General features: G+C 43.0%; 7 protein-coding genes and 1 long non-coding RNA gene across 19 annotated transcripts; 4 read left to right on the top strand and 4 right to left on the bottom strand.

Moving 5' to 3' along the window:
* Window positions 1-10857: 10857 nt before the first annotated feature.
* Window positions 10858-62587, top strand: ugdh (UDP-glucose 6-dehydrogenase). Of its 8 annotated transcripts, XM_041199040.1 has the most exons (14): window positions 10858-10991; window positions 12626-12790; window positions 15581-15698; window positions 38920-39086; window positions 39195-39296; window positions 42123-42323; window positions 42581-42778; window positions 45250-45397; window positions 45776-45870; window positions 46530-46660; window positions 52614-52753; window positions 60031-60122; window positions 62125-62235; window positions 62396-62587. In XM_041199040.1, the coding sequence occupies exons 4-14, from the start codon at window positions 38925-38927 to the stop codon at window positions 62504-62506; spliced, it is 1491 nt and encodes a 496-aa protein (XP_041054974.1). In that variant the 5' UTR covers window positions 10858-10991; window positions 12626-12790; window positions 15581-15698; window positions 38920-38924; the 3' UTR covers window positions 62507-62587. The 8 variants fall into 8 exon arrangements, 6 of the variants coding, with proteins under 6 accessions (XP_041054974.1, XP_041054984.1, XP_041054965.1 ...); XM_041199050.1 differs by lacking the exon at window positions 15581-15698; XM_041199031.1 differs by lacking the exon at window positions 12626-12790 and having other exon boundaries at window positions 10876-10991.
* On the bottom strand, window positions 20197-20508 carry LOC121275367 (histone H4-like). Its single transcript, XM_041182893.1, has one exon. The coding sequence runs from the start codon at window positions 20506-20508 to the stop codon at window positions 20197-20199; it is 312 nt and encodes a 103-aa protein (XP_041038827.1).
* An 11612-nt stretch (window positions 62588-74199) lies between the features above and the next one.
* Window positions 74200-108783, bottom strand: lias (lipoic acid synthetase). Its single transcript, XM_041197166.1, has 11 exons — window positions 108687-108783; window positions 103661-103833; window positions 94315-94408; window positions 92712-92792; window positions 90158-90314; window positions 88327-88384; window positions 87822-87950; window positions 84545-84690; window positions 80724-80794; window positions 77790-77901; window positions 74200-75838 (listed from the first exon to the last, which is right to left on the bottom strand). The coding sequence occupies exons 1-11, from the start codon at window positions 108741-108743 to the stop codon at window positions 75786-75788; spliced, it is 1131 nt and encodes a 376-aa protein (XP_041053100.1). The 5' UTR covers window positions 108744-108783; the 3' UTR covers window positions 74200-75785.
* Window positions 108784-112508: 3725 nt separating this feature from the next.
* rpl9 (ribosomal protein L9) lies at window positions 112509-119983 on the top strand. The gene is made up of 7 exons (XM_041194711.1): window positions 112509-112555; window positions 112648-112763; window positions 115439-115534; window positions 116246-116378; window positions 116470-116550; window positions 118887-119009; window positions 119827-119983. Exons 1-6 carry the CDS (start codon window positions 112510-112512, stop codon window positions 118991-118993), a joined length of 579 nt encoding a protein of 192 aa, XP_041050645.1. The 5' UTR covers window position 112509; the 3' UTR covers window positions 118994-119009; window positions 119827-119983.
* Window positions 119984-132294: 12311 nt separating this feature from the next.
* LOC121275361 (beta-klotho-like) lies at window positions 132295-162729 on the bottom strand. The gene is made up of 5 exons (XM_041182880.1): window positions 161977-162729; window positions 146735-147239; window positions 142124-142392; window positions 140772-141951; window positions 132295-132626 (listed from the first exon to the last, which is right to left on the bottom strand). The coding sequence occupies exons 1-5, from the start codon at window positions 162727-162729 to the stop codon at window positions 132295-132297; spliced, it is 3039 nt and encodes a 1012-aa protein (XP_041038814.1).
* Window positions 162730-236967: 74238 nt separating this feature from the next.
* Window positions 236968-312149, top strand: rfc1 (replication factor C (activator 1) 1). The gene is made up of 25 exons (XM_041187592.1): window positions 236968-237071; window positions 244197-244322; window positions 244610-244685; window positions 248424-248531; window positions 264482-264717; window positions 265904-265978; window positions 266674-266751; window positions 268017-268110; window positions 274686-275077; window positions 275785-275892; window positions 279149-279328; window positions 279653-279757; window positions 283899-284286; window positions 287686-287795; window positions 294966-295080; window positions 295199-295284; window positions 297714-297851; window positions 298841-298936; window positions 300714-300812; window positions 301353-301507; window positions 304876-304993; window positions 308821-308966; window positions 309719-309932; window positions 310174-310365; window positions 311742-312149. Exons 1-25 carry the CDS (start codon window positions 237069-237071, stop codon window positions 311832-311834), a joined length of 3531 nt encoding a protein of 1176 aa, XP_041043526.1. The 5' UTR covers window positions 236968-237068; the 3' UTR covers window positions 311835-312149.
* LOC121277869 lies at window positions 237141-239264 on the top strand. The gene is made up of 3 exons (XR_005942991.1): window positions 237141-237585; window positions 238338-238446; window positions 238904-239264. It is a non-coding gene; the product is annotated as an uncharacterized LOC121277869 (long non-coding RNA).
* A 4858-nt stretch (window positions 312150-317007) lies between the features above and the next one.
* Window positions 317008-482842, bottom strand: wdr19 (WD repeat domain 19). 5 transcript variants are annotated; one of them, XM_041201279.1, is made up of 37 exons: window positions 482762-482842; window positions 466648-466739; window positions 463789-463854; window positions 463337-463462; window positions 458729-458844; window positions 449834-449949; window positions 434136-434216; window positions 423651-423763; window positions 422696-422869; window positions 414957-415027; window positions 413719-413891; window positions 412565-412679; window positions 405389-405495; window positions 399738-399860; window positions 397174-397323; window positions 396670-396817; window positions 391705-391909; window positions 387175-387334; window positions 379039-379149; window positions 362990-363099; window positions 362249-362306; window positions 361136-361282; window positions 358533-358615; window positions 350829-350912; window positions 344515-344661; window positions 343663-343787; window positions 342761-342870; window positions 340345-340413; window positions 338802-338879; window positions 335551-335647; window positions 334433-334557; window positions 332014-332095; window positions 329133-329283; window positions 326128-326251; window positions 325306-325382; window positions 324908-325049; window positions 317008-317175 (listed from the first exon to the last, which is right to left on the bottom strand). In XM_041201279.1, exons 1-36 carry the CDS (start codon window positions 482765-482767, stop codon window positions 324941-324943), a joined length of 4029 nt encoding a protein of 1342 aa, XP_041057213.1. In that variant the 5' UTR covers window positions 482768-482842; the 3' UTR covers window positions 317008-317175; window positions 324908-324940. The 5 variants fall into 5 exon arrangements, 4 of the variants coding, with proteins under 4 accessions (XP_041057213.1, XP_041057350.1, XP_041057432.1 ...); XR_005944604.1 differs by lacking the exon at window positions 329133-329283; XM_041201416.1 differs by lacking the exons at window positions 449834-449949; window positions 458729-458844; window positions 463337-463462; ... (1 more) ...; window positions 466648-466739; window positions 482762-482842 and adding an exon at window positions 434695-434770.
* Between the last annotated feature and the right edge of the window lie 93874 nt (window positions 482843-576716).

Here is a 576716-nt window from a genome sequence, read left to right as displayed (position 1 = left end):
CCTTATCCATAATTAACTTAAAGCTAATGGCATTGTGGTCACTGGACCCAAAATGTTCTCCTACACATACTTCTGTCACCTGACCTGTCTGGTTCCCTAATAGGAGATCAAGTATTGCATCCTCTCTCATTAGTACCTCTATATATTGATTTAGAAAACTTTCCTGAACACATTTGACAAACTCCAAACCATCCAGCCCTTTTACAGTATGGGAGTCCCAGTCAATATGTGGAAAGTTAAAATCGCCTACTGTCACAACTTTCTGTTTCTTACATCGGTCTGCTATCTCTCTACAGATTTGCTCCTCCAATTCTCTTTGACTATTGGGCGGTCTATAATACAACCCTATTAGTGTGGTCACACCTTTTCCGTTCCTCAGCTCCACCCATATGGCCTCTGCAGACGAGCCCTCCGGGCTGTCCTGTCTACGCACAGCTGTGATATTTTCCCTGACTAGTAATGCCACTCCTCCCCATTTCATCCCTCCCCCTCTATCACGTCTGGAACAACGGAATCCCGGAACATTGAGCTGCCAGTCCTGCCCCTCCTGCAACTAAATCTCACTAATTGCAATAATATCGTAATCCCACATGCTAATCCACGCCCTAAACTCATCTGCCTTTCCGACAATACTCCTTGCATCGAAATAGATGCACCTGAGAACATTTCTATCACGTACAAACCTTTGATTTCTGTCTATACATGCATTCCTCGCTTGACCTTTATCCTCCTCCACCTCACTATCTGCTCTAACACTCTGGTTCCCCTCCCCTGCAAATCTTGTTTAAACCCCCCGGAGCAGCACTAGCAAACCTACCTGCAAGGATGTTAGTCCTCCTCCAGTTCAGGCGCAAATCGTCCCATCGGAACAGGTCCCACCTTCCCTAGGACAGAGCCCAATTGTCCAGAAACATGAAGCCCTCCCTCCTGCACCATCTCCTTAGCCACGTATTTAGTTGCATTATCCTCCTATTTCTAGCCTTACTAGCATGTGACATGGGTAGCACTCCTGAGATCGCAACCCTGGAGGTCCTGTCCTTCAACTTTGCACCTAACTCCCTAAACTCTCTTTGCAGGACCTCCTCCTCCTTCCTATCCACGTCATTGATCCCTACATGGACCACGACATCTGGCTGCTCACCCTCCCTCCTGAGAATACTGAAAACTCGATCTGAGATATCCTGGACCCTGGCACCAGGGAGGCAACAGACCATCCGGGATTCTCGATCTCTCCCACACAACCTCTTATCTGTCCCCCTAACTATCAAATCCCCCATCATTACTGCTCTCCTCTTTTCCTTCCTTCCTTTCTGAGCTGAGGGTCCAGTCTCGGTGCCAGAGACGCGAGCACTACAACTTGTCCCTGGTAGGTCGTCCCCACCAACAGTATCCAAAACGGTATACCTATTGTTGATGGGAATGGCCACAGGGGTGCTCTGCTCTTTCTGTCTATTCCCCTTCCCTCTCCTGATAGTCACCCAGCTACCTGCCTTTTAGGGGTGACTATCTCCCTGAAACTCCTGTGTATTACTGCCGTATGATCTGAAGTTCATCCAGCTCCAGTTCCCTAACTCGGCTTCTCAGGAGCTGTAGCTTGATGCATCTTTTGCAGGTGTAGTCATCAGGGACAATTGTGCTGTCCCAGACTTCCCACATGCTGCATTCGGAGCACTCAACTGCCCTAACTGCTACCTCCATTACCTACTCCTAATTTAATTAAAGGAACTTACCCAGCCTTACCCCACTGGGAGCAAGCTCACCGAAGCCTCTCGAGCCAAAGCCTCAAAGCTCCACTCCTTCATTGGGCCGCTCACACGCTGGCCGCTCACACGCTGGCCGCTCCTCTTCAGCTTCCCCTTTTATTTTCAATCTCCCAATCACCCCTCCTCTTGCGCTGTTTTCAGTCTCCCGACTGACTGTCCTCTCGCACTGTTTTCAATCACCCGACTGACTCTCCTCACGCGCTGTTTTCAATCTCCCGACTCAGTGATTTCTAATTGATTGCAGACTGGGGCAGTTGGGGTGGGGTGGGGTGGGGTGGGGGGGCACTTCAACAACATATAACGAAGTGCCAAATCACTGACAACAACTTCTGGATTTCTGCATTGAACTGCACATATGCATATCTAGAAGTTGCTGTCAGTTTCAGAACAGTAGTGATAGCAAAGCCTGACAGTTCCGCTTTCATTTATTACCACTAAATCTGAAATAATAATCATGGGAGATAGAACCATAGAACCATAGAACATTACAGCACAGAAAAATAGGCCTTTCGGCCCTTCTAGTCTGTGCCGAAATATTTTGCCGCTAGTCCTATTAACCTGCACCTCGTCCATAACCCTCCAGAACTCTCCCATCCATGTATCTATCCAATTTATTCTTAAAACTTAAGAGTGAGCCCGCATTTACCACATCAGATGGTAGCTCGTTCCACACTCCCACCACTCTCTGAGTGAAGAAGTTCCCCCTAATGTTCCCCCAAACCTTTCCCCTTTCACCCTAAAGCCATGTCCTCTCTTGTTTATTTCTCCCAATCTAAGTGGAAAGAGCCTACTCGCATTTACTCTGTCTACACCCCTCATAATTTTGTAAACTTCTATCAAATCTCCCCTCATTCTTCTACATTCCAAGGAATAAAGTCCTAACCTCTTTAATCTTTCCCTGTAACTCAACTCCTGAAGACCCAGCAACATCCTAGTAAATCTTCTCTGCACTCTCTCAATCTTACTGATATCCTTCCTGTGTTTAGGTGACCAGAACTGCACACAATACTCCAAAGTTGGCCTCACCAATGTCTCATACAATCTCACCATAACATACCAACTCCTATACTCAATACTTTGATTTATGAAGGCCAGTATGCCAAAAGCTTTCTTTACAACCCTGTCTACCTACGACGCCACTTTCAGGGAATTATGTATCTGAACTCCCAGATCCCTTTGTTCCTCCGCACTCTTCAGTTCCCTACCATTTACTGTGTATGTCCCATCTTGGTTTGTCCTTCCAAAGTGCAACACCTCACACTTTTTTCATTAAATTCCATCTGCCATTTTCTGGCCCATTTTTCCAGTTGGTCCAGATCCCTCTGCAAGCTTTGAAAGCCTTCCTCGCTGTCCACAATGCCTCCAATCTTGGTGTCATTAGCAAACTTGCTGATCCAATTTACCACATTATCATCCAGATCATGGATAGAGACAACAAACAACAATGGTCCCAGCACAGATCCCTGAGGCACACCACTAGTTACAGGCCTCCAGTCTGAGAAGCAATCATCCACTACCACTCTCTGTCTTCTCCCACACAGCCAATTACAAATCCAGTTTACAACTGGATGTCAACTACCTGTCAAATAAAGTTGCAGGAAGAGTTAGGGAAAGGGGAAAACAGGATTGAAGATTTTAGCGTGTCAGAACTCCTTTCTTAACCAACAATAGGGGAATGACTACTGGATCTAGTAATGGGAAATGAAACAAACCAGTTAAGGTACATTTAGAAGAACATCTAGACAACAGCAATCATAGCATAATAAGGTTTAAAATAATGATTTGAGAAATACATAAGAAAGATAAGGACGAAAGTAATTGATTGGGATAAAGCTAATTTTGAGGGATGAGAATTCAACCAGGGAAGGTAAACTGGAAGAAAAAAATGACATACAGAAAAATAGAACAACAGTGGGAAATAGTTAAAGCGGTGATCGATAGGCTTCAAGAGAAATGTATTCCACTAAAAATAAAACACCATGGATGAATAAAAAGAGAAGGGTAAAATTGGAACTAAAGAAGAAGGCATACATTAAAAAACAGAGGATGACAAAATGGAATACAAAGAGATTAAGAGGAAAGAAGTAAATAGAAAATTAGGAATGCACAGCAGGAACTAAGAAAATGCATGATCAATACAGAAAGAAATAGTAAAGTGTTCTACAGACAAATAACTAAGAAAATAAAAATCATGACAGGGATAGGGATGCACAAGATGGCAGCAAAATGGCAAAAATAATTACCTGGCCCCAGTATTTACCAGGGAAACTAATAAGGTAGGCATAATATTAGAAAAAGAGATAAAAAAAGATATAATGCCATTTAGGATAGAAAGGGGGGGCATAATTGATAAACGAATCAAATATAGAGATTTTGATTAACCAGAAAATCCAAATGGATTGCATCCTTGCATATTAAAAGAAGTTAGGGAAGAGACAGTGAGGCACTATTACATAAATACAATTTATTACAAAAGGGAACATTGTCAGAGGAGTTCTGGACAGCTAACATTATTCCTATATTTAAAAAGGGAGATGGAACAAGTCCAGGAGCCTACAAGAGAGTTAACATCACTGGGAGAAAAGGTAATGGGATCAGTACTCAAAGATGTAATAAAATAAATCTAGAAACTGAAAATATAATAAAATGTAGTCATCAATAGGGAAGGTTATGCTTGACCAACCTTATTGCATTCTTTGGAGCAATAACAGAAAGAGCAGTCATTGGTACCACAGTAGATGTAATATATTTGAATTTCCAAAAGGCCTTCAACAAGGTACTCATAGTAGACTCATGACTCAGGTCAGAGCTTGTAGAGTCATGGGAAGAAGTAGCAGGATATTGATATAAGTTTGGTTACGTTGGCTTTAAAATTTAGTTGTTGTGCCCAGCCAACCTGTTCAGTGCACGGTAACTTCCAGACCACTTTGCAGTTGTGCAGCTTAGCTGGATGCAAAAGGTGAGAAGTGGTGTTCTACAGGGATCAGTGACAGGGCAATTGTTGTTCACAATTTCCATTATTGATTTGGATTTAAGAATCGGAAGCACAATTTCAAAATTTTGGATGGCACCGAAGTTGGAGGCATGGTTAATACAAAGAAATAATGTCCTACCAGCAGGACAGACCCACCAGAGGTGATGCCACAGTGGTATATGGCCAGGTGGAAATGGCTTTGGGTGTCTTCAACATGACGTCAGGACACCATGAAGTCTCATGGCATCAGGTCAAATTTGGATAAGTAAGCCTCTCACCACCACCTTCCAAAGGGCAATAAATGCTGGGCAAGCCAGCAGTGCCCACAGCCCACGAATGAATAAAAAGGAAAGCTATTGACCTTCTTCAGCTAATGAACACCACTTGGAAGATGCAGTGAGGGTAGTAAGGCCACAGAATGTACTCTAGGTGGTGGATTTCTATGTCCATCATGAATAATAGTTTGGCAGTATCACTATCAACCAAGCCTGAAGAATAGAGAAGGACTGGGCTTGGGGCAGGTGGTGAGAAAACCAAAAGAGAAAACATACTTGACCTCATTTTCAACAATTTAGCTGTCACAGATGCATATGTCCATGACAGTATTGGTAGGAGTGACCACCACACAGTTCTGTGGAAGCAGACTACCACATTTACACTGAGGACACCACCCATTGTGTTATGTGGCACTACCGCCATGCTAAATGGAATGGATTCAAAATAGATCTAACAGCTTCACTGAGCAGCAGCATAATTGCATTCCATACCTCATGGCCAGACATGTCCTTCACTTTCCCAACACAATCAAATTAGATGACTAAACCCAAATCAATGAAGTATATAGAAGAACATGCCAGGACCAGCAGCAAGTATAGCTAAAAATGAGATGCCAATCTGGTGAGTTTTAACAGATGTCTAAATGCATTCTGAATAATGGAAGCAGCATTTATACACAGAGCCAAGCAATCCCACAATGAACAGATCAGATCTAAGCTCTGCAGTTCTGCCACATCCAATTAGAAATGGTGGTGGACAACAATTAAACAACTAACAAGAGTAGGAAAACTCCACAAAAATCCCCATCCCCAGCATAAGTTTTCTGTTTTACTGTTATTTGTTCATGAGATGTGGGCATCACTGGATAGGCCAGCATTTATTACCCATCCCTCATTAACCTTGTTTAGAGGGCATTTAAGAGTCAACCACATTGCTGTGGGTTTGGAGTCACACATAGGCCAGACCAGGTAAGGACAGCAGATTAAAACAGAATTACCTGGAAAAACTCAGCAGGTCTGGCAGCATCGGCGGAGAAGAAAAGAGTTGACGTTTCGAGTCCTCATGACCCTTCGACAGAACTTGCGTTCGAGTCCAAGAAAGAGTTGAAATATAAGCTGGTTTAAGGTGTGTGTGTGGGGGGGCGGAGAGATAGAGAGACAAAGAGGTGGAGGGGGGGGTGGGGGTGTGTGGTTGTAGGGACAAACAAGCAGTGATAGAAGCAGATCATCAAAAGATGTCAACGACAATAGTACAATAGAACACATAGGTGTTAAAATTAAAGTTGGTGATATTATCTAAACGAATGTGCTAATTAAGAATGGATGGTAGGGCACTCAAGGTATAGCTCTAGTGGGTTTTTTTTTAATTTTAATATATAATGGGAATAGGTGGGAAAAGGAAAATCTTTATAATTTATTGGAAAAAAAAAGGGAAGGGGGAAACAGAAAGGGAGTGGGGATGGGGGAGGGAGCTTACGACCTAAAGTTGTTGAATTCAATATTCAGTCCAGAAGGCTGTAAAGTCCCTAGTCGGAAGATGAGGTGTTGTTCCTCCAGTTTGCGTTGGGCTTCACTGGAACAATGCAGCAAGCCAAGGACAGACATGTGGGCAAGAGAGCAGGGTGGAGTGTTGAAATGGCAAGCGACAGGGAGGTTTGGGTCATTCTTGCGGACAGACCGCAGGTGTTCTGCAAAGCGGTCGCCCAGTTTACGTTTGGTCTCTCCAATGTAGAGGAGACCACATTGGGAGCAACGGATGCAGTAGACTAAGTTGGGGGAAATGCAAGTGAAATGCTGCTTCACTTGAAAGGAGTGTTTGGGTCCTTGGACGGTGAGGAGAGAGGAAGTGAAGGGGCAGGTGTTGCATCTTTTGCGTGGGCATGGGGTGGTGCCATAGGAGGGGGTTGAGGAGTAGGGGGTGATGGAGGAGTGGACCAGGGTGTCCCGGAGGGAGCGATCCCTACGGAATGCCGATAAGGGGGGTGAAGGGAAGATGTGTTTGGTGGTGGCATCATGCTGGAGTTGGCGGAAATGGCGGAGGATAATCCTTTGAATGCGGAGGCTGGTGGGGTGATAAGTGAGGACAAGGGGGACCCTATCATGTTTCTGGGAGGGAGGAGAAGGCGTGAGGGGGGATGCGCGGGGGATGGGCCGGACACGGTTGAGGGCCCTGTCAACGACCGTGGGTGGAAAACCTCGGTTAAGGAAGAAGGAGGACATGTCAGAGGAACTGTTTTTGAATGTAGCATCATCAGAACAGATGCGACGGAGGCGAAGGAATTGAGAGAATGGGATGGAGTCCTTACTCCAGGATGTGAGGAGCTGTAGTCGAGATAGCTGTGGGAGTCGGTGGGTTTGTAATGGATATTGGTGGACAGTCTATCACCAGAGATTGAGACAGAGAGGTCAAGGAAGGGAAGGGAAGTGTCAGAGATGGACCACGTGAAAATGATGGAGGGGTGGAGATTGGAAGCAAAATTAATAAATTTTTCCAAGTCCTGACGAGAGCATGAAGCGGCACCGAAGTAATCATCGATGTACCGGAGAAAGAGTTGTGGAAGGGGGCCGGAGTAGGACTGCAACAAGGAATGTTCCACATACCCCATAAAGAGACAGGCATAGCTGGGGCCCATGCGGGTACCCACAGCCACACCTTTTATTTGGAGGAAGTGAGAGGAGTTGAAGGAGAAATTGTTCAGTGTGAGAACAAGTTCAGCCAGACGGAGGAGAGTAGTGGTGGATGGGGATTGTTCGGGCCTCTGTTCGAGGAAGAAGCTAAGGGCCCTCAGACCATCCTGGTGGGGGATGGAGGTGTAGAGGGATTGGACGTCCATGGTGAAGAGTAAGCGGTTGGGGCCAGGGAACTGGAAATTGTTGATGTGACGTAAGGTGTCAGAGGAATCACGGATGTAGGTGGGAAGGGACTGGACAAGGGGAGAGAGAAGGGAGTCACGATAACGAGAAATGAGTTCTGTGGGGCAGGAGCAAGCTGAGACGATCGGTCTACCGGGGCACTTCCCTTTTTTTTTCCAATAAATTATAAAGATTTTCCTTTTCCCACCTATTCCCATTATATATTAAAATTAAAAAAAAACCCACTAGAGCTATACCTTGAGTGCCCTACCATCCATTCTTAATTAGCACATTCGTTTAGATAATATCACCAACTTTAATTTTAACACCTATGTGTTCTATTGTACTATTGTCGTTGACATCTTTTGATGATCTGCTTCTATCACTGCTTGTTTGTCCCTACAACCACACACCCCCACCCCCCCTCCACCTCTTTGTCTCTCTATCTCTCCGCCCCCCACACACACACCTTAAACCAGCTTATATTTTAACTCTTTCTTGGACTCGAACGCAAGTTCTGTCGAAGGGTCATGAGGACTCGAAACGTCAACTCTTTTCTTCTCCGCCGATGCTGCCAGACCTGCTGAGTTTTTCCAGGTAATTCTGTTTTTGTTTTGGATTTCCAGCATCCGCAGTTTTTTTGTTCTTAAGGACAGCAGATTTCCTTCCCTAAAGGACATTAGTAAACCAAATGGGTTTTTACAACAATCAACAGTCATCATTAGACTTTTAGTTCCAGATTTTTACTGAATTCAAATTCCACCATCTGCCGTGGCAGGGTTCAAACCCAGGTCGCCGGAGCATTACCCTGGGTCTCTGGATTACTAGTCCAGCGGCAATACCACGACACTATCACCTCCTCACTTCATCATTGCACAAAACAAGACTGAAGCATTTGCAACCATCTTCAGCCGAAGCGTCAAATGGATGTTCCATCATGGCATCCTCCTGAGGTCTCTAGCATCACAGATGCCAGTCTCCAGTCAATTCTATTCACACCACTTGATATCAAGACACTGCTGAGTGCACTCGATATGGCAAAGACTATGGGCCCCAATATTATCCTGGTTATTATGTTGAAGACTTATGCTCCAGAACCTCTTGCCTCGTTGTTGTAGTACACCTACTCCCGTTGTTTAACTGTCCACCACCATTCCCAACTAGACATGGCTGCAGAGCTCATATCTGATCTGTGTGTTATGGGGTTTCTTAGTTCTGTTTATAGTATGCTTATTCTAATGACTAGCAAGCATATAGTTCTGTGCTGTAACTTCACCAGACTGGCAACACATCTTTTAGGTACACCTGGGATCTATCCAACAAAGTGGAATTTTACCCAGGTATGTCCTGTTCACAAAAAGCAGGGCAAATCCAATCCAGCAAGTTACTGTCCCATTAGCTGTCAATCTCTCAATCATCAGCAAAGTATTGGAAGACGATGCTATCAAGAAGCATAATCAATAAATTGCTAACCAATGCTCAGTTTGGGTTCTGCCAGTTCAGAGGCTCCACATTCTGCTGCAAATAACTCACATCCTGACTCCCCATGCCTTTCTACCACCTACAGGGCATTAGTGAGGAGTGTGATGGAATACTCTCCATTTGCCTGGATGAGTGTAGCTCCAACAGCATTCAAGAAGCTCATCGCCATCCAGGACAAAACAACCACTCGATTAGCACCTCATCCACCACCCTAAACATTCATTTCCTTCACCACTGACAAACTATGACCACGGTGTGCACCATTTACAAGTTGCACTGCAGCAAATTGCCAAGGCAGCTTCAACTGGACCTTCCAAACCTGTGACCTCAACAATATTGAAGGACAAGAGCAGCAGGCACATGGGAACACCACCAACTCTAAGTTCACCTTCAAACCACACACCATCCTGACCTGGTAATATATTGCTGTTGGTTCATCATCACTGTGTCAAAATCCTGGAATCCCTATCTAATAGCACTGTGGGTGCACTTACACCACACTACTGCAGAGACAAGGCTCACCACCACCTGTTCAAGCTTTTAATAAGTGCTGGTTGCCAGCAATGCCCACATCCCATGAATGAATTGAAAAAAAAGTTGGGGTAAGAGTATGTGAACGGGAATAGGCCACTCAGCCTCTCGAGCCTGTTCCACCATTCAATGAGATCATGGCTGATCTGTATCCTAACTCCATTTTCCCACCTTTGCCCCTTATCTTTTAATATCCTTGGCTGGGAAAACTCTAGTGTTCTTAGATGTAAAGTTAATTGAGCTAGCATGTGCTGCTTTTTGTGGGAGAATTCCCTCCTACCGCCCTTTGTATGAACAAGTGTTTCCTAACTTCTTTACTGAATGGCCTGGCTCTGGTTTTAAGGTTAAGTCCCTTTGTCCTAGACTCCCCCACCAACACAGAATGTCTTTATATTTCCTATCAATTCCTTTCAATATGCTAAAAACCATATTAAAATCACTCCTTAACCCTCTACATTCCAATGAATACAAGCCCAGTTTATAACCTTTCTTCATAATCTAACCCATGGAGTCCTGGTAACACTGATGAATCTGCAGTGTACTCTTTCCAAAGGCCAAAATGTCCTTCCAAGGCTTGGTGCCCAGAACTGTACACAGTACTCCAGGACCTTGTATCGCTGTTCTAACCAGGACCTTGTATCGCTGTAGCAAATCTTACTCTAGCCCTCTAGTTATAAAGGCTAACATTCCAATGGAAGAAGATGACTAATATACACAAGGACAGCGATATGGGGATATTTGGAGAGAATAGAAGGTTAAGGCTAGGCCTGAGGAAAGGGAAAATAGTTACTAGACTGAACTAATGTTCAAAATCCTCACAACCTGGGTCAGTCCAAGGTCATAAACCATTTTGAAAGGCATCCGTATCCTGAAGTAAACCAGTTTATCCTAGAGTTACTCACCTTAGCTCAAATTTGAGCTGGGAGGCCTGCCCATCCCCACGCACGTCAGAGGGGTGGGCTGAACTTTACAGATTGCTCGATTATTTTCCATACAGAAGCAGTAGCTCAAGAGTCGACCAAGCGGCGTAAACACGGAAGAGAGCGTGAAACTCGAAACAGAGGAGGAACTTCAGAGTTATCCCCAGCCCCATCTGTTCAAAACTGACAGAAGGTAAGCTTTGCCTGTGCAGAGGTTAATCTCAGACACTTCCACACCCATTACTCTAATATTATTGGCTTCCTTTCCAAACCTGAGATTCTCTGTGCCTAAGGGAATTTTACTGAACATTTAATAAGTGAACCTGGGCCGCTACTGAGTGGAGCAGGCTGCGCTCCTCTCTGTACTGAATCTCTCTTCACTGCAGGGAGTAAATGGAGAAACATTCTGTTTGTTTTTCTATTTTAAAAGTATGATCCGTTTTGACGATCAAACTCTTCCTCTTCTCTTTTAAACTTCCGTGTAGCTTTCTCCAAACATCGACAATCTATGAGAAGTCAGTTTACACCCCCGCCCTTAGTGGAATGTTAGTGACCCCTTTAAGGTCGTTGGAAGTTCAGAATTTTTTGACAGGCAGCTTGGGTTTAACAAATATAACGCCATCACGAATTGTTCTTGATAGATTGTGCATGACTAGACGTAAAATATTTGAACTCTATGATAGGATATTACAGCACAGGAGGCTGTAAGATTCAGAAGAGCTGCCCAGTTTAGTATCCCACCTCAGCTTTTTTCCCCATTACCCTACAGATTTATCCTCTTCAAATGCATGTCCAATTTCTTTTGGAAAGTTCGTTCGAGATCTAATCGCAAGTGATTAGAAAGGCAATTGGAATGTTGGCATGTGTTGCTAGAATGGAATATAAAAGTAGGGACATTTTACTGCAGCTGTACATGGCCTTGATGAGACCACATCTGGAATACAGCGTATAGTTTTGGCCTATTTATTTGAAAAAAAGGTTGCATTAGAAGCAGTTCGGAGAAGATTCACTCATCACATTCCTGGAATGAGGGGCTTATCTTATTGAGAAAGGTTGAACAGGTTGGGCTGTATCTATTGGAGTTTAGAAGATTGAGAGGTGATGTTGTTGAAACATGTAAGGTCCTGAGGGGATTGATAGGGTAGATACTGGGAGGATGTTTCCAGTTCTGGGGGAGTCTAGAACTATGGGACATAGCTTAAGAACAATAGATCAACCATTTGAGATGGAGTTGAGGAGAACATTTTCTCTCAGGGGCTTGTGAGATTGTAGAATTCACTTCCCCAAAAAGCACTGGGGGCTGGGTCATTGAATTTATCCAAGGCTGAGTTAGACAGATTTTTGATAGACAAGGGATATGCGGGCAGACAGGAAAGTGAAATTGAGACCTCAATCAGACCAGCCATGATCTTATCAAATGGCAGAGCAGGCTTGAAGGGCCGAATGTCCTATTTCTGCTCCTAAGTCCTATGTTCCTATAGAATCTGATTTCACCACCCATTTAGGTAGTGAGTTCTAGATTTTAACAATCTTCCATGTAAAGAAATTTCTCATTATTTCCCATCAAGATAGAAAGCCTTGTATTTTATAGAGCCTTTCATAACCACAGGACACCCCAAAGCACTTTACAATTAATGAAGTAGTTTTTAAGTGAAGTCATCATTGTAGGAAATGTGGCAGCAAAGTGATAATGACCAGAAAATCTGGTTTTGTGATGTTGGATGAGGGATAAATATTGACTGTGACATCAGGGATTAGTTTCCCTGCTCTTGAATATTGCAGAAAAGAGAGACATATTGCTGAAGCTTTCCATCTTGCACTCATCAGGACAAATGCAAGAATGCCAAATTTCAAACCATCACAGCAATTTATGCTACAGGAGAAAAGATTGCTGATTGGTTGGCAAATCGACTTTGATTGGCCAAGGGTGTTGCCATGAAGAAAAGAACGGGGGACTATAACTTCCCCAAGCTGCCAGGCAATTCAAAAAAGGTACAAGGCTTGAACATATTTCTTTTGTTTGCAGAGAACAGGCCCCTGCATATGAATGTATGTCACTTCTAACAAGCGTAAACGAATCACATTGCGTGCTCGACTGATTAACTTAAATTGGTTGTTAGTGTAGCTTTTAGCACACTCGGATTGTTCAGCAAGTGCAAGTTTTGGTTTTTGGGTCAGTCTAAAAAGATGTTCCACACAATTTAACAATGTTGTAAATGAATTTCAGTGTTGGTGTGATGGCAGGGATGTAGGCCATATGTCTCAATGATTGTCTGATTGAATCAAACAGCATGTTCCTTCGGTTGTTCTTAACAGGCAGAGCACAGACTGTACTCAACCAGCCCATACTTGTAAAATCAGCCAATCAAAATTGACTTACCAACCATTCAGCACCCTTTTCACCTGTAGTATAAATTCTTGTGATTGCTTAAATTTTGAATTGTTGCATTTATCCTGATGAGTGCAAAACAAAAAGCTTTGGCAACGTGAATCTTTTCAGCAATATCCTCTGCTCTTCTTCAAAATACTGCCATGGGATCATTTGCATCTACCTGAGAAGGCAGATGGGACCTCAGTTTAATGTCTCATTCTTTTGCCAGTTATTTTAAAACTGTGACCTCTGGTTACTGATCCACTAACCAGAGGAAATAGTTGCTCCATACTTGCTCAATCTAAACCCCTCAAAATTTAAAATACATCTATTAGATTACCCTTTAACCTTCTCTGCTTGAAGGAGAACAATTCCAGCTTCTCCAATCTCTCCACATAACTGGAGTCTCTTATTTCTGGTAAACCTCCTCTGTAGTTTCTCCAACGCCTTGACATCCTTCCTAAAGTATGAAACTCAGAAATGGATGCTATGTTCCAGCAGAGGCCAAACTGGGGATTTGTAAATATTTAGTATAACTTTCTTGGGGTTTTTGTATACAATACCCCTATTTACAAAGCCAAGTATCCAATCTGCTTTCCTAACCACCTGATAAACTTGCAGTATCACCTTCAGAGACACAAGAGTAAGCACCCAGGTCCGTCTGCCTTGGATCCCCCATGCCTGGATCCCCCTCGCCTCAACATAATACCACTTGAATGATACTGCCTTTCTATATTGTTTCTTCCAAAGTGCGTCATTTCATAGTTACCCACATGAAATTGTAACTGCTATGTGTGTGCACATTTCACTAGGTCCTCCTGAAGTCTGCTACTATCCCGTGCATTGTCTACTATAAGCCTAAGATTTGTATCATCAGCAAACTTAGAAATTGTATTCCCTACACCCAAGTCCAGATCATTTATATGTAAGAAAAACAATGATCCTAATCCCTGGGGATCCCACAGCATACTTCTTCCCAGTCAGAAAAACATCCACTCATCACTACTCTATCCCTTCATCACTTAGCCAATTATGTACCCTAGTTAATGCCATGTGCTTCTATTTTCTGAATGAGTCTGTTATGTGGCACTTTATCAAATGTCTCTTGAAGTCCATAAATATAAAACAGCTACTGCACCACCTTCATCAACCCACTCTGTTACTTCACCAGAGAAGTCAATCAGGTTAGTCAGACATCATTTGTCTTTATCAAATTTGTGCTGGCTCCCCCTTATTAACTCATGCATCTCTAGGTGAGAATTAATTTTACCCATGACAATTGTCTGTAGTAGCTTTCCCACCATGGATGTGAGGCATGTTCTCTTTTTTTTAACATTAGTAAAGCATATGCAATCCTCCAGTCCTCTGACACCACTCCCACATCCAAGGAGGATTGAAACAATCCTCTCAGCAATCTAGGATGCTCCCATTTGGACCAGATGACTAGTTAACTTTGAGTAATGCCAACCTATTTAGCAGCTCATTTTGATTTATTTTTATCTTCTCCAATATCTGTAATCCCTTCATCTCTACAGTGACATGACCTTCATCCTCTTCTTTAATGAAGACAGATGCAAAATATTCATTCAGTACTTCAGTTGTGCCCTCTGCCTTCCACAAGAATGGATCATTCATGTACTTGGTATACTTAAATCAAATTTTAAGAGCCTATAATGTGTCCAGAAGTTCCAAGGAATTCTTGAGCACTTTGTAGACCTGTGGGTCTACCTCTGCAAGTGAGATCTCAAACTGTTTCCATTCAGACTAAGATTCAGTTCTGGGTTTATACTCCAATTTTGCATTGTTACAAAGTTGAAACCACTGACAGTAATGCCCAAGTTGCTGTATAAACACATCCCAAGTCAAATATTCTTTTTGTACTATAAAACAATTTCTATTTTGTTTTTCAACTTAACATGCCTAAAATAATTTCTCAGCACTGTAACCATGTCCTTTCAGATACAAGTTTACCATTTCTTTAAAGGAAGAAAAGATTATTTTAAAGATAACATAATTACTTTGTGCACCCCTGACATACCTGGTCCAGGGCAGCTGATGTTTGATGAAATAATGAATCTATTGGGCCTGTGAATGAATGAACTGTTCTAGCTGCAGGTTGTTGAAAATACAAGAATTATGTCTGATTAGTGTTAATATAGAAAATAAATCACTTTTAGTAACATATTTATTTTTAATTGACAGATTGATCTCAGTGATTCTGATGTCAAAAAATATAATGTCCCTTTTTGCTTTCCCTCTCTTTTTGCATTTAAACCTTCTTCTCCCCCCGCCCCCCCCAACCTTGTTTTAATTATTTGTGCACTTTAAGTTCTTTTCATGTCAGGCACAGTTGCTGTTGAAGAGATGTGCAGATTACTTATTCCTAAACTTCTGCTATTGTTGTACTGTAGACACTCTTTTATGTTGGAGGTTGAACTCAAGTGGAGGTTGGCACCTCTGGGAATATAAAAGCAGCAATCACTGTAACATAACTGACAGAGGAAATATTTGTACTGTTGGAAAATAAAGGTAATATTGATGTCTGATTTTTGATTGTTTTTCCTCCCGGAGGATTGGGAAAAGAATTATGTTTTAATGTTGGGGTTTTAAAACAGGTATTTAGGAGTGGGGAATGCTGAGACAATAAGTGGTTAAAATGCTAATGAGCTAGACCTTGCAGTTGTTTCTCCAAAGATTGAAGACAATTGTTAGCATGTTTGGTAATTGTGATGGGCGCCATAGTTTCAAAGCTTATATTTTTGGGACAGACCCTAATTGAAAAGTGAACCGAAAGCAAAATTGAGAAAGGAAACTGACTCTCCCGGTTTGTAAGCAAACTGAGATTGGAAATCAAAACTTCTTGGGAGACTGAACCTGGTTGGAATCATATAAAAGCACACAGAGCTTGGTAAAGGATGATGGGCGGAATTGTCCCAGATTTGCAATAAGTGCAGTAGCGGACGTGAAAATAGACATTTTACCCACCGCCCGCAAGGCAGGTTTTCATGCTGTATCGTCCCCTTCCCACCTCATAAATTATACAGTCACGGGAAACACCCCATCTCGCTGGCGGCCAGCCTCCAATTGGCCCACCACGCCATTACTTTGCCACTTCCTCACATCAGGTGCCATATTTAAAATACAGCCACATGCACAGTTTGCAATACTGTCTCAATGATTGCAGACCAGGACTGCTCCGGTGAAGAAGACATGGCCCTGAAAGTCAAGAAGAGTGCAGCAGCCCCCCCCCCCCCCCCCCCCCCACGCCTGAGGTGTCTTCTGGATGCTGGAGAGACCTGCAGCGATCTCCTCTATGTCCACTCTGATAGCAGGAGGCCATTAGTCTCACTGCTCTGGCTTGGGAGGCAGTGGTTAGTGCCAACGCTGCACATAAGAGGTCAGCCATCTAATGCAGAAAATGGATGAATGATCTCATCTGCGCCACCAGGGTAAAGTCAATGATCTCATTAATCTCAACTCACCTACTCACAAGCCCATCACATGTTCACTGATATCTCACTCACTGCCAGCTAAAGGGACATTTTTTTTTCTATTCTTTGATGGGATGTGGACATCGCTGGCAAGCCTTGCATTTGTTGCCCATACCTATTTGCCCATGAACTGAGTGGCTTGCATCCATTTTAGAGGGCAGTGAAGAGTCAACCACATTGCTGTGGATCTGGAGTCACATGTAGGCTTGACCAGGTAAGGATGGCAGATTTGCTTTCCTAAAGGATATTAGTGAACCAGATGGGTTTTTACAACAATCAACAATGCTTTCATGGTTATCATTAGACTTTTAATTCCAGATGTTTTATTGAATTCAAATTCCACCATCTGGGTCTTCAATGGTACTGCCCTTAGCATCCTCATTCACCATCACCATGGTGGGATTCAAACCAAGGTCCTCAGAGCATTACCCTGGGTCTCTGGATTACTAAGATAAAAGCAAAATACTGTGGAAGCTGGAAATCTGCTTCAGTGCTGCTTCATGCTCTCGTCTGGACCTGGAACAATTTATTAATTTTGCTTCCAATTTCCACCCCTCCATCATTTTCACATGGTCCATCACTGACACTTCCCTCTCCTTCTTTGACCTCTCTGTCTCAACTTCTGGTGATGGACTGTCCACCAATATTCATTACAAGCCTACCAACTCCCATAGCTACCTCGACTACAGCTACTCACACCCTGCTTCCTGTAAGGACTCCATGCCATTCTCTCAGTTCCTTCACCTCCGTCGCATCTGTTCTGATGATGCCACTTCCCAAAATAATTCCTCTGACATGTCTTCCTTCTTCCTTAACCAAGGTTTGCCACCCACGGGGGTTGACAGGGCCCTCAAACGTGTTTGACCCATCTCCCATGCATCTGCCCTCATCCTTCCTCTCCCTCCCAGAAACATGATAGGGTCCCCCTTGTCCTCACTTATCACCCCACCAGCCTCCACATTCAAAGGATCATCCTCCGCCATTTCCACCAACTCTAGCATGATGCCACCACCAAACACATCTTCCCTTCACCCATCTGGCGGCATTCCGCAGGGATCGTTCCCTCCGGGACACCCTGGTCCACTCCTCCATCACCCCCTACACCTGAACCCCCTCCCACGGCACCTTCCCATGCAACCACAGACTGTGTTACACCTGCCATTTTACTTCCCCCCCTCCTCACTATCCAAAGGCCCAAACACTCCTTTCAAGTGAAGCAGCACTTCACTTGCACTTCCCTCAATTTAGTCTACTGCATTCGCTGCTCCCAATGCGGTCTTCTCTACATTGGAGAGACCAAATGCAGACTGGGTGACTGCTTTGCAGAACACCTTCAGTCTGTCCGCAAGCATGACCCAGACCTTCCTGTCTCTTGCCATTTCAACTTGCTCTCAAGCCCACATGTCTGTCCTTGGCCTGTTGCAATGTTCTAGTGAAGCTCAATGCAAACTGGAGGAACAGCACCTCATCTTCCGACTAGGCACTCTACAGCCTTCTGGACTTAACATTGAGTTCAACAACTTCAGATTATGAACTCTCTCCTCCATCCCCACCCCCTTTCCGATCCCCCTTTTTTGAAATTTATATTTTTTAAATATATTTTTCTTTTCCCACCTATTTTTAAATTTATTTCGATCTATCGTTTTATCTCCACCTTTTAGCCCATTTTGATCCCTTCCCCCCACCCCACCCCCACTAGGGCCATCTGCCACTTGTTTGTCCTGCTTTCTACCCTTAATGTCACCATTAGCACATTCCTTAGCTAATATCACCACTGTCAACACCCCTTTGTCCTTTTGTCTATGACATCTTTGGCAATCGCTTCTTTGCCTCCACCTATCACTGGCCCTCTATCCAGCTGTAGCTGTCCCACCCCCCCTCAACCAGCTTATATTTCATCACATTTGTACATTTCTTTAGTTCTGATGAAGAGTCATTTGGACTCGAAACATTAACTGTGTTCCTCTCCACAAATGCTGTCAGACCTGCTGAGTTTTTTTAGCTATTTTTGTTTTTTTCTCTTGATTACTAGTCCAGTGACAATACTGCTATGCCGCCACCTCCCCCCTAAGCCATCCATTTCATTGATCTCAATTCACCCATTCACAAGCCCATCGCACATTCACTAGCATCTCACTCACTACCAGCTCAAGGGACATTGCCACTCACTCTCTTACACACACCCTCACATCACCACTGGCCTTATATCCTCTGGAGATAGCCTTCTCATCCCCTCCATGGCTCCACTCAGTACACGCACACGCCTGGCACCCTTCTCATTTTGCCTGGCATGCGCCTTGCTCACACTCTCTCCATCATCTTTATGCAGGACAAGATTGCACATAATCAACGGGAGAAATCAGAGAGTGGGGGAGAAGTGTGGAACATCAGGTCCTCACTCCATTTGGGGGACGCATGCTGGAGCTGGCCAGAGAGGACGTGGACTGTTCCTGCAGTGATGGTGAGGTCGGCAGCGAGCACCCACATCATCCTTCTCTCAACACTACACTGAGCCCATTGTTCTGTGTTCAACGCAGCTGCCAAGCATTAATAATCTCCACTTACTGTCCTAGGCACATCTAACACGTCACTCTCAGGCAACCTCGACCCCACAGGCAACCTTGACCCCTGATCCCAGCGCCAAGACCACCTTGGATGAGGACCCTGAGGACAGTACCATTGAAGACCCATCACGACTCTCGCTCACACCCTCCACCAGCACAGCAACACACTTTGGTGGGACCTAGATGTAGACTAGCCTCTGGATCACAATCTGGTGAGCATAGCGCACAGTCTGTTGCAGAGCAGGCGGGGGCAGCTACATCTTTGGTTGCTGGCAGTCGAAGGACTGCTGAAGGCAAGGAATCTACTGAGTCTGAATCAGATGAGGAGCCTCTGGACTTGGTCCTCAATCAGTTGCTGGAGCTGCAAAGACAATCAAGGGAACATAAGGAAGGAATGACTGCTGCACTCCTCAGATTAACAGGGTTGATGGAGGAGTCCATCTGCCATCAGTCTCAGGTGATAGCGCCTGCATGCCAATGCACTGAGGTCAACACTGGCAGGATGGCAGCTGCCACGGAGACCTTGGTCCAGGACATCGGTCCTGCACAGCTGTGTGGGCTGCACTCCATCACTGATGCCATTGTTGGCCTCCAACAGTGTCAATGCGAGAGGGGTGTGGGGCAGCTCGATCTCACTCCAGCTTCCCCTGCTCCTCAAGGAGTCATCCAGGGGCCATCAGGCACCCATAGGGAGGAGGACCAGCAGCTGGACACCAGGGAACCATCCACCCAGGTGACTCCAGGAATGTCCGGCCGATCCAAATCCCCTCTTCCTGTAACCCCCACAGCTCCAGCTCCATAGTCCAAGGTGGGTGCAGCTGGCCCAGACAGGATGCATGCCGAGGTCATCACAGACAGGGTATAGTAGTCAGCAGGCTGCCTCCACCTCTGCTGTGGATGTAGTGGGGGGCACCAAGACATCGTGGCAGGGTTAGGAAGGTTAAGAAGATGAAATGTTTTTGTTAACAGTTCTCAACCACCGAACCCGTAGAGAGTCCGGCCTTGGCGTTTCAGGGCATAGACCACATCCATGGCAGTAACAGTCTTGTGTTTAGCGTGTTCCGTGTAGGTGACCAAGTCTCGAATTATATTTTCCAAGAAAACCTTGAGAACCCCGCGAATTTCCTTGTAAATGAGGCCGGAGATGCGCTTAACGCCCCTGCGACGAGCGAGGCGGCGAATAGCAGGTTTAGTGATTCCCTGGATATTATCTTGGAGGACTTTCCGGTGCCGTTTCGCACCCTCTTTATCGAGACCTTTCCCACCTTTACCTCTACCGGACATCACACCCGGAGACAAAGCTTTGCAAGTTGCACAGCCTGGGTAGGGGTGTTAATCACTTGTACATAACGTTCACTATTGTAAATAAACTCCCAAGAATGTCTCCTTGCTTATGCTCCTTGTTATAATGAGCAGTTTTCATGTCACTCAGATGTGAAACCCTGGTTCCTGCATAAGATTACGGCAAGTGTCTCAGTCCAGGGTCTCCTCCCTGTAACCTTCAGACCAAAGTGATGGTCCAGCTTCACATTCCCTGGAGACATAACTGATGCCTGCACCTCAATGGTGCTCGTCATTGCTGCTAGAATATTGTGGGCAGGTGTCACCGAGTTCCCTCATTCTCTCTGTGTGCTCTCAGCACCTTTAAGGTGAGGCTGGCCCCATCTCGTCAGCATCTGTGACTGGTGACACTGTGCTCCTGAAGGGGTCAGGTGCATTTAAAGTTTCACAGCTGCACCTCCATGATATGACCCCGATCACAGAGTGCATGCGAGCTGCCTTCAGCCAGACAGGAGTCAGACATTCACAGAGGCAATATGAAGATCTGTGGAGTGTCCTCACTGTATGTTGTCATCATCCTCCTGGAATCTAGTGACTATTAGGGCCTCCCGAGTGCATCTGTCTTGTTTGGCCAGTGCGATGGCATCATCATGGCCTTGCCTTTGAGGACCTCATCACCGTCACCCCCTTCGCTGTCCTCCTCACCAGAGAAGATATGCAGCTCTTCCATCTCCTCCTCAGCCATGTCCTCCCCCTGTTGTAGCACCAGGTTTTGTTGAACGCAGCAAGCTACAATGATACCCGATGCCCTCGGGGGACTGTACTGCAGTGCTCCCCTGGACCTGTTGAGGCACCGGAACTTCACTTTCAAAATGCCTATCGTTTGCTCCACCAAAGTCCAGGTCACGACATGAGCCTCATTATACTATTGCTCTGATGCAGTCTGAGGCTGCTGCACAGGCGTCGTCAGCCACGTCCTCTGTGGGTAGTCCTTGTCCCCAAGGAGCCAACCCTGCAGCCTCTGTAGACCCAGCAAGATATCAGGGATCTGAGACCTCCTAAGGATGTTGGAGTTGTGGACACTCCCTGGGAATTGTGCGCAGACCTTTGGATGTGTTTGTGGTGGTCGCTGACCAGCTGAATATTCAGCAAATGGAAGCCCTTGCAGTTGACATAGTTGACTGCTTGTTGCCATGGACATCTAAGTGCCATGTGAGTGCAGTCGATGGCACCCTGCAACTGTGGGAAACCTGAGATCTGGGCAAATCCCAGCGCTCTTGCTTCCTGGCTTTCCTGATCCTGGGCAAAGCACAAAGTTCTTGCCTTCATGAAGATGGCATCCGTGACCTCCTGGATACATTTGTGCATGGAGACTTGCAAGATCCCACATAGGTCACCTGTGGAGCCCTGGAAGGAGCCACTGGTGTAAAAATTGAGCTCCACAATCACTTTCATGGCCACGGGCAGCGGATGCCTTTCATTTCCCCGTGGCGCCAAATCCTGCAGCAGGTGGCAAATGTGACCGACCAGTTCCCTAGACATTTGCAGTCTTTGGCGACACAGGTTCTCAGTCATCTGCAGGAATGTCAGGTGCCATCTATAGAACCTGGGTCTAGAAAAGCACCTATGAGCAATGGCTCTCTGTGGATCTTCAGCTGCATGTGCAGGAGGCCCTGCCGCCTCCTCATCTTGAGGGAGGTACTCCTCCCTTTGCTGAGCCAGGCACCTCTGCCACTCTCTTCTTCTTTTCTTCTCCCTGTAAACTATGAGGCAGACCACTAAATCACCAGGCTCCATGATCCTGATGTTTTCCTCCTGCAGGATCAAAGAGAGATATGTGGGTTAGCATGTGTCCTAAGATCCTCTCTTGATCAAATCAGAAGGCCCCTTCACACATGCAGGACAGTGCTGACCATCACTTAGATGGCCAGTGTGTAGTGCACTTCATGGCTGTCCAAAACCCCACCCATCTCCGCCCCACTCCACTTGACCAATTGGCGGCAGCTTCAGCCATTGGACTGCATGCTGTGCTCTCAGCTCAGGTGCAGGCATTCTCCTAACCTGCACTGCAAGGCTGCGCTGTTAGCTTGAACAATAAAGCATGAGGGATACTGGTCCACACCTTAATAAAGACATTGCAAGGGGCTGTGAGCGCCTCCACCAGTGACTACACCATGGCCACCTGTGCAACTCGCCTAGTCGGTCAATTATTCTGCTGCTCCCTAAAACGCACATTAATTTGCAGTCTATGGCTGAGGGGTGAAAAGTTCTGGAGCATTTGGTGGCATTTTCATGCTTTTGTAGTGCGTGAGTTGTCAGAAAAGCTTCAGAGGCCCAACTCCAAGCGTGTCAATGGAGCATGTGCTGAACAGTCTCAGCTGCAGAAGAATGCTCACTTTTGACAAACTCTTCCAATTGTGTGGCTGCTTCCCTCAACCTCCCTCCTCCCTGGCTGGTGTACTTCCTTCAGTCTGTGCTGCCTTTTACCCACCACCCACCACCACCACCCCCATCCCCCCCCCCCCCCCCCCCCCGCCCCCAAACCACCACCACCTGTCCTGACCCACACTGGAGCCCTTGCCCCGACACTATGCTGAAAGCTAGCTGGGAAAAAGCAACTTGCCTGTGCTCCCCCTAAATGCGTTGCAGCACCTCTTCCCTGATGTCCAATGGGCAATGCTTGCGAGCACTGCGCAAGGTTGTGTGCACTCACCTTTTAAAGGCAGTTGTGAAGCACGTATTCTGAAGTCATGCCGATAGGGAGGTAAATTTAATGGGGGTGCAATGAATCCTGCGGGATGGCATAATAACGAGATGCAAATATATTAAAATTAAGTTCCCGATGTTGGATAGCAGAAACACGGCCTGCCATTGATGGATGGAGTGGACGATTGCAAACTGGTTTCACAACAGCGTGAAACCGACTTTTGACTTTCTTGCTATATTGTCCGCTCACGGCTGCCGTGACGCCCGCCACCAATGGGACCGGATAATTCCTCCTGATGAGTTCAGTGGTGCAGCACCGGCAGACTGAAAAAGAGAGGCTAGGTCCAGAAGCTGAGAATAAACAAATACACAGTTGCTACAGCTATTTCTGTTACTTGAAGATAACATTGGTGGATCTATGCCAAGCTCTAAGAATGAGAGGAGCTGAAGAAGCATAAAGAAGACAGAGATGGTGGGGTTTCCCACCATCCGAGGAGTTGGCAAAGAAAATATCCCTGCCAATACTGCCTGCCGCACAGCTATTTAATGCTCCAATGAGCATTAATTAGCTGAAGGCGGGACTTCACCTCACTCAGGAGGATGTCCCGCCTCAGAGAGCTGCCAGCCAATCAGATCGCCAAAAGCCACAGTGGAGAGGACTGGGACTGCATGCAGTCCCGAGAGCAGTGTTCTTCATTGCAAGACCTGCAAGCCTGTGGCAGCTCCCAATGATGTTAAGTGTGTTTCCCCGACCAGTGGTGCTCCACTCTGGCATCTCCAACCAGGGCCCGAAGAGTACAATGGAGAATGGAGAAGAGTGCTGGGGTCCCGGGGAGAAGATGGCTGTGAGGTCTGCAGCCTTGGGAAGGAGACGCTGGCTGCAGGCTCCGAGGCCTTGGGAAGGAGATACTGGCTGCGAGGTCCGGGCCCTGAGGAAAGAGAGGCTGCCTGTGAGATCCAGGGTGCTTGGACCTGCACTCCATTGCTACAGGCATTGGTTGGATCCATCAGTGGCTAGGTGAGAGGTGTCGGGGCACCTTGACCTCCCCTCAGGTGTCCCTCCTCCTCAAGGAGTCGTGGGGGAGGGTCTTTGGGCACCCACAGGGAAGATGAGCATCTGCCGGACATCCCAAGGACCTCCACACAGGACATTCCAAGGTCGTCCAGCCGCTCCAAATCCTCGCTGCATGTGGCTCCATCACCTCCAAATGGTCAAGCCAAGAAGGGTGCACCTGCCTTGGGCCTCCAGAGGACATCCACCGAGGTCATCACAGAAAGCAGGGTGTAGCAGTCAGAAGACTGCCTCTACCTCTACTGCGGATGTTGGGGATGCACCTAGACATAGCCGTAGGGTTAGAAAAATTACAAAATTTTGACATCACTTCTAGGTCACAAGTGTTCAATCACTGTATATATTATGCAAATTTACAAACACATTTGCACTTCATTAGAATGGTCTCATCATTTGAAAGCATCGTGCATTTGCATCTATTTGCCCTCTTATTATGAGGGTGAGCCATGCTCCCACTCAGTGATCGCCTCTCTTTGTAAGCCTCACATTCATGTGATGTCTACCTGACTCATGATTTTTTAAAAATTCATTCATGGGATACGGGCATCACTGGCTAGGCCAGCGTTTATTGTCCATCCCTAGCTGCCCTTGTTTGGAGGACATTTTAAGAGTCAGCCACATTGCTGTGGGCCTGGAGTCACATGTAGGCCAGACCAGGTAAGGATGGCAGATTTCCTTCCCTAAAGGGCATTTGTGAATCAGATGGGTTTTTACAACAATCAACAATGATTTCATGGTCATCATCAGACTTTTAATTCCAGATTTTTTTACTGAATTCAAATTCCACCATCGAACCTGGGTCCCCAGAGCATTACCCTGGGTCTCTGAATTACTAGTCCAGTGACAATACCACTACGCCATCACTTCCCCGAAATGATAGTCACTCTAGGTGTTATCTCAGGGAGATGTCTCAAACTCTTTATTGGGAGTGTGTGCAGAATTCACTACTAACGTTTACTCCTTACAAGACAACATGGAGGTAGGCCTGCTCAATCACCTAGAAGGGTTAGCTGTAATTGCATCTCTTCATTGGTAGTGCCAAAGCACAAGACCTGCAGCCATGATGGTCTCTCCAACCATGAGCGCATCTCAGTGTCCACTAAATTTTCTCATTAAAGTGGTGACGACTGCATCAAGTCCTTTAGCGCTGTGTGCCAACCTTCTCTTCCCTGAATGCATGGATACAGGGTTCGCTGCTGACCCAAAGATTAGAGCATGCTGAATCATAAGGATTGAAGGTGCAGGTCCAAATGCTGAACTTGCTCTGGACGACTGGTTGTAAAGGCCTTTCAGTGCACTGGCATGGTACTAAGGGACAGAAGGAATGTGGCCGTGTCCTGTTGCCTGGACCTTACTCCTCTTGGAATCTCGTGGCTCTTAGTGTGGCATGGGCAGGTCTTCCACATTGCGCTTCTTCGATGACATCCTTACGTGGAAGCTGACCCTCATCTCCGTCTTCAGGTATCTGCCCTTCCTGCTCTTTCCTGCTGTTCATCATCTGAAGAGCTCTCAGCCTTCTCCATGTCTCCTTCTGGCAAGGGATCTCCCCTTTGAAGCTCCAGGGTCATGAACAGTGTAACAGACCACGATAATGCGGGACACCCTCTGTGGAGAGTGCTGCAGAGACCCATCTGAGTAGTCCAAACATTGGAAGCACAGCTTAAGTATGCCAATGGTCTGCTCAATGATGGATTGTGTGGAGCTATGCACCATGTTGTATCTCTCCCCCAAGGCACTCTGAGGATGACGGACAGTTGTCACAGGCCATTGTTTGAGCGGGTAACCCTTATCCCGAAGCAGCCATCCCTGTAATCACTGAGGCCCTTCAAACATGTGAGGCATCTGGGAGTGACTCAGGATGTATGAGTAATGGGAACTCCTAGGGTACTTGGCACAAATGTGCATGATGTGCTTCCAATAATTACACACCAGTTGAATGTTCAGGTAGTGAAACCCCTTCCTGTTGATGAACATCAGGAGCTACTGCCATGGAGTTCTCAATGTCACGTGTGTGCAATCGATTGTACCCTGTACTCCAGGGAAGCCTGAGATAGCTGCAAACCCCAGAAATCTAGCAGCCTGGCTAGATTCATTGAGTGTGAAGTTCACATAAAAATGAGCCTTGCTGTGGAGGGCATCTGTCACCTCCTTGATACATTCATGTGCAAAACACTGTGAGATGCCACATAGGCCTCTATGGATCCCTGGAACAAACTACAGGCAAAAAAATTGAACACGATAGTGACCTTCAGAGCCACTAACAGGGGTTGTCTTCCCAGTCCATAGGGCATTAAATCCTCCTACAGGATGTGACAGAGATGATCCACCACATCTCTTGACAAGCACAGACGTGTGTGACATTACCATTCACTCATCTCCAGATAGAAAAGTCTTCTTTGGTAGACCTTTGGTCACGCAAGTCGCTTCCGTGAGATGGGTCTAACCTCCTCATCCTCTGGTTCCTGCTGGGGCTCCCCTGGACCGTGGGTCTTGGGTGGGGCCTCCTCTCGAAGCTGTGCTAGGCCCTTCTTCTCATCCTCAGTCCATCACGAAGGCAGCATGGAGCGCAGAATCCATTATTAAATCCTCCTTCTCCCTGTGGTCTTATAGATGCAACAGATTAATGAATACTGAGCAAATATAGTAGACCTCTCACTCGCAAACAGAAAGTCACTGTCATGCCCTAGAGCTGCATCTGTGCTACTTGTAGCTAAGTCACACGCTCATAGATATAGGTGACCAAGGTGCCAACCCTGATTTAACATCTCCATCCCACAGAGGTTGGAAGAGATTTGGACGCATTCATGAAATGCACCAATTTACCAAACTCACTCCTGCAATCTCTGATCTGGCATACTGATTAAGGTTAGCTTGCACATGAGCAATGACTGATGCCCTTTGGCCTGTTATCCATGCCAACTGGAGAAGGTGCATTAGAGGCTTTCATTGATGATTTGGCAGATATGCAACAGCTGTGACTCCTTAACAGATGCCTGCACTCTCCATTATCACATTCCTCTCTTTTGATGCTCAAATGGAATGACTGTATTGTGAAGCCATTGACTCCTGCAGTCTCTCGTTAATGCGCAGCAAAAGGCATTGGCTCCAGTGGCACCTTCTCAAGAAGTCTTCCTTTTTTCTTTCAGCTCTGCCTCTATTTCAGTGCTGAGACTAACGGTACACCCTGAAAAGGCCCCTTAGTCCAGCTGTGCGTTCCTCCCACATCGCCTCAGAGCCCTCTTGTGCAGATTATTTTCCAGTTTCGATTTCAAACTGCACCATTACTTCATGGATTCAAGATGGTGGTGCTCCATTTTTATTTTGACACTAGTTTCAATCCTCCTCATGTCAGTGTTTGGGTCCTTCCAATTTTCCTGGAACCTCACAATGTGCAGTAGACCTCCCCCGGGTTATTCTCCAGCCTTTCCCAGTAATCTTGCATACGATTGGCATTGTGGTGGACATTCCAGCCGTCTCCCCTGAACCCATCACGTTGACATCCCTATGCCCCATGTGGACCTCACCCCTCCCCCTCTCAAGGCTTTGTGCACAGTCACCTACAGAGGAGAGTCCACCAGGAAGAACTTTGAGTACCCCGCTCCCCCAACTTTATTACGTTTTCCCCACTTACAGGCTGCAGATGCCACCCCTAACCATGATCATCCCATCTGCAGCCAAATACCAAGCCAGACAAGCCCATTACCATTTACTTTGAACAAACCCTACAGACAAAGCTGTGTCTCATTCCACTTGAGCACACAGGCCTTGCCCCTCCCTGGAGTGGGACTATGACGAGCATGCCACGCATGGCCCTATAGCATGGCCCGCAAAGCCTTTAATCTCTCAGTCTGACTGAAATGAACAAAGCCCCAGGACTGCCTTTAAACTCTCTACCTGACTAGGAGGTCCACAGAGCCTCAGTACTGCCTTTATTCTCCCACTCCAATCTGTTGGCCCCAGACCAAGGACTATGACTCTTTCAATGAGCTCTCCCATTCCCTCGTGACTGATCACAATGCACTGTCCCTTCCCCACCCCCTCCATGATTCTCTGTGCAATCCATCCCTCTTGTGCTCACTGACATACACCCCCTGTTCCTGCACTGGAGTCTGCATGCATCCCCTCCCATTCATACAGTTTGATTCCCATCTACCCCCTTGTGTGTCCGTGTTCTAGTCTTCTGTGTCGGGCTCCAGCTCCCCCACACTCAGTCTCCCCTCTGCTTGCCATTGTTCCCCCTTCTAACCCCTCCATGCCCCTTTGTCCCCCATGTGTTTGCTATCCTCTCCTCACCACCCCCTGCCCTCCCACCCCCCTGAACTCAGTTGCGATGCTGGTCTCTGTTTGAGGTGCAGCCCTTCCTGAGAGCCACTGCACAGTGCTGTGCTCCAGGAGTAGAGGCAGCCACTGTGAGCAGACCAATCCTACACCCCCACCAGTGTAGCGTTCCACAGCCACCGTTAAGAAACCCTGGAGCAGTGCAGTTGCAGGTAGGCTTTGAATGTTGCATTCACCTCGAAATCACGAGTGCAGTGAGGGCTGACCGATGCACGCCACTCATTTTCACACGTGTTTCAGACTGGTCTGAATTCCTGCTGGCGTAATGCAAGATTGGAAAGTGGAATGTGATTCCATCGAGTAGCATATTTAATGAACATTCCTGACACTGATCAGTGGAATACCTGACCCGCCATCAACCCACCATGAAAGGGATGGGTGGAAAATTCCGAACTATATCCCTGGGTTCCATTATCATATAGTTAGGTATTGGACAGTACGTGGAAATCTCAGACGTAAGATACTCAGACGGGAGTGATCCTCTACACCTTTTTAATTCATTCATGGGATGTGGGCTTCACTGGCTGGGCCAGCATTTATTACTCATCCCTAGTTGCCCTTGAGAAGGTGGTGGTGAGCTGCCTTCTTGAACAGCTGCAGTCCATGTGGTGTAGGTACACCCACAGTGCTGTTAGGAAGGGAGTTCCAGGATTTTGACTCAGCAACAATGAAGGAACAGTGATATATTTCCAAAACAAAAACAGAATTACCTGGAAAAACTCAGCAGGTCTGGCAGCATCGGCGGAGAAGAAAAGAGTTGACGTTTCGAGTCCTCATGACCCTTCGACAGAACTTGAGTTCGAGTCCAGGAAAGAGCTGAAATATAAGCTGGTTTAAGGTGTGTGTGTGGGGGGCGGAGAGATAGAGAGACAGAGAGGTGGAGGGGGTTGGTGTGGTTGTAGCGACAAACAAGCAGTGATAGAAGCAGATCATCAAAAGATGTCAACAACAATAGTACAATAGAACACATAGGTGTTAAAGTTAAAGTTGGTGATATTATCTAAACGAATGTGCTAATTAAGAATGGATGGTAGGGCACTCAAGGTATAGCTCTAGTGGGTTTTTTTTTTATTTTATATAATGGAAATAGGTGGGAAAAGGAAAATCTTTATAATTTATTGGGAAAAAAAAGAAGGGGGAAACAGAAAGGGGGTGGGGATGGGGGAGGGGACTCACGACCTAAAGTTGTTGAATTCAATATTCAGTCCGGAAGGCTGTAAAGTCCCTAGTCGGAAGATGAGGTGTTGTTCCTCCAGTTTGCGTTGGGCTTCACTGGAACAATGCAGCAAGCCAAGGACAGACATGTGGGCAAGAGAGCAGGGTGGAGTGTTAAAATGGCAAGCGACAGGGAGGTTTGGGTCATTCTTGCGGACAGACCGCAGGTGTTCTGCAAAGCGGTCGCCCAGTTTACGTTTGGTCTCTCCAATGTAGAGGAGACCACATTGGGAGCAACGAATGCAGTAGACTAAGTTGGGGGAAATGCAAGTGAAATGCTGCTTCACTTGAAAGGAGTGTTTGGGTCCTTGGACGGTGAGGAGAGAGGAAGTGAAGGGGCAGGTGTTGCATCTTTTGCGTGGGCAAGGGGTTGTGCCATAGGAGGGGGTTGAGGAGTAGGGGGTGATGGAGGAGTGGACCAGGGTGTCCCGGAGGGAGCGATCCCTACGGAATGCCGATAAGGGGGGTGAAGGGAAGATGTGTTTGGTAGTGGCATCATGCTGGAGTTGGCGGAAATGGCGGAGGATGATCCTTTGAATGCGGAGGCTGGTGGGGTGATAAGTGAGGACAAGGGGGACCCTATCATGTTTCTGGGAGGGAGGAGAAGGAGTGAGGGCGGATGCGCGGGAGATGGGCCGGACACGGTTGAGGGCCCTGTCAACGACCGTGGGTGGAAAACCTCGGTTAAGGAAGAAGGAGGACATGTCAGAGGAACTGTTTTTGAATGTAGCATCATCGGAACAGATGCGACGGAGGCGAAGGAACTGAGAGAATGGGATGGAGTCCTTACAGGAAGTGGGGTGTGAGGAGCTGTAGTCGAGATAGCTGTGGGTGTCGGTGGGTTTGTAATGGATATTGGTGGACAGTCTATCACCAGAGATTGAGACAGAGAGGTCAAGGAAGGGAAGGGAAGTGTCAGAGATGGACCACGTGAAAATGATGGAGGGGTGGAGATTGGAAGCAAAATTAATAAATTTTTCCAAGTCCTGACGAGAGCATGAAGCAGCACCAAAGTAATCATCGATGTACCGGAGAAAGAGTTGTGGAAGGGGGCCGGAGTAGGACTGCAACAAGGAATGTTCCACATACCCCATAAAGAGACAGGCATAGCTGGGGCCCATGCGGGTACCCATAGCCACACCTTTTATTTGGAGGAAGTGAGAGGAGTTGAAGGAGAAATTGTTCAGCGTGAGAACAAGTTCAGCCAGACGGAGGAGAGTAGTGGTGGATGGGGATTGTTCGGGCCTCTGTTCGAGGAAGAAGCTAAGGGCCCTCAGACCATCCTGGTGGGGGATGGAGGTGTAGAGGGATTGGACGTCCATGGTGAAGAGGAAGCGGTAGGGGCCAGGGAACTGGAAATTGTTGATGTGACGTAAGGTGTCAGAGGAATCACGGATGTAGGTGGGAAGGGACTGGACAAGGGGAGAGAGAAGGGAGTCAAGATAACGAGAAATGAGTTCTGTGGGGCAGGAGCAAGCTGAGACGATCGGTCTACCGGGGCAGTTCTGTTTGTGGATTTTGGGTAGGAGATAGAAGCGGGCCGTCCGAGGTTGGGCAACTATCAGGTTGGAAGCTGTGGGAGGGAGATCCCCAGAGGAGATGAGGTCAGTGACAGTCCTGGAAACAGTGGCTTGATGTTCAGTGGTGGGGTCATGGTCCAGGGAGAGGTAGGAGGAAGTGTCTGCGAGTTGACGCTCAGCCTCCGCGTGGTAGAGGTCAGTGCGCCAGACAACAACAGCACCACCCTTGTCAGCAGGTTTGATGACAATGTCAGGGTTGGACCTGAGAGAATGGAGTGCAGTAAGTTCAGAGAGAGACAGGTTAGAATGGGTGAGAGGAGCAGAGAAATTGAGACGACTAATGTCGCGCCGACAGTTCTCAATGAAAAGATCGAGAGAAGGTAAGAATCCAGAGGGAGGGGTCCAGGTGGAGGGAGAATATTGAAGATGGGTAAAAGGATCCGTTGAACTGGGAGAGGACTCCTGCCCAAAGAAGTGAGCCCGGAGACGAAGACGGCGGAAGAAGAGTTCAGTATCATGCCGAGCCCGAAATTCATTGAGGTGAGGGCGTAAGGGTATGAAACTAAGTCCTTTGCTGAGCACTGAACGTTCAGCATCGGAGAGGGGAAGGTCAGGGGGTATAGTGAATACACGGCTGGGGCTGGGATTGGAAGATGGGGTGGGGACGGAGGGACAGGCAGGGGTGGAGGGTCCTAGATAGGTGTTGGTGTCGATGAGTTGTTGGAGCTTGCGTTCCTTAGCACTTGAGAGAAACAGAAAAAGTTTCTTGTTGAGGCGTCGGATGAGCCGAAGAATAAAATGAAACTGGGGGCACGCGCAGCTTTGAAAAAGGGTACGGCGGTGCTGCTGGAGGGAGAGGTCGAGTGTGTTCATATGGCGGCGCATGGCACTGAGAGTGGATTTCAGAATGTGACGGGAACAGCAGTCCGAGAAACGTTTTATGTCCCGGAGATACCTGTAATCCTGGGTGGGTTCGAAACATGAGGGGTGGAATTTCAGTTGAAATCCATGTGGGGTAAGTCGGAGACGGAGACAGTCACTGAGAAAGGAGATATGGCTGTGAAAGCGGGTTTTAGTAAACACCTTGTCAAACACTAGGAGAGAAATGGAAAGCAATGAAGGTGAACAAGGCAACAGAGAAATCCGGAAATCTTGTCGCAGAGAGGAACAGAACTTCTTCAAGGAGGTAGGCATTTCTTGAAGAGCAGTGGCAGTCAATTAAACACAGAGATAAAAACAAAAAAACTGCGGATGCTGGAAATCCAAAACAAAAACAGAATTACCTGGAAAAACTCAGCAGGTCTGGCAGCATCGGCGGAGAAGAAAAGAGTTGACGTTTCGAGTCCTCATGACCCTTCGACAGAACTTGAGTTCGAGTCCAGGAAAGAGCTGAAATATAAGCTGGTTTAAGGTGTGTGTGTGGGGGGCGGAGAGATAGAGAGACAGAGAGGTGGAGGGGGTTGGTGTGGTTGTAGCGACAAACAAGCAGTGATAGAAGCAGATCATCAAAAGATGTCAACAACAATAGTACAATAGAACACATAGGTGTTAAAGTTAAAGTTGGTGATATTATCTAAACGAATGTGCTAATTAAGAATGGATGGTAGGGCACTCAAGGTATAGCTCTAGTGGGTTTTTTTTTATTTTATATAATGGAAATAGGTGGGAAAAGGAAAATCTTTATAATTTATTGGGAAAAAAAAGAAGGGGGAAACAGAAAGGGGGTGGGGATGGGGGAGGGGACTCACGACCTAAAGTTGTTGAATTCAATATTCAGTCCGGAAGGCTGTAAAGAAATCTGCTCTTGGGCCTCTTACCACTTAAGGACACCTGAACTAATTTGCCATCTAAATTTTTCATTCTTCTTCCCTATGAGAAAGTATTTTGCTTCTGCTGACCTTCTGTTGGGCACCCTGTCTGGCAAATCATACAGCCCTGCAATGTGCTGGCTTTCCATGTAACCACGATTTTTAAAGTAATGAAGTTCTTTACAATAAGGCTTCCTTATTTCTCAAAACCTTCTATTGAAAAGATTACTGTGTTCCACATTGCTTTTATTATTGATAATGGCGTGGAGATCTTCTGATCTGCTGCTTTAATAGAACATGTCTATCTCCCTGCAATAATATCCCAAACTCTCAGGATTTGGGCCTTCCTAGTAACTCAATAAATGTGTTGCTAAAACATACAGCCCAGGAAAATCCCAGATTCAGTCCCAGCCTGACCAAAATGACACCCTCTATTACAATGTTTTATTCTATTGTTACTGTTATAATTTTGAGGCTTGCTTTAGACATTAGCTCAGGAATTCACCATGGCTCCTTAGACAACACCTTCCAAACCTTTTTTCAAATATTTATTTTTTAATTTTTATTTATATATATTTTTCCCACCTATTTCTATTATTATTATGTTTAAAATTTATTTCCATTCATTGTTTTATCCCCACCTTTTAACCTATTTTGATCTTTTCTCCCACAACGTCCCCTCCCCCCACCCCACCCCTACTAGAGTCATCTGTCACTTGCTCATCCTGCTTTCTACTCTTAATGTCACCATTAGCACCTCCTTTAGCCAGTATCACCACCATCAACATCCCTTTGACCTTTTGTTTATGATATCTTTTGCAATCTCTCCTTTGCCTCCACCTATCACTGGCCTTCTATTCAGCTTCACCTGTCCCACCCCCTTAAACAGTATATATTTCACCACATTTTTACTCCTCTTTAGTTCTGAAGAAGTCGTAAGGACTCAAAACGTTAACTCTGTCTTTCTCTCGACAGATGCTGTCAGAGCTGCTGAGTTTTTCCAGCAATTTTTGTTTTGTTTCATATTTCCAGCATCCACAGTATTTTGCTTTTATCTTCCAAACCCATGACCACTACCATCTAGAAGGACAAGGGCAGCAGATACATGGGAACACTACCACCTGGAAGTTCCCCTCCAAGTCACTCACCGTCCTGACTTGGAAATATATGAGTGACTTGGAGGGGAACTTCCAGGTGGTAGTGTTCCCATGTATCTGCTGCCCTTGTCCTTCTAGATGGTAGTGGTCGTGGGTTTGGAAGATAAAAGCAAAATACTGTGGATGCTGGAAATATGAAACAAAACAAAAATTGCTGGAAAAACTCAGCAGCTCTGACAGCATCTGTCGAGAGAAAGACAGAGTTAACGTTTTGAGTCCTTACGACTTCTTCAGAACTAAAGAGGAGTAAAAATGTGGTGAAATATATACTGTTTAAGGGGGTGGGACAGGTGAAGCTGAATAGAAGGCCAGTGATAGGTGGAGGCAAAGGAGAGATTGCAAAAGATATCATAAACAAAAGGTCAAAGGGATGTTGATGGTGGTGATACTGGCTAAAGGAGGTGCTAATGGTGACATTAAGAGTAGAAAGCAGGATGAGCAAGTGACAGATGACTCTAGTAGGGGTGGGGTGGGGGGAGGGGACGTTGTGGGAGAAAAGATCAAAATAGGTTAAAAGGTGGGGATAAAACAATGAATGGAAATAAATTTTAAAAATAATAATAATAGAAATAGGTGGGAAAAATATATATAAATAAAAATTAAAAAATAAATATTTGAAAAAAGGTTTGGAAGGTGTTGTCTAAGGAGCCATGGTGAATTCCTGAGCTAATGTCTAAAGCAAGCCTCAAAATTATAACAGTAACAATAGAATAAAACATTGTAATAGAGGGTGTCATTTTGGTCAGGCTGGGACTGAATCTGGGATTTTCCTGGGCTGTATGTTTTAGCAACACATTTATTGAGTTACTAGGAAGGCCCAAATCCTGAGAGTTTGGGATATTATTGCAGGGAGATAGACATGTTCTATTAAAGCAGCAGATCAGAAGATCTCCACGCCATTATCAATAATGAAAGCAATGTGGAACACAGTAATCTTTTCAATAGAAGGTTTTGAGAAATAAGGAAGCCTTATTGTAAAGAATTTCATTACTTTAAGAATCGTGGTTACATGGAAAGCCAGCACATTGCAGGGCTGTATGATTTGCCAGACAGGGTGCCCAACAGAAGGTCAGCAGAAGCAAAATACTTTCTCATAGGGAAGAAGAATGAAAAATTTAGATGGCAAATTAGTTCAGGTGTCCTTAAGTGGTAAGAGGCCCAAGAGCAGATTTCTTGCCTCCATTTTTGACAGGAAAAGATGTATGATGCAAGCCCTTAATGAGAAAATAGAAAATAATTTAGGAATGGGACGAAGGTTCTGACAGTCTTATACATTGTCAAATGAACAGTTTGTTACATCAATCTTTTCCTGATTTAACAAATATATCCTGGTATCCGGTAGCAAAAAAAGGAAGGAAATAATGCGCGTGCCCCCAATTTCATTTTATCCTTCGGCTCATCCGACGCCTCAACAAGAAACTTTTTCTGTTTCTCTCAAGTGCTAAGGAACGCAAGCTCCAACAACTCATCGACACCAACACCCATCTAGGACCCTCCACCCCGGCCTGTCCCTCCGTCCCCACCCCATCTTCCAATCCCAACCCCAGCCGTGTATTCACTATACCCCCTGACCTTCCCCTCTCTGATGCTGAGCGTTCAGTGCTCAGCAAAGGACTTAGTTTCATACCCTTACGCCCTCACCTCAATGAATTTCGGGCTCGGCATGATGCTGAACTCTTCTTCCGCCGTCTTCGTCTCTGGGCTCACTTCTTTGGGCAGGAGTCCTCTCCCAGTTCAACGGATCCTTTTACCATCTCCAATATTCTCCCTCCACCTGGACCCCTCCCTCTGGATTCTTACCTTCTCTTGATCTTTTCATTGAGAACTGTCGGCGCGACATTAGTCGTCTCAATTTCTCTGCTCCTCTCACCCATTCTAACCTGTCTCTCTCTGAACTTACTGCACTCCATTCTCTCAGGTCCAACCCTGACATTGTCATCAAACCTGCTGACAAGGGTGGTGCTGTTGTTGTCTGGCACACTGACCTCTACCTCGCGGAGGCTGAGCGTCAACTCGCAGACACTTCCTCCTACCTCTCCCTGGACCATGACCCCACCACTGAACATCAAGTTCCAGGACTGTCACTGACCTCATCTCCTCTGGGGATCTCCCTCCCACAGCTTCCAACCTGATAGTCGCCCAACCTCGGACGGCCCGCTTCTATCTCCTACCCAAAATCCACAAACAGAACTGCCCCGGTAGTTCGTCTCACTTGCTCCTGCCCCACAGAACTCATTTCTCGTTAACTTGACTCCCTTCTCTCCTCCCTTGTCCAGTCCCTTCCCACCTACATCCGTGATTCCTCTGACACCTTACGTCACATCAACAAGTTCCAGTTCCCTGGCCCCAACCGCTTCCTCTTCACCATGGACGTCCAATCCCTCTACACCTCCATCCCCCACCATGATGGTCTGAGGGCCCTTAGCTTCTTCCTCGAACAATCCCCATCCACCGCTACTCTCCTCCGTCTGGCTGAACTTGTTCTCACGCTGAACAAGTTCTCCTTCAACTCCTCTCACTTCCTCCAAATAAAAGGTGTGGCTATGGGTACCCGCATGGGCCCCAGCTATGCCTGTCTCTTTATGGGATATGTGGAACATTCCTTGTTCCAGTCCTACTCAGGCCCCCTTCCACAACTCTTTCTCCGGTACATCGATGATTACTTCGGTGCCGCTTCATGCTCTCGTCGGGACTTGGAAAAATTTATTAATTTTGCTTCCAATCTCCACCCCTCTATCATTTTCACGTGGTCCATCTCTGACACTTCCCTTCCCTTCCTTGACCTCTCTGTCTCAATCTCTGGTGATAGACTGTCCACCAATATCCATTACAAACCCACCGACTCCCACAGCTATCTCGACTACAGCTCCTCACACCCCGCTTCCTGTAAGGACTCCATCCCATTCTCTCAGTTCCTTCGCCTCCGTCGCATCTGTTCCGATGATGCTACCTTCAAAAACAGTTCCTCTGACATGTCCTCCTTCTTCCTTAACCGAGGTTTTCCACCCACGGTTGTTGACAGGGCCCTCAACTGTGTCCGGCCCATCTCCCGCGCATCTGCCCTCACGTCTTCTCCTCCCTCCCAGAAACATGATAGCGTCCCCCTTGTCCTCACTTATCACCCCACCAGCCTCCGCATTCAAAGGATCATCCTCCGCCATTTCCGCCAACTCCAGCATGATGCCACCACCAAACACATCTTCCCTTCACCCCCCCTATCGGCATTCCGTAGGGATCGCTCCCTCCGGGACACCCTGGTCCACTCCTCCATCACCCCCCTACTCCTCAACCCCCTCCTATGGCACCACCCCATGCCCACCCAAAAGATGCAACACCTGCCCCTTCACTTCCTCTCTCCTCACCGTCCAAGGACCCAAACACTCCTTTCAAGTGATGCAGCATTTCACTTGCATTTCCCCCAACTTAGTCTACTGTATTCGTTGCTCCCAATGTGATCTCCCCTACATTGGAGAGACCAAACGTAAATTGGGCGACCGCTTTGCAGAACACCTGCGGTTTGTCCGCAAGAATGACTCAAACGTCCCTGTCGCTTGCCATTTTAACACTCCACCCTGCTCTCTTGCCCACATGTCTGTCCTTGGCTTGCTGCATTGTTCCAGTGAAGCCCAACGCAAACTGGAGGAACAACACCTCATCTTCCGACTAGGCACTTTACAGCCATCCGGACTGAATATTGAATTCAACAACTTTAGGTCGTGAGCTCCCTCCCCCATCCCCACCCCCTTTCTGCTTCCCCCTTCCTTTTCTTTTTTTTCCAATAAATTATATAGATTTTCCTTTTCCCACCTATTTCCATTAATTTTTTTTAAAAAATTTTTTTTACATCTTTTATGCTCTCCCCACCCCAACAAGAGCTATACCTTGAGTGCCCTACCATCCATTCTTAATTAGCACATTCGTTTTGATAATATCACCAACTTTAACTTTAACACCTATGTGTTCTTTTGTTCTATTGTTGTTGACGTCTTTTGATGATCTGCTTCTATCACTGCTTGTTTGTCCCTACAACCACACCCCCACTCCACTCCTCTCTCTCTCTCTCTCTCTCCGCCCCCCACACACACACCTTAAACCAGCTTATATTTCAACTCTTTCTTGGACTCGAACTCAAGTTCTGTCGAAGGATCATGAGGACTCGAAACGTCAACTCTTTTCTTCTCCGCCGATGCTGCCAGACCTGCTGAGTTTTTCCAGGTAATTCTGTTTTTGTTTTTGTTTAGGAAATGAACCTTGTTCTCTGTTTATAAGTGCACTTCTTGCCAAGCTGTCCATAGGACAGCAACAGCCCACAGGACTCTGTACTTTGCCTTGCACTTTTTAACAATGAGGGGAGGCCTTTTTTTCATTTGTTCATGGAATGTGGTCATCATTGGCTGGGCCAGCATTTGTTGCTCAACCCTAATTGCCCTTGAGAAGGTGGTAGTGAGCAGTTTTTTTGAACCGAGGCAGTCGGTTGTTGGGAGAGAAAATTATGGCAGAAAATTAGGTAACATCTGGGCAATAGACAAAGATAAATTTCTGATTACAGAATCAAAAGATCTAATTTCTGCACTGACTTTATTTATCTTTTTCCACAGATATCATGTTTGAAATTAAGAAGATCTGCTGTATTGGTGCTGGATATGTTGGTGGGCCAACATGCAGTATCATTGCCCACATGTGCCCTGAGATTCGCGTTTCAGTTGTAGACGTTAACCATGCAAGAATAGAGGCCTGGAACTCAGACATGCTTCCAATCTATGAGGTTCAGCACTGAAACATTTATCCAATTTATTGCTAACCCTGCTTCACAAAGCTTTTGAGTGTTTGCCATTCTGTTGGTATACAATTCCAGTTGTTCTTTTTATTTCAGCCTGGTTTGAAGGAAGTGGTGGAGTCATGCAGAGGGAAGAATCTTTTTTTCTTGACTGACATCGATGCTGCCATTCGAGAAGCTGACCTTATATTTATTTCGGTAACTTTTCCGCCCAATATCCTCCACTGCTCTCCTGAACGTAGTGATTCTTGCAGCTGTACAATTACAAGTGGCCATTCTTCCATGTGTAAACTCATCCACTGTGTGCAAGCAGGTTATGCAATCATGGAGGGAATCACAACTCAACCATAGCCTATTCTCAGTCATCATTCAACACTATACATTTTAGCAGGTTCACTAGATAGCAATTAGGAATGGAAGCCCAGGCTGTTTTTTCTTTCTTACTTCATAGCAGCCTTGAGCAATGAGAGAGCAGTGGATTGTGCAGGCTCAGTAGAATGCAGAGTTTGGCCTCAGTTTTGGAGGGAATTCAGCCTTGAGAAGCAATTGGCATAAAGTTATATTTGAGGTGTTAAATCACTAAGGAGGCAGCCACCTGACAAGCAGAGCAACTTAGTGAGGAAGGAAACTGAGGTGCTAGCCGTCTGGGTGAAGAGGAGACAGGAGTACCCCTGAGAGTGTTGAATGTTAAACAGGTATTCAAGCACTGAATACATGTGACAGTAGCAACAACTCAGTGGAGAGCAACCATGAGTAATGCCATAGCACTGCAGAGAAAATGATTGTCAAAGAAGAAGGTGTACATGCTTGTGGAGAAGAATACCTGGAAGTCATACTTCATGTTGGGACCAATGACAATGGAAGTGAATGAAACTGAGGTCTTGCAAAGGAACATTCAGGAATTAAGAGTTAAGGACCAAGACCTTAAGTGTAGAAATCTCAAAAATAATCTTAGTGTCATGCAATATTCAGTATAGTACAATAGAGCACAACTGGAGAATTGGTGTAGGAATAAAGGGTCTGAAATTCCTGGGATATTGAGACAATATCTGGATCAGGAGTGGTTTATATATGATAAATGAGCTTCACCTGAACAAAGCTGGAACCAATGAACTCACTGGTAGAGTAACCAGTGCTGTAGGTGGGGTTTAAACTAACATGGCAGGAGGGAAGAAGCAGTAAAGAAAGCAGTTGGAGGTAGTTAAGATACAAGCGAAAAGCAGTGAAATTACAAAAAAACATATCAGGAGGATGACGGATTTTCAAGAGTGAGGTGGCCAACCCGACAGGCAGCTTTGAGTTGTACATTTGCAACTGAATAGAGTTTCATGAATAAAACTGGTGAACAACAAGCCCAAGTTTCTATGGTTACATGTGATAACATTAAGAGATATGTGGCTTGGATTAGTATTGGATTGGCAGCAGAACATTTCTGATTGCAAAATATTTAGGAGGGTTAAGTGTGAAAAAAGGAAGGATGTGTGACAATGTTAATCAAACATTCCATTACAATGACAGCGCTAGAACATGGGGATGGTATAGATGCAAGAGTCACATCTATTTGATGAGAAATAAGGAGTAAGAGGGGAAGTGATTATTCTTTCGGGAGTATGTATTAGGCCACAGGGGAAAAGAGTGCTGATTTTTTGGCAAGTCAACTTTGATTGGCCAAGGCATTGCCATGGAGAAAGCAATGGAGAACAATAGACTCCCAAGTTCCTGGGTAATTCAAAAAAGGCGCAAGGCTTGGACATATTCCTTTTGTTTGCAGGGAATGGGTCCCTGCGTAAATGAGCCTCATTACCAGCTTGACTGATTATCTTAAATTGGTTGTTAGTGCACTCAGGATTGTTCAGCAAGTGCTGTCCAATCACAGGATCACATCCAACAGCTTGGGTTTTGCAAGCGTGGTTTGGCTGAGTACAGACTGCACTCTGCCTATTATGAACAACCGACGAACATGTTTTGATTTGATCCGTCAGTCATTAGGTTGTAAGGCCTACACACCTGGCATCGCACCAGCACTGAAATTCATACACAATTGTGTGGTAGGCAGAATGTCTTTTTGGACTAAATTGCTGGAAGCGACATACATTCATACATTTGAACCCATTCTCTGGAAACAAAGGGAATATGTTCAAGCCTTGGGCCTTTTTTGAATAATAGAAGCTTGGGGAGCCTATAGTTTCCTGTTTCTTTCTCCATAGCAATGCCTCAGCCAATCAAAGTCGACTTGAAAACCAATCAGCATGCTTTACTCCCGTAGTATAAATTGTTGTGCTGGTTTGAAATTTGGCATTCTTGTGTTTGTCCTGATAAGTGCAAGACAAAAAGCTTCAGTAACATGATTCTCTTTTCAACAATAAACAAAGACATCAAATAGAAAATCTAAGCCAAGACGTGGCACCTTATAATCCTACGAGATATAATCTTATAAAATACTGAAGTAAAAAATGTCAGGGACAAGAAAGTAACATTTTAGTCAAACCAAGATTGATGAAAAATTATGCACATGTTGACTTTCATAGATTGTGTCAGCTGTGGCTCAGGTCACAGTCTTGCTTCTGAGCCACAAGGTTCTGAGTTTATTTACCACTCCAAGGCTTCAGCACAAAAATCAAGCCTGAGTCTCCAGTGTAGTACTGAGGGAGTGCTGCACTGCCAGAGATGCTGTCTTTCAGATGAAACGTTAAATGAAGCACCATCTACCCCTCTCTGGTGGATGTAAAAGTTCCCATGGCACTATTTGATGAAGAACAGGAGAGTTATAGCCAGTGTCCTGGTCAATATTTATCCGCCTTAATCAACATCACAAAGAAAACAGAGTGTTTCCACATTGCTGTTTGTGGGAGCTGACTGTGTGCAAATGGGCTGCCACATTACAACAATAACTACATTTGAAAAAACACCTAATTGACTGTAAAGCACTTTGAGATACGCAATGGTCTCAAATGTAATTCTTGATTTACTTTTCAGATTACAGGAAAAGCCCTAACCATGAACCCTCTGTCTATGTTGTAATAGGTGAACACACCCACTAAAATGTATGGAATGGGTAAAGGTCGAGCCGCAGACCTGAGATATATTGAATCCTGTGCTCGGAGAATAGTGGCAGTCTCAAGTGGACACAAAATAGTTACAGAGAAGAGTACTGTGCCTGTGCGAGCTGCTGAGAGCATTCGTAGAATATTCCATTCAAACTTAAAGCCAAACTTGTCTCTACAGGTGAATTCAAGCAACTCAATACCCATTGTACTTATTTGTATTCAAAGGAATTTTGCAGTGTACTCAACACTAGATAACAGCATAAAATTAACTAATGTGTACATCAGTGGTAGGGGGCAATTTCCTCTCTGCACTAAGTATAGCAACAGCGCAAATGTTTTTAAAGTTTAGTCGGTCTTCGCTCTTACACCCATTTTTCAGCCAGTTGATTCACACATTTCACAATGAACCTGACCAAGGACATATTTACAATGTAGGTGCTATCAAATCCAGAATTCCTGGCTGAAGGGACGGCTATTAATGATCTGAAGAACCCGGATCGAGTGCTGATTGGTGGAGATGAAACACCAGAGGGTCAGGAGGCGATTCGGGCACTCTGTGCTGTGTATGAGCGTTGGATACCAACAGACAAAATCATCACCACTAACACATGGTCCTCAGAGCTTTCCAAACTGGTACACTCACTTTCAATTTTATTACAACCTGCTGCCAAATTTTATCTGATAAAGCTCTAGTGAAGTGCCTTATGCTAAAGGTGCTGCATAAATCCAAGTTTTTGTTGTTGTACATATCCCTTTTGAAGGTTATTTCATTCATTTATAATTTCATTTTGGTAAAAACTTTGTAACTTGTACTGACATATAAATCACACTGCTGCCAACATTAAGTGGCAACTTATACATCAGAGCTTGCCCTTCAGCCCATCGAGTCTGCACCGACACATGAGAAACACATAACCTACCTACCTAATCCCATTTACCAGCACTTGGCCCATAGCCTTGAATGTTATGACGTGCCAAGTGCTCATCCAGGTACTTTTTAAAGGAGGTGAGGCAACCTGCCTCCACCACCCTCCCAGGCAGTGCATTCCAGACCGTCACCACCTTCTGGGTAAAAATGTTTTTCCTCACATCCCCCCTAAACCTCCTGCCCCTCACCTTGAACTTGTGTCCCCTCATGGCTGACCCTTCAACTAAGAGGAACAGCTGCTCCCTATCCACCCTGGCCCTGTCCCTCATAATCTTGTATACCTCGGGTCACCCCTCAGTCTTCTCTGCTCCAATGAAAACAACCCAAGTCTACCCAACCTCTCTTCATAACTTAAATGTTTCATCCCAGGCAACATCCTAGTGAATCTCCTCTGCACCCCCTCCAGTGCAATCATATCCTTCCTATAATGTGGTGACCAGAACTGCACACAGTACTCCAGCTGTGGCCTCACCAAGGTTCTATATAACTCCAACATGACCTCCCTACTTTTGTAATCTATGCCTCGATTGATAAAGGCAAGTGTCCCATATGCCTTTTTCACCACCCCACTAACATGCCCTTCCACCTTCTGAGATCTATGGACACACACGCCAAGGTCCCTTTGTTCCTCAGAACTTCCTAGTGTCATGCTGTTCATTGAATACTTCCTTGCCAAATTACTCCTTCCAAAGTGTATCACCTCACACTTTTCAGGGTTAAATTCCATCTGCCGCTTATCTGTCCATTTGACCATCCCACCTATATCTTCCTATAGCCCAAGACAGTCAACCTCACTGCTAATCACCCAGCCAATCTTTGTGTCATCCACAAACTTACTAATCCTACCCCCTACATAGTCATCCGTTTATATAAATGACAAATAATAGGGGACCCAGCACACATCCCTGTGGTATGCCACTGGATACTGGCTTCCAGTCACTAAAGCATCCTTCTGTCATCACCCTCTGTCTCCTACAACTAAGCCAATTTTGAATCCACCTTATCAAATTACCCTGTATCCCATGTGCATTTGCCTTCTTTATAAGTCTCCCATGTGGAACCTTGTCAAAGGCTTTGCTGAAATCCATATAAACTACATGAACTGCACTACCCTCATCTACACACCTGGTCACCTCTTCAAAAAATTCAATCAAATTTGTTACGCATGACCTCCCTCTGACAAAGCTATGCTGACTATCCCTGATCAAACCTTGCCTCTCCAAGTGGAGATAGATTCTCTCTTACAGAATTTTCTCCAACAGTTTCTCTACCACTGACATGAGACTCACTGGTCTGTAGTTCCCTGACTTATCTCTACAGCCCTTCTTAAATAGCGGAACCACATTAGCTGTTCTCCAGTCCTCTGGCAACTCCCCTGTGGCCAGAGAGGAATTAAAAATTTGGGTCAGAGCCCCTGCAATCTTCTCCCTTGCCTCCCTCAGCAGCCTGGGACACAAATCATCCGGACCTGGAGATTTCTCCATTTTTAAGCCTGCCAACACCTCCAATACCTTGTCACTCCCTATATCAATTTGCTCAACAACCTCACAGTCTCTCTCCCCAAGTTCCATACCTTCATCCTCATTCTCTTGAGTGAAGATGGATGTGAAGTGTTCGTTGACCACTCTACTGAATTTCATTTAATTAAATTTTCGTTTGTCTAAAGTGAAGAAGTATTTTTGTTTTAGTACTTGCTGATTTGTACAATAGCCTCATTGCCAAACACAGTAATGGAATTTATTAGGATATTTGCATAATGCTTCAAATATAGCTTTAAATGCACTTGCATTTCTCTTTGTGGGACATTGAGTCGCATTGCCTGTAAAATATTAGCCATAGTTCAAAAGTAATTTATTGTTTTTGAAACACTTTGAGACAACCCAAGGACATGAAGGGCACCAACTAAATACAAGTTTTTTTTTCCTTGTTTTTCAGTAAAATCCCTTTTTGGCCTAAACATATTATGCTTTTGTAGGTCCTTTTTCTGACAGAGTGTATCAGCCTTCTTGCTCTGTATCATTTCGAGAAACTAGATGGTTATGTATGCCTCACCAATTAGAACTGTACGAGATCTGTCCAAAATGCTGTGTGCCTCAGCATGACCTCTGATAACTTGGAAGAATGCAATGGGCATTTATCGGTCATATTTATTTGTTTTTTTTCCCTTTATTATTAGGCTGCCAACGCATTTCTTGCTCAGCGAATCAGCAGTATTAACTCAATCAGTGCTCTGTGTGAAGCAACTGGTGCTGATGTTGAGGAGGTAGCTCGTGCTATAGGCATGGATCAGAGAATTGGAAGCAAATTTCTCAAAGCCAGCATTGGTTAGTAATTTGTTTTTATAATGCAGAGATCTGTTGTAAGATGTTGGGCTAGTTCAGTAGGACTCATTAAGTAGTCAGGTAGTTCACAGTAAGTATTTATTAACTACTAAAAACTATATACACAGGTACAGTAAAGGTCCAAGCTAAGAGCTGTCTCCATGCTTGCTTCTACACATGGCTGTGTCCAACATTACACTGACCCCCAAGTGTGGATCATGTGTTCTCTTACATTACTGTGTGGGACGTACTGTAATCAGCCTCAAGTTAACGCTTTATTTGCCAGATCCTTATACTACAGGATCTATTTTTATTTATTTTACAAAATCTAATTGGGATTTGAAGATGCCTTTAATATACAGTGCATTTATTCTGTTTCAGGATTTGGGGGGAGCTGTTTTCAGAAAGATGTTCTGAACCTGGTTTATTTATGTGAAGCATTAAACTTACCTGAAGTGGCTCAATACTGGCAGCAGGTAAATTCTTGAGATATATCAGAGAAATTATATAACTATTTTTGGTGTGCAGAACAATTACAAATGACAAATTATTCAATGAGCAAGGTATGTTATTCAGGATCTTGATTTCTTTATTCATTTCATTTGGAAAGAATGTAATTAAAATGTGTTTTCAAATTAAACTAATTCACAGTGGACAATGTCACAATCTGTTTCTTGGAATGGATATACATGTTGAATCTGCCCAATTGTATTACGCTTTTCTAAATGTTCTGCTACTACTTCCTCAATAATGGATTCTAGCATTTTCCCAATAATAAATGTCAGGTTAGCTGGCTTATAGTTAATTTCCTGCTTCCTCCTTTCTTGAATAAAGAAACCACCAGCTGAAAGGAAAATTCTTCCACAGTTAATTCCACAGGGTCTCCAGACTTCGCTTTACTAAGAGAAACATTCAGCAGGTGGCTGTATATGGTGTAAAATGAGGGAACTGAATTGATATCAGTGTATCAACGGTTTTATTTTACCAATTGTTTCTTGTTGCTTTGTGTTAAGTTATGTTGTTATGTGGTATTTACCTGAAATATGAAAACAAAAGTGTTGAAAGAATGTCTGGTAAATTGTTTTTAAAACTCGCACTCGGATCATTTTGTCATTTAAAGTTTGATTTCTTTTAGGTGATTGACATGAATGATTATCAGCGGAGGAGGTTTGCTTCCCGCATTATTGACTGCCTCTTCAATACTGTGACAAGCAAAAAGATAGCTCTTTTAGGGTTTGCTTTCAAAAAGGACACTGGAGATACCCGGTAATTTTATTACTCTGATATGCTTCAATGTTTCCATGATGATATAAAGCTGCATGTGTGGTGTGGTAATGATTAAAACAATTTCATCTTGACATTTTCTGTTGGAAAATATTTTGATTGTATTCTCGAAATAGTATCTGCCTAGTAGGAATTTATATTTTTAACTGAAATCAATATGGCAAAGACTGGTAAAAGGAACATTTAGTTCTGCGCACCTTGTGGAGTTAACTGTGTGGGGTTGGGGTGGGTGGGGGGGAGAGCTGCAGAAAATGTCCATGCAGCTGTTCTTTTTTCAAGAAAGGAGGGAAAAAGAAAACAGGAAACTAACTATAGGCCAGTTAGCCTGACATTTGCCATTAGGAAAATGCTAGCATCTATATTAAGGAAGTAATAGCAGGACATTTAGAAAAACCATGGGCAGGATCTTCCCCCTGTCGGGGGGTTGTGCGGGAACGGGCGGGTTCCCAATCGGCGCTCCCGGCGGGCCAATTAAAGCCCACCCAGTATGACGTGTGTCAGGAAGTGCTATGCGCTCCCTGTGTGGGCAGTGGGGGATTCCCTGAGCCGGGAGTATGCTCTTTCACACATGCGTGCGAAAGAGCGCACAGATCTCCCTGAGCCAAAGCGCTGCCTCAGGGAGATCGGCTCAGGTTTCCAACATTGAATAAAAATGAGAAAAAAATTATTGACATATCCCCGCATGTGACACTGTCACATGAGCTGGGACATGTCCATTACTTTTATTTAAAAATATCAGGAACATTTTAAATCCCTCGTGAAACTTCATCCCGCCTGTAGATGAGGTTTCATGTTTTATTGGAAGCCTGTCTGGGCTCCCGGCCTGCCCGCCAACCCTAAGGTTGGATGGGCAAGTCCATTAATTACCTCAATTACTTCTTTAAGGGCCTTAAGTGACCGTTGACAGGTCGGCGGGAGGGCACCCAACTCACTCCCCACTCACTGACCTAAAAATTCACCCCCATGACACAATCAGACAGAGTCAACGGCCAGAATTTTTACCTTGATGGGCGGGCGGGCTCCACCGGCTTGGCAGCGGATGGGCAGCCGAACTCCGCTGCCGAGACAGGGCCGGCCTTCATTTTACATGGGCGGGCCAATTAAGGCCCGCCCAGCGGCCTGCCCGACGGGAAGTGCTATTCGCTATTCACTTCCTGTGCGGGGGTGGAGGTTTTCCCCATCTTTCAAAGAACCCACATCTCCTTGAGACTAAGTGCAGTCTCAGGGACATTACTGACAGTATAAAAATCTTTAAAAATAGAGAAATTTTAAAATTAACATGTCCCCCTCATGTGACAATGTCACACAAGATGGGACATGTTAATAAGAAGCACATAAACTTTATTGAAGTTTTTAAAAACAGACATGAAACCTCATCCCGCCAATGGATGAGGTTTCATGTATTATCAGAAACCTGCTGGGTCTCCTGGCCTGCCCACCAACCTTAAGGTTGGACGGGCAGGGCATTTATCAAGTTTAATTATCCTGTCAATGGCCTTAATTGGCCATTGACAGGTTGGCGGGCGGACAGCTGATTTCGCTGTCCACCCGCCTTCCTCAATATTTAAATGGACCAGGATGACGACAGGGGTTCCTGCCAATGTCATCCCGCGTCATTTTCACATCGGTGAGCGGGCCCTGCCCCCAACTCGCCGATGGGAAAATTCTGCCCAACATGTTTTTGTGAAATAGAAATCATGCTTGATAAATTTATTAGAGTTCTTTGAGATGTAACAAGCCAGGTGGATAAAGCGATTTCCAAAAGGCATTCAATAAGGTGTCACATAAAAGGTTACTTCACTGGAGCTCAGGTTTAGGGTCGATATATTTGTGTGGATAGGTGTGATATACATGGAATGCTCTTAGCAACTATATTTCCACTTCGATTATCCAACTCATTTCAAAATTTCTTTTTCATTTGAACTGGCCATATGCACACTATTTCAAAGCAAAAATAAAACCAAAGTAAAAATAAATTGTCTCTCGATGGTGTGTGCCCTGGGCCGGGACCTACCTGACCCAACCTCCTGCCTCTCGATGGTTTGGCATCAGAGTCAGTGAGTATGAGAGAGTAACTGAGAGTAAGAGTAAGTGAGAATGAGTGAGTGTGAGAATGTGTGAACCCTGAGACTGGGGGTGAGCCAGACATACATACACACACATACACACACACACACACACACACACACACACACACACACACACTCACACACACACACACATACACATACACACACACACACACACACACACACACACACACACAGGGCCCATTTGTGTGGATAGAAATAGCACATCATTACTGATGAATGAGTTGGTGCTAATTTACTGGAAGGTTTTGCCATTTTTAAACTTGGAAATGAAACCAGGAGTCATGCACCAATAGAAATGTCATTGTTAGTTCAAGATATTCTCATTCTCATCTCATCAACGTGGGATTAATGTTTGCAATGCTCGTGAGGTTCAAGTCTTTTGGATGTTGCTGTCTGGATATTGCATCGGGCCAGGTTCAAAGAAAGGTATTGATTGCATAATTGCCTGAGAAAGCTGTGGTAGTAAAGTATTTCATACTGAAACCTGAGCTTTCAATTGGCCTTATAAACAGAAGCACAGATTCAAAATCCAAGAAGCTTTGTTAAACCTATGTAAAACAGCTCGACTGCACTGTGACTGTGGTTCCTAATTCTGGGCACCCAAAGGGTGTGAGAAGGGTGAAAGGAGGGAGGGGGGAGAAGAGGCCCGGAAACAGGAGAAGCACCAGGGCCCATGATTTCTCTCCCTGGCCCTGCCTCTATTAATAACATTACTCTCACATTTTTAAAAGTTTCCCCTAACTTCATTGATCAAAACCACCATTTCTTTCCATCTTGTAAATTCTGTAAATGTTTGATTCTGTCTTTTGTTCAAAGTCTGAAATTTTAATCTATAGGCTCCTAGAAACAGTTCATATGCATTAAGCCACAGTCTTAACAGTTTCATAATTGGAAGACTGTTCATCTGCAAGATTGAATAGACATCTGATGCTTTTCCTACTAACACACCTTATCATGGAGTGGTCTACTTCTCTTGTGGCCAAGCTAATTTAGTAGCACTTTTTTCAAAGGAGATAAAATACCTTTCAACCCTTTCCTCTCTACATTAGGGTATGAGGCAAATATTCCTAGCTAAATCAAAACCACAAGATGAATTCAAATCATCATCCAATCTGCAAAGTATTCCTGTCCACATAAACCATACCTTTCTCTATTCAGTTCAGAGTTCCTTGTTTCTTTGTCCCTTTGAAGCTCTCTGTCTCTTTCCTTATCCCTTTCCTCTCTTTCAATTTTTTATCTTTGGAATGCAACCTCAAGCTTCCGCATTTTCATTCCTTTCACTCTTTCTTTTTCCTCCCATTCTAGTTAGAGCTTTTTAACTTGCTTTTCTTTTTTTCTCTTCCTGTTTCGAGTTCAAGTTCTTTCATTTCCCTTTCTTTCTCTTTTTCTTTGCTCTGGATTTCTAATTCAAGTTGCATCATTTGCAACCGGATCCTACTTAACTCAAAGATAAAAACAAAAAACTGCTGGAAATCCAAAACAAAAACAGAATTACCTGGAAAAACTCAGCAAGTCTGGCAGCATCGGCGGAGAAGAAAAGAGTTGACGTTTCGAGTCCTCATGACCCTTCCACAAAACTGTGTGATCCAGTTCTGTGGAAGGGTCATGAGGACTCGAAATGTCAACTCTTTTCCTCTCCGCTGATGCTGCCAGACCTGCTGAGTTTTTCCAGGTAATTCTGTTTTTGTTCCTACTTAACTCAAGTTGTGTTGTGTCTATGTGTAAAGAAACATACAATTTTTTCCAATATCACTGTGGGATACTGTGGAGCAGGGTTGTGTGGGGCTCTGTGTATGTTTGTGTGTATGGCCATATGATCTTGAAGAGTAGGCTGTGCGAGGACAGTCTTGTGACGTAAGCAGCCTCCAGCCACCCCAGAGGAGTGTTTGGTTGTTCCACAAAGCAAGGTTTTGTTACAAGCCTTGGATTTCCATGATTGAGTGAGAGGGAGTGAGAAGCCTGTGAAATACCTCCCCAATAGCAACAGTGTGTGTATTGTGGTAATATTACTGGATCTTTTATACATTAAGAATCTATATGGATTGTTGTCTGAAAAAGGATATTTATTTGTCAGTCTAGCTAAGTAGAAATCTTTTGGGAAATGTATTAAGACTAAATTTAACTATGTAACTGTAGTCTTTTAAGTTTTCTTTTCTTTTGCTAATAACAGTTTTAATTTAATATTTAAAATTTCCAAAAGTGGTAGTGGAATCTTCTGACTTTAGTACACCTAACTTCTCATCATAAATACAAATTACAAATTGTTGTGACAGCTTGACCAAGTTTCCCTTTAGGATTTGGTCAGACTGGCAATTACCACCTGCCATGTCTTAACACTATGTCAGCCTTTTCTGCCACAACTTTCAAATGTTGAGCCTTCACCTCAACTATTTATGCTTTTATAGCACCTCCTTTTAACTCTATTTCTAGATTTTCTGCTATTGCTTTTAAATTAACCTTTGTTAGTTGTAAAGTGCTCAGGGATAAATCTTCCCTCTCAAGAAAAGCTTCAACAATTGACAAAGCCATTTCAACTTTTCAATAAATGCAATAAAAGCCATTGTGAAACCTTGCTCACTTAACCTTCAGCAAATTGCAGCAGACCGGTCCCAATGTGTCGATTCAAAATCCTGCAAAGAGCCCCCAATTTTTATCATCTCAAGACAGACCATTAACTTTTAAAAAAATTAAGCTCCATGTTATTAATTGAAAGAAATTACGCCATAAGTTTTTACATTTTGAACAAAAACTTTTACTGCACATTAAACAAAGTAAGTATTACCACTTAATACTATATTTCGTAAACTCTTATTATTTAAAACTGAAGATCTCAAAAGACCATCTCCTGTTCTGTTCCCTTATACATTTCAGGATCTTGAGGTTATTTCACTTCTCCAAATCCAGGTGTGCCACAGCCCTTAGGAATTCACTCTTCAGTTTCCCAGCCTGGCATCTTAGAGTTCCAGAATTTTTTACCAGGCAGATTTGACAATTTTAATTCCTCATGCACTTGGCTTTTTCATTTCGAACATGGGCTTCTCTGGCAATTCCTGCTTAGTGACTCTAGATCAGGAATGTCCCTGATTCCTAATGGCCTATATGCTCCTTCTTCTGGCTGTGGCAGATACCCAACTACCTTCTCCCAGCCTTCAAAGCTGACTCTGCTAGCAGCTTTCTCTCCGCTTGCGTCTGTGAGAAAACACACAGATAAACTCCTGTACAAAAGGATAATTCCCTGCAACCTATCTCCATTACAGTGTGGCATACCTGAGATGTTCAAAACAGAAATTTAAACCAATTATATTTTACCTTCAAAACAACCCTTTAATTCTGTAACCCAAACGAATAACTTATATCTCTTATGGAGTTAACGATCTTCTTTTCAGATTTGCTGGGTCCACCAAGAAACCCCCTTGTTTACAAAGGTGCTTTTAGCTTCTTTGACCTGAGGGCTACATGAATAATTTAAATCCCTTATTTAAATAACTGTAGATCTCCTGTCCCTACAAAGAGTTCAAAGATAGGTCATCCATTATTTAAGTTTTCTCACTTCTAACTCTGGCCTTATTAAATAAACACAGGTTGTCCTTTGAATTGTAATTAGCTCAGATCTGTTTAACTGTTTCTCAATCAAGTGTTTCCATACATCTATATTTAACATTCAATTCCTAAACTATGACTTATTAAATTAGTTATTTGGAACAATTGAAAGATTTTTCTCTCACCCTACCCCAGTGTAGTGATATTCCCTTGAACTGTTTTAATCTCATTTAAATGTATTCATTTTAATTCTGCAGAATTTTAAGTTGACTATTTGTTGATGTCATTGTGTTTTATTTTAGAGAGTCTTCCAGTATCTACATCAGCAAATACCTACTGGATGAAGGTGCAAATCTTCACATCTATGATCCCAAAGTTTCCAAAGAACAGATCATCAAGGACCTGTCACATCCAAATATCTCTCAGGATACCTCTGATGAAGGTACAATGTGACAGAACATTTTACTTTTCCCACTTCCCTGTTCATATATACTATTGAGATAAGAATGACATTTTTATTCAAAGAAGCTGCGCTCCCCATAGTCTTAAGTTCAATCTTCTATATAAACTGAGAACCAAAGTAGATCCAGTTGACCCTTGGAGTACAACACCTTCTTCATTCTGAGCAACACTCATTCACACAAACACCAATTCCTATAACTTAATCAGCTTTCTATCCAGCTGCAAAAATTCCTAAGCCAAGTGCCTGGATTTTTCTAATAATAGGATCATTGAATTATAGAATGTTTAGAGGATAGAAGGAGGCCATTTGGCCTGTCAATTCCATGCCAGCTCTTTGCAAGAGCACCCTTTCCCTGTAACCCTGCACACCTTTTCCCTTCAGGTGCTTATTGAATTCCCTTTTGAAAGCCAAGCTTGCATTTTCCTCAACCACTGCCCCAGGCAGTGCATTCCAGATCCTAACCACTTGCTGCGTATAGAAGTTTTTCCTTAAATTCGTACCTCTGGTTCTTGACCCCTCCGCCAATGGGAAAGGTTTTTCTCTATCTACTCTGTCTAGACTCATAATTTTGAATACCTCTATCAAATCTCCTCTCAACCTTCTCTTCTCCAAGAAGGAAAACCTTAGCTTCTCCAATCTATCCAGGTAACTGAAGTCCTTCATCCCTGAAACCATTCTCATAAATATTTTCTGCACTCTTTCTAATGCCTTCACATCCTAAAATGCATTGCCTAGAATTGGATATAATACAATAGTTGAGGCTGAACCGATGTTTTATAAAGGTTCATCATAACATCCTCACTTTTGTACTTTATGCTTATATTTATAGAATTCATGATCCCGTATGCCTTTTTGATCATTTTCTCAGCCTGCCTTGCCACCTTCAATGATTTATGCACATATACCCCTAGGTTGTTCTGTTTCTGTGCCCTCTGCCTCTTTAGAATTGTATCCTTACTTGATATTGCCTCTCCTCATTCTTTTTACAAAAATGTATCACTTCACACTTCTACGTGTTAAGTTTCATTTGCCACTTGTCCACCCATTCCTGGCTTTGTCCTTTTGAAATCTATCAGTATCCTCACAGTTCACTCTACATACAAGTTTTGTGTCATCTGCAAATTTTGAAATTGTGACCTGTACTTCCAAGTCATTAGTATATGTCAAGAAAAGCAGTGGTCCCAGGACCAACCCTGGGGAACCCCACTGCACACTCTTTTCCAGTCTGAAAAATAACCCTAATCGCAATTCTCTGTTTCCTGTCACTCAGCTAATGTTGTATCCATGCCAACAAAGTCCCTTTTATTCCATGGGCTTTAACTTTGCTGGCAAGTCCATTATATGGCACTTTATCAAACGCCATTTGGAAGTCCATATACACCATATAAACAGCATTACCCACATCAACCATCTCTGTTACCTTATCAAAAAACTCAATCAAGTTAATTAACTGTATTTAATTTTTAGCAAATCCTTGCTGGCTTTCCTTAATTAATCCACAAGTGTCCAAGTGACTGTTGATTTTGTCCCAGATTATCATTTTTAAAAGCTTTCCCATCAGCAAGGTTAAACTACCTGCTGGGTTTACCTTTTTGTGAACAAACATGTAACATTTAAATTCTCCAGCCCTCAGGCAGCACCCACATATCTAAAGAGCTTTGGAAGATTAAGACTAGTACTACTGTAATTTCCACTCTTAGTTCCCTCAGCATCCATGGATGCATCCTATCTGGTTCTGAAGACTTATCCACTTTTAATACAGCCAACCTTTCTAATACCTCCCCTATTAATTTTTAGTCCATCCAGTATCTCAACTACCTCCTCTTTCACTATGACTTTGGCAGCATCTTCTTCCTTGGTAAAGACAGGGGCAAAGTACCCATTCAGTAGCTCAGTCATGCATAGGTCCCTAATTGGCTGTAACCCTCTTTTTAATGTTCTTATGCTACTTATGTGTTATAGAAGACTTTTGCATTCCCTTTCCTATTAACTGCCAGTCTCTTCTCATACTCCTTCATACTGTCCCTTTGCCGCTCTTATTTCCTTTATCACTTCTCTGAATTTCCTAAATTCAGCCTGTTTCTTCCTTGTATCATCAACCTGACACCTGTCATGCACACCATTTCTCTGCTTCATCATATTCTTTATCTCTTTTGTCATCCAAGGAACTCTGACTTTAGTTGCCCTACTTTTCTGCCTCATGGGAAGGTACCTAGCTCACCTGTACCTGAACCATCTCCTCTTTAAACACAGCAATTGTTCAATTACAGTTTTGCCTGTTAGTCTTTGATTCAACAGATCCATGGTCAATCCTTTGAAAATTAGCCCTCCCTCAATTACGTACTGTCACTCTCGTTAGCTCCTTGTCCTATTCCATAGCTAACCTAAATCTTATGAATCAATTATCACTGGTCTCTACCTCTACTGACACTTGATCCACTTGACCCACTTCATTCCCCAGAACCAGATCCACCAATGACTTATTGGGCTAGAAATGTACTGATCAAGAATATGTTCCTGAAACACTTCAGAAACTCTTCCCCCTCTCTGCCCTTTGCACTACTGTTATCCCAGGTTAGGATTATTGAAGTGCTTCATTATCATTACTCTGTGGTTCTCACACACCTCTGTAATTTCCCTGTAAAATTGTTCTCTATATCTTTCCCACTAGTTGGTGGCCTATAGAATACCTACAGAGTAGTGTAATAGCACCTCTGTTGAACCTCAAGTCTAACTATACAGATTCTGTTGTTGATCCCTTCAGGACACTCTCTCTTTCTGGCACGGTATTATTCTCCTTAATACTGCTACTTGTCCTCCATTCTTACCTTCCCTATGTTTCCTGAACACCTTGTATCTAGGAATATTCAGGATTCAGTCCTGCCCTTTTTTGAGCCAGCTCTCCATTATCGCCACAACTTCATACTCCCGTGTGATTTTTTTGCACCACCTGCTCACCAACCTTATTTCTTACATATTGTGCATTTACATATATCCAATGAAGTTTGGTGAGACCGCACCTGGAGTACTGCGTATAGTTTTGGTTTCCTTACCTAAGGAAGGATATACTTGCCATAGAGGGAGTGCAACAAAGGTCCATCAGTCTAAATCCTGGGTTGGATGGATTGTCCTATGAGGAGAGATTGAGGAGACTGGGCCTGTATTCTCTAGAGTTTCGAAGAAAGAGAGGAAATCTCATTGAAACATACAAAATTCATACAGGGCTCAACACAGTAGATGCAGGAAGGATGTTTCTCCTGACTGAGGAGTCTGGAACCAGGGGCACAGTCTCAAAATAAGAGGTAGGCCCTTTAAGGACTGAGATGAGCAGCATTTATTCACTCGGAGGCCGGTGAATATTTGGAATTCTTTACCCCTGAGGGCTGTGGAGGCTCAATCATTGAGTATGTTTAAGACAGGGATCGATAGATTTCTAGATAGTAAAGACATCAAGAGATATGGGGATAATGCTGGAAAATGGTGTAAATGCAGAAGATCAGTCATGATCCAATTTAGTGGTGAAGTAGGCTCAAGGGGCTGAATGGCCTATTCCTGCTCCTATTTCCTTTGTTCCTATTCCATTACGTCTTTGTCTGACCCCATCTAATATGTTACCATTTCTTGCGGTAGTGCTATCTGTCTCTCCCAGTTGCAGCTTTTTTTCTCCTTTCTAATGCTACATCTTAGTTCCAACCAAGCCCCCCATTCCACCCCTGCTAAATTAATTTAAAACCTCCCCAACAGCACTAGCAAACCACCCTGCAAGGACATTCACCCCGGCTTTGTTGACTTGCAACCCGTCAGGCCTGTGCAGATCTCTCATCCTCCAGCATCGGTTCCAATGTCCCAGGAACCTAAAGCCCCTTCCTCTTGTGCCATCTCTCCAGCCATGAATTCTATACTCACTAGCTCATGGCACTGGGAGCAGAGGTTCCACACCACATCAAACACCATCTAAAAATGTTACTGCTCTGAATTTCATCAGGAATTTTCCATCTTCTACAGTAGCTTTAGCAGGAAATCAGCACAACCCCTGAAGAAACGGTGTATATGGGCTGTTTCCACTGACCTCCCACTGAATTTACAGCAAGAGGCAAAACCAATATATCGAGTTTCACCAATGGCAATACAAAGGAAAACTGAGTGGAAGGATATTGCCTAACCTTTAGACACCTCCCTTCGATGCAGTGGCACAGGTGATGGAGGGAGGGTAGGATTTCATTTAATGTAAACAGATTTTTCATTGAACTGAAAAAATTGCAGTTAGAAGTTGCTTCCTTTGTGACACAGGAATTTAAATTTGTATGTGATAAAATTATTTCATTATTTTTAAACACTTTGTTAATGCACTTGTATAAAATTCCCCACTTTACTGTTTTACTGATGTTTACCTGTTTAAAATAAGAGAAGAATTTCTAGCCCTACCTGTCATTCAAAACTTTTTATCACGTTCGATATGTAAGATTGTTCTCTGCTTTCTTAACATAGAAACTAGGAGCAGGAGTAGGCCATTCGGCCCTTCGAGCCTGCTCAGCCATTCAGTATGATCATGGCTGATCCTCTATCTCAACATCATATTCCCGGTTTCTCTCCATACCCCCTCAAAGCCCCTAATATCAAAAAAATTACCAATTTCTTTCTTGAATATACTCAAGTGACCCAGCCTCCACAGCTTTCTGTAGTGGAGAATTCCACAGGTTGACCACCCTCTGAGTGAAGAAATTTTTCCTCATCTCAGTCCTAAATGGCCTATCCTGTATCCTGAGACTGTGGCCCCTGGTTCAAGACTCCCCAACCAGGGAAACATCCTCCTGCATCTAGCCTGTCTAGCCCTGTTAGAATTTTATACATTTCAATCAGATCCCCCCTCATTCTTCTAAACTCTAGTGAATAAAGGCACAGTCGAACCAATCTCTCCTCATATGACAGTTCTGCCAGCCCCAGTATCAACCTACTGAACTTTCGCTGCACTCCCTCTATGGCAAGTATATTCTTTCTTGGGTTGGGAGACCAAAACTCTACATAATACTCCAGTTGTGGTCTCACCAAGGCCTTGTGTAACTGAGTAAGATATTCCTACTTCTGAACTCAAGTCTTCTTGCAATGAAGGCCAACATACCATTTGCCTTCCTAATTGCTTGCTGCATCTGCCTGTTTACTTTCATTAACTGGTGTACAAGGACACCCAGATCCCTTTGTACATCCACATTTTCCAATAGATCACCACTAAGTAATACTCTGCATTTCTGTTTTTCACACCAAAGTGTCTAACTACACATTTATCCACGTTAAACTGCATCTGCCATGTGTTTAAACACACAACACTGGTCTAAATTGCCATGAAACCTTCTTGCGTCCTCCTCACAACCCCGCCCAGTTTTGTGTCGTCAGCAAACTTGGAAATATTGCATCTGGTTTTCACATTCAAGTCACTTATATATATTGTGAGTAGCTGGGGCCCCAAGCACTGATCCCTGCGGTACACCACTAGTCACTGCCTGCCATCCGGAAAAAGACCCATTTATTCCCGCTGTCTGTTTCTGATCTGTCAACCAATTCGCAATCCATGCCAGTATATTACCCCCGATCCCCTGTGCTTTAATTTTGTCTACTAGCCTCTAATGTGGGACCTTATCAAAAACCTTTTTGAAATCTAAATACACCACATCCACTGGTTCTCCCTTATCTATTCTACTAGTTACATCCTCAAAAAACTCCAGTAGATTAGTTAAGCATTATTTCTCTTTCCTAAACCCTTGCTGACTTTGTCTAATCCCGTTAATGCTTTCCAAGTGTTCTGTTACTGTGTCTTTTACAATAAACTGTAGCATTTTCCCCACTACTGATGTTAGGCTAACTGGTCTGTAATTCTCTGTTTTTCTCTCCCTTCTTTTTTAAATAGTGGGGTTACATTTGCCACCCTCTAATCTGTAGGAACTGCTCCAGAGTCGATAGAATTTTGGAAGATGATCACCAATGCATCCAATATTTCCAGGGCCATTTCCTTTAGTATTCTGAGATGTAGATTATCAGGCCCTGTGGATTTTTCAGCCTTTAACCCCATTAATTTCTCTAGCACCATTTCTTTTTACTAACACTGATTTTCTTCAATTCCTCCCTCTCACTAGACCCTTGGTTCCCTAACATTTCTGGGAAATTATTTGTGTCCTCTTTTGTGAAGATAGAACCAAAATATGTGTTCAATTATTCTGCCATTTCTTTGTTCCCCAATATAATTTCCCCCATTTCTGACTGTAAGGGACCTACATTTGTCTTTGCTAATCTTTGTCTTTTCACATATTTATAGAAGCTTTTACAGTCGGTTTTTATGTTCCCTGCAACTTTACTCTCATACTCCATTTTCCCCTTCTTGAACAATCTTTTTGTCCACTTTTGCTGAATTCTAAACTGCTCCCAACCCTCAAGCTTGCTGCTTTTTCTGGCAATATTATAAGTCTCCTCTTGGATCTAATACCATCCCTAATTTCTTTTGTAATCCATGGTTGAGCCGCCTTTCCTGTTTTATTTTTGTGCCAGACAAGAATGAATAATTGTTGTAATTCATGCCTACGTTCCTTAAATATTAGCCATTGCATATCCACCGTCAACCCTTTTAGTAAGGTTCTCCAATCCATCATTGCTGACTCGCACCTCATACCCTTGTAGTTCCCTTTATTTAGATTCAGGACCCCAGTTTCGAATTCAAATTCTTCACTCTCCATCTTAATGGACAATTCTGGTCGCGGTTCCCCAAGGGACCCCACACAATAAGATTGTTAATTAATGCTTTCTCATTGCACAATACCCAGTCTAGGATAGCCTGCTCTGTAGTTGGTTCCTCAACATTTTGGCCTAAAAAGCCATCACATGCACACTCCAGGAAATCCTCCTCCACAGTATTACCGCTAGTTTAGTTTGTCCAATCTATATATGGATTAAAGTCACCCATGATTACAGTTGTACTCTTATTGAATGCGATATGTATCAGACATTCATTATTTCGCAGGAAGTCAGAATTTTTCAGTTCTTTCCATTCTATACTTTGTAACATTACCATGTTCAATGACATTAGCACATAACTAAACTTCATTAAATGTGCCTTTGTTGAACATTTTAGCACTTTTAATAAATTGTAAAGCTAAAATTCAAGTAATGGTTAGACATTTTTACAATGCAGAAAAATTGCCATGTAAATTTAAGCCAGCTGTACAGATACTAGCTACAATAACTGTGATAAACCTTTTCTTAACACACAGTGCCTTGCTTGGTCACTATCTGCACTGATGCATACGAAGCCTGTGATGGGGCTCATGCCATTGTCATCTGTACTGAGTGGGATGAGTTCAAGGTAAGAGGAATTCTAATGAAAGGTGAGCTCTGAATCGGATCCTGTTTACAGCATACCAGATTATCCTGCACAAGAAACATGTTTTAAGAAACTTTAGAAATGAAATGCTACAAGTTACTTGGATCAGTTTAAATACACTTCACAAAAGTAAGGAAGTTAGGATAAACCAGTGTAAAACATTGGTTTGACTTCAACCTGAATATTGTATCCAGTTCTGGGCACCACATTTTAGGAAGGCTGGAAAGGCATTAGCAAGGAGGCAGAAAAAATCTATGAAAACGGTTCCAGGGATGAGCAACTTCAGTTATGTCGACAGATTGAAGAAGATCGGACTGTTTTCCTCAGAAGAGGTTAAGAGGTGGTTTGATAGATGTATTCATAATCATGAGGGGCCTGGACAGAGTAGAAAAGGAGAAACTGTTCCCATTGGTGGAAGGATTGAGAACCAGAGGACACTGATTTTAGGTGATTAGCAAAAGAAGCAACAGGAAGAAAAACGTGTACACAGCAAGTGGTTATGAGCTGGAGTGCACTGCCTGAGAATGTTTGGGAGGCAGATTCAATCGTGGCTTTGAAAAGAGAATTGGATCAAGATCTGAAGAAGAAAAAATAGCAGAGCTATGGAAAAGAACAGGGAAGTGGCACTTGATGAATTGCACTTGCAATGAACTGGCATGGACACGAAGAGCCAAATGACCTCCTGCTGGGTTGTAAGGAAATGACAGAGGAAATAGGCAGTACTCTGGTTAATGTTTCTATGAACTGCATAAATATAACAGCTTTATATGAGGAAAGAGGCTTAGGATTGAGTCAAATTTTTAAAACACTTCAGATTACGCAGATATACAAAATAGAACTGTGTTATGCAGTGGATTAAATGCTGATCTTTCATATTTATATTCAAACCTAGCCTTGATTGACTGAATGAGATCCACCTCTGTCTGCTGTAAGAGTCCTATGTGGAATAAATTCAGTTCCTAGCATTAACCTGTCCCTAATTTGGCAATAAGTTGGCAACCATTCAGAGAAACCGCATGATGGCTTATAGCAGGATATGGTAAAATATCACACTGGTATAGTAGGGTGCTCTTGGATAAGGCTACAGTATTACATTGCTTGCCACAAGTACATATTGGAAATTTTGCTGGTCAATGAGTGGGTAACAACAGTCGTAAATTTAAGATTATGTGGAATGCTTCACTAGAAACTGTGATGGAAGCAGAATCAATAATAACTTTTAAAAGGGAAATGGATAAATATTTGAAAAATAGAAATGTTAAAGAATGTGGGAAAGGGGAAGGGGAATTAGAACTAGATATATTGTTTACTCAGAGAGATGTCATAGGAAAAATGGAGCAAATGGCAATTTCTGTTCCTATAAATTTCTTTAACGGCTGGATATCTGCTTAAAGTTGATGTTCAAGTTTGTTAAATCATGTAAGTTCCTAATTGATAAAAGCCAGTAGAACCAGACTGTCCTTGCTACTGAATGAGGGAAAGAGTTATACAGAAAAAAATAGAAGGCATTTGAAAATACTTTCCAAAAGCAGTGTAGTAATGTAAAATAAATTCCCTTGCCCCCACCTAGTGAAAGTGTGTTTTTCCAGTATTTCGCAATGCCAGTAAAGAATAGGACAGAGTAAATCACAATACATTCCTTTCTGAGCTGACTTATATAGGAGAGGTTGCATTAGAAAGGTTCTTTATCAAAAAAGATAAATCAGAGAGAATCATAAACCATAAATTTGGTTTATATACATTACGAATGGTAAAGACCAGTCACAGGCATCACCTTGGCCTGTGAGTGCCTGCCATAAAGGGGAACAATGGAACAAAATGAGAAGCAAGAAATATTTATTTAAATGGATGAAAAGTTGTGAGCAGCATACCCACAAAGTCCATATATGCCTGGCAGGTTGCAGAGACTCTTGCTGGTAGTGCAAACTCAGAAATTATCCTCAATGAGTCTTCATCTAATGCTTGTGTATCTCCATTTTCTCAGATGCTGAATTACGAAGTCATTCATAAGAAAATGCTAAAACCAGCTTTCATCTTCGATGGTAGGCGGGTTCTCGATGATCTGCATTCAAAACTCCAGAAACTAGGATTCCAGGTATGAAGGGGTTGAATTTCCCTCTATATTCCCTTATGCTATTTACAGTTACATGTTTATTGAATGGCTTGAGAAGGATTTGAATCTCAGAGAACAAAATTCACATTATCCTGAATCTTCTCTGTTAACGTGCAATGTTTTTGAATCTTTTTGCTTCCAGGTTGAAACTATCGGCAAGAAGGTAACAGAACAGAGGATTCCTTTCACACCCACAGCTGAAGTTTCTAAATTCAGTTTACAAGAACCTCCATTTAAGAAAGTTGCAGTGTAGATATTTGGATAACTACTAGTCTTTTATCTTTTTTAATGTGAAATTACACCCAACAAATAAATGTTAAAGTTTAAATTTAAAGGGGACTTTGAAAAGAAGAAATGATGATCAAATTAGTTTCTTTGTTAACAAAACAACTATAGTATCTGCAATTTTCCACAGATTATAATTGGCAGTATTTTTTCAGCTCTAACTTTTTTTCCCTCCTCCCTGAAGATACTAATTTGCACTGGGGTGTGATGCAGGTGCTGGCTGCCCCGTGACCTTTCTTCATGGGGAGAATTTTCTCCCTGTCGGAGGATTGTGCAGGGCGGGCGCGGGAGGATGCACAGCCGATCGGCTGGGCGCCACCATTTTACATGGGTGGGCCAATTAAGGCCTGTCCAGCGTGACATGCGCCCAGAAGCACTGAGCACTCCCTGTGCGGGCAGGGGATGCATTCTTTTGCACATGCGCGTGAAAGAGCGCAGAAATCTCCCTGAGGCACCCAGATTAGTTTCATGAATGAAGAGAGAAAAAAATTTTAAGGACATGTCCTCTCATGTGAAACTATCAACTGAGCTGGGACATGTCCATTAATGTTAATAAAAAATTTTCCAACACTTTACAAACATTCATGAAACCTCATCCCACCCATGGATAAGGTTCCATGAAAAATGTGAAGGCCACCTGTGCTCTTCACCTGCCCCCCAAACTTAAGGTTGGACGGGCAGCTCAGGTCAATGATTTAATTGATTGTTAAATGGCCTTAATAGGCCTTTGACAGTTTGGTGGACATGCAGCCAACTCGGCTGTGCGCCTGCCGAAGTGAAAATCTGAATGACACATGGTAATGTCGGGACGCACGCCAGCCATCACCCTGCGTCATTTTACGCCTCGGCAAGTGGGCCCCACCCCCCTTGCCGCACCGAAGATTCTACCCCATGTATATGTTTAGGAGGTAAGTGTAACAGATCAGCTGATCCAACAGACCAAGTGCAGCCTTACCCAACCACCATTTATGTGCGTTTTCAACAGTGCCCCTGAGTGTTCTCCCCCTCCTCAGCCAAGTGGCTCTGAGGCCAAATGTGGTAACTCCTATTGCTATCTTGGCTGAAATCAAATGATTCAGCACCTACCAGGGAACACACTTAAGACCATTCCAACTGATATGACTTAGCTACACAACTACCAATTGAGCCCATCATTTGCGTGGCATTTAATATGCAGTTAATTTTGTTATCAAGTATTTTAACCATTATTAAATCATGAAATTAATACTTTTAAGTTTTCATTTTGCTAATAAAATATAAAAACAATTTTAAGTATACTTATTGCTTTCAAAATTTGGGTTGCAAATTGGGAGAAAATCTAATGGTGAAATTCCCAAAGGCTAAACAAGTATTACACAGTAACTGAATATGACTGATGATGTTAATTGTTAGCTGTTACAAAAAAGATTACTGCATGGCTGATATGGAGTTTGAGCCAGAAGTCTTATTTAAGTTGAGGTAATTATTACTTGGAAAAGAAGGAAGGTGTGTTTCTTTCTCTTGTCTGCACTGAGATATCAAAACCTCAACACATTTAGAGAACAAAAGGCTGGGATTGGTTTAACAATCCATGATGGGAAGCATATACACGGCAAGGCTACCTTGTGGACTTATGCACCACCCCACCAGGCCGAGTTCCTATTTGGTGATGATATGGAGCAGCCTTGTAAAAGAAGATCTAAGGGATGAGTCTACCTAAATAAAATTCTTGGATCAACATACTCCAGATGGCACATTTCAAAATGTGATAAAAGGACAAAGAAAGCCAGTCATTTGTGCTGTTTTTGCTGATGTTAATATCCTGGCTTCTCCATAAGGGCTGAAACAATAGGTTTACAAAAGCTTTCCTAACATTTGGCTCAGGATATACCTGTTAAGGCTACATACTCACAGGAAGTGCCTGATAAATGACCTAAAAGGACACACCATGCTAAGCATGGACCCATCAACCAAACGTCACAGCTGTGTTCTAGACACCAGAACAGCCATGAGCAGAGCCACAGGAAATTAGCTGATTAAAAAGAAAATTGGGACTGTAGTTTAAAAAATAAATCTTTTTCTTTAATTAAGCTGGTACTTCACCATAGCTGGAAACTACTATTTGTTGATGTCAGCAGCTGGCCATGGAGAATTTTCCTCACATGCAAAAGGCCTTCAGCCAGTTGCATTTAGTATTTCAGCATCATAATGCTGGACATTGCATAGTGGTTCAGTACATTGTCGTTTCAAATGTTGCCACTTGGGTTTAAATATACCCCAAACCATTGGATTGAAAATCTCCTTGCTGTTGTCAGTAGAGATCATAGAGATGACAAAACCGCACTTTCAGTTAGAAACCTCGTCCACTGCAAGAATACTCAGAGGAATTGTGGAATGATTATAAAATGATAGAAAATTGCCCAAGTATGTTTTGTTCACAAAAAGCAGGATAAATCCAGCTCAGTCTACTCTCAATCATCAGCAAAATGAGGGAAGGGGTCATCAGCATTTACTTAGCATCAGTGAGCAGGTTATTGCTGAGTTTGGGTTCCACCAGGGCCACTCAGCTCCTGACCTCATTACAGCCTTGTTCCAAACATGGGCAGAAGAACTGAACTCAAGAGGTAAGGTGACAGTGACTGCCTTTGACATCAAGGCAACATTTAACCAATTGTGGCATCAAGGAACCCGAGCAAAATGGAAGTCAGTGGGAATCAGGGGGAAAACTCTCTGCTTGTTGGAGTCACACCTACCAGAAAGGAAGCTGGTTGTGGTTATTGGAGGTCAATCATCTCAGCCTCAGGACATCATTGCATGAGCTCCTCAGGGTAGTGTCCTAGGCCCAATCACTTTCAGCTGCTTCATCAATGACCTTCCCTGAATCATAAGGTCAGGAATGGGGATGTTCACTGATGATTGCACAGTGTTCAGTATCATTTGCGACTCCACAGATACTGAAACAGTCCATGTTTATATACAGCAAGACCTGGACAACATTCAGGCTTGGACTAATAAGGGGAAAGTAACATTCACACCACACAAATGCCAGGCAATGACTGTCTACAACAAGAGAGAATCCAGCCATCTTCCCTTCACATTCAATGGCATTAGCATTGCTGAATCCCCCACTATCAACATCCTGGGGTTACTATTGACGAGATGCTGAACTGGACTAGCCATATAAATACTGTGGCTACAAGAGCAGGTCAGAGGCTGGGAATTCCGCGGCGAATAACTCACCTCCCAACTCCCCAAAGCCTGACTACAAGGCACAAGACAGGAGTGTGATGGAATACTCTCCAGTTGCCTGGATGAGTGCAGCTCCAACAACACTCAAGACACCATCCCAGAACAAAGCAACCCGCTTGATTGGGACCCCATCCAGCACCTTAAAGATTCATTCCTTCCACCACAGTAAAAATAGCATGTACCATCTGTAAGATGCAGTATAGCAACTCACCAAGGCTCCTTTGATAGTGCCTTACATCCTGTGACCTCCACCACCTAGAAGGACAAGGACAGCAGATGCATGAGAACACCACCCTGACTTGGAACTATATCACCATTCCTTCACTGACGCTGAGTCAAAATCCTAAACCCCTTCTCTAACAGCACCGTGGGTATACCTGGACCACATGGACTGCAGCAGTTCAAGGTGGTGGCTCGCGACCACTTTCTTAAGGGCAATTAGGATTGGGCAACAAATGCTGGCCTAACCAGCAATGCCCACATCCTGTGGAAAAAAACAAAAAACTCATGGCAACCATGACTTCAGAAAAGGCCACCTACTGTAAGTGCACTTTGTACAATTTGCTGACGTGCAAAATAATTTTGGGCAGTCAATTGAGTTACTGGTAATGTGTCCAGAGCACAATAATTTCGATGATTTGGAGAAAATTGGCAAATGCTCTCAGAGAAGATCTAAGGATACTGAGGCTATTCCAAACCATATCACTGCAACCCTAAAGTAATCAGTGACACTTGGCTTTCATCTCTCTAACAGCAATGGAACTAGGTGAATCTTGTTAAGTCATTTCAACCAATGCTTCTCTTTCCAACTGTTAAACTTTTTGGAGCAAAAACAGAATTACCTGGAAAAACTCAGCAGGTCTGGCAGCATCGGCAGAGAAGAAGAGTTGACGTTTCGAGTCCTCATGACCCTTCCACAGAACTGAGTGAATATAAGGACAGGGGTGAAATATAAGTTGGTTTAAGGTGGGGGGGGGGGGGGGGTGGGGGGGGGTGGGGGGAGGGATAAGTCGGGGGGGGTGGTTGTAGGGACAAGCAAGCAGTGATAGGAGCAGATAATCAAAAGATGTCACAGACAAAAGAACACGTGTTGAAGGTGGTGATATTATCTAAACGAATGCGCTAATTAAGAATGGATGGTAGGGCACTCAAGGTACAGCTCTAGTGGGAGTGGGGTGGAAAGACTAGCAGGGCATAAAAGATTTAAAAATAATGGAAATAGGTGGGAAAAGAAAAATATATATAAATTATTGGAAAAACAAAAGCAAGGGGGAAGAAACAGAAAGGGGGTGGGACGGAGGAGGGAGTTCAAGATCTAAAGTTGTTGAATTCAATATTCAGTCCGGAAGGCTGTAAAGTGCCTAGTCGGAAGATGAGGTGCTGTTCCTCCAGTTTGTGTTGGGCTTCACTGGAACAATGCAGCAAGCCAAGGATAGACATGGGCAAGAGAGCAGGGTGGAGTGTTAAAATGGCAAGCGACAGGGAGGTTTGGGTCATTCTTGCGGAGAGACCGAGGCTGAGCGTCAACTCGCAGATATTTCCTCCTACCTCTCCCTGGACCATGACCCCACCACTGAACATCAAGCCATTGTTTCCAGGACAGTCACTGACCTCATCTCCTCTGGAGATCTTCCTCCCACAGCTTCCAACCTGATTGTCACCCAACCTTGGACAGCCCGCTTCTACCTCCTACCCAAAATCCACAAACAGAACTGTCCCAGTAGACCGATCATGTCAGCTTGCTCCTGCCCCACCCAAACTCATTTCTCATTATCTTGACTCCCTTCTCTCTCCCCTTGTCCAGTCCCTTCCCACCTATATCCGTGATTCCTCTGACACCTTACGTCACATCAACAATTTCCAGTTCCCTCTTCACCATGGACGTCCAATTCCTCTACATCTCCATCCCCCACCAGGATGGTCTGAGGGCCCTTAGCTTCTTCCTTGAACAGAGGCCCAAATGATCCCCATCCACCACTACTGTCCTCCGTCTGGCTGAACTTGTTCTCACACTGAACAATTTCTCCTTTAACTCCTCTCACTTCCTCCAAATAAAAGGTGTGTCAATGGGTACCCGCATGGGCCCCAGCTATGCCTGTCTCTTTATGGGGTATGTGGAACATTCCTTGTTCCAGTCCTACTCCGGCCCCCTTCCACAACTCTTTCTCCGGTACATTGATGATTACTTCGGTGCTGCTTCATGCTCTCGTCAGGACTTGGAAAAATTTATTAACTTTGCTTCCAATCTTCACCCCTCCATCATTTTCACATGGTCCATCTCTGACACTTCCCTTCCCTTCCTTGACCTCTCTGTCTCAATCTCTGGTGATAGACTGTCCACCAATATCCATTACAAGCCTACCGACTCCCACAGCTACCTCGACTACAGCTCTTCACACTCCGCTTCCTGTAAGGACTCCATCCCATTCTCTCAGTTCCTTTGCCTCTGTCGCATCTATTCTGATGATGCTACCTTCAAAAACAGTTGCTCTGACATGTCCTCCTTCTTCCTTAACCGAGGTTTACCACCCACAGTCGTTGACAGGGACCTCAACCGTGTCCGGCCCATCTCCCGCGCATCTGCCCTCACGTCTTCTCCTCCCTCCCAGAAACATGATAGGGTCCCCCTTGTCCTCACTTATCACCCCACCAGCCTCCGCATTCAAAGTATCATCCTCCGCCATTTCTGCCAACTGCAGCATGATGCCACCACCAAACACATCTTCCCTTCCCTGCCCCCCCCCCCCCCCCAACCGGCGGCATTCCGTAGGGATCATTTCCTCCGGGACACCCTGGTCCACTCCTCCATCACCCCCTACTCTTCAACCCCCACCTATGGCACCTCCCCATGCCCACGCAAAAGATGCAACACCTGCCCCTTCACTTCCTCTCTCCTCACCGTCCAAGGGCCCAAACACTCCTTTCAAGTGAAGCAGCATTTCACTTGCGTTTCCCCCAACTTAGTCTACTGCATTCGTTGCTCCCAATGCGGTCTCCTCTACATTGGAGAGACCAAACACAAACTGGGCGACCGCTTTGCAGAACACTTGCGGTCTGTCTGCAAGAATGACCCAAACGTCCCTGTCGCTTGCCATTTTAACACTCCACCCTGCTCTCTTGCCCACGTCTGTCCTTGGCTTGCTGCATTGTTCCAATGAAGCCCAACGCAAACTGGAGGAACAGCACCTCAGCTTCTGACTAGGCACTTTACAGTCTTCCGGACTGAATATTGAATTCAACAACTTTAGATCTTGAACTCCCTCCTCCGTCCCCATCCCCTTTCTGTTTCTTCCCCCTTCCTTTTGTTTTTTCCAATAATTTATATAGATTTTTTTTCCCACCTATTTCCATTATTTTTAAATCTTTTATGCCCTGCTAGTCTTTCCACCCCACCCCCACTAGAGCTGTACCTCGAGTGCCCTACCCTCCATTCTTAATTAGCACATTCGTTTAGACAATTTCACCACCTTCAACACCTCTGTGTTCTTTTGTCTGTGACATCTTTTGATTATCTGCTCCTATCACTGCTTGCTTGTCCCTACAACCACACACCCCCTCCCAACTTCTCTCCCCACCACCACCCCCCCCCCCCCCATCCCCCACCTCCACCTTAAACCAGCTTATATTTCACCCCTCTCCTTAGATTCACTCAGTTCTGTGGAAGGGTCATGACGACTTGAAACGTCAACTCTTCTTCTCCACCAATGCTGCCAGACCTGCTGAGTTTTTCCAGGTAATTCTGTTTTTGTTTTGGATTTCCAGCATCCGCAATTTTTTGTTTTTAAATTTTTTGGAGCACTGCATAATCCTCATTTAACACTGAAAACTGGCATTCACTTGAATATTTCATTTATCAGCTGCAATTTGACGAAGCATTAAACAAAGCTTAGTTGATAATTCATGTAAATGTAATTATAATAAATAAGACAAGTTTCAATGGTGCACTGCTTAAAGCAGGCTTGTCCAACTGGCAGCCGCGGGCCAGATGCAGTCCCCAAAGCCATTCTGTATGGCCCCCCGGAGCCAGTTTTCAAAATGCCGGTCAAAAAGGTTATTTGGAGTGGAAGATCCTGCAAAGAGCTGCTCCTCCAATCACTAGTGAGCCTATCAGCAGCAGATGTGGGAGATAAACAGTCTCTGATTGGAGGAGCAGTGAAAAATCAGCAGCGATGACTTTGCTGGAAAGAGGTTTTCTTTTGGGGGAGGTGACGGGGGAACATGAGTTCCAGGGAGCCGGGGAGGAGAGACTGGCTGCAAGGCATGGGAGATGCCAGAGCCCCAGATCGGAGGAAGTGAGTGGGGAAGAAGCTGACTGGCATGTGTGTGTGTGTGTGTGTGTTGGGGGGTTTTGGGGGTAGTGAATGAGAGTGAGAGTGTCTGTGGAAGTGAGAGACTGTGTGTGTGTGTTTGGGAGTGAGTGAGATAGAGAGAATGAGTGTGTGTCTGAGAGTGAGAGTATGAATGTGTGTTTGCCTGACTCCCAGTCTTCTCACCACCATACACACACTCACCTTCACTGAGTGTGAGTGAGCATCCCGAGACTGGGAGTGAGCCTGACATGATCACACTGACCCCCTCATACTCTCATTTTTTAAAATGACTTTTTCTTAAAACTTAACAATTTATTATGACATTGCTTTATTTTTGCTCAGCAATTGTTTCTTTTCTTTAGTACTTTTTTTGCAATTCAGATTAAAGTTGTGCCTAACCTTGTCTTTCCAAAATTTGCTCATTGGCCCCTTCAGTGACAAAAAAAATGGAAGTGTAGCTCCCCCAAGCGAAAAGGTTGGACAAGCCTGGCTTAGAGAATATGACTTGCATTTTGATTGTTTTCTCCTAAATGGTTGATAAATGTTGGCATTTTTCCATTTGGCGCTGACACCAAGACATAGTTCTAAAAATATTCCTACTGTTTTAAAAGTCTTTGTCTATTTTTATAACTATATTAACTTGCACTAGGATTTTAGGTTTGATATGAAACCTCAGTTAAATAAACTACAGTTTTAATTAATCCAAATGATCAAATATCATCATTTGTTTGTTTTAGTAATTTTATCCCTCCTTGCCTGAGGGTGTTTTTGACTTCTTTCTGGGATAAAGTTCTACAGATTCCAGTCACTTCCAATGTCTTGTCCAAATTTGTAAACTCTATGGGCAGAATTTTCCCCCATTGGGGAGGAAGTTTAGGAGCGGGCGCGTGGAGGCATGCCTCCGATCGGTGCCCCCATTTTACATGGGCAGGCCAATTAAGGCCCGTCCAGCGTGACATCTGCCAGGAAGCGTTATGCGCTCCCTCTGCACGGGGTGGGGGGGTTCCTTGAGCCAAGAGTGCGCACTTTCACGCATGCGCACGAAAGAGCGCACTCATCTCCGAGGCTAAGTGCTGTCTCAGGGAGATTGGCTCCACAATAAAAAAATCCTAAAAATAGAAAAAAAAATTCCCTGACATGCCCTATCATGTAACATTGTCACATGAGTTGGGACATGTCCATCATTTTACATTTTTAAAAACCTACGTCACACCTCAACCCATCCGTGGATGAGTTTTCATTTTTCTAATGCCCGCCAGGGCTCCTGGCCTGCCCACCAACCTTAAGGTTGGACGGGCAGGTCCACTAATTACTTTAAAGAGTTTGTCAATGGCCTCAATTGGCCATTGACAGGTCGGCAGGCGTACAGCTGATTCTGCTGAGCGTCCGCCTACTTGAAAATTGAATTGGGGCAGGGTGACGTTGAGAGTTCCGCCTGACGTCATCCCGCGTTGGCGAGTTGGCCCCCCCCACATCTCACTGATTGGGAAATCCTGGCCTATGGATTAACTCACTGAGTCATTTAGAAAACATATTTGTGAGACATTGCGATTCAATAAAAAAAAGCTGAAACACCCTCCATGGAAAAGTTACGAGTGAGTTTTTCTTTTAAACATAGCGCAGTGTGAATTTAGCCCGCTATCAGTCATTTATGCAAGGGTCACTATTTGGCTCAGTGTGACAGCCCTCATTGATTTTCTTTTTCCTAGCCCAGGCCCATCGTTGACAGTTGTAACAGTATTGCCATCATAATCTCATCTGCTGGCATTACCAAAAATAAATGGCCTTAACATGTGTGATAACGTCCATCCTAGTGGTTGAGCTCTCAAGCATTGCACTTTGGTGATGTCAAAAAAGTAAACACATCGGTTATTCAACATCCCTTTGAGCTCCAAGAAGCCATTCTCACACAACATGGTTACTTCCTAAAAAAAAACCTCTATTTAGTGTAATAGTATTGGATTCGTTTTAATTGACAAAATCTGCTTGTGGGATCCATTCAATTTATGCATAAAGTTAACATTGGCCTGACTGAAAATATTTCATTAGGTAATACTCCAAATGGGATAGTAGACAGTTTTCTGATTCTTTCACTGCAGCTGGCTTATCTCAAAAAGCTAAATATCCCATTGTCATGAGAGTAAAAGAATATCTACAGCAGAATACAACCTATGATCTTGGTCATTGGGAAAACCAGTGTTAGGTACCAGTGTTATTGCACAAATACAAAGCAGTTTAATAGTATAAAAGCAAAATACTGTGGATACTGGCAAATTTTTTATTCATTCACAGGATATGGGAGACACTGGTAAGACCAACATTTATCAGCCATCCCTAGTTGCCCTTGAGGTGGTGGTGAGCCACCCTTTTGAATACAACTGAGTTGCTTGCTCGTTATTTCAAAGTGCAGTTAAGAATCAACCACATTGCTGTGGGTATGGGCCAGAACAGATAAAGGTGGCAGATTGTCTTCCCTAAAGGACATTACTAAATGAGATAGGTTTTTACAACAATCTAGTAGTTTCATGATCACTATTCCTGACATTAGAATGTATTCCGGACTTGTTGAATTTAAATTCCCCAGCTGCCGTGGCGGCATTTGAACTCATGTCTCCAGATTTTGAGTCCAAGCCTCAGGATTACTAGTCCAGTAACATAACCATTATGCTACTGTACTAGTGAATGCTGGCAACTTGAAAGATAAACAAAAATTGCTGGAAATACTCAGCAGGTCAGACAGCATCTGTGGAGGGAGAAATCTGAGAGTGTGTTAATGTTTCAAGTCTGTGACCTTTCATCAGAACCCATTTTATTTGAGTACTTCTGTTTATTAGGCATAAAAATATTAGATATAGGATAAAGACTATTTATCTGGGTGGGTAGTTGGAGGCAACAAGTCATGTTGTGAAACCTCCAGGAATACATCCAACCAGAGTTGGCTGCCTCACCTCATGCACCCGATCCACTGTGCATATTATTTTGCATGTGATTTCAGGAGACAGTGAGGCCATGTTGAAAGCATATGAAAGTCTCATTAACACAGATTATTTAAATTTAGGTAATGCACACCCACAGCATACTCCTTTCCCTTCTAAAATGGAGACTATAGGACTTCTGGGACCAGGCCTTTTCAACTAGACTTCTTAAGGATAGGCTATTTAAATTACTAGTGGAAGTTCATTTTTGTTTGCAAGTACATTTTGATGAATTCACTCCAAACATTAGTTGGTTTTACTGTGCAGTATGCCCTTTTCATTTCTTTTTTTTTCTCCTTCTAATAGTTCATAATTCCTCCCAGTATTGAGTACTGCAGCCTTTCAAATAGCAACATAAAACAGTAAGAATTAGCAATTCCTTTGTGGGTTCCAATAGCGTTGCCTGACTTAAATGTTGTAGATAAATGTTTGTCCATAACTGTCTCACACTGAAACAAAAGCAAAATACTAATGCTGGAAATCTGAAATAAGAATAGAAAATGCTGGAAATACACAGCAGGTCAGGCAGCATCTGTGTACGCGAAATAGAGTTAACGGTTCAGGTCGATGACCTTTCATACGAACCCAGAAAAAAAAAACTGGTCACCTTGATAATGAATAGTAAGTATCATGGCTTACTATGTGGAAGGTGTCCTTTGATCTACATACAATCGAATTTTACAAAATCATGATCCCAATTTGAGATCTCCACCATAAGGACCACATATTAGGCAATCCAGAAACACATTTCCCATGATTTACCATCCATTATGGATGTAAGATCTCAGGCTAGGAGAAATTTTATCAAATCATGCTCCTGGTAACCTTGAATTGGGAGTCTATATCAAAAACTTGGGACAGAAAATCATGGCTAAGCCTCCTTATCAGGAACTTCATTTCATAAAATCAAACCTTTGGTGAAATCTTAAAATGTAGCACCCATGGTTGTGAACAGAGCTGGATTTGCTGTTAGTAGCATGGTGTGGATTTGGGATCACAATAATTATTTCACACATATGATGGGCAGGAGGGGGAACGTGGGTGGTGGGGTTGGCAGTGGAGGAGGAAAAGCAGCACAGGAGCTAAATTCGATAGCTGATGAAAACAGCATGAGAATCGCAATGCAGGATTAACCTGCATACTTACTCTTTCTGTGTTGTACTTGTTTTTATTAACAATATCAATTTTAGTTCATTACATGCCTGTTTTTATAGAATAAGAGTACAGTATAATATCACAATACAGTTTCACAGTAGGCAGGTCAATATTCTGCCACTCCACCCAGTTTTCAGTTATGTGCATTCATTTTACATCAAATTAAATAGCTTGAATGTTGCACAAGTACAACATTTTAATTGATCATATTAGTGCATGTCTGATGACATTATGAAGCATACGATTTAGAAGGGATTAAAAAAGGGATATAGAAACAGAGGGATAAATCATTGCAAGTGGCAGGACAGGAGAAGGAAGCAGTTAATAAGGCATACAGAATCCTAGGGTGGAATTTTCTGCCCCCGCCAGCCGCTGGGATTGTCCGGCCCAGCCGAAAGTTATTAGACTTTTGGCTGGGCCGCTGAATCTCCCGTGGTGGGTCCCACCGCGACGGGGCCAGAAAATCCCAACTCTAGGCTTTATAAATAGAGGCATAGAGCATAAAAACAAAGAAGTCAAGATGAACCTTTAAAAAATATGTTTTTGGCTCTACCGGTGTACTGTGTCCAATTCTAGGCACCACAATTTAGGAAGGATGAGAAGACATTGGAGAAAGTGCAGAAAAGATTTATAAAATTGGCTCCAGGGATGAGAAACTTCAGTTATGTGGATCTGGGACTGTACTCCTTAGAGAAGGGAAGGTTGAGAGGAGATTTGATTGAGGTGTTCAAAATCATGAGGGGTCTGGACAGAGTAGATAGGGAGAAACTGTTTCCATTGGTGGAGGGTTGAGAATCAGAGGACACTAAGTTAAGGTAATTGCCTAGAGAACTAGATGCGACATAAGGAAAAACTTATTTGTGCAGAGTGTGTTTAGTATCTGGAATGCACTGCCTGACAGTGTGGTGGACGTGGATTCAATCATGGCTTTCAAAAGGGAATTGTATAAGCACCTGAAGAGGAAACAATTACAGGGTTATGGGGGAAAAGGCAAAAGAGTGGGACGAATTGAATTGCTTTTACGGACAGCCGCACAGACACAACAGGCCATAAGGCCTTCTCCTGCACTGTAACCATTTATTTCACAAATAAATAGTGATGAACTCAGCAAATGATTAAACAAGACAAACTCCTGCACAATGATCCAACTGTACAAACAACCATTGTATTTAGTCACCAAATCAGCTGGTTTGTTTCCACAGTATAATTCGCTCAAAAAATGCAATGTATTGGAATTCCACTGAATATTTGTGGAATGCATCTTCCAAATTCCAGTCAAAATTTAAACTGATTTTTAATTAAAAGATAAAGTCACCCCTGGGAGAGGCTGTACAGCAATAAATGGTTGATAATGGATGTCTACATTCCCGACCTAACACCATCACCACAAGGATTACAGTGGTTCAATACCATCCATCGCCACCTTCCCAGAGCAATTATGGATGGATCATAAAAGCAAACTTTCCCATAGCCCATAAACAAATTAACAAAATAAAATTAGGTGCAATACTTGGAAGCAAAATACAAAAAAACACATCTTGGTGTACAATGTGATAGATTCGACTGTTTTCAGAATCACCTAAGTCATCTCAGGCGTTCTTTCACTAAGTATCTTCTTCAAGAAATATTCACCTGAATAAAAACAGAACAAGTTCTTTATTAGGAGTGTGTTTACTTAACTTTATTTGTATGTTTTTATTTTTCTCTTGCTCCTCTCCCCACCAGCTGAAGGGCTAGAGATGAGTTGTCCTTAAGGCCTCTGCCAATGTCACTAGGAGATGCTGGAGACACTTACATGGTTAGACACCACTTGGATGCATGTCATGCTCAGTGCCAAATATCACTGCTGTAAGCAAGCCCTTATCCCAGTGCAGTGTGACTGTACATGCAAAATATGTGATAAAGACAGCTTCATTTAGAGGTCAAATAGACCTATGTTGCGGAAATTACACTTACACATGGATACACTTACACACTAACATCAGCCTAGCTGCCTCCCATCTTTATTGAAAATGATAAATCTAGCACTAAATAAAGTGAAAATAAAGAATTGTCCGTGTATCAAAATAGCAGGAAAGGCATAGGACAGAAGATGTCCACTGTTTCCAAGGAGGGTCTTTTGATCTTCACTGTGTTTTCCATTGCATTACATTTTCCAGGCAGATGAGGTAGAAAACAGAATAAAATTCTACAGATAATGTTTAGAGGTATGATTTTAAAAATATTTTTTGATATGACTTCCATTTTATAAGCTGAACTCAGTTTTGGGATGGGGGGGAGGAGAGGTATTATTATAGTCATAATGGCACAGGAGGCCACTCAACTCATCAAGTCTACGCAGGAAAAAGCAAATTTCAAAAGCGGGATTCAAACTCTCACCTCCAGGACAAAGCGTCTAAGACTGCTCGGCCATCCTAACTATAAATATTACTTATAACACCAGGGCTTGAATCCTGGGTCTCATACATGTGAAGCATGCGCTCTATCACTGAGCTACATCCCCACTAGCTTAAAACTTCTAAAATTAAAGGAAATAAGGATCATCTGGGTGAGAAGCATCAAAATTACAATAAAAGAGATGATGGTTTCAATGTTCAGAAGATAAATCATCTCTTCCTCTATAAAGGTAAATTCTATCAGCAAGGCATTAATAACAATTTAGGGGCTCAGTTCTAAAGCTGAATTTGAGACAATGACTAATCTTATACAAACAGAAGCAATGGTTCTGTCCTTCACCTGGTATTTTGGGGAGCATGGTAGGGTGATGGGGATTGGAGAAGGTGGAGAATACACACAAAATTTGAGGACTCAAGGCAGCATCTAAACACCAAACTGACTTCAGGACTGAAAAAGATCACGCTTGTCACGTCCTAAATTCAGAGTCATCTGGACTGTCCTGTTGTACTTTTTCTATCCATACAAGTATGAGGAAAGATTGATTACATGTTTTCATTTGTAATATTTATTTTTAATGGGAATTAATCCAGTGGTGCGGAAGGTTTAGCTAGGCAGGTATGCTGGTTCTACCAGATAAACATAAAGGTATTTCCCTCCTGGATCCAACAATCCTCACCTCCCTGTAGTTGCCAAGTATCCTGTGGCACAGGAAACCTGACCGTCCAGAGTTAGAATTAAAATGACATGTAAGAATAAAGCACAGAGTCTCATTATCATATTTAAGTTACCAACCCACCTCCTGGGAATTGGCTGGCTGCTCGTATTCCCCATCCTGCCTCTGTTAAAACCAGAAGTGGGAGGGCTAGAGGTGGGTTGATATATTTAACACTTTATTCTCGCACCTGACCCAAACCCAACCATTTTCAAGGTTTAAATCCCCCCCATTGAGTTATTTTGATAGTGGAGTGGAATAAACTTTATATCTCATTTACCAGATCACCAATTATACAAACAAAATATTCTGTGACTCAATACAGCAATATCTGAATTTTCAGCTAATTACCTTCAGCATGAAATGCATGAGACCGCATCAGACTTATTAAAAATAATATTTTAAGTAAGTTTGCCTTATGTTGAGTTATTGGTGACAGAAGTGTACAGTTCTATTTAAATGCTAGCCTTTTACCTGCTTTGTACGAAGACCGCACCAGGGGTCCACTTGCTGTGTACAGGAATCCAAGCTCATTCCCCACATTTTCCCAGTATTTAAACTTCTCTGGAGTTATGTACTCATTCACCTAAGGGAAGGGAATTAATGATGATTACAAAGAATCAGCATTCTAAAAGAAGCATGCTTAAAAGATGGACAAATATTTTGTTTAAAGACATTCAATGTTAATGAATTTGCTTATTACTAGATTTGTCTCTTGGAGGTGCAATAGGTATGGCAAGCAGAGGATTTTTGATGAACGAGTTGAAATCTTAAATAGCTCAGAAACTGCAGTTTTTATTACTGAGCACCTCATAACTTTATTCATGGAACTACATTCCCAGGTGCCATGACTTTTGCAATTCTTAGATGCTTACTAATCAATACAGGAGGCTTGGAAAGATTTATATTGGCTAGTTTTACAAGAAAATACCTAGATTGAAGTATAACAGTATCTAAAAATCTCACTCATTTAAACAAAACAATCAAGGATTTGGAGATGACACCATTTTCCTCACAAAATGGTTTCCGTAGCTGAAATGGAGAGAGAACTACTTGACCGTCACTTTACATGAATACCACACCGGGGATGTTACTTTGCTTAAAAGCAGAAATCTGACATTGACTTTCTACTACGTTAGCAAAGTTTGGAGATGATATGGCATAACTTTATATAAAAGAAAAAAAAGGACATTCATGTTGGAATTTCTTGTTTATTATCTACAGATAGCACCTCAATAGTTTCTCCTTCTTGAACAAACTTAAGATTAGTTTTATAGGCCAGGATTTTCTGGCCATGCCGCAGGGGGCTCCTCTGCGGCAGACGCAGTGAGCCATTCAAATCTCTGTGATTTCGGTGGGACTAGAAGATCCTGCCCCTAGTTGCAGAAAAATATACACACATGAACAAAGGTTGAAGAAACATTTAAACTGTAAGCATTAAAAGGTGTCACTTCTTATGCAGAGGAGTTGCCTTTTGTTTTTAAGCTTTTTGGCAAAAATCTTTGGCTCACACAATAGATCGGTAAGTATTAGTCAAACAATTTAGTTAAGCAAAAGGGGATCAATAAAGATCTGAAAACATGGGTAAGTGACAGCAAAGCCTTGTATAAATTGTTTGGTTTGTTTTAGTGGTAAACTAATACACAAATTACAAGTACGAATTAAAATTTTTGTTGAAAGCAAAATTCGATTGAAGAGTCATACAGACTCGAAACTTTAACTCTGTTTCTCTCTCCACAGATGCTGCCAGACCTTCTGAGATTTTCCAACATTTTATGTTTTTATTAAAAATTGTTTTTTTTTCATTTTTGAACTTGGGTTTGATTCCAGTATAGACTGATCAGATGAAATACCTTTTATATGCTGTCTATAAGGGGTTTGTGTTTAAAATTAACATGGGCAGTCTCAACCACCATATGTCAGACACTGATACACAACAGATGATGCTCCATAATTTGTCACTGCACTGCAACCTCAGGAATGGATGATATGCAAAATGAAGGGGTGGAGGAGAAACATGTGTGCTTCGAAGGCTGGAATTTAAGCATATTGCTGTGACTGAGTCAAGGGAGATTTTCTCCATCTAGCCAACTAACCTGGGAGTTACTGATGCTAACAGTGAAAAACTTTAGCTGTTCCACAGAACTGATTAGCACAAAACTCATAAAATAAAACTATAAAGGAAACAACTGTATTCCAAGCTGACAATAAGAGTGCTTGTTTGAGCCCATAGAGATGGTCTTACAGTAACAAAAAATGATGCTCCAAATAGACTATTTTCTGAAAAGGAAGAATGTGCAGGGTTACAGGGAGAAGGCAGGAGAATGGCATTAAGGGAATTGCTCATTCGGAAAGTTGGTGCAGACATGATGGGCCGAATGGCCTCCTTCTGCGCTGTAACAAATCTGTGATTCTGTGAAGTGGGTCATGAGTGTTAATTGTATATCAAATTGTGTTTAATTATATACAGGTGGAGGGCGCTAATTGGGGTTTCGCTTGAGCAGACATAAAGAGACACCCACTGCAACTAGGGTATAATCGAGTTAGGACAAGTATATGCAAATTGTTTCTTTGTGAGTAAATGTTAGACTGAGTAAAGGTTGGTTCTAGTACTATCCGTCACCAACTGTTTTCCTGGAATATAACAGTGCCAAAACAATTTATGGGAAAAATTTTCCCCCCAACTGGTGGAGGGGCAGGGGGGTGGAGGGATTGGGGGAGTGCAGAAGTGGGCATGGGCAGGCGCGCCTCTGATCAGCACTCACTATTGGGGGCGCGCCGCCATTTTACTTGGGTGGGCCAACTAAGGCCCGCCCAGCGTGACATTTGCCAGGAAGCACTATGTGCTCCCTGTGCGGGCAGGGGAGGGGGATTCCCTCAGCCGAGAGTGATCTCCCTGAGGCTAACTGCTGCCTCTGGGAGATTGGCTCCAAATTAAAAAATGTTAAATGATAGCAAGATTTCCCTGACACTGTCACATGAGTTGGGACATATCCATCACTTTCACTGAAACCTTTATTAAATATTTAAAAACCCTCAATGAAACCTCATCCCGCCCATGGATGAGGTTTCATGCTTTTTCTTAAGCCCGCCAGGGCTCCCGGCCTGCCTGCCAACCCTAAGGTTGGATGGGCAGGTCCATTAATATGTTAATTACTTTTTAAATGGCCTCAATAGGCCGTTGACAGGTTGGTGGGCGCACAGCTGATTTGGCTGCGCCCCCACCGACCTGAAAATAGAAATGACGCAAGGTGATGTCAGGATTTCCATCTGATGTCATCCCGTGACATTTTATGCGTCGGCGAGCGGGTCCCACTCCCGCTCGCCAACCGGAAGATCCTCCCCTATAAATCTCATCCCAGTGCGTGTAATATGCATGCAGGCAGATACAGCCCCGGATCTTCTTACCTTTAGATGTCGCTTTGTTGGTTGCATGTACTGTCCCAACGTTACACAATCCACACCAGCTTCTTGTAGTTCTGTGTGTCAGGAAGATATAATAATTCTCATGTTTTTGGGATTTATTGTAGAGTAATAGTGGGGTGTGTGTGTGTGTGTGTGTGTGTGTGTGTGTGTGTGTGTGTGTGTGTGTGTGTGTGTGTGTGTGTGTGTGTGTGTGTCTTAATTGAACTAAAGGAAGCAGGTCTGAAGGCTATGGTGTATTAGAAGATAAGCTAGGTTTCAAATGCTAAGTAGGTAAACTAGGGATAAAGGGATCATTTGCATTTTTAAATAAACCAGACTAAATTGGTTTCAAAGGAGGGATGAAATGTGTCACCTAGCCAGGAGAAGTAACAAACGGTATGTTTGTTTTTCCCAAAGATTACTGGTAAAATTGGTACTTTAGGAGATTTTTATTATCAGAGTTAAAGTCCAAAAACAGAATGAAACAATGGGAATTTGCATTCAAAGGGGAAAATATGTATAAAGGAGCAAAGACTGTGTGTAAGGGTAGGCATTCTAAGGTTGAACAAGTGTGAAACACATCCAACATCTAAGCTTCAAGTTGCTGCCAACAAAGAACTGAAGTTAAGAAAACCCACTTTGAATTGGATTGTTGAAGGTATTGTGTTTCTTTGCCTGGGTCTTTTAAAATCTGTGCGTCTTACTGTCGCCTTACCGAAAGATTAACTGGGAGTTAGATTAATTAGGGAATTTAGAAGTTATCATAGTAGCAATGTAGTGGAGACAAAGTCCCAACTTCACATTGAGAATGCCCTCCATCATGTTGTGTTGCATTACCACCGTGCTAAATGGGATAGATTTCAAACAGATCTAAGAACTCAACTGGACATCCATGAGGCACTGTGGGCCATCAGCAGCAGCAGAATTATACTCGAACACAATCTGTAACCTCAGATTGGCCCAGCATATCCCCCACTCTACCATTATCATCAAGTCAGGGGGTCACCCCTGGTTCAATGAAGAGTGCAGGAGCAGCAAGTGATAGACAAAGCTAAGCGATCTCACAACCAATGGATCAGATCTAAGCTTTGCAGTCTTGCCACATCCAGTCGTGAATGGTGGATGACAATTAAACAACTCACTGAAGGAGGAGGCTCCACAAATATCCCCATCCTCAGTGATGGAGGTGCCCAGCACATCAGTGCAAAAGATAAGGCTGAAGGATTCGCAACAATCTTCAGCCAGAAGTGCCAAATGGATGATCCACCTTGGCCTCCTCTGAAGGTCCCCAACATCACAGATGCCAGTCTTCAGCCAACTTGATTCACTCCACATATCAAGAAACTGAAGGCACTGGATACTACATAGGCTATGGGCCCTGACAATATTCCGGCAACAGTACTGAAGACCTGTGCTCCAGAACTTGCCGCGCCCCTAGCCAAGCTGTTCCTGTACAGGTAAAAAAACTGGCATTTTCCCAGCTATGTGGAAAATTGCCCAAGTTATGTCCTGTACACAAAAAGCAGGACAAATCCAACCCAGCCAATTACCACCCCATCAGTCTACTCTCCATCATCAGTAAAGTCATGGAAGGGGTCATCAACAGTGCTATCAAGTGGTACTTGCTTAGCAATAACCTGCTCATTGATGCCCACTGTAGGTTCCACCAGGGCCACTCAGCTCCTGACCTCATTACAGCCTTGGTTCAAACATGGACAAAAGAGCTGAACTCCCGAGGTGAGAGTGACTGTCCTTAACATCAAGGCAGCATTTGACTGAGGATGACATCAAGGAGCCTTAGCAAAACTGGAGTCAATGGGAATCGAGGGAAAACTCTCCGCTGGTTGGAGTCATACCTAGCACAAAGGAAAATGGTTGTGATTGCTGAAGGTCAGTCATCTCAGCTCCAGGACATGATGGCAGGAATTCCTCCGGTTGGTGTCCTCGGCCCAAGCATCTTCAGCTGCTTCATCAATGACCTTCCTTCCATCATAAAGTCAGAAGTGGGCATGTTCGCTGATGATTGCACGATGTTCGCAACTCCTCAGAAGCAGTTCATGTCCAAATGCAGCAAGACCTGACAATATCCAGACTTGAATAGTTAGGTACTTGTTTGACCAGCGCAGATTCGCTGGGCCGAAGGGCCATTTTCTGTGCTGCAGACCTCTCTATGACAAGTGGCAAGCAACATTCGTGCCACACAAGTGTCAGGCAATGACCATTCTCCAACAAGAGAGAATCCAACCATTGTCCCCTGATGTTCAATGGCATTATCATCACTGAATCCCCCACTATCAACATCCTGGAGGTTACCACTGATCAGAAACTAAACTGAGCTAGCCATATAAATACTGTAGCTACAACAGCAGGTCAGAGGCTAGGAATCGTGCGAAGAATAACTCCCCACTTGCTTGGATGAGTGCAGCTCCCACAACACTCAAGAAGCTTGACACTGTCCAGAACAAAGCAGACCACTTGATTGGCACCACATCCACAAACATTCACTCCCTCCGCCACTGATGCACAGTAGCAGCAATGTGTACCATCTACAAGATGCCCTTCAGGAATTCACCAAGGCTTCTTCAGCAGCACTTTCCAAACCCTTGACTACTACCATCTAGAAGGACAAGGGCAGCAGATAGATGGGAACACCACCACCTGGAAGTTCCCCTCCAAGTCACTCACCATCCTCACTTGAAAATATATCCACCATTCCTTCACTGTCGCTGGGTCAAAATCCTGGAACCCCTTCCTAACAGCACTGTGGGTGTACCTACACTACATGGACTGCAGCAGTTCAAGAAGGCAGCTCACCACCACCTTCTCAAGGGGCAATTAGGGATGGGCAATAAATGCTGGCCCAGCCAGCGAAGCCCACATCCCACGAATGAATAAAACAGATTGTAGATGTGTGTGTGTACTCAAAATCATTTCTTCTATTAATAAAGGTTTAATTTAGTTTTGTAAGAAACCTATAAGACTTGGTCTTATTACTGCTGAATTGAAGGCATGCATGTCAAAATTTATACAAATTGCAAAACACTTGTGGCAGTTGTTTCAATTTTCCTTTTGGGATTTGAGTGGCTCAGCATTTACCATCGACTGCGCCATAACACTGCGAGACAACATGATGAAAATGATCTCTGAACTCCTTAAGAGAGACCAATATTTTGTGCTGCTAATAACTCTGACTAGTGAAATCCTGTTTCATAGATGCAAACAGCTATTAACGTCATCTTAATTTTTTGTTTCATTTATCAACTTATTTTTAAATTATTTGTTGCAGGACTTATTGTGTCAACCAGGCACAATTCCTGCTTAACCTTTAGGGTAAACATTATTAAAGTGAGTGTGCTAATAATGGTTTGTTCTTCTGATTTTAAAACACTGTCAGATAAAATAGTTTTAAAATATACATTTAATGATTGGAAACTTCAGATCCTGGCCTTAAGTCCATACTGAAGGAAATATTAAATAAAGAAATTAAAGACTTCTTAAAAGTTTCACACTGACATACCTGCAGATACACAGACACATACGTGTGGGAGAGTTTAATGCTCATCTTGTTACTGCTGTGACCTACTTAAGGTAAGAATCTAAATCATAGGAAAGGTGCTTCAAAGTTATATTCTGCAGTTTTAAAATCAATTTATGGTTGCTGAGCACCAGTTAGTTTTCATGTTGTTCATAAATGATAACATTATTAAATATTCGCATCTTAAATGTCAGTTTAGTAAGTTGACAAAGTAGTTGAAAAATATTAAAATGAAAACAGAAAAGCATCACACTTTTCTTTAAAAAGTGTCTAGTTTGTTCTTCCTCACCTTTCAGAGTTGCATACACCTGTTCGTCAGTCTCGCCTAGTCCCAACATTATGGATGTTTTTGAAAGAAGACTAGGTTTCACCTGTTTTGCATGTTTTAATACACTCAGCGATTGATCAAACTTTGCCCGAGGGTCCCGAACAGTCCTAAAAGCAATCAATGAAAGTGTCAAAATCTAACACAGTCACAAATAAGGAGAAACTAAGATAGCCTTACATCTTCCCTGCTTCAAATATTTATTACGTTTCCCCTTAAAGAAACAATATCCTCTGTCTTACGCATTCCCTGAATAAACATTCAATGCTCCAATAACCCTGTGTGTAAAGAAATTTTGACTGATCTCTCTTTACTCCCTTAGTGACAATTTTAAATTGATCACCCCATGCTACCAACTCGCCAACCAGAACACATCATCATTCCCTAATTGCCACATCAAAACTCTCCATAACTTCAAAAAGCATTCTCTGTTCTCATAGAACAGTGTCAGTAACACAAAACTCTTTTCATAACTATAACTTTCCTAAACGAGGTCTAATGGTGCAGTGGATAGAGTTCCTGCCTCTGAGTTAGAAGCTCCGGGTTCAAGTCCCACCCCAGGATTTGATGACCAAACAGGGTGAACGTCAACTTGTAAATCTTTCCAACATAAGCCAATGGCAAGCAGTAAGAGCAGGAGAGACTCCTGGTCAGCTATGTGATGGAAAGAAATTGCAGTCTCGACCATTACTATCCATTGCTCGAGGCTACAACATACATGTAAAAGTTGCCACAGTAACTCAGATTCCTTGGGGGGTCTGGTTGGCTCAATTGGCTGGACAGCTGGTGTGGTTCAGGTCGGTGCCAACAGCACAGGGTTCAATTTTTCCCCGTCCCAGCTGGAGTGAAGTCAGAAGCTGCTTCATTGTCCTACCTACGGTGGAGGTTGTGGTGATGGGGGTTGGACCTGCCTTTGGGCAAAGAACTCAAGATGTAGTTTTTCATACCTGCCATGATAAGAAAATAGGGACTGTGATAGACCATTCAGCCCCTCAAGTCTGTTTCCACCATTCACTTAAACTATAGCTTCTAGGTACCTCAGCTATATTTATAAACCTTCATTCTATTTCCCTTAATATTATTTCAGTATTGAAAATTTCACAATCATCTAAGGGAGCAAGTCCCAGAATTCCACTAGTCTATTTGTATAAAATGTTGCCAGATTCACTTCAAAATTATCGAACTCTTAATTTTACTTTTATAGTTCCTTGTTCTGGATTCCTCAACCAGAGGAAACAGTTTCGCTGCATCTACTCTCTAGGATCCCCTTATACTTGTGAAGATCTGTATTAGATATCCCTCGACTATTTAAACTCAGGGGAATAAAAAAAACAAATGTATGCAACGTGTCCTAATAATTTAACCTACTAAGCCCTGTGAATCTGTTGAATCTACGCTGCACCCACTCCAAGGCCAAAATATCCTTCCTGTGTGTGTGTGTGCGTGCGTGTATCAGGACACCAAAATCTCTTTGCTCTTTCACAGCTCCTACTCTCCCAGGAAAAATTCTGATTTGTTTGTCTCTGATCCAAAGGGAATGGGCCCCCTATTACCCCATAATGAACTCCATCTGCCATAGACTGAATGAGTGGAAAACCTTTCTCCTGTGGAAACTTCTTGTTTTCAGTTACATAAAAGGCAGAATCTTGCCCTTGTCGGGTAGGCTCAATGGGGGCAGGAGATCGGGAAGCCGACCGCCGCCCATGATTGAGGCCGGAAGGCAATTTCATGCTAGTGTGCCAATTAAGTGGGGCGAGCACAAACTTTGCGCATGCGTGTACTTCATAATCTCCCTGAGGCACAGAGCTGCCTCAGGGAGATGAAGAGTTTAAAAAATATATAATAAGGAAATTAAAAATGTTATAAAACATGTCCCCTCCTGTGACTCTGTCACATGTGCAGGGACGTGTCATTAATTAAATTTTAAATTTTTTATTTTATTTTTATTTGCTTCAGGAAACCTCATCCCACCTGTGGATGAGGTTTCCTAAAAGATGCAAAGGCCGCTTGGCCTTTATGCCTGCCCGCCAACCGTATTAATCCTTTAACAGGCTTTTTAATTGTTGGCAGGCGCGTTCCCTACTCCAGCGTGCGCCCGCTGAACAAAATATCGCGCAACTGTGCCTTGACGTCGGGACACTCGCCTGACATCAATGCGCGTCTTTTTACGCTCGAGCAGGTCAGGCTCGCGCCTGCCTGCTGAGCTAAACATTTTGCTTGATGTGTCTTCTAAGTTTGTCACTTGAATATACCGCTCTCCATTCCTACATCTGATTTTGAATGTATATGATAAAAATTTGAGGCCCAAGTGCAGATCCATGGGGTACACCATTTGTCAGATCCTGCCATTAGTGTGTGTGTGTTCATGGTAGATTTATCTATGGTTTTAATGTCCTTTCCATAATGGGAGATTCAAAACTGCACACAATTCTTCGTCTTCTTGTGTCTTTTACACTGCTCTGCTGTTTCCATCAAAAGAGTGATCAGTTTATTATCATAGTTCTCCCCCATTAAAATGAACTACGATCACAAATTTGCTGAAGGAATGCTGCTCTGAATGCCATTGTACATGAATGGCGTTGGCTTTCTAACTTGAGTTAATACTGCCATGATTTAAATAATTAAAATAAAGGTGTGATTACTTGAAGCATCTACCATGACTACCAACATAAAGGTGCCTTTGATTCTTTCCATTCTGTGATAAATGTAAAATAATTCATATGGTACCAAGAAACCAATAGGATTAGCTACACAATATGATGATCATAAAACATCAGTAATGATTTTTCCATTTAAGCTGAAAATTGTTTCAACTGAAATCCCATTTTTCTAGGATTCCTTTAAATTAAAACTCTTTATTTGGTGACAGGTAACAGGGAGAAGGAAAAGGTTTGCCTTTAGGTTGGTTAAGGAATAGGACAAAAATGCTATTCAAAATTTAATTCGCCTAAAAACAAAGGAGAAATGAATGTTTGCCTGGTGTCCTTAATCTTTGTGTGTGGTATCAACAAACTGCAGAGAGAAACTACGGATCATGTTGAGATCTCTCAGTTGATTAAGGTATTGGAACTGGCAATGAAGTGTGTCCTGTTCATTTGTTTTCCAACTACCAGGTAGGGCTAGATGCATGGCCATGGGAAACCACACAAGGAGAAGGTAAAGTGTATAAAATGAATGGGTGATGGAGGTGGTAGAACTAGTTTGATCAAATAATTTACAACTAACATGCACACATTCATACCTCTGCAGTTCCCGGACAGTCTCCACATTGTGTGCGTATACGTCAAGTCCAGAGGCTGCGACTGTTTCAACAGCTTTTAGGTCACCTCTGAAGTCAGGGGTCAGGCATTCCACTATAATTTTAGAATGTCTACAAAGGCAAACGCAAGGTTATATGGTCTAAACGATCCGCAAATTACAGCAATGAAAATCTAGTAAGTACAAACCGCTTTAAAAACACCAAACTCCTTTAAACTGAAAGATCAAATATATTTTCATGTAGTGTACACCTATTACTAAAGAAACAATGTACAGATAAATATTTTAGAATGTGGCCAAATTCACCAAGCTTGAAAATCAAATGTGATCATGAAAGCAAAGGGTCAATTTCCTGACAGAAAGATTTTGCTCCAACTGTTCCATTGTTTTTACATTAATTGCTTGAACCTTAAAAGTATTTTTTCTAGTACTAGGCTGTGGAAGTTATCTTAAGGAGCAAGAATTACAAATAAATTAAATGACTTCACCTTCCTTTTAAGTGTGATACCGTTGCTGCTAAGTGTTTTGCTCCACCATCTGGAAGATCTGTGGAAAAGTGGAAAGTCACACAACAACAGTAATGTTTCTACACAACAATCCTACTTTTATTGTATTAACATATTCTAAGTGTAATTAAACAATAACAAAATAAAAAGGCAATCTAAAATTCCAGATTTCTGTCATTGCTCTTTCCATCGACAGAGCATCAAAGAGACAACACTTACACAGAAGCCCTGTGACAAGAAGAATTGGGCAGAACCTCATTTAGATATTCAAATTTCTCAATTTCAAAAAGAGTAATAGAGCAAGATTTCAATTAAACAATTTCAAAATCATTAACTATTTTTACACAATTCATGTTAGATTTAAGAGACCAGATTTATTGATCCACATTTTTGAAATCTGGGAAAAATCCAGATGGAGAAAAAACCCACAGGAACCTGCACTACAATGACATGTTTAATATCTGCCAAGTGTAATTTCCACAGCACTAGTCTATTTCTATTTAATATATGCCCTGTCACATTGCTCACAGCAAGTGTGAAGCTATAGCATGGAGGCTGGGTGCTGGGCACTGACTGAAAGATTTGATGAGTCAGAACAACTTCACATGCAGCAAACATACCAGACTCCTGTTTGTCCTGGTGCTGCTGGGAATTTACAGACTCATCATTGGCTCTGCTAATGGCATTTACTTCCCAGGTTAGATCCGGATATTCAGCCAGTACTACAGGCAGTCATAGTACAGAAGTTGGTATCTCACAGGGATGTACAACAAGAAACTATGACTCCACTTTATATTTTTGGTTTTGCAATGTTATAATAGGAATCCCACACAAAAAAATCATTACATATCAATAGATTTGTGTTTTGAAAATGTTATTTGATTTTTTTAGGTGCGAAATCAAAGAAGTTATCATTAGAGTATTTACATAACAGGAGAAATTCTTTAGAACCTAAGGTTTAAAACCGGGTTACAATAAATCCTCTACTTTTGATGCTGGGAGGTATGGCATTTTCCTCCCCCAAAAATTTAAGAGCTTGATGATTAAAATAAAACAGGTATAAGATGAAAAGGGTTGTGAGAAAAATGCAAACAGCAGCTTTTATTTTCATTCTTGGATTGTTGGTGTTGCCAAAGAGGCCAGCATTTATTGTATTTGTTGTCCATCTAAGTTGACGTCAAGAGAGTGGTGATGAGCTTTTTGCTGAAGCCACAACAGCCTCTGCAGCATCGTTAGGGAGATAGTTCTAGGATTTTGACCAAGTGACAATGAAGGAACGGTGATATGGTTTCAAATCAGGATAGTAGGTAAGTTGAGAGTGGTGGGAAGGAGTCTGGGAGGGGGGGGGGGGTGCTTGCAGGTGGTGGTGTTTCCTTGCACCTGCTGCCCTCCTAGGTGCCAGTGTTCATAGGTTTGGAAGATGATGTCGAAAAGGCCATGATGAGTTGCTGCTGCAGTGCATCCTGTAGATAGTACACATTGCTGCCATGGTTTGTAGATGCTGAAGTGGGCGGATGTGTGGAGCAAACATGAAGTATATGGAAGACAGAGAGAAAGCATGAACAGTGGCATAACAGAACACTAAATTGAGGCCATTGCAAAGGCCAGGGAGGGAGCTAGATAAGAAAGTTCAAGCCATGCCTGGGACCTAGCATTAAAACAGCGATGAAGTTGTAACCAAGACTTCAAATTCCTGAATCTTTGTTAGAGTCTTAGTTGAATATTTTCCCACAATTTGATTTACAAATTAAAATGATACTTATAACAATTACATCCATGCAAAGGATGTAACATTCATTTCAACACAGCTCACCATCTCTGTCCACAGAGGTCAATACAACATAGTCAAGATTCCACTCTGCTATTGCATTTGCCGTGTTGAATGGTTCATCGGGATCTAATGGTGGGGGTTTTCGGCTGGTTTTTACTGAACAGAACCTGCAGCCTCTTGTGCAGGTGTCACCCATTAACTAAAAGAACACAAAGGTACAAATAAACATTGGAGAAAATCTGGTAACTTGCAACTCTTATTAATGTAATCCTTCTATTTTTAAAAATATCAAAATGGTATTTAAAAATATATAACCACATTTATTTGCTGAACACATAAAAATATTTCATGAATTCACAACATAGTTCAAATATGTTTTCCCAAGAAACTTCCAGAACTGTAATTCTGTATTTAGTCCCAAATGAAACACACTCCCCTCTCGCCATCCCTCTCCCGAGCTCTTGCTCCTAGCAAGCGGGGGAGGAGGCGGCGAGTAGGAGTGTTGGAGAGGGTACCTGTCAGTGAGAGGGGTAGTGAGCTGGAGGCGGGAAACAGCGAGCAGGAGATAGTTGAAAGTGTTAAGTTATTAATAGTTAAGTTATTAAGAGTTGTTAGGAGGATTTATGGGCCAGTTAATACCAGTCATCTAGTCATTCTGCTGCAACTGATTTTGTAGAATGAGTATTGCTGAAAAAAGAGACATGCTATCAAAGCTTTTTGTCTTGCTCTCATCAGGACAAATTCACAAGAATACCAAATCTCAAAATGAACAACAATTTATACTGCACGAGAAGAGGGTGCTGACTGGTTGGCCAGTGGACTCTTACTGGTAGAGGTGTTACCATGGAGAATGCACTAGGGAACAGTTAACTGCTAAGCTTTTATTTAAATTCAATCCAGGCAGGTTGACTCTGATTGGTCAAGGCACTGCCATGGGGAAAGGTATCAGGGAATGGCTGTCCCCTGAGCTTTTATTTGGATGAAAAAGCTGCAATGTGTGGAAATGTTCTTTCTGTTTGCAAAGGACAGGGCCGTTTGTGTGAATATATGTAGCTTCTAGCACATGTAAGTGAGCCACATCGCTGGCCTGACTGATAATCTTAAATTGGTTGTTAGTGCAATTCTTAGCACAATCAGGATTGTTTCGTAAGCGTTGTCAAATCTGGAATCACACCTAATGTTAGACACCATGTTCTGAGTTTTGCAAGCACAGGCTGGTTGACTATGGTCAGTACTTTACCTGTTGTGAACAGCCAAAGGAACGTGCTGTTTGGTACATCTGACCTACATACTTGACATCACACTGGCACTGAAATTTATACACCACATTACTCATTTGTGTGGCAGGCAAACAATTTTTTGGCTTGATTTTGGCATCCTTTTAGTAGGGATTACTACTCGTGTTGCTACTGCACAGTAGTAACATAAAACAGCTAGCTTCACCTGTTGCTCAAATTTTTGAAAGGTGGTGGCAAGCTTCTAGCTGTTTATTTTTCCAGCGTAATCTGAGGTAGACTGGGCACTTTTCAAGACCGAGAGTGGTGGCCTTAGGCCCACTCATGAGTTTGCGCAATATACGGGGAGCATCGATCTGATCGGGGTAGCCATTATCCTGCAGGTTAGCTTGAGTACACACTACTTCGGCATTAAGCATGCACGTGAGCAAATGGCTCAGGCCCTATTTATAATCCTGCTGGAAACTGACTAATCTTGCTGGAAACTGCATTTGTGTGGATCTTCGGAGAGGGCAACATCAGACTCGGCTGCGTTGATGTCGAGGTTGAGCAACATGGCCTCACAATCTCGTCTCTAAAATGGATGAGGCACTGCGGTGTATGCTGCATTATGAAACTATTAGTTAGCTCTACCTGATGAAGTGAAATTATATCTTAAGCAGACAGGAAAAGAAAAATAGATAGGAAAAGAAAAATAGACAGCTAGAAGCTTGCCAGCACCTTTCAATAATAATCTTTTCAGAATTTTAACAATGTGGTCTCTTTACAGAAACTTTAGGCACCTTAAAATAAAATTGCTGAAAATAGGACCCAAGACTGAAGTTCGAGCCTTATTAGAGATTAACAAAAGGGAGAAAATGAGGATAATTGAGCATGTTAGCGCACAATTGCAGTGTTCCACTGGAATGCCTATGCTGCATTCTTTAATTAAGTGTGGCATCTTTATTTCTTTAGTAATCATGTTAATCATGTTTGTATTTATGCTTGGATTAATGTATCTATCTAATATTGAGATTGTAATATGCATTTCCAGTAGCTAAAGCAGTCTGAAAACTACAATGGTGAAGTGTTAAATTCCCAACAAAGACACGAGAATTGTAATCTTGACTGGTATTTTCACATATGTTTTCACAGCTTCTTCCACGTTGCCTAGGAGAGAGCAAGGAATCTTCTATTGCTACCCAATTATGGTGCCTTTGGAAATTCGCCAAGCAGCACTGGGTATCAATGAGGTTTCCTGATGGAGGACAGTGTGGTGCTACATGGGAAAGTTTGGAGGAAGGAATGGGGAAAACAACGATTTGATTTCAGTAAGTGTTTCAGAGCTGCCACAATTTTTAAGAACTGCTTACACAACTTACCATAATGGTGGCTGTAGCAGTGCCTTTTTCACCTCCTCCCCAGCATTCTCCAATATTTGGGCATCTTGCCTCTTCACATACCTAAGAAACAAAAACCTCACCTAATAAACATGTACTTAGCATTCACTTATGAATCAACACCCAATGAGCAATTATGGACTCTCATTCAGATTGCCTAGATTTATATCAGCCTGCAATTTTTTTTTTAAGATAAACAAACTCTGGGATTCACTGGTTGGATTGAATCAGTGACAAAATTGAAAAGTGCGCAACCTTGAAAGGTGCACTTCCTGTAGGCAAATATATGGTGGCACCCAGGGCCCAGACCATGCTTTGCTCATGACTGAAAGACAATTGAATGAGTGTGAATGTTCGGGGAAAAGAGTTTACCGATAGGCCTTCTCATGTGAGGACTCCTTATATTTGGTCCAAAAGTAAAATCCAAAAAAAAATAAGCAATTCACACAATGAGGCAAGCCATGCCTTTATAATTACTATGGCTGCATTTTGATGCTAACTGGTGATATTGAAAGGTTTGGGAAATAACATTTACTGTCAACGTCTCTGAGGTTGCATATTCTGCCTTTTGATCAAAATGTCTTGGTTTAATAATTGCCTCTTTTGGTTGCAATGAATTGGGTTTTTTCCCCAAGAAAACTCTTGATGGACTCCTGTACATGACTGACTAACTCAATATCAAGTGTTACCATCACTTGATTTGGGACATTCAGAGGTTGTGAAAGGTACTATATAAATGCAAGTCTTAAAGTTACTCAAGCTAAAATCAGCACTAAACAAAAAAAGGCACAATAGGTTGGAATGCTATACAAACTGTGCTACCATGTAACAGGATTCAGATCCAATCTCCCGGCCTGCTGACCTCCTGACTCATGCATTTTTTGTAGGAAACCCAGACTGGAGATCAGGTGTTTCCCCAGTGAAAGAAAGAGGTCAGAGAGACGAACATCCAATGATTGGTATCATTTATCCTCCCCTGTTTCTGCTGAGTGGTATTAGCAGATGTCTAAGTAGGGTCCACTCTTTATTGATTAGGTGCAAGGATCAGGGGATTGGAAGAGGGAAGATAAGCATGAAAAATTATAGCGGGTGAAAGAATTCAAAGAGTAGGAAGGTACCAGGCTTAATTCCCAAAATGAAGCAGCAGCATAGGTATCCAATTGGTGGGGCAGGGCGGGGGCAGGAATCATCCATATACTCTGCTTCCAGTTGCAATATGGTGACTGGTCGCGGAAATGTGTCTGTGGCAGTGTTAGGCATAGGCAGGAAAAAAGTTGGCCATTATGGCCCCAATGGATGAACGAGTTGTTTACGCTCAAACATGAAGACTAATTGCCAGCTCAACATAACTGAGGACTGCCTCCACCAACAGAATTGCTCTCCATACATGTCAATTACCTTCACATCACAAAGGCAGAAATTGGGGAAGAGTCTAGACGAGGGGAACTACCAGTGACATCCAATGGCCTACAATTCATACTGCAAAAGCTTTTATATTTCATTTTGTAAATAATGGTGCCTTTTTAACTACACTGTTCCTTACTTTAAAAAATGGCTGCCTGAAAGACTCTCAGCAAGTACTCACAGTGTGCAGATTCAAATTCCGAAGAGTATTCTTCAATTTATTATAATTTTTTCCAAGAGGAATCTCTGTCTTCAACCATGGAGGTAATCTTAGTCTAAAAATTTAAAGTATATTGTAAATATATATCATTGCACAAGTTTCTTCCTCTTTAAGACTGAGCTCTCCAAGAGGACCATATGGTGGTGCTCCGACATCACTGTGACAGAGGCAGATGTGTGCTAATGTGTAATCTAGAGCAGACGTTTTGTCCAGCATATGGTCTGTGGGCCACGGTCCAGCCCACCAAACCTCGGCATCCGGCTCATGGACTCACTGTTCAAAATGTGGGCAAGTTCAATGAAAGATCTTCAGGGAGCTGGTCCTCCAGTCACAGGCTGCTTCTCTCCTGCATTTGCTGCTGACGTGAGCCTATCAGCAGCAAATTCGGGAGAGAAACAATATCTGATTGGAGCAGTAGTGTGAAGGTGAGTGGTTTCTTTTTCACAGTGCATGCTCTTTCTGCCTTTGGTTGCGCTCTCTCTTGCCCTACCGTGGAGGTGCCACCCCACACCCCACCTTGGCTCCTTGAATGAGAAAAAAATCAAAATGTGGCCCCTCACACAAAAAGGTTGAACAACACTGGAGCTTTTCCAGAGAGGTTGAAAATATCAATGGAAAGCCATACTGCATCAGTTGTACACACTCCCTGCATCCAATCATAAGGCAACGCAGACAGATGTTCGAGAACAGTTTGCTTGTTCCCCCATCATGTTTTGGTTACACAGTCTAAGAGAAGAAAAAGCAAAAGAAAAAATTTGGGATGGTACTGTTTGGTCAAACTATTCACTGGATCTTTTAGGAGAAAATATTAACCAAATAATGTTTTTCAATAGTCAGTTCCCTGCTGTCTCGGATATGCTTCGATTAGACCTCCCTGCCTGCTTGGCTGCTTCACAAATGTCAGTGATGAAGATTATCCCTGTGCTTTCCAGAGCAACAGCACAAGAAACAGGGTAAGCCTACAAATTTAGATGGTCTGAGTGAGTCTGGACCCGTTCAAACTAGGTAAACCATATTACTGGCTGGGGAATGCAATCAGGAGCTGGAACCCTGGGCAATTTCTCCCTTCTTTGTTAAGAGTTACACACAGTACAGTTAAAATGTGGTAGTTCACATAGTGCAATAGAGATCAATTTGGTTAAATATAGTACATGGAAATCTAGGATGCCGCATTCCACTCACAGTGCAGCTTGCATTACATTAAACATTCCTTGATACATGCAACCCTTGGAATCTTACACGGACGCCAGCCCTTGTTGTACTATGGCGGGAGGACCCTAAATTGTGGCCTTTCCCCAATCAGCCTTTGCGGTAGCTGCCCCAAGCTTCAGTGCATCCCTCAGCACACAGTCCTCAACTTGGAACATACCAGTCTGCAACTCTCAGGTCATGGACAGTTCATTGCACTAAATATGTTTCAGGCAACCAAACAGAGTCTTTCATAGAGTTGATGGCCTCCCAGCAGCAGTTGATGTTTGCATCATTGTACAGTCCACTGAGTGCACAGAATCCTGTATTAAGGAGCTGCTCAGGATGAACCTCAACAAAATACATTGCATCTCTTTCCAGACATTCTTTGTGAACACACAATACAGCAGAGGAGCAGCTGTCTGTACTTCTGTTCAATTCTTGTACCTCCATCAGTAAAAATGTCCACTTTTAGATCTTGATTAGTGGTGTCCTACCAGGGTCTGTGCCTGGACCTCAACTATTCATTGTATTCATTAGTGATTTAGATAAAATTAATAAGGAGCCATATATCCAAGTTTACAAATAAAAAAAAGATTTGTGGTATAGTGGGTAGTGTAGTTGGGTGCATAACATTCCAAAGAGATCTTTTGAGTGAGTGGGCAAAATTGTTGCGGATGGATTTCCACGCTGTTAGATTTGATGTAATCTATTTTTACAAAATAAAGATAGATCTGAGTATTATTTAAATGGTGAAACACTTTCCGATATTGGAACAGTGACTACACTTCAAAAATATTTTATTGTAAAGTCTTTTGCAATGTCCTGAAGTCATAAAGGCACTATATAAATACAAATCTCTCATTTGAGAACAGCAGAGGTCAAAGAGATTTAGGAGTCCGAATACACAAAATGTAATACTGAGGTACAAATAATAATCAAAAAGGCGAATGACATATTAGCCTTTATAATTAGAGGATAATTAAGTTTTGTTACAGCTATACAAAGGTACATCTGGAGTAATGTATCCAGTTCAGGTAACCACACCTTCGATAGCATATACTGGCCTTGGAAGGAGTGCAGCACAGATTCACCAAAGTGTTACCAGGTCTCAAAGGATTAGATTATGATGAGTAATTACATAAACTGGGCTTGTATTCCCTGGAATGTTGACAATTAAAGGGTGATTTCACAAAATTGATACAGCACAGGAGCAGGCCATTCAGCCCATCATGTCTGCACCGGCTCTCCGAATGAGGAATTCACTTACAACCATTCCTCTGCCTTTGCTGCATAACCCTGCACATTCTTCCTTTTCAAATAACAATCTAATTCCATGCTGAATGCTTCAACTAATCATTCCTCCATCATACGCACAGGCAGTGCATGTCAAACCCTAATCTCTTGCTGTGTGAAAAGATTTTCCTCATGTCACTTTTGTTAATCACTTTCAATCTGTGCCCTCTAGTTCTCGGTCAATCTGCCAATGGGAATGGTTTCTCCCTATTTACTCTGTCCAGACCCCACATGATTTTGAGCACTCTTATCAAATCTTCTCTCAACCTTATCTTCTCCAAGGAAAACAGCCCCGTTTTCTCCAATCTACTTCAGAACAGAAGTTCCTCATCTCTGGGACCATTCTTGTCAGTCTTTTCAGCACTCTCTCCAGTGCCTTCATATCCTTCCTCAAGTGCAGTGCTCAGAACCGGGCGCAATACTCCAGCAGAAGCAGAATCACAGATTATTACAGTGTAGAAGGAGGCCATTCAGTTCATCATGTCTGCACCCGCTCTCTGAGCATTTTAACTTAATGCCAATCTCCTGCCTTTTCCCTGTAACCCTGCATATTGTTTCTATTTAAATAATCATCCAATGCCCTCTTGAATGCCTCAATTGAACCTGCCTCTACCACACTTCCAGGCAGTGCATTCCAAACCTAACGACTCGCTGTGAGAAGAAGTTTTTCTCACCTCGCATTTGCTTCTTTTGCAAAATACTTTAAAACTGTGCCCTCTGGTTCTCGATCCATTTACGAACGGAAATAGTTTCTCCCTGTCGACTCTGTCCAGACCTCTCATGATTTCAAAAACTTCTATCATGTCTCTTCTTAACCCTCCTCTCCAGGAAATCAGTCCCAACTTCTCCAATCTTTCCTCATAACTGAAGTGTCTCATCCATGGAACCATTCTCGTAAACCTCTTCTGCACTCTCTCCAATACATTCATATCCTTCCTATAGTGCGGCACCCAGAACTGTGCACAATACTCCAGCTGAGGTCTAACCAGTATCCTATATAAGTTCATCACAACTTCCCAGTTCTTGTATTCTATGCCCCTTTTAATGAGGCCTAGAATACCGTATGCTTTAGAAACCTCTCTCTACCTGTCCTGCCACCTTTAATGACGTATGTACATATATACCCAGGTCGCTCTACTCTTGCACCCTTTTACAATAGTATCCTTTACTTTATACTGTCACTCTGTGTTCTTTGTACCAAAGTGTATTACCTCAATCTTCTCCACACTGAACCTCATCTGCCTCCAACTGCCCAATCCACCAATATGTCAATATATTTTTGAAGTTCTACACTGTCCTCCTCACAGTTTACAATTCTCCCATTTGTGTCATCTGCAAACTTTGAAATTGTCCCCTGCACACTAAGATCTAGATCATTTATATGTCAGGTAAAGCAAGGGTCCAAATACCGACCCCAGGAGAACTCAACAAACCTACTTCCAGCACGAAAAATGTCTATTAACCATTACTCTGTTTCCTACCCCTCAGCCAATTTTATATCCATGTTGCTACTGTCCCATTTATTCCATGACCTATAACTTTCCTCTGGTCTGTTGCGTGGCACTGCATTGAATGCCTTTTGGAAGTCCATATACACCACATCAACAGCCTTGCCCTCATCAACCATCGCTGTTACCTCTTCAAAAAACTCCAGCAAGTTAGTTAGACACAATTTTCCTTTAACAAATCCATGCTGACTCTGGCGAATCAATCCACATTTTTCAATTGACTATTAATTCTATCCCAAATAATTGTTTCTAGAAGCTTCCCCACCACCGAGGTTAAACTGACTGGTCAGCAATTGCAGGGCAGATCTTTACAATCTTTACTGAACAAGGGCATAATATTTGTAATTCTCCAGTCCTCCGGCACCTCCCACGAATCCAGGGAACATTGAAAGATTATTGCCAGTACCTCCACAATTTCCACACTCACTTCCTTCAATATTCTTGAATGCGTATCATCCGGTCCCGGTGTCTTCTCAACGTTAAGTACCGACAGCTTATCCAACACTTCCTCCTTGTCAATTTTAAACCCTTCTAGTGACTGAGATTCCTCCTCTATAACCATGGCCTGAGCAGCATCTGCTTCGTAGGTAAAGACAGATGCAAATTCATTTAATACCTCAGCCATTCCTCTTGTCTCTATTTGTAAATCCCCTTTTTGGTCCCTAATCTGCCCTACTCCGCCTTTTACCACCATTTGACTACTGATGTGCTTATAGAATACTTTGGGATTTAATTTTATGTTAGCTGCCAGTCTTTTTTCACAATCCCTCTTTGCTTCTCATATTTACTTTTTCAGATCCCTTCTGAACTCAGCTTGGTTCTCAATTGTATTTGCTACCTGACACCTGTCGGAAGCATACTTATTATTATTTAACTTAATTTCTACCTCCTTTGTCATCCAGGGAGCTCTGGATTTGTTTGTCCTACCCTTCCCTTTTGAGGGAACATACCTTGTCTGTGCCCAAACCATCTCTTCTTTGAATGTAGCCCATTGTTCAGCTACTGTTTGTCCCACCAACCTCTGGTTCCTATCTATCTGACCCAGCTCCGTTCTTGTCCCATTAAAGTCCGCTCTCTGCCAGTTGATTATTCTTACTCTGAATTGACCAATGTCATTTTCCCCCGTCATCCTAAACCTTATGGTACAATGATCACAGTTCCCTAAAAGTCCACTAACACTTGACATACTTGGCCTGCCTCATTCCCAAGAACCAGGTCTAGCAGTACCTCCTTTCTTGTTGGATTGGACATATACTGCTGTAGGAAATTCTCCTGAACACAATCTAGGAACCCTTGCCCTATATATGGGTAATTAAAGTCCCCCATGAGAACTACTCTATGATGTTCACACCTCTTTGTAATTTCCTTGCAGATTTGTTCCTCCATATCCTTCCCACTAGCTGGTAGTCTATATATTACACCGAGCAATGTGATTGCACCCTTCTTATTCCTTAGTTCTAGCCAAATTGATTCTGTCCTTGAATCCTCTGACACATCCTCTTTTTCCAGCACTGCAATACTCTCCTTAACCAAAAATGCCACCCTACCTCTTTTTTCCCCTTTCCTATCTTTTCTGAACACCTTGTAACCAGGAATATTTAACACCCAGGTCTGCCTTTCCTTAAACCAGGTCTACATTATCACCACAACATCATAATTCCACATGGCAATCTGTGCCTGTAATACCTCAATTTTATTAACTACACTCTGTGCATTCACTTACATGCAGTGTAACACTGATTTACACTTCATTGCTTGCTCCCTTACACGAACTCCATCTATTAACTTACTATTCTCTATTTTAGTGCTATCTGCCTCTCCCAGCATTCGGTGCACCCTGGCATTACTTTATGATATTCTTTCCTGGTTCCCACACCCCTGGTGAGTTAGTTTAAAGTCCTCCCAATAGCACTAGCAAAACGACCTGCAAGGAACTCAGTCCTGGCTCTGTTCAGATGCAACCTGTCCAGCTTGTACAGATGCTATCTCCCCCAGAGCCTGTCCCAGTGTCTCAGGGATCTAAAGCCCTCCCTCCTGCACCATCTTTCCATCCATACATTCATCTGTCTTATCTTCCTATTTCTGTACTCACTTGCACGTGGCATGGGCAGTAATCCGGAGATTACTACTTTAGAGGTCCTGCTTGCTAATTTTCTACCTAGCTCCCTGAATTCTGATTCCAGGACCACACCCCCTTTCCTACCTATGTCATTAGTACCAACGTGGACCACGACCTCTGGCTGTTCGCCTTCCGCCCCTGCAAGAATGTCCTGTAGCCATACTGTGAGATCCTTGACCCTAGCACCAGGGAGACAACAAGCCACCCTGGAGTCATGTTGACAGCCACAGAAAAGCCTTTCTGCCCCCCTAACTAAAGAATCCCCTATTACTGCTGCCCTTCTGCTATTTTTCCTCCCCTTCTGTACATCTGGGCACCCATGGTGCCATGGGCTTGGCTCTTGCTGCACTCCTCCAAGGATTCATTGCCCTCACCGATATCCAGAATGGAAAACCAGTTAGTGACGGGACCTCTGGGGACTCCTACACTACCTGCCTGTTTCTCCTAGACTGCCTGGCAGTCACCAATTCCCTACCTGCCTGCTTGTCCCTAACTTGCGGGGTGACCACCTCTTTGAACGTGCTATCTACGTAGTTCTCTGCCTCACAGATGCACCTCAGTGACTCCAGCCACTGCTCAAGCTCTGAAATACAGAGATCAAGCTTGTGCAGCCTGTAACACATCCCTCACATGGGCTCGTCCACAACTCCCCACATGCTACAGGATGGGCAATCTGCTTGGCTAAGTTGTCCTGCCATGCCTTAACCTTAAACTTTTAAATCACTATATTTACTTTAACTTTAGTTACTTTTACTTACTTTAACTTTACTCTTTACTATTAACTGGAGATTAGTAGAAAATAGAAGTTCTTCAACCTTATTCACAAATCAACTCCCTCTCCTATGTCTATAAATTCTTACTTTCCCTGTGCTTTAGAAATTTATATTTTTCAAAATTACTGGGGTTGAAACAGTCTCTACAGAAGCTGCTCAAGAACCAATCAACTCATGACTTTCCTGTGATGTCACTCTCACACTTTTATCAAACCCACCGAGCAGCTCAGGAAGGGTGCTCCCACACAGGTCCGCATCCTCTCGCCCCAGAAGGTAACACTGCCTCTCCTCTCCTGCGGTTTTCAATCTCCTGACTGCCTCTCCTCCCATGCTGTTTTCAATCTCCCAACTGCCTCTCCTCCCATGCTGTTTTCAATCTCCCAACTGCATCTCCTCTCGCGCTGTTTTCAATCTCCCGACCGCCTCTCCTCTCGCACTGTTTTCAATCTCATGACTGCCTCTCCTCTCGCACTGTTTTCAATCTCATGACTGCCTCTCCTCTCGCGCTGTTTTCAATCTCCCAACTGCCTCTCCACATATGCTATTTTCAACCTCCCAACTGCCTCTCCACTCATGCTGTTTTCAATCTCCTAACTGGTGTCTTAACAAGTTGAACATAATCTCCTTACTCTTGCATTTTATGCCCCTATTAATAAAAACTAGGACACTTTAACTGCTCTCTCAACCTGTTCTGCCACCTCCAATGGCTTATGCACTTATACACCTAGGTCCCCCTGCTCCTGCACCCCTTTAGAGTTGAACCCTTTATTTCATATTGTCTCTCCATATTCTTCCCAGTGCAATGAACCACTTCAGATTACTCTGCATTGAACTTCTTTTGTCACCTGTTGCCTCTTCCAGCAATTCATTTCTGTCCTTTTGAAGTTCTATACTTTCCTTGTCACAGTTCAGATTGCTTCCAAGTTTCATCCACAAATTTTGACATTATGCCCTGTACACCAAGGTCTATGTCATTAATATATATCAGGAAGAGCAAAGGTCCCAACACTGACCCCTGGAGAACGCCACTCATGCTTCACTCCACTCACCTTCCTCCAGCCTGAAAAAAAAACATCCATTAACCACTACTCTCTTCTTCCTGTCACTCAGTCAATTTTGTATCCACATTGCTACTGTCTCTTTTATTCCATGAGCCATAGCTACGTTCACAAGTCTGGTGTGCGGCCAGACTGTGTCAAATGCCCTTTGGAAGATCACGTATATCTCATCAACGACATTACCTTCATCATTTGATTGAGACATTTATAATTTGTGAAGCAATCTTTAGGATAGATAAAGAAAATCTGTTTTCCGCCGCTGTGGGAGTTAGGATAAGGAATATAACATTAAATTCAGAGGTAGGCCATTCAGGAGAGAAGTTAGGAAAACTTCCTCACACAAAGGGTGGTAGAAGTGAGGAACACTCTGCCAAAAAAACAGTAGATGCTAGCTCAAGTAACTTTAAGTCTGAGATTAATAGACTTTCGCTAGCTAAAGGTATAAAAGGATATAAAGCCAAAACATGTGGACGGAACTAATTTTGGAAATCAGCCATGGTCTCAATAAATTACAAAAACTGTTCAACAGGCTGAGTGGTTTGCTTGTCCCTATGTCTTCCTCTGCATGTGTGGTCATTGTGTGCGCAGCGCGCAACCCCCCCCCCCCCCCCCCCCCCCCCCCCCCCCCCTATTTCTTATATGCAGTTCATCTGTAATCGCCCAGATTTTACAGTCAGCAGTGAAGGAATGATGCTAGTTATTCATTACACATTCACTTGCCCACAGACTCTGTTCACCTTTGCATTGGAACTGAAAGTGATCAGAAATCTATTTCAGCATGTGCCAGTGACACATGTGAATAAGGCAAGCAAGAGTGTACCTCCTTAGCTATTCCTATTGAAGAGTTATTAATGAGCATCGCAAAGTCTAAACAAAAAAGCGTAACTTGTAAAAGTTAATTTTCAATGGCAGAGAGGTCATTTAGCAGCAATAAATAGACCATCCATTCACTTACACTAGAATGGATAAGCCTTAATTTTTTCTTGCAGGTTTAGCATATATTCAGTGGGGAAATACAGCATACATTCCAATGGTGAGTCACTTGATGAAACATTATTGTAGTGAAGCTTCTGCAGAAGCGGGGCAACTCAAGCAGCATCTTAGTGATTTTGGTATTTAATGGCACTGCAAGTTGCTGTTCAATTTACATGTTAATAACAGAGATTGCCAATATCCTCACTGTTATTTTTAGCCACAAAAACTGGGCTAATTTGTTTAGTTCTGAGGAAGCATCTGTACTAAAAATATCAACCGATTTTTTTTCTCTACAGAAGCTACTGACCCACTCAGTGTTTCCAGGGTTCCCAATGCTTGTGTTTACATTTCTTTTTCTAGTGTTTTTCCAAAAGGTGCTCAAACTTGTACCTTTCTCCTTTTTGACGCTTCAGGTTCCCCTTATACTCTTCCCATGATTGCTTGTCTCTCAATTCACCGGATATAAACTCCCGCAGGTCAGGCCCCTCTTCTAGGAGTTGCTTCTTTTCATCTGGCAGTGTACTGAAAACCCTCAGCTGACTACAGACAAGACGAGTAGAGGCCTGAAATATTTCACATGCAATTAATAAAGATTCCACATTAAAAAAAACTCAAGATTGTCTTGATGCACCAACAAAACACAGCAGTGAGTTAGACAATTACTTTACACAGCATGACTCAAATATTAGAACAGAATACAAACCATTCCCATTAGTCAGAGATTATGGAATGATGTCCATTGAACCCACACAAACCATGTGCAATCCACTTCACTCAACCAATTACATTTTCTGAGCAGAGGTTCTGTGAAGATCCTCTATGTTCTCCTGGTCAGAAGCTCGATTGAGCAAATCTGTAGAACTATCCACATCAGTCATTCATTTCTGCCTTCTTCAGATGAGATTTTTCCAACGTGCTAGAGAAATCATAGCAGCCCATAGTCACCACAAATAGCGTGGTAATAGTTTAATCTGCTTCTGCAGAAAAACATTTATAAACCAACTTGTAACTAGCTATCCTGTTCTGAGATCCTCCTTGCTCATCTATGAATCAGATAAGAATCTCTGGTAATAAAAAAAAGTTTGGAATTTATTTGAACTTTGAGGATAATAAAAAGAGCAAAGGTAACTTATGAAAGAAAACTAGCGCAAAATGTAAAAACTGATAACAAAAGCTTCTATATGTATATAAAAGGAAAGAAAGTAGCTAAAGTGAATGTTGGTCCCTTGGAGGACGAGACTGGGGAGTTAATAGTGGGGAACGCAGAAATGGCAGAGACGCTTAATCAATATTTTGCCTCAGTTTTCACAGTGGAGGACACTAGTACCACCCCAATAGTAACAGGTAGTGCAGAGGATATAGAGGAGGAACTTAGAACAATCACCATCACTAGAGAAAAAGTACTGAGCAAACTATTGGGATTCAAGGGTGACAAGTCCCCAGGATCTGATGGCCTACATCACAGGGTCTTAAAGGAAGTGGGAGCAGAGATAGAGGATGCATTGGCAATAATATTCCAAAATTCCCTGGATTCTGGAAAGGTTCCAGTGGACTGGAAAAATGCTAAAATAACGTCCTTATTCAAATAGGGTGGGAGGCAGAAAGTAGGAAACTATAGACCAGTTAGTTTAACGTCTGTCATTGGGAAATTGTTGGAATCCATTATTAAGGAAGTAGTAATGGGGCATGTGGAAAGTCAAAATGCAATCCATCAGAGTCAGCATAGTTTTATGAAGAGTAAATCGTGTTTGACTAATTTGCTAGAGCTCTTTGAAGATGTGACAAGCAAAGTCATAATGGGGATCCTGTAGATGTAGTATATCTGGGCTTCCAGAAGGCCTTTGATAAGGTGCCGCACAAAAGATTAATACACAAGATAAGATCACCTGGAGTTAGGGGTAGTATATTAGCTTGGATAGAGGATTGGCTAACCAACAGAAAGCAGAGAGTCGGATAAATGGGTCTTTTTCTGGATGGCAAGCAGTAACTAGTGGGGTGCCACAGGGTTCGGTCTTGGGCCCCAACTATTTACAATCTATATTAATGGCTTGGATTCAGGAATAGAAGGTACAAGAGCTAAATTAGCAGAAGATACCAAAATAGATGGGAAAGTAAGTTGCAATGAAGAAATAAGAAATTTACAAATGGATATGGACAAGTTAGGTGAATGGGCCAAAATTTGGCAGATGGAGTTTAACTTGGATAAATGTGAGGTTATCTATTTTGGTCAGAAGAATAAAAAGGCGACTTATTATTTAAATGGAGAGAAACTTCAGAATGCTTCAGTGCAGAGGGATCTGGGTATCTTTGTGCATGAATCGCTGAAAGCTAGTATGCAGGTACAGCAGGTAATAAGGAAGGCAAATGGAATTTGGGCATTCATTGCTAAAGGAATAGAGTATAAAAATAGGGAAGTGCTGTTGCAACTGTACAAGGCATTGGTGAGACCGCACCTGGAGTACTATGCACAGGTTTGGTCCCCTTACTTGAGGAAGGATGTAGTTGCGCTGGAGGCGGTTCAGAGTAGGTTCACTAGATTGATTCTAGAGATGCCGGGCTTGTCTTATGAGGAGAGATTGAGCAGTTTAAGCCTATACTCACTAGAGTTTAGAAGGATGAGAGGAGATCTAATGAGGTATATAAGATGTTAAAGGAGATAGACAAAGTAGATGTGGAGCAGACGTTTCCCTTTCTGGGGCATTCTAGAATGAGGGGCCATAGTTTTAGACTAAGGGGTGGTAGATTTAAATCAGAGATGAGGAGGAATTACTTTTCTCAAAGGGTCGTGAATCTGTGGAATTCACTACCTCAGAGTGCAGTAGATACCGGGATGCTGAATAAATTTAAGGAGGAGATAGACAGATTTTAAATTAGTAATGGGTTGAAAGCTTATGGGAAGAGTGCGGGAAATTGGAGTTGAGGCCAAAATGAGATCAGCCATGATTGTAATGAATGGCGGGGCAGGCTCGAGGGGCTGAATTGCCTACTCCTGCTCCTAGTTCTTATGTTATGATACCACAATGTTGATTATCAATGTACTGTTTCTGAATTATGTTGGTCCAGATTTGCATGAAAGAAATCATTGAACTTTGGTGTGAGAAAAAAAAGAACTATTTGCTGGGAGAAAAAAAAAGAACTATTTGCTGGAGAGATAGTGAGGCAGAGAGAAATACAAGCAAGAATCACACTCCAGGAAGAGATATACCTGCAGCCAGCTTCCATCACCCCATGAATAGCTGTCCAGTGTTGGAAATATTTTACCGTATCCACCAGCTTGGTTAAGATAAATGAAGGCAGATACCGACGTATATGCTAAAACACTGCTGGGTGGCGTAATTCACCTCTACACCAGGACTACAAGATTAAATGAATGCAACCCACATCATCTCTCAGTTACACCTCTCCTACCATTCCACTTTCCTATATCACAGTTCTTGCAAAGTTTGAAACAGACTGCTGCATTGCCTGCATCTAACAGTATTTTCAAAGTTAAATCTGCAGACACCCAGGTGAAAAGACATTATTAATGTCTAAATCTCTTATTTGCTAAACAGAAATGTGTACAGCCAGTAAGAAAGGGATACCTTAGGCGGAGGAATGGCAAACATCAGATATAAAGAAAAAAGCTCTAGGCAGGCTTGCCAGGGAAGCTGGGAGATGGAGAAGTTGGAAGCGAGCTGTTGATTCAGATTAGTAATACAATAGATTCTTAAAGAACAGAGTTTTTGCTGCCTGCAGGTATTCTGATGACTGGAGAGGCCTTCAACCACACAACTGTAATAATTGGACCTGCTCTCACACAGACCCTATGCCCAATTGAGGCTATGCCCTGTTCTGGTAGGCCGTAAGATATTGTTGCAGATGTTGCTGCTTCTGGTGGCAACTCAACACACGAGTATCAACACAGCCCTTTCAACTTGAGCACAGGAGGGAGCTTGTGGCCTGGGCCTGGTAGTGTAATGGGCATGTGAGCAATGACACCAAAAACAGGTCCTGCAAGGGCATCAGCTTCATTAAGAGAAATGCCACCTCAATCCTCAAGGGCTCCATCAGCACTACCCCAGCCACAAATCTCACAACCTTCTGACACTGAAGCAATTAGAATTTATATGAGTGTAAAGAGCTTTAGGTAAAAAAGGATGGTCACGGTGATAAGTAGACTGGGATAGTCTCTTTACACTCATAAATTCGTACTGCTTCAGTGTCAGAAGGTTCTGAGATTTGTGGCTGGGATAGTGCTGATGGAGCCCTCAAACACAGATGTGGCACTTATCTCAATTTTTTAAAAATTCTTCAGTACTGTAATAGTGCTAAATGCTTAATACAAGTTTGGTTGGGATTTAGCAATCATCTTTTCTATCTTCTTTAATATAAACTCTTTACAGACAAGATTATTTAGGCTAGGCTTCATTTGCAACATGCATGAAAAATTTTGCTCACTCCCTCATTGGCCTATCTCTAGCCATAATGTTTTCTACTAGATATACAAAACAAGTTAAATATTGGGTACAAGTCACTACTGAATTCTATTTTTTTGTTTTGGTCTTACAAGTACAGAAGAATAATGACGTTTATTAACCATAACACCTATGTGATTTATATCATGCACAAAAAAGTGCACAATTTTTGATGATACATTATTAAAATCTTCAATGTTGAAAAGCCAAATGAAGTACCAACACATAGAATATAACAGCATGCCTCTGAAAAGCATCATTAAATGCTTCGGGAAACTGTAAAGAGCTTCTAATAAAAACTGCCTTACAATCTATGATAGACAATCCCAAGAGTTTTAAAATTGACCACCCTCCTCCCACAGCCTCCCCATTCTTATAGCTTTTCAATTTCAATAGGATGCAACAAAGTGCATATTCATCTGGAGATGATAATATTAAGGCTAAAAACATTTTTTTTGTTTTATGCAATGATTCAGTGCAATAGGCTCAAATGTTTTGCGGTAAGCAATGTTTTTTTAAAAAATCAATTGCTATACCATTTGGTTTCAGGTTAGATGGACTTTGTTTAATTCGGCAATCATGGTCAAACAAGAATGCAGCACTCCAGTCAAAGTCACAATTAGTAAGAATAAGAAGGGCCACCAATGTCCAGATATACAACAGAAGGCAGACCCCCTGATCTGCACCCACACAGTTGGCCATTTGCTTGTCATTGTTTTGTAATCAGCATCAGGGCAAAATGCTGCACACACAGAGAGAGAGAAAAAATAACATTATGAAATCAAAGTTGAAGCACCAAAACACTGCCACGAGCTCAGCCTTATTTATACTCCCCCACCACCCTCCCCTCCCCTCCCCTCCCTCAATTCCTCAATTTCTCTCTCTCAATCACTGTGACCGGTAACCGCCAGCCCGTTGTGAGGCCCCGATCCCGGTTCTCTCCCCAGGATCTGACTCACCTGTATCAGCCGGGACCGAGCAGCCGGGACCGAGCAGCCCAGTTGCAGCAGTTTCATGTCGGCCTCAGTGACAGAGCCGGCAACAACTCCCGTCACAGCGCCGCCCGCTGGTCGCGGCAGCCGCAGCTCCTGTGTCATTCATCACCTTTGGCACTCCACTGGCCCGTTATTTGGACGCATCGCCGCATACCTTCTTGTTCAGTTCGTCTGAGTTTTGTTTTAGATAATTGCAGTTAATGTTTTGTAACATTTTAACCTTGACGCAGGAGAAGACATTAAGAAGTTTAGCTTTGCCTTTCACACCCTCAGGACAGCCAAGGTTTTGCAACCACAGGATTTATTTCGGAGTTTGCAGGCAATAAAAAATGGAAGACGGTGGCCTTGTGGGAATGTCAACGAACTAGTAATCCAGAGACCCAGGCTAATGCTCTGGGGACACGGGTTTAAATCCCACCATGGCAGGCGGTGGACTAATTCTGGAATTGAATAATAGTCTTAATAGTGGTGACCATGAAACTACATTGATTGTCATAAAAAAACCACCTGGTTCACTCATATCCTTTAAGGAAGGTAATCTGCCATCCTTACCTGGTCTGGCCTGTATGTAACTCCAGACCCATAGCAATGTAGTTAACTTTTAACTGCCCTCTGAAATGGCCTATCTATTAGGGATGGGCAACAAATACCAGCCTTGCCAGTGACGTCCACATTCCATGAAAGAGTTAAAAAGCTACAGCTAATTGGGGAATAGCAGGTTCGCATAACCACAAATGCATTAAGGGGTGGAAAATTTGCTTGATTGAGCAAGCAATTTCATCCAGGTTAAAACATTTAAAAATAGGGTGGGCGTAATTGTGACAGCAGAAGTGCATTAAGAATTAATACATAAGAGGCATAAGCACAAACCTATCAACTACAAATAAATATCAGCTATACTAAACTGAGCAATATTAATATCTAATAAAAATCTTACCTTCCCTCATGCTATCTCTGAACTAATCTTGTTCATGAGACCCACACATTGTTTGACCCCTTCCACTTAACTGCATAATCTCTATTCCTGGCCCCACCACTTCCAGACATCGGCCTTTCCTCTTCAATACCAGCCTACTCTTCCTTGCTCCTTATGTGGCATTTTGGTAGCTACATTTTCAGCAATTTTGCTTCTGTCCTCTCACACTCTCTTCTCCAACAATTCTGGCCTTTTCCCCTGCCAACACTTCATTATCACTTTTGCCCTCCTGCATGGTGTTTACTTTTTGCTCACGGCTCTTAACCTTTTCTGTACACATATGGGGTACTGTGGAACAGTAAGTTGTTTTTCTCTGTTTCTCTTTGCTCATTCATTCTCACTTTCTTCACCTGATTCTTCTTTCTCATTGCAAGTTATCTACTTTCTCATTGCAAGTTATCTACGTTCTGTGAGATTAACTCAGAAGCAAAATTGATAACCAATACATAATTCACAAACGCAAGAGTATTCAGTGAGAACTAAGAAATCAAGTGAACATATTTTCCTGAAGTCCAGCCAGGCCTCATTTATACATCTGAATCCAAAATCTGGCACAGGGGCAGCTTGTCAGGTGAGGCCTGACCAGCTGGAGAATTGTATGCACACAATACTGAGTAGCCAAGATCACAATTGGCACACAGATGCATAGAACTGTGGAACATTCATCTGTAATTGCCAAAATATGAGCCACATTATTGCATTATGACCAGCTGAATTTTATGGGATTTTACTGCCAGAACCAAGTTCCACTGATCTAACATAATAAAAACAGAAAATGCTGGAAAAACTCAGCAGGTCTGACACATCTGTGGAGAAAGAAACAAGAGTTAACGTTTCCAGTTCAATATGACTTCTTTGGACCGAAGGAGAGAGGAGAACAATTATTTTCCATCCTTTGAGTAATGCACCATTTGACTCTTTCAAATATACCCCCTTCATAATAACATTGAAGACCATAAAATAAGGTTGATGATGGAATTCCACATTGTCTTTCTTTTTCATTGGATCTTACAGAGGCATCATACCTATCCAACCTTATAAATAGTTGCCCGCATGTGTCCCTTGACATGTCCAGGTGAGTATTTTTTAATTACATAAATAGATGTGTCTCCGACAGTTCCTTTGGAGCCATTTTATTCTTGTCAGAAGTCAGAAACTTCTACAAAAGAAATTAAGCAAAGGAAGAAATATATATTTAAATTTTTTTAATGTAAACTATTTAAATGCACTAATGAAATAGCCGGAAATATCACAGGAAATTAGTGAACTAAAACTGTAAGTTAGTAAACAGATAAACCGAATGCTCCTCTTGGTTGAGCAATGAATGGGAGGTAAGTGAGAAAATCTGCCAGACGTGATAGCCTTGGCGGATGCTGTGCGTGATGACGTTTGATTGTGACGCAGGACGCCCCCTTCAAGTGTGGGCGGATTGGAAAGTGACTTCCTTTCCTCCATCTTGAGCGAGGTGAGGGTATATGGGTTTATTAGCTCTGGGGGAATCTGCTTTCATCGGCTGTCTCTTGGCATATACGGGGCCGGGGTCGGCGGTGACGGGAAGCGGATATCTCAGTGCCGCAGCTCAGGGCGGTATTTCTGGAGTTTTTGCGCAGGATGCGGGTTAACTTCGGGTATTCTGTGGTGGTAGGTCGGCCCTGCGCTTCAGGCCCAGAGGGAGAGTGGGTCGCTTGTGTCGGAGGCTGATTTGAGGTCCATGTTGTTAGAGGGGCTGATGCTGTTTGAGTCTCAGTGCGACCGCGCTGAGGGGAAGAGCGCAGATAGTTCACGGAGCCAAATGGAACTCTAGCAGTAACTAAGAAGATCAGGGTTATAGGTGCTGAATGCAGGTGTTCCAGATCCCTTCACAACCGCTGTTGTCACATTGTAATAACACACTGGTGCCTTGAGTCTTCCACTTTGCAACTCGAACTAATATAAATACATTTGGAGGCCTCCCTTTCGCAAACTCCCAGTGACACCGCTGAAATCTGTTTTTAGACTTAAAATGCAACCTCATAACTTTAAGCCTAACATGCCGAACTACAGTCTTAACATTGCAGACCTGGTGTGGAGTCTTCCAGTGGATGCCCCACAGCCGGTGAAATATTTTCGAAGTCAAGTTATTGTTGTGATGTAAGGAATATACAGCCAGTTAGTACACAGCAGGGTCTTAACTGACAGCAAAGACTTAGTGGTGTTGATTCTGAGGTAAATGTTGGCCGAGCCTCCTTGCTATTCCAGTCGTCCTGTGGGATTGACAGTGCCTACCTGTGAGGACATATGGGGCCTGAGCCCAGAGTGCACAATCCAGGTTGAATTATTGGTGGTGGTATCTTTTGAATGAGACATTAAACTTAGTTCCCATTTTCCCTGTCAGGTGGATATGATAGATCCAGTGGCAGTGTTTGAAGGGCAAGGAAGTTATTCCTGGTGTCCTGGCCAATGCTAGTCCCTGAACAAATGTCACTAAAAATAGATTGGTCATTTTATAATTGTGTGTGAATTGGCTGCTGTATTTCCTACGTTACAACAGTGACTTCATTTCAAAAAGTACTTCATTGGCTGTAAAGCACTTTGGGATATCATGAAAGACACTTACAAGTCTGTCTTGGTTTAACACCTGATCCAAATACAACATTCTCAGTACTGCACCCATATTGGGAACACTAATTAAAACATTGTCTTTAAGATATTTTTCTGTGGTGCTCACCACAGTGGAGTGTTTTGTGATACCTGCTGTCATGGGAGTTTATCTATGTAAATTAGAATGTTACCTTGCTTTTTACTTTGCTTTAAACCATTTTGTTTTGTAGAATGAAGACCATTCTCAGCAACCAGATTGTTGACATTCCCGACAGTGGTATAGTCATCATCTTCTAACATTTTATCAAAGCTTTATAATCAATTACTGAGTCTTGTGCTGTAACTAGCATTGTCTCTTTTTGTTTACAGTTGATGTGACTTTGAAAGGTCGTACTGTCATTGTAAAGGGGCCTCGAGGAACATTGCGCAGGGAGTTTAATCACATCAACCTTGAACTCAGCCTTCTTGGCATCAAGAAAAAGAAGGTAAGTTTGTGTATCTGTTCAACATTTGGCGGAAACATTGTTTAGGATATATTGATTGTTTTGCAGAACTTGAGTGAAACCGTGACTTTAATGTCAGCTTGGTTCATTAGTAGTTATGGTCTCGAGTTTGAGGCTTATAGGCTCAAGATCCACTCCTGTGATTTTGAGTCTATAATTCACAGTGACTGTTCAATACTGTGTATGCAGACTGAACTGTGCTGAAAAATGTTGGCGACACTGACTTGCAGATGAGACATTAAACTGATACCTTGTCGATCTGCTCAAGTTAAGGGGGTATATCCCACAGTAAGAGCAGTTGGTTCTCTTCTGGTATGCATCCGTCCATCACACACATGCAAGCAGATTAGCTGATCATTGCTCACATTGCTGTTTGTAGAACCTTACTGTCTGCAATTTAGCTGCTGTTTGGCCTTCGAAACATGTACCTACACTTCAATAATTAGTCTAGGGACTCTGGGACATCTTGAAAAGGCTAAGTTCCCTCTGTTCACTATTGAAATCTGTTGGGAAGTTCCCACTTGCAGTTGTCTAAAGGCCTCTTTTATAAAGAGCATGGGTTCTTTCATGTTCCATGGGATATCTCAAAACATCTCTAAATCAAGTGAATTGACTGAAGTGCTGTCACTAATTTTCAGGTACAACAGTAACTAATTTATGCACCAAATTTAGATACCTGGCCTGTTTTGTTCTTGGAAGATTGAGGCAAATGTTGGCCAGGCAAGCTCCATGGCTTTTTGAATTGTGCCATGAATCTTTTGTATTTTCCACCCCATCAACACACACACATTCTTGGTGTCTCATAATGAAGACAGTGCATCTAACAGTGCAGCAGTTCCTCAGCATTGCCAGCTTAGATTATGCACTCATGTCATTTGAACCCAGGCTTTGATTCAAAAGTGTGTGCTGTCACTGTGCCAGGTCTTTAGTGTATTACTCTTTGTAGGTGTTTTGGCTCAGCATTGGAATATATTAATCAAGGATGCCAAACCTCTGACCATTTTTACAAATTTGCTGGTATGCAATCTTGATCTGGCTGTTTCATGGACCCACATTTGCCTTGCAGGTTTGGCAACTTATGCTAGGACTGTCAGATCATTTTGGAGCCCTCTTCAGGGGGCAGGTGCTATTGTTTGCTTTCTGCTTAAACGTAAGCAACATAGGAAATTTTATTAATGGAAAGAGGTGAGGCTTCCGGAGTTCTAAGATGCTTTTGGAGAAGTATGGAGAAAGTAAAGTGGATAGATGAAAAGTAGGGTGATGTTGGCAAAAATATAATTTTATATCAAAAAGGCAAGTGGAGTGTTTTAGGGGATGGAATGTTCAAGAGATGTTGGAGCAGATGGGTGAAAAGAAAGTGTGCTTCAGGGCTGACTGAGGAATGGGAGATTGCGGGGACAGTATGAAAGGAGTGTAAGTGATTTGGACAAGGGATAATTCTCCCATAACTTGCTCTAGGTAGACCATATTCTACACTGACTTTTTGTTCGCTGGGTATGTGGGTGGACAATAGAGTGGTGCTAGTCTGACACAAGAACCAAAACTCTGAAATGCTGCTTTGCAATAGTGATTTACTTTGGCTCAACCTCAGTAAGGGTCAGTGTTGGACCAGGTCAAGCTCTACCTTGTGTAACTCTGGTGTCTAAATTTAGATGTTTTATTTATATCTATCATTATACTATAGCTCATGGCTTTTGACAGTAAGGTGTGTTTGTAGTGAATGTGAAGTTTTCAGCACAAGATAATTATCTTTCAGTACTGCAGAGTTGTAAAACAACTCGATGTCTTGGCCCTTCCTGGATCAACAGATTTTTCCTCAAAAACTTGGGATTTTTAAATTGGTTATACCTTTAAAGGTGAAATTAGGGTGAAGATGCAGTAACATTCCTCTTAAGATTTGAGTGTATACTCATGAACAGAATTAATTTAATTGCATATATTTGTACTCCTGGAGAACCACTGCTTTACTTTTGCATTTATTGGTTGGTAATTTTGTGGTGTCACAGATCAATGTCAAGTCAGTTTGATGTGTTAAAAATGATGGATGCACTTTGGAAAAGATGCCCTTGCAGCCTTCCTGTGATTTGGATAACCAATTTTCACAATGCAGAAATGGTGCTCTTAACATGTTTTGGGTATTTTGAGTTTATTTTGTGTGACTTCCACACTTTAACCTTGACTGCCAAGGCTGCCATTTTGGAATTGACAGGTTGCCAGGCTTATCTGTTTTTTGACAATCCAAACATTTCCTGGTCTCCACATATTGTCATCAGCTGAAGGGTACATCTTTAGTATTTCTCTGAAACCTGCAACTTGAGATGAGAAAACAGGCGATATTACCATTCTTGAATCTTTGTTTGCATGATATTTCTGTAGAAATTTAGTTAAGGTTGTGATGTATAGTGATTGGAAACACCAACTTTATAATTCAGTATATTGTTTCAGTGGCAGAATATACTGTTATGGAATTGGTTTCGTAATATGTGATAAAAGCAAGTTGATTTCTGGTGTATAATGGTGCAACTTTAACTTTCTTTTGTAGATTTAATTTAGTTAACATTTCACAGCACTTCCTCAATCCAACAATAGTGTAGATTGTATTGATTTTCAACACAATGTGTTTATTAAATCAGCAACATTATTTTTCCCTTTACAAGCTTCGAGTTGACAAATGGTGGGGTAACAGAAAAGAGTTGGCTACAGTGCGGACAATCTGCAGCCACGTACAGAACATGATCAAGGGCGTCACAGTAGTAAGTAACTTTATAAGTAGGTGAGTTTGGTTGCTCAACATGTCTTTGTAGTTTTCCCCCTTATGCTGAATTTGAGTCCTGGCTCGTATACAATTCCATGGGCTCTCAAGTGCCTGAGTGTCAGATGGCTCTGGCCACCTACCCCAATCCATCTGCCTGTGTACTCTCGGGCAATCAAGAATGGTACTCTAACTTTTTGCTCTCCTTTTGCATAACCCAGAGACTACCGTTGTTTCACATGTTGGCTAGCTTAACATCAGCGTGGTATCCTCCATGTCTGTGGCTTAGATACTCCATTACCCAACTGAGACATCAAGGGTGGGAGACCCATTGGCTTTCATGATCCTGAAATCACTCATTCCAGACATAAAATGAGACCTAAATGAAAATAAAATGCTGAAATACACAGTAGGTCTGGCAGCATCTGTGGAGTGAGAAAGAGTTATGTTTCAGGTTGATCATCTAGCATCTGTGTTTTGCTCTAAGGCTGATGTGGCAGATTTTCCTAACTTCCCCCATATTTGGAGCATCCTTGATGTCATAGCTAAAAGGTTTTTTAATAAAACCAAATGTTCCATTTTAAATTCTGGTGAGCAAGTAGTTAAGTTTTATTCCCTCAAGTTGGCTAATTGTAAGCCACTTTATTTCAACAATATTGGGCTAAATGTCTAAAGCATGTCTGCCTTTCCTTTTTCTGTTCTCCCAAATTAGGGTTTCCGTTACAAGATGAGGTCGGTGTATGCTCATTTCCCCATTAATGTGGTTGTTCAGGAAACAGGATCTCTGGTAGAAATCCGTAACTTCCTGGGAGAAAAGTATATTCGTAGAGTCCGTATGAAGCCAGGTGAGCGAAGAGAACCTTGCTTAAATTTCTGAGATTGTTTTTGAGGAAAATACTCCCTTGTAACTCCCCTGTTCTTTTCTTCTTGCATCAGGTGTTTCATGTATTGTTTCCCAGGCCCAGAAAGATGAGCTTGTTCTTGAGGGAAATGACATTGAACTGGTGTCGAACTCTGGTTAGTATTCTGCAGTAATTTGGGCTGCCTGGCTATTGTAGAACTGGAAGTATATTGTTGACTGATTTATCATCCCCAAACCTTATTAACTAACTTGCAAGGGTGAAAAGTCAGTTTAATTTTCATGGATGCGAGTGATCTGCTGCATTAAGGGTTTGTATAGTGAAAAGGAGTACTTGAAGTAAAAGCTAACTCGTTATATTTTACATATAATCTGTATGACTTGCTGCTTCATGATCTCAGCCCTACCTTCCTCTATCATGGCAGTTCAGATGTTTTTCAAAACTCATCTTGGTTAACTGGACACCTTTGTCTTCATTTTTAAAACCACCTGTTGAACCATAAATGTTTCTAACCAGCCTAATTTCTAAAGTCTTCATGACAAACAATCTTAGTTCACACAATTGCTTTCCTTGACTAAGGTGGTCAGCAGCGCATGTAGCTTCCAAAAGGATTCTAATCAGTGCATGATTCCATTTCTTACTACCCTCATTTTTCTATTAATATCTACTGTATTATCTCCTTCTGCCATCATATTCTTTAGCGAGAAAGCTCCAGTTGTGGGAGATGAGATGGTGGAAATGTCACTAGACTAGTAATCCAAAGGCCCAGACTGATGCTCTAGGGACATGTGTTCAAATTCTGGTGGAACTTCAATTCCAGATTTTAGTAATTGAATTTAAAGCTAGTCTTTAATGGTGTCCTTGAAACTTTTGGCGATTATCATTAAAAATCCATCTGATTTTTTAATGAATTCAGATAAGAAAACTGCTGTCTTCATCTCTTCTATATGTTACTCCAGATCCTCAGCAATGTGGTTGATTCTCAACTGCCCTCTGAAATGGCCTGGCAAGCCACTCAGTTCAAGGACTATTATGCTAGTGATGCCCACATCCCACAAAAGAGAACATTTTTTTAAACTGGCCCATTTGCATCAAAAAAGAAAAACATCATAAGTTTGGAAGATCTCTTTACTGATGGATATTCTACTTTCCTGCTTTTCTGTTGTATTTTAAATTGAACAAAGCTCCCTCTTGAATTATGCCGGCTGCTCTGTTTTTCTATCCATTTCTCCAATATATCTTTCTCTTATTTAACTTTCCTCAATGTGTTTGAACATTTCAGTTTTCCCCCTTAAATGGTAAATTTGTGTTTGACATATTCCAGTCCCCAGCCCTCAACTCAAGGCTAGTGAAAGATTAAAATGGTTATTTGATGCATCGGTAACTTCCATTCCTACCTCTCCGGTAACTTGTAGACATGGAACTTATGGGTATAAGTGTGATGTTTCCCCTTTATACAGATGAAGGTGAAATTTGTTAAGACTGCTAATAGAACAAATCGTTTCATCAATGAAATGTCCTGGGTTTTGACTGTAAAATTGGTCGTCTCCTCTAATCGTGATTTGAGGTGAAGTTTGGTGATCTGAATGGCTGCTCTTGTCTTCTGGTCTGTCCTAAAGATTGTAGCCTTTGGCTGCCTCAGGAGCTTCCTTATGTTTTCAAATAACTTTGAATCAATTATCTTTCACAAATTTTGCTATTTCTTGATTAGTATGCCAATTTTCAGGTTTATCACTCAGATTTGATGATTCTCTGGGGAAATTCTGGAGAACTTTTTCTCCGTCCCTTATGAGCATTTAATGCAAATTTGATATGTCCTCAAGAATATTAATGTATAAGCTATCTGTATTCACCAGGGAAACATCTGCTGTATTTTGATATCCTATTTCTCTTCTACTTTTTTCCCACGTCATTTCACCTGCCCATTTCAACATGGTCTTGCACCTGATGTAGTTTCTCTTTACCATTCTGTAACTTTTTTAAAACATGGTTTGGTTTCTTTACCATTTGCGTTAGAAAACAGCTCCTACTTTGTGTACTTCAGCCTGTCAATGATGCTGTTGAATTGATAGATATGGTAGTGATTATAGATTACTCACTGGCTTCAGTTTTGTTGTCTGGTTATCTCTCCCTCCTTCACCAAGCCTTATAGCTATGTTAAAAGTTGATTTCTTGATATGGTGATTCAAAATTTAAACCAATACAATACTGCTCACTCCTTCTCTTTGTCATTTTCCATGGGTATCCTGTTCGTCAAAATTGTGAAAATCCTAAACAAATTTTAAATTTGCTTTTATGATTAGATTTTTAAAATTACTTTTTGGCTTAGCTCTTGAGTTGCTGTTGATTGAGTACCAGATGTTTCTACTTGGCAACTTAATGGTTACGTGCTGATGCAATGAGATTTGTGTTGTCTTTAGTTTCCCTTTCAGCTCCTGTTTGCATGGTGCCTCTTTTTGGTTAATTTTCCTGCATGGGTTATTTATCTTCTAGCTGCCCTGATCCAACAGGCAACAACAGTCAAAAACAAGGATATCCGAAAGTTCTTGGATGGTATTTACGTCTCTGAGAAGGGTGCAGTTGTTGAGACCACAGCATAAACATAATGGATTAAAGGTTAGAAAGTGCCTTGTGTCTTCTCCACTGGAGCAGGCATGTGCAGGGTTATGTGAAGAGAAAACATCCTCATTAGAGCATGTGGCAAATAGTTTTTTAAATTCCAAAGCTGCTTGTGTAATGACAAACCTTTAAAGTTCAGTAAAAAGCAAGGTGACGTAAGAGGATGAATAGTAGCACAGGTAGTTTCTTAATTCTTGTCATCTCAAAAGTATTTTAAACTGTTAATTGTGAAGTGATCAGTACAGGTTCCAACATGAAGTCCTAAAACTTGCTTCCTGAATTTTCACACAACTACACTGTCTTGTCCTGCTTAATCTGTCACCTGAAAGGTTCTGCTTTCCAGGTCATGCAATCCTCCTGAAAAAGGTGGAGAACAGACCCTTTTACAAAAACCTTTTGAATTCTCAATGTGAGAATTTATTAATGAAATAATTGACGTGATTTATGAACTTCAGTTAAAAGTTTTTTTAAGCAATGAATCTTCATTCTGTATAGTAAAACAATTTAGGGTGAGCTGCGAAGAGGCAACGTAAATGGTTAAATGTGGACATTGAATGTTAGTTTACTCCACAAATCTAACCTTGGAAAATTACCAGCTTAATACCACATTTACAATTGTTTAGTTGTAGTTACTTTTGTGCTACTTATTCGAAACATAAGCAGTGTATTAACTGCTTTTTCCTTTTGAAGTATGATTAAAAATACACTTTCAAGGAGATAGAGGGTGTTGTAACAATATTGAAGGTATAGCATCACCATGCTGTTTTACGGTGTTGAGCTTAGACACCTAACTTGCAGTTTGCCTTCTCTTTAGCTGCTCTCATTCAACAAGCAACAACAGTGAAAAAGAAGGATATTCGTAAATTCCTGGATGGTATCTACGTGAGCGAAAAAACCACTGTTATTCCACAGTTCATTGAATAACCATTGGCTCTTTGGTAGAAACCAATGAATAAATTTTATGGACTGAAGATGGCCTTGTCACTTTATTTTCTTGGTCTCTAGCTGCTTTTCTGATTTTAAATGTTTGACAACATTCCATTTACTCGACTAGAATTTTACTGCTGCTAATAAATTGAATGATTGTGTTGAAACTGAAGGTATCTGACCAAGGCTACCTCTAACCCTTCTTGATCTCCCTGCCTACCAGACACCTCTACTCTTTGCATAGGAGGGATAGTGATGGAAGCAGAAGAAACTGTCTCACCCAGCTTCCTCACAAATACACTTTCAGATTTATTCCCTCCTTTGGCCTATTGCTTGCAGTATCATTGTTTCCCTTCTACCCTCAGTGCCCTTCAACTCAGATTTGCTACACTCATATCTGTTGGACTGCAACCTGTACATGTCGTAGATGTGAAAAATGGATCCCTAAGAGCACAGTGCATATAAAAGGAAAGAACTGAGGACAAACCAGTGGAAAAAGTCAAGGATTTATGTCAAATGCCTGAGGTTAGATGATTGGTTGTTTGGTGAGCCCAGAGACGAGGGAGCTGCAGATTAGAATAAGCAGCAGAGCGAGGTAAAAGTACCTTAAGCTGATGTCAGCACAAAAGACTATTGATTGATGAGTAGCTTAATCTTTAATTCTGTTCTGTCAAATGAATTGATGCATGACCAGGCACCTCAGTCCCATCCTGTTTCATGTGGCTGCCTAATGTATAGGAAGTTTAGTCAGCAGTAGTAAGCTTGGGTTCTGGGTTTCAATGCTTGAGTAGCAGATAGCCTTCCAGGCATAATGTAGTGCCCTGAGCTATTGGATAACATGTTTCATGGCATATACATGGAGAGAGATTAGGTGACTACAAGCCAGTCAAGGAGGGCAATGCAGGAGTTCCTGAGTGCACCTCACTCTATAACTGGTATTGCATTCTGAATAGATGTTCAATTGTGGAGTGCAGCCAGAACCAAGTCCACAACAGCACAGGTGGCTCAGCTGTTCAGAAGGAAGATTGGGAAGGCAATAGTGATAGGTGATTCTGCAATTGCTGAGAGGAATACAGGATGCGATGTTGCTATCCTTGTTGCAAGGATCTCACTGAGCAGTTGCAAAGCCCATTGAAGCAGGAAGGTGAATAGCCAGAGGTTATAGCCCATATGTGTGCCAATGACAAGAAAGTTGAGATCCTGCAGGCAAAATTTGGGGAGCGAGGGAGGAGGCTAGTAAGCAGACCTCCAAAGGTAGTAATCTTTGGATTACACGAGTATAGAAGTAGGATAGAACAGCTGAATGGGAGGGTTTCAGATTCCTTGGATCTTGGGAGTGGTTCTGGGGCAGTAGGACCTAAATGAGCCAGGGTGGTTCCACGTCAACAAAATTGGACCAATGTAGCCCGGTGTCCAGTTTCCTCCCACCTTCCAAAGGCATGCTAGTTAGGTGGATTGGCTACAGTAAATTGCCCCTTGATGTGTGTGTGCTTTTGATGGACTGATGTCCCCTTCTGGGTTACCCTAACTAGCACCTATTGCTTGTCAGGATGGGCTCCAATTACACATGACCCTGAATTGGATGAAGTGGTTCTGGGAAAGTGAGGTGAAGTTGACATCTGAAGAACAACAACTTGCTGAACAACAAAAGAAAAGCAGTAAATTGATAATTTTTTTAAAAAGTAATTGACACAGATGAGACTGACTCACTTCCAGTCCCAGGGTGCTCACACCCCTCACCCATTCCCACTGTGGGGTGGGGTTGGGCAGTGAGTGAGAATCCTGAGATGGAGAGCCATATATATATATATATATATATATATATATACACACACACACACACACTCATGCAGTCACGCACTCCTGCATATGCTGTCTCATGCCCACCAGGCCTGTGTGATGGTGGAGATTAAAACACTGAGAAGTGGTTCAGGATTGCTGAGAAAGTACCAAGATTTTTCCTCCCTGACCTGTCTAAGGGTAGGATGCGGAAATGATTGGGAGAGACAGCACCAGACTAAGAAATGGATACTAAATGGGGTCAGTGAGATAAAATGCAATAAGGTCTAAATTAGGTTTGCAATGCATATATTTAAATGCACAAACTGGTTAATGAAAAACAAAGTCTGCTGAGTTTTTCCAGGTAATTCTATTTTTGTTCTGGATTTCCAGCATCTGCAGTTTTTTGTTTTTATAACTGGTTAATGATTTTAAATGTTTGACAACATTCCATTTACTCGACTAGAATTTTACTGCTGCTAATAAATTGAATGATTGTGTTGAAACTGAAGGTATCTGACCAAGGCTACCTCTAACCCTTCTTGATCTCCCTGCCTACCAGACCACATTGGAATATGATGTCATGGTGAATAAAGGAGACCTGCCTCAAAAAGGGACAGGACTGATACTTAATATTTCTAGATGCATAGTATTCAGGAAAGATGGGAAGGAAAGAAATGAGATATGATGCACCATTAAGAATATTACAGTGCTGGAGAGAGGATGTCCTGAAGAGGTCAAGGAAAAATCTTAATTCTTTAGCATTAAGAAGCAAGGATACTTTTACACTACTGGGTGTATTCTATAGGCCACTAACAAGTAGTTGAAATTTGCTGGGAAATTAGATACAAAATCTATACTGATAATGGGGGGTCTTTACTACTACAGGATATATTAGGATAATTAATGAAGTGCAGAAAGAGGGGGGGGGGGGGGAGTTTTTGAAGTGTGTCCAGAACAATTTTCTTGATCAGTAGGTTTCTGACGCAATGAGAAAGGCATCGCTGGTTCTGAGAATGAGGTGGGAGAAGTGCATCAGATGTCAATAGGGAAACATTAAGAGAACAGTAGGCCTAGGTTACTTATGGAAAAGGATAAGGAGCAATCCAGAGTAAAACTAATGGGAGGTGGGTTGATTTCAGTGTGGTGAGAACAGATCTGGCTCAGGTTAATTAGAATCAAAAAGTGGCAGACAAAAGTTGTAATGGAACAATGGGCTGCTTTTAAAGAGGAGATGGTTCGAGCACAATCAATTTCCACAAAGGAGAAAGGTATGACAAGCACAGCTGGACCTCCCTGGATGGTGGAGAACAAGATGCAGAAGATAAAGGATGCATATGATAGATGTCAGGCTGATGCTAGTGAGAATCAGATTGAATAAAGGGAAAGTGAAAAAGGAAATCTGAGGCAGAGTGTATGAGACTGGCAGCTAACAAAAGGGGTTCCAAAAGTCCTGTCCAGGTGTACAAATGATAAAAGGATAGTAAGAGGAGGGGTAGGGACTGAAAAAGTTTACATGTCGAGGTGGAGGGCATGACTGAGGTACCAAATGAATATTTCACGTCTATTTTTCAAGGAAGATGATGCTTCCAAAGACATAGTGAAAGAGGATGCAATTGAAATACTGGGTGGGTTTAAAATTGATAGAGGAGGTATCTGAAAGACTGTACTTTGATAAACCGTCAGGGTCAGGTGGGATGCTTTTGAGGATTCTGAGAGAAGGGAGGAAATTGTGAAAGCACTGACCATAACCTTTCCATGCCAACTCCTGAAGGAGGCACATTGAAGGAGTATAATGAAAGGTTCATAAGATGGTTCCAGGGATGAGGGGATTGTCCTATGAGGAATGATTGAATATACTAGGTATATATTCCCAGGAGTTTAGAAGAATTAGGGGTAATCTAAATGAAACATATAAAATTCTTAAACAGCTTGACAGGATAGATGCTGAGAAAATGTTTCCCTGGCTAGTGAATTTAGAACACGGTCAGAGTTTCAGAATATGGGGCCAGCCATTTAGGATTGAGATTAGGAGAATTTTTTTCACACTATGGGTTGTGAATCTTTGAAATCCTGGACCCAGCGAGCTGTGGATGTTCAGTTGTTGAGCATATCCAAGATAGGTCAATGGATTTTTGGGTCCTAAGGGATACAGGGATAGTGTGAGAAAGTGTAGTTGAGGTTGAAGATCACCATGATCTTGTTGAATGACAGAAAAGGCTTGAAGGGCTAAATGATCTACTCCTGCTCCTATTTCTTATGTTTTAGATCAGCAACTCAAAACTGGACATCCACGAGGCAAGGTGGATAATCAGCTACAGCAGCAAAGTTGTACACTGCCAGAATCTGTAACCTCATGGCTTGGCATAACCCTCCATTGCCATTAAACCAGATGATCAGTGTTGGTTTGATGAGGACTGTGGGAGAGCAGGCCAGGAGCAGTATTAGGTGTACATGAAAATAAAGTGCCAGTGTGGTCAAGCTATAACACAGAGTTACATTGGATTAGTGGAAGCAGCATGTTATGCAATAGCACAATGAATGAGCAAGATCAAAGTTCTGCTATCCTGCCAGGTCACATCCCAAATAGTGATGAGCAATTAACTAACGAGGAGTTGGTTCTTATCGTGAACAAAGGCGGAGCCCAGCATCTGAGTGTGGAAGGCGAAACTGAAGTGTTTGCAACTTTCTTCAACCAGAAGAGTTGAGTGGATGATCCTTCTTGGCCTGCTGCTAATATTCCACCATCAGAGATGTCAGTCTTCAGCCAATTTGATTCACTCTACATGACAGCAAAAACTGGCTAAATGCACTGGGCACAGCAAAGGCTATATGCGCTGGTGATATCGTGGCTGGAGCAATGACAAACTGCTCCTATACAGCTACAATGGCATCTAGCCAACATTTTGAAAAATTGCCCAAGTATGTCCTGTAAATCAAAAGCAGGATGAATCCAATCTGGACAATTGCCACTTCATCAGGCTACTCCAAATTATCAGTAATATGATGGAAAGAGCAACTAACAGTGTTATTTTTTTATTATTCATTCATGGGATGTGGGCATTCCTGGCCAGGCCAACATTTATTCCCCATCCCTAATTGCCCTTATTCAGAGGGTATTTAACAGTCAACCACACATTGCTGTGGGTCTGGAGTCACGTGTAGGCCAAAACAGGTAAGGACAGCAGATTTCCTTCCGTTAAGAATGTTAGAGAACCAGAGGGGTTTTTAGAACAATCAGCAATGGCTTCATAGTCATCAATAGACTTTTAAATCCAGATTTTTATTGAATTCAAATACAACTATCCACCGTGGCAGGATTCAAACCCGGGTCCTCAGAGCATTAAAAGCAAAATCTGCGGATGCTAGAAATCTAGAACAAAAACAAAAATACTTGGAAAAACTCAGCAGATCAGACAGCATCTGTGGAGAGGGACACCGTTGGCATTTCAAGTCTGGACGACCCTTCATCAGAACTAAGACATATAGAAATTAGATGAAATATAAGTTGGAAGAAGGGGGTGGGACAGGAGAGCTCGATAGAGGACCATTGATAGGTGGAGGCCAAGTAGAGACTGCCAAAGATGTCATAGACAAAAGGACAAAGGAGTGTTGATGGTGGTGGTATTATCTAAAAGATGTGCTAATGGAGACATTAAGGGTAGCAAACAGGACAAGCTACTGGCAGATGGCCCTAGTGCAGGTAGGGTGGGGGGAAGGGATTGAAATGGGCTAAAAGGTGGAGATGAAATAGTAGATTGAAATAAATTTAAAAATAGGAGGGAAAAGAGAAAATATAGTGTGTAAAAAAAAATAAATTAATAAAAAAACTAAATTATTGGGAAAAGGGGGATCGGAAAGGGGATGGGGATGGAGGAGAGAGTTCATGATCTGATATTGTTAAACTCAATATTAAGTCCGGAAGGCTGCAAAGTGCCTAGTCGAAAGATGAGGTGCTGTTCCTCCAGTTTGCGTTCCAGTTTACTGGAACATTGCAACAGACTAACGATGGATATGTGGGCATGAGAGCAGGGTGGTGTGTTGAAATGGAAAACGACAGGGCGGTCTGGGTCATGCTTGCGGACAGACCGAAGGTGTTCCGCAAAGCGGTCACCCAGTCTGCATTTGGTCTCTCCAATGTGGAGAAGACCACATTGGGAGCAGCGAATGCAGTAGACTAAATTGAGGGAAGTGCAAGTGAAGTGCTGCTTCATTTGAAAGGAGTGTTTGGGCCCTTGGACGGTGAGGAAGGGGCAAGTAAAGGGCCAGGTGTTGCACTTTCTGCGGTTGCATGGGAAGGTGCCGTGGGAGGGGGTTGAGGTGTAGGGGGTGATGAAGGAGTGGACCAGGGTGTCCCGGAGGGAATGATCCCTGCAGAAAGCCACCAGGAGGTTGAAGGGAAGATGTCTTTGGTGGTGGCATCATGCTGGAGTTGGCAGAAATGGTGGAGGATGATCCTTTGAATGCGGAGGCTGGTGGGGTGATAAGTGAGCATAAGGGGGACCCTATCATGGTTCTGGGAGGGAGAGGAAGGTGTGAGGGCAGATGCCCGGGAGATGGACTGGACACGGTTGAGGGACCTGTCAACCACCGTGGGTGGAAAACCTCAGTTAAGGAAGAAGGAAGACATGTCAGAGGAACTGTTTTGGAAAGTGGCATCACAAGAACAGAAGCGACGGAGGCGAAGGAACTGAAAGAATGGATGGAGTCCTTACAGGAAGTGGGGTGTGAGGAGCTGTAGTCAAGGTAGCTGTGGGAGTCGGTAGGTTTATAATGAATATTGGTGGACAGTCTATCACCAGAAATTGAGACAAAGAGGTCAAGGAAGGAAAGGGAAGTGTCAGTGATGGACCATGTGAAAATAATGGAGGGGTGGAAATTGGAAGCAAAATTAATACATTTTTCCAGATCCAGATGACAGCATGAAGCAGCACCAAAGCAGTCATCAATGTAACGGAGAAACAGTTGTGGAGGGGGCCGGAGTAGGACTGGAACAAGGAATGTTCCACATACCCCATAAAGAGACAGGCATAACTGGGGCCCATGCGGGTACCCATAGCCACACCTTTTATTTGGAGGAAGTGAGACAAGTTTAAGGAGAAATTGCTCAGTGAGAGAACAAGTTCAGCCAGACGGAGGAGAGTAGTGATCGATAGGGATTGTTCGGGCCCTGTTCGAGGAAGAAGCGGAGAGCCCTCAGACCATCCCCGTGAGGGATCGAGCTGTAGAGGGATTGGACGTCCACGATGAAGAGGAGGCGGTTGGGGCCAGGGAACTGGAAATTGTTGATATGATGTAGGACGTGAGAGGAATCGTGGATGTAGGTGGGGAAAGACTGGACAAAGGGAGAGAGAATGGAGTCAAGATAGCAAGAAATGAGTTCCGGGGGGCAGGAACAGGCTGACACGATCGGTCTGCCGGGACAGTCCTGTTTGTGGATTTGGGTAGGAGGTAGAAGCGGGCCGTCCAAGGTTAGGAGACTATGAGGTTGGAAGCTGTGGAGGGAAGATCTCCAGAGGAGATGAGGTCAGTGACAGTCCTGGAAACAATGGCTTGATGTTCAGTGGTGGGGTCATGGTCCAGAGGGAGGTAGGAGGAAGTGTCTGCGAGTTGACGCTCAGCCTCTGCGAGGTAGAGGTGAGTGCGCCAGACAACAACAGCACCACCCTTGTCAGCAGATTTGATGACAAAGTCATGGTTGGACCTGAAAGAAAGGAGTGTGGCAAGTTCAGAGAGAGACAGGTTAGAGTGGGTGAGAGGAGCAGAGAAATTGAGACAACTGATGTCACGCCGACAGTTCTCAATGAAAAGATCAAGAGCAGGGAAAAAGCCAGAGGGAGGGGTCCAGGTGGAAGGAGAATATTGGAGGTGGGTAAAAGGATCCGTTGAACTGGGAGAGGACTCCTGCCCAAAGAAGTGAGCACGGAGACGAAGGCGGTGGAAGAAGAGTTCAGCATCACATCTTCCTCTCCCTCCCAGAACCATGATAGGGTCCCTCTTGTCCTCACTTATCACCCCACCAGCCTCTGCGTTCAAAGGATCATCCTCTGCCATTTTCGCCAACTCCAGCATGATGTCACTACCAAACACATCTTCCCTTCACCCCCACTGGTGGCATTCCACAGAGATCGTTCCCTCCGGGACACCCTGGTCTACTCCTCCATCACTCCCTACACCTCAACCCCCTCCCACGGCACCTTCCCATGCAACCGCAGAAGGTGCAACACCTGCCCCTTTATTCCCCCACTCCTCACTGTCCAACTGCCCAAACGCTCCTTTCAAGTGAAGCAGCACTTCACTTGCACTTACCTCAATTTAGTCTACTGCATTCGCTGCTCCCAATGTGGTCACTTCTACATTGGAGAGACCAAACACAGACTGGGTGACCACTTTGCGGAACACCTTCGGTCTGTCTGCAAGTATTACCCAGACCTCCCTGTTGCTTTCCATTTCAACACACCACCCTGCTCTCATGCCCACATGTCCGTCCTTGGCCTGCTGCAATGTTCCAGTGAATCTCAACGGAAACTGGAGGAACAGCACCTCATCTTCCGATTAGGCACTTTGCAACCTTCCGGACTTAATATCGAGTTCAATAATTTCAGATCATGAACTTTCTCCTCCATCCCCACCCACTTTCTGATCCCCCTTTTCCCAATAATTTATAGTTTTTTTTATTATTAATTTATTCTTTTTTTAACACACTATATTCTTTTCCCTCCTATTTTTAATTTTATTTCGATCTAATGTTTTATCTCTACCTTTTAGCCCATTTCGATCCCTTCACCCCACCCTACCCGCACTAGGGCCATCTGTCCTGATTGCTACCCTTAATGTCCCCATTAGCACATCTTTTAAATAATACCACCACCATCAACACTCCTTTGTCCTTTTGTCTATGACATCTATGGCAGTTTCTATTTGGCCTCCACCTATCGCTGGCCCTCTATCGAGCTCTCCTGTCCCACCCCCTTCTTCCAACTTATATTTCATCTAATTTCTATATGTCTTAGTTCTGATGAAGGGTCATCCAGACTTGAAACGTCAACTGTGTCCCTCTCCACAGATACTGTCAGACCTGCTGAGTTTTTCCAGGTATTTTTGTTTTTATCCAGCAACGATACCACTACACTATTACTTACCCCTATCAAGTAACACTTATTTATCAATAGCCTGCTCAATAATGCTCAGTTGGACTTCTAGCAGTACCACTTAACATAGAAACTTAGAAAATAGGAGCAGGAGTAAGCTTCCAGCCCTTCGAGCCTGCTCTGCCATTCAATATGATCATGGCTGATCCTCTACCTCAACGCTGTACCCCTGCAGTCTTCCCATACCACTTGGTGCCTTTAGAGTCCAGAAATCTATCTATTTCCTTCTTAAATACATGCAGTGACTTGGCCTTCACAGCCTTCTGTGGTAGAGAATTCCATAGATTCACCACCCTTTGAGTGAAGAAGTTTCTCCTCGTCTCAGTCCTAAATGGTTTACCCACAGTCCAGGCTGTGCCTGTTGTTCCTAGACTCCCCAGCCAGAGGAAATATCATCCCTGCATCCAGTCTGTCCATCCCTGTCAGAATTTTATATGTATCAATGAGATCTCCTCTCATTCTTCTAAACTTCAATGAACACAGGCTTAATCGACCCAATCTCTCCTCCTACGACAATCCTGCCATCCCAGGAATCAGTCTGGTGCACTTCCTCTATGACATGTATATCCTTTCTTAAGTAAGGAGACCAAAACTGCATGCAATACTCCAGGTGTGGTCTCACCAAGGCCCTGTACAGCTATAGTAAGACATCCCTCCTCCTGTACTCAAATCCTCTCGCAATGAAGGCCAAAATACCATTTGCCTTCTTAACTGCTTGCTGCACCTGCATACTTACTTTCAGTGATTAGTGTACAAGGACACCTAGGTCCCTTTGTGCATCAAAATTTCCCAGTCTATCATCATTTAAATAAAACTCTGCCATTCTGTTCTCCCTACTAAAGTGGATAACCACATTTACTCACATTATACTGCATCTGCCATGTATTTTTCCACTCACTCAACCTGTCTAAATCACCTTGAAGCCTCTTAACACCCTCCTCATCGCTCACATTCCCACAATCCATGTTGACTTTGTCTAATCCCGTTGATAAGTGTCCTGTTATTGCATTCTTTATAATAAGCTCTAGTATTTTCCCTACTCCTGATGTTAGGCTAACCGGTCTGTAAGTCACTGCTTTTTCCCTCCCTCCTTTTTTAAATAGTGGTTACATTTGCTGCCCTCCAATCTGCTGGGACAGTTCCAGAATCTACAGTATTTTGGAAGATGACAATCAACTTCTTCTATTTCAATTGCCACCTCCTTTAGTACACTGGGATGTAGATTATCAGGCCCTGGGGATTTATTGGCTTTCAGTCCCATTAATTTCTCCAGCACTATTGTTTTAGTAATACTAATTTCCTTCAATTCCCCCATCTCACTTGACCATTGGTTCCTTAGTATTTCTGGGAAGTTATTTGTGTCTTCCTCCACGAAGACTGAACTAAAGTAGCTGTTTAATAGCTCTGCCATTTTCTTGTTCTCTATTATAAATTATCCCATTTCAGACTGTAAGGGACCTACATTTGTCTTCACCAATCTTTTTCTTTTTACATACTTCTAGAAGCTTTTACAGTCCACTTTTATGTTCCTTGCAAGGTTACTCTCATACTCTATTTTAGCCCTCTTAATCAATCTCTAGGTCCTCCTTTGCTGAATTCTAAACTGCTTCCAATCCTCAGGCTTGCTACTTTTTCTGGCAACTTTATATGACTCCTCTTTGGATCTAATACTATACTTAATTTCTTTTGTTAGCCATGTTGTGTTTTTGTGCCAGAAAGGAATGTATAACCGTTGTCACGCATACATTCATTCCTTAAATATTAGCCATTGTCTATCCACCATCATGCCTTTTAATGAAACCCCCCAATCTATATTGGCCAACTCACTTGGCTCTAGACTTCATTGCAGTCCTGGTCCAAACATGGACAAAAGAACTGAATTCATGAGATCAGGTGAGACTGACTGCCCCTGACACCCAGACAGCACTCGAGTAAGTGTGGCACCAAGAAGCTCTAGTAAAACTGAAGTCAATGCTCTCCAGACATTGGTGTCATACCTGGCACAAAGAAGCAGCATTGTGATTGCTGGAGGCCAATCATCTTAGCCCCAGAACATCACTTTAGGAATTCCTCAGGGCAGCGTCCTAGACCCAACTATCTTCAGCTAATTCACAAGGGGTGTAGATTATCTGGGTGGATCACCAATGCTGGCCTTACCAGTGATGTCCACATCCTTGGAAGAAATAAAATAAAATGCAACTCTTCTTAAATTTTTCTTTCTTAATTTTTTTGAGGCAGAAGGTATAGGAAGTTGCTGTATAGTGCAGCTTTAAGTGTTCTTAATGAGCAGTAAGAATGCAAATTCTTTTCTTTGCAAGAATATTTTTTGAAATATACGTTTTTAGTATCCACAAGTAATATGGCCATTCTCAATGAATGATCCTACAAAGTCAGTGATGGCCGGCTATTCCCCATGTAGAGCATCACAGCCAAGTCCCTTTCTCTCCTCACATGATCATGAGCAGAAACTGGCTCATATTGCACTTTCCTTGGCTGAGAGATGTTGAGACCAACTGTAGCATGTGCATTCTTACCTGGGCTGTGATTAGCTAACTAGAAACAGACCAAATAGTCTCTTAGGTAAGGTAAGAGTGGCCATGGAACTACATCCCTTTAGGAAAGGAGGGAAAATGGACTTAAAAAAGATTAAGGAAGATATCAAAAACATAAAGTAAAAAACAATGATAATGTACATATTACACTGAACTTTTAATAATATAATAAATTATGTTACTTTATATGAGAAATATATCAGGCACAATATAGTATACAAGTTTTAAAAAATTACATTCTATGGATACAGAAAAATCTGATATAAAGATGTAAAAGCCAAGTACACATGTATGTAAAAATATTCCTATTGATTGAAGGAATCAATCCAATAAAATAATTTCTCTTTAACTTCACACACAAAAGAAAATGTACTAATATGTGTTTCTTACTGGCATTCCACCTCAAAGATCTGGAAAAAAACTAACAATTCTCCAAAGTAAGGTGAATGAGTTCAGAAGACAACCAGCTCTACAAGTGAATCTCATATAATTTAGGATGAAGCTGAGCCTTCAGCTGTCTCAACTGCTGGGCTGGATAAATCAGATGATCTTCGCTTGTCTTCTGATCATCTAATATAGTTATGATGTTTGCTTCATATGAATATAACAGCCATTCATGTCCCATTGACCTCAGAAACAAAACAAAACTGAAATCTACCAACTGACATTGGTAAATCACATTCCTTTATCTTTTAATCTGGTCTTTTCTTTATGAAAATATGTGTCAATGATGTAATTTCCCTTTGTTTGCATTGGAAATCTGGTAATGAAAAATGGCGTCTAAGCAGCTAAATGTACAGGCCTTGCACACAATGATATGAGCTGGAGCATCAAGACTTCAAGCAGCCCTTTGTGAAGCTGTAGGTATTTGACTCAGTATGGTTTTCTTTGCTTTTTCTTATGTATGAAAATGATTGCAGTGAGCAGTGCAGTGGTGAGCAGAAGACAGAATCCAAAGAATATAAATATTTTTTCCTCTTTTATAAGTACACACATGGGGCAGTGCCTTGGTTTGTCATCCATGGGACAATGTTTTCTTGACAATCCTAAAGGAAAACCATTGGCACTGATAAGTTTATCGTAAAACTCTACTGAAGTCTTTGGCTCAGAAACATTGAGCAATCTCAATGACAGCTCATTTGTATTTGTATCCTTTAACTTCAAGGCATAGTAGCCTCTGACATTGACTTGGTCTAGTAGGTGTGCTGTGGACAGAAATGAATATTTATTTCTTAAAAAGTAAGTTATATTCTCACATTTCAAAATTATTTTTCTCTCCAACATACATTATTCCCTGATAGCATGGGTAGCTCAGTGCTGCAGCTTTCTATTAACACCAGTCTGTAACAGGCTCTACAGAGTTTTCAAATGTAGTACTAGGTTGACTTGCCTTCCGCTTCTTCCTTTCTACCTTCACCTTCAGACAGAAGGGCTCCCATCTTCTCTACTCCCCACCAAAAGTTGGACAAGATTTGGAAATCAATGTATGAGGAAGATATTAACAAAGTTTATTTAAAACTCCATTTCTGCTATCATTGTAGCTTGTTGGTAAATGCCGTGCTTTGTGTGATACTGAGCCATGGAGACCAGGAAAGCTCAGGTTTGACTCCTAGTCAGCATTGGGTTTGTTGATCCCAGTAAGACCAGTGGTGGAAACTGGGATCAGCCTCAAAGTCCCTGAGTCAGGGTAAGAAAATCAAGAACAAAAACAGAATTACCTGGAATAACTCAGCAAGTCTGGCAGCATTGGCAGAGAAGAAAAAAGCTGATGTTTCGAGTCCTCATGACCCTTCAACAGAACTGAGTAAAATTAGGAGAGGGGTGAAATATAAGCTGCTTTAAGGTCGGGGGGGGCGGGGGGGTGGTCGGGGGGGGGGGGGGGGGGGTGGTGGTGGGGGGGAGAGAGAGGGGGGGGTGGTGGGGGGTGGGGGGGGTGGGGGGAGAGAAGTGGGGGGGTGCTTGTGGTTGTAGGGACAAGCAAGCAGTGATAGGAGCAGATAATCAAAAGATGACACAGACAAAAGAATAAAGAGATGTTGAAGGTGGTGATATTATCTAAACGAATGTGCTAATTAAGAATGGATGGCAGGTCACACAAGGTACAGCTCTAATGGAGGTGGGGGGGAATAAGACTAATAGGGCATAAAAGGTATAGATTTAAAAATAATGGAGATAGGTGGGAAAAAATCTATATAACTTATTGGAAAAAACAAAAATAAAAGGGATGGGGAAGAAACAGAAAGGGGATGGGGATGGAGGAGAAAGTTCAAGAGCTAAAGTTGTTGAATTCAATATTCAGTCCGGAAGGCTGTAAAGTGCCTAGTCGGATTGAGGTGCAGTTCCTCCAGTTTGCGTTGAGCTTCACTGGAACAATGTAGCAAGCCAAGGACAGACATGTGGGCAAGAGAGCAGGGTGGAGTGTTAAAATGGCAAGCGACAGAGGTTTGGGTCATTCTTGCAGACAGACCGAAGGGGTTCTGCAAAGCGGTCGCCCAGTTTGCATTTGGTCTCTCCAATGTAGAGGAGCCTGCATTGGGAACAATGAATGCAGTAGACTAAGTTGGGGGAAATGCAAGTGAAAGGCTGCTTCACTTGAAAGGAGTGTTTGGGCCCTTGGACGGTGAGGAGAGAGGAAGTGAAGGGGCAGGTGTTGCATCTTTTGACTTTGCATGAGGCGGTGCCGTAGGTGGGGGTTGAGGTGTAGGGGGTGATGGAGGAGTGGACCAGGGTGTCCCGGAGGGAACGATCCCTACGGAATGCTGCCGGTTGGGGGGGTGAAGGGAAGATGTGTTTGGTGGTGGCATCATGCTGGAGTTGGCGGAAATGGCGGAGGATGATCCTTTGAATGCGGAGGCTGATGGGGTGATAAGTGAGGACAAGGGGGACCCTAGCATGTTTCTGGGAGGGAGGAGAAGGCGTGAGGGCGGATGCACGGGAGATGGGCCGGACACGGTTGAGGGCCCTGTCAACGACCGCGGGTGGAAAACCTCGGTTAAGGAAGAAGGAGGACATGTCAGAGGAACTGTTTTTGAAGGTAGCATCATCAGAACAGAAAATCAAGCATGGCTTCAACTCCTGATTGTCATCCAGTGACCAATTCTGGAGAAAAGTGTTAGTGTGGACTTCAGGCGAGGACAGGATTGGACTTGGTAGTGATGGTCTTTGCAGCCTGCTGACAATCATTGTTCTGAAGACTGAATAAAATTCTCTGCAGCGCAAGTCAACCCATCATTTTATCATGGAGGGAGGGGGAATTACTTCAGAGCCCACGCCTTCATTCACTCTCCAAACATGGTTGCTTCCTGTGGGAATTAATAGCTAATAATTAGGAAAGTGAATTCTGCCCTAGTTTTCCCTCCTCTGCTTATTGACTCAGCATAGATCAAGGATGGGCTGTAGGATCTACCTCCTCTGTGTGGTTCAATGCCACACCATCAGTTACTGTGATATACTCACTTTGTAATTATGGAACAAATTTTTTCTTTGAAAATTAATTTGAGGAGAAAATCAAAATCTAAGTATTTTAAACTCAGATTGCACAAGCAATAGATGACTTATCATTTGCACCAGCTCAGCTACACTGAAACCAAACATGGAGCAGTACATTGAACCATTAACCTCAAATTTTCTACATCTACCTGAATGATTTCACTTTATACAATTACTTTTCCCGCGTTTTTCCCTTTTTTTCCACTCTCCCAGTTCTTGCTGTGTATAGTTCTGTATGTGACCACTGCCCTCTGTTCTGCAATGAGTTAACTCTAACTGTTTAATATGTTAATCAGATATTGTGTACATCACAGGAAGTGATGCAACATCACATGATTCTTTCTCTCATTTAGCCTCATGTAAGATGTAGCCAACAGTAAGATATGTTCAAATAAAGCTCCTGTTTTACATACCTCTGCAGACTCATTATATGTTCTGTATTAATTGGACAATACCAAGAATATCATGAGGTGGCAGCGCATGAAAGAACAGCTGTGAAAAATTCTCCACCATTACAAGAAAACTTCTAGAAAGTCACAGGCCCCAACCAAGCAGATGCATGGCTGAATTGGTATCAGAGGTTTGCGAGATATCAAATCTTATTCAGCCTCATTGTGAAGGTAAGCCATGAGCAGATCAGTATGCTGTTATATGTGATAGGTGGCTGCACAGATGATATCCTCATTAGGCAGGGTATCAATAAGGAAAAAGGCACGTATAATGAAGTAATCAAAGCTCTTGATACATACTTCAATCTGAGAAAGAATACATTGCTGAGCAGGCTAAATGTAACAAACATACTCAACAACATGAGGAAAGTATTGATGCATTTATAAACAATCTGTATAGACTTGCAGAGAACTGTGGGTATAGCACCTTAAAAGATGAGCTGATCAGAGACAGAATTGTTGTGGGAGTGTTGGATGATGCCTTGTCTGGCCACTTGCAGTCAAAGATGATCTAACTTTAGCAAAGGCAATCCAATTGAGCAACAAGCTGAGGTCAGGAAGCAAAATTGAGCTGTGATTTGAGGTGGCGGGGGAGCCCTATCTCAAAAGCAGCTGACTCAGTAGAGTATGTCAAATTTAAAAACAGAGAAGCTGTTGTAAAAAATTAGGGGAGAAAGGAAGAGGGTCCATCAGCAGATTAACTTATTGGTGTGGCAGGGAAAAACACAGGCATGAAAACTGCCCTGCTAAAGAGACTGAATGCCATTTATGCAGAAAGATTGATCACCTCCAGGTTCTGTGCTGTGGCAAGAAGCCTTCCTGTTACACACACAATAAACACAAAGGCAAGTCTTCAAAAGGTAGCAAGATCCATAAAGTAGATGATATCCATTTTATTGAGGTGCCTTTCCTTGGAGACATCCAGGGATCAAGCGGAAGCTATTAGAGTGCTGATATCCTATAGAGGGAAACAAGATGTGCTTTAAGTTAGATACAAATGTAGCAGATTTGGTTCTTACTGAAGCTGAACTTTGGTTGTAGAGAAACTCTCTTCAGCCATCATGCAAAAACCTATATGGGCTGGGAGGGATAGATCTCAGGCTCACAGGAGAATTGAGCGCAACTGTCCATTCAAGGAAACAGTGTACGTGATTCAGAATCAGAGTTGCTAACTCTTGAGCAGGAAATCCTGTACTGACTTGCATCTAATTTGCAGAGGAGGGAAACTGAAAAACCAAGAAGATCAGTCCCAAAACTTCAGAGCTGAATTCCCACTGCTGTTCACAGGACTAGAAAAGCTAAAGCCTGCATACCACATAACTCTACGTTCAGAAGTAAAGCAAGTGTGCCTATTTTAACACCCAGAAAGGTTCCTCATCCAGTCTTGCCAAAAGTAAAGAAGGAAATGACACTATTTTAAAGCGGGGGATTATTTCATTGACAGAACCAATAAACTGGTGCTCAAGGATGGTCCTGATGCAAAAATCCAATGGATCTATGAGAATACTTACACAGCTGAACAAAGCAGTTTAACACGAAGTTTATCTTCTGTTGTCTGTGGATGAGAGCTCAGCTAAATTGGGAAAGCTAGATGCAAATAGTGGTTATTAGCAACTACCCCTTGATGAACAGTCTAAGTTGTTCACAACCATCATTCCTCTGTTTGGGAAGTTTTGTTTCAACAAACTATCCTTTGGCATTACATCAGCATCAGAACTCTCCCGAGGACCATGTCAAGTATCCTCGAGAGCTGGTGGAGTTATATGTCACATGGATGATGTCCTGTTTTATAGATCTATCAGACAGAACATTACACTAGGGTGCAAGCTGTGCCGCAACACCTAGAGAAAACTGAGCTTCCTTGGGCATATTGTGGATGCATCTGGTGTCGGAGTTGATCCACAGAAGACAAGAGCAATCAAAGAGCTTTCAGCTCCTCAGAATGAGCTCCAGAGATTCATGGTTATGGTAAACCAAGTCAGAAAGCTACTGCCCAATCTAGCTGTTTTCAATGAGCCACCACACCAACAAGACAACACTTTATTTTTATTCATTCATGGGATGTGGGTGTTGCTGTCTGGGCCAGCTTTTATTGCCCATCCCTAATTGCCCTTGAGAAGGTGGTAATGAGCTGCCTTCTTGAACTGCTGCAGTCCATGTGGTGTAGGTACACCCACAGTGCTATTAGGAAGGGAACTCCAGGATTTTGACCCAGCGACAGTGAAGGAACAGCGATATATTTCCAAATCAGGATGGTGAGTGGCTTGGAGGGGAACTTCCAACATGATGCTGGAAGAAAGTACAACAGAACTATTATGAGAAGATCAAAGAGATGTTGGTATCACCTAATATTTCAGCTCTCTATACCCCAGAGCTACCCACTGTCATTGCTACAGATACACCTTCTACAGGACTGGGAACTGTATTCTTTCAGATACAGACAGATGGGAAATGCAGACCAGTTTACTATGCATCCCATTCACTGACAGAGACTGAACAGAGATTTGCAGTGATAGAGAAATAAGTGCTAGCTGTTATGTAGGCTTGCGAGAAGTTTGCAGGTTATGTTCTTAGTCTCCACTCCAAGAGAGAGACAGACCACAAACCCTTAGTGACAGTCTTAAATTCTAAGGAGTTAGTAAAAATGCCTCCAAGAGTACAATGATTCAGAAAGAGGATGATGAGGTTTGATGCAAAGATGGAGTATGTTTCGGGAAAGCAGCAGAATACAACAGATGCTTTGTCACAAATCCCAGTGGCAAGGCACTAACAAAGTGATGTAGCCCTTGTTGAAGAGGTAGAAGTATTTACATTGACAACAGTCACAACTCTACCAGCAACAACTCAGCCAATGAATGAAATCAGAGATGCACAGAATTCTGATGAAGAGTGTGTTCAGGTCGGAGAGTACTGTGTCAAGGATGCCAGCATACATGCCACACAATCCCATTTTCAGAGTGTACCATGAACAGGGAGGACACCCCAGTATGGTTGATGATTTATTCATCCATGACAAGAGATTGGTCTTTCTGAGAGTTCTGAGACTTGACATACTACAACAATTGCACCTAGGACATTTGGGAATCACAAAATGCCAAGCCAGAGCAAGATTTCCATCTCAAAATCATTGGATGAGATGATATCAAACTATTACTTGTGCTATTCATCATTAGGAGACAAGAGAAGCATTGATGCCATCTTCTTTTCCATCAAGACCCAAGAGTATGTTTCGGGAAAGCAGCAGAATACAACAGATGCTTTGTCACAAATCCCAGTGGCAAGGCACTAACAAAGTGATGTAGCCCTTGTTGAAGAGGTAGAAGTATTTACATTGACAACAGTCACAACTCTACCAGCAACAACTCAGCCAATGAATGAAATCAGAGATGCACAGAATTCTGATGAAGAGTGTGTTCAGGTCGGAGAGTACTGTGTCAAGGGAACATCTTGGGATGGACTCTTCGAACACAAAGGTAAGATGTTCATGATCACAGTAGACTGCTGCTCCAGCTGGATGGAAGTCAAACAACTACAGGGTCATATTTCTGAAGCAGTAATTACATCGCTGAAGGAGATACTTGCAACACATGGAATCCCAGACTTGTAATCTCAGACAATGGACCACAGATTGCCAATGAATACTTTAAAGAGTTCACAGCATTGTATGGATTTGTCCATACTACTAGCTCACCAAGATACCTCAAGCCAATGGTGAAACTGAAAGATGAGTGCATACTGTGAACACATTGCTAAAGAAGAACAATGACATCCAACTTACATTTCTGAGCTATTCAAAAATCCCCCAGCCCCTCCAGAGAAGAGATCCATTCTGGTGGACTTGTGAAACCACAACAGCCATTGTCTTTATAAGAAGAAGGAAGGAAATAAGCAGACATAAGAGAAGAAACACACGAGACTGCAACACCAGAGTTCAACATTGTTGTTTGTTTGATCTTTGTGTCATGAAGGTACTAATGTGTATAACGTTATTGGAAATTATTTTAAATTGGACTTATAGTAGGTCTGTGTCTGTGGGTGTGTGTATATGTCTTAATTGGATTAAAGCCAGATAGCCTGAGTGCTTTGATGTATAATAGTTTTGAGATGTTAAACAGTAACGTAAAGGGGACATTTGCATTTTATTGAATAAACCATTCAAAGACTGGGGGTGAAATCTTGCACCTAGCTAGGAAACACCAAGCAATATGTTTAGATTACTAATAAAATTAATGCTATGAAAGGGGTTTTATTGTTAGAAGAGGTGGAGTTCAATGGGCCTGGTGATACAATGAGAATTTACATTCAAAGGGAAGGTTAGGTGTATACGGAAGAGTTTTGTGTGTGGAAATTAGAAGCATGTAAGATCTAAGCCTGTAAGCTTACCACTGTGTCTGTGAAGGAACAAATTGAAAGGGACCTCATTTTGAATTTGTAAGATAAAATGTGCTTTGCCTGGTGTCTGTTTAATTCTATGGGTTATTGTTGCCTTGGGGAAGATTACCTGGGAGTGATTAATTTTGGGATTTGTTTAAAAGTTATTATGGTAGTAATTTGTAGGCATGTATGTGCTTAATTTTTTATTTAGTTTAATTTATATAAAAAAACCTCTGGAGGCTTGGTGGGTTCATTTCCAAACTCAGAGCTGCATCTCAAACACAACAATTGAAAATATAGGTTATGACAGTTGTTTAAAGTTTTCCTCTACAATTTTAAATAACTCAACCTTTACCAACTGCTGTGTCATAACACTTTGCAATATAGAAATGGGAATCAGAGACTTGGGTAAGATGTAGAGTAATGGGTTAATTCTTACTATTTAATACACTGATCAGATACTGTGTATATCCCCACAGGAAGTAATGCAACATCATATGGTTCTCTCTCATGCAGCCTTGTGGAAGATAACAGTAAGATGTGTTCAAATAAAGTTCCTGTTTTACATACCTTGATCTACAGACTCATTATATGTTTTGTATTTGTCAAACAATACCAAGAATATGATATCCTCCATACTTTATCAAATGTGGATTCATTCTGTATTAACCATAAGGAACGTCACAGCTGAGCTCATCATCACCCAATATCCAGATATTCATGTTTTCTAGCAGGAGTCCTGGATACAATCATGAATAGGATCTCTGGCTGGTCTTTACCCCTGCTAGCTGAAGCCAATCATAGATGAGTTCAGTTGACTTCAGAGTGCCCTGGGTTACATGGCTTGGACCACTCCAGGAACCAAGCTACTGGGGACGCTCTGAATATCTACTTTATTTAATCTAATTTTTAACTATTGGCATAAATAGGATAAACTTTGTCCGTTGTGAGTTATCATGTCAGCTGCCAATGAGATATAAACCAGGTGTCACAAGTATTCATTATATTTCTCCTATGTATATAAATACTAAGACTCACCTTTCAAAACCTCATTAATATAATTTTTATGATAATATATTCGAAGTTCATCACTGATGGTAGAAATGTCCCAAACTCCATTTGCCATGATATAAATGTCCATATTTCCATAGCGAGATTTGATCCACTGCAGGACTTTACGTATCCCCCATGGTGCAACTGCCATCTCAGAATGAGTTTGGCGGTGAGAGAGAAAAGGAAAGAAGGAATGGGAGGGGGATGGGAATGTCAGCAATGTTACATCTCTCAGCAAACTCCCATCATGATCCATTTCATACTTGGTTCCATTTTTGGGTTTGTGCAAGATGAGCCTTGTGGTAAAGTGACTGATAGCAAAGAAATCAGCAGTTCCTTTAATCATCTGTCTTTCTTCCTTAGTGAAATATGGTAAGAAGGAACTGGAGAGACCTTTTTTATTTTTACAGTGGATATATTCCCTCATCTTATGTGGATAATCTCCAGTCTTGAAAATGGCATCTGCAAACCAGGCTATTTGGAATTGCAGGAGCCTCTCAGCAGCTCTCTTGTCGGATTCCAGGAAGGGATTTGCTTGTTCTGCCCAGTCAGCACGCAGTGTCAGAGACACAAGACCATGGTACTTATTTCTGTAGTCTCTATTATAAGTATGCCAGGCCAAGGCATGAGCAATGATCATATTATGTGCTGCCCTGTAGGTGTCGGGACTTCTCTGAACATTTATGTTTGGTTCATTCATAGTAAGCCACAATTTGACCAAATCACCAAATTCTTGAAAGCATAATTTTGCGTATTCATTGAAAGCAACAGCAGTCTGTCTACTGAGCCACCCTCCCTTCTTCAGCAGTAGTGCAGGTAAGTCAATATCACTGGATGTTGGGTGGTACAAAGTGATGGTGCTGGCAATATTTAGTTTTAACAATTCGCTGATAATACATCGGTAATAAATTAGAATGTTTCTGTTTACACTGGACAGACCGACATGGGGTAGGATCTGGGTCCACCTGAAGGCGAAGCTGTAGTGAGTCACATTCATCTTCCTCACCAATGCTACATGTTGCTTGAAGTTGCTGAAATCAGTGCATTTAAGTGGACGAGGCGACATAGTCATTCCATTGACTTTGTATAGTTTCTGATCTCCACTACAGTTCCAAATGTAAAGATTGTTGTCAACAAATTCAGGAGACAAAAACACATTGTTTACCTGAAACCAAAGAAAAAAGTAAGAAGGAGGCTTCCAGTTTTGGGTGTACTACTTTTACATTGTAGCTAACAAATGTGTAATTTTCTGATTTCAAAATTTCAATGAGAAAGGATCCATGCCATGCAACTTGAAGTTGAAAATGATCCATGTAATTCAGACAGAGATGTCTTACCTGCAGCACTGTTTCAGCAATTCCCCAGGAGAAGTTACAAGGAAACTGCCCATTCACCGTCTGGCTAATCTCAGTTACCGGAAAACCATTTTGTTCTATAATCTGTTTATAGAAGAATGCAGAGGATTTTGCAATCCTGGACTTGTTCTTACTGCTGAAATCCACATAAAACAAACCCCTTCTAATACTATAGTTAAACTGCCATTCAAAGCCATCCAGCAGAGACCAGGCAGTGTATCCAAACACGTTGACTCCATCAAAACGGATAGCTAGCCAGAATGAAAACAGAACAAATTAATGATCAAAAGGCATTAGGAGATATTGACTTTTTTATATATAAGCCTTTTTTGTCACATTATTGTCTATTTGTCTCACATTAACCAGCTTTCATTCCGCACAAGCGCGTGAAAGGGCAGTTTTCTATTTTGCTTCTATTTTTTTTCTCATTTTCTGCCCAAGTTTAAAGTATTGATTCTCTTCTGGGGAGTATCAGGCATCCTCTGGTACCTTGTACAAATGGAATCTATTCATGTGTGATAGTAAGTGTTGGTAAACTATTCAACCACAGGATGCAATCCAACTGAACATGATCCTGCCCTCATCCAGCTGAGAGGTTGTTTTCCCCTTATGGGAGAGCCTAAGACCAGGGGGCATAATCTCAGAGTAAGGGGTCACCCATTTAAAACAGAGATGAGGAGGAATTTCTTCTCTCAGAGGGTGGAATTCTTTACCGCAGAGGGCTGTGGAGGCTGAGTCGTTAATTATATTCAAGGCTGAGATAGACAGATTTTTAATCAGTAAGGGAATTAAGGGTTATGGGGAAAAGGCAGGAAAGTGGAGTTGAGGGTTACCAGATCAGCCATGATCTCATTGAATGGCAGAGCAGACTCGATGGGCTGAATGGCCTACTTCTGCTCCTACATCTTATGGTCTTATAGAACTTAAATATATGCACTTGTTGCAGCCAGTTAATGTACAGGACTGGGACATTGGCCAATCTTCACTTCCTAACCCAGAGGCACTGAGATCAGCTGTAGGATCCCATCTACCATCCGAGATATTCCCAGTCTGAATGACTCCTCTCCCCGCAGCTGTAATCAGTTAAGCCACTGAGGAGCAACAGGGGACAATCACGGCTTTTATTTTATCACATTTTATTCCTGAAGAATCTTTAATTGTGCTCATTTTAAGAGGTGCAACAGAGTTACTGAAGCTCCAATTTTCTGCTGCTCAGAAAAGCTTCCAACTTCCACCTATTTCCTTTGTTGACTGGAACAGTTCACATTAAAATCTGAGTAAGCAGTGGACGGTAGAGAAAGTGGGAATTGGATGATCGCTAGTGTGGGAAACTGTAAAAGTGTAGATGATAGAATTAGAAGCGTGGAATGGGTGATAGTGAGTGAGTGATAGTGGGAGTGGGGAGTGCGTGATAGTGAGAGTGGAGCATGGGTGATAGCGATTGATAGTGGGATTGGGTAATAGTGAATGAGTGATAATGAGAGTGGGCAGCTGATGATAGTGAGTGATAATGAGAGTGGGGAGTGGGTGATAGACAGAGTGGGTAGCAGTAAATGGAGAAAAAGAAGCAGGGAGGGAAAGAGAAAATTGATAATGAAAGGAGAGGGAAATGGATGGCATTCAAAGAGGGAAATGGGACTCATCAAAAGAAGGGGATATTAGGATGAATTCATGTAGCACCAGAGTTGTATCTCAACATAAGTTGGTTGGGAGTCTGCGCAGCCTCAGGAAAATCAGATGGGAACCAGGAAATGCAGACAGCAGCCCAGAATTTCCGATGGGATTTGGGATTGACAGAATCTGTTTCCTAAACATTGTGCATGATGTCAGAGATGACGGGTCCAAGGAGAGGGAATTCCCATGACTGAAGTTTCCTCGATCTCAGCCCCCCTACCAGCGAGACACCTCAACATTGGATGAACCAGGGCTGTTCAGCTAAAGGTGTGGAACTGGAGCCAATTGGGTTCTGCCCTTGAAATCCTTCAGGTCAACCCCACTATCAAAGCAACTGATTTACCTGTTTGCCAGCACTTATGGGTGCAATAGGTGCTGGGGTCATGCAGTACCACATTTACTCCACCCTCCTCTGGATGATGTGCCCACATTGGCATTTGTGCCCACTATATAGGAATACTACTGGGACTAAAGGATGGGCCTGATGACCTGCATCCTAGGGTCTTAAAAGAAGTGGTAGAGAGATAGTGGATGCATTGCTTGTAATCTTCCACAATTTCCTAGATTCTGGAAAGGTCCCTGCAGATTGGAATGCCGCAAATGTAACACCTCTGTTCAAGAAGGAGGGAGACACAAAGCCGGAGACTGACTTTCAGCCAGCTTAATGTCTGTCATTGGGAAAATGCTAGAATCCATTATCAAAGAGGTAGAAAATCATAATACCGTCAGCCAGAGTCAACATGGTTTTGTGAAAGGAATATTATGTTTGACAAATTTATTAGAATTCTTTGAGGATGTAACAAGCAGGGTGGATGAAGAGGAACCTGTAGAGTAATGTATTTGGTTTTCTCAAAGACATTCAATAAGGTGCCAGATAAAAGGTCACCATACAAGAGCTTATGGTGTTGGGCATGATATCTTAGTATGGATAGAGGACTAGCTAACAGGAAATAGACAGTCAGGATAAATGGGTCATTTCCAGGATGGCAAACTAACTAGTGGAGTGCCACAGGAATCGGTACTGGGGCCTCAACTACTTAGAATCTATATTAGTGACTTGGATGAAGGGATTGGACTATATTGTAGCCAAATTTGCTGATGATACGAAGATAGGTCGGAAAACGAATAGCGAGGAGGATATGGAGTCTGCAAAGGGATGTAGATAGATGGAGCGGGCAAATGGAGTTTAATGTGGAAAAATGTGAAGTTGTCCAATTTGGCAAGAATAATAGAAAAGCAGAATATTATTTAAATGGAGGGAGATGGCAGAATGCTGCAGTACAGAGGGATCTAGGTTTCCTTGTACATGAATCAGAAAAAGTCAGCATGCAGGAACAGCAAGTATTCGGAAAGTGAATGGAATGTTGGCCTTTCTTGCAAGGGGGTGCAATATGAAAGTGAGGAAGTCTAGCTGCAATTGTTCTGGCATTGGTGAGAACACATTTGGAGTACAGTGTAGAGTTTTGGTCACCTTACTTTAGGAAGGATATACTTGCACTAAAGCAGTTCAGAGAAGGTTCACTAAGCTGATTCCTGGTATGAGAGGTTTGTCTTATGAGGAAGGGTTGAGTAGGTTGGGCCTATATTCAATAGGGTTTAGAAGAATGACAGATGACCTTATTAAAACATATAAGATGTTCAGGGGGCTTGACAGGGTTAATGCTGAGAGGATGTTTCTCCTTGTGTGGATATCTGGAACTTGGAGGCACAGTTTCAAAATAAGTGATCTCCCATTTAAGACGAAGATGAGGAGGAATTTCTTCTCTGAGAGGGTTGTTAGTATTTGGAAGTTTCTTCCCCTGCGAGCGGTGAAGGCTGGGTCATTGAATATATTCAAGGCTGAATTAGACTGATTTTTGATTGACAAGGGAGTCAAGGGTTATGGGGGAGCAGGCTGGAAAATGGAGTTAAGGCCACTTTCAGATCAGCCATGATAATAATGGCAGAGCAAGCTTGAAAGACCAATGACCTACTCCTGCTCCTATTGCTTATGTTTTCTTATGTACCCAAGTAAATTCAGTGACCCTCCACCCTCAATGCTCCAGAGCAGAGGGCAGTGGCTCCCACTCTGCTGCACTTCCACTGTCAGAGATAAGATGGGAATTTTCAGCCTCCTTGTTTCCAAACTCAGAAGAGTAACCCATCTTCAGCAATTCCCACAGCAACCATCCTTATGCATCTCCCAATGTTAATGCCAAATGTGATGCAGTTATATGGAGTGGGCCAACAACCGTTAGGAACTGGGTTAAGACTGCCCAAACGTATTTCACAGAGAATGCATGTCGTAAAGAGACAGACCCAGAAGTGGAAGGATAATGCACCAATTCACTGCAACATTCACTACATCCTCTATTCCCAGTTTTACTCACCATTTGATCCAAAAATATTCTGCGAAGACTAATTTGTGTAAAAGTTTGAGTGACATTTGAACCCTGTTTCCACAACAAAGTAGTGCTGACTTTTATTCTGCTATTCACACCTACTCTGGATCAATCATTTGTTTCTTTAGTACTATCATTGCCACTCCCTTTGCTTTTGGTTCCATGACACCATTGTCATTTAATCTCTCCTGCTCTCTAACCTAATCCTGATCTCTTTTTCTGTTATTCCCCCTTTTTCAACAGCATAAAACTCTTCACACTCCTACCTCTCTTCATTTCTGAAGAAGAGACATATTGAACTATAAATGTTAACTCTGTTTCTCTCGCTAGAGGTGCTGCCAGACCTACTGAGTTTTTCCAGCACTTTTTGTTTTTATTTCAGGTCTCCAGCATCCGCAGTATTTTACTTATATTATGGTAATATTCTTATACAATATCAAAAGTTATAATTTAGCTTTGGTCATTAATTAGAGGTAAAAATGACAAGGTTGCCTATTGACTATTGGATATAGAGATGTTAACACTAAAACAGGCTCACCTTTTAACAACTCATTTAAGAACTTTTTCATAAGGTAAATAGCAATGGTGTCTTCTGTTTTAATATGGCTATCAGAAAACCATCCATTCTCTGCAATTAAGATCCTGGGGCTGTTGTATTCCAGCTTTATCCAGGTCAGGACCCGCCCAAGATGGAGAGACACGCAATCTCTAAGTTTGAGATTGTGTTGCAGTGATCGAAAGATATTTGGACCAAAAGAAAATGCAAAGAAATCTGCAGTTCTGTTGATGAAACTCTTTTCTTTTTCAGTGAATGTAGGTAAAGGCGGGTCAATTTGTGCTTTCAAGCTGTCAGGGTAGTCACCATCCACAAAGATTGGTTTGGCAAACCACCCGAGCACCAGGTCCATGGACAACTGGAAGCTTTTATAGTTGAAGCTGTTATTCTTTGGTTCAATCCAATGGGAGCCCAATACTATGGACACGAGGCCTTTCTGCAAATTGCGAAATTGCCTGTCATAAGTGTGCCAGACCGTTGCATGTGCCTGCAAGAAGAAAACAATATAATATTGAGCTGCTAACAATAGCAAATCTGACCAGAGATTCAAGACTCATTTTAAATATATGGAGCTGTGGGGCTGGATTTTATGCCCCCCACCTCACCCACCACCTCCGCCGGGTGTGTTTTCGGTTGGGTGGGGCACACAAAGTATGTCAGCTGCCCACCCCAACACCTTCCCACCCAACTCTCTCCTGTTCCCCATAATATGTGAGGTTGTGGGGGTTGTGGGGAAGGGAGGCCGAGCAGGCCACCACCGCCCAATGAAATCCAGCCCATGATTGTTCTCTAGGGCAATGTACAATATTGGCACAAATATATGCCAGTATGCAAATATCCACCCCGGATGCCTATAGTAGCAATTGTATGGTTGTAGGAAGGACGTTAGTTTAACGTCTGTCATTGGGAAATTGTTGGAATCCATTATTAAGGAAGTAGTAATGGGGCATTTGGAAAGTCAAAATGCAATCCCACAGAGTCAGCATGGTTTTATGAAGAGTAAATCATGTTTGACTAATTTGCTAGAGCTCTTTGAAGATGTGACAAGCAAAGTCATAATGGGAATCCTGTAGATGTAGTATATCTGGGCTTCCAGAAGGCCTTTGATAAGGTGCCGCACAAAAGATTAATACACAAGATAAGATCACCCGGAGTTAGGTGTAATATATTAGTTTGGATAGAGGATTGGCTAACCAACAGAAAGCAGAGAGTCGGGATAAATGGGTCTTTTTCTGGATGGCAAGCTGTAACTAGTGGGATGCCACAGGGTTCGGTCCTTGGGCCCCAACTATTTACAATCTATATTAATGGCTTGGATTCAGGAATAGAAGGTACTATAGCTAAATTTGCAGATGACACCAAAATAGATGGGAAAGTAAGTTGCAATGAAGAAATAAGAAATTTACAAATGGATATGGACAGGTTAGGTGAATGGGCCAAAATTTAGCAGATGGAGTTTAACGTGGATAAATGTGAGGTTATCCATTTTGGTCAGAAGAATAAAAAGGTGACTTATTATTTAAATGGAGAGAAATTTCAGAATGCTTCAGTGCAGAGGGATCTGGGTGTCCTTGTGCATGAATCGCTGAAAGCTAGTATGCAATTGCAGCAGGTAATAAGGAAGGCAAATGGAATTTTGGCATTTATTGCTAAAGGAATAGAGTATAAAAATAGGGAAGTGTTGTTGCAACTGTACAAGGCATTGGTGAGACCGCACCTGGAGTACTGTGCACAGTTTTGGTCCCCTTACTTGAGGAAGGATGTAGTTGCACTGGAGACGGTTCAGAGGAGGTTCACTAGATTGATTCTAGAGATGCGGGGCTTGTCTTATGAGGAGAGTTTGAGCAGTTTAGGTCTATACTCGCTAGAGTTTAGAAGGATGGGAGGAGATCTAATTGAGGTATATAAGATACTAAACGGGATAGACAAAGTAGACGTGGAGCAGATGTTTCCCCTTCTGAGGCATTCTAGAACGAGAGGCCATAGTTTTAGGCTAAGGGGTGGTAGATTTAAATCAGAGATGAGGAGGAATTACTTTTCTCAAAGGGTCGTGAATCTGTGGAATTCATTACCTCAGAGTGCAGTGGATGCTGGGACGCTGAATAAATTTAATGAGATAGTAATGGGTTTTGATAGTAATGAGTCACTAGATGAATTTTAATTAGTAATGGGTTGAAAAGTTATAGGGAGAGGGCGGGAAATTGGATGAGGCCGAAATGAAATCAGCCATGATCGTAATGAATGGTGGGGCAGGCTCGAGGGGCTGAATTGCCTACTACTGCTCCAAGTTCTTATGTTTTTATGTTCTTATGCAGTAAAGATTCAGGAGAATGGTTCCAAGGATGAGGAACTTTAGTTATGTTGATAGATTGGAAAAGTTAGAACTGTTCTGCTTAGAGAAGAGAGGGTGGGGTGAGATTTGATAGAAATGTATAAAATCATGAGCCTAGGCAGAGTAGATAGGGAAAAACTTCCCAAATGGCGGAAGGATCGAGAACCAAAGGACACCAATTTAAGGTGATTGACTAAAGAAGCAACAGCGACATGAGGAAAATCTTTTTCACGCAGCAAGCACTTCGGATTTGGAATGCACTGCCTGAGAGTTTGGTGAAAGCAGATTCAATCATAGCTTTCAAAACAGAATTGGATCATTATCTGAAGAGGTAAAATTTGCAGGGCCATAGCCCATAGGAAAAAGCCAGGGGAGTCACTAGATGAATTGCTCTTACAGGGAGCCGATGCAGACACAGTGGGTCAAGTGGCCTCCTTCTGTGCTGTAACCATTCTATGATTCTATGATCAGTGATCCTAACACTTGGGAAATCACAGGCTGAAAGTTTATCATCTCTCAGCGTGTACTTTCTGAGAATACTACTATCCACTGGGAGAGCTGGCTTGTGGGATCAGCCCCTGCATGGTATATATGGTACATCAAAACATTGTAATGACATTGCGTGACAATTACTCCTAATGAGTGAAACCTGGCAGTCCGGCAACATTATCTTCTTGGATTCTTTTCATTCTCTCCAATACTCTTTCCTCTTTTTCTGAAGTCAGCTACTGGTGCTGGCATACAGATTCATGGACTTCTGTAAATTGTGGTCAAACATGCAGAAAACAAAGGGGAAACGAGAGAAAATATACAAATGTAATATCAGCAATAGAACTAGCAGATGAGTGAGAGATTGATGCGCTTCTCACCTTACCATGTTCCAGGTTTGTATTCCAGGACTTATCCAATATTTGGAATTGATGGTTGGAGCAAACTCCTTTTTAATGCTGACCTTAACTACCTTTCTGCCTGTGGACTACCAAAAAGCAACCACAAATGCCTCTTCTATCCAAGTGTTCCTGGGAGATGAGCCACAGGCATTCATTTAGGATAGTGGCATGAACCAGGAAACCACCGTATCAAACCAGGAACATAGTAAAGCGAGAAGCACAGTATTCTCATGTTCACCTTCTATATCCCTTGCTTAATTTATATTTTCATATTTTCTGTTATTTTCCTTTTGGTTGCTCTTCCCTTTAATTTTAAGACCCCTTTGTTGAGAGGTTCATTAGTTATAAAACAATGGTCTGAATTTCATACTCGGTAGGCCCGGAAGCAGAATGCGCTCCTGCCTATGATTGGCCCCCGAGCACTATTTCACACTGACTGGTCAATAAACAGTCAGCCAGTGTGAAACGTGCGCTGAGAAAGCCTCAGCTCTGCTGGGCGGGGGTTGGGGGTGTGGGAAGAGGGCAGGCGCTGACAAAAGTGGGGGTGCAGGTGGCCGCCTCTAGCGAGCTCCCTGAAGGCAGACAGCTGCGGCGGAGCTGCCTCAGGGAGCTGCAGACCAGGGCAGATTAAATGACAAGAAAAAATGCACCAAACTGTGTCTATGCAACACATTCAAGCACCTCACAGAAACTCAAAAAATATCAGCCCCCAGATATCTTTTGTTATTATGTTTCACCCCACCCTTGGATGAGGTTTTGTTAAAAATGGGCTGCCCGCCTGCCCATTTTACCAGTGCGAGGAGCAGTCATCGCACGGGCAATGTAAAATTGTGGACAATAGGGTTTTTAATGACCTTAGTTGGCCCTTTAATTGTTGGCGGGTGTGGCCCCATCTCCCGCATGTGCCCACCAGCCTTGTGCACGATGACATCGGGACGCCCACCTGATCAACATAAAATTCTGGCCAATATCTTTTCTGGGGTGGGGAATATTGCTGATTTGCGCTGCTTCAGAAACAATGGGATTTCTCTCAGGCTTCTCCTGTTCCTTTGCTGTGGGAGATGAGAAGGCTCAGGAGATACAACACATTTTTTAAAAATAATTCAAGGAATGTGGGTGTCACTGGCTGGGCCAGCATTTTTATTGCCCATCCCTAGTTGCCCTTGAGAAGGTGGTGGTGAGCTGCCTTCTTGAATCGCTGCAGTCCATGTGGTGTAGGTACATGCACAGTGCTGTTAGGAAGGGGGTCCCAGAATTTTGACCCAGCGACAGTGAAGGAACGCTGATATATTTCCAAGTCAGAATGGTGAGTGACTTGGAGGGGAACTTCCAGGTGATGATGTTCCCATGTATCTGCTGCCCTTGTCCTTCCAGATGGTACTGATCGTAGGTTTGGAAGGTGGGGTCTAAGGAGCCTTGGTGAATTCCTGCAGTGCATCTTGTAGATGGTACACACTGCTGCCACTGTGTATCGGTGGGGGAGGGAGTGAATGTTTGTGGATGGGGTGCCAATCAGATGGACTACTTTGTCCTGGACGGTGTCCAGCTTCTTGAGTGTTGTAGGAGCTGCACTCATCCAGACAAGTGGGGAGTATTCCATCACACTCCTGACTTGTGCCTTGTAGATGGTGGGCAGGCTTTGGGGAGTCAAGAGGTGGGTTACTCGTTGCACAATTCCTAGCCTCTGAGCTGCTCTTGTAGCCACAATATTTATATGGCTAGTCCAGTTCAGCTTCTGGTCAGTGGTAACCCCCAGGATGTTGATAGAGGAGGATTCAGTGATGGTAATGCCATGAACACCAAGGGGTGATGGTCAGATTCTCTCTTGTTGGAGATGGTCATTGCCTTACATTTGTGTAGCGCAAATGTTATTTGCCACATGCCAGCCCAAGCCTGGTTATTGTCCAGGTCTTGCTGCATTTGGACATGGACTCCTTCAGTAGCTGAGGAGTATCTATTAGTGGGCTTGCTAACTTTTCCTGGTCATCTTCTTTCTCTAAGTCAGGATCATGCCCTTTTATGGGCCTTCTTCCTTTGGGGCCAAATCGATCTCCTTTCCAGGTTTTGGACAACAGCAAATCAACTGAAAAGAGTGTAATTGTGGAGACTTGCTGCCCTGAACAGTAATAAATGACTGACATTGCATTGCTTGGAAAAGGTTGCTGCTTCAAGTTGCTGCAGTTGCTTCATTTATGCAACAATATGCCATTTTGTTCCTTCCCGGCCAGAGGGAGGCTGCTTATAGTGGCTGCTAATAGCTTTTAATGAAGGCACTCTGAGAAAAATTGGACAGGGTCATGGTGATGTAACACTGGCAGGATGAATACCTGTTGGTAAAATGATCAAAGAGAAAAATCTAGCCCCAAGTGCCAGAAAAGTATTTAATTGTGGAAGACCCACAGCCAAGTCCAATCCTGTCATCATCAAATACCTGCCTGAGCACTATCCACTAAGGCAACACAGTACGGTGGTCAGAAAACCTCCCTAGATCAGGGGGAAAAGGCATTTCAGAGACTCCATGCTGCCACAGTTGAGGTAGGTAACTTAGCAACATGAACTTGCACATATATTGTGTCTTCAATGTAGTAAAACAGCCCAAGGGAATTCACAAGAGCGTTTGCAAGCAAAATTTGGCATCAATTCATGGTAGGACAGTTGACCAAAAGCTTGCCAAAGAGGATAGTTTTAAGCGATGTCATAGAGGAGAAAATGTTGAGATGGTCAAGGAGGGAATTCCAGAGCTTAGGGACTTTGGCAGCTAAAGGCACGACTGCCAAAAAGGAGCAATGAAAATTGGGATGTATAGAGACCAGGATTGGAGGAGTGCAGAGATATTGTAGGGTTGTAAGGCTGGAGGAGGTTACAAAGGTAGGGTTGGATGAGGCCTTGGAGGGATTTGAAAAGAAGGATGAGAATTTTAAAAACAAGGCATTGCCAGACTGGGAGCCAGTGTATGTCATCGAGCACAGCGGTGATAGGTAAATCGAATTTATTGTTAAAAGTAGGACACTGACTGGAGAATTTTGGATGAGCTCAAATATACCGAGGATATAAAATGGCAGCCGCTCAGGAGAATATTGGAAAAGCTGAGTCTAGACCTAACAAAGGCATGGATAAGGATTTCAGCGTCAGATAAGCTGAGGCAAGGGCAAAGACAGATGCTGGTTTTGGAGGTGAAAGTAGACAGTTTTGATGAGATAGTAGATATGGGCCAGAATTTTGATGTTGGCATGCAGGGGCGGGCCCGATATGTTGACACGTAAAATGACGCGCGGTGACATCGGGCGTGTGTCCCAACATCATTATGCGTCATTTAGATATTACATTCAGCAGGTGCGCACCGGAGGCGGCTGCGTGCCCACTGAATTGTCAACGGCCTATTAATGCCATTAAAAAACCAATTAAAGCACTTATCAACACTGCCTGTCCAACCCTAAGGTTGGTGGGCAGGCAAAGATCCTAAGCAGCCTTCCGTTTTTCAGGAAACCTGATCCATAGACGGGATGAGGTTTCCTGAAGTTTTTATTAAATAAATAAATACATTCTGATAAATTGACAAATATGTCCCAGCTCATGTGACACTGTCATGTATAAATGTATATATAAATGTATACATAAATGCAAACATGTATAAATAAGTTTGACCTGTCTTTATTAAAAAATTTCAATCTGAACTTCATCTCCTTGAGGCAGCTCTGTGGGTCAGGGAGTTTTCTGCACTTTTCCGGCCTTAATTGGCCCACCCACGTAAAATAGCAGCGCGCAACCGATCGTGGGCGGCAATCGGCTCCACCACCGCTCCCGACCAGCCCGCTCGACAGGCAGAAAATTCTCCCCTTGGGGGTGGAAACTCAGTTAAGGTCAAACAGGAAAGTAAGTTGCAAACAGTCTGTTTCAGCTTTAGACAGTGGTGTGGGAGAGGGCCGGAATCAGTGGTTAAGGATCAGAGTTTGTGGCAGGGCCAAAAGACAGTGGCCTTGGTCTTCCCAATATTTAGTTGGAGGAAATTTCCACTCATCCAGTTTTGTACAAACTGCATGTCTCAGATTTGTCATGCTGAGGGGTCAAGAGGGGTAATAGTGAGATAGAGCTTGATGTTGTCAACATACATGCGGAACCTGATGTTATCTTTTCAGATGATGTCAGTACAAATGAATGATTAGACTTGTGCACTTCAAGTCCACTTGTCTTCATTCTTTTACTAAGTCATCAGGGTGTTTCTGAATACTGAATTACAACTGTGCAACATAAGACTAACATGTCAATATTTGAGTTGCCTTGTTTTTATTGTATAATACATGCAACTTGATAGCCTTATAGAAAGATTGCAGGTTTCACATGCTGCTGGCTCCAGCTTCCTGTCCATGACATTTTAGCATTCAAATCCATCCATTCAATTTTAATGAGTTTAGTTGAGTCTAATCCAAGTTACTTCTGATAAGAACTAGACTCTGAACCTTGGTTCCATTTAATATTTATTTTTTTAACTTCAATTTTGTTTCCTGTATACATTCCTTAGTTGGAGATTTTTGTAGAGCACTGCGTACTGTTCCTGCCTCCAAGCCAGACACTGTAGGTTCATCTCCCTCCCCAAGACTTAATGGTCAAAGAAGTTGCATTCATAACGCAGCCAAACAGATCAGTTTGTTAGTCCTTCCAACACATGCCAATGGCAGGCAGTAAGAGTGGGAGAGATTCCTGGTCAGCCATGTGATGGAACAAAATTGGTGCTTCTACTATCATTATTCATAGCTCCAGGACTACAACATGTATGTAAAAGTGTATGATGCCATAGCAACTCAAACTCCTTGGGGTGGGGTGGGGGGTGGGGGGCAGTTGGCTGGATGGCTGGTATAGATCAGTTTGGTGCCAACAGCATTGAGCTCAATCCCCATTCTGGCTGGGGAGGATTTGGGACCTGCATCCTTGCCCTATTCCTGGTGCTATGGGTCAGATCTGCTTTTGGGTAAAGAACTGAAGAAGAATATATTCCTGTTGTCTAAAGCTTGTTACTGTTAAACTTAAAATTTTCACCTGTCTTTCTATTTCAGGTGCTTGTTGATCTGCTTTGTATTTCTAATTTTAAAAAAAATTCAGTGACTGGCCAGCTATCTTCCTGTGGCGGAGCAAGTTTTTTTATTCATTCAAGGGATGCGGGCATTGCTGGCTGGGCCAGGATTTGTTGCCCACCCCTGATTGTCCTTGAGAAGGTGGTGGTGAGCTGTCTTCTTGAAGCTGTAGTCCATGTAGTGTAGGTACACCCACAGTGCTGTTAGGAAGGGAGTTCCAGAGTTTTGATCCAGCAACAGTGAAGGAACGGCGATATAGTTCCAAGTCAGAGTGGTGTGTGGTTTGGAGGGGAACTTCCAGGTGCTTGCTGCCCTTGTCCTTCTAGATGGTAGTGGCCTTAGGTTTGGAAGATGCTGTCTAAGGAGTTTTGGTGAGTTTCTGCAGTGGGGCCCCATTGGACATGAAGGTTAGAACTAAATCAATCTTCTGTGGTAGACCCAAGGCTGGCAGGGCTGTAATACTCCAATGATCGTGGTTCATAATGGGACTTGGTGGGTTAGACTTGTCACTGAGGCTGTGATTTTAACCACTCGGATAACCTTGCTAGCTAATGTCTCAATGGGCAGGATGGCTTTGTCTACAGGCAGGTAGCAGGAGGCTTATGCTTTGTGCCAGTGAACAGCATGACTTTCCAGCCGTAACCCTTCCTACACTTGGGGGTTCCTAAACCTTGTTTTTTGACTAAACTGCATCTAAACTCTCAGTACTTGGGAGCAAGAGGTGTGGTCCTGCAAGTGGAGAGTTTAATATTCCACAAAAGCAAACAGAAACTCTACCTGTCTGGATTTCTCAATAGCTTAGATTGGAGATTCTTAAACATGTGGAGGCAAGGGGCCTGGCTGAGGTGTTAAATGAATACTTTGCATCTGTCTTTAACAAGGAAGCCCAAGCTACCGAGGCCACAGTGACAGAGGAGGAAACTCTGTCATTAGAAGAGTTCAAAATTGATAAGGAGCAAGTATTTGGGATAGAATTAGTAGTCACATTGAAAAATGTGGGTTGATTAGGAAGAGCCAGTATGGATTTCTAAAGGGGAAATTATGTTTAACTAACTTGCTGGAGTTTTTAGAAGAGGTAACTGTAATGACTTGATGGAGCAGGCAGGTTTCAACAAGAAACAGATAACTTTAAACTTCATTTCAGGGAGCCTTTCAGGTGCTATATGCTAGACTAGGACTCTTGTCAAGAAGCGCCCACCCCTGGATTACCCGCGCTTGGGGCTTGTTGACTGGAGCCTTCCAGAACATCACGCAACCCCTGACAGACAGCAGAAAAAGCAAAGTTACTGCATTTCCTCCCCCTTTAGTTTTCTTTTATAATTTCTATTTACAGGGGAACATTAAATATCCAACAATATATACATAAGTACAACTTCAGATAAGTAAAGAGCAAGTTTCTGTAGTGCTCTGCTTATACAGCTAGATTGGCATAGCTCTACCACTTGAGGTTCCACAACAGGATCAACAGGGTCTAGAACTGCAGCATGAGGCACATCATTAGAAAGTGGCAGTTCAGGGTTTGGCAACTGTACAGAAATATTAGGCATGTCTATTCTAGGTCGGTCTGTCACCTCAGGAATTGACAGTTCCACATTAATCACAGGTGGAATAGTTGCTTGTTGGAATGTCTCTCTAACATGAATATGATCTACATGCTTATGGACAATTCTACCTTCCACTTGTACTTGGAAAGATAACAGACCAGTCTCTGAGACATTAGTTCCAGGAACTCAACAAAGCCCACATCCGAAATTTTGGATGAATACTGTGTCGCTTACACTGAATGTGTGAGTTTTTCTCCTGAGGTGTTTGGTATTTACACATCTGGTCACTAGGTGGTGCAGTACTGCAGTTCAAATTAAGAGGGCAACTAGTGTTGAATGCAGTTCAGTTAGTGAAACATAGTTAGATCGCTGCGTGCCTGTTGTTACATACAAGTGTAGGTTTTTTGCATAACTTCTTACCCAATCAATGAGTTTCGCAGTTACTGAATGCCACAAGAATGAAAAACAATGGGCTATGTGAAACAAGAGTGTGCAAGTGAACTTGATCCACAGGATAATGGAAAATATCTTTGTGTCTCTTATTTCTCCATATAGATCTTCAGTAAAAGCACCCAAAGGTTTTGCCCTTTCCATCAATTTCCAGCAATATTTTGGCAGCACCAAAATATGTGCTGAGAATATTAGCTCCTGTCCAATACAATATGTTTGAAAGAAATTCTTAGTGCATTTGCTGCCTTAAACTGTGGTGGCAGGAATGTTTAAGTTGTTCAAAATATTGTTACAATTAAAGGTAGTTACAATTAAAGGTGGCTTTTGTGCACCAGATGGTGTAGTATTGAGCCAACTCGGTTGGGGAGGTGGGGGTGGGGGGTTGGTGGTGTGGTGGTGGGGGTAGGTATGCAGTGGGTAGGTGACAGGTAAATTGCTAATCTGTATTGAGTCAGCTGATCACAGATGATTGGCCACATGGACTCCGGAGAGGAACAGAAATGGCGGGGAGGGGTTTATAATTTAAACCTAGTTTGCCCTGCAGGAAATTATCAAGATTAAGTCTGCCTCACATTTAACATGCAGTCCAATTTTACTTTCTAATAAAGTCACCCCCTTCAATGGCACAACCATGTCTGAGTCCTCCACCATAAATATCCTGGGGGTTTCCATTGACCAGAAGTTGAATTAGACCAATCAAATTAACAGCATGGCAATGTGTTATATGTGATTCTCTTATAGCCTCTCAACTATCCACAAGGCTCAAGTCAGAAGTTCGATGGAATACAACACTTTCTTGGACATGTGTCATCACAAAAAACATTTAGCACCGTGCAGGAAAGAACAGTTCGCTCGATGGGTGCCACTTCCACTGAACTTAATTTCTGGCCATCGCATATGCGATCTACAGAATGTACTGCAACAAATTATCAAGGTTACATCAAGTATCTCCCTTTCCTGTGACATATATCACTGAGAAAGATACCTGTAAGTTCTGTCCATATCACACAGCATACTAACTTAGCTGCATATCATCATTCTTTCATGGTGCTCCATCAATGTCCTGGAATTCTCTACCTAACTATTGTGGGAACGCAAGCAATTCAATGAAAGGCCCCATAGCACCTTCTCACAGCACTTCGGGATGGGCACTAGATGTGATCTTTTCGTCCTGAGAACATTAATAAAAAGTGGGTTGTGTATTGAGGGCAAGATCAGCTAATTCAGCATGGACTGGAAATTGAATCAGACTTTTTCCTTCCTCATTCTTGTTTCAAATCCCTCCATACCTGCTTTCCACCCTACGGCTGCAACCTCCTCCCGTCTTACAGTCCATCACACACGTTCTGTTCTTCTGACTTGGGTCTACCGTGGTTTCCCATCTTCTATCCTGTTGATGATGGCACCTCAGGTACCACTTCCCTGAATTCTCAAACTCTTTACATGGTGTCAGTTTGGTTCATTTGGTAACACTGCTGCTTTGAGTTAGAAGGCTGTGGATTTAAGTCACACTCCAGGACTTGAATGCATAATTCAGACCAACAATGTATCACTGAGGGAGAACTGCTTTGGAAAGGTGCTATTTTTGAGATAAGATATTAAGCTGATGCCTCATCTGATTTTTAATTAGATGTAAAAAAATCTTATGGAACCTAGGGAAGAAGAGCATATGGACATACGAATTAGGAGTAGGCCACTCGGCCCTTCGAGCCTGCTCCACCATTCAATAATATCATGGATGATCTGATTGTAACCTCAACTCAACATTCCCACCTACCCCCGATAACCTTTCACCCTCTTGCTTATCAAGAATCTATCTAACTTCACCTTAAAAATATTCAAAGACTCTGTTTCCACCGCCTTTTGAGGAAAAGAGTCCCAAAAGCTCACAAACCTCCAAAAAAAATTCTTCTCATATCTGTCTTAAATGGGCAACCCCTTATTTTTAAATGGTGGTCCCTAGTACTAGTTTCTCCCACAAGAGGAAGCATCCTCTCCATATCCACCCTGTTAAGACCGCTCAGGATCTTATATGTTTCAATCAACTCACTTCTTACTCTTCTAAGCTCCAGCAGATACAAGCCTAGCCTGTCCAACCTTTCCTCATAAGACAAGAAGACTGCTCCGTAAGCATAGAGCTCTCTGGATGTTGGCAGACACTTCTATAACCATCATCACTAAAATAAACAGTTTAAATAGTCATTCTTCTCATTTGTGGAACAAATAGAGAAAATGTTGGAAATTCACAGCTGGTTACAGCATGATTGTATTCCTGAAACACCATAATCTGTTTTTTTTTTCTGTTCAGGTGCAGGATGCCCCATTGTATTTTCAACTGTTTCTGTTTATTTCAGATTTTTGGCATTTGGAGTTTTCCTCTTTTATTTTGCTGTTTATGGGATCCTGCTATGCGAAAATGGACTTTCTACATTTACCTGCACAACAATGTGGCTGCACTTTAAAACCTAGTCCTTAAGGTGGTTCGCAAAGGCAAATTTGTTCATTTTTTATCTGCAAAACTGCTCCTTCTTGCCACCTCTCTACCCAACTGCTCAAAATTGTGCTTAAAATCATACTTTTGATCACCTCCTATAATTTCTCTACTGCTGCCTTCTCAATGTCCTCTGATAACAGCACTTGAGAAGTTTTGCACATGGTTCAGTTTCACACTCAGCAGAATTCTCTGTCAACTGACGTGGGGAAGCAACAAATTCCCAAATTTACCCAAACATTCAGGGCATGAAATTTTGTGGTGGTTTTGCTGGTCTCCCACTGAAGTTACTATGGATTTTCACAGCCATTGCCTTTTGCAAAGTGCTCCAAGGTGCTTAAGTGTTCAAACTAAAATCCTGATTTAAAGGTAGTCCATGAGACTTGACTACCTAGCCTAAGAACCATCATTCCTGTGATGATTGACTGCATCTACTGGGACATATTTTCTTCTGTAACTAAAAGTTTTGGAGCAGTTTTCTGGGGAAAGGGAATAGAGTAAAGAAAGAGAAAAAGTGATTAATACAGAGAAAAGTAGTTTTGTTTTGGAGGTGTGTGGGAGAATAAGCAGTACTTATCAAGCATTAATAAAATGACAGATAAGCTGGACCTGACATCTACGTGCATGCAATACCATTTTAGCTTTTAAACTTCAAACCTAAAATGGAAATTCCTGTATGTGTCAGAGTGACCAACTGTCCTTTCTTTTACGGGATTGTAATTGAACCCACTGTCCCAGGTCCCAGGCTGGGTGAAACCGGGACACCATTTTTCATGTAACTTGGGCTTTTAAATCTTGTGCATGTGCAATGACTGATCTCCTTCAGTTTTCACTCCTCACTTCTCTGGAAATACCAATAACCAGCCCCCAACTGCCGCTCCCCCCTCCTCACAGCTCTGGAACTCCACTGTGCTCTCACAGCTCTGGCAGTACCACCACCACCGTGCTCTCTTCCCCCCACAACCCTCACAGCTCTGGCAGCAAACCCCCCCACCTCTTCACTGCCCTGTTCCCCCATGCCAGAGTGTCCCTTATTTTTGCAACAGCTGGTCACCCTGGTATGCTTTAATGTGAAATAAATCTCTACTTCAGTCACTTTTTGTTTGGGACATTTGAAGGTGCTCATGGTTGGGGATTGGGAGCTGCTGCTATTTGATACCTCAAAAAATTTACCCCAGAAAAGGTGGGAGGAGAACCTCTGGACAAAGGGTGCCACCAGCCTAAAATAGACAGGAATTCCACTCTCCCAGCTTGTTACTGCATTGCTGAAAATACACCAGGACTGCAGTAAACCCTCTGTATATTCTATTATCGAAGAATATGTTTAAATGGGAAACATACAGTTGTACTGTTGTGCCATGGTAGTCCCCACTGGTGTGCTCAGAGAGGCCAGTGTGGCATTGCAGTGGGTCCCAGCAAAGCCAAGAACAAAGGAATGCTCAAGGGATAGACTTCCCACACCCTCTGGCATAATCACCTCTTATAATCTTGCAGCATCTATCCCTTCTGAGACCCAAAAGCAGCATGGGTACAATGGGGTTGTGTGCATCTGGTCATTCCAAAATTGTAGTAAGTGTTCCCATGCTACTCCATGGTACATGGTACTAGTATATATTTGACATGCGGGACACTTCATGGTACACAACTAGCATACACCTCCAATGGGATTCCAGGTTACATAACTAAATGGAGTACAATAACAAAAAGGTTGGACACCCTTGCTATAGTTATAGTCTGTTTAGATACTTTAGAACCTACTCCATAGACTGCGTTCAGAAAAATAAACATTGTAGAGGTCAAATTATAAGTAATGAACCATTTATTTAGTGCTTCTTGTTTAATTTAAAAGTTATACAAGACAATTTTTAAAACCTTCTACACAGTATTAGTATTATTCTGGAGTTAGGCCAGCTGGCCAACAAGAGCTTATATTCATGTGGTGACTTGCATATAATGAGAAGTTGAGGGAGGGGAGGGAAGGAAGACTAAACAGTCTCAATCTTTGAGACGATACTCTGAAACACTTGAAGGGGATAGAGGGCACTCGAGGCAGGGACAAGGCAACAAATCAAGAGCTACATAAACATCATCCAGAGTAAAATCCCTTTTCCATGAAAAGCAGGAGTATAAAAGCAAAATGCTGCAGATGCAGGAAACTGCAAGGTGTTCTGAAGAAGAGTCATACTTGACTCGAAACATACTGTTTCTCTCTCCACAGACGCTGCCAGTCATGCTGATTATTTCTAGCACTTTCTGTTTTTATTATAACAGCAGGGGAATGTCTGTTATCTCCATAATTAATGATCCACTAACAGATTAATGTTCCCAAAAATCAAGGCTGTACGTTCCCATGATTTCATTAACATGTCATTCATTTTGGAGAAAAACGGAACATTTCTGTAACGTTAAATGAAAGAAGTCAAGAAAAGAAATTTCTGTTTTGTTTACCTTAATCAAGTTGTGCCCTACAGTATACATTGCTGCAAGGTTCTCTTTCTGTCCAGGGGGATATTTCCCTGTTTTGTATCCATGCCAGGCAATTAGGAAAGGATTGTAGATGGTGATCCAAAATTTAACACGATCCCCAAACGCCTGAAAGCAGAATTTAGCATATTCATTAAATATATTAATCATTGCCTCGCTGCTCCAGCCTCCGTACTGCTCTTGCAATGCTAAAGGCAGATCCCAGTGGTAGAGGGTGACAATGGGAATTATTTTTCTCTGTATCAGGGAGTCGATAAGTGTATTGTAGTACTGAAAACCCTTGTTGTTGACAGACCCCACCATTCCATTTGGAAAAAGACGGGGCCAGGAGATGGAGAAGAGGTAAGAAGTGACTCCCAGGGATTCGAGAGCTGTCAAGTCCTTGTCGAAGGAGGTGTAGCTGTTACTGGAGATATCTGCAGTTGCGTTGTTGAATCTGAAGTATTCAGTGTGGGTAAAGTGATCCCAGATAGAAGGTCCTTTTCCATCTGTCTTCCAACTTCCTTCGATCTGAAATGCAGAACTTCCCACACCCCACATAAAGTTTCTGGGAAAGGTGTCATACAAGAAAAGCTTGCTATTCTTCATATAATTGTGGCTCCATTTGTTTTCCCAGACAGCCTTTCCTGCTCCTGGATCTCCTTGAACAGCAACGCTTGCTCCAATATAAAGCAAAAGGAGAGCTATGAAAAGTCTCCTTAACCCACGCTCACTCATCATGCGCATGTGGATCCCAAAACAGACCTCAGTCAGTTCATTATTGTAAAAACAATACTGAAACACGGCAGTCTGGCTCCATTAAAAGTGAACCAAGCAGTAGTTTAAGTGCGTGGTTATATCTGATCTCTGTCAATGATTAGCTACTTCTGGACTTCTAGCCATGGGCTGTTTAAACATTGTTGCTGAAACAGCACATTGGACAGGTCGGTGTCAAAATTCATCATCTACAAGGTGTACAATAATGCTGGAAAAACATCTATATAATGTAATGCAAGCCACTAACAATGAATTATTATCTATGTGTCTATCTATTTACCTATCTATCAATCTAATCTATCTACACTACTGGAACTACATGACATAGCTTGTGAAATGATAGGAGTGCTGTACTACGTAACACATTATATATTATCTCTGAAGCCTCTCCCTACACCCACAACAATTGATTTCCTCTGACATTTTGTGCAAACAACATAAAACCTCTTCCTGTAGCAGTTTCTCTTCATTTTCTTCATTTTCCATTCTTTTTTGTGGTGTACTCTGTACTTTTTTCTCTCTTTCCCATTCCTGAAAATGCACAAGCCATAATCCTGGTAGATATGCTAGGATTGTATCTGCCAGTGTCCCCTAGCACTGGCCCTCCTGGAGTCAGTGGGAAAGTACCTCGTTAGCAGGCGGGTTTATGTGCAACTGGGGGAATTCTCAGGTGCTTGCCTGCTCTATATGGGAAACTCCAGAATTTAACAGCCATCAGGGTGGGTGGCCTCCCTGCAGATCTCAAGGTTATGCGTTGGCCCCATGTGGCACTTAAACTAACACACGGGGTGTGGATCCAAGTCTGAGTGTATCACACAGGCCAAATTTATTCATTAATTCTGTTTTACTCTTCCTTAAGTCTCTCCTCCCTTCGGTCTTTTATCTCTTTTGTTTGTCTCCAAGATCTCTGTGTGATTCTCACTCATGTTCCCTCACTGAAGTCTTCAATACAATTTTCATTGCTTGCTGAGAATGGGCATATCACAAGAATTCCACACAGACCCCCCATGAGTTTCCAGCCATTCACTTTATACATGTCAGCAGTGTCATGTTGTAAAATTACCCCTAATATACCTTTCCTGTCTCTTTTAGACCTCAGGCAGACAGGAAGCTGGAAGACAACCAGTATTGAATTGGAAGAAAATGCTGCAGCAATATGGGCAGTCAATTAAGGTATTGGTAAGGGACAGGCTCGGAGGAAACTGTAATGCTGCCACAGGGATGAATCAAAGGGCTTGGGTTTGGAGCCTGGTCATTAGTAAAAGGGAGCAGTGGAGCTGAAAATAATCATGGGTGGGCTGGGGATTGAAGGTTGGTATCTGCGAATATGCCAGGTATTTTAAGATGACTGGGTTTTAGGAACAGGAATGGAGAGATTGCGCATGGACTTTGAGACCTTGAGGTAAGGAAGGCACTGATGCTTTCATCAACAACCATACTCAAGGAGTAATTGGAAAGTTGGTCAGGGAGAGCTCAGTGACAAGAGTCTGAAAACAGACAGGGCCAGTCGGGGGTGGGGTGCAGGGGTGGTGGGGCAGTGAGGACATAAGCACTTGCAATACCACATGGGCATTGGTGTGGGTAGAGTTTAGAAATGCTAGAAGTAGGTGGGTTATGGTAGCTCTTGGAGGGTGGGTGGATTCTGGAACACAAGGGAGGATCTGGGAGGCTGAAACCACTAAAGGTGAGTGGCATCATCTACAGGCAAAAGTTTGCTAATCACACATAGCTCTATTTCTTCACCTCTTCTCTTGACCCCTCAATTACAATTGTCCAGTCAAACTGCCTGCACAATGAAATCCTGCATGAATGACAACTCGCTCCAGCTCAAAATTAGGAAGTTGGAAAGTTTCATCTTTGGCCTCCAGCATAAAGTTAGTTCCTTTAGCCCTGAGTCCATCCCCTCCCCAGCCACTTTTTCAGTTTTAACCAAATCATTCTCAATCTCATTATCCTATTCCACCCTGAGCTGGGCTTTAAACACCCAACCTCACCATTAACAACACTGCTTACTTCCACTTCCACAATGTACCTCACAGGAAGTGGAAAAAAAGGGAGAGAAATTGAATCAGTTTATATCTAAGGTAACACATATTATGAGTAGAAAATCTGTTGAACCTCTTTAGACTTCCTCACGTTTGAGGGAATGAATCACCTAGAATGGTGGACAGAATAAATTGGAGAATATGGTCTCTCTTTTTAAGTGTCTTCATTTTACCGTTTCCTCTTTAGCTTCTCCCACCCTAACGCCATTGTTGATAATGTTCTAACCTTAATAGAAGCTAAAAAATAAATTTCAAAATCTTTATTCAGGTAGTGAGTGATTTTTCTGAAACAAGAGAATTTATCTGTATGTTTGTGTCTGTGTGTGTGTGTCTGTGTATGCGTGTGTCTGTGTGCCTGTGAGGGAACGAGGCAAAGAATGTGTGTACAGCAACTTGGGTCCATAGGAGCAGGAGTAGGCCATTTAGGTTCTCAAGCCTGTTTTGCCATTCAATGAGATCATGGATGACCTGTGACCTAACTCCATATGCATGCCTTTGCTCGTATGCCTTAATATCTTTGGTTAATAAAAATCTCAGTTTTAAAATTAATAATTGATCCAGCATCAATTGCCCTTTGCAGAAGAGACTTCCAAACTTCTACCACTCTTTGCAAAAAGAAATGTTTCTAAATTTCAGACCTGAAAGGTCTGGTTCTAATTTTTAGATGATGCCTCCTAGTCCTAGACTTCCTAAATTCCGGAAATTATTTCTGTCTACCTAGCCAATCTATTTCCTTTAATACCTGAAAAATTTGATCAAACCACCCCTTAACCTTTTAACGTCAGAGAATACAACTTTCCTTGGTTTAACATCTCTCGTGGCGAAACCCTTAGGGCTGAATTTTCCAGTTGGTGAGCAGGGGGTGGGGCCCGCTCGCCGATGTGTAAAATGACGCGGGATGACGTCGGGCGGAACCCCCAACATCATCCCGCCCCATTTCAATCTTCAGGAAGGTGGAGGCACAGCAAAATCAGCTGTGGGCCCGCCGACCTGTCAATGGCCAATTGAAGCCATTGACAGGATTATTGAAACAATTAAAGGACCTGACCGTCCAACCTTAAGGTCTGCGGGTCGGCCAGGAGCCCCAGCGGGCAATAGAAAAAACATGAAATCTCATCCACCAGCAGGATGAGGTTTCATGTCGGGATTTAAAAAGTTTAATAAAGTTTCAGTGTAATTTATGAACATGTCCCATCTCATTTGACATTGTCACATGAAGGGGACATGTTAAGGATTTTTTTTCTATTTTTAACTGTCAGTTTTTAAAACTGTCAGCGATCTCTCTGAGACAGCACTTAGCCTCAGGGAGATGTGCGCTCTTTCGTGTGCATGCGTGAAAGAGCGCACTCTCGCTTTTGGGGAATTCCCCCGCCCATGGCAGACATCACGCTGGGCAGGCCTTAATTGGCCTGCCCATGTAAAATGGCAGCGGGGCCCGTTTCTCCGGTGGGGATCAGCTTCTCCCCGCTGGAGATTGGGTCGGACCTGCCCACCCGGTAGGCAGAAAATTCTGCCCTTAGAGTCCAGGTGTCATTCTATTAAATCTATGTTGCACTCCCTCCAAGGCGAATATCCTACCTAAGGTATAGGCAAGGTATAGCCCTAACCACGGTTTTGTCTAGCTGAAGCATAGCATCTATCACCTTGTATTCTAGTCCTCCATATATAAAGACCAGCATTCCATTAATGTTTTTGATTATTTTCTGTACCTTTATGTTAATGATCTGTGTCCTTGGACCCCCAAGTCTCAGGACATCCACTGTTTAGACAGTAATCTGTTCTATCCATTTTAGGTCCAAAGTGGATGACCTCACATTTGCCTAATTGGAATCCAGGGGCAGGATCTTTGGCTCGGCGAGCAGGGGCGGTTCCCACTCGCTGAGGCGTAAAATGATGTGGGGTGATGTTGGGCGTGCATCCCGATGTCACTGCGCGTCATTTAGATTTTCAGTTTAGCAGGCGCACAGCCAACTCAGCTGTCCACCGAACTGTCAAAGGTCTGTTACAGCCAATCTATCATGGAGCACTTCTTCAAAGATCTTTCGAAAATCCAGATAAGTTACATCTACTGCATTACCAATGTCTTCTCTTTCTGTTACTGCCTCAAAAAATTCAATATAGTTGGACAAGCAAGATTTTCCCTTTTGAAATCCATGCTGACTGTTCATTGTGATATTTTTCATTTTTAGATGTTCTTCTATTCTCCCCTTTAGTATAGATTCCATTATTTTTCCTACTGCTAATGTTCAGCTGACTGGTCTTTAGTTCCCTGGGCATATTCTGTCTCCTTTCTTAAATTAGATCAGCTATCTGGCAGCCTTCTGGCACCACACCTTTTTCTAATGATATCATTAAATATGTGCAGTAATGCCACGTTGTTTCTTTTCCAGGTCCTTTTAAAATACGTGGATGCAATCCATCCGTACCAGGCCCTTATCCTCTTTGAATTTGTTTAGTTTATTTAATGCATTCCTTTTTTATTTTAAATTCACTTATCTCATTGCTCCTCTCACAATTCAATGTGACGTCTACCTGCTCTATTTCCCTGATAAATGCCAAACAGCATAAGCAGCAATTGATAAACAGAGTTAAGTGATTCCACAACCAATGGGTCAGATCTAAGATAAAAGCAAAATACTGTGGATGTTGGAAATCTGAAACAAACACAGAAAAAGCTGGAAAAACTCAGCAGATCTGGTAACTTGTGTGGAGAGAGAAGCAGAGTTGATGTTTCGAGTACGTCTCCACAGATGCTGTCAGACCTGCTGAGTTTTTCCAGCATTTTCTGTGTTTGGGTCAGATCTAAGCTCTGCAGTTCTGCCACATCCTGCTGTGAATGGTGGTGGACAATTAAACAACTCAATGAAGAAGGAGGGTCCACAAATATCCCCATCCTCAATGATGGAGGAGCCCAGCACAGCAGTGCAAAGGATAAGGCTGAAGCATTCACAACAATCGTCAGCCAGGAGTGCCGAGTGGATGATCTTTCTCAGCCTCCTACAGAGGTCCCCAGCATCACAGATGCCAGGCTTCAGCCAATTCGATCCACTCCACGTGATGTCAAGAAACGGCTGAAGGCACTGGATATTGCAAAGGTTATGGGCTATGACAATATTCCAGCAATAATGCTGAAGACTTGTGCTCCAGAACTTACCACGCCCCTAGTCAAGCTGTTCCAGTATAGCTACAATGCTGGCATCTATTTGACTATGTGGAAAAATTGCTCAGGTATGTCCTGTACACAAAAAGCAGGACAAATCCAACCCAACAAATTACCACCCCATCAGTCTACTCTCCATCATCAGTAAAGTGATGGAAGGGGTCATCAACAGTGCTATCAAGCGGCATTTGTTTATCAATAACCTGCTGACTGGTGCTCAGCTTGGGTTCTGCCAGGGCCACTCAGCTCCTGACCTCATTACAGCCTTGATTCAAACATGGACAAAAGATCTGAACTCCCGAGGTGAGGTAAGAGTTACGGCCACAGACATCAAGGCTGCATTTGACTGAATGTGGCATCAAGGAGCCCTAGAAAAACTGGAGTCAATGGGAATCAGAGGGAAAACTAGCACAAAGGAAGATGGTTGTGGTTGTTGGAGGTCAGTGATCTCAGCTCCAGAACATCACTATAGGAGATTCTCAGGATAGTGCCCTTGGCCCAACCATCTTGAGCTGCTTCATCAATGACCTTCCTTCCATCATAAGGTCAGAAGTGAGGATATTCGCTGATGATTGCACAACGTTCAGCACCATTCACGATTCTTCAGATATTGAAGCAGTCCATATCCAAATGCAGCAAGACTTGGACAACATCGAGGCTTGGGCTGAGAAGCAGCAAGTAACATTTGTGCCACACAAGTGCCAGGCAATGACCATCTCCAACAGAAGAAATCTAACCACCGCCTCTTGACATTCAATGGCATTCCCATCATTGAATCTCCCACTATCAACAAATTGGGGGTTACCACTGACCAGAAACTGAATTGGACTAGCCATATAAATACTATGGCTACAAGATCAGGTCAGAGGCTAGGAATCCTGTGGCGAGTAACTCACCTCCTGACTCTCCAAAGTCTGTCTACAAACTACAAGGCACAAGTCTGGAGTGTGATGGAATACTCTCCACTTGTCTGGATGAGTACAGCTCCAACAACACTCAAGAAGCTTGACACCATCCAGGACAAAGCAGCCTGCTTGATCATCCATAAACATTCACTCCCTCCATCACCGATGCACAGTGGCAGTAGTGCGTACCATCTACAAGAGGCACTGCAGAAACTCACCAAAGCTCTTTAGACAGTACCTTCCAAACCCACGACCACTACCATCTAGAAGGAGAAGGGCAGCAGATAGATGGGAACACCACCACCTGGAATTTCCTCTCCAAGCCATTTACTATTCTGACTTGGAAATATGTCACTGTTCCTTCACTGTCATTGGGTCAAAATCCTGGAACTCCCTCCCTAACAGCATTGTGGGTGTGCCTACACCACATGGACTGCAGAGGTTCAAGAAGGCAGCTTACCACCATCTTCTCAAGGGCAATTAGGAATGGGCAATAAATGCTGGCCTAGCCAGCGATGCCCACATCCCTTGAATGAATAAAAAAGAGAAGTATATTCTTCTCTAAGTAAGGAGGCCAAAATGGTACACAGGACTCCAGGCATGGTCTTGCCGATGCCCTGTACAGCTGTAGCAAGACTTCCCTACTTTTATACTCCCCCTTGCAATAAACACCAACATTCCACTTACCTTCCTCATTACTTGCTGTACATGCATGCCAACTTTTTGTGATTCATGTACAAGGACACCCAGATCCCTCTGTACTGCTGCATTCTGCAATCTCTCTCTATTTAAATAATAATCTGCTCTTCTATTCTTTCTGCTAAAGTGGACAACCTACCATTTTCCCACATTATACTGCATCAACCTGTCTATATCCGTTTGCAGACTCTTTGTATCCTCCTCACAACCTGCCTTCTTACCTATCTTTATATCACTTGTGAATTTAACTATAATGCTGACAGTCCCTTCATCCAAGTCATTAGTATAGATCATAAAGAGCACTGATCCCTGTGGTACTCCATTATTTACAGTTTGCCCATCTGAAAATGCCCCATTCATCCCGGCTCTCTGTATCCTGTCAGTTAGCTAATCCTCTGTCCATGCTAATATAGCATCTCCAACACCAAGAGTTCTTATCTTCTGCAGTAACCTTTGCTGTGTCACATAAAAATAAGAGTGGAATGAATGAAAGGTTAAGGGTGAGTTGAGTTACAGCAACATGAAGGGGAGAGAATATAATGATTGAATGGCTTGTTGAATAGGGAGTGGGAATGGGTAATGATGGGAGTGAGGGAGTGGTTGGAAAGTCAGAGGGTAGTGGAAATATGAAGGAATAGGGAATGCAGTGGAAGTGAGTAAGCACAAGTGATGGTGCAGGAGATAAGAAGGAAACAATTGATGGCAACATTTCTTGCAAGCCTCTGGGGAATGGAGCTGGCAGCCAGGGTGGCTCCTGTTCAGATAACACCCTGCTACAACACCCACCACACAAAAGAAAAGAAGAAAAAGACAAATCAAGGAGCAGAAACAATTGGAGGCGAGAGAATAGATGGGGAATTGAAGTGAGGGAAACTGATGAGGGAAACAGAAAAATGAAGACGGACAAAAGAGAAACCAGGAGATTCATTCTTGAAAACATGAGGGAGTCTGAAGAGGTTAACAAAGAACAAAGAAAAGTACAGCACAGGAACAGGGCCTTCGGCCCTCCAAGCCTGCGCTGATCATATTGCCTGTCAAACTAAAACATTTTGCACTTCCAGGGTCCAAATCCCTCTATTCCCATCCTATTCATGTATTTGTCAAGCTGCCTCTTAAACACCACTATCGTACCTGCTTCCACCACCTCCTCTGGCAGCGAATTCCAGACACTCACTACCCTCTGTGTAAAAAACCTTGCTCCGCACATCTCCTCTAAAGTTTTCTCCTCTCACCTTAAATCTATGTCCCCTAGTATTTGACTCTTCCACCCTTCAAAAAAGCTTCTGACTATCTACTCTGTCCATGCCACTCATAATTTTGTAAACTTCTATCAAGTTACCCCTCAATCTCCGTCACTCTAGTGTGAACAATCTGAGTTTCTCCAACCTCTCCTCATAGTTATTAACCTCCAGACCAGGCAGCATCCTGGTAAACCTCCTCTGCACCCTCTCCAACGCCTCCATATCCTTCTGGTAATGTGGCGACCAGAATTGCACGCAATATTCCAAGTGTGGCCTAACCAAGGTTCTATACAGCTGCAGCATGACTTCCCAGATTTTATACTCAATACCCCTGCCGATGAAGGCAAGCGTGCCATATGCCTTCCTGACTACCTTATCCACCTGTGTTGCCACTTTCAGTGACTGGACCTGTACACCTAGATCCCTCTGCCCGTCAATGCACTTTAGGGTTCTGCCATTTACTGTATAATTCCTACCTGTATTAGACTTTCCAAAATGAATTACCTCGCATTTGTCCGGATTAAACTCCATCTGCCATTTCTTTGCCCAAGTCTCCAACCTATCTATATCCCATTGTATCCTTTGACAATCTTCTTCACTATCTGCAACTCCTCCAACCTTAGTGTTGTCTGCAAACTTACTAATTAGCCCAGTTACATTTTCCTCCAAATCATTTATGTATACTACAAACAGCAAAGGTCCCAGCACTGATTCCTGCGGAACTCCACTAGTCACAGCTCTCCATTCAGAAAAGCATCCTTCCACTGCTACCCTCTGTCTTCTATGACCAAGCCAATTCTGTATTTATCTTGCCAGCTCACCTCTGATCTAAACAGATCTGTTATTTACAATAGGTATTATCTGAGATATAAACTATTAACTTCCACACAATGTTGTTGTCCTTCAGGTTGGATATCGCAATGACCAATATCTAGACAAAATGGTAATCATTTCAAAGTGGTCACTGAGATTTGGGGAGTAGGTCAGATAATTACCAGTGTCATGCATGTTGTTGGCTTTCAGTCATCAGGAAATTATTTAAACTTACAGAGGTTCCAATTCCCAGTGCATCATTAGGACAAAGGCAAAGAAAATCAGGCAAGAACATTATTTAATAAAAACAAGCCAGATACAGTAAAACTTAAAAGGCGAGAAATGGGCTCATTCATTTTTGGGACACTATGAGTCCCCTCAGAGCTTTAAAATGGCATTTGTAGTGCATGTGTATACTTGTGGGATGAACTGCATTATGGTGAGGGCATCAACACGCCTGTAGTGAACGTCCGCAGGAAACATGCAAAACAGACATTTCATCACATCGACCAATGATATTTGACTCTACTGTTGTCATTTTTAGAGCTCAACACTCCAGCTAACATTGTCTCCTAACATCACACAGCAAACATGCATTCACCAATAGGAAAGATCCCCACCAGCACTCCCCCGACCCCTCCGACCCCCTTCATCACCACCAGTGCTGTTTAAAGGAATCATCAACTACTTACAAGTTAGTTGATGGTTAGTTAACAGCTGTTGCTATGATTGAACAAGTGGTTGATGCTTTCTATGGTTGGTTCAAGTTACAGAATTCTACAGGGAGAGGTGCGGCAGCTGCTGAAGGATTTTTTTTTCTGACTTCAAGACTTATGTACAAACCAGTTGCTCCCAGGCATTTCCCTTGGAATACAGAGGCCAAGCAAACAGGACAAGCTGCTGGTAGAGAGAGGAGGAGAGGGGACAGAAGAATCTCAGCAGGAGACTATATCTGCCAGCACGTTCAGGGAGCAATTCTTCCACCTGAACCATAGTAAGAAACAATCTGAGATTTCTGTGCTTCGTTGAGGATATTCTCCCTGAAATCTACCTCCTGCTTCAGCAGAGTAAGGATTGCATTGCCAGTCGCAATGTAAGCGGTTATAGAGATGAGCTTTTCTGCATTTGGCTCCTTCCGGGCTGGAGCTGAAGATATTTGCAACAACTCCCTGTTTGCCTTCCACTGTTGTGTGAGGGAGTCACTGAGGCTTGAACTGTAATCTTGCCAGACAGCAGCAGGTGGTGTGAACACATGGCTTTGTTAAGGTTGCAGGCTTTCGCCTGGGGTAGGGTGCCATTGCACATAGTTCAATTCAGTGAGTACATCATATCAATTTTGCCTTATACCTGAACCAAAAGGAATTCCACTCACTCAGTGCAGCTGATGTGTGACCTTTCACAGTGAATCATGCAGGTCAATGCCAGGTATCCCCACAGAAATCATGACGGCTTCATTCTGCAACAGTTGCTGTGCCAGCCACATTTGAGGCATGGAAAACCAAAGGGTGGCTACTGGATAACAAGAGCTGTCCACTAACAACATGGATTATGACCCCAGTGCGCAACTCAGGCACACATGGGCGGCATGCATATAATGAAATATATGCTTCCATATGAAATGTGATTGAACAGATGATTGGTATGATGAAACAATCCTTCCACTACCTGGAACCCATTGGAGGAGCCCTGCAATACTTCTTAAAGTGGGTGTCAATGTTAGTGATGGATTGGTGCATACTGCATAATCTCACTATCTTGAAGGCACAGCCCTTGGCACCAGCTATACAGTAAGCAATTCAGGAGCAGGAGCATAACAAGGAGGAGAAGAAGAGTAGGAAGAGGAAGAGGAAAAGAGGAGGCAACCTAGCCAACTGCTTTCTGACGGGGCTCCTGTGAAAAACTCAGCCCACTGCGGTACCAGTGAATGCAAGCCTAATTCCCCATTCACCAACAGTCCTAAACCTTCCCTTTCCTCTCTTACTGACCATTATTATGTCTACTTGGCCACAATACAGGTATAAAAGCCACCAAAAAAACAAAGATTTCAAACCAAGTTTATAAATGAAATCTTGCTTTATTGCATACAAAGTTCAACTAAAAGTCTTGTGCATTCCTTCAGTGCCTGTCTTCCTTGTGCCTTTGCCTGCCCAAGTGCTCCTTTGCAGTGCCACCCCAGCATCTGCAGCATCCTGTTTAACATAATGGAGGTCCTAAGGGTTTGACTGCTGCCATTGACCTCCATAGTTCTCTGCTCTCACTTCTTTTGACCACATGACTGCAGGGTTTCCTGGAGCCCTATGGATACAGGGCACCTCTCCTATTTTCTATTTCCTGCACCAAGAGCTCAAGTACAGTGTCTGAAAAGCTTGGAGCCCACTCTTTCCCATGTTGTACCATCCTCCACTGTTTCTCAAGTCAGTTTCACTTCCTACACGACTGCAACCCCTGTTTCAGCCACAATGCATCTCTTCCTTAAGAAGTGCAGGGTAACGTTAAGCCATGCAGGCTAGCTTTAAATTATGCTAGAAAAATACGATTCTGGGCTCTGCTGATGCAGGTGGCCAATGAACACTGCAGTTAGAACTGATTGCATACAGGGTTTATTCAAATTAGCAGTTGACCTGCTGCCTGCATTATATTAAATGTAGCCCCCAAAAAGTTTCATTTAAAATCAACACAACCTCAGCAATTATTCTAATTATAATAATTATGATGGCAATAATGGTAACCATTCCATAACTGGTGGTCTTTGCTTCCAGCTCTTAAGGACCAATTTTAACCCTTTATGTCCAAAAGAGACATTTTCTAAAGATAGGTAGACTTAATATGGGAGCTAAGTATTTTAAAAGCTTTCTGAAATGTAAATCAAAAATTTCTCTAGTTTGTCACCCTGAGTGTTACGGACACCTTTCTAGTCCCAAGATGATTGAAGGTTTACTGTAATTAACAATATAAATTAAAATGAGTGGAGGGGAGAGAGAGAGTATAAGGAACAAACAGAAAAAAATGGGAATATGACAGTCAAATTTAGAGCTTGATAATGGTAGTTGGAAAAGTAGTGCAAAGTATCCTTCGAGAATAGAATAGTGAAAAGAGAATAGTGAAGCATCAGGAAGATTTCATGTATCTCCCCTCAACTCCCTTACAAAGGAGCCCCTGATGTAAAATGGAATTTTATTTTTGCCAATCAAGTTTGACTTCATAAGTGCCATTGAAGTGGCACTTATGAAATTTCCTCTTGGCATTACAGCATCCAATGGTCCTAGCATAAAGAGTGCCCACCTCCAGCTGTGCCCTTTACACATAAATTCTTCTGGTAGGCAGAGGCTGCACCACCATCAAAACAATTGGAAACTCATGTACTATATTGGCCCTTCTGCTGCTCTCCCGCAAATGTTATAGCTGGAGTGCATCAGGAGGGCAAAGGATTTTGTGCCTCATGAGAGAATTCCTTAATAGGAAAAGTCCAAAACTCTCTGTAGACAAGATTGCAGGTTAATTGCTCAATTAACAACACTAAAGATGCAATAATAGCTAAGAAGACTGAATATCATGTTAAAGAATAGGTGTCCTTACATATCCTAATTGCTTTAACCATGTATAATTCAGGTCACAGCTCTATCTTGTCTAATTTCTAATTCAACTAGGCCTGAGTCCACTAGATGACTTTATTATCCCTTGGATGGATGCCTCTAGGTTGGTGAGCGACAGCAGGGCTATGTTGGCAGGACTAGATCATTCTTACTGCCGTGTTTCATCCATAGGAAGAGGAGAAGAAGAAGAATAGAGGTTATAATAGGCCTCTGAAAAGCAGAGTCTGCATGCTTATTTCTGTGGACGGACTGAAAGGGGGGGTTCATGACTTGGTTTACCTCTACATAATGTGTTGATCCTGTAGAATACAAAGGAAGACAGACAGAAACCTACAGCTGACACCTTTCCTCTGACTTCTACCTTTTCAAAACTTACTTCTCATAGGCCATTGGAGTTTTGGGAGGTCCAACACCTGTGACCAAGCTCTCTAACATATTACAGGCTGTCTTTTCCTTTAATAAAAATGGAACAGGTGAGAATTCTCTATGGTTGCCATGCAGCAGACACATGCATCAGCAGGCAGAGCATAAGGAGGATGGGTGGATGATGACATGTATATGAAAACAGCAATTATGGGCAGAAATTTCCTGTTGGTGTGCGGGGGCGGACTGCACACACACACGCGTAAAATGACGCGCCGTGACGTTGGGCGAGCATCCCGATGTTACAGCGCACCATCGTGATATTTCGGTGAGCGGGCGGGTGTTGATCTCTGATGCGTGCCCGCCATTAATTAACAGACCACTTAAGGCCCTTGGAGTGGCAATCGACAGTGATTTTTCACTGCCCGTGCAATCTTTGGGTCGGCACATGGACACAATGGGCTGGCGGGTAGGACACCTTTGTTTAAAACTCATCCACGGGCGGGATAAGAGGGCTCAGTGGGGTCGCGAGTGTGCTCTGTCAAATATTGATGTTTCAAAGTTATTGATACTTGCCTGTGTGATCAGCGATACTTCAAAATGCATACCGGCTGCTTGGTCTGGACTCAAAACCTTCAGGTCAGCACTCTGCAGTGAGGAATCTTTTTGGGGCCTGCAGGTTTCAGGAAGCCTTCCCTTAGCCTGGGAATGGGAGCTGAATTCTCCACTGGAGGCACCTGCTCTGAGGAGGAAGGGAAGGCTAGAAGGGGGAGGAGGCCAGGAGTTCACTTTCAGCCTCCATGGGAGCCACCTTTGGGAGGTCAGGCGCAGGCACAAGGGGTGCAGGGCCTAGAGGTGGTTCAAGGCGGAAGGGGCTGCAGAAGACACCACTATTCTGCTGCCAGGGTTTACAGGCGGTGAAGCAGCTACCTCAATATGTCTGAGGTGCAGTGCCAAAGGAGGCTCCATCTCTCAAGGGAGACAGTCAACTATTTCTGTCAGGTGATTGGGCCTGAGATCTCCGCTAATTAAGTGGGTTGACACCCCATGCCAGTGGCTCTAAAGTCACAGCTGCCCTTAAACTCCATGCCTCTGGCTCCTTCCAGGGCTCGTTGGGTGATCTTTGCTGTGTCTCCCAATCAGCTGTCCACATTTCTGTGAGGCAGGTTACAAATGCTCTGTTCAGGTGTGCATTGACCTTCATCCACTTCCGTTGGGACCAGGCAAGCCAGACACAGCGAGCCAGAGGCTTCGTGGCCATTGCTGGCTTCCCCCACATCCAGGGTGCTATCAACTGTACACATGTGGCCATCAAGGTACCAGCAGGTGAGCCCGGTGTCTTCATCAACAGGAAGGGCTTCCACTTCATGAATGTGCAGATAGTGTGTGATCACAGGATGCTGAAAATACAAGTCTGTGCAAGGTACCCAGGCAGCTCCCACAAAGCTTAAATACACAGGCACTCCCCAGTGCCAGGTCTCTTCAGTGCTCCAGCCCGGCTGGGTGGACGGCTGCTGGGTGATGAGGGCTATCCCCTCAGAATGTGGCTCATGACGCCTCTCCACCATCCAAGTACAGAAGCTGAGCAGTGCTACAATAGGAGTGACGCCTCCATAAGGACTGGTGGAGAGAGCCATTGGTCTTCTCAAGATGCGCTTCCGATGCCTGGACTGCTCAGGGAGCGCACTCCAATACCCCCCAGATTGTGTGTCACTGATAGTGGTTGCATACTGCGCTCTTTACAATCTTGCGGTGGAAAGGGGCATGCTGTGGACGATGAAGACATAGACGCAATGGCTGCGGCTGCACACGATGAGTCCAGTGGTGAGTACAAGGATGGGCATGCACAGGGAAATGCTGAGGCATACTCCAGGGAGGCAGGGACACCCGGGAGGTTTTAATCCAACAAACCTTCAGCTAGCTTACACATATAGACCTCCAGGACAAGCCTGTATGCTTCATATTCGACACCTAAGTGCAAAATCGGCCAGGTTAGGAATATAAACTAAGGTCCTTGTTAATGAAGCTGAATGCCCACAAAGCACTCATTACATTATTGGAAACCATCCATCAGCAGAAGAAAAGAGGCACCCTGAGCCATGGTGATAAGTCTGAATTTAATATTGCAACCAAAGAAACTTAATGAAACAAAATGAAAAAGGTGTTAAAAACCACACCAACTCATAAAGACCTCATTGCGAGCCAACACAAAGTACCTGTGATAAATCCATGGTGTGCCTAAGGTGGCTTATGTTTACATTTTTGGGTGCTACATCTTGGTGCTGACCCTTTGCTGGGAGTGGCATCTGAGACAGCCTGCTGACTCTGCTGTCCTGTTGGCCTCGATGACTTTGACAGTCGTCCTCTGGCCCGTAAAGCCTGTGTTGGACCCGTCTGGGAGGGAACGACCAGTTCCACAATTGGTATCTCCCCAGTCATCGCAGCCTCATCGGATGTAGTGCTCAGTGGCAGAGGTACGGAGGAGCTTCCACCTTCGTCCAGAGCGCCCTGAGAGGAGCCCACAGAGATGACAGGCAGCTGCTGCGCCGAAGTGAGGTCACTTCGGACCTCCCTGCTCACCGTGGATGGATGGGCATCGAGCTGGGAAACTTGGTGCACAGACCATCTCCCACACAGGCACTGACCAGCTGTGGTCAATGCTGATGTCAGGGCTTGCTGGTCAGAGCGCATCCCCAGGAAGCCCTAATGGGTCTCCTGGAGATGCCTCTCCACAAGAGTCGCCACTCTCTCCATGGAGGACGCACGGCGCTCAGACATGAGGCTCGTTGCTTCAGCGATAGCCCACTCAGACTCCTCCACCATGGGCACCAAGCCAAGCATAGCCTCAAGTATCTCCCAAAGATGATGCCACACACCCAGCTGCATTTCCTGCGCTTGCTGCGTCTCAGATGACTCCAGAGGCACATCATCAGGCACCGACTGAGCATGTGCCTTGTCCCCTGCAGCCCTCTGACTGCTGGTGCCATGGGCACTCTCCATCTCTGTCAGCTCCTCCAGCGACTGTGAAGTGCCCTCACCGGTATACTAGCTGATGTTCTAATTCCCACCGAGGTGCTAGTATCTGCGCTGGTGCCTGCCTGGTAGAGATGGTGTGACGCTGGTGAAACTTCAGGGCATTCAGGTGTGAGAGGGGGCCTCTGCTGCTCCTCCTCCTGGCCCTGCTCCGATGATGCTGAAAGGAAGAATAAGGACATTGGATCAGTTAACATGGAGACAATGTCAATGTGCATCCCTGTCCCCTGGATCATTATGCGCTCATCCTTCCATAAGCAATGGTCATGCCATGTTGCAAACTTCAATCACCAAGCATTCAGCACTGCAATGGCTGCTGGGAGAACAGTGGTGACCTCACTGCTGGACAAACATACCGGCCTGTGGCACCCCAGCCTCATTGACACCATTGGACCTGGGCGCATGGCGCCTCTCCAAATCTATGGCCCCCCTGCTTGAAGCGGCTAAGAATCATTAACAGTCACCAGTCCTCACCCGCTTGGTGGCATTATGTGCATTCTTCTCCTGAAAAGGAGAAAAGAGCATTGATTAGTGCTAATTGTACCTGGACTCTCTTCACGGACGGCCCACCCCAACCAGAGTGGGAATTTGCAGAGCTCCAGTGCCTCCTCACTCCACTGCTGTCGAACACTCACATAAAGATGCTAGGCCTGTTCCCCCCACCACCCCCCCCCAAACCCTTGGCCAAATGCTGCCTACATCACATCAGGCACCACACAGTCTAACATTCCATAGCAAGGAGGCGCAAGCATGTGGAGCACAGAGCACAGCAGATCAGTCGGTGCCAGACCACCTTGAAGCTCCACTCCTAGCATGTCATCACCCTGACTAGGACATGTCCTCGAGTTCCAGCACTGCCTCTAGGTGCAGCTCCTCCAGGTTGCCCCCAAAACAGTCATGTGGGTCTCAGTGTACCACATGTTGCGGGTGCAGAATCTATCTCTTCACCACCCTCTCAAGGTGACCTTGGCATGGGCAATATCTGCTGGCCCTCCAGTGAAGGACACACGCCGTCAATGATTCAATGCAGTCACTATGCTCAGACTTGGGGGGCGTGGGGGAAAGCCTACCTGCTGGGTTAAGTGCTCAATGTCAACATGGTACTCACCCTTCCTGAGCGCAACAAGTCATTGAAGCGCTTGCTGCACTGGATCCAGGTGTGCCGCACCAGATCGCGAGAGCTCACCACCTCCTTTCAGGCACGTTTGGTCATGTGGGGGGGCCTCCTCATCCCACCCTGGGGGACCAACACATCCCGCTGTGCTGCCATCTTCTTGAAGAGGGAAGCAAAGCAATCATTGGAAAAATGAGGGGCGCAGTGCCCCCCCCACCCCCCCCTCCTGCCTGGCCTGCTCACCAGCAGCATTCTGGGGAGCCCTTCCACTGGCCATGATTCGCAGCCTTTGAAAGGCTGCAGCAATTTTTAAAAACATGCCGCCGGGTCGCCATTGGACCCGACGGTCATTGCAGACCCCCCGCTGCCTGCCCACTCCCGCTGCCCTCCAGAGCCGCGATTCACGCTGGGTGGGCTTTAATTGGCCCGCCTGCTTAAAACGGCAGCGCGGACTGCAATCAGATCCACGCCCACCCGCGCTCGTTCCTGCTTCGCCTCCCCACCAGCCAAAAAATTCTGCCCATATTGCATTATACGGAGCCTCCAGATAAAGTTGTGCTACACGCGGAGAACTTATGGGAAAGGGACAGTTCCGAAATGCTTCACAGCCAATAAAGTACTTTTGAAATATATGAGATAATTTTAACTCACCTCACCCGGATGGAATAAAAAAGACTTGCATTTATATAGTGATTTTCACAACCTCTGGACGCCTCAAAGCGCTTTATAGCTAATGAACCGTAGTCACTGTTGTACTGCAGGAAATGCAGTGGCTAATTTGTGCTCAGTTAACTTCCACAAACAGCAATGCAATAATAACCAGATAATCTGTTTATAGAGATATTGAATTAGGGATAAATATTGGCCAGGACATGGGGGTAACTCCCCCTACTCATCTACGAAATACTGCCATGGGGATCTTTTACATCCACCCAAGCAGGTAGACAGGGCCTCAGTTTAGCATCTCATCTCCAACAGTGCAGCACTCCTTCAGTACTGTACTGGAGTGTCAGCCTTGATCTTTGTGCTCAAAACTTAGAGTAGCAGGACTTGAATCCAGGACCTTGTGATTCTGAGGCAAACGTGCTACCAACTGAGCCATGGCTGACACTGGGGCATCAAAATCACCACTGAAGAGGTACCACCCAATTGCTCATCTCACATTGGGCCATAACAATTGTGAGAGTCTAGCAGAAGGGCTATAACAGGTCTCATTAATACTTAGGGGTCAATTGATGTCAGTAGGGCCACAATAGCATTTTAACCACTGACTGAGCCCACTGTGGCTGTCCTACTCAGTAGAACCCGTCGGGGAAGAAGTGGAAGCCTAAGCAGATGGATTTTAAATGTACTCACTGACCCCTATAGGGCAGTGTATAGGTGTGATTAGTAAACACAGGGTCAGACTCACAGTGATGCCTTGAATAGTAGAACAGCCTGTTGACACTCACTGTCAAGAATGACTACTTGGGCCAAGTACTCGTGGAGCATTTCCAGTAAGAGTCAATCCCTTCGGAGCGGAAAAGGATAAAAATGTTTGAAATACTATTCACAGTTAGCTAGCAGTTAAACAATTTAGAGACCTGCTGAGTTTTTCCAGGTAATTCTGTTTTTGTTTTGTAAACAATTTAGAAATTCAATTTAACAACCTTAATCTTATATTACAATCTAGAGGTTTGGAAAAAAGTTCATATGTGCATTTCTTAACCACACTGAAAATATTGTAGGCTTCTATTAAAGGAAAATAAGCTGTTTGCAAATGAAAATGTTTGCGGGGAATTTCAAACAATAATTTTGATGACTCTCTTGTTATTCTTTTGAAAAATATTGCCTATTTATTACACAATGCTGGATGCTTTTCTCCCACGTGTATAAAACAAAGTAATAAACGCAAGACTTGCAATAGAAGCAAGGACACTCACCCAATATGGAAAAATAAAATCCTGTACTTTGATACTGATAGCTACTCCACGACATTAAAATCCAAGGTCATTGTCTCCTCAAGGACTCCTTTTAGTTTGGATAGGAGGGAGGCTCCTGCACTTCAATCTAGGGTTCAGGGATCATAAAGAATTTCGAAACAGGAACTAAAGAAAAGCTCCCATAAAGAAAATGCAGTTGATAGTCTGCTCACAATAAGAACTTCCATACATAGCTGAAAATGATAAAGCCAAAACATAAAATGATCAAAATCTGAATGATACGGACCATCCAAGAATGTACAGCATCTCCTCTTTATCCCTGAAGGTGTTACCATGGAAGAGAATTTCCACTGGCCTTTTCCCACTGCATTATTGCAACTTCGGTGGAAGTTCAGCAGAAAATTTGTTTCTATGGGCAATCAGGGGTTGGTGAGAGCAGAAGCTGTAAAGCCACCATGTAGCAGCTTCTCTGGTGACTGGGTTATAACATATTGCTCCATGTTGTTGGATCGAAAAGGTGACTTGAATATTTGTGCCTCTCAGCAGTGCTGGCACATTTCTTCAGCCCACTGGTAAGATAACACTTTATAATAATTGTGATGTAACTCACACACTAACCACACAGGCGTGTACCAGTTGTTAACACTGGCTATTGATTTCAGTCAAATCCAGTGGACCCACTGCATTTTCACAGAAACCTCCCACATATATGGGGAGTGAGTTGGTATCTCCTGCCTCTTGTTCCTAGCTACCAGTGCATGTATACAAGTCTTCTTAAGGTGACTGCCAATTTCATATGATAAGAGCAGAGTTATTTGTTGTTACTTGAGTCTGCCCCAAAATAAAGCGTGAGATATTCCTGTGCATGGGACATGCAGACTGCAGCTGAACGTAACTGGGATGAAATATGCATTAAAGCCAAGGTTCTTGTTGAGACCTGTCAAATTTCACATTACACTCTCAAATTGTTGGACTCCACCATTGAGAAGTTGTCACAGAATCACTGAGTGGTACCTGTGAATACTTTAGTTGCCATTGTGGACTGCATCATGGAACCTCTACAAATCTTTACATTGAACAAGTGCGTGAAGTGGAAGCAAGTTCAGCTGGGAAAAAGCAACTCAGTAGCATAAAGAGCTCAACACTGGGTTGCTTTTCTGGAGGGATTGTCTGTCACAAAGGTGCTTCTACTTTGTTCAAAAATCTAGTGCCAAATGGGATATGGTGCTGGACCAATTAGTGTCCATGCACCTAAAATAGGCACAGCTGAGAGAATATAAGAGGAAGAAAGAGTGAAAGACAGGTTGCAGCCAATTCTATTTAGCAGGCATCAGGTAGCTGCATTAAAAAGGGGAATTAAGAATGGTACAGGAGTACAGCAGGAGGTCTTGTGGTGCAAGCCATCATTCAAGCAGCCATGACTGAGGACTTAAGCAGGGACGGGGCTGAAGCCATTGGAAATAATGGTATCCTTATTCCTAATCCTCTTCCTCACATCCATTTGCCCCTCATCCGACAATCTTTTCAAATTGAGATTGTGTAAGCATGCACCCCATGCTTGCTTTCCACCCTTCCCCTCAACACAACCATAACCTTTTACCTTTCTCTTTTCAGATACCCAAGAACTGCAACTTGGTCAGGCAGCATTGCAAGAGTGAGAAATGGAAGAGGATGAAGAGGCTGATGAGGAGGAGACACTGCCACTCAATCTCACCCTTACAGTCATCAGTTCAGATACTGGCACTGGGTGTGCTTTAGAAGATGGCTTAGAGGTAGGATCTGCACATAGTGAAGCACTGGGCAGGACTGAGCTGCAGGCAGGGCAGGAGACAAGGGTAGCATGGGTATCAGTTCACTGAAGGGCAAGATTGCAAGACATTTCTACTCCAGAGGACTCAGATGAAGACTTTGAGGGACTGCTGCACTGAAGAAGACTGATAGATATGAATATTGAAATGCTTGGTGTCATTGAAAGGCCTGCCAGAAAGCCTGCAGTCACTGTCAAGGAGCATGGAGGAGTCTGACACCAATGTGCGGCCTTTGCTAAGAGCTTGGTGCTCATCCTCACCTTTCTTGGAATACAGGGCCTCTGTGATCTCTCTTGTACAACAGTGGACAGCAAACTGAATTTTGCAATTATCACCTGCCCCAACCGAGAAGGGACCAAATATGTAAAAGTTTCAGGTCAAAGCCACAGGCAATGTCACCTTCGCTCTGCTCTGAGGCTGCAGTTCTGGTGCAGCGGGCAGCAGATATCAGTGAAGACGAAGTTAGTGAAGCTAAGATATCTGATACGCTGTTCCTCAATGAGGTAGAACAATTGCTTGCTCCATGAAAACTCTGAGCGGATATGGTCTCCTACTAAGGGCCCTTCTTCTCCTTCTCCTCCTTCCCCCCTTCCCTCTCCCCTCTTCCGGCAGCTTGTCCTCCCCTGCTGTCACCTCTGCTCATGCTGCTGGCAAAGGGGGAATGCAAACTACTGCACTCATGACTGGGAATGAATGGCATGTACAGAAACCTTAAAGTCATGACCAAGTTCTTCATTCCTGGCCACATCACTCACTATAGATTTCAGCGACTTTAAATAACAGTACTAACCACCAAAGATGTCTACGAGCTTAGCAAGAGTCAGTAGAAATCAATCAGCACATTACCTGAAAATGATTGATGATGCCTTCAAAAACAGCTGGCAGTGTTTCCTTCCTGCTGCTGAACACATGTTCAACTGCAGTGTCACACACCAAATGACATCACAATCTACCTACATGTTAAGCGCATACTCCCTATGCCAATGCTCACGTCCTAACCAAGCTGCTGTCCACTCTGGCTAACAGCAGAAGTATCCATGCACATTTGGGACACTGTCTTGGTAACAAAACATAATCTATAACACAGAAAATTCAAGCACTTGACAATCGTATTTTGCAGCCAAAATCTTCCATGAATTAGCCGAATCTGGCAATATAGTGAAACATAATCATTTCTTTCTTCTCCCATTAATTAAAAATTATTCCTTGATGTATTTAAGAATGGTATCCTGCTGCAGTTTTATTAATAAAGCTCAAGATGGGTTTATCACTAAAAGTAAATATTTTAATAAGGCCATGCAATTCTCCACTGGTGTTTAACTTGATTTAAAATAATCAAAAAATACTTAAAGAACTATACTGAATCATTTAACAGTTTGATTGGTGCTTCTTAGTAAATGAAATATTTCTTAATATGAAAAAACTTTAAAAATGTACTTACCAGGGCTAGTGCTCCTCAGGAAATGAGAGCAATTTTAAGAGCCTACCAGAACTAGCACAATTGTTGGAATCTTGCAGTCTTGACATGGGGTATGGCCAGATGGGTGAGGCCAGATTCGGATGGACTGAATCCACAACCAGTTTAAACGATCACTGAAAAGAATGAACATAAGTGATTATGGGTGTGACTCATTACTTATAATTTCCCTGCCTTTTTGTGCTTATTCAGCCGATTGTCTTGGAATTTGGGTGCAAAACTAGCAGAAACAAGTGGAAATGTGACCTCAATTTCCCTACAGCACTTCTCCACAGTGATTTTGAATGCACAGGAACTGAGCAAGTCCTGACAATCTACGTAAATATCCAATCTTGCTGTCAATTGATTGTTCACAATCCATTGCACACAACCCCCTGACCCCACCATGGATGTGGATTAAACCTACCTGTGGCTGTGGCCTGCTGCAGTTTTCCCCACCCAAATGGAAGCTAAGTCTGTTGTTTAGGCTGACTTCTGGGTGGGGAAACCTATCATTTTTTGTCCCATGGGCGAGTGTGGGCCCGACCCGAATGGGAATAAAATAGCATGCGATGACGTTGGGCGATCATCTCGACTTCATTGTGCACTCTCGCGATATTTCATTCAGCAGGTGTTCACGAGAGGTGGCAGCGCGCCCGCTGACAATTAAGCAGCCTATTAAGGCCCTTAATCAATTAATTAAATTGAATTTTTTGCTGTCCGTCCAACTGTTCGGTTGGCAGGTGGGCGAAAAGGCCAAATGGCCTTTGGATTTTTGAGAATACCTCATTTATGGGTGGGATAAGGTTTCCAATGTTAACTAAAAATAAAATGGAAATTTTTAAACCTCATTTTTAACATGTCCCTGCTCATGTGACAGAGTCTTTATTTTTAATGTTAGAAGTCTTCATTGAGGCACCCACGCGCATGTGCTGACTTCCATGCTTGCCCTCTTCCCTCTACCCCCGCTCAGGCAGCACTGAGCGTTTCAGCATGTGATTCATGTTGGCTGGCCATTAATTGGCCAGCCAGCGTGAAATCGCAGTCAGGGCCCGATCACGGGAGGCGGAACGTTGCGCAGCTGCTCCCGGGCCCGCTTGCTGTACCCACCTGATGAGGGGAAAATTCTCCTCTAGGTTTCCTATCTGAATCTCTGCCACCACTCCTCACCCCCTTCACCTAATTAAGTCGCCCCTATTAATATCAAGGACATAGTTTGTCATCCTGTTATGTCTCTTTAGATCAATTGATAGATCTGCGAATTTGCCTGAATTTAACACTCAAGTTATTCACATTGGCATAGGCTTCCAGCAGAAACCTGGATGGACACAGCTGCAATAACATTCCAGAAACTCAACACCATCCAAGGCAGACCGGTTTACTTGATTCCATACACTGAACTCAGTATCCACCCCTTTCATCACCAGCATATTGCGGCTACAGTCTGGCACAATCTGCATGATGCACTGCTTCATCACACCAAAGTTACCCTGCTTAATATGATCTCTACCATCAAGAAGGACAAAAGCAGCAATGCTGTTGGAAAATTATTGTCACCAAGTTCTCCTTGAACATGTACACCATCCTGATTTGGAAATATATCACAGTTCAGAAGGGTTACAGCAGTTCAAGGAGAAGGCCCACCACTACCTTCTCAGGGCAACTAAGGATGGGCAATGAGAAGCAAGACCAAATATAATAACAAGTCTTTAACCAATCTGCTGCACCACGCAGTTAAAGTTTTCTAACCGTGATTTCAATCAGTTAATGAAACCAGCTAAACATTGAGTGGAGGTGCTCACAAAAGGAAGGGATGGAAGAACATCTGGTGTCAAATCCACATGTTACTTGTTTTTCTCTTATTAGTCAGATCCAGAGTACCAACAGCACTGGTCATCTAATGGTCTCTGTACCATTGCTCAGGCTCCTTTTTTGAATTTGGCGTTGTTGCTTTTTATTTTTATAATTAAAACATCACATTGCATTTGTAGTAGAATAACTAAACTAGAGAGCCACAGGCCCAAACTTAATCCAGTCCAACAGTTTACCTTTGAGTTAACAATGACTGTTTGCAATCGTTTGTCATTTGGTGTCATGGTACTTACTACTGTTGGTACAAGATATTGATTTAGAGGTCTCTGTGTTCAGAGAGCTCATAAATTCCATATTTTCTTATGGGTTTTAATCAGAATTGCTTTTATGTCTAATCTCTGCTTCACACTTTGCTAATAGAGAAAACAGCCATTTAAAAATACTGAACAAAATTCTCCTGTACATATGGTGACAGTAAACATTGCAGCATGGTTACCCAGCAACAAAAGGCTATTGATCTCTTATTAAAGAGGCTAATAGTTGTTTTCTGACAATGGAAAATATTTAATTTAGAAATCACATTTACTGATCAAATTAAGTGATGGATTAATGCAAATAGATTTTGGATATGTCTTTTGAGTATTCCCTGTAATAAATACAGAGCAGATGGTTTCTCACTGCACTCTGCAGACCAACCTCTTCCATATGGAATAACTCCCATATATTGAAGATTTAGGTCAGTATTAAGTTTAAAATTACCCACCAGGTGAGTCTGCCTGTAATTGGGGTGTTGAATATTGGCTTCCCAATATGCTATATCTCTGTGTCTCACTAAACTTCATGCTTTAGGTGATTTTACCCCAGAAAGTAGAAGCCAGACACTGAGGGTTTTTAAAGTCCCCCAAGCTACAGAAAATAATTGGAAAGGCTAATGAAATGCTGGCCTTTATATCTAGGAGACTGGAATACAAGGGAATAGAAGTCATGCTTCATCTATACAAAGGGCTGGTTAGACCACACCTGGAGTCCTGTGAGCATTTATGGGTACCATACCTTAAGAAGGATATATTGGCATTGGAGGGAGATTTATTAGATTGATGCCTAGACTCCAAGGGTTAAGCTTCGAGGAGAGATCTAAGTTTTCAATATATTAAGAGGAACAGCTAGGGTAGATTGGGAGAAACTATTGCTGCTGGTTGGGGAATCTTGAGACTATGGGCCATGGTCAAAAACGTAGAACTAGACCTTTCAGAAGTGAAATTAGGAAACACTTCTTCACACAAACAGTGGTGGAAGTTTGGAACTCTCTTCTGCAAACAGTAAGTGATGCTAGAACAATTTAAAACTGAGATTGATAGATTCCTGTTAGCCAAAGGTATTAAGGGATGTGGGGCAAAGACAGGTATATAGAGTTAAGTCACAGATCAGACATGATCTAATTGAATGCTGGAACCAGTTTGAGGGGCTATATGGTCTACTCCTGTTCCTATGTTCTGATGAAAGGTCATTGACCTGCAATGTTAACTTTGTTTCTCTCTCCAGATGCTGCCTGACCTGCTGAGTTTTTCCAGCTTTTTTTTTTCTTATTTCAGAAGTTGCTGGAAGCTGACATGTTTCAGTATTAATCCGCTCTTCTGATCAGGCAGCAAAAACACCTTACACAAAGCTGGTGGGGTCTTTCTCAGCAGGTGACTGTCATAGGGACCCAACTGCAGAGAGACCTGGATGGGAAACAGCAACCGGTTTTCTGCTAGGCCAACTCATCATGTGATTATATAGAGGACAGAAGGAGCCCATAAAGGTAAATTTATAGGTTTTGATTTTATATCCTTGTGTACAATAATCATGGGTAAAAATAATCTTCATAGAGATTGGACAAATCAAATTGGCAAAGATAGCCTTAAGAGCAAGACCACAGAATGTATTTAGGACAGTTTCATAGAATAATAATTATGGAACCAATCAGGGAACAGGCTACTTTAGATCTGGTAATGAGTAATGAGACAGGATTCATTAATTATTTCATGATATAAGATCCTCTAGACAAGAGTGATAATAACATGATAGAATTTCACATTTAGTTTGAAAGTGAGAAACTTGGGTTTGAAATTAGTGTCTTAAAATTAAATAAAGGCAATTACAAAGGCATGAAGACAGAGTTGACTAAAGTGAACTGGGAAAATTGATTAAAAAGTAAAATGTAGATAAGCAGCAGCAGACATTTAAGGAGGTATTTTATAATTCTCAACAAACGTATAATCTATTGAGAACATTCTGCAGGAAGGTTGAACCATTCTTGGCTAATGAAGGAAGTTAAGGATGGTAGCAAATGGAAAGAAAAGGCATACAACATTGCAAAGATGAGTGGACAATTTGATTTGTCCAACCTATATGAAGATGAGCTGTGACTTAACTCTGCAAACTCATATCGGCATATAGAAGATTGGGAAAATTTTAGAAACCAGCAAAGGATGACAAAAAAAAAATTGGGTGAAAATAGATTATGAGAGTAAACTAGCAAGAAACAAAGGGGAGAATTTTCTCCCTGTCAATGGGGGGCGGGGGGGGGTGGGTGGGAACAAGCGTGGATGGACACCCATGCACGCGAAAGAGCGAAAGAGCACAGAAATCTCCCTGAGGCAAAGAGCTGCCTCAGGGAAATCATTTTAATTTAAAAATTTTAATAAAGACAAAAAAATTTTTTAAAGACATGTCCCCTTATGTGACTGTGTCACATGAGCTGGGACATGTCAATGAATTTTATGAAAAAGTTTTATTAAACTTTAAAAACCTTCATGAAACCTCATCCCGACCGTGGACGAGGTTTCATGATAAATGTGAAGGCCGCCTGGACTCTTTGCCTGCCTGCCAACCTTAAGGTTGGATGGGCAGCTCAGTTAAGTCATTCAATTGATATTTAACTGGCCTTAATAGGCCTTTGACAGTTCGGCGCGCGCACAGCTGACTCCGGTGTGGACCTGCCGAACTGAATATCTGAATGATGCGCGGTGAAGTCAGGATGCACGCCCGACATCACCATGCATCATTTTATGCATTGGTGAGCGGGGCCCACCCCCACTTGCCGACCCAAAGATTCTGCCCAGAAAAAAATAATAGTAAGAGCTCCAACAAATATATAAAAAAAGAGTAGCTAAAGTAAACATTGGTCCCTGTGAGGATTTTTTCTATTTATTCATCCATGGGATGTGGGTGTCGCTGGGTAGGCCAGCATTTATTGTCCATCCCTTGAGTAGGTGGTGATGAACTGCCATCTTAAACTGCTGCAGTCCATGTGGTGTAAGTATATCCACAATGGTGCAAGGATGAGATTGGAGAATTAATAATGGGAAACAAAGAAATAGCAGAGAATTTGAACAAATATTTTATATCTGTCTTCATTGTAAAAGAGATGAAGAGCATCCTAATGATAGTAGAAAATCAGGGGCAAAGGGGAGGAAGGAGTTTAAAACAATCACTCTCACTGGAGAAAAAGTACTGGGCAAGCATATGGGACTAAAGGCTGACAAGTCCACTGGACCTGATGGTTTACATCCTGGGCTCTTCAAAGAAGGAGCTGCATAAATAGTGGAAGCATTGGTTTTAATCTTCCAAAATTCCCTAGATTCTGGAAAGGTCCCAGTGATTTGGAAACTGCAAATGTAACATCCCCTTCAAGAAGGGAGGGTGACAGAAAGCAGGAAGCCATAGTCCAGTTAGTCTAACATTGGTCATTGGGAAAATGCTAGAATACATTATTAAGGAAGTAGTAGCAGGAGGTTTAGAAAATCATATTACAATCAAACAGAGTGAACATTGTTTTATGAAAGGGAAATTGTGTTTGACAAATTTATTAGAGGTCTTTGAGAATGTAAGGGCACAGTGAATAAAGGGGAACCGGTATATGTAATGTATTTGGATTGCCAAAAGGCACTTGAAAAGTGCTACATGAAAGGTTACTATACAAGATAAGAACTCATGGTGTTGGGGTAATATATTCACATGAATAGTGGATTGACTAATTAAAACAAAAGATAGAGTTAGGATAAATGAGTCATTTTCAGGATGACAAACTGTAACTAGTGGGGTGCCACAGGGATCATTACTGGGGCCTCAATCATCTACAATCTATACTAATGACTAGGATGAAGGGACAGACTGTGTTATAACCAAATTTACTTTTGGTATAAAGATGGTGAGGAAACGAGTTTTGAGGAGGACAGAAAGAGCTGGATTTTCAATTGCCCATGAGGGGGAGATCAGATGCAGGTCCACTTTGAAAATAGCCCTTCTGGATGGCATAGGTCTTCCGACTTCTCTGGAACACGTTGCAGTTTTCAAAGGGAGGGTGGCAGGGAGGTAGGGAGGGGTACGGTGGTCAGCCAGCAACTCTCAGTTAGTCTAATAGACTGCCTGTTAAGTTCCTTGTAGAGCTTGTTAATGGACTGGAGACGGATAGAAGGAAATTTTTAAAGCTAAGAAGAGGAAGGGCAAATGTTCTAGAACACGTTGTGACACAGTACGTTATTGCATTGTTAGGTTGGAGTAGTTTTAATGATATCCCGAAGACTGCTAGCTATAAACACTGTAACATTTATTTTAATTTGTTTACAGATTATGGAGAGCACTCTTTAAAGCTTCTGACCGTGTTTGCTTCCCCCTTACTTTCACTTTTGACTGTCCCAGAGTCTCACATCACATGACTGTATGTCACTCCCTTCGATGGCATCACAGTTAACCATTTATGGGACTTACTCTAATATATTCCCTTATTCTACACACAGCTGTCAGGACCTCTGTGGGAAGCCACTATTTATTGTTGCTGCTGATTTAAGGTTTTGATAAGAACAGAAATTCTAACTGACATGCTCAAGATGTCAGTTGATCAGAGTGGTTCAAGAATATGACTGACCATTTGGGCACTTGCTTTGACTATGAGGTTGCTGGTCCTCTACTCTCCTGCTGGCTCCATTCTCCAAGGTAACAGCAAACCTAGTCATGACTGCCTATGAGATTTGCCCTCCAGAGCCAATTCCTACCTCCAGGCAATGGCTGACACCACTAATTGCTGTTGAGCTTACCTCCAGCCCAATGGGGGGGCTTTGCAAATCAAAAGGACATTGGCCTGAATCTTCCGGGCAGCGTGTGGAGGCAGGTCCTGCTCACCGATACATAAAATGACACGTGGAGACACATCGGGCGTGTGTCCCGAAGTCACCTCGCATCATTCCGACCTACAGTTCAGCAGGCATGCACCAGAGTCGGCTGCGTGCCTGCTGAACTGTCAAAGGCCTATTAAGGCCATTTAAAACAAATTAAGCTGACTGTCTGGGCTGCCCATCCAACCTTAAGGTTGATGGGCAGGCGAAGAGCTCAGGCAGCCTTTGCATTTCTCATGAAACCTCATCTACGGACAAGATGAGGTTTCATGAAGGGTTTATAAATCAAATAAAAATTTTTCTTCAAATTCATTGACATGTCCCAGCTCATGTGACACTGTCACACGAGGGGACATGTCTGAATAATTTTTCTATTCCTTCTTTTCAATTTGTGAGAATGAAATTAGTCTCCCTGAGGCAGCTCCATGCTTCAGGGAGATTTCTGCGCTTTTTTGTGCACATGCGCGAAAAAGCGCAGGCCCGGACTCTCCCTCCTCCCCTCACACGCACAGGGAGCACTGAGTGCTTCCAGGTGCACGGCACGCAAGGCTGGCCCAGGTAAAATGGCAACTTGCACCCGCTCCTGCCCAGCCCGCACCACAGGGAGCAAACAGGGTATGGGATCAGAACTAGGAAATGACCTGGGTGATTGAAAATCCAGCCCAAAGAGTCTGCAAAGGGATACAGATAGGCTAAGTGAGTGGGCAAACATTTCAGATGGAGTATAATTTGAAAAAATGTGAGGTTATCCACATAGTAGGAAGAATAAAAAAGCAAAATATTATTTAAATGGAGAGAGACTACAGAATGTTTTTTTCTAATTTGTTCTCGGGGTGTAAGTGTTGCTTTGCCTTGAGAAGGTGCCGGTGAGCTCCTTCCTAGAACAACTGCATTCCACATGATGTAGGTACACCTATGTAACTTTTCTCTATAGTGCTTTGATACAATTGAGTGGCTGGCTTGACCATTTTAGAGGGCAGTTAAGAATCAATCACATCACTGTGGATCTGGCCCAGATTAATTAACTGAATTTAAAACCCTCTGAGAGGGTTTGACAGGATAGATGCTGAGAATGTTTCCCCTCATGGGGGAGTCCAGAATTAGGGAGCATACTTTCAGAATAAGGGGTCACCCATTTAAGATGGAGATGAGAAGAAATTTCTTCTCTCACATGGTCATCAATCTTTGGAATTCTCTACCCCAGGGAGCTGTGAAGTCTGAGTCATTGAATACATTGAGGGCTGAGATAGACAGACTTTTGAACTATACGGGAGTCATCGGTTATGGGGAGTAGGCAGGAAAGTGGAGTTGAGGCCAAGATCAGATCAGCTATGATCTTATTGAATGGTGGAGCAGGTTCAAGGGCCTACGCCTCCTTTTTGTTATGTTCTGATGAGGTGTAGGAGTGCTTTGCTCACTCTCAGAAAAAAAAAATTGGAGGCCTTCCTTGGCACAATCTCTTCCCCCAGCCCACAGGATGACCCAGAAGCAGATCCCTCAGACTTACCTTCTAGGTGGGATGTCTTCAGGTCCTGCTATATTAATACTGTTCCGGCTGACCAGCAATGGTACAAAATCAGAATGTGACATTTAAATGAAGCCCAGATGTTAAAATAATCTCTTCTGTTGTTGAGCACGTAAGCTTGGATTGAAATTAAAATTTACCCACGAAAAACTCATCCCGGAATAAACTAACTTGATTTACTTTTATTCACTATTGTGCTCTTTAGCAGTATAATTGACAACATTAATTTGAGCTGGTACTTTATTGAGCCAAACCTAATCTTCTGTTTAGTTTAGGGCAGGTTCCATAATGTGATGATTGTGTCTTACAGTCTGATTGGTTGCTATCTATGCAGCACCATTTTGATCAATAACAACCTAGGTAAGAATAGGAGGACCAAGTGCTGACGAATCACAGGTCAAGGCCAGGGTCCTCAAACAGGGCAAGGCTGACTGTACTTATAAGTAACTGGCCTTGCTGTGTGCATGAGTCCTTGTTATATCTAGGATTTTATAGCTGTCCTAGTTAATGAGTAGATAGATATATGTACTGTTCAATATGGTTCTGCGCCAGATCCCGGCCTGTGCTCAGCTGGCATGCTACTATTACTCATAGCACACTGGACTATGGAAAAGAAAATAATCAGCCAGTTACTCCTCCTGATGTCATGATTCAGTAATACTTTCTTCTGAAATGTGGATGTTGGCTGAATACAATATTGGACTCACCTTTGGCACTGCCCATGGTCAAATAGCTTGTCAAGTACTATCTCAGCTCAAATACTATAGTGAATAATATAGGAATACTATAGTGAAGTGGAACAATGCCCTACCATCTGTTGATGCACATATAAACAGAGCTTCTGTCAATGGTGTAGCAGAATTCCTGAGGGTAGTCACTCATATGGTCTCTGCCTTGTTAACTCCAGTCATTTATTCCACAGGTTCACAACTCTTTGAGTAAAAAGGTTTCTCCTCCTTTTTGTCCTTAATCTCTTGTATTTATTCTTGTATCCATTTTGTCTTGTTTTAGATCCCTCAGCTAGAGAAACATAGAATGATTCAGCTCAGAAGGAGGCTATTCTGCCCATCATGCATGTACCAGTCTTTTGATGGAACTATTCAATTAGTCCCACTTCCGTGCTCTTTCCTCACAGCCCTGTCAATTTTTTCCCTTCAAAAATTATCCAATTCTCTTTTTAGTGGTATCGTTGAATTTGAATGCTACCATTCTGTCAGCTTTCAGGCAATGATTTCCAGATCACAAGAACTCGCTGAGTTCCCTCAGGTTGCATTTGGTTCTTTTCCCAATCACTTTAAGTTTGTGTTTTCTGGTTACTGACCCTTCTACCACTGGAAGCAGCTTCTCCCTATCTACTCTTTACCCTGTTATACTGATATATAGTTATATTGTTCCAATATTGTTTAGGATTTATATGTTCATATGCATGTATACATAAGTATCCAGAGTACGACATCATTCACTACAGTCAAGGTACTGAGCCACAATGTAGCAGTCCGCAACACATGTTGTGATCTTGGAAATATATTCGATGAAGCCCCAGCATTTGAGCCTAAAAGATTGATTATTTCGACTCTGGGAACCAGAAGGCATAACAGTGCCTTCCAGTTACTGGCCCTTCTGCCACTTGAAAAAGCTTCTCCCTATCTGCTCTATCAAAACCTCTCATATTTTTGAATACTCTCCTAACCTGATGAAAGGCCATATACCTGAAAGGTTAACTCTGTTTCTTGGTGAGCACATGACTGGCCAATGATCCTTCTGGTTCTTCAGCTTCAGTCTGTTCCTGGCCAGAAAGTCACCTCCTGGGTTGAAGAAGATAGCTCTGCTGCTTTTGAACTTTATGGTGTCCCTCAACTTTGCCATCATCTTCCTGTAACTGACTTCGTACCTGTCCTGGATCTTCATTCCTACAAGAATACTCCCAACAGTGTGCCCTCCAATACTCTACCCTCAAACAGCTTCAGAACTTCACTCACTTCATTTGTCTCCATACTCAGACACCAGCTTGTCAATGCTTCATGCTGATTCCGCCCGTAAATTATTATTTCACCATGGGACTTCTGACCTTAACCTTGGACTCCTTCCATTATGGCTCGGTGTCATGCTTTGTTTTATAATGCTCACATAAAGCACCTTGGGACATTTCATTGCATTAATGATGCTACATAAATATAACTTTTGCTGTTTTTTTGTACAAGAATGGAATACATCAATCCAGCTGAGGCCTAATCAGTGTTGTATAAAAGTCTGGCATAACTTCTTTGCTTTTGTGCACCATTCCTCTATTAATAAAACCAATAATTATATCACATATGACTTTTAAACACCTTTTGCACTAGCCCTGCTTACTTCAAAGACTTGTGTACATAAATCTTTGAGTCTCTGCCCCCTTTAAAATTGTTCCATTACATTTTAATAGAAAGAATGAGGAAAGGTAATGTATCACTTCACTTAAATTTCATCATGTGTCTGCCCATTTCACCAGTCAGTCTATGTCTTCCTGAAGTCTGTTACTATGCTTTTGATTGTATGTTGCATGTCTCAGTTTTGTATCACCTGCAAACTTTTAAATTATGCCCTTTATACCCAAGTCCAGGCCATGAACCTATATCAAAAAGCAATAATCATAATACTGATCCCTGAGAACACCATTGTATATTTCCCTCCAATTTGAAAAGCAGCTGTTCACCACTAATGTCTGATTTTTGTCCTTTAGGCAATTGCGTCTTGATTCCATGAGCTTTAATTTTGATAACTAGTCTATTATGTGGTATTTTTGTCAAAAGCCTTTTTAAAGTCCATGTGCACAACATCAACCACCTTACTTTTATCAACCCTCTTTGCTACTTCATCAAATAACTTGATCAAGTTCACCAAATGCAATTTGCCGTAAACAAATTTGCGCTGACTTTCATTTATTAGCCCATAATTTTCAAAATGCCAATTAATTTTGTCCTAGTCTATTGTCTCAACTGTCTGTTTCTATCTAGTCTCTTCCATCCCATCATAACTTTAAACGCCTCTATAAAATCACCCTGTAATCTCTTCTGTTTTAATTAAAACAGTTCCAGTTTTTCACATCTCTCTTTCTATTCCCTCAAACCAGGAGACACCCTAATGACGCTGTTCTGTACCTTTTCTATTGCTTCAACTTTGCTCCTTTATGCGTGAACTACACAACAGTGAGCTGACAAAAGTTTTATACAGATTCATCATTGCATCTCAGTTTGAATATAGTGATTGGGTAGAGTGGGCATATGTTTCCTGGGGTTCAAAAGAATGACAGGTGATCCCATTGAAACATAGTGGACTTGACATGGTGCATGCCTGAGAGTGTTTCTCCTGGTGGGAGGGTCTAGAACTAAAGGTTACAGACTCAGTATAAGGGATCAGCCATTTAGGACTAAGATGAGGAGAAATCTCTTCACGCAGAGGGTTGTGAATCTTTGGAATTCTCTACCCCAGAGGGCTGTGGCAGCTCAGTCAATAAGTACTTTCAAGACTGAGATTGCTAGAATTTTGGGCACTAAGAAAATCAAGGAATGTGGGGACAGGGTGGGAAAGTGGAATTGATATAGAATATCATTCGTATTCTTAAATGGAAGGAGACAAAAAGCATGAAGCTATCAGCCAGCTAGTCAAACATCTGTCGATGGGAAATGCTGGAATCCATTATTAAGGAAGTAGCAGCAGGACATTTAGAAAATCAGGCACAGTTAGGCAGAGTCAACATGGTTTTGTGAAAGGGAAATGACAAACTTATTAGAATTCTTTGAGAATGTAACAAGCAGGACACATAAAGGGGAACCAGTAGATGTAGTGTATTTGGTTTCCAAAAGGGATTTGATAAAGTGCCACATAAAAGATTATTGTACAAGATAAGAGCTCATTGTGTTGTGGAGTGACGTATTAGCATGACTAGAGAACTGGCTAACTAAAAGAAAATAGAGTCAGGATAAATGGATAATTTTCAAGTTGGCAAACTGTATCTAGTGGACTGCCACAGGGATCACTGCTGTGGCTATTTACAATCTACATTAATGATTTGGATGAAGAAATCAATTGTATTGTAGTGAAGTTTGCTGATCATAGGTAAGAAAGCTAGTTTTGAGGAGGAAGCAAAGAGTCTGCAAAGGGATATAGATAGGTTAAGTGAATGGCAAAAATTTGGTAGATGGAGTATAATGTGGGAAAATGTAAGGTTGTCTACTTTAGTGGGAAGAATAGAAAAGCAGGTTATTATTTAAATGGAGGAAGACTGCAGAACGCTGCAGTACAGAGGGATCTGGGTGTTCTTGTACATGAATTACAAAAAGTTAGCATTCGGGCACAGCAGTTAATTAGAAAGACAAATGGAATGTTGGCCTTTATTGCAAGGGGGTGGAGTATTAAAGTAGGGATGTCTTGCTACAGCTATACAGGACATTGGTGAGACTGAACCTGGAGTCCTGTGTACAATTTTGGTCTCCTTACTTAAGGAAGGATATACTTGCATTGTAAGCAGTTCAGAAAAGGTTCGCTAAGCTGATTCCTGGGATGAAAGAGTTGTCTTATGAGGAGATGTTGGGTCTATACTCATTGGAGTTTAGAAGAATTAGAGTGATCCTATCGAAACATATATGATTATGAGGGGGCTTGACAAGGTAGATGCTAAGGGGATGTTTCCTCTCATGGGGCAATCTAGATCCAGGGGGCACAGTTTATAAATAAAGGATCTTGCATTTTGGAGATGAGGAAGAATTGTGTTCCCTTAGAGGGTCACTAAGCTTTGCAATTCTCTTCCACAGGAAGCAGTGAAGGCTGGTCACTGAATATATTCAAGGCTGAGTTAGACAGATTTTTGATTGACAATGGAGTCAAGGGTTATGGGATCAGGCAGGAAAGTGAAGTTAAGGCCATAATCAAATTAGCCATAATTTTATTGAATGTCAGAGCAGGTTGAATGGGCCAAATGGTCTACTCCTGTTCTGATTTCTTATGATATTATTGAATGGTGGAGCAAGTTGAATGATCTGTTTGGACTACTCCTGCTCCTATTTCTTTACCTCTTATGTAACTATTAATTTCTGTAACTCTCACCATAAATGCAGCATTCCAATAGAATGTTTATGGTTTTACCTATTTGCGGTGCTTCATTATAGGTTTACACCTTCTTGTCAGAACTATGGCTTACACCTCTGACTGCATTTAAAAATGCAATATTACCTTTTTTGTCAGCTGCAGTGGGAACTTGTTCTCTCGGCTGCAGCAAGGATCCATCAGCAACGTGAGCAGGGAGGTGAGGCATAATTGCAGTGAAGCCATGCCCCCTTTGATATCACGAGCTGAATACATGCCCCTTAAGGTCTCTCTTCAGCTCAATGACAGGTAAATCATTTTAAGTGGTTTTTACCTTATCTCTAACCTATTTTTAATTTTAGTACCACAATCCCCTGTCACCCCCCCCACCCCAACCCCCCCATCCAGCATCCCCATCACACCTGGTGCTGCTCTGACATTGGCAGGACTAAGGAGATATGGGTGCCGTGGGGTGCGGTAAACAGAGCTGGGAGGCTGAGGGAGTGATGTGTGAGAAAAGCTTGGGTGCCTGGGGAGTAGTGAGCAGCGCTGGGGGTGTTAGCAGAGCTGGTGGTGCCCGGTTGTGGGACAGAGGGGCGAGCAGCAGTTCTTTGACACTATGTATTTAAAGGGCTGCACTTTTGAGCAGGTTCTAAACCTGCTGGGAGCAACCCTCAATTAGTTTAAAAGCTAGGGCATGTATGGGGCAAAAAGCCCAAGTCCCAGCTCGATGCACAGCAGGGCTCCCCCGAAGCCCAAAACAGCACACCAGGGTACCAGATTTGAAAATAAGTGGTCTCCCCACGTGCTGATGTGGCCCTCAATAGCAGCAAAAGTCTCATTATATTATCCCATATAATTATAAACAAACCATAATTGTTACTTTTATTTTTTAACTAAAATGTATACAATTACTGACATTGAAATCCATCTGCCCTTTTCTCCATCATCGTATTGATATCCCTTTGCAGGATCCAATTGGCCCTCTGAATTATCTACTAAGCTTCAACTTTTTATATTGTGTGCAAATCTGGAAACTACTGCTTCATATATGAACACAGTAGATATCAAATTTCCCTTTTAACAGCCCAGCTTAAAATTATCCGTGTTCTAATTTATAAACCACATATGGCGTACACCAACTCTGTGATAGTGAGGCATAAATTGCGTGGAGAGTGGGCTTCCCGTTTGGGTATTCTTTTTAAAGCAGTAACTTGCACTCCATTCAGTTGATTTGAAAATAAATGTTTAAAACTTGCAATCCCAAAAATCTTACTTTATTTAGTATTGTGTCTCACAACTCGCAACAAAATTGTTAAATTATGTTTTACAGAAAGTTTATATGAACTTCAGATAAAATGAGACTCTGTGTTGAAAATATAATATTTTTCAGAATATTTTTATAGTTTATTGTGAAGTAGGCTTATGGGGGTAAGCATAGATGGGCCTGTCTGTGTGATTTAATTACATTTGCATTGCAAACTTTAACTCATCAAAAGAAGCTAGGTACTCGACACGCTAATGAGTAAACATGGATGCTGGCTTAGCATGTAAGGTGTGAAGGGAATTTGTATTTTTAGATAAATGAAGGGATTTGGATTTCGAAGGAATCTTAGTTTGTTTACAACCAGCCAGATAAGCAAGGCCAGGGAGTGTGTTTATTTTTCCCAAAGGTTACTGACAATATTTGTAACATGAAAGTTTTTATATTATGAGGAAGGTACAGTTTCTAAGGCATTTGGACCAACAGAATTTACATATTAAAAAGAGAGAAACATATATAAAGGAGAATGAAATGCTTTGTGGAAGAAGGCCATGTAAGATCTAACAGGAGTGTGTGAAATAGCCTTAATGAAGCCTCCAGCCATGTGTGCATCAGTCTGCCAAGTAACGAAATTGAAGCTGGGGAAAAGCCATATTGTGTTAATTCACTGGTTCTGTTTTAAATCTAAAATCTATTTTGGACTGTTACCTTAAAGACGGTGTAACTGGGATCAGATTAATTAGGAATTTTAGGAGTTATTATAGTAGTAAATATTTGTAGACTTATGTATGTGCTTGAAATCTTTTATATTTTGTTAATAAATATTTAAATTTAATGTTTAAAATCTCCAAAGATCTTGGTGGACTTACTACTTCTAAATTGAATGCACACATGCTCTCGTAATAAATACAAATTGCAAAACCATTGTGATAGTGCAACCAAGTTTCCCTTGTGGATTTGGACCACCTGGCACACATTATCTGCCACGTCATAACAGAAACAATTAAATAAGAGAGAGGGTTATCGAGGATAGAGTAGTTGATGTTGTGTACTTGAGTTTTCAAAAGGTACTTGATCAAGTACTACATAATAGGCATGTTAGTATAAGTAAAACCCACTGAATTAAAAGGGCAGTGCATGGAAATCACTGCAGGTTTTCCTCAGGGCAGTGTCCTAAGCCCAACCATCTTCAGCTGCTTTATCAATAACCTTCCACCATAAGGTCAGAAGTGCGGATGTTCGCTGATGATTGTACAATGTTCAGCACCATTCACAACTCCTCAGATACTGAAGAAGTCCATGTCCAAATGCAGCAAGACCTGGACAATATTGAGGCTTGGGCTGACAAGTGGCAAGTAACATTTACACCACAAAAGAGAATCCAACCATTGCCCCTTGATGTGCAATGGCATTACCATCACTGAATCCACTATCAACATCCTGGGGGTTACCATTGACCAGAACTGAGCTGGACTAGCCATATAAATATTGTGACTACAAGAGCAGGTCAGAGACTAGGAATCTTGCGATGAGTAACTCACCTCCTGACTCCCCAAAGCCTGTCCACCATCTACAAGACACAAGTCAGGAATGTGATGGAATACTCCCCATTTGCCTGGATGAGTGCAGCTCCTACATCACTGAAGAAGCTGGACACCATCCAGGACAAAGCAGCCCACTTGATTGGCATCACATCCACAAACGTTCACTCCGTCCACCACTGAAGCACAGTAGCAGCAGTGCGTACCAGCTACAAGATGCACTGCAGGAATTCACCAAGGCTCCTTCAACAGCACCTTCCAAACCAACGATGATTACCATCTAGAAGGACAAGGGCAGCAAATAGATGGGAACATCACCACCTGAAAGTTCCCCCCCAAGTCACTCACCACCCTGACTTGGAAATATATCACCGTTCCTTCACTGTCACTGGGTCAAAATCCTGGAACTCTCTTCCTATCAGCACTGTGGGTGTAACTACACCACATGGACAAGAAGACAGCTCACCACCACCTTCTCAAGGGCAACTAGGGATGGGCAATAAATGCTGGCCCAGCTAGTGAAGCCCACATCATGTGAATAAATTTTTAAAAAATGAAATTGTCTAACAGAAAGGAAACAGAGTAGTGGTGAGGAGCTATTTTTCAAACTGGAGGGACTTGGTGTTTCCCAGAGCTCAGTATTAGGAGCACTGTTATTTTTGATATTTATTAATGGTCTAGACTTGGGTATAAAGGGCATAACTTCGAAATTTGTAGATGATACAACTCAGAAATGTTGTGAACAATGAGAAGGATACTAACAGGGCAGACTGATAAAATAGGCAGACATGGGGTAAATGAAACTTAAAGCAGGGAAGTGTGAAGTGATTCATTTGGATGGAAAAATAAGAGAGACAATATAAACAAAATGGTGAAATTTTAAAGGGGGTGCAGGTACAGAGAGACCTGGGAGTTTGCAAAATCAAATCTTTGAAGGTGGCAAGACAATTTGAGAAGGCTGTTAATAAAGCATCAATCTCCTTGGGCATAATTTTGCCATTGGCGTGTGGGGGCGGGCCCTGCACGCACACGTGTAAAATTACACGTGGTGACATAAGGCGAGCATCCCGACATCATTGCGATATTTTGTTGAGCAGGCGCGTGATGATCTCTGATGCATGCCTGCCATTAATTAACGGACCATTTAAGGCCCTTGAGGCGCCAATCGACTGTGATTTTTCAGCACCCGTGCAATCTTTGGGTCAGCGCATGGGCGTAACGGGCAGGCGGGCAGGACACATTGTATAAACCTCATCCACCGGCAGAATAAGAGGGCTCAGTGGGGTCGTGAGTGTGCTGTGACAGATATTAATGTTTCAAAGTTACTGATACTTGCCTGTGTGATCAGACATACTTCAAAACGCATAACAGCTGCTTGGTCTCGACTCGTGATCTTCAGGTCAGCTCTCTGCAGTGAGGAATCTTTTCTGGTCCTGCATGTTTCAGGAAGCCTTCACTTAGCCCGGGAATGGGAGTTGGACTCTCCACTGGAGACACCTCCTCTGAGGAGGAATGGAGTTCTAGAAGGGGGAGGAGGCCAGGAGTGCACATTCAGCCTCCAGGGGAGCCACCATTGGGAGGAAAGGCACAGGCACAAGGGGTGCAGGGCCAAGAGGTAGTCCAAGGTGGAAGGGGCCATAGAAAATGCGACTATCCTGCTGCCAGGATATACAGGTGGCGAAGCAGCTACCTCAATATGTCTGAGGTGCAGTGCCGAAGGAGGCTCCATCTCTCAAGGGAGACAGTCAGCTATATCAGTCAGATTATTGGGCCTGAGATCTCCGCTAACTGTGTGGATGGACATCCCATGCCAGTGGCTCTAAAGGTCACAGCTGCCCTCAGCTTCTATGCCTCTGGCTCTTTCCAGGGGTTGGTGGGTGATCTTTGCGGTGTCTCCCAATCAACTGTCCGCACTTGTGTCAAGCAGGTTACAGACACTCTGTTCAGGCGTGCATTGACATTCATCCTCTACCATTGGGACCAGGCCAGCCAGACACAGTGAGCCAGAGGCTTCGTGGCCATTGCTGTCTTCCCCCGCGTCCAGGGTGCAATGGACGTACACATGTGGCCATCAAGGCGCCAGCAGGTGAGCCCAGTGCCTTCGTCAACAGGAAGGGCTTCCACTCCATGAACATGCAGATAGTGTGTGACCACAGGATGCTGATTCTACAAGTCTGTGCAAGGTACCCAGGCAGCTCCCACGACGCCTACATCCTCAGACACTCCCAGGTGTTGGGGCTCTTCCGTGCTCTGGCCTGGCTGGATGGTTGGCTGCTGAGCGACAAGGTCTAACCCCTCAAAAGTGGATCATGATGCCTCTCCACTATCCAAAAACAGAAGTTGAGCAGCGGTACAATAGGAGCCACGGCACCACAAGGGCTGTGGTGGAGAGAGCCATTGGTCTTCTCAAGATGTGCTTCCAATGCCTGGACCGGTTAGGGGGCGCACTCCAGTACCTCCAGGTCGTGTGTCACTGATAGTGGTTGCATTCTGCGCTCTCTACAATCTTGCGCTGGAAAGGGGTGACACCGTGGAAAATGAAGATGTAGACGCAGTGGCTGCGAATGCACATGATGAGTCCAGCAGTGAGTCCGAGGATGAGCACGCACAGGAGAACTCTGAGGGTGTAGACGCAGACCCGGGCATACTCCAGGGAAGCAGGGACACCCGGTAGGCTTTAGTCTGATGAACCTTCAGGTGTACACCACATATGGACCTCCAGGACAAGCCTGTATGCTTCCTATTCGAGACCAAAGTGCAAAATCTGCTTGGTTAGGAACATTAACTAAGGTCCTTGTTAATAAAGCTCAATGTCCCACAAAGCACTCACTACATTATTGGAAACCATCCATCAGCAGAAGAAAAGAGCCACCCTCAGCCATGGTGACATATCTGAATTTAATATTGCAACCAAAGAAACTTAATGAAACAAAATGAAAAAGGTGTTAAAAATCACACCAACTCATAAAGACCTCATCTCGGGCCAGCACAAAAGCATCAGTGATAAACGTGTCATGTGCCTAAGGTGCCTTATGTTTATGTTTTCAGGTGATACGTCTTGGTGCAGGCCCCTCGCTGGGAGTAGGATCTGATACAGCCTGCTCACTCTGCTGTCCTGTTGGCCTCGATGACCTTGGCAGTTGTCCTCTGGCCCATGGAGCCTGTACTGGCCCTGCCTGGGAGGGAGCTGCCGGTTCCACAGCTGGCATGTCCCCAGTCATCACAGTCTCACCGGATGCAGTGGTCACTGGGAGAGGGGCGGAGGAGCTGCCACCCTCATTTGGGGTGCCCTGAGAGAAGCCCGCAGAGATGACAGGCAACTGCTGCTCCAACGTGAGGTCGCTTCAGACTTCCCTGCTCACCGTGGATGGATGGGCACCGAGCTGGGAAACTTGGTGCACAGACCATCTCGCACACTGACACTGACCAGCCGAGGTCAATGCTGATGTCAGGGCTTGCTGGTTCGAGCACATCCTCAGGAAGCCCTAATGGGTCTCCTGGAGATGCCTCTCCACAAGAGTCGCCACTCTTTCCATGGAGGACACATGGCGCTCGGACATGAGGCTCGTTGCTTCAGTGATAGCCCACGTAGACTCCTCCACCATGGGCACCAAGCCAAGCATAGCCTCGTGTATCTCAGCCAGATGCTCCCACACACCTGGCCGCATTTCCTGTGCTTGCTGTGTCTTGGACGACTCCAGAGGCACATCATCAGTCACCGACTGACCATGTGCCTGGTCCCCTGCAGCCCCCTGACTGCTGGCACCATGGGCACTCTCTATCTCTGCCAGCTCTTCTAGCAACTGTGAAGTGCCCTCACCACTGTGCCCTGGTACACTAGCTGATGTTCTAGCTCCCAACGAGGTGCTGGTATCTGCGCTGGTGCCTGCCTGGCAGAGATGGTGTGACGCTGGTGAGACTTCAGGGCCCTCAGGTATGAGAGGGGGCATCTGCTGCTCCTCCTCCTGGCCCTGCTCCGCTGATGCTGAAAGGAAGAATGTGGAGACAATGTCAATGTGCATCCCTGTCCACCGGATCATTATGCGCTCATCCTTCCATAAGCAATGGTCAAGCCATGTTGCAAACTTCAATCACTGATTATTCAGCACTGCCATGGCTGCTGGGAGAACATTGGTGACCTCACTGCTGGGCAAACATACCTGCCCATGGCACCCCAGCCTCACCGATACCGGTGGACCTGGGTGCATGGCGCCTCTCCAAATCTAGGGCATCCTGCTCGAAGTGGCTGAGAATTACTAACTGTGCTGGGCCGTTGCCAGTCCTCACCCACTTAGCAGCATTATGTGCATTCTTCTCCTGAAAAGGGGAGAAGACCATTGATTAGTGCTAATTGTACCTGGACTCTCTCCGCAGATGGCCCACCCCAACCAGAGAGGGACATTGCAGGGCTCCAGTGCCTCCTCACCCTGCTGCTGTCGAACACTCACACAAAGATGCTAGGCCTTTCCCACACCCCCACCTCCTTGGCCAAATGCTGCCTCCATCACATCAGGTATCACACGGTCTAACATTCCATAGCAAGGAGGCACAAGTACGTGGAGCGCAGAGCACAGCAGATCAATCGGTGCCAGACCACCTTGAAGCTCCCCTCCCAGCATGTCATCACCCTGACTAGGACATGTCCTGCAGTTCAAGCACAGACCCTAGGTGCAGCTCCTCCAGGTTGCCCCCAAAACAGTCATGTGGGTCTCAGTTGTCCACATGCTGCAGGTGCAGAATCTACCTCTTCACCACCCTCTCAGGGTGACCTTGGCATGGGCAATATCTGCTGGCCCACCCAGCAAAGGACACATGCCGTCAATGATTTAATACAGTCACTACGCTCAGACTTGGGGGGGCGCGGCACCAGAGGGGGGGAAGCCTACCTGCTGGGTTAAATGCCCAATGCCAACATTGTCCTCACCCTTCCTGAGAGCAACAGGTCATTGAAGCGCTTGCCAGTAATCAGTTAATTAACCCTTATTTTCGCTGTTCGTCCAACCTTACAGTTGGCAGGCGGACGAATTGGCCAGGCGATCTTTGGATTTTTGAAGAAACTTCATCCAATGGTGGGATGAGGTTTCCGATAATATTTTTTAAAAAATAAAAATGGTTGAGCAGAATTTTTATCATCAACATGTTTCGATGAGTGATTCTTATGTGCGAAAACATTTTTCGTGATTTTAAAATCTTTACTTAAGGGTTTAATATTCTTAGCTCCCTGAGGCAGCTCTCTGCCTTCACGGAGCTTTCTGTCAGCGCTCCGCCGCACCTGCACAGACTTCAACCTTTGCTCTCCTCCCTCCCCCACCCTGGCAGCGCTGGGCCTTTCAGCGCGCGTTTCACATTGGCTGGCTGTTAATTGACCAGCCAGCGTAAAATCACGGTCGGGGGCCAACCGCGGGCAGCAGGTCATTTCTCAGCTGCTCCTGGGCCCACCTGCTGCTCCCGGCCAACAACCCTCAAAATCCTGCCTCTGATGTTGGTTCAGAGACAGGCAGGGGAACACCTGGTAGAGATATCCAAGGCCAAACACAGCCTTGAATGAAAGGAGGAGGAGTCCATTCAAGCCTTGAGTGCTGTCTTAGCTCTGGCATGTGAGCACTTGTCTTCCTCCACGGAGAGGTTGGTGACGCCATGGAGAGCCAGCACCAGCAGAACATTCTGCAGCTGTCAGATATGATCTGACCTGGATTCTGGAATTGAAAGCTAGTCTCGATAATAGTGACCATGAAACTACCATCGATTGTCATAAAAATCCATCTGGTTCACTAATGTCCTTTAGGGAAGGAAATCTGCTGCCCTTACCTTGTCCTTACCTGGTCGACATGTGACTTCAGACACATAGCAATGTGGTTGACTGTTAACTGCCATCTGAAATGGCCTAGAAAGCCATTCAGTTGTTAATGGCAATTAGGGATGGGCAACAAAGTTGGCCTTGTCAGCGAGCCCCCACATCTACACAGTGGTGGCTAGACGAGAGTGGGAGCAGACATCTCGATTTCTCTCCAAGTGCTCCTTCTCCTCCTGGACTCAGGGAGGTGCCATTGTGCACTGAGGAGTGCTGGCAAGTCGCCCTGGGGGCATCATTTCAGGGTGCGCCCACTCCTCCTCCCCTCTGCCAGTGTCCCCATTGTCTCCAGCAGCTGGGGCCAAAGAGGGTGCATCTGCATCAATGCAGGAGACTCTTTGCAGTCTAGAGCCCTCTAGGCCTTGGATCACCTGAGGACGACAGCCAAGGTCACCTCAGCCAACCGGGCATATCACTCAGTAGGCTGCCTTCATCTCATCTGTGGATGTTGGAGTTGCACCAAGGCGTAGTGTTAGGAAAAAACTTGTAATGGCACAAGGTGGCATGGTGTCCATTCATTGCATGGATATTATAAGACCCATAAATATATGGTTTGGATCACTTTATTCATGTGTCTTTAATGATCATTATGTTGGAAGTTTTACAAACTGATGAATGCATTTAATGGCGAGACACTTCATTGACCACCAATGATAGTGATGTGGGCCTATGGAAACACCATTTCTTGTGTGGCCTCAGAAATAGTGGCATCTCTGAATATCTTGACAGGTGCAGATTTCTATTTTAGGCAACCTTTTTGAGGTTGGGATTTGGAACCTGGCTGGCAAGTCGGCAGGTTGTGTTTACCTGCTTTTCATCCATCAGCAGCTCTTGTCTAATTGAGCAAGGCATTCAGTTGACTACATAGAGTTGTTATCAAGGCTTTGCCAGCATTTGGTGCATGTGTCACTGAATCATGTGTGATTTCCTGAATAAGGGGCAGGCCATTTAAGACTGAGATGAGGAGGAGTTTCTTCACTCAGAGGCTGGTGAATCTTTGGAATTCTCTGCCCCAGAAGGCTGTGGAGGCTCAGTCATTGAGTATGTTCAAGACATAGATGATAGATTTCAAAATACTAAATATATCAAGGGATATGTGGATAGTGCAGGAAAATGGCATTGAGATAGAAGATCAGGCATGATCTAGTTGAATGATGCAGCAGGCTCGAGGGGCCAAATGGCCTACTCCTGTTCCTATGTTTCTTTCAAATCACAGGTTTGTAAGGCTTTGATAAAACTATGCAACTGGACTTGCTTGTGCCAAGGGCCTGCCACATTGTTCTTTCTTGGTGTCAGAGGTCATGGAAATGTAGATTGGTCTGGAAAAAGTGTGCTGAACCTGCTGACACTTCCACCGTGACATTTATTGAGGAGAAACTCAAGAGGTCTCAGCAACTTTTCTTGGAATCGGCATTCAATGAGGCATGGGCCCGTCAGGCGCATTGCTCCATCATCCTGGCATCTGCAGCTGTAACCGCACTGTGCATTCCCTCAGGATCATCAGGCTTTTCCCCTTCTGCCTCCACTGAACAGGCCTCCAGATCCTCCATCTCCCCATCTGCAAATTCCTCAACCCTTTGCTGCAGGAGATTGTGTAGGGCACAGGAGACCACAATGATCCTGTTGACACTCTGTGGCATGTGCTGCAATGCTCCATCGGAGCAGTCCAGGTAGTGGAACCTCATCTTCAGCAGCTGGATGGTCTGTTCTATTGTTGCCTTTGTTGAGGCATGGGAGGCATTATACCTCTCCTGTGCAGGGCTTTGTGAGTTCCATATAGGTGTCATGAGCCAGGTCTTCTGTGGTTAAGCCTGGTCACCCAGGGTCCACCCCTGCAGTTGCTGAGGGGGAGCAAACAGTTGTGGCACCTGAGAGTGGGTCAGGATGTACGAGTCATGAGAACTCCCTGGAAAGCGAGCAGATCTGCAGGGTTCATTTGTGGCGATCACACGCCAGCTGTACATTGAGAGAGTGAAAGCTCTTTTGGTTTATAAAGGCTGCTGGCTGTTCCCAGGGAGCTCTTAGAGGCACGTCTGTACAATCAACTGCTCCTTGTGCTTGTGGAAATCCAGCGATGGCAGTGAAAGCCACAGCTCCACCTGCCTAGCTCTTGGGGTCTCTGGTGAATTACACAAATTAATTAGCTCTTATGAACAGGGCATTGGTGACCTCCCTGATGCATTTGAGTGGCTGACTGCAAGATGCCACACATGTCCCCAGCGGAGCCCTGGAACAATCTGGTGCCATTGAAATTCAATGCTGCGGTAACTTTTAAAGCTCCTGGCATTGGATTGCTTCCCAGTCCATGGGAACTTAGGTCATCGTGAAGCAGCTGACAGAGGTGAGTAACAGGATCCCTTGACATAATCAGCTGCATCTGACATTGCCCCTCTGCCATTTTCAGCTCTTTACACTGCCTGTGGCATAGTCTATCACATACCATTGCTCGGCATCTCACTGGGCATCCTGAGGTGCCTGACCCTCTGCTGCACCCCTTGTTGGTGTTCTGGTCATCGCTGTGCCTGGTCCTGGGCCACCCTCTGCCCTTTCCTCTCCAGATGCGCCCATCTTGTCTGCCTGAGATGCTCTGCAGACATGAGGTAGGCAAAGATCTGGTCAGCGCAGTCTTTATGGACCTCCCTCCTTACCTAAGAACTTTTGACCTATGGGGAACCCTATACTTTTCATTGGCCACACCCTGGTCTCCACCTACACCACCCTGGACATCTCCATCCTTGACCTGTACTCTGGAGACCATTTTGTGTTGTTGCAGCTATGTTCCTGGACCTTGGAGCTTGAAACCTTCACTCTGCACCCTCCTTTAGTCACCTTCAACCTTCCCTCCATCAGTTGCAACATTCCCTCCATCACTCTTGCCCTGCCTTCATTGATCCTCAAGCTACCCACAATCACATTTGCTCAACTGTCACTCATCTTAAAGCTGCCCCTGTCACCATCGATCTGCCCCCCCTTTACCCTTGACCTGTCCCCCTTACCCTTGACCTGCCATCCATCATCATTGAACCTCTCTCCATCATCCTTGACTGGCCCTCTTTTATCCTCGACTCTCAAGACCTCACCACTCTCTCTCACCCTGGATCTCCTCACAATCATGCTTAAGCTCCTGTCTGTGGATATCGACCTTATCTGTGTAATCCAGCTTCCTTCCTCTTTCCCCCACAAGGCCTCATAGATCTGCTACAACCCACCTTCCGTCCTTTGGTCAGTCATGACCCGATTCCCTTTGCACAGCAAAAACCCAATCTCCATGTATTAACGCTTTCTCTTCTGTGATCCAACAAAGCTTCCCATGAAAAAACAGCTCCTACTCGGTCAAAATCCACCAGGAAGACTACCTCACCCGCTGCATGCCACCTTTAACCTGTTGGGAATCTGAAGGCAGGTGTTTTACTTTCGCTGCAGAGTTAATTGTTAAGGTACCATTTAATCTGGTGAAATTATGTTAATGAGCATTCCTGACATAAGCTAAAACATTACAAATAGATCCCTGCCACTTGCCATAGGGAAGATGATCCACTTTCATTTTGCCACAAGCTTAATTCCCTACTTTCATCCTGCCTTCAAGAAGTTAGCATTTCGCCTCCCACACAATTAAGTGCAACCTCCCAGCTCCTTTCCTGTTGCCAATTGCACAATAGCTAATGGTGGTGTAGCGGCAATATCACTAAACTAGTTACCTAGGGGTCCAGGCTATGCTGTGGGGACATGGATTCATAATCCCACCATGGTAGTTGGTGGAGTTTAAATTCAGTTAGTTAAAATCTGGAATTGAAAACTAATCTCAGTAAGAATGACCATGAAGCTACTGGTCAATTGTTGTAAAAACCCATCTGGTTCACTAGTGTCTTTTAGGAAGGAAATCTGCTGACCTTACCTGGTCTGGCCTACATGTGACTCTAAATGCACAGCAATATGGTTGACACTTAACTGCTGTCTAAAATGGCCTAGCAAGCCACTCAGCTCTAGGGCAATTAGGGATGGGAGACAAATGCTGGCTCTGCAAGTGACGCCCACATCAATTGAAAAAATAAAAGAAGATTCCAGCTTTAGATAAATTTAAGCAATATGTCTAAATTTAATTTAAATCTAAACAAGAGGTATTTGAGGTTTTGGCTGTGATCCAATAAAAAAAATTTTAAAAGTAAACAATTCATAAAGAAAGCGCCAAGTGAAGGATACAAAGCAGATCTACAATTATCTAAGAAAAGTGGTTTGTCAATAGACATTAAACAGATTTGAGTGAACTGCGACCTTGAGCTTTTCAGTACAAGGCCTGTGCTACAAATGATTGTAGGGCCCTTGTTATTGATAAATTAGACCTTCCATTATTTGGAACCTTTGATTCAGATGCACAGTTAAGAGTGTTACATAACAAACTGGTTTCTCTGCCAGAGCCAGGGGTTTTATCTGAGTCTGTAAGGATTCAGAGGCTAACCTTGTTCTTTTCTTTAAAAAGGTGCAGATCTATGCATTGTATTCAGTTTATCAGTTGGCTGCATCACAGTTTTACATCTGATTAGCTGTAGCTGCTGTAGAATAAATCAGCAGCCTTTTGTTTGTGTTTCTGTATCTAACATGGCAAGGCCAGAGACCAGCAGGTGACCCACTCCATCGATTCAACTCAAATATTTTGTTTAAGTTGTGTTATGTTCCTTCTGTTGGGTTGCTTTGCTCGCGAACATGGTTGCATTCCTAGTTATCGGTGGGTGAGTTGGCAAACAATATATTGCAGATGCAGAGACCAATATAAGATGTAGCACGTGCTGTTTATTTACACAAGTAACAGAGCATTAACACAATGTGGGCTTCTCCAAGCAGATGCTATTCTAAACTACTGATTTACATTGTAGCCCGCGCTACACAGCAATTGGGTAATACAGTCACATGGTCAATCTGCTCACATTCTCTTAAAGGTGTATTGCACCTCAGATTACCACATCCCTCCCCCTTTACTTGAAAGTACAATTTACAATCTTTACAATATATCAACTATTTACATAAATAAACTATTTACAAATTCAATCTCTCTGGAGGCTTCTTCAAACCTGTCGAACGATGTAGTTCTATGACTTCAAATGGTTTATCTGAGGCCTCCCTCTCAGGAATCACCTGTCCACTAGGCTCTCCAGTAGGAACCTGTAAGTTTGTCTCTTCGACTCTCTCAGGCTTTACAGATCCTACAGATGCTTCCAAACCAAGGGGAGTTCCTTCCACATGTGGTGGAATGGGAATGCTTGGCACATCCTTTCTTGTAGATCTGTTTTCTTTTTCCTGAGGTGATCTACATGTCTCCTAATTATCCGACCTTCAACCAATATGTGATAGGACAAGAGTATGGCCACCATAAGTAGCTGTGCACCAAAATTTTCATTCTAGAGATGCCGGGGTAAGCACTATGCAATTCGGTCCATAATGGTTGTCTTCCTCTCGGAGGCACAATTACTCTCACTCCCCACTGCAACGTGCCATCCTGGCAGGTGAGCTAGTATCTCCTATTAAAATAGAGCTTCATTTTGTTTGACTTTGGCTTGTTTGACCATCCCTGCAAGACTTGTTCCCCAATGGGAGACAAAGCTGGATTGTGGTGTGTCCACTTTCTTATTTGTTTGGCATGTACTGGTCACGAATCCAGAAAGTTTAATAACAAGGCAAGTTCTTGAGGGATGGGGACATTCACATTGCTGTCCTTTAGAGGCTCAGCCTCAGTGCGTTGTCATTTGCAATCTGGCTTCCCGGCTGGTGAATAAAAGTATATTCGTAGGCAGCTAGAATCAGTGTCCACCTTTGGATGCATGCCGAGGAGACTTGGGGTATTGCCTTACTTTCCCCAAACAAGCCTAGTAGTGGCTTGTGATTGGATATGATGGTGAAGTGGCGACCATGGATGTATTGGTGGATTTTTTAATGCCAAATACAATGGATAAACCTTCTTTCTCTATTTGTGAATATCTTTGTTCAGCAGCACTGAGTGTTCTTGAGACATAACCAATGGGCTGCTCGGGACCATCAGTGCGAGAGTACTGTCCCTACTCCATAAGAGGATGCATTGCAGGTCAAAATTAATTCCTTCTTTGGGTCAAAATGTACCAACAGGGCCGGTGAATGTAGCAACTGCTTTACTATCATAAAAGCCTGTTGTTGTGGAGCTTGCCATGTCCTTCTGTGGTTTTTCTTGAGTAACCTGTATAATGGAGCCAGTACTGTTGACAGATTTGGGAGAAAACGGCTGTAGTAGTTAACCATTCCCAAGAAGGATTTCAGTTCAACGGCATTTTTCGGCACTGGCGCCTCACGAATATTCTCACCTTGTCTTCTACTGGTTGAAGGCCCTGCGAGTTGACCTTGTGAGCCAGGTAAACCACTTCTTTTGCTTGGAAGATACATTTTTCTCTTTTCAAATGTACTCCGGCTGGTGAGAAATGCTTCAATACCTTTTCCAGGTTAGCCAGGTGCCCTTCATCAGTTAGTCCTGTTACTAGGACAACATCGAGATAAACCACCACATGGGGTAGACCTTAGAACAAATGTTCCATAGCCTGTTGGAAAAAGGCACAAGCCAATGAGACTCCGAAGGGTAACTGGTATACAGGTATAATCCCCTATATATGTTGATAGTCACATAATCCCGGGAGGCCTTTTCTAGCTCGACTTACTGGTAAGTGTGGCTCATATCAAGCTTTGCCTATGCAGTTCCCCCTGCCAGCTTGGAGCACAATTCATCAATTTTTGGTACAGAATGCCTGTCAAGTCTAGCTACCTTTTTAACAGTCAACTTGTAGTCCCTGCATATTTGCACACTCTGGTCAGGCTTTAGTATTAGAATTATGGGGACTGCCCATTCGGAAAGTTGTACAGGTTGTAAGACCCCCAACCTTTCCAGCCTGTCCAATTCAATATCCACTTTTTCTCGGAATGCATTGGGGACTGGCCTCGCCTTCAAATATCTGGGCGTTGCCCCAGGATTCATGTGGATTTTAGCTTGCAGCCTCGGAATCTTCCCGAGTTCTTTCCTCAACACAGAGGCATATTTCTGTAATAATTCTTGCAGATCTTTCATTCTGAGTTGAAAAATCTCAGTCGACTCCAACTTTATTTCCTTAAACCAGTTCCGACCAAGTAGCCTCCCATTATCAGTTTAGGTTAGCAGACTGGCTTCCATACTGTACTGGAACCTTGCACATACCTCTCACTCATATGTCTTCGCCAGTATACTTCTTTAGGTTAGCATCTGAATTTTCCAGACTTAATGGGTGATCTCCTCCATTCAGATGTTTGAATGTATGTTTCCCTATAACTGTCATGGATGCCCCTGTATCCACTTCCATTCGGGTGAGTTTCCCATTGACTTTCACTGTCACGTGGATTGGCTCCGTTTTACCCATTTTTAAGTTGTGTAGTGAGTAAATATCTGACTCTGTTTCTTCTGGTCCCTCTATGTGGACTTCACGATTTCTACCTTTCTGTTTAAAATTTTGTCTCAATCTGTCTTTACAATATCACATAATGTGCTCATTATAATAGCAGTAGAAACACTAGGTTTTTTAAAATTGCTGTTCCTTTGCAGGCTGTCTGGTTCCATTTCTACCATTATTATTGTGGGTTTTCTCTGCTAAACCATTGCTTTTTGCTGGTCTGTTAATGGTGGTTGTTTCCTGCCTTTCCGCAGAGTCCAGCGTTTTCGTGCCATTTGTGACTGATGCTTCCCTCCCAACGTGAAGAACGGCGCCATTTTGTGCTTGCTTGATTTCTTCTGAATCCCTGACTGCACTATCCATTGCAAGCGCCAACTCCAGCACCTTGCTGAAGTCTAAATTTGTTTCTGACAACAGCCTTTTTTGAATAGCGTCTTCATTAATCCCACATACTAATTTGTCTCTTAACATGTCGTTAATCTACATCCCGAACTGACAGTGCTCTCTCAGTTGTTTTAAGGCTGCTACATAACAAGCAACTGTCTCTCCAGGGGTGCAACACCTCAAATTGAATTTAAAACACTGCATTGTTACCAAAGGTTTCGGCTGAAAGTGGCCTTTCACAAGATTTACCAACTCATCAAAGCTCTTGGAATCTGGGTCATTGGGTGCCGTTAGACTACAAATTAGGCCGTATGGTTTACTGCCGCATGTTGATAAGAGGATCGCCCGCATCTTCTCCAACCCCGATATGTCATTGGCCAAAAAGAAAAACGTAAGACGTTCAATATGATGTAACTCATCATCGGTTCTCTGATCAAACGGTTCGATGTGGCCAAATTGTGGCTTACTGGTGGGTGATAACTTCGAAGACTATGGTGAGGGCTGTACTTACATTCGGCCTGCAAGTCAAGGCTGATTCACTTCAGTGGAATTTTTGCGTTTTTCCTCGGTGTCGTCGACTGGTTGTGTTTTGCCTTGTCATCTGTTGTTATGTTCCTTCTGACAGGTTGCTTTGCTCGCGAACACGGTTGCATTCCTATCTATCGGTGAGTGAGTTGGCGAGCAAAATAGTGCAGACACAGAAACCAATGTAAGATGAAGCACATACAGTTTATTTATACAAGTAACAGAATACTAACACAATGTGTGCTTCTCCAACCAGACCTATTCTAAACTACTGTTAACATTGTCATCTGTGCTACACAGCATTTGGGTAATGCAGTCACATGGTCAATCTGCTCACATTCTCTTAAAGGTGTTTTGCACCTCAGATTACTATAAATTGTTTGTATGGTACTAATAAATAACACTGCAATAAAAATTTACCATCCTCCCTCAAAAGATCAAACATTGGTATGCAGTTGAAATAGTTAATATTGTGGTCTAATTTATTAAAACTATATTTAGAACTTTAATTGACTTAGTTTGTGTCAGTTCATATATTTCACTTGTCACTGGAAATATAAATTGTGTGGATAAATTTTAGTGGAGATGGAAATAACATTGGGGAATGGGATTATTCTAGGGCTGCTACTTGTCTCCCCTTGAGAAAACTGGAGGGACATTTGATCCTTAATGTATTGTAACAATGGCCCGGATCTTCCACGAAGCGGCAATCATCGGCCAGTCCATTGGAAATTTTCCACACCTTGACGCTGCTCCACATTTCTTGTCGGGTCTTCTGAGCCCGGTTTCTCCAGAAATGCAGAGCACTGCCTCCCTTTGGGAACCCCAGCATAGTGAACGAGAAGGTTACTAGAGTGGGTAGGTGGGTGAACTAAGTGGGTAAATAGGTAGGGTGGCAGGTTGGTGAGGTGGCAGGTGGGTAAAGTAGCAGATGGGTACAGGTGAGTAGGGTGGCAGATGGTGAGGTGGTGAGTGGGTCAGGGGATAATCGGGTCAGGTCTGGAGGAGTAGTCGGGTCGGGGGGGTCAGATCGTGGTGTGGGGGTCAGTTTGGGTCCTGTTGGGAAGCAGTCGGGAGATTCAGAGGGGTAGTTGGAGTGGTCGGGGGGTTGATGGGGAATTGGGACGTTGGGGGGGCGGCGGTGGTGTTTGTGTTAGTGTGAGTGATTGAGGGCTCAGTTCTGTCGTTACCCAGGAATTAGGCTAGGATTTTTCTGTCTAACATTTGTTGGGTAACTATTCAGGTATATATTGTGGTACCATCCGAAGTCACCGACTCTAGCTCAGAGTTGGAGACATATGCGGAGGGTCCCAGGGAGCAGGGAATTGCCCATTGGAAGTTCAAACTCCCTAGGCAATTCCCACAGTTGTCAGCGCATTAGGACTTCTGTGGGGTCCTGATGCGCAACTTGGGTCATACATCCGGCCTCTGACAATTCAGAGACCAGATGATCTAGGCCAATAAAAACGCAAAATGTTGGAAATTAACAGCTGGGTGTTCAACTCCTGACAGAATGTAAGAGATAGGTTAGCAATTCTGTTGGGACTATTTTAGGAAAAGTAGCTTTGCTACATTTCTACCCATCATGTAGTCACCAAAATTTATGAATTATACCTCTGTCCTCATTAGAAGTGTCAAAAGAAATATCTATTAAGCGTATTTTCTTTGGATTTAACAATATTAGCTCACAAGACCACACTTCTTATTCACATGGCCTTATGTTACACCAAAGGATTCCATTTCCCTCGTATTGTGGATCGTGCTTATTGGATGGCTACCTCAAAGCCTCACTTGTTCTAGGATGCTCTTGCTTTTTTTTGGAACTAGTGTTATGCTGGAATTGACAGAATGCTAATTCACTAATGCCACAATATGTGCTTGGAGACAACTCACTGGTAAGCGTGATGCAGTACAGGAACAGGAGGGGCCATATGGACTCTCAAGTCTGTCCTGTCATTCAATTAGGGCATGGCTGATCTGTACCTCGACTCCAATTACTCACTTCTTCCAATATCCCTTGATGCACTTACCGAACAAAAATCAGTCTTGAAAGCTTTGATTGTCGCAGACAATCACAGTATCATAGGCAATTCATTTCCTTGCAATTGAAAACATGTTTGCAATATAACTGTGGCAAAGCAGTCCACTCATGACTCATGTCAAGTTAACTTGTGTTGTCTGACAAGATTCCGCACATTTGTGCAACAGACAACTCGCAGCACAATTCGCATTATACAGTGTGCACTTCAAAATTGAATGTAAAACTCATTCCGTTTGTATAATTCAGATAGTAAAGAGCTGGATTCATGGGTTTTGGAGCAGAAATTGAACCTCGTTGCTTCCATTTTATGGTTGCAAATTGGATGTGAGGGTAAGTTTTGGGTGCCAATATTCCAAGCCCAAAGTACTCCAACCCAGCGCTTTCCGGTCTGTATGAGATAGGGTTAATGCCGTTGGATTCTGCTGCCTCCACATTAAAGGAGTACATGTAGTTGCCAGCTGCTCCTCCCCCATGGCCAACCCTGACCCAGTCACCCAGCCAGATCCCAGTTTTATTTTTGATGTTGAAGGAACAATGAGATGGAGGAAAAATAGGACAAGAGGTTCCCACCATGGAGTCTGATCTGAAAGTTTACAAAATGGCAGTTTACAAAAATGGAGGAAAAACATCATGCTTCTGACCAAGGAGCGTAAACTAAATACAAAAGTTATTAATTTGATCTGGATTTTAGGATAATACTTATGAAGCAACTGCGGGTAGTTACTTGTGATGAAAATTTTGCAATTAACTCTAAAAATTGTAAGAAATGGCCCACTCCCCTTAACTGAGAATCTGTGAGGGCAGGTGTGGTAAATGGGAATGATTCACACTTTGTGACCTTTGCTCAGAGATACCAGAACAGTAAAAGAGAATCCTTGAGCTGTGACACTTGGCATTATTACCAATTCCAGTTGTGCAATGGCCCATCTTTGTTCCTATTACTAGTGTCAGTTAAGTGTTTACAGAGATACTAACATATGATTTTGACCTTTACACTTGTAAGTACCCTTGATTTGTGGGCTAGATATGACTGACCGTCCCTAATATTGGACCTAGGTTCTCAATTCCAGTGAGCAAGTGAGCTGCAGTGATCACCGGATAACTTGCTGGCAAAGCTTGACTGAATATCAGGCCACTGCTGGCGTCATTCAGCTAAGTGAAGAATTTTGGTTGGCTGGGTGACTGGATTGGGATTGGGGGGTTCCTTTAATGTGGAGGCAGGAGGAAAACTTTTATTTTTCTAAACTTGGCTGTGATCTAACAGGTAGTTCCTTTAATTAACTTGAGTGGCTGGTAGGCATGATTTTATGAACCAAATTGTCATTCCTTTCTATTTGATTTTACTATGCCTTATATAGAGGAGGGCAGGAAACAGTGTAAATTGTTTTTGGAAATGGGTTGTTGCTGAAGTTTTTGTGTGGCCAGTATGCAAAGACGAACATTGTTATTTTGAAAATTAATTTGCCCTCATGTGGTCCCTGGGGAAAGTACAGAGAAAAGGCAAAGTGGAAGATAACCTCTTCAATCATGTTGAACTTCACTGTCCTGCACTACTTTAAAAGCTGCAGAAAATAACCTTTCCACACATTTCCTTCCCATAGATTTGAACAGAAAACATGTCCCGAGACTTAGGGTCATTCAGGGAGGCAATACTTAAAAAAAATGTAATTTGAGCCCAGAGAGAGTGATATAATTTGTTGAAAGATAGCCCAAGGGAAGTGTCTTAATTGTTTTTTGTTTATGCATCATTTTGAAAATACACTTTCATGCAGTATGCTGTTCATTTACCTGTTCATCTAAATAAATTGCTTGTTCATTTATAATCTGCGTCTTGGTCTTTTTTTATTGTTCGTTCACGGGATGTGGCTTCGCTGGCTGGGCCAGCATTTATTGCCCATCCCTAGTTGCCCTTGAGAAGGTGCTGGTGAGCTGCCTTCTTGAACTGCTGCAGTCCATGTGGTGTAAGGACACCCAAAGTGCTGTTAGGAAGAGAGTTCCAAGATTTTGACCCAATGGCAGTGAAGGAACAGCAATATATTTCCAAGTCAGGATGGTGTGTGGCTTGGAGGGAACTTGCAGATGGCGGTGTCCTCATGCATCTGCTGTCCTTGTCCTTCTAGGTGATAGAGATTGTGGGTTTGGAAGTTGCTGTCGAAGGAACCTAGGTGAGTTGCTGCAGTGCATCTTGTAGTTGGTACTCACTGCTGCCACTGTGTGTCAATGGTGGGGGAAGTGAATGTTGAAGGAGGTGGATGGGGCCTATCAAGCAGGCTGCTTTGTCCTGAATGGTGTCAAGCTTCTTGAGTGTTGTAGGTGCTGCACTCATCCAGGCAAGTGTATTCCATCACAGTCCTGACTTGTGCCTTGTAGATGGTGGACAGGCTTTGGGGAGTCAGGAGGTGAGTTACTCTGTGCAGAATTCCTAGCCTCTGCCCTGCTCTTGTAGCCACAGTATTTATATGGCTGGCCCAGTTCAATTTCTGGTCAACCCCCAGGATTTTAAGAGTGTGGGATTCAGTGATGATAATACCATTGAATGTCAAGGGTGTATGGTTAGATTCTCTCTTGTTGGAATTGTCATTGCCTAGCACTTGTGTGGAATGGATGTTATTTGTCATTTATCAGCCCAAGTCTGAATACTGTCCAGGTCTTCTGCATGTGGACACGGACTGCTTAATCATCTGAGGAGCCATGAAAGGTGCTGAACATTATGCAATCATCAGCTAACATCCTCCCACTTCCTTATGATGGAAGAAGATCATTGATGAAGCAATTGAAGATGGTTGGGCCTAGAACACTATCCAGAAGAGCACCTGCAGTAATGTCCCAGGACTGAGAAGATTGACCTCCAACAAACCATCTTCCTTGGTGCGAGGTAGATTGAAGAGAGGAGAATTACATGGTGGCACATTCTAGTTAGCTGGTATACAATGGTAAGGATTCTTTATTCAACCTTTGGAATTTGCTATCATTTGCCTAGATCTTGGACCAGTTAAAACAAACATTGGACAGTGCAAAACATGTTATCTGCTTATGATTCACAAGAATGGTTCTAAGGATGAGGAACTTCAGTTAGGAAAGAGAAGGCTGAGAGGAGATTTGATAGAGATATTCAAAATCATGAAGGGTCTGGACAAAATAAAGAGGGAGAAACTGTTTCCATTGGTGGCATAATATCTTCGCAGGACAAAAGCACTCATGTATATAACATGGAGCTGGTATAAAGTGGAATTAGTTTAATCTGGTTTGGCTTATAAATGTACATACATACATAGATGAATGGCCACATGAGGGCACTATTACATCCTTAATGAAAAGGTTACACAATATTCAAGTTCCATACAACCTTATATATTTTTTTCTTTATTTGTAAAGCAAACTAAACCACCTGTTTCGTATTCCTAAGAGATACCTCATTTCCTGACTCAAGCTATCAGAACTCGGGGGTTCTAGGTCTTGACCCATCTCTGAGAGGTTTTCTCCAACAAAGACTGATTTTGACCTGGACTTTCCAGCTGAATTTCCACTTCATCAGACATATCTGTTTGACCCTAGCTTAGATTTGAACTGGTTTCAAGCACAACTTGTGTTGGAGTAACTGTTGGTACTCGCATCCCAGCCATCTGATTCATCAGATACATTAGATTCTTCCCAACTTCCTTCTTCTTTGTGAACCTCCGAAGGTAAAATATGATCTATATGTACAAATCTCACCTTTCCATTTGCAAATATCTTGACCTGAAAGTCTGCATCTTAAAAGAAGTGGCTGCAGAGATTTTTTTATTTTTTATTTTTATTCATTCATGGGATGTGGGCTTTGCTGGCTGGGCCAGTGTTTAATACCCACCCCTAGTTGCCCTTGAGAAGGTGGTGATGAGCTGCCTTCTTGAACTGCTGCAGTCCATGTGGTGTAGGTAAACCTACAATGCTGTTAGGAAGGGAGTTCCAGGATTTTGACCCAGCGACTATGAAGGAACGGCAATATATTTCCAATTAAGGATGTTGAGTGAGTTGGAGGGGAACTTCCAGGTAGTTGTGTTCCCATTGAACTGCTGCCCTTGTCCTTCTAGATGGTAGTGGTCGTGGGTTTGGAAGGTGCTGTTTAAGAAGCCTTGGTGACTTCCTGCAGTGCATCATGTAGATTATACACACTGCTGCTACTGTGCGTCGGTGGTGGAAGGAGTGAATGTTTATGGAAGTGGTGCCAATTAAGTGGGCCGCTTTGTCCTGGATGGTGTCCAGCTTCTTTAGTGTTGTGGGAGCTGCACTCATCCAGCCAAGTGGCGAGTATTCCATCACACTCCTGACTTGTGCCTTGTAGATGGTACGTGCATTCACTGTAGTCTTCCAAAACTCCTTAGGTTCTGGAAAGGTCCCAGTGGATTGGAAAATAACTAATGGAACACCTTATCCAAAAAAGGAGGGAGACAGAGAACAGGATACTATAGGCCAGTTAGCCTAACATATGTCATAGGGAAATTGCTAAAATCCATTATTAAGGAGGTTATAGAAGGATATTTAGAAAATCATAATATAATCGGGCAGACTCAAAATGGTTTTGTGAAAGGCAAATTGTGTTTAGCTAATTTATTAGAGTTCTTTGAGGATCTCCAAAAGGCTTTTGATAAGGTGTAACATCAAAGATTACTACATAAAATAAGAGCTCATGGTGTAGGGGGTAAAATTGTAGTCTGGGTAAAGGATCGATTAGCTGAGAGGAAGCAAAAGGGTAGTAAGAAATTTTTTTCAGGGTTGACACGCAGTAACTAGTGGAGTACCACAGGGAGTAGTGCTGGGGCCTCAACTATTTACAATCTATATTAATGACTTGGATGAAAGGACAGAATGTATGGTAGCTAAATTTGTTGATGACAAATTTACCTAAGATAGGTAGGAAAGTAAGGGCAGAATTTTCCATGCCTGCTGGCATAATGGTGGGCGTGAGTGGACAATATGGCGGGAAGGCCAAAAGTCATTTTCATGCCATCGCAAAACCCGTTTGCAATCGTCCACTGCGCCCGTTAATGACAGGTCGCCGAATGCCAGGAACTTCATTGCAATATGTCTGCATACCATTATAAGCTGAGCTCACCGGAATTGTCACCCCATGTCAAGTTTACTACCCACGTTAGTGGGAAAACATGCCAGGGCAGAGCAGGTCTTGACAAGTGTGATGTGCAGAAGTCGGGACTTACCATCAGGGCCTTGCTCACATCGCAGACATCCGAGTAGCAAAAGATGCTGGAGTCTGACAGCTGGAGGAATCTGCATCGCATGTTGGGTGGATTCTCATGGACATGGCCCTGCTGCGAAACAGCTCACGGAAGATGGAAGGTCACCGTTGAGGGTCTGCTTCAGGACTTCAGTGTCTTGGCCATGGTCTGAAACTGATGATTGTCAAGGGGGTGGAGACGAATGTGTAGGTTTGACTGGGAGAGGAAAGTGTGTCGGGGTGAGGTTGGGGGTGGGGGGTGGGAATGTAGGTGTCGGTGATGGAGTGAGGTTGGGATTGGGGGAAACTAAGGTATTGGGGGGTGTAGTTATCTGATATGTAATATACCTTTAAGAAAAATGTTGCAATGGAAGAACACGTGATCTTTATACCCAGTAGCAGAGTAGCGTGGGCTACCTCTGCAGAGTAGTCTTGAGTTAAAATCTGAAGAGTAACGACAGAGTTTTGAGTTGTAAGCACACAAGTGTAGCTGCATAGTTCCTTTTGTAAATAAACAGCATGTGTTTATTCTAACAACAATCTCCTGATCTTCTTTGTCTCTGTACCAACTTGGTCACCCTGAAACAAGTGTGCAACCCGGATCCTTTAGCCCCAATAAACCAGGGCACCAGATCCAACAGGGAGGCTGAGGTTTGGAGGTGGGTGTTTGAAAGTATCAGGGGGGCTGAGGTTGGGAGGGGAGGAATAAAGGTGTTGGGGGGGTGAGGTTGGGAGAGGGGAAATGAAGGTATCGGGGGGTGATGTTGAGAGGGATGGAGGGAGTATGGGGGTAGGAGGGTGTAATGGGGGAGAATATGGCAACTGGGGAGGTAGGTGTAAGGAGGGAGGAAGGTGTAAGAGAAAGAGTCCGGGGGTGGGGGGTGGAAGGAGTCCAGCGGGGGGAAGAAGTCTGGAGGGGAATAGGAGTCTGGGGATAAAAAGAGTAAGGGAGTTCAGGTGAACATGCAAGGGAGGGGTCTGTGGAGTTGATGACTGCCTCTTGGGGAGCAAAATTAGGGTGGGAATGGTGAGAAGGGGAGAGAGCAGAGTGAGCCAGTAGGGTGGGACAGTGAGGGTGAGACAGTATCAGAAGAAGGGACAGTGAGGGTGATTGTTGGGGATTCAGAGGCAGACACAGATCCTGGGGGTGGGAAGGAGGAGGTCATGCAGGTGCAACAGGGGGTAAAGAAGGCAAATGGTATGTTTGCCTTCATAGCCAGAGGATTCGAGTACGGGAACAGGGATGTCTTGCTGCAATTGTACAGGACCTTGGTGAGACCACACCTGGAATATTGTGTGCAATTTTGGCCTCCTTATCTGAGGGAGGATGTACTTGCTATAGAGGGAGTGTAGCGAAGGTTTAACCGACTGATTCTGGGATGTCGGGACTGACAAATGAGGAGAGATTAAGTCGATTAGGATTACATTCACTGGAACAAAAACAGAATTACCTGGAAAAACTCAGCAGGTCTGGCAGCATCGGCGGAGAAGAAAAGAGTTGACGTTTCGAGTCCTCATGACCCTTCGACAGAACTTGAGTTCGAGTCCAGGAAAGAGCTGAAATATAAGCTGGTTTAAGGTGTGTGTGTGGGGGGCGGAGAGATAGAGAGACAGAGAGGTGGAGGGGGTTGGTGTGGTTGTAGCGACAAACAAGCAGTGATAGAAGCAGATCATCAAAAGATGTCAACAACAATAGTACAATAGAACACATAGGTGTTAAAGTTAAAGTTGGTGATATTATCTAAACGAATGTGCTAATTAAGAATGGATGGTAGGGCACTCAAGGTATAGCTCTAGTGGGTTTTTTTTTATTTTATATAATGGAAATAGGTGGGAAAAGGAAAATCTTTATAATTTATTGGGAAAAAAAAGAAGGGGGAAACAGAAAGGGGGTGGGGATGGGGGAGGGGACTCACGACCTAAAGTTGTTGAATTCAATATTCAGTCCGGAAGGCTGTAAAGTCCCTAGTCGGAAGATGAGGTGTTGTTCCTCCAGTTTGCGTTGGGCTTCACTGGAACAATGCAGCAAGCCAAGGACAGACATGTGGGCAAGAGAGCAGGGTGGAGTGTTAAAATGGCAAGCGACAGGGAGGTTTGGGTCATTCTTGCGGACAGACCGCAGGTGTTCTGCAAAGCGGTCGCCCAGTTTACGTTTGGTCTCTCCAATGTAGAGGAGACCACATTGGGAGCAACGAATGCAGTAGACTAAGTTGGGGGAAATGCAAGTGAAATGCTGCTTCACTTGAAAGGAGTGTTTGGGTCCTTGGACGGTGAGGAGAGAGGAAGTGAAGGGGCAGGTGTTGCATCTTTTGCGTGGGCAAGGGGTTGTGCCATAGGAGGGGGTTGAGGAGTAGGGGGTGATGGAGGAGTGGACCAGGGTGTCCCGGAGGGAGCGATCCCTACGGAATGCCAATAAGGGGGGTGAAGGGAAGATGTGTTTGGTAGTGGCATCATGCTGGAGTTGGCGGAAATGGCGGAGGATGATCCTTTGAATGCGGAGGCTGGTGGGGTGATAAGTGAGGACAAGGGGGACCCTATCATGTTTCTGGGAGGGAGGAGAAGGAGTGAGGGCGGATGCGCGGGAGATGGGCCGGACACGGTTGAGGGCCCTGTCAACGACCGTGGGTGGAAAACCTCGGTTAAGGAAGAAGGAGGACATGTCAGAGGAACTGTTTTTGAATGTAGCATCATCGGAACAGATGCGACGGAGGCGAAGGAACTGAGAGAATGGGATGGAGTCCTTACAGGAAGTGGGGTGTGAGGAGCTGTAGTCGAGATAGCTGTGGGAGTCGGTGGGTTTGTAATGGATATTGGTGGACAGTCTATCACCAGAGATTGAGACAGAGAGGTCAAGGAAGGGAAGGGAAGTGTCAGAGATGGACCACGTGAAAATGATGGAGGGGTGGAGATTGGAAGCAAAATTAATAAATTTTTCCAAGTCCTGACGAGAGCATGAAGCAGCACCAAAGTAATCATCGATGTACCGGAGAAAGAGTTGTGGAAGGGGGCCGGAGTAGGACTGCAACAAGGAATGTTCCACATACCCCATAAAGAGACAGGCATAGCTGGGGTCCATGCGGGTACCCATAGCCACACCTTTTATTTGGAGGAAGTGAGAGGAGTTGAAGGAGAAATTGTTCAGCGTGAGAACAAGTTCAGCCAGACGGAGGAGAGTAGTGGTGGATGGGGATTGTTCGGGTCTCTGTTCGAGGAAGAAGCTAAGGGCCCTCAGACCATCCTGGTGGGGGATGGAGGTGTAGAGGGATTGGACGTCCATGGTGAAGAGGAAGCGGTAGGGGCCAGGGAACTGGAAATTGTTGATGTGACGTAAGGTGTCAGAGGAATCACGGATGTAGGTGGGAAGGGACTGGACAAGGGGAGAGAGAAGGGAGTCAAGATAACGAGAAATGAGTTCTGTGGGGCAGGAGCAAGCTGAGACGATCGGTCTACCGGGGCAGTTCTGTTTGTGGATTTTGGGTAGGAGATAGAAGCGGGCCGTCCGAGGTTGGGCGACTATCAGGTTGGAAGCTGTGGGAGGGAGATCCCCAGAGGAGATGAGGTCAGTGACAGTCCTGGAAACAGTGGCTTGATGTTCAGTGGTGGGGTCATGGTCCAGGGAGAGGTAGGAGGAAGTGTCTGCGAGTTGACGCTCAGCCTCCGCGTGGTAGAGGTCAGTGCGCCAGACAACAACAGCACCACCCTTGTCAGCAGGTTTGATGACAATGTCAGGGTTGGACCTGAGAGAATGGAGTGCAGTAAGTTCAGAGAGAGACAGGTTAGAATGGGTGAGAGGAGCAGAGAAATTGAGACGACTAATGTCGCGCCGACAGTTCTCAATGAAAAGATCGAGAGAAGGTAAGAATCCAGAGGGAGGGGTCCAGGTGGAGGGAGAATATTGAAGATGGGTAAAAGGATCCGTTGAACTGGGAGAGGACTCCTGCCCAAAGAAGTGAGCCCGGAGACGAAGACGGCGGAAGAAGAGTTCAGTATCATGCCGAGCCCGAAATTCATTGAGGTGAGGGCGTAAGGGTATGAAACTAAGTCCTTTGCTGAGCACTGAACGTTCAGCATCGGAGAGGGGAAGGTCAGGGGGTATAGTGAATACACGGCTGGGGCTGGGATTGGAAGATGGGGTGGGGACGGAGGGACAGGCAGGGGTGGAGGGTCCTAGATGGGTGTTGGTGTCGATGAGTTGTTGCAGCTTGTGTTCCTTAGCACTTGAGAGAAACAGAAAAAGTTTCTTGTTGAGGCGTCGGATGAGCCGAAGAATAAAATGAAACTGGGGGCACGCGCAGCTTTGAAAAAGGGTACGGCGGTGCTGCTGGAGGGAGAGGTCGAGTGTGTTCATATGGCGGCGCATGGCACTGAGAGTGGATTTCAGAATGTGACGGGAACAGCAGTCCGAGAAACGTTTTATGTCCCGGAGATACCTGTAATCCTGGGTGGGTTCGAAACATGAGGGGTGGAATTTCAGTTGAAATCCACGTGGGGTAAGTCGGAGACGGAGACAGTCACTGAGAAAGGAGATATGGCTGTGAAAGCGGGTTTTAGTAAACACCTTGTCAAACACTAGGAGAGAAATGGAAAGCAATGAAGGTGAACAAGGCAACAGAGAAATCCGGAAATCTTGTCGCAGAGAGGAACAGAACTTCTTCAAGGAGGTAGGCATTTCTTGAAGAGCAGTGGCAGTCAATTAAACACAGAGATAAAAACAAAAAAACTGCGGATGCTGGAAATCCAAAACAAAAACAGAATTACCTGGAAAAACTCAGCAGGTCTGGCAGCATCGGCGGAGAAGAAAAGAGTTGACGTTTCGAGTCCTCATGACCCTTCGACAGAACTTGAGTTCGAGTCCAGGAAAGAGCTGAAATATAAGCTGGTTTAAGGTGTGTGTGTGGGGGGCGGAGAGATAGAGAGACAGAGAGGTGGAGGGGGTTGGTGTGGTTGTAGCGACAAACAAGCAGTGATAGAAGCAGATCATCAAAAGATGTCAACAACATTAGTACAATAGAACACATAGGTGTTAAAGTTAAAGTTGGTGATATTATCTAAACGAATGTGCTAATTAAGAATGGATGGTAGGGCACTCAAGGTATAGCTCTAGTGGGTTTTTTTTTATTTTATATAATGGAAATAGGTGGGAAAAGGAAAATCTTTATAATTTATTGGGAAAAAAAAGAAGGGGGAAACAGAAAGGGGGTGGGGATGGGGGAGGGGACTCACGACCTAAAGTTGTTGAATTCAATATTCAGTCCGGAAGGCTGTAAAGTCCCTAGTCGGAAGATGAGGTGTTGTTCCTCCAGTTTGCGTTGGGCTTCACTGGAACAATGCAGCAAGCCAAGGACAGACATGTGGGATTCCTCTGACACCTTACGTCACATCAACAATTTCCAGTTCCCTGGCCCCTACCGCTTCCTCTTCACCATGGACGTCCAATCCCTCTACACCTCCATCCCCCACCAGGATGGTCTGAGGGCCCTTAGCTTCTTCCTCGAACAGAGACCCGAACAATCCCCATCCACCACTACTCTCCTCCGTCTGGCTGAACTTGTTCTCACGCTGAACAATTTCTCCTTCAACTCCTCTCACTTCCTCCAAATAAAAGGTGTGGCTATGGGTACCCGCATGGGCCCCAGCTATGCCTGTCTCTTTATGGGGTATGTGGAACATTCCTTGTTGCAGTCCTACTCCGGCCCCCTTCCACAACTCTTTCTCCGGTACATCGATGATTACTTTGGTGCTGCTTCATGCTCTCGTCAGGACTTGGAAAAATTTATTAATTTTGCTTCCAATCTCCACCCCTCCATCATTTTCACGTGGTCCATCTCTGACACTTCCCTTCCCTTCCTTGACCTCTCTGTCTCAATCTCTGGTGATAGACTGTCCACCAATATCCATTACAAACCCACCGACTCCCACAGCTATCTCGACTACAGCTCCTCACACCCCACTTCCTGTAAGGACTCCATCCCATTCTCTCAGTTCCTTCGCCTCCGTCGCATCTGTTCCGATGATGCTACATTCAAAAACAGTTCCTCTGACATGTCCTCCTTCTTCCTTAACCGAGGTTTTCCACCCACGGTCATTGACAGGGCCCTCCACCGTGTCCGGCCCATCTCCCGCGCATCCGCCCTCACTCCTTCTCCTCCCTCCCAGAAACATGATAGGGTCCCCCTTGTCCTCACTTATCACCCCACCAGCCTCCGCATTCAAAGGATCATCCTCCGCCATTTCCGCCAACTCCAGCATGATGCCACTACCAAACACATCTTCCCTTCACCCCCCTTATCGGCATTCCGTAGGGATCGCTCCCTCCGGGACACCCTGGTCCACTCCTCCATCACCCCCTACTCCTCAACCCCCTCCTATGGCACAACCCCTTGCCCACGCAAAAGATGCAACACCTGCCCCTTCACTTCCTCTCTCCTCACCGTCCAAGGACCCAAACACTCCTTTCAAGTGAAGCAGCATTTCACTTGCATTTCCCCCAACTTAGTCTACTGCATTCGTTGCTCCCAATGTGGTCTCCTCTACATTGGAGAGACCAAACGTAAACTGGGCGACCGCTTTGCAGAACACCTGCGGTCTGTCCGCAAGAATGACCCAAACCTCCCTGTCGCTTGCCATTTTAACACTCCACCCTGCTCTCTTGCCCACATGTCTGTCCTTGGCTTGCTGCATTGTTCCAGTGAAGCCCAACGCAAACTGGAGGAACAACACCTCATCTTCCGACTAGGGACTTTACAGCCTTCCGGACTGAATATTGAATTCAACAACTTTAGGTCGTGAGTCCCCTCCCCCATCCCCACCCCCTTTCTGTTTCCCCCTTCTTTTTTTTCCCAATAAATTATAAAGATTTTCCTTTTCCCACCTATTTCCATTATATAAAATAAAAAAAAACCTACTAGAGCTATACCTTGAGTGCCCTACCATCCATTCTTAATTAGCACATTCGTTTAGATAATATCACCAACTTTAACTTTAACACCTATGTGTTCTATTGTACTATTGTTGTTGACATCTTTTGATGATCTGCTTCTATCACTGCTTGTTTGTCGCTACAACCACACCAACCCCCTCCACCTCTCTGTCTCTCTATCTCTCCGCCCCCCACACACACACCTTAAACCAGCTTATATTTCAGCTCTTTCCTGGACTCGAACTCAAGTTCTGTCGAAGGGTCATGAGGACTCGAAACGTCAACTCTTTTCTTCTCCGCCGATGCTGCCAGACCTGCTGAGTTTTTCCAGGTAATTCTGTTTTTGTTTTGGATTTCCAGCATCCGCAGTTTTTTTGTTTTTACATTCACTGGAGTTCAGAAGAATGAGGGGGGATCTCATAGAAACCTATAAAATTCTAAAAGGACTAGACAGGGTAGACGCAGGAAGGATGTTCCCGATGGTGGGGGAGTCCAGAACCAGGGGTCACAATCTGAGGATATGGGGTAGACCATTTAGGACTGAGATGAGGAGAAATTTCTTCATCCAGAGAGTGGTGAGCCTGTGGAATTTGTTACCACAGAAAGTAGTTGAGACCAAAACATTGTATGCATTCAAGAAGGAGTTAGGTATAGCTCTTGGGGCAAAAGAGATCAAAGGGTATGGGGAGAAAGCAGGAGCAGGCTATTGTGTTGGATGATCAGCCATGATCATAATGAATGGCAGAGCAGGCTTAAAGGGCCAAATGGTCTACTCCTGCTCCTAGTTTCTGTTTCTATGTTTGCTGGAAGCTTCTACAACCCAAATTTATTCGGCTAGGAAATCCACAATCTCATCCTAAGTGCCAGACTGTCATATCTTCACAGGTCAATGACACTGATGTATACAACGTGGAGTCTGGTACAAAATGAAACTAGTTTAATCTGGTTTGGTTTATACACATATACATAGACAAATGGCCACAAGAGGGTGCTATTACAGCTGGCTGGATCATGAACCAGAGGGCTCAGATTTTAGGTAATTGGCAAAAGAAGCAAAGATGACATGAGGAAAAACTTTTTCATTTAGCGAGTGGTTAGGATCTGGAATGTACTACCTGAGTGTGCCGGAAGGAGTGTCAGTTGAAGCTTTCAAAAGGGAATTGGATCATTATCTGAAAAGGAAAAATTTGCAGAGCTATGGGGAAAAGGCAGGGAAATGGTACAATGCCAAAAGCTCCTTCAGTTTATTACGATCTCAAGGGAGGCCATTAACTTTTTTAAAGAAATTTGAACTCCCAGTAATTAGGTGAAAGAATCACACCACAAGATTTGATGTTCTAAACACAAACTTTCATTGTACAAGAATTAAACTATGCAAGTACTACTAACTTAATACAATATTGGTAAAGAACTTTTTTTTTTGGACTGTGGCTTTAAGATTGGACTATGGCTTTAAAAACTACCGTGGCTGCAGTTTAAAAGAGATGCTCACTAGAGCAGGAAGAAGAAAATCTACAGTATTGCTATCTCCTGGAACAGTGTGTGCCTGGCTGGACAGAATGGTGCTGGAATGGAGACCTGGTTTAAGAGGGAACTGCCTAGCCACAGCATTTTGATTGGCTCCTGACCAAGTGGCCAGATTCTGTGTGAGGATAGTGCAATAGATCTGCTCCTAGCCTGAAAAGAGGAAAGACCTGAAACCTCTCTCTCCTGTGTTTTGTAGGATTCCAGTAATCCTGCCATAGTAGTTAGCTGGCTATTCCTCACATCGTTGTATCCTGCTTTTTTGAGAAACATCAGTCGGGAGGAAAAAGGGAGAAATCACTACCAGAGACATTAAAAACAGGTTTCAACCAGAGAACTACAGACTGCAAGCGCTGGGAGACCACCTCATGTCAGCCACAACAACCTGCAAGAAATTTGGAAGAGAGCAATCAAAGTCAATCCAGCTAATCCTGAACTCTGTGTTGGTGCTATTGAACTTAAAATCCATGTTTTGTGTGTCTTATGTTTGTTTGTGTATAGGGGTTTAAGAAGGGGTACAGTTAAAGTTATAGAGTTAAAAGGTAACTTCATTTTTCTTTCTTTTGCCACTGGTTACAGCCAATTTGTTTAATAAATAGTTATTTACTTCTTAGGTTTACAAACCTGGTGCTCGTATTCTCTTAACTTAAATTAAACAGTTAGGTAGAATTGGGGCAATTTGGCGGCCTGATTAAACTTCTCACATTTGTCATAGCTTGGGGAGCAGTGGGGCTTGACACTACAGTGCACTATCCCCAGTGAGTCGTGACATATTTCATCAACCCTCATTATTCAAACTCAAAAATTTGAACAAATCACCTCCTATTCTGTTTTTAATTCCACCCATGAGTCCTCCTATACATTACAGGATCTTGACGGTTCCTTCACTCTCCTGAGTCCAAACTAAGGTGTGCCACAGCTCTTCGGAATTCACTTTAATTTGCCTCAGCTTCCCTTTCTGGCACTTAGACTTCCAGAGCTCCCTTTCTCTCCCTGTGAGGATTCCACTGCCAATCTCTTCCACTAGTTCTACCAGGCAGATCTGCCAATTTCATTTCTTCATGAATTCATTCTTTTCATTCTGAGCATGGGCCCCACTTGCAATTCTTGCTTAGGGGCTCTCGATCAAGAACAACCCTGGTTTCTGAAGGCCTCAATGTTCCATTTTCTGGCTGCTGGCAGCTACTCAACAGCCTTCTCACAGTCTTTGAAGTTGACTAAAAGCTTCTGTGAGAAAACACACTGATAAACCCAAAACAAAAGACTACCTCCCTGCAGCCTATCACCATGGTAATGGGGCACATGACCCAGATAGAGATTTCAATTAACTTCAATTCCCTAAATTGCCCCTTGATCTGAAAAGTATATGGATACTCTAAGATCTTCCTTTGGTTACCCCTTTGCTTTCAAATTTTTCTTTGACCTGGGACCCACGTGAAAAAGTTATTTATTTATTTTTTATTCATTTACGGGGTTCGTGTGCCACTGTCTGCACCATCATTAGTTGCCCATTCCTAACTGCTTTTGAGAAGGTGGTGGTGAGCTGCCTGCAGTCCGTGTGGTGCACAGTGCATTTAGGGAGGGAGTTCCAGGATTGTGACCCAGTGACAGTGAAGGAGCGATGATATATTTCAAAGCCAGGATGGTGAGTGGCTTGGAGGGGAACTTCCAGGTGGTGGTGTTCCCATTTATCTGCTGCCCTTGTTCTTCTAGATAGTAGTGGTTGTGGGTTTGGAATGTGCTACCTAAGGAGCCTTGGTGAGTTCCTGCAGTGCATCTTGTAGATGGTACACATTGCTGCCACTGTTCGTCGGTGGTGGAGGGAGTGAATGTTTGTGGAAGGGGTGCCAATCAAGTGGGCTGCTTTGTCCTGAATGGTGTCAAGGTTCTTGAGTGTTATTGAAGCTGCACTCATCTAGGTAAGTGGAAAGTATTCCATTACACTTTTGATTTGTGCTTTGTAGATGGTGGACAGGCTTTGGGGAGTCAGGAGGTGAGTTATTTGCTGCAGGATTCCTAGCCTCTGACCTGCTCTTGTAGCCACAGTATTTATATGGCTAATCCAGTTCAGTTTCTGTTCAATGGTGACCCCCAGGATGTTGACATTGGATGATTCAGCAATGGTAATGCCTTTGAATGTCAAGGGGCGATGGTTAGATTATCTTTTGTTGGAGATGGTCATTGCCTGGCATTTGTGTGGTGTGAATGTTACTTATCACTTGTCAGCCCAAGCCTGGATATTGTCCAGGTCTTGCCGCATTTGGACATGGACTGCTTTGGCATCTGAGGAGTGACAATTGGTGCTGAAAATTGTGCAATCATCAGCAAACATTCCAATGGTGGCGCAACCGCTCAATTTAGAGGGAATATTTGTGGGGGTGAAAGGGTGAGGTTTGACAGGCCCTCGCGGTTCGAAATTTGGTGGTTAGATTCCCAGGGCACCATAGGCTCAAGCATTCCTTGTAGGGCCCAGAGGATTACTCCTGCTCCTCCTTGACTGACAAAGGAAAGTCTAACAATCATCTTTCAGGGGCCTCCTCTTCCTACAGTCCTGGTTTCAACCATCAGTGATTATAATGTCATAATGTGTTTGGATTTCTAATCACATCACTGGACCCTGATCTGCATCGATTTATGAGTTGCCTACCTGGCCCCAGCCAGCTAATCAAATGGTGCAGTCAGACAGTGATGGGCAGGAATGGTGCGGGAAAGGTGCTAGATTTTCAGATGCGGTTTTAACTGTTGCTGCTGGTGAGGAGGTTCATTCCAAACCTTTGTGAGGAGGAGAAGAGACTGATGTTTTGTGTGCCATTTGTTTGTGTATGATGTCAATCTATGCCCCCTTGAAGTCTGTTGGGGAAGTGATGGTGTAGTGGTATTGTTGCTGGATTAGTAATCCAAAGGCAATGCTCTGGGGACCTGGGTTTGAATCCTGCCACAGCAGAATTTGAATCCAATAAAAATCTGGAATTAAAAGTCTAATGATGACCATTGCTGATTGTTGTAAAAACCCATCTGGTTCACCAATGCCCTTTAGGGAAGGAAATCTTCTTTCCTTACCTGGTCTGGCCTACATGTGACTCCAGACACACAGCAATGTGCTTGACTCTGAAATGGCCTAGCAAGCCACTCAAGTTGTACCGAACTGCTACAAAGTCTCAAAAAAGGAATGAAACCAGATGGACAACCCGGCATCAACCTAGGTATCAAAAATGACCTTCACTGTAGCTGGGTCAAAACCCTGGAACTCCCTCCCTAACAGCACTGTGGGTGTACCGACACCACATGGACTACAGCGGTTCAAGAAGGCAGCTCACCACCATCTTCTCAAGGGCAACTAGGGATGTTCAATAAATGCTGGCCTAGCCAGTGAAGCCCGCATCCCATGAATGAATTAAAAAAACTATCCTCCTCATTGCTTACTACATTTCCAAGCTTGTGTCTCCTGCAAACTTGAAAATTATGCCCCTTTTGGCCAAGTCCAGGTCATGGTCATATGTCCAAACGGCCCGATAAGGTAAGGATAAACTAAATAATTCCATGATTTAAAAAACCAAGTTAAGGATATTTCAGCTCTGGATCAAAGAGACAGAATGAGCACCATCAGTATTGGGAATTTTTAGGTGGTGATATGGAAGTGGCAGACATGCTGAATAATTATTTTGTGTCTGTGTGCAGCAGAGGAAGTGGTCAGCTGGCTAGAAATCCAAGGAAACTAGCATTGAACCAGGGACAGTGACTCAACAAAGATAATATAAGCAAAATAATGGTAATGAAGAAATTAATGGTACTAAAGAATAACAAATCCCTTGTACTATATTGTTCCATACTAGCATTTTAAAGGAAGTAAATGAGATCATTGCAGATAACCTAACGATAAACTTCCAAAGTTTTCATGATTCAGAATCCTTGGAAAATTATGTATGTCACTCCGTGATTTAAGATTAGCAAAAGTGGCTAACCAGGGAATTATAGACCAGTTAGACTAACATCTGTCATTGGGAAAGTACACGAATCTATAATTAAGGGTAGTGTAACTGAACACCTTGAAAATTTCCAGCTTGGATAAAAGGTAAGTCATGCTGGCTCAGCTGAAAATATATCTTGAAGAGGTGACTAAAGCCGTGGACAGGGGAATGTCTAGGGATGTTATCTATATGGACTTCCAATAGGCATTTGGTAAAGTCCTCTTAAGAAACTGCTAAAGCTGAAACTCATGGAATTGAAGGTAAATTATTGATCCAGTTAGGAAATTGGCTGAATAGCAGGAGACAGAGAGGAGGAATAATGAACAGGCACTCAAATTGGCAAGATACCCTTCAAGGATCTATGTTGGAAGCTTGACTATTCACTGTATTTATTATATGATGGGATAGAAAAGCACAAACACAAATTTGCTGATACACAAAGATAGGTGGCATTGTAAACAGTGTAGATGAAATCATGACATTATAAAGTGGCATTGATAAAACAGAAAGGCTTGCATTTATATAGTGCCATTCACGGCCAATGTAGGACACCCCAAAGAGCTTTACAGCTAACAAAGTACCTTTTGAAGTGTTGTAATGTTGGAAATATGGCAGCCAATTTGTGCACAATCAACAATGCATTAACCTGTTTTTGTGATGTTGATTGAGGGATAAATATTAAGGGATAAATATTACAAAAAAAGATTATGCGAATGGGTAAAACTGGGGCAAATGGATTTCAAGGTAGGCAAATATGAGGTTATCCACTTTGGACCTAATAAAAGCTGGACAACGGAGGTCCAAAGAAACTTGGGAATTCAGGGTACATGGATTGTTAAAATGTCACAGACAGGTGCAGAAAATATAAAATATAAATTAAATTAAAATAATTAAAAAGGCTAATATGAAATGCTGGGCTTTACATCAAGTGGACTAGAACACAAGGGAATAGAAATCATGCTTCAGCTATATACTACCTGGAGTTCTGGCACCACATCTTAGCAAGGATATATTGGTCTTGAGGGAATGCTGTGTAGATTTACCAAAATGATATCTAGATTCCAGGCATTAAATTACAGGGAGAGATTACGCAAACTAGGATTGCATTCCCTGGAATTTAGAAGGTTTCGGAGTGATTTGATGGATAGGTAGAGGGAAACTATTCCCACTGGATGGGGAGTCTAGAGCTAGGGGACATTGTCTAAAAATTACAGCCAACCTTTCAGGAGTGAAATTTGGAAATCTCTTCCACATATAACATTGATTTAGGATTGATCAATTGTAAATTTTAAAGCTGAGACGTATAAATTCTGGTCATCTGAAGGTATTATGTATGGAGTTCAGTTGCAGAAAAGCAATGATCTCATTGAATGACAGAACAGCCTGAGCGGCCAAATGTCTTCCTCTGCACTGTAACAATTCTGTGATTAGCAAGAGTTGGAGTAAAAGCACAAACAAATGTGACCACTGATGTCCGTTCTATTGTCTGACAGTATATTTGAGTCTGGAGGCTGCAATGCTAAGCCACAAAATGGAGCTACTTTAACTTGCCCCTTTGTAAGCTAACTGGTGAAGTGATATATGTAAGGAAATGATCCAAAAAGGCACATGCTGAGCTAAAGACTAGCGCAGCTTTAATTTCAGCTGGTTTGTTTCTTCCTGGCGGTACATCTCAATACTTAGCGCTCTAAATCTCGCTGTGACATTTCTAGGACACTCAGTGCCTGTCCAGCATTGGGTACAATGCAGCTGCATAACAGCTCAATGCACTGACCCACTTTCCCAGTGACTCTGCACCTGTCAATCAAACCTCCAGCTCATCCGGGTCCTCGCCTGACCTCATCCCCGTGCGCCGCACGCCTGCGCGTTGAAATTTGTTGGCGCCAAATGTAGTGGCGGAAAAGACGGAGAAGGAACGATAGAGACCGAGACATGGTGAGAGGGGGACGGGGACGGGGACGGGGACGGGGACGGGGAGGGGGACAGGGAACAGGGAACAGGACCAGTTCCAGGATCGGTTATCCGCCGCCGCTGCTGTTCTCACCCGGGGTTTGTAGTCGCAGCTCAGGCCCGAGAGTTTCGGGTTGGACCCGGGGGCCCGAGCTCGGGCCCCATCTCCCTCTCCCTGTTTTCTCCGCGGTTCACCCCCGGGTCCGTCGCTCCCAATGACGCCTCTTTATTCGGACATTTCCCCCTGTTTTAAGTTGATGTTGGACTCAGTGGCTCTGCTGGTTCTTTGATTCTTGCCTGGGCCGAGTAACCACAGCCGGAATCTTCAAATCGGGCCCATTCCTGTGAATGTTAGTGAAAATGGCAAAGGCTCTCGGGAAATGATTACTTGTCTTGTGAGCTCTGTTGGGTGGGACTGCAAATCGTGACTTATTGAAAGATATTGAATTGATCGGTCGAGTAATGAAAACCATGAGGGTGTGCAGTTGATCCATTAAAGGTGATTGATTTTAGTGAATGTGGTCTGTTGGTTCACACCTGCTTAAATTCCCCTGTTTCAGGCCCCGATGGAGTGTGAAGAAGGGAAGTGAATTCCATCCAAAGTTATGGATGATGATATCTGGGAGAGACCATTTCTGTAGCAGAAATCCCTCAGGCTGAAGCCTGTACGCACTCCAGGAGTTGGATAAGGGCTTGCTTGCGAGAGTCCCTGGATTGATAAGGGACTCCTCAAGTTTGTCTGTCAATAAGGACATGGGCTGATGTGGAGATGAACGTATTGCAGGAGATATATTTACTGCAGTGGGATAGATAAAAATGGAATACGAGACCAGTGCCACAGATATAAAACTGAGGAGCATGGTATGGTCCACCAAAACAAATGTTACTGGGAGAATGAAGTGGACTAATGTACTTTGGTCATATTGTATAGAATATCAAACTAGGGTAGAATTGGGTTTTGAAGGTATGATTGCCCTTGCTGTTTTTCTGCTAGTTTCGTAGTGGCTCTTGCTTCCACTGAGACTACAAGCTGACAATAAAAGTGTATTGTAGTGTTGATCTCTGCCAAAACATTTTCTGTGTGCATAAGTGCAATGTGTGTAATGAGCAGGAAACTTGAACTGCAGTATCTGTTCCTGACTGCACAAATGTTGTGTTGGTCAGGAACATCAACTGTTTGTGACTTTAAAGACTGCCAATGTGAAAAGATCCTTTCTCTTCCAACTTTATTCTGCTGTGGCATTACTGCAGACAGCCAAAACTGGACAATAAGCACCCTGAAGGAAAAGAACCCATTTTAACATTACAGCAGTGCTGAATTGGACCTTCACAGCAAGTGGCATGAAATCCACATGTTGAGGTAGGACTGTAAATGGTTTAATTTCAAAAATTGCTGTTGGGATATTTTTAATAATTTTAATTGGGAAGTGAAAGAAACTGGAGGCTTCCATAATCAAGAACTTGTCCTGAGTTAATTAAATATTTCATAATGTTTAGTTTTTTTGCAAGAAGGAGTTGTGATGCAAAATAAATCAACATTTGTTTACTCTTCTCCCTTGGTTTAAAGAAAGGGCAGGGCACCTCTATGATTGTGATATTACTTCAGTTGGTCTGAGTTATATCCTTTGCTCTCCAAGATTAATGTAAGATTTCATAAATGGCAGACACTAAAAAAATGAAATCGCTTGTCGAATGTTAGCATAGGGCCCCCTGCACATCAAAGTTTACATACATGTCCGGTGGATGTTGAATATAACAATGTTAATATCTGTAACTTTTATTTAATGGGATTGATTTTGTAAAATTTTATATTTTAGGGCCATGCAGTTGTCATGCTGGTTTTCCAGGAAAGTGAATTAAGGTGACCGCCCCATTATGAATGAAGTTGGAACTGGGAATGGACAACACAAAAGCTGAATAGAAATTTGCCTACAGCTGGGTTGATGCACTTGTGTGAAATGAAGAGCGGGGGAAGGTGGATCTTCCTCCTGGTGGGCACTGACTGATTTTGCTACGTAGTGCAGTTATCAGTTTGAATGAAGTCTGGGCTTTCTGCTGATTTACAAGCCATGCATAATTCCAGTTTGTGGGTTTATTTTGATGTCACACATTGTACCCAGTTGTAACACACTTTGCTGTTCTTGTACCAGAATGTGAAATAAACACTTTTAGAAAAGCTCCACATTTTGAATTCTCTTTTTTTGGCATCAGAACTGTGGAGTTGAGGGCTACGGAAGCCTGGAGCATGGTTGTACAGGAATAACAGATGACCAGATTCTCTCTTTCAGTTGGCTTTCATTGAATGTGCATCATTAAAGTCATACATTCGGGGTGGGGCTGGTAATTGAGCTCAGTTCTTCCTTCCTGCTCTTAGTGTTGGCACTTCCTGGCTCATGGTTACATCAGCAATGGTTACCCTCCTATACCTCACCCAACTGCATTTTTTGTGAGCCTTGAAAATGATCAGGCTGGGCATCACAGTTGAGTATATCTTCATCTGATGCCTACACATGCAGTTTTGGCAGGAGTTGCAGGGCAGAGAACAAGAGTTTGAGGCACTTTCCTGCTGTCTTGGCCAAGTCAGTAAAAAACTGAGACTAGAACCTGGGATTTTCTTGGCCTGTATGGCCCTATGACTTAGGGTATAGGTTCACTGGGCCATCAAACCACCTGTTGCTCACTTTTTGTTTGCTAGGTTTTTTGCTTTTAGATAAGTAGTGGAATCTTGAATTAATCTTTAATTATTAAGTTTGAGTCATAGATGCCAGAGTTTTTTTGTTTTACCTTTAAGCTCAGCGTGAAGAGAAGTTACATAAGCAGACTACAGTGAAGCATAGTCACTCATTCTTCCCGTATTCCACCAGGCACTTATTTGAGTTGGACTAAAACTAAACACTGCAGCCTCTGCATGTTAATGAGTTCTACCCAAGTCTTTTGCTCTCCCCTATTGGCCTCCTTTTTGCCACATAATGCTTCCCCTTCAGTAATTTTCCTTCATGTCTGTACTTGCCTTTCTTCATGAGTAACTACCTGCCTTTGTACTGCATTTAATCCAATCAATTGTTGCTAAGTGTGGTCTCTCAACTTTTTCCTACCTTCCTTGTGTTTTGAAGTTGCTGCTTGGTGACACGATTTACTTGTTAGCTGCTTGTCAAATTTGTAATGTTTTTTTTCTCTGCCAAAGTGTTAACTTTTGGACCATATGATTTGACTGAACTCTTGTCTGCTCTTGTCCACTGCAGTGAATTACTATTCTCCCTGTTAACATGCTGTTGGAATAAGTTTATTTAAAAAAAAAATGTTGCCTTTGATTCAGATTTTAAGGTGGGAGTTACTTTCTTTGTGGAATGTAATGCAATAATGGGTTTATGCATGCTTTAAGGTTTTTTTTTGAGTGGACATGTGCGCAGTGGGTCCGTCCTTGCCTGTATGGTGAGTTCCTAGCCTAAACCAGAAACATGTGTTGTGCATTTCGGCTGTTGACTCTACAGCAGTGCTGGTGGAAACTTGTCATCCATCTGCCTCATGCGTCATTGACGAGTGCGTGCAAGAAGAGTGCAACTTATATATGGAGAGGAATTGGAATATCATTTTAGGCTTGAATGTTTTTATTGAACTGTTCACCTTTTGCATATCAAAATCTTTAGATATGTTGGAGAAAGGGTAAATTAAAACTAGGACTCCTGTTTGAATACTTGAATCAGGGGCAAAAGAATCAGTTGTAGCTAGGTGCCACTTAGAGAGCTCAAATCATTTTTAAGCTCAACCTTTTAGTTGTTGGCACGCAAATAGAAGATAGATGCACTTGACTGTGCAGCATTATTTTCCTGCAGTTCACAGAGAATGATTAGTTATACAAATGTTACTGTGACTGGTTGTTGTTGGTGTACAATTCTTGGAAGGTGTTTTATCAGGTTTCATGCATACATATGAATTAGGTGCAAGAGTAGGCCATTCAGCCCGCAAACTTGTTACACCATGTAATAAGATCATGGCTTATCTGTGTCTTCAATGTCACATTCTGCCTACCCCCTGCAGAGGGAGGAGGAAGCAGATTATATCTTTGGTTGACAGCCCCAATGCTTTCCTGGCCAACTTCCCACCTCTGCTTTCTAAATTTGAGCTGATCCAAATATCTGCGGCCCAGATTCGAACTCGCGCCAAGTCCCATTCACCCATCACCCCTGTGCTTGCAGACCTTCATTGGCTGCTGGTCCAGCAATGCCTCATTTAAAATTCTTATCCTTGTGTTCAAATCCTTCCATGGCCTCACCCCTCCCTTTTTCTGTAACCTTCTCCAGACTCTAACTCTGAAATTATTACATTCTTATATTTCTGGCCTCTTGTGTATCCTGGATTTACTTCGCCTGATCATTGGTGGCTATGCTATGTTGCTGTCTAAGCTCTGAAATTTCTTCCCTAAACCTCTCCTGCTGTCTACCTTCGTTTCCTTCTTTAAGGATGCTTCAAATCTACATCTCTGATCAAGCATTTGGTCACTTCCTAATATGAAATGTCAAATGGTGTTCAATACTGGTCCTGTTTGGACATTTTCCAGCATTTTAAGGTGTTGTATAAATGCATGTTGTTGAGACTGTTGATTTTAGTCACCCATGCAGTGACTGGTTTGGTATTATGATTGTTGGTTTCATTGCTTTCTTCAGAAATACTCCAGGAATTAGGGCCAAGTTGTCTCACATCTCATCTATTTGGGCAGTAAGCCATTTCTTTGGATTCAGCCATCTTCCACATTTCTTCCTTAGTTGATTTGAGTTGGGCGACGTATCTTTGGTCACTTCAGTAGGATGCACTATGAAAAACTTTAAGCGGCAGGATCCTGGAAATTTTTCCACCATTGCCCTTAAGGAAATTTTTCTGAAGAGAAGTCTTAGAAGGTAGTGTGGTTTAATTTGAGTTCATGGAGGTGAAGAGTTGTCTTTTTGATTGCTGGCATGTTCATAGTCTTTGGCACATTCAAAAGATATGTGGAATTGTGCTTTCCCTACACCCTCTCCAGAATTTTTCCATATGTCTTGGGATTTCATTTGTCCATAAAGGTATCATATACCCTGTGTTTAACTTTAATCTTTGGACTCTGGCTTCACCACAGTAAAAGAAATGATGCAAATGTACAGTACTGAGAAAAGCAGGTTGCTTGTGCTGTTGTGAAAGAAGTTTTTCTGTTTTTGTTCCTTGCCTACTGCCTGCCACGTTCCCCAAATATTGATTAACGCCATTTTACTATCTAGTTCCAATGGCGTGAAACCACAATCCTGGGGGAGCTACTGCTGCCAGATAAAACAACCATTCTGAGGTGAATGTCTGCACCCCTGGAGGCGGCAGCATCATCTCATTCGTTACAACACTGCTGCTAAAATACAGGCTGATGTCGAATGCAGCTCTGTAACTGAAAATGGTCATTAAACTAGAACCTTTGCTGTTTTAGAGATGTCTTTCAGAAGTTGGGAGAGGACACAACAGAAAGCAGTTGAATTAGGATAAGGCTTTGAAACCCTGATGAATGAATGAAGTTTGCGTTGCTATTGAGCAATACTATCCAATTGTTCCAGACTGTATAAAACCCCCACCTCCTGCCCCATATGTACATGGCGAAGTATCATGCATTCAACTATACCGCCACACAGTATGCCCAATATTTGCAGCTTCATTTTTTTTTTGAAAAATTGAATTCTACCTGTGTTTCTTTCAAGTGGATTAATTGCTCCCCTTTGATAACTGCTTATGGCAATGGAAAGCCAAACACAGATTGAAAGGGTTTCAGGTGTGAACTGGTCAGGCCTCAGCTGGGCAGCACATGTTAGGAAGGATGTCACAGGGTGCAGTAGAGAATTACTAGAATGGCACCAGGGAAGAGGGACTTCATTATGTGGAGACACTGGTGGTGTTCTTAGTGCAGGGAAAGCTAAGAGGAGTTTTGATAGGTTCAAAATCATTAATGTTTTTGTTAGAGAAAATAAGAAGAAACTTTTCAGCAGCAAAATGGTTGATAAACAGAGTGATTGGCAAAAGAATCAGGGATGGCTTGAGAGAACTTTTTTTTACACTTATGATCTGGAATGCAGTTCCTGAAATGGTGTTGGCAGCAAATTTAATGACATTTTAAAGGGAATTAGATAAATACTTGAAAGGGGAACAAATCTATAGGGCTATGGTAGATGGACAAGGAAGTTTGACTCATTAGAGCTAACATAAGCATAATCACCCAAATGGCCTTCTTCAGTATGCCATGATTGGCTGGTGCAGAGTCAGTTTATCTTGACTGAGATGCTGGCAGCAGCATTACAGTTGGTCCTTGCACCCTGATTTGTACAGGGGAAGATTGCCATGCATTTGTTGCTCTTGGAAGTGTGAGTACTGACGTTGGTTGAGGATCGGACTGGGGTTGGTTGAGACCTGCATGGTAGGAGTGCTTGCTGACACAGCATGATAATTTTCCACATCTGTGAGGGAGTGACATGCACCTGTGAAACTGCAGTTCAGTGAGGAGTTAAAGGTTTCAGGAAGGATCAGAGATAATTGACAAGAAAATAAGTGGAAGAATCATTCAAATCTTAGGATTTATTATGTAAAACATGTTACCTGTTGGTTTACAGAATTTTTTCCAGAGCAAGTCGTAAAATTAGTCTTTTGGCCCCCGAGTTCCAGAAAGGCCCTATACTCTACAACTGTAACATCTAATTTTTTTCTAAAATGTTTCTACAAATTTGGTCTGCAGTATCCTGGGGGTCCATTTGATGTATCCTTGTGTGAAGCGCTTTGTGAATAATCCATAAAACATTTATTTTTTGCTAGTTTGAAGTCATGTCTCCATGTCATTATCTTTCAATCTGGTTAGAAATAATATTTTGGATTTACCATTCCATATTGCTTATTACCAGGGCTGAAAAGTCTCCAGTATTTTTTAATGTTCCCTTGTATCTCAGGTCTCTGACACTGCATGTCAATGAATTGCCAACCTTAGTGTGCATGTTATTAGCCCATTCTGAATTTTGGGGCACCAGCCTATGCATGTTTCTATGATGGAAATACAATTATATCTCAAACAACTGGGGAATATTTTGAGAGAATTTTACCTTTTTCTATTGATAGGACATCAGAAGATTCTTTGGTGGGCTCCCTACTGGGAAAAAACCTGGGAGTGAGGCTTTGGAAAAGAACCAAACTAAAAATGTTGGCAAGGGAACTTCGAACGCGAAGAAGAAAACTGATGTTAAGGTCAGTTACCTTACGCTCATTTTATGACTGACTATTTTGCTCACTCTCTAATGTTTTGGTGAAATAAGGGGCAAATACAAGGACTGCAAACTTGCATCCAAGGCAGTGAGCAACATAGACAAGACTGTCCAACTCCGAAGAAGAGTCATACGACCTTGAATGTAAACTTTGTTTCTCTCTCCACAGATGCTGCCAGACCTGCTGAGTTTTTCCAATATTCTGTTTTTATTTCAGGACTGTCCAACATTGATCTAATGGTGTACACTTTATTTGCTTTGTGTTTTCAGGAAAAAGGTTCACCCAATTCAATATCAGGAAAGCAAAAGCCAATGCACAGGAAAAAGAACATTATTTATGATTCAGGTAAAGCTTTTTGTGGAAACTATCTTCGCTGTATTAAATATAATCAATGCGTAATGAGCTATCTGAGAGAGAGCTGGTCTGTCCAATTTTTCATCCTGTAACGTTATTGAATCATTCTTAGGGTATGGTTTCACTGATGTTGGTTGCTGTCTGACATCTTGTCTGTGTCATCATTATTCATGGGTGAGTCTTTATCATTAGTATTGACAGAGGCGAGTAGAGAGCTTCACAGCTGAACCTGCAGAACTTGTCTTCAGCAGACATACAGATGTCTAAATTTTAGACAGGCATTAATGGCTAGGTATTGGGACTGGGGCTGCTGACTGAATTTATTCTCTCCAACGTAAGGAAGTTGAGGCTGTTGTGTCCATATCACTACTGTGACTGAGGGCGGCTATTCCCCCTCCCACCTCTGAGAGGTGGCACATTGAGCCAGAGATTTTCCTGATACGCATGTTTTCATTAAAAGGCTTTAAATGTATTGATGAGGAAAGGATTAGTCATGTGACAAAAATTGTTGAAGCTTGTTTCTTGTGGCTTTTTAGCATTGTGGTTGCAGTTTGAGCACATTACTCCAAAGGCATTGGGCCCTGACAACACCCTGGCAATAGTACTTTAGACTTGTGCTCCAGAGCTAGCCGTGCCCTTAGCTTAGTTAGGGTTCTGCCAGGGCCACTCGGCTCCTGACCTCATTACAGCCTTGGCCCAAACATGGACAAAAATTCTGAACTTGATGGGAGGTGAGAGTGACTGCCCTTGACATCATGGTAGAGTTTGACGGAGTGTGGCATCAAGGATCCCAAGCAAACCAGGAGTGCCAGTGAGCAGGTTATTGCTGTGTAAGTACAGCTTCATAGCACTGTCAACGACACCTTCCATCACTTTACTGATGATCGAGAGTAGACTGATGGGTGGTAATTGACTTGGGTTGGATTTGTCCTGCTTTTTGTGGACAAGGACATACCTGGACTATTTTCCACATTGCCAGCTAGATGCCAGTGTTGTAGCTGTACTGGAACAGCTTAGCTGGAGCACAAATCTTCAGTACTACTGCCAGAATGTTGTCAGGGCCCATATCCTTTGAATTTTTCTTTCTCTAACCTCAGAGTAGATTGTGGGAACTACCAGCAGCAGTTGTTAAAAATAATTTAGTTTTTCACTTAGTCTTCAAAAGTCTGTGCACCCCATAAGAATGAAAAAAACTAATAACATAACTAACCTGGAGCAACAAGCACTATACCAAGTTAGAAATTAGTGCACAAATTAGCAGAATTATAAAATATGAATACTTAAACCAATATAGTGTTGCTACCAAGCCACTCTTGATGATGGGCATTGAAGTCCACCACCCAGAGTATATTCTGTGTATTTGCCATCCTTGGTGTTTCTTCCAAGTGATGCTCAACATAGAGTCTTAGATTCATCAGCTTGATCAGCGGAGGGCGCGTGGTGTGCAATAGGTGGTAATCGGCTTCCGCGCCCATGTTTGACTTGATGCTGATGCCATGAGACTTCATGGGGTACGGACTCCCTCAACTACTCCCTTCTGACTGTATAACTGTGCTGCCACCTCAGCTGGATTTATTCTGCAGGTGGGACAGGACCTACCCAGGGATGGTGGTGATGATGTTTGGGACATAAGGTATGATTCTGTGAGTATGACTGTCAGGCTGTTGCTTGACTAGTCTGTAGGACAGCTCCCCCAATTTTAGCACAAGTCCTCAGATGTTAATAAGGAGGGTTTTGCAGGGTTGAAAGAGCTGGGTGTACCTGGGCATTGTGGCCTAGGTCTATGCCTAGTGTTCTGTCTGGACTCTCTTATTGATTTTTGGAATGAATGGTTGGTTGATTGATGGAATGAGAGGAAAAATGGCAGCAACAGTTCCCCATCCCTTACATTAAAAAGATCCAAAGACAAGTAGCTGGGAGGTTACGTAGAACCAGGGCTCTTATATTTTATTAACAATAAGAAGACTGACAATTTGTTTTGCGGACTCGGGATTAAAATGTATTTTTTTGGGGGGAAAAGCAAGATCCAGAGTCAAACCGGCCATAAACGAACGTGACAAAATTCCCGAATAACTGACACCTCCTTCAGACCTTTCATTTGTGGTTTGTAGTGGTTTGATACAACTGAGTGGCTTGCTAGGCCCACTTCAGAGGGCATCTAAGAGTCAACCACATTGTTGTGAGTCTGGAGTTACATGTAGGCCAGACCAGACAAGGGTGGCAGATTTCCTTCTCTAAAGGACATTAGTGAATCAGATGAGGTTTTTACAACAATCAACAATGATTTAATTGTCACCATTACTGAGACTAGCTTTTAAATCCAGATTATTAATTGAATTCAAATTCCATTAGCTGCCATGTTGGGATTTGAACTCTCATCCCCAGGGCATTAACCTGGGCCTCTGGATTGCTCGTCCACTGACATTACCACCATGCCACCTCCACCTCCTAAATGGCAGATAATTGCAGATACTTGGGAGTAATTTATTTATCTGCTCTGTGTTGTAGGGGAGATGAGAAGACAAACATTTCATCTCCCTGCAACTCTTTAAATGACAAACAATTGGTATAAACAGAATAATATACATGGTTAAAAGCTACCAGGGACTTATTTGGTAAATACTGTGGATACTGGAAATATTGAAATAAAAACTGGAATATTTGGCAGGTCTGGCAGCATCTGTGGTGGGAGACACACTTAACATTTCAGAGTCGATCACCTTTTATCAATTCTGATGATAGGTGATCAAACTGAAACATTAACTCTTGTTTCCTTCTCCTTTTCTGTTTTTATTGCTCATGGGGTATGTTCTGCTTGTATAAGTGTGTTGCAGTCATTCTAAAAATATTCAGTTCTGCAATGGGATGTGCTGACTTTATACCTGTTCAGGAGCATTTCCATGTACTTTTTTCAGTTTACTTGGCAATTTACCAAGTAAACTGAAAAAAGTACTTGGAAATGCTTACCTTGTTAATATATCAATGTTTTCAGTGAGGTTAAGTACTTTGTGCTGTGTGGCAGAAACAGTTGTAAACTCTTATTATCATTATTCATGAGTTAAAATTGCTGGATTGTCATTAAAGCCCAACTTTCATTAATATCCCCTACCTCGCCCATTCTACAGCTGATTCCATTCCCATGGTTGATTATTGATACCCTGAGGGCAGCAAATACTGACCTCTTTCAAATATGCAAGGCTAGACAGGTTGGCAGGTAATTTCACTTTGGAAGGCATCATAGCTCGTGCTGATCCTGATCAGCAGGGTCACTGACTTACCATCTGACAGAGATGAGATGCCTGTTTGTTCTCTCTCCCCCCGCCCCCCCAACACACACACACACACACACACACACACACACACACACACACACACACACACACACACACACACACACACACACACACACTCTCACTCCATACCATGGGTACAATGATGAGCAGCAGAACACAAAAGGGAGGCATTACATGTTCCTCTGTTGCAATATTCTGCAATGGCAGTTGCGTTCTCTATTCCCCATCCCCAGATCAGATAACACAGAAAAGGCCACAAAAGAACTGAGATCCGTCCTTGTGTGATTTATTACAACACCACATAGTGTAGTTACCTACTAGGCCACAGTGCAAGCTAATCAGTTCGGCAGTTTTTTGGAGAGGATTTGTATTGGTATAAGATTTGATATTCAGAAGGAAATGTATGTTTTTAAACACCTGTGTTACTGTACTGCAGATTCTGAATCAGAAGCGTCTCCTCCAGATAAGAAATCCAAAAAGAGTTCCTCCTCCAAACCTATAAAACCTTCCAAACCAGAGAATGTTACTGTGGTTTCTGAAACTGGTAAGAAACAGATTTGATCTGTGTTCCTATATATAGGTCTCAGTTCTTGTGAAATAGAAGGGCAGTGACAGATTGCCTAGTTCGCCAATTCTTTCTTTTCTGTTCATTGATCTCAGCCAGTAAGTTTTATTGTTAGTATCCTTCGTTTGATTTCAGAACTTTCAAGCTATAGTTTAAAGTAGTGCGGTCCGCTTGTGATGGAAAACAAGCTATTACAGGAGATTGGATGTTAGAAAGTCTGACGATAACTGGTCGTGCCTAAGCAGCTAGGAGGACCATGTTTGTGTAGGATCTGTGCCAGTAATGGTGCTTGCTGCCTTGAACTTGTAACTTTTGACTTCAGTCAGAAGTGTGTTGAGTTTTTTTCAAACCGCTTTTGACCAAAAGCTTTTTAATGCTATGAAACAACACTTCATGGTTGGGCCAATACTCAGTTTTGTTTACATTAGTAAGTCATGAATTTCATTTCTGATTAGCATTTGTGGCACATATCAAACTCCTTTTTAGGAATTAGAAAATTAAGAATTAGTATCTTAACCCCTCCAAAGCCAGATATCCTTCCTGAAGTTCTGTGACCAAAACTGAATGTGGTATTCCATATGGGATCTGATCAAAGCTCTATACAGCTGAAAGATAACTTCCTTCCCTTTCTAATATGGGTTCTTGAGATAAAGGCCATTATTCTATTCGCCTTTTTGATTGCTTTTTGTACTGGTCCACTAGCTTTAAGTGAGTGGTGTGCTTGGGCTCCCAAATCACTTTGCTTCTCTACAATTCCTAGTTTCTTGCCAGTTAGAAAATTCTGATTTATCTTTCTTGGGTTGAAGTGGATGACCTTACACTTGTCCATATTAAACTCTATTTGCCATTGTTTTACCCGTTCACTTAATCTAACTATATTTCTTTGCAGGTTCATGGATCCCATTTACATTATTTACTGTTCCTCTTATTTTAATGTATTCCATAAACTTAGATGACGGACTAAAGTTGTACATCCAAGTCATTAATAAGTATGGTGAAAAGGTGAGGCCCCAGACCTGACCCCTGGGTAACACCACTTCGCAGTTTGTGTCGATCTGAGTACCTAAAATTTATCTGCACCGTCTCTGTACAACCACCCAAACCAACCCAAAAAGCTACTATCAATTATGTTTCCATTTTTGCCAGTAATCTTTTTGCATTAGAATTTTTGAATGCTTTCTATAAGTTCTTATAGATAATGCTCATGGGCATTACGTTGTCTACCTTGTGTGACCTGCCAAAAAAAAAATCGATTAGATTATTCAGGCAAGATTGTCCTTGATCAGTTTATATTTGCTCAAGTGCTCAGTTACTTTATCTCCAATAACAGATTCTAATAGCTTCCCTACACCAGATAAACTGGCAGACCTGGAGACCTGGCATACGAGCAAGGAGTAGGAGTAGGCCATTTGGTTCCTTGAGCCTTCTCCACTATTAACAAGATCATGGCTGATCTGGTAGTAACCTCAAATCTACCCCCAATAACCTATCACCCTGCTTACCAAGGATCTAACCACCTCTGCCTTAAAAATATTCAAAGACTAACATGGAAGGGAATACACAATGAATGGTAGGATTCCAGGAAGTACTGAGGGTCCTTATTGTAGATGTCCATAGATTCCTGAAGGCAACAACACAGGTAGATAAGGTGGTTAAGAAGGCATAAGGGATGCGTGCCTTTATTAGCCGAGGTATAGAATACAAGAGCAGGGAAGTTATATTGGAGCTGTATAAAACGCTAGTTAGGCCGCAGCTGGAGTACTGTGTGCAGTTCTGATCACCACATTATAGGAAGGATGTGATTGTACCGGAAAGGGTGCAGAGGAGATTCACCAGGATGTTGCCTGGGCTGGAATGTTTCAGCTATGAAGAGAAACTGGATAGGCTAAGGTTGTTTTCCTTAGAGCAGAGAAGACTGCAGGGGACCCGATAGACGTATACAAAATTATGAGGGACATAGATAGGAAGAAACTTTTCCCCTTAGCAGAGGTGTCAATAACCAGGGGGCATAGATTTAAGGTAAGGGGCAGGAGGTTTAGAGCGGATTTGAGGAAATTTTTTTCCACCCAGAGGGCGGTTGGAATCTGGAACACACTGCCTGAGGGGGTGGTAGAGGCTGGAACCCTCACAACATTTAAGAAGTATTTAGATGAATGCTTGAAACGCCACAGCACACAGGGATATGGGCCAAGTGCTAGAAAATGGGATCAGAATAGAGAGGTTCTTGATGGCTGGCACGGACACAATGGGTCGAAGGGCCTGTTTCTGTGCTGTATAACTCTATGCTTTCACCGCCTTTTCACGAAGTGAGTCAGAGTTCCAAAGATTCACGACCCTCTGAGAGAAAAATGTTCAGCTCATCTCCATTTTAAATGGGCGACCCCTTATTTTAAATAGTGACCCCTAGTTCTAGATTCCCCAACATGAGGAAATATCCTCTCCACATCCACCCTGTCAAGATCTCTCAGGATCTTCGATGTTTCGATCAAGTTGCCTAAACTCTTTAAACTCCAGTGGATACAAGCCTAGTCTGTCCAACCTTTCCTTATAAGGCAACTTACAAATTCCAGATATTAGTCTGGTAAACCTTCTCTGAACTGCTTCCAATGTATTTACACCCTTCCTTAAATAAGGTGACCAATACAGTACATAATACTCCAGATGTGGTTGCACCAATGCCCTATATAAATGAAGCTTAACCTCCCTACTTTTGTATTTAATTCCCCTTGCAATAAATGATAACATTCTATTAACTTCCTAATTACTTGCTGTACCTGGATACTAGTCTTTTGTGATTCATGCACTAAGACATCCAGGTCCCTCTGCAATCTCTCACCATTTAGATAATATGCCTCTCTTTTATTCTTCCTGCTAAAATGGACAATTTCTCATTTTCCCACATTATACTCCATTTGCCAAATCTTTGCCCATTCACTTTATCTATATCTTTTTGCAGCTTTCTTTTGTCCTGTTAACAACTTCCTTTCCCACCTATCTTCGTGTTGTCAGCAAATTTGGCATCCATCCCTTCATCCAAGTCATTTATATAAACCGTAAACAGTTGAGGTCCTAGCACTGATCCATGTGGCACACCACTCATTACATCTTGCCAACCTGCAAAAGACCCATTTATGCCTTCTCTGCTTCCTGTTAGCCAGCCAATCTTCTATCCATGCCAATATGTTACCCCCTATGCCATGAGCTTTTATTTTCTGTATTAACCTTTGATATGGCACTTTATCAAATGCCTTCTGGGAATCTAAGTACAGTACATCCATTGGTTCCCCTTTATCCCCAGTAGGTGTTACTTCCTCAAAGAACTCCAGTAAGTTGGTTAAACATGATTTCCCTTTCCCAAAACCATGTTGACTGTGCCTGATTACCTTGAACTTATCCAAGTGCCCTGTTATAGCTTCTTTAATAATAGCTTCTAACATTTTCCCTACAACAGATGTTAGGCTAACTGGTCTGTAGTTTTTGCTTTGTCTGTCTCCCTTTTTGAATAATGGAGTTACATTTGCCATCTTCCAATCTAATGGGACCATCTCTGAATCTAGGGAATTTTGGAAAATTGAAGCCATCAAATATCTCACTAGCCACTTCTTTTAAGACCCTAGGATGAAGTCCATCTGGACCTAGGCACTTGTCAGCCCGCAGCTCCAACAATTTACTCAGTACCACTTCTTTGGTGATTGTCATTTTCCCCCTAGTTCCTCCCTCCCTTCCATTTCCAAATTTGAACTGCTTCTAGGATGTTACTTGCATCCTCTGTAGTGAAGACTGATGCAAAATATCTGTTCAATTCATCTGCCATTTCCTTGTTTTCCACTATCAATTCTCCAGACTCACTTTCTATAGGAACAACGCTCACTTTGTTAACTCCTTTTTTTAAATATTTACAGAAAATCTTACTACCTGTTTCTATATTTTTGGCTAACTTTACCTCGTACTCTTAATTTTTCTCTCAATCTTTTAGCCATCCTTTGCTGTTCATGTATTCTGTCCAATTTTCTGACCTTCCAAGTTTCTTAGCACTATTATATGCTTTTCCTTTAAGTTTGATACTATCGTTAACCTTTCTAGTTAACCACGGATGGTGTGTCCACCCCTTGGACTTTTTCTCACTCGTTGGAATGTATCTGAAATTTATTCTGAAATATTCTCTTAAATGTTTGCCACTGCATCTCTTTTGGCCTACACCTTAACCTAATTTGCCAATTCACTTCAGCCAGCTTTGCTTTCATGCCCTCATAATTGCCCTTGATTAAGTTTAAAAATTCAATCATGTTATGGGTGCTAGGTGCGCCTTCACCATGAGATCACTAATTAATCCCACCTTGTTGCATAATACCAGGTCTAGTATAGCCTGCTCTCTGGTTGGCTCCAGAACATGCTGCTCCAAAGAATTATCCCGGAAACATTCTGTGAACGCCTCTTTTAGGCTATCTTTGCCCATCTGACTTTTCCAGTTTATAAGTTTATGTATAGATTAAAATCTCCCATGATTATTGCTGTGCCATTCTGACAAGCTCCCATAATTTCTTCCTTTATGTTCCACCCTCCCAGGTGGTTACTATTAGGGGGCCTGTACACGACTCCCACAAGTGACTAATTGTGTCTACCATTTCTTGCCTCTACCCAAACAGTTTCCATGTCCTGATTTCCTGAACTTAGGCCATCCCTCTCTATTGTGCTAACACCATCATTAACTAACAGAGCCACCCCTCCACCTTTTCCTCGCTTCCTGTTCTTCCTAAATGTCCTATACCTTTTAATATTCAGGTCCCAATCCATGTCCTCCTGCAATCATGTCTCTGTAATGGATATCAAGTCGTACTTATTTATTTCTATCTGCGCTCTCAGTTCATCTGTTTTCTTTTGAATGCTTCATGCATTCAGATATAGAGCCTTTACTTTTATCCTTTATATTTTTATAACCTCTTGTCTCATCTATTGATTTACTGTTAGATTTGTACTCTCTATCCCTTCCTGTCACGGTCTGTTTTTCATTTCCTGTAATAATACCTTTCTCTTTTGCTTTGTCTCTACCTTTTGATTTACCACATCTTCCCAAATTTGATCCCCTGCCCCCACTACTTAGTTTAAAGCCCTCTCTACTTTTCTAGTTAGATGGCTTGCAAGAACACCAGTCCCAGCTCGGTTCAGGTGTCAACAGTCCCAATGGTACAGATTCCACTTTCCCTAGTACTGGTGCCGGTGCCCCACGAACCGGAACCCAGTTCTCCCACACCAGTGTTTGAGTCACGCATTCACCTCCCTAATCTGATTTGTCCTATGCCAATTTGTACGTGGCTCAGGTGATAATTCAGAGGTGATGACCTTTTGAGGTTCTGCTTCTTAATTTGGTGCCAAGCTCCTCATACTGACTAAGCAGAACCACCTCCTTTAACCTGCCTATGTCATTGGTACCAACATGGAGCATGACGACTGGGCCCTCCACCTCCCACTGAAAGTTCCTCTCCACTCCCAAGCAGATGTCCTGAACCCTGGCATTGGTCAGGCAACACAGCTGCCTGGCTTCGCGCTCTTTGCTGCAGAGAATGGTGTCAATCCCTCTGACTATACTGTCCCTTGCCACCACTATATTCCTTGTAACTCCCCGCTGCTTGAATGGCTTCCTGTACTACGGTGCCATGGCCAGTCAGCTCATCTACCCTGCAGCCCCCACTCTCATCCAAAGAAGCTGAAAAAATCTCACACCTGTTTGACAATTGCGAGGGTCCAGGCTCCTGCACAGCTGCTCTCTAGGTCCCCTTACCTGCCTCACTTGCAGCTACACCCCCTCCTGTCCCTGACCACTGACCAAATTAGAAGACCCTATCCTAAGGGGTGTGACTGCCTCCTGGGATATAGTATCTAGGTAACTTTCCCCCTCCCTGATATGCCACAGTGTCTGCAGCTCGGCCTCCAGCTCAATAATTCAGAGCTGAAGTTCCTGCAGCTGCAAACACTTATTGCAGATGTGTTTGCCCTGGATCACACCAGTATCCAGAAGCTCCCACGTATTGCACTCGCAGCACATCACCTGCCCTGCCATCTCCAGTATGTGTTAATTAATAATCAGTAAAGCCCACAGCTCCCAATAGGTTTCGGCACTGCGAATAAACTTTACAATACTGATAAAACTTATAATAGCAGTTACTCGTTTACCTGCTCCTTCTGTTGCAACAAAGTAGAAATCAAATACTGGAGGCTGAAAAAGCGTAGTAAGAAACAGCATCCCCTCTCCATCCTAAACCAAACTCCCCGCTCAGCACACTACTTCCTGCAGTAAACCTTACCTAAAGCACCTATTTCCCCCTGTGCACTGAATTCCCACTTTGAACCAAATTCCCAAATATATTCAGTCAGTCTCTGTCCCACTCAGGCCAAAGTCTCCCCTCTCTGACTGTGCGCCTCTTACTAAGTTACCTGGTTTCTTTCTCGTTGTCCCCGCTTAAGTAATGGAGTGACTTCAGTAAATTCTCAAACTCTGACATTATTCTTCAACAGAGCTTTGAAAAATTATTATTAATGGCTTTGTAATTTCCTTTTCTATTTCTTTATTACCCTGAGCAGCATCTCGGAGAAAGGAATACCACATGGTCTGAGTGTTTCTAGTGTCTGTCGTATTTTGCTTATATTGTACGTAATAATGCACATTGTCACTTGGTGTAAGCTGCGACTGCATTGGTTGGATCACCACCTTATACACTTGCATGTTGGTGAGGAAGCCCCATTGCAAAAGTTGGGCTGCAGGACTCGGGGAGATGGGAGTTTAAAGCAATAAATTAATTTAGGGGACAAGTGAATCTGTTTCTAGAGCAAAAGTGAATTGAGGGAAATTGTGAGAAGGCAAAAATCTTAGTTAAAAATCAACCAACAGGAGTGGGCTTATTGAGCTAAATGCCCTTGTCCTAAAAATTTGCTTTTTTAAAAAAAAACACACATGCTGTAGCGTACCTGGTGAAAACAGTGAGCAGCTGACCTGTACAAGCAAGGTCTAGGTCCATTTGAGGCTTTGACCGACTGCCATTTATAGACCTACTTAAAAAGTTTGTAGTTTTTAAAATAAGTAATATTTTAAATAGAGCACAGAGTGATACAAGGCGGGATTACAATTATCTAAAAACAGTAGTTTGTCGATGTAGATTAGAGTGTCTTACAGAACAAGCACTTTTAAACTGGTTTCTCTCCCAGAGCCAGGGCTTTTGAGTCTGTCAAGATCTAGTAAGGGCTAGACTTTGTCTTTTGTATAAAATAGGTGCCGATCTACGCATTGCACTCAGTTTATCAGTTGGTTGCATCAGAAGTTTTACTTTTGATTAGCTGTACCTGCTGTGGAATAAATCAGCCTTTTGTTTGTGTTTATCTAACATGCCAAGGCGGGGACTAGCTGGTGACCCACTCCATCGATTCAACTCAGATATTTTGTTTAAATTGATTGCATGGCACTGATAGTAACACTGCAATAAAAACTTACCATGCTCCTTCAAAAGATCAAACATTGATATGCATTATGGTCTAATTTATTCAAAAAATAGAGCTGAGAATGGTTTATTTCAGGTCAGTCCTTATATTTCACTTGTCACTACAAAAATAAATTGTGCAGATAAGTCTTAGTGGAGGCAGAAATAGCATTGGAGAGTGTGATTATTCTGGGGCTGCTACTTGTCTTTCCTGATGGAACTGGAGTGACATTTGATCCCTGCAACATTTTGTGCTTTTATTGTTACAATATGTTAATTCACTTTTGGGGAAAGAAAGCTAATATTTCTGGTAGGGCTGTTTTTCAGAATTATTATCCAGAGGAAAGCACTTTCACTGTAGTTTAGGAATGACTCTCAAAAGTGTCACTGGTTATGCAGCTGATTAATTAACTGCTTAAAGTCCTGCTGAGTGTTGTGCAGTTGTTCAACACTGTTAACCCACACTATCAAGTTGGAGAGTGGCATTGGAAGGTGACATTTTGGTAGGACTGTCAGGGCTTGGTTCAGATTAAAGGATAAAATTCAAAATAATTGGCCATTATGCCAGAGTAGAAATTATCAGGGTTTTTTTTTGAGTCATTGATGTGGATGGATTTACGTCCATGGAAAATGCCTGTATTTTGATCATTTGATCAGAGCTGAAAAGCTACAAAAATCTCTTCTAGAGGGCAACAGAAAGATGGCTTGACCTAGGTGTAGTTGAATGATGGATGTCACCAAGCGGTTGCACATGAGTTATATGGAAGGTATTAGGATGACACAAGACAAATGAACATGACAATAGATCTGTTAAGAGTAGCTACAAGCAGGACAGGAAGAACTTCCGTCAGAGTCAATGCTAATCCATTGAGTTCTTTGAAAAGTTGCATGAGTAACTGCCTGAGTTGTTGGGAAGGATTTGGGCCTAGATGATTGGGGAACACTGCTGTATTATTCGGTGAATGTTTGGAGGATGTTGAAAAGGCTATTGTGCCTTTTCATGCAAAATTTGTCTGATTATTGGTCACCTTTTTCACACTACAATGGTTAGGTGGAGGCAATGACATGGGCCGTTGGGTGAACTTGTATAGCTGGAATTGTGGATAGTGCACCTGACATCACCCAGATCCATTTTACTATAACACTTATAGCAGGTCAGTTACTTTATGCTGCAGCTCATTTGAGCTTGTTTTTTAAGTGTTTCCCTAATGGCAAATTTTCTTCACTCCCCTCCTGAAGGTGATAAATTCTGATGAGCCATGCTTCGATGGGCCTGGAAGCACTTGGGTACTAATATTCAGCTGCAAATTAGACACAATGCCATTGCACGTTTTGGGATACATTTAGTGATAAATGAGACTGATAACTTGCATACATACAACTACAAAATGCTCTATACAGGATTGCAGTCTTTATATGAACCAGTTCATAGTCGCTCTCATCTTCCACTGGATTCATGTCTCCCTGTTTCACTGAGCCAGAATGTCAAGTGACTATCAATAGCTGCTTCCCTTAGTTACCTGAGAATTCCAGAACCAATTATCAGCAGAAAGGTCCATTCCAGCGATTTCTTTTCCTGGCCTCACCAGGGCAGATCTTCCAGAGCCTTCAGAGTGTCACAGGCTGCGTCTGTTTGGCCAGTTACCGTCTTCCCCCCTGTGTTCTACCTAGTAGCTCGCAGAGGACCTGTAGCCCTAACCTCTCTGCTGACCACATCAGCTGCAAACTTCTGTCTCTGAGACCTCTTTCTCTCTGTCCAAAAACTCAGACTGACGGCCTTTTCACAGTCAGCCCAGATGTCCCTGCCTTTATTTTGAAGTGTGAACATTTTGCACCTTGCTCCCAGTCTCAAGCTGGGCCCCCCCTGTCCCCATGATAACCAAGCCACACAGACTTGTGATCTACTATGACTTCTGCCCATCATGACCTTCTTCACTATTCCATTTTATGTTGAATTAAAGAGACAGTGCAAAACTGAAGAGTAGGTTAAGAGAAGATTTGATAGAGGTATTCAAAATCATGAGGGGCCTGGACAGAATAGATAGGGAAAATCTGTTCCCATTGGTGGGAGGATTGAGAACCAGAGGGCACAGATCTAAGAAAATTGGCAAAAGAAACAATGGAGATATGAGAAATTTTTCACGTGAGTGATTAAGGTCTGGAATGTACTGCTTGAGAGGTGGTGGAAGCGGGTTCAATTGAGGCATTCAAGGGCGAATTGGATTATTATCTGAAAAGGTATGTGCAGTGTTATGGGAGAGGCAGGGGAATGGCAGAAGGTGCATCGCTCATTTGAAGAGCCGTCAAATGGCCATCATTTTAAAAAAAATTCACGGGATCTGGCTGGCCGGGCCAGCATTTATTGCCCATCCCTAGTTGTTCTTGAGAAGGTGTTGGTGAGCTGCCTTCTTGAACCGCTGCAGTCCATGTGGCATAGGTAATCCCACAGTGCTTTCGGGGGGATGGGGGTGTGAGTTCCAGGATTTTGACCCAGCGACAGTGAAGGAACTGTGGTGTAACAATTGTGATTCTGTGAAAATGTCATCATCTTATAAAATATTGCATTCATAGCATACGCAAAGCTTTCCCAAAAGGGATTTTCACAATCTATCATGCCTCTGACCAAGGAGCGTAAACTAAAAATGAAAGATATTAATTTGATCTGGATGTTGGAATAATGCATATGAAGCAATTGTGATTAGCTATTTATGATTAAAGTTCTGAGATTAACACTAAAAGTTGTGGGAAATGGTACGTTCCCCTTTAACTGAGAATCTGTGAGGGCAGGTGTGGTAAATGGGAACGATTCACACTTTGTGACCTTTGCTCAGAGATACCAAAACAGTAAAAGAGTGTCCTTGAACTGTGACACTTGGCAGTATTACCTATTCCAGTTGTGCAACGGCCCATCTTTGTTCCTGTAACCACTGTTTTCAGAGATAGTAACATATGATTTTGACCTTGACACTTGGAATTACTCTGCATGAGCGGGCCAGATAAAACTAGGGCTTGGTGTATTTTACCAGTATACTGTATGGATAGGCATTGCACAACTTGTTAAAGTTAAATGTTGTCATAATAAGCAAGATTAAATCTTCAGTCACCTATCTCCCTGAAAGTATCACTGTCATTGTGACTGTCATGGATGGCTTAGAAAAAAATCCCGACATTCGAGATGAATCTCCTATCCAGTCACCTCATTGCATTTGAGACCATTCATTTCAAATTTGGACCCTTTTTAGGACGTGCCAACTTTCCAGGAAATGTCACTTGAGTTTTTCTTCCCCACTTCTTTTAATTAATCCGAGTAATAGTGTAAAGTTATTTCTGGAAATGTGATTTTTAGTTTTGTGAGGGTAGCATGCAAAAGCAGACATGGTTATATATTTGGAAATATCTGTTAATTTCTTTCCCCATCTGCGGTCTGTGGGAAGCAGAGAAGATGTTAAATAGGAGGCAACTTCTGAAGCAAGTTGAGTTTTGCTGTTCACCATATTTTTTGTCTAGAATTTGGCTTTTTGTCTAGAATTTTTCCCCATGGACTTGGATTAACAAAATAGTGCAGAGCAAGGTTTTGAAAAAGTAGGCTTGAATGGCTGTCAGCTGCTGTCTGTTAGGGCTGGAGGAGGTTTGAGATGGACTTGTGAAACCATGGAGGGATTTGAACACAAGGATGAGCATTTTAAGATGGAGGCTTTGCTTGGCCAAGTGCCAGTATAGGTCACCGAGCACGCTGGTGATGATAATGGCACTAGGTGAGAGTTAAGATATGGCAGCAGAGTTTTGGATGAGCTCAACTATATGTGGAATGGGCGGCTGACCAGGAGAGCATTGGAATAGTCAAGCCTGGAGGTAACAAAGGCATGGACGAGAGTTTCGCAGTAGCACAAACTTGTTTTTTAACTTTGATATTTGGAGATACTGCATAACTGGAGGTGATTGTCAGATTAATTGGGGAGGAATTGTATAGACTCATTTCTTATTGTTGTGGAGTTCTTGCTCATGCAGCTTCTGGGTAATAGTGAATAAGGTTCCCTGATAGGCGAGTCAGACTACCGCACTACATTTGGAACCCAGTAAAGTGCTGTCTGGTTCAAGAAATTGATCTGAATGGAAAGCAACATTTAATCATTATACAAAATGCTGGAAATATTCAGCAGGTCAGACAGAATCTGGAAAGAGATAGCCGTTCATGTTTCAGGCCAGTGACTTGACCAAACTGGAAAAAGTTAGATATGTAACAGGTTTACATTGGGGGAGGTGATGGCGTACTGGTATTGTTGCTGGACTAGTAATCCAGAGACCCAAGTTAATGCTTTGGGGACCTGAGTTCGAATCCTGCTACAGCAGATGGAATTTGAATTCAATAAAAATCTGGAATTAAAAGTCTAATGATAACCATGGAACCATTGTTGTAAAAACCCATCTGGTTCACTAATGTCTTTTAGGGAAGCAAATCTGTCGTCCTTACCTGGTCTTGCCTACATGTGACTCCAGGCAATGTGGTTGACTCTTAAATGCCATCTGAAAGCCACAAACCACCACAAGTCACAAGAAAGGAATGAAACCAGATGGACCACCTGGCGTCGACCTAGGCACTGGAAGCGACAACAGCAATCTCAGCCCTGTTGACCCTGCAAAGTCCTTACAAACATCTGGGGGCTAGTGCCAAAATTGGGAGAGCTGTAGCTGTCACAAACTAGTCAAGCAACAGCCTGACATAGTCATCCTCACGGAATCATACCTTACAGATAATGTCCCAGACACCACCATCAGCATCCCTGGGTATGTTCTGTCCCACCAGCAGGACAGGCCCAGCAGAGGTAGCAGCATAATGGTATACAGTCAGGAGGGAGTTGCCGTGGGAGTCCTCAACATCGACTCCGGACCCGATGAAGTCTCATGGCATCAGGTTAAACATAGGCAAGGAAACCTCCTGCTAATTACCGTGTATCACCCTCCCTCAGCTGATGAATCAGACCTCCTCCATGTTGAACACCATGGTAGCAGGCTAGCAGAATGTACCCTGGGTGGGAGACTTAAATGTCCATCACCAAGAGTAGCTCGGTAGCACCACTATTGACCGAGCTAGTTGAGTCCTAAATGACAGCTGCCAGACTGGGTCTGTGGCAGGCGGTGAATGAACCAACAAGAGGGGAAAAACATACTTGACCTCACCCTCACCAACCTGTCTGCCGCAGTTGCATCTGTCCATGACAGTATTGGTGGGAGTGACCACCGCACAGTCATTGTGGAGACAAAGTCCCACCTTCACATTGAGGATACCCTCCATCATGTTGTGTGGCACTACCACCATGCTAAATGGGATAGATTTCAAATAGATCTAGCAAGTCAAGACTGGGCCTCTACAGTTGTGGGCCATCAGCAGCAACAGCAAAATTGTACTCAAACACAATCTGTAACCTTATGGCCTGGCATACCCCCCACTCAATCATTACCATCAAGCCAGGGGATCAGTGCTGGTTCAATGAAGAGTGCAGGAGGGCATGCCAGGAACAGCAGCAGGCATACCTAAAAATGAGTTGTCAACCTGATGAAACTGTAACACATGCTGTTTGGCACACAAGTAGTCCTAAGCAGCAAGTGATAGACACGGCAAAGCAATTCCACAAAAAACAGATCAGATCCAAGCTCTGCGATCCTACCATATCCAGTCATGAATGGTGGTGGTCAATTAAACACCTCACTGGAGGAGCCCAGCACTTCAGTGTAACAGATAAGGCTGAAGCATTTGCTACAATCATCAGCCAGAGGTGTCGAGTGGATGATCCATTTCTGCCTCCGGAGGTCCCCAGCATCACAGATGCCAGTCTTTTCAGCCAATTCGATTCACTCCACGTGATATCAAGAAACGGATGAAGGTACTGGGTACTTCAAAGACTAAGGGTCCTGACAATATTCTGGCAATAGTATTGAATACGTGTGCTCCAGAGCTTGCCGCGCTCCAGCCAAGTTATTCGAGTACGGCTACAACACTTGCATCTGCTCGGCTATGTGGAAAATTGCCCAGGTGTGTCCGGTACACACACGAAAGGACAAATCCAACCCAGCCAATTACTGCCCCATCAAACTACTCTCGATCATCAGTAAAATAGTAGAAGGGGTCATCAACAGTGCTATCAAGTGGCACTTGCTTAACTATAACATCCTCGCTGACGCTCAGTTTGGGTTCTGTCAGGGCCATTCCGCTCCTGACCTCATTACAGCCTTGATTCAAACTTGGACAAAAGAGCTGAACTCCCGAGGTGAGAGTGACTGCCCTTGACATCACAGCCGCATTTGACAGTGTGGCATCAAGGAACCTTAGCAAAACTGGAGTCAATGGGAATCGGGGATGGAGCGGGGGAGAACGTGCCACTGGTTGGAGTCATACCTAGCACAAAGGAAAATGGTTGTGGTTGTTGGAGATCAGGTATCCCAACTGCAGGAGTTCCTCAGGGTAGTGTCCTCGGCCCAACTCCAGCTGATTCATCAATGACTTTCCTTCCTTCCTTCCATAAGGTCAGAAGTGAGGATGATCACTGATGATTGCACCGTGTTCACCATTTGCGACTCCTCAGATACTGAAGCAGTCCATGTCCAAATGCAACAAGACCTGGATGATATCCAGACTTGGGCTGACAAGTGGCAAGTAATATTTGTGCCACATAAGTGTCAGGCAATGACTATCTCCAACAAGAGAGAATCCAACCATTGCCCTTTGATATTCAATGGCATTACTATCACTGAATCCCCCACTATCAACATCCTGGGGGTTACCATTGACCAGAAACTGAACTGGGCAAGCCATTTGAATACTGTGGTTACAAGAACAGGTCAGAGGCTAGGAATCGTGTGATGAGTAACCCACCTCTTGACTCCACAAAGCCTGACCACTATCTACAAGGATGTGAAGGAATACTCCCCACTTGCCTGGATGAGTGGAGCTCCCACAACATTCCAGGAGCTTGACACCATCCAGGAGAAAGCAGCCTGCTTGATTGGCACTACATCCACAAACATTCACTCCTTGCACCACCGATGCACAGGAGCAACAGTGTGTACCAGTGATTCACCAAGGCTCCTTCAACAGCACCTTCTAAACCCACGACCATTACCATATAGAGGGACAAGGTTAGCAGATAGATGGAAACACCACCACCTGGAAGTTGATTGCACAATGTTCCGCACCACTCGCGATTCCCCAGACTGAAGCAGTCCATGTCCAAATGCAGCAAGACCTGGACAATATCCAGGCTTAGGCTGATAAGGGTAAGCAACATTCGTGCCACACAAGTGTCAGGCAATAACCATCTCCAACAAGAGAGAATCCAACCACCTCCCCTTGACATTCGATGGCATTATCATTGCTGAATCTTCCACTATAAATATCCTGGGGTTACCATTGAACAGAAACTGAACAGGACCAACTATATAAATACCGTGGCTGCAAGAGCAGGTCAGAGGCTGGGAATTCTTTGGGGAGTCAGGAGGTTAGTAACTCACCTCCTGACTCCCCAAACCTTTCTAGCATCTGCAAGGCGCAAGTCAGGATTGTGATGGAATACTCCCCACTTGCTGGATGAGTGCAGCTTCCACAGCACACAAGAAGCTTGACACCATCCAGGAAAAAGCAGCCCGCGTGACTGGCACCACATCAACAAACATTCACTCCTTCCATCACTGATGCACAGTGGCAGTAGTTTGTACCATCTACAAGGTGCACTGTAGGAATTCACCAAGGCCCCTTAGACAGCACCTTCCAAGCCCACGACCATTACCATCTAGAAGGTCAAGGGCAGCAGATAGATGGAAACACCACCACCTGGAAGTTCCCCTTCAAGCCACTCACCATCCTGACTTGGAAATATATTGCCATACCTTCACTGTCACTGATTCAAAATCCTGGAACTCCCTAACAGCACTGTGGGTGTACCTACACCACACGTACTGCAGCAGTTCAAGGAGGCAGCTCACCACCTTCTCAAGGGCAATTAGGGATGAGCAATAAATGCTGGCCTAGTCAACATTGCCGACGTGTGAAAGAATAAAGAAAATAGTTTTAGCGCCTAGCTAGCATCTTCAGCAAGTATCCAGGGATATATGTGGTGTACTTCATAATTCCATCTTCTCACTGTATCACATATCAGTAAAGCCATTGAAATTTGGAGAGGTTAGATTATCTCTGCACAGTTGGGTTTTGAAAGAGAATAAAAGACTCAGCTTTATGGAAGATTTTTGACATCCCTGGAAGAAATGAGTTATATCCTATACAATTAAAGAGGTTAGATATTCTGCAGTGTGATATATTGATTGTATTTGAAAGTATATTTTCAAAACCAACATTCATATGCACTTATGTTATCTAATACTTAGTATTGCTCAACCTTTAGGACACTGGTAACACTGCTCGTTAATCACATGTATTTCCCCCCCACTTTCTCTTGGCATCATCGGAAGATGAAGAGGATGATTTTGTGCGTAGTAGGAAGATGACCCAGAAACCCAGAGAAAATGGAAGCCACCCTGGAACGTCGGGCTCTGGAAGGTCCTCAGATACTAAATCACAGGTCAAATTGTCGCAACCTAAACCAGCGAGTCCAGTGAAATTCACCTGCACTTCAGTGCGTGATTACTTTGGCACAAGCAATGTGCAGAGATCAAATAAAAAACTGGTGGCTAGCAAAAGGAAAGCAGTAAGGATTTTTTAAATATACGTTTACAATCCCTATCTTTATCATTTAACCTTGGTTCTATTTGGAATTGGGTTTTCTGGACAAAGTACAACTGTCTAGATTATTACATTTTGTAAGTTACCATCCATATTAGACTTTTCACAAGATTATAACTCCGAACTCTTTTCTTCTTCCCTTTCACAATTGTTGGCTTTCATGAAGTCAGCCATGATTTGGATGCTTATGAATTTAGTCTGTCTTCTCTCTCTTTATTTTTCTCTCCTGAAATCTTTGACCCTTTCTGATAGCTATTCTTCACGCAAGTTTAGGTATTGCATTTTAAGGGGCTATTTGGTTGTGAAAGGCATTTCATCTGGGTATTTAGGAGGAGAAATCTTTGGCTATGATGTTATCTTGTCTCCTTTTCCATAGTTGCTGAAGCTATTATAGGTCAACTAATGCAGAACTTGATTGGGTTTTGAATGTCACTCACTGCACACCCATCACGTCACCAAAACCCACCCCCCATCCCACCAAACCCACCTCCTTAAGCCATGACTCCCAAACTCAAGCCACACTCACACATACCCCTGGTTTGAATGGCTCAGTGCCATCCTAGCCAGTTGATTTGTGCCGTGGTAAGGGTGATTGATGTATCTCTCTAGAATTCTAAAATCAATTTAACGCTTTCCACAGCTGGAAGTAAGCTAGCTAAACAGAGACTGGGAATTTAATCTGGGACTACTTTGTATAGATTAGTTGTACACTTGATGATCCCTTTGCCCATTTGACCATTAGAGGAGTTAAAATATTTTTAAAAAAGTAGTTGGGAGCAAAATCATTGGCTCTGAGTTAGACATACCAGGAATGTTTCAATTTCAAGGCCTGCCCTGTGTCGAGTAGCTGGCCTCAGCTGAGATACCAGTACTGGAGGTGCATTTGACTGTAATTCTCTTGGATTGGGGAAGGCAAAATTGGTCGTGGCTGTGAAAGGAGCATGTGTGTAAGGTCAAGACTTGGGTCTGCCCTGATGCTCTACACAATTAAATGCCCAGATGATATGCACTACTAAGGCTTATGTGCGGTTGATGTCTGGCTAGGTGAGGCAATTGGCTTAGTGAATGCTGTATGTGGAACAGTGCGTTAGTAAAGGAGTCAACAAATTGAGGAAAAATGAAACTGTTTAACTTGATTTCTCTCATCTTAGCCTTCAGGCAGCACCGATTCCACAATAGATGATGAGGAACTAGCTCGTCAGCTGCAGCTTGAAGAGGATGCCGAGGTAACAGCAGCTGAAAGACTTATTATGCTTTTAAAGGGAAGATGCAGGTTCCTAGTGGTTTCTTTTTAATGCAATATCTTGTTTTCTAGAATTGATCCACTTTTATGTAATCTGTACAGTAAACATAAGTGCCGAAGTGAATATTTTCGCTAACTGCTGAGAAATGGTTCATGATTTGTTTGAATTTCGAGTTAATTTGGTGAATGTTGCATTGTGTGTGTTAGCCACACAGCTCACTGTTCCTAGAATTGTCTTAAAGTATTCTGAAATTAGAAACTTTCCCCCTTCCTGAATGCTGGCAGATAAGGCCTCAATTAGAATCATTCCTCCAGCATAATATAATGCAAGTGCCTGTGCCAGCAAATTTGTTTTCCTTTGGCATAGCGATTCTCTCATCCTCATTGGCTGAGGCCTCCCCATTCTCTTGTCAATTGGTGTCTGACAGGGATGGTTTACCTGACTTCACCCATTTTTCTCTCTGGCCTGTGCCACTCTCCTCATACCACCTTTGTATGCAGGTTTGCCTGTTGCAAATCATTGTCCCCAAGTTGATTGTGACACCTAATATATACAGGTAACTTTGTTTACTCACTCGTTATGAGGAAAATATTTGCAAATAATCTCGCAATTGTGTAATGCTTATTATTTTTTGTCCATTTTGTTTTTCAAAAAAAGTTCTTAACTATTTCTTTCAGCTTGAGAAACAGCTTCACGAGGATGAGAAATTTGCGAAAACATTGGCCATGTTGGATGAGCTGCCAAAAAACAAAAAGGTAACTTTTGAAATAATTGACCATTTTAAGCTAAAGCAATAAAACTGATTTGCAAACGAATTATACAGATCGGAGACTTTATTTCATTGTAGTACTTAACTTGAAAATGTCTAATTTGTAACTAGTAGCAAAAAAGTGGTACTTTGAAATCTGGCAATGGCAATTCTATGCAAGGAATGTATTTGTCATTATTGATGTGGAAGGAACAAATGGACTTGGTTTCTTAAAATATATGGAAAAAGACCAAGGAAGCATGATCGAAAGCAGCTCACCAGTGTGCTTTTCAAGCCTGCCCTACTGATGGGTTTTGGATCACGTTTATCAGTTCCGTCATTCATGACGTCCCGGAGAATCAAATCTCCAGAGCAGATCTTGTTGAGCTTGTGACCCTGGGAAAGTCTGTGTGTACAAATTGACCACTGCATTTGCCTACAATAGACAAGAATGTCTGTTTCTTAGTTTACTAAGTTAGGTAAGCTTAATTGAGGCAATAGTAGAGTTAAGAAACAAAAAGTTTACATGTATATAAATGCATTTCATATCCTTGGGACTTGCTGAAGGCTTTTCACTATTCACTATTGTAGGCAAATGTGGCAGTCAATTTGTGCACAAGTGTTTCACTGATAAGATTTTTTAGCCATTATAATGGGAGAACTTCCTGGCTCTTTAAAGAGTCATAGAATAGTAGAGCTCAGTATTTTCTCAGAGTCAATGTCAGTTCTTTTAAAGATTGCAGTGGGACTTTTTGCATTCACCTTGGCATGGTTAACATCTCATTTAAAAAAAAAACCTCCAATAATGCAGTGCTCGCCCCTAGAGTGGGGCTTGAACACGCACGTTTCTGACTGAGGTAAGAGTGCTAGTGCCCTGTCAATGCTGACACTAACTAGTTAGTCGTGGTGGCCCATAGCTAGAAATGAGAAAAATCAAAGCCTACGCTGCTGCTGCTGAATGCTGCCCAGGAACCCCTGCCAGGTGGTGCTAGTGCTTGATGTCGAATGCTTGGCTTGTATAAATCTATTCACCCTCCATAGGTGAATAGACTTGTACAAGTAGAACAGTAGCTCAACAAGGAATGTAAACATCAGGTGAGCAGGTATGAAGCTTAAAGATGGAGCCAGGCTCTCAGTATTTTTTGAAACCTTTATTTTATTGGATTGCAGAAGCAGTATATATTTTTTTCAAACCAATACCAAATTAAGGCTATTACAGGCCCATTCCCTAATTATTTCTTCAAAAATTGACTTTATTCCAATCCTTTTCAGGCACGCACTGATTCTGAAGGCCAGGAACTGTCTTTATCATTGGTTGTAAAGGCTGAACCCCGAAAAACAGATGAACAGGCAACAGAACATTCTGGTAAATGCACATTTAAAAAAATGTGGTTATGCACTTTCCAGAGGCCTCAAGCCTAGTGCTAAGGCTGTTTAACCCTTAAATCGCTGACAGTTCCAGCGAATTCGAAGCTGCTTACGTCAGTCATTTGATTTTGGATTATGCTGCAGCAAACCCTAATATTGGGATAATGTTAATGGAAAGGCAGGTAGGAGGTGGAATTTTAATGTGGGGAAGGGTGAGACAATGGGAGGAAAAACAAGGAATGGAAGTACACACACGGTGGAAAGGTGCAGAGTGAATGAACAGAGAATTCCAAAGTAGATGCTGGAAACGCTCAGGTCAAGTAGCATTTGTGGAAAAAGAAACAGTTAATGCTCTGAATCTTCTGAGGAGTGGCAGCTGCCGTCGGATTGCCACTTCGCTCCTATTTTTTTTACACTAAGATGGAGCTCTGTTTTTCTGGCCCAAACTTCTGAACTGGACCTCTACAGAAATGCAGGCAATACCCGTTCGCTGACTCTTTCGTAGTGCAGAATCATTGGGGGCACCAGCTGTTGTACTTTGGTAAGTCTTCATTCACTGGCAGAGTGAAAAGCTATTGGACTTTTAAATAGTTTTTCAGTGTGCTAGCAAATGAGTGAGAGAGAGGTAAGTGGATAAGGTGGCAGGGTAAGCAAGGTGCCAGCCGGGTAGGGTGGCGAGGTCAGGTTTGGGTGGGGATAGTTGGGGGCCGTGTCATTGTGGAATCTGTGGTGGCGTGAGGGGGTCAGTTGTATAGGACCACCTGTTAACTTGTTCTTTCAGAGTGCTGACCCTTGTTCTGCTATTCACACCTTCTCCTTTCTTGCCTTTATGCCACTATCAGCACCTTCAGCCCTTACCACTACCATTTACACTCCCTTTGTCTTGTGTCCATGACATCTTTGTCAATCTCTCCTTAGCCCCCACCTATCACTGACCTATCCTGAGGTACCTGCTCCACTCCCCTTAAACAGTATAAATTCTGTCACTTTCTACTTCTCCTTAGCTCTGAAAAAAAGTCATACGGACTTGAAATGTTAACTGTTTCTCTCTCCACAGATGCTGTCAGACCGGCTGAGTATTTCCAGCATTTTCTGTTTTTATTTTATTATTGGCTAAGTAATTGTGTGTGTTATGTCAAGCATTCCATTATGGATAGGACATTAAAGCCATAACGTGTACATTTACCAGGATATCCCAGGGTAGGAAACTATAGTTATGAAGAGACTCTAGGGCTTTACCTACTGAAGTAGCAAAAGCCAAGCAGAGATTTAGTAGGGTTTTTTTAATTATGGAAAGCTTAGAATTAGAAGAAGATGCAAAATTCATGGGTGAGGGGGCGGGGAAGCAAGACAGTGGATTGTTTTAGATTGCATTAGCAAAGGGCTGACACGGATGAAACGTGCTGAATGATGTCCTGCTGTGTTGTAAACTTGGTTCTGGACTAGTTAAGTCCTTTGACCTTTTGGTTTTTTCACTACGCTATTGGATTCTCCAGATGCTGAATGTGAGCTTGTTAGTGACCCAGTTAAGAAGCCTTTGATGACTCCTGCTAGAAGTGCAAATTTTGGGGTTTGGATGCTGTGCATACTTCCTCCCTCTAAGCTCAAACATGAAGGCTAACTGCTGAGTGAGGCACAAGAAAGTATGTATTGTCGGTGAAACGCTACCCTGGTAGAGGATAGATGGACAGTGAACAATGGATGAAGCGTCTTCCTGTTCTTGTGCGAGTCACCAGTTAGCCTGCGAATGTCATGCTCAGATTTTAGGAAAATGTACGGTAGGTCCTTGGCAACTCTCATCGCTGTTCTTCTGTTTAAAAAGCATTAAATAAATTTGTTTTTTTGTCACAGAAGTTGAATACACAAACACAGGAAATAGGAGCAGGAGTAGACCACATGGCCCGTTGAACCTGCTCCACCATTCAATATGATCACGGCTGACCTTGGGCTTCAACCCCATTTTCCTGCCTGCTCCACCTATCCCTTAATGCACTGAGACCAAAAATCTGTCTATCCCAGCCTTAAATGTGTTCGACGATGGGGCATCCACAACCCTTTGATAGAGAATTCCAAAGATTCACAACCTTTTGAGTGGAATAATTTCTTCTCATTTCAGCCATAAATGATCGGCCCATTATCCTGAGACTGTGTTCCCATGTTTTAGATTCCCCGAACAATCGTAGTGGTATTGTCAATGGACTGGCATTCCAGAGACCCAAGGTAATGCTCTGGGGACCAAGGTTCGAATCCCACCACGGCAGATGGTGGAATTTGAATTCAGTTTAAAAAAACAAAATCTGGAATTAAAAGTCCATTGTCAATTTTTGTAAAAACCCATCTGGTTCACCAATATCGTTTAGGGAAGAAAGTACCTGCTGTACTCACTCCAGATCTGCAGCAATGTGGTTAACTCTTAAATGCCCTCTGGAATGGCCTAGCAAGCCACTCAGTTGTATCAAGCCACTACAAAGTCAATGAAGAGGAATGAAACCAGACGGACCACGTGGCATCGACCTAGGCACTGGAAACAACAATGGCAAAACCAGCCCTGTCGACCCTGCAAAGTTCTCCTTACTGGCTTGTGCCAAAATTGGGAGTGCTGCCAAACTAGTCTAGCAAAAGCTGGACATGGTCATCCTGACAGAATCATACCTTACAGATCACAAACCTGACATCACCAACCCTGGGCATGCCCTGCCCCACTGACAGGGCAGACCAAGCAGAAGTGGTGGCACAGTGGCATACAGATGGGAGGGAGTTGTCCCTGGAGTCCTTATCGTTGACTTTGGCCTCCATGAAGTGTCATGGCATCAGGTCAAGGAAACCTCCTGCTGTTTACCAAGTTCCACCCTTCCTCAACTGATGAAGCAGTGCTCCTCCATGTTGAACACTGCTTGGTACTGAGGCTGGCAAGGGTGCAGAGTGTACTCTGGGTGGGGGACTTCAATGTCTATCACCAAGAGTGGTTTGGTAGCATCACTACAGGCCGAGTCCTAAATGACATAGCTGCTAGACTGCATCTGCGGCAGGTGGTGAGGGAACCAACAAGAGGGAAAAACATACATGACCTCATCCTCACCAGCCTGCCTGCCGCAGATGCATCTGTCCTTGACAGTATTGGTAGGAGTGACCACCGCACAGTCCTTGTGGTGATGAAGTCCCGTCTTCACCTGAGGATCCCCTCCATTGTGTTGTGTGGCATTACTACGGTGCGAAATGGGATAGATTTTGAACAGATCTAGTAACTCAAGATGGGGTACCCATGAAGTGCTGTGGGGCAGCAGAAATGTACTCAAACACAATCTGTAACCTCATGGCCTGGCATATCCCCCACTCTACCATTACCACCAACCCTGGTTCAATGAAGACTGTAGGGGAGGGCATGCCAGGCGCATCACCAGGCATACCTTAAAATCAAGTGTCAACCTGGTGAAGCTACAACACTGGACTACTTGCATGCCGGACAGCATAAACAGCAAGTGATTATTGTTGCTAAATGATTCCGCAACCAACTGATCAGATCTAAGCTCTGCAGTCCTACCACATCCAGTCGTGAATGCTGGTGGACAATTAAACAACTCACTGGAGGAGGAGGCTGCACAAATAGTTCCATCCTTGATGATGGAGGAGCCCAGCACATCAGTGCAAAAGATAAGGCTGAAGCAGTTGCTCCAATCTTCAGCCAGAAGTGCTGAGTGGATGATCCATCTCGGCATCCTCTAGAGGTGCCCAGCATCATAGATACCAGCCTTCAGCCAATTTGATTCACACCACGTGACATCAAGAAACGGTTGAAGGCACTGGATACTGCAAAGGCTGTGGGCCCTGACAATATTCCAGCAAAAGTACTGAGGACTTGTGCTCCAGAACTTGCTGCGCCCCTAGCCAAGCTGTTCCAGTACAGCTACAACATTGGCTATGTGGAAAATTGCCCAGGTATGTCCTGTACTCTAAAAGCTGGACAAATCCAACCTGACCAATTATTGCCCCATCAGACTACTCTCCATCAGTAGAGTGATGGAAGGCATCAGCAACAGTGCTATCAAACAGCACTTGCTTAGCAATCACCTCCTCACTGATGCTCAGTTTGTGTTCCGCCAGGGTCACTCAGCTTCTGACTTCATTACAGCCTTGGTTCAAACGTGGTTGAAAGAGGTGAGAGTGACTGCCCTTGACATCAAGGCAACTTTTGATCGAGTGTGACATCAAGGAGCCCTAGCAAAACTGGAGTCAATGGGAACGCTCAGCTGGTTGGAGTCAGACCTAGCACAAAGGAGGATGGTTGTGGTTGTTGGAGGTCATTCATCTCAGTTCCAGGACATCACTGCAGGAGTTCCTGAGGGTAGATCCTTGGCCCAACCATCTTCAGCTGCTTTATCAATGACCTTCCCTCTAACATAACGTCAGAAGTGGGGATGTTTGCTGATGTTTGCACAGTGCTCACCATTTGCAACTGCTCAGATACTGAAGCAGTCCAGGTCCAAATGCGGCAAGACTTGGACAATATCCAGGCTTGGGCTGACAAGTGGCAAGTAACAGTCAACCCCCACAGGTGCCAGGCAATGACCATCTCCAACAAGAGAGAATCTAACCATCACCCTATGACATTCAATGGCATTACCATCACAGAATCCCCCCACTATCAACATCCTGGGGGTTACCATTGACCAGAAGCTGAACTGGATTAGCCATATAAATACTGTGGCTACAAGAGCAGATCAGAGGCTAGGAATCCTGTGGCATGTAACTCACCACCTGAATCCCCAAAGCCAGCCCACCATCTATAAGGCACGGGTCAGGAGTATGATGGAATACTTTCCATTTTCCTGGATAAGTGCTGCTCCAACAATCGAGAAGCTTGACACCATCCAGGACAAAGCCGCCCACTTGATTGGTACCCCATCCACAAATGTCGACTTCACCACAGTTGAACAGTGTGTGCCATCTACGAGATGCACTGCAGAAACTCACCAAGGCTCCTAAGGCAGCACCTTCCAAACCCACGATCACTACCATCTAGAAGTACAAGGGCAGCTGATAGATGGGAACACCACCACCTGGAAGTTCCCCTCCAAGTCACTTACCATCTTGACTTGGAAATATATTGCCATTCCTTCACTGTCATTGGATCAAAATCCTGGAACTCCCTAACAGCAATGTGCTAGTATACCTGCACCACATGGACTGCAGCGGATCAAGGAGGCAGCTCACCCCACCACCTCAAGGGCAATTGGTGATGGGCATAGATGCTGGCCTAGCCAGCGACGCCACACCCCATAAATGAATAAAATTAACACTGTGTCCTCCTCACCTCTTATTCATACATTACTGTCTCTTCAGCTGAGTCCTCAAAACTGACCCTTGTGGCACTCCACTATTCACTGCTTGCAAACTTGAAAATTGGCCCGTTTACCCCCATTCCCTGCTTTCTATCCGATAACCAATCCTTTATCTGTTAACCAATCCTCCATCTGTGCTAATGTATTATCCTCCATGAGGCTTATCTTGTCTATTAACCTTTTGTGTGGCACCTTATTGAATGCCTTTTGGAAATCCAGGTATAGTACGTCTACTGGTTCCCCTTTATCTATCTTACTAGTTACATCCCGTAAAAACTGGAATTAAATTCGTTGCCAGGATTTCCCTTTAGAACAAATCAACATGGTTTTACCAATCGTACTATTCCTTTCCAAGTGCATTCTTAAGACTTCCTTATTAGATTTCAGCATTTCCGAGTAACTGACGTTAGACTAACTGGCCTTTAGTTCACTATTCTCTCTCCTTACGTTCATAAAAAGCACTGTAAAGCTTGCCAACTTCCAAACTAATGAGACCGTTCTCGAATCTAAGGAACTTTGGAACATCATAGACAGCACATCCATTATCTCTGCAGTTATCTATTTTACAGCCCTGGGGAGAAGGCCATCGGGTCCCAGGGATTTGACGAATTTTAGTCCCTTAAGTTTAATTTCCTTTATTTCCTCACTTTTTAACTGTTAGATTGCCATCTGTTGACAAAAACAGAATTACCTGGGAAAACTCAGCAGGTCTGGCAGCATCGGCGGAGAAGAAAAAAGTTGACGTTTCGAGTCCTCATGACACTTCGACAGAACTTGAGTGAGTCCAAGAAAGGGGTGAAATATAAGCTGGTTTAAGGTGTGTGTAACCAGCTTATATTTCACCCCTTTCTTGGACTCACTCAAGTTTTGTCGAACGGTCATGAGGACTCGAAACGTCAACTCTTTTCTTCTCCGCCGATGCTGCCAGACCTGCTGAGTTTTTCCAGGTAATTCTGTTTTTGTTTTGGATTTCCAGCATCCACAGTTTTTTTTGTTTTTGCCATCTGTTGAATCTGGTGTAAATGTTTATTTGTTCCCTGTGGGGTTCCATGGTTAGCAACTGAGTGTGCAGAAAGAAAGTGGTTGGACAGAAGGAGCTTTACTCTTTAGTCTTACCTGGGAAAGCTTAATATTAACACTGGATCCTTGAAAGGTTCCATTCCATGGCATCCTCACCTAAATGTGCAAATTTAAAAAAAAAAATTCACAAATCAATCTCTCTCTTCATTTTCAGTCAAGATGTTGAGTGAAACTGACAGCGATGTGAAAAATTGCTGCACTGAAAAGCTGGTAGGCAGCAAAACACAAAGTATGAGGACTTTTTCTCAACATTCATCTGAATCTTCCAGTACTAAAGTGGAAAAGTCATTTAGTAAAACATCTCCAGTCAAAACAAGTACAAAACTGGCCATCATGAAACGTAAGGAAGAATTGACACGAGTGATAGAGAACAGTCCAACAAGACCAGCCCACGAGAAGAGAATTTCACCAAGGAAAGAAGAGAAAACTGGATCTTCGAAGAAAGGAGAAACAAAGAGTTCTCCAAAGAAAGAAGAGAGCACTGTCTCTCCAAACAAAGAGATGTCTCCAAACAAAGGGGAGAAAATATCCCCAGATAAACCTGAGGTAGGAAGCACTTGGTCACATTTGATGTATTGCGGGTCAGATGCATGATGGGTCACTTTAGGTTGTGGTTCCTTTCAAATTAAGGGGGAAAGGAATATTTCCTGTTCAAAGTCCTTCCCCCTTACCTCATGTCAAGGTGTAAAACAATTATTAAAATGCTGATCTGTTTTGTGCCTTGATGGAAGACAGATATCAGATTCCTGGCACATAGAGCCCTGCTGCTTTGGGCCAACTTCCGTTATATGCCACGGATTGAGAGGAGTTGTAACGGTCCAGGATTGACTTCGTGTATTTTTATGGGTCATACTTTTGGCATGGTTTGAGAGTAGAAGTGCAGGAAATCCAGGAATATATGCTAGTATATGTTAGTATTACTTTGAAGAGAAACTGTTTAGACTTTTCCTCCTCAAACTAATAAAATGGGGCTGACTAGATTTCACGAGAATGAAAGAATTGAAACAGTTGGGTCAACCGCACTAAGTGCGCTGTATTAAAATGTATTCCTTTATTTTACATCTCAATAACTATTGTCTTAATGTCAAGGAATGGCTATATATAATTAATCCTTAACTTCCACACTAGCTCGCTGCTGTTGAACACATTAAGCAGAAATGTATGCTGTTTAGGTCAGAATGGTTCTTTTGTGGTAGCTTTGCATTTTGAAGGCAGCTACTGAGAGAGCGCTGTTTGCATCTTTATTTCTGTAGTCCAAGAATCCAGAGAGCGCTGAAAAGAAGCGTCAGAATTACCTGGCCTATCGTAGCTTCCTGAATCGTGATGGACCTCGAGCTCTGGGGTCTAAAGAAATCCCTCGGGTAAGTTGGTAGAAATATACAGAAGCTAGCAGACCAAATATTTGTAGTTCTGAACAATAGATAAGTTGACTTTCATAGTTTCCATTGAAGTTATGTTTGAAAGCCAGCATACACTGCAGCATTCTTTTATGGTAATTAACATGTATGGATTAAAAAATTGCTTAAAATTTATTGCATGGGGTTATGGTATGTGTCATCCATATATATTCAGCCAAGGTGGAAGATTATTTTTAAATGTATAACAATCATTTGCTCTGATGTTTTCTACAGTTAGATTTTATTGTACTATTTGTGTTGGTACAACACGTTCAAATTAAATTCCATGCAGACTAAAACATAATCATATGGGGAGTAACTGGATGTCCCTTTAATTCATTTTTGTACATTTTTGCTGTGCAGATAGCACAAAAGTGGACAGTACAATTAACTGAAGAAGTCTGTTAAAAGAATTGACATTGAAGACAAGAATGAAAGGAAAATATACATTAAATTATTTTGCTTAAAGAGCAAAAACTTAGAGGTTCAGATACCTTAATTTTTAAAAGTGGTGATAAGTTCAGTTTTTTTTCAAAAAACAGGTATTGCCATATTTGTACTAATCATTGGTTAGGATAGATAGAATCTTCCTTTTGGAAGAATGTCAAATCCATGAAGAGGAGACTCTTTAAGATAAGACAAAGGGTGAGGAACTTAAGAACATAGAACTTAGCAGCAAGAGCAGGCCATTTGGCCCTTTGAGCCTGCTGTACCGTTCAGTAAAGTCATGGCTGAACTGGTTGTGGTCTCATTCCACTTTCTCCTCCCTGCCTGCCAATAACTCTTGACTCCCTTGTCAATAAAAAATCTCCCTAACTCTGCTTTGAATTAATTCAATGACCCAGCCTCCACTGCTCTCTGGAGAAGAGAATTCCTCATACTAATGATCCCCTGAGAGAAATGTTCTGCTCATCTCGATCTTAAAAGGGAGACCTCTTATTAAACTGTTTCCCCTAACTTCGGTCTGTCCCAGAAGTGGAAACATCCTCCCTGGTATCCACCCTATCAACCCCTCTCAGGATCTTATATGTTTCAATAAGATCAACTCTAATTCTTCTAAATTCCAACGGTTGTAGGTCCATCCTGTTCAATCTTTCATCCCAGGAATGATCTCGGAACTGCTAATGCAGTTATCTTTTCTCAAATAAGGAGACCAAAATTGTATACAGTATTCCAGATGTGGTCTTGCCAATGCCCTGCACAGCTGTAGAAAAACATCCTTACTTTTAAAAAGGGTGTGAGCTCATTATGGTTTTCCAAGGGAAGTGCATAACTATTTGAAAATGATCAACTTCTACTGGGTATGAGGGTAGACCACGGGACTGGAACTAAGTAGATGCTTTTTATAAGAAAGCTGGGTTGGGTGTGAAGAGCTAAGTGGCTCCCATCTGAACTGTAAAATTCTTTGGTTTTTATCATTTACAGCTCAAAGCGGAAGAAAGATATGCTCTATATATAAATGCTTGCCAGGTAAGGAGTGCTGTGCAGCTCCTCCCCATAGCTGAATTGGTTAGGCCCACTCTTCCTCTCCCACCCCCATGATGGACCAGGAAGATCCCAGATGATTTTCCCAATGGCCGGTTTTGATATTGACAGCCAGATGGCAATAGGGTTGCTGTAAATGGCTTCAGCGCTCCAGAGTAAGGGGTGGGGAATTAGGCTGCATACCTTGCTCCAGATTGCTTACTGGGGAATGTGTATAAAAGGGAATTGGATACGGATAGGATAAGCTTGAGCAAGTGATAACTCGAGAACACTCGTTCACATGGAAAATCTCTCACCCAGATGTTCTAAAGCAGAAGGGGCAAGGAAGAAAAAGCATAATTGAGTGAACTTCAAAAAGAAATTTCTAGGTAAATAAATCCTCAATTGCAGTGGCATTGATAGTTGTCTGAATAACTCTAGCAAAGGCATGGGATATAGCTTGTGTGGTTGTTGAATGCCTTCCAAATGGCACAGAGAAGGGGAAAGGATATTTTTTTGCATTGTGGTGACCAAAAGGTTTGAAAACGCATCCACTCAGAAGGTTGCAGGTTGGAAATTTGCTGGAGTAGCAATACTGGATGTGCTCCTTACTGAGAGTGCTCTGTCATTTATCCTCATCCTATCCTGTGGCCACCCCTATGAGATTAATTATCTGAACATCAGCGAAAAGGGAATCCATTTTGTTTCCCTCGTTTGTGTTTAATTCCAAGATGTCTTTGGGCATATGCAAGCTGAAAACTAAACACTTTTGTGCTTTCAGTTCAGACTGAAGTCTCCAATTGGGGATTGGTGTCACTAGGCAGAGAAAGAGTTTTTTGTGCTGACCTTGACCTTAACACCTGACATTCATTCCCAGCTGACAGAGTCAGCATTTGTATTGAGATTTTTGGTGGTCAGGATTTGTAAAGATACTGCTTTGCTTAAGGGAGAAAGGAGCAGCGCATACTGCTGTGATAGTTACAAAGGTATGCTATCAGCTGCTGCACTTCTTGAGTATCCTGTTCTGGAGAACTTAATTGTATTCGTCTTCCAATCCTCTTCAGTCTTTTGCTGAAAAAATTTCTTTGCATTCAAGTTACTTTTAGATTTCATGGCCTCTATGCGGAAGCTCGAATGGAGTATCAACATTTGAATGATCTGGTTGGGCGGAATGGCCTGTTTCCGTCCTGTATATTCTATGTGGTAACCTTCATTGCTTTTGCAGTGCAGTGCTTGAATTATTGCACCTTTTCTTCAAAGGATCAATGAAAGTCTTGTTTCTTTACATTCTTTGAAGAATTAGTTTCTTCACCTTTCAAATCAAAATCAACCTGTAGCAATTCTTATCATTTTGGCTATTCCTTAGTCTTTCTTCATGTACTGACCTAGTGTCACCAGTGTGCTTAAATGGGGTTCTCACATCTTTTCTATTGCTAGAGCTGTTTCCCGCCCCCTCTCCTCTCCTTCCTTCCCCCCTGCCCCCAGAAATTTTTTTACATATCCTGGCAATCACTTTCTTTTCCTCTCATCAGCTCTTAAATCTCTGTAAAGGCCATGTCCATCTATTGCTCTGAAACATGGGTAGACTTTGCTAATAGCATTCTTGCACTCCTGTAAAGGATTAAAGAAAAAACTTATCACCTGATGAGCATTTCTTCCACTTCTAGTCTCTAAACTGCTGTCTCGCTCTGTCATGTCCTCTCAAACGTCAAAAAGCCTACTGAATAGAATGATTCTTCAAATTCTTGTCATTAAGGGAGCTGAAAACTGCTTGGAAGGACTTTCGTTCGTTATTACAGGAGTCCTGGAGTCAATGGAACGTGATGATGCCAAATCTTTAATTGAACGCCACGGAGGGAAGCTGACAGGAAATGTTAGCAAAAAAACAAATTACCTGGTGACTGGCCGAGAAGGTGGACGAGCAAAACTGGACAAAGTGAGTATCAAAATCAACAGTCGTTGCTGGTGTGCACACTGCTTGAGCAGAATGTTACATTACAGTTTTGTAATTGAAATATCACAAAGTTTACCTTTAATGCCACAGAATCATCAACACTCTACAACAGACTGTATCTCCACTATTTTTAAGATTGGTGTGCTCACTGCTCAAGCAGTGGCATTCTAACTGGGGATGTTTGGTACATTTCCAAATTTCTGTCTTATCATTCTTTGCTCACCTGCAGTTTATAATACTGAACTTTTCTGAAAGCTGTATTCATTGAAGTTAAGTGAGTTATTTTTTTTTTAAAAACTTTTTCAGGCAGAGAGTCTTGGAACAAAACAAATTGATGAAGATGGACTGCTGGATTTAATCCGTAGAATGCCAGGAAAGAGATCCAAGTATGAGATTGCAGCTGAAGATGAGGTCAGTTTTTAAAGAGTTAAAGCACTTGATCTATAATGCTCTAGATTTGTGTTCTGCCATTTTTCCAAGATAACAGCTATGAGTTAGTCGGTATTTGTATCCTTTTGATTAAAATAATTGTTGATTGTTTGCTTCCGTTATGGCAATGAGTTAATGAAGTTACTACCTAATATCCACATTGTTTTTCTTGTGGTGATATAACGTGTACATGCCTCATTGAATGCAGTTAATGCTTTTCCTTGGCCATTACATTTCTCCAATTTTGTAGGTGGCTTGCCTTGGTTTGATCTGTGTACCGCAAGTGGATTAACCTAATAAATCATGGTTATGTGAGTTAGATTCAACCAAAGGTCCAAAGCTACTTATCTAATGGCATAATAAGAGTAAATGAGTAATTGATGGAATTACAATTTTAAATTGGAACTAAATAGATTGCAAATTGGTTCTGATGTTGCTGTGATGTCTTGTCTATTCATTGTCCCCGCTTTATTCCCAGTGCCATTGGCTATTTCATTCCTGAAAATTTTGGGCTGTATTTTGTGGAAAGGGTTGATGGCAAATTCTGTGTTTGCTGTCATTACCTCCCTGAAACTGACCGCATGTCATGAAGCTGTTAATGTATATAATGTTATTGGCAATTATATTTTTTAAAATAGAGGTTTAGTCTGTGTGTTTTAATTGGATTAAAGCCAGCTAGTCTGGGTGTTTTGATGTATAGTAGTTTTGAGATGTGAACAGAGAGGTAGAGGTATATCTGCATTTTGTTGAGTTGAGCATTCAAGAAGGGGAGTGAAATCTTGCACTGAGCTTGGAGAGACCAAGCAATGTTTATATTACTAATAAAATTGGTACTATGAAAGGAGTTCAAAGGGCCAGGTGATTCAATGAGAATTTACATTCAAAGAGAAGTGCTGGGTATAACACAAAGCAGTTTTGTGTGTGCAGGGCAGAGGCATTTAACATCAAAGCAGCTGTAAACCCACAACTGTCTGCAAAGGAACCAAAGTGAAAGGAACCTCATTTTGAATTTGTACAGTGAAAATGCTTTGCCTGGTGTCTGTTTAAAGTCTATGGGTTATTGTTGCCTTAGTGGAGATTAATTTGGGAATTTGTTAAAAAGTTATGATAGTAGTAATCTGTAGCCATGTGTATATGTTTAACTTGTGTAAATTAATAAATGTCTCGTAGTTTGGTATAAAAATCTCTCAAACTGGTGGTCTCATTCCTGAATTTAGAGCTGTGTTTCAAACATACCACTTTAAATATAGGTTGTAACAGTTGTTTAAAGTTCCCCTCTGGATTTTAAATAACTCAGCTTTTAAAAACTGCTGTGACATAACACCACAATTTCTAGATGTCAGGCATATACAGTTTAGTGCAGAAATCCTGAAGTTGCGATCTGTCATTTAGGCTGCACTGTGACTCCTGTTCAGAGTCAGCAATCGCTGAAATCCTTTTTACACTCTTAACTTTCCGGCCCCTGCATCGCTCTTAGAAATTCCTTAAAATGTTGTACTTTGTTCAGTCAGATATAACTGGATTTTCAGATGACGACATGATTAACACAATCTGATGAACAACAGAACCAATCTTGAAAAAAATCATTGTTCCATGACTGCTGTTAAATGATTAATTCCTAGATTTTTTAAGCTAAATATTTTCAACTTATTTTTTAAAACATTTTTTCAGAATATTTTAGCTTCTACCTTCATCCCATGTATATAATCCAGTCTTTAACTTGGTCTGTTTTAGTGCTTTTAATTTCTGCTTGAGGTGGTCTATAAAACTCTTTTGTGATTGGCTGCTTGGACAGGCCAGTTGCCTCAAATTCACCTTGGGAAAAGTGGTGAAGGGTGTCATGAAAGAACAAATGGTGAACCACCAGGGAAAATATAAACTTTAAGAGGAAGTCAGGATTGGTTTATAGCAGGGACATGTCTTATGAATCTCTTGGAGCGCTTTGAGCAGTTAACAACTTGTAGACAGAGGGAACTCAGTGGATGTTTATTTATTTAGATTTGAGCAAAGCTTTTGATCAGTGCCGCATAGAATGGCCCACAAGGCTTGCATAAGTGGAGTACTTCAGAAATGATTTGAGAAATTGGCTGAAATAGGAAGCAAAGCTGTTTGTACCCAGAGTTTCCTTCCATTAAGTGTGTACTCTCATTCCTGGTTACCTTCTGCCAAAATGGATGCCATGTTTGAGGAAGGACGTGAAGGCACTGGGGGAGAGTACAGAGGAGATTCACAAGAATGATTCCTGGGATGAAGAACTGTAGCTGTGAGGGTAGATTGGAGAGGTTGGGACTGTTTTCCTCTGAGGAAAGAAGGCAGAGAAGCTACTTGATAAAGGTATTCAAGATCCTGAGGGGTATGGACAGGGTAAATGGTGAGAAACAATTCCCACTGAAGAGAACATCAAGAACTAGAGGGTACAGATTCAAAATAATTGGCAAAAGGAGTGATAGTGATGTAAGGAAAAGATTTTTCGCCCAGAGGGTTGTTGGAGTCTGAAACAAACTTCCTAAAAGGGTGGGGGAGGCAGGTTTGATTGAGGTATTCAAAAGGGAATTGGATTGCTACCTGAAAGGAGATAATGTGCAAGGCTGCGGGGAAAAGGCAGGTGAGTGGGACTAGGTGGAATGCTCTTAGAGAGCCAGTGCAGACTCGATGGGCCGAACAGCAGCCTCCTGCACTGTAAAGATACTGTGAAAATGTACTACCCTCCTTATCAATATTAAATTGTCTTTGTCAGCTGTTTACCCATTCTACTAACCTCTCCATCTTCCTTAAATCTTTTACACTGTTCCTTAAATCTTCCACTGTTTGCCAAACCTATTTCTGTTTTGCCACTAAAGATTAAAATTGTGCTCTCTCAAGTCCAAATCATCAAGATGTGTTGAGAACAAAAGAGGATCCAGCTTGGTTTTCAGCCATTTCCAGTATGAGCTATGTGTCTTCCTCCTAATTCATTTTCCTTGTCTATCAACCCTTTTCTATCCATGTTGCTACATTTCCATTTATGCCATAAGCCTTCTGAAAATACTCATGTAGAAAAACTGTTTGCCAACATTTCCCTTTTATCTAGTCCAAACACAATTCTGTTTTACTTTCCATCACTTCTCTGACTAGATCAGCTAATACAGCACAAATCAGGCATGGAATATGGGACCTAGGTTTGTGCGGCTGTGTACTATATTGCATGAGGAATGTTTATGGTGAGAATAATTCTGCAGTTGTATATTAGTAGAGTTTGGTATTTTCATTTTTCACTGTTATATAATTCTTATTCCTCTTTTTCTCATTCCCCCCCACTCTCCTGGAATAAGGTCTTTAATTGCCAATATTTTGAAATTTTAATTGTATATTTGTTGGAATAAAACACTTAAGTATATATCTCAGATCCGAATAAGTGCAACTGTGATTACATTGATGTGTCCTATGGTGATTTAGATTGGATAAAGGCAACGTTTAACCCTTTCTCAACAAACCAGAAAGTTGCTGACATTTGCCAAATGTGTTCCTCTTTAACACTGCTTAATTTGAAATTACTTTTCAGACTGGCTTATAGATTTTTGATGTGAAATCAGTCCTTTTGATTTAATTTGTGATTCAGATAAGAATATTTATTATCTTAAGAGTTTGAATGAATTGAAAGTTTGCAACGTCCTAAGCTTAGTGTGGGCCATGCTTTTAGTGCTGCATGTTAACTGATACAAGAGGAAACAAAAGGTCATTGGAGCATGTTCAAATCCGTTAGACAGCTCGCCCATAAAATTTGAGAATTTAATTTTGATGTTTACAGCTGCCTGTTTTTAATGCATTGTGGGATCCTATTTATCACCTTATGGTCTGAAATCTTGCAGTGTGTTAGTTATGAACAGATTAATGAGTTTGAAATTTGTAATTCTTGTTGAATGTGCAAATTTCCCGACTTTAACAATGACAACACTTCAAAAGTGTATGTACTTGGGTATGAAAGATTGACATTTTTGTGCAATGAATTGCTTTCTTTGATTCTGTGTTAGTTAATGAGCGCTTCTATGCAAATGAAAACTTCCCTTCAAACCAAAATGTATTAATCTAAGCTGCTTTGATTTGATGCAGACAGATTTTATTTTCTTCTCTTTTAAAATTGCAGGTTAAAAAATCAAATGCTAATTCAAGAGAAGCTGGAAAGATCACAGAAAAAGGTGAACACAGCAAGAACACCTTGCCAGTATCAAAGAAACAAACTGAAGGTAAAAAGAGCAGTCCATCAGCACCCGAGACTGGTGAGTCTTTGAGATGTATGAAGAGGAGTATTTCATTCAAAGCAGAACATTTTACCAATCAGCCTGCACTGAAGTGTGAACCTCAGCCTCCGACTTCAGCAAAGGAAGAACAGAGTTTGCTATGGGTGGATAAATACAAACCTGCAGCGCTGAAGAATATAATAGGACAACAAGGGGAGCAGAGCTGTGCAAATAAACTGGTCCGCTGGTTGAAAAAGTGGCATGTGAACAACTCTGGTGACAGCAAACCTATAGGTGAGGATGACATAACTTGTTGATGCAGTGTCTGTTCAGTCAGAATTGGTTAATATTCAGCATTGTACCATCCATATTATAAATGGTTACAACAAAGCAACCTGTCCTTTAGAAATTGCTGCATTCCCTGCTCTTTTGAAACCTAGACAGTTTAAATCTCTGCATAGTCACTTTGAGTTCTTTTTAGAAAGGGTGAGAGTGATGAAGAAATATACCTGTGCCTTGTACCTGCGCAAACAGACCTGTGTGGTAAATATTCTCAAGTCATGTGTTTGTGTGTATGTGCACAACAGCTTGCATTTATTTGAAACCTTAGTAAAATGTTGCAAGGATTCGTTCATGGGAGTGGGAGTGTAATAAGGCAAAATTTGACCCCTCCAGGCTCCTAAAGAGGTTGGGAAATGATACTACAGCTTATTCAAAGAGTTAAGTTTTAAAGATCCTCTTAAAGGAGGAGGGATAGGTTTAGGTGAGGGCATGGCTGCCACTGGAATGGTGAGTGAAATTGGGGGTGCGTAAAAGGCCATAATTGGAGGAATACAGAGAGCTAGGAGTATTGTAGAGTTGGATGATGTTATAGAGTTAGGGGATCATGGGGTTGGGGGGGTCAATGGGATTTGATTACAAGGTTGAAAATTTTAAATTTGATTTGCTAAGGTTGTAAAATCAGGCAGATTTTCCCCCAACTCGCCCAATCTGGTGTCCACTGATCTGTGTGGCAGTACATCACAGCATTGCAGTGATGTCCCATATTAGGATACAGTCTCACCAATTCCTCTGCTTGGTGAATTCCGACAAAGCAAACTCATGGATACTGGAACAGGGCATTCCCAAGAAAATACTTAACCCCTGTTAAGGGAGAGGAAGCTGAAGGGGTCATTGAGTTGACTCTCCAGTCAGTTCATGCTCCTCTGCCAATTCCATTTGTACCCCCCTGCATATCCTGTGTGCTTTACTGGTGCACTGTCCTGAATATCAATCTAAATCCTAGAGTGAAAGTACCTGCACTGATGCTTTGTCTCCACATCCTCAAGCTGTGGGTTGCAGCTCCTTTGTAACTTTCTCTATAGAAACCAAGAAGCAACATCTGTTAACACTTGTATCAGTGAAAATACTCTTTGCATGTGATTTGACGATACTCGGAATGCTCTTTTGCTGTCGTACAAGGTTTGTAAATGACTAGACTGCTTTGGCATGTGGATGATGGAGAACAAGAATAAACATCTGCATTGCAACTGGGATATACTCAGCAGCATAAGCCTCTTCGATTGGCTGCTTTGATTCCAGGCCCACTTCATGGTCTGTCATTTCCCAAGTGGAGTTGGGGTTTGAGGTTGGAGGAACCATTACTTGTTTTTTGACACTCATTTCCATTTTAGGCTTTTTCATGCATATTGAACCAATTTGAAATGTTGGAGCTTTGAAGAGCGTAGGCAATACAGTGCAAGTAGACACCATATCTCTTAAAGTATGCAAGAGTTAGTGAACATGCCAAATGGTGAAAGATACATCATTGGACCAAAGTTTCCTGATTGAGCCACATCATTTAAAGATTTAAAAAACCTGAAGGTGTGCCACATATGACTATGGGCTGGGGTTTCTATTTGTGTAGGCTGGGGTTTCTATTTGTGTAATAAAAACAAATGAAGCCATTCGCAGTCAAAGTGCAGCCATTTACATGAAAGTCTTTTTGTTCTAGGCTTGCTGTACCATAATGCTTGAAGCAACTAAATGGAGGGTAGACTTGCCTTTCTCATCTTGGTGAGATATGTTGCTCAGCCATGTGACAACCTCTGCACGTATGAAACTGTGCTTGCCTTCTCCGCCAGATAGCAGATTCTTAGGATGGTGGGGAGCGGGGAGAGAGGAACAACCCACTGCTTCACAGAGGCAAACTCTCATTTGCTGCACCTCCCCTCAGAATGACCTTCGGTACTCTGTTTTTTCTATTCCCTGGACCTGTGCGCTGCCTTCAACCAGTAATTGCAAAGCAGTGAATGGAATTCTTGCGGCAAACCATATTTTGACAAAATCTGTGGTAGCCCCTAAGGCACAGCAGCAACTCTTTAAATTTGCTGCCAAGCTGGGTATTCTGCCCTGCGATCGATGTGTTTTCTGTACAATGTTTGTTAATTACTAAGTACAACTAGCTGTTCTGGACTGTTGATGTATATTACACGACCCAAGGCACTAGCAAGCTCATCTGGGTGTTTGAAATTAATAAAGTACTGGATATACTTAGTAGGTCTGTCAGCATCTGTGGAGAGAGAAACAAAAATAACATTTCAGGTCTGTGACCATTCCAGATTCTGATGAAAGGTTCCATGTGAAAGGTTAACTCTGTTTCTGCCTCCACAGACGCTGCCAGACCTGCTGAGTATTTCCAGCATCTGCAGTATTTTGCTTTTGGGCATTTATTTGGTTTTAATCTGACCTGTGAATAGATGGAGACGGAGGCTGTAGTTTCTTTCAAGTTTACCTATCATTTAATATTTCAGCAGATGGCCTACTGCTTTCTTTTCTCAGAGAATCCTGTGTCCTTATGCCTGGTCAAACTGTCAGCTCTTCTGTTATGCAGCCGTTCCTGGTCTCGCATTGACTTCTCTTGTTAGATGAAAGCATTCACTTATTCTCCACTGACTTTTATAATCCACTTATGTCCATTCTCGTAGCATAATTATCATGAAACATAAAATTAAGGCCTGACATCTGATATCATGTTTTATCATGTTTCTTCCTTATGTTTTTAGCCATCCTTGAGGTCTTTTTGCTTGTTAGCAGTCCTTTCCTTTCTCATGAGCACAACCGTTACTTGTCTTTTTAACTATATACTGATCTTTGAGCAGTTTACTTCCTCCAAATCAGTATTTTATTTCTCCATTAGAAATGTTTTTCTGAAGTATTGTCATCAGAATCTAACCCTTTCCACACTCAGTTCATTTTTTTTTATGGAAGCTTAATTTTAGTTAACTTAGTATAATAGTTCACAATAATGGTATAACTTAGAACAGTACTGATCGAGGCCATTCAGTCCATGTCTGTACTGGCTATTTTTTTTTTTAAGTCAATCAACCCCACTCTTGTTTCCCCATACCCTGTAAATTATATATCCAATTCATTTTTGAAAATTATTGCATTTGTTTCCAACTTTTCAGGAAATGCAGATCATCTAACTGTGCTGCTTTAAAAAAAAATTCTCCTGATCTTCCCTCTGGTTCTTTTGCCAGCTACAGGGTCCATTCAGTGCAGAGATCACCAATTAATTACTAATGAGGGAATCTCAAGGTCACTTACAATGTACAAAAATAGCCCTATTTGCTTTCATTTGGTAATAAATTGTGCACTGTTTTGGCTGTATAATGCATAGCATGCAGTTACTTTTTTAATGTCTCTGTACAGTGAAATTTGCTAAATTTGGTGGGAAAGACGACGGTTCAAGTTTCAAAGCTGCTCTGCTGTCTGGTCCTCCTGGTGTAGGTAAAACAACCACAGCCACCCTAGTCTGTAAGGTAAGACCACATCAGTGCTAGAATAAAATGTCTTTCCCTTCCATGATTAACATCATTATAATGCAGTTTTTGCATTTTGCAGTAGCACTACAGTTACAGTATAAATCCAGAAAAATGCAACTTGATATATTGGAGTAAGTTGTCTCTCATTGGTACTTTCTAAGTCTTAGCTGGAGTAAGCAATCAGTCTCTTGGACTTCTACCTTTAAAGCCACCTGCAGTTCATTTATTTTTACAGGGCAGATCTGGTTGCTCGCATTCTTTAAGTATTTGCAGCTGTTCTTCAAGCAGTTAAAATGTAATTGCCTGAGTGCAGAGAATTCTCTCCTGAGAGAGAGCAAAGCAATTTCAGCCAAGCAGTGTAAAGGAGGATACTGAATGACTAACTGCAAACAATGCTGCAGCTTTCTGTCAGCATTGTAAATGCAGCAATGGCTTAATGCGGCAACATTGAGTGCAAAGAATTTTCTTAATGCCAAAACACACATGTCACAATTTCAAGTTATCTCAGCAGTTCACAAGCATATGTCACAATGAGAACTAGGTGGTCTTTGTATTCATTTCCCTCCTAGCAATGCAGAGTATTTAATGGATAATTCAGAGCACTGAATAGACTGGCATAAAAGAGAAATTGTGAAAGTATTGATATATATTTACAATCAATTTGTGCAATCTTCTGAGCGACACTCAATAGAAGCATTGAGCAAATTTCACATCCTATAATCTTGTATTTTGGAAACAATACTGGACTTGAGATTACAATCATAAAAAAAATGTTACAGAAGGAGGACTTGCAGCCCATCAAGTCTATGCCAGCTGAAAAAGAGTGATCCAAACTAATCCTACTTTTCAGCTCTTGGTCCGTAGACTTGTAGGCTAGAGAACTTCAAGTGTATCCAAATATTTCTTAAATGCAGAAACCTCATAGCCTCTGCCACCCTTTCAGGAAGTGAGTTCCAGAACCCCCCCCACCCCGCCACCCTCTGGGTAAAAAGAAATTCTGCTCAAGTCTCCTCTTATCCTTTTGCCACGTACTTTAAATCTATGCCCTTGGTTATTGACCTCTCTGCTGAGGGAAATAGGTCCTTCCTACCCACTCTATCTAAGTCCCTCAAATTTTTATATACCTCAATTAAATCTCCCCCCACTCTCTGTTCCAAAGGAAACAACCCTAGCCTATCCAAAAAGTACTGCAAATGCTGGAAAGCTGAAAAAGAAAAAAACAAAATTCTGGAAATATTCAAAGGTCCGGCAGTATCTGTGGACAGAGAAGCTGAGTTAATACTTCAGGTCGATGATGTTTCATCAGCAGTCCTTCTCTTCTGCATTATCTCTACGGCCATGCATTCATCTGTACTGTCTGCCTATGTCTGCACTCAAAAGTGCGTGGCGTTGAGAGTTATCTTCTGCATCCCACTAAGTGACATCCTTTACCCTGGCATCAGAGAGTTAGCATACCATTCTGGAGTCACGTCTGCAGCTTCAGAAACGTCTGTTCCCCGAACTATTGTATCCCCTATCACTATTGCTTTTATGAGCGTCTCTCACACACCTCTCCCGCCAACCCCATCTCCTGATACAACTGATTCACCTATGGTGCCATGGACTTGGCTCTGGTTGTGGTCCCCAGAGGGGCAATCACCCTCCCCAGTATTCACAACTGAACGCTCGTTAGAGAGCAAGATGCAATCGTGAGACTCCTGCACTATCTGCCTGGTCCTCCTTATCTGTTTGGCAGTCACCCACTCCCTCTCTTGAGCAATGGGGTGACCGACTTTAGATTCAATAAATCCAGTAAGCTCTCAGTCTCTCGGATACACTGCAGTGATGCCAGCTGCTGCTGTGAAACCCTGAGCTCAAGCTCCTCCAGCTGACAATATTTCCTGCACAAGTGGTTGTCCAGGACATAAGAAGCTTCCTAGAATTTGAACATGGAACAGGATGTGCCTTTAGTGGGACTGAGCTGCCCTGCCCTTTCTCTATTTACCAGCTAAATTTACCAGAAAGAAACTTAAGATTTGTCCCAGACCCAGACAAAAAAAACTCACCAGCTACTCTCCAATTGCCTTGTGCGCCTTGATGTCTGGGCTCGCCAATTGAGGACTTTTCTCCTGGGCCTTCTCTCCTGCTCTTTTTATACTCTTGCTGCCTCCCTCACGTCCCTGCTTAACTTTTTTCCTCCCTGCAGCAAGCATTATGATGGTGCATTTTTTTTTTGGAGAAGATAATTATGTTCATGCTGAACTGAACATCTGCAGATTTCACAGCTAGGTTCAGCCCATTTGATCAAATTCTGCCAGAATGCCAACCCTGCCCTACCCCTATTTCAGTAACGACTTGTTTCTTAAATGAGTCCAATGTCCTGGTGTGTCTCTTCTGTGAAAACTCTTCCAAACTATAGAGCCCTCTCATAACAGCCTTCAATTTGTGCCCTTTTGCCTTTCTTATGTCTGCAGCTTGAGAAAGTACTGTTGAGGTGAATTTATTTTTATTCCCATTGAGTATCACCTGTATCTTTTTTATAAGGCACCATTTAATATGTCTCTTTTTTAAAAAAGGGAAAAACTTGCATTTATATAGCATCTTTCCCAACAACAGGACGCCTCAAAGCTCTTTATAACCAATTAAGTACTTTTGAAGCGTAGTCACTGTTGTAATGTAGGGAACACGGCAGCCAATTTGTGCACCACAAGCTCACACTAACAGCAATATGATAATACCAGATGATCTGTTTCTGTGATGTTGATTGAAGGATAGCTATTGGTCAGGCCACTGGTGATAACTTCCCTACTCCTACTCTAATAGTGCCATGGGATCTTTTATATCCACCTGAGAGTGTATGGGGCCTAGGTTTAACGTCTCACCTGAAAAATGGCACTTCCAGCAGTGATACCTCCCTCAGCATGGACTGAGTGTCAGACTTAATTTTTGTGCTTAAGTCCTGGAGTCACACTTGAACCCACAACTCTCTGACTCAGCAGTGAGAATGCTGCCAACTCAGTTACAGCTGACAGAATATCTTAATCGATCGTCTTCACTGACCTTCCTTCACTTGGTCGTCATGAGACTTGCAACAAATTGTTAGAAAATCAGCCTCAGTGCTCTCCTCTGCACCGTCTGTAAGGCCTAGATGGCTTCCAGTGATGCCCAGAAGTGTACATAGCACTCCAGGTTTGACCTGACCAGACTTCAGTAGGAGCTCCACTCCTGTTTATTTTACCATACTCTTTTAGAAAAGTTCCTGGAGATTAACAGTATCACCTAACGTAAGTCTTTGTAAATGTTTCATTTCCAATTCATATGAATGTTCTTAGTCATTTAAAAAAAAAAGGACCGTAAAGATATCCTGAGTTGAAGGCTTTTGAAACCTTTGTGCCCACCCACCTTAGTACGAGATGTTTGTATCCATTGTGGACAATGTAACATCATTATTTTATTGGTACTTTGCTATGATTCATAAAGTAGAATTATTATTCATTCGTAAGAATCATTAAGCGACAGACATTCTTGAGAGCTCATTTCTCCGAGCCACATCCTGTTTGCAAGTTAAAAAGCATTTTGATTGCATGAGAAAATTCTGGTTTTAAACACTGGAGCATATGATGCATAAATCTAACCAAACTAATACCAAGATCAAACAGGTAAAAATTAATATCACAAGATTCTCCAGGCAGCAAACTGCATTTATCTAATGAGTTGACCTGCACAGATGGATGGGGACAGAAAATGACTGGCCTGTAATGCTTCCTTCAGCAAATTAACCTGGCAGCGATCCTGATTAAGGCTTTGGTGAAGAATGGCCTTTTGAGTGAGGTACTATTGTGCCATTAGAGCCTGTGGAATTGTACCCCAGCAAGGAGTAAATATATCTAAGAAGAAACCTTTGTGCAGAAATTGGACAAAGAAAGGTATTGGCGTGTTCTGTTGTCACCATTACCCAGAACAGGAGCACAGGAGGAGGCCACTTGGCCTATCAAGTCTGCAACGGCTCTTTCTGAGAATGCTCAGTCTCATGTTTTGGCTCTTTCCCCATATTCCTGTAATATTTTCTTTAAATATTTATCCAGTTCCCTATTAAAGGCTACAATTGAATCTATATTACTGTCCTATCAGGTAGTGCAGTCCAAATTGTCTCTCAAAATAATATTTCCTCATGGTTCCTCTGTTTTATTGATTTCCTAAAATCTGTGCCCTCCAGTTATTGACCCTTCAGCCATTGGAAACAATTTATTTTTATTTACTTTATCCAAACCCTTCAATATATTAAACAACTTAATCAGATCACCTTTTGCTGTCCTTAGAGCAGAGAAGAATTTGAAATACTAGTTCTGAAACCTGAGATGAGGTTGATTTCAGTATTAAAGGGAATAGTAATTCATTAGAATGTACATTGAATACTTACATCAAAACTGAAATGTAAACTTTACAAAGCATCTCTTTGCACACACTCCTCAGAAAACGTCTGATAAGGAACTGAGTAGCTATAATGGAAATAGCTTGAGAATCACTTGCAATGGCTTCTCTTCCTGCTTCTGCACTGCCATCTCGGGTGTTCCTCAAGGATCTATCCTTGGCCCCTTCTGTTTCTCATTTAACTGCTGTCCCTTGGCAACAACATCCCAATGCACAGCACTAGTTTTCATATGTACACTGATGACACTGAGCTCTGCCTTACCATCATCTCTCTTGACTCTTCCACTTTTGCTTAATTATCAAACTGCTTATCCAACTACAGTACTAGAGGAGCAGAAATTTCCTCCAATTAAATTTTGGGAAGATTGAAGCCATTGTTTTCGGTCCCCTCTCCAAACTCCATTCCTTAGTTACTGACTCCATCTCTCTTCCTGGCAGCAGTTTGAGATTAAGCCAATCTGATTGCAACCTTGATGTCAAATTTAACCCTGAGATGAGCTCCTGATCTTGTATTCGTGCCATCACAAAGATCGCCTATTTCCACCTTCTGCTTGGCTCTCTGTTTGGCAATGCCAATCTCTGTTCACAGAATCACAGTGCAGAAGAGGCCCTTCGGCCTGTCGAGTCTGCACCGACACATGAGAAACACCTGACCTACCTACCTAATCCCATTTACCAGCACTTGGCCCATAGCCTTGAATGTTGTTATGACGTGCCAAGTGCTCATCCAGGTACTTCTTAAAGGATGTGAGGCAACCCGCCTCCACCACCCTCCCAGGCAGTGCATTCCAGACCGTCACCACCCTCTGGGTAAAAAAAAGTTTTTCCTCACATCCGCCCCCCCCCCCCCCCCCAAACCTCCTGCCCCTCACTTTGAACTGGTGACTGACTGTTCAACTAAGGGAAACAGCTGCTCCCTATCCACCCTGTCCATGCCCCTCATAATCTTGTACACCTCGATCAGGTCGTCCCTCAGTCTTCTCTGCTCCAACGAAAACAACCTAAGTCTATCCAACCTCTCTTCATAACTTAAATGTTTCATCCCAGGCAACATCCTGGTGAATCTCCTTTGTACCCTCTCCAGTGCAATCACATTCTTCCTATAATGTGGCGACCAGAACAGCGCACACTACTCCAGCTGTGGCCTCACTAAGGTTCTATGCAACTCCAACATGACCTCCCTACTTTTGTAATCTATGCCTTGATTAATAAAGGCAAGTGTCCCATATGCCTTTTTCACCACCCCACTAACATGCCCCTCTGGCTTCAGAGATCTATGGACACACACGCCAAGGTCCCTTTGTTTCTCAGAACTTCTTAGTGTCATACTGTTCATTGAATACTTCCTTGTCAAATTACTCCTTCCAAACTGTATCACCTCACACTTTTCAGGGTTAAATTCCATCTGCTACTTATCTGCCCATTTGACCATCCTGTCTATATCTTCCTGTAGCCCAAGACACTCATACTCTCTTAACCACCCGGCCAATCTTTGTGTCATCCGCAAACTTACTAATCCTACCCCCCACATAGTCATCTATGTCGTTTATATAAATGACAATAGGGGACCAAGCACAGATCCTTGTGGTTTGCCACTGGACGCTGGCTTCCAGTCACTAAAACATCCTTCTGTCATCAACCTCTGTCTCCTACAACTAAGCCAATTTTGAATCTACCTTATCAAATTACCCTGTATCCCATGTGCATTTGCCTTCTTTATAAGTCTCCCATGTGGAACCTTGTCAAAGGCTTTGCTGAAATCCATATAAACTACATCAACTGCACTACCCTCATCTACACACCTGGTCACCTCAAAAAATTCAATCAAATTTGTTAGGCAAGACCTCCATAACATCACTTGATTTTGCCACAATCTCAGCTCATTTGCCGCTGAAACACTCACTCATGCCTCCGTTACCTCAAGACTTGACTATTCCAATGTACTCCCGGCTGGTTTCCTACATCCTGCCCTCCTCCGTAAATTTGAGGTCATCCAAAGCTCAGCTGCTTCATGCCTTAACTTTCACCAAATCCCATTCCCATATCATCCCTGTGCTCACTGACCGATGTTAGCTCCTGCTGAAGCAATGTTTTGATTTTAAAATTCTCATCCTTGTTTTGAAATCTCTCTATAGCCTCGCTCCTCTTTATCCCTATAATCTCCTCCAGCTCCACAATCCTCTGAGACATCAGTGTTCCTCTAATTCTGGTCTCTTGTGGATCCCTGATTTTAATTGCTGCACCGTTGGTGCCTTCAGTTGCCTAGGCTCCAAGTTCTGAAATACCCTTGTTACACCTCTTTGCCTCCCTACCTCGCTTTCTCCCTTTAAGGGACTCCTTAAAATCTACCTCTTTGACCAAGCTTTTGGTCATCTGATCTAAAATCTCCTTATGTGACTTGTTGTCATTGTTTGGTAATGCTCCTGTGAAGCACCTTGAATGTTTCATTGCATAAAAGACACTATATAGATATAAGTCGAAGTTAATGTAATTTCTTGCACTCATCAAATGTGTCAGTTGGTGGTTTGTATCTGAACAGAAGAACTTGCTTTTTCCTAAGTTTTTCAATTCAAACAAAAGCCCTACCCCCTCAATCCCAAGCTTAATGCCACCTAACCCTTGTTCCTTTATTTGTCTTGCCTTCTTTCTACCCTCTGACTTTGGTGATGGCATTCAACAAGATCCTTGGGACTTCCTTTATGTAACAGTGTTTAAAAACAATATTGACAATACAAGTTGTATTTTTTTCTCTGGAAGGATCTGGGGTACAGCTATGTTGAACTCAATGCCAGTGACACTCGCAGCAAAAACACACTGAAGGAAGTGATAGCAGAGTCGCTGAATAACACGAGTATCAAAGGATTCTACTCTGGTAGGTGCTGACGCATGTAGTGGGTCCAGATCAGTTTTGCCAGTACACAGCTGGTACAGTTTGACACATGCCTGATGAGATTTTCTTCTACAATTTTGAATTTTTTTTTTCTTTTCAGGAACTTCATTTGTAAGCACCAAACACTTAGTAATCATGGATGAGGTGGATGGGATGGCTGGCAATGAGGACAGGGGAGGAATACAGGTAACAATTTGACTGCTTCATTTAGCGTAGAAGCTTATTCGTTTCAATAATTTAAACAGGGAACTCTAAACAAGACATGACATTTAATATCTGAGCACTCGGTGGCTGTGAAAACAGGGACTACTGTTTATCATTGTATTTGCAGTGTGGTGTTTCCAACAACATAATGGGCTGTAACTTCTGAGCTCCAGGGCTGTGCAACTGTGGGGTACCTCAAAGATGTGTGGGGAAATGCCCACCCCCCTCTCCTATCCCAGAAGTTCCCAGCTAAGATGTGCATGGCAGTTGCCTGGGAAACAAGCTTCTGATGGACAATTGTCCTGCACTGGGAATTATCAGAAAATGCAATTTAAATTACAAACTTTGGATGGTTGTGACTGTCTTACATCAATAGTTGCCCAGAAAGAGAAGAATTAAAACCACTTCTAACTTCTGGGTAACTACTTTACAGACACACCACCCCCCCCAAACCTCCCCACGGACATCCCCACACTTACCTTATACACTCACCTTCTCCCTGGCTTGTCAAAGATTTTAAAACCTGGCTGGACCTTGAAACTTACCTGCTTTACAGCAGCTAGTGCCATAAAAAAGGGGATGTGGCCTCCCTCCCTCCAATCCGATTCTGCAACTCCGAGATGCTCAGGCCCATTATATTTAATGTGAACTTTAGTGACCTAGTGAGATGTTACAGATTTCCTGTGGTGTTGATTGAACAAGTGACTTCCATACAGTGAACTTTGATTTTGTAATACTGATTGTGTCTTTTTTTATCCCCACCAATGTGCACTTGCTTTCTGTGAGGTTTTCTTTATCGTTATTGGGACGTGATCATCCAGCATATGCTGCCCATCTCTATTGCCAGAGATGCATTGAAAGTCAGTCATGAAATATATGACTGGAGTCGCATGTAGTTCAGACTGGGTAGTGTTACTGGATTGCTTCCTATTTGTGAATGAGTTGGTTTTTATAAGAATCGTTGCTTCCTATTTGTGAATGAGTTGGTTTTTATAAGAATCCAGCACAGCCACTTTCTGGTGTTAGCTGAAAAAAGTACCAGATTTATCGAATTCACATTTGGATCATGACATAAGAATTTGAACTCCTGACCTCTAGCTTACTAAACTGGTACCACTGGGCTACTAGTGCAAATTATATTAACCTGGAAGAAAAATTCTAGTTTGGGGAGTGAGGAAGGTGGTTGAGTGAAGGAACAAAGGAGTCCACATTCTGTTTAGTTTGCTGATCTCAACAGAAGCAGCAATTAAAGTCTGTGGCAATTGGCTTCAGCACCGTTGGGTTAAGATGAGGACAGTTAACCTGAATTCCTGTTCCTGATCTCCATTTAATGATCCCTCCTAAGAGCAAAAAGCAAACAACCCAGGAGTCCAACCTCCCTGTCCCCCAGGACAATATATACCCTCCCCACCTGAAAGCAATGTGATCTGACAAAAATCGGACTAATTGGGAAAAGAAAAACTGGAAAATCCTGACCTAGATGCAGTTGCATGTTTGGACTTGAAATGAAGGCTGCTTTGGGATCAGTGGCAATGTGGACATTGGGTGAAGAATTTTTCCTTGGCTGAGGTACCAGAGGGTAACTTTCGCCAATGGAATCCTTCGAATCCTACCCTGAAGGGGAAAACAGAAGTTCAGGATGCATAGAAAAACCTTTTTCTCACCATCATGGTGAAATAAGTTATCAGGATTTGGTACCACCTACTAATCTGAGAAGCAAAGATCTACAGAGTAACAAAGGAAAGCAGTATGCAGCAATTGAGGTGTGATGTCACCTGATATCTGTGTAGACTCTGAATTCACAGTTTCTCTTATTCCTTCATGGGATGTGGGCTTTGCTGGCAAGGCCAGCATTGGTTGCCCATCCCTAATTGCCCTTGAACTGAGTGATTTGCTAGACCATTTCAGAGGGCAGTTAAGTGTTAATTGCTGAGGAGTGTAATGGTTCCAGACTTGGGCTTATTCAACCAGGATTGACTTCACTGCAATTGTCTGCAATTCAATCATGCAAGCGTAGCTTTACACAGGCTGTGTGGTATATATCACTTGTCAAATAATTATGCAACTACATACAAAGGACACATGATAATAGTGTCCTACATTGATTACAATTAAGCCAAATATGGTAGGTTAATTGATTAATATACTTCAATTACTTGATCATTGCACCTAACTAGACCACAAACTAATTGTTAAACATGAACTTGCCTACACCATGTCCCTAGAGCATTAACCTGGGTCACTGAATTGCTGGCCTAGTGACACCGTGACTATGCCACTGCCTCCCTTAGTTGTGATTTTCTTCTTTCCTCTTGGTCTTGTCATGCTAGAGGGCAGATTTAGAGTGCCTGCTCTAACTACCTTGAAAGGAGCTTGGTTGTAATGTTAGATGTATTTTTGTTCTTTTTCAGGAACTGATTTCTCTCATTAAACAAACCAAGATTCCTATAATCTGTATGTGTAATGACCGAAACCATCCCAAGATCCGTTCATTGGCTAATTACTGCTTTGACCTCCGCTTCCAGCGGCCTCGAGTAGAACAAATCAAGGTGAGACTTGAAGAGAAAATACTGGAGAAACTCAGCAGGTCTAGCTGTATCTGTGGAGAGAGAAACAGAGTTAACATTTCACGTCCGTATGACCCTTCTTCAGAGCTGAAGAGAAGTGAAAGTGTGATGAAATTTATACCATTTAAGGGGGGTGGAGCAGGTGAAGCTGGATAGAAGGCCAGCGATAGGTGGATCAATGGTAATGTATGGTAATGTAATCTACCCAGCTACACCTGCTCCAACCCCCCTTAAACAGTATAAGTTTCATCACATTTCCACTTCTCTTCAGCTCTGAAGAAGGGTCATATGGACTTGAAACGTTAACTCTGTTTCTCTCTCTACAGGTGCTGCTAGATCTGCTGAGTTTTTCCAACATTTTCTGTTTTTGTTTCAGATTTCCAGCATCCACAGTATTTTGCTTTTATCTTAGTCAGACTTGAAGAGTTGTTCATCTGTTGTGTCAATGACTCTCATTCTGCTACTGCGAGGTTTCCTGGTTGTTTAAATTTGTGTATTGGTCGCACTGCCATGCAGGTAGCAACTATGACTATTATATTTAACCACCCAAATATTGATTTTTTTATGTAAATTGTGCTTCCAAAGTCGTCACCATCCTATTCTTCAGATTTTTGTCCCCTCTTATCATATTTACAGGAAAACTGGATGTAACTTCTCTCTCACATACATGCTTGGGTACAAATGGTGGATGAGTTGAGAGCTGGGAACTAGTTAACATTGTATTCAATGCATTGCATAGGCCTGGTTGCTTTAGCAATTGTCCAAAGTGTTGTAAATTTGAGTATCTTCCACAGGGACAAAAGCAGCATTATATTTCAGGACAGTTATTTTATAGTAACTTACAGCTGCCACTGTCCACAGACACCAATAAACAATACTGAAAATGATATTCATGTTATGGTCTGTGTGATTTCTGTTGCAATGCTGATGCATTTGAGCCTCCGATAACTTCTGTAAACCTTATTTTTCAGGGTGCAATGATGACTGTTGCTTTTAAAGAAGGCTTGAAGATTGCCCCTCCAGCTATTAATGAAATTATACTTGCAGCCAATCAGGATATCAGACAGGTTAGTAAAATGAAATGTTGGTGCAGAACTAGAGTTCTTGACAGAATGCTTGTATTTGTGAGATTCAGGACTGTAATGTGATAGGTTACAGAACTGCCTACTTGCAGGTATCTGCTCAGCACCTCAATAATTTGAAAATCTTTACCTAGACTCGGAGGCAATAATTAGTAACATTGATACAAGTCTAGTAATGTCCCTTTTGACATGGTTTTCATATTATTTAACCACTTAATATGCAGCTGCTAAAACTTCATCACTTGTATATTATTCCCAGAATTAACTGAAAATGGGAACAAATAAAATATCGAAACTTATAAAGCAAAGGCTGACTGCTCCTCAAAAAGAAGCTGGGGTTACAGGGCTGAGGATCATTGAACTAGTTTGTGCAGATGTAATTAGGAACAAGAGTCGGACATTCAGTCTCTTGCACTGGTTCCATTAATGAGTTAAATCATGGCTAATCTGTGCCTCAGTTCCATTTGCCCACTTTTATCTTGTATCCCTTGATACCCATGCCTAATAAAAAATCTGTCAATCTCAGTCTTGAAAGCACCCACAGCCTTTTGGGAGGGAGAGTTTCCTGATTCTACTCCTTAATGGCCTAGCCTTAATTAGGAGCTTATATCCCCTTGTTCTAGAGATTTCCTCACCAGAGAAAATAGTTTCTCCATATCTACCCCATCAAATCCTTATGGCAATTTAAACACTTCGATCAGATCACCCATCAACAATCTTCTATGCCGAAGGGAATACAAATAGAATTTATGTAACCTGTCCTCCTAATTTAATTCTCTAAGTTGTGGTAGCATTCTGATGAATCTGTGCTAAACTAAAGCCACTTAACCATCTTGAGGTACAATGCTCAAATCTGATGCATATTCCAGATGTGGTCTGATCAAGGCTCTGTATTTATCTTGATTTTCTCCCTTTTTTTATTTCAACCCCTTTGATAAATACATTAGCCTTCTTGTTTATGTTTGGCACCTGTGTGCCAGTTTTTAGTGATTTGTGTACCTGGACATCAGACCTTTTTGTTCCTCTAACAGTGCAGACTCTGTTTTACTGGTAACATTTAGTATTGGGCACGAGCTTCAATTAATTTACTTCCCTGATTTCCCGTTATTACTTTACAGAAAGATTTTGAATGCAGAGTTTGCCTTTGCTTGCCAGAGGGACTTATACAAGTTGTATATGAGTATCTTGGGCAATCCACGCTTGTTCATTTTACAATTACTGGGTACACAGAATCTTCAGTAGAAATTTAAATAGCATTGGCAATAATGTCATCGGATTAAAAACTTGGATATTAAATCCCTCTCGTGGCCTTATTGTTGGGGGTATTTGTTGGAAAATACTCCTCTCCTCTCCCTGTTGCATTCAAAAGACAACATACCAGATGTTATCTTCCTGGCCATCCCTCATTGGGCTGCTACCTTCACTGTTTGTTTTTAAATGTCTGATCCTTGCCAACTGGGAATGGTACAAAATAGTCAATCCCTCCTGCAGTTCATACTGGAAGGTAATTGGGAGACATTAGCAAGTCTTGGAATCAAGGGCTATATGCACCCCCCTCCAGCTGTGGTGTGTTCCATGACACTAATGTGTGGATGGACAGGTTGGTGGAGGAATTCATCAGCGTGCAGTTTCTATTCTGAAACAAGGCCCTCGTTGTTTAAAATGTTCTTATAATTTACTCTATCCACAAACCCAGCAAGAACCCTGCATGTTCAGATACTCTATCACTGACTTTGTAACTTGTATGTCTTTCTTTCCCTAGGTTCTGCATAATCTCAGTATGTGGTGTGTGGAAAACAAGACATTGACTTATGATCAAGCAAAGGAAAATGGCAGCAAGACCAGGAAGGATATTAAAATGGTGAGGCCATCATTTAGACAGTATTCTGTTTCTTATTGTTGAACATATTATAGAAATAGAATTATTATGTAAAGTATAATTTATAGCGTCTTGGGCTTCCCTCCAAACACTCTTGAATTTGTATCCTAACACTGATGATATTTTCTCTAGTTTAGTATAATTTGGTGAGTCTTATTTATTGGTGAATTTTGTACTCAGGAATATTGATGTTAAAGCTGGCATGTGGAGCACATTTTCCATTTAACATATTCAGCATTTGTATCAAGTACTCCCAGGAAAAATTGTAAAAGGAAGAGGGATATAAATAGAAAAAAGATCTATTGGAAAATTACACTGCACACTTCATCTTGCTTGGTACAATAGTATCTTGGGGTAGGTGCTTTGTGGTGATGCTATTATTTTGAGCAAGGCTTGAAATTAGATTAAAAACAAAGAAAACCCCTTTGGATATTCCATTAGATAAATGCACCATTTTGCTTATATTTAAAAAGATAATCTATATAAACAGTGCTTACAAAAAAGTCAATCTCCTGATTCCAGGGTCCCTTTGATGTTGTAAGAAAAGTGTTTGCTGCTGGGGAGGAAACTGTCCACATGAGCCTTATAGACAAGTCCGACCTCTTCTTTCATGATTACTCAATAGCACCACTTTTTGTGCAAGAAAACTATTTGCATGTGAAGCCTGCAGCTGCTGGGTAAGTAGCAGAGTACTGGCCTAGTCCCCTGGTCCTGTCGTTTTACATTTTGTGTAACCTCTTATGGAACATATTTCCATGTTGAATTTTATGCTTTTGTCTAAAAACGTTGAAGCACTGTAAGGCTTGGGGTAGTTGTGTGATCTCAGCTGGTGATGCTGTTAGTAATCTGTCTAAAATTAAATAAATTTAAAAATAAAATCCCAACAATTCTGGAGAACCAAGTTATTTTGGGTTCAGTAATACAATCAATTAGTATTTGTTGACTTGAAGTAATTTGGTCATGAGACCTTTCAACTGCTGATGAAGGCTAAACCTAGGTAATTCAACACCAGACCAATAGAATGATATAAGGGGTGGTGACACGGCAGAATAGTTTCAGAGGATCCTCTGTCCAAACACAATTTAATTATTATATATAGAACTTTTAAGGAGTGTGCGTGAGAGATCTTGGCCTTTGAATCACTTCGGCTTCTCATGACCACAATGAAGGTATCTCAATTTTTTTTTATTCATTCACGGGATGTGGGCTTTGCTGGCTGGGCTAGCATTTATTGCCCATTCCTAGTTGCCCTTGAGAAGGTGGTGGTGAGCTGCCTTCTTGAACCACTTCAGTTCATGTGGCGTAGGAACACGCACAGTGCTGTTAGGAAGGGAGTTCCAGGATTCTGACCCAGTGTTGGTGAAGGAATGGCTACATATTTCCAAGTCAGGATAGTGAGTGACTTGGAGGGGAACTTCCAGGTGGTGGTGTTCCCGTGTGTCTGCTGCCCTTGATCATCTTCTAGGTGGTAGTGGTCGTGAGTTTGGAAGGTGCTTCTGAGGAGCCTTGGACAGAACTGTATGAAGTTTATATATCACTAATATATTTGTCATGCACAGTCCTTCTGAAGTGTTGTCACCCTGCTCAGAATGCTGTGCAGAGAGGGATTGGAATGACAATAACTGAAAAATGTAGAATCAAAAACAAAAACAGAATTACCTGGAAAAACTCAGCAGGTCTGGCAGCATCGGCGGAGAAGAAAAGAGTTGACGTTTCGAGTCCTCATGACCCTTCGACAGAACTTGAGTTCGAGTCCAGGAAAGAGCTGAAATATAAGCTGGTTTAAGGTGTGTGTGTGGGGGGCGGAGAGATAGAGAGACAGAGAGGTGGAGTGGGGGGTGGTGTGGTTGTAGGGACAAACAAGCAGTGATAGAAGCAGATCATCAAAAGATGTCAACGATAATAGTACAATAGAACACATAGGTGTTAAAGTTAAAGTTGGTGATATTATCTAAACGAATGTGCTAATTAAGAATGGATGGTAGGGCACTCAAGGTATAGCTCTAGTGGGGTTTTTTTTATAATGGAAATAGGTGGGAAAAGGAAAATCTTTATAATTTATTGGGAAAAAAAAAGGAAGGGGGAAACAGAGAGGGGGTGGGGATGGGGGAGGGAGCTCACGACCTAAAGTTGTTGAATTCAATATTCAGTCCGGAAGGCTGTAAAGTCCCTAGTCGGAAGATGAGGTGTTGTTCCTCCAGTTTGCGTTGGGCTTCACTGGAACAATGCAGCAAGCCAAGGACAGACTGTCCACCAATATCCATTACAAACCCACCGACTCCCACAGCTATCTCGACTACAGCTCCTCACACCCCGCTTCCTGTAAGGACTCCATCCCATTCTCTCAGTTCCTTCGCCTCCGTCGCATCTGTTCCGATGATGCTACATTCAAAAACAGTTCCTCTGACATGTCCTCCTTCTTCCTTAACCGAGGTTTTCCACCCACGGTCGTTGACAGGGCCCTCAACCGTGTCTGGCCCATCTCCCGCGCATCCGCCCTCACGCCTTCTCCTCCCTCCCAGAAACATGATAGGGTCCCCCTTGTCCTCACTTATCACCCCACCAGCCTCCGCATTCAAAGGATCATCCTCCGCCATTTCCGCCAACTTCAGCATGATGCCACCACCAAACACATCTTCCCTTCACCCCCCTTATCGGCATTCCGTAGGGATCGCTCCCTCCGAGACACCCTGGTCCACTCCTCCATCACCCCCTACTCCTCAACCCCCTCCTATGGCACAACCCCATGCCCACGCAAAAGATGCAACACCTGCCCCTTCACTTCCTCTCTCCTCACCGTCCAAGGACCCAAACACTCCTTTCAAGTGAAGCAGCATTTCACTTGCATTTCCCCCAACTTAGTCTACTGCATTCGTTGCTCCCAATGTGGTCTCTACATTGGAGAGACCAAACGTAAACTGGGCGACCGCTTTGCAGAACACCTGCGGTCTGTCCGCAAGAATGACCCAAACCTCCCTGTCGCTTGCCATTTTAACACTCCACCCTGCTCTCTTGCCCACATGTCTGTCCTTGGCTTGCTGCATTGTTCCAGTGAAGCCCAACGCAAACTGGAGGAACAGCACCTCATCTTCCGACTCGGGACTTTACAGCCTTCCGGACTGAATATTGAATTCAACAACTTTAGGTCGTGAGCTCCCTCCCCCATCCCCACCCCCTTTCTGTTTCCCCCTTCCTTTTTTTTCCCCCAATAAATTATAAAGATTTTCCTTTTCCCACCTATTTCCATTATAAAAAAACCCCCACTAGAGCTATACCTTGAGTGCCCTACCATCCATTCTTAATTAGCACATTCGTTTAGATAATATCACCAACTTTAACTTTAACACCTTTGTGTTCTATTGTACTATTGTCGTTGACATCTTTTGATGATCTGCTTCTATCACTGCTTGTTTGTCCCTACAACCACACCCCCACCCCTCCACCTCTCTGTCTCTCTATCTCTCCGCCCCCCACACACACACCTTAAACCAGCTTATATTTCAGCTCTTTCCTGGACTCGAACTCAAGTTCTGTCGAAGGGTCATGAGGACTCGAAACGTCAACTCTTTTCTTCTCCGCCGATGCTGCCAGACCTGCTGAGTTTTTCCAGGTAATTCTGTTTTTGTTTTGGATTTCCAGCATCCGCAGTTTTTTTGTTTTTATATTAATGTAGAATCAAAAACTGGAGTTTAGGAAACTGGGTGGAGGGTTGTTTTGGGGTGAATAACTGGCATTCACAATTTTTGGTAAATGCACTGTTTCCCATTAACAGGAAACATTTGCACAGTGTGCACTGTAAAACTAGAATGCTGAATGTCGATTTGGAATAGTTTTGTGTCTAAACACTTGCATCCTGTAGTTTAGACAGTTGCTGAGTTTTATTCCCTTTGTTGTTTTGAATGATTTTTTTTAATGAACTGATCTGGATGTTCCCATCTGTCTCTCCTCAGCATTTGATTCATTTGTTACCCATTACATGATGAGTTTAGTCATTGAATCCTACTTCACTTGCTGCTGTTAGTAGTGTTCTGTGTTTATGTCCTAGGACAAACATGAGGAAGCACCTCATGTTGTTGAGTAAGACAGCAGAAAGTATCTGTGATGGGGACCTTGTTGATAAACGTATCCGTTCTCTGCAGGCATGGAACCTACTCCCCACTCAGGTCAGTTCTGGTGTGAGGTGTTGTGTGTTGAATAGGAAGGCATTTTCTCTTATTTTTTCCTGTTACTTTGTAAACCTGCTATTGATCCCAAAATGTGCCTCACTTTGGATTGTGTGAAATTAATTTTAAGTTGGTTTCCATAGTTGTAGGCTATTTGCCAAGTTACTGATAACAAACCAATATATTTATGATGCCATATGTCATTTTTACTCCACTGAACACAACTAAGAAGAATGTGGGTTCAAGCCCCAATCCAGGACAAAAATCTATCATCTGGTTAGACACTTACTGAAAGAGTATTGCAACAGCAAAGTAGTTCTCTGAGTGAGATGTTAAACTCATTCTTCCTATTCAGGCACATATTAAATAATTTCCTGTGCAGCTTTTCAAATAAATACAGGGAGTTCTACCAAGCTCCTGGGCAGCATTTCTGCCTTAACCAATGCCCCCAAAAACAGATTAGATGATTGTCTCATTTGCTGTTTTTGGAACTTCACTATGTGGCATAGAGGTCTACAGCACAGAGGTATAAAGGTCCTTCGGCCCATCGAGTCTGTGCCGGTCAAACAAATACCTAACAATTCCAATCCCATTTTCCAACACTAGGCCCATAGCCTCGTATGCCATGGCATTGCAAGTGCACATCCAAATACTTCTTAAATGTTATGAGGGTATCTGCTTCTACCACTCTTTCAGGCAGTGAGTTCCAGATTCCCACCACCCTCTGGGTGAAAAAATTCTTCCTCACATCCCCTCTAAACATCCTGCCCCTTACCTAAATCTATGCCCCCTGGTTATTGATCCCTCCACCAATGGGAAAAATTCCTTCCTGTGTACCCTATCTATGCCCCTCTTCATTTTATACGCCTCAATCATATCCTCCCTCAATTTTCTTTGCTCCAGGGAAAATAACCCCAGTCTATCCAGTCTCTCCTCATAACTAAAACACTCCAGCCCAGGCAACATCCTGGTAAATCTCCTCTGCACTCTCTCTCTAGTGTAATCACACCCTTCCTATAATGCGGATTCCAGAACTGCACATAATACTCTAGCTGTAGCCTAACCAGCGTTTTATACAGTTCCAGCATAACCTCCCTGCTCTTATATTCTATGCCTTGGCTAATAAAGGCAAGTATCCCCATGCCTCCTTAATCAGCTTATCTATCTGTCCCGCTACCTTAAGGGACCAGTAGACATGCACACCAAGGTCCCTCTAATCCTCGATACTTCCCAGGGTCCTACCATTAATCGTGTATTCCCAAGCTTTGTTTGCCCTGCCCAAGTGCACCACACACTTCTCTGGATTAAATTCCATTTGCCACTGATCAGCCCATCTGACCAGCCCGTCTGTATCCTCCTGTAATCTAAGGCTATCCTCCTCACTATTTACCACCCCACCAATTTCCGTGTCATCCGTGAACTTACTGCTCAGTTATCCTACGTTCAAGTCTAAATCATTTATATATACCACAGACAGCAAGGGACCCAACACTGATCCCTGTGGGACCTCACTGGACACAGGCATCCAGTCACAAAAACACCCCTCGACCATCATCCTCTGCTTCCTGCTGCTCAGCCAATTCTAGACCCAAATTACCTTTGATCCCATGGGCTGTTACCTTTGTTATCAGTCTCCCATGCAGGACCTTATCAAAAGCCTTGCTGAAGTCCAACTAGACCATGTCAAATGCATTGCCCTCTTCAACACACCTGGTCACCTCTTCAAAAAATTCAATCAAATTGGTCCGACATGACCTCCCCTTAACAAAACCATGCTGACCATCCTTGATTAATCCCTCCCTCTCTAAGCGTAGATTAATTTTGTCCCACAGAATTGCTCCCAACAGTTTCCCCACCACTGGGGTTAGACTGACTGGCCTGTAGTTTCATGGTTTATCCCTTCCTCCCTTCTTGAATAACGGGTACCACATTGGCTGTCCTCCAGTCTTCTGGCACCTCTCCTGTGGCCAGAGAGGTATTGAAAATTGTCAGCCCCCCTGCTATCTCCCCCCTTGCTTCACTCAACAGCCTGGGATACATTTCATCTGGGCCTGGAGATCTATCTACTTTTAAGCCTGCCAGACCACTTAGAACCTCCTTCCTTTCTATGCTAATTTCTTTAACCATATCAGTTCTTCTGCCTGATTTCCATACCCATGTCGTTCCTCTCACTTGTGAACACCGACACAAAGTATTCATTTAGAACCGTACCTACGTCTTCCGGCTCCCCACACAAATTACCACTATGGCCCTTAATGGTCCCTATTCTTTCCTTAGTTATCCTCTTACTCTTAATGTACTTGTAAAATAACTTTGGATTTTCCTTTATTTTACCTGCCAATGTTTTATCATGCCCCCTTTTTACTCTCCTAATTTTCTTTTTAAATTCCCCCTACACATTCTGTACTCCTCTAGGGCCTCCGATGTTTTGAGCCCTCGGTATCTGCCATAAGCCTCCCTTTTTCTCTTTATCCAATCCTGTATATCCCTTGACATCCAGGGTTCCCTCGATTTGTTGGTCCCACCCTTTGCCTTTACTGCAATCTCTTCGCCCTGTACTCTCCCTATTTCCTTCTTGAATGAGTCCCACTGCTCTGGCGCAGATTTACCTAAAAGCAGCTGCTCCCAGTCCACTGGCCAAATCATCTCTGATCTTATTAAAATTGGCCTTCTCCCAGTGTAGAACTCTGATTTCTGGTCCATCCTTGTCCTTTTCCATAACAACTTTGAATCTATATGCATCTTAAATGTCTTTTCTTTACATAACAGGTGTGAAGTGTAACTGTACTAGATAATTACTCTTTTGTGAAGTCCCACATAAATGCTGGCTGTTCCTTTCTTTCAAGTCAAGCTTTGACTGGTTTAGATTTAACCTTAAACAAAATAAGAATGAAGGTGCTCGTGCATTTGTCTAAATCAATTCAGGCCTGATGTGAATAAATCTTTTATTCAGTACAACTCACTTCCTGACTTGCTGCTAATGAAGCTTGAAATTTAGCTGTGCTGAAGTTGTTGCTTATTTGGCTTGGTGGGACAAATTAGGTGTAAGGAGACTTCAGTCTATTGGTCTCTGACTGCTGTATGCGATCTTGCTGTATCTAATGGTTACTCAATTTGCCTGTGTAGTCGCTGCACTTGAAAGTAATTACAGTAATTCCTCAATGATTTGGTCAACCTTATTTAGTACATTGCTGATGAAATAGAGAAGGTATATCCTTCTAACGTTGTGATGTTTGCGATAACCAAGGTGCGCCATAATCCCCGTTCCTTGATTGTAACTGTTACCTATGCAGAAATTCTGATTCTACAAATACATGAAAAAGAAATAAAAGCTGAACATTAACTGCATATAGAAGCTGGTCTGATAACTAATAGATCAAATTATTAAAAGAATGAAATAAGAATACTCTAGATTGAAGAATTGGTTGCAAATTTGAAGATGAGATTTTAAAGAACTGTATAATAAGAGTGCACAAATGTGCGAGAAGAACTCTAGACCTCTGGGTGTATTTTTGATTTCGAGGGAGTATGGTGCTTTCCTCTTTGCTGCGACCTGGCTTTCTCTCAGTTACATTAGCTTCAGGCTGAGTGGGTGGAATGGAACAAAATATGATAAAGGAGAACAGAGGAAATATAACCTGCCTTTCTTGAATTGTACCTCCTGTTGGGACGCCAGAAAACAGCACTGAAAAGTCCTAATGGCAGTAGCATTCCCAATTCCTGGGCCATGAACCCTGGTATGAATTAAGGATGGTGGTGAAAATATAATAAATGTTTCACTAAATTTCTGCAGACTGTTGAAGTCTTCCTGTCTTGTTCCTTTGCAGGCCATTTATGCCAGTGTGATCCCTGGCGAATTGATGAGGGGATACATGTCGCAGTTTCCAAGTTTCCCCAGTTGGTTGGGAAAATTCTCATCCACTGGCAAGCACGAACGCATAGTGCAAGAACTTACCAGGCACATGTGCTTAAGGTATGGAGATGGGATTTCAGCCGAACAGCCACTTACACCAGCGTTTACATTGTTGTATTTTTTAAAAGAGACCTCGTTGTAAGAATTTCCTATAAACTTAATGGGAAGTATGTACTGAACTATACAGGTCCAGGTTCGATTCCTAATCATTGCTAATGTAGCTGAACACCTTGAGTTTGAAGTGAAGGCATTTCAATTGGCCCTGGTGCCTCTAACTTTGGAGGGGGATGGGAGTGGGGGGGGGTAGGGATCAAAATCGACCAGGATTACCCCACCTGATATCTATAAGTCACCCCTGCTAGAATATGGATGGGCATGTACATCCGCTCAGAGTGGCTTGTGATTTGTAACCCATTGGTGGAGGTACAGCTCATCGGTGCTCAGGGTTTAGGTTTACACACTAGGAATGGTAACTTGGGTTCCAAACAAGCCAAACACTGCACTAGTGCAGCCATTGTTGAGTCAGTACTTTGGGGAGCAAGAAAATCTAAGGTGGGTGAGTATGTAGCTTCATTTAGCAGAGTGACACACACAAGTGTTGGCCAGCTCAGTGCTTGGTAGTTTCTAGTGTGATGTACTTCCTGCTGAATGACATGTAGTCCATATTTATAGTTAATCCCATGATCTGATCAGTCAGAGGAAGAATACCAATTGTTAACGGATACCAAATTTAGATGAAGATGGTTTTTAATTTCTCTGTTTGTTGAACTCTCTCCAACCTCTCACATCTATACTTCTAAAACCCGTAAAAGGACACACGCCAGTAAGCGGGCTATAAACCTGGATTATCTTCCTTACCTGCGGGACACCCTGGTGCTGCCTCTGACACTTCAGGGAACAAACGGTGTTCAAGAGGCAGTTGAAACAATGGATGCATATTATCTGATGAAAGAGGACGTGGATTGCATCATGGAGATCAGCAGCTGGGGTGGCCGACCTGATCCCTTCTCAAAACTAGATCCCAAGGTAACTCCAAACCCACTTTGGTGCATACTGTCTCTAGTGAAACTGAACTTGATGCATATTCCAAGTCGAAGCAACATTCAAAATGTGACACGAACCCAATACAAACTTCTCAGCTGCGTTAGACCCAATACTCTGTGTGATCCTTAACTGTCTAGATTGCTTACGGGATCTCCAATCTCTCTCTCTCTCTCTCTCTCTCTCTCTCTCTCCCCCCCCCCCCCGCCTCCCCCGCACCACCCAGGTGAAAGCTGCGTTTACTCGGACCTATAACAGAGAGACACACTTGACCCCCTATGCACTGCAAGCTGTAAAGAAATTGAAACGTGGAAGCGCAGCTGGATCATCATTGGACTCTGAGTTCAATGATGAATTGCAGACAGAGGATGTGCAATCAGAGGCAGAGGATAATCTGGAATTTGATGGAATGATTAAGGTATGACCTCATTTATTTTAAACCATTTGGCTCACCTTGCTGAATAAAATGATTTAAAGCAGAATATTGGCTGAAAAACTCTACCTGGGGACTATTTGATATTTAAAATTGAGGAACTAAATGAAGGACTAAATGAAGATGCCCTGTAAAGAGGGGTTGGCGTGGAACAGCAATGGCATAAATAGGATAGTTTGTGAAAGAGTCCAAGGGAAAGGTGGCAGCTTTGTTCCTTTGCTCTCAACCGAGCTGCAGAATGTTTGTATGAAAACTGAACAAGTAACTACCCAGGAATAATAGCTGATTGGGTTATAATTTATGAATTGGACTGGTGAGTTGAGGATTGTACCTAGTTGAGAATTTAGGGGTGAGCACATATCTCCTATTGAAATGGACTGGGGTAGTTTGGGCACGATGTGCATTAAAGATGTGTTTATTTTGCATGAAGATCTGTCCCAGTGGCAATGGACATGTGCAGCCAATCCTCTCAAGACCAGCAAGACCCCACATTTTTAACCATTGAAGTTTGCAACATGGAACAAAACCATTTACCCTGTTGTCTGTGTGGCTCTTTGGTAGAGCAATCCAAAGATAACTATTTCCTGTTCTCTCATAAAGTTCTATTGGCCTCTACTTCAAATATTTATCTGTTTGTCTCTTAACAGAAACAATGGTCTCTGCTTCAACCACTCCGTGGTGAAGCATTCCAAACTCCAGCAACTTGTTGCTTTAAGAAACTTCTTTGTCTTTCTCCTCACTGTCTTGGTGACACTTTAAATCAAAGTCTCCAGTGATAATACCAATATCTTGAGTCTCTTCTCAGAATTATAGTTTCTCAAACTGAGATTTTGAACCTGACCTTCCTGGTCATAGAAGTCTGTTGCATCCAGTTGTACGTGGTGGGAGCTGCTGCACTGACACAGGACCCGTGAAATATAAAAGCACCTAAAACATGGGAAGAAGCCCGTGTGATATCCTGAGCATGGCCTATGAGCATTTCATTTTGGAGTAACGAGTCTGAGCAGATCTGTGACATGTGGAAGGAGGGTTTGTTTGCTGGGTGAACAATGTCTTTTAATAACTTGTATTTAGTTGGAAAGGGTTTGGGACTTTTTTGAGATTGAAAGCATCTGTAGGGGCAGTGTTGCCTGGAGGACAGTGAGCCCAGGGTTGAATAGTGAAGGTACTGGAATAGGTGAACATTCTTCAGTTTTTCTGTTATCTTTTTGGAAACATGAGTACTATGTAGGACTTCCCTTAGGTTTGGGTGGTTGAATAGCCTGCCTTATCCCCTGACTTGTTACTCACCTGAATTGTTTTATCTCTGCAGTGTAATGATTTCATGGTTAAGATCATTTATAATTTGTTTTTCCTTTTAGCCAAAGAAGCCTAAAGCAAAAAGCAGAATGGAAGAAAAAATACCACAGCAGAAAGGAAGAAAAGACAAGGGGAAGCGAAAGGCAGCAAAATGATATTGTCCAGAGATCAGCTGCTTTTTAACTGGCTGTAGTTCTGCTGACAGAAAACAGCACTGCAGAGACCAGGCTCAATGTCTGCTGCTCAATGACAATTCATGCCCAAATGCAGTTTCTTTTGGATTCTTTAACTTTTTATTTACTGTCTTTACTCACTGAAGTAGAGCTGTGTGTGAGAATTATTCACTGTATATATGCAATGCAAAAAAAAAACTACCCTTTAGGTATTTTTTGAAGCTGTATATTAACAAAATGTGGCGCAAGTTCCTTTTGAATAAAGTAATTTTTTGCAGTCTCATCTGCACCCAGGAACGTTGATTCCTGTGTTACTTTCCTGTGCAGACATAACTGGAAACTGCTGAGAATCAGATTTAAGGATTAGCTGGTCTATTCCCTGCAGCGGCCCCTCGAGCTTTGAGATCCGTGCACCAGAATCTGTACAAACATTGGTCCCGCTCTTGCTGTGGCCTTGCTTGGAGCTGGGTTGCCTCTCAATGTCCATAGCAATATCAGTGTGGGGAAGTGGTGTTGCCAGCCTGGCACCCATCATCCCTTGTGTACAAATAATTCAAACCCACAGTTCTGCACTTTATATTTGTGAGGCTATACAAGGTCTAGTATGTAGATTTATGTCGTGACTACAGAAACAGAAATGTCAAATCGCCCCCATAAGAATGAAGTTGTTAATTCAAGAATACATTTTGATTTAGTTCTTTTTATTCATTCACTAAGAGCTTTCTGCTTGCAGGATGATGAGGGGAAGTGAATGCAACATTGCTCGTAAACACATCCTGAAGTGAACAAGGAAGCATCATTGACTAAGTAGACGTTGCTACATGCTATACTTTGCAGAGTCTCTTTACCATCAATATTCCAGCAGTCTGTGTGTTAGGCTGGTACCTGGCTCTCTGATTCCCCAGGTTTCATTCAGTCATTGGCAGAGTTTTTTGTTTTGCTGTTTCTATAATATGGTATATTGCTGAAAAAAGAGACATGTCTAAGCTTTTCGTCTTGCACTCATCAGGACACTTGCAAGAATACCAGTATAAGGGGAAAACAACAATTTATACTGTGTGTGAAGAGAGTGTTGATTGGTTGGCCAGTGGCATTGCCATGGAGAATGCACCAGTGATAGGGACTGACAGTTAACTGCCAAGCATTGTTTGAAATTTAAAACAGGCAGCTTGGCCCTGATTGGTCAAGGCCCTGGTACTTCCCATTTCAGCTGCTTTGAGGGGGAGTGGGGAGGGTGGAGGCAACCCTGTAACAAATGTGTTAATATGAAAGATAAAAGTAAGACTTGCGTTTATATAGTGCCTTATCAAATCCCATAAAAACTATCAAAGTACTCGATGGATCATAAATGACCAGTGTGGTTTTTATTGGTCATTCTATGTGGTGTTTGTTGAGCAGGAGAGCTTCCTCTCATAGGAACTTTAACATTCCCTGGAGCAGGTACATGGGATCTGAAGAATATCACTTCTGACAGTGTGATATTGCTCTGGTGTGTCACTGTATCCTGGAGTGGGACTTATGTCAAGGTGAAGATTTATGGATTTGAGTACTACTAACAACCAAGTCTAAAATTTTGCCATTTTAAAATGGCAGACAGGTTTGTTACTAATACCATTCGCTATGACTTCAAACCGTGAATGTCTTGTGAAGAATGAGGAAACTCATTCCTGTGGAAGATGGTTTGATGGTTGGTTTGCTTTCTGATAAATTGATCTATAGAAAGCAACAATTATAAAAAACTCATAAAATGGTAGTAATGAAATAATTGCTAGTAATAGCTTTTTAGGACAACTCGGTATGTTAACTGCCTAACACATTTCAGGAAGTGTATGTGTACAGAATATTTATTCAAAACCACTGACTTTGGAGTTCAACGTAAGCATTAGTCTGGAAGTAACTAGAGAGATAAAAAGTCCAATGTGTAAAATTTAGAATTAAAAAAATGAAGAGGCAATCAATCAGGATGTTATGTAAAACAAAAAATGAAAAAAACTTAGTAATTTTAAATTCATTTATAAAAGGATAAAACTACGGTAATGAGGAGCAACAAAGACCCAGGGTATATAGAACTTGTCGATATAAACTTTAGATCTCTGCTCAAATCTTATGTTCAAGGGTATATTTATAACATGAGTTTAAAATGATATTGATTGAATTGGAGAAATAAGTAAAATAGTATTATTTAGTTAGTTTAGAGAAACAAACGGGGCATTCAGCCCAACAGATCCATGTGGGTCTTTTTCCACACAAGCCTCCTCCCATCTTTCTTCATTTAACCTCAGCAACGCATCCTTTGTTCCTTGGTCCTTATTTATGTAGCTTCTCCTTAAATACACCTCTGCCAGTTGCCTCAACTATTCCTTCCGGTAGAGAGTTCCACATTCTAACCGCTTTGAGTAAAGATATTTCTCCTGAGTTCTCTATTGGATGTTAATTGTCTTATATTTATGGCCCTAGTGGTATCATCTTTACATTTACCCCGTTAAAGCCTTTCATAATCTAAAAGACTTCTATCTGGTCTCCCCCTTAGTCTTCTCTTCCCTAGAGAAAAAAGCATGCCTATTCATTCATCACCAATACATATTACCTCTTAGTTCTTGTGTCATCCTTTTTGCCTCTATATCCTTTACAAATATACAAACCAGAACTGTGCACTGTATTCCACTCGTGGTCTAACCAAGGTTCTGTACAAGTTTAATATAACGTTTTTCTGCTTTTTAATTCTATCTCTTGAAATGAATGCCAGTGCTTTTTTTTTTAATGGCTTTATTATTCTGCATCACCACCTTTAGTGATTTGTGCACCTGTACCCCCAGATCCCTCTGCTCCTCCATTCCATTTAAACACTTTTATTCCCCAGGGAGTATGTGGCTCCCTTATTCTTCCTACCAAAATGTAGTACCTCACATTTGAGTTATTTTTGCTAATTACACTCATTTAATAAGTTTATTATGCCTTCTTGTATTTGGTCACAATTCTATGTTTTAATTACACCTCTTAATTTGGTGTTGCCTGCAAATTTTGAAATTTGTATTTCTGATTCCTGGATGGTGAATAGTGGTCCCAGGACACAATCTTTGTGGATTGTGCATCACTTTGCATCTTTTTCCAGTCTGAGTAACTAATCCCTACTGTTTTCCTCCTTGTAGCAAGCTTGCTATCCATTCTGCAACTTATCCCCTGACTCCACACGTTCTGCCCCTAGTCATGAGTGTACTGTGGCACCCTATCCAAAGGCCTTTTGGAAACCCAAATATTGTATTACCCTTATTTACCCTTTCTCTTGCTTCTTCAAAAAATTCATTAAGGTTGGTCAAACATGGCCCTTCCTTTTGAAATCTGTGCTAATTGCTCTTTTGATATTTTCATTTCTTAGGACTTTGCTATTACACCTTTAGAGTAAGGATTCCATTATCTTTCTAACCACTTGAGTTAACCTAATTGGTTTGGACTCGTTCCATCTCCCTTTTTTAAATTTAGGATAAATTAGATGCCTCCCAGCCTGCTGGCACTGTTTTCTAATAAAATTATGTGTGTAACAGTGCCTCTGATATCTCTTCCTTAGGTTTTGATGTGTATATACGATACATCTGGACCAGGGGTTTTATCCCCTGTTTATCAAACTACCTCTGATCTTTCCTAAATGTTTTAAAATCCTTTACCATTTTGAAAGTAATGCACACCTTGTTAATGTCCCTACCAAAGTAATTGTTATTTCTGCCATTTTGTTGTCATGACCTGAGTTTGTTGCCTTAGTGGCCCTATCCCTATAATGATTTTTCTTGTGTCTATAGAATACTATTTCTTTTCATATCCCTTGATAATCTAATTTCATAGTTTCTCTTTTATTCCTTTGTGTTTATTTATTCCTATCCTCTCCTTTGTTTATGTACTTAGGTTATACCTTTTTCTTTAACTTTCGCCCTTTATTTCATTATTCATTCCTGGCTAGTCTGTTCTTTTTAGTGGGATATATTTGTCCTGGACTTTCATTGCTGGTTTATTTTATTTCTTTTGTCATTTTTTCCAATTTACTTTCTATATAGTTCCATTTTCAACCTGTTGATCAGCTTTTCTTTCGAATTTATCACTTTGGTCTTTGTCTTAGTTACGTCCTTCTCGATCTTTATCTTAAATCTTATGGTGTGATCACCATTGCTTAGATGTTCCCCTACCCTTACTTTTCTAATCTATTTCATTTCCCAGTACTGGATCTAGCAATGCTCCCTCACTTGTGTGGCTTTTTTTTTTAAACATACTGGCTAAAGTACTCTGCACACACTGTTTAAAAACAATACATCAGGAAATTTTCATAAGTCAGAACTGCAGTCACCTTCAGCAAGCATCTGTTATTCCCAGTGTCTTAAGTGGATGAGGAAGAGAGGGAAAGTAATGCAAGTTAAGTGATGTTGAAGATGATAGTTTGTGAGGGGAAGTTAAAAGGTGAAAGCCAGGTCTCAGCAGATGCAGAGAGTGGCAATCTAACAGGTGAAGTGGACAGAAGAGGCATCTATTGGAGAATATTGTGAAGCATCTTCAGAGGTTGACAAGAAAAGGTCTAAATTTCTTCAGGAGTCTGGGTGGACCTTCAAATGACAGGCCTTTAGCCTAAAGATTTTATTTTGGAAATTGTAGATAGTTGGAATTGCATCAGTCCCATTACAGGCTGCTTGTATAACCTGAAGTGGGGCTGGTATCTTGTCAGATTTCCCACTACTCCTGTGTCCTTTGCTCTGAATGTTGTCAAAATATGGCATCCACTTTCTATGGCCATAGTCAATTTTTGGGCATTAAATTTTTAAATCGACCCTCTTATAAAGGGGACGGGTTAGCAAGGATTCATTCACTTTTTATAGCCAGGCCTGCAAGTTAGTTCCCCACATGGTAATGCAGCTTGTACCTTCCGTTAAGCTAATTTGTTTGATGCTTTCAAAATTAAAAAGCTGAATTACAAGATTGATGTAATTGAGGCTGAGATACCATGCACTAATTGTTCCAAGTATAATTCATGAATGTTGCAAGAGGCTGCAGGCGAGTGAGACTGTGATGGTTAGACATGATGCACTGGTGAAAACTGAACTAGCTTTCCATATTGTAATGTTCAAATAACTGATTTACTGTCAGCATAGAATAAAAAACAGGCTCATTAAACAGGTTCAAGTTCACAAACTTTAATACATAATAAACTTAATTTGCATTTCTTCAAAAAAGGGTATTTACAATTTGACCATAAATATGTTTAAAAAGGGAATGTGTATAGAATGTAGACATGCATAAAAGAGCTGCTCCTGGGGTTTGAAACAATCGATATATGATGTTGGATCTGTGAAACAAATGACAAAACATTAATGCTGTCCTTGAGCTGTAAACTGGCCCATATCAAATCTTAGTTTTTTATTTCCATCCCCATCCCACCAATCATACATTACAACAGTGGACTGTATACATTTGAAATTCATGTGTAGTTGAATTTATTGAAGGTGATTTTTCCAGTTAATCACTAATTATTACACAGTGAAGCAATCAATAGTTGATAAGGCTATAATTGTTTTCATGTGAATATCAAAGTACTGTTGAACTGAAAATATGAATGAGTACTTTCAACAAGGCAGCCAATTTGAAAGAAAAATCATGTGCACGGTACTACTAGTACAGCTGTCAAACAGATCTTTTTCCCTTTTCCAGTTCGAAATGAATTCATGGGTATGGGCAAAAATCTGATGCCCACTATTTAGTAATTCTGCAATATGTATTACCTGCTAAGTGTTTCAGACTAAGTATTATTTATTGAACTGTCAGATGGTTAGACTTAAGTGTTACCTGTAGACAGGTGCTCTGGCTAATGACAGCTGAGGTTCGGCCATAGAGCTGAATTACTTTGTTCACAATGTGGTGTGAACCTAAATAAGCTACCCTTGGCTGAAGGTGCCTAGGACCCACCAAGTGGACATGAGAAGAAAACTCTAGTAAGTTGCTTCATATTGCTCATATGCACAGGTTCTTACTTGAAGGCATTGTAAGGGTTGAGAAAAGATCACTGCTCAATTAAATAAAGACAGTTGTGTTCTACCGAATTTAAAAATGATTAAAAAAAAATAATACAAACAGCTTTGCTTGGCACTCTTAGATAAATGGATCTGAATCCATGTTAAGTTAAAACATAGAAATAGTAAACTAGGCACTGGAGAAATCTTGAATAAATGACTTTATGAATCTTTTTCTCAAAGTAATAACTTGTTTTAAGTTAATACATACATATGAACATACAAATTAGGAGTAGGCCACCCAGCCCTTCAAGCCTTGCTATGCCATTCAATAAGATCATGGCTGATCTGGATTGTAGCCTCAACCCCACATTCTTGCCTACCCCAGAAAACCTTTCACCCCCTTGTTTATCAAGAATCTACTTACCTCTGCTTTAAAAATATTCAAAGACTGCTTCCACTGCCTTTTGAGGAACAGACTCTTGACCCTCAAAATTTCTCATCTGTTTTAAATGAGCAACCCCTTATTTTTAAACAGTGAACCTGAGTTCTAAATTCTCCAAAAGGAGACATCCTCTCAACATCCACCCTTTCAATCAAGTCGCCTCTTACACTTCTAAACTTCAATGGATACCAGCCTAACCTGTCCAACCTTTCCTCATAAGACAACCTGCCCATACCTGGTATTAGTCTAGTAACCTTCTCTGAACTGCTTCTAACATATTTACATCTTTGCCTAAATGAGACGACCAATACTCTTGATGTGGCCCTGTACAACTGAAGCATAACTTTTGTAATCAATTCCCCACACAATAAATAACATTCAATTGCTTTTCCTAATTACTTGCTGTACCTGCATATGAGCCTTTTGTGATTCATGCACTAGGACACTCAGATCCCTCAGCAATCTCACCATTTGGATATTCTTTTATTCTTCCTGTCAAAATAGACAATTTCACATTTGCCCACATTATACTTCGTTTGCCAGATCTTTGCCCACTCACTTAATCTATGTTCCTTTGTAGCTTCCTTATGGCTGCTTCACAACTTACTTTCCTACCTATCTTTGTGTCATCAGCAAATTTAGCAACCATACCTTCAGTCCCTTCATCCAACTTATTTATATAAATCGTAAAAAGTTCAGGCCCCATCACTGATCCCTGTGTCACACCACTCGTCACATCCTGCCAACCAGAAAAAGACCAATTTATGCCAACCCTGCTGTTAGCCAGCCAATCATCTGCCTATGTTACCCCATACACCATAAACTTTTATTTTCTGCAATAACCTTTGATATGGCACCTTATCAAATGCTTTCTGGAAATCTAAGGACAGTATATCCACCGGTTCCCCTTTATCCACACACGTGAATCCTTCAAAGAACTCTGATAAATTGGTTAAACATTATTTTCCTTTCGCAAAACCATGTTGACTCTGCCTGATTGCCTTGAATTTTTCTGAGTGCCCTGCTATAATACCTTTACTAATACCTTCTAACATTTTCCCTATGACAGATTTAAGCTAACTGACCTGTAGTTTCCTGCTTTGTCTCCTTTTTTGAATAAAGAAGTTACAATTGCTATTTTCCAATCTAAAATATATTCTTTCTAACTATTAATAATTAAACCGCTTGCTTTAGAAGTAAGCTAGGTTACAGTAGGGCCTTATGGAAAACGAACACCAGGTAAGTCAGTGTTAGTGTAAATGCTATTGTGGGATATTGTTTAAAGCAGAAAAAGAATCTTGATTTGGATTGTTCCATTTCTTAAGTACGATTGTTCATAGTAAGTTTATTGTTTTTCTTTACCTTTTTCTAATTTCTATTCTCTCGTGGGCACAATACCAGAAGTTACAGCAGCCCTGCAGTACACTGCTTAATTAGCAACTGAACATTTGAGTTGAAACTGACTATTAGGAGGCATCATAGTTGAGCCGTATCAGTTGCCACACTATCAGTACATGCATATTTTTCAGCAACTATTACTGGATAGTGAAAATGCATGTATGAAGTGCACAAATGGTGAAAGGTTAGTGAGTTACAAGCACAAATAGCTGTTTGGGAATATGATGTGGCAATACTGTAAGGTAAATGTGGCTTAAAAATGGAGTCAACCGGGGACACATCCTTGAATATTCAAGTGTTCAGAAAAGATAGAGAACGTGAAGAGAGGTGGGGTGGCAGTATTGATTAGCAAAGATATTGCAGCGTTGGAAAGAGGGGATGTCCTTGAGGGGGCAAGGACAGAGACCATTTGGTCAGAGTTGAGAAGAAAAAAGGTATGATCACGCTGCTGGGGATATTCTATAGGCCTCCAAATCATGAGAGGTTGAGGATCAAATCTGCAGAAAAACCAAATGTACAAGAACAATAATGACATGGAAGACTTGAATTATCCAAGTATTGATTGGGGTTATGGTTGAGTAAAGGGTAAGGAGGGGTAGGAGTTTCTGAACTGTTCAAAAGAGCCTCCTTGATCAGTTTTTTTTTCTTCCATGGGGTGTGGGTGTTGCTAGCTAGGCCAGTGTTTATTGCCCAACCCCAATTGCCCTTAAGATGGTGGTGAGCTGTCATCTTGAACTGCTGCAGTCCATATTGTGTAGGTACATCTACAGTGCTGTTAGGGAGGGACTTCCAGGATTTTGAGCCAGTAAAGGAACGGCGATATATTTCCAAGTCAGGATGGTGAGTGGTTTGGAGGGGAATTGCAGGTGCTGATGTTCGCATGAATCTGCTGCCCTTGTCCTTGGTGGTAGAGGTTTGGAAGGTACTACCAGAGTCTGTTGAGTTTCTGCAGTGCATCTTGTAGATGGTACACACTGCTGCCACTGTGTCAGTGGTGGAAGGAGTGCTAATCAAATGGGCTGCTTTTTTCTGGATGGTATCCAGCTTCTTGAGTGTGGTTGAAGCTGCACTCAACGAGCCAAATGGAGAGTATTCCATTACATTTCTGACTTGAGCTTTGTAGATATGGGCAGGCTTTGGGGAGTCAGGAGATGGTTGGTCACCCCAGAATTCTCAGTTTCTGGTCAATGGTAACCCCCAGCACGTTAATAGCAGGAGAATGAGAGCTGGTTATATTCTCTCTTGATGGAGATGGTCATTGCCTGGCACTTGTGTGCATGAATGTTATTTGCCACAACAGCCCAAGCCTCAATGTTGTCCAGGCCTTGCTGCATAGGGACACGGACTGCTTCTGCATTGGTGTTGTCGCAAATGGTGCTGATTATATTGCAATCACCTGCGATTATCCCCACTTCTGACCTTATGATGGAAAGGTGGTCATTGATAAAGCAGCTGAATATGGTTGGGCCTAGGACACTACCCTGAGGAACTCCTGCAGTGATGTCCTGGAACTGAGACAATTGATTTCCAACAACCACAACCACTTTACTTTGTGTTAGGTATGATTATGATTACAACCAGTGGAGAGTTTTCCCTGATTTCCTTGGGCTCCTTGATGCCATGGGCAGTCACTTTACCTCACCACCTGAGTTCAGCTCTTTTGTCCATGTTTGGAACAAGGCTGTAATGAGGGCAGAAGCTGAATGGCCCTGGTGGAACTCAAACTGAGAGTGATTGAGCAGGTTATTGTGATTGTGTCCCTTGATAGCACTGTCCATGACCCCTTCTGTTTGCTGATGATTGAGAGTAGACCAATGGGAGTGGTAACTGGCTGGGTTGGATTTGCTCTGTGTTTTTTGAACAGGACATACCCAGGGATAGTGATGGTGGTGTATGGGACATTGTCTGTTAGGTACGATTCAGTGAGTATGATTGCCTAGTCTGTGGGACAGCTCTCCCAGTTTTGGCACAAACCCCCAGATGATATAAGGGGAACTTTGCAGAGTCAACAGGGCTGCACGTGCTGTTGTTGTTTCCGGTGCCTAGGTCAATGCTGGGTGGTCCATCTGGTTTCATGCCTTATCAACTTTTCTGTAGTGGTTTGATACAATTGGTGGCTTGCGAGGCCATTTCATTGGGCATGTAAGAGTTAGCCACATTGCTGTAGGTCTGGCATCAAGCATAGGCCAGACCAAGTGAGCGGCAGATTTCCTTCTCTGACCAGATGGATTTTTATGACAATCAACAACAGCTTCATTGTCACCATTGCTTTTAATTTCAGATTTATTAATTGAATTTAAATTCCACCAGCCACCATCGTAAGATTACTCGTCTAGTGACATTTCCACATTACTGATTTCTCCAAGTATGATTTTGTTCCAACCAGAAAGGAGTCATTACTGGGATCTGATGCTGGAAAATGAGCTGGGTAAAGTTTCTGAAGCAGCACGAGTAAGAGCGATTATCATAAAATAAGGTATAGATTAGTAATGGAGAAAAGTGAGGAATGATTTTAAAAAAGAACATCTAGATTGGAAGAGGGCTAATTTCAATGTGATGAGAAGGGACCTAGTCAGGGTAAAATAGAACCAACGACTGACAGGAAGAATTGGAACAGAACAATGGATGATCTTTAAGGAAGATGAGACTGATGAATCAAAAAAGGAGGGTGTATGATGCATATCTCGTGAATTCAAGTGAGAACCAGGTCAAAAACGCTAAGTTGAGAGGGGAGGTGAAGAGGAAAATAAAATCGACAGGATAAAAATAAAATGGCTGTTATATAAAACCGAACCCAAATACCTCCTACCGACATGCAAATGGGTAGTAAGAGGTGGCGTGGTTCCTATTAGGGAAAAACAGAGATATATGCTTAGAGGTATAGGACAAAGCTAGAATATTTAACAAAAGCTTTGTATTGGTGTTTACTAAGGATGCAGAATCTGACAATTTTAGTAGAAGCAATGAATAAGATGAAAAACGAGGGAGAGGAGGTACAGGAAAGGCTGGCTCTACTTAGGTCACCTGATCCGATTGGCTTGCATCTCTCATTTCTGAAGAAAGTGGGACAGTAGATAGCAGAAGGTATGACATAATCTTCCCCAGCTATGAGGAAGGTGCCAGAGGATTGGAGAGTGGCAAGTGTGACACCCTTAATCAAGGGTGCACGGGCAGTCCTAGCAACTATAGGCCAATTAGTTTAACATTATTGTTTCTAAAACCTTTACCCATTATTAATCAGCAAAAATATCAACAGGTACTGGAGAGGTTTAAATTAATTAAGGATCACTATTACGGATTTGTAATATCTAAATCATGCTGGACTAATTGAATTTTTTGATGAAGTGGCACAATGAATGTATATATAGATTTTGAGAAAGCCTTTGATGAAGTATATAGAAAGCTGGTTAACAAAATTTGAAGGTCAGTATTGGCTTAAGGACAGAAAACAGTGAATTGTTATCAGACAGGTGGACAGTGGTGTTCCTGAATGGTCAGTGCTAGGAACACTTCTTTTTGCTATATATAAATGACTTGGACCTTGGCATACAGAGAATACCAAACTTGGAGGTATGGCAAACTGTGAGGATGATACCAATTGACTGCAACAGGATATAAATAAGCTGTCAGAATGGACAAATGGAATTTAATGCTAAGAAATGTGAGGTGAAGCATTTTAGCTGAAGGAATAGGGAGAGGCAATATAGACTTAATTGCTCAGTTGTAAAAGAGAGTGCTGAAACAGAGGACCTGAGGGTGCATATACATTGATCTTTGAAGGTAGCAAGACCTATTGAGAGAGTGGTTAGCAAAGCATCTGGAATTTTGGGCTTCATAAAGAGGTATTAAGTACAAAAACAGGAAAGTTAAAACGCTGGTTAGGGCACAAGTGTCCACTTCTGGAAGGATTTGAGGGCACTTGAGAGGCTGCAGAGGTGATTTACCAGAATGGTTCCAGAGATGAGGGATTTTACTTAAGGCTAAGTTGGGTAAGCTATGGTTGTTCTCCTTGGAACAAATACAAGTACTGAGGGATACAGATTTAAGGTTTTGTGCAAGAGATGCAGGGGGATGAGGAAGATAGTGTAGTAAAAATCTGAAACTTGCAAGGGTGGTGGAAGCAGAAACAATTTCAAAAGGAAATTAGATGGCCACTTGAAGGAAATAAACCCACTGGGCTTTAGAGATCAAGAGGGGGAGTGGAACTGACTAGATTGCTCCATGGAGAGCTATCATGGACATGATGAAGCAAATAGTCTCCTGTGCTGTAACCACCCCCCCGCCACCCATGGATGATTAAGCTAATTGTGCCAAAATGTTGCCCATCTTTTGCTCTTTCCCACACTAGGCATAGAATATTAACCAAATTATTCACAACTCAAATCACTTTTTAGAATATAACAGGCTCAACTGTGGCTTTGTGTTCATGGAATAGATGATTAATCAGAGCAGGTTTCAAGGAAAGAAAATACGTATCATTTTTGTTAATTTTAAAACAATACTGCACCATAGCAGTCTATTGAGCAGTTTCCTTTCTTAACTGGATAGGAAGGTGGAGTTTTGGTCAAAGAGCAGGCTTAACGGGCTGGGTGGCCTAATCCTGCTCTTATTTCATATGAGGATGCAGAGTACAGAGAGATTAAAGGAACACTCCAAATAATGTTCATAAAATATGTATTTGTCAGCAATATCCTAAGAGTATCTGGATGTTATTAAAAGAATTTTGATAGTTAACTAGATTAGATTCTAATCCACTAAAGGTTGCAGCCACCAAACTTGCATAACATCAAATATCAACCTGATGTGCCCCAGAAGTTAGCTCAAGTTAGATAAAACACACAATTGTACAAGCATCCAATCATACCAATGATTGGGTACTGATTTTGAATTACATTTAAAAATTAATAATGAACTTACTTTAAATCTTAGCAACTGTCAGATACCAGAATATTTACTGACAGACCTTTGCCTTCTGTATCTAACCACTGTGCTTAAGATGACCAGTCCTTGGATGATTATTCTCAATTAATTGACCAAGGAAACAATTGAGCGTTTTAGTAGATCCAAGTTTGTGTGCAACCTTTTTGGCTCACAGCCAGAAATTCTAAATGTGAAACTACTATTAAACTGTCAGTACCTGATGGTAGTACTGGCCTTATTTTGGGAAAGATGAAATATAATCAATCACTTATTTGCCACATACACATTGTATTCTTAAAATCTTGTACCTTATGCATTGCATTTCCATTCAGCATTGCTCACTAATCAGCCTCATCTGGTTGTAGGTATGGTGCTGGGTCAACAATTGATAGCTGCTCCGCACCCAATTTTTCTGAGCACATAGGACAAGCTTTCTCTGTAGCTAGCAGACTATTAAAGATACCAAAAAAGTCTTTAAATTAGTGATTAATGCATTTTTGTGCTTTCTAATGTTAAAATAAACTGTGCCTCTGAAAACAAACTATTAGCACAGTAGGGATACAGATACAACCCAGTAGTAGAACCAATCTTTAAGATGCTCCCCTCCCATCAACAGACAACAGTTAAAGCCACAATATCCTCTTGCTGGTACTACAACTTGAGACTTTACAAGAGAAAAAAATACTTTCAAATGCTTCCTACTTACACTTTGAATTCTGAGTACAAACCAGGAAAATCACAGTGGGGGCAAACTGTCCAGTCGTCCTTCACCATGTGCCGGCCCTGATGAAACAAATTCAAAGTGTGCGTTTTGCTAGCTTGTACTGAATACTGTGATATACATGGCCTTGGTTTAAGTTTCTATTCATTACTACAATCTAATGCTAACACTTCACAGAAAGAAATTGTCCTTTGTACACTTTCTTCCCCCTCCCCCCCCACTCCCGCCCTTGAATATTGCTGCAAAGAAAAATATTGGATTTAAAGTGGAAAAATTGTTAAATACTTTGGAGGATTGTCAGCATCAAAGGAGGCTGCTAATATTCCATAGTTTCTAAGCCTGTTAGTGGATAATATCATTGCATATTTAGGTGAAGTTCTGTGTAGCAGCCTAGCCAACTCGAGACAAAGGTCTGCATTTATCTCAATTTTAATTTAAAAAAAATATACACATCCCAGGGTATATTTTTTAAGAAAACAGTAAAACCTGAGGCTTAGAAATGATGTGAAAATTAACAACAGTTGGGGCATTTCTCCAACTACTTGACGGGTTGGATTTCATCTATTCAAATTGATCCTCAAGCATCAGAGTGCAAAATGTATGCTAACAGATCCCTAGGCTTGTGTTTGGTAAATTAAAATGAACAATGGATATAATTAAACCACACTGTCAGAAGTATAAATAATAAATAAAGTAAAAAATTCTGACTCCTACAATCTTCAAATTAATATGAAATGTTAGAAAAGCAATTTTGAATTTTGCCCTCCATTATGATACAGAATGGTGCAGCCATTTTTTGATACTCACAGTAACAATACAGTAAGGCAGGTTGTTTTTACAACCTGAACAGAGCAGCTCACATTCTGGCAACTGAAAAGCACAGTATGGACATGGCGAAGTAAACTCTTCCACCTCTGATTGGTCAGGCCGCCTGGTAAAAATGATCAATAAATCTTTCATTGCAAACTTTCATAATATCGTAACAAAATAAGTTCCCTCTTTCCTTTTACAACCCCCGACACAACACACGGCTTCTTTCTCCCCTACATCCCATCCAAAGTCTCTCATGACCACGAGTAATGCCACAGATCTGATATTATATAATATATATTACCCAATATGCTCATTAATATTAGAAGTTCTCTAGTGTTATTCATAGTCATGTTTTGAAATAAGTAAAACACTCTACATATATTACCAGGTTTCAGTAACTTTTGTGCCTGGTGTACATTTGCAATGGGCAAATTGACAAGAACAACAAGCAAATGCCTGATATGGAAGTCACATATTTACAGCCCTTTACACTGGGTATATGCCACTTTTAAATATTGTCCCAAAATAAACAACTAGGCACTAAGCAGTATAAAAGCCAGTAAGAAGATTCACATCCCCCAATATTTGACCAATCCATAACTTTCCACTCATACTATTAGCATATTTACTATAACTGTCCAAATTTCCATCTGGATCTGTGAATAATTATGCAAACAGTCTGATCCAGAAAATATGAGCACTACTAATAGTGGTAACCCTGATATTGTGTCTACCTTTTCAGGCGAACATATACGATCCCAATGGCAATTTTTGAAGTGATGGGGGGAAGGGGCAAGTTCACCTGGGGTTCTAGGTAATGTCTTTCCTTCAACCAAAAGCATGAAGAAAAGATTATCTAATCATTTATCTCATTTCTGTTTGTAAGCCCTTGCTGTGTGAAAGCTGTTGATATTTATTACAAAGTGACTACACTTTAAAAGTACCTTGTTAGTTGTGATGCTATTGGAATTTCCTGAGATCATCAATATAAATGCAAATTCTTCTTTCTTCCATTCATAGGATTAGCACCAGCATGTTAACATTTAGAACTGATTTACAGCAACAGACAAAAACTAGTTACAAAGTATTATTCTGCTACAAAGGTATAGCTAAGAATGCCTGGGGTCAATTCCAAGCTAAACTAGATTTTTTTTTATGTCTAATTGCTGTTATATAAACCTACTCTGTCACAGTGGCTTTAATTGTTGTTTGTTCAGTGTTCACAGTTCCCTGATCAGTTTGCTTGTCAGTTTCAGGCTGTAGCTTTTAAGGATGAAACATTTTGGGTTCAACATCAGCTGGCACCTATTTTTGGATGTGGGAGTCATGATCAGCCTTCACCCTTTCCTGTTGAGGCTAACATTTTGCCACCTCCTTATTTGCATGATTTGTGGGTGCAGGCTAATGTTACAAACATTTGGTTGGCTGCATGTTCAACAGGGATCCTAACAGGGCATGAAGCATCCAACTTCCAGGAATTTTATAGGTTTCTTTAACAAGCAGTCTGTCCCTCTTAAAGGAAAGCTGCATTCAGTGATTGAAGCTGTTGCTGATTGAAATTGAAGAGAAGGGAAATAGAGCACCAGTGCAGAGAGAGGACACTGTGGTTCACAGATTTGGTGCTGGAGGCCTTAGTGATGAAAGCAAAAAGGAGAAGGGACTACATGTTCCCGTCGGAGGCCCTCAAAGAGAATAGGAGTAGGTGGCCAGGGAGGTCAACTCCCAGAGTCTGGCCTTGAGGAGCTGGCACAGTGCCAGAAGAAATAATGACCTCAAGAGTGTGGTCAAGGTCAGTGAATGCATCTTCACAGTATCTCTCATTCCCATTGCACCACTAGACTTTCATGCTGCTCAATACACCACACCCTCATCATTCATCAAGCAGCAGATCCTAGTAACAATCAGCCCCAGAAGAAAGAAAGAGGGCAGTGCCAGACCTCTGAGAAAGAAGCATGTCACTTGAACTGGCACTTTCCGTCACTAGCTCATATACTGACACTGCATGAATTTTAGAGGCTAGGATAGAGTTGGGATCTGCTGATGCTTCTGATGCCTTTCTCAGCCTGGGGCACTGATTCGGAAGTGGGTCGACATGTGGCCTGCACCATTTTTGACCCTTTGGTGCTTCTGTACCTGCAGCGCCAAGGAAACCCAATTTCAGAGCCTCTAAGACTGGCTTGCCTGTAGGTGTATTGTTTTAATATAATAGAGATCTAAACAGATGTTTTGAAATTTCTTTATATTCTCCTCCAAGTCTACTGGCACTGAAGCTAACTGCAGTAATATAGAAACTAGGAGCAGGAGTAGGCCATTTGAACCTGCTCTGCCATTCATAATTATCATGGCTGATCATCCAACTCAATAGCCTGCTCCCGCTTTCTCTCCATATCCTTTGATCCCTTTTGCCCCAACAGCTATATCCAACTCCTTGAAAATATACAATGTTCTGGCCTCAACTACTTCCTGTGGTAGCGAATTCTACAGGCTCACCACTCTCTGGGTGAAGAAATTTCTCGTCTCAGTCCTAAATGGTCTACCCCATATCCTCAGACTGTGACCCCTGGTTCTGGACTCTCCCGCCATCAGGAACATCCTTCCTGCATCTACCCTGTCTAGTCCTGTTAGAATTTTATAGGTTTCTATAAGATCCCCCCACATTCTTTTGAACTCAAGTGAATATAATCCTAACTGACTCAATCTCTCCTCATATGTCAGTCCTGCCATCCCAGGAGTCAGTCTGGTAAACCTTCGCTGCATTCCCTCCCTCTTTCACTACTGCATCCAAGATAAGTAATACAGAAAATACCAGGTATCAAGCCTAGCATATTTTCTGTCTATAATAATGATACTTGTCTTCTTTTGGCTATGTGTGACTATGTTTACTCTGAAGTTCTAAACAAGGTGCATTATACCAACGACTACTATTTAACACAAGAAGATTCACCATAAATATGAGAACTTTTGAAGATTTTCAAGTGACGCTTGAAGCCGATTCTTACCTAACCATAGCCTCTATCTTCTTCTTGTACTTAACATCAATATTGTTTCTGTACTCTGGTCTCATCAGCATAGCAGCAAAGCTAAAGGCAGAGTTCCTCAACCCTGCTCGGTGACATTCGATTACTGTTGATGTTAGAATGGGCACAATATCTGACAAAAAAAAAATGCAAATAAGAATTTGCATTTGAACAACCTAGAAAGCAAAGGCAACTTTTGAAGCTTTGTGATTATGGTGCTGCTAAACTATTTATTGTACTGAAATCAGAAACTACCAACAGATGGAATGAAAGTCAAGAATCTACGCTATTAGTGGTTTTAATTTTTAATCTAGTTTTATGTAGTTAAGACTCTTCACATTAAAGTTGTCCTTGAATTCAAATTGGTAATATTGTTTAAAAAGGATAATTTATCATACAAAAATGTAATGCAATCTCAGCCGAGTTACGAAAAGCATTACTTAACATTTGCCTCTCCCAGATATTTGTGGCTGCATGAGTGGGAGGAAAGATGGTGTGCAAAATACCAACTGGTCTTTACCTATCAGCTATGGCACCGTGCGTAGTGCTTTCGGCTCTGAGTCAGAAAGCTCTGGGTTCAGGTCCTACTTCAGAGACTTGAGTGCAAAAATCTAAGATATCACATATAATACTGATGGAGAGCTGCACTGTTAGAGGTGCCGTCTTTCTGATGAGACATTAAACTGAGGCTCGTTCTGCTCTCTAGGGTGGATGTAAAAGATCCCGTATTGTTATTTTGAGGAGCCGGGGAATTACTCTTGTGTCCTGACCATTATTTATCCCTCAATCAACATCACAAACACAGATTATTTGGCCACTATCATTGTAAAACTGTTTGCTGCAGCCAACTGTGTGCAAATTGGCTGCTGCCTTTCCTACAATACAACAGTGGCTACACTTCAAAAGTACTTCATTGGCTGTAGTGCCTTGGGAGATCTGGAGGTCGTGAAAGGGGTTATAGAAATACAAGTGCTTCTTTCTTCGTTTTTTTTTGTAGGGTTGCAAGATGCTAAAACTACAGAAGGAATCAAAAATTAGCTGTGCTCCCATTTTAATTAGCATTTTAGAATCTGTGCTGACTCCATGTGACCACTTAGCTAAAGTCCAGGATATGTATTCTATTAATATATGAAAGGAAAGATGATGATATATGAAAATAACATTTTTTAATTCATGGTTTAAAGATATTGAGGTTGGAATTAAATATTATTCCTGAGAGATATACTTAATAAGAAATGCAAGATGCATAAAGTGTCTTATATTCTGAAGCAAGAGGTTAGAAATTTTGAGCTACATCTAGCTAATGCAAATAGTAAACGGAGTCCCTAATCACTGATTGCATAAAATATGTTTCAAGACATGGTTATCCTGTCCTGGATAAGCACAAGAAACATACAAAGTAACATACGATTGCACATCAATCCAGATTTATATGAGTGATTCCATGCAGTGTTTATTTTAGAGATAGTGTTAAAATTTATCATGCTGAAAATAATGACTTTATTAGAAAAACAACTGGGCCTTGGAATTCTGCAGGGGTTCTCCTGATCTCCCATCTTAACTACGTAAGAATCCCAGAGAAATGGTGTAAATAGCTGAAATAAGCCATTCTTAGGGTCATAAGGGCCTTGAGCGAACCTTTGGTCATAGTGCCTGGTCCATCTCCTGCTTTAACTCTAGGCAGCAAGCAGCTAGGAAGATGTTTAAGGAAAACTTTCTGTAACTCTGGATGTGAGATCTTAAAAATTTGCTATTTTGACGTGAGGAGGGGTTTGGTGTTCATATCCACTGTCACCTCCAACTCCTCTTTCAATGCTCTGTGATATCTCGGCCACTGTGAATCCCACTCCTGAAGCCAGTTAGTAAGATTTAGGGTTTGTGAATCACAGATTACCTAAGATTGGTGGTCGAAAACTCAAGTGATTTCAAGGTAGTTTATGAAGAAAGAACAGTTTAGATACGATGCATTAGCAAAACAGACAGGAAAAGTATATGACCCGTGAGAGTGGTTCACAGATCCCAAGGGGATGAATGCTTGGTTAGTACAGAGAGTGTTAATCTCAGTAGCTTGTGATGGCAGCATTCTGTTCTCTAGTCAGAAGTGTTAGCGAATGCTCCCCCCCACCCCCCCCGGAGTCTTCCTTGCTTATTCCTAGTCCATCTTCCATCTGAAGGCAGCGCCTATGACAAGGACAGCCCCCTATCTCTGAGCACTTGTGAATATACTGTATTTCGAGGGGCTGGTAGTTTACCCTATGTCAATCACTTGTTTGAGCCTTTCTAACCAATGAATACAGGACAGGTACCCAAGATGTCACCTATCCCCTGTCCATCACTTTAGCTCAAGGTCAATTTTTAGTTTACCTCATGCTGAGGGTCATTTGCTAGCCCTTAGTAGACACTTGTGCAGCGGGACGTGCACCTGCCATTAATTAAAGGCCTCGTTAAGGCCCTAACTTGCCAATTGTTGACGATTTTGAGGGGCCCGTGCCCAACGGGTAGACGGGTAGGTGATTTTTTTTACAAACCTCATCCAGTGGCTGAAAGAGTGCACTCTGACAGTTTGGGAATTCCCCCGCCCCGCACACGTCTGGTGGGCCTTAATTGACCCGCCAATTAAAATGGCGGCGGGGCCTGTATCGGTTGCCCGCCCGCCTATCAAGGGCAAAATTCTGCCCAGTTTCACTGCCTAAGAGGCCTTATGCTATGCCTATTGATTCCATAGGAATTTGATACTTATTCTGAAAACTAACAATAGCACCAGTTTGTAGTAATTAAATAGAATTGGATTTTTGTGAAAAACCAAAAGCGATGGTACTCTACTGTCCCTTTAGTAATCACACCATTCAGACAAGATACTTACGAGATGGAAACTTGCTGATGTTGTTGGCAACGCGGATGAGCATCCTTGCTCCTTTCATGTGGTCTCCACGCTTCACGTGAGTCTACAAAGAGAAGATACATCTTCAATTAATAAAATGAAACTAAACTAAAGCACTTTTATGAAACATCCTAAGGTGCTTCACAGGAGCATTATAAAACAAAATACGACAATAAGCATAATAATACATTAGGTCAGTTGACCAAAGAAGTGTCTTAAAGGTGGAAAGTGAGGTGGCAGTAGGGTGTTCCAGAGCTAAGGGCCTAAGCAACTGAAGGTGTGGACACCAACGGTGGAGCGATTAAAATTGGGGATGCACAAAAGACCAGCATCAGAGGAGCACAGATGTCTCAGAATTGTGGGGCTGGAGGAGAGTACAGAGATAGGGAGGAGCAAGGCCAAGGAGGGATTTGAAACCAAGGATTAGTATTTTAAAATCAATACATTGCTTAATTAGGTGCTAATGTAAGTCAGCGAGCAAAGGGATGATAGGGGAATGGGACTTGCTGCAAGTTCAGCGAAGTTTTGGATGACCTCAAGTTTACAGAGGGTAGAATGTGGGATGCCAGCCAGGAGTGCACGGGAATGAATGGTCAAGTCTAGAGGTAATGAAGGCATGAATAAGGATTTCAGCTGCAAAGGAGCTGAGATGAAGCTGGACAATATTACAGAGATGAATATAGGTGGCCTGAATGATGGCACAAATAGGAGGTTGGAAGCTCATATCAGGGTCAAATGTGGCACTAAGTTAAATTTTAATGTGGCTTATTCTCAAACTGTTGCCAGGGACAAGGATGGAGTTGGTAGCTAGGGAATGGAGTTTGGAGCGGGGACCAAAAACAATGGCATCAGTCTTCCCAATATTTAATTAGAGGAAATTCCTGCTAATACAGTACCACTGGATGTTGGATAAACCGTCTGATGATTTAGCAACAGTGGAGAAGTCAAGAGAGGTGATAGCATCAACGTGCATGTGAAAACTAACACTGTGTCTTCACAATATTACTGAGGGGCAGCAAGTAGATGAGAAATAAGAGGGGATCAAGGATAGGCCCTTGAGGGAAACCAGTGTGGAAGCAGGAAGAGAAGCCATTGCACATGATTCTCCTGCTATGAATAGATTGATAAGAATGGAACCTGGTGAGAGCAGTCCCACCCAGCTGGATGCCAGTGGAGAGGCAGTGGAGGAGGATGGTGTGGTCAATTCTATCAAAGGCTGCACACAAGTCGAGAAGGATGAAGAGGAAACGTTTACCTTTGTCACAGTCACATAGGATGTTATTTGTGACTTTAATAAGGGCCATTTCATTACTGTGGCAGGGGTGGAAACATAATTGCAGAGATTCAAATGTGGAATTCTGGGAATGATAGGAACAGATTTAGGAAACAAAAACAGGTTCAAAGACTTGTGGAAAGGAAAAGGTGGTTGGTGATGAGCAGTGGTCTGCAAGGACACTAGGTTCAAGGCTTGGCTTTTTGAGCAGAGGGGTGATGACGGCAGGTTTAAAGGAGAGCGGGACAACACCTGAAGACAGAATGGTTTACAATAACCAGGAGAAGTGGCGTAATCAGTGGTTTAGTGGGAATATGATAAAAGGAACAGATTGTGGGTTCTCAAGGACAAGATGAGTTCAGGGCTAGGGCAGAGGAGAGATTTAAAGGAAGTTTGGCTAGGTGGGCCAGTGGAAGGGAAGGGTGTGGCAGAGGCAGCTGATTGGATTGACACAATCTTAGTGACAAAGAAGTCCATGAGCTCCTTGCACATGTAAATCTAAATAATTCCTGCTAATAGTTTAATTCTACTCATGCTTTCCCTGAAATAGGACAACCACTTTCCATGCCGTAGACCATTTTTAAATAAACTTGTTTAAATAACTCAAATGAATGTCTAACTAACCTCTTCAAATTTTGCCCACTAAGGTGCACAAGAGATACACAAGAGGTTGATTTGTTCAAGAATTTTCCTTCTCTCTCTTTGAGGAAATACATATAGAATTCCCCCACCCCAATTTAGATGAGGGATTTGGTAGGGGTGCTGGCATAAAATGGACGGTATTGGATAAAGCATCAATATTCATCTTCCTTATTCTCATTTCCATTGACTTTGATATGTGGCATATTTTGAAGTTATGATAAAACAGGAATGTTCTATTTGCACATGTAGTGGAGGAACTACCTTCCTACAATTGGTGGCGTTTTTCCATTAATAGCTCATAATAGCCCTTTATATCCAGACAGTGGTATATGTGCATGAAGCACATTAGAACGCATCAGTTAAGAGTTGACTGTTCAGCACTTGAATATTTTAAAATACCAACATCCAGAAAACATGTAGTACTATGCTCACCAGGCACTAAAATCTCCATCCTAATAGAATACATGAGTGGTTTTAGTTTCCTACCTTCACTAGAATGTAGCTGTGTAGAATCATAAGGTTTGTTACCATTTCTGAGGGGATTTTGATTTTCTGTGCCTTGAGCTCTGTGTACATACTAAATAGCACATCATGTGCATTCCTGTAGTTTCCTGAAACAAAGCAAAAGATACAGTAAATCTCACTGCCTTCTCAATATCTGCCACATATATTGAATTTTGCAGTATACTTTTTGGCAATTGGAGTACAACTATCTTGTTAGGCTATTAATCTATGACAGACATGAAGTTCTCTGGGGATTTAGAGTTATTGCATCTGTTTAAACTGAGTTTCTAGAATTGGTCACTAGCAATCTGATTATTCACAGATTAATTTTCAATAGGCAATATTGAAACAAAAAAGCTGCAAGTGCTTGAAATTGAAAACAATGGAAGATCACCTAATGATTCCTGAAAGACATTAACTGGCAGAGAACAGACAACTATTCACTTCTGAGCATTTCTCCATCTTTAGTTACAATTATTTCTAGTGGAAGCTAACCAAAGCAACTCAAATGTCAGATTTGCCAGTTTAATCTTTTCATACACAGAATCAAAGCTGTTACATTATTTGGATTGACTTCAGCAACTCATTGTAAATGAATTGGCAGTCAATTATACGACGTATTAATTGTCTTCTGACATTAATATATCTTACAAGAGTAATTCTCTAAAATTTAGATCCCATTGGTCAGCCAGTATTCGTTCAGTGTGAAATAATTCAATGTGTGTGGGCGCGATAGAAATCTAAAAACAACAAACAAATCTATTGTTTGCAGAGTACACTATCCAAGGTTACTTTGTGTACCACTTCTGATGTCAGTTCATAGGAACTGTATTAAAATAAGAGAAAGTATAGGGAGAAACTTGAATCGTTACACTGTGTTTTTGTCAATACAGTTATTAGTCATGAGAATCTTGCCAATTAAAAGCTTAACTTTGTTGGGGTTATTCCAGAATGACAATAAACACATTGTTGGAAGGAACAATGGAAAATAATTTTTAAGAACGGCATATTTTGAAACAGTTATCCCATAAAGGTTTGCGCAAAAAGAGAAAAAAATATAGGCTTCAATATAGCTTTTTTCATTGCATAGATGATCATACCTGCAGATTGTTCTTCTCTGGCGATGATTATGGCTGTTCTGGCTGCTTCTCGATATTGCTTCAATGCCATATACAGTCGGAAAAGGTACTTTGCATCCTATATTGGCAAGGTGAGAAGGGAAAAAGTTGGGGGAGGGCGGTGGGAAGGGGAAGAAAAACATAGTATTGAACTTTACATGCAAATTTGTATATTTCAGTCATTTAGCAATTAATAACTGCACATAAAATTGATAGTCTTTTCAGTATGCTAGTCTGATGATTGAATTTGTCACATTAAAACAGAATTAAAAAAATATGCTAAATATATTTAGCTGGAAATCAATATCCTGACAACCCTCCTCCCAGAGCTCAAGGTTGATATTTTCAAAATCAAATAAATGATGGAAGAAATGCAGGAATTTGTTACTCCCTACTATTCCTTTGGAAAATGAGCAAAGATAAAAACTGTTTAAAAAAAACACTTCATAATTTGTAATGTACTTAATTGTCCTCACTGTCCTGATCATCAAAAAGCTGTTCCAAAATTTCCAAGTTTCAAATGGTTTATGAAAATAACTAGTTAAACTTCAAAGGCTCCTAAAATAAAAACAGAAAATGCTGGAAAAACTCAGCGGGTCAAACAGCATCTGTGGAGAGAGAAACAGAGTTTACGTTTCAGGTTAGGGATCGTTCATCAGAACTGGCAAAAGTTAGAGATGTAATATTTTTATGCAAGGGGCGGGTTGGACAAGGCCAAAAGGAAGATCTGTGATAGAGTGGAAGACAGGAGAGATTGAATGACTTAAGAGTTAGTCTTAGGGGGCCAAACGGAATGGTAATGGGGCAAGGAAAGACACAAAGGAATAAAAGATATGCCTAGACTGTCCTGCTGACTGAAAGCAAAAATAAGGCAAAAAAAGAAAAACCAAAATATGCAAAGAAAAGGAAAATAAAGCTCAATGTAAGCTTGAGGAACAAAACCTCATCTTTCAATTAGACACTTCACAACCCTTCTGGACTTGATGCTGAATTTAAAATTTCAGACCATAACCCCATTTTGTTTCTTTTGCCCTTTTACTTGTCTATTCAGTCTATTTAAAGTTAAATACGTTATTCCCTTGTGTTTGACAGCACCTCTCAGCCCCATGACCTCCACCAAAGAGAAGGACAGGAGTAGCAATCTTCTGAGAACACCCACACCTCCAGTTTCCTTTCACACAACATCTTGATTTGGACACGAATCACAGCTGCTTCATTGTTAATGGGACACAATCCTGGAATTCGGTATCTACTCAACACCATGGCATTAGCATCATCACAAAGAAGAGGAGGACTACCCACATTCTCAGAGCAATAAGAAATTGACAGTAAATGAAACCCTGCCAGTGTTGCCCACACCTCAGGAAGATGATGACGTAATGGTAATGTCATTGGACTAGTAATCCAGTGGACCAATCTAATGACGTGAGGGAAGGGGTTCAAATCCCACCAAGGCTGCTGCTGGAATTTAAATTCAATTAATAAAATCTAGTCTTAGTAATAGTGACCATGAAACCATTGTTGATTGTCAATAAAGAAAAATCCCATCTGGTTCAATAATATCCCTTAGGGAAGGAAATCTGCCGTCTGGCTTACATGTGGCTCCAGATCCACAGTAATGTGGTTGACTCCTAGCTGCCACTCAGTTCCAGGGCAATTAGGAATGGGGCATCAAATGCTAGTGCCAACCTTCCATTAAAGAAAAAAATAAAACAGCCAGAGAACAAAATGAGGAAAAAATTCTTGTCATTTTAAAGCATACTCTTTCTCAAGCTACAGCAGAAATCTAGGGCAATATCTCTACAACAGAATTCCACTGCAAGCCAAACTGTGGAATTTTCAAATGTGTTTTACATTGCATTGCACCAAACTGACTACTTCAGCAACCAGGGAGCTAAGATCAAAGATCAGTCATTTTGTTGCTGAAACTAAACATCGCAAACACATTATAATTTGAAACATGGGAGCAGTCAAACATAAAACAGTTAATAATTCAGGTATATCATAATTCAAAAAAAATTAAAAAGCAGGTTATTATCCCAATCAGGTCATTAAACTCAAAATAAGCCATATACGATAGAAATATTTTTAAAGATAATATGCAAAAAAATCTATGTGCATTGTAATAGGCACTGCATCCACTTAGTAAACACAATATTAAAGCAGAATCAAGTACCTCAAGAAATTACTTTGAATAATACAATCTTAGTAACATATGAAATAGGAGCAGGAGTAGGCCATTTGGCCCCTTGAGCCTTTTCTGCCATTCAATAAGATCATGGATGATCTGTTTGCGTTTTGAATTCCACATTCTCATCTACCCCCAATAAACTTTGATTCCCTTGCCTAACAAGAATCTATCTACCTTTTCCTTAAAAAATATTCAATGACCCCACTTCCACTGCCTTCTGAGGCAGAGTTCCAAAGCCGAAACTGCACACAGTATTCAAGATGTGGCCTCACCAATGCCCTGTATAAAGGAAGCATAACATCCTTACTTTTATGTTCATTTCCTCTTGTAATAAAGAATAACATTCCATTAGCCTTCTTGATTACATGCTGTATCTGCATACTAACTGTATGTGACTCCTATGCACGAGAACTTTAGATCCCTTTGCACCTCTGCAGTAGTTCTCCAATAAAGTAATGCTCTGCTTTTTTATTCTTCCTGCCAAAGTGAACAACTTCGCATTTTACTACATTATACTCCATCTGCCAGAGTTCTGCCCACTCGCTCAACTTATCTATATCCATCTGCAAACTCCTTATGTCTTCTTCACAACATACTTTCCTACCTATCTTCGCGTTGTCTGCAAACCTAGCTGCCATGCCTTCAGTCCCCTCATCTAAGTCACTGATGTAAATTGTCTGATTGGTAGGATGTGACTTGTGGACTCCCATAGGGGTCTGTGCTGGGGCCTCAACTTTTTACAAAGACCCATTTATGCATACTCTGTTTTTTGCCAGCCAGCCAATCCTCTATCCTGGCTAACATGTTACTCCCTACACCATGAGCTTTTATTTTCTGCAATAACCTTTGATGTGGCACCTTATCAAATGCCATCTGAAAATCCAAGTACAGTACGTCTACAGGCTCCCCTTCATCCACAGCACATGTTACTCCTTCAAAGAGCTCTAATAAATTGGTTAAACATAAAATACATTAATACATAATGTAGCATGCAAAATAAATAAGAAAGTATCTAGCACATATAATTCTGGATCAGAGTTACCTTGGGCATCCCATCGCTCTCACCCATTAGATAATCTATCAGCTGACTAGTTAGCATGTCATCCTTGGCTTGTCCAACCTTGCAAAAGTAAAAACACAACTTAAAAAAAAATCACCAATTCTGTAGGGTCTTCTATACCCTTACAAGAATACCCTCCTCATAATGCAGAAGTAAACACAATCTTCTAATAGGATAAGGAACAAATTGCTGATCCCTGAAGATGCAGTAACACTGGGGGGGTCATAAGCCTGTCCTTCCCACACCATACAAAATGTAGCTTTGGCTCAGTTTTGTAGTATATGGAGAAGAAGTAATGAAGATGAGTATAACATACACAGAAATATTTTGATTTTTTTTGGAATAAAACCTTGGCTTTATAAGTTTCCATTCAGTTATCGTACGAAGAAAAATGGAACAAAAATACCGGAGAATAAAACTTTCTCACCTCATTCTCAGGAACACACTGCTGACTGCATAAAAGATAGGGAACAGATCAACAGAACACATTGCCTCAGTTTCTCCTACACTTGCTACAATATGGCAGCTCACATTGCTCCTTTTGTTCCAATAAAGTTTTGAATATATTTACATTTTGGCAAAAACACTCAACTATTCAGCAGGCATAACTATCATATAATGGATGCCCCTCAAAAAATCTTTTTGTATGGTCAGAATATCTTTCATATAACTAGGCGTAACTATAGCATTCAAACACACAATTTAATACCTTGTATCACCCTCATCCATTAGATTAGCTGATCAGTTAGAATTTAATTCTTGGCAAGTCTAATCTTGCAAAAGTACAAACAGAAGAAGTTCTTGCTGTCCTCTGACAAATTTGTCATCAACCTCAGATAGATATGTTCCAATCACAACTGGGAGCAATAAATTTACTAAGGATTAAAAATGCCCTCCCATATTTTCTCTACATTGCAGGTACAACCCCTCAGAGTCCTGATACAGCAATTCAAACAAATATTTCAAATTTCCTAAAAGCAGCAAAGAGGCAAAAAAAAAATTTCTCAAGCAATTACAATTTCCTAAGGAGAAAGTTACAGCCCATAAATTGCAGGGTAACTATGTTCCGGAACATAACCGGGCTGAAAATCTAATTCCATTCACAGTCAAGATCTCTCTCTTTTAAATTAAGAGGACGGTCCATCTGTGGAATTTCTCAGGGCTTTATTCTCCCTGAGAGTGTCACTCAACTTCCCAATCAATGGTTGGAAGAGGGAAGATGAAGAAATTTACTACCCAGTAACCAAGCTGGATAATGATGTATTATCAGCATCAGATCTCTGATATTCTGGTAGGCTGGCACAACCTCTGTTACTGCTATATATCACATGCATTTTTAACCTTGAATTGCTAGTTAACACTAACACTACTGTTTTAGAGAAATTATGAATTTCTTCTTCTACAATGAATGTTAAGCTCTTCCCATCTAGTTATAAAATAGTTACTGCAGCTTCAAAGGATTGCTGTTCCAAAGAATAGCCTTTGTTTTATGTCTAGCTATAACAAGCTATTACCATACTCTTACCGCTTCAATGGCCATCTCAATTGCTTGGCCATCTTCAGATACTGGGCATTTCAAGAAATGTTTCAATGCCTGTTCAACAAAATATGTCAGAATAAAGTTAGTTGTGTGTATTTCTTTAAAATAAGTATCAATATTTGTGTCAAGAAAATCTGCATTTACACAGCGCTTTTAACATAGAAAACATCTCAAGGCCCTTCATGGTAGCATATCAAACAAAATCTAACACTGAGCAACATAAGGAGATATCAGGACATATGATTAAAAGTTTGGTTAAAAAGGTAGGACTAGAAATTTGGTTGCATAACATTACCCAACCGCTGTTGCCTGGGGGCAGGATGCACTGCCTACCATTTTGAGTGGCTCGCCTGGCATTAATACATGAGAAAGAAGTAAGCAGGTATGTTCATTCTGTGTGCAGGAAGACTTGGAAACTGTTGGAAGGTAAGGTAATATTTGACAACTTTTTCAAAGTGTCTGAGAGTTCTCTGAAGTGTTTCTGGAGGTCTTTTGCATTCAGCTGCTGGATTTGCTGCAATGTTGCTGCATTTTCATAGGGAGGGCGGAGGAGTACGTGCCCTGCCCCCACAGGCTAGAACAGCTAGGGATGGCAACAGCAGTAGTGCCTTTAAGTCTGTAGTATGGCAGGGAAATGGAGCAGAGATTGCAAAGAGGGCAAGCTCTTCCCAATGCTCTCCACCAAGTTGGAGCCAGAATTCTCCATGTTCATTGACAGTGATAGGAGGCTGTTTGGCAGGTCAGACAATGCAGCCAGCATCTCAATGTGCACACCCATTCCTGCATGCCCTGCAACCTGGATCCTCCACCACTTCATCCACTTTATTAACCTGCCTATGTCCTCTGCAATCTTGCACACAGTTTGCCATACCCTTAACACCGTACAGTTTCCACAACCAGTGATGCATTCAGGCAAATACAATTTGTCCATTACATGTGATGGCTAGTATAGCATTAATTTCAAGTAATGTAATTTTGAGTACTGCTGAAAAAAGAGACATGCTATCGAAGATTTTTGTCTTGCACTTGTCAGTACAAATGTAAGAGTGCCAAGTTTCAAAGAGAGCAACAATTTATACTGCACAGAGCTTAATGTTGTCACTGTGTTCCCGAAAAGTACAACTTTAAATGAAATATTAAATAAATCAGATTTTCCCATTACAACCAGTGTAAAAGCTATAGTTAGGTTCTGTAGGATATTTCTCATCAGAAAAAAACATTAAAAAAATTATAATTATTAAAACCCTGTAAGCTGAAATACTTTACATTCCTGGATTCCTATATGCATAAATGAAACAAGAGTAAAATTAAACAGATTTAAAACTATAAAAAAATATGCTAATTCTTTCTACTTAACTCCCACTTGCTGCATCTCTCACTCCCTGATCCTCCCATTTGATGTCTCTCCTGCTCCCCAGCCCTCCTGCTTGTAACCTCTTCTACTCCCTGACCCTCCCGCTCACTGCCTCTCCCTCTCCCCAACCCTCCCTCCCACTTGCCTGCTCACTCACTCCCCAACTCTCCAGCTCGCTGCTTCCCTCTTCCGCTCCCTCTCTGAAACCCTCGCAGTGACAGGGGCAGGGAGAGGGAAGAAATGAGTGGGAAGCAAGAGGAACTGTGAGTGGGAGGGGCGGGAATGGAAGCAGCAATCGGGGAGTGGTGGGGGTCAGGGAGGGATGTAGTGAGCAGGAGAAAGGTAACGAGCAGAAGGGTCAGGGTGAGCGGGAGAGTAGGGGAGGCAAGCAGTGAATGGGAGAGAGCCAGTGAGCAGGAGGGTTGGGGAAGTAAGAGGGAAACAGGGGATAGGCAGTGAGTGCAAGAGGGGCAGTGAGCAGGAGGCCGCTCTAAATTGGCACCGACTGGGTCACGTGATGCTACGTCAGTCCCAGCACGAAACAACACTAAAGTGGAAACTCCAACGCTTAGCCCGTGTACCAGCCTCATTATATCCCACCTCACCCACCTACTACCCTACTCACTTACCTCACCCACCTACTCACCCTACCCATTCACTCATTCATCCACTCATCCATTCACTAACATTTATACTGGACATTTAAACTTATCTTACAGCAGCTAGTGTTGTCTTTCCTCTTATACTGCAGCACTGTGATGGAGTTCTCCAAGGGACGCTGCACTCCACATTCCTGGAGAAGCTGGGCTCGGATATCCTGGCAAGAAATGCAGAGCAGCATTGAGGCATGGAAAGGTTCGAACAGAGTGGCAGTCCAACAAGGATTGCTGCTCTGCAGAAGATCCAGGCCTAAATCTTAGCCATTCTCTGAAATAACCCATTTATAATTACAGCAAACCTATCCACTTATCTCTCACTAACTTAGTTGCACCCATCTCAAATAAACTGACTTAGGAAGGGGAAGCAAAATAAATCACAAGTACTCACTCGTGTGTACTGGCCACAAAGCATGAAGAATTTGCCAGCCAGGAAATGTTTCTTTTCACCTTCAAAGTACAATGCAATACTCTGATAGTCTTCATTATTCGCATCAGTACCTGCAGAGAAGCATATGTAACCTTACATGCTAGAATCTAATCTAAACTAACAATATTTTGCTAAATTCTAGGAGAGAAAGCAGATACTTTTAATAAAAAAAAACTTTGAGGAAATGGAAAACAATTGAATTGGCAGACATGGTGAATAGCTGAGCAATGCAGATCAGATTAGTCCCAGGTTCAATTTTCAGTCAGTGTTGAATAAGCCAAGTTAAGGCACTAGGCTCCTGTAATATGGAGAAGAAAATTGGAAATTGGCCAGGGTTTCTGCTCCTAATCACTATCTGGCAATCCAACAATCCTTGCTGAAAATGTATGTGTGGACCTCAGGTGAGGGTGAGCTATCAGAGAGCACCTGGGTCTTGGTGACATAGGGTGAGGAAATTGGGAGAAAGAAGATGGAAGAAAAAAGGAGTAGTAGAGCCTTAGACAAAATCAAAATGGTCTGAGGGAAAAGAAAAGGTCATTGCCAAGTCAGAAATATTATTTTGCTACACTTGGGCAATGGGCTTTAAATGTGTGCCTTAATACAATTAGTATTAGGTTTACTTGTACTCTTAATTGCATCCTTCAATTATTTTGAAATAAAAATTCCTACAACCACTATCGGCAAAAAATCATCTCTGTGTGCTTCTTGCTGTTTGTTGCAACTCTGATTCAATATTGTCTCCCACTTTCTTTGACCGCTAAACCAAGTTACCTGAAAAACTACTAAAAATGCAGATCCTAAATTTGTATTTGTGCTGTATGTGCTTATTTTCAACCCAGCCCCTCTCTTAAATATGGGCTTACCAATAATTTCAGCATAGACTTCCATTTGATTGTGTTGCTGTGCGAGCTGAAAGGCTTCATCATTACACTTAGACATCACCAGAAACTGGATGGCAGAGCCATAGTCGCCGAGATGCAGGAAGAACCTAAAAAGAAAGAAAGAAATCCTCTCTGTAAGAGCTAGTACATCATTAATATTAAACACTAATTTTTAAATAACACAATATTACCTGAAGGAAGCCTAAGTTTTTGTTTACAAAGGGTCAGTGTTTTAAAGTTTTGATTATAGCACAGCATATAATGGGTCAACAAATGCAATTACAACCAACTAGAAAGGAAAAATGAACTAGCATATTTCGCAGTCTCAGGATGTCCTAAGTTAATTACTTTTCAAGTGCAGACAACGGTTTTGTGGGTAAATGTCAGTCAATTTGAATACAACATAAACAACAAGTTAAATAAAGCTTAGTTAATCTGCTTTGATGGTGTTGGCTGAGGAAAAATGTTGACCAGGAGACCTAGAAAACTTGAATAAGTGGCTATGACATCTTTTATATCCAACTGAACAGGTGGACAGGGCTTTGTTTAAACTCAGATATAAATGATGGCATCTTGGACAATGCACTAATTCTTCAGTACTGCACTAAAAGTTTTGAGATTGCATGCTCAAATTCTGCTTTAAAACTTGAATCCATGACTCTCAGAGGCAAGATTGTTTCGACTGAGACAAGGTCACGCTTAGTTGTTTTTTAAATGCAGCAACTAGTGTGGCGTTCATGACCAAATCTGTTTCATTTAGCAGAAATCTATTAGGACACAATAATCCTAGAACATTTGCAAATTAATTATAGTTGATTAAGCCAGCCTGTGTACCTGGCTACCATTTTGGCCCCATCGATTGACTGAGTTTCTCTAATGATACGAACAGCTTCTTCTGGATTGCTGAGATGATCCAACTGAATTCGAATCATGTTGTCCCAGTCCTTGGCATTTTCATATGCCATTGCAGCTTCTTTATATCTAGAATTCAGTCACAAAAGAAAGCAGTTTAATAATAAATTCCCCACAACAAGACACCTTGGCAACCAGATCCAAAAATAAAGACTGGATATTAAAATATTTAGCACTAATTCTAGCCAATTCCACCACATCCTATGATATCAAGAAATGGCTGGGTACACTGGATGCAGCAAAAGCCAAGGGGCCCGACAATATCCTGGCTGTAGTACTGAAGACCTGGGGTTGGATTTTTGTGGAGGAGGCAGAAGGATTGCGTTGGGAAACTTTCCAACTTGGCAGATTCATCTCCTTTAAAATGACCCCCTCCCCACCATATTCCTGTTCCAGGGAGATGGGGGCATGATGGAGTTGGGCTCGATGCCTCTAAAGGCAATTTGGGGATGGACGAGTGCCAAGGCAGGCTGGTTAGAAGGCCCACCTCAGTTCTCTGGGATTTTGGCTGAATTGTATTAAAGGTTGTTAGGCCCTCTAGCCCTCACACCCCTTTGCCCGCTCCCACCCATCTCCCAAGACTTCTCCATGCCTCCCAAACTCAGTGTCCCCATGCCTCCTCATGTCCCCATGCCCTCTCCAACCTCCCCTGCATCTTCCATACCCATCCACCCAGTATGCACTATGTACAGAACCAGTAAGCCATATAATAAGTGACAAGTGTTTGATAATGCTCATGAAAAAATAAACACCCAAAAAAAATCTCAGTTGAAAAAAACTGCTGCTCTTACAGGCTTATAAAAGGTAGAAGACACAGCCATCCATAAGTATTAAAATTAGAAGCTTTATCCCACTTCACACCTCTTAATCTTCTCCAAATAAACATACAGATACTGAAACCCCAAATCAAAGAAAGAAGAACTTATTATAATCTCAGAGATGTGAATCAATCAAAGCCGGCAGTCCCCTTCAAGCCGTCTAACAGACCCTTGCTGAGCTGATTCCATTCCTAAGTTTTGGAGCTCAGATGAGAATTCATAATGAGGCCATCTGGCAACTGCATCAACAAAACAGATGGCCAGACACCTGTTTCCCCATATGGCCTCATTATCAATTACTGGCTGACCTCCAAGGCTTACTAATGGGGTTGGATTTTTTGGAGCCTGCTAGAGTGGGCAAGCTGGTGTGCAGGTTCAGACAATCATGCAGGAGGCGGTGCATCAGAACCCCAGTAGTAGAGAAACGGCTCTCAATTATGTTTGAGGTAGAAGGATAAGCAAGCAGGAAACTCACCCATTATCGATGGGAACCTCATAAATATTCAAAATCAACCACTGGCATGTAATTTAGATGTCCTGATGTCGCAGCCACTCCCACATCAGGGAGTGGGGGGGGGGGGGGGGGTGTGTGTGCTAGCTTTGATTGGCTGACATCTTTATGAGGTTATAATAAATTGTTATTTCTTTGATTTGGTATTTCAATATCTGTAAATTTATTTGGACAAGATTAAGAGGTGTGACGTGAGGTAAACCTTCTGTTATTGATGCTATGAAGGGCAGCAGTTTTTGTCAAAGGAGATTTTTTTCTTGGTTTTCTCATGAGCATGGCCACTATTATATGGTGCATTGGTTCCGAACACAGTGCATACTTGATGAATGGGCATGGAGGATAGGGGGGTTGAGGGGGGTGCATGGGTAAGTCCTTGTAATCTTACCTGTCAAAAGGCTCCCAGATCCAGACGATGGTTCACAACTCCTCTGAGGAGCCGTGAACCACAAGTCCTCAAGAAGCTGGCCGGACTCCATGAAAATTGCAGGGGCAGTGTGGGGGCTGGGGAGTGGTGGTGAGCTGGTATAAGATGCATATCCTTGCAATGGAGCTGGCCAGGTCAGGAGTGCAAGTTGCAGGCTCTCTACCTGCGCCTTTACCTTGTGCTGGCGAAAATTGCTGGAAACGGGAATGGGGGCAGGAATCCCAGAATCAGGTCCCACCCTGATCACTCATCTTTAAAGGCCTCCAGAGTTGGCATGAATGTGAAATTCTTGGCCCTGTACTCTAAAACTAGTCATGTCTCTAGCCAAGCTGTTCCAGTACAGCTCCAATACTGACATAAGAACTAGGAGCAGGAGTAGGCAATTCAGCCCCTCAAGGCTCCCCCGCCATTTAATATGATCATGGCTGAGCTCATTTCAGCCTCAACTCCAATTTCCCACCCTCTCCCCATAACCTTTCAACCCATTACTAATCAAAAATCTGTCTATCTCCTCCTTAAATTTATTCAGCGTCTCAGCATCCACTGCACTCTGAGGTAGTGAATTCCACAGGTTCATGACCCTTTGAGAAAAGTAATTCCTCCTCATCTCTGATTTAAATCTATCACCCCTTAGCTTAAAACTATGGTCTCTCGTTCTAGAATGCCCCACAAGGGAAAACATCTGCTCCATGTCTACTTTGTCTATCGCCTTTAGCATCTTATATACCTCAATTAGATCTCCTCTCATCCTTCTAAACTCTAGCGAGTATAGGCCTAAACTGCTCAATCTCTCCTCATAAGACAAGCCCTGCATCTCTGGAATCAATCTGGTGAACCTCCTCTGAACCGCCTCCAATGCAACTACATCCTTCCACAAGTAAGGGGACCAAAACTATGCACAGTACTCCAGATGCGGTCTCACCAATGCCTTGTACAGTTGCAACAACACTTCCTTATTTTTTTACTCTATTCCTTTAGCAATAAATGCTAAAATTCCATTTGCCTTCCTTATTACCTACTGTACCTGCATACTAGCTTTCAGTGATTCAATGAATGAGGACACCTAGATCCTTGTGCACTGAAGCATTCTGAAGTTTCTCTCCAATTAAATAATGTCATCTTTTTATTCTTCCAACCAAAATGGATAACCTCACACTTAAGCACGTTAAACTTCATCTGCCAAATTTTGGCCCATTCACCTAAACTGTCCATATCCATTTGTAAATGTCTTATTTCTTCATTGCAACTTACTTTCCCACCTATTTTGGTGTCATCTACAAATTTAGCTATTGTACCTTCTGTCCCTGAATCCAAGTCATTAATGTAGATTGTAAATAGTTGAGGCCCAAGGACCGAACCCTGTGGCACCCCACTAGCTACGGCTTACCATCCAGAAAAAGACCCATTTATCCGACTCTCTGCTTTCTGTTGGTTAGCCAATCCTCTATCCAAGCTAATATATTACCCCTAACTCCGTGTGATCTTATCTTGTGCCTTAATTTTGTGCGGCACCTTATCAAAGGCTTTCTGGAAGTCCACATATACTACAGCTACAGGGTCCCCACTATCCACTTTGCTTGTCACATCTTCAAAGGACTCTAGCAAATTAATCAAACATGATTTACTCTTCAGAAAACCATGCTGACTCTGATGGATTCCATCTAGCCATCAAAATAGAAAATTGCCCAGGTATGTCCTGAACACAAAAAAAACAGGTTAAGCCAATTATGTCCCATCAGCCTACTCTTAAACATCAAAAAAGTGAAAAGACAGGGTCATCAACAGTGCTATTAAGTGGCACTTGCTCACCAGTAACTTGCTCACCAATGCTCAGTCTGCCAGAAACACTCAGTTCCAGACTTCATTACAGCCATGGTCCAAAAATCCCTGAGTTCTAGGGGTAAGATGAAAGTGACTCCCTTTGACATCAAGGCCCTACTAAAACGACATTCTGGCTGCTGTTTTTGGGCCACATCAGTCAATGATGTGAGGCAGTGGCACCACCATGAACTGTATCTTTTTAAGTGCCCTAAGGTCCAGTACAGAATAACAATTTCCAAAGTTCTAAGGAACCATGAAGTAGCATGTAAAACACATCCTCTTCTTGATGCAGTTGAACCTACTCAATTGTCAGAATGGCAGAAGACTTCTGATCTGCACAGCCGTTGGTGTAGTTGAGGGTCTTAGATGATTTGATCAAACTATGCTGCAGAGGCATAGAATGTAGCTTTAACAATATAATGGGTACCTCACAATGTGTTATCCTTTCCTAGTTGGCAACAAAAAAGAATCCACCATTGCTTGCATCACTTGCAACAGTCAGGTTGTCTGAAGCTGGTTCTTGGTCAGTGGGAGAGACTAGTTTCAGAAACTGCTTTTAGTTGTCTTCAACATTCTAGAACATTTGATGAGCAGATCCAGTCCAGTGGATCTGAAGACAAGTAATTCAGATTTGCAGCAAACCCTGTTGGAAGGTTCATCTAGGATCCCACCCAACAGCCAGCTTGATTGACAGGGTTGGCTGCCTGTTGTGCAAAGAGGGTTGCAGCACAAGGTTACAGCAAAGGAGCAGGTAGGTTTAGTGGTTGATGGGTTGTGGGAGGGTGCAACAATTTGAGAGGTTAGGAGGAGAGAGACCGTGGCAGGTGAGTAGGCCATGAGGAGAAAAGTGATTGCAAGGAGGGGTGAAAAGAATGTTGGCAGGGTTGTGATTGTGGTGGTGGGGGAGGTTCAGAGCATGGTCGAAAGGCAATGATTACGGGGGGTTATTTCAACATTGCATTGTGAGCATGGTGACGATGAAAAGGGTTTCTACACTGTTAATCGACATGTTTTTGAGAGGATGGGATGGGGGGGGCGGGTGGGAGTGCACTGATCGTGGGGTTAGGGGTTTAGAGCTTTGTTGGAGGATTAGTTATCACAAGGAGGTCAGGGAAGATAACAGATTACATGGGAAAATTGTGGGTGGGGCGATTTGGTGGGTAGGGGTGGGGGGGTGCGGGGGAGTGGTTGTGGAGGTGGTGGGAAACGGACAGATTGCAGGGTAGGAAGTGTTGGGAGACGATCAGGGGTCAGAAATTGTGGCGGTAGGGTATTTGCTGGGTAAGTTTTTTTGGGGGGGGGGTGGGAGACACTTCTGCTTCTCCTGGCTCCATGAACAACGTTGCAAGTGCACTTAACTTGGGATCTGATCCTTCTTACCTCTTTTACCTATTGGGCTTCCTGAGGCTTGGGAGACATGGTTGCAGGGGTTAAAAATAAAAGCCTTGTTAAAATGGGGGGCTCATTAAAAATTTTCAGCATCCACCCTCCTGTCTCATCTCCATTAAAGATGCAAGTAGGTGGGTCCAGGTGGGTTGGGATGTGTTTGAAATTGTAACTACCCACCTGCCCCAAACCAATCAGTTTTTGGAGTCTAAAGCTACCCCCAAAATGGCTGGTATATTGATAGTGTGAAATTCACTCAAAGGGCTCTGAGACTTTGGAATTTTCTACCCCACAGAGCTGTAGATGCTTAGTTGCTGAGCATATTCAAGACAGAGGTCCATATCTTTTTGGTGCTAGGGGAATTAATACTTATGGGGATGCTGTGGGAAGGTGGAGTCAAGGTAGAGAATCAGCTATCATCTTAATGAATGGCAGAGCAGGCTCAAAGAGCCTAATGGCCTACTCCGGTTCCTATTTTTTAATGTTCTTATGACCCAAATCAAATTGAGATAAGCAGTGATGTACTCACACTGCTTTGGCTTCAGAGTAAATGAAGCGGACACAAATTGAATGTTAAAAATATTCCCAGGTATTTATCACTAAAATGACTTTTTTTAATCTCTTTCCTACGGACAATAGCAGACTATTCCATTGACTTTTCTCACATTAAAATTTATCTTATAGCCCCCTGTGTAATTTGGGTCTGTGGAATAAGCACCTGTAATATAACAATACCAGTGATATATTGGATTAAACTAAAGGCGTTCGTGAGGATCAGTGTAAATTGTTCATGATCAGTTTTAAGAGTCAATTAAATTATCAAGACAGGTTGCATAAACTTGATTTCTATTACTTAGAGTTTACATGGATGAGGAGGTCATCCAATCAAGGAGTTTAACATGATAAAGAGGATTTGATAGAGCAGATGCAGAGAAATCATTTTTTCTTGTGAAGGAATTCAGAATAAGGGCGCACAATCTTAAAATTAGACCTAGGCCATAAAGAAATGAAATCCGGTAGCACTTTTTTGCATGAAAGGCACTAGAAAGGTGGAACTTTCTCTCCCGTGGGGTTGTGGATACTGGGTCAATTGGAATTTTCAAGACAGAACAACATATTTTTGTTAGGCAAGAATATGGATAGATGAAAGGTGAATAAATAGAGTTGAAGTACAGGTCAATCATGATGTAACTGAATTGCAGAACAGACTGACAGGTCTACTCTTATTACAACGTTCCAATTACAGTAGTTATATTCCACTTGTACAAGATTGTACCTTCCATCAGCTTCTTTTGCCTTTGCATACTGCAGGTGTATCTTGGGAGATGTTACATAAGGGAGAAGCTCTCCAACTTTTGCCCTGGGTTACAAAAAAAACATCTTTAAAATGGCTGCATCTGACAGAAATGTTTTTGAGCAGTAGTATGAAAAACAATAAATAGTTACACAGTATATGAAAATATTGGAGTTTTCTTTTCAAATCTATTACAAGTTGATCTACCAACATGACATTACATGCTTATGTGTTCTAATCTGAAAGTGCTTTGTAAAAAGGGTTGATGTAAATTGCTTATAATTTCACAAGTGAATTGACTGTTAAACTTTGAGCCCTCTCTCAACACTTTAGTGTTTGCAGCTCACTGTTGGGTTTCATAAACAAACTGAGTCTCCAATAAACTGAAATTTGTGGCTTTATGCATTGGGTATTTTATTTTATTCATTCACAGGAGGTGGGCTTCACTGTCTGGGTCAGCATTTATTGTCCTTGAGAAGGTGGTGGTGGGTTCCTTCCCGAACTGCTGCAGTCCCTGTGGTACACCCACACTGCTGTTAGGAAGGGAGTTCCAGATTTTGACCCAGTGACAGTGAAGGAATGGCGATATATTTCCAAGTCAGGATGGCGAGTGACATGGAGGGGAACTCCCAAGTGGTGGTGTTCCCATCTATCTGCTGCCCTTGTCCTTCTAGATTGTAGTGGTCATAGACTTGGATGGTGCTGTCCAAGAAGCTTTGGTGAATTCCTGCAGTGCATCTTGTAGCTAGTACATACTGCTGTTGTGTGTCGGTGGTGGAGGGAGTGAATGTTTGTGGATGTGGTGCCAATCAAGCGGGCTGCTTTGTCCTGGGCCGTGTCATAGTGGAGGTGGTGGCATTAGTGGTATTGCCACTGGACTAGTATTCCAGAGACCCAGGGTAATGCTCTGGGACCCAGGCTCAAATCTTACCATGGCAGATGGTGGCATTTGAATTCAATAAAAAATAAAATCTGCAATTAAAAGTCTGATGATGACCATGAAACCATTGTCGATTGTTGTAAAAACCCATCTGGTTCACTAATGTCCTTTAGGGAAGGAAATCTGCCATCCTCACTTGGTCTGGCCTACATGTGACTCCAGACCCACAGCAATGTGGTTGACTCTTAAAAATGCCCTCCAAACAAGGGCAATTAGGAATGGGCAATAAATGCTGGCCGAGCCAGCAATGCCTACATCCCATGAACGAATAAAAAAAAAATTCTCGAATGATGTGGGAGCTGCACCCATGCAGGCAAGTGGGGAGTATTCCATCACACTCCTGACTTGTGCCTTGTAGATGATGGATAGGCTTTGGGGAGTCAGGAGGTGGGTTACTCGTCGCATGATTCCTAGCCTCTGACCTGCTCTTGTAGCCACAGTATTCATTTTCTGGTCAATGGTAACCCCCAGGATGTTGATAGTGGGGGAATTCAGCAGTGGTAATGCCATTGAGTGTCAAGGGGTGATGGTGAGATTCTCTCTTGTTGGAGAACGTCATTGCCTGGTACTTGTGTGGTGCATGTTACTTGCCTCTTGTCAGCCCAAGCCTGGATATTGTCCAGGTCTTGTTGCGTTTGGACCTGGACTGCTTCAGTATCTGAGCAGTTGCGAATGGTGCTGAACATTGTGCAATCATCAACGAACATCCCCACTTCTGACCTTATGATGGAAGGAAGGTCATTGATGAAGCAGCTGAAGATGGCTGGGTTGAGGACCCCACCTGGGCACTCCTACAGTGGTGTCCTGGAGCTGAGATGACTGACCTCCAACAACCAGAACCATCTTCCTTTGTGCTAGGTATGACTCCAACCAATGGAGAGTTTTCCCCCTGATTCCCATTGACTCCAGTTTTGCCAGGGCTCCTTGATGCCACACTCAGTCAAATGTGGCATTGATGTCAAGGGCAGTCACTCTCACCTCATCTCGGAAGTTTAGCTTTTCTGTCCATGTTTGAACCAAGGCTGTAATGAGGTCAGGAGCTGAGTGGCCCTGGCGGAACGCCAACTGGGTGTCAGTGAGCAGGTTATTGCTAAGCAAGTGCCTCTTGATTGCACTGTTGGTGATCCCTTCCACTCCCAGGATTCACAATTAACCTCTATCATGTGTGAAGCCCATCAGATTCTCCTGTAGCTTCCAGACAGTGTAAAATATTCCTGTAGACCAATGTATACTGACTAAAACTACCTGTTAGAATAATTTATAAATTAAATAATGCAAAGAAGCCAAATGACACAGCAAGTTGCTCAACCATGCACAATATTTAAATATTTATTAAAACAATACAAATTAGAATCCATTTGCAAGGATTTATATGTGCTTTCTTTACAATTTGGTTTTTGAAGCTTAGTAAGCAACAGTACCATATAAGACTTCCTATTGTAATTTACCACAGAGATAAAGCAGAAAGGTCCCAATTGTCAGGGACCATATAATCTGAAAACAAAAGCTGTGGTTAGTTCTGTTGAAGGGCCATGAGGACTCGAAACGCCAACTGTGCTCTTCTCCGCCGATGCTGCCAGACCTGCTGAGTTTTTCCAGGTATTTCTGTTTCTGTTTTTGTTTTAGCTGTGGTTACTGTCAGGTTCACTAGCCCAATAAATAAACAAATCCTCTCATTCTTTTCACTTAGGAACACAGAAACATGAGTAGGCCATTTAGCCTCACGTGTCTGAATCACCATTCTTATATGCTTATTCAATGAGACCATGGCTGATCTGCAACTTAACTCCATAAGCCTGCTTTTGCCCCATTACTCCTTACTACCTCTGGTTAACAAAATTTATCAATTTCTGTTTTAAAATTAACACTGGATCTTGCATCATTTGTGAAATAGAGTTCCAAACTTTCCTACCCTTTGTGTATATGTGTATAGAAATGGTTCTTAATTTCATTCCTGAAAGGTCTGATTAAAAGTTTATACCAAGTCCTAGACTCCCCACCCAGAGGAAATAGTTTCTCTCTATCTATCCTATCTGTTCCACTTAATGTTCTGAAAATATTAATCAAGACACCCCTTAACCATCTAAATTTCAGAGAATACAACCCTAGTTTGTTTAATCTCAGCATGTAGGTTAACCCTTGCAGTTCAGGTAAATCAACACTACACTTCTCCAAGGCCAATATATCACACCTCAGGTGAAGTGCCCAGAACTGTTCACAGTACTCTAGGTGGTTAGTGATCCAGCTGGGCTTGTAAAGTTGAAGCATGAGTTCTACCCCGTTGTAACTCTTTCGAATACAAACGTGTTTCCATCTGTTTCAGATGAAGTTACATTGTTTCATCATTTGCCATTGTGAGATTTGAACTCTTGATCTTGGGGTTACAAACCCAGTACCATGAACACTTGGCTATTTAGGCCAAGCTCTACCCCGTTGTATTCTAATCCTCTAGAGATAAAGGCCAGCATTAGGCTTTTTGATTATTTTCTGTACCAGTTCATGACATTTTAATGACTTATGTATATAGGCCCTCAAATTCTCTTTGGACTTTCTTTTCACCATTTAGCAGGTATCCTGTTCTAATCTTTTTAGGTCCAAACTGGATGATCTCACATTTGCCTGTATTTAATTCCATTTGCTGCAGTTTTGTCCATTCACGTAATCTAAGAATACCTCTTTGTAATTTTACACTTCCATCTACATTGCTTTCAATGCCGCCTATCTTTGTGTCATCAGAAAACTTAGATATCTGGCTTTCTATTCCATCATCAAACTCATTAATAAATATGACTGATTTCTTCTGGCTGCTGTTACGATTGAACAAGTGTTTGGCACTTTCTATAATTCTTTCCAGCTGCAAAATTCTACAGGGGGTGGTGTGGGAGGTGCTGCTAGAAAAGAAAGTAGGAGGGAAAAAGTTGCCAGCAGCCATATCCACAAAGGGTGTTTAGAGAGTAATCCTTCTACCCAAACCTCAGTGAGGAACAATAAATGCTTCAATAAGGGCGTCCTCGCTGAAATCTGCCACCTGCTGCAGCCAAAGGACCACACTGTCAGTAGCTATGCAGGTGACTGCGGTGATAAACATGAACGCAACTGGCTCCTTCCAAGCTGGAACTGGAAATATATGCAACATCTCGCAGATTGGCAACTACTGTCATGTAAGGGAGGTCACTGCAGCTCTCTATTCAAAGAGAAAATTTTATTCTGACTTGCCAGAGATCAGCAAGTGAAGCGAGCTCATGGTTTTGCTAGGATTGCAGGCTTCTCCATGGTGCAGGATGCCTTTGACTGCATGTGCAATGCTTTTTGGGCACTGCACGTCAACTCTGCCATACACTGAAAATGAATGGGGTTCCACTCCCTTAAATGGCCAACTAACATGCAACCAAAGGCAGGAAATCATGCAGGTCAAACCTGGTATCCTGGCAGTCATGATGCCTTTATTCTGTGGCAGTTCATTGTGCCAACTGCATTTGAACATCCATAGCAAACCAAGGGTGGCTATTGGGAGACGAGGACTATCCGCTGATGACACAGCTCATCACTCGGGTGCAAAACCCACATGTGCGCCACCTGCACAGATGAAAATATAAAAACAAAAAAACTGCGGATGCTGGAAATCCAAAACAAAAACAGAATTACCTGGAAAAACTCAGCAGGTCTGGCAGCATCGGCGGAGAAGAAAAGAGTTGACGTTTCGAGTCCTCATGATCCTTCGACAGAACTGTTAAGTTCTGTTGAAGGGTCATGAGGACTCGAAACGTCAACTCTTTTCTTCTCCGCCGATGCTGCCAGACCTGCTGAGTTTTTCCAGGTAATTCTGTTTTTGTGTTGCATATGAAAATATATGCTGCTACATGAAAGAGAAGATTTTAGCACCCTAAAGCAATGATTTTGTTGCATGAACTATTCTGGAGAAGCCTTACAGCACTCAACTGAGTGGCTCTCAAGATTAGCTGCCGCATGTTGCATAATCTTACCATCATGAGGGAATGGCCTTTGCGAATGCGTTAAGGGTGAGAAGCAGCAGCTCAAGGAAGAGACAGAGGAGGGGGTGGAAAAGGAGGAGACATTTGAGAAGGAAGAGGAAGGGAGGCTACAACATAGACAGTCCCTTTCTGCTCAGCATGAGTAAATAATTATTAAGCAATACCAATAACTTCAATCCAATTCACTAATCACCAAGAGTCCCACACTGACTACCTTCCCTCTGTCACTGACCATTACATTATCCTCTTTGTCAAAATGCAAAAGTAAAAGCCAACAGAAAATGTACACTCCAATATAAAATATATAAATTAAATCATGCCAGTGTGCATACAAAAACAAGGTAATCACCATTACGCATTCCTTTAGTGCCTCTTCTGTGTGTCTTTGCCTGCCCTCATACTCTTATGAGGTACTACACCAGTGTTTACAGCATGACAGGTGGAAAACTGTTGACCTTCGGTCGAGATGTTTGAAGATGCCCTTGGATTGTGACCTCAAGCAGCTCTGGGCTGAAGAGGCTTAACTGCAAACTGCACCATCTCAGCCTAAGTGACAGCAGTCTAGGTTATTTGGTTGACAGCCATCAACAAGGGGTGGGAGGAGAATGGAGCCAAGGGGCCACTGCCACCCTTCCAGGCTGGCATCTCAGCAATTCCAGCACTTTGCTGGAGAGCAGATTTTTTGAGTACTGTGCACCTTGGAAGTCCCTTTGAGCATTGGATTTGAGAAGCATAAGGTAGCAGTTTGAGCTTCCACTGCAGCTATTTTTAGATGTTGCTTTTGAATACAGTGGCAACACGAGCGGTGTTTTCCACTAACAGGATGATGCTATCAAGCCAAAAAGATGTTCTGCCTACCACACAAATGAGTAAAGTGGTATATGAATTTCATTGCTAGTATGATGCCAGGTATGTACATCCCAACGACTGGCAGATTGTAATAAACAGCACGTCCCTTTGGCTGCTCGCAATAGGCAGAGTTCTGACAATACTCAACTAACCTGTGCTTGCAAAACTCAGAACATAATGCCTGACATTAGTTGTGATTCTGCGACTGCGCAGCACTTGGTGAACCAAGAGTGTGCCAGGAATTACACTAACAACCAATTTAAGATTATCAGTCAAGCTTGCAATGCAGATCACTTACACTTGCTAGGAACTACATACATTCATATGCAGGGACCTGACTTCTGCAGGCAAAGGGAATATGTCTGGGCATTGCACCTTTTTTGAATAAACAAAAGCATGTGGGACAATAGCTTCCTGCTGCATTCACCACTGCAACGTCTCAAACAATCAGAACTGACTTGCCAACCATTCACACCCCTTTTCTCATGTAGTATAAATTGCTGTTCCCTTTGTATATGTCCAGATGAATGCAAGACAAAAGGCTTCGACAGTATGTCTCTTTTTTTATGAAATACTCAAGTTCAGTACTACCAAGTGAATATTTGGATACCCTCATCTTCATGGCTTCAGGACTGCAGTGGTCACAGCTTCAGCAATCCATGTTCCTGGACTTATACTCACTCCTGCCATTAGCCTCCTCTGCTATCCCTTGCCATTGGTTTCTGAGCATGTGTCTGGAGGGTCTCTGGGCCCCTTGAGGGTACAGGGCACCTTCGTTCCACCTCTTCCGGCAAGACCTCCAGTGCAGCATCTAAAAACCCTGATGCTCACGCATTTCCAGGGTCAGCCGTACTTCACTCTTTTCCAGGCCAGACTCATTTGTAGAACAACTTGCAACACCAATTGCAGCTACAATGCCCTTACTTTTAAAGAGGTGCAGGTTAGCTAAGTACTGCAGGCCACCTTTAGCCACTCACAATACTAGGTCCCCAGCTGATAGATGCAACCAATAAACAGTGTGGGGAGTAATGGCTGCATGCAGAAATCATTATAATGAGCAAACATCATGAAGCTGGAGTGCTTCTATTCAAAGCGCATTGCTTAATCGTGCACTGTGATATCAGGGCCTGTTTTCACTGGCACCCCTATAGGACCACATTATCATTTATTTTACTCCATATCCTGGCCGTAATTGCGTACGCCCCTGTCGTGTCTTTAAAGGTGAAGATGCCCAATCCATACAACCCCCTAAAATTCAGATGGAGATTGTGTCATGTGGAAGTTCGGACTGTGGAATGTGTACTTCCAGTGTGTACCAGCCCATCTTGACTTGTGTCAAGAGCAATAGAGTTAACAGAGACTCAGGAATGAGTATCTGGGATAGAGTAAATGACAACTAGTAGACAAGGTTAGAGAACCATAAGACGACGAGATACAGGGAGCCAGGCTGAAACAGGTTATAGTGGCTTCCAGAAGTTCAACAAGCTACAAAAAGAGTGGATTCACCAGCTATAAAGCAGTTAGGATGTAACTACACACTTTCCTATGTTTGCTAGTTACAGAGTAGAGGAAGCTGTCACGATGGTTGAAAAATAGTTGAATGTGATTCTGATTGAGTTCCTCCACTGTAAAAACTTGAAACTGTTGCAGACACTAATTTAAAATAAATCTTCCCTTTCTGATTAGTTTATGTTTTATAGTGGAAAAGAACTACAAAATCAGAAAAGGGGACAGATTTTTTTCTCCAAGTATGCTTATTTTTTTTCCACAATAAGAAACACATTAAGTTCATACATCAGCCAAGAGTCAACCACTAGAGATCAAACATGTTATTAGACACAGTTTGTAATGCATAATGTATTCCTTTTAAAAAGAACTTTGATACATCAGTAAACATTTCCTTACCAGTTTTTACAACGGATATAAACAGATGCTGCTTTGTCATAGTACTGTCCTTTCTCATATAACTGAGCAGCCTCAGAGAATTGCTATGAATAAAACATAAACATTAACAAGATTACAGTTCAGAAAACTAACTTATAACACAGACTTCAATGATTCTGGATTTAACTAGTGTCTCTATTTAACTTTATTCCAAAACATTGAGAGAGAATTAGAGTGTGGAAGTACTTTAAGTTGCAATTACATAATACAAAAATGGCAGCTTCTTAAAACAAAATTCTATTTTTTATTGAAATAATGCTATTCTATAGGATTCCTTGGTGGAGTTCTGTATTACAACATTTCACAGGGGAAAATGTAGGGATGTGATAGAGAACAAGAACATCAACAACCTTGATGTCATAGACTGGGCTGTTAAGAAACTGCTTACAGGATATGCACTCTATAACTCGAACTCTCCAATAACTATCTGCTAAAACACAGAGATCAAAGGGAAAAAGGCCATCAATAAGTCTCTGAAAAGATCATTCCCAATGGTGTGACAAACTACTGTTGACTGGTGTCCCTTCACAATATTTGTACCTTTCAAAGAATTCCTCAATGGGATTCACATAGGAATTTCATATCAAGGGTATTTCAGCAGAAGATTTTAAATAAAACGCTAATATATGTACTACCTTACACAATAACATGTATTGAAACCACAAAGGGCAAGACATTATAAATTAGCGCTCTGATTGCACTGTTTGTGACCAGAATGCATAATGAACATTGATCAATGCCCAAATTCTGATATGTACTCCTACTACATGTAACTCTGCATTGGGAGTACTTACTTATAAAATATAGCCCAAAATTACTTTGCAGTTAGCAACATAATGTATTAAGAGTATCTTAAATAGCAATTATCTTTCTCTTCTGTTAAAATGACTAATTAAAGGAAAATATCTCATGGATCTCATGATTTGTAGCAGGTAATAACTAAACCTCTATGTAACAAAGCAGGTATATTACTTGAGAAAATTAGGGATTATTAACAACTTGCATATATTAGGGGCAGGTTTTGCCAGCTGGCGAGCAGGGGTGGGGCCTGCTCGCTGACGCATAAAATGACGAGGGGATATGTTGAGCATGTGTCCCGACGTCACCCCGTGTCATTTAGATTTTCAGTTTGGTGGGCGCGCAGCTGAATTGGCTGTGCGCCTGCCGAACTGTCAACGGCCTGTTAAGGCCATTAAAAACTAATTAACTTAATTGATGGACCTGCCCATTCAACCTTAAGGTTGGCGGGCAGGCCAGGAGCCCAGGCGGACCTCGGAAAAAGCATGAAACCTCATCCACGGGCAGGATAAGGTTTCATGAGGGTATTTAAATTTTTAAGAAAGGTTTCAATAAAACTTATGGACATGTCCCAAATCATGTGACAGTGTCACAAGAGGGGATATGGCTGGGAAAATTTTTAAAAAGGTTAATCAAAGTTTTAAATCGGCAGCACTTTGCCTCAGGGAGATCTGTGCGCTCTTTCACGCACATGCGCGAAAGAGCACATTCCTAGCTGAGGGAATTCCCCCCTCCCCATAATCCGCACAGGGAGCACATATCGCTTTCTGGTGGATGTCACGCTGAATGGGCCTTAATTAGCCCGCCCACGTACAATGGCTGTGCCCCCCCCCCCGCCCAAACCAGGGTTGCCGATCAGAAGGCTGCCCGCCAGTGCCTGCTCCCGTGCTTCCTCCCCCAACAGGGGGAAAATGTTGCCCCAGGACTTTGTTGTGTGTTTGTGCATATATAGACTTGATTACTAACAAAGAGCAGTATGGTTGAGACACACTCTATGTGCTTAATAAATGTGTGATCTTCCTGAAAGCACCAATATCAGGAAGACAGAAATTGTTATTGCCCAATATATATTTTCTAATTGAAAATTTGATCTTGAAAATGTTAGGTCAAGAAAATAACTTATTTAAAAGCACACATGACATTCTGCACATACTTTTATATATATTTTTCTTGGTTTCATAGGAAGCCTTTGTGATACACATCAGTCTCCAACAAGTTTCTCTAAAGAATAGGCTTGTGACCATTGTTAATGCCTCTTCCAAATGCCTATTTATTAAACAGAAGTATATTTTCTAGGTTTAGTTTAAATCAACAATCCTGTGGCTGAGAGGCATCAACGCTACTACTAAACTAACCAACTTTATAAAGCATGGCAGAGTCCCAAAATTCTTGTCACTTATTATCCTGAATCTCCACCTACGTAAACACACTGAGGTAGAAATTCACCTTGGCAGTGGCGTAAAACAAGCAATATTGGATAGGTCATCCATTATACACAACATATGATATTCAGTTCCATTGCAGTCAAAGGAACTGAACATCAGGTGTTACATATAACAGGCAATTTTGTGCCACTACCCAAGTTGCATTTCTACTCCACTCTCCTTAATTAAGTTCTTGTGAGGAGCAGTGCAGGTTCCCATATTGATACTTTTTCCATAGTTGTCTTGATATATCTACTATTGTTCCTGCTACTTGAGTCTGCTGAGACTTCTATGCTCTGTAGTTCCACTTATCCACTGACTAATCCAGGGATCATCTTATACCTTCATACTTTCTAGAATAATACCACAGTCTTTCTTCAGAACTCTGTTGGTATGTCTGATTGCCTGGTTGACTCCACGCCGAATATCTCCCATCCGTATTGACATCCTTGCAATTCCAGCTAAACAAGCATCATCATGATCAATGTACTATGCAGAAAAGAACATGGTAGAGAAAAAAAACAATCAATCAGCGCCAATAAATTAATTAGGCAGGCACAATATAGTCAAGAAATGTACTGTTGTGCAGAAGAGCAATGATCCTTTGAGTGTGGGAGACTGGCACAAAGAAATTGAGCCAAGAAATAGCAATGAAGCATAAGTAATCCCAATAGAGGGTCAGGTAGGGAGAGGTGCAATTGAGTGATCCAAATGGCAACAATTTATAATCCTATCTACTGCAATTGTTAGGACTGTGAGATGTTGAAGTCACACCAGTGCAACCTTACTGAGGGGGCTAAGCGATGAGAAGGTGAAGTTGCGCCTTCTCAGTACTTGGAATGAGGAAATTTGGTGCATAAGGCTAACTCCAGAGACTCTCTGAGGGAGGAAGGAGGGGGAGGAATGAGAGAGAAATGAGACAGGAAAAGGACAGATGAGTCAAATGGTGGAGTTGATCACCAGCATCAGTGTTACTGTTATTAAATAAACTATGTTCTATAACTGTGCTCAAAGTTCTGTCTGGAAGAAGCTCTCCAAAAATGTGAAAAATAATCTGAGTAGGCAGATGAGGCCTTTGTTTAACATCTTATCTGAAAGGCAATACCTCCAACAGTGCAACACAATGCTGCACTGAAGTGTCAACCTGGATTTTTGTGCTTAAGCCTCTGGAGTGGGACTTAAAGCTATTTAGGCTTAGAGGCGATTGGGCTATCCAGTGAGCCACACCCGACACACACAACTGAACAGCAAAAATTGTCCTGGACCATTATACATCGATTACAAAATCTGGTTTAATGTCGAACATTTTGAGCATTCATTGAGATCCTAGGTTTAAAATTGTCTGAGATTATTTTTGAAACAAGATAATGTTAGCTGCATAAAATTCATTAGTGCAATCAGACAATGCTTTGTTATGATCCATTAAATGGGACAACTTAATCTACAATGTCTTACCTTATTGTCTCCGGTCATGCCTTTTTCATAATGTGCCAATGCATTCATATAGTCTCCCCTGAAAAACACATTGGTTAATGAGACAGACATAAAAATGGTTTCATTAATGCAAAAAAGGGAAGACTATTTCACAATGTTCTGTAACTTTATTTATACATAATGTAACTCATGCAAACACAGGTGAGATCACATACTTAATAAGTGATTTTTTTAAACAAAGATAAACAATGATTTTCATATTTAATGAGCACTGTTATATTAAAGAACTAACACAAAACCTAGGTGCGCTTACATGCAAAAAGGTTTCAGTGGTGGAAAAGAGGGCATTGTATTTGAGTAAACATTATTTATGAAATATTAGTACTTCTATTAGAAACTATCAAAGACAATAAAACAATTCGGTAAATTCTAGGACAAGAATAGAAGAAAGGCGAACATGTATCTCAACAAGAAAGGACAAAGAAATAAATAGTTAGCCTAATTATTGCAAACTAAGAGAATGATAAAAAAAATACTCCATTCCTTTTGAAGTCCCAAATTCTGTACTAATAAATCTCATGCATTGCATACTCGGATGATAATTCAAAGTAACTTGTTGCTCAAAGAAATTCAAATGATCCAGTAATTCAAATTAAGCAACATAAATAGACAGAAAAAAGCAAGTAATTTTCATCTGAGTGACTGAATAAGAGTAGACTGTATAGTAACTTGGCAATACATGATTATTGATCATATACATACGTGAATTCTAGTTGAATTGCATATTCCTTGGAGATAAACGAGATCTGGTCCGGAGCCAACCGTTTCGCTAATTGCAGAGCACTATCCCAATGCTGTAGATCTCTCCGCATCTGCATGATAAAGATAAAACATCACTCAAGAAATAAAAATCATGCATCAGAAAGAACAATAAATATTTCACAATGAGCTAAAACAGGGCTTACCAAATTGTAGTTGCAACCCCCAATGGGGTTGTGAGATGAGATTTTGGGGTTGCAAGCTCCGAGGCAGCAATGGCAGGTGTAGAGCTTGCACTGAGTTGCAATGCCCTTATAAATCCTAGTGATTCTTTTCCAAAGGTGGGGGTGGCCTAACTGACCTAGTTTTGAGGTCTGATTCCAGGTCTAAAAGAGCCAGTGAAAAGGTAGGTGATAAAAACAAAAAAACTGCGGATGCTGGAAATCCAAAACAAAAACAGAATTTCCTGGAAAAACTCAGCAGGTCTGGCAGCATCGGCGGAGAAGAAAAGAGTTGACGTTTCGAGTCCTCATGACCCTTCGACAGAACAGTTCTGTCGAAGGGTCATGAGGACTCGAAACGTCAATTCTTTTCTTCTCCGCCGATGCTGCCAGACCTGCTGAGTTTTTCCAGGTAATTCTGTTTTTGAAAAGGTAGGTGATTTTGTTTTAAAAACCCAACAGTGTAAACACTCTCCCTGCTCTCACAGCTCTCCCCGTTCTCATAGCCTACCCCCACTTGCAGTTTTTCATCCTCTGAACACCCCCCACCTGGCTCACACTCTGGGGTCACGGCAATGTTCAAGCCTCAAAATGGGGTCACTGTAGGAATAAGTTTGGGAACCACTGAGCTAATACACGATCAGATATCTTCCAAGAACACAACAGGAGCAGGAGTAGACTATATGGCCTGTCACGCCTGCGCTGCCATTCAATACAAACATGGCTGATCTTGGGCTTCAACTCCACTTTCCTGCCCCCCTCCCCATATCCCTTGATTCCCAGAGACAGCAAAAATCTGTTTATCACAGTCTTATCATGAAACAATAAATTTTTTAAATGTATGTCAGCATCACTGGCAGGCCAGCATTTGTTGCCCATCCCTAATTGCCTTTGAACTGAACGGCATGCTGCCTATTAAAGGTCAACCACATTAACCACATGTAGGGCAGGCCAGATAAGGATGGCAGGTTTCCATCCCTAAAGAACATGAGTGAATCAGTCCGGTTTTTACGATAATCAACGTTAGTTTCATGGTCACCATTACTGAAACTAGCTTTCAATTCCAGATTTTATTAATTGAATTAATTAAATTGAATATTAATTAAATTCGACCAGCTGCCATGATGGAACCCGTGTTTTTTTTCATTCATTCAAGGGATGTGGGCTTCGCTGGCTGGGCCAGCATTTACTGCCCACCCCTAATTGCCCTTGAGCAGGCGGTGGTGAGTTGCCTCCTTGAACCGCTGCAGTCCATGTGGTGTAGGTACATCCACAGTGCTGTTAGGAAGGGAGTTCCAAGATTTTGACCCAGTGACAGTGAAGGAACGGTGATATATTTCCAAATCAGGATGCTGAGTGACTTGGAGGAGAGCTTCCAGGTGGTGGTGTTCCCATCTATCTGCTGCCCTTGCCCTTCTAGATGGTAGTGGCCATGGGTTTGGAAGGTGCTGTCGAAGGAGCCTTGGTGAATGCCTACAGTGCATCTTGCATATGGTACACACTGCTGCTACTGTGCATCAGTGGTGGAGGGAGTGAATGTTTGTGGAAGGGCTGCCAATCAAGTGGGCTGCTTTGTCCTGGACGGTGTCAAGCTTTTTGAGTGTTGTTGGAGCTGCACTAATCCAGGCAAGTGGGGAGTACTCCATCACACTCCTGACATGCCTTGCAGATGGTGGGCAGGATGTGGGGAGACAGAAGGTGGGTTACTTGTTGCACGATTCCTAGCCTCTGACCTGCTCTTGTAAGTACAGTATTTATATGGCTAGTCCAGTTCAGTTTCTGGTCAATGGTAAACCCCCAGGATGTTGATAGTTGGGGATTCAGTGATGGTAATGCCACTGAGCATCAAGGGGTGATGGTTGGATTCTCTCTTGTTGGAGATGGTCATTGCCTGGCACTTGTGTGACGCGAATGTTACTTGCCACTCGTCAGCCCAAGCCTAGATATTGTCCAGGTCTTGCTGCATTTGGACATTGACTGCTCCAGTATCTGAGGAGCCAAGAATGGTGCTGAACATTGTGCAATCATCAGCGAACATTCCCACTCTGACTTCATGATGGAAGGAAGGTCACTGATGAAGCAACTGAAGATGGTTGGGCTGAAGACACTATTCTGAGGAACTCCTGCAATGATGTCCTGCAGCTGAGATGACTGACCTCCAGCAACCACAACCATCTTCCTTTGTGCTAGGTATGACTCCAATCAGCGGAGAGTTTTCCCCCTAATTCCCATTGACTCCAGTTTTGCTAGGGCTCCTTGATGCCACACTCTGTCAAGGGCAGTCACTCTCACCTCACCTCTGGAGTTCAGCTCTTTTGTCCATGTTTGAATCAAGGTTGTAATGAGGTCAGGAGCTGAGTGGCCCTGGTGGAACCCAAACTAGGCATCAGTGAGCAGGTTATTGCTAAGCAAGTGCTGCTTGATAGCACTGTTGATGACCCCCTCCATTACTGATGATGGAGAGGTATTTGGCTGGGTTGGATTTGTCCTGCTTTTTGCGTACAGGACATACCTGGGCAATTTTCCACATAGCCGGTTAGAAGCCAGTTTTGTAGCTGCACTGGAAAAGTTTGGCTAGAGGTGCGGAAGTTCTGGAGCACAAGTCTTCAGTACTATTGCTGGAATATTGACAGGACCCATAGTCTTTGCAGTATTTAGTGCCTTCAGCTGTTTCTTGATATCTTGTGGAGTGAATTGAATTGACTGGAGACTGGCACCTGTGATGCTGGGACCTCTGGAGGAGGCCAAGATGGATCATCCACTCAGCACTTCTGGCTGGTGATTGTAGCAAATGCTTCAGACTTAGCTTCGTTCTGTGGAAGGGTCATGAGGACTCGAAACGTCAACTCTTTTCTTCTCCACCGATGCTGCCAGACCTGCTGAGTTTTTCCAGGTAATTCTGTTTTTGTTTTAGCTTTTGCACTGATGTGCTGGGCTCCTCATCATTGAGGATGGAAATACTTGTGGATCCTCCTCTTCCAGCGAATTGTTAATTGTCCACCATCATTCATGACTGGATGTGGCTGGACTGCAGAGCTTAGATCTAATCCGTTGGTTGTGCTTAGCTTAGCTCTATCTATCACTTGCTGCTTATGCTGTTTGGCACGCAAGTAGTCCAGTGTATTGGCTTCACCAGGTTGACATCTTATTTTTAGGAATGCCTGGTGCTGCTCCTGGCATGCCCTCCTGCACTCTTCATTGACCCAGGGTCGATCCCCTAGCTTGGTGGTTATGGTAGAGTGGGGGAATATGTCAGGCTGCTGCTGCTGATGGCCCACAGTGACTCATGGATACCCAGACTGGAGTTACTAGATCTGTTCAAAATCTATCCCAATTTAGCATGGTGGTAGTGCCACACAACACGATGGAGGGTATCCTCAATGTGAAGGCGGGACTTCATCTCCACAGTGACTGTGTGGTGGTCACTCCTACTGATATTGTCATGGACAGATGCATCTGTGGCAGGCAGGTTGGTGAGGATGAGGTCAAGTATATTTTTCTCTCTTGTTGGTTCCCTCACCACCTGCCGCAGACCCAGTCTAACAGCTATGTCATTTAGGACTCGGCCAGCTCGGTTAGTAGCGGTATTACCGAGCTATTTTTGGTGATGGACATTGAAGTCCCCCACCCAGAGTACATTCTGCGCCCCTGTCCCCCTCAGTGCTTCCTCCAAGTGGTGTTCAACATGGAGGAGCACTGATTCATCAGCTGAGCAAGGACAGTATGTAGTAATCAGCAGGAGGTTTCCTTGCCCATGAAATTTCATGGGGTCCAGAGTTGATGTTGAGGACACCCAGGGTAACTCTCTCCTGGCTGTATGCCACTGTGCCGTCACCTCTGCTGGGTCTGTCCTGCCGGTGGAACAGGACATACCCAGGCTATTGCTTGACCAGTAAGGAGGACTTTGCAGTGTCGACAGGGCTGAGATTGCCATTGTTGTTTCCGGTGCCGAGGTCGATGCCAGATGGTCCGTCTGGTTTCATTCCTTTTTTGTGACTTTGTAGCAGTTTGTTACAACTGAGTGGCTTGCTAGGCCATTTCAGAGGGCATTTAAAGAGTTAACCACATTGCTGTGGGTCTGGAGTCACATGTAGGTCGGAGCAGGTAAAGACGACAGATTTCCTTCCCTAAAGAACATTAGAGAACCAGGTGGGTTTCTACAACAATTGACAATGGTTTCATGGTCATCATCAGATTCCAGATTTTTATTGTATTCAAATTCCACCATCTGCCATGGCAGGATTCAAACCAGTGTCCCAGAGCATTACTCTGGGCCTCTGGATTACTGGTCCAGTGACATTATCACTAGGTCACTGTATTCAGCGATGGAGCACCACAATCCTCTGGGGTAGACAATTCCAAAAATTCACAATCCTTTGAGTGAAGTAATTTCGCCACATCTCAGTCCTAAATGATCAGCCGCTTTATTCTGAGACTGTGCCCCCATATTTCAGGTTCTCCAACCAGCGGAAACAATCAATCAGCATCCACACTATCAAGCTCCTTCAGGATCTTGCATGTTTCAATGAGATTGCATTTCATTCTTCTAAACTACAGAGACTACAGGCCCAATTTATTCAACCACTCATCAAAGGCCGCTGTAGGACAACCCCCTCATCCCAGGGACCAATTTAGTCAACCTTCGCTGTACTGCCTCCAATGCAAGTATATCCTTCCTTTAATATGGAGACCGAAACTGCACACAGTATTCCAGATGTGGTCTCACCAAAACCCTGTACATTTGTAGCAAGAATTATTTATTTATGTACTCCAATCCCCTTGCTATAAAGGGCAACATTGCTATTTGCCTTCCTAACTGCTTGCTGTAACTGTGTGCCAACTTTCTGTGCCCCTTGTATGAGTGCACCCAAGTTTCTGTGAATTTTTTTTTTGCAAAAATATACTTTATTCATAAAAAATCTTCAACAACATTTCAAACAATTTCAAAATCACCATCACAAAAATACAATCAGGTTCAACTTTTACAACATGAATCACAAGGTGTATCAGTACAAACAATGAATATTACTATCATTAGTAGACATTCATTTTGAGCTGTACATCCCAAGGGGCTCTTCACAGTTCCCAGTCCCTCGGTGAACTGTGGCAGAAAGGTCTTAGGCAGCAACCCTTCCCCAATGTGCCTTTGTGGCAGCTGCCCCAAGCTTTAGTGCGTCCCTCAGCTCGTAGTCCTGGACTTTGGAATGTGCCAGTCTGCAACACTCGGTCAGGGACAACTCTTTGTGCTGGAAGACCAACAAGTTACGGGCAGACCAAAGAGCATCTTTCACCGAGCTGATGATCCTCTAGCTGCAGTTGATGTTTGTCTCGGTGTGTGTCCCTGGGAACAGCCCGTAGAGCACAGAGTCCTGTGTCACAGAACTGCTCGGGATGAACATCAACAGAAACCACTGCATCTCTCTCCAGACCTGCTTTGCAAAGGCACAATCTACAATGAGGTGAACAACGGTCTCTTCCCCACCACAGCCACCTCGAGGGTAAAGTGCCAAGGGAGTGAGACTCCTGGCGTGTAGGAAGGATCTGACGGGGAGGGCTTTTCTCACCACCAGCCAAGCTACGTCTTGGTGCTTGTTGGAAAGTTCTGGTGATGAGGCGTTCTGCCAAACGACTGACAATCTGCTTGGGGAACCATCCCACCAGATCCACCCGCTACTTTTCTCTCAGGACATCTAAGACATTACGTGCCAACCACTGCCTGATGGACTTGTGGTCAAAGGTGTTTCTCTGCATAAATTTTTCCACGAGGGACAGGTGGTACGGCACGGTCCAACTACTTGGAGCGTTCCGCGGCAGCGTGACCAGACCCATCCTTCGCAACATTGGGGACAGATAGAACCTCAGCACATCAACAAGTTTCACATCTTTTAAAAAAACATTCTGCTTTTCTAATCTTATGACCAAAGTGAATAACTTCACACTTCCCCACATTATACTCCAGTTACCCATTCATTTAAACTGTCTATATCTCTTTGCAGCCTCTGTGTGTCCTCCCCACAGCTTACTATTCCACATGGCTTTGTAACTCTTTCGAGTACAAACCTGTTTCCATCTTATTCAGATGAAGTTACATTGTTTCATAGTTTGCCATTGTGAGATTTGAACTCTTGATAATCTTTTAAATGAAAACCAAATCAACAAAATTGGGATAAATCAGGCACAGCCCCTAATTCAGGTCAGCTGTAAAACCAAGGACAAAAATTTAAAGGAACCTTACAAACTTTAAATCAAAATGTGATTAAAGGGGTCAACAAAACACCCCAGTCCCCGCGGTGCCCACCGAGCATGGAAGGCCTCGAGAGTGCCAGCAGACACTGCGTGCTCCCTCTCCAGGGACATCCGGCAGCGAACGTAGCCGTGGAAGAGGGACAAACAATCGGGCGGGACTCCCTCGTCGATCGCCCACTGCCTGGACCTGTTAATGGCCAACTTGGCCAGGCCCAGGAGCAGGTTCACGAGGAGGTCCTCCTCCTTCCCGACCCCCTTCCGCACCGGGTGCCCATAGATCAGGAGCGTGGGGCTGAAGTGCAAACAAAACATCAATAAAAGGTTTTTCAAATAACTAAAAAGGGAGTGCAGTCTACAACACCCTATGTATACATGGTCCACGGACTCCACAAGACCGCAAAAAGGGCACGTGTCCTGAGAGTCCGTGAACCTATGCATCCTCTTATTATAGGGGACTGCTGCATGCAACACCCTCCAACCCAGGTCCCCGATAGAAAGGGGGAGGACACCTCCGTAGAGGGCCTCCCATCGGGGGCCTCTGCGGCCGGACGGCAACAAGGCACGCCAGGGCGTGTCCAGTCGACGGACAAGGGCGAGAAAATGGAAGGTGTGCAGCAGCAGTCCGTACAAAAAGCCCCTCTTTGCCGTGCCAAAAGGCACGGAGGGCATGTCCCCGAGGCGGCTCATATTGCGGGGCACCAGCACCCGAGGGAGGGTTCGGGGCTTGGGGCCAATGTGGAATTCTGTCCGAACAGGGGAACGTTCAGACGGAAGACCACCGCGCACCTGGGCCACCTCAAGACCCAAAATAACGTCGGGTCCGAGCACGACCGTTCTCAGGTCTTGGATGGCATCGGCTGCGACCTGGACACTCACAGACGCGCGTCGCGCCAACTCCTGCGGGAGAATCCAGCCCAGTCCTCCGCCACCCAGCACGTCCCCGATCCTGGTCACCCCTGCGGCCACAGCCCTCCTCTCCGCCAACCACTGAAAAGGACGGAGGGGCGGATTCCTGAGCAGCGGCTCTCTGACGATAGCTGCTACTCCTGACGGGGGAGAGCTGCGTCGCGAGGCGACCACTTTCCAGACTTTGATCAGGTCCTGGTAAAAGACGGGCAACGCCTGCAAGGAGCCACCGAGGCCCAGCTGTTCTATAAACAGGAGCTGCACGTCATAATTCAGGCCGTGCACCTGACGGAAGAAATACGTCGTCAGGGCACACCATCTAGGAGGAGGCTCGACGTCGAGGTATCGCTGCAGGGTCTGAAGGCGGAAAATCGCCACCTGTGTGCGTAGGCACACTAGCGCCTGACCACCCTCCCTAAGCGGGAGACTCAGAACCTCGGCAGCGACCCAGTGCAATCTTTTGTCCCAGAAGAAGTCGACTAACAATCTCTGGATTCTTGTGACAAAGTCCGGGGGAGGGGTCAAAGTGACCAGCCGATACCACAACATGGCGGCGATCAGCTGGTTTATGACCAGAACTCGACCTCGGTAAGATAGCACTCGGAGCAGTCCTGTCCAGCGCCGCAGGCGAGCGGTGACTTTCGTCTCCAGTTCCTGCCAGTTTGCCGGCCAGGATTCCTCAGCAGGGCAGAGATGGACCCCCAGGTAGAGGAGGCTGGTCCTGCTCCAGGTGAAAGGCCTGAGCTCCTCGGGTAGGGGATCCATCTGCCACTGACCGACCAGGAGTCCAGAACATTTACCCCAGTTGATCCTGGCAGAAGAAGCGGCAGAGTAGACCTCCTGGCACTCGCGCATCCTCCGCAGGTCAGCCGGGTCACTAAACATAAGGAGCACGTCATCGGCGTAAGCCGAAAGGACCACCCCGATGCCCGGCCCGCGCAGAACCAATCCAGACAACCTCCTCCGCAAGAGGCACAGGAAAGGCTCCACGCAAATAGAATACAACTGGCCAGACAGGGGGCAGCCCTGACGTACCCCTCTCCCAAAGCGAAGGGGCGCCGTCAGGGACCCGTTAACCTTCACTAGACACTCCGCGGCGGTGTACAGAAGTCGGATCCGGGCGACAAAATGCGTCCCGAACCCGAACGCTCGCAGAGTTCCGAGTAAGTATGCGTGATCCACCCTGTCGAACGCCTTCTCCTGATCGAGAGACAGGAAGGCGCTCAACAGACCAGCCCTCTGGGAATGGTGGATGATGTCCCGGACCAGATGGATGTTATCATAAATGGTTTGGTCCAGGACGGTGTAGGACTGGTCAGGGTGGATCATGTGGTCCAGCACGGTGCCGAGCCGAGAAGACATGGCTCGGGCGAAGATTTTGTAGTCCGTGCTGAGGAGGGAGACCGGGCGCCAGTTTTTAAGAAGGCGGAGATCCCCCTTCTTCGGCAGCAGGGCAATCATGGCCCTGCGCCACGAAAGGGGCATCTCCCCAGTAGCAATGCTCTCCCCCAGGACCCCCGTGAAGTCGCTCCCCAAGACGTCCCAGAACGCCCTGAAGAACTCCACCGTCAGCCCGTCTAGTCCCGGGGTTTTGCCCCTAGAAAGACCGTCGAGTGCGCCGGTCAGCTCTCCCAGACTTATAGGGGAGTCGAGCTTTCCGGCGCACTCCGGGCCGACCTGCGGCAGGTCCTCCCACAAAACTCTGCAAGCTTCCTCACTGGACGGATCCGGAGAGAACAGGGCAGTGTAGTAATCTCGGGCAATGGCCCTGATGCCCTCCGGATCCGAGACAAGAGATCCGTCGTCGGCCAGCAGCGTAAAGAGCTGCTGACGGACCCAGTGCCTTTTTTCCAGCGAGTAGAAGAAGGGGGAGCCGCAGTCCATCTCCTTGAGGAACCGGATCCGCGACCTCACGAACGCGCCCTGAGACCCGACCAGTTGCAGGTCCCGCAGCGTGCCCTTCTTCTCATCGTACACCGACCGCAGGGCCGGGTCCGCATCAGGCTGACGGAGACGTGCCTCCAGGTCGAGCACCTCCTTCTCCAACTCCTCGACCCTGGATTTGCGTCTCTTTGTCGACCCCTTCGCATACTCTTGACAGAAAACTCGGACGTGAGTCTTGCCCACGTCCCACCATAGCCTCAAGGAGGGGAAGCCTCCCCGCTTCCTTCTCCAGCCGGCCCAGAAGCGACGGAACGAGTCCAGGAACCGCTGATCCTCCAACAACAGGTTGTTAAAATGCCAGTACGCGGACCCCGTCCGAGCGCAGAACAAAGTGAGCTCCGCCCACACTAGACGGTGGTCCGTGCACGGAACCTGCTGTATAGAAGCAGCTGGAATGCAGGACACGTACGCCTTCGAAACGTAAAGGCGGTCGAGTCTGGACGCTCCGACTCCAGGTGACACAAAGGTGAACACGCTGGAGTCAGGATGGAGATTTCGCCAGACGTCCACTAAGTCGAAGGACCTGACCAGGTCCCGCAACTTACTCACACCTCGCGTGCAGTGCGGGGTACCGTGACGGTCCCGGACCCCGAGGGTGCAATTAAAATCCCCCCCGAGGACGATGCACTCACTAGCGTCGATGGAGCCGAGATGAGTGGACACTTCTTCAAAAAAGCTCGCTTGCTGCTGCGTGCCCAGGGGAGCGTACACATTCACAAAGTGAAGCACCGCCCCCCACTAGACGCACAGTCAGGTGCAGCAACCGGCCTGGCACCGGCTCCTTGACCCCCAAGATCTCCGGCTGAAAATGCGGGGCCAACAAGATAGCCACCCCGCCCGAACTGGAGGCTAGGTGACTCATGTAGGACCCCCCTCGCCACTCCAGGAGCCACGTGGCTTCGTCTTCGGAATGGTATGGGTTTCTTGCAGGAAGCACAACGCATACTTCCCGTCCCTGAGGACCGAGAAGTTCTGGAACCTGCACTGTGCGCCCCTGCTGCCGCGGATGTTGAGGCTGGCTATAGTCGTCTTCATTGTCAAAGGTACATCAAACCTTCACCGTAAGTAATTAAAAAAAAGAAGAGGACTTTTTAGTCCTTCCACTCCTTCAGGAGCCCAGCGAGAAACGGTTGGACCCTCCGCCGCATGTTCCTATCCAACTCAGGAGACTTGAGAGCCTCGCGAGTGGACCAGAACACCAGCGGAAACGAATGCCACCGGTCCAAGGCCAACTGAACCCTGTCTCGGCGACCGCGGTGCCCCGACAAAAGTCCCGGAGTTCCCTTGGTGGGATGAGGGGGGAGTCAGTGGAGGGCACCAGGGGATCCACCGCCTCGCTTGAGAGCGACTCTGCGTAATCCCCAACGCTCACCACCGACACCCCGTCCTCCTCCGGGTCGTCGCCTCCAGCTTCCGACCCCTCCCCCGCATTGAGTACGGGGGCTGATTCGGAGCCGCCAGCTGGCTCTATCTGTGCCTCGATCCCACCCCCAGGATCAAGGCCAGAGGAGTCCTCTCTGGTCTCCTCTAAACTTTTTGGGCCATAGGGCAGCGGCAGTTCTGATGCCCGCTCTCCTCCCGGCACCGGGTCGTCCGGGGAGCTCAGGACAAGCTCCTGACCTAAACATAGGACGCCCGGTGTCAAGGTTTGGGAGGGAGCGGGAAGGCCCTCCTTTTCGCCGCCACCCAATGACCCATTTATATTTTTTAAAATTTCAAAGCTGCAGTCCCCCGATGAGCCAGAAGGTACCTCGGGGGTATTACGTGCACTGGAGTCGGACACCACCTCAAGGGAGGTGCCCTCAGTGAACCCCGAGGGGCCCTGTTCAGGGGACTGCAGCAGACTGGTAGGGGTTTCGGGTTCCCCCAGAGGGCAGGGCGAGGTTTTAATGGGTGGAGACGCGACCACCTCTTCATCAGGGGAAGGGACACGCCCAACTTCTTCCGTTTGGGCGTCGCCCACTTCCTCCTCCGAAGCGTGACGTCTCTTCCGGGTCAGGCTGGGGGCTAGGGAGACCTCCATTTCCGAGGCCCCCTCCTCCTTGTCCAGCCCTCCCGGACACTCCACCCTCATTAAGGTGGGGGAGGAGGAGCTCACATGGTATAAAGGGCGGGACATTTGAAATAACAATCCTCTGGGCGGTGGCCTCAAGGGGATCCACCGCCAGAAAAGTCCTGCCCACAGTGAGCCCCTTCTGCAGGGCGAGTTGCACCGCCCGCTCGGACCTCAAGAAAAAGATGGCCTTCCCATACATTTTTGAGGCAGCTACTATGGCTGAGGGGCCGACAACTCCAGCCATAGTCTTCACGCATGCCTGAATAGTCATCTCCGGGTGGGCATAGCATTTTACCCCAAGGGCCCTGGTGAGGAGGCGGAAAGGTGACAGGGCAGCAGGAGCAGCCGAAGCAGCCACCCCCCGCATAGGTCTTTTTTGAAGGCCCTGCCACCGGTGACAAGGCCGCCTCCACAATGGCCCCCGAGGGCCCGGCCACAGGAGATGTCGAAGTGGCCTTTGGGCCAGAGCCGCGCCCACCCCGAGAAGGATTGGCCATTGTATTCTTTTTTTCTCTTAATATATTTGTAAAGTCCCTCTCTATGGAGGGGAGGGGGGGGAGAGAGGTAGAGATAACCTCCCCCTTTTTGACAGTAAGAGAGAAGAGGGAGAGGAGTAAAGAGCAGGGAGGCACAGGAGGGAAAAGAGCAGGTTCAGGCTCAGGTGTCCCTGGTTCTTGAAAACTCCGTTGGGTGGGGGGGCCTGTTGATCTTCAGGCAGGGGGAGGCGATGTCTTTGCCAGCTCTTTCTGGCTACCGGGAAAGGGCTGGGTGGGGGGTGGGGGGGTGGAAAGAAAGATGATTTAAACCACACCCCTCCCTTCCTTCCCCAACCCCTTTGCAGTCTTCCTGCCTCCCCCTACAAAGCACAGTTCTCCAAAGCCCCCACCTTCCTCAAAAATACAGAGTCCAGACACCCACCTACGAAGTTGTTATAAAAGTCAGTTTCGGCCTCCTGGCCTTCCTGCCCTGTAGTCACAAAAGATGTTGCACTTTCACTTTCTCTCCCTCTCTCTCCTTCGGCTCCACACGGGCAGGGGCCCCACACGGGCAGGTCCAGCAGCAGCAGCAAACACCCTCGAGTGCAGGTCCAGCAGCAGCAGCAAACACCCTCGAGTGCAGGAGCAGCAGCAGCAAACACCCTCAAGTGCAGGAGCAGCAGCAGCAAACACCCTCGAGTGCAGGAGCAGCAGCAGCACACAGCAGAAGCAACCCCAAAAGCAGCAGCAGAAACAGTTGAAACACTGAGGAGCAGCAACACCAACACCACACACCTTCTCTCCTCAGGATCAGGAAACAAACTGAATCCACAATTGCCTCCACGAGATCGTTAAGAAGATGAACTCTTGATAATCTTTTTTTAAAGCTTTGTAACTCTTTCGAGTACAAACACGTTTCCATCTGTTTCAGATGAAGTTACATTGTTTGTCATTGTGAGATTTGAACTCTTGATCTTGGGGTTACAAACCCAGTACCATAACCACTTGGCTATTTAGGCCAAGCAAAGTAGGTTCTCTGACAGTTTTTCATAGTTTGCCATTGTGAGATTTGAACTCTTGATGGATTTTGTAACTCTTTCGAGTACAAACACATTTCCATCTGTTTCAGATGAAGTTACATTGTTTCATGGTTTGCCATTGTGAGATTTGAACTCTTGATACTCTTTTTGAGTAAACCTGTTTCCATCTGTTTCAGATGAAGTTACATTGTTTCATAGTTTGCCATTGTGAGATTTGAACTCTTGATCTTGGGGTTACAAACCCAGTACCATAACCACTTGGCTATTTCGGCCAAGCTCACATGGCTTTGTATCATCACCAAACTTAGATACTTTACTTTCTGCCTTTTCATCTAAGTCATTAATATACATTGTAAACAGCTGAGGCCCCACTGATCCTTGCTGCACTCTACTAGTCGCAGTTTGCAAATGCCCAGTTTATGTCCGCTCTCTGCTTCCTGTCAGTTAACCAATCTTTTATCTATCCCCCAACTCCATGAGCCCTTATCTTCCCTATTAACCGTTTGTGTGGCACCTTATGAATGCCTTCTGGAAATCCAGCTGTATCACAACCAAGCAATTTCTATTTAATTGCATGTAATATATCTTATGCTGTTTTAAAGACATCACTTTATAGGTTTAAAAGATTCAACAATCATCATTGTGGCAATTAAGAACAGTCTCCAGTGAACCTAAATCCTACTGGCCTCTCTGGTTCTTCACATGGGACATTTTAGAAGTTGTGAAGTCAGTCAGATGTTCTGATGTGGTAGCACATGATCTGACCAAGTATCAGAGTTAGAAGTTCTGCTGTGATGTAACTTACAAAAGAAAAATCTCTCTTCAAGCCTTAGGAAATACCTATGTTATGATTCTAAGTTTTGTAAAAGAGAACTCATAGCACTATTAATTCTTTCTAGTGTGGAAACATAGATCTGATGGCAAAATAAATAGAGGGCAGAATTTAATGCCCTTCCCATGCTGAATTTGATGGCAGGAGGCATTTAATCAGGTGGGAGGGTGGTGGTTGGGACTTGCTGCTTTCCCATCCCTGCCCCAATTAAGTTTGTGGCAGGAAAGCCCATGGACAGCCTTCCTACCCCGCCACCAATTGAGCCCTTTAACTGGGATATTAATGCCCACCTAAGGGCTTCATCCATCTCCTGCTGGTATTCACCCAGTGGCAGGCAAGGGACTCGCCATGTGGGAAACCTGGAGAGTAAAGCTTGCCAGGGTTGCTTGCGAGCTCTGGGATGGGGATGGGTGTCCCTCATTCAAAGGCACTCGGTGCCTGATTGAGGGACGGGTAGGGGAGGGTGGGGGACTGAGAGCAACTCCCCTTCCATCACTCACCTATGCCTGGGTCCATCAGTGATCTTGGACCTCGGGTGGATTTAGTACCGACAACAGCCAGGGCCTCCCAGGTGGTGCTGCCGAGCAATGATGATCTGCTGGCCTCCAATTGGCCGGCAGTTCTCGGCGGGCAGAACTTCTGCTCCCGGTGTCCTTGATTGTGGAGATGGCCCACCACTGCCTAGTTAAGTACCTGATTGACACTTAATTCAGCCTTCCTGATAAGGGGCGACGTGGGACTCTCACCAGCTCTGCCTGCATTAAATGCCTCCCAGAGTGTAGCAGCATGGAATGGCTCTTTGGATGGTAGAAGATTCTATGGGCAATGGTAGTATGCTATTTGTATGCAGAGATTCAATAAATGAGAAAATAGCAAACTCTTCCCTTCCGACCCTCCTGTTATACTAATTCTGGCAAAATTCTAACATTAAGATACTGTCTACAATTAGCTCCACATTCAGCATGTTTGGGAGAGAATACATAGTTAATATTAGTATGTTACACAGGTAGCAAAGACCCAAAACATTTCCTGGAGGTGTTAATTATAGCCAACTTTGAAAGTCCATTTAACAAGCAATATTGATTTCCATTTTCTAATCTTTCTTAGAAGCTTACCCTACAATGAAGAACTTGTAAACCAAAATATTTCCTAGCCATTATTTTTCTAACGAGCCTTTTTGTTTGCAAAGCAGTACAAAGAGAAAAATCAAGTCTAGTCACTGATTTTTTTCAAATGATATTTTGCTTTAACACCTTTAAAATCAGACTGAAAAACAGGAACAAACAAACAGCACATTAAGACTAGCTTGGACATGGTTCAAATGACTGAGAAAGCAGGTACACTCAATTAATAATCACTTCTACCAAAATAAATGATGTTTCTTTCCATCCATTTTCGTGCCCGCTCCTGCCTTGCATTAAACAATGCTGAGAGAGCTGGTAACCAGATTCAAAAACAGCATAATAAATTACATTTATATAGTGCCTTTAGTGTAGAAAAATGTACCAAAGCACTTCACAGAGGTGCAATTAAAAAAGTGTGATGAGCCATTTATTAGAAGAGATGACAAAAAGCCTGGTCAAAGGTTTGGATTTTAAAGAAGCAAAAGGAGGTGGAGAAGCTTAGGAGTAAATTATAGAATGCAAGGTCAAGGCAAATGAAGGCATGACAGCCAATATTGGGGAGTTAAAAGGGGGATATGCTAAAGAAGCCAATGTCAGAGGAGAGTTTGGGCCTGACTTTAGGGCATGTTGCAGAGATAGGAAGAGGTCAGGCAATAAGGAGATTTAAATATGACAATTAGAATTTTAAATTTGAGACATTGAGATATAGGAAGGCAGTGTAGGTAAGTGAGATCAGGGGTTATTGGTGAATGGAACTTGGTGTAGGTTAGGCAACAGGCAGCCAAACACAAGCTGTAGGAAGACATCTAAACCCTGCGTTCTGTCTCCCTACAATAGCATGGTAGCACCAAAGTGTAAACCCATATGCTATAACCCTGTGGTGCAATATGTTAAGGTCTTCAATTCTCTGTCCGCTGCTTTACTAACAACATATTGTGACGTATTAAAAAACTACTTATTTTCATCATGATTTAAAAAAAACATTTACTAAAACCAAATCCATCACTTTTTAGCCACAATTTTTAAACTGCTTTTGTCTCATGTTTGCTGGTGTTAAGAGAGATATTGTGTCTTCAGGAAAATAAAACAAATATTCTAAAGAGTGAAAGAAAAACACTGCATCAAATGACAGGATTAGCACTCCCTTAAAAATGCAAACATCCTTAAGATCAAAGGATGCTAGTTAAAATAACATTCAGCTTCTTACCTCTAATGCAGCAATTGGGCAGCTGGAAGCCAAATACAGATCCTGTGCCAAATTGAAATCATTTGTAAACATTGCAAGGTGTCCAGCTAGTAGGTTGTAGTCTTCTATTCCCTGAAATGTTAATAACACTGCACTGAAGTATATTACATTTTTTGAGAACGATGGAACAGTATTAAAAGAAAGATTGTGACAATGTATCCTAATTTTTAAACTGTGCTCTACAACTGCTCACCTCTGTCAGCCTACAAAGAACTAGTAGATATTTTGATGGTACCCCTATTGGTACATAGGGTTGAGAAGAAGGTTTGCAGTATATTTTTTGGCAGTACTGCTGCAAACTGCTGAACAGTAGGAACATGTCTGCAAATCTCACACCCTGATTTCCCTTTAACAATCAACTGTTCACTAGTAGACTTTTCACTGTATGTGCTGATAACACTGATGGTTGGCAATTACCAATGACCCGTGACACTCGAGTGAGATGATCTGGGAATGCTGGACAATTTACTGCTTGATCAAGGTAAGGTTGTGATAGTTAAGCAGACATATTTGTACTGAAAGTGATAGAGTGACTGTGTTTCTGGAGAAATCTTGGAATGAGGTTTTTGGTACTGATGAAAGTTAGAGTTCACTTCAAATAAATCACAATGTAGTTTCATGGAAATATAGTACTATCATTGCATCCAATATGAATATATAATTAGCCATTGTATAAAATACCTTTCTCTAACTATTCTTTGATAGTTAATGCAATGCTGGTGATACTACTAAACATTGCATCAATTACAGGCTATAATTTTGAAGGTTGCCAGAGTCACTTAAGTAATTTGCTCCCAACTTAAAAATCAAACATTCTATCCTTATTCTTACATTGTCATTATAAATTCTTTGTTCAAAAGTTATCATGGAAACTGCTTATGTAAAATTGTCACATTGCACTTACACCCTTCTGCCAATGGCTTTCTGCTTTCAGATGGGAAGTGATATGGCTTTGTCCAATAGGGAAAGGAGCCCCCAATGACCGTGGGCTTCATTTAGGAGGGAAAATGTGGCCCTCAGTGGGTACCCCTTTCCCACATACCTACTTTTTCCTACCAGCTGCTCACTCCCCTCATGACACCTTACTCTTTACCTCTGTGCTACCTTCCTGTTGCTCCAATGTTTTACGTAACTGTCCTTTATCTTCCATTCACAGTAATCCCTGTCCCATTTATTCCTCTCAAGATTAGCTGGTGAGAAGCTTGAAGCCATCTCATCTACAAACAACTCCCTCCTTTCCTATATGTTTCCCTCAAAAGGCTGCTTGCTTTCAAGCTAAAACTTAAAATTAATCAAATTAGAATAAAGAATGGAATTGTCTGACATTCTCTGCATGTATGACTCTCTCAATTCACCCACTTTCTCTCTATCCATCTTCCCTACTCTCCAATGTGTGTGCATCCAAGAGGCATTCCATGCTTTCAAAATGTAACATTAAAAAATCAAATTAGAGTAAGGAATAAAACTGCATTTCTCCCTGTCTCATGTATTTTTGAAATTACAGCCTATTTCACAGGTGAGTGATTGACAGTAACCTTTTCTAACTGTCAACAAACCAAAGTGTGAAATAACTAGTAGGCTTCACAATTCACCAAAACAAAAACAAAAATACCTGGAAAAACTCAGCAGGTCTGGCAGCATCTGCGGAGAGGACCAGGAGAGAAATGGAAAGCAATGAAGGTGAACAAGGCAAAAGAGAGATACGAAAAACCTGACGGAGAGAAGAGCAATACTTCTTCAAGGTAGTCATTCCTTGAAAAGAAGTGGCAGTCAATTAAACACTAAGATAAAAGCAAAAAACTGAGGATGCTGGAAATCCAAAACAAAAACAAAAATATCTGGAAAAACTCAGTAGGTCTGGCAGCATCTGCGGAGAGGAACACAGTTCACAATTCACCATTTTTTGAAAATTGAACATCAACATAAACAGAGACACTGGGCAGAACTTTCCCAAATTTGCACTAAGTGCAATAGCAGGAGGGTAAAATGACGTTTCACCCCCTGGCTGCAATGGTGGGTTTTCACACCGTATTGTCCCAACCCCTCATCATTATTTATGCACTCCGGGGAAATACGTTATTTCCATGGGGGGCAGGCTCTCATTCACCCGCCCATTATCACTCTGCTGCTGCATCACACCGGGTGCCATGTTTAAAGTCCAGCCGCAAGCACACATCTCAGTGCTTCCAGCTCACCACTGCTGCACAGAAGACATGGCCCTGAAACGGAAGAGGACTGTAACCCCCTGGTTTAAAGACGGGTCTCTTGAGCGACTGTTGAATGCTGTGGAGGCCTGCCAGGATGTCCTGCACCCCCGCTCTGGATGGGCAGCAACATGACCAATCCGGCTTGGGAGGCGGTGGCAGTGCCAATGCTCTTCAGAAGTGGACAGCCACTCAGTGCCGCAAGAGGATGAATGATCTCCTCCGTTCTGGTAGGGTAAGTCACTCTTTTCATCACTTTCAACTCAGACACTCACAAACTCATCACACATCCACAGGGCCATCACTCACTGCTAGTTCATGGGACATCACCATTCACTCTCTCACACTCACCGTCATTGTCCTCATCCCATCCATGGGACCACTCAACACCCACACAGGCCAGGCATACTTGTCATCTGGCCTGGCAGGTGTCCTACTTACACTTTCTCCATCTCTATGCATGCAGGACAAGCTAGCACACAAGAGGGAGAGGTCGCAGACTGATGGCGGAATGCCCGAAATCAAGGTCCTCACGGACTTTGAAAATGGAGCCATCCAGCTGGCCGGCCATGATCTGGACCGGTCCTGTGCTGACGGTGAGGTGGGTGCTGCTCTACCAAGTGAGGATCCAGCAATGCAAAACCAACAGACAACCATGCTGTGAGTGATATGTCCTCTTTCACAGGCTACTGCCATGCAATAATTATCTCTCCTTGCTTTCACATCCTGGCGGGATGGCCTAACAATGACATGCTGATGTATTATAACCAAGTTCCCGATGACCAAAGGCGGGAAACGCGGCCCGCTGTTGGTGGGCTGAGTGGAAAATCGCGACCTGCCTTCCCGCCATCGTGAAACCGATCGCGCCATACTGACTGCTCACGCCACCTATACACCCACCGCCAGCGGGCACGGAAAATTCCACACACTCTCTGAGATTAATACATTTTCTGAAATGCATAGAACACACAAAAGGCACATATGTATAGTACTATAGTTACTTTACCCTCACTCTCACACAAGCACTTAAAGAAAAACTCAATGGCCAAAATTTTTCACTTGGCGTGCGGGCACGCACCCAACACACACAAGTGTAAAATAACACATGATGACGTCGGCTGAGTGTCCCAACGTCATTGCACACACAGGCTATATTTCACGTGAAGGGCGCGGGTAGGTGCCAGAACCATGACCGCCATTAATTAAGAGGCCAGTTAAGGCCATTAAAAAGTCATAAACAAAAACAGAATTACCTGGAAAAACTCAGCAGGTCTGGCAGCATTGGCGGAGAAGAAAAGAGTTGACATGTTCAGGTCTGCTGCCAGACCTGCTGAGTTTTTCCAGGTAATTTTGTTTTTGTTTTGGATTTCCAGCATCCGCAGTTTTTTGGTTTTACCATTAGAAAGTCAGTTGATGCCAATTTTTCATTGCCTGTGCGATTTCGTGCTCGTTGCACAGGCAAAACGGGCAGGTAGCCAGCAGACATTTTCAAGACCCTCATCCACGGGCGGGATAAAAAGGGTCAGCAACATTGCCAGTGTGAGGAGTGGTGTTTGGTAGATAGTTTGTTGCTGGTAACTTATTGGTATATGGCAGCTTCATCTCTGTTCGGGGCTTCATTCTTAGCATTTCCAGGCTTCATTTCAGGACTCATTGGTGTCTGCAAGGCAGCCTTCTCTTACAATGATAATAGGGATTGTGGTCTCCGCTAGTGGCACCTCCTCCTCTGAGGAAGAGAGGAGCAGAAGGGAGAGGAAGCCAGGTGTCCCAATGCAGCTTCCAGAGGAGGGACCTGTGGAGGAGAGGTGCAGGCAAAAGGGGCACAGGGCCAGCAGGAAGTCCAAGGCAGAAGACGCCACTATCCTGCTGCCGGTGTTTACAGGCAAGAGTGCAGCTACCTCTATATGTCTGAGATGCAATGCCAAAGGAGGCTCTGCCTCTCAAGGGTGAGGGTGACCTCCATTTGTCAGATGATCGGGCCTGAGATCAGCTCCGACTGTGTGGGTGGATACCCCATGCCAATGGCTCTGAAGGTCACAGTGGCCTTCAACTTCTATGCCTCCGGCTCTTTCCAGGGCTCAGTGGGGATCTGTCTGACGTCTCCCAATCAGCTGTCCACAGTTGCATCAAGCTGGTGACAGAAGCTCTGTTCAGGTGGGTACTGACCTTTATTCTTTACCATATGGACGATGCCAGAGGCTTTGCAGCGATTGTTGGGTTCCCCCGCGTCCAGGGTGCAATCGACTGCAATCAAGGCGCCAGTGGGTAAGTCAGGTGCCTTCATCATAAGGAAGAGATTCCACTCCATGAACATGCAGATAGTGTGTGACCACAGTATGCACAATCTGCAAGTCTGGCAGCTACCATGACACTTACATCCTGAGACAATCCCAGGTGCCGAGGCTCTTCAGTGCTCCAGCCCGACTGGATGGATGGCTGCTGGATGACAAGGGTTATCCGTTGAAGAGGTGACTCATAACACCTCTCTGCCACCCAAGAACAGAGTCAGAGCAGTGTTACAATAGGAGTCATGCCTCCCCAAGGCCGGTGGTAGAGAGGACCATAGGTCTTCTCTAGATGCGCTTCAATACCTGGGATGTTCAGGGGGTGCACTAAAATACTCCTCAGAGCGGTTGTCACTGATAGTGATTGCATGTTGCACTTTCCACAATCTAGCACTGGCAAGGAGGGACCCACTGGGGGAAGGGGATCTTGATACAGCTGCATAGGCCACAGATGATGAATCCAGTGGTGAGTCAGAAAGAGAAGCATGGTGAGGAGAACACTGAGGGCGTGGAGGCAGACCTTTGTAACCTCCAGGGAGGCTGGGACACCAAGGACACCTTGATCCAACACTCCTTAGGCCACCAAAGATCTGCTTCCAACTCATGCCAGGGCTGCCGCTTCCATCTCGGATGTCTGAAACGACCCTTTCATTTGCATCCAAAGATCATTCAATGCCTGTGCAATAAAGTATCCAGCCACTCATGTCCAGTATTACACACTGGGGTACCCTGCACCAGGAAGAAAAAAAGGTGACAAAAGCAAATTTAATGTTATTGTCACATTGAAAGCATAATAACATTACCATTACTGGTGTTGATGTCCACACCAGCAGACATATAAACCAAACATAAATGAACAGAAAGTCACCCGTGAACTATCCCTCTTGTGCTCATGGTGCCTTTAACTTACGTCTCCGAGTGCTACGTCTTGGTACCCCAGCATCACTGGCAGTGGCATCTAAGACAGCCTGTTGACTCTGCCGTCTTGTTGGCCTTGATGACCTTGGCGGTTGTCCCCTGGCCAGTGGAGCCTGTGCTGGTCCTGCGTGGGAGGGGCAACCAGTGCCACGGCTGGCAACTCCCAAGTCATCGCAGCCTCATCAGATGCCAAGGACACTGGAAAAGGGGCAGAGGAGTTGCTGCCATTATCTGGAGCGCCCTGAGAAGAGCCCGCAGAGACGACAGGCTGCTCGTGCGCTAACATGAGGTCATTCTTGACCTCCCTGCTCGCCATTGATGGATGGCCACCTAGCTGGGTTACTGGATGCCTCATCCATCTTCCACAGTGGCACTGACCACCTGACCTCAGTGCCTGTGTGAGGGCTTGCAGGTCCAAAAGCAACCTCAGGAACCCCTGATTCTGTCCCTGGAACTATCTCTCCATGACAGTCGCCACCCCCTCCATGGAGGAGGTAGTGCACTCGGCCATGAGGGTCAATGCAGTGCTCATGCTCTGCATGAGTTCCTCCATAACTGAGGCCATGGCATGCAGACCCTCAGGGATCTCTGCTAGATCCTCCTGCACATCTCGATGGACATCCAGCATCTGCCACCGAATAGACAACTCCAGGGGCTCATCATCTGCCTTTGACTCAGCATCGTCCTGGTCTCCAGCAGTCCTCCGCCTGCACCTCAAACCAATGTGCACCGACATTCTAGCCGCAGATCTAATGCCCAACGAGGTGTTATCTGTGCTAGTGCCTGGTTCCGAGAGTGGGTGTGACGCAGGTGCAAGTGTAGTCCAGTGGTCTTCCGGCATCAGGGGTGGCCCTTCGGGGTCCAGAGAGTGACTTCGTGCTGGTGAATCTAAGGGAGAACAAGGACATGTCATTAGTTTAAGTCACACACGGTCACTGTGCATGCCAGGCACCCTAGTGAGCCAATGGAGCTCTGCACCATGGTGCCAGCATCTTTCAATGATCAATGGGGACTCCAAGTATGAGGCTCCCATCAATGAAGAGACTTCACTAGAATGGCTGCACAATTTGAAACTCTCACCTCTCTGCACTGCACTCTTACCTGCGTCTGGCACCCCTGCCTCTCCACGCCCAGTTGCACTTTAAGCATAGAGATAAAAACAAAAAAACTGCGGATGCTGGAAATCCAAAATAAAAACAGAATTACCTGGAAAAACTCAGCAGGTCTGGCAGCATCGGCGGAGAAGAAAAGAGTTGACGTTTCGAGTCCTCATGACCCTTTGACAGAACACTGTCAGTTCTGTCGAAGGGTTATGAGGACTCGAAACGTCAACTCTTTTCTTCTCCGCCGATGCTGCCAGATCTGCTGAGTTTTTCCAGGTAATTCTGTTTTTATTTTGCACTTTAAGCATGCTGGCCCCCCAGCTCCAGGGCGTCCTGCTCAAACCTGGAGAAAAGCAGCAGGTTGGGCGGGCCTCCGCCTGTACATGCCCTCTCTGCTTGGTTATTGCTTGTGTTCTCCTGAAAGGACAGAGGAGCATTGATTAGTTCATTCTCTACCTGCAGCGTCATTGCAGCCTGGCCAACCCCAGCTGAGGAACAACTCGCAGGGCACATCCAAGTCGTGGCCTTTGAGCTGCAAGCACTCAGTCCAAGCAGCCAGGGCGCACCCCCTTGGCCAGCTCCGGCATCACTGACAGTTGGCACTAAGATGCTAGCACCCCTGAGGTCCACAGGGGGATGGCCACACCTGAACACTTCTGCACACTGACCCATGCCAACACAGTACTCACCCTGAGAGCAGCAGGTCATTAAACCTCCTCTGGCACTGCACCCGTGTGCGTTGCATCATGTTATGGCTGCTAAACAGCACTGCAACCTCTTTCCATGCCCTCTTTGTGAGGTGCGATGGCCTCTTCCTCCCATCTCTGGGGACAAGGGTGTCCCTTTTAGCAGCCACCTCCTCCAGGAGGACCATGAGACACTCATCCGAAAAGCCGAAGGCCGAGTGCCCACCCGGCCTGCCCTTCCACCTGTCATGTCCAGCCACACTCGACTCCATTACTCGAATGTTGAAGACGCAGAGGGGGCGTTCTTCCATAGCAGCTTTCCAGGGGCTGCCTGAGCCGTTTTTAAACCGGCCTTTGGGTTGCCATTGGACCTGGCAGCCGACAGGCAGCCGCCCCTTCCCGACCAATGAGGAGCCGCGTTTCACACTGGGCAGGCCTTAATTGGCTCACCAGTGTGAAATCACGGTTGTGGACCAATCACGGGCGGTGGGTGGTTTCCTGGCCAGTCCCGGGGCCAACTGTGCCCATCCGCTGACCTCAAAATTCTGGCCAATGTGTAAATTTGACCTCACTTAAGCTTTTGAAATTTACCTTCTTGTACTTCAAATTTATTTGGAATACGGTACTAGGTACAGATGACTTTTCTGGGGAAATTCGGCGCAATAAATATGCTTGGACTGCACATTCCAAATTCACTGCACAGTCAGGGTTCTGGCCAAAAACATCAACTTCAAGCCCCAGGCTTTTGGGAAGGCTGAGACCTTTAAGTAATTTTTTTAATGAAGACATTAGAAGAAATAAAATATAATTTGATGGATAAATGTAATCAGGATGTGTATACTGTTATTTTATAAAGTAGCCATTGATAAATATATTTTCAGTTATCCTTGTCAGGACCAACCTTGATTTGCTCCAGTGAAATTACCATTCCGACATTTCCAATTATACGATACACACGAATTGCAAACTCCACCTCCATGTGATGGAGGCAAGCACGAGCGAACTCAGTCCATGCTGAAGGATCACTAAGTATTTTGCACACATCCCATGCTTCACTAAACCTGCAAGAGTCACAAGAAAAATTGATAATAATATGAATTCAGAATAGTTTGGATGTTAAGCATGATATGTGCATTATATGGTGTAGTACCAAGCCACAGAGACCAGGGGCATCTTAAACACAAAGTCTGTGCTGGGCACAGCCAGAAGAGCAACGAGAGGCTACAATTAGGTCGAGTGTCTCCCTTAAAAAGGTCAGAATTTGGTATGTTAAGTTGCCTATAAACTTTAAGAAAATTTCCAGTAATTGTGTCAACACATCTATGATAACCTGTGGGTGCTGCTGCAAAAAGGTTTCCCTATTTAGAATATTTATATTTGTCATATTTCCTTTCCAAACAGCACTGTGGGTATTCCTACAACACGAGGACTGCAGTGGTTCAAGAAGGCAGCTCACCAACAGCTTCTCAAGGGCAATTAGGGATGGGAAATAAGTGCTGGTCCAGCCAGCAATGCCCACAACCCATGAATGAATAAAAAAAATCAAAGCATAAAAGCATATGGCAGCAAATTTCATTCACATACAGTTGCAACGCAGGTTTACCTTAATTCCCCGAGCAAGTCATTACTGAGAAACTGCACAACAATCTTAACTGATAGGTATGCAGGGAGCTGCAACCCCTAATTGCACCCTGAACATGTGGAAATGGCGCTATCCTGAAGTCACTCAACTGATGTGATGCCAGGATACCAAAATCGGACATCACAGGCCCCAGCAACACTTGCATTGTCCACTCTTAAAAAAATACATGAAACAGCAAGATGGTCCCTGTACTACCATTATTCAAAGGGCCAAGCACCCCGATTGCAGGCAGGTAAAAGTTATGCAACTTTAATTTATGAAACACATTTGTGTGTACCGGAAGCTGAGTATATTAATATACTGGGCCCTGTTCTTTGCAGACAGAAAGAACATGTACCCACATTGCGCCTGTTTCAGCTAAACAAAATAAGTGATGGCCATTCGCTGGTTCATTCCTCAGGGCAATGCCTTAACCAATCAGAGTCAAAGTGCCTGGTTTAAATTTCAAACAATGTTTGGCAGTTAACTGTCAGTCACTATTAACTGGTGCATTCTCCATGGCGGCACAGCTACAAATCAGAGTCCACCTGCCAACCAATCAGCACTCTCTTCTCAAACAGTATAAAGATTTGGTTCTCCTGATGTTGGTATTCTTGTGATTGTCCTAATGAGTGCAAAACAAAAAAGCTTTGACAGAATGTCTTTTTTCAGCAATACTCAAGTTCTGTACTATCAAACAATTATTTGAACCTTATCTGTTATAAAGTGCTCTGTAGTGTTTTTGGGGGAATTTTGGTGCATTTGCCAGTGTCATCACTTCCTCATAGGGACGGCAAAGGAGTAGGTGACTTGTCTACACAATAGGTATGAGGGCAGCAGTAACAGTGCCTCTGGGTCTGTAGCACGGCAGGAAGATGGATGAGAGGATAGCAAAAGCTCTCTGCTATGCCCTCTGCCAAGTTGGAACTTGATTTTCCCATGCTCCTTGACAGTAACAGGAGGCTGTCAGGCAGGCTTGCCAGTGCACTCAGCATTGCAGTGTGTAGTCACATCTCCACTCTCCAGTATGCTGCCCTAATATTGAGGTTCTCATCTGCTACCTTGCCATACAGTAAACTGGCACATGAACCATCCTTTACCCCTGGCCCACTTGCAGCCCATTCATGTCTGGTGCTGATCCCAATCCTATGCTAGCCTCCAAACTAAGTGCAGTGCCAGTGTCTGAGTTGATGGTTGCAAAGGTCAGTTCACGTGATAGGACCTCTTCATCAGTGCTGTGCTGTTGCTCCCTCTCTTCCTCTTTGGGCTGCTGAGTCTATGCAAGCAGCAGTTTTTGCGTGTCTGAAAACAGCAACTCGGAAGGGGAAGGGTGTTGTGATGCAAAGGGGTTAAGAGGTCCATGGTCACACCATGATCTTGCCAGGTAGGAGGCTGAGAGTGAGCTGGGAGTTAAGAAGTGGCATAGGGCAGGAACATGCAGTTTTGAATGCTAGGACCCCCATGCAGCTGGCTCTATGATGCAAAGAACCATTTTCTATGTAGGATTTAGGCAATGCAGGCACCTTTGTCCCCTGCCGGATTAAGTCTGATCTGCTCCCTTCTATGGTTGCCACCCTGGCCTGCAAGAGAGAAAGAAGAATGCCATGATTCTCGAACACACCGTTTGGATGATTTGCCTGCCATAGCTAAATAGCTGGAAATATATGGGAACAGTGAGGTAAGTGTGGAGGCAATATTGTTAGGTATAAGGATGAGGTAGAGTACGTGGATGTAACACAAGAGTGCCATGGACAGCTTCTAGCTGAATGATGGGGATGTGGTACATTGAGCAGTGTGAGAAGTCGGTTTTGTGGTGGTGAAGAGATGTCATATGAAGATGCATTCATTGACATGAACTATCTACATGAGATCATTTGATTTCTTGTGCACTAATGTGCACTGGGTCCAGATTCTGGGAGTTGACCATCCTGGCCACCAACTCCCAATCATTTATGAGAGGAGCTTTTGAGGGTCTCCTCGCCTCTTCAGGGGGCCATGGTGTCTTTCTTTTTGCCCACCTGCACCACAAATGGCTCCAAGGCCGTATTCTTGAGGATGGATACCTCTGTGTGCCCTGTTGTTCAGTTTGCAAGAATTTTCATTGCAGCAATCCTTTTTCCCATCTTCCTTTTAAGAGGCAGCCTTCCTTTAAGAAAAAGCAGGTTGCCTGTACTATGTGAATGGCAAACAGTGCTGCTGTCGCCTGAGGAGACCAGTGCAGATAATGATGCTGAGGTCATGCAGTGGGTAGATCAATTTTGTGTCTTAACTACCTCGATCTGAAAGGACAAGGGCAGGTCACAAACTGTGGCCCCCGTCTATAAATCGGAACAAATGAATTTCATACACTCTGTCTTTGTGCAATTTATATTGTGTGCCTGCAGCTTCAAACACTGAACATCAGAATACACAGTGAAACTCTTCTCAACTCTGAATATCTATCTATTAGATTTCAACTGTGCAAGGGAAGAACTAGTTAATTGTTAATTATCTATACTATATACTTAAAAGTGTTATTTTTCCCCTTCCAGGTATAGAAAGAATGATATACTATCAATTTCTGGTGGTGATGAGACAGACTATATTTAACTTTTCAAAACTTTCATAACACCATAAAACATAATTTTGAGTCAATGCAAGGTTGGAGATCATTAGGGCCGAAGTTTTTAAATCACCAAGGGAAGAGCATGTGCTTAGAATCACAGCACAGGAGACAATTCAGCCCATCATGTCCATGCCAGTTCTCCGGAAGAGCCACTCACCTTGACCCACTCCACCTCCCTTTTCCTGTAGACCTGCAAGTTTTTCACTTCAAATATTATCCAATTTTCTTTTGAAGGCCTCTTTTGAATCTGATTCCACCACATTCTCAAGCAGAGCATTCCAGAGCCTTACCATACTCTGTAAAAATGTTTTTCCTCATGTCACCATTGCTTCTCTTGCCAATCACCTTAAATCAGTATCCTCTGGTTTCTCCCTATCTACTCTGTCAAGACCCCTCATGATTTTAAAAATCTCTATCAAATCTCCTCTTAACCTTCTCTTCTCCAACGAAAACAAACCCAGCTACTCCAAACTATCCATGTAGCTGAAGTTTCTCAACCTGGAACCATTCTTGTGAATCTTTTTGCACCCTCTAACACATTCACACCCTTCCTAAAGTGGTGATCAGAATTGGACTCAATACTCCATTTGAGGCCAAACCAGGGTTTTAAACAGGTTTTCATTACTTCCTTGCTAATGTACTCTATGCCCCAATTTATATAGCCCAGGATTGCATGTGTTTTATTAACCATTTACTTAAACTGCCTTGCCACCTTGAATGATTTGTGCCATATACTCTCCAGGACCCTCTGCTCCTGCACCCCCTTTAGAACTGTACCCTTTATTTTATATGATCTCCTAGTTCTTCCCACCAAAATGAAGCACTTCACACTTTTCTACATTAAATTTCATCCGCCAATATCACTATCCTATTCACAGTTCACAATACTTCCAAGTTTTCCAAGCTTAAGTGTTAATTTTCACACACTCTGACATTATACAGCAATAGTAACTTGTGAGAAAATGGAACACAATGAAATTTGTTGTGTTTTTATTCTCCTCCTATTCAGAATAATTGCTGTTACAACCATCATATTTGCACTTGTTAAGGTGAACTCAATTCCAGAAACTATTAACATTATGTAAATTTCTTAATCAAAGGATTAAAAACAGCATTTCAAAATTCAGACAACTTTTCATTAAATCAATTTGCTGCTATCTACACAACTAGCATGTTTTCATTATTCTTTATAAAACCTATTTCACCTTTTCAGCATTAAACACTGGGTCAACATTGGCTGAAGATCACTAGGTCCAAGGTCCTTTAAACCAGCAAGGAAAGAGTGTGTGCTTAAAAGAATACTGCTGATTTTCCCGCTCTGTGTCTGACACGTTAGCTCTCCATTATACAACAACAGTGGCTTGTGAGAAAATGGAAGTTTAGTACCACCTGCCAGTATGACTTTGGAACCTGTGAATTAAGCAAAATGTTAAGAAATGGATTACTGCACCAGATGAAAAGTAACACAGGAATGTATGTTAAGAACAAGAGTAAAAAAAATTGATTAAAAAATGGAAATATATTTTAAATGGTAAACCGCTCAGTGTAAAGGAGTTCTGGTAATTACAGCCAGTTGATGGACAGATTAAAAGAATCAAGAAATTAAATTTTGGAGTTTATATTGAGAGGGTTCTACCTTTCCTCTCCAGTCTTTGAATGTGTTGGAGCCTTCCAAATCCATCTTTCTTGCAACTCCATATTTGAATATCTCTAATTAGGTGATTGCCCTTGCCACAACACAAACGACAACTTTTGAGTCCATGACCACTATACACTGTCTTTCCTCATCATGCTCTACCTCTTTTTATATTCGCTCATGGGGTGTGGCGTTGCAGCCTTGGCCAGCATTTATTGCTCATCCCTAATTGCCCTCTGGAAGGTGGTGGTGAGCTGCCTTCTCGAACCGCTACAGTCCATGTGGTGTAGCTGCAGTCTTTGCCACAGTTGACCACAGCATCTTTTAACAATGCTCAGTAATCCAGCTTAGTGGGACTGCTCTCACTTGGTTCCACTATTGTCTATTCAATCATAGCTAGAGCTATGATTCTCATCATTCCCTTGCACCTACAATATCACACATCCTTGGCCCCCCTCCTCTTCCTCATCTAGGCAATTTCATCCACAGATATGGGGCCAGCTCCCACATGGATGCAAGGACACTCATCTCTAGCTCTCTTGACATCTGCACTACCACTGTGTTGTCAGGCTGCTTGTGCCAGTATTAACTTTTGAATGAACCTGAATTACCTCCCATTAAATATTAGAAAAACTGAAGCTATCATCTACCATCCCTCTGACAAACTTCATGCCTTTGCTACTAATTCCATTCTCCTCACCAACCACTACTTCAGGCTGAACCAGACTGCTTCTAATTTTGGTATTCTATTCATCTGAGTTGAGCCATCAATTTCACATAGGGCAGAATTTTCTCTTCAGCGTGTGGGGGTGGGCCCCGCATGCTAATGAGAAAAATGACGCGCGGTGATGTCGGGCGTGCGTCCTGACATCACCGCGTGTCATTGCGTGCTTCCATTCGGCAGGCGCATGCCAGAGGCAGCTGCGCACCTGCCAAACTGTCAAAGGCCTGTTAAGGCCATTTAAAAACCAACCGAGATAATTGACAGGGCTGCCCATCCAACCTTAAGGTTGGCGGGCAGGCAAAGAGCCCTAGTGGCCTTCGTGTTTTTCAAGAAACATCATCCATGGGTGGAATGGGGTTTCATGAAGGGTTTACTAAATTAATAAGTTTTTCACATGACACTGTCACATGAGGGGACATGTGTAAATAATTTTTAACTTTATTTATTAAAAGTTCCCAGTATGTTCTGAATCTCCCTGAGGCAGCTCCATGCCTCAGGGAGATTTCCGCACTCCTTCATGCATGTGCGCGAAAGAGCACAGGCCCCGACTCTCCCTCCTCCCCCCGCCCGCACAGGTAGCAGCGCTACTGGGTGAGCATCAAGCTGGGCGGGCCTTAATTGGCCTGCCCACATAAAATGGGGGCGTGCACCAATTGCAGGCGGCAATCAGCTCCGCACCCACCCGCCCTCCGCTCCTGACCGCCCCGCCTGACAGGGAGAAAATTCTCCCCATAGTCTCCATCACAAAGGCCACCTACTTCAACCTCTAATATCACCTGTTTCCAACCGTGCTAGAGTCCATCTGCTGCTGACACCTTCATCCATGCCCTTTTCAAATTCAGACTTGACAATACTAATATTGTCCTGGCTATTCTCTGCCTTCTGTAAACATCAGCTAACTCTGTTTCCCATTTCCTAACTCACATCAAATTCTGTTCAACCACAATGTCAGTTGTGGCTCAGTGAGTAGCACTCTTGTCTCTGAGTCAGAGGTTGAGAGTTCAAGTCCTGCTCCAGGACTTGAAAGCAAAAATCTAACCTGATACTCCCATTGCAGAACTGGAGAGTGCTTCATTGTCATTCAGGTGAGACATTAGCCAGAGGCCTTGCTTCCTCTCTCAGGTGGATGTAAAAGATTCTAATTTGAAGAAGTGCAGGTGTTCTGCCCAATATTTATCTCTCAGTCAACATCACAAAATAGATTATCTGATCACTGTTGCATTGTTGTTTGTGGGATCCTGCTGCACGCAAATTGGCTGCTATGTTTCCGACAATAGTAGCTATGTTTTAAAGTACTTCATTGGCTGCAAAGCATTTTGAGTGTCCTGAAAGGCACTATATAAATGCAAGTCTTTCTTTTTCTTTTCTGTTCTTGACCTAATCCTCATATTTAATTCTCTTCAATTCCTCACCTCTTCCTATCACTGTAACATGCTGCACAATTCTCCCCAGATCTCTGCACTCATCTGACTCTGGCCTCTTGTGCACCTCCTCCCCACCATTGGCAGTTGTGCCTTCAGTCTTTTGGGTCCTATATTCTGAACTTCCCTCCCTATACCTCACTGTCTCTCCATTTCCCTACCGTCATTTAAGACCCTCCTTAAAATCCAACTCTGAGCAAGCTTTTGGTCACCTGCTCTTGCAGCTCCTTCTTTGCATAATTTTTGTCTAGTGATGTGCCTCTGACTATGCCTCTATTTTAAAGGGGCTATACAAATGCACATTGCTGTTGATTTAATACAAAAGCTAGAAGTCATGATGATTCAACACAAAATCATGGTTAAGCTATTTGTGGAAATCAGTGTGCACTTTTGGGTCCAACACCACAGCCATGGAAAAAGTAAAATGCAAATTTACCAAGACAATATCATGGATCAGGTCTGAGCTATATTTTCTCAAACTGAGAAGATTGGAGACACACAAATAATTTATACTGGCAGTTAAACTGAAGACAAAAGGCCATGATCTTAACAATTTTTGTATCAATGCTTAAGTTAGAAGAAAAAGCTATGTGAAGGCTGGGTCATTGACTATATTCAAGGCTGAGTTAGATTTTTGATTGACAAGGGAGTCAAACGTTACAGGGAATGGATAAGAAAATGTCATTGAGAGCACTATCAGATCAGCCATAATCTTACTGGATAGCTGCATGGCCTACTCCTGCTTCTATTTCTTATGATCTTATAAATGACAATCAATACTAAATCAGTTACAGTATTCAAAAAGGCGCTGCCTAATTACTTGAGGAAAAATTAAGGAGGAATGTGAGACTGCATAAACTGAGCCTACAACTGGCCTTCAGTGCAGACTTGAAATCCAAATGACCTCATGTGCTAAAATTTCAATGTTCATGTGAAAAGTTGTGGCTTGGACGTGCTAAGAGAATACACCCAGAAGTTAAGAGTGAAGAAAATCAGAGACAAAACTGGAGAGAAAATATACCCCTTGACTAATAATACAACTATTACACAACTTTTAAATCAGCAATGAAGGACTTTTCCCCTAAACTACAGCATTAAAAGAATTGTTGTAGAAAATAAAGGGAGAAATGGAACTGAAGGCAGAATGCAAAAATAGGCCTCCTATACAATATGGGATAATATTCATTGGGGTACTGAGAGAAGAAAGGAGTCAACTTTCTCAAGGTAGATGATAACTTAATTAGTTGTAGTTGTAGGGGCAGAACAAATGGGAATGAATATTACATTTTATTGTGCACAGTTTGGTTTCCTTACCAAAGGAAAAATGTACCTGTCTTGGAGGGGGTAAAATGAAGGTTCACCAGACTGATTCCTTGGATGACGGGATTATCGTATGAGGAGAGATGGAGTATGCTTCCTAGAAGGATGAGAGGTGATCTCCTGGAAACATATCAAATTCGTAAGGGGCTGAACATGGTAAATGGTGGAAGGATGTTTCCCCTGACTGAGAAGTTCAGAACACAGGGTCACAGTCTCAGAATAAGGGGTTGGCAATTTGAACTGAGATTAAGAAAAATTTCTTTACACAAAGGGTTGTGAACCTTTGGAATTCTCTACTCCAGAATTCAGTTGTTAAGTATACTAAAGTTAGAGTTCAATGGATTTTTGGACACTAAGGGAATCAACCATATGGGAACAGTACCTGAGGTACAAGATCAGACATGAACTTGTTGAATGGTAGAACAGGCTCTAAGGACCAAATGGCCTACTCCAACTTCTTGGGCAGAGTTTTCTGCCTGTCGGGTGAGCCCGACCCAATCTCCGGCAGGTCGATCCCTGCTGGAGAAACGGGCCCTGCTGACATTTTACGTGGGGGGCCAATGAAGGCCCGCCCAGCATGGTGTCCGCTATGCGCTTCCTGTGCGGGCCGGGGGGGGGGGGGGAGAGAGAGATTTCCCAAAAGCAAGAGTGAGCTCTTTCACGCATACGCACAAAAGAGCGTACATCTCCCTGAGGCTAAGTGCTCCTCAGGGAGATCGCTTCCATCTGGAAAAATATTAAAAATAAGAAAAAAAAATTCCCTAACATGTCCCCCTTATGTGACAATGTCACATGAGATGGGTCATGTTCATAATTTACATAATAACTTTATTAACATTTTTGAAACCCTGCATGAAACCTCATCCCGCCGCTGGATGAGATTTCATGTTTTATCTATTTGCTGCCGGGGCTCCTGGCCTGCCTGCCAACATTAATGGGAAAGCTACTGTTTTCATTATACTTTCCTTATTGAGATTCCTATTTACTTTTTATTCCTGACAAGGAGGACAACAGAAGCACAGCAGGACAACTTCATGATGCTTGATTCATGCAGCTACAACTAAGCTACCTTGAATTGTGTCCTTGTGAAAAACGTAGGTATACACTTTGTCATCATCATAAGCAATAAAGACTCCTTTGTCCATTGTGAAGTGTTCCCAGAGAATGCTTCTAACAGTAGTGGGAAAGTTTGGGATCTCATGTACAGTATCATTCACCTTTAAAAGAACAAGGTTAATGAGAATCAAAAATTGTTCAAACTTAAAAATGCACAGCATACAAAATGCAAAAATTTTGGGAGTACTTTTTCCTAAAATTCCAATAACCTGCACTGTAAGTACAGCTGAGAGTCCATTCAGGATACCAAAAAAGGAAAGTCTGTTTAGCTGAAAAGATCATCTTTTTAATATGGGGAATAAACAAATGAAGAGTATTTTAATTTTACTTGATAAATTACTAATATCATTACACTTCCATTTAGAGATTTTTGTGTGTTTTACTTCATAAAATGAGAACAGGAGCACAGTATGATAATGTCATGATGCTTGATGACACTGAAAACAGCATTACTTACTGGACAGTAGACAAACCCATCACTCTTGTCATCAATGAATGTCATTCTGGTCCCACTGGGATCTGGGAAAACTTTACGAATACTGACTGAATGGCGATACTCATTCACATACTGCCAGTCCTCAATATAGAAATATTGGATGATGCCAGTCTGAACAAGAAAGTCATGGAGATATTGTCAATACTCTCAATGCAAGTTCTTGAGTAATTTTACATGGGTAAGTTGCAAGAAGGGAGGGGAAACAAAAATCCATGGCCCTACATTACTGACAGAAATGTAGCAGAGTACTAGGAAGGACCATTCCTGACTCCATTGGAATACCCATGGTTAAGATTACTTATACTGCATGTAAATAATGATCACCCACATCAATATGGGTGCATGTTGAGACATTTTCCAGAGGAGGGAGAAGGGTGATGGAGTGGGTGAGCAAAGCGGCACTGGCCAGCCACTCACCTAACAGCACCACCAGCAGAGAACTTTGTTTTCAGGAGCTGATATTACAGCTGGATTTGGGATTTTAGCTGGGGATCTTGGGTGCCATGTCCAGGTGGGTGGATGTTTCATATGCCCCAGGTCCTTGTGCAAATTGCCAACAGGCAAGTGTCAAAGTAAAGCCCTAGTGTCCCTGGGTCCCACCTATCTCCTTGAGGCTCCTGTGTCCCACTTCCATCCTCGGAGTGGGGCTGGGGCTGAGAAAACTTGACCTCTGGATCTTACTGCTAACTATCCAGTGTATCTGTAGGTAGGGATTTAACTTTTAGCTGCATATCAGTTCTTAAACACTGGATCTTGAGAGAAATCAGATCAACTGCACCTTCTATATACAAGATTTTTGGGGACTTCAGATAAGGTGCTCAACCTGGACACCAAGGTAGGCTTCAGTTTTGCTCCTCTACTCTCATTTAGATGAGATCATTTCTGACATCCAGAGGAGGGTTGATCAGAAGCCGACACAGTGGAGGACTCGTGAAGGCTAGGGCATCGAAGATGGACATGAGGGAACTGAAAAAATATTGCAACAAATGGAGAGCCAAAGGTTAGCCACTTGAGGTTTAGAAAGTGCAGTTGTAAGTGGCTGGGGGATTTTTTTTAAACCAGGGATAGAAAGAGATGGAAATACTGGAAAGAAACATGGGAATGTGAAGGATAGAAGGAGATAGACAGAGATCGCCTTGTCTGCTGTATAGACTGTGGACCATGGGATTAAAGTAGCCTTGAGAACGTGAGGAACATCAACCAACAACTCACCTACTTTCTGTATGCACTATCAACCTTTGTCATGAACGCATCCAGCTTCCTTTTGTACTATACCAGATCAAGAAAATTCTATTTAGGGTTTAGCGGAGGAATAAATCAAATGAATGCAATTAACTCACATTTCAATGCATTGGATCCCGGATCACAAAGTGGTATAGTACAGAAGGAGGCCACTTGGCCCAACAAATCTGTGCCAGCTTTTTTGAAGCAAAGTACTCATTTACTATCTCAACCATTCCTTCTGCCTCCACCATTAGATCTCAATTTTAGTCCCGAATTAGCCACTGCTCCTCTGTCAACTCTTTAACTGTTAACACGCCTGTAGAAGACTTTTGGATTCCTACGTTGGCTGCTAGTCTATTCTCATACTGTTTCTTTGTCCCTCTCATTTCCTTTTCATTTTTCTAATATACTTTTTATGTTCAGCCTGATTCTCCTTTGCATCATCAAGGTACCTAGACTGTTCCCACGCCATCTCCTCTTTAAAGGCCACCTATTACTCTATTACATTTCTGTCATCAAATCTTTGACTCCAATTTGCCTGGGCCATATCCCTCCTCAATTCCCTGAAATTAGCCCTACTCCAGTTAAGTATTTTCATTCTAGATTACTCTTAACTTCTCCATAACTCATCTAAACCCATGATACAATGATCACTATTGCTGAGCTGTTCCTCCACTGTGTCAGCCCTGCTCAGTGGATAGCATTCTGAGGGAATGCTGTACTGTTGGAGGTGATGTCTTTCGGATGAGACGTTAAATCAAGGCCCCATCTGATGGACTTCTTGGGTAGATGTAAAAGATCCCAAGACACTATTTCAAAGAAGAATCAGGGAGTTAACCTGGTTAATATTTATCCCTCAATCAACATCACAAAAAACAGATTATCTGACCATTATGATATTGCTGTTTGTGGGAGCTTGCTGTGCACAAATTGGCTGCAACGTTTCCTACATTACAACAGTGGTTACAATTCAAAAGTACTTCACTGCCTGTAGAGCACTTCAGGTTGTTGTGAGGTCATGAAAGGCACTATATAAATGGAAATCATTTTTATGACATTTTCCAATTTATTACCTAGGACTAGATCCAGCAATGATTTCTTCGTTGTTGGGCAAGAAACATACTAATCAAGTAAGTTCTCCTGAAAACACTTCAGAAATTCCTCCCCTTCTCTGCCCTTAATACAATCACTGTCCCATTAAATATTTAGGTTGTTAGTCTCCCATTTTCATTACTCAATAGTTCATAGCTCTGAGTAATTTCCCTGTGAATTTGATCCTCTATTCTTAATATGGTACTTACATCTGTTCCATAGACCAAGAAGTCAGCAGTAAGTGCGTGACATGTGACTCGGCATTTGTCATCACGTCCTGGAAAAAGACGAGTCTCTCTTTCCTCCTGGGCTTCAACACCTTCCATTTCAATCTGCAACCAAATCAGGAGGGTTCATAATACTCTTCCCAATGCTAAGTAAACTAAATGACTCACTAGTTATAAAAATGCCACATTTCAATGTCAATGAATTGAAAACACCCTCCAACAGCACTAACATGAACATTCAGACAGAACATAAGAACTATGACAAATTTGCAAATTTATTTGACATTGATAGTAAGTTACCACACATAGGAGCATAGAGTGAGAAAAGCCATTCTGGTCATCAAGTCCACTCCACCCATGGTCCATGATTATTCGATTGTGGACTTTTCTGTCCACTTTGGTCTAACCCTTATTTCTCCTCTTCAACAAATACTGATCCAGCTCCTCATTTAAAGGTGTCAATATACGAGAAATAATTAAATTATTTGGAATTCTAAAATATACTCATTCCTTTCTAAAAGTGAACTAGAAGCTGAGTGTGCTAATTGCTCAGATCCTGAGATAAAGAGGACAATTTTGCTCCTGACTCTATCTGGGCACAAGCCAACATGAACTCCATCTGATCTGACTGAGTCACTACTAGCAGGTTCAAGTCATTACCCAAGCCCTTCACAGGGCTTCGTCCCTGGAAATGGAATAGAAATCCACTCTGCAACTGCAGTAATGGCATTTGGTTCAGGCTAGCACAAAGAGAGTAACCAAAGGCCTCTGGCACAATCATCATCCTTCTGAATCTTTGTTCCCGTCCAACAAATGGCACTTCTTCAGGACACATTTCCCCAAATGGGATCCGCTCATCACTGAGACAGTAAGATGAGTACATCACTCACACCCATTTGTACAGGAAATGAATGTTTGTACCTACTTCAAACATAAACAACGTAATGGGAATAGAGACCTTGCATCACAGATATGGAGCGTTCTTTAAGTCCAAAGCCCTTAAATGTACTGAGCATGAATACAACAGCTTTACCAATAGAGGGCAACCAGGAGCTATTTTTAAAAATGGCAAACTGATTATAGCAATACTTAATGTTCCTTATTTTCCATGAGGCATTTTAGAAATTTTCCAAGTTAATAGTCATAAATTGTTTTCCTCTGTTGTGTCTGTGCTAGTTTTGATTGGTGGGTTCTGAAATTTTCTTTTTAAAAGTCAACGAAAAACTCTAAATGCATTTAATTCCAAGCTTGCATTTGAACATTTCCTATGGAAAGAAAATAACAAACGCAGTTTATGTTGCCCTTATCTGTTTACCAACTGCTGCTTTACACTAGTAAGCAAATCACCAAGAATAAGCTGCATATGTCTAACATAGAAAATATATAAAATGTAGTATAATCGATACTGGTCATGAAATTCAATTGATACAATTTTAGGTGTGAAAAAGGCAACACAATTCTAATACATTGGGAAGAGGAGAAACCAAATTCAGGATGAGGCCTCATCGATGAAACAGGAGAGCTGCAGACGTTATTTGGGCATCCCAATGCAGTTCACCAGTTGGGGTTTGACGAAAGGTAGCCGGGCATGCAGATAGGTCCTGGGAAAAGGCAAAACCCAAGCCTCAGTATTTTTGTGAACCAGGAGGAACAATCCTAGCTCCACAGGAATGAACATTTAAATATTTTTCATACCATTATTTCCGTGGCATCCCTTATGGATCTGTCCATTTATAGATCAATTTCAATCAGGGTTCTACAGTTGGTCTTAGGACCCCTAATTTGCATATGCAAGGCACCTCATACCTATATCAAATGGGTGCCTTGGACACTTAAAAATTGCCTGTTCTCAATTTGGTAGCTGGTGCACTTCTGGGAAAATCAGAAATTAGTCTTCCTAATATTTCATTTTGGTCCAAATTTCTTCTCTTATCTTCAGTTCTCCAGCTCATTTCATCTGCATTCCTCACTCTGTAAATAGCCTAAGTGCAGCTTCAAACATTACTCGGTTTTGTGAGTACATAGTAACGAAAGTCACTAAGTGACATCAGCCATTCTTAATTTCCTTATTCCTACTTTCATGTAGTAGCACACAGAACACAGAATTTAGGTACTGAAATGTTCAGAATGGTAGAGTTTACTTTGAAATAAGTGGGTCTTAATGAGAGTTAGTAAACAGATGTTAGAATTCATTTGGTGTAAATGAGATGTGTAATTAACTCCTTTACTGTTCTATTACAGAAATCACAAGAAAGAGAAGACATTTCATTCATGCTAGTGCTAGCTCTTCAATTGGAGCAACTATTCTAATTCTATTTCACTGCATGGTCCCATGCTCTTTTGAGTCATTCCTTTTCAAATACATAATCAATTCTATTTAACATGATGTTCCAATTTCTGCCACAATAGCTACCTTTAATGAAGCATTCAGTGAACCTCTGTGAAAAAGATCTAGTTAAATCCTGAGTTTGTGCTTCGTATTAATGATTCACCATCCATTGGAGACAATTGTTTACTATTTAACCTCTTGAAGCCTTTCCTAATTTTGAAGACTTTTATTTGTTTCCCCGTTAACGTTCTGTGTTCAAGTGGAGAATCCCAACACACTAGAGAGCCATGGATGTGAGGACAATGCCATGTGATCAACCACAGCAGATCAGAGGTATGTTTGAGTACAGAAGGTCATAGCATCAATTAGCTTGGAGGTTTCACGAGAAGAAATGAAGCACCACTGTACCAAAATGATTGGGAAACTGAAGCACAAATGTGACAGCAATTTTGTGAAGATGGTCATGGAATGAAACAGTGATGTAATATGAAATGTACAGAGGTGCAAATTATATGCTAATTATTGAATATACATTATGTATATTTTTTAAATACAAGAAAATATTTTCTAGTTTATTTTTAAAAGGGTACAGATAGTGAGCCTCTGTAATGAGTTCCATTAGTTCTAGCTAATAGTTGCATAACATTTCTTTGTTATTTAAAAAATAAACAGATTTAACAATTGCATTAAAATAGTGCACAAAGAAATTTAATGCAAACATGTTAACCAGTGAAGTACCAGAGGAAACTGGAGTCAGAGAAAATGGCCTTGAAATTACACTAGAAGGAAGAACAGTGTACACTTGCTTAACGCATTCATCTGAAATTTCTTTATTTCCTACTTTGGTGGAGGCATTAATTCAGTTAAAATAAATGGGTTAATATCTGGTCTAAAATAGCAGACAAAAGCATTTCAGACAAATTAATTAAACATCCGTATGCTACTATTCCACAGTGCAGTATTAGGAGTAATCTGTTACTTATATATAAATATATATGCTATATGTGATAAATACATATATATAATAAATCTTTTTCTTAGTGATTTAACCTCAATTACATTAATTAAAAATATGCAATAACTAGATCGGATAATTGTCACTTTTAAACTAAAGTAATATTTATTGACCTGCCAATTCCAATAAATTGCACTTTCTAAACAACCTGTATTATACCTGCTGAATAACTGGGAGCATAAAATCGATGTTGGAAATGAGCAAATGAGAAAACAAAATCATTAGGCTTTAGATTTAGTTAGAATGTGTTACTTAAGGGAAGGTGGACTAAAATCATTTGTGAGGCTAAACCTAAGAACGATAGCATTGTATATAAATCACATATGTAAAGCCTTTCCAGTTTTAAGTTAGTTTATTTTCTTGCATCAATAGCTGACTGTGTAACAGGATCAGTGCTGTGACATGCAAAAAAGATTAAGAATAACATAGCGCTGGATGCTGTGTTCCTCTGTTTTCAAATAATCAGCTAATGAAATAAAATAACATTTAATAATTTTGCCTGCCCAGCAAACAGCCCAGTTCCGCTTTTGATCTAATGAAGACTGCTGGGTTGGAGAGCAGTACATAGTTAAAACTAAAATTCATTTGAATTCAGTACCTGGTTCAGCATTGAGCGCAATGTACTGAAGATTCAGTATCTAACACATTAATTTCATTATTGATATAAATATGAACATAAAAAGCATAAATCTTGATATGTGCAAAAGCTCTCAATTTAAGAAAAAGATTCAATTAAAGACAGATACAAGTTACACCTATGTTTTTTAGAGAAAGGATCAATTTCTGTGGTGTTCAGGCTTATAATTTACAGGCTTGGAAACTACTTTAGTTTCACATTGTTCTGGTTCAGTATTAAGTATCAATGCAAATGATTTTTATTTATCACTCCAGCAAATAACTGGAATACTGGCCCCAAAAATAAGAGTGAACTAGAAACAAATTATTATAAATACTAGAAATAAAACTAAAGAAATTTAAAAAATAGAAATAAAATTATTAGGAATTTATATTGCTGAAAAGAGAGGCATGTTGCCAAAGCTTTTTGTCTAGCACTCATTAGGACAAACAAATATAAATTATTGTGATTGTTTGAGATTTGGCATTGTTGCATTTGTGCTGATGAGTGAAAGATGAAAAGCTTCAGCCACATGTCTCTCTTTCAGCAGTATTCAATAAATGCATTTTTACCAATTTTGGTTGACTAATTTGTTCTAATTTAGCAACAATTGAACTTTATTGAAATTATAGAAAATAATTCCACATAAGGTATATAGGTATATGATCCTAAATTAAGCTGACCACAAAATGTAGTTTAGACGCCATTAGCTAATGATTAAATTTGCATCTTAAACAATCTGTTGAAGTCTTAGGACTAACTGTAAACCCATTGTATTTTTTCAATTATCTAGTGTGGTCAAATTAAATCAGTCAGTTAGGAGGTTGGGGGGGGGGGGGGGGGGGGGGGGGAGGTGGAAGAAATAAAGAACATAATTTGAAAAAAAGTAACAAATTGGATAGCCATCAGGAAATCATTAGGTAGTAACTCAAAACAGTTCCAATTATTTCACAGACAGTGAGAATGTATGAATGGTTCATGAATACTTGCATGAACATAAAATTCACTTAAAATCCCTGCCAAACTTATTTTTCATTCTAATTTATATAAATTGCTTTATTTGTGTTTTTTAAAAATTGAGTTTTCTTAATTTGGTTGTGCTGAGTGTAGCAGACAAACTGTAATGTCAGTGATGGGTAATAAAGCTGATAATGATGATGATGATGTAAGTCCTATCCATAAATACTTTTCCAGTAAGAGCAAGAAAAGATAGCTGATTTATAAGGCCTGGAGGGCTCAACTTGTCATCGAGAACGGCAATAATCCTGATAATCCTGCAAGCCAAGGCTCTGATAAGTAGAATAAAAGCAAAATACTGTGGATGCTGAAAATCTGAAATAAAAACAGAAAATGTTGGAAAAATTCAGCAGGTCTGGCAGCTTCTGTGGAGAGAGAAACAGATTTAACATTTTGAGTCTGTATAACTCTTCTTCAGAGCTAAAGAGAAGCTCTGTTAACTCTGTTTCTCTCTCAATAGATGCTCCAGACCTGCTGAATTATTCCAGCATTTTCTCTTTTTATTAACTCTATTAAGTAGGTTCATCCTGGGTGGACAAGCAAGGGGGAACTTAACAGTGCCTGTCTTTTGTATTAGCTAGAAACACATAGTCAAAAAAAACATTTACTGGTGATTGGAACGAAAATGCAAAATTTGAACCATGTTGCATATTTACCATATGTAGCTGAACTCTTCCCTCAAACAATGCTGCTGCATAATCAGAATTCAAGCACATACTAGTTACTGTGCCCAAGTACTCCATATCTTTTAACTTTTCCACTCCTAAAAAGTTTTAAAAAAAGCAAACCAATCAGCACATTTTGCAATAAAATTAACATTCTATATTGGCTCCTAACTTTATCATAGCATTGGTCCAAACATTAACAAAAGAGCTGGGCTAAAGAGACGAAGTGAGAGTGGCAGCCCTTGACATCAAGGCAGCATTACACAGAGTGTGGCATCAAGGAGCCCTAGCAAAATTGAAGTCAAAGGGAAACAGGGGAAAAACCTAGTACAAAGGAAGATGAAACAAAAACAGAAAATACTTGAAAATTCCGCAGGTCTAACAGCATCTGTGAAGAGAGAGACAGAGTTAATGTTTTGAGTCCGTATGACACTTCTTCAGAGGAAGATGGTTGTGGTTGTTGGAGGCCAATCTTCTCAGTCCCAGGACATCACTGCAGGAGTTCCTCAAGGTAGTATCCTAAGCCCAAACATCCTCAGTTGTCTCATCAATGACCTTCCCTTCATCAAAAGGTCAGAAGTGGGGATGTTCACTGATGATTGCACAATGCTCAACACCATTTGTGACCCCTCAGATACTGAAGCAGTCCGTGTCCATATGCAGAATACCTGGACAACATTCAGCTTGGGCTGATAAGTGGCAAATAACATTCACATCACCCGAGTGGCAGGCATTGACTATATCCAACAAGAGAGAATCTAATCATCTCCCTTTGACATCAATGGCATTACCATTGCTAAATCCCTCACTGTCAACATCCTGTGGGTTACCATTGAGCAGAAACTGAACTGGACCAGCCATACAAATGCTGTGGCTACAAGAGTAGGTCAGAGGCTGGGAATGCTGCACCAAGTAAATCACCTCCTGTATCTCCAAAGTCTGTCCACCATCTACAAGCCACAAGTCAGGAGTGCGATGGAATACTCTCCACTTGACTGGATGAGCTTGACTCCAACAAGGCTCAAGAAGCTCGGCACAATCCAGGACAAAGCAGCCTGCTTGATCGTAAAAACATTGGAGCAGGAGTAGGCCATTCAGCCCATCGAGCCTGCTCAGCCATTCAATACGATCATGGCTGATCATCCACTTCAATGCCTTTTCCCCCACACTATCCCCATATTCTTTTACGCTATTGAAATATGTAATTAGAAATCTGCCAATTTCTGCTTTGAACATACTCAATGACTGCGTTTCCACAGCCCTCTGGGGTAGAGAATTCCAAAGATTCGAAATCATCTGAGTAAAAAAAATTCTCATCATCTCGGTTCTATAAGGCTTCCCCCTTGTTTTGAAATTGTGTTCCCTGGTTCTAGACTCCCCTACCAGGGGAAACATCTCACCTGCATCTACCCTGTCTATCCTTTTAAGTATTTTGTAGGTTTCAATGAGATCATCTCTCATTCTTCGAAACTCTAGAGAATACATGCCCAGTTTCCCCAATCTCTCTTCATAAGACAGTCCCACCATCCCAGGAACAAGTCTGGTGAATCTTCATTGCACTCCCTTTATGGAAATAATATCCTCCCTAAGGTAAGAGGAACAAAACTGCACACAGTACTCCAGGTGCAGTCCAACCAAGCTTCTGTACAATTGAAGCAAGACTTCGCTACTCCTGTACTCAAATCCTCTTGCAATAAAGGCTAACATGCCATTAGCCTTCCTACTTGCTTGCTGCACCTGCATATTAGCTTTCAGTTTCTTATTGATGAGGACACCCAGATCCCTTCGTACATCTATACTTTCTAACCTCTTACCGCTTGAGAAACACTCTGCACATTTTTTCCTCCTACCAAAGTGGATAACCTCACATTTTTCTACATTATATTCCATCTGCCATGTTCTTGGCCACTCACTAAGTCTATCCAAGTCTCCTTGAAGCCACTTTGCATCTTCCTTATAACACACATTCCCACCTAGCTTTGTGTCATCCGCGAACCTGGAAATATTACATTTGGTCCCCGCATCCAAATCATCAATATATATTGTGAACAGCTGGGCTCAAGTAATGATCCTTGCGGTACCCCACTAGTCACAGCCTGCCAACATGATAATGACCCGTTTATTTCTACTCTCTTTTTCTGCCTGTTAACCAATCCTTAATCCAGACCAGTATATTACCTCTTACCCCATGTGCTTTAATTTTGCTATCCAGCCCCCTGTGGGGGAATTTATCGAAAGCCTTCTGAAAATCTAAGTACACTACACCCACTGACTCTTCTTTGTCAATTCTGTTAGTAATATCCTCAAAAAAACTCCAAAAGGTTAATCAAACATGATTTTCCATTCATAAATCCATGTTGATTGTGCCCAATCAGGTCATTACTTTCTAAGTGTCCATTTATCACATCCTTTGTAACAGATTCCAGCATTTTCCTACTACTGACATATGGCTAGTTCTGTAGTTCCCTGTTTTCACTCTCCCTCCCTTCTTAAAATAGCGGAGTGACATTTGCTGCCTTCCAATTTGCAGGAACTGTTCCAGAATCTATAGAATTTAGGAAGATGATCACCAATGCATCCATTATCCCGATAGTTACCTCTTTCTAGGATGTAGAATGTCAGGTCCTGCGGACTTAACAACATTAAATTCTCTAATATAACCTTCTTACTAATTTCCTTCAATTCCTCATTCCCCCAAACCCTTGGGATTCTAATTCTGGAAGATTTCTTGTATCTTTCTCAATGAAGACAGGCACAAAGTAATCACTTAGCCTCTCTGGCATTTCTCTATTCCCCATTATAAATTCTCCTGACTCTGCCTGTAAAGGACCCTTATTTGTCTTAGCCAAACATTTCCTTTTTAATGTACCTATAGAAGCTTTTACAGTCCATTTTTATTTTTTTTTGCTAGTTTACATTCATATTCTATTCTCCCTTTCTTTATCAGTCCTCCTTTGCTACATTCTGAAATACTCCCAATCCTCATGTTTACCACTTTTTCTGGCAACTTCATAGGCCTTTTCTTTTGATCTTATACAATCCTTAACTTTTTTTGTTAGCCACGGTTGACTAACTTTTCTTTTTGAGTTTTTGTGCCTTGAAGGAATGTATAATTGCTGTAAATTATGCAATAATTATTTAGAAAATCCATTGCCTGTGTAGCATCATACCTTTTAATATATTTTCCCAATCCACCTCAGCCAATTTGCCCCTCATACCTTCAACATTTCCTTTATTCAGAATCACAGTGCAGAAGAGGCCCTTCGGCCCATCGAGTCTGCACCAACACATGAGAAACACCTGACCTCCTACCTAATCCCATTTACCAGCACTTGGCCCATAGCCTTGAATGTTATGACATCAAGTGCTCATCCAGGTACTTTTTAAAGGATGTAAGGCAACCCGCCTCCACCACCCTGCCAGGCAGTGCATTCCAGACTGTCACCACCCTCTGGGTAAAAAAGTTTTTCCTCACATCCCCCTAAACCTCCTGCCCCTCACCTTAAACTTATGCCCCCTTCTGACTGACCCTTCAACTAAGGGGAACAGCTGCTCCCTATCCACCCTGTTCATGCCCCTCATAATCTTGTACATCTCGATCAGGTCACCCCTCAGTCTTCTCCGCTCCAACGAAAAGAACCCAAGTCTATCCAACCTCTCTTCATAACTTAAACGTTTCATCCCAGGCAACATCCTGGTGAATCTCCTCTGCACCTCCTCCAGTGCAACTACATCCTTCCTATAATGTGGCGACCAGAACTGCACACAGCACTCCAGTACTCCATATTCAAATTTAACACCCTGGCTTCAGATTAAACCACATCACATTTAAACATAATGTAAAATTCCAAAGCTTAAATTTTGCGCTCATCGGGCGCGTGCGATCAGCGGGCCCGGGAGCGGACAGGAAACCATCCCCTGACTCCAATTTCATGCTGGTTGGCCAATTAATGCCCAGTCAGCGAGAAACGCGCCTGGAGAAAGGCTCAGCACTGCCGGTGGGGGTGGGAAGCGGGCGGGCGCCAACGTCACCGTGAGTGCTGGTGAGCACTTCCACTGAGCTCCCTGAAGGCAGACAGATGCCTCAGGGAGCTGCAGACCTCCAAGTAATAAAAGAAAGCACAAAAATTCTGCAAAAAATGTCCATCCAGCAGAATCAAGCACCTGACAGCTTACCTCATAAAAAAAGGTTCTCGACATTTCTTTTTACTTTAAATCCTAACGATTTCATCCCACCCCAGATGACGTTTCATCAAAAATGTAAAGCCTGCCCAGTCAATTGTTCTGTCCGCCAACTGTAAGGTTGGGTGGGCCACAAAAAAATCGTTTACAACAGCTTAATTGCCCGCTTAATTGTCAGTGGGCGCTCTTCCGACTTTTGCATGCACCCACCAAGCGAAACATCGTGCGAGTGCACAATGACGTTGTGCACAATGACGTTGGAACACTCGCCCAACATCATCTCATACAATTTTACATTCAGGTCGGGCAAAAGCCTGCCAGCAGCACGTAAAATTTTGGCCCAACATATTATGGCCACTCATCCCTAAAGGTTCTTTTAAAAGATTATTAACTTTTTCTCATTACATAATACTAGATCTAAAATAGCCTATTCTCTAGTCGGTTCCTCAACACACTATTCCAGAAAACCATCCCTAAGGCATGTCATCCACCACCTTAAACATTCACTCCCTCCACCACCGATTCTCATTGCGATATACTGCCTCCTTGCCCTAACCTTGGTGGAGATCATGGCACTGTGGGGTGGACCTGCCTTCGGGCAGAGATCTCAAAATAAAAACAAGATAAAGATAGAGTAATGTAGGAATTTTAGAAACAGGAATAGGCCATTCAACCCACTCAGGCAGTCTACTAGATCACGGTTGTTCAGCACCTTTACTCAATTCTCCCATCGTTGCTCCACATAGTTTGTTATCCAAGAAAAGTCTATGTACCTCACTCCTGTTAATCCAATTGACTCAACATCCACAGACTTGTGGGGTGAGAGCTACAAATTTCTACTACCCTTTATGTGAAAAAGTGCTTCCTGGTTTCGCTCTTAAATCGCCCAGCCCCAATTTTAAGATTATGGGGTGAATTTTACAGTCCCCTGGGCAGGCCTATTTGAAGGTGCAGGGTTAGGGGGGGGAAGTACATAAAACAAAGGTGGCCAGCCCACTGCCTTCCCACCAACTACTGGCCTGTTGTCCATATGACAGGGGACAGGCAAGGCATCAGGCAGCCCACCTGTCCTTAAGCCTATTGAGGCCCTTAAGTTGCCAATTAATTGCCATTTAAGGACCTCATTCCGCCTCCACTGCAATAATACTTGCAGCTGGGCAAGGCTGCAAGAAGGTGGCCAGCCTGCAACTTTTGACAGTTTGGGCTAAAAGGCAGGAAGGAAGGATGGGTACCTCCTTTGAGTGGGGGGAGAACCCTCCCCTAAGATGGTACTCCACTTTGTGCCCCCCTGGTCTCTAAAATCTTTTTCCCCTACCCCTGCTAGGGTCATGAAAACTTACCTGATCAAAATGCCTGTACCTACCTTAAGACGAGAGATCTTCAGCTCTTCTCACGACTCCTTGTAGTCCCTGCAGTGGCCACTAATTATTTCTGGTGCTGCTGGGGCTTTATGAGCTGCTGGCTAATCAGATTGGCCAACAGCTCTCAAAGGCAGGATTTCTTCTCCCTGATGGTTGGAAATCCTACTCGAACTTGTTAAGGCTGCCCCCAGCATAATATCGCAGCAGGGCAGCCAGATTTGAAGTTGGCGTGGTACCGACCGAATTTTCAACCAGGGCGGCGGTGGGGTGAGGAAAATTCACCCTTATGTATTCCTGTTCTTGATCCCCCTCTCCCCACTATGACATAGTTGCTCTGTATCTACCCTATCAAATCCCTTTACTATTTTAAATGCCTTGATCAATTCACTCAAGATAATATAGGCTATGTTTATGCAACATCTCTTCATAATTTAACCCTCTAAGCACCAGTATCATTCGGGTAAATCTGTGACTTACTACTTCCAATGCCAATGTATCCTTCCTGAGGTTAAATGCCCAAAGCTGAACACAGTACTCATAATGAGGGCTAACCACAGCCCTATCCAATTAAAGCAAAACTTCTTCCTCTTTGTATTCCAGCTCCCTGGAGATAAAAGCCAATATTCCATTAGCCCTTTGATTGATTTTTGAACTGGTTTCCAATGATTTGTGCACTTGCACTCCCAAATATCTTTGCTCTTCTACATTGCTTAGTTTCTCAATATTTAGAAAATTCTGATTAACCCTTTTTGAGTCTAAAGTGGATGACCTCACACCTGCCAACATCAAACTCCACTTGCCCAGATTTTGCTCATTCACTTAGTCTATGTCCCTTTGTAACCACTTGCTCCCATCTGCATTATTTACTCTCATTCCTGACATAGTGTCAAAAGAAAACAGATTGCCAAATAGACAGAGGTTGGAGTTATGTATGATAATGCACAAAGTATTATGAATAAAATTGATGAGCTAAAAATACTAATTGCTATGATCAGTATGAAATAATGCTAAGAGGTGAGAGGTAGGGCAGGACAGAGGCAGTAGCTGAACTTCATGGTTACAAAGTATTTGTGAGAAACGAAGGATAGTCTTTGTTACTCAGTTTCCAAATATCTACAGCGCAAGAGCTGTTTTTTCCTCTCATAGGGTAGCCTTTATTAGTATAGATAGGAGGAGCTACTCCTCAACAGAATATTGCTTTCTTCTTTGAGAAAGTAGTCTTATGTTAATGTGGAAATTGGATGTCAGATATTTTAATTTTCTTCTAAACTTGTCATAAACTCTACTGAGTTGATTTAAGACATTTAAATGGCCGGTCTAGCTTCTTATTTGGATCGGCACCAACTTAAAAAAACGTGGAAAAATTTCACAGAGCAGGGTGATGAGATAAAATTAGGAAAAATTAAAAACTCTTGAATATCTACTTAGGAAGCCTTAGCAACATGGTATACGTTAGAATTGTTCACAATCAAATTTAAAATGCAATTCATATTTGCCATTATAATTTGGGATGTTCTTACTTATATTTAAGTTTCTCTTCATTGCTCTTAAATGCAGTAAAGTAAATCCTTTGAAACATTTCATTAATTGTTGATATGTATATAAAGCATTCATCTGAACCTACGATTTTCTCCAAGAGCATAAAACCAGGCTCGATTATTCATTCCAACAGCCACATGATATGGGCCGACAGCGATAAAGTTAGGTTCTACTTCAACAGAAACTGTAATTTGTGGTTCCTGTAGAGAAATAAATACAGAATGCAGGTTGGTATAAGTTTAATGGACTTGCCATGATCTACATGTTCTCTAATGAAACTATACCTATTTCATACATTCACCAAAGGCAGCATGTAGCAATATTTCCTTTACTTTTGACTCTTAAGTATGACAAATAATTCACAATGAGGAATAACAAATGTCCATTCAATGGTACGTGTTATTTAGTGGAACTCTCTATGTGTACCAAGTGACAAAAAATCTTTGTTCTTTGTATCTAATGCTGTGGGATATTTTTGGCAAAGAACCCAAAGCAGGCAAGATGAATGAGTCACTGTAGATTTTGGTCACAATTAGACTCAGAAACCCATAAATACATCACCTTCCATTGGGTACTGGTTGCTCTCCTAGGAGCTCAGTGATCTTACCAATTCTATAAACTTCAACATTTAAGTGTTAACCATTAACAGTAGTACAAATTTAATTATCTGCAGTTCAACTGATTGTGTAAGTTTACATTTTACTTAGCGATTTATGAGCCAGCTCTGATAAGCATTTTCTCTTTACAGATACTGACATACTTTCTATATATCTCTAACAACTTTGTTTATTTTTGTATTATGAGCATTTTGCTCAGTTCAACTATTTTGCCAAGTCTTTTAAACATGATGGCTCAAACAGATATTTCTGGCTATTGACGGCATAAAGCAGATACTTAATTTAGCCTTTTAAAAATACATCAGACCAGAAGTGCCCACTAATTGGTTTGATATATAACACTGCTTGCAAACATCTATTAAAAAAACTCACTTGAGTCAGTAATGAAATGCCACATAAGATGCAAAACATTTCCTATCCAACTAAATTCTTTTTCCTCCAAATTTTATAGGTGTCTTATTTTGAAATGATAGAATGGGGTCATAGGGAACAAACAGCGCCAACTGTCATAATCTTGATTTTGCAAATGATATAGGTTTGTAAAGAATAAATATTAAGTTCCATAACTAGTCAACCAATTTAAAAACTAAACTTCAAGGTAATATTATAATTGCACACATACTCCCTCGATGTGATTGGTCACTGTGACCTCCAACAGAGAGGTTAGGAAAGCTATGCGAGTTCCACATGTATTTCCGAGAACTGGAAGTTTTGTAAGGAAAACATGCAATGTTCCACGCTGTGTAGATACAGCGAGCAACTGTCCATCATCTGTCCAAGATAGCCGATCCAGACCTGAAAGTTTGAAATTAAAACAATAAGGATACTATACATGAAATTTAAATACAGTGAATAAACACTAATCCAAAACACACGGCTTTAATTGATTTCCCGAATATAAATATAACCATTCAATCTGAAGAAGGGTTATACAGACTCAAAACATTAACTTTGTTTTTCTCTCTCCACAGATGCTGTTAGACCTGCCGAGTTTTTCCAGCATTTTGTTTTTGTTTCAGATTTCCAGCATCCACAGTATTTTGCTTTTACCATTCAATCATTTATTCAATTCAGTACATTTGTCCTACACTCCCAACTTGGGTGTTATCTTTTCTTCTATGCCTTTGGATGGCACCTTAAAATGATTTCCTATTGTTAAGTCAGTGTCTACAAGCTGTCACATCATACCTTATATCACTTCAAAGAGCTCCAAATACTTCAGTTAAACATACCGATAGCTAAAACACTGTTATTCAGACAGACTCGGAGTCTTGACACTCAGCACATTTAAAACATTCCAGTTGCCTCAGAAGTGATGTTTCCTGTTTCAAGTTTTGAAAGTTTTTTTTTTAGCTTAAAGAAATAATTTCCACCTCCTACCCACCTCAACCCTGGTATATAAGCTTGCTGTAAGTCACCAACTTCCACTAGTGGCTGGCAGCAGGTCCATTCTAGGCCACTGCTCCCAGGTCAGCTACAGGCCCATTCCTGGTTGCCATCCTCTTCTACTCAGCTATTTCCATAAATGCTTCCTCCCTCCACTCACTGTCCATTAGCTGCTTTAGTGACACCATCCCTGCCACCCCACCCAGCCCCGATTACCTTGGCCAGTTTCTCATGGTCCAAGTTAGGACAGCTGCCCCAGTCTTGATAAACAACAGCCTGACACAGTCATACTCACAGAAACGTTTCTATGAAAAGTACCTTTATCTGACAGTTATTTTTCTGACATAAAAGAACAAAAATGACTTGTATGTATTTAGCACCTCCACAACCTCAACTCTTCCTAAAGTGTCCTAAAAGTAAGCCAATGCTCACGTTGCTAGGTTTTCCACACACAATTTTTTCCAAAGCAATTACCTTTAGTTTCATCATCCAGGTTTATAATAGCATACATCTCTTTCAGTTCTGACAGATCATGGATCTTAATGCTGGTAAAGAAAATATATTAGGATTACTAGATCAGAAGAGACACTGTACTCAATAAACAGGAATCCTTCGTTAGAATAATTTAGTAAAACAGCAGTTTGAAAACACTTTTAAAGAGCTGTGGTGTGTACTGCTGAATATTTGAAGTAAAATTCAAGCAAATTTTAAGATACCTTATTAATAATAATAATAATAATAAAATAAATCAAGGATAAAGCTGGCAACTACAGACCAGTGAGTTTGGCTTCAGTGGCAGGGAACTTCTGGAAACTATAGTTCGGGACAAAATCAATGGTCACTTAGACAAGTGCAGGATAACTAAGGAACACCAGCATGGATTCATTGAGGGAAAATCATGTTTAATTTAACTTGCTGGAGCTGTTTGAGGAAAAAACATTAAACGTTGAAAAGGGCAACGCTGTTGACATGGTGTATATGGATTTTCAAATGGCATTTAATACAATGCTACATAACAGACTTGTACGCAAAATTCCAGCTCATGGAGTAAAAGGGAAAGTAGGCACTTAGATAAGAAATTGGCTGAGTGACAAAGCACAGCAGTGGTTAATAGGTAACAAAAACAAAAATTGCTCGAAAAACTCAGCAGGTCTGACAGCATCTGTGGAGAGAAAGACAGGGTTAACGTTTTGAGTCCATATGACTCTTCATCAGAACATCGAGTCATACGGACTCAAAACGGCTGTCAGAACTGCAGAAATTTTCCAGCAAAATTTTTGTTTTTGTTTCAGATTTCCAGCATCCCCAGTATTTTGCTTTTATCTTAGTGGCTAATGGGTGTTTTTCAGGTTGGAGGAAGATTCGTAGTGGAGTTCCCCACAGGTCAGTTTTGGGACCCTTGCTCTTCCTGATATATATCAACGACCTAGACTGTGCTGTTCAGGGCACGATTTCAAAATTTGCGCGATATGAAGATCGGAAACGTTGTCAACTGTGACAAAGATAATCTTGAACTTCAAAAAGATATAGACATGTTGGTGGATTGGGCAGACAATGAAGTTGTCTGCAGATCAAGTTCAATGCTGAGGAGTGTGAGCTGATCGTTTTGGTAGGAAGAATATGGAGAGACAGTATAAAATAAAGGGATAAACTTTAAAGGAGGTGCAAGAACAGAGGGACCTCGGTGTAGATGTACATAAGTCATTGAAGCTGGCAGGGCAGGTTGAGAGAGTAGTTAATAAAGCATATAGCATCTTAGGCTTTATTAATCGGGGCACCGAGCACAAGAGTAAGGAGATCATGTTGAACTCGTATAAGACACTAGTTAGGCCTCATCTGGAGTACTGCGTCCAGTTCTGGGTGCCATACTTGAGGAAGGATGTGAAGACATTGGAGAGAGTACAGTTGAGATAAATAAGATTGATTTCAGTGAAGAAGAACTGTAGCTAAGAGGATAGATTGGAAAGGTTGGGACTGTTTTCCTTGGAGAAAAGAAGGCGGAGAGGAGACTTGAGAGAGGTATTCAAGATCCTGAGGGGTATGGACAGCTAAATAGTGAGAAACTGTTCCCACTCAAGAACACAGATTAAAAATAATTGGCAAAGGAGTGAAAGTGATGCGAGGAGAATTTTTTTCACCAGAGGGTGGTTGGCACCTGGAACGAACTTCCCGAGAGGGTGGTGGAGGTAGGTTCGATCGAGGTATACAAAAGGGAATTGGATTGCTATCTGAAAAAAGAATATGTAAGGTTACAGGGATAAGGCAGGGGAGTGGGACTAGGTAGAATGCTCTTTCAGAGAGTCAATGGGCTGAATGGCCTCCTGTACTGTAAGGATTCTGAGAGTCTGATTCTGAAATTATACTCGTGAATCTAGTGCATGCATCTGGTGGTTTCTGAAGTTAAAAAAGAAAGACTGCCAGGTAAAGGCAATTATTTTTTTAAACAGCCACTTTGTCTAGTGAGTTAAATGCAATCATCACAAGATTCCTGCATCAAAGTTCAACACAATATTGCAACCCAAATCAATGCAGGATAACAGGCGTGCATTATAAACCAAGTGCACTAGAAGTATTTCCTCCTTTCCCATTGAACACTTATTCTTACAGTTTTCAACTTTTGAGAAATCCAGATTACTTTTGGAAGAAATTTAGACTGAGGTCTGAGAATAATGCAGTTACTGACTTTAAACAAGTTCAAGAAGCATTGGGGTTACTCCAAGAAAAAGCACAAGATAAAGGGCACCAACTTCTGGTCAAGTACCAGTTAATAATCTTACTTCATTTTGAATTACAAGATCTACTTTTATTCACATATCTACTGTAAAGAGTTGTAAAGCTCAGCATAGTAGTTAATTTTTTCATCAGTCAGGCTCTAAAAGGATGTCCTGCCAGCACCCATGATTGGGTCCACACTGCCATTTTACGCAGGCGGAGTAATTAAGGCCTGCCTGGCATGATTCGCAGCTCCCAAGGGCAGTGGGAGTGAGCAGGCGGCTGCAGGACTGCAATGCCGCCAGGTCCAATGGCCAACCGGCAGCCTGTTTAAAAAAGCTGCTGCAGTCTTTCAAAGGCTGTCAAACATGGGTACTGGAAGGGCTCCTCAGAGCGCTGCTGGTGAGCAAGCCAAGCAGGAGGGTAGGGCAGGGGGCACTATGCTCTTCGTTTATCGGATGATTGCCTTGCTGTCCTCCTTGAGGAGGTGGCAGCATTGCAGGAGTTTCTCGTACCCCAGGACAGGACGAGAAGGCCCCCCCACATGACCAAACGTGCCTGGGAGGAGGTGGCGGAGATAGTGAGCTTCCATGACATGGTGCGACGCACCTGGATCCAGTGCCGCAAGTGCTTGAACGACCTGTGGCGATTGGGAAGGGTGAGTACCATGTTGGCATTAGACACTTAGCCCAGCAGGTAGGCTTCTCCCCACCCCCCCAAGTCTGAGTGTAATGACTGCATTGAATCATTGATGGGATGTGTCCTTCACTGAGTGGGCCAGCAGATATTGCCCATGCCGAGGTCTCCCTGCAAGGGTGGTGAAGAGATGGGTTCTGCACCCACAGCACGTGGTACACTGAGACCTACATTATTGTTTTGGGGGCAACCTGGAGGAGCTGCACCTAGACGCAGTGCTGGAACTCCAGGACATATCAAAGTCAGGGCGATGACATGCTGGGAGGGGAGCTTCAAGGTGGCATGGCACTGATCGATCTGCTGCTCTCTGCGCTCCACGTGTTTGCGCCTCCTTGCTATGGAAGGTTAGAAGGTGTGGTGCCAAATGTGATGTAGGCAGCATTTTGCTGGGGTTGGGGGGCCAGTGGGACAGGCCTAACATCTTTGTGAGAGTGTTCGGCAGCAGCGGGATGAAGAGGCACTGGAGCCCTGCAATGTCCCACTCTGGTTGGGGTGGGTCGCCCGTGAAGATAATCCACATACAATTAACACTAATCAATGCTTTTCTCTCCTTTTCAGGAGAAGAATGCACATAATGCCAGGTGAGGATTGGTGCAGGGCTGGCCCAGGTGGTGACACTTAGCCAGTTTGAGCAGGAGGCCCTAGATCTGGAGAGGCGCCATGCGCCCAGGTTCATCGGTGTCAGTGAGGCTGGGGTGGCACAGGCAGGTATGTTTGCCCAGCAGTGAGGTCACCATTGTTCTCCCAGCAGCCATGGCAGCGCTGAATGTTCAGTGATTGAGGTTTGCAACATGGCTTGACCATTGCTTATGAAAGGATGAGCGCACAATGATCTGGGGGTTGTGGGTGCACATTGACACTGTCTCCATGTTAACTAATCAAATGACCTTGTCCTTTCTTTCAGCATCAATGGAGCAGAGCCAGGAGGAGGAGCAGCGGGGGGCCCCCTCTCACACCTGAGGGCCCGGATGTCTTGGACTCATTAGCAGCATACTATCTCTGCCAGGCAGGCACCAGCGCAGATACTAGCACCTCGGTGGGAATTAGAACATCGGCTAGTGTCCTGGGGCACAGCGGTGAGGGTACTTCACAATCGCTGGAAGAGCTGGCAGAGACAGAGAATGCCCATGGTGTCAGCAGTCAGATGATTGCAGGGGACCAGGCACATGCTCAGTCAGTGCCTGATAATGTGCCTCTGGAGTTGTCCATGACGCAGCAAATGCAGGAACAACAGCAGGGTGTGCGGGAGCATCTGGCGGAGATACATGAGGCTATGCTTGGCTTGGTGTCCGTGGTGGAGGAGTCTACGCTGATGCAATGAGCCTTATGGCTGGGCGCCATGCATCCTCCATGGAAAGATTGGCAGTTCTTGCAGAGAGCTCCGCTCCAGCAGACTAATCAGGGCTTTCTGGGGATGCGCTCGGACCAGCAAGCCCTCACATCGGCATTGGCCTCAGCTGGTCAGTGCCAGTGTAGGAGATAGTCTGGGCACCAAGTTTCCCAGCTCGGTACCCATCCATCCACGGTGAACAGGGAGGTCCAAAGCAACCTCACGTCGGTGCAGCAGCTGCCTGTCGTCTCTGTGGGCACCTCTCAGGGCGCTCTGGATGAGGGCAGCAACTCCTCCGCCCCTCTGCCAGTGATCTTTGCATCCAGTGAGGCTGCGACGACTGGAGAGATGCCAGCTGTGGAACTGGCAGCTCCCTCCCAGGTGGGTCCAGCACAGGCTCCACGGGCCAGAGGACGGCCACCAAGGTCATCGAGGCCAACAGGACAGCAGAGTGAGCAAGCTATCTCAGATGCCACTCCCAGCGAGGGGGCAGCACCAAGACGTAGCACCCGAAAAACATAAGGCACCTTAGGCACACCACGGGTTTATCACTGGTGCTTTTGTGTTGGTCCGAGATAAGGCCTTTATGAGTTGGTGTGACGTTGAACACCTTTGTCATTTTGTACTCTTAAGTTCCTTTTGTTATAATATTAAATTCAGACACATCACCATGGCTGGGGGTGTCTCTTTTCTTCTGCAGTTGGATGGTTACCAATAATGTTATGAGTGATTTGTGGGATTTTCAGCTTTATTGACAAGGCCCTTAGTTAATATTCCTATCCAGGGAGATTTTGCACTCAGGTATCGAGTATATAGAATGCAGCCCAGGCTTGTCCTGGAGATCCATATGTGGTGTGTTAGCTGAAGGTTCATTGGATTGAAACCTCCTGTGTGTCCCCCGCCTCCCTGGAGTATGCCCGAGTCAGCGTCTACCCCCTCAGTATTTCCCTATGCGTGCTCATCCTCGGACTCACTGCTGGACTCATCGGGTGCAGCCGCAGCCACTGCGTCTACATCTTCTTCATTCACAGCGTCACCCTTTTCCAGCGCAAGATTGTAGAGAGCGCAGCATTCAACCACTATCAGCAACACACAATCTGGGGATACCGGAGTGCGTCCCCGAATGGTCCAGGCTTCGGAAGCACATTTTGAGAAGACCAATGGCTCTCTCCACCACAGCCCTTGTGGAGGCGTAGCTCCTCTTATACCACTGCTAAGCTTCTGTTCTTGGATGGTGGAGAGGCGTCATGAGCCACCATCTGAGGGGTTAGCCCTTGTCACCCAGCAGCCATCCATCCAGCCGGGCTGGAGCACTGAAGCGCCCCTGCACCTGCGAGTGTCTGAGGATGTAGGCGTCATGGGAGCTGCCTGCGTACCTTGCACAGACTTGTAGAATCTGCATCCTGTGATCACACACTATCTGCACGTTCATGGAGTGGAATCCCTTCCTGTTGACAAAGGCACCGGGCTCATCCGCTGGCGCCTTGATGGCCACATGTGTTCAGTCTATTGTACCCTGGACGCGAGGGAAGCCAGCAATGGCCGCAAAGCCTCTGGCTCTCTCTGGCTGGCCTGGTCCCAACGGTAGTGGATGAAGGTTAGTGCACGCCTAAAAAGTGCCTGTAACCTGCTTGATACAAGTGTGGACAGCTCACCCACCGACCCCTGGAAGGAGCCAGAGGCATAGAAGATGAGGGCAGCTGTGACATTTAGAGCCACTGGCATGGGGTGTCCACCCACACAGTTAGCGGAGATCTCAGGCCCAATTATCTGACAGTTGAAGTTGACTGTCTCCCTTGAGAGAAGAAACCTCCTTCGCCACTGCACCTCAGCGATATTGAGGTAGCTGCTTCGCCACCACTATACCCTGGCAGCAGGATAGTGGCATCTTCTGCGGCCTTTTCTACCTTGGACTACCTCTGGGCCCTGCACCCCTTGTGCCTGTGCCTCTCCTCCCAAAGGTGGCTTCCCTGGAGGTTGAAAGTGAACTCTTGGCCACCTCCCCATTCTAGCCCTCCCTTCCTCCTCAGAGGAGGTGCCTCCAGTGGAGAATTCAACTCCCATTCCCAGGCTAAGGGAAGGCTTCCTGAAACCTGTAGGCCCAAAAACAATTGTTCACTGTAGTGTGCTGACCTAAGGTTGTGAGTCCAGTCCAAGCAGCTGGTATGCGTTTTGAAGTATTGCAGCTCATACAGGCAAGTATCAGTAACTTTGAAACATCAATATTTGATGGAGCACACTTGAGAGTCCACTGAGCCCTCTTATCCCACCCGTGGATGAGGTTTATACAAATGTGTCCCACTCGCCTGTCTGTTGCGCCTGTGAGATGGCCTGAAGGTCGCATGGGTGCCGAGAAATCACCGTCAATTGGTGCCTCAAGGGCCTTAAGTGGCCCATTAATTAATAGCGGGCGCACATCAGAGATCATTGTGCGCTTGCCCAATGAAATATCATGATGGCGCAAGGTGACGTCGGGACACTCGCCTGACGTCACCACACACCATTTTACACGTCAGTGTGGGGGTCACGCCCCTGCACGCCAACAGGAAAATTCTGCCCTTGGTGTTTGTGTATTGGGAGCCTATGCACAGCTTGATGCAGTTGCACACAAAGGTGGCCATCAGGATCAGGGCAACATTGAGTATGCCTTCCCCGCCACGACCTTCTCTAGAGACTTGTACATCATGCCCCTGCGAAAAGGTCCATTTTCAATTTTCATATAAGGCAGATGATGGCTTGGTGACTACCGCAGTGCAGGAGAAGGGTATGGGCCAGGCCTGTGCAACACCAAGAACACCTTGCACCTGATGACCAGGTTCTTAAACAAAATGAAAGAGGGAGAATCATGCCCACATGCCTAGTTTTTGTGTTATCATGGCTATATGCTCATTTCAATTTTTGGTGCACACCCCAACCCTTCCAAACCAAATCCACAGCACTTTCATGTAGTTTAAATTGACAGTGAAGGGGACAAAAGGTTGGTCTGCCTTTTATCTTTTCCATTATATTGGATTTTGGACCAATTCCACTACTCAATTCCAACCCCTGTCAAAATGCTTCCAGATGCCAGAGTCTGGATTTCCAACCTTTTTGTAGTGGTTGCCACAGTCATAAACATCATAAGTTCCTTAATTGGAGAATCCCTGAGCATTTGAAAATGGACACAAGTTTTTGATTGATAGTGATCAAAACGTGAGGAGTAATACTGAATCATTATTGAAAAATGACATCTGGAAGGCCTATTGTATGCTCAGGTATTTGAGACATTTCACCACAGCTACAAAATTCACCAGGAAATATTTTTTAAATTCATTCCTATTTTCCAAAGACCAAAAACATAAACAAGGCTTAAAATTTTCTGCCTTGGTTCCCTTGGTCTTAAAGCATTATTAATTTATTGTAAGTTTGCAATGTGTGCATGGATAGACTACATGTTATAGATTGAAATAGTAAAGAGAGTTACAAAATAACATACCAACTGTCTCCACAGGAAGCAGCTTTGTTCAGAGACTGTGAGATGGCGATACTTGTCAGACTGTCTTTATGGTTGTGAGCTTGGAACAATTCCTGGCCAATCTCACGGATATGTGTAGAAATTACTACAAAGTAGCCTTGAGAAAAGCCAATCATGATGTACCCATCCCCATACCTGAAATAGAACAAAAGCTGCAGTATTACAAAAAGGAGAAAAAAAGTATTAGTCATGCTATAAGACAAAAATGCAAACAGTAAGCATTAATTGAAAACAGGCCAATATTATTTGTACATCACAGCATTTTACATTTTCAAGGTGCAATTTAAATGTCTATCATAGTATAGTAAGAAGTGTCAATAAGATTTGTTCTGCATATCAAACACTGGACTTTATGTTAATTGAAATATTAACAGTAAAATACAAGATTAAGGTCAGTGCTAAAAGCTAAAATGCAGGCAGCACTTGCTGAATTACTAGGTTTCCGGCCTTGGGTGGGATTTTCCGGCCCCACCAGCCACTGGGATCATCTGGCCCCATCGAAAGTCAATGGACCTGTGGTTGGGCCACCAAGTCTGCTGTGGATCCCGCCACGACGGGGCTGAAAAATTGTGGCCTTTGTCTCTCCATTGAGTGAAAACAGTCAGACTAAAACTTGAATAAATTGAAATTTTACAGTTTGTTTAGAAACACTGGTTTTGTGTAGTTGAGAGTATAAAATATTCAGATTGCCTCAATAACCAGACTAACAAAAAAGTAAGAATGAACTTTAATTTTTTTTTAGCAACTTTAATGTCCTCAAGAGGTTTGCCAGGAGTGCAAGAGAATTCTCTGGTCTTCAAATAGTGCCACTAAATCTGTAACAGTGCAGCACACTCTGCTTTTGCATAGATTTTTTTCCCTCCAGGCTATTCAAACATGCTTTAATTTCTATAAATGTAACTTAATATAAACTCACCATCTGTATGATATGATGCTGCCATAGCGTTGCTGGAATGCCAACTCAATTGGGTTATCAGGATCACTCAAATTAAATAGGAAGAGTGTTTTCTTGCCTACAATTGCACTCACCTAGTAATAAAGGCCAAAAAAGATGACAAGCTACAATCCACATAACCTTGTTAGAGTATGTTTTGTGAAGATTGAAAATATATTACTTAAAGTAATTTTTAGAACAAGTATTCCAAAATCATTGAGCAAATTGTTTTAAAAACTTGTTATATCATACAGACCAGGCAGGAAAGACACAGGTATGGACCCCACTCCACTAGAACAGAGTTTAAAGGAAGAGGTAATCGGAGCTTGAAAGAAAGGTACGGCGATAATCATGGGGGATTTTAATCTACGTATAGACTGGAAAAATTAGACTGGCAAAGGTAGTCTAGATGAGGAGGTCATAGAATGTTTTCAGGATAGTTTCTTAGAACAGCACTTTCTGGAGCAGGCTATACTGGACCTGGTATTGTATAACAAGATAGATTAACTGATGACCTCATAGTGAGGGCGCCGCTAGGTAGCAGCGATTATAATATGATTGAATTTTACATTCAGTTTGAGGGAGAGAAGAGTGGGTCCAAGACTAATAATTTAAACTTAAATAAGAGCCATTATGATGGGATGTTTGCAGAGCTAGCTAAAGTGAACTGGCAAATTAGGTTAAGGGAGAGGTCAATAGAGATGCAGTGATAGACACTTATGAGGATATTTTAGAATCCACAGAACAGATACATGCCAACAAGAAAAATTCCAAGGGGAGGGCCCACCATCCATGGTTAACTAAAAAAGCTAAAGATAGTATCAAACTTAAAGTAAAAGCATATAATTATGCAAAGGTGGGTGGCAAGTCAGAAGATTGGACAGAATATAAAAAACAGCACAGTACAACTAAAAAGTTGCTAAGGAGGGAAAAAATCAGAGTACAAGAGAAAGCTAGCTAGAAATATAATAACAGATAGTAAGAGTTTCTAAATAGATATTTTAAAAAGAAAAGAATCAAGAAAGTGAACGTTGGTCCTACATAAATTGAGACTGGGGAATTAATAAGGGAAAATAAGGAGATGGCAGATGAATTGAACAGGTATTTTGCATCGGTCTTCACTATAGAGGATGCAAGTAACATCCCAGAAATAGCTGTAAGTCAGGAAATGGAAAGGAGGGAGCAACTCAAGAAAACTACAATAACCAGCGAAGTGGTACTGAGCAAATTGTTGCAGCTACGTGCTGACAAGTCCCTGGGTCCTGATGGACTTCATCCTATGGTCTTAGAAGAAATGGCTAGTGAGATAGTTAATGTATTGGTTTTAATTTTCCAAAATTCCCTAGATTTGGGGAAGTTCCATTAGATTGGAAAATAGCGAATGTAACTTCATTATTCAAAAAGGGAGACAGAAAGCAGGAAACTTCAGGCCAGTTAACTTAACATCTGTCTAAGGGAAAATGTTAGAAGCTATTATTAAAGACATTATAGCAGGACACTTAGCAAAATTCTAATCAGGCAGAGTCAACATGGTTTTGTGAAAGGGAAATCATGTTTAACCAACTTATTTGAGTTCTTGTGCTGTGGATAAAGGGGAACCGGTGGATGTACTGTACTTAGATTTCCAGAAGGCATTTGATAAGATGCCATTTCAAAGGTTATTGTGGAAAATAAAAGCTCATGGTGTAGGGGGTAACATATTTGCATGAGCAGAAGATAAACTAGCTAACAGGAAACAGAGAGTAGGCACAAATGGGTAATTTTCTGGTTGACAAGATATAACGAGTGGTGTGCCACAGGGATCAGTGCTGGGGCCTCAACATTTTACAATTTATATAAATGACCTAGAAGAAGGGACTGAAAGATATGGTTGCTAAGTTTGTTGATAACACAAATATGGGTAGGAAATTTAGTTGTGAAGAGGACATAAGGAGGCTACAAATGAATATAGATAGGTTAAGTTAGTGGACAAAGATCTGGCAAGTGGAGTATAATATGAGAAATGTGAAATTGTCCATTTTGGCAGGCAGAACAAAAAAGAAGCATATTATCAAAATGGTGGGAGATTGCAGAGCTCTGAGATGCAGAGGGATTTGGCTGTCCTAGCACATGAATCACAAAAGATTAGCATGCAGGTACAGCAAGTAATTAGGAAAGTTAAATAGCGCGAGAGGAGGGAGCGGATAAAACAGTGCGAGAGCAGCAGAGCAGATAAAACAGCATGAGAAGAGGGAGCAGATAAAACAGCGTGAGAGGAGGGAGTAGATTAAACAGCGTGAGAGGAGGGGGTAGATAAAACAGCACAAGATCGGCGGAGCAGATAAAACAGTGCAAGAGCAATGGAGCAGATGAAACAGCGTTAAAGCGGCAGAGCAGATGAAACAGCGTGAGAGGAGGGAGCAGATAAAGCAGTTGGTGGTCCCCCAGTGTGGGACTGGGAGGCAGTGTGAGGCGAGCGGCGGCCTTGGTAAGATTTAAAAAGAGCGGGAGCTGAGAGTCAGAGCAGAGATTTAAAAACAGCGGGAACTGAGAGAGTGGAGATTTAAAAAGAGCGGGAGCTAAGAGTCAGAGCGGAAGTTTAAAAAGAGCGGGAGTAGAGAGTCAGAGCGGAGATTTAAAAAGAGCGGCAACTAGACTCAGGGCTGAAACGGCACGAGGACAGAGTGAGAGTTCCAGGGAGACTCGAGGCTGAAAGCGGCACGAGGACGTCATGATTCAAAAAGTGAGGGGAGGCAGCTGATAAGTAGGATCGGGTGAGTACTTCTACTTTTTCTACTAATTAATCTGCTGTAGTCCATTAACCTAAACAAAATAAGGTGAGGACTTTGGACTGTAATGGGAATGTTTGGAGTGGAAATAGGCCCCTATGGTAATTAGTATTCTTTAAAGGGAGTAGTTAACAAGCTTAATCTAAAGGGAAGTCATGGCAGCAGAGCTCGCCCCGTGATGTGCTCCTGCTGCACTATGTGGGAAGTCATGGACAATTCCAGTATCCCTGGCAGCCATGTGTGCAGGAAGTGTGTGTCCAGCTGCAGCTACTGGCTAACAACATTTCGGAGCTGGAGCTGAGGGTGGATTCACTGTGAAGCATCCGCAATGCTAAGATTATTGTGGACAACACTTTCAGTGAGGCAATCACACTGCAGGTAAAGACTGAAAAGGCAGAAAGGGGATGGGTGACCACCAGGCAGAGTAAAGAAGGCAGGTAATACAGGAGTCTCCTGTGGCCATCCCCCTCTCTAACAGATATACTGTTTTGGATACTGTTGCGGGAGATGACTTCTCAGGGGAAAGCAGCTGCAGCCAAGTCCATGGCACCACAGGTTGTTCTGCTGCGCAAGAGGGGAGGAAGAAGAGTAGCAGGGTTATAGTGATAGGAGATTCAATAGTAAGGGGAACAGACAGGCGTTTCTGCAGCCACAAAAGAGACTCTAGGATGGTATGTTGCCTCCCTGGTGCCAGGGTCAAAGTTGTCTCAAAGAGGCTGCAGGGCATTCTGAAGGAGGAGGGTGAACTGCCAGTGGTTGCTGTACATATTGGTACCAACGACATAGGTAACAAAAAGGGATGAGGTCGAACAAGCTGAATATAGGGAGTTAGGACGTAAATTAATAAGTAGGATCTCAAAGGTAGTAATCTCAGAATTACTACCAGTGTCAAGTGCTAGCAAAAGTGGAAATAACAGAATATATCAGATGAATCTGTGGCTGAAGAAATGGTGAGGTGGTGGGGGGGGGGGGGGGCGGGATTCAGATTCCTGGGACATTGGGACTGATTCTGGGGAAGGTGGGACCAGTATAAACAGGACAGGTTGCATCTGAGCAGGACCGGGACCAAGGTTCGCAGGGCGGTGTTTGCTAGTGCGGTTGGGGAGGGTTTAAACTAGAATGGCAGGGAATGGTAACCTGAGCAGGGAGATAGAGGAGGGATAGAAACAAAAACAGAAGTAAGAAGCAAAAGTGGAAGGCAGAAAAAACGACAAAAAATAAATGGGGTCATAGTGCAAAATAAACCGAAGATAACTAACAAGGTTAAAAAGACAAGTCTAAAGGCATAGTATCTTAATGCGCAGAGCATTTGCAATAAGGTAGATGAATTAACAGTGCAAATAAATATAAACGGTTATTATATAGTTGCAATTACAGAGACATGGCTGCAGAGTGACCAAGGATGGGAACTGAACATCCAGGGGTATTCAATATTCAGGAAAGACAGACAAATGGGGAAAGGAGGTAGGGTAGCATTGTTAGTAAAGGAGGAAATCAATGCAATAGTGAGGAAGGATATTGGCTCGGAAAATCATGATCTGGAATCTGTTTGGGTGGAGATAAGAAACACCAAGGGGCAGGAAATGTTGGTTGGGGTTATCTAGAGGCCCCCAAACAGTAATGGAGAGGCAAAAGAAGGCATTAAGCAGGAAATTAGAGACACATGCAATAAAAGTGCAACTGTAATCATGGGTAACTTTAATCTACATATAGATTGGACAAACCAAACTAGCAATAATACCCTGGAGGATGATTTCTTGAAGCATGTACGTGGCTTTCTAGACCAATACGTTGAGGAACCAACTAGAGAGCAGGCTATCCTAGATCGGGTATTGTGCAATGAGAAAGGGTTAATTAACAATCTTGTGCGGGGTCTCTTAGGGAAGAGCGACCATAAAATGATGGAATTGTTCATTAGGACGGAGAGTGATGAAGTTGAATCCGAAACTATGGTCCTGAATCTAAATGAAGAGAACTACGAAGGTATGAGGTGCGAGTTGGCAATGATGGATTGGCAAACCTTACTAAAAGGGTTGACAGAGGATTATATTTAAGGAACGTATGCGTGAATTACAACAATTATTCATTCCTGTCTGGCACAAAAATAAAACAGGAAAGGTGGCTCAACCATGGCTTACAAAGGAAATTAGGGACAGTATTAGACCCAAAGAGGAGACTTATAAAATTGCCAGAAAAAGCAACAAGCCTGAGGATTGGGAGCAGTTTAGAATTCAGCAAAAGTGGACAAAAAGATTGATCAAGAAGGGGAAAATGGAGTACGAGAGCAAACTTGCAGGGAACATAAAAACTGACTGTAAAAGCTTCTATAAATATATGAAGAGAAAAAGTTTGGCAAAGACAAATGTAGCTCCCTTACAGTCAGAAACGGGAAATTATATTGGGGAACAAAGAAAAGGCAGAAAAATTGAACATATATTTTGGTTCTGTCTTCACAAAAGAGGACACAAATAATTTCCCAGAAATGTTAGGGAACCAAGGATCTAGTGAGAGGGACGAATTGAAGAAAATCAGTATTAGTTAAAAAATGGCACAAGAGAAATTAATGGGGTTAAAGGCTGAAAAATCCACAGGGCCTGATAATCTACATCCCAGAGTACTAAAGGAAGTGGCCCTGGAAATATTGGATGTATTGGTGATCATCTTCCAAAATTCTACAGACTCTGGAGCAGCTCCTACAGATTGGAGGGTAGCAAATGTAACCCCACTATTTATAAAGGAGGGAGAGAAAAAACAGAATTACAGACCAGTTAGCCTAACATCAGTAGTGGGGAAAATGCTAGAGTCTATTATAAAAGATTTGGTAACAGAACACTTGGAAAGCATTAACAGGATTAAACAAAATCAGCATGGGTTTATGGGAGGGAAATCATGCTTAACTAATCTACTGGAGTTTTTTGAGGATGAAACTAGTAGAATGGGTAAGGGAGAACCAGTGGATATGGTATATTTGGATTCCAAGAAGGTTTTTGATAAGGTCCCACATAAGAGGCTAGTAAGCAAAATTAAAGCACATGGCATTGGGGGTTACATGCTGGCATGGATTGGGAATTGCTTGACAGACCGGAAATAGAGAGTGGGAATAAATGTTTCTTTTTCTGGGTGGTAAACAGTGACAAGCGGTGTACCACAGGGAACAGTGCTTGGGTCCCAGCTATGCACAATACATATAAATGATTTGCATGAGGGAATCAAATGCAATATTTCCAAGTTTGCTGATGACATAAATCTGGGCAGGGTTGTGAGGAGGATGCAAGGGAGATTTAGACAAGTTGTGTGTGTGGGCAAACACATGGCAGATGCAGTAAAACCTTGATAAATGTGAAGTTATATGCTTGAAAAACAGCAAGGCAGAGTATCATTTAAATGGTGATAAATTGGGAAATGTGGATGTACAATGGGATCTGGGTGTCCTTGTACACAAGTCAATGTAAGTAAATAGACAAGAGCAGCAAGCAATTAGGAAGGCAAATGGTGTATTGGCCTTCATTGCAAGAGGATTTGAGTTCAGAATTAGGGATGTCTTACTGCAGTTATACAGGGTCTTGGTGAGACCACACCTGGAGTATTGCGTGCAGTTTTGGTCTCCCTACCTAAGAAAGGATATACTTGTCATAGAGGGAGTGCCACAAAGGTTCACTAAGCTGTTACCGGAGGTGGCAGGACGGTCGTATGAGGAGAAATTCTAACAGAGCTAGACAGACTAGATGCAGGGAGGATGATTCTCCTGGCTGGGGAGTCTAGAACCAGGGGCAAACAGTCTCAGGATACAGGGCAGGCCATTATGGACCGAGGTGAGGAAAATTTCTTCACTCAGAGGGTGGTCGCCTGTGGAATTCTCTGCTACAGAAGGCTGTGGAGGCCAGGTCACCGAGTATATTCAAGAAAGAAATTGATACATTTTTGGACATTAAGGGCATCATGGCTTATGGAGGGAAAGCGGGAATATGACATTGAGATAGAGATCAGCCATGATCATACTGAATAGCAGAGGAGGCTCGAAAGGCCGAATGGCTACTCCTGCTCCTAGTTTCTATGTTTCTAACGGAATGTTTTTGTTTATTGCGAGGGCAATTAAATACAAAAGAAGGGAGGTTATGCTTCAGTTATACAGGGCATTGATGGGACCACATCTGGACTACTGTGCACAGTATTATTTAAGGGAGGATGTAAATGCATTGGAAGCAGTTTAGAGAAGGTTCACTAAATTAATGTTTGGAATGGGCGGGTTGTGTTATGAGGAAAGGTTGGACATGCTAGGCTTCTGTCCGCTGGAATTTAGAAGATTAAGAGGTGACTTGATTGAAACATAAGATCCTGAAGGGTCTTGATAGGGTGGATGTGGAAAGGATGTTTCCTCTTGTGGGGGAGTCTGGAACTAGGAGTTATTATTTAAAAATAAGGGGGTCACCCATTTAAGACAGAGACGAAGAGAATTTTTTTCTCTCAAAGGGTCATGAGTCTTTGGAACTGTCTTCCCCAAAAGGCAGTGAAAGTAGAGTCTTTAAATTTCTTTAAGGCAGAGGTAGATAGATTCTTGATAAGCATGTGGGTGAAAGGTTATCGGGAGTAAACAGGAATGTGGAGCAGAGGTTACAATCAGATCAACCATGATGTTATTAAATGGTGGAGTAGGCTTGAGGGGCCGAATGGTCTATTGCTCCTAATTTGTATGCACTGAATTAGCTAATCTTAGCCAGGTTATATTAAATACTCTCAGCATTTTTTGGCTTAAAGAAAAAATCCTGGCCACCTTACCCCATCCCAAAACTGGCTGAGTTTTCTGCTCCAGACAATTACTCATTGACTCTTGCTGGAAACATGCATGTGATGTCTGTTAGCTGTGGTGGTTGATTATTAATTAATAAGAGCATTTCCAAAAGCAAACTAATGCTGATGCTAGAAACCTGAAATAAAACCAGAAAATGCTGGAAATACTCAGCAGGTCAGGCAGCATCTGCGGAGAGAAACAAAGTTAACAGGCTGGATTTTCTGGCCCCGACACCAGCGGGCATCGTTGCAGGTGGGACGGGAAAATTTGGAGAGTTGTTGACTTTTAACAGCTCTCCAAATTTTCCCAGCTCACCTGCAACAATGCCCGCCAGTGTTGTGGACAGAAATTCCTGCCCAACATCTCAGGTCAATGATGACCCTTCATCAGAATTCAGAGTATTTCCATTCCTAATCAAGAAACTCATTTAAATAGAAGGTATTTGCAAGTCCTATGAAGAGTCTTGACCTAAGGCGAAGAAGCTACACTGGCACTTTGGAGAATAAGCAATACCTGCACTCGCTCTGACATCATTGCCACACTTTAAATGAATTTTTACTCTCAGAAAAATAGATAGGTTACTTTAAGCTGAAATACATCTTTGAGACACATAGGATTATCTTATTGTTCTCATGATTACAGGGGGTGTGGGGTACATAAGTAATTTAATGATAGAATTTAAATCATCGGGGAGGTGGTGTGTAGTGATATTGTCACTGGGCTAGTACTCCAGATATCCAGGGTAATGCTCTGGGGACCCGGGTTTGAATCCCACCATGCCAGGTGATGAAATTTGAATTCAATAAAAAAAAATCAGGAATTAAAAGTCTAACGATGGCTATGAAACAATTGCTGATTGTTGTAAAGACCCATCTGGTTCACTAATGTCCTTTATGGAAGGAAATCTGCTGTCCTTACCTGGTCTGGCCTACATGTGACTCCAGCAATGTGCTTAATTCTTAACTGCCCTCTGAAATGGCCTAGCAAGCCACTCAGTTTCAAGGGCAATTAGGGGTGGCTCAGCGGCGCCCACATTCCGTAAATGAATAAAAAAAAAATTAAGACCTATGATCAGAAGCACTCCAAAGCTCTGAATTTTACAAGAACAACAGCTCTTTAAATATCTGGTGCCAAAACTCCAAGGCTGGGGGGCAGGGGGAGGGGTTTGAATCAGAGGTGGAATTGTTGGGGTGACATTCTGTGTCAGAAATTCCACCAGTTCCACATTTCCCATGGCCAGGGGAAAGTACGCATGTACATCAACAAATTGGGGGGGAGGGGTTACCATTGACCAGAAACTTGACTGAACCAGGCATATTAACACAGTGGTTACAACAGCAGGTCAGAGGCTAGGAATTCTGAAGCGAGTAATTCACCTCCTGGCTTCCAAGAGCCTGTCCACCGTATATAAGGCATAAGTCAGGACTTTGATGGAATACTCTCCACTTGCCTGAATGAGTGCAGCTCCAACAACAATCGAGAAGCTTGACACAATCCAAGACAAAGCAACCCACTTGATTGGTATCTCATTCACCAACCTAAACATTCACTCCCACCGCTGCCGACACACAGTGGCAGCAGCGTGTAACATTTACAAAATGCACTGCAGCAACTCACTAAGACTACTTTGATAGCACATTCCAAATCAGCGACTCCTACCACCTAGAAGAACAAGGACAGACACATGGGAACACTACCTCCTGCAAGCTCCCCTCCAAATTACACACCATCCTGATTTAGAACTACATCGCTATTCTTTCATGGTCACTAGGTCAAAGTCCTGGAACTCCCTTCCTAATAGCTGTGAAGATGGATGTTATTTTTAAAAATATTTTTGAATATGGTGGTATTCTATAAAGAGGGATGTGTGTCTCTGTGTGTGTGTGTCCATTATTAATTAAACTGGGGGGAAGATTCATAGAGACAGCTTGTCTGTGGGAATTGAGAGATAAAAGGATAAAGGTTCCAGAAGCATGCATTCGTAACGAGAAGCTATGGTGAAGTTGGATTTTCAAGTAAATAGCTTGGGTTTTAAAAAATTGCATTTTGAGATAAGTAGGGACTTGACTTTTCAGCTGTTAAATTTCTTAAATTTCAAAGGGGAGTTTAGAAGGGTCAAGGGACTTTTACAACTTACAATGGTTTTGTATATAAACATGGGAAAGTTATTAAATTTTATTTGACCCGAAAGTGGAGGCAATAGGAAAACATGAAAGATTTTTATATTTGGAAAAGTTGAGTTAAAAGACGTGTTTGAGAACAATGGAATCTAAGATGAAAGAGAAAAGAGATATTTAAGGAAAGATGTTTAGGTGAGTTGTGGTGACTATGTAGGAGAGATGTCCTGAGACCAGCTCTTTGCTGAGAAAAGGTGTGAAATCTAAAACAGCCATCCAGTGAGACCAGGAAAGTCTTTGTTTCAGAAAGCAATCTGTTTCTGAATCTTTCTTTTGGACATCCACGGCAGAGTGGAAGTATTTGAGGAGTTTTACCTTGGGGTAATATTATTGGATTTTATGGTTAGAAATCTAAAAGGGAGCTGTTGCGAAGCAGTTTACTTATATCACAATATCTTTACCTTGCAGAAGGAGGCCATTTGTCCATTGAGTCTGCACTGGCTCTATGAAAGAGCATTCCACCCCGTCCTACACCCCTGCCTTATCCCCGTAACATTGCACGTTGTTAACGGCTCCACTTTCAACATTTGGAAGCCAGAATTCCCCCCAACTACATTTCGAGTGGCAGAGGAGAATCCCTCTAAGTGAAATAAGCCTCAGCGGTCTCAATGTTTTTCTTATGGTACAAAACCTTCCTAAGGGCACAACTTCACAACAAAGAGCTGCCTTGCTGGCTGCTTCCTGGATGATCACTCTGTTTAAAATATACTTGCAGGTTTTCCTTTGAACTCACCGTGCTTTCTCCCACTGATGCCCGCTCATCTGTCTTCATCACAGAGAATTGCACATCACTTGGTTCTGCTCTCACTGTGGTCTGTTGAAACAGAAACAGTTGAGACTGAGGACAATAGAGAAAGCATGGATCACTATTTAATAATCAAAACTGGATTTAATCTGAGGGGATCTAGATAGAGTAGATAGAGAAAAATTGTTCCCATTAGCAAAAGGGTTGACAACCAGATGAAACCGATTTAAGGTGAATGGAAAAAGAACCAACAGCGACATGAAGAAAAACTTTAAATGCAATTAGTGGCTCAAATCTGGAATGCATTGCCTGATAATATGGTGGAGGCTGATTCAATCTTGGCTTTCAAAAGAGAATTATACAAAAACTTAAAATGAAAAATTTGCAAGGCTACAGGGAAAGGGCATGGGAGTGGGACTAGTTGACTTGGTTTTGCAGCAAGCCAACATGGACGCGACAGGCCAAATGACATCCTTCTGTGCTGTAAGCATTCTATGATTCTATAAATCCACAGCAAGACATTAACTTCATAATCAAGAGTACTCACTTATGTTAAAGAGGCCGCGTAAGGAGCTGAGGTTAAGACTATGGACACATTCAGTGAGCGATGGTGGTCTTTACATCAGATCATTGTTGCTAGGATAAGAGGGTCAATTATTTATGTTAATTTTATTATTATGTTACAAACGGCTAAAAAGTCCAAGCAGCATGAGTAGCAGGACCAACCATACCTCCAACACCTCTTCACTGTCATCCATCAAGGAAATTCATTTGTCAGGTTCCATTCATATCTATCTAATCGTAAGCAGAGTACCACCTTCAATGGCTTCTCTCCCCACTCTTGCACCAGTATCCCTGGTGGTCACCAAGGATCTATCCTTGGCCTCTTCCTATTTCTCATTCACAAGCTGCCTATGGGTAGCATCATCTGAAAACACAGTGCTAGTTTTCACATATATGCTCACAACACTCAGCTCTACCTCTTCACCAGCTCCCTCAACTCCTCCACTATTGCAAATTATCAGACTGCTTATCCAACATCACTGGCAACTGTCTGAGACTGAACCAGACTGTTCACAACCTTGGCACAATATTTGACCCCGAGACAAGCTTCCAAACGCATATCTGTGCCATCATTAAGAAAAAGTGCCATCACCTATTTCTATCTCAGTAACACCACACGACAGGACCCCTGCCTCAGATCATCTGCTGCTGAAACCCCTGTCAATGCCTGTGTTACCTCTAGGCTTGACTAGCTCAACGCACTGCTGGCTGGCCTCCCACATTCTACCCTTTGTAAACTTGAGGTCATCCAAAGCATTGCTGCCCGAGTCCTTACTTGCACCACCTCTCACCCCTGTGCTAGCTGACCTACGTTTCCTGACAGTTTTCTGGAGCAATATGTTTTTGCAACAATTTCCTGGGCCAGTATGATCTGGAACCAGCTAGGGATAAAGCTATTTTAGATCTAGTATTCTGCAATGAGGCAGGGTTAATTAGCAATGTCACAGTAAAAAGATCCACTGGGAAATGGTGATCATAACACAACTGAATACCAGATTAAGCTTGAAAATGACATACTGCAATCACAAACAAGAATCTTAAACTTGAACAAAGACAATTACATAGGTATGAGGAGAACAAGCTAAGGTTGAGTGGGTAAAAATACTAAAATGTATGGCGGTAAAAAAACACAGGGAAACGTTTAAAGAAATAGTTCAAAATGTTCAGTAAAAATACATTCCATTGAAAAACAAAAGCTCAGTGAAAAGGATCCATCAGTGGTTTACAAAGGAGATTAAGGATAGCATTGGATTAAAAGAAAAGGATTATAGTGTTTCAAAGAACAATAGTAAATCTGAGGATTGGGAGTGTTTTAGAAACCGGCAAAGGGCACAAAAAGGCTGCCAAAAAGGGAAAAAGTACAAACTGAGATTAAAGCAGTCAGGAATATAAAAACAGGTTGTAGGAGATTTTACAAGGAGAGAGTAGTTAAAGTAAACATTGGTCCCTTAAAGGAGGAGACAAGAGAAATTATCATGGGAATGAGGAAATGGCAGAGACATTGAACAAATATTTTGTGGTTGTCTTCACAGCAGAGGACACAAGTTGTATACTAGAAATAGAGGGCAACCCGGGAGCTAATAAGCATGAGGAAATTAGGTTAATTGATATCAGCAGAGAAAAAGTACTAGAGAAACTCAAGGGGCTAAAATCTGGTAAATCTCTAGGACCTGATGGCCTATATCCTTGGATTCTAAAAGAAATAGCTGCAGACATAGTAGATGCACTGACTATGATTTTCCAAAATTCCCTGGATTCTGGTCCCTGCAGATTGGAAGTTAATAAATGTAACACTGCTTTTCAAGAAAGGAGAGAGAGCGAAAACAGGGAACTACAGGCCAGTTAGCCTGACATCAGTCATTGGGAAAGTGTTGGAATCTATTATTAAGGAAGTCTTAACAATGCACTTAGAAAAGCACAGTAGATTAGGACAATATTAAATCAAGTCAACACGGTTTTACAAAAGGGAAATCCTGTTTCATTGATTTATTACAGTTTTTTTTGAGGATGTAACTAGTGAGGTAGATAGAGGGGAAACAGTAGATGTAGTATCCTTGGATTTCCAAAAGGCATTCAATAAGGTGCCACAAAAAAGATTAGTACACAAGATGAAGGCTCATGAATCTGAGGATAATATATTAGCTTGCATAGATGGCTAGTCAATAGACAGGAATCATGGAGTAAGGATAAATGGGGCATTTTCAATTTGGCAGGCTGTGACTAGTGGAGTGCTGCAAGGATCAGGGCTAGGGACTCAGCTTTTACAATCTATATTAATGACTTAAAAGAAGATACCGAGAGTAATTTATCTAAGTTTGTTAATGATACAAAACTTTGGGAATGCAAGCTATGAAGAGAAAACAAACAGGCAGCAAAAAGATATGGGCATGTTAAATGAATGGGCAACAAGGTGACAAATGGAGCATTTGCAGGGAAGTGTGCGGTTATTCACTTTGGTGATAAGAATAGAAAAGCAGATTTTTTAAAAAAAAGGTATACAAGTTATAAATGTTGATGCTCAGAAAGACTTGGGTGTACGTGTACAAGGTGCAAGTTAGCACGCAGGTACAACAAACATTTAGGAAAGCAAATGGCATGTTGGCCTTTATGGCAAGAGGATTGGAGTACAAGAATAAAGAAGTCTTGCTACAATTGTCCAGACATTGGTGAGATCACACCTGGAATACTTTGTGCACTTTTGGTCTCCATATTTAAGCAACATTATACTTGCATTGGAGGCAGTACAGCAAAGGTTCACTAGATTGGTCCCTGGGATGACAGGGTTGTCAGTATGATGAGGGACTGAGTAAGTTAGTCCTATTTTCTGGAGTTTAGAAGAATAAGCGGTGATCTCATTGAAACATAGAAGATTACGAAAGGATTTGACAGCGTAGATACTGAAGCCCGGGTTCTCCTGGTTCTCCAGTTTCAGGATAAGGGGCTGCTCATTTAGGACTGAGATAAGGAGAGATTTCCTCACTCAAAGGGTGTGAATCTCTATCCTTGAGGGTTATGGATTCGCCATCACTGAATATATTTAAGGCTGAGATAGACAATCTTTTGCCTCTCAATAAATCAAGGGAAAAGAGGAGCAGGTAGGAAAGTGGAGTTTGCTACGAGAAGGGGCCGAGTGGCTCCCCTCTTTTCCCACTCCTTGTTTGACTGTAACAGGGTTTTTTTGAAGAGAATATATTTGCCAATTCAATGAGTGTTTACAGTTGTGATCATAAAAGACATAATCAGGCAGATTTGCTTGTGATTTAACATAGAAAGAGGTTAGCTTTATTATACTTAATCCAGTCCAAGTAAAAATTAATAAAAATGCTTTTGCACACGCATGCGGACACACACACATACGCACACAAATAGATTACAGAGTGGGGAAGGATAGCTGAATCAGATTAGAGCCCAGAGAAATAAAAGGGGTGTATGGTCTGTGGACATTGGTGAATTGATTGGATTCAGGCTGAATTCGGGCTTGTGACTTTCACTTGGTGGTCCCAATGCTTCTGACGTCATGGTGATTTAAAGGTGTAGATGGCTGATTTGGCTGTTCTTCTGGAGACTGTGTGGGGTTGTTGATTTCCTTCAAGAAGTCTCTGCCTGCAGCAGGGGTGTCCCTGGGTGGTCACAGTTAGCGAACAGCATTTGAAAACTTCACAGCAATGTGGTCGACTCTTAAAAGACCGCTGAAATGGCCTAGCAAGCCACTCAGTTGTATCAAACCGCTACAAAATCTCAAAAAAGGAATGAAACCGGATGGACCACTCAGCATCGACCTAGGGTGCAACAACGGCAAACTCAGCCCTGTCGACCCTGCAAAGTCCTCCTTACTAACGTCTGGGGGCTAGTGCCAAAATTGAGAGAGCTGCCTCAGAGGCTAGTCAAGCAACAGCCTGACATAGTCATCCTCACAGAATCATACCTTACAGATAATGCCCCAGACACCACCAGCACCATCCCCATCCCTGGGTATGTCCTGTCCCAACGGCAGGACAGACCCAGCAGAGATGGTAGCACGGCGGTATACAGTCGGAAGGGAGTTGCCCTGGGGGTCCTCAACATCGACTCCGGACCCCATGAAGTCTCATCGCATCAGGTCAAACATGGGCAAGGAAACCTCCAGCTGATTACCACGTACTGCCCTCCCTCAGCTGATGAATCAGTGCTCCTCCATGTTGAACACCACTTGGAGGAAACACTGAGGGTGGCAAGGGCGCAGAGTGTGCTCTGGGTGGGAGACTTCAATGTCCATCACCACGAGTGGCTCGGTAGCCCCACTACTGACTGAGTTGGTCGAGTCTTAAAGGACATAGTTGTTAGAATGGGTCTGGGGCAGGTGGTGAGGGAAACAACAAGAGCAAAAAACATACTTGACCTCATCCTCACCAACCTGCCTGTCGCAGATGCATCTGTCCATGACAGTATCAGTAGGAGTGACCACCACACAGTCACTGTGGAGACAAAGTCCCGCCTTCATACTGAGGATACCCTCCATCGTTTTGTGTGGCACTACCACCGTGCTAAATGTGATAGATTTCAAACAGATCTAGCAACTCAAGACTGGGCATGCATGAGGCACTGTGGGCTATCGGCAGCAGCAGAATTATACTCAAACACAATCTGTAACCTCATGGCCCAGCATATCCCTCACTCTACCAATACCATCAAGCCAGAGATTAATCCTAGTTCAATGAAGAGTGTACAAGGGCATGCCAGAAACTGCACCAGGCATACCTAAAAATGAGGTGTCAACCTGGTGAAGCTATGACACAGGACTACTTGCATGTCAAACAGCATAAGCAGCAAGTGATAGACAGAGCTAAGCGATCCCATAACCAACGGATCAGATCTAAGCTCTGCAGTCCTGCCACATCCAGTTGTGAATGGTGGTGGACAATTAAACAACTCACTGGAAGAGGAGGCCGCACAAATATCCCCATCCTTAATGATGGGGAAGGCCAGCAGATCAGTGCAAGAGATAAGGCTGAATCATTTGCTACAATCTTCAGCCAGAAGTGCCAAGTGGATGAGGCATTTCGACCTCCTCTGAAGGTCCCCAGCATCACAGATGCCAGTCTTCAGCAAATTCGATTCACTCCACATGATATCAAGAAACTGATGAAGGCACTGGATACTGCAAAGGCTACGGGCCCTGACAATATTCCGACAATAGCACTGAAGACTTCTGCTCCAGAACTTGCCGTGCCCCTAGCCAAGCTGTTCCAGTACAGCTACAACACTGGCATCTACCTGGCTTTGTGGGAAATTGCCCAGGCATGTCCTGTACACAAAAAGCAGGACAAATCAAACCCGGCCAATCACCACCCCATCAGTCTACTCTTCATCATCAGTAAAGTGATGGAAGGGATCATCGACAGTGCTATCAAGCGGCATTTGCTTAGCAATAACCTGCTCACTGATGCCCAGTTTGGGTTCCGCCAGGGCCACTCAGCTCCTGACCTCATTACAGCCTTGGTTCGAACATGGACAAAAGAGCTGAACTCCCGAGGTGAGGTAAGAGTGACTGCCCTTGACATCAAGGCTGCGGTTGACCGAGTGTGGCATCAAGGAGCCCTAGCAAAACTGGAGTCAGTGGGAATCAGGGGGAAAACTCTCCACTGGTTGGAGTCATACCTAGCACAAAGGAAGATGGTTGTGGTTGTTGGAGGTCAGTCATCTCAGCTCCAGGACATAATTGCAGGAGTTCCTCAGGGTAGTGACCTCGGCCCAAAAATCTTCAGCTACTTCATTAATGATCTTCCTTCCATCATAAGGTCAGAATTGGGGATTTTCGCTGATGATTGTACAATGTTCAGCATCATCTGCAACTCTTCAGATACTGAAGCAGTCCATGTCCAAATGCAGCAAGACCTGGACAATATCCAGACTTGGGCTGACAAGTGGCAAGTAACATTCACACCACACAAGTCTCAGGTCATGACCATCTCGAACATGAGAGAATCTAAACATTACCCCTTGACATTCAATGACATTTCCTTCACTGAATCCCCCACTATCAATATCCTGGGACTTACCATTGACCAGAAACTGAACTAGACTAGCCATATAAATACTGTTGCTACAAGAGCAGGTCAGAGGCTATGAATTCTTCGGCAATTAACTCAACTCCTGACTCCCCAAAGCCTGTCTAACATCTACGAGGCACAAGTCAGGAGTGTGACTACAAGAGCAGGTCAGAGGCTATGAATCCTTCGGCGATTAACTCAACTCCTGACTCCCCAAAGCCTGTCTAACATCTACGAGGCACAAGTCAGGAGTGTGATGGAATGCTCCCCACTTGCTTGGATGAGTGCAGCTCCCACAACACTTAAGAAGCTGGACACCATCCAGGACAAAGCAGCCCACTTGATTGGCAGCCCATCTACAAACATTCACTCCTTCCACCACTGAAGCACAGTAGCAGCAGTATGTACCATCTACAAGATGCACTGCAGGTATTCACCAAGGCTCCTTAGACAGCACCTTCCAAACCCATGACCACTACCATCTAGAAGGACAAGGGCAGCAGCTGCATGGGAACACCACCACCTGGAAGTTCCCCTCCAAGTCACTCACCATCCTGACTTGGAAATATATCGCTGTTCCTTCACTGTCACTGAGTCAAAATCCTGGAACTCCATTCCTAACAGCACTGTGGGTGTACCTGCACCACATGGACTGCAGCGGTTCAAGAAGGCAGTTCACCACCACTTTTTCAAGGGCAACTAGGGATGGGCAATAAATGTTGGCCCAACCAGCGAAGCCCACATCCCATGAATGAATAAAAATAATTTGCAAAATAGGCTGGAGAGAGAGAGAGGGGCAAAGGAGGGACCCCATTCGGGTCTTCTCTCATCAATGTCTCAGCTGCTTGTCCTCTTATGCAGAGAAAGCAAAAGCATAAACAGACAAAGGGTGGGAATGCCACATGATCGTCACCCATTGATTCAAACATGGAGCAAGAGGAGCTGTGAGGGGTAGGGAGAGTGCAGGAGGGTTGGGGAAGTGGCAAAGAGATTGGCAAGCAGGAGGGTCAGGGAGGGAAGTGGCAGTTTGGTTTTAAAATACTCCACAACTGCACTGAAAAATGGCAGCAGCACCATTGGACAATGTCCCTAATTTACCAACCACGCTAAAACAAAAACACATTATTAGAATGCACTGCAAATGGGGGAGCTCCTGCATTTGAACTCAATAAGACATGAAAGTTGGAAGGGCCTTGTGGAGATGACTAACTTCACTCAATCCAGCAGGAAAGCATAGGTCTTGCTCCTTTAATTGAGCAATACAAAACTCACCTATAAACACAGGAGTAATATCAGAGCTGAAGACATTGCGTTCCACTTGATATAAACATCAAAGACTCCAGTGGACAAGGAATTTCAATACCAAGTAACGTGGCAGCTCTTGTCAAACTTGAAGCTGGCAGTAAAACAGTCAACTATGTCTGGTATATTCACTTTTTACAAATTAAACATAGTCAAGTTGCCAGTCAAATCTGAAAAAGCTGCTTGTCTAGATAGCATTTACCCAGAATACTTAAAAGCACTGGAAACCAAAGCAAAGAGTTGGGTAACCTCCTTCTTCTCCGAGGTACTGCCAACTAGAAAAATTCTGTACATGTGGGGGAGGTTAAAATAATTTCCTTCTTGAAGCAGGAGAAGAATGCTCGAGAGGCCTCCAGCAATGCCCGATCTCTAATTTTGCACTTGCTACAAACAGTTGGTGGAGTTACTACTTCATAGACTAGCCCCCATCATCAAGCCAACCATCCATAAGGAGCAAGCAGGCTTCCAGAGCAGCAGTAACTACTGTAACCAAGGGGTAGCGCTTCGCAACATAGACTGAAGCAGGCTTCCAATACCAACTCAAGAGTGTTGTGGCACTCGTGAACCTAACAGTGGTACATTATGCAATATGGAAGCATGAACTGCTTTTCAAATCTTCTCTATTTTGCCTTGCAGAACAATGATCTATCTTCTCAACTCCATGGTTCACAACCAATGCTTCTCTGTGTACTCTGGCATTCAGAAGAGCAGATGTAGGACAAAGATATTGTTATGACTGAGCAGTTGGTAAAGCTGAGTTATTTTTAAAAATCCCAGAGGGAAACCTTAAACAACTGCCAAAACCCATAATTTTAAGTGTTATGCTTGAGATGCAACCCTAAATTCAGGAATCATGCCACCAGTTCTCAAGAGGTTTTATATTAAGCTAAATGAAACATTTTATTAATTTACACAAGTTAAATATATACACATGGCTACAAATTACTACAATCATAATTTTTAACAAATTCCCAAACTAACCTCCATTATGGTAACAGCTACCCATAGACTTAACCAAACACCGGGCAAAGTATTTTCACTTTATGAATTCAAAATGAGGTTCTTTTCACTTTGGTTCCTGCGAAGACAGTTGGAGGCTTACAGCCACTTTTGATCTCACATTGCCTCTGCCCCACACACACAAAACAGTTGTCTTCTTATACCTAGCACAGCCCATTGAATGTAAATTCTCATTGTAATCAGCTAGCCTCTTTGAACTCCACCTTTTAACAATAAAAGCACTTTCATAGTACCAATTTTATTGCTTGGTCTCTGCTAGATAGGTGCCAGTTTTCACACCACTTCTTGAATGCTCTGTTCAAAAAATGCAAACGCACTCTACCACTCTGTTTACATCTCAAAACTAGTACACATCAAAGCACCCAGACTAGCTGGCTTCAATCCAATTAAGACATACCCACAGACTACACCTCTAATTTAAAAGAAAAATATTTTCCAATAATATTATATATATTAATAGCTTCATGACAGATATGAACAACTGATTCCTAAAGGGTTCTGAATGGGCACCCTTGTCATTCAACATTTACAGCTGGTAAATAAAAGCAAAATACTGTGGATGCTGGAAAACTGAAATAAAAACAGAAAATGCTGGAAATACTCAGCAGGTCTGGCAGCATTTGTAGAGAGATAAACAGAGTTAATATTTCAAGTCAAATATGAGGGTTCTGGAGTAATGTTAGCTCTGTTTCTCTCTCTACCAATGCTGCCAGACTTGCTGAGTATTTCTTGCACTTTGTTTTTATTCACAGTAGTGATTTGCCCAAAGAGACCTGCAAGCTTGTATAAACTGATGACTGTGCCCTAGCCACAAAAAAGGATTTGGCTGCCACTGAGAAGACCCTGACCAGTGATTTACAAAGGATGGAAGCCTTCTTCGATGACAACTTTAGTCAAATCCACAAAAGACTGTCACTGCGGCATTCCACCTCAAAACTCATTAAACAAACCAAGCTCTGAAACCTAGCCCTTCTTGTGGCAAAGGTAAACCATGCCAAAATTCCTCCTGTTTAGGAGTCGCATTCGATCACACCCTGTGGTATCACAGAATCTCCAGAACCTTGGGAAGAAACTAAAGCGTGGGATGAATCTGATCCAGAAATTTGATAGATCCAAATGGAAAGGAGGTGGTCAATCCCTCCATATGGCAGCACTTACATTACTGCAGAGTACTGTTATCTGGCATGGCTATCAAGTCCAAATGTCTAATCTTTTGATGTCCAGCTGAACTCTACTGTGAAAATTATCACCAATACATTTTTATTAGCATTAACACCTTGGCTGCTTATGCTTGTAAACATTGCAGTTATGCTGCAAATATGCGGTGTCTAGAGAAAACAACCGCTACGTCAGCAAAGATATGTCAATCCAGGCTGACTTGACCAGCTATCACCAACCTGCCTCAAATTTAGAAGGTTATTTTGGGCTTTTGCCAAAGCCCTTCAGCAATCTGGCCTCAGCCTTAACGACAAATGGCATAATGTTTGGAAGAACTGCAATATACCAAATGGATTCATTATAGAAGACCCCACACAGTGTAACCTGAAGGGTCAAACCTTCCTTGCAAACCATCAACCACCTCAGAATCAATCATGTTAGATGCTGCTACAGTCTCCAGAGATAGAAGATTAAAGTGTCCCCGTCATGTGATTATGGAGTTCCTAAACAGACCCTGGAGCACATAATTGAACACTGCCCTCAGAGGAAATTCACAAGTAGCCTAAAAGATACCCACACTGTTACACCAGAAATCTAACTTAGATGAAATCTGTGGTTTGCAGAACCAGTGGGCAAGTGTATGTGAATTGTTATTTCAAGGTGGCTTAGCGAATGTTCCGGTGGGTGCACTGACTTTGGTTTCCAAGCCTGTATATTTTTTGAGGCTGTCAGGTTTTTGGGAAAGGGGGATGTGATTTTGGGTTTCTGGTAATTCAGATTGTCCCCTCGGGCTGTTAAGGAAACAGAAGCTGATTGAAACTAAAAGGAAGACACAAAGCTGCCAGAGATCAAATTTCAGCAGCAGGAGAGTACAGGATGCTGAGAGATTGCATGTGTGTGGGACAGCTAAAGGGAGGGTGCCTGAAGGCTGAATTTAGCAGAAGGGATAAGAAAAAGAAAGTTACTGTCGCCAATTCAAGTTATTTTGAAAAACACAAGTAATACGAAGAATAGACTATATGGTCTGTCAAGCCTGCTCTGCCATTCAATACGATTATTGCTGATGTTAATCTTTGACTCCACTTTCCTGTTGGCTCCCCATATCCTTTGTTTCTCTGAGACCAAAAATTTGTTTAGCCCAGCATTAAATATAGGCAACAATGGAGCATCCACGACCCACTGGGGTAGAGAATTTCACAGATTCACACCCTTTGGGTGAAGAAATTTCTCCTCATCTCAGTCCTAAATGATCGATCCCTTGTCCTGAGACTGTGCCCTGGTGATTTAGATTTTCCCAGTCAGCACAAAGAGCCTCCAAATACCTTTGTCAAGCCACATCAGAATCTTGTACGCTTCAATGAAATCACCTCTCACTCTTCTAAATCCCAGAGAATATAGGCCCAATTTACTTAGCCTTTCATCATAGGACAACCCTCTTACCCCAGGAACCAGCCTAGTGAACCTTCGCTGTGCTACCTCTAATGCAAGTACACCATTCCTTAAATATGGAGACCAAAATTGCACACACTATTCCAGGAGTGGTCTCACCAAAGCTCTGCACAATTGTACCAAGACTTGTTTTTTTCTTGTACTCCAATCCCCTTGCAATAAAGACCAATATGACATTTGCCTTTCTAATAGCTTTCAGCACCTACGTGCTAACTTTCTGCCTTACTTGTATGAACACACCTAAGTCTCTTCAAACATCAACATTCACAAGTTTCATGCCTTTTAAAAAATACTTTGCTTTTCTATTCTTACGATCAAAGTGAATAACCTCACACTTACCCACATTATACTCCACCTATCATCTTGTTGCTCACTTACTTAACCTGTTTATATCTCTTTTCAACTTCACTGGCTCCTAACTTCTGATCTCTGGGGCATCGTACCCAGGGGGTATCCCAAAAGATATGCTACGGGACCCCCTTCCTGGAAGGTCCCTTGTAACGATTACCCGGCAATTTTCCGGGAAGTTCAAAGCTCTGTTGGGAAATTTCCCTGCACTGGGAACCATGCGAAACTCCGATTTAAATCAAAGCTTCGGATGGTTCCTAATGTATTATAGTATTACAGAAATACTTACCCAGAAAAAGTTAGAAGAATTAAAACCACTTCTAACATCTGGGTATCTATAGTACTGACCGCCTACCCCAACCCCCATGCGTTATCCCCACCTCCCTCGGCCCACCGAAGGACCTCCCACTGACTTACCATCCCCAACCCACCGAATACAGGCCCACCTCACCCCCGACATACCTTGGGACTCTCCCTACCCCAATCTACATGGGAACCCGCAACTAGCCCCCACCACCAACCAGCTACCACCCCCAGACAACCCCCCCCAACTAACTTCCTGACCTACCCCCCTCCTCATGACTCACCCGCGGGAACACCCAACTGGCCTCCCCAACTCTCCTCCCCTCCCCGACTACCCTAATTGACCACCCAACCCATTGCCCACCTGACCATCCTGGCCATCTGAACCCCCCCCCCCACCCCGCCAAATGACCACGTGACCATCCCCCCCTACCCACCCTCTCCCCCACCCCCCCATCCACCCCCATCTCCCAGCGCCCCCGATCCTACCCACTTACTTTCTCCCTGGCTTCTCAAAGTGGCTGACCTTTAAACCTAACAGTTTTACGGGAGCTTGTGCAGTAAAAAAGGGGATGCATCTTCCTTATCTTCAACTCAGCTGCCCTTGACACAAGGCATTGGGAACCTGCTGCACTGCACTGTGAGAAAGGTGTGACTGCATTTCAGGGTAACAAATTAGGACTGGAGTAGCAATTTGACTGTGATTGCCACTCCATGGAAGTTACAACGGTTGACATTCCAACCTAGGTCTGTATTGTCAGCAAACTGAGATACATTACTCCCTATCTCTTCTTCTAAGTCATTAATATAGATTGTAAATCTGAGGCTCCAGCGCTGACCCTTGCGCATTCCACTAGTCACAGCCTGCCAACTTGAAAATGTGCCATTTATGCTTGACCTTTGCTTTTTCTTTGTTGACTAATCCTCTATGCATGCTAATATACTTTCCCCAAATCCACGAGACCTTATCTTGTCCATTAACCATTTGTGTGGCAACTTATTGAATGCCTTTCGAGAATCCAGATATACTCATCTACTGGCTCCCCTTTATTAGCCTACTAGTTACATTCTCAAAAAACTAATAAATTTGCAAAACACAATTTACCTATCATAAAACCATGTTGACTTTGTCTGAACATACTATGCTTTTCTAAGTGCATTCTTAAGACCATCTCAATAATTGATTCCGGCACTTTCTCGATGACTGATGTCAAGCAAACTGGCCTGCAGTTCTCTGTTTTCTTTCTCCCTCCTTTCTTAAGTAGAGGTGTTATATTTGCTAACTTCCAATCTGTTGGGACATTTCCAGAATCTAGGGAGTTTTGGGAAATCATAGCTAGTGCATCCGCTATCTCTGTAGCTTTCTCTTTTAGAACCCTAGGCTATGGGTCATCAGGTTCTAGAGATTTGTCGGATTTTAGTCCCTTAAGTTTCTCCAGTACTTTTCTCTCTGCTGATATTAATCACCTTAATTTCCTCACTCTGCTTATCACCTAGATTGCCCTTTATTTCTTGTATATAATTGTGAAGACAGCCACAAAATATTTGTTCAATGTCCCTGCCAATTCCTCATTCCCCATGATAATTTCTCCTGTCTCTGCTTCGAACATCTTTTACTATGAGATTACTAATTAACCCTGCCTCATTACACAATACAAGGGTTTCAAAAAGTTTTATTCCTGGTTGTTTCCACAACATATTGCTCCAGGAAACTGTCACAATAACATTCTACAAACTCATCTTCTCGACCATCCTTGCCAATTTGCCTTTGTTACAAGCTTCAATAGTTTCTTGTTTAATGCTCTGTCCACAATATAAGTACTTTTAGGGGGGTGGGTTATAAACCACTCCCACTAGGTTTTTCTGACTCCTGCTAGCCCTAATCTCAACCCATACTGATTTTACTTCATGATCTTCTGAGCCAAGATCCTTTCTCACTAATATCCTTATGCCATCCTTTGCTATCAGAGCTACCCCTCCTCCTTTGACCTTCTATCTATCTTTTTGAAGTATTGAGCACCCTGGGATATTTATTCCCAACCTTGGTCACCATGTAACCATGAATCTGTAATGGCGATTAGATGTAAACCATTTATCTATATTTGTGCCACTACTTCATCCAGGGCTCGATTAACTAGAGCTGGGCATTTTGGTGAAAACCGTACCTGAGAGACTCAGGTTGATTGGGAGCAGCTGCTAGAGGAGATTTGGGTGGTTAACTTGTGTGTGGAGATAGGAACAGGAAATCTACTTGAGGAAGACAGAGTTTTAAAGAACCTCGTGGCTGACATTGGTACCATATGTTCCAGAAAATCCATAAGATCAATCTTTGTTATATTAGCTATGTAAAGTGTTATTTATAGTTTCTCATGAATACAATTTGCCTGTTAATTCATGTTTAATCCATTGGGGATGTTTGGTAAGTTAGTTTTTTTTAGGTTATTGGTCTCCACGGGGATCATAACAATACTGACATCTGATTCTTTTTGTTATTATCATAGAAAAGAAGTGGAGACAATTTATCCCTACCTATTCTATCAAAACCCTTATTAATTTGAAAATCACTATTAAAATATCCCTGTAATCTTCTCTGCTTTAAGGCAAATAATCTCAACTGCTCTAGTCTCTCCACATAACTTGTACCTGGTACCATAAATCTGCACCCTCTTAAAGAGCCTGCCATCCTAGATAAACAGTTGAACATTTACGTCAGGAACTATACAATGAATTAGATATTGAATGTTAAATTAATAAAAGGCAATAACTCCACTTAGATTAGGAGAAATAAACATGAGAGGACATGGCTTTAGGGTGAAAGGGGAAAGGTTTAGGGGGAACATTAGGGGGAACTTCTTCACTCAGAGAGTGGTGAGAGTGTGGAACAAGCTACCATCTGACGTGGCAAATGCGGGCTCACTCTTAAGTTTTAAGAATAAATTAGATAGATACATGGATGGGACTAGGTGCAGGTCAATGGGACTAGCAGAATAATATTTCAGCACAGACTAGAAGGGCCGAATGGCCTGTTTTCTGTGCTGTAGTGTTCTATGGTTCTAACTTAAAAGCTAACAATCTAACCACAGGTGACAGGTGTTGACCTGAGGGTTGGGAAAGTTGTTATAAGGGACATTTTGCCACTCTATTAATAAGTATCAGCACTTTTAAAAGAATCCAGTACATAAAAAACAATAGACTGGCCTGAATTGTATCTTCTTCAAATTAATCCAAATTAATTCAATTTGGATCACTTCAAATTCAGAACTTGTTTGAACATTCTAATTACATTGTGAGTAATTCATATCATGTACCTCCCTTGAATGAATTGCTACCTGCAACTCCATTGTAAATCTGATCAGACAGATTTTGTGCAAAAGTTCTGTAGACCTTTAGGCCTATTTTTTCTAATTGGGGTTATTTTAATGCCATTTTAAGGCATTAGCCTATTTTAAATAAATCACCAGTATTTAACTGACACCAACTGGCATATCCAGGTTGTAATGTTCTCCCACTCACCTGCCGAATGGTATCTCCCTCCTGGTTGCTGACAGTTATTGTCTTGTCTTCGCTACCCAATGCAAGCAGATTCTGGGAACTCCAACAACCACAAGTAATCCGTTTTGTGTGCTTTCCTGAGATATTGGTGTGAAAGAAGGAATAAAGATTAAATCCCCTAGAATGAATAAAAGACAAACATCTCAGTGACAGAGTGGGTTTACATACTATCATTTCACCTTTGGGACATTGATGCTAAACCACCTCAGACTAACAATTATAAGAGTTGCTGGATCAGGACCGGGCCATGTGGCAACTGGCTGTTACCTGGGAGACCCCATACATGTCAAAAACAGAATTACCTGGAAAAACTCAGCAGGTCTGGCAGCATCGGCGGAGAAGAAAAGAGTTGACGTTTCGAGTCCTCATGACCCTTCGACAGAACTTGAGTGAGTCCAAGAAAGAGTTGAAATATAAGCTGGTTTAAGGTGTGTGTGTGGGGGGCGGAGAGATAGAGAGACAGAGAGGTGGAGGGGGGGGGGGTGTGGTTGTAGGGACAAACAAGCAGTGATAGAAGCAGATCATCAAAAGATGTCAATGACAATAGTACAATAGAACACATAGGTGTTAAAGTTAAAGTTGGTGATATTATCTAAACGAATGTGCTAATTAAGAATGGATGGTAGGGCACTCAAGGTATAGCTCTAGTGGGGGTTTTTTTATAATGGAAATAGGTGGGAAAAGGAAAATCTTTATAATTTATTGGAAAAAAAAAGGAAGGGGGAAACAGAAAGGGGGTGGGGATGGGGGAGGGAGCTCACGATCTAAAGTTGTTGAATTCAATATTCAGTCCGGAAGGCTGTAAAGTCCCTAGTCGGAAGATGAGGTGTTGTTCCTCCAGTTTGCGTTGGGCTTCACTGGAACAATGCAGCAAGCCAAGGACAGACATGTGGGCAAGAGAGCAGGGTGGAGTGTTAAAATGGCAAGCGACAGGGAGGTTTGGGTCATTCTTGCGGACAGACCACAGGTGTTCTGCAAAGCGGTCGCCCAGTTTACGTTTGGTCTCTCCAATGTAGAGGAGACCACATTGGGAGCAACGAATGCAGTAGACTAAGTTGGGGGAAATGCAAGTGAAATGCTGCTTCACTTGAAAGGAGTGTTTGGGTCCTTGGACGGTGAGGAGAGAGGAAGTGAAGGGGCAGGTGTTGCATCTTTTGCGTGGGCATGGAGTTGTGCCATAGGAGGGGGTTGAGGAGTAGGGGGTGATGGAGGAGTGGACCAGGGTGGCCGGAGGGAGAGATCCCTACGGAATGCCGATAAGGGGGGTGAAGGGAAGATGTGTTTGGTGGTGGCATCATGCTGGAGTTGGCTGAAATGGCAGAGGATGATCCTTTGAATGCGGAGGCTGGTGGGATGATAAGTGAGGACAAGGGGGACCCTATCATGTTTCTGGGAGGGAGGAGAAGGCGTGAGGGCGGATGCACGGGAGATGGGCCAGACAGGGTTGAGGGCCCTGTCAACGACCGTGGGTGGAAAACCTCGGTTAAGGAAGAAGGAGGACATGTCAGAGGAACTGTTTTTGAAGGTAGCATCATCGGAACAGATGCGACGGAGGCGAAGGAACTGAGAGAATGGGATGGAGTCCTTACAGGAAGCGGGGTGTGAGGAGCTGTAGTCGAGATAGCTGTGGGAGTCGGTGGGTTTGTAATGGATATTGGTGGACAGTCTATCACCAGAGATTGAGACAGAGAGGTCAAGGAAGGGAAGGGAAGTGTCAGAGATGGACCACGTGAAAATGATGGAGGGGTGGAGATTGGAAGCAAAATTAATAAATTTTTCCAAGTCCTGACGAGAGCATGAAGCGGCACCGAAGTAATCATCGATGTACCGGAGAAAGAGTTGTGGAAGGGGGCCGGAGTAGGACTGCAACAAGGAATGTTCCACATACCCCATAAAGAGACAGGCATAGCTGGGGCCCATGCGGGTACCCATAGCCACACCTTTTATTTGGAGGAAGTGAGAGGAGTTGAAGGAGAAATTGTTCAGCGTGAGAACAAGTTCAGCCAGACGGAGGAGAGTAGTGGTGGATGGGGATTGTTCGGGCCTCTGTTCGAGGAAGAAGCTAAGGGCCCTCAGACCATCCTGATGGGGGATGGAGGTGTAGAGGGATTGGACGTCCATGGTGAAGAGGAAGCGGTAGGGGCCAGGGAACTGGAAATTGTTGATGTGACGTAAGGTGTCAGAGGAATCACGGATGTAGGTGGGAAGGGACTGGACAAGGGGAGAGAGAAGGGAGTCAAGATAACGAGAAATGAGTTCTGTGGGGCAGGAGCAAGCTGAGACAATCGGTCTACCGGGGCAGTTCTGTTTGTGGATTTTGGGTAGGAGATAGAAGCAGGCCGTCCGAGGTTGGACGACTATCAGGTTGGAAGCTGTGGGAGGGAGATCCCCAGAGGAGATGAGGTCAGTGACAGTCCTGGAAACAGTGGCTTGATGTTCAGTGGTGGGGTCATGGTCCAGGGAGAGGTAGGAGGAAGTGTCTGCGAGTTGACGCTCAGCCTCCGCGAGGTAGAGGTCAGTGTGCCAGACAACAACAGCACCACCCTTGTCAGCGGGTTTGATGACAATGTCAGGGTTGGACCTGAGAGAATGGAGTGCAGTAAGTTCAGAGAGAGACAGGTTAGAATGGGTGAGAGGAGCAGAGAAATTGAGACGACTAATGTCGCGCCGACAGTTCTCAATGAAAAGATCAAGAGAAGGTAAGAATCCAGAGGGAGGGGTCCAGGTGGAGGGAGAATATTGGAGATGGGTAAAAGGATCCGTTGAACTGGGAGAGGACTCCTGCCCAAAGAAGTGAGCCCAGAGACGAAGACGGCGGAAGAAGAGTTCAGTATCATGCCGAGCCCGAAATTCATTGAGGTGAGGGCGTAAGGGTATGAAACTAAGTCCTTTGCTGAGCACTGAACGTTCAGCATCGGAGAGGGGAGGGTCAGGGGGTATAGTGAATACACGGCTGGGGTTGGGACTGGAAGAAAGGGTGGGGACGGAGGGACAGGCAGGGGTGGAGGGTCCTAGATGGGTGTTGGTGTCGATGAGTTGTTGGAGCTTGCGTTCCTTAGCACTTGAGAGAAAGAGAAAAAGTTCCTTGTTGAGGCGTCGGATGAGCCGAAGGATAAAATGAAACTGGGGGCACACGCAGCTTTGAAAAAGGGTACGGCGGTGCTGCTGGAGGGAGAGGTCGAGTGTGTTCATATGGTGGCGCATGGCACTGAGAGTGGATTTCAGAATGTGACGGGAACAGCAGTCCGAGAAACGTTTTATGTCCCGGAGATACCTGTAATCCTGGGTGGGTTCGAAACATGAGGGGTGGAATTTCAGTTGAAATCCACGTGGGGTAAGTCGGAGACGGAGACAGTCACTGAGAAAGGAGATATGGCTGTGAAAGCGGGTTTTAGTAAACACCTTGTCAAACACTAGGAGGGAAATGGAAAGCAATGAAGGTGAACAAGGCAACAGAGAGATACGGAAATCTTGTCGCAGAGAGGAACAGAACTTCTTCAAGGAGGTAGGCATTTCTTGAAGAGCAGTGGCAGTCAATTAAACACAGAGATAAAAACAAAAAAACTGCGGATGCTGGAAATCCAAAACAAAAACAGAATTACCTGGAAAACCTCAGCAGGTCTGGCAGCATCGGCGGAGAAGAAAAGAGTTGACGTTTCGAGTCCTCATGACCCTTCGACAGAACTTGAGTTCGAGTCCAGGAAAGAGCTGAAATATAAGCTGGTTTAAGGTGTGTGTGTGGGGGGCGGAGAGATAGAGAGACAGAGAGGTGGAGGGGGGAGGTGTGCTTGTAGGGACAAACAAGCAGTGATAGAAGCAGATCATCAAAAGATGTCAACGACAATAGTACAATAGAACACATAGGTGTTAAAGTTAAAGTTGGTGATATTATCTAAACGAATGTGCTAATTAAGAATGGATGGTAGGGCACTCAAGGTATAGCTCTAGTGGGGGTTTTTTTATAATGGAAATAGGTGGGAAAAGGAAAATCTTTATAATTTATTGGAAAAAAAAAAGGAAGGGGGAAACAGAAAGGGGGTGGGGATGGGGGAGGGAGCTCACGACCTAAAGTTGTTGAATTCAATATTCAGTCCGGAAGGCTGTAAAGTCCCTAGTCGGAAGATGAGGTGTTGTTCCTCCAGTTTGCGTTGGGCTTCACTGGAACAATGCAGCAAGCCAAGGACAGACATGTGGGCAAGAGAGCAGGGTGGAGTGTTAAAATGGCAAGCGACCCCATACATGTTCCCAGTGGATCCCTGGAAAGATCAGAAGCATAAAGGTTCAGTGCCACAATGATCTCTAGGACCAGGAACTGGGTGCACAATGAAGCCCAGAGGCTGCAGCTCATTCTGAAGCATAGTGCATAAAGTCAGCAGTGAGAGCAACAGTCACTGCTGATACTGTCACCTAGAAATTCACAGGTAGTTGAGGCAAGTCCAATACACACTCAGTCGGATGGGCCCTTCTTGACATGGCTGGTTGCTGTCAGTCCCTTCACTGAAGTCACACTTCACTGGTGTGCCCACTGGAGGTTGGTCTTCTTGCTGTCACTGCTGTTACTGCAGTCGAACCGCTGGTGCCTGATCTTCCTTCCCTCTGTGCCACTCCTCTGCACAGGTGAAGACTGGGCATATGAATACTATGGCTCTCCCCCTCTTGTGTGTTGTACTTGTAGTGTCGACCTCCCTAGAGACTTTCCCCTTGCTACTTCTCTCTCAACATGCACTGACGTTCCTCTGCATCCCTTGCTCCGAGTTCACCAACCTAAGCAACTCCCACTCTTGCAGAGAGGCTACCTTTAGCAGCTCCTGTTCTTGCAGAGAGACCACCACCCTAAGCAACTCCGACCCTTAAAGGCCTTCTGCCACAGGCCAGCAATGGCCTCTGCTCCCTGCTCTTTCCCTCACAATTATGAGGTTTATAAGATTGTTAAATTAAAGACACAGTCCCAAAATGTAAGATAAAATGAAGGGGATCATATGATCTGTTCTGAAGTCTGACTGATAGCAAGCCTTGGTAGTTTGATTATTAGAGATTAAATGGGGCCCAGATTGTTTTATTGGGAAGAAACTGCAAGATGTTCTCACTTGGAGACAATGGCAGTAGGCTGTATGCTAACAGTGGATAGACTGTGAGTCTACAAAGTCCCAGAAAAGTGCTGAGCTTGTCAGCTTGAAAACTATCCATTTACTTTCAAGATAAAAGAGAGTTGCCACCTTAAGGATAGCTAATCAGCCTTTCTACCTGGATACAAAGCCACTGTGATTTATGTTGCAATGAAGATGAGCTTTGAGCAAGGAAAGGTTTCTAAGATTTCCCTGGAAACTCAAAGACACAATTAGTTTGCCAGAGTTCAGGAGAGGGACAGAGCGTGAGCGAGAGCAGCTGGAGGCCGAAAGTCTTTTTAAAATTCATTTTACGGAATGTGGGCAATGCTAGGCCAGCGTTTATTGCCCATCACTAATTGCCCTCGAGGTGGTGGTGGTGAGCTGCCTTTTGAACCGTAAGTACACTGCCCAGTTTCATTCCTTTTTATTGACTTTTTAGCAGTTTGATATAGCTGAGTGGCTTGCTACGCCAATTCAGAGGGCATTTAAGAGTCAACCACATTACTGCGAATTTGGAGTCACATGTAGGCCAGACCAGGTGACCAGGACAACAGATTTCCTTCCCTAAAGGACATTAGTGAATCAGATGGGTTTTTACGACAACCAACAATGGTTTCATGGTCATCATTAGGCTTTTCAGATTCCATGGTGGGATTCGAACCCGGGTCCCAGAGCATTACCCTGGGTCTCTGAATTTCCAGTCCAGTGACAATACCATTATGCCACCACCTCCCCCTAGTTCGCAGGTGGCAGCTCATGCTCAGATTGGAAAGACCTAATTTTATGAGGAGTTAAAACGAGGCTGAAAGATTACCCTTGCTTTAGCTAGCAGGAGAAGTCTTTAGAAAAACTTGCACCATGAAAGAGAGCTCTGGATTTAAAAGTTTCCAGGATGGGAAAGGAATAGATCAGAAATAAGCCCTCGGGAGCTAAGAATCATTTTCAACTGGTTCCAGAGAATTGAATGTCTAATTAAATGACAGCATAAGTATACTTCATGGTGGGTTTTTTCGGTTGTGATAGAACTTCTGTTCAGTAGTTTAAAGTATTTGTTGCCCACAAAAATAGTGTTTAAGGAATGGTGCTTTTAGTCTGTTTGTTACAATAAACACCTTAAAATGTGAAATCTTGCCATGTCATCTATTCAACTATTAATTGAAAGTTCAAATTTCTTTTTAAAAGTTATCAGTCTCTATAACAATCAACCAATAGATTCAAAATGGCTGACTTCCAGATACGACACGGAGGCCTAGCCTCAGATCCACCAACTTTAAACGGGGAGAGATCTGAAGGCCCAAGATCCCCACGCACCATTCGTAAAGTGCCAAACTCCATGTAAAATCCCAGTCAGGTCCATGCAAAGTATTCTTAACTGCCTTGTCAACAAGTATAATTACAGTCCCACCATGCTGCAGTGGCAACACCGTCTTGGGTCTTTTCCACTACTTGTAAAACACTGAACTGATGTCACAATGTCAGGATTGCAGGCAAGCGCAACTCCTCCCTATTTTTCAGTCCCCTCCCCTTCTCCTATCCTGCTCCTGAAGGTCCTATAAAAACATAATGGGTTCCAAGCCAGCTTCAACCTAATTTCTAATGAGCACTTATCAAAAGCATGAAAAGCTAGCACTAACTGGCTATCTCATTTGAGGAACTATTAAAATGTTTCAAATAGGGAATGGAAATTTAACAATGACATAGTGGCTTGTTTTCTTCCGTAATCGGAGCTAATGTGCAGTATGTGGTTACCATTGGATAAAGGGAGCTTTGATCTGGAGATTGTTGTGCCACACCCGATCTGAGTGCTCATTTTTGTTGTTGGGTTTGTAAGAAGGCAGGAACACAGCCTGGAACATATTAGGGAAATAGCACTGAAACCTGAATTTCCCAAGCCACTGGGTCTATAAAATTCCAACAGATGAACTCAATATTGAGAATACATAGCGCTTCAATTCTCAGTTTCATCCTGACTTTTTCATGCACATATTGAGCCTTCTATGAGTAGGAGGATATCAGAGGAACATTAAGCTGCAAAACGTGCCATAAAATGTTACAGTTCATTAGCATTCAAGCACTTGAACATAGCATGGATTCACATCATACCCCGTGAACTGCTGTTCCACAAATTAGAGATCATAGTCTTAGGACTAATTATTTGCCTTGCTATAATTCATAGAAGACATCAAATCTTGAAACGTATAAGCATGGTCTTATCACAAGCTTCAGAATTGCCTCAATAGCTATAGTGTGGGAAGGATATATACAAAACAGCTTGTGAAGCGCAGTGATTTTAATGTTCCAGCTATCTAAGTTCAATGCCACATTTCAAACTTACTAGTCACCAACAGTTTGTGAGAAGAACACTGCCAAAACCAAATGCCTGCTATGAGGCTGATCCCTTTTCATTTTGGTGAGCAAAAGGTTGGTGTAAACCAGAACTTCCCAACTCTGCACCATTTCCCAATCCCACTTTTGCCACACCTCAACCTCTTGTAAATGGGGAAGAGGAAGCCCATCTGTTGTATGACTCAGTGTACCAAACTATGAAGGGCACACATCTTATAACCTCGAGCTTCACTTGCATTGGATTGTTGTGAGTGAGCTAAGAGCATTTTGATATTGTCATTTTTCAATTATAACAAAGAACAGTATCTAAGCTAAACAGGGAGCTACTACTATACAGTCTGCCAGGTACCAGTATGAATCAGCTAAAATCTAATGCAGCTTCAAAATCACAACTTCAGCCATGCAAAGTCATGGAGCTACATTCAAGGCACCCACCATTATGCGGCTCTAATCTTGAATGTGTTTTTCAACAGCATCACAAGTCAGCCACATGAAGAAAGTGTATATAACAGAAAAATAAACAATAAGCAAATTGAGCCTTCACAAGTCATGTTCAAGTTCCTCAAGTTCATCATTCTCATTTACTTCTCAGTAAACAACTCTCATTGTCCATCCACTGTAAACCAGACATAATTTAATTTATATAACAAATTGAAAATTTAAAGATATTTGTACTTAGAGTGCCTTAACGCAAGTGTCAGGGGACAGAAGTTTAATTCCCCATGCCAATCTCAGAACAGTTACTGTTGGGAACTGCGAATGGAGGCCAGTCATCTCCCCAGCATTGCTACATCAAGATGACACACTAATGGGCTGCCTGAAATTTATACATTTAAGAAAAACAAAAGTAAAACTAAATTCAACACTAAAATTATTCCAGATCCACCCCTATACATCTAACTACTGTTTCATGAGAGTGACTGATGGAGGCTTGGAAAGAAAAAATGGATAGTAAAACGGAGTTAGGCTTAACCTTAAAAACTTGGTTTCCTGGCATGGAGCTTCCCATGTCAAAAGGACAAATTAGAAACTTGGATACAAGGAATCTGGCTACAATTTTCCATTCAAGTTTGGAAAATGTCACAGGCTTCAACGGCCTGCTGGAGCAAAATCAGCTTGCCTCCCTGATGGAAGACACAAGGATGCCAATCTCACAAATTTAAACAACCCTTAGCTGAGGTCAAGTTTACGTTTCTGTGGTAAACTAGTTCACCAGAGATTTAACTCAAATACACAAGAGGAAATTCTAGGTTAAAGGGTTAAATATAAAACTTATTCCAGAATTTTGACATTACACATTGGGGAATATAAAATATTGCATCAGCCTAATTGCTTTTCAAGTTTTCAAAAGTAAAGGAATCTAAAAGAAAAGAAGTATCAAGATAGGTCATATTTTACTCACCGAGGACTGGAACTTTGCGGGAGGTCTGTAAGTTATAGATAAGCAGATTTCCTTTGGTTGTTCCAACAGCAAGTAGTGATCCTGCTTTTGACCACATCAGAAATGACATCTGGTCCCTGAAAAAAAACATAAGTATGACTCATTATTATGACAAACTGAGGTGGAGTGGTGGGAGGGGTATTAAAGCTCACTGCACTTTGCATGGGGAGATGTTGGAGAAGGGCTGTCTTGGCTTCCTGCAGAGGAAAGAGAACAATCAGTTTGAGTTATCATCTAGGCAGATCTGCTGTATCTGCATAGATGCTATTTCTTCCCAATTCAGCTGGCTGACAAAAGGGACATCCCTGAAGTTCATTTATCATTATAACTAGATAAAAGCAGGTCAGCTAGATTCCCTCTCAGGGTCAGAGGCATAACTCCAAGTTAGCTTGAAATTGTTGGAAGTTCTTAAAAAGTTATATATGAGCATCTTGTTTAGAGCTTGAAGTACAATTTTAAAAAATGGATAGAGAAAATTCCACTCAGCTCACCTAACTTCTGTTGAATAAAATAAACTTGATGTAGTCCCAAGTGCATAATTAGCTTTTTACTTCAGGTCCATGCATTTTATACCTAACTTGAAGATGTACTCCATTCAATACATTTTGAAAAAGCAATTTTGTTGATTTTCCTCTTGAAAAAGAACATCTTGCATCAGGTACACTTAATCGGCAGGTTACTTCATAAATCAATATTATGACATAAGTTCCTTTTTTTTATTGATTTGGTCATCATTTCCAAAATTGGAAATAATGTCACTTGAATTCAATTTTAAAAATCCCCTCCTGTATCTTCATTATTTTTTAAAATCCAAATTGTTTGTTGATCAGAACAGTGGAGCATGAAAGCACCATGGTACAGAGTGGAATGCTAATTGCTCAATCAGCAAAAGGATTGACTGATCCTGGAGAGGGAAGAGAATCACTAGCCTCTGTTTTAATCCTCCTGTTGTTTCAAGGTATTAGCCTTGGCTCTGTGGTAGCGCTCTCATTCTAAGTCAGGAGGTCACAAGTTTAAGCCCCTTCCAGAGTCCCGAGCAGGTAATCCAGGATGACTACAGTACATTATGGAGGAAGTACTGCACTGTTGAAGATGCAGTCTTTAATTATAATATTAACCCAAATATCATTTGCTTTCTCCGGTGGTTGTTAAAAATCCCATGGCACTATTCAAAGAGCAGGGGAGTTCTACAAGTATCCTCGCCAACATTTATCCCTCAAATAACATTATTTAAAACAGATTATCCAGACAGTCATCTTACTACAGTATACAGAACACTTCTGTACACAATTTGGCTGTGGATTTGCCTACATTACAATAATGACTACATTTCAAAACTACCTAATTGGTTAAGTACTTTTGGATTTCCTGAAGACCCATATAAATGTAAGCTTTTTCTTCATTTTCTTTCTAGTGACCAGATCAAGAGTATAATTGACAAAATATATGAAGGTTTGTCAACCATCCACTCTAGGCCATAAGAGAAGCAAGGCTTTAACAGGGAGAAAAGGAGAATATGGCAGAATTTCTTACTATCATTTAATAGTCACAATAAGTTGTTTCCTGAATACAAAAAACACTCCGGAGACTAAATGCAACTATGTTTTCACGTCAGTAGGGTCAGTTGATAACCTGCCTGCTGGAAGATTACTGGTTCAAACCCTTCAACAGCACTTCTTTTTGTTCTTTCTTGGGATGTGAGCGTTGCTGGCAAGGCCAATATTTGTTGCCCATCTCTAATTGCCCTCTGGAAGGTGGTGGTGAACTGCCTTCTTGAATTGCTGCAGTCCATATGGTGTCGGTACACCCACAGTGCTGTTAGGAAGGGAGTTCCAGGATTTTGACCTAGTGAAGGAACTGTGATATAGTTCCAAGTCAGGATGGTGCGTAACTTGGAGGGGAACTTCCAGGTGGTGGTGTTCCCATGCAGCTGCTGCCCTTGTCTTTCTAGGTGTTAAAGATCACTGGTTTGGAAGGCACTGTCGAAGGAGCCCTGCTGAGTTGATGCAGTGCATCTTGTAGCTGGTACACACTGTTGCCACTGTGCATCGGTGGAATGAAGTGAATATTTAAGGTGATCTTAGGGGGCCAATCGAGCAGGCTGCTTTGACCTGGGAGCTGTGGAGCTTCTTAAATGTCGTTGAAGCCGCACTCAACCAGGCAAGTGGAGAGTATTCCATCACACACCTGACTTGTGTCTTGTAGATGGTGGAGGGGCTCAGGAGCTGAGTCACTCGCCTCAGAATTCCTAGCCTCTGACCTGCTCTTATAGTCACAGTATTTAAATGGCTATTTCAGTTAAGTTTTTGGTCAATGTTAAACCCCAGGATATTGGTGGTGGGGTTTTAGTTTTCGTAATGCCATTGAATGTCAAAGGGAGATGGTTAGATTCCCTCTTGCTGTGATGGTCATTGCCTGGTTCTAGTGTGACACAGATGTTACTTGGCACTTATTAGACAAAGCTGAATGTTGTCCAGGTCTTGCTGCACATGAACAGGGACTGCTTCAGTATCTAAGAAGCTGCGAAAGGTACCTAACACGGTGCAATCATCAGCATACATCCTCACTTCTGACCTTATGCTGGTAGGAAGGTCCTTGATGATGCAGCTAAATATGGCTGAGTCTAGGACATTCTCTTGAGGGACTCTTGCAGCAATACCCTTAGACTGAGATGACTGGCCTCCAACAACCACAACCACTTTCCTTATTGATAGATATGACTCCACCCAGTGGAGAGTTTTTCCCTTGATTCCCACTAACTTTTGCTAGGGCACCTTGATGCCACACTCAGTTAAATACAACCTTGATGTCAAGGGCAGTCACTCTCACCTCACCTCCTGAATTCAGCTTTTTGTCCATGTTTGGACCAAGGCTGCAATGAGGTCAAGAGTCAAGTGGCTCTGGCGGAGCCCAAACTGAGCGTCAGTGAGCAGATGATTGCTGAGTAAGTGCCACTTGATAGCACTGTCAATGACACCATCCATTACTTTGCTGATGACAAGAGTAGACTGATGAGGTAGTAATTGGTCGGACTGCATTCGTCCTGCTTTTTGTGGACAGGACATACCTAGGCAATTTTCCATATTGTCAGGTAAATTCAGCGCTGTAGCTGTATTGAAACAATTTGGCTAGGGGCATGGCTAGTTCTGGAGAACAAGTATTCAATACAACTGCCAGGATGTTGTCAGGGCCCATGGCCTCTGCTGTATCTATGCCTTCATCCATTTCATGTGACAAGAATTAAATTGGCTTAAAACTGGCATCTGTGATACTGAGGACCTCAGGAGGAGGCTGGGATGGATCATTCACTAGACAATTCTGGCTGAAGATGGTTGCAAATGGTTGTTTCAGCTGTGTATTTTTTGCACAGGCATACTGGGCTTCACCATGATTAAGGATGGGGATGTTCATTGGCCTTCCTCCTTTGGTTATTTGTTAAATTATGCACCACCAATCACAACTGAGAGAGGAAGAACTGGAGAGTTTTGATTGGATCCATTGGTTGTGGGATTTCTTAACTCTGTCTATAGCATGTTCCTTCTGTAGTTTAGCACGTACGTAGACCTGTGTTGCAGCTTCACCAGGTTGGCATCTCATTTTCAGGTATGCCCAGTGCTATTCCTGGCATGCTCTCCTGCACTCCCTCCCTATCCTGGAACTTCCAACTGAACAGCATTCCGAATATGCCTACATCACAAGAAATTATGTTTCAAGATGGCAGCTCATCAATACCTTCTCAGGGGCAATTAGGGATGGGTAGTAAATGCTGGCCTTACCAGTGATATTCACATTTCATGAACAACTAAAAAAAAACAGTCTATTTACAGTTGTGCATATTATGTGATCGGGATTGCATTATCACAAGGATTATTAAAGCTCTGCCGACCATGATACCAATCACTGTACATTCCTGGACTAATCAGCATGTTCTGAAAAAGCTGAATTCCTTTGGAGCATGGAGTAGCTTCTAGTAAATGATAAAAAGTCACCACCAAATACAGTAAGCCTATTCCATCAACTGATCCTAATATTCTGAAATATGAGCTCTTAAAAAATACAATTTGACATTAGCTTTGGCATGATAAACTAGCTATATCACAAATATACAGGCAACAGATACAGCAGAGGCCATGGGCCCTGCCAACATCCCAGCAGTAGTATTGAAGACTTGTTCTCCAGAACTAGCCTTGTCCCTAACCAACATTTGTCTCAAGCAAAGTAGATATTAAACTACATTAACTGTAATAAAAACTGTTCAAGTCTACCATCCTTAAAAGGGATAGGCACCTGGGAAATTGTTGAATTATAAGGATTATAGTCCTATTTGCTTAACAATAAGGAACAAAACACATCAATGGCTATAAATTCAACTATATATTTTATTTATCCAAAGGGAAAAGTCATAGTTGGCCTGTGACTTTGCATATATATTTATCAGATAAGCCAGAAAGCCCTTGGTAAGGATAGAAAACTTAAAAATAACTTTTGCTGATCCATATTTCTAACTATCTGTCCACATTTTTAAAAAATCAAGTGTTATACAAAACAATAAAATTTACTTCAGCTGACCTCATACCACTGTCCAACTGCGTAATTTTGTGTGTGTTTGCATCCCATAAGTAGATGGTATTTGATTTGTCAGCAATCACAGCCAAGGCATCTCCATCTTTATCCCAGTCCATAGAAACACAAACTCTAGATGGCACAAGAAAAATTAAATAAAAATCCAAGATTATTCTCATAATATTAGCTTTCTAATTTTGGACTCCTTTTCTCACAAGTCATCTGCTGAACTTGCCCATTTCTAAAATTTTGTATTTAATTACTGGTACGCATTATTAATAAATAAACACACAAATTAAATTGTAAATATTTTGCCAGAAAATTCAGCATGATTACAAAGCAGGCCAGCCTGAATAGTCAAAGTTGAAGTAAAAAATAAAAAGTGATTGTAATAATTTAATTATGCATTCTGCAATTTTATAGGCAGCTATTCAGAATATTGTGCTTGTTGTTCTTACCCTGGAAGGCTAATTTCATTTCTTTTATGTCCATGCCGATCAAAAATCTTCACCATATGATCTGACCTAAGACAAATGAAGAAGTCTCCAATCAATTTTAAAGCAATGACATGTGCAAACTCTTAAAAATCTAAATGATTAAGCTGGATATTTATTGGCAAACTATATTTAATTGTCAGACCATTTTTACTATTACTTTCAAATCTAAAACAATAGTAATAACCATAAAAAATCTGCGGAGTACTGTATTTTACGTTCAGCTCTAAGTTAAAGAGCACACAACCATATAAAATCAACAAATGCTGATTATGAAGTGATTAATAAAAAAAACTTAGGATGTGGGAAATGTACAAGGAAACAGTCCTTGTGAAGCTGGCATTTGCTAGACAAGTAATTGCTTGGTACTTCTCCTTAGGTTCAAAGAATAAACAGTAGGAAGTGACTAGCTATCATCAAGTCTGCAAGTTGTTCTTGAACGCAGGAGAACATGCTACATGTTGGGAATTCAGGTGCCTGTGTCACAGCTTTGTGTGCTCCAGAGCAGCTCTTCAGCTGCTTTGAAACTGCACCTATTCACTACTTGTAATGGAGATAGTTAATGCTACTCCCCTTAACTGGCACAATGGGGGTGGTCTAGAGATACCTTACTTTGAGACTCTGTAATTGATGGTTTTAAAAACTGAAGTAATTTACAATCAATTATATTATAATATTATCAATAAAAAGACAATAGCACTTAGAACAAAAAGTGTTCTCTTATCTCAATGTACAGGCTATATTTTTCAAGAGAAGATTGAAACTTGGTTAGCCTGTTCTGCCTTAAAAGGACTTATGTTAAAGTTACTATAGGACAAAAAAGGTCTCTCAAAGACAGGTAGAATAATAATGTATTTTTTTTATCTATATTAGTCAATTGATTTGAATACTTTATTTCTGGAAAGAAGGCACACAAGGTTAATTGTGGTTGCAAAATTAATTTAAAAGGCACAGAGAATAAGAATTCCATAAAAGCAGAGAAAGATCAATGTGTGATTAAGCAGCAGTTTCTGTGAAATTGTGTTTTAAAATACTAAAGTAAATTGAATGGAGAGGCATTAAGTCTACCTGTTTGGTAGTATCTTTAATGGCTGTTTTGAAGAAGAAATTAGTTTTAATTTTTAGAGCTAAAACAATTGGAAGACAAACATCCCATGCCACAGTTAAAGAATAGTGCTCAATCTTAATTAATCAAAGATGCGGGCCTGGATTTTGCTGTGAAGCAAATGTCAGCATTCGGTTCACTATGATTGCATGGTGAGAGGCCCAGCAACTCCATGTGTGCATTTTAGCACGTAAATCTGGAAGTTGTGGTGGGCTATTCTGCGCTGCTCCAGACACTTCACTATTACATTCACCCACTTTAAGATTAAAATCGAAGAAATGGTACGGGTGAGAATTTAGGCTGACTGCTCACTAGTGACGAAGTATTTTCGCTACAACATTTTAGGGCGGGCAGAAAGATCATATGGAAACATTTTGCAATGAGGACACTGATGCTAGAAGGCATTTCAACCTTCAGAATGGCTGTGGGAGAGATCTGACTTTTTAAGTTATTTAATTTAAAGACTTCCAAACAGTATTCCAACATAATTTATCTCACTTTTTCAAAATACATATAAATTTATGATTTTCTAAAATGATGGCGCTCAAATTAATCTCACTTAATCTTTTACTTCAATGACTTTTTAACATGAATCTATTATTGCTGCAGCTTAGTTTTGATAGATTCTGTGAGTGTGGCTTCTATTCATTGCACCACGTGATCTGTCCTTTATGCCTGCATTAGAGAACGCTGTAGACCCATGCTGAGGGAATCCTCTCTCCTTGCAAGTGAAATTCTCACCCTCACCACTGCATTAGGTAATATTGCACTTTATTTCAGAGTTAACCATAGGTGCAGTTGTTTTGATGCTGACTGCAAAATCCAGGCCACTAATTTGTTAGGTAACTTTCATTCTGCTAAAACTTCACAGAACCCCAAAATTGGCCAATGAAAATGATTAGCCCTTCATTCAAAGCACTGGGATTGAAAGTCCAAAGATTGGGACTTTATTTGAGGTTGTCTGAACCAAGGTCTTGGTCAGTCAATGGTTAAGCCGTCAACAATCTGAACCCAACAGAGTGTTGACTCCACTGTAGTGTTGAAATGAGCAACTGCTTTCAGTTGGAAGGTAGCTTATGGAAATGGTTTTTATTGTTTTGAATACAAATTGTAGTGAATAATAAAATTTATAATTATCATTGCATACTCCTTTGCATAGCATAATGTTAATTTGCAACCTTTATTTAAATACACTGTTAATACATAGCCTGTGTATTAATCTGTCTATCAAACGGAGGAAAATCACATGGTGGTAAAAAATATTTCAATAAATTGGATATAGTGGGAAGGGATCTCTGATCCATTGGTCTTGCAATTGTTTTAGTTAAGGTCCAATAAATCGAAGATGATGCGAGATTTTCCTACAGAAGTGGTTCACGATATCAAACCAGAGTAGAATATCTGGTGTGAATTCCAAAAACATGACAACTACTTAACATTATATTAAAAGATTGTTTTACCAGCAATGTAAATCTTATGTGAACTGTTTGCACTAAACGTGAAGCCAATAAAACTAGTACATTAATATCAATCATATTGCCTAGGAATATTATTACCCTTCAATTTTTGCTGATTCGAGACAGACAACCTATAGAATATTATAATATTGAGACAATGCCATTCATCATATGTAATAGTCATGCCCTAAATGTCAATCTATGACATAAAAATTTTGGTCTTCCAGCAGGTTGGTTGCATTAAAAATGTAAGTGGCTTACCCAGTGATAGCGATATAATTTCCCAGTGTTTTCTGCCAGTGGTATTGTACAAGGTTGCCTGTAACGATTTTCTCCGAGATGGTAAATACTCGCTGCACATGAAAAAGAGCAATAAACAAAGATCTTTGCAAACACAAAAATATTAGTTTTAACCTATGGTTAGAGTGCCGTGTCCAGCTACAGGAACTACATTTACTCGAATAACCAAAAACAGCAATGCAAAGTGAATATTTAGACAAATTTATAGGGATATAAGAACAGGAGTAGGCCATTTAGCCCCTCGAGCCTGTTCCACAATTCAGTGAGATCATGGCTGATCTGCGACCTAACTCCATATACTCAGCTGCCTTGTCCCATATCCATTAATACCTATTGTTAACAAATCTTATCAATTTCTGTGTAAATTAAAAATTGATCTGGCATCAATTGTCATTTGCAGAATAGAATTCAAACTTCTTTCACCCTTTTCATGAAGGAATATTTCCTAATTTCACTCCTGAAAGGTCTGATTTTAATATCTTTAGCTATGTCCCCTTGTCCTAGACTCCCCAGCTAGCGGAAATAGTTTCTTCAATTCTACCCTTTCAGTTCCTCTTAATATCTTGAAAACTTCTGTGAAATCACCCTCTAGCCTTCCAGGGAATACAACATTAGTTTGTGTAATTTCTTCTCATAACTTAATCCTCATAGTCCATCTATCTATGCTGCACTCCCTCCAAGGCCAATATATTCTTCCTAAGATGTGGTATCCGTAAAGGCCCACAGTTCTCCAGGTGTGCTTTGTATAGTTGCAATATGACTTCTGCCCCTTTGTATTCTAGTCCTCTAGATATAAAGGCCAGCATTCCATTAGCCTTTTTGTTTATTTTCTGGACCTGTTTGTGACATTTTATTGATCTGTGTATCTGGACTACTAAGTCTCTTTGGACCTCCAGTGTTTCTTGCTTTTCACCATTCTTTTTAAGTCCACAGTAGATGACTTCATATTTGCTTACACTGAAATCCATTTGACACACTTTTGCCCATTCACATAATCTATTAATATCTTAAGCTTCCACCTACAATGCTGCCCATCTTTGTGTCAGTGGCAAATTTGGATATGTGGCTTTCTAATCCAGCATCTAAATCATTAATGAAACACAGTGAACAGTTGAAGCCCCAAACACAGGTTCCAATGCACCACTATTCAAAGACTGCCAGTTAGAGTACCTGCCCATTATCCCTATGTTCTGTCTCCTTCCGCTCAACCAATTTTATAACCAGGTCAATAATTGCCTTTAATCCCATGAGCTTCAACTTTAGCTAACAATCTCTTATGAGGAACTTAATCAAATGCCTTCAAGAAGTCCATAAAAATAACATCAGTTGACATTCCCCTAACCACTACTTTAGACACTTCTCCAAATAATTCAATCAGATTTGTCGTAGATGGCAATTTCCCAACAGATCTTAGGTTAATAGGTCTATTAATATCTGGGATCCCTCTGTCATCTTTAATGGTCAACTTCAATCTCTCCAAGACCAATATATCCTTCTATGTGCCCCTTCTTTTCTCTGTACTCTAATCTTCAGCCATCATGCTCATGTGCTCTGAAATTCTCCTTGATCCCTCCACCTTTGTACATCTCACCCCAACTGCAAAACACTTTAAAAATTGTTCATGCTTATGAATAGAAAACTTTCTACACTCAGTTTCAGCATCATGCATTCTCAGACGCAATATAGAACAAATTACTTATGAAGAAGTGTCTGCTCTAAATTACCCTCTACCCCTGAATAACACATTATTATAATAATAGCTCTTACCTCTGCCTTTGATGATCTTGTTCCATCCAGACACTCACTATGCCACATCACCATCCCAACCATTTCCCTAGTGCAACTGTCATTTCTATGCTCTTAAAGCAGAAGGCTGCAAATGCAGCACAACTGGCCTAGCTGTTCACCACCAAACTTTGCTCAATGATCCAAAATAAAGATGGCCTGAATTTTGTGGTTCTAATAATGACAGAGAACACTGAAAATTTAATCATCAGAACTGTGAAACTGAAACAACTTCTAACACATATGCAGTTAAGTGAAGAAACCCAGAAGCTGCTGTCATTGCTTTCCCATTCCTCCACAGGGTGAATGGTTTATGCCCCTGCGGAAATCTTAATCTTACAAAGTCTTAACAATCACCTGAACTGATCTGAAGTTCCACTTTTATGCTAGTAGTCTTGATGTAAAAACCCTTGAAAAAGCCATGCTGAATGAAGTGTAATTGGGTTTTCAAACAGTGTACTAAGTTCATAATTAATCCTGAACAACCTCTCTAACCCTGAAAAATAAATTTTATATTTGTGGAATGTCAAATTTCTTCATTATAATGAATGAACTCAATAGATGTATAGATGTTTAAAATAACAATTATTATTTTTAAAGTTTATAATATTTCAGCTCCTCCCTCAATTCCAAACTATGTTTGTGTATATCCTGATTTTTATTTTGTTCTCTGTAAAGTCAATAAAAAACGAAGAATAACCAGTACTTTTTACTTCCTGGTTTGCTGTATTTGAAGTTTCTTCAATGTGATTGGCTGTTTAGTCTGTTTGATTATATCACTGTTGCTGGACACCGGTGTTTCCCTTGAGCTGATGCTGGTATGAGGTTAACATCGGGAAAGGTGAAATCTACACCACAGAGATCACCGGATCTCAGTGGGCAGCCTGGAGGTCAGCGGCAACGTTACCACTTTGTCACTGACTACAAAATCCAGGTCACTGTGCCTCCCTTTTCTCATCCCAATCACCCGTACTCAAATATTGTCCTAAAAGGTCAAGAAAATCTTATATTTATCTACTCAACAACAAGCTACCTCTTTTCTTCTGCTTCATCTTTTTCACATTACTTTCTCAGGAGGTCATGGCTTTCTACATCTCAAAGACTGAAACAATGCATTCAACTGCTCCCCTCTCCACCTTCAAACCTTCTGAAGAAAGACTTGCATTTATATAGAACCATCATGATCTCAGGATGCCTCAAAGCACTTTATAACTAATTAAGTACTTCTGAAGTGTAGTCTCAATTTTGATGCGTGAAACATGGCAGCCAATTTGAGCATAGCAAGCTCTGCCAAGCAACAATAAAATGAATGACCAGATCATCTGTTTTAGGTAAAAACAAAAAAACTGCGGATGCTGGAAATCCAAAACAAAAACAGAATTACCTGGAAAAACTCAGCAGGTCTGGCAGCATCGGCGGAGAAGAAAAAAGCCGACGTTTCGAGTCCTCATGACCCTTCGACAGAACTAGTTCTGTGGAAGGATCATGAGGACTCGAAACGTCGGCTCTTTTCTTCTCCGCCGATGCTGCCAGACCTGCTGAGTTTTTCCAGGTAATTCTGTTTTTGTCATCTGTTTTAGGTGTTGGTTGACGAATAAATGTTGGTCAGAAAACCAGAAGAACTGCAATGCTGTTCTTTGAGTAGTGCCAAAGGAGCTTTTGCATCCACTGGAGAAGGCAGGCGTAGCCTCTCCTCCAAAAACAGCATTTCCTCCATATGCTCAGAAGTGCCAAATTAGGATATGTAATCAAGTCTTTTATGTCAAATTTGCACCAACTACATTCTGTTCAGAGATGAGACTATTACTACTAAGCCAAAGATAACACCTTAAAAGTAAAGTCCTTAAACATTCGGTTAGTGTCATTCCCTCTCAGAATCCTTCAGCACAGTTTCACCTTAATCTCTCCTTCTTAACTTCCCTGTGATGTTGGACACTGTTAACCATTCCATCCTTATTCTTCCAGTTATCAGTTTCCAGCCAAGTTTGCTTCTTTGCTGTTTGACATTGTTTATTAATAGTCATTTAGTGATATAGAACTTGAGTATTGTTGAAGAGAGGCAGTTTTTGTTGAAGCTTTTTGTCTTGTACTCATTAGGACAATTCACGAGAAAATACTGATGTCAGGTGAAACAACATATTTATACAATATGAAAAGATAGTGCTGATTGGTTAGCAAGTGGACTCTGGTAGAGGCGAATGCACCAGTTGATAGTAGACTGACAGTTAACTGTCAATAATTAAATTTCAGCAGTTAACTGTCAGTAACCATCAACTGGTGCATTCTCCATGACAACACCTCTACCAAACTCTACTTGCTAATCAATCAGCACTCTATTTTCATACAGTATAAATACGTTGTATCTACTTATATTGGTATTTTCTTGTGAATTGTCCTGCTGAGTGCAAGACAAAAAAGCTTTGACAAAAAAATCTCTTTTTTCAGCAATATTCCATGTTTTACTAAGTTAAAAGAAGCTACAAATACAAGCTGCTGTTACATTGTCCCAAATTCTGGCTTTAGCCTGCCAATTGTAGCTTTGCATAAATTCCTGTCCATGAACAGCTAACAAGAATGCCATCAGGCCCAGTGCTGTCTTTAGTTATCAGATGGTACAACTTCATTTACAATATCCTGCACTTCCACTGCCACTTGAGAGAGGTATACTATATAATCATTATCTTCTGCATGAAATTAAACATGTTTGTGCATTTTCAATACAGGCATTTTCATTTTGGAACCTGAAGGGTTATTTGGGGAAGGGGGTAGAGAAGGTTTCCCGTTGTTTGCCAATACTTATTCCTGCAATTGTGAGGCCCTGTTGTGTGCAAATTGGCTGTCACATCTCTTTTCATTAATGCTAACCATTCAACATCTATGAAATACCTTGAAACATCCTGAGATGTGAATGGCACGGTCCCGGATTTCCACTAAGATGTACTAGTATTACCAGTGTAATTTACCCAAAATTAGCTAAAGCAATGCAAAAGATTAAAGAATTTCAAATGAAAATTACATCCAGCACAAATCAAGTTACTACAATCTTTTGTGCTGGTTTAAAAACATTGTGCTAAAATCTGGCCACACCCTCAGGTTCAATTAATCATCAGTGATTTTCCACTAACTGCGCCCATTTGCTAAGGCTATTAAAATTAAGCTTTTCTCTTCAGGCACAAGGGCATCAATAGGCACCTTTTAAAGCTTGAACTATTTTGTAATTTACTAGAGGGCTGACTACTGTACACCAATATAACTAGTAAATAGTTCTGTACAGTTTTTTAAAAGTAATTTAAAATCAAATTGATCACAGGCGGTGGATGAGGCAATCTTATTAAAATGCTTATTTACGATAAATCCATTTTAGAGCTATATTAATGAAATTGCCCCAGGTTACCTTCTTAAATATATCAAAGGATACTTAATGCAAAGTTTAAAATATATTCTAAATGGTTGCCTGATTGTGCTGACAGATTTTACAAATGATGTGCAAATGAATTTGAGCAGAAACTTGTGCAAAAAATTCACTTTGCAAAACCAGAGCAGTTTTGAGCATAATCTCTGTCCAATTGCTGATTGCACCACTTGGCCACTACATCTGTTCTTTCTTCTTACTGTTCTGTTCAGTTCCTCAGCATCTAGTGTTTAAAAATTGGGGCACATTTACTCCAATCATTGTTACTGAAGATGTCTCTCTATAAGTATGAATTTTTTGAGGAGGTAACCAGGTGTGTAGATGAGGATAGCGCAGTTGATGTAGTTTATATGGATTTCAGCAAAGCTTTTGACAAGGTCCCACATAGGAGGCTTATAAAGAAGGCAAATGCAAATGGGATACAGGGTAATTTGATAAGGTGGAATCAAAATTGGCTTAGTTGTAGGAGATAGATGGTGACAGGAAGCTAGTGTCCAGTGGTGTACCACAGGGATCTGCGCTGGGTCCCCTATTTGTCATTTATATAAATGACATAGATGACTATGTGGGGGGTAGGATTAGTAAGTTTCCAGATGACACAAAGATTGGCCGGGTGGTTAACAGTGAGGTTGAGTGTCTTGGGCTACGGGATGGTCAAATGGGCAGATAATAGGCAGATGGAATTTAACCCTGAAAAATCTGAGGTGATACACTTTGGAAGGAGTAATTTGACAAGGAAGTATTCGATGAACGGCATGACACTAGGAAGTTCTGAGGAACAAACAGACCTTAGCGTGTGTGTCCATAGATCTCTGAAGGCAGAGGGGCATGTTAGTGGGGTGGTGGAAAAGGCATATGGGAAACTTGCCTTTACCAATCGAGGCATAGATTACAAAAGTAGGGAGGTCATGTTGGAGTTGTATAGAACCTTGGTGAGGCCACAACTGGAGTATTGTGTGCAGTTCTGGTCACCACATTATAGGAAGGATGTGATTGCTCTGGAAGGGGTGCAGAGGAGATTCACCAGGATGTTGCCTAGAATGAAACATTTAAGTTATGAAGAAAGGTTGGATAGACTTGGGTTGTTTTTGCTGGAGCAGAGAAGACTGAGGGGAGACCTGATCGAGGTGTACAAGATTATGAGGGGCATGGCCAGGGTGGATGGGGAGCAGCTGTTCCCCTTAGTTGAACAGTCAGTCACAAGGGGACATAAGTTCAAGGTGAGGGGCAGGAGGTTTAGGGGGGATGTGAGGAAAAACTTTTTTACCCAGAGGGTGGTAATGGTCTGGAATGCACTGCCTGGGAGGGTGGTGGAGGCGGGTTGCCCCACATCTTTTAAGAAGTACCTGGATGAGCACTTGGCACATCATAACATTCAAGGCTATGGGCCAAGTGCTGGTAAATGGGGTTAGGTAGGTAGGTCAGGTGTTTCTCACGTGTTAGTGCAGACTCAAAGAGCCGAAGGGCTTCTTTTGCACTGTGTAATTCTGCGATTCTGTGAGTTTGCAAGTCACTCCAACTTTTTCCATTTTTTTTTAAGACTGAATTTGTGAAGCATTGGTCGTCAGGGATGAAGTAAGGCATTCCCATCAACACAGTATTTTTACCGGAGTTACATCTGGCCCCGGGGGAAGAGAGAGAATTTTTATCTATGTAGTGTAGTGGTGGGCAACCTATGGCCCATCAGAGTTCTGAGTGTGGCCTGTGAGACATTTTGTTGACTGCTGCCCACATACAGGGTTGCCAGATTCCTCTGGTTTCCGTCCGAGTGTTCTACCTGTATTACTAAAGTGATATGCACGCAAAGCAAGGGCACGTTAAGTGAGGGGTGTGCGGACTGTACACAATAGTGACTGAGAGCCATGTGCTCTCTCTGCATTCAATCAAAGCGCTGCTACAGTTCAACTGGCGTGCCCCACAAGTTCTAGGTACACAAGCACAGTTAGCAAAATTTTCCTATCCCAGGAGACAGCCTTGATTATGACACCAATGAATGTGGGAGGTTGCACTTTTTACTTTTGCCAGTAATTTAATTTGCCCCTAATTATATAATAGATTGCTTTTTGTTGAAGTGGCATGATAAAGAAGGAGAATCAAGTGCAAAACTAAAAAGTACAGAGGAAGAAGGAGGAAGTAAAAAGAGGAAAATCGGTGACAAGGACAGAATGGTAAAAGAGAGTTGGAAGCTGGATTATTTTATTATTGAACTGAAAGGGAGGCCATTTTGTAACAAGGTGATCTCAGTTTTGTTTAGTTTTTACCATTTGAAGTTGATGACAATTCTATTAATATATGAATCATTAAACATTTTCTATAACTCTATGAAATAGTCAGTGCGTATGAAATGTATTTAATCTTATTCATGGGGTGACAGTTAGTGCACATACCCAATTTCAATCTTGCGGCCCACTGAGATGTGGTTCACTCACTAGCCTAGGTTGCCCATCACTGATGCAGTGTTTTGCATGTAATGAAATGTCCCAAAGCATTTTAGAGGATGAATAGTTGCCAAGCAGCTAGTAGGTTGACTAAAAGCTTAGTCAAAAAGACAGGTTTTGAAGAAGATTTTAAAAATAAGTTGGCAGAAAGGTTTAGCAGGGAGTTCCAGAGAATAGGGTTCAGATGCCACCAATGATGGAGTAAAGAAAGAAAACCAAACAGTGTGAACATCAGCTGAGGGCTGGAGGGGAATGAGATGAATGGAGTGGCCAAGTAATATAGAGAATTGAGAATTTTGAATCGAGTATTTTGATAAATATTGAAGCATAGCCTGGACAACATATACCCTAGACATTCAATGGCATTACCATCATTGAATCTTACACTATCAACATCCTGGGGGTCACCATTGACCAGAAACTGAACTGGACTAGCCATATAAATACTGTGGCTACAACAGCAAGTCAGAGGCTAGGAATCCTGTGGTGAATAACTCACCTCCTGACTCCCCAAGCTTATCCACCATCTACAAGGCACAAGTCAGGAGTGTGATGGCATATTCTCCACTTGCCTGGATGAGTGCAGCTCCAACAACACTCAAGAAGCTTGACACCATCCAGGACAAAGCAGTCCGCTTGATTGACTCCCCATCTGTAAATATTCACTCCCTCCACCACCAACTCTCAGTAGTAGCAGTCTGCACCATCTACAAGATGCACTGCAGGAACTTACCAAGCCTCCTTAGACAGGACGTTTCGAACTCATGACCACTACCATCTAGAAGGACATGGGCAGCAGACACATGGCAACACCACCACCTGGAAGTTATCCTCCAAGCCACTCACCATCCTGACTTGGAAATATATCGCTGTTCCTTTACTGTTGCTGGGTCAAGATCTTGGAACACTCTCCTTAAAAGCACTGTGGGTGTACCTACACCACATGGACTGCAGTAGTTCAAGAAGGCAGCTCATCACCACCTTCTCATGGGCAGTTAGGGCATGGGCAATAAATGCTGGCCCAGCCAGCAATGCCCACATCCCATAAATGAATTAAAAAAACAGAAAGAGAAAAGGCCCAATAACTTCCATATACTTCCATCTGAGGATGTGCCAAGCATCACATGGTAAGAAAAAGTCACCAATGAAACAGTCCTTTCTAGGGCAAACATGCCAAGCATGCTAGCACTAATCATGCAAAGAAGGCTTCGCTGTCTTGGGCACAGATGAAAGATGGCCACATCCCCAAGGATACGCTATACGGGTAGATAGCCCATGCCAACACCAGCAGGGCCCTCAAAGCTCCCATTCAAGGATGCCATCAAAAGAGACATGAAATCCCTTAACATCAAACAAAACAAGCGGGAAACTCTAAGATAAAAACAAAAAACTGTGGATGCTGGAAATCCAAAACAAAAACAAAAATACCTGGAAAAACTCAGCAGGTCTGGCAGCTTCTGCGTAGAGGAACACAATTAACGTTTCGCGTCCGAATGACCCTTCAACAAAACTAAGTAAACAATGGATGGAAATACATTTAAAAATAATGGAAATAGGTGGGAAAAGAAAAATCTTTATAAATTATTGGAAAAAAAAGGGGGGGATCGGAAAGGGGATGGGGATGGAGGAGAGAGTTCATGATCTGAAATTGTTGAACTCAATATTCAGTCCGGAAGGCTGTAAAGTGCCTAGTCGGAAGATGAGGTGCTGTTCCTCCAGTTTGCATTGAGCTTCACTGGAACAATGCAGCAGGCCAAGGACGGACATGTGGGCAAGAGAGCAGGGTGGTGTGTTGAAATGGCAAGCGACAGGGAGGTCTGGATAATGCTTGTGGATAGAACGAAGGTGTTCTGCAAAGCAGTCACCCAGTCTGCATTTGGTCTCTCCAATGTAGAGGAAACCACATTGGGAGCAATGAATGCAGTTGATGAAATTGAGGGAAGTGCAAGTGAAATGCTGCTTCACTTGAAAGGAGTGTTTGGGCCCTTGGATGGTGAGGAGAGGGGAAGTAAAGAGACAGGTGTTGCACCTTCTGCGGTTGCATGGGAAGGTGCCGTGGGTGGGGGTTGAAGTGTAGGGGGTGATGGAGGAGTGGACCATGGTGTCCCAGAGGGAACGATCCCTATGGAATGCCACCGAGGGGGGGTGAAGGGAAGATGTGTTTGGTGGTGGCATCATGCTGGAGTTGGCAGAAATGGCAGAGGATGATCCTTTGAATGCGGAGGCTGGTGGGGTGATAAGTGAGGACAAGGGGGATCCTATCATGTTTCTGGGAGGGAGAGGAAGGTGTGAGGGTGGATGCGCGGGAGATGGGCCGGACACGGTTGAGGGCCCTGTCAACCACCGTGGGTGGAAAGCCTCGGTTAAGGAAGGAAGAAATGTCAGAGGAACTGTTTTTGAAAGTGGCACCATCAGAACAGATGCGACGGAGGCGAAGGAACTGAGAGAATCGGATGGAGTCCTTACAGGAAGCAGGGTGTGAGGAGCTGTAGCTGTGGGAGTCAGTAGGCTTGTAATGGATACTAGTGAACAGTCTATCACCAGAAATCGAGACAGAGAGGTCAAGGAAGAGAAGGGAAGTGTCAGAGATGGACCACGTGAAATGATGGAGGGGTGGAGATTGGAAGCAAAATTAATAAATTTTTTCAGGTTCGGACAAGAGCATGAAGCAGCACCGAAGTAATCATCGATGTACCGGAGAAAGAGTTGTGGGAGGGGGCCGGAGTAGGACTGGAACAAGGAATGTTCCACATACCCCATAAAGAGACAGGCATAGCTGGGGCCCATGCGGGTACCCATAGCCACACCTTTTATTTGGAGGAAGTAAGAGGAGTTTAAGGAGAAATTGTTCAGTGTGAGAACAAGTTCAGCCAGATGAAGGAGAGTAGTGGTGGATGGGGATTGTTCAGGTCTCTGTTCGAGGAAGAAGCGGAGAGCACTCAGACCAACGTGGTGGGGGATGGAGTTGTAGACAGAGAGGTCAAGGAAGGGAAGGGAAGTGTCAGAGATGGACCATGGACTTTTTTTTCCCAATAATTTATATAGATTTTTCTTTTTCCACCTATTTCCATTATTTTTAAATGTATTTCCATCCATTGTTTTATCTCTACCTTTTAGCCTTTTTCAATTCCTTCACCCCACCCCAACAAGGGCTATCTGTAAACTTGCTTGTCCTGCTTTCTACCTTTAATTAGCACATTCCTTAGATAATATCACAACCTTCAACACCTCCTTGTCCTTTTGTCTGTGACATCTTTTGGTTATCTCCACCTATCACTGGCCCTCTATCCAGCTCTACTTGTCACGCACCCCCCCCCCCCACCCCCCCTTAAACCAGCTTATATTTCACTTCTCTTCTAATTTTACTTGGTTCTGTTGAAGGGTCATTCGGACTCAAAACGTTAACTGTGTTCCTCTCCGCAGATGCTGCCAGACCTGCTGCGTTTTTCCAGGTATTGTTGTTTTTGTAAGCGGGAAACTTTAGCTGACAATCGATGTAAATTGTGACATAATCTGTAGGCAGAATTCGCCACCACCATGACATGTGGTTTCAGAAGCTCTACACAGATGTCAGCTCTGCAAACAAGGCATCAGCAGAGATCATCCCGCATCACAAGACACAACTTCACGTGTGGGACTTGTGACAGACTTTGGCTTTCCAGATCGAGTTGTTCAACAATCAAATAAGTGCAGCAGGTAATCTCATCTGATGTCACCAAAATTCTGAGGTTGCATTTCCATCATCTCTTGTAGAAGGAAGTATGTCAATCATATTGATGAACAGAGGAGTGATGTAGATAGGCAAGAGCAGTGTGGGTAGCAAAGTTTTGGACAAATTATTTGAGAGGGATGGAAATCATGAGACTAGCAGAGGGTGCTAGAAGAAAAATAAAATGAGTCTGTAGGTATTGAATACAGGGCTAAAGCTCCAAAAGAGTTAAGGGTGGAGGTGGACAATTTGGCAGAGGTTCATCGAGGCAGTCTTAATGATGGACAGCTACATTTTCAAATTGCTATCAAAGCCTGAATATGTCAAAACTTGCTCCAGTTAAATATTGGTAAGAGCAAGGTCATCCTCTTCAGCTTTTGTTAGTACTTCTTGCCTTGATGTCATCAAATTGCCCACCTACCAATTTAGACTTGTAATTCAGCTTGGTTCCAAGCTCAGTTTACTTGCCCACATCACTTCATTAGGTAAAAAACTCTTATTAGGGCTTGACTCCTCTTTTCAACCTCGCCACTGTGTCTCACATAAATCCTCCAAAGGTTCAACTCATACAGGTGCCACGGCCCACATCCTTATTTGCACTAAGTTTCCTACTTCCATCTCACAGTCCTCTTCAAACTCCCAGTCTGCCCAGTTCTGTTTGTCTTACCCTCAAATTCCCTTCTTTCAGAATCCACCTTAAAACCCTCTTCCTCTGCTGTGCTTTCATTTTCTCAAATAGCCTTTCCACCTTCTTCCTTTATCCATGTTCAACATCTTCCTTAAAGTAAAACTTTCTCAAGATGTTTTCGACCAACAAGAAGCACATGATGGAAGGGTCTAAAACTCAGTTCAAGGCTGAATATATTTGGCAAGCAGATAAATTGTGCAATGAAATCCAAACAAGATTAGCATTGTTAATTGGTCGCAAATTTAAGCAGATTGGTCTTCCAGATGTTCAGCTGAGGGAAGTTTTGACTCATCCATGACTTGATGTTGGACAAATAATCTGACAGCACAGAAGTGATCATTGAGAAAAATGACATCAACACATGTAGAAATTAACTCCTTAGGGGCTGACTCCAAGAGGAAATATGTAATGAGGAAAAGATAAGAAAGGATATTGGTACACTAAGGCTAGAACCTTAGGATAAAGATCAAATCAGCAATTACATTGAGCATCATCTCACCTTCAGGACATCTCACAGAACATTGTATCCAATTCATTTCTTTCTGAAATATAGTTACTATTCTGTAGAAGACAGCACCCAATGTGCATACAGAATCACCACAAAATATCAAATAAGTTCATCTGTTTTTGGTTGTGTTGATAAAAAGGCACTGATTATTATTTATTCTTCTTCATGTAACGACAGAGGATCTTATAAATCCACCTAAATGGGCACATGGAGCTTCAGTTTAATGACTCAACCAAAACATGATACCTGTGATCACCCATAACTGCCTCAAAACTGGAATGAAGCATGTGCCTAGATTATGTTCTTAAGTCCAAGACTTGAGCAAGAATCCACAAACTTCTGAATCAGAGGTCAGTGTTACCAAATCAGCCAAAAATGTCAATGGTCCTGCAGGATGGGAAGTAAAGTCTGGTCAAATGGTGACACCCCCCTTCCCCCCTCTCTCCCCCCCTCCCCCTCCCCTCCCCTCCCCCCCCTCCCCCTCCCCCTCCCCTCCCCCTCCCCCCTCTCTCTCCCTTCCTTCTTCCCCCGTCCCCTCCCTCCCCCCCTCCCCTCTCCCTCCCCCCTCCCCTCCCCCTCCCCTCCCCCTCCCCCCTCCCTCCTCCTCCCCCTCCCCCCTCCCTCCTCCCTCTCTCCTTTCTCTCTCCCCCTCCCCCTCTCACCCTCCTCCCTCTCACCCTCCCCCTCTCTCTCCCCCCCTCCCCCTCTCTCTCCCCCCCTCCCCCTCTCTCTCCCCCCTCCCCCTCTCTCTTCCCCCCTCCCCCTCTCTCTCCCCCCCTCTCTCCCCCCCTCTCTCCCCCATCTCTCTCCCCCCCTCCCCCTCTCTCTCCCCCCCTCCCCCATCTCTCTCCCCCCCCTCCCCCATCTCTCTCCCCCCCTCTCTCCCCTCTCTCTCCCTTCCCTCTTCCCCCTCCCCCTCTCCCTTCCCTCTTCCCCCTCTCTCTCCCCCCCTCCCCCATCTCTCTCCCCCCCTCTCTCTCCTCTCTCTCCCTTCCCTCTTCCCCCTCCCCCTCTCCCTTCCCTCTTCCCCCTCCCCCCTTCCCCCTCCCCCTTCCCTCTTCCCCCTCCCCCTCTCACCCCCCTCTCCCTCTCCCCCCTCCCCCCCTCTCTCTCTCCCCCCTCCCCCTCTCTCTCTCTCCCCCCTCCCCCCCTCTCTGCCCCCCTCCCTCCCCCCCCTCCTCTCTCTCCCCCCCTCTCCCCCCTCCCTCCCTCCCCCCTCTCTCCCCCCATCCCTCCCTCCCCCCTCTCGCTCCCTTCCCTCTTCCCCCCTCTCCCTCCCTTCCCTCTTCCCCCCTCTCCCCCCTCCTCCCTCCCACCCCCCTCCCTCCCCCCCTCCCCCCACTTTCTCCCCCCTCGCCCTCCCCTCCACTCCCTCCCAATTTTACTAGGGCTCCTCGATGCCACACTCAGTCAAATGCTGCTTTGATGTCAAGGGTAGTCACTCTCACCTCACCTCTGGAATTCAGGCCCTTTGTCCATGTTTGGATCAAGGCTGTAATGAGGTTTGGTGTGAACTGAAATGGCTGAAGACTGGCTAGGATGATGGGCAACTCAGAAGAATGCCAAATCAGATCATCCATTCAGCAAAAATGTTTCACTCACGTGCTAAGCTCCGCCACTACTGGCATTGAGGATGTTTATAGAACCTCCAACTTCTGTTAATGGTCCACCACCATTTATGACTGGATATAGTAGGGCTACAGAGCTTTGATCAGTTGGTTGTGGGGTCACTTGGCTCTATCTATAGCATGCTGCTTCCACTGTTTAGCATGCATGCAGTCCTGTGTAGTAGCCTCACCAAGTTGGCACTTTAATTTTAGGTACACATGGTGCTGTTCCTGGCATGCACTTCTACACTCCATATTCAACAAGGATTGGTTCCATGGCTTGATAGTAATGGTAGATTGAAGCATATTCCAGGCTATGAGGTTATGAGGTTACAGGTTATGGCGGAGTAGAGTTCTGCTGCTGCTGATGGCCGACAGCTCCTCATGCATGTCCAGTTTTGGGCTACTAGATCTGTTCTGAATCTAACCCATTTAGCACAAAGGTATTGCCACACATCACAACAGAAGGTGTCCTCAGTTTAAAGACAGGACTTTGTTTCCACAAGGACAGTACAGTGGCCACTCACAAATAATACCAGACAGTTGCACCTGCATCGGTAGACTGGTGAGGATGAGATTAAGTAAATTTTTCCCTCTTGTTGGTTCCCCTGCCACCTGCTGCAGGCCCAGAAGGGCAGCTATGTCCCTCAGCCATCAGCCAGCTGAGACAGTAGTAGTGCTACAAGCCACTCTTGATAATGGACATTGAAATCCCCAAACCAGAATGCATTCTGTGCCCTTGTTATACTTAGTGCCTCTTCCAAGTGGCATTCAACATGAAGGAGTGCTGATTCATCAGCTGAGGGATGGATAGCAGTATGTGGTAAGCAGCAGATTTCATTGCCCATGTCTGACCTGATACCATGAGATTTCATGGGGTCTAAAATCAAAGTTGAGGACTCTCAGGGTCGATTCCTCCCATTTGAATACCACTGTGCTGCCACTTTCCAGGCATTGCAATGGACAAGTCTGGGATGTTGGTTGAAAGATATGATTCTGTGAGCAGATGCAACAGCGCTCCCAATTTTGGCACAAGGACCAGAGATGCTAGAGAGGGGGACTTTGCAGGCTCAGCAGGGCAGGGTGTGTCTTTGTTCTGTCTGAATCTGAAGCCTAGGTCAAGGCTATTTGGTTGGACTGGTTTTGTTCGTATTATACTTTGTGGTAAAGATTTGGTACAACTGAGTGACATGCCAGGCCAATTCAGAGTGGTTAAGCACATTGCTATAGGTCGAGTCAAACATAGCTCAGACCAGGTAAGGGCAGCAGATTCCATTCAAGAGTCGGATGAGTTTTTAAATGACAGTCTGGTAGTTTTATGGTTGTTACCACTATTATTACTATCTTTCTAATCCAAATTTATTTAACTAACTAAATTTAAATTGGCTCGGTGCTGTGGAGAGATGTGACCTCATGTTTCAAGATTAATCCAGTCAGAAAACCTACAGTATCCTCCTAAACGAGTGTGTGGGAAGTAGCGTGCACGGCGTGGAAGTATGATTGCGGGAATAAGGAGTTTCGGGAGTGGAGAAATGGTGGGGGTTGTTAGTGAGGGCGGTCGGGGATTAGTGAAAGAGATGGGCGAGTGGTGAACGCACTGGGACGGCGGGGTAGTGTGATGGGTGGGAATGCTGTTTGAGCAATGTCTACCGGGAAGGTAGAATCCCCGTGTCTCGGCAGCAATAGTTTCTGGGTCCATTGGATTTCAGGGACTAAAGTTAATTGAAACTACCAGCCACGTCTCCATAGTAACCGCGGGAGTGGGGTCTGAGGCCTTTACAAATTGCGGTGGCTCATCAATCCAGCTGAATTAGTGAGAACGGAGGCGTAAATGAATAACCCAAAAATTGTTAGCACACATAACTCTTCCCTTAACTCGGAGCGCTGATGATATCGGAACAGCGACGAGCGCCACACTCCTCTCTCACCTTCATCTCTAAGTTTATTTTCTTCAGGGACCACTTCTCCCGGGCACGGCCGCGCCGTCCATGTGCGCATGCGCAACCGTGCCCTTGTCTTCCCACAGTACAACGCGGCGGGGCGTCCGGTCACCATGGCAACCATCGACCCGGCCTTCACCTGGCTTCTGCGCAGACTCAGTGCCGGGAGCAATCTACTGTGCAATCTCCAGCTTCTTCTAATTTACATCCTGGAGCTTGCCTGTTCCTAAAATAATTTCTAAAGGTTTAGAATCTCTAAGACTCTTGAAAACAATATTCTGAAAACTCTCCGCAGATCAACTAGGATCCATAGAGATAAATAAAGGCTGCAAAGTTCAGCTCCTTAGTGCCTGGCTGGCGCCATTTAGGCTGCAAATTGGCGGTGGAGGTGAACATTTCTGGTTGGGGGGCGTTAGCACGGGCACAGGAAACATCACTGTGTATAAAGTAGGCAGTTTGTGGCATAATCAGCATCTTTGGAGTTCAACGCTCTCGCTAACACTCTGTCTTAAACACACACAACTGAACACGTTCACAGGAAGGACGCCCCTACCCCCAACAGCGCTATTTAAAGGGATCATTCAACCAGGCTAGTTGCTGATTTGAAAGATAGTTACTGAATGAATTCTGTTTGCTGTTGCTGCGACTGCAGCAGCGTTTGGTGATGTCCAGAGTTCTTTAACATTGCTAAGTGTACAGGGAATGGTGTGGCATGTGCTGAAGCACTTTGTTCTGACTTCAAAGATTCTGCACCAACCGCTTGCTCCAAGGGCCAATCCTCTTGGACTACAGCATGACTGGAAGAACGAGTGGGGAAAGGGGAGAAGGGCTCACAGCAGGAGGCTGTATCCATCCAGGTTGTTTAGGGAGCGACTGTCCTACCTGAACCTCAGCATGGACTTGTTCGTCAGAGATCTGGTGGTTTACTAAATCTACCACCCGTTGCAAGCTCAGATGGGCAATTCTGAGCACAGGAGGAACAGCATTGCCAGTGGCTGTGGAGGTGATGGTGGCATTAACTTTAATGCCTCGGGCGCTTTCCAGGGTGGAGCAGGTGAAAATTTCAACATCTCCCAGATTGCTTCCCACTGTCACAAACAAGCAAGCCACTAAGGCTCTGCCAAGAGAGCTTAATATATGTAAACTAGCAGAGACCCACAAAATATTTGCAGTCAAACTAATATCTTTGTTGCAACAGTATCTCTTGGAATACAGGATTTTTAGTTATTCTTTCCACAAAGACTTTCACAGGACCAAAAGTTCCCATTCTGTGAAAAGCTACATAAAGTTGTCCATGTGTAAAAACTGGCCTAGGATTATAAATACAAATATTTCTGGCCATGTGATTTAACTTGTTTAGCTAGTATTACCCATATAAATGTTGGAGTACAAATATTAATCTGTGATGCTGACACAACTAAATGAGAAATGATCATTTTCCATGACAGCCCTCATTCGGAATTCAAGTTTTATAACAACATTGTAATTGCTCCTTCCTTGAGTCTAATTTTGTGCACTAGCATGCCTATTAGAGTTAGACTGTGTAGAGTACTCTGGAGGGTAAAGACAGCTATCATCTTCTTAATCTATAGAATCTGTAAAGAAAACAAGAAATTGTAATATTTTTCTTCTGTTAATAGCCTTGTCATATTTCTTATATATTGGGTATTTGTAAATATGGTAATTGGAGTAAGAGCCATAGTGACTGCAAGAGTCTAAAGCCAACAGTAAGAAGTGCTTTTGATATGTTAATGAACCAAGAGGAACTTCAATCAGAGTTTTTCAATAAAGCAATAGCAAAAGTAGTAGACCGATCGTCTCAGCTTGCTCCTGCCCCACAGAACTCATTTCTTGTTATCTTGACTCCCTTCTCTCTCCCCTTGTCCAGTCCCTTCCCACCTACATCCGAGATTCCTCTGACACCTTACGTCACATCAACAAGTTCCAGTTCCCTGGCCCCAACCGCTTCCTCTTCACCATGGACGTCCAATCCCTCTACACCTCCATCCCCCACCAGGATGGTCTGAGGGCCCTTAGCTTCTTCCTCGAACAGAGGCCCGAACAATCCCCATCCACCACTACTCTCCTCCGTCTGGCTGAACTTGTTCTCATGCTGAACATTTTCTCCTTCAACTCCTCTCACTTCCTCCAAATAAAAGGTGTGGCTATGGGTACCCACATGGGCCCCAGCTATGCCTGTCTCTTTATGGAGTATGTGGAACATTCCTTGTTGCAGTCCTACTCCGGCCCCTTTCCACAACTCTTTCTCCGGTACATCGATGATTACTTCGGTGCCGCTTCATGCTCTCGTCGGGACTTGGAAAACTTTATTAATTTTGCTTCCAATCTCCACCCCTCCATCATTTTCACGTGGTCCCTCTCTGACACTTCCCTTCCCTTCCTTGACCTCTCTGTCTCAATCTCTGGTGATAGACTGTCCACCAATATCCATTACAAACCCACTGACTCCCACAGCTATCTCGACTACAGCTCCTCACACCCCGCTTCCTGTAAGGACTCCATCCCATTCTCTCAGTTCCTTCGCCTCCGTCGCATCTGTTCCGATGATGCTACCTCCAAAAACAGCTCCTCTGACATGTCCTCCTTCTTCCTTAACCGAGGTTTTCCACCCACGGTCGTTGACAGGGCCCTCAACCGTGTCCGGCCCATCTCCCGCGCATCTGCCCTCACGCCTTCTCCTCCCTCCCAGAAACATGATAGGGTCCCCCTTGTCCTCACTTATCACCCCACCAGCCTCCGCACTCAAAGGATCATCCTCCGCCATTTCCGCCAACTCCAGCATGATGCCACCACCAAACACATCTTCCCTTCACCCCCCTTATCGGCATTCCGTAGGGATCGCTCCCTCCGAGACACCCTGGTCCACTCCTCCATCACCCCCTACTCCTCAACCCCCTCCTATGGCATCACCGCATGCCCACGTAAAAGATGCAACACCTGCCCCTTCACTTCCTCTCTCCTCACCGTCCAAGGACCCAAACGTTCCTTTCAAGTGAAGCAGCATTTCACTTGCATTTCCCCCAACTTAGTCTACTGCATCCGTTGCTCCCAATGTGGTCTCCTCTACATTGGAGAGACCAAACGTAAACTGGGCGACCGCTTTGCAGAACACCTGTGGTCTGTCCGCAAGAATGACCCAAACCTCCCTGTCGCTTGCCATTTTAACACTCCACCCTGCTCTCTTGCCCACGTGTCTGTCCTTGGCTTGCTGCATTGTTCCAGTGAAGCCCAACGCAAACTGGAGGAACAACACCTCATTTTCCGACTAGGGACTTTACAGCCTTCCGGACTGAATATTGAATTCAGCAACTTTAGGTCGTGAGCTCCCTCCCCCATCCTCACCCCCTTTCTGTTTCCCCCTTCCCTTTTTTTTTCTTCCAATAAATTATAAAGATTTTCCTTTTCCCACCTATTTCCATTATATAAAAAACCCCCCCCACTAGAGCTATACCTTGAGTGCCCCACCATCCATTCTTAATTAGCACATTCGTTTAGATAGTATCACCAACTTTAACTTTAACACCTATGTGTTCTATTGTACTATTGTCGTTGACATCTTTTGATGATCTGCTTCTATCACTGCTTGTTTGTCCCTACAACCACACCCCCCCCCCTCCACCTCTCTGTCTCTCTATCTCTGCGCCCCCCACACACACACCTTAAACCAGCTTATATTTCAACTCTTTCTTGGACTCGAACTCAAGTTCTGTCGAAGAGTCATGAGGACTCGAAACGTCAACTCTTTTCTTCTCCGCCGATGCTGCCAGACCTGCTGAGTTTTTCAAGGTAATTCTGTTTCTGTTTTAGTTTTAAATTGAGTTGTTTTAGTTCAAAGGGGGATATATGCAGGTTGTAAAAAGGTGTAAGGAAATAAGATAAAGATAGGGTAAGTTTACTTTATTTTCAAAAAATCCTAAGAGCTAAAGTAAAGAAGAGTCTAATCAAGTCTGGGAAGAAAGCATTTCTAGAGAGTCTGGTTGAGACAATAGAGAAATCAAAGGAAAGGAATGCATTTAAGGAAACACTGAAGCCAATGTGAGTGGGTAGCTGTTTAGTTCTCCCAGAAGACAGCAGGATAGCTGATCAAAACTCCCTGAAGACAGTGTGAACAAGGCCAGACCTGAAAACCCAGTTGCTGTCAGCCTCAGAGGACACTCCAAGGAAAAAAGGCAGTGTGTGGCGAAAATCACCGGAATTGTATAGATTTTGAACATCTAGATTTGCAGGGGGGGAGGAACCAGAGTTTAGAGCAGATAGTGAGGTGGAGGAGGATAAAGGTCAAGCGAGGAATGCATGTATAGACAGAAATCAAAGGTTTGTACGTGATAAAAATGTTCTCAGGTGCATCTATTTCAATGCAAGGAGTATTGTCGGAAAAGTAGATGAGCTTAGGACGTGGATTGGCACGTGGGATTACGACATTATTGCTATTAATGAGACTTGGTTGCAGAAGGGGCAGGACTGGTAGTTCAATGTTCCGGGGTTCCGTTGTTTCAGACGTGATAGAGGGGGAGGGATGAAAGGGGGAGGAGTGGCATTACTAGTCAGGGAAAATATCACAGCTGTGCGTAGACAGGACAGCCCGGAGGGCTCGTCTACAGAGGCCATGTAGGTGGAGCTGAGGAATGGGAAAGGTGTGACCACACTAATAGGGTTGTATTATAGACCGCCCAATAGTCAGAGAGAATTGGAGGAGCAAATCTGTAGAGAGATAGCAGACTGATGTAAGAAACAGAAAGTTGTGAAAGTAGGAGATTTTAACTTTCCACATATTGACTGGGACTCCCATACTGTAAAAGGGCTGGATGGCTTGGAGTTTGTCAAATATGTTCAGGAAAGTTTTATAAATCAATATATAGAGGTACCAACGAGAGAGAATGCAATATTTGATCTCCTATTAGGGAACCAGACAGGTCAGGTGACAGAAGTATGTGTAGGCAAACATTTTGGGTCCAGTGTCCACAATGTCATTAGCTTTAAGTTAATTATGGATAAGGATAGGTCTGGTCCTCGTGTTGAGATTCTAAATTGGAGAAAGGCCAATTTTGTGGAACTGAGAAAGGATCTAGGAAGAGTGGATTGGGATAAGTTGTTTTCTGGCACGGATATGTTCAGTAAGTGGAAGGCATTCAAAGACGAAATTTTGAGAGTTTAGAGTTTGCATGTTCCTGTCAGGATTAAAGGCAAAGTTAACAGGCATAGGGAACCTTGGTTTTCAAGGGATATTGGCGATCTGGTTAAGAAGAAGAGAGAGGTGTATAGCAGGTATAGGCAACAAGGAGCGAATGAGGTACTTGTAGAGTATGGAAAATGTAAGAAAATACTAAAGGAAATCAGGAAGGCAAAAAGAAGACATGAGGTTGTTTTGGTAGATAATGTGAAGGTAAACCCGAAGGGTTTCTACAAGTATATTAAGAGTAATAGGATAGTAAGGGACAAAATTGGTCCCCTTGAAGATCAGAGTGGTTGTCTATGTGTGGAGCGTCACGAGATGGGGGAGATCTTAAACAGTTTTTTTGTATCAGTATTTATTCAGGAAACTGGCATAGTGTATAAGGAAGGAAGGGAAACAAGCAGTAGTGTCATGGAACATATAGAGATTAAAGAGGAGGAGATGCTTGCTGCCTTACAGCGAATAAAGGTAGATAAATCCCCCGGGCCTGACATGATATTCCCTCGGACCTTGAGGGAGACTAGTTTAGAAATTGCAGGGGCCCTGGCAGAAATATTTAAAATGTCCTTAACCATGGATGAGGTGCCGGAGGATTGGAGGGTAGCTCATGTTGTTCCGTTGTTTAAAAAAGGCTCCAAAAGTAAACCAGGTAATTACAGGCCAGTGAGCCTGACGTCAGTAGTAGGTAAGTTATTGGAAGGTGTTCTGAGAGATTGGATATACAATTATTTGGACAGCCAAGGGCTGATTAAGGATAGTCAGCATGGCTTTGTGCGTGGTAGGTCATGTTTAATGAACCTTGTAGAGTTTTTTGAAGAGGTTACCAAGAAAGTAGATGAAGGAAAGGCTATGGATGTTGTCTGCATGGATTTTAGTAAGGTCTTTGACAAGGTCCCACATGGGAGGTTAGTTCAGAAGGTTCAGACACTTGGTATCCATCGAGAGATTGTAAACTGGATTCGAAATTGGCTGTGTGGGAGAAGACAGAGAGTGGTAGTGGATGATTGCTTCTCAGACTGGAGGCCTGTGACCAGTGGTGTGCCTCAGGGATCTGTGCTAGGACCATTGTTGTTTGTTTCTATATCAATGATCTGGATGATAATGTGGTAAATTGGATCAGCAAGTTTGCTGATGACACTAAGATTGGAGGTGTTGTGGACTGCGAGGAAGGCTTTCAAAGCTTGCAGAGGGATCTGGACCAACTGGAAAAATGGGCCAGAAAATGGCAGATGGAATTTAATGTAGAAAAGTGCGAGGTGTTACATTTTGGAAGGACAAACCAAGGTAGGTCATACACAGTAAATGGTAGGGCACTGAGGAGTGTGGAGGAACAAAGGGATCTGGGAGTTCAGATACATAATTCCCTGAAAGTGGCGAGACAGGTAGACAGGGTTGTAAAGAAAGCTTTTGGCATACTGGCCTTCATAAATCAAAGTATTATAGGAGTTGGAATGTTATGGTGAGGTTGTATAAGACATTGGTGAGGCCAACTTTGGAGTATTGTGTGCAGTTCTGGTCACCTAATTACAGGAAGGATATCAGTAAGATTGAAAGAGTGCAGAGAAGATTTACTAGGATGTTGCTGGGTCTTCAGGAGTTGAGTTACAGGGAAAGATTAAACAGGTTAGGACTTTATTCCTTGGAGCGTAGAAGAATGAGGGGAGATTTGATAGAAGTTTACAAAATTATGAGGGGTATAGACAGATTAAATGCGAGTAGGCTCTTTCCACTTAGATTAGGAGAGATAAACACGAGAGGACATCGCTTTAGGGTGAAAGTGGAAAGATTTTATGGGGAACATTAGGGGGAACTTCTTCACTCAGAGAGTGGTGGGAGTGTGGAACGAGCTGCCATCTGACGTGGTAAATGCGGGTTCACTCTTAAGTTTTAAGAATAAATTGGATAGATACATGGATGGGAGAGGTCTGGAGGGTTATGGACTGGGTGCAGGTCAATGGGACTAGCGGAATAATATTTTGGCACAGACTGAAGGGCTGAATGGCCTATTTTTCTGTGCTGTAGTGTTCTATGGTTCTATAAAGATAGTTGCTGAACAGAAAAGGGAACAATTAGCTCTGAGGGTAGTTAAGTTAAGATCTTGTGGAACTGTTTTAATGTATTGTTTACTGTGTGAAGCCATTTGCGTATTTAAGTGTAATTGTGCTTTTTCTCTCCATTTTCTTTAAATAAGCATTTACTCTGCTATAAAATAAATACCAGTAGTTTGGGGACATAATTTCAGAACCTCTCCTCATACTATGCAAATTGCAAACAAATGTTTTGGCAGCTGTTTCAAGCTTCCCTCTGAGATTTGGGCAGCTCAACATTTACCATCAGCTGTGCCATAACAAATCAATGCTGGTGTATTATTTTAATTTACCTCACAGCTTTTCTAAAACATTTTCATTCAAATCTATTGAAGCTTCATTTTAGCATATTAAATAGCTTTTGAATAATAAGTTGTATCACAGAATTGTCCCTGCCATTTTGCCACAATTAACTAATTCCAGCATCTTATCCAACATTCCAATGCAGTCTCCATCCCATGTCATTGCATCCTTCTTATGCCAGCCCTCTCCTTCCACTGTTTGTGTTCTCCACAAACCTTCCACCCCACTGCTGACATTGCTACTGACCATTGGCAGCTGCATGTGCACCACACGTTCCAGGTGCCCACATGCCTCTAAGTGCACCATGCGTGCTCACCAAATAAACTGACCAACGGATGACTCCCTTAAAATTACCAGTCAAAACAGTCTGCAGAGACAAAAACTGATTATTATGATTATACTGTAGAAGAAGAGGATGTATCTTACCAGAGAGAAGTTGGCAGAGTAAATACATGGCTTCATGAGGATTAAAAGCTTCTCTGTGATATTGGGCACACAAATGCCATTTTCTAGGCACTGCATTTCAACTCTGAGATGTACTACAATCAAAAGGAACTCCACTCCTCATTTCCAAATTGGTATATGCAGCATATCATGCAGGTCAGTGCCCAGCATCCTGGCAACAGTATTGATGCCTTACTTCTGTGGCAGTCCACTGTACTTCTGCCTTTCAGCAACTATGACAAACAAAAGGGTGGATACTCTATAGCGAGGGCTATCCTTTGATGACATGGCTCATGGCTCTGATACACAACCCATGTGCACGTGGGCAGCATGAATGCTACAAAATGTGACAGAATAGGCAATTTGGGTGCTGAAAAATGCTTCGGCTGCCTGGACTCCACTGGTGGAACCCTGCAGTCATTGGCAGAGTCAAGGTTTGTGGTGATGTGTTGCGTGCTGCAGAACTTCGCTAACATAAGGACACAGTTCTTACTGCCAGCTATATGGCAATCAGGCGAGGAGCAGAAGGAGGAGGAAGAGGGAGGGTAAAGGCAATTAACATATCCCCTTTCCAGCTCGGCTGCCCTTGATCGACTCATCTAACTGTGATACCAATACGGAACATCAAATGGTCCTTCACCTTCTCCCAGTTCATGACCATCACAGCGTTTGCTTGACCAGAAAGTAAAAATACAAGCATACAAAATCAATGTACCAGACACCACCATCACCATCCCTGGGTATGTCCTGTCCCACCATCAGGACAGACCCAACAGGGATGGTAGCACAGTGGTATACAGTTGGGATGGAGTTTCCCTGGTCTCAAGGCATCAAGTCAAACATAGGCAAGGAAACCTCCTGCTGATTACCATGTACCATCCTCCCTCAGCTGATGAATCAGTGCTCCTCCATGTTGAACACCACTTGGAGGAAGCACTGAAGGTGGCAAGGGTGCAGAATGTACTCTGGGTGGGGGGCTTCAATGTCCATCACCAAGAGTGGTTCAATAGCACCACTGCTGACTGAGCTGTCCGAGTCCTAAGCTGCTAGACTGGGTCTGCGGCAGGTGGTGAGGGAACCAACAAGACAGAAAAACATACATGACCTCATCCTTATCAACCTGCCTGCTGCAGATGCATCTGTCCATGACAGCATTGGCAGGATTGATCACTGCACGGTCGTTGTGGAGACGAAGTCCCGCCTTCACAGTGAGGATACCCTCCATCATGTTGTGTGGCACTACCACCGTGTTAAATCGGATAGATTTCAAACAGACTGGGTGTCCATGAGGCACTGTGGCCGTCAGAAGCAGCAGAACTGTAGTCAAACACAATCTGTAACCTCATAGCCCAGCATATCCCCCATTTTACCATTACCATTAAACTTGGGGATCAACCCTGGTTTAATGAAGAGTGCAGGAGGGCATGCCAGGAGCAGCACCAGACATACCTAACAATGAGGTGTCAACCTGGTGAAACTATAACACTGGACTACTTGCATGCCAAACAGCATAATCAGCAAGTGATAGGGCTAAGCGATCCCACAACCAACGGATCAGATCTAAGTTCTACAGTCTTGCCACATCCAGTCATGAATGGTGATGGACAATTAAACAACTCACTGGAACAGGAGGCTGCACAAATATCCCCAACCTTAATGATGGGGAAGGCCAGCATATCAGTGCAAAAGATAAGCTGAAGCATTTGCTACATTCTTTAGCCAGAAGCGCCAAGTGGATGATCCACCTCAGCCTCCTCTGGAGGTCCCCGGCATCACAGATGCCAGTCTTAAGCCAATTCGATTCACCCCACGTGATATCAAGAAAAAGTTGAAGTCAATGGATAGTGCAATAGCTGTGGGCCCTAACAATACTCTGGCAATAGTACTGATGACTTGTGTTCCAGAACTTGCTGTGCCCCTAGCCAAGCTGTTCCAGTATAGCTACAACACTGGTATCTACCCAGCCAAGTGGAAAATTGCCCAGTTATGTCCTGTACACAAAAGCAGGACAAATCCAACACGGCGAATTATCACCCCATTAATCTACTCTCGATCATCAGTAAAGTAATGGAAGGGTTCATCAACAGTGCTATATTTGAACAGGTCTTGGATGTCGTCCTGGTAACTATCTCCTTGAAGTAGATGAGAGTGTGAATTCAACTCAGCATCTTCTGAGCAGCGTTCCAGCTGCCCTCAAGTCCAGCCTGAAAGATAAGATTGAGGAACTTGAAAAGATGGAAGCAATCAAGGAAGTGACAATCCGAACAGACCTGATTAACAGCATGGTAGCAGCAAAAAAACCTGGAAGCTGAGAGTATACTTAAATCCAAAGGACTTCAATAAAGCTTTGATGAATTCTGCCAACCATTGAAAACATTTTGCCATAACTTGTCAAGGCAAAGGTCTTTATTTCCCCTAAGTGCTAAGGATGAGTACTGGCAAGTGAAGCTGGATGAAAACAGCAGTTTCCTAACTACATTCTGGATGCCATTTGTGAGGTACAGATGGTGATGCATGTTGTTTGGCATTTCTACTGGTCTGGAAGAGTATCAACACCAACAGCATGAGAAAGTCAATGACATTCCAAGAGTAGAAGCGATCATGGATGATCTACTAGTCTATGAATGTGGAGATACAATGGAAGCAGCTATTGCAGTCCATGATCAGAATCTAGTGAGACTGTTACAGAGAGCTCACCAAATGAACATGAATCTGAACAAGAAAAAACTGCTCTTGAAGAAGACTGACAGTGAAAGACCTTTGCCCTGATCCTGATAATGTGCGAGCTGTAGCAGAGATGCAACAACCAACAGATGCGAAGGTGATTTGTGCATTACCGTGCCAAGTTCTTGCCCAGTTTGTCATCAGAGTGTGAATGTCTATGCACACTCACTGCAAAGGATATTCATTGGTATCAGGGCACAGGACAAGGAGCAGCTTTCAGTTGCATCAAACAGTTAATGACAACAACGCTAGTGCTGAGGTACAATGTGAATGACAAAGCCACCCTGCAGTGTGATGCCAGCAAAACAGGATTTTAAGCAATCTTCATGCAGCAATGATGCATTTGTATCTAGAACATTAATGCAAACTGAATGATGCTATGCAAAGATAGAGAAGGGGTGCATGGCTATTGTCTTTGCTTGCGAGCATTTTAATCAGTATTCATTCGGGAGAGAGAAAGTCCATGGTAGAGTCTGACCACAAGCCACTTCAAATCACCTTTCTCAAACCACTTGTTACTTGTAGAGATATCATGTGGAAGTGAAATACAAGCAGAAAGAGATGTGCATCATTGACATGCTGTGGAGAGCTGCACTCCATGTGAAGGAAGTTGATAATGCTAGTACAGGATGTGAAATCTTCCAGATTCAACAAGAAGCAAAAGCAAGGCATGCTCTGGAAGTCATCAACCCAGCAGAGACATTGAATCTGACAGACAAGCATCTTGCTTAGATCAAGAGAACTACAGAACAAGATGCAACCCTCTACGTGCTACTGGAAGTAGTGACACACCTGTTGCTATCAGAGAGTATTGAGCATGCAGAGAAGAAGTGATCACGCAAGATGGCAACTTGTACAAGGGGAATTAGAGTCATCATCCCTAAAAGGATGAGAAAGAGAGTTGCTGAAACACATCCATGCAAGTCATCAAGGCATCGAGTTCTGTCTGAGGAAGGCAAGTGAAATGTTCTACTGGCCAAATATGAGCAATGAGATTAAGGACCACATCAGTCAGTGCAATGTAATGAACATCAAGCTAAAGAGCCATTCATGACATCCCATGTAGACCATGTATGTGGGCAATTTTTTTTCTTTATTCGTTCATGAGATGTGGATGTCCCTGGCAAAGCCCACATTTGTTGCCCATCCCTAACTGCCCTTGAACTGAACATTTCAGAGGGCAGTTAACAGTCAACCACATTGTTGAGGGTCTGGACTCACATGTAGGCCAGACTGAGTAAGGACAGCAGATTTCCTTCCCTAAAAAACATTAGTGACCAAGTGTGTCTTTACGACAATTGATGATACTTGTCAGCTACAATGATGGGATTTGAACCCATGTCCTTAAAGCATTGGCCTGGACCTCTGGATCACTAGGCTATTAGTCCAGTGATGTCAGTACTATGCCAACATCACCATCCCCCACCCCCCCCACCCCACCCCGGGCAATTTGCAACTGCAAATGATAGTGCATTAAATTTTTTTCTTTTTTTATGAAAAGGGGGATGTTTGGAGAAATGCCTTTATGCATTGTTGCCTTTGTGCACAGTGGCTTGTCATTGTCATGTACCATCTGTCAACTTTTGTAAATAAAGTTTTTAGGGCAATAGTCATTTTACACACCACATGGAACATATACTGCTTTTAAGTGATGCTCACATTATATGAACTTTGGCACCCTGCTGAAACAGGAAGCCATTCAACAGCATGTTTGGTACTGGGCTTCAAGTAGCAATCATGCAAATGGTAGCATAAAGTTGGCATGCTGCCTGCACAGGAAGCTATGAGCACAGGTTAGTCACACATTCAATTTAGTCCCCAAAAGAGTTGTGCATGTGGACCTTTCATCAAAACTGTAAGATACTAGACCTCGACAGGGAAGTGGAAAACACATTTACACCTAAGAAAATAAATTAAGTGATCTATAAAGTGATTAATTAAAAAATAGATGATTAAATTAAAGGCCTTGGCTCAGTATGTAGCTGAGATGCCTTTGAGTTAGACAGCAAAGGGTTCAAATCTTATCCCAGAGACTTGAGCACATAATTAAGGCTGATACGAGTGAAGTACTGAGCAAGTGCTGCAAGGCTCCATCTTCTCTCTTGGTAGGATGTAAATGCTCACAGGGCACTAGTGGTGAGCTGATAACAAAGTGATATGGGAACAGAATGAATAAAGTACTTTCAAAATGTGCAATTTTGTTAGAAAGAAATTGGAACAGACTAAGTAAATTAAAATTTCAGAATATAAAGTTAACTATAATTGAACTTTATTATAAGAAAGGAGCAGCAATATGCTGGTCATACGAGATGTGGGAGTTTTGAGTAGCTGATGTTAACTTAATCAAATACATCTATGGAGAAAAAGAAAGAGTAGAGGTGGAAAATCAAAATGGTCAGTTATAAGCAGGGAAAAACTGAAATAAAAGAATGACAGCTTGGTGAGAAAAATCTACGGAAAAGAAGTTGCTTTAAACATGAACATGAGAAAGATAAATATTGCAATGTTCAGAGCATGGGGAAATAAACTGAAGGAATTAGATTTAGTTTTGTGTCTGCCGTGGCTCAGTGGGTAAAACTCTTGCTTCAAGCCCACTCCATTACTTGAACACAAAATCTAAGCTGACACTCCAGGGCAGAGGGACTGTCAAAGGTACCAGCTTTCACATGAGATGTTAAACTTAGGACAAAAACAGAATTACCTGGAAAAACTGAGCAGGTCTGGCAGCATCAGCGGAGAAGAAAAGAGTTGACTTTTTGAGTCCTCATGACCCTTCAACAGAACTTGAGTGAGTCCAGGAAAGGGGTGAAATATAAGCTGGTTCAAGCTTTGTGTGTAGGTGGGGTGGGGGGGTTGCGGTTTGAGTTGGGGGAGAGAGAGAGAAGTGGAGGGGGTTGGTGTGGTTGTAGGGACAAACAAGCAGTAATAGAAGCAGATCATCAAAAGATGTCACAAACAACAGAACAGAAGAACACAAAGGTGTTAAGGTTGGTGATATTATCTAAACGAATGTGCTAATTAAGAATGAATGGTAAGGCACTCAAGGTATAGCTCTAGTGGGGGTGGGAGGAGCATAAAAGATTTAAAAATATTTAAAAATAATGGAAATAGGTGGGAAAAGAAAAATCTATATAATTAATGGAAAAAACAAAAGGAAGGGGGAAACAGAAAGGGGGTGGGGATGGGGTAGGGAGCTCAAGACCTAAAGTTGTTGAATTCAATATTCAGTCCGGAAGGCTGTAAAGTGCCTAGTCGGAAGACGAGGTGTTGTTCCTCCAGTTTGCGTTGGGCTTCACTGGAACAATGCAGTAAGCCAAGGACAGACATGTGGGCAAGAGAGCAGGGTGGAGTGTTAAAATGGCAAGCGACAGGGAGGTTTGGGTCATTCTTGCGGACAGACCGCAGGTGTTCTGCAAAGCGGTCGCCCAGTTTACGTTTGGTCTCTCCAATGTAGAGGAGACCACATTGGGAGCAACGAATGCAGTAGACTAAGTTGGGGGAAATGCAAGTGAAATGCTGCTTCACTTGAAAGGAGTGTTTGGGCCCTTGGACGTTGAGGAGAGAGGAAGTGAAGGGGCAGGTGTTGCATATTTTGCGTGGTGCCATAGGAGGGGGTTGAGGAGTAGAGTGTGATGGAGGAGTGGACCAGGGTGTCCCGGAGAGAACGATCCCTACGGAATGCCGATAGGGGGGGTGAAGTGAAGATGTTTTTGGTGGTGGCATCATGCTGGAGTTGGCGGAAATGGCGGAGGATGATCCTTTGAATGCGGAAGCTGGTGGGGTGATAAGTGAGGACAAGGGGGACCCTATCATGTTTCTGGGAGGGAGGAGAAGGCGTGAGGGTGGATGCACGGGAGATGGGGCGGACATGGTTGAGGGCCCTGTCAACGACCGTGGGTGGAAAACCTCGGTTAATGAAGAAGGAGGACATGTCAGAGGAACTGTTTTTGAAGGTAGCATCATCGGAACAGATGCGACGGAGGCGAAGGAACTGAGAGAATGGGATGGAGTCCTTACAGGAAGCGGGGTGTGAGGAGCTGTAGTCGAGATAGCTGTGGGAGTCGGTGGGTTTGTAATGGATATTGGTGGACAGTCTATCACCAGAGATTGAGACAGAGAGGTCAAGGAAGGGAAGGGAAGTGTCAGAGATGGACCATGTGAAAATGATGAAGGGGTGGAGATTGGAAGCAAAATTAATAAATTTTCCCAAGTCCCAACGAGAGCATGAAGCAGCACCAAAGTAATCATCGATGTACCGGAGAAAGAGTTGTGGAAGGGGGCCGGAGTAGGACTGGAACAAGGAATGTTCCACAAACCCCATAAAGAGACAGGCATAGCTGGGGCCCATGCGGGTACCCATAGCCACACCTTTTATTTGGAGGAAGTGAGAGGAGCCGAAGGAGAAATTGTTCAGTGTGAGAACAAGCTCAGCCAGACGGAGGAGAATAGTGGTGGATGGGGATTGTTCGGGCCTCTGTTCGAGGAAGAAGCTAAGGGCCCTCAGACCATCCTAGTGGGGGATGGAAGTGTAGAGGGATTGGACGTCCATGGTGAAGAGGAAGCGGTTGGGGCCAGGGAACTGGAAATTGTTGATGTGACGTAAGGTGTCAGAGGAATCACGGATCTAGGTGGGAAGGGCCTGGACAAGGGGAGAGAGAAGGGAGTCAAGATAACAAGAAATGAGTTCTGTGGGGCAGGAGCATCTCATCGACACCAACACCCATCTAGGACCCTCCAACCCTGCCTGTCCCTCCGTCCCCACCCCATCTTCCAATCCCAGCCCCAGCCGTGTATTCACTATATCCCCTGACCTTCCCCTCTCCGATGCTGAATGTTCAGTGCTCAGCAAAGGACTTAGTTTCATACCCTTATGCCCTCACCGCAATGAATTTCGCGCTCGGCATGATGCTGAACTCTTCTTCCGCCGTCTTCGTCTCCAGGCTCACTTCTTTGGGCAGGAGTCCTCTCCCCGTTCAACGGATCATTTCACCCACCTCCAATATTTTCCCTCCACCTGGACCCCTCCCTCTGGATTCTTACCTTCTCTTGATCTTTTCATTGAGAACTGTCGGCGCGACATTAGTCGTCTCAATTTCTCTGCTCCTCTCACCCATTCTAACCTGTCTCTCTCTGAACTTACTGCACTCCATTCTCTCAGGTCCAACTCTGACATTGTCATCAAACCCGCTGACAAGGGTGGTGCTGTTGTTGTCTGGCGCACTGACCTCTACCTCGCGGAGGCTGAGCGTCAACACGCAGATACTTCCTCCTACCTCTCCCTGAACCATGACCCCACCACTGAACATCAAGCCATTGTTTCCAGGACTGTCACAGACCTCATCTCCTCTGGGGATTTTCCTCCCCCAGCTTCCAACCTGATAGTCGTCCAACCTCGGACGGCCCGCTTCTATCTCCTACCCAAAATCCACAAACAGAACTGCCCCCGGTAGACCGATCATGTCAGCTTGCTCCTGCCCCACAGAACTCATTTCTCGTTATCTTGACTCCCTTCTCTCTCCCCTTGTCCAGTCCCTTCCCACCTACATTCGTGATTCCTCTGACACCTTACGTCTCATCAACAATTTCCAGTTCCCTGGCCCCAACCGCTTCCTCTTCACCATGGATGTCCAATCCCTCTACACTTCCATCCCCCACCAGGATGGTCTGAAGGCCCTTAGCTTCTTCCTCGAACAGAGGCCCGAACAATCCCCATCCACCACTACTCTCCTCCGTCTGGCTGAACTTGTTCTCACGCTGAACAATTTCTCCTTCGGCTCCTCTCACTTCCTCCAAATAAAAAGTGTGGCTATGGGTACCCGCATGGGCCCCAGCTTTGCCTGTCTCTTTATGGGGTATGTGGAACATTCCTTGTTTCAGTCCTACTCCGGCCCCCTTCCACAACTCTTTCTCCGGTACATCAATGATTACTTCGGTGCCGCTTCATGCTCTCGTCGGGACTTGGAAAAATTTATTAATTTTACTTCCAATCTCCACCCATCCATCATTTTCACGTGGTCCATCTCTGACACTTCCTTTCCCTTCCTTGACCTTTCTGTCTCAATCTCTGGTGATAGACTGTCCACCAATAGCCATTACAAACCTATCGGCTCCCACAGCTACCTCGACTACAGCTCCTCACACCCCGCTTCCTGTAAGGACTCCATCCCATTCTCTCAGTTCCTTCGCCTCCGTCGCATCTGTTCCGATGATGCTACCTTCAAAAACAGTTCCTCTGACATGTCCTCCTTCTTCCTTAACCGAGGTTCTCCACCCACGGTCATTGACAGGGCCTTAACCATGTCTGCCCCATCTCCCGCGCATCTGCCCTCACGCCTTCTCCTCCCTCCCAGAAACATGATAGGGTCCCCCTTGTCCTCACTTATCACCCCACCAGCCTCCGCATTCAAAGGATCATCCTCTGCCATTTCCGCCAACTCCAGCATGATGCCACCACCAAACACATCTTCCCTTCACCCCCCCCTATCGGCATTCCGTAGGGATCATTCCCTCCGGGACACCCTGGTCCACTCCTCCATCACACTCTACTCCTCAACCCCCTCCTATGGCACCACGCAAAATATGCAACACCTGCCCCTTCACTTCCTCTCTCCTCAACGTCCAAGGGCCCAAACACTCCTTTCAAGTGAAGCAGCATTTCACTTGCATTTCCCCCAACTTAGTCTACTGCATTCGTTGCTCCCAATGTGGTCTCCTCTACATTGGAGAGACCAAATGTAAACTGGGCGACCGCTTTGCAGAACACCTGCGGTCTGTCCGCAAGAATGACCTAAACCTCCCTGTCGCTTGCCATTTTAACACTCCACCCTGCTCTCTTGCCCACATGTCTGTCCTTGGCTTGCTGCATTGTTCCAGTGAAGCCCAATGCAAACTGGAGGAACAACACCTCATCTTCCGACTAGGCACTTTACAGCCTTCCGGACTGAATATTGAATTCAACAACTTTAGGTCTTGAGCTCCCTCCTCCATCCCCAACCCCTTTCTGTTTCCCCCTTCCTTTTGTTTTTTCCAATAAATTATATAGATTTTTCTTTTCCCACCTATTTCCATTATTTTTAAATATTTTTAAATCTTTTATGCTCCTCCCACCCCCACTAGAGCTATACCTTGAGTGCCCTACCATCCATTCTTAATTAGCACATTCGTTTAGATAATATCACCAACTTTAACACCTTTGTGTTCTTTTGTTCTGTTGTTTGTGACATCTTTTGATGATCTGCTTCTATTACTGCTTGTTTGTCCCTACAATCACACCAACCCCCTCCACTTCTCTCTCTTTCCCCCCACTCAAACCCCCCCCCCAACACACACACCTTAAACCAGCTTATATTTCACCCCTTTCCTGGACTCACTCAAGTTCTGTTGAAGGGTCATGAGGACTCAAAAAGTCAACTCTTTTCTTCTCCGCCGATGCTGCCAGTCCTCCTGAGTTTTTCCAGGTAATTCTGTTTTTGTTTTGGATTTCCAGCATCCGCAGTTTTTTTGTTTTTATCTCTGTGTTAAACTTAGGTCCTGTCTGCCCTCTCAGCTGGACATAAAATATCCCCTGGCAATATTTTGAAGAAGAGCAGGGGAGTTAGTTCTGGTGACCTGGCCAATATTTACCCCTCATTCAACATCACAAAAACAGATTACTTGGGGCTGGATTTAATGCTTCCCACTGGTCTGTTTGAAGGCAGGTGGGCTCGTAAAAGGCAACGCATGGCCTTACCGGTGCCTTCCCACCCAGCCCCTACCTGTCTCCCATTTTACGAGGGGCTGGTGGAGGCTTTGGGCAGCCCGCCCGCCCTGGGGCCAATTGAGGCTCATAAGTGGCCAATTGATGGCATGTTTGAAGCCTGGCAGCTTTTATTGGGCAAGCTGGTGTCAGGCAAGGGATCAGGGATCTCATTTGGGGATCCGTTGTGGCCTTTGGAGTATACACTCAAGGTCACAGCCCCCACCTTTTACTCTCCCCTCTCTGGCCTCTCAAGCCCGGCCCCCTACCCTGTCACCACAGTCACCCACCTCCCTGGGGTCTGCCAGCCTGGGCCCAATGATACACCAGACTTATCTTCATCTTGGCCTTCATAAACCCCTCGTCTTCAGGAGCTGCCTGTAGTCTCAGCATTGGCTACTGCTTGAACCTGATACTGCTGAGTATACGATTTGACTGGCAGCTCTTTAAAGAGGACTTCCTCTCCAAATGGCACTGGAAGTCTTTCCTTGATTCAATTAACACCTTCCAAAGTTTAAAAGAGCTGCAGGACAGCCAGCTTTCTCATGGGCGGGCTCCTGGCTGACCTTTTATTTGGTCAGGGTGGGTGTGGGGAACACGGCACCCTATAAAATCTAGCCTTTGGCCATTACCACATTGCTGTTTGTGAAAACTTACTGTACACAAATTGGCTGTCACATTTCCTATGTTACAACAATGTCTACACTTCAAAAATACTTGCTTGGTTGTAAAGTGTTTGGGATGTCTGACAGTCATGTAAATTGCTATATAAATGTGTGTTTCTTCCAGAAATATGGGAGGGATAGATTGGGTGAGAAAGGAGGAATGATGATATTGGTGGAGGAAAAAATACTTATTGTAGAGAGAGTTGATGTGCACAAAAAGAGGTTCAGACAGAGTCAATGGGCTGTAAGTTCTGAGATCCTCAGCATTGGATTGGGGGGGACCCCAAAGATGCACTGGGGATCGGCCAGGGTTTGCATGCCAATTGCCTGGAAGTGCAAACTTCCTCTGGGCAATTGCCCTGCTCTGGGAACCATCTGAAAATGCAATTTAAATCACAAACTTTGGATTGTTCTGGCTGTGTCACACAAATAGTTACTCAGAATAGGTTAGAAGAATTAAAACCTTTTCTAACTTCTGGGTAACTATTGTAAAGACACTGACTTCAAAACCCTCAGGGCTCCCCCAACCCCCAGGGGTCACCCTCCACCTCCCGACTACCCCCCCATACTGTATTCCCCACAAACACCCCCCCCCCGCCCCACGACTCCATGGGATTTCCCCCTGACATGCGCAGCTCGATCCCCAACACCCTGGAAGGCCTGTCACCACGCCCCTATCTGACCCCCCACCTCCCCGCAAGCTCGACCCACCTGACCTGAGGTAACCCCTCACCCCACTCAAGCCCCAGCCCCCCAACCCAACCTGAGCCCCAACAACCCGCAGTACTGACACCCCCTTTCCTGGCAGTACCGACGCTCCCTTGCCCCGCCTGACCACACTGGACACCCGCCTCTCCCCCTCACCCTGCAGGTCTGACCCCCCTCCTGACCCGACAGACCTCCCCCATGATCACCAACACTCACACCGATGTCTGACGCACCCCCCACCCCTGCACCCAATGTCTGACCCCTCCCCGATGTCCGACACCCTCTCCGCCCCTCCCAATGTCTCATCACCCCCATCGCCCACCAATATCTGCATTCCTCCAGCCCCCGATGTCTGGAACCCCTTGATGTCTGACACCACCACACCCACACAAGCCCACCTTCCACATGATATCTGACCACCAACCCCACCCCCCCAACCCCTGATGTCAGATGCACCCCACCCTCCTACACCCCACACCCCAATGTGAATATCTAGTTTATGGTTCACATGTGTTAGAATATAATATTTGTTTTTGGAGGTAGAGCTAAATTAGTTTTAAAGCATTCAATAAACCCTGAAAGGTTGGAAAACACATTTATTGCATCAGATCAATAAAAAAACGTAAATGGGAGATAATTAGTCCAAAGGTCAGTTTGAGGACAGCTCAAAGTAGGCTATGCCATCAATGAGATGGGTGGAGCTTAGGGGACTCTCTGGTTTTCAATTTATCTGGGTGTTTGCTTATAGAGTTAGTTGCAATTTGGACCTCGTGTGGTTTGCAGCTCACTGAGAGAAGATAGTTACAGTAAATGACAGATTGACCTACACTATAAGTAGAGTAAAAACCTAACTTCATCATAAGGCTTAATCTCAGGTTGAATTTTGTGAGGGAACAGAGGCCTGAAGATTCCCTAGTTTGAAGCTAGTGGGAGAAACTACTGTGGGCCTCAAAATGTCTTATTGCAAAAGAAATTACTCAGCTGAATTATCTTGAAAATACTGTAAAGTAACCAGAACAAAGGATTGAGACATCTACAGTCAAGAGAACATAAATCAAAGTTTTACCTCTGAGAATAGCTGGAGCTGAGGAGAATTCTCCAGAGGACTGTGGCATATGTTTGGGTGGTCCTGACAAATGTAGATGATTCTAAGATATCATATAAGAGAATTCTTTGGTGAAGTTAGAAATAAACCTGGGACAGAATCTTCTGGTCGGGCTGCAGGGCTGGGTCCGGCACGACGACACGTAAAGGGACGTGTAATGACATCGGGCGTGCGTCCCAATGTCATTGTGTGCCATCGTGATATTTCGTTTGCCAGGCACCCGCCGGAGTCAGCTGCGCACCCAGCAAAATGTAAATAGCGTATTAAGGCCATTATGTAATCAATTGAGCCACTTGAGAATGCTGCCCGTCCAACTTTAAGGTTGGCGGGCAGGCAGAAAGCCCAAGCGGCCTTCGCGTTTTTCAGGAAACTTCATCCACGAGCGGGATGACACAGTCACATGAGGGGACATGTTTAAATAAATTTTAAAATCAATTCTTTTATGATTTTAATATTTATTCAATCTCCCTGAGGCAGCTGTTTGCCTCAGGGAGATTGCTGCACTCTTTCGTGGGCATGTGTGAAAGAGCACTGGCCCCAACTCTCCCTCCTCCCCTTGCCAGTCCAGGTGAGTGCTCCTGGCTGCGTATTATGCTGGATGGGCCTTAATTGGCCCTTCCACGTAAAATGGCAGCACGGAGCCAATCGCGGGTGGCAATCGGCTTTGCGCCTGCTCCCACCCAGCCCGCCTGCCACAGGAAAAATCCTGATCCTGAGTGCATAACATATATAGTTATAAACAATATTGTTAAGTTAATAGTGGTTGGTTTTATTCAATTATTCTGTATAGAATAATTTGTTTATGTTTTAAAAATAAGTTAACTCTTGTGGCATAGTTCTGTTGATTAAAATGCATTCGGATTTCTCTTTAAATGTTAATAGTCCCTAATCAGATCATAACTATACAAAATCAAGATCAGCAGATTGAATGATTTTTATGTTGATGTAGGTGATATTATTGATTAAAGGGTACAATCTGGGTGCAGTCTGTGACCTCTTGAACCCTGAGGAATCCAATCACACTGTAAAATTACGCTGTCCTGTATTGCTATTGCTGGTTGTCCATGACAAAATGGATAACCCCACTAGTTCTAACAAACAATGCATCTACGACTTGCTTTATGCCCTTGTGCATAGCTGATTGGCTAGCCGACAGTCCCTGTGTGGCAGCCTAGGATGACCATGTAGCATTAAAGTTCAGCAGCTTGTGACCTTCATAGTCATTGGCAGGGCAGTGCTGGTGGTGGAGGTAGGTTTAGTTGCAGTATTTGGCATGTCTTGTTGATATCTCCTCTTGTGAAACATTGTCTCTCTGGCGACAGAAATCTTTTGGCCTGTATATTTTCAGAAAGTAAAGATAGGAAAATCCAGGCTAACATGTATTTAATTTGATCTACGCCATTTCCTATTTGATTTAACTACATTTCATTCCTATAATCTCTAATCTCTTCTGTGATGATCTCAAAGCCCAGAAAGGAGAATAATAGTTATTGTAATTTACAATTCCTCTTGCAGTTTTTTATCTTTTGTAGATGACATTCACTAGGTCTTTGAATAAGATCTGTGCTTGCTAGCATTTTCAAGGCTTGTATCATGTCTTAATTTATTTCTCTTTCTCCAATAAATGTGTCCAGTCTGTCAATTTGTCTTTCGAATCCTGAGTCCTAGAAATGTTGTCATTCTTCTCTGAACCTTCTCTAAAACATCAATCTGCCTTTGAAGTGAGGTGCTGAAAATCTCATGCATTTTAACTATATCCTTACGAATGACTTAATAGGATTAAAAAGGATTTCTCTGATTTCTCCTTGAATGAAATGATGCTCTTAGATCCTCTCACACCAGGATTTAATTTTTATTAAGATTAACCAGATATTTTCAGGGCAGAATATTCCATGCCTGTAGGCATCAAGTGTGTTTGGCGGCATGAGTGGACAATATGGCACGATGGCCAAAAATCGGTTTCACGATGTCTTGAAACCAGTTTGCAATTGTCTGCTCTGCCCGTCAACGGTGGGCCACGTTTCCCACCATCGGATGTAAGGAACTTCTTTGTATTATATATGCATATCATTATAAGCTCAGCTCTTTGGAATCATCCCCCCCAAGCTAGATCATCCGAGCAATCATGCCGATGTGTTTCGCAACAGCATATATAAGGCATGCACCTGGTGAACTGTACTTCGAGGGGATCTCGGAGATGAGTGCACAGTAATGTTGCGCCAAGGCCACCTGTTGGACTTCAAGGTTGAGGCGCTGCACGTGCAGGTGAGGGCACAGGCAAGCTACTTTTTCCCAGCTGGCTGACAGCGCTAAGTTGGGGCAAGGGCTGCCCGCGGTTGAGGCAACTTGTTGGGGTGTGGGGGTGGTTCTGACAGCAAGGGCTGCCCTGTGGTTGAGGCAACTTGGTGGAGGGCAAGGGTTGCACTGTGGTTGAGGTGACTTGGTAGTGAGCAAAGGCTGCAGTGCAGTTGATGGTAGTGTGCAAGCACATGCGGGATGGGGGGGAGGGAAGCGGCCATGCATTAGGGAAACCTTGTATAAAGTGACCATTCCCCTGCAGCTGAGACAGTTCAGACACAGCCACTTTTGACATTCTTGGAGTCAAGCCTCTAGCTTATCTTCCCACTCAAGCTACTGTAAAGAAAAATATCCTTTTTGCATATTACTGTGGGATACTGCGAAGCAGGCTTGTGGGGGCTGTGTGTGTGTGTGTGTGTGTGTGTGTGTGTGTGTGTGTGTGTGTGTGTGTGTGTGTGTGTGTGTGTGTGTGTAAAATCAGGCATTTTGAAATGGAGATGTACAAGCTAGGGTGGGATACAAGTAAATACAACATGAATAGGAATTTGCATTGGGAGATAAATGAGAAATTGAATTTTTAACTGTTGAATTTCAAAGAGAAATAAAAGTAAGTTTTATAACTAGCAAAGATCATAAATGAATAAAGCAAAATTATTAAGTTTATTTTTCTTTAAAGTAGTGACCATAAAGACAACATGAAAGATTTTTATATTTTGTAAAGGTAACTTCCAAAGAAAGTTAAAAACAATGATATCTTGAAGAGTGTGCTGTGCGAGGACAAGCCTTTGAAGCAAGCAGCCTCTAGACACCCCAGAGAAGTGGTTGTTTGTTCCAGAATGCAACAGAAGGCTTCAGTACAAGCCTTGGATTTCCATTGTCGAATGAGAGGGAGAGAGAAACCTGTGAAATACCTCTACTATAGCAACAGTGGGTGCCTTGCAGTAATATTACTGGGTTTTTTTATAGATTCAGAATCTATAGGGACTGTTACCTGAAAAGGATGTTTATTTATGAATCTAGCTAAGTAGAAAACTTTCGGGAAATATCATAAGACTAAATTTAACTATGTAGCTGTAATCTTGTGTGTTTATGTTTTATTTTCTTTTGTTAATAAATGTTTTAATTTAACGTATTAAATCTCCAAAAGTGGTAGTGGAATCTTTACTTCTAACTTCAATATACATACCTTCTCATAATAAAAATACAGATTGTATATCATTCTGATAGGTTGACCAAGTTTCCTTTTGGGATTTGGTCAACTCAGAATTACCACATACCATATGTTAGGAATTAAAGGAATTAAAGGTACTTTAAGAAAGTTATACTGGTATTTGTGGCTGTTGGGGATGAATTTTAGCTTTGATGTTTAAGTTTGATTTGTATTTCTGTATCTGTGTGTTAAGAAAAGGTCAAATGAAGTTTTAGTTTCACTTTAAAAGATGCCTGCATTTCTAATAAGACTTTTATGACTGTTGTAGCTAAGTTAAACAAATAAGAGTGGAGAAACTGGGCTGTTGCCTAGCAACAGGTGTCCAAAGAGGCAGGTCCTTCCAACAGACACACAGAAGAAATTAGAAACAGCAGGTTTGACTTTGGAAGCTGTTTGAGTTCAGTAGTTTTTGAAAGTAGCTGCCATGAGAGACCAGAGAAAAGGGGACAGATATCCAGTCCCAAGCTAAAGAAAAGACCCCAAAAATCCAGGGAAGTGTAACAGGAGAAAGTCCCAAGCAGACCTTCTAATCAAAGGAAGGACAGGTACCTGGAAAAGGTCCTGTTAAGTGAAGTTAAGAGTGAGAGGCAGAGAAGAAGGCTCCAAGCTTCAAATTTAAAGAGACAAAAGCTGCAGAAAGCAGATTTAAAGTGAGAACAGCTTGCAAGAGGCAAGAAGGTCCAAAGAGATGGCTGAAGGTCTGTAACTCTTTGCTATGGGCATGTGACGCAGTGGTGTACTGTTGACATCTGAGTCAGTGAGAGAGAGTATGGAAAGCAGCTTGAATGCATGTGGTGATCCAGGGGAGAGGAACATCAGAAGGAGACTTTGAAACCCTGGAGGTGAGCCCTTGTGGAAGGCGTCTGAGACAAAGCATTGGTTTGGGAAAAGATTCCAAGGCCAGTTCTTAGAAAGTGGAGATTGGAAACCCTCATGTGAAAGACAGAGTTCAGTGAGGCTGATTGGCCCATGGTATGACAAACATCTGAGGGGAGTTGAGGAGGGATCCATAGCATCTGGTTGAGGTGGCATCTGTCACATGCTTTCCGAGTCTGGTGTGCCTGACCACAGGCTGCCAATAGGTTTATATGGACCGTACTTACTGTGAACATTAGCATTTAAGATAGCTTATTTCACTTGTGTTATCCTTACAAACCGGTTTTTATCTGTAAAGGTATACTTATGGGTGAAGGACTATTGTAATTAAGTTCATCTTTTCTTGTTTAATAAATGTTGTAGTATTTTGTTAAAAGCTCATCAGCTCACTCCTGTGAGTCTGTTCAGTAGCTACTCTCCAAATATCTGAATGAACAATTAAAAGTTAGGATTTATCAAAATGGGTTCCACTCTGGGATCAGTCTTGTCCAGGGGTAACCTCAGCTGGGATTCATAACAAAGTGGGGGTTCTTGCCAGATTTGAAACACGGACAGCGGGTGACTGGATGCAGAATAATAATTGGTTCGGGGTTATCATTATAAGCTGAGATTGGAAACCCTTGATCATTAGTGGGATCTGTGAATCCTTTTTTTAAAAAAAAGAGTACGTGGAGGTGCAGGGACATAGGAATTGGAGTTGCTGTGAGATATTTTATATGGGTTGGAAGTTGAAATGTCTTTGGAGGTTGCAAAGACATTTTTATAGATGGTAAATGTAACCCTGACTGGATTACGGATATTAACCAAGAGTAAGCTAATGGAATTGGTGGATAAGCTGGAGTTAGAATTACCTGAAGGGGTGAGGAAAGTAGACATAATTGAGATAATAGCACAGCATTTGAAACTGGAAGGGATATTAGAGAGACCACCTTCTCCATGACATGAGTCAATTGAGTTAGCTAAGATCCAGTTGCAGGAATGAAAAAGGGAACACCAGCTTTAAAGGCTGGACGTTAAAAAAGAGATCTCAGATGCTGAGGAAAATTCTGATGATGAGAAAAACCTTCAATCCAAAATCCAGTGGTGAGATGTGCAAGTCCTCCAAAAGTTTGAGGAAAGGGATGTGGAGGCATTCTTTATTTCATTTGAAAAGGTAGCTAAGCAAATGAAGTGGGCAAAAGAAATCTGGACATTACTTTTACAGTCTAGGTTGGTAGGTAAAGCTCATGAGGTTAATGCTTCACTTTCAGAAGAGATATTGGTAGATTATGATGCAGTAAAAAAGGCTATTCTGAGTAAATATGAGTTAGTTCCTGAGGCATACAGGCTGAAATTCTGGAATATAAGGAAACAGCCTGGGCAGACCTATATTGAGTTTAAAAGGGTAATGCAAAATAATTTTGACCATTGGATACAGGGATTAAAGGTAGAGATGACGTATGAAGCTCTTAGGAAAATAATTCTCCTGGAAGAATTTAAAGATTTGCTTCATCTTGTAGTTAGAACCCATGTTGAAGACTAGAAGGTTAAGACAGCTGGACAGGCAACAGAGATGGCAGTCAATTACGAATTGTTCCTTAAATCTAAACCCTTTGTCCATCATCCCCATAAACCAGAGAAGGATAGAAGATATGAAGGTGAAAGGAAAGCAAGTAGCCAGGGAAGAGAGGGGACATCTGGGAATTCCCAGGAAATTTCTCCTCAGATTGGAAACGAAGGTACTGAGGGTGACAGTGACACTCAAAGGTCTAGGTGTTTTCATTGAAACAAGTTGGGACATGTTAGGGCAGATTGCTGGAGATTAAATGGTAGACTTTTTTCAGTAGTAGGAATGCCAGATGAATCCTCAGGAAAATTAGCATCAGAAAAGAAAACGGTTGTTAAAACTGTAGCCTCAGAACAGACAGGAAAGGGGGATGTGGTTCAGGATAGTCCAGAGAATTCTTCTTTGATTACTGGTGAAGGAAGTTAGACTATTAGAGGGTTCTGGATGTTTTCTCTCAAAGGGAGAAGTGTTCCCTTACTCCTCCAACAAAATAAGTAAACCGATTAAAATATTGAGAGATACAGGGGCAGATCAATCACTGATGGTGGCTGATGATACAATTTGTGTTCCAAGTTTTATGAAGGAGAAAGCATTAGTGGAATTTATGAACCTGTTTCTTGGTGTAAAGTTAACTTACAAAGTCACTTTGCAAATGGAATTGTTACTTGGGAATTATTTCTAAATCACCTATTGAAGGGGTGGATTTTATTCTGTGTAATGATTTGGCTAGTATGGACAATAATGTGGTGGTGACTGTATTGCAACAGGCGGTTGTTCATGTTGATCTTAACCAACTTCAGAAAACTACTGTGGCCAAAAATGAAATGCTTATTACCAATGACAAGCAATTGAAGGAAAATCTGATTAATGGAGAAAACCAGTGGGTTAGAAGAATGCCTGCGCCTGAGCTGAGAGCACAGCATGCAGTCCAGTGGGCGAAGCTGCGAAGTTATTTGGAGTGGGGCGGAGTTGGGTGGGGTCGTGGGCAGCCATGCAGTTCACTAAATTCTTACCATCCAAGTGGTGGCCAGCACTTTCTGGGATGCATTAAGGGGCCTTCCGACTTAACCAAGAGAAATTCTTAGTACAATCATAACCCATGCATCTCTCTCTTTCATCCTTCAGGAAGAGTACATCAGGAGCAGGAGCCTGGTGACCTAATTGTATGCCTCATGGCTTATAGAGAGCAGAGACAAAGGAGAAGAGAGTGACTAAGGTGCCTGGCTAGGCAGAGGGAGGATCAGCACCCTCAGGAAGAAGGGGCAGCTGGGGATCCCACACACACTGCTGAAGAGCCACAGCAAGCCATTGCTGATCAGCGCCTAACTAAACCAGGGTCTATAGATTCTGTCTTTCATTCCTGCAGATGACCGAGAACCAGTGTTGCCGAAGGTTGTGCATGTCCAGGGAACTGGTTGGTCACATTTGCCATCTGCTGCAGGATTTGGCGCCACGGGGATATGGAGGACATCCACTGCCCGTGGCTGTGAAAGTGACAGCAGTGCTCAATTTTTGTGCCTGTCATTCCTTTCAGGGCTCCACAGGCGACTTCTGTGGAATATTACAAGCCTCCACCTACAAATGCATCCATGAGGCCACGGACACCATCTTTACGAAGGCAACAACTTTGTGCATTTCGCCCGGGACCAGGAAAGCCAGGATCCAAGAGCGTTGGGGTCTGTCCCGATCTCTGGTTTTCCACAGGTGCGGGGGGCTATCAACCTCACTCACATGGCTCTCAGATCTCCAACAAATGGTCAACTCTGTCAACCGCGAGAGCTTCCACTCGTTGCCTGTTCATCCGATGTGCGACCACCACAAACACAGCTGTAGATCTGTGCTCGGTTCCCAGGCAGTGTCCATGACTCCTACATTTTAAGTTGGTCGTAGATCCCTGATGTCCTCCAGGGTCCACAGAGGCTGCAGAGATGGCTGCTCGGGGACAAGGGCTATGCACAGAGGACGTGGCTGATGATGCCCGTGCGGCGGCAGCAGTGAAAAGCTATAACGAAGCTCATGCTGCAACTCACACCTTGGTGGAGCAAACCATCGGGATGCTGAAAATGAGGTTCAGGTGCCAGCACTGGTCTGGTGGAGCCTTGCAATATAGTCCACAGAGAGTGTCACACATCATCGTCACCTGTTGCACACTTTACAACCTGGTTCTGCAATGGGGAGAGGGGCTGGCTGAGGAGGAGCTGGACGTCTCCTCTAATTACGAGGACGGAGATAAGGGTGAGGAGGTCCTCGAAGGTGAGGACGACGGCATCTGTGAATGTTTAACTCCAGTCTGGCTGATGGCAGCACACATAGCCTCTGTGATAAGGCTCCTGTTATGGAGACACAGAGGAGGCCCTAATAGTTGCTCGATTCCAGGAGAATGATGATGACATACAGTGAAGACACTCCATAGCTCTTAACATAGCGTCTGTGAATGCCTGACTCCTGTCTAACTGAGGGAAGGTCGCTTGCGTTCTGTGATCAGGGTCATATCATAGAGACGCAACCATGAAACTTTAAATGCACCTGAGCCTTTATCCACCTTCAGCACCTGACCCCTTCAGGAGCACAGCATCACTGGTCACAGATGCTGATGAGATGGGGGACCAGCCCCACCTCAAAGGTGCTGAGAGCCCACAGAGAGAATGACGGAACTCTGTGACACCTGCCCACTACGTTCTGGCAGCAACAACCAGTACCATCGAGGTAGAGGCATCACTTTGGTCTGAAGGCTGCACAAAGCACAGGGAAGATGCCCTGGACTGAGACACCTGCCTTTACCATGAGCAGAAAATTTTCACATCTGAGTGACATGGACAGTGCTCATCCATAACAAGAATCCATAGGCAAGGAGACATTCTTGGGAGATTATTTACAACAGTAAACATTATGTACAAGTGATTAACACCCATGCCCAGGCTGTGCAATTACATTTTCTTAATGGCTTGGCCTAAATAGCCAAGTGGTTATGGTACTGGGTTTGTAACCCCAAGATCAAGAGTTCAAATCTCACAATGGCAAACTATGAAACAATGTAACTTCATCTGAAACAGATGGAAATGGGTTTGTACTCAAAAGAGTTACATCTTCTTAACGGCTTGGCCTAAATAGCCAAGTGGTTATGGTACTGGGTTTGTAACCCCAAGATCAAGAGTTCAATTATCCCAATTTTGTTGATTTGGTTTTCATTTAAAAGATTATCAAGAGTTCAAATCTCACAATGACAAACTATGAGACAATGTAACTTCATCTGAATAGGAACAGATGGAAACGTGTTTGTACTCGAAAGAGTTACATCTTCTTAACGGCTTGGCCTAAATAGCCAAGTGGTTATGGTACTGGGTTTGTAACCCCAAGATCAAGAGTTCAAATCTCACAATGGCAAACTATGAAACAATGTAACTTTATCTGAATAGGAATAGATGGAAATGTGTTTGTACTCAAAAGAGTTACATCTTCTTTACCTTCCTAACACTGCCGCTACATCTTGGTTCTCCCCCAACATCCACAGTGGAGGTGGAGGCAGCCTGCTTACAGCCACACCCTGTCTGTGATGATCTTGGCGGGCATCCTTTTGAGGGCCGAAACCTGGAGGGCCCTGGCCTGCTTTCAGGGTCCTGCTGTGTGGCAGTGGCACCCTCCTTGGCCTGTTGAGCTGGAGCTGCAGGGGTAACAGGAAGACGGGATTCGGATGGGCTAGACACTCCTGGATTCACCTAGGTGGAAGGCCCTGGGGTGTACACCTGCTGAACCTCTTCCCTATGGGTGGCCAAGGTTCCCTGGCTCACTCTTTGAGGAGAAGGGGAAGCTGGAGTGCAATACAGCTCCCCACACTCCTCTTGTTTTGATGCTGCTGGAGGCTGACCATAGCATCAGTGATGGAGTTCAGCCTGTGCAACAGTGCAGGACCAATTTCCTGGACCAAGGTCTCCATGGTGACTGCCATCCTACCAGTGTTGATCTTGGTGCATTGCAATGCTGGCGATATCACCTCTGACTGAAGGCGGACAGATTCCTCCCTTGTACTGGCAATCTGAGGAGTGCAGCAGACATCCCTTCCTGATGTTCCCGAGCTTGCCTTTGCAGCACCAGCAACTGAGGTATGACTGAATCCAGCAGCTCGTCATCAGATTTCTGGCCTCCAGCAGTCCTCCAAGTGCCGGACACCTGGAAACTCCCTGTCTCCACCTGTTGTGGATCAGACAGTGTGATGTGCTCACCAGATTGTGATCCCAAGGCTACTCTAGAACTAGGTCCCACCGAGGTGTGTGTCTCTGTGCTGGTGGAGGGTGTGGGTGAGTGCTCTGATGGGTCTTTAATGAGGGTGCCTTCATATTCTTCTTTTGATGTGTGTTTGGGGCTTGATTGGAGTCCCTGGGTGCTTCGGCTGCTTCCCAGATGAAAGCAAGTAGATAATCAATGCATGGCAGGGGACTGTGGAACAGGACACATCACTCATAGCATGGTTGTCTAATGGATGTTGCACTGCTAGATGCTCAGTTGGTTGAGCAGCACGGACCTCACCGTCAGCACAGGACCAGTCCAGATCTTCACCAGCCAGCTGGATGACCCTGTTTTCAAAGTCTGTGAAGATCTTAATGTCAGGCATTCCTCCACTGGTCTGCGACCTCTCCCTTTTGTTGTGTGCCAGCTTGTCCTGCATGAATAGAGATGGAGTGAGTGTAAGCAGGATGCCTGCCTGGCCAGATGATAAGTATGTCTGGCATGTGTGGGTGGTGAGTGGTCTCATGAATGGGATGAGGACAATGATGGTGTGTGTGAGAGAGAGTGAATGGTGATGTCCCTTGAACTGGCAGTGAGTGAGAACCCTGTGGATGTTTGATGTGTTTGTGAGTGTGTGAGTTGAGTGATGAGAAGAGTAATTTATCCTGGAAGAACAGAGGAGATCATTTATCCTCTTTCGGCACTTGGTGGCTGTCCTCCTTTGCAGGGTTGGTACTGATCACCACTGCCACTGCCTCCCATGCTGGATTGGTGGTTTTGGGGCCAGAGCGGGGGTAGAGGACATCACATCTAGCCTCCAAGACACCCAAAAGAAGCTCGAGGGACGCGTCACTAACCCGGGCTGAGGGGCTGCAGCCTTCTTGTCTTTCAGGGCCATGTCTTCTTTGCAGTAATCCGTGGCTGGAAGCACTGAGAGGTGTGCACGCGGCTGCACTTTAAATATGGCATGAGGAAGCAGTGAGGTGATGGCATGGTGGGTGAATTGGAGGCCATTTGCCAACGAAATGGTGCGTTTCCCAGGAATTCATGATTAATGAGGTGGGATTGAGACAATACGGCGTGAAAATCTGCCACTGTGGTCAGCAGGTAAAATGTTCTTTTTCCCACCCACTAATGCACTAGGTGCAAATCTGGCATGGTTCCGTCCTCAGGGATATTTACTGGCCTCAAGCAAATCTTTTACCCTTTCCATCTCTACCAATGATCACATTTTAAGATTTCTGACTTTTGCAATGACAGGATCTTTGAATGAAAAACTTAAATGCAGTTCCCAATGGATGACTATTGTCATAACAGCCAGGAGATTGGTGTGGTAAGGTGACAGGGTGGTGGGAGGTGAGGACAGGGGGGGAGTGGGGAGGGATTCTGGGTGCATTTTGAAGCTAGATGGACCACTTGTACACTGTTGCTGTTCGCATACTACTTCCAACTCAGACAGTAAGAGTCAACTCCCTTATCCCAGACTTATTAGGGTGATTTTCAGCACAGACTCTTGATCAGACCTACAAAACAGTTGTGAATCTTTGCAATTCTCGAACCTAGTGAATTGTGGTTGATCATGTTGAGTAAGAAAGCATTTGACAATTAAGGTACCATATAAAAGGCTGGCTGTTAAAATTGAGGCTTGTGGAATAGGAATGCCAGCGTCCAGTTGAATAAAAAATTGGCTTAAGGCCAGAATGCAGCAAGTCGTGGCAGATGGTTGTTTTTTGGACTGGAGTGTGGCAGACAGTGGTGTTCTTCAAAGGTCAGTACTGGGACCACTGCTTTTTTGGGGCATGGGTAGAGGTGCAAAGGTTGGCATTGAGGACATGAGGGGCCATTGGGGGTGGGTAGAGGGGCATGAAATGGCATGGGTTGGCATGGATGGGGCATGGGAAATGTTTGGGTGAGGGGGTGAGGGCTAGAGGGCTGTTTTTGTTTCATTGCTTTCTTTAAAATCTTAGGGCCAATTCAGGCCAACCCCTGCTCCTCACCACCACCATTTGCCCTTACATCTATTATGCCAACCCACCAATATCCACCATAGACAGACTTCAGGACATAAGCTGAGATTAAATGAAATAAAGTTCTAAATGTCTAATGCAGATTTTACTTTAAAAATACTCTCTCTTTCATTAAAAAAACAGTACATTTACATTTCTTCAACTACATCCTTACAAAAAACAAACATTTCATTCAAGCACATAATCCCTACAAAAACAAACATTAGAATTCATAGTCCTACATCAAAAAGTCTATAACTTGGAGCTACCAATCAAACTATGAAATGGAAGACACCCTACTGTGATAATAGAAGGTTGTGAAATCAGTCATGCAGCACTGATCCAGTAAAGTTAACCCCCAGGTTTATGTCAACAGAGTGAAATAGCAAGCAATGTTTCTTTTTAACATGCCACACATTTTTACAAAAGTTTCAAGAGCAGTAATTTTTAAATGCCTTAACAGCTTGACAGTTGCATTTGACAGCTCATTTTGAAACCTTTGAATGTTGCCTTTGACAATTCATTTTGACACTTTTGGCAGTTCCAATGAGCTTGACAGTTAATAAGCTTATGTACTTTTACATACATTCATGCTTAATTTTAATAATCCCAAGAGGCACCTTACCTCTCCAAAAGGGACACCTGACCTCTTCCAAAAGTGTCCCAGTACCATTTCCAATGTGGTACCCCACCTCTCCAAAGGACCCCGTACAAAGTTCAGACCTTCTCCTAACAGGTCTAACCTGCATATGTCAAATTTCACACACCTGGGTCTCCAAAATTAAACATGAATGGAGGTAATTGCTGTTTTATATGGGTAGCTGCCTCCAGGAAATACGCATGTGCAAATCCTGAACTGGGCCCATTGCCGTCCCAGCAAAAATGGTTGGTGCCATGTTTGGGGGCGGGATTTCCAATTTTTGGCCTCTTCTGCCATTTTCACAAAGACGGGGAGGCTCTCCATCCTTGCAAAAATCTGGGCCATTGAGTACAAAAGCAGGGAAATTATGTTAATGGAAGAGACGGCTCGGGCTGCTGGGGTGGCAAGAGTTGAGTATGTGTGGAGGAGTGGGCTGGATGATGCCACAAGAACCTATGCAAGGAAATTGAGGGGACATTTGATAGACGTGTACAAGATTATGATAGGCTTAGAAAAGGTAGACAATTAAGGAAAATCTCTTCCTATTGGTACAAGGCCTAGGGGACACAGATTTAAGATTTTGAGGAAAGAGATGCAGGGGGAATGTGAGGAAGAACTTACTTTACATCAGCTTTTATTGTTATAATGTGGGATTTGCAAATGTTTTGATCCGTGCTTTTGTATGTTACTGCTGGAATAAATCTGAAATACCAATCACAAGATCATTACAAACTAGCAAGACCATTTTGCCCAACAAACTTCACCCATTTTGAGAATCCGAACAATCCTCCCTGCCCCTGCCACTATGGTGTCCGATTGTTCTTTAATTGATTCCCTGGGGTTTTTGCTTCCAGCTTTCTACCTGGATGTTTATTTTGCATGTTGGTCACTCTTTATGTGAAGAAGAATTCCCTGATACAAAAGCAAAATAATGCAGATGCTGGACATCTGAAATCAAAATAAAAAGTGCTGGAGATACACAGCACGTCAGGCAGCATCTGTGGAGAGAAATCCAATTAATGTTTCAGGTCAATGACCTTTCATTAGAACAGAAGGAAGGTAGAAATGTCAGAGTTTTTAAGCCAGTAGAAGTGGGGAGGGGGCTGGAGTGACTAAAGGGAAGGTTGGAGATAGGGTGGAGAGCAGGAGAGATTAACTAACAAAAAATTTCATGATGCAAAAGCCAAAGAGAGGGGTAATGGGTATAGTAAAGAAACAAAGGCTGTGCCCAGATGAGGTGTGAATGGCTATATTGCAGCCATCTGAATGCAATATGAAGGGATAAGGAAAGAAACAAGCCAGCAAAAAAAAATTGTAGCACCTTGCCTTCATTAAATTTCATTTGTCACTTTTATGCCCACTTGTATATTTTGTCCAACTCATCCTATAATTTCTGAGCTGTCTTTGCCGATTCCACTATCCCTCCTAACATGATCTCATCTGCAAACTTGGACACTTTGTATGGGATTCCTGAATCCAAGCTAATTTATAAAATTATAAAATACTCTAAAATGCTCTCAGCATTGAGCTTTCAGATATTTTACTTAATATTCTCCCACCTCCATATAGCTCCTCCAGTGAGCACTCATTTCCTGCACTTCAGCCAGTTTGTGTGTCCATTCTCAGGATTTACTCTGAATTCCCACAACCTTTTGCGTGAAACCTTTTGCAAGTCACAGTGGACAACCTATTAGTATTTCTACAGTGCACTTGGGTTGTCATTTCCTCAAAAATGTGTAGGGCTTTGATCAAGTTGGATTGGTCCATGCTGACTGCCATTGACACCCCGGTGCTGGGTCTTTGAAAGAACTGTCCAATTAGTCTCATTCCCCCACTTTTCCCCCATAGCCTTGCAATTTTTTCCTATCTGTGTATGTATCCACTTCCCTTTTGAATGTTACTTTTTGATCCACTTCCATCTGTTTTTCAGGCTGTGCATTCCAGCTCATGACAAATCATGAGTAAAAAAAAATCTCATCTCCTTCCTGGCTTTTAAATCTGTGTGCTTGACCCTCCTGCTAGTGCAGTTTTTCCTTAGCTACTCTATCAAAACCCCTCATTATTTTGAATACCTCTATTAAATGTCTCCTCAACACTCTTTGCCCTAAGGAGAACAATCCCAACTTCTATAGTTTCTAGGTTTTAGCTATTATTGTATAGATAATCTTCAGGCTTATTCCTGATAATCAGTTCCAATATTTTACATGGAATGAAAGGAAAACTGATTGGCTAGAAATTTTTTATGTCCTGTGTTTGGGCACTCTTCCAACACACGCCCAAACCAGGAAACTCGATGCTTGACAGAAATTGGGCTTTGTAATATCATTGTAATAATTGCAGCAAACTGCATCTGACTATCACGGCTCCAGAGGCAGCTCACCACTTTGGTCAGTCCAATTTGACACAATTGTGTCAAGCAACAGCTCATAGCTGCGTCCAGGGAAAGGATTGAGGCAAATGACTGAGCATGGGCTGACAATTGATCACAGTATTAATGTGGAGGCAGCAAGAGCTTTCCTGAATCCTTCTGGTTCCACATTGAGGCAACTATAAAAAAAACTTAGCTAACGGTTTCTTCAGCAGCCTCCAACATTTCCTGACAGGAACATATCTTAATGACTTAGATGAGGGAAGTGAATGTACTATTGCCAAATTTGCAGATGATGCAAAATAGGTGGGAAGACAAGTGGTGAGGATGACTTAAGGAGTCTACAGAGGGATAAAGACAGGTTAAGTGAATGGGCAAAAAAGTGGCAGATGGAATATTGTGTGGGAAAATGTGAGGTTATGCACTTTGGCAGGAAGAATAGAGGACCTTAATATTATTTAAATGGAGAAAGACTGCAGAAGGCTGCAGCACAGAAGGATTTGGGAGTCCTTGTGCATGAATCCCAAAAAGCTAACATACAAGTTCAAGGGTACTGGGGAAGGCAAATGTAATGTTGGGCTTTATTTGAAAGGGAATTGAGTATAAAAATAGGGAAGTCTTGCTAAAACTATATAAGGCAGCAGTTAGACCACATCTAGAATGCTGTGAACAGTCTTGGTCCCCTTGTCCAAGGAAAGATTAACTGGCATTGGAGGCAGTCCAGAGAAGGTTCACTCGGTTGATTCCGGTATGGAGGGATTTTCTTAAGGGGAGAGGTTGAGTAGATTGGGCCTGTACTCACTGGAGTTTAGAAGGATTAGAAGTTGAAACATATAAGATTTTTTGGGGGCTTGATAAGGTAGATGCTGAGAGGTTTCCCCTTGTGGGAGAGTCCAGGATCAGAGGGCATAATCTCAGAGTAAGGGGTCACCCATTTAAAACAGAGATGAGGGGGAATTTCTTCTCTCAGAGGGTAGTTAATCTGTGGAATTCTTTACTGCAGAGGGCTGTAGAAGCTGGGTCATTAAATATTTTCAAGGCGGAGATAGACAAATTTTTAATCAGTAAGGGAATCAAGGGTTATGGGGAAAAGGCAGGAAAGTAGGGGGAGTTGAGAATTATCAGATCAGCCATGATCTCATTGAATGGTGGAGCAGACTCGATGGGCCGAATGGCCTACTTCTGCTCCTACGTCTTATGGTCTAACACTGGTTAGGCTCCTACATATCCAGAAAATGTCTTTAGATCTTGTACACCACAAGCTCCAAATAATCTTAACAAATTTAACATCCAAGTCCTGAAATGGGTGTAGGACTTTCTTTATAATATTGAAATGAAGCTTGTAGTTGTTTCAAGCAGCCCAAACAAATTTAGCAATGGCTTGAGTAAATATGCAGATCAGGCATGAGCTGTCATATTGCTAAATTCATCATTATGCTGCCAGTCTTACGTCTGTATATGAATCTGTAGTAACCTGTGTCTATTATGTCACCTTTTTAAAATATGGACACAACATTCAATATACTTCCAATATACTGGTATCTCTCCACAGTATCTGTTGATTCCCTCAATGATCTTTCATGTCTTCCAAATCTCCTCCCTAATCTGTCTCAGCATGTTGGAATACATGCATAATTTATGGTAATCATCTTTGATTACCCTCTTATGTATAAGGTGCAGAAATAATTCTTTGCCTTCAATACTTAGCCTCAGCTGTTACTTCTTTTTACAGGTTTCTCTCTTCCTCTGTAATTACTCATTTAACATGTTTCTGGATTTTTTATACATCTCAGTGAAACCCTTCCCCCATGCATGATTGCTACAGGTTATATACCTTTTCATCTCACTTCTAATTTGTTTGTTAATCCATTGAGTATCAGATCTGCCTAATTGGAGATTGTTGGTTTTGGGAATGTATCCTGCAAGCTCAGCATTAGACCTTTGTTTTTTTTTAGCATTACACCTTAGCAGAGCAGTTCATTTTGAAATTTCCTAAACACCATAGAATAAGCTTCTTATATCTCCCAGGTGTTATTGCCACACAGGGCTAAATCTTGTCCTATTGTACACTCAATATTTTCTAAAAACTCTTTACCCTGAATATTATATTCATTTTCATCCTCATGATTTAGCCACCTTATGGATATTCCAACCACATTGTAGTAATGCCATTAAGTATTTATTTTCCAAACATGGAGCCCATCAAGTAAAATTAGAATGATTTTGGAAATAATATGGTCCCTCATAAATCTACCAAGATTCATTGCAGAGGTAATAAAATTAATGGATGAATTATATCCTCCTGCTGACCTGCCAATTGGCAATTATTTCATTCTTCCCTGTCATTTCGTCTTGTCTAGCTTCTTCCTTTCCTGAATGTATTTGTTTGCCTGGCTTCAGGCTTGTGTTCTTCACGTTGGTGCTGCTCTGCTTCACCATTTGTTGTTCTCATTTCTCCCTGCTGCTATCTGTTCCAGCGTATGGGAACGCACTGATATGAATAATATGATCTATAAACATACTCAGCCATTGGTTTCACCTGCGTCTTGACAGACCACAGTTCCAACATGATCAGCCATCCAGCTGCTTAACCATAAGTAGCATAAAATGATACTTTAACATTATCACACAAATAATTTAAAATAGGAAAACCGCAGTAAGTGTGATAGCAATAAAGTGCGTTAGCACGTTAGGGTCTTTGAATTTCTCAGAGCAGCACTTCCAAAAACAATTGTAATGTAGGTTTTAATTTATCAGGATTAATAGAGAAGATTACCGTGGCAATAAGGAAAATGAATTTCTCTTTTTATGTTTCAAAATGGTCATAAAACTATGAAGTGTGGAGGAGAAGTTCAGTGCTAGACTTGCTATTATGCAGTTGCCAAGGAATTGTGGAGTTGAGGTACATATCAGCCATGATTTAATTTAGTGTTATCCAATACACTAGCTATGAGTATTAAGCACCACCATGGGGCATTTGATCTCAGTACTCATTCTCATGTATTTTTATGCGTACTTTAACATATGGGGAGCAAACTGAGGATGAGCGTGGTATGAGAAAATGGTGAGAATGACTGAGGGCAGAGTGAGGTGGTAGGATGCGAGGGTGAGTGTTTGATAGTATCGGTGGAAAGGACAGTGAGGGTGGCTGGTGGGCACTCAGACAGACATGGACCCTGAGGGTGGGAAGGAGGAGGTCGGAGTGGTGAATGTGGATGGGGTGGGTTTTTCAGGAAGGAAAGGAATGAACACATTCACCTGGACATTGCTGAGGGAAAAGGGTTGTGGCTGATAGGTCAGGGAGGGGAAATGGAAGGTGATTCCAGTGGTGTTCAGCTGTGATGGGGGAGAGGAAATGATTGACTGGGGCAGGGGAAAGGATGTGGGAGCGAAAGAAAAACTGTAGCACTATCATGCTGGCTAAATTGAAAGTGAAACGAGAGTCGTGGAGGGCGGGATCAGGTGCTGTATGGGAGTGTGATCAGTGGGTGGGCAGTGATGTTGGTCACCTCAGATAGACAACTGAAAGTGAACCCCAGCAGGCAGCATTGAAAATGCTCAGGACATTGGGATGAGTGTAACAGGGGAAGGATCTGTATGTGTGGGAAGGTGCCTGCACAAGGCTCCGAAAGGTCCTGCCACACACACATTTCTCTCTCCAGAATCACTTGTGGGCCGAATGCATGCAGCTGAACTGCTAGTGTGGAAGGATGTAGTGGGAGGAGCCTGTCAATGAAGCTGAAAGACAACATTACACATTATTCAGTGAAAATGCATATATTTCCAGATTGTAAAGTGACAAAATGTATTCACCCATGCAATCAAGTGTGATCAAAATTTCTTAACTTTTGAATGCCTTGGATTTCTCGATGCATCTGGGGTGGAGAAAGCCTGTGCAATGGATGGCCCTATTGCCTTTGATGCCTTTTGCCTGGGTCCTCCGGAGATCCGCGGGCTTGGGGGCCCCAGCTGCCCTCCCATGGGCCAGCTGCTCCTGTTCACAGAGGACATGGTTGAGGGGGTCACAGGCAAATGGGACTTGGAGGGAGAGGATAACCTCTGAGATTCCTGAGTAGATGTCCCAGGGGTGTCCAGCTGCTGCTCTTCCTCCTTCGGGTGCCTGGAGGCCCCAGCCTGACTGATTGATGGGAAGGAGAACCTGGGGGGGATGTCAAGGTGCCCCGTTTCCCTTTCGCGTCACCACTGCAGGAACTCACCCATGGCTCCTGCGATGAAGTGCATCTACACACATCCGCATTCTGCTAGAGAAGGAAATCCTAGCCATCTGCCATTCTCCCCATAGAGACCTCCATAAGTGCACATGTGGGCACCACTTCATCAGAGAGCAGGCAGATGCAGTCCTCCGATTCATGTGCCACTCTGTTGAGGGCTTCCAACAGCTCTGCGTGGTGTTACCTTGCCTTCTGTTGACTCTCCATGATGAGTTGGAAGGCCAAATCCAGAGGCTTGTCATCTGACTCCAACCTCATAGATGCCTCTTCCCCAGCAGTCCTCCGAGTGCCAGGGAGCTCGGCCAAAATTGCCTCTTCCTGCTGCGGACACATATTCATTGCAGAGACCACCAGATTTTGAATCCAAGCCTGCTCTAGATCTAGGTCCCACCAAGATGTGTGTCTCTGCGCTAGTGGACGGTGTGGGTAAGCGCTGTGACAGATCTTCCAGGTTGCTTATTTCCAGCTCTTCAATGGAGGAGGAGGATGTGGATGGAGCTGAGAGACTGGCTGGCTGAGGGTGTCGGTCGCTTGGCAGAGTTCCCTGAAAACCAAAGTAGAGATAATTAACGCATGGCAGCAGAGTCAAAAGCAGGAAAGAGAGCACTCACAGTTACATTGAGAGAGGGATGATGTGGTGCAGTATCCTCACATGGGTGTTCGACACCGACCTCAACCATCACCACAGGCACGGTCCACATCCTCACCAGTCAGCGCAATGGCACACTCTTCAAAGTGAGTGAGGGGCCTGATGTGGGCCACTCCACCCCTGGTCTGGGACCTCTCCCTCCTGTTGTGAGCAGGACACATGGCACTGCATGGAATGTTTGTGCGGTGAGCGGAGCCATGGATAGGAATGAGGATGCGAGCTTGAGAGGATATTAGTCTGATGGGGATGTGAGGGTGTGTGTGAGAATCAGTGGTGTTGTCCCTTGAGGTGTGAGATTCCTGTGGATGTGTGATGGGATTGTAAGTGTGTGAGTTGAGAGTGACGAGAAGAGTGACTTACCCTGGTGGAACGGAGGAGATCATTCATCCTCTTGTGGCACTTGCTGACCACCCCTACCACCGCCTCTCAAGCCAGATTTGTGGTGTTGCTGCCCATCCTGCGGCCAGAGTGGGGGTAGAGGACATCACGGTGGGCCTCCACTGCATTAGAAAGGCACTTGACAGATGGGTCATTAAACCCGGTTGCTGCAGTCTTTTTGCCTTTCAGGGCCATGTCTTCCGTGCAGCAGTCCAGGCTGGAAGCACTGAGAGATGTGCTTGCGGCTGCACTATAAATGTAGTGCCCGGCATGATGAATCGGTGAGGTGATGGTGTGGCGGGCGAATGAGAGCCTGCCTGACATCAAAACAGCATGTTTCCTGGGAATGAATAATTAATGCAATGGGCTTGGGATGATATGGCGTGAGAAGCTGCCATTGTGGCCGGCCGGTAAAACGCCGTTTTTCCTGCCTGTTAGTGCAGATCTGGGATGATTCCGCCCAAACACTACAAAATTTTTCACTGAATGGTGTTAGATGTTTACATAATTCTACATGTGAAATACATTTATCTGCTTTGTGTGCAGGGTGTTTACTACCAAAATTAATGCATATAGCCAAAAGTGTATGGCTTTAGCAATACTTGTGACGAGTTAATGATTTCTATTGGATAACATTGATCTAATTGAATGCTGGAACAGGTTCAAGGGGCTGAATAGTCTACTCCTGTTCTTACATTCCAGTGCAGTCAAAGTCAGGATATCCAGCTAACAATGACCAAAATATGGTAGAGTTTAAAGTAAGACTTTGTATGGATGAGAAAGGATCCAAGAATGTTGGATTGGCATGCATTGCTCTATAGAATAGGTTCAGAGAGTAAATTGAATATATTCAGATATAATTAGGGGACTGCAGAACAAACCTATTCCATCAGATGAAAAGTGCTGTGGAGTAGGCAGGAATTCAGTAATTCAGTGAGGGTGACAAGGGAAGTATGCAAAGGATAAGGGATTAAAAAGGCCTTGTAAGTAAATATAAAACTACAGGTACAATTTAAAATAGGAATGAGAATAGGAAAAGGTAGTACAGACAGTAGTAGCGCAGATGATGTTTAAAAAAAAGTAAAAGATTCTTGCAATAATATATTTGGGGAAAACAATTGACAAATGAAGCAGTTGAATCCCCCCTAAGAAATACCAAAGAGGATATAACTAATGACCATGAATGGCAGATGTCTTCAATTAATTATCTGTGTCAGGATTTGTAAATGAATTTGAAGATTGCCTCCCTCATAGAGAATTATCATTTAAAGGGGGAGGGGAAAAATACTACTGCATACAAAAAATAGCTAATACTTAGCACTGTTGCTAGCCTCACACACACCCCTTGCAGCTTGCACACACAATCAGCTATTCAACCATGACTGCCACACTAGCAATACAGATTGCTAGTCACTGATACATTTCCCTTTGTCTTGCAGAATAAGGTGGCACACTGCCTGAGCCAGCTGGGACTAACTGGAAGCAGACAGGCACACCTCCATGTTCCGACCTCCATGGAGGAGACACTGCTCACCATTATTGACATTGCTGAGGCCATAGATAGTGGTGAGGCTGAGACCAAAGCTGATGAGATCCTCAAACATAATCCTGCTTCTCACGCCCCACTTCCTGCTCACAACATAATCCCTTCTGATTTGCAAGCTGTGGATGGTGTAAATATGCATCTCTCCACTCCCCTCACCACAACCTTACCCAAGTCCTCTTTTTATCTCGGATACCACCCTGGCCAACAATGGATGATGACCAAGAAGAGAATGATGATAATAAGTCACAATACTGACACTTGATTTCAAACTTGCAGTTACCAGCTCAGATATTGATATTGTGTGTATCTTAGAGGACAAATTAGAGACATTGGGAATGACTGGACTGCATCCAAGTCAGGGGGCAATGTTAGTGTAGGTGCCAGCTCACCAGAGGGTGAGGTCACACAAGGTCTGCTGCACAGGACTCAGATGAACACTATGATGAAGCAGTCTATAGATGAGAGCTGATAGTTTTTTAAAATATATATTCATGAGATGTAGGCATCATTGGCTAGGCCAGCATTTATTGCCCATCCCTAATTGCCCTTGAGAAGGAGGTTGTCAGCTGCCTTCTTGAACCTCTGCAGTCCATGTGGTGTAGGTACACCCACAGTGCTGTTAGGGAAGGAGTAGAGTGATCCTGGCGGAACCTGGCATAAGTGAGTAGGTTATTGCTAAGCAGGTGTTGCTTGATAGCACTATTGATGACTCCTTCCATCACTTTACTGATGGTGAAGAGTAGACAGGTGGGGCGGTAATTGGCTGGGTTGGGTTTGTCCTGCTTTTTGTGTACAGGGCACACCTGGGCAATTTTCCACGTTGGTGGGTAGATGCCAGTTTTGTAGCTGTACTGGAACAGCTTGGCTAGGGGTACGGCAAGTTCTGGAACACAAGTCATCAGTACTATTGGCAGAGTATTGTTAGCGCCCACAGCTTTTGCACTATCCATTGCCTTCAGCCATTTCTTGATATCACGTGGAGTGAATTGAATTGGCTGAAGACTGGCAACTGTGATCTGGGGACCTCCAGAGGAGGCTGAGATGGATCATCCACTCGGACGTCTGGCTGAAGATGGTTGCAAATTCTTCAGCCTGATCTTATGCACTGATGTGCTGGGTTCCTCCATCATTAAGGATGGGGATATTTGTGGAGCCTCCTACTCCAGTGAGTTGTTTAATTGTCCACTACCATTCATGGCTAGATGTGGCAGGACTGCAGAGCTTAGATCTGATCCATTGGTTGTGGGATCGCCTAGCTCTGTCTATCACTTGCTGCTTATCCTGTTTGGTGCCAAGTAGTCCTGAGTTGTAGCTTCACCAGGTTGACACCTCATTTTTAGGTATGCCTGGTGCTGCTCTTGGCATACCCTCCTGCACTCTTCATTAACCAGGGTTGATGCCCTGGCCTAACAGTAATGGTAGAGTGGGGGATATGCCAGGCCATGAGGTTACAGATTGTGTACAGAGTACATTTCTGCCACTGATGGCCCACAGCGCTTCATGGATGTCCAGTCTTGAGTTGCTAGATCTGTTCGAAATCTGAAACAAAAACAGAAGATACTGGAAAAACTCAGCAGGTCTAACAGCATTTGTGGAGAGAAAGTCCATATGACTCTCCTTCAGACAGGAGACTGAAGAAGACTGAAGAAGACCCATATGGACACGAAACGTTACAGATACTGTTAGACCTGCTTAGTTTTTCCAGCATTTTCTGTTTTTGTTTCAGATTTCCAGCATCTGCAGTATTTTGCTTTTATCTGTTCGAAATCTATCCCAATTAGTTAGCACAATGTTTGTGCTACACAACATGATGGAGGGTATCCTCAACGTGAAGACAGGACTTCGTCTCCTACAGGACTGTGCGGTGGTCACTCCTACTGATTCTATCAAGGGCAGATGCATCTGCGGCAGACAGATTGGTGAGGGTGAGGTCAAGTATGTTTTTCCCTCTTATTGGTTCCTTCACCATCTGCTGCAGACTCAATCTAGCAGCTATGTTCTTAGGTCTTGGCCAGCTCGGTCTGTAGTGGTGCTACCAAGCCACCATTGTTGATGGACATTGAAGTATCCCATCCAGAGTACATTCTGTGCCCTTTCCATCCTCGGTGCATCCTCCAAGTGGTGTTCAACATGGAGGAATGAAATGCTTGGTGCATTTGGAAGGCCTGAAATCTTGTGGTTAAGGTTAAGAAGCACCAGTCCTACAGAAGACTTGTGCAGAGCTCGCAACCAGTTCTTTCCAGCATGGAAATGGCTAACTCCATTAGCAGACTTGGTGCTGATTTCTAAAGGCCGATGCCGTGGGTTTCAATGCAGCACAAACAGCAGCCATCCAATGTCTGGGTTCTTGGAGAAGTTCTGGTGACTTGCTGGATTTTGAAAGCAATGCATCCCGACAGGGAGGTCATGGGAGTTTTCTGGCCTGTCATCAGAAAGGCTGTTAGATTTCTGAGGACCCTATCTGCAGTCCTGCTTGAATCAGAACATGACAGAGCCATTGAGCGCATGCTGCAGAGAGGGGAAGCAATGTGTGGAGTGGGGAAGAAGGGCTTTCAATAGAAGGTCCTACACACCAGAGATTTTCAGAGAGCACTTCTACCTTCACCTCAGCCAGGAACAATGTGTGTGAAGCACCTACAATTCAACAAGGAGTTGGTCACTGTGCCACCTTCTTCAACAGGTCCTAAAGCTGCATAGCAGGGCAAGGATGGTGCTGCCAGTGGCTATCAAGGTCACCATCACCCTCAACATCTACACAAGTGTATCCTTCTGGGCAGGAGCAAGCAACATAGCTGTTCATGTCCATTGCCCTAGCAAGGAGGTGATGGAAGCTTTATATGTCAAGATAATATTCTCCTCTCTTACTAGAGAGAAGCAAGAAAAGTGACCATATGAGCAGTGGGATTCCTTACATTGATAGGAGCCATCACCTGCATGCACAAGGCTCTACAGGCCCCACATGTAAATGCAAAGGCTACCATTTCATCAACATGCAGTTGGTGTGTGATCATGCACAGAACATCATGTTGGTGAATGCTGACTATCCTGGTAGCAGCTACAATACCTTCATCCTGAGGCAGTCAGCTGTTCTCACCATCTTTGGAACCTCAAGACAAACCAAGGCTGGCTGCTTGGTGACGAGGGTTACCCCTCTATACATTTGACTCATGACACCCCTCTACCCCAATGCACTTAAAACCAGAGCCAGGGAGCCACAAGGAACATTGTGGAACAACCACTGATGTCTTGAAGCAACTGTTCTGCTGCCTGGGAGCCCTCCAGGACTCACCAAGGTTGATGAGTTTTTGGTGACTTGCTGTGTGTTCCATAACCTCGCTCTAACAAGGCACAGCCCTTTCTGCCAGGCATTCAGGGCCACCTTGGGGGAAAGAGGAGGGGAGACAGAGTGTGGTAAATAAGATTGTTGGGTTGCAGGCAGATAAAGCTATCTGGAAATATGATGTTGACCTGTGTCAAAGAAGGGCAAGGCTGATTATTAAATATTCCTGGATACAAGGTATTCAGGAAAGATAGAAAAGGAAGGAAGGTGAGAGTGGTGTCGGAGAGACAGAATGTCCCAGAAGGGTCAAGGACAAGATCAATTTGGCTAGAACCAAGGAACAAAAAATATGCAATCTCATTTCACGGAGTGTATTCTAGGTCACCAATTAGTGAGGAAGATATAGAGGAACAAATTTGCAAGGAGATTTACAAGAATTATAGAGCAGTTATATTGGTTGACTTTAATTATCTGAATGTAGGCTGAGATAGTCGTAGTGTAAAGAGCAGAGAGGGACAAGCGTTCCTAGAGTGTGTTCAGGAGAATTTCCTACAGCTGTATGTATCCAATCCAACAAGGAAGGGGGCACTGCTAGACGTGGTCCTTGGGAATGAGGTGGGACAAGTGGATCAAGTGTCAGTATGAGAAACATTTAGGGGGCAGTGACCATTGTATCATAAGGTTAGGTTGGCTATGGAAAAGAACAAAGAACAATCTAGAGTAAGAACAATTAACTGAGGGAAAGTTAACTTGGGTAAGAATGGACCTGACCCAGATAAATTGGAATCAAAGGTTGGCAGGCAAAGCTGCAACTGAACAACAGGCTGCCTTTGAAGAAGAGATAGTTCAAGTACAGTCAAAATATATTCTCATGGAAGGGAAAGGTAGGGCAAACAAATCCAGAGCTCCCTGGATGAAAACAGAGATTAAGATGAAGAAGAAAAAGTGTGCTTATGACAGATGTCAAGTGGAAAATACAAGTGAACACCAAGCTTAATTTAGGAGATTCAGAGGGAAATTGAAAAAGCAAATAAGAGGAGCAAAGGTAGAATATAAGAGACTGGTAGCAAACATAAAAGGGAATCCAAAAGTTTCCTGTAAGCGTATGAATAGTAAAGCGGTGTAAAAAGAAATGAGACTGATTAGGAACCAAAAGGGGGATTTACACATAGAGGCGGGAGGAATAGCTGAGGTATTAGATGAATACTTTGCATCTGTCTTTACCAAGCAAGAGGATACTGGGTGGAATCTTGTGAAGCTCCTGGGAATGGGAAATGAAATGGGCGGGGGCACTTAATTGAGCAGGAGACAAAATGTCAACTCCCCAACTGCAAGATGAAAGCTGGTTATTAAGTTAGTGGGGAAATGAGGGTGGATTATGCTTCCTGAATGCAGGTGGCGGGAATCATTTTTAATACATTAGCATGTCATACATGCTAATTAAAAGACAACTTTGCCAGATTAAATTGTACCTTTGGAATTGCATATGCGGCAAGAGAAGAATCTGAGCACCTGAGAAGAAATTCCTCCTCATCTCCGTCTGTGTAATTGGGTTTGTTTAAGTTTAAGATTATCGTTTTGGATTTTATTAGATACTCTCAAAATTATTACGGTATTCAATTGTGTTATGATCACTTTTCCAAAGGATCTTTTATTATGAAATTACTAATTAACCTATCTATTAGTCGACAGTGAAAGGAGCACATGGCAACCTGGGCACCCACCCACCCGTTCCCCCTACCACTGCTTGCCCCACCTGTGACAGAGACTGTAGGTCACGCATTGGACTCTTCAGTCACCTGAGAACTCATTTTAAGTGTGGAAGCAAGTCATTATTATGTTTTAACTATGAGTTGCTTTGCTTGCAAACTGGTTGCATGCTTAACTTGCGGCTAGCAAGTCGATTATAATATATGGCAGATGCAGAGACCAATATGAAATGAAGGACATACTATTTATTTACACAAACAACAGAGCATTAACATGACGTGGGCTTCTCCAGCCAGACCCTACTCTAGACTAATATTAACCTGGTAGCCCATGCTACACAGCTATTGGATCTTACAGTCACATGGTCAATCTGCTCACAGACTCTTAAAGGTGTATTACACCTCACATTACCACAGCCATCCTTGACCCGAGGGACAGCTTAACCAGAAGACTAATTAACCCATCCTCATTACACAATACTAGATCTAAAATAGCTTTCTATCTAGTTGGTTCCACTACGTATTGTTCAAGGAAGCTGTCGCAAAAGCATTCTATAAACTCACCTTCCAGACTATCTTTGCCCATTTGATTTATCCAGTCTATATGAAGATTAACATTCTCCGCTATTGTAACATTGCCTTTGTTAAAAATTCCAATTACTTCTTCAGACCTTTTTTATTCTTAATCTCTACTCATCCTGATTCTACTTCCTGATCTTCTGAGCCTAGATCCTTTCTAATTAAGGTCCTTTTGCCATCTTTATTATCAGGGCTACTCCACCTCCTTTTATTGGCATTGTATGTATCTTAGAGGGTAGTGTTGGTAGAGCTGGAATCAACATGCGGTGAGTCACCGGGCATGAGTGGTCTGTAGTCAAGCCGGGGGGAAAAGACAGTCCATATGCCAGCTCCCCAGAGGGCAAAGTTGCACATACGTTCTGCTGCAAGGACTCTGATGAGAACTTTGATGAGATGGCATACAGGAGAATGCTGAGGATTTACACCAAGATGTTTGGTACATTGGCAGGTCTGCTGGAAGGCTGGTTCCACTGTCACGGAGCATGTAGTAGTCCTACTCCGACTTGAGAGGTTGGTGCAGTTGCTCTGTGAAGATACACACTGACAGTGACCACCTTTGTGAGGCCAACAAACTTACTGCAATGCTGCCAGGTTCTCAGGGCTATGGACTCTGGGACCCCAGCCACCTGCTCCCAATCCCTTCTCAGGATTTGCACTGAGGTTCCTGCAGGCTCCCTCCCCTCTGGACTTGAAATATTCTCTCTCTCCTCTTTTGTACCTCCTTACTCATGCCCCCAGCACCTCATCTTAAAGTCTGGGAGTCCTGTCTCTTTCCTGCTGCTCCATTTGGTCTGTTTCTTCTTGTAGATGCTTCCTCCACAGTCAGCAGCAGCTTTAGCACAATGAGTGCAGTTTCACTCTAAGAGCGACAGGCAGCTAAAATTGCGGGTTATTTGGCCTCTTGTTGAGCATTCAACCAGCCAGCAGTTGTTTGGTGCAGGGCTGCATGCTGCCTGCTCAACACAATTGGGCACAGAGTGACTGTGAATAATCCCTGTGTCTGAAAACAGGAGTACTCAAACTTTTCCCCCCAAAATTTTATTTAAAAATCATTACAAAATGCCCGTTTATATCAAAAAGATTTTGGGTGGTTTTGAAATGGGACTATCAGTCCACATGAACAAATTAAATTACCAAAGCCCATTTGCCTTATTGAACCCATTCCTTCATCAGATATGTGCACTTGGTACTCTCGCAGTACCACATTTTCTGAGGGAGATGAATAACTTCAGCTAAAAATTTCAAACACATAAAGCTGTGTAAGTGTCCTCTCTGACCCCTGAAAACAACACTGTGAAATTTGGGTCATCAATATAACATTGCAACAATCATCATTTCAGTGCCAACAAGCTACAATCTGTAAATGACATTTTGACAGTCCCAGCAGTACAGAAACCTAAAGTGTTGCACAGAATATTTAAAGCTGTGTTAATACAGGAGCTTATGTATTGTTGAGTTGGAGTAGTTTCAATAACTCTAACTTTGTAACATATTTACAGTTATGAGAACATTTCTTTACACCAGCTTCTTTCCATGCTGCTTTCTCCTAGACTCTCCCAGGTCACATGAGTATATGTCACTTCCTGCATTAACATCACAGTCTATTACAGTGACCATTTATGGGACTTAGTCTAACATACACCATTATACTATATCTTCCCCCAAGTCTCTTTCAGACTTCAACGTTCTCTGATGTTCCTGGAAATCCAATGCTTCAATCTCCCAGTCATTCTGAACATTTCAGTGTTTTGAAATCTCGTAGGAAACTTAGCCTCTTTTGCTCTCTTAGGTAATTGTTGTTTTTCTTTTTCTCTCCAAGTTGTCTTCTCATTCTCTCTTCTTTCTCCTTCCTTTATTTTTGAGGTTCTCGCTGTAGTAACTGTAGATTTAAGGAATGTAGTGACTGTAGCTTTAAGACTTATTGTACTGTGTAGTATCACGTGATAGTGTGAACGAATGAGCCCAAAGCACGGGGAACCTTAGGGGCGGAGTTTGTGTCTAGTTGTGGATCTTGATGGAAGCATGTAACTGCTGCTGAGGTCCTGTAAATAAAGTTCACTGTTTCTTATGAGAAACCTGTTTGGAAAATCAAGTCTACAACAACTGGCAACATGGATAAATTGGTTCCAGCACTGTCCCTTGCCCAGTGAATGTGAGTGCCTTGTTTTAAATAGAAGAAAGGTGAAATATGCTCACTAGGTATGCTGCTTTTTGGCAGGATCAATCCCTTTGACTCATCCATAGAGGATTGGAGGCAATATATAGAAAGCCTCAGATTCTTTCTCTAAGGAAATGAAATAACGGTGTAGGAAAGAAGGAAACTAATTCTTCTGAGTGTCTGTGGGAATAAAACTTATAATTGAATCCATAGTTTGACGTCCCCGAACGCTCCCAATTTGAAGACCTTCAGTGAATTAGTAGAGCTCCTTAAGAGTCATTTTCAACCCAAACCCTCCGTAATCATGCAGAGGTTCAAATTTAATTCGAGAGTAAGAGCCCCAGGGCAGACCATAGCAATATACGTAGCGAAGTTGAAACAGCTAACTGGACATTATGACTTCAGGGAGACCCTAAACGATATGTTAAGGAATTGTTTGGTCGGAGGTGTGCACGAAGATTTCATTCAATGACGGTTATTAGTTGAAGTAAATATCAATTTTAAAAGAGCATTGGAAATAACGCGTGTGATGGAAAATGCCAAATGGGATTCATAGGCCTTACTGGGTATACAAAATGGCACCGTTTTCCAGGGACTGCCTGGAACAGACCACCGGGTGTGGCATGAAAACCAGGGAGTCAGCTGCAAAGCGGGAGGCAGTCCCTGCTACCCAAAAATTTAAAAAAATATACAGGATACAGCAAATCTGCAAATGAATTGTTACTGATGTAGAAGTAGCCATATCCTTGAAACTTGCCATTTTAAAGTGGTGGAGTGCCTTTATTTTCATAAAAGAGGGCACATACTGAAGCAATGCAAAACAAGATTGAGATAGGCTCCCAGGCAACAAGTTAAACTCATCGAAGTTCATGATGTGGAAGAACCAGAAACCACTAATTCCGATGGTTATTCTCTATTTCACGTGAAAGTAGGGAAAACATAGCCAATCACTGTTACTTTGCAGGTCAATAGAAAACTTTTGATTGTGGAAGTGGATACCGGTGCATCAAACATTGTAGTGGGGGAGCACACATTCAAATATTTAAACGAGGGTACTCACCAATTGAACATAGAGCAGACTTCAGCCAAATTTAAAATGTCTACTGGTGAAGCCATACAAGTCAAATGTATTACCACTGTACCTCTTTATTACAAGCACCAGACAGCACAGCATCCTGTGATTGTAACTCTTTCGAGTACAAACCCATTTCCATCTGTTTCAGATGAAGTTACATTGTTTCATAGTTTGCCATTGTGAGATTTGAACTCTTGATACTCTTTTGAGTAAACCTGTTTCCATCTGTTTCAGATGAAGTTACATTGTTTCATAGTTTGCCATTGTGAGATTTGAACTCTTGATCTTGGGGTTGCAAGCCCAGTACCATAACCACTTGGCTATTCAGGCCAAGCCAAGATGTAACTCTTTTGAGTACAAACACATTTCCATCTGTTCCTATTCAGATAAAGTTACATTGTTTCATAGTTTGCCATTGTGAGATTTGAACTCTTGATCTTGGGGTTACAAACCCAGTACCATAACCACTTGGCTATTTAGGCCAAGCCGTTCAATACATTTCCCTCTGTTCCTCTTCAGATGAAGTTACATTGTTTCATAGTTTGCCATTGTGAGATTTGAACTCTTGATCTTAGGGTTACAAACCCAGTACCATAACCACTTGGCCATTTAGGCCAAGCATCCTGTGATTGTAGTGGAAGGTGAAGGGCCAAGCCTTCTAGGCCGTGATTGGTTAAAAGAAATTAAACTAAATTGGTTTGAAATTTTCCAGCTGAGAGCTGGAGGACTGCCAGAGCTGCTAAAGAAATATGACAAAGTCTTTCAAGAGGAACTGTGGAAAATCAAGGGTAAGATCAATGCTGACTCTGAAGCAACTCCTGATTTTTTTAAAGCCAGGCCTGTGCCTTATGCCCTGAGAGAGAAGGTTTACACTGAATTAAACCGTTTAGTGAAGCTGGGTATTATTCAGCTGGTTCAATTTTCAGAATGGACAGCATCCGTAGTCCCTGTATTGAAACCGGCTCCGTATCTGTGGGGATTATAAGTTAACAGTAAACAAGGCTGCCAAGTTGGACAAGTACCCTATCCCCAGGATCCATGATCTGTATGCCAAATTAACAGGAAGGAGTACTTACACTAAATTAGATATGAGTCACGCATATCAGCAGCTGGAATTGGATGATACATCCAGAGGATTTGTAACCATAAAAACACACAAAGGATTATTAATACACGCGTCTGCCTTTCAGTGTTTCTTCAGCCTGCGTGATTTTCCAGTGGATGATGGAGAGCTTGCTGCAGGGACTACCTCAACTCATGGTCTACCTGGATGATGTCCAAATAATTGGGTTAACAGAGGCGGAACACTTGACTAACTTGGAAGAAGTCTTAAGAGGATTCTTGGAAGCAGGGGTGCGCTTGAAAAAGGAAAAGTGTACCTTTCAGGCAAGTGAAGTCGTTTGCTTGGGCCACCAGTTGGATGCCCATGGGTTACACCCAGTAGAAGAAAAAGTTAAAGCTATTAAGGAGGCACCCTTGCCTACAAATGTCTCAGAGCTCAAGTCATTCTTGGGTATAGTAAATCAATACAGTTGATTCCTATCCAACTTATCAACAGTCCTAGCCCCTTTACGCTCATTATTAAAGAAAACCAATGTTGGCTTTGAAAGTCATATCAAGAAGAAGCCTTCATGAAAGTTCAACAGTCTTGCACTCTTCGAACTTATTAGCACACCATGACCTGACAAAGGAATTGTTGTTGACTTGTGACACCTCGCCCTATGGCATGGGAGCAGTAATATCTCACAAGATAGAAAGGTTCAGAAAGGCCAATTGGCTATGTACACAGAAGAAGAATGAGAATTTAGAAGAATGAGAGGTGACCTTATTGAAACATGTGTTTCTTAGGGGGCTTGACAGGGTAGATGCTGAGAGGTTGTTTCCCCTTGTGGGAGAGTCTAGGACCAGAGGGCATAATCGCAGAGAAAGGGGTCGCCATTTAAGACAGAGATGAGGAGGAATTTCTTCTCTCAGAGGGTAATGAATCTGTGGCATTCTTTACCGCAGAGGGCTGTAGAGGCTGGGTCATTAAGTACATTCAAGGCTGAGATAGAGAGATCCTTAATCAGTAGGGAATCAAGGGTTATGTGGAAAAGGCAGGAAAGGAGAGTTGAGGATTATCAGATCAGCCATGATCTCACTGAATGGCGGAGCAGACTCGATGGGCCGAATGGCCTACTTCTGCTCCTATGTCTTATGGTCTAATCCTCTCTACAGCCAAGAGAGGTTATTCACAAATTGAGGAAGAAGGATTATTGATTAATTTTGGAGTTAAAAAATTCCATCAGTAGGTACATGGCTGACACTTTAGTATAGTATCTGATCACAAATCATTCATGGGTCTGTTTAGCAAAGAAAAAGCTATCCCTCCCATTGCTTCCTCAAGATTTCAAAGATGGGCTTTGATTTTTATCAGCATATGAATATAGTTTTATGCACAACAGGGATGCATATAGCCTATGCAGATGCCCTAAGTTGCCTTCTTTGCAGGACAGCATTGAACTTGCTCCAACTCCCCAAGAGATAATATTAGCATTGAATGTCCTGGGTTCTTCACCAGTCTGTGCAAGACAAGTAAGAAACTGGAAGAACTGTGATCCAGTCTTGGCTGGAGTACAAGACCAAGTATTGGAAGGATGATCCCAGGAACCAGCCCCTGAAGAGTTGAAGCCATTCTTCACTCGAAGAAATGAATTGAGTAGTCAGGATTGTATCCTATTATGGGGTGCATGAGTCATTGTTCCTTCACAAGGAAGGGAACCGCTATTAACTGAGCTGCATAGCGCGCATCCTGGGGTTTCCAAAATGAAAATGCTTGCAAAGAGCTATACCTCGTGGCCAGGCATAGACAGTGATATAGAAAAAATGGTTAAACACTGTCTCCAGTGCCAGCAACTACAGAAGTTGCCAGTTGCACCCATGGGAATGGCCTGGTCAATCCGGCGTGAGACCGCATATAGATTATGTAGGTCCATTTCTAGGCACCATGTTTCTACTAATAATTGACGCACACTCCAAATGGTTAGACATGTACAAAGCTAGATCACTAACGTCAGATGCAACAATAGAAAGGTTACGCCAAGATTTTTCTATACATGGATTGCCTGATAAACATGGATTGCCAGAAGCCATTGTCTCGGACAATGGTATATCATTTACTAGTGCTGATCAAGGATTTGTGAGCCTAAATGGTATCAAACATGTAAAGACAGCATTGTATCATCTGTCGTCTAACGGATTCGCTGAGGGAGCAGTGCAGACTTTTAAAGTTGGGATGAAAGAATTATTGGGAGGATCATTGGAGACTAAACTTTCACATTTCCTGTTTCAATACAGAACGACCACCCCCCACGCACCCCCCGCACAACCACGCCCCCCCCCAACCCCCCCACCCCCCTCCCCCACCCCAACCCTCTTGCAACAAGTTCAACACCTTCAGAGTTACTTATAAAGCACCGCCTTCATACAAGATCAAGCCTGGTACTTCCCAGTTTGGAGGGGAAGGTAGAAAACAGTCAAGGGAATCAAAAAGTGACTCATAATTTGAATAGTTGAGAGCGAGAATTTACCATCAGTGAAAAAGTATTTGTACAAAACTTCAGTGATGGGATGAGGTGGTTACCTAGTGTTATAGTTTCTGTGACTGAACCATTGTCATACCATGTAGATCACCCGAAAACACGTGGATCATTTGAGAAGAAGGGAGATACCCCAACAAACTGATGTTCCACCTTTAACCATTGTAGAACCTGTGGTCCCCATTGTGATTGATCAACCAAGGATAGACATACCAGATGTCTCTGTCAGAGTGGATAACACTGAGCTGGCTGTGCCTAAGGAGGTACCTGATGTTGCTGCAGATCCAGGAAATGAAGATTCAGTAAGAGATTATAAAGTTGTGGAGCTATGATGTTCCATCCGGATCAGGAAACCACCTGAGAGACTGAACTTATAAATTCATAACCTGTGTACATATTTGTAATGTCATGAATATAGTTGTTTTTGTAAACACAGATTGAAAAAAAACTTAAAGGGGGTGGAATGTAGTGACTGTAGCTTTAAGGCTTATTGTACTGTGTAGTGTCACATGACTGTGTGAAAGAATCAGCCCGAAGTGTGGGAAACCTTAGAGGTGGAGTTTGTGTCTAATTGTGGTTTTTGGTGGATGCATGTACCTGCTGCTGAAGCCCTGTAAATAAAGTTCACTGTTTCTTATGAGAAACCTGCCTGGAAAATCAAGTCTATAACATTCACCCTCTCTTACACCGATAAGCATTTTGCTGTCTTCACTAGTCTACTGTACCTCGTTCTCCTCTCATTTGTAGGGAATTAGGCATTCTCATTCTGTTGTGGTCCTCTGGATGCTGTTGAACAGAATTCACACTAGTAGATGGTTCAGGATCAGCTGAAAGTCTTCTTTCATTTCTGATGGTTGTGACTTCTCTGATCTCTGATTTTTACTCTGTTGCTCAATTGCAATCAAAGCTCTTCTGTTACTTCTTACTACTGTGCCCTGTTCCATATGGAAGATCTTGGGTATGGTGATTTCTCCACTATTTCTCCAGATCTCAATTGATGTCTGATCTAAACCTGTTCTCCCTGTCGAAGATCTAATAATATTCTTGCTTTGTGATGAATATCATGGTGTTTCATCTATTTATTTTGGTAATTTTCTTCTCTTTCTTGTACTAAGAGCGGAATCGTCCCAGATTTGCACTAAGTACAGTAGCAGGCGGGTAAAACAACATTTTACCTGCTCGCCACAATGGCGGCTTTTCACACTGTATTGTCCCAAACCTGCCGCATTAATTATGCATTCCCGGGAAACACCTTTTCCATGGCGGGCTCTCATTCGCCTGCCACACCATCATCTTGCTGCTTCATCATGCCAGACACCATATTTTTTACCATATTTACAGTGCAGCTGTGTGCACACCTCTCAGCGCTACCAGCCCATGACTGCTCCAAAGAAGACATGGACCTGAAAGGCAAAATGACCGCAGCCCCCAGTTTCAATGACGTGCCCCTCAAGCGCCTTTTGGTTGCAGTGGAGGCTCACTGTAATGTCTTCTTCCTGTGCTCTGGCTGCAGGATGGGCAGCAACCTTATTAATCCCACTTGGGAGGCAGTGGCAGTGGGTGTCAGTGCCAACGCCCTGCAAAAGAGGACAGCCACCCAGTGCAGCAAGTGGATGAATGATCTCCTCCGTTCCACCAGGGTAAGTCATTCTTCTCATCTCACACACTCACAAACCCATCACACATCCACAGGACCCTCACTTACTGCCAGTTCAAGGGACTGTAAGTTCTTTTGAACTTGAATTCCAATTTTGTTCATTTGAGACTTTAACCATTCAGGCAACAGGAGACAGTTTAGTGAAGTAACTCAGGAAACGTTAAATAAGTTATACGTTAATACTTATTACAGCAGGGCAGCGACTTTATAGACATACTACGGTTCTTGCTTCCCGGTTCAGCTTAGTGTCAGGTCGACACTCAGTCTTCTCTTTCTCTCTCTGTCTTTCTTGGAGTCTTCTGATCTTCTGCTTTCAGCTGACAAGCAGTCTTCAGTTTCAAATTCAGCGCATGTTGGTCAGTGAAAGCTGCTGCTTATTAATTCTTTCCAAGCCACAATCCACAGCCTGATCAATGATGTTATTGTATTCTGATTGGCCTAAATGAGGCAAGGTTATTTTCTAATTGGCTTGAGAGGTGCATGATCAGCCTATAGCTGGCCCCAAGGGTGATGGTCATCAATTGATGTCACTTCTCACTATTCTCTGACTGGTTTCTTAAAATGCCAATTACCAGTCAGACCATCCTCCTCATTAAAGTTTATTTCTGTTATTTTAATAACTTCTTGCAAAGACAAAAGGGTGTTTTATGTTATCTTCCTTTGACCATTTGTTTAGGATAGGGGAAGATTGCTGTCGTGTCCTCATGAATGATACCCCAAGCTCATCATCTCAGACTTTGCTTAATTGGTACAGGTTCCTCATTGAATCAGAACCTTTATCAGTAACTATCTTTGCAGGTCATCTGCTAGGTGATGTTTTTCTCTCTGTGGTTGTTGGTAATTGGAACGAGTTATTTTACTTTTAAAACAAAAGGATGATTTGAAAAAAGTTGCTTATAACCTTAAAACTATGGTGGCCTAATACAAAAGATTGCAAAATACTATTACAAATGATTACAAAATAGGTCATACTTAAAAGTTATACAGAATATGTGTAAAATATAAGTGCATAGCAGCAATCAGTGTTTAAAATGTAAGGTAGTAATGTCTCCTTATACATTCAATTAATACATAGTCTTGAGTGATAAAAGTCTGAAAAGATTATACAATTACAAAACTAGTCACACATTGTTACAAAAGTTAGTTCTTAATACAAAGAATACATTGAGTCAAATATAATTGCTTTCTTCTAAAAAACTACAAATTAAAACTAGATGTAGAACACAGCTGTTGTTATTCTTTTCCTCCTCTATCCAATAAATCCCTCCTAACTTTCCTTTTTTTGATAGCGCCAGGTTCTGCTAAGGTTTTACGAGGTGAGGGGGTGTAAGCTTGCCCATTCAACCTTGAAGGCAGCAAGTCAATGTGGCTCTGTGATATGGATTTAAGTGCAACAAGGGCCTCTTCAGCAGTTGTTCTGTAATTAACTCACTAGTATATTACCTCATTGTGTCTAAAATCCATGATGCCTTTCTCTGTCAAATGAAGCTAAGCAGAATCACATGGTATTAATTGCTGGAGTCCTCTATTGGTTATAGTTTAGAAGGATAGTATACCATGAAGTTAACTGATCAATACACTTTGATTGTGTGATCTTAAACTGAAACTAACCATTAAACATAATTTTCCCTACAAGACAAGATCATGCACTGTCTCACACACACCTTCATTGTCCTCATCCTGTCTGTGGGACCACTTGCCACCCACACATGCCAGGCATACTTATCATCTGATAAGAGACTTAAGCATCACACGGTTGCAATCGCACTCTGCACTTATGGGAAACCCAAGATCTGGGTGAATCCAATTGCTGTTGCATCCTGGCTGCCCTGGTCCTGGGGGAAATGCACAAAGCTGTGTGCCCTCATGAAGATGGCATCCGTAACCTCAGAGATGCATTTTGTGGTTGGGGGCTTGTGATATCCCACAGAGGTGGCCTGTGGAGCCCTGAGAGGAGCCACTATAGAAATTGAGTGCTGCTGTCCCTTTCATGGCCACTGGCAGTGGATGCCCTCCATGTCCACGTGGCACCAAATCCTGCAGTAGCTGGCAGATATGACCTATCAGTTTTTTTAGACATGCGCAGTCTTCAGCGACACAGGTTCTTGGTCATTTGCAGGAATGAAAGGCATCATTCATAGACTCTGGGTCTAGCTAGACGCCAACGAGCAATGGTTCGCTGTGGCTCTTCAGCGGCGTGTGTGGGAGCCCCAGCCACCCCTTCTTCCTGAGGGCACTGCTCCTTCCTCTGCACAGCCAAGTGCCTCAGTCACTCGCTTTTCCATCATCTCCACTCTCTGTAAGCCATGAGGCATATAGCTAGTTCACCAGGCTCCATGATCCTAATGAATTCCTTCTGCAGGATGAAAGAGAGACACGTGGGTTAGCTTGGGTGTACTAAGAACCTGTCTTGGTTAAGTGTGAAGGCCCCTTAATGCATCCCAGAGAGTGCTGGCCACCACTTGGATGGCCAGAGATTAGTGCGCTGCATGGCTGCCTGAAACCCTACCTACATCCACCCCACTCCACCTGACTGATTGGTAACAGCTTTGCCCATTGGACTGCATGCTGTGCTCTCAGCTCAGGTGCAGGCATTCTCCTAGCCTGCATTGCATGGCTGCACCATGGGAGAGACTGGTCCAAATTAGGATGATGACTTTGCAAGGGGCTGTGAGTGCCTCTACCAGTGACTGCTCCATGGCCAGCTTTAGCAAGGAGATTGTACAACATGCCCAGTCATCCAATTGTTCTGCAGTCCACTAAAACACTCATTAGTTTGCAGTCTGTACCCGAGGGGTGAAAATCTCAGGAGCACTTGAGTGGGCAGATAAGCAAGAGGCCCGACTCCAATCCTATCAATGTGGCTGTGCCTGAACTGTCTCAGCTGCAGAGGAATGGTCAATTTATACAACATGTCCCTAATGCGTGACTGCATCCCTTGCCCACTACCCCCTCTATCCTCCACATGCTTGTGTGCTATCTTCAACTTCAGGGCAGCCTTTGCACTCCTCCCCACCCCAACCCCTGCCAAAGTGCCTCAACCTTGAAGTCCAATAGGTGTCCCTCGCGAGTGCTCTGCAAAGTTATTGTGCACTCACCTCCGAGTTCCCCTTAAAGTGCAGCTCGCCTATTATATGCTATTGTGAAACATGTTGGCCGTGCAATCACAATGATGTGGGCGGATGATCCAGCTGGGGTGGATAAGTCCAGTGGGCTAGCTTTATAATGATATTACAATGAGGTTCCCGACATTCAATGGCGGGAAACGTGGCCTGCTGTTGACGGGTTGAGTGGATGCTTGCAAACTGGTTTCATGACATCTTGAAACTGATTTTTTACCTTCTCGCCATATTGTCCGCTCACGTCACTGAACACGCCTGATGCTAGCCAGCACAAACGATTCCGACCTACGTCTGTGTCTTGAACTGTGGTACCAATATATATGGAAGGGTGGGAATCTGTGTCCACAACCTTCTTCCCACGAGTAACTCCAATCCATTCTGCAAGGGTGAGGATCGGTAACTCCAGCGCGCTAGTTGAAAATCCTCATTCTTTTTCAGTCATGCCTTTCCAGTTCTAACACTTCTCTCGGCTTCTCCATTAGCCTGAGGAACCTCGGTGAACTTGTGTGAAAAAATCCAAATAATTCTCTAAACTCTTGAAACTCTATGTTGTGAATTATGGACTGTTATCACAATATCAGGAATCCCAAGGACTGCAAAAATTTCTTACAATGATGTTAGCACTGCCTCTGTGTGACCGTGTAACTGTTTCACTTCAATCCACCTCGAATAGTAATTTACTACTATTGTAAATATTTTCCCTCTAGGCTCAAATAAGTCCATTCCTAGGCATTCCCATAGCCTTGTAGATAAAGAAGATGGCAATAGTGTTCTTTTGATTCTTGTTTGTGAATTGTACATGTGATACATCTGGATATCATTTCTTCCAATGACGTCGAGAGACATGGTCACCAACCTGAATATCAAGCTCTGACTCTGCACTTGGGAATACAGTATCTAAATGACCTTGATAGAGGTATTGTAAGATTTCAAGTCTCAATGCTCTTGGGATTACTATTCTGTTATTGTGTACCAGTAAATCGTCAATCACTGTCAGATGTGCTCTCTGCTCAAAATATGGTCTGAAGATAGGACTATGTGGTATAAATGTTTGTTCTTCTCTCACACAAAATTCTCTGATCTGCTGACAAATCTGATTTTCGAGCCTCTTTGATTTCACTCAATCTTTGTGTAGTTGCTGGTAATGTATGGACTGTCATTATAGCAAACTCCTCAACTTCTTCCACAAATTCAATTTTACAATTTTCTGGATCCTCTGTTTCAATGCGCGATAATGCATTGGCTGTGCTCTGTTGTTTCCCTTGAACACACAATGTATGAGTATCAAACCTCACCAATCTTAATTTACCTTTGAAATCTTGATGGCATCCGCTCTTTCGAATTCAATACTGTGACTAAAGATTTATGGTCTGTTTCTGTCGTAATGTGAAGACCTAAGATGTAATCAGCAAATTTCTCGTATGTCCATGTGGCTGCTAATGCTTCCTTTTTGATTACTGCTTATCTCTTCTCCATATCTGTTAATGACTGTGATGAGTAATAAATTGATCTGTGTTTTCCATCTCTTTGTACCTGAAAAAGTATGGCCCCATATCCTGTCCGCTGCTATTATTGTAGGTAACTCCAGATCATAATGTGTTAATATCTGTGATGACAGCAACCTCTCCTTGATTTTGTTGAATGATATCTGATGTATCTCTTCCCAAGACCATTCATTGCCTTGGCATAATAACTAGCATGGTGGCTCATTTTGCACTGTTATTTTTTTTAGAAATGTTGTTACTTGATTCACCATTCCTATGAACATTTGTAACTCCTGGATGTTCTGTGGAGGTGGAAATTCTTTTGTGACTCTGGTCTTCAATGGATCAACTGTTATTCCTGATCCACTCACTATGTGACCAAGAAACCTGCTCGTTGGCTGTGAAAACTCACACTCACGGTTAAGCGTCAACCCTGCCTCTTGTTGTATTCCCAGCCCTGCTCTCACTCTCATGTCATGCTCAGCTTGTGTGGACTCATGTATTGATACACCAAACAACTCCATATAAGCCCTTAAAAGATTTGACATTGTTCTTGAAGGATCCCTGGTGCTGATGGGATTCCGAAGGGTAATCTGTTAAAATAGGATATTTCAAATGGTGTTATGAAAGTTGTGAAAAGCTTGGACTACTCTTCTAGTGATGTTTGCCGGAATCTGCTGTTAGCGTCTAATTTAAAGAATATTGAGCTTTTCCCTAATTTAGCTGAACTCTCATCTACTGATACCATTGGATGGACTTCTCTTTTCACAGCTTTAGAGTTGTGTGAGATCAACACATATTCTTATGGAACCATTTGCCTTTGGAACCGGTACCATCCCTGGAAACAAACTCGCTGTTTCTTTTGCAGATAAAATGACTCCTTGTCTTACCATTGACTCAATCTCTTTCTTTGCCTTCTAGGTAAAGGGTGTGGAATCTTTCTATGTGTAAATAAGCATATTGGTTTCACTTCTGGGCTTATTGTTATACAATGTGCTGTTTTTATTTTTCCAAATCCCGTAAATAAGTTTGGAAATTCTGCCCTGCTGTCTTCTGATTGACCTTCACCATTCTTAATTTCTTCTATTCTGCAGGGTTCAATTCCATACATCTCTTTCTACTCAGAAGTGAACAACTCTGATCTTGAATTACGTACAGTACTTCAGTAATGACTTTCTCTCTGCCCTGTAAAGTAGCTGTTAATTTCTCCCAGAGCATTCAGCTCTGCTTCTCCTGGTCTGTGTAGCTTTTGGTCGGGTGGTTTAAAAACTCTCTTGTTTAACTAAGGCTCAGTATCTGAAAGAACTGAAAATGCTGCTCCAGTATGTAAATTAAAGCGTGCCCTATGACCTGCTACCGGGATCTCTGCACTCCAATCGTTCCGGCTTAATCCTTTAATCTCCCCTAAGAAGGGTATCTCAATGTCTTGTGAATCTTCAACTTCATGGGCTTTGTTCCCCTTTACAACTTTTTCTTTTTGAGTGTTCTGTGCATTTTTTCTACTGTGACATAACGCCTGAAAATGTCCCATCTTTTTGTATCAGTGGCATTGAGCATTTTAGGAGGGACCATTCCCAAGCCTGTGCCTTTCGCCTCAGCATCAGCAACAGCTAGTGTGAACTGCCGCCATTAATTATTTTCATGCCGCACATGTCTTTTCTCTATTTTCCCTTTTTTATGTCTGAAGAATTAAACTGCATCTGTTACTTTGGGATTTGGACCGTCTCTCTCTCTCTCGCTCTCCTCTGACTACTGATTGGTTTTGCCTCCTGATCTCAGCCTGTCTACTTAATTGAATTGCTTTTGCCAGTGTCAAGTCTTTCTGGGATTGAAAATTATCTGAAAATGCATCATCCATTACTCCAACAACTATTCCTTCGCAAATTAGCTTTTCTTTCAGATTACCATACTCTCAGTCTTCTGCTAATCACTACAGATCACTAATAAATGTGCCACTGTTTTCCCTGTGTCTCTGGAAACGTTTATTGAACTTTGTGTGATCCATGATGGTGTTCTTGTGGAGACTGAAATATGTCTTCAATGCATCAGTGACCTCAGCATATGTGGCTTTACCCTCATCAATCCGCAGGGTAACTAAAATGTCATCCACGCTTGATGTGGTGTGAAATTGAGCAAATCTCTTGTACGACTTTGGCCATGCTTCAGCCTGATTTAGGCCTCCAACTTTCTCAAAATGCTCTGGTAGAGGTAGAAATTTTTCTAGTGCCATCCTTTCACTGCTTACTATTATATATTGTTGTGTTGTTGGGTTTGAGTAGTTTCAATAACTCTCGAAGACTCTTAGCGGCAAATGCTCTAACTTTATTGTAACATTCACAGTTATAAGAAGGCTCCTTTACACTAGCTTCTTTCCAGCTGCTTTCTCCTAGAGATCATATAAGTGTATGTCACTTCCTTCTATCGCGTCACAGACTATTACATTTAACCATTTTTGGGAATTAATCTAACATACCCCCTTATACCACAAGGCTGACACTCATTCAATCTGCAATCAACTGGCATCTGGGAGCCAACGCTCCAGGTTTACACTACTAAATCTGTCTCTCCTAATGGCAGAACCAAAAACTAGCAGATTCCTTCACTGTGTTTGCAGAGTATTGCTTCCCAGAGGGAAAATGCCTTCGCTGGAAAACAACATTCGGTGCTGTGTAAAACAGGCTACCATTTACTATGAATGTATTTTGTGCTATTGGCAATGACCAATTTCACCCTAAGTTCTTTGTGGGTTACAATTCTGTCACCAGGATAACAGGGACCAACTGAGGATTGTGTGGGAGCCAACCAATGGATGCTGGTATCCTGGAATCTAAGTTCGATGAGCTCAAAATAAAAGCGATTTTTGACTGCACCATACTTATCCTTTTATATCTTAAACCCATGTGTAGCTGAATATTAAAAACACTTTCAACTAGTAATCCTTTTATGGATTCAGACAAGAGAACAATCTTTGGATTGATAGTTTTGCACATATTGTCATATATGAATACAACCTCATTATTATAAGCTTTCAGGCCTGTTAAATGTCTTGTGTTTTGCTGGCCTACTGGAACATTTAAATGAAATAATTGATCCTATTGATCCTTTCTCCTGAAAATATAAAGCTTTGAGATATTAGATTGGTTGCAAAGAACAATATGCGTGACTGCTGGATTTCGATCACTGTCTTTTTGAAAGCAGGCTCACTCATCTGGGATTATTTTCAGAGAAAGGAGAGTTAGGATTCTGGCTTTTACAATAATGAAAAGAGCACATGACATGTGTACCTCAGAGCTGCAATCAAATGTATCTGCCCCAAACTACATTCGGTAGATTAAAACAAATTTGAACTCTGATCCGATGTGGATGGCTTTTTTTGAAATGAAAAACAATATTGTGCATATGCAGTGAGGAAATGTGCCACTTTTTGACCATTCTATCACTGTACTGTGCCATGTTACAGGTATCCAAAAAAACCTGCCAGCAAGTGTTTTGTGAAAGCATGCTCTTGACAGGAGGGATTGCGATCCAGCAGTACCATTTTGGAAAATCCACCTTCAAGCTTTGGAAGATGCTCTGTAGCAACTGGTTTAAAAAGGGAAAGTAAAATTACATGCTTCATTTAATTTCTCACTCCAGTAAGTCATCTTTAACATATAAAAGAATCAAGCACCAATCGCAAAAGGGGGCAGAAGGGTCGGGGCAGAGAAGACTAACAGGAACATCATGCCTTTAAAATATTTGATAGTCAAATTAGGCGATACCCTCGTCTTCACTTTGTGCTTTCATACATTGAGCTTATCCAAGGTTTCTTCTTGGCTTGAGTTTTGATTATCTATAATTATACTATCGACATTACAGTGCAGAAGGAGGTCATTCAGCCCATCATGCCTGTACCAGTGCTACATTTCAAACTGGAGAGCAATTAGAAAATGGTAGAATGCCAACTAAATTGCTTTATTTTAAGGTTTGAAACATGCCCAATTTACATGGCTAGAAGGGAGCTCGAAGGAATCAATGGAACTTCTCACATGGTTTCCTTGTTGTTGGAATTCATTTAACCAATAACAAAAAGAGTAATAACTGAGCAATGAATTGAAGGTGAAGGGTGGAAGGAAACATTTTGTGAGAATGAACGCTTACCTTAAGAATTGATCTGATGAAATATAGCAGTCTCTTGACTAACAATTCTGAGCAAAGTTTACTGACGTTATCAAAGTTACTCCAATTTGTAAGTTTATTTTTGGGGCATATTACTTTCTAGTGTTTCCCATTTATTCTTCTTGGTCTCACTAGGCCATGCATTTCTGATAAAAGCAAAATGCTGCAGATGCTGGAAATCTGAAATAAAAACAGAAAATGCTGGAAAATCTCAACAGGTTTGACAGCATTTGTGGAAAGAGAAACAGCGTTAACGTCTTGAGTCCTTATGACTCTTCTTCAGAGCTGAAGAGAGGTAGAAATGTGATGGAATTTATACTGTTTAAGGTGGGGTGGAACATGTAAAGCAGGATAGAAGGTCAGCGATACATGGGGGCTAAGGAGAGATTAACAAAGATGTCATGGACACAAGACAAAGGGAGTGTTAATGGTAGTGGTAAGGACTGAAAAAGGTGCTGATAGTGGCATAAAGGTAAGAAAGCAGAATGTGTGAATAGCAGAACAAGGATCAGCACTCTGTGGAAGAACAGCATAGAACAAGTAACAGATGGCCCTTTTAGGGGTGGGATGGGGGAGGCAGTGGTGGTTGGGGAAAAAGTATAGAAAAAGGGATAAAAGGGGGATTAAAAAGGGATATAACGATGAATAAATGAATAAAAAAAGAGTAAATAAAAAAATAAAATGAATAAATTTTAAAAAAGAGATAAAAAAAGGGTGAAGGTGGAGGTGCAAGTTCATGGTCTGAAGTTGTTGAACACCATGTTAAGTCCAGAAGGGTGTAAAGTGCCTAGTCGGAAGATGAGGTGCTGTTCCTCCAGTTTGCGTTGGGCTTCACTGGAACAATGCAACAAGCCAAGGACGGACCTGTGGGCATGGGAGCAGGGTGGTGTGTTGAAATGGCAAGCGACAGGGAGGTCTGGGGCATGTTTGTGGGTGCTTGCAAGTATGCTCATATTTCTGATGGTTGGTAACCTGTTCTCAGGCTTCTGCTCTTGCCAGTCCTAATTGGAAACTGGGAAGCATTTGAGTGCATTTGGGGAAAAAGATTTTCCCATATATTTTCTATTTTCTCATCCTCCTGGGAGAAGTGCTTAGCCTCCACTTGGCATCTGTACTGCAGTGTAGCAGAACAGTGTATTGAATTTGAGCCCCAACATCTGTGTTGGTATAGGGTAATACAACAACCTGCTCTGTCCTGCAAACCAGGATTTACAAATACTTTTCAAGGTAGCTGTTACATTTAAGTCAACAAAAATACAGTGATCCTTAATGTTCCTGATGAATGACATTCTACTAAATGACACAAAAAGCACTCCACTAGTTAATCATTTAGCAATTTATTTATTTATTTTTTATCCTTTAATGGGACATCGGCTGTTGCATTAGCCACAGGCCTCTATCAAAGCCACAATACACACTCCAGACCAGGAAAACTCCACCCCTTATAAGCTTCCCCATGCTTGGTGCTGATTGGCTGTTCTGACCACGTGACCCTTACTCAGTAAGACTGGCCTTAAAGAAACAACCACCTCATCCCTTCCCCTTTAATTCCTTGTTTACACAAATTACTTAATATAGGTGAATAGAAAACAATATCAAAAATTGTTTGCCATGTGCACTTTGCCATGGATTCAAATTATACACTTACATACATAGGTTCAGTAATTACAAATCAAGTCGTTGAGGGGGTTTCTGCCTGAGGCTCTCCTACAGGACTGACACTAACAGGAACTGTGATATCGGGTACTTCTTTTGGCGCAGGCAGTTCATCACTATTTGATTCAATGGAGACATCAGTTATGTCTATAACAGGTCGATCAGGTACTTCGGTGCTTACAGGTTTGATAACATTCCTTGATGGCAATACTGACTGTGGAAAGGTCTCCCTACTCCTTGGGTGATCCACGTGTTTACGAACAATCCACCCTTCCATGTCTACCTGGTATGAAAGGGGTCTGGTCTCACAGACAATAATTCCAGAGATCCAACATGGACCGTTACTGAAGTATCTTACACAAACGGCTTCATCGACTATAAATTTCCAGGCTCTACTATGCAAGTCATGGCTTGTTTTTGATTACTTGGTTCTTCACTTCCCTCCCAGGCAAATTTGGAAATACAAGGTTCAGTCTCATTTTGATATGATGCTTCATAAGCAGTTCTGCTGGTGGAACTCCCATTGTTGCACGTGGAGTTGTGTGATAGCTAAGAAGGAAACGTGAGATTTTGGTTTCCAAGATTCCTCCCAACAATTTTTTTTGTCCTGATTTCAAAGTTTGGACGTCTCCTTGGTGAGTCTGTTTGATGCTGGATGGTAAGGCACAGTCCGGACATGTTTAATGCTGTTTAGATTGGTGAAGTTCTGAAATCCAGCACTTGTAAATCCGGCTTCATTGGCTGATACAATGACTTCGGGCAATCCATGAGTTGGAAAGGAATGGTGTAACCTTTCAATGGCAGTGTGCGTCGAGGGTGATTTCACCTCAAAAATCTCCATCCATTTTGCGTCGATTATAAGCAAAGACATTGTGCCTGGGGATGGACCCACGTAGTCTATATGGATCCACACCCATGGTCGGCCAGGCCATTCCCAAGGGTGTAGTGGGTCTGCGGCTGGCAACTTTTGCTGCAGTTGGCACTGTTGACAGTGCTTGACTAACTTCTCGATATCTGCATCTATAGCAGGCCACCACATGTAACTCCTGCTGAGCATTATCATTTTAGAAATGCCAGGATGAGCGTTGTGTAATTCGGTTAGGGGCAATTCTCTGCCTGGTACAGGAATAACTACTCTTGTTCCCCAGAGTATGATGCCATCCTGACAACACAATTCATATCTGTGATAAAAAATGGTTTCATTTCCTCGGAGACTGGCTCATTTCACCATCCTGTAAGTATCTGGTCTCTCATTTTGGACAGAAGTGGATCTCGAATGGTCCGGTTCCTTATCTGCTTTGTGTAGACTGGCAATGTGTCTAAAAAATTCAATGCAAAGATGATTTCTTAGGGTACAGGAGTACACTTCTTGCAAGGGCAAGTGGCTAAGGGCATCCCCGTTCGCTATGTGTATCCCAGGTCAGCGCTTGAAACTGTATTAGTAGGTGGACAGAATGAATACCCATCGTTGAATTCTTGCTGAGGCTATCAGCGGGATAGCCTTGTCTTCTTTGAAAAGGCCCAAAAGCGGTTTATGATCAGAAACTATAGTAAAGTGCCAGTCATGTAAGTACTGGTGGAATTTTTTAACTCCAAAGATTATTGACAATCCTTCCTTCTTGATCTGCAAATAACATTTTTCGGCCACTCAGAGGGTTCTTGATATGTAACCTCTTGGCCTCTCAGAGCCGTTGGCCATTTCATGGGACAATGTTGCACCAATGCCATATGGAGAGGCGCCAAAGGTCAGTATCAACTTTTTAGATGGGTCGAAGTGCACTAACAAGGTTGAGGAGTGCAACAGTTGTTTTACTCTGTTGAAGGCTGCCTCCTGTGGAGCCTTCCAGGACCAATGATTGTGTTTCTTCAGCATTATGTGCAAGGGGGCTAGTTCAATCATTAAGTTGAGTAAAAATCACCTGTAGTAGTTTACCATCCCTAAAAATAATTTGAGTTCAGTGGTATTTGTGGGGGAAGACACCTCCTTTACTGCCTTAACCTTTTCTTCCACGGGGTGTAATCCTTGTGCATTTGCATGGTGCCCCAGCTTGGAAAGTGCATTTCTCCATTTTAAGGCAGATTCCCACTTCCAGAAATCTTTTTAATATCTCCTCTAAATTTGCTAAATGCTCAGCCTCTCTTGATCCAGTTATAAGGACATCATCAAGGTATACCTCAGTCTATGGTAATCCCTGTAGCAAGCTCTCCATTGTCCTTTGAAACATTGCACATGCCAAGGACACACCAAAAGGTAGGCACGTATACTGGAATAGGCCTTTGTGTGTATTTGTTGTGACATACCACCGGTATATGTTATCTAACTCAAGTTGCTGGTACGCGTGGCTCATACTTAGCGTAGGATTAAACACCTGCCAGTATTGCATTCAAGTCTTCAATTCTTGGAACTGGATATTTATCTAACTTGGTGGCCCAATTAGGTGTTAACTTATAACAGCTGCAAATGCAGACAGTCTTATCCGGTTTCAGTACAGGGACAATAGGTGCTGCCCATTCCGAAAATTGAGCTGGCTGTATGATGCCTAGTCCCTCCAACCTGTTTAACTCAGTGCCCACTTTTTCTCTTAAGGCATATGGTACTGGTTTGCCTTTAAAAAAACAGGGAGTCGCCTCTGGATCAACATAAATCTTGGCTTGCAAGCCTTTGATTTTTCCTAATTCGTTGCAAGAAGTGCTGTCATTTTTTAAAAACAATTCTAGCAGTCCTCCTGCCCACACTTGTTAAATCTTGGACCTATTTAACTTGATTTCTTTTAGCCAATCACGGCCCAGAAGTTTTTGTCCTTCCCCAGTCACTATTATTACTGGGAGCTGGGTTGACTGCTGCCCATAACTCACAGGTACCATGGTGGTGCCTTTACTTTTATGGCTTCTCCCATGTAAGTCTTCAACTGGGCAAAAGTTCTCTCCAGGCTTAAGGGTTGGGTACCTTCTCTCAAGTACTGAAATGTGTGCTCACCCATCACTGTGGTGGATGCCTCTGTCTCCACCTCCATAACTAGAGACTTTCCATTTACATGGAGTGTGACAGTAATAGGATCTTCCTTGACTGCCTTACGATTAATAAGAGAGTGAATGTAAGAATCAGTTATTTCAGACTCTTTCACATTACGCACTTCTAACATCTTTGCTGGCTGGTTATTTGGCAGTCTGGACTTAGGTCTGCAATTCTTTATCAAATATCCTCTTTTGCAACAGTAATAGAACTCGGCCTCATTTATTCTACATGGGCAGGATTTTGCCCTTGGCGGACGGGCTTGGTGGGGGGCGGTCGGGAAGTCTACTGCTGCCCGCAATTGACACTGGACCACGATTTCACACTGGTGGGCCAGTTAAGGCCTGCCCAGTGTGAAACTCAAGTGGCAACGTTGAACGCTGCCTGTGTAGGAGGGGGGAGGAGGACGAGTGGGCCGGGCATGAGCTTCACGCATGCGTGTGAGTGAGCGCTGCATAATCTCCCTGAGGCATGGAGATGCCTCAGGGAGATGAAGCATTTTTTTAAAAAAAATGCAGAAAATAAAAATGCAATAAAACGTCCTCTCATGTGACTCGGTCAAATGAGCAGGAACATGTTATTAACTAAATTTAAAAAATTTTACTTATTGCTGGAAACCTCATCCCACCCGTGGATGAAGTCTTCAAAAAAAATGCAAAGACTGTTTGACCTTTTCGCCAGCTGCAGCAAAAAGTTTAATTTAACTGATTACTTAATGGCCTTAACAGGCCTTTTAATTGTCAGCGGGTGCGCTGCTGATTCCATCATGCGCCCGCCGACCGACCTATCGCATGATTGCGTGTTGATGTCAGCACGTTCAGCTAATGTCATCGTGCATCATTTTACACTCGAGCGGGCCGGGCATGCGCACCCTCCCCCACCAAGCGAAAATTTCTGCTGCATGTTTCAGGAGTGTGGTTAACCCCACGTCAATAACATTTCAACTTCAGGATTGCTGTCTGATTGCCTCCGGTATATTCTTTTGATTTCTGGGTGATTGGGAATGATTTCCGCATCGTGGCTGCTTCAGCAGTTTTGGCGTCACACCTGGCTGCAGGTTCCCGCCCTAACTGGTAAATGGAGCCATTTTGCAAGCTCTGTAGCTCCTGCAAGTCGTTTTCAGCACTTTCCAAGGCCAGCACTATCTCACTGCTTGATTAAAATTTACATTGACTTCTGCCAGCGATCAATGCTGAATGGCGTTGTTGCGCACGCCACAAACTAACCGATCCTGTAGCATGTCGTACAAGGTTGTCTGAAATCACAATGCTCTGACAATTGCTTCAACTTAGCAATATCAGTCACGACTGATTTGCCTGGGGCCCTCTTTCTCGTATTAAATTTGAATCTTTGCTTAATGACTAATGGTTTGGACTGAGAATGGCCCTTCACTAAATCCACAAACTCACTGAACGATTTGGAGTCGGGCACGCTAGGGGCTGTGAGATTGCAAATAAGGGTGTAGGTTTTTCTACCGCAAATGCTCAAGAGAATTGCTTTGCGCTTTGCCTCCTCCTCTATTTTGTTGGCCTGGAAATAAAACCTGAGGTGCTCAATGTATTGAGCCCAGTCCTCCATGGAAGAGTCAAATGCTTCAATCCTCCTGAAGCGAGGCATCCTGGTGAGCATATATGTTTTTCCTTCTTTAAAATAAGATATAATTGTAGGGCAAGAGGCAGTGCCAGGATCATTTATCCTCATTGACAGATGTAGAGATGTACTACCGAGAGGCCTCTGCAGTTGAACAATGAATTTTATTTACAGAGCTGCTGGATTAGCTACAGGCCTCTAGTAAGGCTACAATACGCACTCTAAACTAGGAAAACTTGCCCCTTGTAAGCTTCCACATGCTCAGTGCTGATTGGTTGTTCCGACCATGTGACCTTTACCCAGTAAGGATGGCCTTAAAGCAACAGTCACCATATTAGGCCAGCATCTTTTTTATTGCCAAATGTGGTGACTCTCAAATGCCCTCTGAGATGGCCTGGCAAGGCACTCAAGTTTTATCAGACTGCTAAAAAACCTCAAAAAAGGAATGAAACCAGGTGGATCACCCGACATCGACCTAGACACTGGAAACGACAACGGCAAACTCAGCCCTGTTGACCCTGAAAATTCCTCCTTACTAACATCTAGGGGCTAGTGCTAAAATTGGGAGAGCTGTCTCACAGACTAGTCAAGCAACAGCCTGACATAGTCATCCTCACGGAATCATACCTTACTGATAATGTCCCAGACACCACCATCATCATCCCCATCCCTGGGTATGTCCTGTCCCACCGGCAGAACAGACCAAGCAGAGGTAGTGGCACAGTGGTATACAGTGGGGAGAAAAATTCCCGGTGCGTCCTCAACATTGACTCTGGACCCCATGAAGTCTTGTGGCATCAGGTCCAACATGGGCAAGGAAAGCTGATGATTACCACATACCGCCCTCCCTCAGCTGATGAATCAGTGCTCCTCCATGTTGAACACTACTTGGAGGAAGCACTGAGGGTGCCAACGGCGCAGAATGTACTCTGGGTGAAGGACTTCAATGTCCATCACCAAAAGTGGCTCAGTAGCACCATTACTGACTGAGTCCTAAAGGACATAGCTGCTAGACTGGGTCTGTGGCAGGTGGTGAGGCAACCAACAAGAGGGAAAAACATACTTGACCTCATTCTCACCAACCTGCCTGCCGCAGATGCATCTGTCCATGACAGTATCTGTAGGAGTGATCACCACACAGCCTTTGTGGAGACGAAGTCCCACTGTCACATTGAGGATACCCTCCATCATATTGTGTGGCACTACCACCATGTTAAATGGGATATATTTCAAACAGATCTAGCACCTCAAGACTAGCATCCATAAGGCACTGTGGGCCATCAGCAGCAGCAGAATTGTACTCGAACACAATCTGTAACCTCATGGCCCAGCTTATCCCCCACTCTAAAATTACCATCAAGCCAAGGGATCAACCCTGGTTCAATGAAGAGTGCAGGAGGGCATGTCAGGAGCAGCACCTAAAAATGAGGTGTCAACCTGGTGAAGCTATAACACAGGACTACTTGTGTGCCAAACACCATAAGCAGTAAGTAATAGACAGAGCCGTGATCCCAAAACCAACGGATCAGATCTAAGCAATTGAACAACTCACTGGGGGAGGAGGGTCCTCAAATAGCCCCATCCTCAATGATGGAGGAGCCCAGCACAGCAGTGCAAAAGATAAGGCTGAAGCATTTGCTACAATCTCCATCCTGAATTGCCCTGCAAATGATCCATCTCAGCCTCCTCTGGAGGTCCCCAGCGTCACAGATGACAGTCTTCAGCCAATTTGATTCACTCCATATGATTTCAAGAAATGGTTTGATACTGCAAAGGCTATGGGCCCTGACAATATTCCAGCAATAGTGCTAAAAACCTGTGCTCCAGAACTTGCCGCGCCCCTAGCCAAGCTGTTCCAGTACAGCTACAATACTGGCATCTACCCGGCTATGTGAAAAATTGCCCAGGTGTGTCCTGTACACAAAAATCAGGACAAATCCAGCCTGGCCAATTACTGCCCCATCAGTCTACTCTCCATCATCAGTAAAGTAATGGAAGGGGTCATCAACAGTGCTATCAAGTGGCACTTGCTTTGCAATAACTTGCTCACTGTTGTTCAGTTTGGGTTCCGCCAGGGCCACTCAGCTCCTGACCTCATTACAGCTTTGGTTCAAACATGGACAAAAGAGCTGAACTCCTGAGGTGAAGTGAGAGTGACTGCCCTTGACATCAAGGCAGCATTTGACTGAGTGAGGCATGAAGGAGCCCTAGCAAAACTGGAGTCAATGGGAATCAGGAGAAAACTCTCTGCTGGTTGGAGTCATACCTAGCACAAAGGAAGATAGTTGTGGTTGTTGGAGATTAATCATCTCAGTTTCAGAACATCATTGCAGGAGTTCTTCAGGGTAGTGTCCTAGGTCCAACTTTCTTCAGCTGCTTCGTCAATGACCTTCCTTCCATCATAAAGACAGAAGTGGGGATGTTCTTTGATGATTGCACAATGTTCAGCACCATTTGTGACTCCTCAGATACTGAAGCAGTCCATGTACAAATGCAGCAAGACCTGGACAATATCCAGACTTCGGCTGACAAGTAGCAATTAACATTTGCGCTACACAAGTGCCAGACAATGACCATCTCCAACAAGAGAGAATCCAACTATTGCCCCATGACACTCTGTGACATTACCATCACTGAATCACCCACTATCAACATCCTGGGGGTTACCATTGACCAGAAAATGAACTGGACTAGCCACATAAATACTGTGGCTACAAGAGCAGGTCAGAGGCTAGGAATCCTCTGGTGAGTAACTCACCTCCTGATGTCCCAAAGCCTGTCCACCATCCTCAAGGCACAAGTCAGGAGTGTGATGTAATACTCTCCACTTGCCTGGATGAGTGTAGCTCCCCCAACATTCCAGAAGCTGGACACCATTCAAGACAAAGCAGCTCTCTTGATTGGCACCCCCATCTAGAAACATTCACTCCCTCCACCACCGACACACAGTAGCAGCAGTGTGTACCATCTACAAGATGTACTGCAGGAATTCACCAAGGTTTCTTAGAAAGCATCTTCTAGACGCACGACCACTACCATCTAGAAGGGCAAGGGCAGCAGACACATGGGAATACCACCATCTGGAAGTTCCCCTGCAAGTCACTCACCATCCTATCTTGGAAATATATCGCTGCTCCCTCACTAGGAATGGGCAATACATGTTTGCCAACGAAGCCCACATCCCATGAATGAATTTTTAAAAATCCCTAATTTTCCTTGAGAAGGTGGTGGAGCACTGCCTTCTTGAACCGTTGCAGTCCACGTGGTGTGGGTACACCCACAGTGCTGTTAGGGAGGGAGTTTCAGGATTTTGACCCAGCGACAGTGAAGGAACGGCAATATATTTCCAAATCAGGATGGTGAGTGTCTTGGAGGGGAATTTGCAGGTAGTGGTGTTCCCATGCATTTACTTCCTTTGTCCCTCTAGGTGGTAGAGGTCATGGGTTTGGAAGGTGCTGTTGAAGGAGCCTTGGTGAGTTGCGTGCGTACTTACAATGCCATCTTGATAAAGGAGTTTGTTCGCACTAACCTAAAAATCACAGGCAGCATGCAGACTTGAAACCATTGCTGCAATTTTGTAACTCCATGGGGGGTTTAAAATTGAGTGCCATAGCAGTGGCATGCTCCTGCCATTTATTTGCGCTGCTACAATTTTACCAGCAGTAGGAGAGGCATTGGGTGGCCGGCTCACCTGTGAGGCCCTTAAGTGTCCAATTAATGCACTGCCCATGGGATTTTATCCATAGCATAGGAGGCCAAGGCACGGAAAGGGGAGGAATGCCTCTTTGGAGGCAAGACTTCCTCTCCGATGGTGGAAGAAGGCCCTCTTTGAGTCAATTAGCAGTCTGACAGCTGTAAAGTAACTGCTGGGCAAATGAAGGTTGGCTTGCCACTGACCTTTATATTGGGGTTGGTGGGGGGCAACCCAATCCTCAGCGTAAACTTCAGCCTCAAGATTGCAAAGGAGGATTAAGCATGCAGAGGCCCTTATCATTGATCCAAACAGCACTCCCAATGGCTACAACTCTCAGTGTTGGCCCTTCCCATGTTGGCCAGGACTGTCTCCTCCATGTGATGCAGCAGTGCTGAACTCCTCTGATTTGGTGATGCTGCCACCTGTTATGTGTCATCTTCTCTGCAAGAAAGAAGGAAATGTATAATTGATAATCCAGCAATATGTTTGAGTGATCTGGGTATCATGGTTGAATAGTCAGTGCAACAGTGGTAAGTGTGTGAGGTAAACCAGATAAATTGAAGATTTGAGTGTTGGTAGGTAGGTAAAGGGGGTGTACTGTGTACCGTACTGAGCAGTTGATGAGACTCGTGGTGCATTTAGTATGAAATTCCATACGAAGATTGAACTTGCACAACTTGATGTCAGAGCATTAAACCGTGGAGCTATATTCCTGCCATTTACCTAGACTGATAATGTGTCCTAAATTTATGAGTGGGAGACCTTCTGCCACTCCCACTTCTTTTCTATGGTTTGAAAGGGAGGCCTCCAGTACATTATCAGAAACCCTTGATGCTCGCCCCTCTCACATATTCAGAAATCCTCTAAGTAGCAGTAACCACCCACAATATTGGGCCCCCAGCCAATGAACATTGCAGATAGCACTGGCTAGGGGATTCATGGAAATTGACAGGCAGCACCAATTTAACCTGTGCCTGCTGTGCAACCGGTTAATCTCCGACCCCGATCCCCATGCCTGTTTTGGGGGCTCATCTAATTTAACCTTCAAAAAGTGGATAAAAGGCTGAAAATACAAATGAGTCAGAGTCATAAATTATCTCAAAAGGCCCAAAAGGAAGAATACTGTTATTTTTGGAGGAAATTTATTATTACTTTGATATTTTACTGGTAGAACTCCTAACATTGTGATTCTACAAACATCAAAACCACTTTTTGCATGTGGTGGATTGAGAAGACAACAGCTGCATGTTCCTGCCCACATGCAATTTGTTTCTATTTTCCAGACCATATGTGATGCATTGAGGAGCATAACAATGAATCAATCTAACAGACAGTCTAAATGATTTGGTGAGGTTGGCTGCTAAATTAGATTGAAATATTTATTTAGAAATAAATGAGAACTTAATTTGGACATATGCAAATGAGCATGAGGAGCTACTGTACATCGCAATACACTTTGTAAATGGTGATCTTGCTCAGAGAGGAGGTGGGACAAAAATATATTCTTGGGGGCAAAGTAGAGGCAGCTTCACTCTGCCTACGGCTATGAAATATCTGATCTTGGGGTGTTTGTTACTAACACTGGATGCCGGAAATGAAGAGAGTTTCATTCCCTGCCAGAAATGTCTTCCACCTTGATACGCACAAAAATTAAGAGAAAGAAAAAAAACTATCAAAAATAGGCCATACGGTTAATTAGAAAAGCCAATTTTACCTCATTAAAATTGCAATCCTGATCAATCATTGCTAGGTCCTGCACCTCCCATCTATCCACTGCCCTTGTTCTTCTAGAGGGTATTGGTTATGGGTTTGGAAGGTGCTGTCTAAAGAGCCTTGGTGATGTCCTGCATTGCATTTTGTAGATGGCACACACTGCTACTACTGTGCATCGGTGGTGGAGGGAGTGAATGTTTGTGGATGTGGTGCCAATCAAACAGGCTGCTTTGTCCTGGGTGGTGTCAAGCTTTTTGAGTGTTGTGGGAGCTGCACTCATCCAGGCAAATGAAGAATATTCCATCACACCCCTGACTTGTGCTTTGTAGATGGTGGACAGGCTTTGGGCAGTAAGGTGGTGAGTTACTTGCTGCAGGATTCCCCCACCTATAAACCCTCTGTTTTTTTTTGTCACTGCTGAAGACAGTTAGAGTTTCCTTTGGTTCAGAAAATCACGGTGCTGAAGTTGTGATGTCCACAGTGCACTACACTTTAAAAGATAGAGTGCAAAATTTTCAGTATTGTTCCTTTCATTTGAGAAGGAGATGTGTCCTCAGGTGGAGATTCTTCAGTGAGTAAGCACATGTGTAAGGCTGGATTAAAAATGTAGCCATATCTCTACAGCTACACAGCTCCAGCAAGGATCTGCACTAGGAGTCTTAACTCACAAAATTAGCATCTTTCAATAAAACCATTAAAAGAGTATAACAATTTTGGTGTTGGTTGCATGTCCTTGGGCAGAATTTTTAGATGGGCGGGTGGGGCAGGTCCAGGATCAGCGCTGAAATGCTTAGCGCTGCTGGGGTGGGGGCGGGAAGAGGGCGGGTGATGACATCAGCATGGGCAGGGGCAGGCGCTGAATGAAAGCTCCCTGAAGGCAGAGAGCTGCCTCAGGGAGCTGAAGATCTGAAAACTCAATAATAAAGGTTTCAGAAGCTGAAAGAAAGTGTCCATGCATCGTTATAAATCACCTGAAAATTTAGCTACTGAGTATGGTCTGCACAGAACTTTATTTATATTTTTCTTCATCACAGAAAATTCATCCTGCCCGTGGATGAGGCTTGAAGAAAAATGCAAAGGCCGCCTGGCCTATTCTCCTGTCTGCCAACCGTAAGGTTGGACAGGCAATGTAAAATTAAAGACAATTGCAATGTAATTCCCTTAATTGGCCTCTTAATTACCGACGGTCACGCTTCTGACTTTTGTGCGTGCCCACCGACTGAAATATTGCGCAAGTGTGGGATGATGTCGGGACACTCACGCGATTTCTCATCTGATCGGGTCGGGCATACGCCTGCCCATCGACCTAAAAATTCTGCCCTTTATGTTTCTCCCTGAAAAAAAAGGGCTCAGTTTACTCATGGGTTGAAACAAAAACAAAAAACTGCAGATGCTGGAAATCCAAAACAAAAACAGAAATACCTGGAAAAACTCAGCAGGTCTGGTAGCATCAGCGGAAAAGAGCAAAGTTGACGTTTCGAGTCCTCATGTTCTGTTGAAAGGTCATGAGGACTCGAAACATCAACTTTGCTCTTCTCCGCCGATGCTGCCAGACCTGCTGAGTTTTTCCAGGTATTTCTGTTTTTGTTTTGGTTTACTCATGGGTTGGTTAGTGCTTGGACCAATATGTAGATATTGCCTCTTGTTGCATCTGCAAGGCAGTAACCAGGAGGATGCATGTTTTCATTAAGCATTGGTATCTTAACTTGACTGCTCAGGACTGTATTGCAATCCTACCATAGATTCTCAAAGTCCCATCTCAATTTTTTGTATAACTTTACTATTTGCATGCAGTGATTGAATGAAAGAAAATGTTTTAATTAATCAACTGTGACCTACCTCATTATTCTAAAGCATTATCCTAGGGTACTCGCCTTAAGAAAATGTTAAAAATGCTCTGAATGTTACCCAGTTTAAAATGCTATATACAAGGATGTTGCATTAGATTGCCTCCTAACTTTTATAGTGCAGAGCCAAACACAAACAGTTAATAAAATCAGCTCTTTCTGATTTCCGATTACAATAAACTAATGAAACAATAGACTCAAAACAACTGCCATATTATAAGCTTCCAATAACTCTTCAAACTTTGTAAAATAACATTCACATTTTATTTAGATCCTTTAAACACAAATGTTGAAGATAAAATTCCACAGAACAGTTAAAGAATATGTATCTGTGAGGGCCTTCCTGAGGTTGTTCTTATGTTTGTCCTGAAGCAGGCAGTCTTGTGTTCTTCAAAATGCCACAGGGAAGTAATTAAGGTACAATGGGTAATGCAAATTGTGTAAAAATAAAGTTGGGTGAACAATCAACAGTTGAGTAAGTCCAATATGGAAGCAGTACAAGGAAACAAAAGTGCCACCCTCAAGTATTCAGCACTTCATTAATGTGCTTGAGGACTTAAGGATGTTGTTTACAAAACAAACAAATTTCCAAACTGTAAAGATTTTCTTGCCTTTTGTGAATTTTTGGTTTTACCTCCACACAATGGGCACTGCATACTAGAAAAATATTCAACTATAAAGTAAACTGACAATTTTATACAGTTTTTAAAAAAGAAATGTAGAGGCTAATGTGGTAGACTGCAATCCTGATGTAATTGTTTTATTGATTTTGAATTATTAGTGGATTAAAAATGTATCACCAATGAAAGAAAATAATACTGCATTATTTTTCCTAACATTGTTTCAGCATTTTAAAAATAAATCTTTTAATTCAAGTAGTAACATGCAATACTTATTATCTTTGTTAAATTAATTATTTTTTGTAATTATCTTCTAAAGGGGACAGATTTCTAATGTAGCATCCTCCCTACAGAAGCAAAACTGAAAGCAACAGTAATTATGTTTTAATCAAGCAATTCATCACAGGATGATAATCAATTTAAAGTATCATATCCAGTTTTGGTAACTGTACTACCAGAGCACATAATACATTCAACACCAAGTACTATAGAGGACCCTCAGTCTCATCATTAATGTAGATCTGTGTTCACATACTAACTTTCAGTTTTCTGTACCGACATTGTTCAACTAAATAAAATAAAGACTAGGGAAGGAAAAAAGTTGCTCCTGCAAGATGTTCCACATCACATTTTAACACAGACATTTTATTCTAAGTACCATCCATTACTCAGAAATTGCTTGATACTAATATAATTAGATATACTTTACAGTAAGAATGGACTTACAGTTGACAAACATGAGATCTTCCTAAAAAACAATTGTTAAACAATGTATATGTTTCAAACAAGTACATACAGTACTTAGCACATTACATTTTTAAAGTGTGCAGTTATTTATCTTCAAGCAGTCCTTTTTATTAATTTCATATTCTTCAATAGCATGGAGCAATGAATAAAACTACGTTAAAGAGAACACAATGATCTGTTAAGCAGATTTAATATTAATGTAAAATTTCTTGTGCCTGTCATAACAATCAAGTCTGTTTTTCAATTTTCTTCTTCATCATTTAAGTCTATCTTTTTCTACTATTGTGGTAATTTTCTACTAAGCCTTTCTGGCATTTTTAAGTGCCACGTCAAATTCCACTGAAAAAACTTGATATTATCACTCAACAAAATGGAAATTCTGTGAAACACAGTTATTGTTGTATTTTCTCACCTACCTCAAGGTAACCCTTCAAATTTAAAATTGGAAACCGTGCGAGGGGTCTCTGAAACAGGTTCCACTATATTCCAGTGCAAATTCAATGGCATATCTAAGCTCAAGGCTCTGACGCTTCTTGGCTTCTGATTCTCTTGCTCATTGTCACCTATTTTGTGCTTTCTCCCTCACTCCTCCTTCACTTGCTTTCACTCCTCCTGTAGTTATCTTTTTCTCAATCCCACTCCTCCTTCACTTCTCTTGATCTTTCAATCTTCCTGTACTACTGTTGCTTTCTCTTAATTCTTCTCACTTTCCTTTTTCCTCTCCTTTCTTAATCTTCTGATAATAATCTTGCTTGAATATCCTACATTGTGCTTGCATGTAGGGAGACCGCAGCACCAGAGGTGGGGGGGAAGCAAGCAAACTGCTACAAAAGAAGCTGACCACTGGAAAATGAGCCCAGTTGCTGGACAAGGAGCCATAAAAATGGGAAGCAGCAGGCTACTGGACAAAGGGTCCAAAGAGTGGTTGATAGTGGTGGGGAAAAATGCAGGTACAACATCATTGGGTGTGTTCTATCAGAAATTTGAAGAGGCATAAATGGACAGTGAAACCCCAGGAGAAAAGAAAAATCATATTTGTCACTATCCTAAGGGCAAGGACTTAATATATGTGGCAAAAGTGAAGGAAGAACTTAAAACAATCACTATTACTAGAGAAAAATACCAGGTAAACTAATGAGACTGAAGGCTGCCAGGTCTCCTGGACTGATGGCCGGCATCCTAGGGTCTTAAAACAGGTGTCTGCAGAGATGGTGCATGCTATCTCATTTTTGTAATCTTCCAAAATTCCCTAGATTGTGGAAAGGCCCCAATGGACAGGAAGACCACAAATGTAATGCCTCTATTTAAAAATGGAAACAGACAGAAAGCAGGAAATTATAGGCCAGTTAGCCTAACATGTCATTGGGAAGTTGCTCGAATCCATTATTAAGGAAATAGTAGCAGGGCATTTAGAAAATTATAACACAATCAGTCAGTCAACATGGTTTTATGAAAGGGAAATCATGTTTGACAAATTTATTAGGGTTCTACAAGCAGGGTGGATAAAGGAAACCAGTGTATGTAGTGTATTTGGATTTCCAAAAGACTTTTGATAAGATACCACATAAAAGGTTACCGCACAAGATAAGAGCTCATGGTGTTGGGGGTGATAAATTAGCACGGATAGAGGATTTGCTAACTAACAGGAAACAGAGAGTCGGCATGCATGGGTTATTTTCTGGTTGGCAAACCATAAGTAGTGGGGTGCCACAGGGATCAGTATTGAGGCCTCAACTAGTTACAATCTATATTAAAGCCTTGGATGAAGGGAGAGGGCATATTTTTCCAAATTTGCTAATGATACAAAGATAGGTGGGAAAGCAAGTTGTGAGGAGGACAAAAAGAACATAAGAAATAGGGGAAAGAAAAGACCACATGGCTGCTGCAGCATTCTCCACCATTCAATATGATTGTAGCTGATCATTGACCCTAACTCCACTTGTTAATGTTTAATGTTTTAATTAATTTGATTTTTTAAAATGTTTCACTTGTGGGAAGGGCCAGAGCCAGGGGACATAGTTTAAGAATAAGAGGTCTACCGTTTAAATGGAGATGAGAAGAAATTGTTTCTCTCAAAGGGTGGTTAGTATGTGGAATTCTCTTCCCCAGAAAGCAGTGGAGACTGAGTCATTGGGCAGGATTTTCTCCTCGTCAGGGGTGAAGTTAAAGGGCGGACGCGCACAGGCACGCTTCTGTTTGGCGCCTCCAATTGGGGGCGCAGCACCATTTTACGTGGGTGGGCCAATTAAGGCCCGCACAGCGTGACGTCCGCACAGAAGCACTTTGGGGGGATTCCCAAAATCGAGAATGCGCTCTTTCACGCATGCAAACGAAAGAGCGCAATCATCTCCCCGAGGCTAAGTGCTGGCTCAGGAAGATCGGCTCTAAATGTAAAGAAGCTAAAAATAGAAAAATAAAATTTCCCTCACGTGCCCTCATGTGACACTGTCACATGAGTTGGGACATGTCCATAATTTTTACAAAAACTTTATTAAAATTTTTAAAAACCTACATGAAACCTCATCCTGTCTGTGGATGAGGTTTCATGCTTTTCCTAATTCCCGCCGGGGCGCCTGCCCGCCAACCTTAAGGTTAAATGTATTCATCGATGAAGCATCCACAATCCTCTCGGGTAGAGAATTTCAAAGATTCACAACCCTTACAGTGAATAAATTTCTCATTATCTCAGCCTAAATGATCAGCACTTTATTCTGATACTGTGCCCCTGTGTTTGAGATTCCTCAGCCAGGGGGAACAACTTCTCAGTGTCAAAGAGTCTGCAAAGGGATATAGATAGGTTAAGTGACTGCGCAAATATTTGGCAGATGGAGTATAAAATGGAAAATGTGAGGCTATCCACTTTGGGAAGAACAACAGAAAATATTATTTAAATGGAGAGAGACTGCAGAATAGTACCATACAGAGGAATCTGTACATGAATCACAAAAAGTTAGCATGCAGGTACGCAATTAATTAGGAAGGCAAATGGAATGTTGGTCCTTATTGTAAAGGGGATGGATTATAAAAGTAGGGTAGTCTTGCTGCAACTGTACCGGGTGTTTGTGAGATCACAAATAGGGATCTGCGTGCAGTTTTTGTATCTTTATTTGAGGCGGGATTTACTCACCTGGAGGTAGTTCAACGAATATTCGCTAGGTTGATTCCCGGGATGAAGTGGTTGTCTTATGAGGAAAGGTTGAACGGCTTGGGCCTATACTCATTGGAGTTTAGAAGAATGAAAGGTGATCTTATTGAAACAAGGGGCTTGACAGGGCAGATGCTGAGAGGATGTTTCCCCTTGTGGGGAAGTCTTGAACTAGGGAACATAGTTTCAGAATAAGGGGTCTCCCATTTAAGACAGAAATGAAGAGGAATTTCTTCTCTCAGAGGGTCATTAATCTTTGGAATTCTCTAACCCAGAGATCAATGGCTGTGTCTTTGAATATATTCAAGGCTGTGTCAGACAAGTTTCTGATCTGCAAGGGAACAAGGGATATGGGGATGGGGTGCTGAAGGGAGCAGAATCAGATCAGTTATGATTAGTATTGAATGGCAATGATTTTGAAGTCTGGAGGGGGTGAATGGCCAACTCATGTGCCTATTTCTTATGTTACTTTTGCCACATGAGGGCATCAACCAGCTGCATCATTCAAGATAATTTTAAGAGTGTTGTGGGCTCCAGTTCTCCCAATCCCCCACCACAGTGCATCTGGACAAGCCTCACATCACAACCAATGGGGCACACCCAGTTTCAGTACCACTGGTCTAGAAGAACTGAGGATCAAAAAATGTGTCCTTTGATTTTGAAATCTACTTTGTTAATGATTTCTGAAAAATTCCTAAAGCCCAATAAATTTATCAATTTAATTTGCCAAAACATATCAGTGGATTATTTTTTAAAATACTGTTAAGAATTTCTGCTCAATTTTCTAAAAAAACTCACATTTATATAGTGCCTTCAATATAAAATCATCCCAAGGCACTTCACAGGATCATTATCATAGAGAATTTGATACCATCATATAGATATTAGGACAAGTGGCCAAAGAATAGGTTTTAAGGGGTGACTAAAAGGATAGAGAGGTGGAGAAGCAGAGGGGCTCAGGGAAGGAATTAAAGTGCTTAGGGCCTATGCAGCTGATGGAGTGGCCATTAATCATGGAATGATAGAAATTGAAGATGTGTGAAAGGCCAGCGATCTGGGATATTACAATTATGAGGTTTATAAGATTAAATTTAAAGACAGAGTCCCAAACATAATGTAAAGTGAAGGGGTCATGTAACCTGTTCTGAAGTCTGCCCTACAGTAAGTCTGGTTGGTTTGATTGTTAGAAATCAAAGGAAGACTTCGATTGTTTTACTGGGAAGAGGGTGCAAGGTATTTATTCTTGGAGAAAATGGCAGCAGCTTGTGTGTTAACAGTGGAGACAGAGTCTGCAAAGTCCCAGTAACATGTTGAGAATGTTGGCTGTAAAAGTTGTGGTTTAAAACTGTCCATTTAATTCTGAAATGAAAGAGAGTTGGTCTCTCAAGGATAGTTAATCAGCATCTCTACCTGGATACAAGGCCTATGTGATTCATATTGCCAAGGAAATGGGCTTTAAGAAAGGAAGGCTTTCCTTGATTATCACTGGATATCACAGACAGTTTTTTGGAGTCTGTATCTGAGAGGGGGCAGCTATAGGCTAAAAACCATGCAGGAATGCAGATGGAAGCTCATGCTTAGTTGAAAAGACCAAATCCATGGGTAGTTAAAACAATGCTGGAAAAGTCACCTAGCTTGACAGAGTCTCTGGAAAACGAAAACCCCGCTGTGAAAGATAGTTCTAAGATTGCAAGTTATTGGGCTAAGAAAAAAGAACAGGAATAAACCCTTGGGAGCCAAGAATCACTTTGGATTGATTCTGGCAAAAATGAATGTCTACATTAAAAACAATGTAAAGTATGACTGGGAAGTATGCATTTTTTGGGTTTCATTTCTGTGGTTTAATGTATAAGTTGTCTACAAAGATGGCGTTTAGTTAATCGTGTTTCTTGTCATTTGTTATAGTAAACATCTTAAACATGAAATCTTGATGTGTCAATCTTTCAGCAACTTTTTAAAAATCAAACTTCCAGTTAGTTATCAGTCTCTGCGGGGATTGTAACAAACTGGGGGCTTCTCTGGGATTTCAAATCTGAGATGAGTGTACTGGAGTTGACCAGAGTTTAAACAAACAAGATTTCACAGTGACTTTAGCTGTATTTATTGAAAAGTTAAAAATGGTTATGCCTTTTGCTGAAGCTTTCCTCAAAAGAGAGAATTTGTTTGAGTGCCTTGCAATACTTAACAAATGTAAATTTGAAGGCAAAGCATAAAATTTGGAGATAGAGGTAAAAGTAGGCACTAAGAAATCAGAGATAGTTGATGTATTGGCACATTTGAACCTTGAAGGAGAAAATGGTATTCCAATTAAAACATAGATTGAGTTGACCAGGATTCAGTTACAAATGAAGCAAGTTGAATTGGAAACAGATAGAGAAAAGTAAAAACTTGATTTGCAATGAAAAAGAAAAATGTAAAAATTTCAATTAGAATTTCGAAGAGTAAAAGAAAGAGAGAAAGAAGCCAGGAAATTTGAATTGGATGGAGAAAGGCTTTGATTATGGGAAAAGGGTGTAGCAGACAGATTTAACGAGAGGTCAGATTTTGATTTGGTTTGATTTTGCAAGGAATATTCACCTAGTGCCCAAATTCAGTGAGAAAGTAGTTGAAATGTATTTTCTCTCATTTGAAAAAAATGCTACGAAGTTACAATGGTCTAGAGAAATTTGGATAACCCTATTTCAAAGTGTTTTTGTTGGAAAAGCATTGGAGGTGATTCAACTCTTTCTGATGAACAGTCGGTAGACTATGATACAGTTAAAACTGCTATGCTTAATGCATATGAGTTCGTCCGGGAGCTTAGAGTCAAACGTTTAGAAGTCCGAGAGATAGAATCACACTCTTGTGGAATTTGCTAGAGAAAAAGAAATGGTTTTTGATCAAAGGTATAGCTTCATTGCCTTATACCAAGATTTTGAAAACTTTACAGAGGTGGTGTTAATGGGAGAATTTAGAAAGTTATGATTGAAGTGGTGGCTAAATTGCCTATTCATACCTTTGATTTCATACTAGGAAATGACCTTGAGGAAGAAAGAGTATTACCATCTTCAGGGATGGTAGGCAAGGTCATTGAAATTGACAATGGACCAGAGAAATCCAGGACTATTTGTAATTCTGCTTTAGAAAGTACTATTTCGAATAAAGATGTATCCAAAGAATCAAAAGCTCAGACTTCTAGGAGTAAAGAATCCTTGAGACCTCAGACTGATGATAAATGGTTAACAGCAGCTGCAAACGAGTTAGATCTGTCTCAGTTGAACTTGTCTGTAGATTTTAAACCAGAGTTGTCAAGATAGAATGTAGCAGCAAATTTCCAGGCTAATGCACAACCAAAGAAAGACAGTGTTTTGAAGTAAAAGGATTTGTTTGTAGCTAATGCTGATGCAGTGGAATTACAGGGCTGCATTAAAGTTTCGGAACAAGAAATAAAACTCCAAAATGAAGCTGTGGCTCTTGATTGGAAGGAATTGGACAAAGCTGGAGCTGAATGGGAAAATGAAAAACAGTGTAGAAAACTATGAATTCCAATTAAAAAAGAATATCAGGATTTTTAAAAAAACAGAACATAAACATAGGGCAGGATTTTCCCCTCGGCGATTTGGGGACGGGTCCCGCTCGCCAAGGGGAAAATGGAGGAATCCCCAACGTCATTTTTTAGGAAGGCGTAAATTTTTAGGAAGGCGGGCGGACTGCGAAATCAGCCAATTGAGGCCATTGACAAGATCATTGAAACAATTAAAGGACCTGCCCGTCCAACTTTAAGGTTAGTGGGCAGGCCAGGAGCCCCGGCAGCAAATAGAAAAAACATGAAACCTCATCCACCGACGGGATGAGGTTTCATGCAGGGTTCCAAAAAGTTTAATAAAGTTTTACAGTAATTTATGAACATGCCCCATCTCATGTGACATTGTCACATGAGGGGGACATGTTAGGGAATATTTTTTCTCTATTTTTAATCTTTTTCAAAGTGTAAGCGATCTCCCTGAGGCAGCACTTATCCTCAGGGAGATGTGTGCTCTTTTGTGTGCATGCGCGAAAGAGCCCACTGTTGCTTTTGTGGAATCTTCCCCACCTCGCATGCACAGGAAGCGCATAGTGCTTCCTGCCGGACGTCACCTGGGCAGGCCTTAATTGGTCCACCCACGTAAAATGGCAGCCGGACCTGCTTCTCCGGTGGGGATCATCTCCCTGCCTGCCAGAGATTGAGTGGGGCCTGCCCGGCCAACAGGCAGAAAATTCTGCCCAAAGTTTCCCAGACTGAATCAATTATGCCATCCTTCAACCAAGTATATGGAAACAATGCAAACTTTAATTGTTATGAAAAAGGAGCCAATAGCAACAAAACCAATTCTCAGTCAAATGGGAGGAAGAACTTAGTCTGTCTGACAGCCAGCATGTGTGGTTTGATTGTTAGATAAAAGGAAGGCTTAGATTATTTTAGGAAGGTGCAAAGTATTTACTCTTGGAGACAATGGCAGCAGCCTGTGCATTAATTGTTAGACTGTAAGTCTCCAAAGTCCTATACAAGTGTTGAGAATGTTGGGTTGTAAACAATTGTGCTTTAAAATTGTCCACTTGGTTCCAAGATAAAAGAGAATTGGTCTTTCAAGCATAGCTAATCAGCATGGATACATCTCTACCTGGATACAAGACCCATGTGGTTCACGTTGCAATGGAAATGGGCTTTGAGAGGACAAGGTTTTCCTAGAATATCACTGAAGATCAGATAGATTTTGGAGTCTTCATGGATCTTGGAGTGAGGAGCAGCTAGAAGCCAAAATAAGCTTCTGTGGTTCACTGCATAGAATTTCAGGTGGAAGCTTACGCTTGGATTGAAATTCATGGGGAATTAAAATGAGCCTGGAAGAGTCACCCAGTTTGGAATAGAGCAAAACGTAGAAAATAAAAGGAGTAGGTTATGTGGCCCTTTGGGCCTGCTCCGCCATTCAATACGATCATGGCTGATCCTCTATCTCAACAACATGCTCCTGCTCTCTCCCCATATCCCTTGATGCCTTTAGAGTCTAGAAATCTATTTCCTTCTTAATTCAGTGACTTGGCCTCCACAACCCTCTGTGGTAGAGAATACCAAGGTTCATCACACTCTGAGTGAAGAAGTTTTTCCTCATCTTAATCCTAAATGGCCTAGCCCATATCCTGAGATTGTGATCCTTTGTATTATACTCCCCCTCCAGCCAGAGGAAACATCATCCTTGCATCCAGTCTGTCCAGCCCTGTCAGAATTTTATATGCTTCAATGAGATGCCCTCTCATTCTTCTACACTCCAGAGAATACAGGCCTAGTCGGCCCAACCTGTCCTCATACAACAATCCTGCCATCCCAGGAATCAGTCTGGTGAAAATTTGCTGCACTCCCTCTATGGCAAGTATATACATTCTTAGGTAAAGGAGACCAAAACTGCACACAAAATTCCAGGTGTGATCTCACAAAGGCCCTGTACAACTGCAGTAAGACATCCTTGCTTCTATACTCAAGTCCTCTCGCAATGAAGGCCAACATACCATTTGCCTTCTTAACTGCTTGCTACACATGCATACTTGCTTTCAGTGATTGGTATAGAAGGACACCAACATTTCTCAATCTATCACCATTTAAATAATACTCTGCCATTCTGTTTTTCCTAACAAGGTGGCTAACTTCACTCTTATCCACATTAAATTGCATCTGTCAGGTATTTGCCCACCCACTCAATTTGTCTAAATCTCCTTGAAGCCTCGTAACATCTTCCTCACCGCTCACATTCACATCTAGTTTTGTGTCGTCAGCAAATTTGGAAATATTACATTTGGCTCCCTCATTGACATTATTGTGAATAGCTGGGGTTCCGGGAAAAGAAAACCTCATTGTAAAGACAGTTCTAAGATTGCAGGTTACTAGGCTGAGAAAATAAAAGATCAGGAATAAACCCTTGGGAGCCAACAATCATTTTGGAATGACTCCGGAGAAAAATGAATGTCTACATAAAGGAGTGTGTAAAGTGTACTTATGAAGTGTTTTATTGTTGGTTGGGTCAAGAATAAAAAGGGATTATTCCTTTCAATGGGGTTTAAAGAATAAGTTGCTTAAAAGATAGTGTTTAATTAATGTTTTTAGTTATTTGTTACAGTAAACATCTTAAAAATGAAATCTTGACGTATCATTCTTTCAGCTATTAACTAGAAGTTTGTATTACTTTAAAAAAAATGATTGGTCTCTACCAGGATCGTAATAAGGAACACAGGGATCACAGAGGATTGTGGGGGTGGAGGAAGTTAGAAAGATGGGGAGGGATGAGGCCACAGCAGGATTTGAGAATTATAAAAATTGAGACATTGCTGGACAGGGAGCCAATGTAGGTAAGCGAGCTTAGGAGGTATAGGTGAGTAGGCCTTGGTGCAAGTTAGGATATGGGAAAGTGTTTTGGACGAGCTTAAGTTTATGAAGGGCGGAAGGCGGGAGACTAGCCAAGATGGCAGCTCACCACCACCTTCTCAAGGGCAACTAGAGATGAGCAATAAATGCTGGCTCAGCCAGCGAAGCCCACATCCTATGAATGAATGAAAAAAAAAAGAGAATATGAGTTAAAAACAGAAAGTGCTGGAAATACTCAGCAGGTCTGGCAGCATCTTTGTAGAGACAAATAGAGTTAACGTTTTGAGTTGAACGTGATTCTTCTTCAGGGACATATAAGACAGGATCAAAAAGGCAACAGGTCTATCAGCAAAGGAACTGGCTCCATTGAAAACAAAGGCAGGAGAGATCATCATCAACTGCAATAAACAGTTGGAGAGATGGGTGGAGCACTAACTTGAGTTGTACATCACCGAGGAAGCTCTAGACATCATAGAAAGCCTGTTTGTCATGTCAGAGTTGGATATCAAGCCCACAGTGAAGGAGCTTAACAAAGCTATTAGGCGGAATTATACAACTCCATCACGGTGGGTTAAGGTCGTAAAATGCTGCGAGCCATTCATAAGTCCATTGACTTCAGTGGAACTTTAGAATCTGTCCAGTGTAAAATTCTGCCCATTGATTCGCTTACCATGGGCAAAGCTCGGAGTATTGATGCTATAACTGCATGAACTCATCAAGCATGGGAAATCAGCACTCTTGTAGTATCTGCACAAACTTCTCCATCTCTGCTGAAGGGAGGGGGCAGTGCCCCAGGATATGTGCGATGCAAAGATTGTGACTCTGTACAAGAACATGGGCAACCACAGCAATTGCAACAACTGTCGTGCATTTCTCTGCTGAGCATTGTGGGAAAAGAATTTGCCCATGTCAGATTGAAGATCCTGGCTGAACACATCTACCTTGAACAAAAACTGTTCTGTCGAAGGGTCATGAGGACTCGAAACGTCAACTCTTTTCTTCTCCGCCGATGCTGCCAGACCTGCTGTGTTTTTCCAGGTAATTCTGTTTTTGTTTTGGATTTCCAGCATCCGCAGTTTTTTTGTTTTTTACATCTACCTTGAATCCCATTGTGGTTTCAGAACCAGAGGATCTACAATTAATATTATCATCTAAGTCCAGCAAGTGCAAGAGAAACAGTGAGCAAAGGAGACCACTATATATTGCCTTCATTGATCTCACCAAAGCATTTGGCCATGTGAGCAGAGGTGGTCTATTTAAGCTGCTGGAGAAAACTGGTTGCCCTCCGAAGCTGCTCAATGTGATCTCTTCTTTCCATGACAACATGATGGGTAAGAATAGTTATGATGGGGAAAATTAAAACCCTTTGAGGTTTGCAGTGGAGTCAAAGAGGGTGGTGTTCTGGCACCAACAGTCCTTGACATATTCGCTTTGCTATTGTCATATGCATTCACATGATCTACAGAGGTTGTCTACTTACACACCAGAACTGACAGAAATCTATTCAACCTTGCCCCCGAGATGCCCTTGGTGCACCAAGTCCTAATCAGAGAGTTGCTCTGCATTGACAATATCAGACTAGCATTCCATACTGAGGAACACTTTCAGGGGAAAATGGACAGCCTTCTCTTACGCCTGTCAAGAGTTTTACTTTGGCCATCAGCTTCAAGGAGACAAATATCATTGTCCAGGAAGTTGCCATACTATCTTCTATCAGCTTTGACAAAGTTGGAGGTTGTTGCTAGATTCTCATATCTAAGCTTCACAATCACCAACAATTTTGTCACTCGATGCTGAAATCAACACGCATTGCAAATGCTTCAGCTGTTATATCCAAGCTGAGTAAGTGTGTCGAACAACAGCATACAAGACTGAGAACATAAAATTGTGAATCTATCAAGCCTGTGTCTTCAGCACACTTCTCTAACAGTGGTGAAACCTGGACAACATATGCTAGGCAGGAGAAAAGGCTGAACAGTTTCCATCTTCGCTCTCTCAGATGCATTCTCTCATCTCTTTGCAGGATAAGTTCATCAACTCAGAGGTCCTGGAGCATGCTAATTCCATCAACAAACACTCATTGCTAAGCTAATGACGTCTCTGTTGGTTCGACGATATTCATTGGATGGATGAAGGCATATACCCAAAGACCTTCTGTCCGGTGTACTGGTCTCTGGGTCATGACCTCCTGGGCATCCCACCTCCGTTTCAAGGGTACTCCAAGTGAGATATGAAGATGGCGAACATTGACAATGACAACTGGGAGATGGTCGCGATTGCTAGAGAATTACTATTTGAAAGGGTATTAGAAGGAGCAAGCAGAAATAAAAAGCTCAGCTGGATGAGAAATGAGCCCTGAAAAAAGAGGCAAATTGTGCACCTTCTCAGCCCACTGTCTTCCTTTGCAGCAAATACTGCAAAGACTTCCATGCCAGAGTGGGGCCCCTGAGCCACATCTGTCGATGCTTAACAGAGTTGACCATCATGGCGCAAGCCATCATTTTATAAGAGGGAAGGCTGCCATCAAGTGTTCCAGCTTTATAGTAAAACTATTCACAGTTGATTACTAAAACATTGATCCTCCTAAATATTATCCATATTTTCTTGTACATCATTCTTAAGTGCAGAGGTATTTTGGGAAGTAGTAACAATAACCTAGAGGACATACATTTAAAGTTTATCTGTCACACCAGGGAGGAGGCAATGCACATTTGCAGCGTCACTGCTGAATACAATTTCCTTCCCTTTGCCTTTTCTTGGGTGGAATAGCAACTTTGGGCACTTTCCACATTGTCGTTTTATACAGCACAGATTATATCCATCTTTGTTTTTCCTATACAATTGTCCAGGTTGAATTCTCAGGTGAATTGAAACCCAAACGCATTGCTTATTGATTTTTTTCAACCAGATCTAAAATTAAGCCCTCTGCAACACTAAGGCCTGAATATTTCTGTCGGCGTATGGGAGTGGGCCTGACACGGTGACGTGCAAAATGATGCGAGATGACGTCCGGCCTTCATCCCAACATCATCGCGCATCATTTAGATCTTTTGTTGGGCGGGCACGCACCAGAGACGGCTGCGCATCTGCCGAACTGCCAAAGACCTATTAAGGCCATTAAGGAAGTTATTTAGATAATTAACAACACTGCCCGTCCAACCTTAAGGTTGGGGGGCAGGCAAAGAGCCCAAGCAGCTTTCGCGTTTTTCAGGAAACCTCATCCATGGGCGGGATGAGATTTCCTGGAGGTTTTATAATTAATTTTTGCACAATTCATAAACATGTCCCAGCTCATGTGACACTGTCACATGAGGGGACATGTGTAAATAATTTTTAACTTTATTATTATAAACGCACGTGCGAAAGAGTGCAGGCCCCGATTCTCCCTCCTCCCCCCCGCCCATACAGGTAGTGATGAGCGCTACTGGCTGTGCGTCACACTGGGCGGGCCTTAATTGGCCCGCCCATATAAAATGGCGGCGCACAGCCAATCGCAGGCAGTGATTGGCTCCGTGCCCATCCCACTGAGCCCGCCCGACAGAGCTAAGTTTCTGGCCTAAGTTAACCTTCCACCTGTACTTATCAATCTTCTGGTTATAGAACCATGAGGTTGTGCAAGCCAAGAAGACTCAAACACCTTCATCCTGGCCTCAAATTGCAGCAAAGCATCCCTCAACTTTGTTTTCCTTTGACTTGAAATGTTAACTCTGTTTCTCTCTCCTCAGACCTGCTGTGTATTTCCAACATTTTGTTAATTATTTCAGATTTCCAGCATCCACTTTATTTTGCTTTTATATTATTAGAGAA

This window comes from Carcharodon carcharias, chromosome 1 (genome assembly GCF_017639515.1).
Source record: "Carcharodon carcharias isolate sCarCar2 chromosome 1, sCarCar2.pri, whole genome shotgun sequence".
Taxonomy (NCBI): domain Eukaryota; kingdom Metazoa; phylum Chordata; class Chondrichthyes; order Lamniformes; family Lamnidae; genus Carcharodon; species Carcharodon carcharias.
The sequence above is the reverse complement of the archived record's forward strand: the minus strand, read 5'-3'. Positions and strand labels throughout refer to the sequence as shown.

Coding starts and splice junctions, on each gene's coding strand:
- LOC121275367 (XM_041182893.1), bottom strand. CDS start 20,508: ATGTCCGGTAGAGGTAAAGGTGGGAAAGGTCTCGATAAAGAGGGTGCG.
- ugdh (XM_041199050.1), top strand. CDS start 38,925: ATGTTTGAAATTAAGAAGATCTGCTGTATTGGTGCTGGATATGTTGGT. Junction 45,871..46,529: donor TGGCTCAATACTGGCAGCAG/GTAAATTCTTGA, acceptor GATTTCTTTTAG/GTGATTGACATGAATGATTA. Junction 46,661..52,613: donor AAGGACACTGGAGATACCCG/GTAATTTTATTA, acceptor GTTTTATTTTAG/AGAGTCTTCCAGTATCTACA.
- lias (XM_041197166.1), bottom strand. CDS start 108,743: ATGAAACTGCTGCAACTGGGCTGCTCGGTCCCGGCTGCTCGGTCCCGG. Junction 92,793..94,314: donor GGAATTTGAATCTGCACACT/GTGAGTACTTGC, acceptor TTTGTTTCTTAG/GTATGTGAAGAGGCAAGATG. Junction 75,839..77,789: donor GCGGTCTTCGTACAAAGCAG/GTAAAAGGCTAG, acceptor GTTTTTATTCAG/GTGAATATTTCTTGAAGAAG.
- rpl9 (XM_041194711.1), top strand. CDS start 112,510: ATGAAGACCATTCTCAGCAACCAGATTGTTGACATTCCCGACAGTG. Junction 112,556..112,647: donor TGTTGACATTCCCGACAGTG/GTATAGTCATCA, acceptor TTTTGTTTACAG/TTGATGTGACTTTGAAAGGT. Junction 115,535..116,245: donor TGATCAAGGGCGTCACAGTA/GTAAGTAACTTT, acceptor CTCCCAAATTAG/GGTTTCCGTTACAAGATGAG.
- LOC121275361 (XM_041182880.1), bottom strand. CDS start 162,729: ATGAGTGAGCGTGGGTTAAGGAGACTTTTCATAGCTCTCCTTTTGCTT. Junction 141,952..142,123: donor TTGCTGAAACAGTGCTGCAG/GTAAGACATCTC, acceptor CTTTGGTTTCAG/GTAAACAATGTGTTTTTGTC. Junction 132,627..140,771: donor TATTAATGAGGTTTTGAAAG/GTGAGTCTTAGT, acceptor TTCTGTCCACAG/CACACCTACTAGACCAAGTC.
- rfc1 (XM_041187592.1), top strand. Junction 244,686..248,423: donor GAACATTATTTATGATTCAG/GTAAAGCTTTTT, acceptor ACTGTACTGCAG/ATTCTGAATCAGAAGCGTCT. Junction 264,718..265,903: donor TGGCTAGCAAAAGGAAAGCA/GTAAGGATTTTT, acceptor CTCTCATCTTAG/CCTTCAGGCAGCACCGATTC.
- wdr19 (XM_041201279.1), bottom strand. Junction 405,496..412,564: donor TTATGCTCTTGGAGAAAATC/GTAGGTTCAGAT, acceptor AAAACTTTTTAG/GAGTGGAAAAGTTAAAAGAT. Junction 397,324..399,737: donor TCTTGGTCTATGGAACAGAT/GTAAGTACCATA, acceptor TTTCTTGTTCAG/ACTGGCATCATCCAATATTT.